At 40.9% G+C, this 471,649-nt stretch overlaps 5 protein-coding genes and 1 long non-coding RNA gene across 12 annotated transcripts; 2 read left to right on the top strand and 4 right to left on the bottom strand.

Annotated features, from left to right (window-relative positions):
* Nucleotides 1-10,040: 10,040 nt before the first annotated feature.
* MBTPS2 (membrane bound transcription factor peptidase, site 2) lies at nt 10,041-39,302 on the bottom strand. Of its 2 annotated transcripts, none has more exons than XM_072137982.1 (12): nt 39,143-39,302; nt 38,026-38,240; nt 35,791-35,939; nt 35,359-35,497; nt 32,050-32,153; nt 30,794-30,921; nt 29,035-29,153; nt 15,674-15,854; nt 14,221-14,315; nt 13,078-13,270; nt 12,561-12,636; nt 10,041-11,519 (listed from the first exon to the last, which is right to left on the bottom strand). In XM_072137982.1, the coding sequence occupies exons 2-12, from the start codon at nt 38,098-38,100 to the stop codon at nt 11,297-11,299; spliced, it is 1,482 nt and encodes a 493-aa protein (XP_071994083.1). In that variant the 5' UTR covers nt 38,101-38,240; nt 39,143-39,302; the 3' UTR covers nt 10,041-11,296. The 2 variants fall into 2 exon arrangements, with proteins under 2 accessions (XP_071994083.1, XP_071994084.1); XM_072137983.1 differs by having other exon boundaries at nt 39,171-39,190.
* Nucleotides 39,303-40,157: 855 nt separating this feature from the next.
* LOC140119197 (uncharacterized) lies at nt 40,158-47,902 on the bottom strand. 2 transcript variants are annotated; one of them, XR_011853348.1, is made up of 4 exons: nt 46,819-47,902; nt 42,221-42,351; nt 41,819-41,953; nt 40,158-41,669 (listed from the first exon to the last, which is right to left on the bottom strand). It is a non-coding gene; the product is annotated as an uncharacterized lncRNA (long non-coding RNA). The 2 variants fall into 2 exon arrangements; XR_011853347.1 differs by having other exon boundaries at nt 40,158-41,953.
* Nucleotides 47,903-73,434: 25,532 nt separating this feature from the next.
* On the bottom strand, nt 73,435-77,350 carry LOC140119193 (uncharacterized). The gene is made up of 3 exons (XM_072137981.1): nt 76,803-77,350; nt 75,340-76,725; nt 73,435-75,156 (listed from the first exon to the last, which is right to left on the bottom strand). The coding sequence occupies exons 1-3, from the start codon at nt 76,839-76,841 to the stop codon at nt 75,037-75,039; spliced, it is 1,545 nt and encodes a 514-aa protein (XP_071994082.1). The 5' UTR covers nt 76,842-77,350; the 3' UTR covers nt 73,435-75,036.
* Nucleotides 77,351-79,636: 2,286 nt separating this feature from the next.
* SMPX (small muscle protein X-linked) lies at nt 79,637-143,130 on the top strand. Its single transcript, XM_072137984.1, has 6 exons — nt 79,637-79,717; nt 79,813-80,094; nt 103,950-104,007; nt 109,672-109,758; nt 132,590-132,742; nt 142,860-143,130. Exons 3-5 carry the CDS (start codon nt 103,969-103,971, stop codon nt 132,728-132,730), a joined length of 267 nt encoding a protein of 88 aa, XP_071994085.1. The 5' UTR covers nt 79,637-79,717; nt 79,813-80,094; nt 103,950-103,968; the 3' UTR covers nt 132,731-132,742; nt 142,860-143,130.
* A 19,923-nt stretch (nt 143,131-163,053) lies between these two features.
* Nucleotides 163,054-165,659, top strand: KLHL34 (kelch like family member 34). Its single transcript, XM_072137980.1, has one exon. The coding sequence runs from the start codon at nt 163,189-163,191 to the stop codon at nt 164,971-164,973; it is 1,785 nt and encodes a 594-aa protein (XP_071994081.1). The 5' UTR covers nt 163,054-163,188; the 3' UTR covers nt 164,974-165,659.
* Nucleotides 165,660-172,173: 6,514 nt separating this feature from the next.
* Nucleotides 172,174-392,171, bottom strand: CNKSR2 (connector enhancer of kinase suppressor of Ras 2). Of its 5 annotated transcripts, XM_072137974.1 has the most exons (24): nt 391,845-392,171; nt 352,291-352,454; nt 350,615-350,817; nt 347,600-347,668; nt 340,627-340,714; nt 324,366-324,407; nt 322,914-323,033; nt 318,489-318,548; nt 317,444-317,512; nt 283,145-283,291; nt 281,946-281,990; nt 264,843-264,976; nt 262,563-262,774; nt 259,511-259,600; nt 258,473-258,687; nt 233,406-233,454; nt 230,064-230,236; nt 226,140-226,213; nt 222,783-222,854; nt 214,010-214,071; nt 212,617-212,717; nt 211,417-211,945; nt 181,825-182,018; nt 172,174-176,795 (listed from the first exon to the last, which is right to left on the bottom strand). In XM_072137974.1, the coding sequence occupies exons 1-24, from the start codon at nt 391,906-391,908 to the stop codon at nt 176,580-176,582; spliced, it is 3,192 nt and encodes a 1,063-aa protein (XP_071994075.1). In that variant the 5' UTR covers nt 391,909-392,171; the 3' UTR covers nt 172,174-176,579. The 5 variants fall into 5 exon arrangements, with proteins under 5 accessions (XP_071994075.1, XP_071994077.1, XP_071994078.1 ...); XM_072137976.1 differs by lacking the exon at nt 283,145-283,291; XM_072137978.1 differs by lacking the exon at nt 181,825-182,018 and having other exon boundaries at nt 176,630-176,795.
* Nucleotides 392,172-471,649: the final 79,478 nt, after the last annotated feature.

Raw genomic sequence — 471,649 nt, 5'->3', positions numbered from 1 at the left:
CCCCAACACGGGGTGCACTGCCCGCCACCACCATGGCACAGTCATGTACACTGCCCACCACCACCCTGGCACTGCCGTGTACATCATACAGTGATGGGGTGCACTACCCGCCACCACCATGGCACTGCCATGTACATTATACAGTGATGGGGTACACTGCCCGCCACCACCATGGCACTGCCATGTTCATTATACAGTGATGGGGTACACTGCCCACCACCACCATGGCACTGCCATGTACATCATACAGTGATGGGGTACACTGCCCACCACCACCATGGCACTGCCATGTACATTATATAGTGATGGGGTACACTGCCCACCACCACCATGGCACTGCCATGTTCATTATACAGTGATGGGGTACACTGCTCACCACCACCATGACACTGCCATGTTCATTATACAGTGATGGGGTACACTGCCCACCACCGCCATGGCACTGCCATGTACATTATATAGTGATGGGGTACACTGCTCACCACCACCATGGCACTGCCATGTTCATTATACAGTGATGGGGTACACTGCTCACCACCACCATGACACTGCCATGTTCATTATACAGTGATGGGGTACACTGCCCACCACCGCCATGGCACTGCCATGTTCATTATACAGTGATGGGGTACACTGCCCACCACCACCATGGCACTGCCATGTACATCATACAGTGATGGGGTACACTGCCCACCACCACCATGGCACTGCCATGTACATTATATAGTGATGGGGTTCACTGCCCACCACCACCATGGCACTGCCATGTTCATTATACAGTGATGGGGTACACTGCCCACCACCACCATGGCACTGCCATGTACATCATACAGTGATGGGGTACACTGCCCACCACCACCATGGCACTGCCATGTTCATTATACAGTGATGGGGTACACTGCCCACCACCACCATGGCACTGCCATGTACATCATACAGTGATGGGGTACACTGCCCACCACCACCATGGCACTGCCATGTACATTATACAGTGATGGGGTACACTGCTCACCACCACCATGGCACTGCCATGTTCATTATACAGTGATGGGGTACACTGCTCACCACCACCATGGCACTGCCATGTACATCATACAGTGATGGGGTACACTGCCCACAACCACCATGGCACTGCCATGTACATTATATAGTGATGGGGTTCACTGCCCACCACCACCATGGCACTGCCATGTTCATTATACAGTGATGGGGTACACTGCCCACCACCACCACCATGGCACTGCCATGTACATCATACAGTGATGGGGTACACTGCCCACCACCACCATGGCACTGCCATGTACATTATACAGTGATGGGGTACACTGCCCACCACCACCATGGCACTGCCATGTTCATTATACAGTGATGGGGTACACTGCCCACCACCACCATGGCACTGCCATGTACATCATACAGTGATGGGGTACACTGCCCACCACCACCATGGCACTGCCATGTACATTATACAGTGATGGGGTACACTGCCCACCACCACCATGGCACAACCATACAGTGATGAGGAGCGCACGGCTTGTGATGAAGCATTTTATGCTTTATCGGATGACGCTAGGCACCCTGGCTCTTTACAGTACTTTTTAAAACGTGATATTCTATTATTCACATTAACAATAAACTTGCACGTCGTAGATATTGCACTGATAGCTATTATACTTGTCATACAACATCTTATTAATTACTAGCACCACTTTATTGGTTACACTAATATTTATATATTCATAGGTTTCATATGTTTTTATTTTAATATTCTGTTCTTTGGATTTTCCTTCAGTCTTATAGCAATTGTTAAGCCTTTAAATCAGTTCACCAGTATAATTGTTCATTACGTCGTTTGGTGCTCATACATGGCATGAGTGCACTTATTGATGATTGAGTATAAAGACTTAGGGCGCATTCAAACGTTGCGTTTTCATTGCGTTTGAAACGCATATACAACAGCTGATGAGAGGTGATTTGCCTAATTACATTACCATTTACGTTTGTAAACACAATGTTAACGCATGTGTTTTGTTAACGCGTGCGTTAACATTGCGTTAACATTTTGTTAACGCGTGCGTTAACAGTGATGTAATTAGGCAAATCACCCCTCCTCAGCTGTTGTATATGCGTTTCAAACACAATGAAAACGCAGGTCAAAACGCAACGTGTGAACGCGCCCTTAGGGCTCTCTCACCTTGGCTTTGTTTTTCATGTCCGTGGTTCAGTGATTTCCACGGATGCCTCAAAAAGCATTGATTTCTATGGTTGTTTTCACATTGGCTTGTATTTACCTATCCGTAGTCCTTGGAAAAAATTATAAAGGTCCTATTTTTTTTAAGGTCCCTTTTTTATCACTGAGAGTGCCTTCCCATGTGCCGTTTTCATCACATTTTTAAACGCATCCAAAAAGAAAGCACATGCCTGAGGAGGCTGCAAAACCAGGTGTGATTTTTTTCTAAACAATGTTATACCTTCGGAATAATGTGAAATGGGCCTTAAAGGGATTTTCCCACAAACTAAAGTTAGGCCCTATCCACGGGATGGAGCCTAACTTGCTGATCAGCGGCGGTCTCAGTGTTGAGACCCCCACAGATTGCCAAAACCCCTCGTCGCTTCGTCAGACTAATGAAGCAGAAGGCCACGCATGACTGTTCTGCTCCATTCATCTCTATGAAGCTGACGGAAATTGAAGAGCGCCGCACTTGCAGATCTCCATCAGCTCCATAGAGATTAATGGAGCAGAACGGTCATGTGCGGCCGTCTGGTCAATTAGTCTGACGGAGCGTCGAGGGGTCGGACTGACCCCTCGTTTTAGCAATCTGTGAGGGTCTCAGCACTGAGACCACCACTGATCAGCAAGTTAGGGCCTAACTTTAGTTTGTGGGAATACCCCTTTAATTTCATCCAAAGGCTGTCTTGAGACAGCTCACAGGCTTTACCAATCATGAGCGGTTTTTGTGTGACTTTTATAGGCCATCAGTTAAACCAGCCAATGTTATCCTCCAAGTAGCAGATTTGCTTTCTAATTACTGATATATTTTTTTTTATTATAAAACATTAAGGGCCTTTGGAAATAATTTTTGAGTATCCCTTCATCTGCACACCTAGTACACCTTTAATGCTGGATGATAAATCTGTCCTAGTCGTACTCTGTCCTTCTCCTAATAGTTGGCTTATTTTACGCCAGAAAGTTAGGACAGAATTCTGTCGGGTCAGCAGTATTTCAGGCGCACGGACCTTTTTGGTGTAAGACCACACACCCCTTTTCTTAGGTCACTAGCTTTTGCCAGGCTAGTCATAGGAGATCCAGAAAATGGTCTAAAACCATAGAAATGTGGTGCAGACTGTTTTTTAGTGTAAACTACAAGAAAATTCTGTCATGGACAGATTAATAAATCTACCAGTGTGTTGTCAGTGGCTGCTGACGTCATAGTGTGTGCGGCCAGTGCGCAAGGTCCTGCCCAGCATGGGAGAGGGAGGTGCGCAGAAGCATGCATAATTAGCAGCCCAGAGCACCGGACATCTTGTCCCCACGGTCTCTGCCGCTAATTATAGGTTCATTTCCTTTAAAGAGGATCTGTCACCCTTAAAATAAAAACACTTTAGGAGCTGCTTACTAATGTAAGCGTTACCCCAGATGTAGCAGTGTTAAACTGCTAGCTTTATCGGAACCTGCTGATAAAGCTAGCGAACACTGCAGTGCCATTCCCTCAGAACGCTGGACCAAGCTTATATCGGTCCACCGTATTCATGAGGGGGTGGTCTGAGGCACTTTTTCCCCAGACCGCCCCTCCCACGCCATAGGCCGGCAGTGACTGCCGCATTAAGCCTGGCAGTCACCGCCGGCCTATGGTGTGGGAGGGACGGTCTGGGGAAGAAGCAGCGCCTCGGACCACCACCTCATGAATAAGTTGGTACCATCCATTCAAGAGCTTACAGCGGTCTAGCGTTCTCAGGCTATGGCGCTGCAGTGTTTGCTAGCTTTATCGGAGGGTTCTGATAAGGCTAGCAGTGTAACACTGCTACATCTGGGGGTAGCGCTAGGAGCTGCTTACTTAAGTAACCAGCTTCTAGAGCATTTTTTTAGGGCCACAAGTCCGCTTTAAGGTCTTTGTAAGTTATTCATAGGACTGGACTGTAGCAATGTTTTAAAGTAGAGAATAGAAAAACAGAGGCAACATTATTATTTTTTTTTTATTATTTATTTTCCTTACAAGATGTTTGGGAATGTTTACATCATGTGACAGCGCTAACATTTGGGAATTCAGAAAACCCGAGGTAGGACGATTTTAACGAAAGGCATTGTAACCCCCACAATCCACAAACAATCATAACTAATTAACCATACTAAGACCAGTATAAAAAGAATTACAATTACAAATAATTTTCCAAGGCAAGACATAAGGGAAAATTTACCTAAAATAGTGCAAGAGCGCTGACAGCTGAAGAAATTGCAATTTTAAGACATGGCCATTCATTTTAAAAAAAATATATTTTTATGAAAAATAAAATAATGCCAGTGGATGACTTTTCAGTACAAGCGCCTTTTCACATGCATTGTTGGCAGTATGACCATATGGGACCATTGTTTGCTCTGGACCATACTTGTCATTGGACATCTACATAACATAGAATTCATAAATCCTACAATTATTTTACCACAGTGTAACATGTATGTGCAATTTACACGTATTTACTATGGGAAAAGAAAAAAACTTTCACAACTTGTCACACTGATAGAAAAGTAGCCCAAAGTTTCCTGGCGGCCTAAGCTTTTAAGATTTAACACTTGCTGATTAAAAACTGTACATGATAACTGGTAGATTTCTAAAATCAGGATTGTTTCTAACAATTTGATTTACTTAAAAGTAAGAATCTCCATGATCATGAGAATGGGGTCTATAAGTGCTCCATATGAATGTGGTCTACATGCTCAACAAACTCTCCAGTCTCTTCTGTGTGAATGGAGGACATTATGCTCATTCCCCATCTTTTAGGTAGGGAAACAAACCCTTTAAATGCGCTTACACAGATCTTCAATCAAAGAACTTTTTACATTGGTCAATGATCAGGTGAACAATCCCCAACCATTGCCATGTGTAAACATAGAGATGAGCTCGCAGGTATTTATATGGGCATAAGGCCAGTTGTTTGGTCAGAGAAAAAAAATCCTCCGTGCACTGGAAGCATTCCCGGCCCAAACCTCGTATCACTGGACTGAACCGAGCTGTCAGTTCAGTCCAGTGATAGGTGGATCGTCTTAGATGTCCCACCAGTCTACAGAGCATTTTTCCTTGACCGAGCTGGCTCTAGGCGACCGGCCTAAGAGTTACTGACAAGTAGTTTAACTAAACATCGCATGGTGGGGTTGATAAGTGAACTTGAGGCCTTTTCTATAACACCAGTTGCCCACAAACCGAGTGTCACAAGGTACAATTTTTGTAAGAGTTTTCTCAGATTCCAGTCCCAGCGTTATCCAACCTTCCGTTTTCGTAGTCCTTATGTCATCCTAGTTGTGTTTAAATTTTACTGCTTACAGCTACATCTTTGAAACATATGTATAAAAAACCTGAACGCACTAAATGCATCATGGGCAAAAGGCCTTTGGAGAGCGAGTGCAGGGAAAAACAAACACTCTGGGGCACATTTACTTACCCGGTCTTGCGGAGTTCAAAAAATTGTATTGTCTGACGTTAATGCAATGTGCCCTGATTCACTAAGATTGTGCGCCCGATATCCTGCATGTGTCTCTTCCCCGTTCAGGTCCAACGGAGTTCACCTTCTTCTTCCTGGTGCATCTAAGTGCTTGATCTTGCAACACAATTTGAAAGTTAAATCCCATGCTCAGTCCGAAACAGTCGGATCATCCAACGGCCGTCCCCCGATTTTTGTTGCATGAAAGCCAGCGCCGCTGCGCCATAATCTGATCGTTTGACACAATCCCCAGTTAAATACCTGTCCCAGCGGCGCAAATCCCAAAAATGTCAGAAAAAGTGCGCCCACGGTCCCTTAGTAAATAAGCCCCCTCTGTGCGCTGCGTAGATTTCCCGTACTGAACTAAAAACGTCAGTTCAGTCCAGCGATACAAGATTCAGTCCAGGAAAGTCCTCCAGTGCATGTAGCATTGACTGCATTCGCTCCAGTTTAAGTAGCCTTCGACAGCACTTGTGTGAGATAATCCTTCATGGACAAAAGACCAAAACCAGATAAAAGTAACAACTGCAACAACCACAAGGTTGGACTGAACTCTTCATTTTAATATGCACCATGTACCAGGTTCAGCGGCTGCCAGTAAATGTTATCAGATTATAGCAGCCACATGAGCCGATTTACAGAAAATGACTAATCAGCCCTTACACGTAGTGTTTTTGGTATGAGTCACACAAGGTTAGCAGTAACTTTCAGGTCCGAGTAATATTTGGGTCACAAATTATTGCTTGATAATCTTGATGCACCATTTGTCTGGAATATTTCATTACAAAGGTTCACATCTACATCACAAGACTCCTGGTGGATCCCAAACTGCGGTAGTTTGGTTTTTCCATTGGTAGAACCAGAAAATAAATAAATACCAGCAATTCAGTAGCAGGTATGAATACAGCCCAGGAACATGGTTCCACATTTAAAGGGCACCTACCACCACAAATCTACCTATAAAGGTAGATTGGGTGGTAGGTGGATCAATGGGACGTGAGGATAGCCCTTTTAAGGGCTAATCCTCACGTCCCTGCACTTTTTTAATAACTTTAATTTGGTATTTATTCAAATTTACTTATGCGGCTACCGGGGCGTGGAGTAGCCGCATATGAGATTACATGAGGCGGCTACTCCACGCCCCGGTAGCCATTTTACCCCTCCTACTCACCCATCTTCGGCGCGCAGCTCCGCGTAGCTGCGCGCCCTCGTCCGGCGATCCTGCCGTCTGCGCATGCGCAGAAGAGCAGGCCCGCGCCTGCGCGGTCACAACTCCGAAACAGGCACGGGCCTGCTCTTCTGCGCATGCGCAGACGGCAGGATCGCCGGACGAGGGCGCGCAGCTACGCGGAGCTGCGCGCCGAAGATGGGTGAGTAGGAGGGGTAAAATGGCTACCGGGGCGTGGAGTAGCCGTCTCATGTAATCTCATATGCGGCTACTCCACGCCCCGGTAGCCGCATAAGTAAATTTGAATAAATACCAAATTAAAGTTATTAAAAAAGTGCAGGGACGTGAGGATTAGCCCTTAAAGGGCTATCCTCACGTCCCATTGACCCACCTACCACCCAATCTACCTTTATAGGTAGATTTGTGGTGGTAGGTGCCCTTTAATCCCTTTACCCTTTGCATATCTGTTTAATGAGAAACTCAACATTTCAACAATAGATCTGATACCCATTAATTTACATGTTCCAAAATTTCTAAAAGTAAGACAGAAATTACAGAGCTGGATGAGACAGTCTTATGCTGCGCCAGATTTTTCAAAGTGTCTAATGCTGGCTTATAAATCTGGCATAGTCAGTCTTGTTGTACTTTGCACCTCCTATTAACCCCTTAACGCCGAAGCCACTTTTCACCTTCCTGACACGGCCTATTTTTTCAAATCTGCCCTGTGTCACTATAAATGGTTATAACTTTGAAACGCTTTAACATATCCAAGTGATTTTGAAATTTTTTTCTCGTGACAAGTCTTCTTTATGTGGACATGGTTTTTTATGCATAGTCTTATTTTTGTAGGATGTTATGGGCCTTTGAACGTCAGGTGCAATTTTTCACATTTTCATAAAAAACGCAAAATCCTGCTATTGAGGGACCTGCTCAGGTTTCAAGTCACTTTGAGAGGCCTAAATAAAAGTAAAACCCCATAAATTACCCCATTATAGAAGCTACACCCCTCAATGTACGTAAAACAACTTTTATGAAGTTTGTTAACCCTTTAATTGGTTTACAGGGGTTAAAAAAAAATCGGATGCAATTTTGAAAGTAAAATTTTTTTGGCTAAATGAATGCGTTTTTCAAAAAAATGTACAAATTCTCAGTGGATAAAATACTAAAACGCTCCACAAAATTTGATACCCAATCCCTCCCGTGTATAACAATCCCCCATATGTGGAGGTAACCTGCTGTATGGGCACATGCCAGGGCATCGAAGGGAAGCTGCGCCATTCAGAGCAGATTATGCATTGTCTTTTTATTGGCTATACAATCTTTATTTTTTTGGCAATTTGGACATATAAGGGCTTATTTTTTGCGACATTAGATGCACTTTACAAATATTTCATTTTAGTGGGTCATTCATTAGCTTATTGATGAGATTTTATTAACTCTTGAATGTATGGGTGAAAAGAAAATTGTCAATTTTGGTTTCCTTTCTTTTAGTATTTTTTGTGGTTCGAACACCGTACACTAAAAATACTATATTATCTTTATTCTATAGATCACTACGATTATGATACCTCATTTATATAGTTTTTCATTTATTTTTACAATTTTACTGGAAAAAACTAATATAGAAGAAATCTCATTTGTTTTTCGGAGACATAACTTCAATATTTTTTGGATGACGGCGCTAGTTTAGGGCTTATTTTTTACGTGTTGAGTTGTCCTTTTCAGTGGGACCATTTTGGCGCACATAACTGTTTTTGATCACTTTTTAGAACATTTTTGTGAAGAGATCTTATGAAAAATGTACATTTTTGGCAAGTTTTTTGGGTTTTGTTTTCATGGCGTTCACCGAGCGGGCCAAATAATGTTTCTTAGTTATTGTACGGATTGTTACGGACGCAGCGATTCCAAATATTTGGGGATTTTTTAGCGATTTTGTGGTTTTTTTTACTTTATTACATGTGTATAGGGAATGTTTATGTTTAGGGGACTTTAACATTATTTAATTCTTTTTATTAAAATGGGCTTTTATTTAATGTTTTTAACTTTTTTTGTTTACTTTAACAGGTTGGCTTGAACAAGCGATCCACTGATCAAGCTCTTCTTCACCTTACACAATGTATTACACTGTGTAATACACATGTATTACACTGTGTAATGTAACACACTGAGCATGCTGTTTCTGGCAGGACCCGACTCCCGGAAGAGGATCGCACAGCCCCAGGACATTGGCAGTCCCGGGGCTGCGATTGAAGCAGCGGACCCCCCAGTAATCGCCATGGGGGGGGGGGTCCAATTCAAATTAAATGCCCCTAACACACCGCGATCGCGAATGTTAGAGGCGGGTGTCGGCTATAATATATAGCTGACACCTGCAGCTTCTGCCGCCGGCTCAGTTTTAGGAGCCAGCGCCAGAAGCTTGACCTATAATTACTGAAAAATGCGGGAACGCTCCTCCCGCGATGCAGTAATATTACATCAAATGTCGGTAAAGAGTTAACAGGTGCAAAAAAATCTGCATTTTTGTTTGAATTTTTTTGTTCAACATAGACCACACACCTTTAATTGAAGATGTACCCATCACAAAAGGGTCTAAAAATGTCTAAATCACCTTGCATATCATATCAAAACAATTCAAACATTATTTAGTGCAAATTACCACAGAATCGTTTCATAAACAGATCAATATATCCCAGTATTTAGGCCTCATGCACACAAACATCAGGGGAAATTTATTGCGTGCCAGCGTATGGTGGAGGTCAGTGCTACTACACCTGAAACTGACATAAATCTCCCCATAGTTTTAGGTCATGTGCGATGCATTGTTTCAATAGATACTATAATAGATAGTCCCATGTATTTCTATGGCCTGAAAATGCTTGCAGGTCCTATTCTCTCACACATACAGCGATTAGGGGAGTTGCTCATACTCCCAGAAATGTGTTTTGCCATTACAGTCAGTCAATAAGGACTGTATACACTTTGTAAAATCCACTATATTTGTGCTTTAGGATATTGATTTTGGCTTCCATAGACACCCTCTAGTTCAGACTTGCTATTTGCAGTCATAATTTGGGTGTCTGGCAGTATTGTTTTCGTACTAGTTTATTGGTGCCATTTTGAGGTACATAAGGGACCTTCTGGATGTGGCAAAACCAAATATGTGCCTTTTCTTAAATAATTTGGGTTGGGGGGGGGATTAAAAACTTTATAGAAAGTGTTTCACAGTTTTATGTGTCCCACAGGGGAACATGTGATTAGCTTCATTACACTAGCTATGTAGTACAGTACATTATGCTGTCAGGATGCTAGTCTAAGACTATAGCACATATGTAGATATACATGTCAGACCTACGACACAATAGAATCATATACAACCCACAATCTTGTGATTCCACCCCACGGAACTAAGCCCAGGGTTGGCAAGACTTCTCCATGGTCCTGGCTAGTGCCTTGGGTGCAAATAGATGACATGGCTGTGATGGGACCTGCCGCATAAAATTAAGAAATTTAGTGACCGTTTCATGTACTGTTAGTTCTAAATAATTTTGTTATGTTTTATTATGTTATTTGTGACGAATTATAGTCACAATTTCAGACTTTTTGCAGACGGCCACATCACAACTGCATCACGGCCGTGTCATGGCAGCACGGTCTACTCACACCCCTAGGCCACATTCACATGACCTTTGTGGGGACGTATATCCGGCTGCAAGTTGCGGCTGGATATACGCCCCCTTAGACGCCTATGGAGACCTATTCTGGTACCATATACAGGGAAAAGATAGAGAGAATGCTCTTTATCTTTCCCCTCTACAGCTGTGTGGAGCCATTTCCTCCGGAAAGGAGAGGGGTGAGCAACGCTCAGACATCCTCCTCTCCAGTGCACCAACGTGTGTTCAGCCGGGCAAGCACAGGTTCATCTGAATGTGGCCATAAACTAAGTTTTACGTGAAACTCTGCAAAGTCATGAAGTACCCTGTTGGGGTGTTACGTTTCCAATGTTTGTCCCTTTAACACATAACGTAAGAATCATCTGCACAAGTACAACATATTAACAGTTAAAAGGCAAGTAGGATAAAATAAAACTATTCCTGCAGTAATTATTACTAGTTATTTCAGTAACTATGTCCACAATCAAACATATGGCACTAGTAATAATATGACAAAGAGCTGTTCCTACATTGTTTGTAATGGTCGACAACTCGGCCACTAGTGAAAAATGGACCATAACTGTGCGGCTCTTCACTTGTCATTGAACGCTTCCCATCAGTGGGGATTGCAAGTTTCTGTTCAGAGATGCAGTATTCTGGATATTTTGGTCATATAGGCGATATTTAAAAAGAAAAAAACATGATTTATGAAAGTCAAGCTCATTAAAAGTAAGATTGTTCAATAGAGATAGTCCAAAGGCTTGTAGCCAAGGAGGACACGTGGCTACCGAGCTGTCACCATCCACAGTCCCAGTGCCACATTAGCAGTCAGGAGAACACTGCCAGCTAGAAGAATGAAGAAGCCCAAAAGTTCTCGGTTCTCCTTCTCTACTATTAGAGAAGTCAGCGTAGCTTCGAGGAAAGAGTTGAGTATCCATTGTCCATCCAATGCAAAGCACGGAACGGCATTTATTACAGCCAGCGCCCCGGAGAGAGAAATCACATATCTTGGTGCAGTTAAGGATAAAACCACTAAACAGACCCAGTACATAAGACATCACAAGCACCAGGAATTGGATATATTCCCTGCTGCCATGCACACTCTCTTCCAATCGATGAACCACTAGAAACGTCATTTCTCAATATCATTGAATGCTGCAGTCATTTCTTTTGCAAACAAACGTATAAGAACAGATCGATGAGCTGCACCACAAAAGATAGGACAGATCCTTGCCCATTTTTCTGGAGGGAAAAGTTACTTTTCTCAGACATCAGCTGAGTGAGTGGCGCTCAACCGGCAATGTCGGACGGGCCACAAGCAACGGTACATGGCCTGCTGCTGATAAGGCATTAGTGTATGCCAACTCCTGATGTAAACACAAATCTCATCCGTAGGTCCTATGCACCAAGCAAAATCTAAAAGCGTGTCCTTTTAACATTAGAAAACCCTACTTTTTTCTGTAGCATAGATTTGAGGCATCCATTGGAAGTATTTCTTGGTCACCATCAAGAGGTCATGACCATATATGGCGGCTGTATGCTAGCTGTATGAATGGCAGCTAACATATGGCCGCAATGGGAGTGCATTGTGCACGGCACGGTCTGGTGAGCACACATAGGTGTCACCATACTGTGTGGTCGCTGCATAAAGGATAGATGGTGATTTATCTTTAGCTGTACAAAAATGCCCAGCAGCACTCCTCCCTATATGAGGGTTGCTCACCCCTCTACCTCTCTACATGAACGCATGCTGCGCTCCCGGGTCCCGTTCCAGGTGCGAATGGAGTCTTAGATTGTATATTAAAACAACAGGCTGCAATGTCATCTCTACGTCACTATGGCAAATCTGTCTACAGGACTGAAGATGGGTCTCTCTCTCCTCTCTTGTTTACACAGCTGTGAGTGTTAACCCTCCCTGTTCGCTCCTTGGTTGTAGTATGCTATGAGGACCATATTCAAAAAAATACTAAAAACAGGGAACTCTGTGCTCTTACCCAATAAATTAGATCAGTTTTAGAAATGCATGACTACGGTACTAGAAAGGATACTTGCAGAAGGTCTCTATAACCACAGGAAGATCGACACTGAGGAACTTATATCGAGGAATGAAACTGCTCAGGCTCACTGTGAAAAGAAAGGGTTAGGGTCATACAAATTATTCCAAAATTGCATGTGTTACCATCCCACAAATCTGAACATACATCACTTACTGGTCTCAGGGTGAATGCACCTAAAATAGATTATTATAGAAGAAAGTGTGGCATAGCACTGCCATATGTTGCCATATGGTTAGGGCAAGGGTAATTATAATCCACAAACTTGTTTACCAGTCTTGGTTTAAGTGCAAAGAAAAAGTATAGATTTGTAGCGCATTGCAGTATTACTACTATACTAAAAATATGGAAATATAATGGGAGTGAGAGGGAAGCAGAAAAATTAAGCTGGAGCGAATAGCATTTTTCATCTAAGCCAGAATTACAGTGTCCAATTTATAGGGCATGAAATGATAGAAATCGGGTTACTCCTCATGTGTGCAGGACCAGTGGTGAGAATTCGATTCCTTACCTCCATATTGTAGGTGTGCAGGATAGCCTATAAATAACATCTCTAGTTGAGGAGGATGCTTTATTCGGATCAGCCGAGTCTGGTTCTCTATGGATGGAATGGCGCAGACACTGTTTGATGACTTCTCGCAGTCTGCATTAGACTGACAATCTGGACTGGAGAGCAGCGCTTTTCTTGCAGGCAAACAGGCATACTGTCAGTGACAAAGATTATGTGTTATACGTATTCTTAACTATTTCTACAGATATGCGGACACTTTAGCAACTCTTGCAGCATATACAATACTATCCTTATATAAAGTTATCCACTATACACAAACTTTCGAATCAGTGGGGGTGTTACAGATGGTCCCTAGTAACAGCGAATGAATGGATTGTTTGGTCGCAGATGCCCAAACAATCCTTTTCTACTTTATGATGCTGCCAAGGTGGCCAGTTACAGGCATTTTGCTCCTTTCGGTTCTATGGAACCGCCAGAGGTAGTCACTGTAATTGCAAAAACAGCAGCTCCATTTATTTGGTCATAAAAGGGACCTTAGCAAGTGTTGATAGAACTGGAGATGTCCAAATAGTAAATTATTACAGCCCAATTATTGGCTAAATCTGTTTTGAAAGACAGGGAGGACTTGGCTCAAGTCCACTTAGTCCTCTTATTCTGCCACACCACCAAATAGGAGAAGTACACCTTAGTGCTCTTTCACATTGGCTTTGTGAGGCATCCATGTAAATCACTGAACCACGGCCATGAAAAACACAGCCACTGATTTCTATAGGTGTTTTCGCTTTGGCTTGTATTTTCACTGATATGTGGTCCTTGGAAAAAAATTATGAAACATGTCTTTTTTTTTTTTTTTAACTGAAGCGGATCACAAAAGACAATAGAAGTCCATGGTTACGCAAAAAAAAAAAAAAAAAAAAAAAATTGATGAAACGTCTGGTTGTTTTTTTTCACTGGAAAACCAGGTGGGATGTTCTCAAAGCATGGTAAAAATCTTCAGTTTTAGAATGGAAGAAAAACAGAGAAACAATGGAGACAAAACGCAACAGATGCACAACTGAAGATGAGCACCAACGCCAATGTGAACAAGCCCTTAAATTGTGTGATTCCAACAAACACATAATTGGTTTGTGTTTTAGGGCCTACCTGCTGACTGTAGCCATTGCCACTGTAGGAGAAGCAGATATCGGAAAGGCTGTTGTTACTGCAACACTCTACAGATCCATCCAGCCGCCTGTACACTGAAAATGCAGGAAATCATCAGGGATCTTTACTTCTTAGGTACCAGAACATGTATATTGTCTAGACTCTTTGCTTTCCCCTTCTTTTACAGGCCATCTCTCATTGTACTTTGTGTCTCATTTCCTTGCTCTTTATTTATTCCAGTTTAGGAATTGTTTATTTTAGCACATACATATATTATGCTGGGAACGCAACGTCTCCGAAATCCGGAACCATAAACTACCGTAATAATATCTTGCAGTGGCATAAACTCATAAGATAAAGATACTGAATGATTTCTAGGGTACATAGAATGTTTTTTTCCCCATAACCTGTGATATTTTTGCTCTCCAGAAAGGCATTCAGGCCTCTCTTCTACACATTTACAAATAGTCCACCATAAAAACCTCCCGCGGCAGGAAGGAAAGTGCTGCAGATGTTAAAATCCACGGCAGATTACAGTATGAGGCACATAGATCATTTACAATTCTCATCCACTTGGATGGAAAATGTGGTACAGATATCTCCTCAACATGTCCAATCAGGGCATGTATGGGCCCCCAAGATAAGAGGAATGGGTCATGGAATAATCTGAAGGCCCTAGGTAAACTTGTTTTCTGACTTAACCCAAAAGGCTGTATAGGAAAGTGGAAGCTGGTCTAAACTCCACAGATCTAATATTCTCCAGATGAATTATCCATCATGATTTATCAGGCGCAGAATATGAATGTGGAGTCTGACCTCTATGTACTTCTTCTAGGTCATGGAAAACATGTAGTCCCTCCATCTTTTTCACTAGAAAATCAATTCATATCCGTAACACAAATATAGGCTTGTTTGTACTTCTAAAACAGCACGATGCCTCCTGTTGCCTTAGGGAGACACAGCAGTAACGTCGCATCTGCTTTAGCCAGTTTTAGGCTGTGGTGGATGCACAATGTTGATTTAATATCACCGCTGAGCCTCAACATACCAACAGTGGGAAAGCGAAAGAGAAAGAACGAGAAAAAGAGAAAGAGCGAGAGAAAGAGAAAGAGCGAGAGAAAGAGAAAGAGCAAGAGAAAGCAAGCGAGAGAGTGAGAGAGCGAAAAAGATGGAATCTAGAGTATAAAATTTATAGAAATCCAAAATGTCAACAAAGAATTTCTTTTAATTCCAAAAGATTGTAGATGAAATTACAATGGAAACAATTATAGTGGAATTGCATCTCATTCTTGGAGAGTGCAGAGTTTTCTATGACCATTACCTTGGGGGCTGTTACCTCACAAATCCCCCTAATGCTGCCCATCTTCTAGAATACAGCTTCGATAACATGAGCTAATCCAGCCCCTTACCTTCAGTGACACTTGGGATGGTATGACAGTATATACTACTGTACCTCTGCTAGGGAAATGCAGCTGTTGTAGAGTCCCAGTACTTATGCAGAAGCCCGTTTGGGGCTTTAAGGAGATGTCGTTTAGGCATTTGTGCCAATCATCCACACTTTTCACTGGACAGTCTTGAATTTGGGTAACAATATCTTGAACAAACAAACCCCTCGGTCCACTTGCTGGAGAAACCTAAAAAAAAGGCATTGATCAAACATCAATTTCTGAAGAAAATGTCAGCAGTTCTCTGTATCGTCTAATGTCTGTATAATCTGATCAAAATTATCCTTCCAGTCACAATGTAAATGTACAGATATGGTGGGACCTATTATGAATGTATTATTATACGGTGAGAACTCCATGAGATCTCCACCCAAGTTAATTTTCCTGGCCCATATTTCATGCAGTGGAGGGGAGTCTGTTATCTATACAATTAGGCAAAGCATCAAATGCTGAATTAATGTGCTAGGCACAGGCCCTTATAGAGCCTGAACTAGAGCAGAGACTTAAAGGCAATTTCCAATGTGTGAATACATGTTTGGATGCTCCACTCGTACCCAGGAAGCCCAAAAATGGCCAGGCAGGCTGAAGGGAATTAGAGCAAGACCCGCTTCTGACAAACGCATTTGGCCCGTGGGGCATTTGGCCTGATCTCACGGACTGAACACATTGGGGAACATTTACTAACAACAGTGCAGTCTGTACTATGTGCAGGGGGCACCAGATTCAGGATTTCTTGAGCACATTCTTCACGAATCTGGCGCTCTATGCAATGCCCCAACAGAGGGCATCACTTTTGTGCACCTTTAACATAGGGTGTGCGACACAAATCTGTCAGATTTTGCATGTCAACTCTGGCGCAGGATTCGACTGAGCACTGGAAAGTCCCCTTCAATGCAAAAATTTGTGTGGCATGAAGAACAGTGCCGCCGCGACACAAAAGGGTTGTCACATTTGTGGCCCGGACCCTTCTTATATACCTGTGCAAGCAGTTTGCACTAGAAACAATGTGCAAAGTCCAACAGAAAACTGGCGCACAGAGCTTAGTAAATGTTCCCCATTGTACAGGACGGGAGCCCTTGTATGATACAGAAATATAATGCAAGGAGTCCTGTCCTGTACAAAGTCCGTGGCATAGGAAAAACGCACCGCTCCGTTTCCACGGGCTAAACACAATTGTTTGCATCGGGAGTTAAGCTTAGTTCACATTTGCAAATGGCGTAGAAGAAAAATAAAAGAGTTCTTGCCTGTCCATACCCTCAGGGAGCTGGCGCGGAGACTGTTGCTCCTCTTGGACTATGGTTACATGCACATGACATGCATCCACTGCAGCCAATCAGAGAATACACTGGGCCGGTGCCAGATTACTGCCTTAGTGATTGGGGCACAGCTGTGGCCTCTCACTGCCTCCAGCTAGTCTTTATGGAAAGGCAAGTATTTTTAATTTTAGGGTATGCAGTATATGGAAAACCTAGACAGGACTTCATTCCCTGAAGAATCCTGGAGCACCTTTGCTTATAATCCCATAGTGAAACACAGGATTTTTTTTTCTATAATCTGTTTCTATTTTAAGGTTGCAGATTTTTTTCTTCGAATTTATTTTCATGATTATGGTGTTGGCCATCTTACCCGCGTTCTAGAAACCTGTTTCACAGCAGCCTCAGCGCAGATCCAAGGTGAAAATGTACAGTGTCATTATATACCGTAGTAGTGGAGACAATGATGGAGTTTTCAACAGTTATCTTCTAATGTAATCCTGCATGTCATGTAAATGAGGAGACTGCTGTATTGAAAACCTCTGCAAAATTTCAGTTAAGCTAATATTAAAGGGGTTGTTGGAGTCAACTCCCAAAAGCTGGGCGGTAACATCATAGAGTGAACCCTTTGGCCCCTTGCACACAGCCATATCCTGGCCAGGGGAGCATACAACCACACACAGGAAAGAGCGCTGCTTACCCCTCCCCTCTCCATAAAGAGGCAAGCGCCATGTCCCATATTTTTCCATGCACAGTCACACCGAGTTGAAACAATGTACGCTCACCGCATCGTGATAAGGTCTTATCTGCCACGTCCACCACTGAATCCAGCGATGGATTGTATAAAGCAAGTGACTGTTTTGCATCCTGCCCTCTGCACCTGACCATTTATTAGCCTCCAATCCGTTAAACTACATTAACACGTAGTACGGCGGGCATACATCAACGCAGAGGGGAAAACAAGAGGGATGAACGCCGGTCACCTCCGCTCCTTTCCATAGCGATATATGGCTGCGGCGTCAGATTATGGGGAAAGATAGGACATGTCCTACTTTCTCCCGGCTACGGAACGGTACACTGCCGCACGTGTGTTGCACCATACCGCTCCTGTACCGTGCAGCGAGTCCACTGCCGTGTATGGGGGATGTATATACGTCCCCCATACATTCGTGTAAATATAGCCTTAAACATAGATTAGTGTGTAAACGGCAGGATATAGTTATTAAATATAGATAAAATAACAACAAAAAAAAAGGTTTAAACATAAAAGAACTTGTATAATATAAGTTACTTGTTGGTGACACATTCCCTTTAAAATGGGTTTTGTACATTTTTTTGACCAGCGGCTTATTTAAAAAAAACAACTACAACGTAGGTTTTAATCAGCTTTTTAGCTCATAGCTTTTAAAGCCAAACCAAGCCCACAAAGGTTAACAGGAAATCTACCATCAAGAATCTACTTATTAAGGTTGAGCTGATGGTACGTTCCCAGCAACATCCTAAACCAGAATGCTTTCTAACCTAATCTACAGTTTATCAAACTAATATGCTAATTTTCTGCAAAGGCTACTGGGGAGAGAAATAGCGAATCTGGAGCAAAGGCTACTACACGCCCTAGTAGCCTCTGCGATCCCTCATACTTGCGTGCCCAAGACGAATCTTCTGTCGCGCAGCTGACTGATGGAGCTCTGTGCATTCGCAGTAGCTCCGGCTTTAGTTCCAGGCGCACGTGTGCACATTGCCGATTCAGAAAGCTGACAAAGACACCTGTCACCAGCTAAAAATGATATTCCTGGCAACAAGTTCATCAAGACTGCTGTTTTTAACACCAATTCTAAAATTCCCCGCCAGTGGCGGTCCTGTGCCCGTATTCACTAAACGGCTCCGGCTTTTAGTAAATGCGGACGCCCACTCCCAAACTGTAGACCAGTTCTGAAATGGCAGAGTTTTTGGGCTATAGTTTCCGCTGGTTTTCTGGCAGAGACTTTCGTAAAAGTGGGGAGTCTGGTTTGGAGAAGCCAGAACACTGGTGTAGAAAGCCTAATTCATTTACCCCATTGTTTTATTATGGTCCATATTTGTTTTATCATTTAATAGCAGCATCAAAAACCCCTGTGACTTAAACCTCTAACCTAGAGACTTAGCCAAATGTCGTAATGCAGTCATCACCGATAAATGGTTAATATTAGACAATAAAATTACTAGCTAAAAAGAAATTCCTTCCTTTCCTATAAACATCCATAACTTCTGATTACATTCCCAAAGGAAATCTGTCAGCAGTAATTCCTGTGGGAAAGAAACTGCAGCCATTAACTGAATGGAGGCTGAAGTCAGCAGAATTGGTCTCTATTGATTAAGGCTTGAAAAATGTCCGTCACACTAATTATACAGACATGACTACAGGACTGCAAGCAGAGGATGAGGTTGGTTTTCTGACCATTATAAACTCCATCAGGAGCTACGGTAGTATTGGTAACCAAATTATGTCCTAAAAACACATGACCCTGATTTCATGGCCCATACACTATACCGAGATGTGACTTTAAGAATCATACTAATATTTCCATGCTTCCCCACCGTGAGTCATAAAGCCTATAAAACCTGGAGTAATTTTTAGTACGGCCCATGCATGGTTCAAAGTTCATGGACCCAAAGTTGTGTGTTTTTGGCCCTAACAATGGCATCTATAGATGCTAGCAAAATAGAAAAATAAACTTAACACCAATTTTTTTTTTTATTATTGGGGGGGGGGGGGGGGGCATCAGAGCATCTAGTCCTATCGCATAGGAACCGGTGACGACATGTACTTTGTGCACAGTCCCTGGCCTGGCCAGTCACACCTGGGTCAGTTCGATACGACTGCCAAGGCCCAAAAGATTTACGCAACGTCATCACTTGCGTCCTTGAGAAGGTTCCTGATAAAAATAGGCCTCTTTTTTCTATACAAAAACTGGCTTATGCCTTTTTTATTGCAAATAATTTATTCTAAATGTAGCAATTTAATATGGCACTTGAGCTGAAGATCTGGGTACAGCTTCTTCACTGCAGTATAAAAGAGTACCAATTCAATTTGTTCCCATTTAGTGAAATTTTCTTACCGTTATTACCGTACATGTTGCTTACAAGGTTCTATAGGTTTGTTCTTGTTGAAGTAACTATGATGGAACATATATACAGGTGATCCCCAACTTAAGAACACCTGACTTACATACCACCCCTAATTACAAACGGCCCTCTGGATGTTTGCAATTTACTGTACTTCAGTCGAGGTATGATCATAGTATCATGATGATGATGTCCTAGTTGTGAGGGATATTATTCAACCAGGAGTGACAGGTCAGTGCGACTCTTCTCTGCGACTCCTTACAGGTCATTAGTATGCAGCATTCAATGTTCCCAGAAAATAACAGGACATCATTGTGATCTGACAAGGTCCTGAATAACAGGTTGCTGTAACTTTGTGGGTTTGAATCATCCTGATAAGTCCTGAGAGTGCAGAACCTAATAATCAGCATAAGAATGGGGGTCACTTGCAATCCATATTTTATCATACATGTTATTCCAAAATATATTCCTATAGAATGGCGCTGCCACATAACGCCAAGTGACAAGAAAGTACTTACCTCTAGAACAGGATTGGAGTCCATTTGCTTTCTAATATTTTACCAAAGAAATGGATACTTTATATCATAGAATCATTCGTCTTATAGAAATATGCTCCCAAAATCCAATCCAATAATCAGTATGGCCAATATCAAAATCCACATATATTAAAGCATCTGGCAGCAGTTTTGACCATACAAAGTTTTCAATGGCAGTCTTGGACAGATCTGTAACCAAACAGCTGAAGCGACAGCTCAACTTTAAAGGGAATCTGTCAATGTTCGTGACAGTGTTAAGCTACATTCACATGATGTATGCCCGCCGTACCATAGTACGGCAAGCATACATCGGCGCCGGGGAGAGCACCGCTCACCCCCACCCATCTCCATAGAGTAAGATAGAGCCCGGCACCGTATTCCGTCGAAAGATAGGACATGTCTTTCTACGGGCTACGGAATGGTACTGTGCCACACTTGTGCTGCAGCGTACCGCTCCCATACGGCGCCGTGAGGCCATTGCGGTGTATGGGGGATGTGCCCCATACGTTCGTGTGAATGTAGCCTTAGGTATTGGCCCTAAAGAGCTCTGTAACCATACCTATGAGTGTGCTACAAGTAGCACATTTACATTCCAGGATTGTAGCTGAACCCAGAGCAACACTGGTGCACAGCTACACTGGTGTGCAAAATCTCTATTGTTCTGTTGCACAGTCCCTCCCAATGCTGTAGCAGTTTTTATTTGAATACTACAGCAGTTCAGGAGGGTGGGGGTGTTTAGTAGTACACTGAAAGATCTATCTCAAAAACTAGTGCACAAAATCCAGCTACAATCCTGGAACATAAAGTGTACAGGGATTAAACCAGTGTAATCAGCGGTGTACAATTCATGCAGGGTGTCCCTAGTTGTGTACTAGAGTTTTTAGGCAAAATCTCCATTTACATACAAAATAATGAGCACCATGTCCTGTTCAAACAAAATCCATCTGTGGCAAAGCCTGGCAGCCTATACTTAGTGGCATCTGACAAAACCCTTCTACAGCACAAGACATCTGTGCCGAGCGGTTGCCAAGCAAGTAAATCCTTAGGGCTTCCCAGTTTGTAAAAACAATACTTCTAAAAAGCAACAACTAGCAGTAATAGCAAGTACAGAAACCGATGCAGGAACCATTGAGAATGCCCGCACCAGTCATTACGTGTGCCAATCACGCCACATACAGACCACAAGGACCTCAATGGACTGGACACAAAGCATTTTTCTTTACTTCTTTGGTTGAAAGCACTTATGTTTTATTTTATTGGAAACCCCATTGCCCTCAGAAAAAATTTCCAATATTTTTTGCTCTGACACATACAACCATTTCAGGCTACATTCACATCAAGTTTTTTGCTCTCTGTTGTAAGAATACGTCATACAGATTCCCAATATCTTCTTACAATGGAGGGTTAGGACATATCCCACAGTGTGCCTATACAGTCGGTTATGTTGTCTGGTTCTACCTCCTCCCCCTTAAAGTGGGAGGAGGAATGCGCATCGGGTGCAGCCAGTGATTGGCTGCTGCTGATGTTCAGGGTGTTTCCCCAGTGATGTCACGGTCCCTATATAGAGAGTTACATCACTGGGGACGGTCCAGAGCGTATGCTCACTGGAGCCTGGGATGTAGTATGTTGCATCCGTCTTCCGTAAACTCAATGGTACGTAGACTGCTGGGTCTTTCCATACTGCATTTCCTGCAGGATCTAACATACACGTCCAGTATATGTCTATAGATTTAGACACTAAGCATTTCATAAAAACGTGATAAGGATGAACCCTTGTTATGCATTTTTTTATTATAATAAAAATTTTATTCATACTTTTATTTTTTAAATTTATAGTTCTTTAGGGTTTTTACATTTGCATTTGGATATTAAGATAATGTATAGAAACAGTTTTCCAATTAGGTTATGGCAAGTGTGATGCGCACAATCTTCGGTGAATTGCTACGGCAAATCTGTCATCTACAAGATTGAAGGCAGATTGCTCTCCTCTCCTGTTTGTTACACAGCTGTGAGTGTTAACCCTTTCAGCTTTCTCCCTGGCTGTAGTATTCTATTAGCAGCATTTTCAAAGATCAAGCTGAAAGTGAAAGGATAAAGTCTCACTACCAGAGCAATTTAACCAAACACAGAGAAATTAGACGTGAGCTCATACAGTCTCCATAGACACACACTGCACAGGTTGGAATACGGATCTCTATGGGAGGGAGTAGCTTGAACCTATAACCAGCTACAACCCCACCCCCAACACACACAGATGTCTTTATACATGTTCCAATGATGCCTCTATCTGTGGGATTAGAGCCGCCACCCTAAAAAACACTTTTATTGAGGCCTTCTGTTCCAGTCATGGAGGTGGGGAGGTGCAAAATACAGTCAAGCTAGTCCACCCTCCTCCCTGACACTGCTAACACAGCTGAAGAGAATTGAGAATTTCTGAGGGGGAGTGTGGAGGAAGGTTGATTTCTCTTCACATAGCCAGCGTCACTCTTACCTACTCCATCCAGAAGGAGTTTTTAATGATGTAGCAGAGTAGAGTCACACACAGCCACTGTCTCTAACACCGCCTCCTCATGACTGGAACAGAGAGAATCAGACAGCTTGATAAATCTGCCCCACTGTGTGTGGTTTGTGGGGTTGGGGGGGGGGGGGGGGGGGGACGGTGACAGTTTTGCTTCAAATCATCACCTAAGCAGCTAAAAATCACATACTAAAGGGCTTTTCACTGTCGCTAGCCCATCTACAAGTTATACGCTTTATTTACATATGGGGGTAACATCTCATTACAGCGACTTACTGACATCATCCACTGGCAAGATAGCATGCTCCATCAGTGTGACCTCAAGGGATAAAGTCTGTGTTAGCACTCAGGGGTTAATGCCAGGGATACAATGAATGTCAGCACCAGCAGGGGAGCCGGCAGTATTACTCAGGAAGGGATTATAGATAAGCAGTTTTATTAGTCAAAGGATCATTGGAGTAAAACGGATCTTTAATAAGCGATGACTTACAATGTCAAAGACCCATATGACAGCACAAGAAACCCGATCATACCCTTTATACTGTACTGCACAATAAGGAGCAATTACACTGCAGGTCAATACTAGGATCCTTTCAAAATAACATATGAAACATTAATGAGAGCTTTAAGTCATGAAAAAATAATAAGTCGTTTATAGAAAATTCACAAATTTTCTGTGGGAAACTTATTTTTTCTCCATTTTCAGAGGGCTACAATTTGGAAGAGAATTTACTTTCATCAATAAGCCCTCTACTCCTATGACGGCCTTACATTGAATTTGTGAGAAGTAAGTGGTTCGCCCTGAAGGTGAAATAATTACATGGAGGTTTATTTTTACATGTCCAGTTGTTTTGCTCTCTGCAGAGATAGTCTGCCATCAGGAGTTTCTGACAGTAAATCCACTAGTATATGAACCCATGTTATCATGCCCTTATTGTATTGTATGGAGTCTCCCAGCTCCTGCCGCTATTCACTGAATGACTACAACATACAGCAATGTGTCTTTAGCCAGTACTTCCCGATGCTAAATGGATATTGAACAACAAACTTCATGTGCACTACTGGGTGAAAAGATCTTGTCATCTCTGTATTGACAGCAGCACATGTATACAGCTTCAGCACAAAGAAAAAATTCTTTCACATGAACAGTGTGTGCGGTAGTCCTTTGGTTTCTGACAGTGGTGCACCCACCTCTCTCCTTACAGAGAGGGCTTGTATTTTAGCAGAGAAGAGCATGCATGTGTATAGGGGCATTGAAGGGACTAATAAGTAGGGTTGAGAGGACCCAAACAGTGGTGTTGCAGGGTCAGGTAAAAGTTCAGGATCGGGTTCACCACTACCAGTAAGACCCGTGATTAACGCGGCCAGGGAGTGTGCGTGCTGACATTTTTCCCTAGGATCCCTGATGCAGTCACAGTTATGCCGTTCCACTGCGAGTACCCGAGCGAAACTTTTTGCCAAAACTCAAGTCTAAAAAGTATTGCAAACTAGAGCTAAAAAAGGATTGTGTCATCACAGAGATCAGCGATCCAAGGAAAAGGCTTTGCAAGCAACATTTAAAGGGTTAACAACTGTAATTGGTGCCAGAACCAATCAAGAGCATTACTAGAGGGTGTTCGCATTTAGATTCGGCATTGGTTACCCAAACTTTTGTTCAATGGCCCCAACGAGTCCTCTTCTCACTACTAAGGAGTATTGAAGCCTTCAGTTAAAAAGGGATTGTGGATGACACTTATTTCTGCAAAATTTGCCAGGAAGCAATAAATATGCATCTATTACAAGGCGGGTGACCTGAAGCAAGTATCCAACAAGTGTCAGTTTATGGATGACTTCTGGGCTTACATTTGGTCACATTATTCATTTTCAACAAACTATCTAGATTCCAGCAAAGCCTGTTCTGTGCAATAGATGAACTGCAGAAATTAAGAAGAGATTTGTTAGGAACTACTGGCACTTTTGAAGCTTAATCAATACATATCTGGAAGAATATTCCTTACCACGGATCAGTCTTAAAGTATAACTCACTTATACTGAAAGGAACTCAATGGCTTCAAGAAGTTCATGGCCAATAAAATAACTCTTATTCTCAGCATTTACAATGTCTCACTCCTCTCCGATAAAGGAGCAAATAAATGTGCCAGGGTTTAGCCTGAACGTCACTGAATAGCATAGTCACCGATATCAGAAGAGAATGAGCGGGGATCACTCTGACAATACAAGGACATATCTGGCCATGTGTCCAAGGTGCTCAATGGGTAACCTTCAGCTAAGCCAAGCTTAAATAAGAGATATACAAAGCAGATTTTTTATATTCTATAAGAGTTAAAGGGTCTTTCATTTGGGACCTTCATAAATTAGATGTAGAAGGAAGAGGCTGCACATAGCTTCTCTCTCCATGAAGGACAAGGCCTATTTGGATATTGCATGGATGGAACATGCCGTTGAATACTTCTTGTGTAATCATTCACACTTTTCCAGGATTAGCTGCAATTCAGGGCACATGCAACTGTAGAGCCATCTGCAAAGAGCACGTCCAGAAATGCACAGCCTCCATGTGCTGCTGTACAAGCTTGTAGTCCTGTCTACATTACTTTTTGGGCTACATCAATCTTCTAAGATCCAGTTCATATTAGTTTTAATCAATCCTGGTTTTTGCTGACAATAATTGCTGCAAAACAACTAGTGAACTAACCGAGATGTGAACAGGCCAATGTATAGAAAAATTGTAATCAAATTTCTTTATCCATCGTTCATGCAAATGTATACTTTTCCATGTTAACAGACAAACAATCCTCTGTAGTTTCATAAATGTACCCTAACGTTCCATCAATGTTAAGATAAAAAAAAAAAAGAATACATAAATACATAATTCCATAAAAACTTTACACTTAGAGCTTAGCATCATTGTTTCTTTGATCTTTGCAAAGCTTCATCCTAGCTTGCCTTACCCTCACTCCCTGTCCTCTGCTTCCTTTGTTTCCACTCAGCTACAAGGGGAACACTAAACGAGGCTCCAAACCTATCACCAGTGGTCGAGTGGTGGTAACAGAACAGCAGGGGGAAATATGCAACATGCAGTCAGAAATTCAATTTTTTACATACAGTTCCTATTTCCAACTGTAACAGTGGAAATCTACACTTCTGAAACACCTAAAATAATACCAAAACTGTGTGTCCTGGTGCCACGGTTCAGAAGATGTGGCCATTTGAAGTGTGCATCAATCTGTCACCCTTCCCTAGGTTTAGCAACAGCAGCCAAGTGTGTTGGACTTCTGAACAGTGACCTCGGTGTCCCTTTAGTTACTCATCCATTCTGCCTATAATCAACAAGCTGGATGGCAGGAGCAGGGGAACACACATCAAAAGGTGTAATTTCAAAGGGGAGAATCTCCCCTTTAGTATCACATCAGGATTACGTTTCTAGCTGCCACAGAACTGGTGATATTTACTGTTAAATTTACAGTCAGGGATGAGAAGCTATAAATAAAGTTGCTGTAAGAAATGTCATTTTTAACAGTGGATATCTGTGGTTCTGTAACACCTAGGAACAAAATCCTGATGTAATATTAAAGGAGAGATTTTCCCTGTAAAAATGACACCAGTGTTATCAAATGGCAACTGAGTTTCCAGGTGCCTTGGTTTAGAAAAGTGATGGCGAACCTTTTAGAGCCTCAGTGCTCCAACTTCAACCGAAAGCCACTTATTTATTGCAAAGTGCCAGCGCAGCAATTTAAGCAGCAATTTATTTCTCCTTGTTCATTGACAACTTTCAATCCTTCAGCCTCCCAAGGACACCAACGCAGTTGAAAGGAGGAGGGCAAATTCATCTATCATTGTAGGAAGATTCTCCAGGCAGATTCTTTGAGTCCTGTCTGGTGAACTTCATCCTGGGGTGATGGCCTGGGTGCCCACAGAGAAGGCTCGGAGTGTCGCCTCTGGCACCAGTGCCATAGGTTTGCCACCCCTGGTTTAGAAGATACAACTGTTTAATCTTTGTCTCCCTCCAGCATAAGCTGAAGGCAAAATGGAAAAGGAGGGGGAAACTGTTTCACAAGTTTTTTTCTCCTCTAAATGTATTGCTGAACCTGGGAAGTGTCACTTATTGATGCCATAACTATTTTACCATATTTTGATAATGGTTGATTCAATTTTACTGTTAACTAAAAAGAGTTTCATAGGGAAATCTACAAAAAAGCTGCATATTTTTTCACATTTTAGTCATTCGTCTGCTAATTCTAAAAGCATAAAAAAAGAAAGTAACTATGGTAATAAAACTATCCTATCAAGTTAATATTGCATCTTTATAAATGACCATGAATAGGCTTAAATATAAGAAATCAGCAAAGACTGCAGCAAGTCTGTTCTGCTCTAAAATTTAAGATAAAACCCCATCCCTTTAGAAAAAGGCACTTCCAACATATTTATGTAGACAAGGGGGAAAAAAAAAGCAGATTTTACAATGTTGAAGGATTTTATGGCTAGAGTGGAGCTGAAATGATATATCAGCACTCACAGGTCTTAAAAATGATGAACTACTGAATACCGCGCTTATCTCAGCTAGTACATTGATCTGCAGTAGTTATAAAGCATTTCCTACCTGAACAAGCAGATCTTGGTGTAGTCTGACGATCGATGCATTTCTTAAAGAAAACCCCTGCCAATAGTTGCCCGTAGTTGTGAGATAAGGTATATATACAGGAACCAGATTCAGTGCAATGCAATAATGCTTTACTGGTAGTTCACACATATCAATTGCACATCTTATAGACTTCAGAGATGGAAATACTCCTTAAAGGGAACCGGTCATCAGGGCACACTCCAGTGAGTATAAGAATAGTATACCTGGCAGAGCAGAGCAGGTAATGATGATGATTGCAGCCTTGTAACAGTCCCCCCCCCCTTGACTCGGTGCAGTTTGCCGTCATCACTGTAAACTTAAGCAATGAGGTCCTAAAGCTGTATGCAAATGAGCTGTGAAATGTCCAATGAGTCATTAGCATATTCAAGCTGTCCAGCGTATTCATGAGGGGGAGGCACAGCCACACCCCCAGTGCTTGACTAAGAGCCCGAATAATGATGTGAGGTATAATGGTGTAATGGCTCCTCCATGTGCTTCCTGGTGCTGGCGCCCCCTGCAGCCTGTGAGTGTATGAGAGATACAACATCTTCAGGCAGCAGCCATGTTATAGCAGAACATGTCAGGTACTTGTGTAGCTGATGTCTGTGTCTCTGTGTATTAGGAGGATGCAGCATGTCAGCAGATGCAGCACACACACTAGCAATGCTTTACTATACATTACACACAAACATGAGCAGGGGAGGAGAGGGGAGGGGTAACAGGGGTGACATCACTGCCTCTGACCATGTGACCAGCCTCATTTACATAATAAAGAAAAGATGATTTTACAATAATTAATGTATGAATTGACTAGATAAAGGCTGGGATGGATCCTCTTGAGCTGCTCCAACAGGTAGAGGTGACAAAAATAGATGACAGGTGTCCTTTAAAAGTGAGTGGAACCATTAATATTAAAGTATAGAAGCAGATTAGGAACTAGCATCAAAAGGCTACAGGAACCTGTCATTATGTGAAAATATGTGAAAATGTGTGTTCTGATGACAGGTTCCCTTTATTAGAGGTTGCACTTAGTTTAATTTCTCCACAGTGCAAGGGATAACATTCTAATTCATAGCGGTCTGACCACTTGGACCCTCAATGCTCAGGGAACAGAAGTCCAGCTTATCATGCAAAGTCCAACAGAATTGAGTCGCAAGCCCTAAGTTAGAGGTGTACCATGGTTTGTCTCCCACTGATCCCTTTAATAAAGTTTATTGTTGATGGAAAAAAAAAAAAAAGTACAGCGGCTATAATAAAAGTCTAATAACCAAAAGTTTCACGGCTCAGTTACAAAACCATAGCATAGGTAGAAAGAAAGCAAATACAGACAGGTACTCACCTCTAAAACCTCTGTCACCAGAGCCCCGACACCCGTGTAATAAAAGGGATACAGAATCGCAGGAAGTGGAAATAGTATCAGGATGCCCAGGAGGCCAAGAATAAAATTGTGCCAAACTCCTACAAACAGACAATCAATATAGACACTGATGAAAAAGTACGATATAAGCAGACAAGATACATTATAACAATATAAAACATGTACGATTATGCAATCTGGAGGTAAATGACTCAAGTTTGACCACATTGAATGCTCTACCCACCCAAAAACGCAGCTTCACTGTACAGTATTTTACAACTATTGTCAGGTTCGACAGCTAGAAGCCAAAACAGTATGTGCTGTGCCGATTGCTCCTAAGAATTGTGTGTCACCCAATGCAGTGAGGGTGCCGTTTATTCATGAGCGCCTCGGAGAGACAGTGTGCTATACTTTATTAGCATATGTTTTAATCATGCCGATCATGTTTACTTCTATGGAGAAATGGCTGCAAATGTCTCTGATCATTCATTCTGCGGCCTCTGACAGATGTGATCTGCAGCAATACGCACATTACAGAATTAGCACGCCATCTAGTGGCCAGGATATTACACAGCTTTAAAAAAAATGTTTATGTTTCAAAAATATTTTTCTTTATTTTGTCATCTTCTGGTGCCAATAACTTTTTCATACTTTGGTATACGGAGCAGTGGGTGGTGTCATTTTTTGCAACTTTTGATGACGTTTTCATTGCTATTCATTGCTTCAGTGCCATTTTTGAATTTGGGCGCTATTTTCCGTTATGGGGTTAAACGCAGTAAAAAATCGTTATTATATTTTGATAGATCGGGCATTTTTAGACGCGCCCATACCTAATGTGCTTATGATTTTTAATGTTTATTAATATTTATATCAATTCTACGGAAAGGGGGGTGATTGGAATTTTTCGTTTTTTTTATTATAATTTTTTTACTTTTTTTAAATTTAACTTTTACTATTTTTCAGACTACCTAGGGTGCTTTAACCCTAGGTTGTCTGATCGTTCCCATCATATACTGCCATACTACTGTACAGTATGGCAGTATATGGGGATTTTCCTCCTCATTCATTACAATGTGCAATTAGCACATTGTAATGAGTGGGTTAAAACAAGACAGCCTCAGGTCAACGGATCGCTGCTGCCCGATGACATCAACATTGCCGGCGGGTGTTTTCCCCGGCGATCGGTGCTAGCACCGATCACGGATGGTACCGGTAAGCCTTTGCGCATGACCGTTCTGCTCCACTAATCTCTTTGGAGCTGACGGAGATTGCCGAGCGCAGCGCTCTTCAATTTCCGAGCACCAAGATCCCCACTGATCAGCAAGTTAGTCCCCATCTTCAGTTCGTGGGAAAACCCCTTTAAGCTCCTCATTAGAACGTCCTCTACATTGTCTTGTCTTTTTAAAAGTCTCTAAATTCTGATGAGACCCATTTCTCTCCATGGCTGGGACAAGAAATGGCTGTGCCCCAATGTCTGTATATGTTGTTCAACAAAACGGGTGCAAAGCAAATGGTGTATGAAAAGGCGAATACTTCACATACCAAAATACTGTGCCAAAGAATTTCTTTTCATCTAGAGAACCGTCTGTGTTGTCAGAATATGTTATGGCATTGAGATAGCATGAATCTGAAATATGCCACCTGCAACTTTAAACATAAAATTCCTGGTCCTCACTCCCTAGAAAATCATGCAATGCTCCCACCCCTATTGCGAATAACGACTTTCATAAAGGTCACTTACCCGCACAGAATATCCGCAACTGTTGAACGGGTGAAACTAGCTGAAGGTGAGTGGTGAAAAGATCAACAAATGCCCCGGGGTACACCACAAATATAAACATGCCAAACCCATTAAAACGCACCGTTTCCCTGTGGATACAAAGGTAACATTAATACAGCAACGTATAAAGCGCCTTCATATTCCGTAGCGCTTTACAAATCATAGGGGACATATACAAACATATACTTCATTACAGAGTACAAACAGTCATATGGAACAATAGGAGTGAGGGTCCTGCTCACAAGAGCTTTCAGTCTATGAGGATGAAGGGGGTGACACAGTAGGTATAAGAGCTTATATAATGATCCAGCCATTATTTATAAGGGGATGGAATTAAAATAATTTAATAATAAAAGTTCTGCTGCTTGAACCAGTCATCAGCCGCCATTTTATATAGAAAGTCTAACGTCAATGGAACCGCAGAGGAGCCTGGTATATATCTGATGATTACCGTATAACAGAGGGGAGGAGGACACATCATGGGTTAGTAAAGCTAATAGAGTTAAAGTTGGAATATGATAGGCTTGCTTAAAAAGATTGGTTTTAAGCAGAGCCGAATTTAGTGTTAATGCTGCCCTAGGCACTTTCGGTGCTTACACCACATAGAAACGTATATGCGATCAGGCCAAGGCATGCCCCAGACCAAAAGTATGGTTACATGTAAAACGTATGGGTTTAAAAAACACATCCCCAAGACGCCACGTGTGAACACACCTTGAAGAGACTACTGTACTTGAGGGAGCCCACAACAGCTGCAACTATAAGTATACTGTACAGTATTGTATCTTCCCATAGATAACCCCCAGGAGTACAGAATATCAGGCCCCCACATTGTTATGAAATTAGGGTAGAAGTTCATAAATAAGATAAGCTCAGACAATGGGGGTCATTTACTAAGGGCCCGATTCGCGTTTTCCTGACGTGTTACCCGAATATAAGTAAATCTGCCCCAATGTATTTAATATTCCCGATCCATTTTTTTACCATAATAAAAAAAAAGCATCTTACAGAAATGTCTAAACATAAATGCCAATTCCAATCTCATAATGGAGACTCATCAGATTCTTGAAGAGACCATTCCCATACAGCTTGTCCAGGTACTGAATAAATATTTCATCCTTTTTTGGCTGCTCTCCATTTATACCATTTAAATATTCATGTGAATACAAAATGCAGCTTCATCTCTGCCAGACATAAAAAGAAGAAGATCGGATTACCTGACGGCTGCCACTCCGTGCCCGACCTCATGTATGACACCGCTGATAAGGATTGCCGAGAAGAAGTATGTCAGCTGGCTGATGGGAAGGTTTACACCCGGCACCTGTTCAAGTCAGCATAGAGACAAAATATAAACCACCATAACCACAGAGAGAGTATTGCGGCAGCTGCACGGACAAAGGACGGGCATAGGCGGCAGTCATATATGTTACATGCATCTCTCAGTACTAGCATTGTGCCAAGAAAGGAAAAGTGTGTATGAGCAATCTGTACCGTTACATATCTCAGCAGACAAGGTGGTAGCCTCTCCAACTGGAGGAGAAACTAGGAAAGCTCAAAATGAGGGTATAAAATGTCCTTTCTAGAATCCCCGCTTTCATGTGAAATAATGTTTTTACCTACACAACAATATTTCCCCCCAAAATCAGGCAAATATGTCTCTTCTCACCTTGTTTTCTCAGAGGAGTAAAGTCTATGGGTAGCAGGGGTAGTTTCAAGCCTCTATGTTCTGTTTTATAGCACCTAGAAATGTTGTGTCATATTAAAGATAAGGATGACTTCTTTTAGATCACATCAGGTTTGTGGTTATGTGAGCCGGAGATAAAAGCAGCTACAGACATAGATAGAAATGTAAACTGGAGATAAATATCCAATCCCTGCCTACTTTTAACTGTCTGTATGTTCAAGAGCCGGATCTTAAAGATGAGCTTCTTATCTTTTATACGACACAAAAAGCATGCGAGGTATTAGCACGTCACACATCGGCAGCAGGTGTATGGAGAGGGCTTACGGGCTGAGTCCTCTCCATACAAGGAGGGTGTTTGCTGGATATTGCAGCAAACACCCACCAGTAACACACCCAGCACCCAGGGTGTTAACCCTCGATTGCAGACGGCAAAGCTGGGTGCATCTATACTGGCTTAGATCGTCGCTCCCAGTGATGTCATCGGGGAGTGATGATTTGTCTCCATGACTTGGGTCTTTGTAATACCCGAGGCTGTATGATTTCGGGCCATTTGTTACAATGTGCCAGCGGCACACCATAATAAATGATCATTAAAATCCCCATATACTGCCATACTGTAGTATGGTAGTATATGGTAGGTGTGTCAGACAACCTAGGGTTAAAGTTCTCTAAAGGGTCTGAATAATGGTAAAAACATAAACATTAAAATCACCCCCCTTTCTCCACTGATATAAAAATAAACACTAAAAATTTATAAAACATGTTAGGTATTGCCGTGTCCCAAAATGTCCGAACTATCAAAATATAATTCCCAGCGTTTAAAAAAAATAAAATAAACAAAGAAATAAATGATGACAATTCCTGGCCATGCCAGAACTGGTGCACCGGCCACAATAAAGGCCCCCCCTTTTAGCTTCTATGTGCCCGCTCAACAATACACCATCCCAAGAATGGGTGATATGTTCTGAGCATGAAGTGTACTAGTAGGTCTTTAGCAGACCACCATGATACATGTTCACTATTAATAATGCCTTTAGTCCTATGTGTACGTTCTGCTTTTAAGTGTATTAATTATGTTTGGCTTGAGAAAGCGCCACGGAGCGCGATACGGTCCCGTTGCCAAGGCTTGCTTTTCCCTGCATGTGATTTTACGCTTCTTCACCTGAATAAAGGACATTACACTTTTCTAACAGTGTTGCTTATGGTATTTTATGATGCCTTGATCCAATAAAGATTTACCTTCTTCAGGGACTTTTCATGCTTTAATTTGTGACAGTTATTTCTGCGTTTTAAAAAAAGAATTTTACACTTTTTTTGTAAAATAAATCTACCACATGGATCAAAGATTGTGATCCAAACACACTTACATACAGGTATGCATCTCCCCTTGTCAGGATCCGCTCCTCTTTTAGCTTCTTATGTTCTTGATTTTTCTTAAAAATACTTTAAAATTATGCAAATGATGCTGGGGGCTCCGGGCTTCATAGCTGTTAATTGAGACAGGAGACTCATTTGCATAATTGTTTAACCTTTTTTTGGAAAAACAAGGGCATAATAAGTGCAGATACTGCCAGAGGGGGCACATGTCAGTAGGTCAGTGTGTTTGGTTTGCAATCCTTCATCCTGGTGGTAGATATCCTTTAAATTTAACTGTATTAAATTACATGCTTTATAAGGGAAAAAAAAAGAGGAAAAGACGACGTAGTGATTTATAAGATACATCTCTATACACCAGTGCACTGAGCTTGTGCCACAGTATAACTCTATGGAAGCTCTTAGAGAAAACCTTCCCACCCATAGCAGATAAGTCTGTAGTTCCGTGGTAAAGCTCTTGCCTGCAAATGTCAAGGTTGAGAATTCAGATCCTGTCTAACCAAAAACTAAATTAAATGAATAACCTTTATTAAATTGTGGGAACCCTCTGAGATGCGGAAATACCATATATGGACAAGTGATCCGATTTCCCCGAGGACCTTACATCTACTCTCTTGAACAGTGCAGGAACCCTGGAACAGTATAATAAAGGGAACCTGACCCATTTTTAGCACTCCCCCAGTCCCCACAGAGCATAGTATATACACTGCCAAAGTGTTTTGGTATAAAAATAGATTTATCAGAAAAAAAAGATTTGTTATATAGTACCTTTCAATACCATGTGTGACTAGGCACTCGTCACCATTGGGAAACTGCTCCTCTTTTTGGGTCCTTTTCAAATATATATGGGTTGTTTTTTTTTACCCACATTGGAATCAAATTCCACCATATAAACATATCCCAAGACTGAAGACTTAACCTTCAGAACTGGGAGAATATTGGAAAAAAAAAATATTTGGCAATAAAGTCCCCCAGCCTCTGCATATGAGGAGGAGGTGGTGGTGCGCGTGTGGCTCTATCCAGTTCTACGGGAGTTTAGGATAAAGATTTTATCTGTAACTTTGAATTCTCTGCTCTGGCCCATGTATCTACAGTAATATTCCCAACTAATTTATACTGAATATGCATAACATGACAGGTGACATTGAACTCCATGCACACTTCAAAAGGCCATAAAACTTCAGAAGACAAGCCTGAAGAGGAAAATGTGCAACTTTCAGAGGAAAATGACGGAGCTACAGCTGCAAAATACAGAGCAATACTTAGCCTAATGGTAAAAGCACCCTTGTAAAATATCAGATGACGCTCTAGAAATGTCACAGATAAGAGGTAACTTTAATGATATTTTGCTTCCCAACAAATCCATTCGGCAGGCAGTGTTTACACATGGCATAAAAGGTACAGAATATACGACTGCTGCACTATTGCTTTGCTGTGAACTCTTTTAATGGGTTCATTGAGCACTGACCACAACTTGGAGAATGCGATCACTTTGGGACCCTGGGGTATCAGCCATCATCTGATGCAACGTCTGTATCAGCGTCTTCCCAAGTAGAATCATGGATCCGAACATGGCGAGGATCCCAAACACCATGCCCAAATTGAACCTGCAGTGTAAGAGGAAGGGTAAGTAGTTAGCCATAGAAATAAGAGGTCAGCAGTGCATCTGTGTGACGTCACATGACCAGGGACCGGTTTCCTCCATTGTCCTGATGTGGTTATGTCTACGCGCTCAGTTTTTCAGATGCAGTTTTTGAGGTCCAAACCGGGAGTGGAGTGAAAATAAAGGAGTAGCACTTCTTAATGATATGTCTTCACCCATTACGATCGAAACCTGCTTTTGGCTTCAAAAACTGCATCTGAAAAACTGAATGTGTGGCTGCACCCTAACCCCACTTACCATATATACAAGAAGTATGGCTTCCATCTTCCCCACTTATAAAATAGACGGTTAAAAAGTGTGGTTTGCCAGCGGATATGAAATGGCGCGATGCTGATTCCATGTGTAGAAAGCCATTCCTCATACGAGCTCTTGTATGCTTTAGAGGACTATGAGGAAAACAAAATAATTGTTATCAATATCAGGGCAGGCATCCGAGGATCCATTTACTTCATCTACTATGCTTTCTATTGTATATGCCATTCTCACTACATGTGCATTGTCTCTATGCCAATTTAAATGCTATTAGTAGTCACTACACCATTTCACAACGGTTTATAGCCCACCAGGATCAGGATCCTATAAACTAGATAGACTGTACACTGTGTCTGCTGCTGTATGTGTCTGGTGGGGGTCGGTGATGGGGGTGAGGGTTTTACCTTTAACATAATTGCCAAATTATCTAGAAGCTTCCCACCAACACTCAAAAATTTTGTGTCCTTAACCCCTTACTGACGTGGCCTGAAAAGGCTTTCATGACCAGGGGTTTTCCCATGAAAGAAAATTCTGAAATGTCAATCCCCTAGTGATGTTTACACACTAAAAATCATTTTTACCTCCCTTAGGGTACATTTACACAAAAGTATGCCCGCCCAGCCATAGCTGCTCACTCCTCCCCATAAGAAAAAGCCCCAACACGGCCGCACACATGGGTAAAGATAGAGCACCCTCTATCTTTTCTCCGTGTAAGGCGCGGAATACATCGCCGCTGGGATGCCATATCTGTCTATGGGTAATATATGCAACCGCAAATCTGCGCCTGCATATACGCCCCCGCCCCCCCAAACGGTCTTGTGAATGTGCCCTATTACTCAATGATGGTCAGTGTAAGATTCCTGAGTCTGGGCAGGGACTCTCTAAGCAGAAACATCATGATTCTTCTATGCTATTAGATGCTGTGAGCTGACAATGTGCTTAGTTTATCAGGGCACAGGTTTATATACACTTTCATTTGCATTCTGAACATTCACTAGTATCCGACACATGGAATAAACTTGTTAATAACAAGTGAATTAGAGAATGTGTTATTTTGTTATCCTGAGTATATTTAAGAATTTTGTCTTTGTGGGAATACCCATTTAAAAAAGCCCTCCCCAGCACATATTATGAATGCAAGTAACACAAAACATGTGATGCTACTTTTGAAATGCATGCATTTCAGATAATCCCAACCAATGAAGTTTAAAAACGCAGCAAAAATGCCATATGTGATCACAGCCTCAAGACTGTAAAACATGGCTGTGGTCTTCGAAAAACTTCTCTCCTTACCATATGTAGTGTATGGTATTGCAGTTAAGCTCCATTCATCTCTATACAGATGAGATGCAATAACATAACAACCATAGCCAGATGTGGTGCTGTTTTTGGAAGAGAACTGCCTTGTTTTGAAGCTTCTGGATAACCCCTTTAAGGGCTCATTCCGACAACCATGGTCGTTCCATGACTCACGGACATGTTCAGAAGACGGGATTCTGTATCATAGTGATATATGTAATCAGTTCATTGCTTCTGCTGCTGCACAGGGGACTCCTAGCATCATATATTAGTATGATGTTCAGATTTCCTTCCTCAAGCTCTCTAGTTGGTCTGTGAAATTCAGCCACACACCACCAGGTTTCACAGAATGACACTGGTTGTCTGTTTCAACCCTAAGGCTGAATTCACACTGCTGTGGCACGGCGGGCACACGGCAGCGCACGGGGAGAGGCAGAGGAGGCGAGCACTGCTCACCCCCGCCCCTCTCCATAGGGATGTATGGCGCGGTATGTCACGAAAAGTTAGGACATGTCCTATCTTTTCACGTGGTACAGAGCGGTTCTGTGCCGCACATATGGCAGTGTGAATGTAGCCTAAGATGTAATCTATGAGCAAGGTTTTATTGTAGATTGAGTAGAAAACTAAAAAAAACTACAAAGGCAGATGTGAGATAAGCAAATGCCAATGCAAACATCTCTGATGCCACCCATCTGAAAAACAGGTCAGAGCTGAAAATTTCCACCACATATGCATAAGAGTGTCCTGCAGACATAGATATAGAAATGACAATGACTGATGTGACAGCCCTCCGGTATACAGACACAAGTGCAGGTATTACAGAAGCGTCCAGGATTTACAATATGAGCCCAGGCTGAGGTAAATGTGCAATTATCAAACCCTTCTTGTAGTGTAATGGCCATCATGACCATCTCCTCTCACCGTCAGTAAAGTGTCAGCCAAATATATAGCGCACCATCCTCCGAGCACCACCACGACCAGCGGGATCGGGATCATAGTGAATAGCACCCAGACATGCAGCGGCCGGATCAGTATTATTCCATTATTCTGTGGTGGGATCTATTGTAGGTGTCAGCGGTCAGAAATGTAGCTGTGGCCAAGTCTTCAGTCTCATCGAGATTGTGGCCTAAAAGATACTGTAATAAATATAGACTGAATTAATGAAAGTACAACACTGACAAAAGGACAAAATAAAGCATCATACAATACAGGGACATTTATCAGGACGTCTATGACCAGAGTTATCTGGTGCAGAAGTCGTGAAATAATTGCACTGCCCTGCCAATCGCCTGGTATCGCCAATATTATCCCCTTTACGTCAGCTCCATACCAAGGGGGCGTGGAGGGGCATGAAGGCGGCGCAGAGTGGCCCGGGATAGGGTGTTCCTGCTCCGCACAAGGAACGTTGGCATAGTTTTTGTGCTAAACTAGCTGCCATGGTTTCGATCAACGGTGCAGCAGCGTCATATGAGAAATATATATATATATGTATATATATCGGCATGGTGGCTGAGTGAGTAGCACTTCTGCCTTGCAGCACTGGGGTCAACATCTGCAAAGAGTTTGTATGTTCGCTCCGTGTTTGCGTGGGTTTTCTCCTGGTCCTCCGATTTCCTCCTACACTCCAAAACATACTGTTAGGTTGTTTAGATTGTGAGCCCCATGGGGACAGGGACCAATATGCCATGCTTTGTGCACCGCTGCACAATCTGTATGCGCTATATAAATAAAGGAATTATTATTACATATATAAATCACGCAAATACATCTTTTATCAATGTGCATAATAGGAGAACAACACTACTAGTCCAATAAATATAATACTGTGCACTTCATATACAGTCTGCTATACATGTTTATACTATGTCCATTATAATACTATAATAGAAGCGTCCAAATATAGGGAGAAATAACACATAACAGACAGCATGGTCATATTGAGTGCATCTACTAGACAGCTCTCATCCATCTCAGCTGTACAGATAATACAAGCACGACAGCAGAGCCTGATAACAGAGAGCACTAGCAGAATACATACCAGGATGAGGAGAGCTTGGTACACTCACATGTGCAGCGTAATAGATACAGGGCTGTTCCTGTATAACAGATGAGGATTTCCTATGAAACAGGAAGTGGGGCAGGGAGCAGTGTGTCCGGGCTCCGGCGGCCATATTGCAGGTGGCAGAGGAGAAAGCGTACAGTGTAATCTACACTATGCGGTAGGCGATCAGCCCCCTAGAGGCACAGGTCAAGGTGACCCCATATTAGTTACTGCTTCCCACACACTGAAAGGTGCCAGCATGTTAGTGTTATAAGGCACTATTACTTGTATAATATTATTGTATGCACCGAGAGACAGATCGGTACCCAGGGTGTCAGGGACTGTGAATGTCCCTGGCAGTGGTGTAACTAGGAGAGTTTGTGCCCCATAGGGTATTTCTGAAAGGGGCCCCTAACTATTTAAAAAATATGTACATATTTGTACAGACCTGTTTATACAAGCACATGCATTCATATATACACATAGAGTACTACACACATTAAATTTTATAAACTTGTAAACACATACATACATGTATACACTTGCATGCATTTATGTACTCATAAATACATTTATACACTAATACAGTATATACAAACTCATACAGCATATACACACATACTGTATAGTACATATACATTATATACATACAAATACTGTGTGTGTATATATATATATATATATATATATATATATATCATATACCTATACATACAGTATACACTCGCCATGTATACACTTACATGCAGAATAAACACACCATATACACACATACTCCATGTACATACAGCTTATTCACACACATGCACATACATATAGTATATACAACATATACACATACTGCTTATGCATACAGCAAATGCACACAAACATACATACAACATATACAGCATATTCATACACATATACAACCTCCTCTGTTCTTGAGACATATGGCACATGCACTGCGGAGGTTCAGCTTGTGGAATGTGGGTTAACTAGAACATTTTATTTACAGATTGGGTAGGGGCGAGGAGTGGTTATTAATCCCTTCAAGCTCACTGACGGATATATTGAGCTATGTGAGCTATGAAGGGTGTATTAAAAAGGGCTCACAGGGTGAACCCTCTTTATACAAACATGCTGCATATTGCAGCAAACACCCCCGTGGTCGATGCACTCCGTGATCCCCATCAGCTACATAGAGATTAATGGAGTAGAACAGTCATGCGCAGCCATCTGCTCCATTAATCTGACGAAGTTGTCGCAATATGCAGGAGATGTCAGTATTGAGGCCCCACTGATCAGCAAGTTAGGCCCGTTAGAGATTACCACCATTACTTCATGTTGTACAGTGACCTTCAAATTAACCCTTTCATGGTTGTCTTGGTACCAGGAACTTGAACATAAAGACAAGACACACGTCTAAGGGAATTTGTTGGCAGGTGAGCAAATCGGTTACATAAAATGAAGTTTAAATTAACTGGACAGTGCTTTGACCCCCAGCCTGACCCCTGGCTAATACTTAAAATGGTGGACAGTAGTCAAGATGGCGTCTGAAACCAGTGCGATCTCCTTAACAGTTCCCCCCTTTTGAGCTTTGTTGGCCTTAACTCCATTCTGAGCGACCTCCTCAAGCTCCAGGTACCCACAGGTAGGCTAAGCCCTTACCTCCTGGACTTGTTAACTCTTCACCAGATCCCCTGGAGGCCAGTCACTCAGGGGTTACAGGCCTGCACACTCAAATCACATCACTGAGTTTCTATAGTTCATTGGTTTATAAACAGGCTGGTTCTCCAACAGGCAGAATCATCCTCCACTCCGCACTTAAAGGAAAGCCTTCCAATCCCCCAACCACAAAGTGAAGGACAAAGTGTCCACCCCAGAGTTTCTCTTGAGTTCCTGGACAGTCCTCCAATCTTTCCAAGAGCATGGGTAATGGATCCATAGGGGGCGATGTCATCTGGGATGTATATGCAACATGCCACTCCCACCATCTTACAGACTCCTCCCTTCTCAGCAAGGGTCATGTCCAAGGTCATGCGGTTCTGGGAAGCATCTCGGATATAATTCACAAATCTCTGTTGATTACAATAAAAACAGTTAACCCAACCAACATTTTGCTCATAGCTATCTGGGGAATAATGGACTCTAAACCTGCCCTTATCTGATTGTGGGCCTTGTACTCATCTGGGACCCCCCTTGGTGCTCCCACTGTATCTATATAAACGTTGTCATCTAGGTGCTTCTCTTAGACCTCCAGAATCCTTTAGGATTCTCTACCTTTTCTTTATCTGTCTGATCAAACTGTGTCCCTGAGCATACAGTCAGTTAGAAGAGACCAGCTATCAAGAAAAATAAGTAAGTTTGCCATAGAAAGCGTGGAAGCATGCTGACTTCCCTCTAGCTTCACAGATGTGGCACTGGTCAGCAGGACTTGGAAAGGACCATCGTAGCGAGGCTCCAGACTCTCTCTTTGGTGTCTCTCTTCACCACCCATAGTCTCCAGGCTTCAGGTTATGCATCCTGAGGTCTCTCTCTGGATCTGAAAAAGGAATCAGAAACACTTTTGCAGACCTTTTTCAAGGCCTTCAAAGGGGGACAATCCCATCTTTCTGTTGGGGGTGCTCCTAACTGAATGATGGGCAGCAGGAAAGCACTACACCCAGGAGGGACAAGGTTACAGGTCTTTACCTGTCCAGTGAAGTGGGTTCTGCGACCGGACTCTATGGTCTCTGGAAGTCCAAATCTGCAGAAAAATCTCACTCACCACCTTCTTGGCTGCGGCTCTGGCAGTAGCCTTGGTCATGAGAGAAGCTTCTGGCCACCCTGGAAAGAGATCAATGCACACAAGCACGTACTCCTACATACCACTTTTTGGTAGCTGAATAAAATCCATCTGCAGTCTCTGGAAGGGATACTGCGGCTTGGGTGTCACCTTTTGTGGGGTCTTTACCACCACAGACTATAAAGGCTTTCACTAGTCTAATCTAGTCTAGACAGGGGTAGTAATGCCCAGGCAAACCACTGGTGGTTTATGAGCACTAGCATGGCCATTTTGGATATGTGTGTGTGTCCGTGGGCTACTTCACTTACTGTCAGGTGCAGGGCTCTGGGCAGGCACACCCTCTCTCTCAGCATCCAGGTCCCATCGGCATCTGGACTCCAGCTTTCCTCCACACTTCCATCACTTCTGATGTCTCTCGGGCCACCAGGGACTGGGACACCTGTGGATCAAACTTTTAGCTCAGAACTCACCGCTGAGACTTCAGGACAGTCTCTGGGTTCCATCTGTGCAGCTGCCTTCGCCATCCCGTCAGCCACATACTTGCCCTTGGCTTGTGAAGTTACCAAATTGTGTGTGCTTTTACTCTTACTATCCCCACCTATTGTGGAAGTAAGAGAGCATCAATGAGGTCTATAATCAGCGTGCCATGCTTAATGGGGTTCCCTGAAGAGGTGAGGAAATCTCTAGCCTTCCATATGGGTTCATAGTCGTGTTTAGATCCCAGGACTACACCTTGAGTATAGATATTTGCCCTTTTACCTTCCACCAGCTGTAGCACTTCCCTGAGTGCCATCACTTCACCTCCTGCGCTGACCTGTGTGGAGGGAGTGGTTCTGCTTGTACTACCTCATGTGCGCCACTGATGTCAGCACGCACAAGAACTGATGTAGAACTCTCCCCTGCTAGCCCGATGAGGATTTTAACCCATTACCAGTCAAGTAAAAGACCCAGAAAGAACAGCCGGATACATGTAGGATTGTCCATGACCTCCAAGCTGCCAATGAGTCTACTGAAGCCCAGTGGTACCTAGCCCAAACTGGCAGCAGTCCCTGAGAGTCACATATTATTCACCTATACAGTGGATAGGGCCTAACTTTCCTTCGTGGGAAGACCCCTTTAAGTATGCACTGCTCCAGAGAATGATGCAATCACTGTGTTCTGCCTGACAGGCAGAAGTAATCAATCACTGCTGTGTATGAGTGATCCAGCTCAGGTTGATTAGTCCTTTCTGGACGGTTCAGGAAGCTCCATGTAACATGCAGGCTGAAGGCAATCCAGCTTTCCCAAGATTCTGATTGGTAGAATTGTTTTTTCAGCAAAATCACTCTGTTCAGGGATTAAACAAGATATGTTTCTGCATCAGTGTAGCTACAGCATTCTCCAGGTATGTTTGATTGATAATGCATGAAATCAAATGGTGGATTTCCTTTACTCTTTTTAAGGCAGTGTTGACCCAGAGGAAGACAAAAACCCATATATGGCGAACAAATTAAGTTCCTGAATCAAAGCTGAAATATCTATCATTCTACTGTGTGTCTATGTGTGGGTGCCTATACCTATTCTGTAATTCAAGTTTTTATGTACCTGGCCTGTGCAGGGTTGAGGTCAGGGACAGTATTTGCTCTGTTTCTAAGCAGCCCCAGGACTACAGCATGAAACTACTGTTCCTAAGCTCATCAGATGGGACAGGTCGCTTCTGGGTTGTAGCATGGAGCAAGGGGATAGAAAAGATATGGGACAGGTAGGAGCTAAAGGGAAATATAGCATAGGATAAAGCGCAGGTGCCAAACACAAGGCCCGTGGGCCAAATCCGGCCCATGGTCTTGTGTTATCCGGCCTGACTCTTGTACCTCTTCCCCTATGCTGCGCTCGTCGGGAGCACAGGATAGACGCAGGGCAACTCCAATACTTACCTTTCCTCCCTCTCCGAAACAGCAGCTATCCTCTTCTTTGCTTCAGTTGGCGCCCGCTGTACATGCCAGCTCTGAAGCTGGCACATGTGATGTAATGTGATGTGATGGGAGAGCAATAGGAGCACTGTATCTACTAGAGGCATGGGGGAGCACCAGAAGCACTGTGGCTGCTGGGGGGCACTAGGAGCACTGTGGCTACTAGGGGCTCTTGTGGTGGGGGGAGAGCACTAGGAGCTCAGTGACTGCTGGGGGCAATTGGGTAGCACAGTGGCTACTGGGGACATCGAGGGAGCCCTGGGGCAGCAAAATGGCTACTGGGGAGCACTGTGGCTACTGAGGGTACTGGAGGAGTACTGTGGCTACTGGGGGAGCACTGTGGATGCTGGTGGCATTGTGGCTTCTGGGGAGCAATGGGAGCACTGTGGCTACTGGGGCCCTGTGGCTGCTGGGGGGCCACTGTGACTGCTTGGAGGGGACACTGTGGCTGCTGGAGGGACACTTTGGGGGCACTGTGGCTGTAGGGGGGGCACTGGGGACACTTTGGCTGCTGGAGGGCACTGTGGCTGCTTAGGGTACTGGGGGACAGCTGGGGGTACTGGCTGAGCACTGTGGCTACTGGGGGCCCTCGGAGGGCACTAGGAGCTCAGTGACTGCTGGGGGTATTTGGGGAGCATAGTGGCTACTGGGGGCATCAAGGGTGCACTGGGGGTACCCTATGGCTACTGGAGGCACTGGTGGAGAACTGCGGCTACTGGGAGAGCACTGTGAATACTATGGCATTGAGACTTCTGGGGAGCACTAGGAGTACTGTTGCTGCTGGGAGGGCACTGTGACTACTTGGGGGACACACGGTGGCTGCTGGAGGGACACTTTGGGGGCACTGTCGCTGTTGGGGGGCACTGAGGACACTTTGGCTGCTGGGGATGCGCTGGGCATACTGGGGGAGCACTGTGGCTAGTGGTGGCATTGTGGCTTCTGGGGAGCACTGTGGTGCTGGGGGACACTGTGACTGCTTGGGGGACCCACTGAGGATGCTGGAGGGACACTTTTGGGGTATTGTGGCTGTTGGGAGGCACTGGGTACACTTTTGCTGCGAGGGGGGGCACTGTGGCTGCTGGGGGTACTGGGGAGCACTGTGGATACTAATGGTATTGTGGCTTCTGGGGAGCACTAGAAGCACTGTGGCTGCTGAGTGGCCACTGTGGCTGTTGGGGGTGCACTGTGGGAGCACTGTGGCTGTTGTTGTGGGGTTTATTTGGCGCTTTGGGGTACATACAAACCATGCTAGGTTCTCAGGTTATTGTTATTTAACAGTCAAAGAGCTGATTGTAATCATAACATTGTATAAATGTAACTACTGTACAGCTTGAGTAGGTACATTTATACAGTAATAAAATGACAGCCAGCCCCTTTACAGCAATCACAAGGTTGATGTGGGCCCTGGCGGAAGTGAGTTTGACACCCCTGGTATATAGGGGGACATAGGGGATAAGAAATATAGGGATAGCTAGATGTTAGGGGATAGGTAAGAGATAGAGAAATAAGGAGGGAATAGAAGGATGGCTAGAGGACCGAGAGATAGATAAGGAAAAGGTAGAGGATATAGCGATGGTTAGAAAACAGGAAGGTAATAGAGGGATAAAACAGAAGTTGTTAGGGGATAGAGGAATAGATAGGATTAAGAGATAGATGGATTGAGGCATATGCAGGGGATATAGGAATATTAAGGGAGCTGTAATAAAGTGAATGTACAAATGGAGGGTGTCATTTTATAATTCACAGGAGCCGCTGATTCATTTCAATCATCATTCGGAGCAACTCACTGCAGAAAAGGAGGTAGGATCTTTAGTTTGAAGGTTAGATATACAGTAGATACTGGGGGAGATTTATCATACATCTCTTAGAGCAGAACTGTGCTAGTTGCCCATGGCAACCAATCAGAAATCAGCTTTTATTTTCCCACAGCTGTTTATAAAATAAAAGCTGAGCTCTGATTGGTTTCTATGGGCAACTAGACAGTGTTACCTCAGAAACTCATGATAAATCTTCCCCACTGTATATAAATGCTCCGGTATATTCATGTGGGGACGATCTCTTTCATATACGCATTTCGGGCAAAAACTCTTCTGTCTGATACGCTACTATGGATGGCAATATCAATTTTTTTTTTATCATGCGTTAAATAAAATAAGAAGTTTTATGCACGGTGCTGGTATCTACTTTCAATTTCTATATGAGTTTCTGTGGCTGCTGTCCTGGCACCATTGATCCTTGGGCATCAGATGTTTTGTTAGTTCAGCTGTTGCTCATTTTTGGGAGTTCTTCGGTGAGCTGTGCAGGTCCATCTGTCTATACTTTTTTCACCATGGATTGTCTAAAAAGGACACATTTTCATCATGGGTGCACTTGCCATTTAAACGCTAATAAAGAGGAGAGAAGCTGTCAGGACATTGCAAACATTAAGGGAACATGCAAATAGGTTTTCATATGTGTTTTCATATTGTGTATTTTTCAAACAATAGCACATTGTTCTCATTTGCAATAAGAATATATAAAAGATATTAAAATTTTAATTGTGGTTAGTGGGGAGCAAAATAAAGGGTTTGATATTAATATTAAAATTGACTAACACATATTCATAAAAGTTATGTGACAATGAAGTGCAACATCCCCCACCGGGGCCTAGCCTTTTCTCGGGGCCTGGAGTCAGCCGGGGCCTGCAGTACCTGAGTGGCTGGCGGTTGCGGCCTAGGCACGCTAGTGTCACGGTGCTTGGTATGGGGAACCGGAGGGCTGTCCTACAGCCTGGCAGGTCTCCAGCAGGGTGGTGTTGGCAAGAAATGATGAGGGAGAGGCTGCTATAGCGGTTCTCCCTGGGGCAACCCTTTGGTGTCTAGAGTATAAGTCTCTGTGTGGTGGACAGGGTGCCGTGATGGTGACAGCCGTAGTAGCAGGGACCAGACGGAGGCAGAGGTTGAACAAAAACAACTTACAGTTCTTTATTGGAACCGACAGGAACCGCAGCAACGTGCCTTAACAAAATGGTGGAGTGCTGAGAAGCAGTCGGAGGGAGCCACAGGAGGGATCATCAGCCTGGATGCAATGGCAGGCTGGGAGATAGCTGTGTCCTAGAAGGATGCTTTAGCTTGTCCTGGGTTGCTTCAGATATCACCCTGGAAGGTAGGATGATACCCCTTTCCTCTCACTGACTAATTCACTACACTCTACTGTCTCACTGCTTGGTCTGACTGGCTAGTCTTTCTGACTGAATCCTGTCAGACTCATTTCTCTGACTGAACTGACTGTTGGAAAATCTCCAACCGTCACTTTTTCTCAGCTCTTGGTCATGTGGTGGTTACTCCTCCAATTACATCCCAGCTTACAATACATTAGGATAATACATGTGATTGGATGACACATTTTACATCACATAAAGCAATTAACTCCTGCCTTACCAGGCAGGATCTACCACTGCAGAGTTCATCTGTGTTATCTAGTGTTATGTAGTGACATGCTGTGGGGCTAATCAGACCCTACACAGGCTGCAAGCTACATGGTGGGACATATTTGCAAACACAGCTCTGCCTTGCATCGGCGAGGGTGTTGCATACCCCCGGGGCAATTGAAAGAGCCGTCCTCGGCTCGACTACAGACTGATTGGGGCGCAGAGGTAGATAGGGGCACTTCTGTGAAGTGCAGGCTACATGATCTGTAGGGACAAACCGCCCATGGTCCTGGAGACAGGCACCTGGGTTGGTGTCGGACTAAGACAAGGACATGTGTGACAGTTGGTTGCTGACGCCATTAAACCAAACTGCACAGTAGGAAAGGTGTGGTGTCATGTACTGTAATCCACTCCTTGCACCGGGGCCTGTATATTTGTTATATAAACACTTCTTCCCTGGCGACAAATATATAGTGTATATATGCATTACATTGGCATATGTGACACAATAAAACATTGTACAATGTACAAGTACCTGCCGACTGACATTCTTACCCTTGTGTGAGTGGCATCCAGGTGCTATATCTTTAACACCCCCGGTCCCCTAAGGACCCGCAGTTTACGGACTACCCCCACCTGCAAAGCTTTGGTTTGAGGCATAAGATAGCGGTCAAGGTTTACATATTGGACGGTCCGACACAGCCACACTACAATCTGAAAAGCCTATAAAAGGTTAGTGCAAACTACAGACATAAATTGACAGTGTGCAAACATTTTGTAAACTCACATTGGCTTAGGAGCCCAATGGGTACACATCTTATAACATTACAAACGTTACAGATAGTTAGGCTAGCAGGGTAGCAGCATAGAATGTCTCTTTACCTGAAAAGGAAAGGCATAAAAGTGCATGTAGAATGTCCGTACCTAAAAGGAAGGCATTAAGTGCAATATAAAAATAAATAAAGTAGCAACTTTTCCTTGAGGTTGGCAAAAGTCTCTCAGAAGGTCTTTAATAGCAAAGTCCATCTTCTGGGTACAGCCCTTGAAGTGGGAAAAGTGCAATAAAGATGCAAAGGGTCTCCTCTATGTGTAGAGGGACAGAGTCCTTTGTAGGGGTGCTATCATAGCACATGACAGTGGGAAGTTCAAGGTATGTCTCTTGACTGAAATAAATAAATAGGGGTGAGAGTCCCAGGAAAGTCTCTGGCTCTTGTGGAACAGTGGGCGCTCAGCCCAAATGGGATAGCAGTAATAATATTTACAATATGTACAATAAGCAGAGTACCTGGTAAGGCTTTCAGCCCATCAGGGGTTACTCAGTATCTTCTTCGGTGGTAAGTACTTCGGTGTCAGAAAAGCGTACCTGCCTCCTCCTTCTGTGTGACACCAGTTGGTACTCCTGCAGGTACGCAGGAGCTTTACCTTTTGTCTCCCTTTGAGACCTCCGAAGTTCCGGCTGGGAGAAGATAACAACCTCCTCATCGTCCTCCTCTGAGTCAGGCGCTGGAGTCGGAGTCCCAGCTGTCTCTGATGCTTCAGGGGTTGCAGACACTGGAGCCGGATCATCCTCCACAGGCAGCAGTATTGGAGACTGCGGTGGGGATGATGGTCTCTCTGGGGTACCTCTTACTGGAGTGGAAACAACAAAACAGAGTTGAGGCACAGTCACAAGTTCTAAGAAACTGGGGGTAGGTGAACACAAGGAGGTCTGTAAGTTGGGGGTCGAGGTGAGAGGTGTGGACATAGGGGCAAAAGGACGTAGACATCTCTTTAGCCGGTTCCTATGTACCCGGAGTAGTGGGCGGTCTCCTCTTGAAATCTCGTAGACTTCAGGGGAGAGACTGTCCCTAACTAGGTATGGCTCACGCTCCCAACGCCCATCTAGCTTACTGGTAGGATGGTTGTTACGCAGCCACACTCGATCTCCTGGGGTAAGAGGCTCAGCACAGGCATTACGATCAAAGTCCCTTTTTTGTTTCTCTCGGGCCTCTTCCAACCGCAGATCCACAACTTCTCTGGCATCCGCCAGGCGCCTCTGGTGTTCATGAACCCAGTCAGTCTGGGGGAGTAAAGACTGAGAATCAGGGGACTCCATGTCCCAGGTCATATCACCAGGGAGATGGCCGTGTCTCCCGAACATCAGATAATACGGGGTGTATCCTGTGGAGCAATGAGTGGTATTGTTGTACAGGTACACTAATTCGGGCAACAGTTTTGGCCAGTCAGCCCTCTTTGCAGGGGTCAGTGTCCTCAGCATGTTGATTAGAGTCTGATTCATCTTTTCACAAAGCCCGTTGCCTTGGGGATGATAGGCTGTGGTCCTCAGCTTTTTACAGCCATATAGAGTGCACAACTCTTGGAAGACTTGGGACTCAAATGCTGTTCCTTGGTCCGTAAGGATCTGGTCCGGACAGCCATAGGGGAGGATGAAGCTCTTCCACAGGGCCGTTGCGGTGGTCCTTGCAGATAGGTCTCTGACAGGTACTGCAACCACAAATTTGGTATAGTGGTCGATGATCGTGAGAGTATAACTGTGACCGGATCTGCTGGGCTCCAACTTCACATGATCCAATGCCAGGATCTCTAAGGGCCATTGGCTCACAATGGGATGTAGAGGGGCCCTTTGATTGTGTCGCTCTCCTCGAGCGATGGCGCAGGCTGGGCATTCCCGACACCAGGCTTCGATGTCGGGCTTCATGTTGACCCAGTAGAAGCGCCTTCGGAGGGTGGCTTCAGTCTTCTGAGCGCCAAAGTGTCCGGACTGGTCATGGTACATATCCAGTACTATCTTGGCGTCCCTCCTGGGAATCACAATCTGGTACAGCCGGTCATAAGTGATAGGGTCCAGAGTTCTTCTCTTTAACAGACCCTGATGCATGTTCAGATTCTTTCTCTGGCGCCACAATTGAGACAGTTCTCCATCAGCTCTTCTGCGGCGGATTCTTTCAGGCACTCGCCCACTAGAGAGATAGTCCATTACTTCTCCTATGGCGCGGCTATCAGCCTGAAGACTTATCCAGAGGTCCTTTTCCGCAGGGGGCTCTGACTCTTCTTGAGGAGTAGCTGGCGCTGCCTCTGACGGTAAGGAGTAAACTCTCTGGGCATCTTGACGCACAAACCGGGCATAGAACGCTGGCATCTCGACATCTTCCCACTGAGCATCCGTGGAGGGTCCCTCCCACTGGTCAGGGAGACGGGACAGAGCGTCGGCGTTGTCATTGGTCTTACCAGCCCGGTACTTGATGGTAAAGTTGAAGTTGGCAAGTCTGGAGGCCCACCGTTGTTCCAGTGCTCCAAGACGAGCGGTGTTCAGATGCGCCAAGGGATTATTGTCTGTGAAGACAGTGAAGAAGGAAGCAGCCAGGTAGTCCTTGAACTTTTCGGTCACAGCCCAGACTAACGCCAGAAACTCCAACTTGAAGGAACTGTAGTTCTGGTCGTTTTGCTCCGGTTCTCGGAGGGAACGGCTGGCGTAGGCTATGACCCTTTCAGTTCCGTTTTGGAGCTGGGATAGTACAGCCCCTAGGCCTTGCTTGCTGGCATCAGTGTATAGGGTGAAAGGCAGACTGTAGTCTGGATATCCCAACACTGGAGGCTCAGTCAACTGTTGCTTGAGCATCTGGAAGGCAGCTTCTCGTTCGGCTGTCCACTCAATGGATACTCGGGAACGTTGGCTCTCTTTTGGCAGGCCCCTTAGAAGTTCTTGCAGGGGAGCCGCCAGCTGGGCAAACTTCGGGATGAAACGCCTGTAATAACTGGCAAATCCCAGGAAGCTTTTGATGTCCCGTATGGTTGATGGGGTAGGCCAGTCGTGGACAGCTGCAATCTTCTCTGGATCTGGCTCAATTCCATGAGCGCTCACCACATGCCCCAGGTACTTGACGCTAGGTTGTAGCAGGTGGCACTTGGATGGCTTGACCTTCAACCCATGTTGGGTCAGGATTTGGAAGACTTCAGCCAGATGGTGGAGGTGGTCTTCATAAGTCTTGGAGTAGATGATGATGTCGTCCAAATATAGCAGGATGGTCTCGAAGTTGCGATGACCCAAACATCTCTCCATCAGCCGTTGAAATGTGCCTGGGGCGTTGCATAGCCCGAACGGCATGTTGTTGAACTCGAACAGGCCCATTGGGGTGGTGAAAGCCGTCTTCTCTCTGTCTTCCGGCGCCATGGCCACTTGCCAGTAGCCACTGGTCAGGTCCAGGGTAGAGAAGTAGGCAGCCGACCCTAGGGCTGCGAGGGATTCCTCGATTCGAGGCAGAGGATAGGCGTCCTTGTGGGTGATATTGTTGATCTTCCTATAGTCAACACAGAATCAAAGGGTTCCATCCTTCTTCTTCACAAGGACCAGCGGCCCATGGGCTGTGACTTTCCCGGATAACGTTGGCTGTCTTCATCTCTTGTACCAGCTTTTTCACCTCTTGGTAGCGGGCTGGAGGTATGGGCCGGTATCGCTCCTTGATAGGGGGATGAGAGCCAGTAGGGATGGTATATTTGATCAGGGTAGTCTGCCCAAAATCCAGTGGGTGTTTGCTGAAGGCCTGGTGGTGCTTCATAACGACATCCAGGACACCTTGTACTTGGTCTGCAGGAGTAAAATCATCGTCTCCAATATTGAGCTCAAGCCACCAGGATTGCTCGGCAGGCTCACCTTCAGCACTTTGCTTCAGTTCCAACTGTTGGGAGGCAGACAGAGAGGTTTCCACCAAGTCTTCAGGATGGACGCTGAAGAGAGTGGCTACGGCTTGGTACTTTCTCAGATCCACTGGGGAGTCTCCCACATTTAGTAGTCGAATGGGTACTTGTCCTCGGGATACAGTGACTAGGCTCCTGGCGGCTAGAATGGGCAGGTCTTCATCAGCTGGTAGAGGTTCTACTATCGCCTGGTAGTCTTGACCTTGGACGCCCATGCAGGCTCGACACCATACTAACGTCTCAGTCCCAGGTTGAAGGCGGACAGGTTGGGGATCCTTGATCCGGGCTCTGCAGATTTCACCATTAGGGCCAGCAAACTTCTGTTGCGCCGCTAGAACCTGCATAGTCTCCTGAATTACCTTCCGGGAACCGTTGGGCACTGTTGGCAGGGAGTTGTGGAGAGCCTTCAGCACTTCAGGGTAGCAGTTGCGGAGGACATTGGTACCCAGTACCAGGGAGAAGTTACCGTTTTCGGGCACTCGTGTCACCACTACGCCCTGTCTGGTTAACTCAGTGTCTCCAATGGTTAGCGTGGGCTCCCAGTAGCCACGGATGGGTATGGGCTTTCCGGTCGTAGCAATAATGTTCAAGTAAGCCTTGGGAGGCTGGACTAAGGATGCTCCTCCTCGGCATTTCTCGAAGGCAGCACTCCGGAGGGTGGTCACTTGAGAGCCGGTATCAATTAAGGCCTGTAGGGTAACTCCGTTGATGGTTACATGAACCATGGGGCGAGTCCCCACGAACCTGGGCATCCAGTTGGCATCTCAGGGACTTACAGGTCCTTCCCTTGGAGGTCGTCCCTTAGCTCCAAGGGTTTGTCGTTTAACTGACGACATCCATCTTCTTCATGCCCATATTTATGGCAGTAGCTGCACCGCTGGCGGGGTTCCTTCTGACTCCAGGTGCTTAACGACTTCGCTTCTCTTGGGCGCTGTTTGGCCGGGGAGTCACGAGGGGTAGTTGACCGTACAGAGTTCTCTGAAGGTTTCTTTCTCATAGCGGAGACAGTCACTTCCAACTGGGTCAACCGATCGAGAATTTTATGCAGGGTGTCAAGACGGGTTATGGCCTTCCATGTCTCCTGTAGGGAGAGGGCAAAGTCTCGGAGGGACTCTTGGGGCTCCTGTCTTTTCCCGAAGAATTGCTGCTTCAACTCTGAGGCAGTACACTTGTCAAAGGTGTTGCGCAGCCTATCAAGAATTTGGACCACATTCTGACACTGTTCTCGGGGCCAAGACTTGACTTCCTGGAGAGCGGGTCCTTTCAACTGCCCGGTTAGGATGCCCACTTTCTGTTCCTCTGTGAACGGGTACAGGGCGAAGGTGGCTAACAACTTGTCTACTTGTCAACTTGTCTTCAGGGAGAGTGTGCAATTCTCCCTCGTAGTGGGGTAACCAGGGGGCCCCCGGATAGTATGGCATAGTCAGAGGCATAACGGTGGGAGTCCCAGGGACACTGGCTGTAGCAGGGCTGAAGGGACTCTCTGTCGGGCTTAACATGCTCCGGTACCCTGAGGAGGGACCAGGGGATGGGACCTGCTCCAGCCCCGTATCTTCGTCCTGGGCGGACATGACTGGTCTAGCTGAGGGAAGTCTGCAGGGCACACAATATCCGTTGCTATGGGCGATGGCTAGAATGGGACGTGGGCACTTTAAGACACAGTCACTATTCCCTGGGAGGTGAGCCAATAACCTAGCATCGGAAACAATCTCTGCCCCCCTTTAACTTCCCCAGCGGTACTCACTCAGAATCAGCCGCGGTGACAGGACAGCTCCGTTGCATGAAGGACTCCGTTCTCTATGTCCGGCAGGCAGCAGGGGCTCGGTGATGCTCAGCGGTGTTCTCCTCCAGTCGCAGGACACGTGCGCCGGAACTCCGGATGAGGCGCACGCTGCTGGCAGGCTTCAGGGGCGGCCTGCGCCGAAATCCAAGATGGCCGATTAACCCTCTTCGTTGCCGGCCGCACACGCTCCAGCTCCTCCTCCACGGTGCTTTGTGCCACTCGCGCAGGGGGCGGAGTCTAGTGACGACTCTGGAGTTCCCGCCAGTGAGGATTTGGCGGGCTGGAAATACTTGCTGCGCCACAGCCTTGTGAGGTAAATGCTTCAACCGCTCTGCACCAACTGTAGTTGAGCTAACAGAGTCCGTTGGCAGGGATTAACTCCCTGATTGCTGGAGCGATGCTTGACAGCGCTTGGCAGCAGTAATAAAGTCAATGTGAAATATAGCACAAAATCACTTGGGCCTATACCCGAATGGTAGCAGGGTTAGGCAGCACAGTAGTTTTTCAATAAAGGATAGTCTCTAGTTCCAGAATAAGGCACAGAAGTAATGATCCTGTGTTCGTGACGCCACTTGCAACATCCCCCACCGGGGCCTAGCCTTTTCTCGGGGCCTGGAGTCAGCCGGGGCCCGCAGTACCTGAGTGGCTGGCGGTTGCGGCCTAGGCACGCTAGTGTCACAGTGCTTGGTATGGGGAACCGGAGGGCTGTCCTACAGCCTGGCAGGTCTCCAGCAGGGTGGTGTTGGTAAGAAATGATGAGGGAGAGGCTGCTATAGCGGTTCTCCCTGGGGCAACCCTTTGGTGTCTAGAGTATAAGTCTCTGTGTGGTGGACAGGGTGCCGTGATGGTGACAGCCGTAGTAGCAGGGACCAGACGGAGGCAGAGGTTGAACAAAAACAACTTACAGTTCTTTATTGGAACCGACAGGAACCACAGCAACGTGCCTTAACAAAATGGTGGAGTGCTGAGAAGCAGTCGGAGGGAGCCACAGGAGGGATCATCAGCCTGGATGCAATGGCAGGCTGGGAGATAGCTGTGTCCTAGAAGGATGCTTTAGCTTGTCCTGGGTTGCTTCAGATATCACCCTGGAAGGTAGGATGATACCCCTTTCCTCTCACTGACTAATTCACTACACTCTACTGTCTCACTGCTTGGTCTGACTGGCTAGTCTTTCTGACTGAATCCTGTCAGACTCACTTCTCTGACTGAACTGACTGTTGGAAAATCTCCAACCGTCACTTTTTCTCAGCTCTTGGTCATGTGGTGGTTACTCCTCCAATTACATCCCAGCTTACAATACATTAGGATAATACATGTGATTGGATGACACATTTTACATCATATAAAGCAATTAACTCCTGCCTTACCAGGCAGGATCTACCACTGCAGAGTTCATCTGTGTTATCTAGTGTTATGTAGTGACATGCTGTGGGGCTAATCAGACCCTACACAGGCTGCAAGCTACATGGTGGGACGTATTTGCAAACACAGCTCTGCCTTGCATCGGCGAGGGTGTTGCAGAAGCTTTACATGTCACCAAAAACATTTTTGAAAACAGGTTTTTTCACTTAGTCATGAAAAGAAAAGTACTTCTTAGGATTTAAACAAACATACTTAAAAGTGCACCTTTAACATCTAGAACTTTTTTTGTACTTGTACAAAAGTACATTTAAGACCTTAAAAGGAATCTGTCATTTAAACTAACCCACACTAACTAAACATATCTTTAAAACCGCTAATCTACAGAAGTAGGACCTATCCCTATATTGTTCCTACCCTTGCCTGTGAAGACACACTGTTTGTTTGTAAAGTTGCCTCACTATCTATGCAAATGACCTCATTTGAGAACAATCATGATCTTTTGTATGAGCTGAGTTCGGCATATTTATGTCCTTCCTGCTCAGCCTCACCTCCAGTTCATCCCCCCTCCCTCAGGAATGAGAGAGCTGCTGGCTGTGTGTGTGTGACTCTCTCAAAAGATGTTTAAGGGAGGGGGGAATGAGGGAAATGATTTCTCCTCAGTCAGTCACACACAGCCAGGGTCTCTCTCATTCCTGAGGGAATGGTGAGTAATATAGCTCAGCCGAGTTCAATTGCTGAAGAGAAAGCACGCCCCAGAAAGCTGGAGGTGTGGCTATTCATGGAGTACATGAATAGATGGGGAGTTAACCTTACAAACTGATTGTGGAATTTTCCAGGCATGGAGAGGGACAATATAGGGATAGTTATACTGTTGTATAATAGCAGTTTCAAAAGAGATGTTTAGGTAGTGTGGGTTAGTTTATCTGACAGGTTCCCTTCAAAGCATACATAAATGTTTAGATCCTATAAACTGTATATTTTTTTTTATTTTATAAGTGAATAATGCAGGTGATATAGAAACATATTTTTCCCCTTTCATCCTGCAGTTATCACGATTTATATGTTGATTGATCTCCTTAGGGTGCATTCCCATTTTGCAGTCCAGTTATCATCTCAACAGCATCATAAAGAACTGCCTTCAGTTTCCATGGGATTTAAGAGTTTGTTTATGTAAAAGGAACCTGTCATGGGGGTGTGGCACTAAAGCACCAATGGTTTAGTGTCTCAAATTGCCCTATATTGTCCCAAATAGTAGCGGCAGCTTAAGCTTCTGTTTTGGATTTCCCAATACATGGGTTTAAGTATATGTTACCAATCAATTATGTATGCCATATAATTGATTTCAGCATCAGCTTTCATTTATTATAAACAGCATATCCGTTCATAAAACAGAAGAACTTTAGTACATCACCATTAGAAGTCCATCGGAAAATATAATATCCTTTCTTTCTCCATAAAAATATATTTCAAAACGTCCAGGACATGTTTATAGAGAGCTTCACGAGCTAAAGTTCTTCTGTCATGGAACGTTTCAGAGGCTCCGCCTCCTTCCAACCTCGTGGATTAAATGAACAGTGTAATTTTAAGGTTTTATAAAATTGATGTATGTTTATATTGCTATTGTTGTATATAGCAGTAGTACGGACTGCAAAGTAAGTAAAATTGGTTGAATTATTGACTAAATGCTGTGTGATGGGGTTGTGAGATGGTTGGATACCGATTTAAACTTACTGGAGTCTTGCACATGCCTGAGGAATGAGGCGATGCCTCAGAAACATTGCATGCACTTGTTTGGCCAAAGGGGGCACACACCAGCATGTAAATGTGTTTGGTTTCCAATCCTTCATCTAGGTTGCCTAATTCCTTTAAAATTTTCTTTTTTTCTTTTTCTTTTGCTGTGAAGTGACACTTCCCCAACAGAAATTATGATGATCTTGTAATCCATTTTAATCTGTCAACTAACAAGGCAGATCGTAGCTGTAGTAGGCTGTTCTCTTACCACTGTTTATTCTAACATAACTTGTACAATAAATATAAATACTGTCAGGCTTGGAGGTAGTGGATCCTCTGAACCACAGCGGACAATGACACAAGCTAACACCTGGGACCGTAGTCTAAGTGGCACCCGGTTTTCACCAGAGCCCGCCGCAAAGCGGGTTGGACTTGCTGTGGCGTGGTACCACCAAGTCGTTCCACAGGCGTGACTTGTCCGCGTTGGCAACCAAGGTCGAAGTACAGGAACGGCAAGCAATCTCGTAATCGGGGCTAGGCAGAAGGTCAGGACGGGCAGCACAGGATCAGAGTTGGGAACGTAGCAATAGGTCAGGGCAGGCAGCGGAGGAGCGGAGTCAGGAATGGAACCGGGGTCACAACGGAAAATCACAATAACAGCGCAAGGCATTAACCACAGCTTTCAATAGGGCGCGAGGCACAAAGATCCGGCAGGGTTTGCAGAAAGAGGCAGGCTTATATAGAATTTGTGAAAATGACCAGGGCCAATTAATGGCACGCTGGCCCTTTAAATATAGAGAAGCCGGTGCGTGCGAGTCCTAGGAGTCGGGTACGCGCGCGCACGGTGGACAGGAGCCGGGATGGGTGAGTTTCACGGAGCATAGGTAAGCCCGCGACACGCAATATGGAACCCACACATTGGAATCCTCCTGGTGTGAACCAACCCTAGATTTGATTATTGCTGTAAAGCATATATTTGACTTAGATACTATATTTGGACTTTTAGATACTTATGACAAGAAGAAGCTGACACAAGTAACCATTACTCATTCCTACTTCCAACATTTATTTGTTCTTCCATAACAAAATATTCTGTACTCTCATCTAAATGTGTACAGAACGGCCAGGACAGCTGTACAACAGAGCAGTTAAGAGTGTGTTTGGCATAGATTTATAGAGAATGACAGTGTAGTATCCACCCATAAATATTCTCCAGAAGGTCCCAAAAATTTTTTTTTAAACATTTGAATTAATATGTTAATAAGGCTGAAGTATTTTTAGAGGGGTGTTACCTCAGTCACTGGGCCACGATTCAGAAGCTTAATCTATACCCCCTGCCAAATGCTACTCCTACCGCCTGGTCCAAACCTTCCTCCACTCGTTTACCTCACTGTGCTCTTGGAAGATCCCGCACCTGCGCAGTAGATCTTCGGTCCATAGCACATAACCTCACACATATAGGCCCACATTTATTTATTTATTTATTTTTTTTTTTTTTTAGGCCCACATTTATTAAAGTGTTTGCACCTGTTTTTTGTCTGACTTTGCCCTAGAAAGAACATACAATCTGCTTGCACATGTATTTATAAAGTGTCTGCACCAGTTTTGTGTCGTGGCTGCTCTGTGTCTGACAAGACAGAAAAATGTGCACCTAAAGGGGTGTTACTGCTTAATTGGACCATGCACCACATTTCTGTCCGACATGCCCCACAGTTGTGTCTGCACCATAATTCTGCAGCATGAACAAGGGGCTCCAAAACAAATGGTGCACACTTCCAGAGCAGTACAGGGGGCGCCACATTAATGAAGAACGTGCGCTACAATTCATGAATCAGACACAGGCAAACTAAACATAGTTCAGACTTTATTTCATAAATGTGGGCAATAAAGTTATTTTCAGTTCCAACTATTTCTTTTGTCTATGAGAGTAATTAATTACTAGGTCATTTAAAACAAAAAACTCCTGATGTATACCTTGAGCGTACCCATTGACATATACTGGCAGATGGATGACCAGTATACAACTGAGAAAAAGACAGGATGGAAGGACCTAACCAGCTGTGTTTTTCCATTGTGCTCCCTCCTGCAAAGCGACATAATGGGGCACATTTACTTACCCGGCCCATTCGCGATCCAGCGGCGCGTTCTCTGCACAGGATTCGGGTCCGGCTGGGATTTAAGATGGTAGTTCCTCCGCCGTCCACCAGGTGGCGCTGCAGCGCCGAAAATAATCTTAACGCCCCGGAATGCACCATCCCATAGAAGGTGAAGGTGAGCGCTCCCCAAGCGACACATTTTCGGTTTTTAAATGCGGCGGTTTTTCCGAATCCGTCGGGTTTTCGTTCGGCCACGCCCCCCCCATTTCTGTCGCGCGCATGCCGGCCCCGATGCGCCACAATCTGATCGCGTGCGCCAAAAACCCGGGGCAATTCATGTACAAGCGGCGCAAATCGGAAATATTCGGGTAACACGTCGGGAAAACGCGAATCGGGCCCTTAGTAAATGACCCCCAATATGCTCAGTAGAGGCAAAAGAAGCCTATGGGCAGCAGATTGCATCCTGGAGCCCCAATGCAGAGTGGATAAAGCGTTCAGCAGGAGGGAGGACACAGGTGATGTCACTGTCCATATAAGGACAGTGACATGACTAGGGAAACAACCCGTACAACGCACTCGGGGGTGGGGGGGGGTTGACGTATCTCACTTTATAACCGTACAATGGGATACATCTGTGCCTTATGTTGTAAGGACACATCGCGAATCTACCCGCTGTATCCTTACAACGTATGGAAAGAACAGCAACATGTGAAACCAGCATTATGGGTAATGACGATATAACATTTTGTATCTAGTTCATTAGCAACTTTATTGATGTACTGTAAAGGTACAAATTTATGGACAGAGGAAGGTTGTTTATATTCTAGTTCCAACATCAAATACCTGTCAAGTGGAAATAACAATATCCAGAGAGCTCCATAAAACTGGCAGCCAAGGCACTCGCATTATCTGCCAAAGTGCCCCGATCAATAGATCTTTCCAAATCACCTCCATTAACATTGCCAGCCCTACTATGCCCCTACCTTATATTTGATATCAGTGCCAGGAAAGTGCTTGCCCAGTGGTACAGTCAGTCTGCTGTCCTGTTGCTTAGTATTTTATGCAAAGTTTCTAATAATTGTAATAATCTGAACATAATCACAATACTTGGCAATGCCACCTTATTTCTTGTATCTCTGGAAATTTGTTTAGGATTATACATGTGATACCTTTAGTTGTTGCAATTGTGAATATCTATAGAAATATTAGGTCATTTTATTTTTCAGCATCATTTGGTTTGCTTTCATGATTAAAGAAAGAAATTAGCACATGCAGAATTTTATTTGGTTAACAAATGAGAATGAAGAAATGTTATTTCCATTTATTTCACTTTTACAACATAAGGTACTAGATTTGTAGAGAACAACCCAGTTTTGCCAGTTTTCTTGCCCAAGTACTTGTGTTCCTGGTGACTTTTAAGGGGATCTGTGGTTAGTTTAGACCATGCACAAGCTGCAGAGTATTAGGTATTAGCCCTGAAGATCTGTGTAACCATATCTTTGTATTTGTTGTTTGCAGCAGCAGGACTGTGAAATCCGCATTTATATTCAAGGATTGCGACTGGACTTGGAGCAAAGTGGTGCACTAGTGTATGATATATCTCCATTGAACACAGTTCAGCGCCTCCCTTAGAGTACAGTACTGTATTCAAAAAGAAGCAGCTGGGTTGCAGCAGTACATTGAAGACATTTCACAAGTTCATCAGAGCATTCAAAATCCAGTTATAATCAGGAATAACAATGCGTTTTTCACAGTCCTGCTGCTACTAAGAACACATTTAAAGGTATTATTCGAACATGCAGCTTTGTGTGGTGAAAACTGCTGACAGTCCCTTTCCCTTTCAGTGATAAGGTGTGAAGTTGCCAAGGGATTACTCCATACTATTTTTCAGACTAATATTTGTATTAACACACTGGAGACATGGAGATGCCATGTAGAAATAAGTCTCCTTAGCTCACTTTCCGCCATAGTTTGTATTCTACTTCTTCCACAGTTCTCCCTGAAATAGCAGATTAATTAAATTAAATTAGCACAATGGCTTAGTGGTTGGCATTACAGTCTTGCAGTGGTTTCCTCCCACTCTCCAAAACATACTGGTAGGTTGATTAGATTATGAGCCTCATTGGGGACAGGGACCCCTGGCAAGCTCTGTGCAGCGCTGCGTAATCTGTGTGCTATATAAATAAAGAATTATTATTATTAAAGGGCTATTCCCATCTGGGCATTTACATTTAATTTCATTCATTTGCCACCTGTAAACATTTCTTCAATTGGATGTTATTAAAAAAATGTTCCTGTGTGAAGCACATTTTGGCAGCAATGCCCAGACGTATGCTATTGAGTCCTGTCTGACCACCTGGTTTCAGCGATCATTACCACAGGACGGCTGTGGGACCTGCAGTTACTCCCGGACATTTCATATACGATAACCTTTTTGTTTCTTTGTGCAATCTCTCCAGCAGAGGTGGTCGTAAGCAAGGAGTTTCTGGTTTCTAGGGGACCATATGACTACATTTATGAGAAATTATCATCACACAGGTAACATTTTTTTTAATAACATCCAATTGAAGAAATGTATATATATGGCAGATTATTGAAACAGAATGTGAATGCCCAGACGAGAATACCCCTTTAACCCCTTCCCGACATTTGACGTAATAGTACTGCATCGCGGGAGGTGCGTTCCCGCAAAATGCAGTACTATTACGTCAAGCTTCTGGCGCCGGCTCCTGAACGGAGCCGGCGCCAGAAGCTGCGGGTGTCGGCTATGTATTATAGCTGACACCCGCCTCTAACACCCGCGATCGGAGATTTCTCCGATCGCGGGTGTTAACCCCTAACACGCCGCGGTCGCGCTGACCGCGGCGTGTTAGAGGCATTTAAAGACAGTTATAGCTGAATCGGACCCCCCCCCGCGGCGCTTACCGGGGGGGGGTCCGCTGCTCCGATCGCAGCCCCGGGACTGCCGGTGCCCGGGGCTGCGAGATCTTGATCCGGAAGCCGGGTCCGTGCCTTCTGGCAGGACCCGGCTGTAAGACACTGGGCATGCGCAGCATGCTCAGTGTCTTACATTACACAGTGCAATACATCTGTATTGCACTGTGTAACCTGTAAAAAAGCTTGTCAGTTACTGTAAAAAAAGTAAAAATAAATAAATAAAGGTTTTTTACAATAAAAATAAATAATAAAAGAAAGTGAAAGTCCCCCCAAACACCACATTTCCCTTTACACAAGTAATAAAGTATAAAAAACACTAAATTACGAAAAAACCCCACTTATTTGGTATCGATGCGTCCGTAACAATCTGTACAATAAATCCTAATCATAATTGGACCCGCTCGGTGAACGTGGTAAAAAAAAAAACCAAAAACTTGCCAAAAATTAAAGTAAAGTAAAGTAAAAAAAAGTAAAGTAAAGCCAAATTGCTTTACAAAAAATGTTCTAAAAAGTGATCCGAAAAAGTTACAAGCACCAAAATGATACCAATAAAAAGAGCAACTTGTCACGCAAAAAATAAGCTTACAACCAGCTCCGTAAACCAAAAAATACTATAATTATGCTGCTATAAAAATGGCAATACTAAAACAAATACAATTTTTTCTATTCTAGTTTTCCTTCAATAAAATTGGACAAATATAAATAAAACTATATAAATGAGGTATCACCGTAATCGTAGTGATCCGTAGAATAAAGATAATATATTATTGTTATGCTACAGTGAACACCCCCCCAAAAAAATGCTAAAAATCCAAAACAAGAATTGATGATTTTATTTTCCTCCACACGTAAAAAGTTAATAAAATTGCTTCAATAAGCTAAAAACCCACTAAAATTAATTTTTTTTTTACAGTGCATCTCGTCTCGCAAAAAATAAGCCCTTATTTGTCTAAATTGCTTAAAAAATAAATAAAGATTGTATAGCCTATTCCCAACGAGCGTTGTTATAGAACGGTGCAGCGGGTAGTGACTTTCCAACACCGGTCAGGGTAAGACGGCGGCTGTTCACTGCTCGGGGTAAGACGGCGGCTGTTCCTGACAGCCATCCATCCTGCCCCATGGACCAGAAGGGTTACGCCCCCCCCCCCACCCCCCCAGTTTATTATCGCTGCTATTGGCTCATCAATTCAGATGAGCCAATAGCAGCGAATTTACTTATGACGTCAGTAATACCGGTCACCATGTCTGTAGACACGGTGATCGGGGCAGGGTGGCGGCTGTTCCTGACAGCCACCAATTGTGCCTTGCGGTCCAGAGGGGTTTTGTTGCCCCCCTCTGTCCATGTTTGCCGCTATTGGCTGGTCGATTTGGTCCAGCCAAAAGCAGCAATATTCGTCACAATGGGCATCGCTAAGGTGAATAAGAGCAACACTTGGCGATAATTTCCCTACTAAAACGAAGAAAAGCGCTGGTCGTGCACATTGTACAGATGATGCTGTACAACTCTTACGAGCTGTTCCAATGTGCAGGTCCTGCCGTATCATTTCTCCGTTTTCAAGAAGAAGATATTAGGAAACTAATATTGGGACAAGAAGGACGGAGCCCCAGTACCTCTGGTTTAGATGTTCCTGTGTTTTGCCAGGACAGCATTTTCCCGGTGAATTCTGCTGCTTCTAATGGTAGGACTCAATAAAGAGTCTGTTCCAAAAGAGAAGTTAGGATGGACACTACATACTACTAAGAGACCTGCGACAACTCCAGAGTGACAAAAGTTTAGTTGGTCCCCTGGTATATTCTACCTCCTTATACACTAGACATTCACAATTCACGCCCAACCTGTTGTGAATTAATTTTGGTAAAATGAATAATTGTAACAACTGTTATGTCCCGTTGCTCCCTATACCCCTCCATTATTTCATAAGGGGCGCCACATAATGGGCACTGAACTTTCCAGAAATAATTGAAATTACCATCTTGGACTCCATTGCACATCATATTTGGAAACCACCTATATGTTCAAAATGATCATTTCACCATGCGTATTACACTACACCACATAATACACTTGCTATATTCCCCAAGGGGTGTACATTCAACAATTATGGTCACTTTTCGGGTTTTCCTCTGTTTTGGTACCACTACGGCTCTCCAAATGCATCCTGACACATGTGAAGGATTTCTTGCAAATTTGGCCTCTAAAAGACAAACATTCCTCTTTTCCGCTACTGTGCGCCCATAAAGCATTTTATATGCACATGTGGGGTACTTCTACACTCGGGAGAAATAGTTTTACACCTTTTTTGGGGTTATTTAATATATTATCCCTTGTGGCTTACATAAATTAGGGGTAAAGTGACATTTATAGGAAAATTTTCACCTTTTTAATGATTAGGGCCTAATTGGATCATTCACCTGTTGGGGCAAATACATATATTACACATTGCAAAATTCTCTAAGGGGTGTGCATTCATAGATTAGGGTCACTTTTCGGATTCTTATCTGTTTTATACCACTAGGGTTCTCCAAATGCATGTCAAACATTTCTGTCAAATTTGGCTTCTAAAAGGCAAACATTCCCCTTTCCTTTTACTGTGCGCCCATACAACATTTTATATACACATGTGGGGTACTTCTACACTTGAGAGAAATAGGTTTACACATTTTGGGTGGTTATTACATTTTTTTTATCCCTTGTGGCTATATAAAATTAGGAGTAAAATGACCTTTATAGGAAAATGTTCACCTTTTATCTAATTAAGTCCTAATTAAATCAAACACCTTTACGGACAAATACACATATTACACCTTGCTAAATTCTCTAAGGGGTGTGCTTTCCAAAATGGTGACACTTGTTGGGGTTCCCCTCTGTTTTGGTACCACTACGGCTCTCTAAATGCATCCTGACACATGTAAAGGATGTCTGTCAAATTTGGCTTCTTAAAGGCCAATGCCCCTCTTTCCCTTCTGAGCTTCACTGCGTACCCATACAACATTTTATTTGCATGTGTGGGGCAATTTTATACTTGGGAGAAATGCTAGTACACATTTTTTGGGGTTGTTTCATCTTTAATGCCTTATGGGATACAAAAATTAGCCGTAAAAGTGACTTTTTTAGGAAAATGTTCACCTTTTTCCTTTTAGGGACCTAATTGAAGCAAACACCTGTAGGGGAAAATACACATATTACACCTTGCTGAATTCTCCAAAGGGTGCACTTTCCAAAATGGTGACACTTGTTGGGGTTCCCCTCTGTTTTGGTACCACTAGGGCTCTCCAAATGCATCCTGACACATGTAAAGGATGATTGTCAAATCTGGCTTCTAAAAGGCCAAAGCCCCTCTTTCCCTTCTGAGCCCTACTGTGTACCCATACAACACTTTATATGCAAAAGTGGTGCAGTTCTGTGCTTAGGAGAAATAGTTTTACACATTTATGGGGGTTGTTTCATCTTTTATCCCTTGTGGCTTACAAAAATTTGGGGTAAAAGTGACTTTTTTGAGAAAATTTTCACCTTTTTTCACTTTTGGGGCCTAATTGAATCAAACACCTGTTGGGGAAAATACACAAATTACACGTTGCTAAACTCTCCAAGGGGTGTACTTTCCAAAATGGTGTCTCATGTTGGGGCTTTTCTCTGTTTTGGTACCATTATGGCTCTCCAAATGCATCCTGACACATGAAAACTTTTTCAGCCATATTTGCCCTGCAAAAACGAAACAACGCTCTTTCCATTCCAAGTGCCCCCCTGTGCCCGTACAGCAGGGTACAGTGACAAAATGGGTATTGGCATACTCAGGAGGAATTGCCCTAAATATTGTAAAATGCATTTTCCTTTTTAACCCATTGTGAAGGTGCAAATTTTAGTGTTCAATGAATCTATTGTGAGATAAAATTACATTTCTCTAATTTCACTTTCATTTATCTTTCACCCTCATGAAACGCTCAAAGGGTTAACAAAATTCCCAAAGGTTGTTTTGAATATTTTGAGGGGTGTAGTTTCTAAAATGGTGTCATTTGTGGGGGGTTTCTGTCATGTGGGCCTTATAAAGTCACTTCTAACTAAATTAACCCTCCAAAAGTAGGTTTTGATGATTTTCGTGAAAATCTGAAAAATTGCACCTAAAGTTATAAGCCTCCTAACATCTTAAATAAAGGAAAAGATGTTTGAAAAATGATGCCAAGTTAAAGCAGACATATGAAAAATGTTAGTTATCAAGTTATTTTAGTGATATGACCAACTTTCCAAAAAGTAGAAAATTTTGAATCTGGAAAACATTGTTTTTCTCAAAATTTTTGCCAAATTTCCATTTATTTCATAAATAAATACTAAATATATTGATTAAATTTCTCAACCAGCATGAAGTACAATGTGTCACGAAAAAACAATCTCAAAATCAACTGGATATGTTAAAGCGTTCCAAAGTTATAACCACTTAAATAGACACATGTCAGATTTTAAAAAATGGGCCGTGTCAGGAAGGTGAAAAGTGGCTTCAGCGTTAAGGGGTTAAGTTATGAATAGGGAAAGAGAGTTGGGAAATGATTGGGGCAGGTTCTGCTCCCATTACTCCAGGGAGACATAGCTACCAAGATATATTGACATACATACTAGATGCCATTCAATCAGCTGATGGCAATGAAGTCTTTCATTTTATAAGGGATTGTCTGGTGGGAAGAATGTCTCATGGTTGTAGAATATCCATAATTAGATTTGGCATTTAAAGTACACTGGTTTGGGATACCTTTTTACCTGGTACCTGCTACAAGTGATCCGGGTGAATAAGCTACATCCCACTTTTCGACATGGATTGCATTATAGTCAAATCCCAGCCGCATACCGTATAAGCAACACATGACATTAACGCAAATCATCACCCGGAGATCTGTTCTTTTTCTGCTCTCAGAATTTGTGTCGCTGACAATGTTGGCACTCTGAAGAATCAAATTCAGTGCCAAAAGTAACCAAGCATGCAGTTTCATTCTGGTGTGGTTTATAAGTAAAGCATTGCAGCATACTTTATATAAGGCATTCAACATGTCACATTAACACTAAGTTTACAAAACACTGAGCTTAAGAACCAGCATCAAACCACAAAGCAGATAGCAGCAGTAGAGTGATCTATACTGGGTACTCTGTGCTTTTTAGGGTTTATTCAGACGGCCACAATAGCAGTCTATGGTTCCCGGTCATGGTGCGGTCGTCTCACTGCACTGTGACTTAGCCAGGCTGCTTGTCTGCCTATTGAGGGAGTTGAGGCGAAGAGCGCTCTCTCTGTTCTCTTGATCCAGTCGGCCAATCAAACAGCCCTCTGAGTCCACCGTTATACAGCACACTGGTTAATGAAGATAAGTAACCAACAAAGTCTACATATACAAGATAATAACAATGAAGGAAAAATTAATATCAGATTTATTATTGTCTGTCACTCTGCAACCCCACTGATCTGCTATTCTCATCAGCTAATAAACAAAATAAAATAGGAAGAGGACAGCTCCTTTCTCAGTGTAGTGGTCAGATCAGATAACTGCTGATCAACATCCTAGCCTATGAAAGAGCTAAGCTGCAGTGACTAGGTTTGGCCACTATACTCATGTCTGATTACTGTTCCATTCAGGTGGGCAGTGGGTTTTTGCCCTCCACCAGTAGAACAGTGAGCACCTATCCCGAGGATAAAGACCCCTGCTTAGGCCAGTCATTGATGTGACCTATGTTAATTGGTCACTCTAGAAATCAATGACTGGTTAAAGCAAAGACTAGAGGATGAACAAAACAGTTCCACCAGTAAAAAAGAGAAAAGCTAGCAACTTTCACTTTCCAAAAAAAAAATTGTTGATGCTCAGAGCCTAAAATCCTGGCATTTAGATCCAAAGTTCATACAAAAATAGTAGAAGCCACAGCATCCGATAAGGTGAAGAAGGTAGAACCTTTATTCACATGAGCATAACATCTGCCATGTTTTGATTCTCCATGAATATTTGTCAAGCATATGTGCAAAGATTCATTTAAAATTCATACAAAGTGAAATTTTATATTCAATCGGTGACAAACAACTCCGTGAAGAAACATTTGGCGCGTGGATAATCAGATACACCTCTACCGCAAATTCAGTACTAAATGCGCATGAGCCGCAACTTCTGTTGTCAAGGCTAATAAGATCCCGTCATCTCATGTGACCACTATCAAGATCACGGTAACGTATATCTCATGACCAGGATATGAGGTTCAATTACTCTGATCTCTATGCAACATCCACCACCAGGGCTTTGCCTTTTCTCTTTGCCTGGATGAAGCTGGGGCCCGGAATAACGAAGTGACTGGCTGTTGCGGCCTTAGGCACCGATGGTCACGGTGCTTGGTATACAGGAGCGGAGACCTTGTCCAGAGCTTGGCAGGTCTCTAGCAGGTGGTGTGTGCAAGAAAATGGAGGGAGAGGCTGATAGAATAGGTTTCTCCCAGGGACAACCCCAATGTGTAGATAGGGATCCCTGATTATGGAGGATCGGGAGCCTGTGATGGTGAACAGCCTAATCCAGGGATCACACGGAGGCACGTTGGTGCAGAATAACTTACAGTTCTTTATTGGCACAGCAAACAGCAGCCAATGGCCTTAAACATTGGCAGAACTTCAGCTGGAAGGGGATAGCTGGTTGGAGTGCAGGTCCACAGGGTGTTGCATCTATCTTTACATGAGGGTACAAAACAGAACCACATTACTACTACAATACTACAATCTGAAAAGTGGTGAAAACTGTGATGTCAACAACCTGAGCAGTAAAAGTTGAGAAATATGAGCTAAATTCCTAGCATTTGGGGAGTCAAACCTTGACATCATGTGACAGCATAGTATGTCATGGTTTCGTTAAGCCTGCATGAAAGGATCTCACAGGCTGAGCTTTCTTCATACGTACCGGATGTTTGCTGCATTATTGCCCATTGCTAACACCCATAATAGTTGCTGCCACCGTATAAATACTGCTGGTTGTTGGGTTGCAGTAAACAGTATGAGTGATCGCAGTAAATAGATGAGCGGTAAAAAAATAATCATGTATGCAGTGCAGCATTGTATGAGTGACTATACCATAGGGTAAATAAAAACAGTAAAAGTTTTTTATGAAAAATAAAAGATTATTATTCCTTACAGTAAACGCTGTAACAGAAAAAATCCCAAAAGTCTAATTCACCACTTTTAGGCCATTTTGCATTAAATAAGTAATTTAATAAAAAGTGATCAAAAGGTCGTACAATCTGTAAAGTGGGATAAAATGTCAGTTCATTTAGCAAAAAATGACACCTTGTAGAAAACTGGGTATTTACCTTATGTCCAATATATACACAGATGGGGTTTTGGCTTCCTTTGCAGACTTTCAAGCTAAATATCCCCTGGACAGTTGCTGGTTTTATTGGTATTTCCAACTAAGACATGAATTGTCAGCATAATTTCCTAATCAATCCGGACTTATACCCAAATATTAACTGCTCTATACAAAACACAAGGCCAAGAGGTCTAGTCTCCACTGTCTACATGCATCTCATATCACAAAGAGTTGAGTGCACCCCCCTAGGGGCATTTGGTGTAGGGAACTCATCCCTACTCTAATGGACGAGACGGATGAGAATATTCTCTCCTCCCATCTAAAGGTTTCCCCCTCGGTGAATAATAAAATGATGCAACTTTATAAAATACACCAGGCAGATCTTGCTCCAATACATCTATTCATAATGGGACGTGCACCCAACACTGCTTGTCCGCAATGTGGCTCCCTAGAAGCCGATTTTTGGAACATGTACTGGGTGTTCCCCCCCATTGTACGCTTTTCTTTTTGATTTATTTTCCTTGCAAGTGCCTTGTAACACTAACTAAATAAACCTGGCCCCACTACCATAGGATTTTCTTACAGGAATCACTTTTCATGGCCAGAAAATATATTGGCTTGAGATGATATGATCCCAACACCTCACTCTGAGGATGTGGAAATCCAACATTAGAGCTCATGCAAACGACCATCAGGGAGACGTATGTACGGCCGCAAGCATGGACGTACATACGTCCCTAATAGACGGCTATGGCGCATGGGCTAGGTACGGTGAGTGCAACAAGCGGTGACCGTTCCGAGCCGTAGCCGTAAAAAGACACAGCCTGATCTTTAGCTGTATCCGTGGACGTGCGGCTAGTATTTTCTATTGAGAGGGACAGGGGCAAGCAGTGCTCACCCCCTCCTCCTCTTCCACGTGCCAACATGTGCCCGCCGTGCTACGGAACGGTGGACATACGTTAGTGTGAATGAGCCCTTAATCAGATCTTTCCCTATGAATCTCTTATATGTAAACGCTTTCCTTCCTTAGACTTCCTCATGCCCCTACCTGGTCTGATGGTAATATTTAGAGGTGGGGGTAAAATCCACACTACACTGGGGGGGGGTGGAGATTAATCAGAAGTGTGTGAGGTAAAACTGTTCTTTTTGTCCATGGAAACCAATCAGAAGTCAGCTTTAATTTTATAAGCACGTGGGAAAATGAAAGCTGAGCTCTGATTAGTTGCCATGAGCAACAGTTCTGCTCTCAGACACTGATAAATCTCCCCCTAGATCTCTTTTAAGTGACTGAGAGAGATTGTAATTTTCTGAAACATTACAGTCTAGAATAGTTTAAGTTTGTTTCTTGTATTTACTGCATTTTCAAATTTTTTATTCAATACACCGTATATACTCGAGTATAAGCCGAGTTTTTCAGCACAATTTTAGTGCTGAAAATTCCCCACTCAGCTTATACTCGGGTATATAAAAAAAACAATAAACTCGGTACTCACCATTCCGATGACCCAGGCAGCTCCTATTCTATCTTCATGTTTGCGGCAGGTCCGTGACAGTTCCCTGGGCAGCGCCTCTTCTTTCTTCATGCCGGCGCTGGGTCCGCAACAGGTCCGTGGGCATGGCCCGGCCAGCGCACTACTGTGATGTCTACAGGGGGCTGGCAGGCTATATACTACAGGAGGCTGGCAGGCTATACACTACAGGGGGGCTGGCAGGCTATATAATACAGGGGCTGGCTATAGGCTTCAGGGGGCTGGCAGGCTATATACTACAGGGTGCTGGCAGGCTATATACTACAGGGTGCTGGCAGGCTATATACTACAGGGGGCTGGCAGGCTATATACCACATGGGCTGGTAGGCTACATACTACAGGGGGCTAGCCGGCTATAGACTACGGCGGGGCATGCAGGCTATATACTACAGGGGCTGGCAGGCTATATGCTACAGGGGGATGGCTGGCTATATACTGGGGCTGTGACCAATGCATTTCCCACCCTTGGCTTATACTCGAGTCAATAGATTTTTCCAGTTTTTTGTGTTAAAATTAGGGGTCTCGGCTTATACTCGAGTATATTTTGTATGTCTCATGCTGCGTGGGTTTGGTACCCAACTCCCACGTGTATTACAACTCATCTCTAGTATTTATCTGAATATGGAGATAGGTTTTGCTATATGTATATTGATATATGTATAAACTTGTATATAACATTGTTCACTGTCCACAATGTGCTTGACTTGCTTTTTCAATAACCTGTTTAAATATAAAAATATATATATATATGGCACCTTACACAGGTATACGTTTAAAAAGTATAAAAAAGTTATCTGTATGGCAAAATTTTGATGGTGAAACTTTTTATGTACAAAATTAGAATTAGCTATTAGAAACCTACATAAATATGGTCATACTGACCAAAAAAATAAAGGGGAGCGCAAAATGAAAGCCATAAAAACATAGCCCAAAAGTAAATGGTGCAATTTGTTGCACATAAAATAAGCCCTCATACAGCTGATAAATAAAAAAAGTTACCAAAACTCTGTTAATTTTAAAGTTACTGTTCCTGGCTTTCTGCCTCTTTCTGCCTCTTTGTCGTCAGCAGTTTTACAATGTACTTAAAATGTCAACAACTTTACTTTCAATTTTCCCCCATTAATTATGAATTGTATCTTGTAGATTTTTAATACCAAAGGAAAGTTATTTTCTCTTAGTTACATTTTTCCTATCACCGTACGTGCCATTACTTTTTTATCATTACTATTCAGAAATTCTATTCACTCTCTTTTCTTCCTCACAATTCTTAAAGGAAAGTTACCATCAAATTCAAGCAGGGATAAACCAGGGACACATACTGATAGATCCAGGCGGTGTGACTGTGGTAATCTCATATTTCTTAGCCTTTGCCTCCTTCCTAATAAAATAACATTTTTAAATGTATACTTAAAAAGGGCTTTGGAGGCGTTAACAGAGCCCTTCCATAATGCAAATTCACAGGCTGTTACAGTGAGCAGGAGCAATGCCCTCCCGCTGTGTGCCGAAACTTCCTGTACAGCAGTGAGATTACATCAGGCAGAGGGAAGGAATGTGCTGAGGGAGCAGGGGGAGGGGTAAACATTCTAACAGCCTGTGAAGCTGAAGCACAAAGAAGCTCTGGAAACAACCCCAGGAGCCCTTAAGGCTCATTAGCATAAAAGTTGATTTTAGAAAGAAGGAAGCTGTGGATAACATTTATAAGAAGATTACTGCAGTCATGGTGCCTGGATATATGTGTAAGGGTCCCTGGTTTATCCCGTTTGGTTTGATGGTACACTTCCTTTCAATAGGTTTTCTTATTGCTGTAGTCCTTGACAGCATGACTACGAGATTGTAATTCACACAGATGTGTCCAGTGGTATCTGTTAAGAACACATTTGTTTTGTTTTAATTTTGTATCCACATCTGTTTTTGTTCACATCTGTATGACTTCCATTGTTCTGCTTTTTCACATCTGCAAAAAAATTAATAAATAAACGGTTTAACATTACTTAGAAGGCATAAGACCTGGTTCCCCAGCATTAGCACTGCACAGGCTCAAAATTTTTTTAAAGGACTACGGATCTGTTGAAAAAAATCATGTTTCCAAAAAGAAAAGAAGACACAGGGGCAGTAGGCTATCCTTGAAAATCACAAATAACACACTGAGAATAAAAAAACAAATGTGTGAATAAGCCCTAAAATTGTGAGTCCACTCCATAGAGACAAGCCAACTTAAAAGGAAAGTGTCAACTCAAAATGACCTATTTTTTAAACCGAGTTTATTATGTTAAAATGGATTTCTTAGAAATTATTTATGATTTTTTTTTTAAATTATTGCAAATAGTTTTATATGCTGTAATCTTCACTCTGGCCACTAAGGCTAAAAATAGACAGACACTAGCTAATTCTGTAGAATTGCAGCAGCCACCACATATACATCATAAGCAAGACAGGAGGGATTACAATAGACGATGACACCTCTATCCAGATAAGACAGACATTGCAGCTTATCTACTCCATTTCTCATACAGAGCATGCCTAGGAATCTCTAGGCATAAATAAAAATGAATACCCAAACAACAATATGTCCTCTAGTATAGTTCAGGAGAATTCTCCCTTATACTTAAATAGATACCCAATATAAAAGGGGTACTCAAAGATAGTTGGTTTAAAAATCTTATAAATTCTTTTATTTCATAACACATAAAACCAAAGACAGACATTAACTTCAGTAGGTTAAAAGAAAAATGGTCCCAAGTTGATGGGGGAGACTTCAGCAATTCATCCTATATATATTCACTGTGCCCTTAAACATTTGTGCTAAATGATAAAGTGCATTATGTTATATAGTAAAGTGCTAGGCAATAAAGTGCATTTTTCTCATTTGCAATCTATGATGTAAGGATTATTACCTTGTTGCGGCTGTTTGTCTACCCCGCGCCCCGACGCGCGTTTCGCTTACTGCTTCCTCAGGAGGCGTGTTAACTAAGGGGTACATCCAGTTATTTAAGGCATGGGGTATGTGTCACATGATTTCTAGGCGGACTGTGATAGGTGAAAATGCCTGTCAGTCATTTAATTAGTGTAGTCACCTGTTAGTTGGCGCATGCCTTGACACTTTTTCCGCCTGTAGTAAGATGGCGACGACCTTCTTCCGGGCCACTACTGCGCCTGCGCAGTACCAAGGCAGGGAGACAATCTGTCTCACCTGGCTGGGCATGCGCATGCGCCTGAGCGATTGTCGGAAGGATCGTCGCCCGGCGGCGTCAGTGGCTAGGATGCGCTCACAGGTAATGATATTGTATATAATTGACAGAAGATGCAGATGTATGAAGAAACGGTTCAATCCACTATATGTACCTATTGTTGCCACTCTCCCTAGAGCTAAAAATTGATCTTGGATGGCAATTGCTGGGTTTTTGTGAATGGATCCTAAATGTCTAGATAGTGTTACTAAGTGTAATATAGATATACCCATTTATCCAAAGAGATCTACAGGGGGATCTTACAGAAAGTGTCTCCAAAATTAATGTGTTGGATAGTGCCTATGGTGTATGGTGCTAAATGAGTGCTGTGTTGAATATTAAATGTGATGATCCAAATAATCGAAGAAGTGATGTGACCTGTGGTGTCCTTAAATCAAAGGGTGATGATGGCAAAAGAAATTGTGAAATTTTGTAATCAATATGTACATGTGCTGATAGTGTTTTTGGATCAAAAAGTGATGATGACAAAAAATATGTGAAAACGTGTGGTCGAAATATGTCAGTACTTATATGGTGTTATGATTTGTGAATGACTAATGATTTCTATTGTGGGGTGATAGATGAATAGATCTATCCATATTCCCGTTGGGATTTCGGTCTAAGAGAAGTCATCACTGGTTTTCTATTTATTGGCAGTTGGACTGTCCCAGTTCTCTATGAACCCCTATCTAGGTTAGATATGGATATTGCTCCCTTGGTGGGGGTGTAGTGTTAAAAAAGAGATGTGGATAAATGGAATCTGCAGTACCATCCAAGGCCCTGTTAGCTTAATTAGCAAATTTCTAATAGTAAACATTGGACATTATTCGCTTAACAAATCTACACGGCTCTTTTAGTAAAGATTTGAAACTATATTAACAACCTTAATGGAATAACATATAGTTAGTGTCTTAAGGAGAGGAACTCTTACGCATTGATATCAGTCCGTGTGTACAAGTTACCTAAATATATGCAATGAACAGTTGCCCTCCTAGATGGCAATTCTTTTTTTATTCTTATGTCCTCCTTCTTTGTTCTTATAATTTCTCAGTTGAATCTGTAATGTTCCGTCTTTCATTTAGTTCAATGCATTCATCTTACTTCTACTTCTTCTTGTAGATCTTCAATTTCATTCAGAAATCTCTCTCCCGGCAGGCTCCGCCACCTTTGGTAAGTACTTCTTCCCCATAACCTCTTGGATGTTTCAAATAGCTAGAATTAAAAAGACCATAGTTAAAAACATGCCTATGACACAAGAATAGATTATAAAAATAATCCAAAACTCAAAGATTCATTTAACCCCGAAGGTGCCATTGTGCCTAATTTGAAGATCCATTTACATTCAATCTGTGCTAGTTTTTTCATTAGATCACCCCCCCGCACTCCCAAATGTACCTTGTCGATGCCTTTGAAGACTAGCCCCTTCGGATTACATTGATGACATAGTTTAAAGTGTCTTGGTAATGTCTTCAACGATTCAATGTGCTCCTCTGATTTCGCGTTCTCGATGTCCCTTATATGTTCGCCGACACGTAGTTTAAATTCTCTTGTCGTGAGACCAATATAAATCTTTCCACAAGGGCATGTTGCATGATATATTATTCCAGAAGTTTTACATGAGATGTATTGTGTAATCTTATATTCCTTCTTATATTTTTGATCCCAGAAGGTATCTCCCCTTTGGATATTCTCACAAGCCTTACAGTTTTTACATGGGAAGCATCCCCATTTGGGGCCTTTTGTTCCAAAGGGGTTATTCTTTTCCGGAATATAGTGGCTATGAACCAACCTATCTTTTAAATTTTGAGCTCTTCGTGCTGTAATTTTTGGTTGTTTTGTGATCAATTGACTTATGTTCTTGTCCGTATGCAGAATGGGCCAATATTTAGAGATTGTGGAAGTCAGTTTTTTCCAGTTTTTGTTATATGTTGTAATTAAACGTGTGGCATTGCCTTCTCTAGCTGTCTTCAGTTTTTTGTCTTCCTCATTGGGACATAGCAGTTCTTTCCTAGGTGTGAATTTGGCCCTACGATAGGCCCTCTCAATGTTTTTTCTTGAATATCCCCGTTCTCTAAAGCGTATTTTCAAGTCTGCTGCTTGTTGTTCGAAGCTAAGTTCGTCCGAGCATATGCGTTTTAATCTTAGAAATTGCCCCACTGGTATCCCTTTTATTGTTGAGGGAATATGTGCTGACTCAGCATGCAGAAGGGAGTTGGTAGCTGTTTGTTTCCTAAACACTTCTGTTTTGATTTTGCCTTCTTTATCCGTCTTCATCTTAATGTCCAGGAACTCCATCTCGGAGCCCGCTTTATACGTTAATTTGATGTTCTCTGTATTCCTATTGAGGTCTTTCATAAATACATGTAATTCTTCCAAGGTTCCTTGCCAAATGAATAGTACATCATCGATGTATCGCATCCAGTTGTGTACCCGCTCTATTCCTTGGATTGGGTCTGTCAGAAAAATTTTTCTTTCCCATGCCCCAAGGAATAAATTGGCATATGAGGGGGCACACGCGGCCCCCATTGCTGTTCCTTGGGTCTGGAGGAAGAAACAATCCTTGAATGTGAAGAAATTGTGGGTCAGGATAAAGTTCAATAATTTCAGAAGGAGTTCGGATAGGTCTCTAGGGAGATTACTTGTTTCCAAAAAGAATTTCACTGCGGTTAAGCCATCTGTGTGTCTGATAGAGGTGTATAGGGCTTCTACGTCGGCCGTTACAAGAAGCATATTATCTTCCATTGTTATGTCATTCAGCCTGTTCAAGGCCGCTGTTGTGTCCTTAATAAAAGAGGGTAATTCCTTTACTATTTCTTTGAGAAAATGGTCTACAAATAAGCAGATTTTTTCACACATACCTTCATTGCCTGAGACGATAGGTCTCCCCGGTGGATCATCTTTGTCCTTATGAATTTTTGGTATAATGTAAAATGTCGGTATTCTTGCTGCTTTATTTATTAATCCATCCATAGTGCTTTTGGAAATAGTCCCGATTTGGACTGCAGATGTCAGGATCCCCTGGAGCTCCTTCTGGAAATAAATAAGTGGAGAAGTATCTAGTCGTCTATAGCAATCTTTGTTATTCAGTAGTTTAAACACCTGTTTTTCATATTTCTCTTTTGCCCAGATGACTAGATTCCCCCCTTTGTCTGCTTGTTTGAATTCAACATCTTTCCATTTCTCCATCTCTCTCAGGGCTTCCCTTTCTTCCCGTTTCATATTACCAAATTTTCCTTTTAAGTCATCATTTTCAAGATCATTCATCACTGCTTTAACAAATGCTTCAACTACGGGACATTGTGAAAGGGGAGGACATTTTGTTGATTTTGGTCTTACTATTCCCTCCGTATATTTACTGTTGGAGGACCCATTCTCATGTTTTTCGTCAATTTCACTTACCTCCATTTCCTCATCTTCATTTTCCAGGGATTCCAATAATTTTATTAATTCCCGGTGGCAACAATAGGTACATATAGTGGATTGAACCGTTTCTTCATACATCTGCATCTTCTGTCAATTATATACAATATCATTACCTGTGAGCGCATCCTAGCCACTGACGCCGCCGGGCGACGATCCTTCCGACAATCGCTCAGGCGCATGCGCATGCCCAGCCAGGTGAGACAGATTGTCTCCCTGCCTTGGGACTGCGCAGGCGCAGTAGTGGCCGGAAGAAGGTCGTCGCCATCTTACTACAGGCGGAAAAAGTGTCAAGGCATGCGCCAACTAACAGGTGACTACACTAATTAAATGACTGCATTTTCACCTATCACAGTCCGCCTAGAAATCATGTGACACATACCCCATGCCTTAAATAACTGGATGTACCCCTTAGTTAACACGCCTCCTGAGGAAGCAGTAAGCGAAACGCGCGTCGGGGCGCGGGGTAGACAAACAGCCGCAACAAGGTAATAATCCTTACATCATAGATTGCAAATGAGAAAAATGCACTTTATTGCCTAGCACTTTACTATATAACATAATGCACTTTATCATTTAGCACAAATGTTTAAGGGCACAGTGAATATATATAGGATGAATTGCTGAAGTCTCCCCCATCAACTTGGGACCATTTTTCTTTTAACCTACTGAAGTTAATGTCTGTCTTTGGTTTTATGTGTTATGAAATAAAAGAATTTATAAGATTTTTAAACCAACTATCTTTGAGTTCCCCTTTTATATTGGGTATCTATAAATAAAAATGAAGTGTACTCACCAAGGTACAGCTTATTATTCCTACTTCATGGGTTCTTGATGGTTGTTGGACACTTCTAGCTGGCCCATTACTGTTTAAGACCTACCCTCTGCTTGGCCCTAGTGGGTCAATTGTATGACCATTGGGTGGTAATACCACAGACAGGCCTACTCATAGTGCCTTGCAGACAGCTGAACTCCAACTTACATGCAGCTTTCATGACCTCCAATACTTTTAGAGGTCATACAACAGACATGCATAGCCACAATGCCTTGCAGACAGCTGACCCCCAACTTACATGCAGCTGACATAACCTTCAACACTTCTGGCCCTGTCAAGAGTGTCTATGAATTGATGGGAAACAGGAAACTAAAGCAGGTCAAGCACATTTATTTTATCTTGAACCATTCCCTATTGGTTTTTACAAAAAAAAAGAAATTGACATGAATAATATGGGAATATTTAGGACATTCTATTGGTTTAGTGTCCAAAATGTGGGGTCCATTTTGTAATTTTGCCAAATATTTCAAACTGTGTCTCAAAGGTAATCACTGATGCAGATGTGAACTTAAAGGGGCTGTAAATGATCAGCTAATAATTGTTATTGTTTGTACCATGAAATGTTATACAATTTTCCAGTTTACTTTATGTATCAATCACTAACAGTTTCTTAGATCACTGCTTGCTGTCATTCAACAGAAAGCTTCATCGTTTACTTCCTGTAGGCAAAAAAATGGTCCATGGTCATGTGATGTCACACAGGTGCATGTCTCCTTATATCACACAGGGTAATTATAGCTGCTTGATATAACAAACCTATGTAACATCAGATGACCAGGGACAGGAATTAAACAATGGGACAAATTTACTTACCTGGTCCTGTCGCGATCCCCGATTCGGATGGTCTGGCGAGGATAATGTCCGGCGCGATTCACGGAGATCGTGCGCCGGAGTTCCTGCATCCGTTGCTTCCGCGCCAAGGTCCGCCGGAGTTCACCTTCTTCTTCCCGGTGCTTGTAAGTGCGTGTCTTACGACACAATTCTAAATGTTAACTCTTGCGCGTTGTCCGAATCTGTCAGGTTGTCTGACGGCCCGCCCCACGATTTCTGTCACGTGCAAGCTGGAACCGATGCACCAATATCCGATCACGTGCAACACAATCCCCGGCGCGATGCTGCACAAAACGGAAATCGTCCGGAAACTTTAGTAAATGAGCTCCAATGAGTTTGCTATAGAGTGACAGCAAGCAGAAATCTATTTTCTAGATCTCCGTTTGCTGTCATGCTTTGTATAACTTTTCATGACACAAACAATAACATTCACTTGCTGTAAATGGACAACCCCTTTAATAATATGAATAATATAATACAGTTTTCATTCAGATAGCCAAATCATTTATTCACACAGTAAAATCATCACCTATCCAATAGATATTCCAGCTCCTGGATCCTGTGACTCTCCTATACTCCAGTACAATAGTGTCCATTATGGGTTACCATGACACTATAACATTCAGTTTCAGGTTACATGCTGCACACTTGTGGCTCCGAGGTTCTAACCACAAGTCCTTCTGTGAGGTGTGTAGTGAGAGCTGCACTTGTTGTTTAGTATTTTTTATTATTATTTTTATTAGTATTATTTATGTATGTCTTACTCTTGCTTTGTCTTGTAGCACTTTTAATACCCAGGTGAAAGCGACACAGGGCAGTCAAGACAACCGAGTGCAACAAACTATATTTAGGAAGAACAACTCACTGCTATGAAAGGAATTCCTTTTACACTTTAGCTACCAAATTGGGTTTATCTGCCAGCCCAGAAGCAGCTCTGAGCACAAGGCAGAGACAAAGCTCTTCAGAAACATATGTATCAGCTGCCCTAGAAGCACCCTTGGCAAGATAAAGTCCGAGCAAAGACCCCGTCACACTCTCCTCCTGGGAAAACACAATTGTGCAAGGTAAGCAAAAAATGTTTTACTTTAATGTAGTGAGAATATCTATTAATACCCTATTACCACGTGTGACCTTATTTCTTACATCTGACTGTACTTCACTTCGGAATAAGTTTCCCCTATATAGTAACCCTTTATCTATCCAAATGTCATACATATGTGAAGGGCTACACAGTGTATTTTCAATATTAGAGCAAATCACTGTCCTAATATAAAAGATAAAACTTCCTCCATAAGAGCTGCTATCTGGTTTTAGTACAGTAGAGGGGTGCTGTAAATTCGGAGTGGAGTACAATGGATTTGATACATATAAAAGTTGTTATAGAGTAAACTGAGGAAACCCACACCCTGTCCCCAAAGTCATAGTCCTCTCATACAGCACTCAGGCAGTGAATTTTACCAAAGTCTATAGTAGCCAATGTTATTCAAGGCATTTTAATAATTATCTGTTGTATCCCTATATCTATGGAAATTATGAGTATGTAAAATGAGTACTGTACTGTAATGCATTATACACATTGATTTAACATATAGCCAAATATAGATATATACTCATCTGATATCACGTTATGCTGGTATGAGGTTGTATCACATTTTGTGCCTTAATTCCCACACAATAGTTCTGCAGAGTCAACATATATCAGCACCTGGTGATGTTCTGCTTTCTGGATTTGTAAGGTGTTTACTGTAAAATAATGCAATGTATTTTCTTTTCTTACTAGTGCAGTGTGAACAGGTCATTAGTACAATAGATAAAGGGCTCCCTGTTTATAATGCTTATCATGAATGTTAAATCTTTCCCGAATAAAGGATTTTGGACACGGGGCAGAAAAAAAACTAGGTCAATTCTGACTTAGTTCACATGCTTCAAAGTAGTTCAGCTTCTGGAAAATGAAATTATATTAACTATGTGTTGCTTGTTTAACATTTAAGATGCTTCCTGGATAACAGTTATATAGACTATGGGTAAGGTCACTGCACCTGCTCTTGTGTCTGATGAAAAATCTGCCACATTTTAGACTGTCTAGGCTTACTTTACACTTCCTATTAGTTAGCTTAGTTTTACACTATAAAATACACCAGAGGTTTGCTGCTTATTTTTGGTGCCCCAACTTAAGTCATTCCCATTCCCATTGAGTGAAACCACACCCCTTTCAGGTAACTCATTAAAGTGAATAAATATTGTCTAAAAAAACCCCTCTTAAACACGTCCTATCCTTGTGGGGCATGAAAAGAGGGACAAACAATGCCCTAAGCCACACCCTTTTCCCTACCCACTAGTATTCTCACATAGTATGATACCCACCTTAATGCCCCCCCACACTATATAATAACTCTCTGTGAATCCCTCTCATTGTGCCCCACCCCCTTACATTTTGGTCCTTTCCCCCTAACATTGTGCTCTCCTTCTCATTATGCCCATTCCCCCTAACATTGTGGCCCTTTGTTGATGATGATGTCATGTGATGATATTAAAGGTCTCTATCACACATAGCAGTGGCAGAAGCTCCATGATGATGCATGGAGTTGTTGACTTTTTGTATCACCGCTACACTATATATATAGTCTATATGTGTCTGGACGATGGATATAGAATTGCAACCCAGGACATACCTCCCAGCTCCAGGGATAGTTGGGCAGTCCCCGAAATCCGGGGTAGTTGGAAGGCATGAATGTGATGAAAAACATGTTAGACAGTTTTTTTCATATCACTTTTTTTTCCCCCAGTTGTCCTTACTACAGAACAGGAACAGCTTATTCAGATCACCTAGTTATTATCCTGGACTGTACGTCTCTGTTTACTACATATAAATTGCCTTCTGCATGAGAGAAATTTATCTTGAATTGTAATCCAATTACAGTGCATGAGAACTGCTGTACAGAGACTTAGCTTTGTGTTCAGGACATCAACCATGACTGTAGCACTATGAATCTTGCAGACAGACAACCAGGAAAATGATGGCCTTGCCCCATGCATAGAGGTATTGTCTGAGATCAGAGGCAGGGGGAGTTTTTTGTCCACAGGTGATGGAGTTGTAGATACACACACATTGGCATGAACACCCACATACAGGCACATATTACAGTACTTAATCTCTTAAAAACCTTATAAAGGTCCCAGTTGAAGAGCCAGAGACAGTCACATGACACATATTGATGCCAAGCATCGTCGCTCTCGCCCAGCCACTTGGCTTCATACCATTAAAGATTCCTTTTTTTTTTTATAGGTCCAGCACTTTATTTTTAAAGGGGCTGACCACCTTATAATAAATCTCCTCCATTAGACATGTCTCTGTCTCTATGTGCCTGTGAGAGCTTCAGCCTTTGTTATCTCACCATCCTGCCCTCTGCATATATACACAGCTACCTCACTCGCACTGCTTCAGTCCATCCTTCTCCCATCACCCACTGTGTCACTCTTTTCACTGTCGTCCTCACTCACAGTGACAGGAAGAGGAAGGGGGCAGGTTGAGTCATAACTCTGCTGCCACAGCTCCTCTTTTTCATCAGAGCTCAGACATGTAAATGCAGAATCACAGAGAGTCTGCACACAGAACAAAAATAAATAGCAGGAATGCTGTATCACTTGATGCATATTCAGTGATTATTATTAAGGCAGTAAAGACACATGAGCAACTTATGTAAAAGAGTGGACAACCCTCAAATACCTTTTGGAGAGCCAATGCAACCTTAGAGGGATTTTCCAACTTCATTAGGAATGTGCACATTGAATGGAACTGGAAGGAGAGCAGTGTTCTCTGTGCAGCATTTAAGCTGTGTTACTATGGCTTGTTTACTTTAATTGGAGTTGAACTGCAGTTACCCAACCCAGCCACTACAGAGAACAGAGCTGTGATAATAATTTAACTCTAATATTGGTGATCTAATCTATGGAATAAGCATTTAAAACTTAAAGGAAATCTAACATCAAAATCAAACATGAAAAATCTAATTGAGGAAAACTTACTTATAGATCCAGGCACCTTTACTGTGGTAATCTTCTTATATGTGCAGATAGCACCCTAACAGATGCGTGTTCAGCTCACCCCACAGTGTGATGGTCCACAGTCCTCTGGTATCAGCCTTGGTGCACGAAAAAGGAAAGACCACCTCCGGGTACCAAAATAGCAAAAGGTACAAGGAATCTCAGCACTCACATGAAGCCACCAGGTTTGGTTTAAATAAATTTCCTCCTCTTTATTCACATCTCCGGAACAACATTCAGTTACAGCTTAAAAGATCATTTAAGATCTTTTAAGCTGTAACTGAATGTTGTTCCGGAGATGTGAATAAAGCGGAAGAAATTTATTTAAACCAAACCTGGTGGCTTCATGTGAGTGCTGAGATTCCTTGTACCTTTTGCAATCTTCTTATATGTTTTATCCCTGGCCCCCTGCATCAACTTTTATAATTATGATAATGAGCCTGAAGCGCTCTGGGGGTGTCTCCACAGCCCCTCAGAGCTGTAGCTTCACAGACAGTTACAATGAGGAGAGCAGGTCTTCTCATTTCCTTGCACTTCCTGCTGCTGCTAGATTACACAGGCAGGGTTAGGAGGGAGAGAGACGGGGGTTGGGTGAGACATGTTCTGCTCAGTGTAACAGACTATGAATCTGCATTATAAAGTTGATTTTAGATGGAAGGAGGCCATGGATAACACAAATAAGAAGAATATCATAATCAAGGTGCTTGATCTATGAGTAAGTGCCCCTGGTTTAGCATGATGGATTTTGATGGGAGATTTTCTTTAATATTTATACAGTAAGATGCATTTTGCCAGAATATCTGCAATTCTCATCCCAGTAGGACACCCATAGATTACTTATTTATGAGGTGAATCGTCTAGTTTAGCATCATCTTATATCTTCTTATACTAGAAGTTATTACGATGGAATTTAAAGATCATTTCTCTTATTAACCGGTTAAAGTAAGGACACCAATTTGCGATACTTTTTCTGCCAACCTCTGTGACTATTTTCCATCTCTACAGCTGTAAATGTATATTGCATTAGATGTAGTGGAGGATTCCACTCTATTAAATCATTTGTTTGGTACATTAGTCATATTTTTGCTGATGGGCAACAGGACAAGTCATGGGGAGAAGTCATTTAGAACCGGACCACACACACCAATGAGGTACTCCGGAACCCTTCAGGCTCCAGAACCTATACATAGTACAGAGGTGGAAACAGATGGCTCCAACCAATGTATAGGAACTGCAGTGTAGCTCCCTGAAGATCTAATTTATGAGAGCTGATGGTCCGTGCGCTTTGTGCCCATTGTTTTCTGTCTCTCTCTTTTCAGGACTGCATTTTAGAGACTACATTACATTTCCGCTACACTTTTACTTTCTATGGTTTACCATATAACTTTTACATAAAGCAATTGTGGGTTGAAAATATTAAATGGTGGTCTTTACTTTAGTACTGACTTTTTAACAAAACGCCCAACATTTTCTTCTCCTTTCACATGGCAATGTTATGCCCCACCAGAAATGACCACAAGCATTGAATACATTTCAACAAATTTCAGGTCCTTTCATGGGACTATCCCCCCCTCCCACAAAAAAACATGGCATGTTTTAAATACTGCACATTGCCAGAGGCTGTTTTCCAGACAGATCCAAACAGCAAGTTGTGAGCCCATGCTTTACTGAGAGATTCTGCCTGGGGTATAAGACAGGTACTTTAATGGGTAGAGGTTGATAACGAATAGCAGCAGCAATGTGGTGGATCATATCCAGTATTATTACTCTTAGTAGCTACTCTTTTCTTCTTCTGCTCCATTAACCTGTCACCAGGTTTTACCCTATTAAACTAGCAGCCTCTTCTGGTACAATATGAAATGTCCATTCTAGAATTGCCACTTGTATATGAAATCTTCCCCATTTACCTATAAAAAAAATCTCTTCCAAAGTCAGGCAAATATGACTCTTCTTGTCCCATTTTCACATGAGATGAGTTAAGTTTAGTGGTTGCAGGGGGTAGTGTCATTTCAAACTCCCCGATCGTCTGCTTCATAGCACATAGAAACATGGTTTATGTGTCGTATTAAAGACAATGATCTTATATTTGATATTAAATGAGACTTATGACCGTGTGAGCTACAGAACTGGAGATACAGATAGCTAAATGCATAGTTGGAAATTCAAATTGCAGAAAAAGATCCAGTTTCTGCCTATTTATTAACTGCTTGTAGGTCCAGTTCTGTATCTCATAAAACCATAATCCTGAAAGATGATATTCTTGTCTTTAATATGACACATAAACCATTTTTATATGTGCTATAGAACAGAAGATGGGCTTCTGGAGTGACACCACCTCTGCAACATTAAACTTGACTCATCTCATGTGGAAATGAGAGGAGAAGAATCATATATGCCTGACTATGGGGGGTATTTTTTTTTATAGGTAATCAGGTGAGATTATACATAAAAGAGGGAATTCTAAAAATAACATTTCATGCTCTACCTGAGGGGACAGGTTCTCTTTAAAAGGGTTCACCACTTTACATCATGTGGTGTAAGTGTTAGGGCAGGGTTTTAGGTACCATATATACTTGAGTATAAGCCTAGTTTTTCAGCACAAAAAAATGTGCTGAAACCCCAAACTCGGCTTATACTCGAGTAAAAAATTATATCAAAACTCGCATTTCCGGCTTCCCCGCTGCTGGCTATATACTGGGGCAGGGGGCTGGCTATATACTGGGGCAGGGGGCTGGCTATATACTGAGGGATATGGGCTGGCAGGCTATATACTGGGGGCAAGTGCTGGCTATATACCAAGGGGCAGGGTCCGGCAGGCTAAATACTGGGGAGACTGTGACCAATGCATTTCCCACCCTCGGCTTATATTCGAGTCAGTAGGTTTTTCCAGGTTTTTGTGGTAAAATTAGGAGCCTCGGGTTATACTTGGGTCGGCTTATACTCAAGTATATACGGTAATTTACAAATACACATCTATTAACAGTTCTGCTCTTCTCTCATCATATGTGAAGTGAAGCCTCTTTCTTTTACCTCATCAGCCATGTGAACTTATCTGCCCATGAGTAATCGACTTGCAAGAATCTTATGAGTGCGATTGTGGCAGGGCAATTGTTCATGGACATTTAGAGATCACATGGCCCTCCAATTTCATCCATTTTATAGACAGTAATATCTGGCTGATGAGATAAAAGACAGGAGGCTTTGCTTTACATATCATAAGAACGGATGATATATTTGTAAATTACCTCATATCCTGCCCCCCAAACTTACACTTACATTACAAAAAACTTGAGGTAATTGGGCTGGAGGAAGTAAGTGACTGAAGCATCTGCAGCAGAAAAAGAAGAGAAGTGAAATGTAATTTTCTACATTTCTATTTTTTTTCTTAATTTTCTAAACTTTACAGAAATAAGGGGGTGGTGTCGTGAAGTGAGGGTATTATAAGTTCAAGGGTCAAAATGGTGGGGTCATTAAATGTCATTAGATCACAATAGGAGACAGTTATAACATTTTGGGCAACTTTAGGAGCACTTTTCAGTGTTGGAGATGGCACAGTAGGGTAAATTATAAATTGATGGGCCACAATAGAGGCATGTTTTAGTTTTAAGGGTGGCACAACGGTGGTACCTTTATAAGTTGGTGGGCCAACCAGCTTCATGTTTATTCAAAGCAACCTAAAATCATTGCTGTATATTTTGCACCCTGTATTCCCTTCAAAGGGAAAAAGTCTCTTTAATGTGTCCTTATAATTAAAGAACAGATGCCAAGGTATTCACCCATACACGTCTACTGGAGGCACCTTTTGGCAATAATATCCTTGATTCTTTGTAGATATATGTTTGTCCTCTAAGTCTAAAACTTCACCTATTTTTCTTGCAAAGCATTTCTAAGTTCTTTTTTTTGCTTATCGATGTACACTCTGCACCCCATCTTGACAGAAAAAAAATGAAAAAAACTTAAATATCACATGGTCATGAGTATTCCCCTTTGCTCAGTATTGAGTAGAAGCAGCTTTTGAGCTTGTACAGTCTTCTAGGGACTGATGCAACAAGTTCTTCACATCTGCATTTGGGGATCCTCTACATCTTCTTTGTAGATCCTCTCCGGTTCCCCCAGGTTGGATGGTGAACTTTGGTGGAAGCCATTTTCAAGTCTCTCCAGAGATGCTAAATTGGGTTTAGGTCGGGCAGGCAGAGCGTACCTGAGGTGTAGCGATTACCACTGACAGTTCCAATACCCTGTGCCCTACTCACCAAACTGTTATGTGTCCGGAAGGCAGAGGGGATCGGAGCTCTGGTGGTTAGTTTGTCAGTGCTGATCACTACAAATATGCCATGGTCAAAACACGTTGTTTTTTTACACTCTACTTAGTTTTTTTTACACTCTACTTAGTTTTTTCCAGAGTAGTTACTGTAACTTAGAGAAAATGGAACGTTAATAAAGATTTGAAGATTTTTAATGAAAAAGACAGCGGCTTCCTATCTACTATTTACTATTTTCTTTACTTTTTGCCACTACGGATATCTTGCGCTCAGCCCTCTTCACACATCACAGATCACTGAAAAGCTGCTAGGACCAAAACAACAGCCAAAAAGGATGAGAACAGAGAAAAAGTCTGTGGTCACCAACTATAGAACAATTCTTTTGTAGAGGTTGTCTCACTAATTGCTTACTAACCGTTTCTACTCACTTCTACCTGATCAGACCCAGTACAGCTCTGATGAACATCAGCCCTCAAAGGGGGTTGTTTCCCCATGTAACTGGGGCTCTTATAGATGATCCAGTTTCAGGGGAAAACTTGTAAGAGTAAAAAAAACCGGTGAAAATGTCCCCGAGGGGTCTTTTATTACCTCATGGGGGACAATCTAAAGTAAAAACATACGTAATATTAACATATTAAATATATACAGAAAATTACATTCACATTTCCCAATATAATTTAAAAGAACCCTCGCTACACTACAAATCGCCATAGTCGCCACGTTTGCCTGGGAATCTACATATTATATATCGAAATGACCGAAACAAAATAGGGAATTCATTAATAATGTTCATTTTGAGTTAATTTGAAATCTAAAAAAATTATATACAATATTTAAATACAAAAAAAAAAGAAAAAATCAAAAAGGATCTTTAAACTTTTATTACATGTTAACTACGTCACAAATCGGGGGGCCTGGCCGTCGGACAACCCGACTGATTCGGACTACGTACGGGATTTACAATTCAAATTGTGTCACATGCACTCATATACACTGGGAAGAAGAAGGTGAACTCCGGAGGACCTCAGTGGGGAAGCGACACATGCAAGATATCGGGCGCCAATCTTAGTGAATTGCGCCGGCCTTCATCCTTGTCAATATACTATATGCACAGCAACTATTGCTCTATAACATGCTGCCTTCAGATTTAGATTTCATATCCCATATGGCATAAGAAAGTTCAAGCTCTGACTGTAATATTCCTATTTTAATGTTCACAATGTTTGCACCTTTTTACATATTCCAAATAAAACTGGGTGCACAGTCACCTCTGAGTGCCATTCTTTTTGAAGCTTTATGCCATGCACGTAGTTAGTGCCAAGTACTGTTAAACCACCACAATGGATGTTATTATGGGATTACATATAAATCCAATCTTTGCCATTTAACCCCTCAAATAGGGGTTTGTGAGGGTCCAGCTAATAAAGGAGTAAACCACTGTGACTATGACTGTACATAGAGTGTAGGAGCAGGTGACAAATGCACAATAGGTTTGTATACAGAAGTCACTGCAATTCATCGCAACCTGAAACTATTTATTTGACATGACCTCTTTCAGCTCCTCATTGGCATAGGTAAACATAGGTGCGGATATTTTCCATAGAGTTTGATCATGTAAAGCCTCCGAGGTGACAGCAGCATAAAGTATATGAAAATGGTGCTGTTTATCCTCCTGATCAAACATCACAAAGGGGTGAAAATACACAACAAACATGACAATTAGTCACGTCCTCTACGCAAAGTAATGGGTCTATAGATCTATCCTATTACAGCCGCAAGCATCTGCAGAAAATAATACAAGGCTTTTCCATGGATTTATGGTATAATGACTCTCTCTACAGAGCCATATCTAGCAATCTGCAGCAGCAAAGACCCAATACCAGAATATTGTGTTGCCAGCAAAGGTCAAACTAAACCAAGTGATGAATACATTATTTTTGGATCCTATTTCTCACACTGGGCGGTGATGGGGCACTGCTATAAAAAGCCAGAGGATTAAGAGTTTGTTCAATACTGAAACAAGCACGAATAGCTCTAGAGAGACGCTCAATGAAATTGACTTGCTCATATTTCACTTCATTGCAAAATGAAGTGGGTGGCAACAGGCAATGATAAGCAGTCTACCCTTGAGGGCGGTCAAACTATAATCTTCGAAGTTGGTACTCAGGATGTAGGGGGTTAAACCGGAGGAGCTACTGACTAGGCACACTCCCACATTAGCCAAAATGTCCACAAATTTTAAAGGTGTCAGTACTCTACTCCCTCTATATACCACTATTCACTAATTCCAAGGAACTTGGTGGGATTGTTCTTTGGAATTAGTGACTAATGGTATATTGATGGAGGAGAGCACTGACACCTAAATGTTGTACCCTTGAGGGTTTGTTCACACGTTCAGTTTTTCAGATGCAGTTTTCAAAGCCAAAAGCAGGTGTGGAAGAGCACATAGCACTGAAAGGTACTACTCTTTTTTTTACTCCACTCCTGGTTTGGACACAGATTACACAGTGCTACACAGAACTTGCCAAATCAGTCCCTGTGCCCAAGGGGCTCACAATCTAATCACCCTACCAGTATGTTTTGGAGTGTGGGAGGAAACCGGAGGACCCGGAGGAAACCCCACTAATATGGAGTGAGCATACAAACTCTTTGCAGATGTTGACCTATATAAACTGTAATTAAGGAATTTCCTGACAATACAGGATCTAAAATATATTGAAAAAATATGAGTTTCAGGATTCTGTGCATCCTCCCCACATATATTAATCCCTTTATACCACAGGTTTTTTTCCTTTTTACACGTTTCCAACAGACGTGCGTATTGCAGCAAACAACCATCACTGACACATGATCAGTGCGTTAACTCTTTAATCGCTGCTGGCAAAGCCGCTGGTGCGTGGGCGGCGCCATCTTGTTTTCGATGGTTGCTCTCCGTGAGGTCATCAGGGAGCGGAGATCTGTTGCCTTGATAGCCTTGGGTGTTTGTAAGACCTGCGGTTGTATAGCTTCTTCTTTTTGCCTAGTGTGATTCAATTTAGGGGGGGCGCAAAGCCAGCGGATGCAATGGCATTGTCACTTGCTAACCTCTGCTGCACTCAGCCATGACAGAGGCTCAATAGTGATTAGCCAACAGCTCAAGACATACTTCTAGCTGCCGGGGACAGGGGGGCAAATAAATAAATCTTTTGACAGGTTCACATAGCACTATGTTAACTATTGTCCACACTGTTATTAGCTAGAAAAAATGCATAGTTCCCCAGAAAATGAACTTTATTAACCTACCTGGCATCCTTCCAGAAAGAATACTGAGTCACAAGGGTTTTTGTGTTACCAGCATCTCCCTTATCCCCCCATCCCTTCTGTATTGGCAATAGTTGTTATTGTGCAATTGGAGCCTGTCATTAGGTTTATTAGTGAAAATCTGGAGACAGGTTCCCTTTAAGGATGGACACATCTGTTTAGGGGGTTATTGTGTATGTATTAATATACAAAATACAAGCAGCATATAATCTTCCCTCCATTAATTTTAAAACAAATCCTCAAAGAAAATTAACAATGAGTATGCCCATAGGGTAAACATGGGCCCAAAATATGCCATATATGTTTTGCTAGTATGCATTGCCATACTTTTTTCTGCAACATATTGGTCATCTGGACATTTTAAATACAGTGAGATTAAATAAAATTGCAATTACCACATGGGTGAGTACATGACATATGTTGAAGTTACAGTATATATGTGACAGTATATATATATATACTGTATGTATACAACAAGAAATAACAAAGAAAAAGGTGTGAACAGAGCCATACAACATTAATTTTATAATAGAAATGTTCAAAGCTAGAACATCTTTACTCAACGTTGTAGAGGAAACTAGATCACTCTGCTCCACATCCTACTGAACTAATTCAAGATTTATTTTTAGTTTATGTGATCATTGTATGAGTCTGTACAGAGAAGTAAGGCAGTTATATCAAACTTTTATGTGTATTTACAGTATATATATTACACAGTATATACATTCACACAATGCACAGTAAACACATTGCATTACTTCATCCTGTGGACATACTGGGGCTTATTTACTAAGGGTCGGGGATCACACTTTCGTCGGACTGCTCAGGGTTTTTGGGATTTGCGCAGCTTTCACTGGTATTTTACAGGGGTTGACAATGGGATTGTGTCGCACGCCATCGGATTGTGACGCAGCTGCGCTGGCCTTCATGCGGCTTAAATGGGGGGGAGGAGGGGGGTTTGGGGCCGTTGGACGATCCGACTGATTCAGACTGAGCGTGGGATTTAAGATTCAAATTGTGTCGCAAGACAATACACTTACATGCACCACGAAGAAGAAGGTGAACTCCGGCGTACCAGACAATGCACTTTCTGTGAACTCAAAAGAGATAAAGGTATAGTTGACCGCTCACCGTTAGTTGTCAGTCCACTGTGCAGGCTGCTACTGGGGACCACGAGAACCAAAGCGGAACTTGAGAAGAAGAAATCGCATGCCGCACCAGGTGTAGATAAAACCGTAAATCTTTAATTTAAATTCTCTTTTAAAAATGGTGCGCAAAGTACAAAAAAACTGCAGCAATGCATCCTGATTGACAGAGTGTAAGCAGAAAAATGGCAGTATAGCCTACGCGTTTCGGACGTACGGAGCGTCCTTACTCATGGCTGAGCCATGAGTTCCACTTTCTGTGAACTCCTTGGACCGGGTAAGTAAATGTGCCCACTGTGTGCACACACTTACATAGTGATTGCAAGATGCATAATAAATCCCATACTTTTATCTATGCTGTGTGTGTATGGGATTTCAAAAATGAGCTTTCAAAAATGTATAAGTGACAATCTAGTCATGTCTTAAAATAATATATAATAAAATATAAAACCAGTTTTTTATCTGTGCTTATTTATTAACCCAAGAAAAAGAGAAAAAAAAAGACAAAAGACAACAGAGGACAGCGCCTCGGGTAATATCGTCTGGTCAAGGGTAAGAAAAAGCGGAGGTGCTCACCTGATGGATTCTTGTAGGTAGGCTCATAAGATACTGAAGGGAGTTCCTTCTTCCTCTTTGTCGGGGATGTTAGTCCAGAAATTGCTGAGAGTATTTGTAGGGAATGTCCCTGTCTATGCAGCTCCCACAGTCTGGATAACCGGTAACACCACAAGGCGTCCGGTAAAACAGTAAAGTGTAGGCAAAAAAAAAAAAAAAAAAATTGTACCAAGACTAACGTGGGGCGCTGACAATGCACTTCCCAAAAGAATTCAAATACCCTCAGTTAGCAAAAAACAAATACATTTTAATCCTTTTAAAACTTTTTAAAAATGCATATACAGAAATGTGCCTAATCGTGTTCAACACCCTTTCTCAAGCAAAGGACAATACTTTTACATTAAAATACCGATCTTATATACTGTGAAAATAACCATAAACAGTAGCAGGTGACTTACATGATTCAACGTTGCAGGATGCTGGCTTCCGGATCTGCACGCCGGGAAAGCCCTCGAAAGGCAGCGTGCTGCTGCGCATGCGCAGTTACCACTGGAGCGCCGGATGTTTGACCGGCATCCCATGGCAACACTCGCATGAATGGAGTGTATGTTAATAAACATGGGAACGTTATTTAGGACCAATTAGGAGTATGTTAGTAAACAAGGGGACGTAATTTACTGTTGATAGAAACGGATCACTCTAATTGGTGGATAGGCTTAAAGCAGCGGTCCCGACTTGTAAGAGTACTACTGATAGGTAGAGCTTAGACATAAATTATAGGTACAGGAATAATTGCCCTGCAATATGCTCTTCAGTATATACAGAAAATACATATTAGTTAATCACAAAGAATTGTATAAAAAATTGTATAAAAAACATATATATAAATATAATAAATATATAAAAAATGCTTTTAGACACCTTTATATAGTGCATACTGAGAATTATTAACATGATCAAAAGAACAATAAAAATGTAGTAGAATTATTCTAAAACAGAAAGTGCATACGGAATGCTGTATGTATAAGATAAATGTATACTCAATTCCATAGGTATATACACACATATACATATACACACAAAAGTATCTATGTGTCCAGAATAAAAAGATGTAAAAAATAATGTATAAAAAGGAAAGTGCAAGGTAATTCAACCCTCATAGCAGCGTTGGAGAACGCTCTAATAGATATTCTCTAGATCAGTGATTTTCAACCTTTTTTGAGCCGCGGCACACTTTTTATACTTAGAAAATCCTGGGGCACACCACCAACCAAAATAGCACAAAATGACAATAAATCAGTCATACATAAAGTTAATAATATAGATTCTAAATTTATTTTAGAAACCTGGGCCTGTTTCGATAAACACAAAAGGGATATCCTTGCCAGGAATGGGGGGAAAACACACACGAAGCTCTTCCTCTCATTTTCTCCCTGTTTTTAGTATATGGTGCTGATTATTATGTGGTACATATACTGCAAAATAAAGGGGTACAATGAGAAGTACTATGGCCATGGGGCCAGAGTACAAGTGCCAGCTCATATACTCAGCATATGAGCTGGTACTTGAAGTACTCCAGCCTCATAACTATAGTATTTCTCATTTTACATTTCTCATTGTTATATGCAGTATACTGCCAGAGTACTAAAAGTACCAGCTCATATTCTGCCAACAGTTCATATACTCCGGCAAAAGCTCATATAGTCAGCATTATTGGTGGCCATTACCTTGGCGGTGGGCAAATGTGAGAGTCTCTCCGCTCTCAGGATGATGCGCCAGCCTCGGTGACGTCATTTTGTCGCGCGAGGTTCAAAGCTTGTACATGTGTTATTGTACACGTCTCCTACATTGTAAGAAGCCGTGACTGTGCATCGCTGAGCATTGGCGGGAAACAAAACACAGGGGGCACCATAGTTTGGGGAAATTTCCCCGCGGCACATCCGACCATGTGTCGCGGCACACTAGTGTGCCACGGCACACTGGTTGAAAATCACTGCTCTAGATTTTCAATCACCCCCACAGGTGCCATGCTCTGGAGCTTGAATATCCAGTACATCTCTCGTCTTTTGAGATGGTTAAATCTCTGTGGAACAGTGGAGTTGATGTGTTCAATTGGGAGTATACTAAATTCCTTGATGCTACAGTTTCATGCTACAGAATTTCATTCTTAAACACAATTATTTCTCCTTTTTGAACAAAATATTTTTGCAAAACAGGGGAACCGCCATGGGGAGCAAGTTTGCTCCCAGTTTTGCAAACCTTTATGTCGGATTGTTTGAGGAGCAGGTCATTTACCAACATAAAGATTTTGTACATTGCCAGCTTTACAAAAGATTTATAGATGATGTATTTATTATCTGGAAGGGGAATGAGGAGGAAGCTAGGAGTTTTGTTAGAGATATTAATGAAAATTTGTGGGGACTTGAGTTCACGTGTAATATCGTAAAAAATAATGCTGAATTTCTGGATGTAGAAGTTCTACACATCTGAAGATGAAATTAGGACTAAATCCTTTTTTAAACAGGTAGATAGCAATAGCTACTTAGGGTTTGATAGCAACCATTTAGAAAAATGGTTGACTAATGTAGCATATGGCCAATATAAAAGTATCAGAAGGAATTGTACAGATGATTCGGACTACGCTCTCCAGAGCAAGGTCCTAACTGAAAGGTTCAGAGCGAAAGGCTATCCCTCCACTCTGATCAATATGGCAAATAAAAAAGCAGGTGAACTAACACAGAAAGAGTGCCTACAACCTAGAGAGAAATTGAAGGAAAGGGGAACATTCGATACAAATTTCATTACAACTTTCTCCTCTGATAGTAAAAAAAAAAGGAATATCCTAATAAAGCATTGGGATATACTGTTACACGACCCATACCTAAAGGGTGTTATTCCTAAGAATCCACGTTTAACCTTCAGGAGGGCCCAAACACTTAAAAATATTTTAGCCCCAAGTCGGTTGAGACCTGTGATAGCTAAGAACCCTCTAATATCCCTGTTCCCTAAAGTTGTGGGTAGCATTAAGTGCGGACATGCAAGATGCAAGTGCTGCAAATCGATCAGGCACAGACAAAAGACATTTATGTCTAACATAACAAAGGAGACGTATCCAATAAAAAGCTTTGTAAACTGTGGATCCAATTACATCATTTAATTAATAGAGTGCAAGTGTAAATTACAATACATCGGGCGTACCATTCAGCCTTTAAGAGAAAGGCTCAATACTCATATACATAATATTCAAAATGGTTTGTCTCGGCACGCAGCTACTCATCACAACTGTAGCATCAAGGAATTTAATATACTACCAATTGAACACATCAACTCCACTGTTCCACAGAGATTTAACCATCTCAAAAGACGAGAGATGTACTGGATATTCAAGCTCCAGAGCATGGCACCTGTGGGGCTGAATGAAAGTCTAGCGAATATCTATTAGAGCGTTCTCCAACGCTGCTATGAGGGTTGAATTACCTTGCACTTTCCTTTTTATACACTATTTTATACATTTTTTTTTATTATGGACACATAGATACTTTTGTGTGTATTTGTATATGTGTGTATATACCTATGGAATTGAGTATACATTTATCTTATACATACAGCATTCCGTATACACTTTATGTTTTAGAATAATTCTACTACATTTTTATTGTTCTTTTGATCATGTTAATAATTCTCAGTATGCACTATATTAAGCTGTCCAAAAGCTTTATTTTATATTTATTATCATCTTTAAATATTTATACATAATTTTTTTATACAATTTTTCATACAATTCTTTGTGATTAACTAATATGTATTTTCTGTATATACTGAAGAGCATATTGCAGGGCAATTATTTCTGTACCTATAATTTATGTCTAAGCTCTACCTATCAGTAGTACTCTTACAAGTCGGGACCGCTGCTTTAAGCCTATCCACCAATTAGAGTGATCCGTTTCTATCAACAGTAAATTACGTCCCCTTGTTTACTAACATACTCCTAATTGGTCCTAAATCACGTTCCCATGTTTACTAAAATACACTCCATTCATGCGAGTGTTGCCATGGCACGCCGGTTTAACATCCAGCGCTCCAGTGGCAACTGCACATGCGCAGCGGCACGCTGTCTTTCGCGGGCTTTCCCGGCGTGCAGATCCGGAAGCCAGCATCCTGCAACGTTGAATCATGTAAGTCACCTGCTACTGTTTATGGTTATTTTCATAGTATATAAAATCGGTATTTTAATGTAAAAGTATTGTCCTTTGTTTGAGAAAGGGTGTTGAACACGATTGGGCACATTTCTGTATATGTATTTTTAAAAAGTTTTAAAAGGATTAAAATTTATTTGTTTTTTGCTAACTGAGGGTATTTGAATTCTTTTGGGAAGTGCATTGTCAGCGCCCCACGATAGTCTTGGTACAATTTTTTTTTTTTGCCTACACTTTACTTATTTATTGACCACATGGTAGCTGCAGTTCTTTAGAGCAGATCTGTGACTAGAATTTAGCTACAGCGTGTAACACCCATCTTTACGCCATCCTCTGTCTGTCGCATGCGGCTTAGAAGGCACTGATTGTTTTTTTTTCGGCCTGTTGTCAGTGTGAACATGGGTTTAGGTTTCTAGTTGTTTGGATATTATTGCACCACACTCATTACTTCTGGCAGCTCTGCTCTGGTCCAGCAATAGTTGACTCACTCGGATTGCCAGAGCTCTGCTTCAATCATCTGGCTTCACATAAATATCCGGCCCACATTTAGGTTATGGTGAATGTTAGCGAATTCCTCAGGATGGGAAAGTCATTTATTTTTTTCAAGGGGAGATCACTTCTCGTGTTGTCTCCTGGTTTTAGTAATCCACTCAATGAATAAAGTGGCTCCCATGACCGCCAGAACTTCTGGTTGGGAACAAGTCCAATAGGGGCTTTCCATATTTTATAAATCCCTTTATTACTTTGCACATTGCATGGAAGAGCTGGAAAAAAAATTAATAGAAAAAACTTAGTTATGTCATTTGTAATGGAATTTGTTATTTCAGCTTTTACTGTGCAATAAAAATGACAGTTTCTAATGTTACCTTTATTCTACTGCTCAGTGTGATTGTGGCAATGCCAAAACTAAATTGCTTTTCTTTTGTTTAAATACCTTAAAAAAATGAAAACTTACTTCCTTTGCCTTGCCATATTCTCACACCCTTCTCTTCATATCGGACAATGAGGAAGTATTACATTTTGAAGAGGTGCAGGTGCACAAGATGTTAGTATCACACGGCTCTGATAACTCTGTGATAATGACGGTTCAAGCAATTGCATTTCCATCACAAGACCATGGAAAGATTTGTATCCACAGGAATTAAACATAGAAGCTTTCTATTATAATGACAGCAAGCGGAGATCTTAAAAAACGTGAGAAATTTATACAGAAAGTATATTGGAAATCTGTATAGCTTTTTCCTTATACTAACCATATCAACTATTAAATGAAAGTGGACAATCCCTTTAACAGCACTGGACACGTCCACAAAAAGGTTTCATTAGTAATGAGGTAACAACAGCATGCTTGAAAGAAGAGGGAACAACACCAGAAGAGAGGTTAAAGATTTTGGTGAGGTGAGAAGTGACTGCTGGAAAGAAGGACTGTATGAGATGGGAGGGGATAAGGTCACTGATACAGGAAGTGGGGCGAGCAGAGGAAAGGAGCCTGGGCACTTCTTTTACCATGACTGGCTCATAGGATGAGAATGAACAGGGTGAGATACAGGAGGGAAGTAACCAGATCTTCAGCCCCAAGGCCTGTGACAGGTGGCTGCACCTTTGGTCTTGTTATTGAATTAAGAGAATCGAAGAGTGTTCTGGGATTATTAGAGAGCGTGGATATTAGATTAGTGAAATAGAGCTGTTTGGTGAGGTGAAGGGCAGAGTTATAGGTTCTTAGCATAAATTTGAAGAGAAGAAGATCTGCTGACATGCAGATTTGTCTCCACAGATGTTCAACACTCCAGGAGTACTGCCGAATTAAGCGATTTTGGTGAATGTGCAAAGGTTGCCAACATCTATGTTGAAAGGGTTGGACTGAGGGAGATGCTACCTCATCCAGGGCACTTTTGAGCACAAGATCTGAAAGGAGTATTCCGGGAATATGAACGTCTGATACAAAAACTCATGATTCTATAAATAAATGAATGTAACAAAACTCTGTGTCATTAATCACAAAATGGAGCTTAAATAGTTTGTTTTTTTATGATTTTATATTTCCACTCTAAAGTATGCAGAGTTATCACCAAGATGGCCACCACTGGAAACCACAAATCCCAAGATCCTTCAGTTCTCAGTAACTCCTCCTATCTCTTATACTCTGCTTCCAGTGATGATGTAACAGTCTGTCCTGCTCTGTTACCATAGTAATGATGTGTAACTGCCATCACCACAACACTGGCCATACTGGATGCACTGCAACCAACCGACTACAGCCAAACTTAGTGATGATAGGCAGGTACAGGACATGTGATGTGGACATGTGACCAGCGGCCATCTTCTGTCCTGTGTCTTCTCCACGCAGAGGAAATTAACGGACTGATTAAAGAGCCAGTAGCATTTTAATTGTTAAAATGTCAACAGCATTTTCTGCTATGGGGAGCAAAATTTTAAATAGCAACTAATTACATATTAGCTTATATTTTAAGGACCCATTTGTATATGGATTATGCCGATTCCTGGAATACCCCTTGGTTAGTAGCCGTGTTTCGACAGGAGAGAGAGGAGATGGGGGACAGTGATGACCACAAAATCTCTGTGAGGTGGTGAGTGCTAATGGCACATGGGTTCCGGTAAGTGTAGTAAATGAGCATATTCTGTAATGAGAAAAACTATTTACAGTAAAAGAGAGAAGGTTATGGTCTGCAAGTAGAAAAGTAGTATTAGTGAAGTCAGAGGCTTAAGGGAATCGGGCAAAAACCAAGTCTAGGATGTTTATTTTTTTTTTTATAGGTTGCCTTGAATGTATGAACTCTAGGTGGATATCTTCTTTCCAGTGGGGCTTATCTGCTAAGGGTCCCTCTTTTGGGATTTGCGTTGCTGGGACAGGTATTTAGAAGGGGATTGTGTCGCACGCAATCGGATTTTGGCGCAATCGCGATGACTTTCATGCGGCAGAAAACGGGGAGACGGGATGTCGGACGATTCGATGGATTCGGACTGAGCACGGGATTTAACTTTAAAATTGTGATGCAAGACATGCACTTACATACACCGGGAAGAAGAAGGTGAACTCCATCGGATCTGAGCAGGGAAGCGACAGATGTAGGAGATCGGGAGCGCAATCTTTGGGAATCGCGGCACAGTGCATTATCGTCGGACAACGCACAGCGGGGATCGTGACAGGACCGGGTGAGTAAATCTGCCCCAGTTGTCTCTGGCAGGGAGTTCTATAATTACAGCCCTGGGAACCTAATTCTGCCCTCCCCTGACTATATGCCAAAGATTACTTAGATGCCTGAAACATGACTGACCCCCCCCCCCCCCTCGATCTGTGATGTTGTCAACATGCATAAATCAAAGCTTCATTATCTCAATGACTATTCATGAAAGAAGAATCTGCAAATATATACATAAAAACAGCAAATCTATCCGGTACTCTATAATATCTTATACCACCTTCAGTTTTTATTCTGGATAAATGGAATGTATTACTTTACCAGTATCAGAGTAAACCACAAATTAAACTCATAAATCTCTGCACCTTGCGAGAGACACTTTCTCCTTCTCCAGATGAACATCTCTTTTCCCTGGCTGCCAATGTGCACAGGAAGGTTGCTCGCCTTAGGGTGTACAGCATCCTGCTCACTTGCCTTGTTTTTTCTTTTCACAAATTGTCATCTTGTGGTTATAGAGGCAGAGGGATTATTGGCGAATAGTAAGAGAAACTGATATTTAACATTCCTGAAAAAGAACTGATTCTTATAACTTATAAGATTTCAGAACACAGAAATGAGCACACGAATTATGGAAACATTATATGGAAACATTACCAGGTAACAGACTAATTGTCAGGTGCTGGATAAAGAGGTTTACCTCTACCTCCTACAAAATTAGCAAACAAAATAGAGTTAGGTGATATAGCTTGTCTGTGGAACAGTGGCGTGACAAGGAGAAGCAGGGCCCCATAGCAGGCTTCTGCATGGGGCCCCCCTTCTCACTTAAGAAATATACATATTTGTATACTCACACATGCAAGTTACAATCACACAGTTATACACACATATAAAGCATATAACATATCACATATATGTTATATATATTTATGTTATGCTGTACAATGTGCAGCATAATATGTATATAATAGTGCACGTCCTCCACTCTTTAGTATGTCAGGTAGGATGACGGGGCCCCCTGACACTGTCGGCCCCATAGCGGCTGCTATGACTGCTACCACTGCAGTTACACCCCTGCTGTGGAATTTGATGTGATTCTGCTAACTCATGGGCATCTAGGCTCAATGTGCTGTATGTATCATCTATTTGGGTTCTGCCTGGCATTGTATTCTAGTTACTTATCATTTAATAATTTAGAGGTTTCTGTATAATTATATCAAGTATTAATAATAAGCTGATTCCCCCCTCTTAAAATAGAATGATGTCTACTGAGATGCCATAAAATGAATGTAGAAAAAAATAGGGGCCACATTTATCAAAAGTATTAAATGTGCAGTTTGCCTGTGGAGCATGCAGGGTGCTTCAGTTTCATGAAAAGTGGCATACGGTCTTCATTAATGTGGCGCCCCCTGCACTTCTCGGGAAGTGTGGACCAATTTTTTTTGTTGGTACACCTTTAGCATAGAATGTGCAACACAATTCTGTTGAGTCCCAGTTATAAATGTGGTGCACGGTCTGACTCTGCACTTGAATGCTGCTTTAGGTGCAGAATTTTGTCATATGTCAGGTATAGTGCTGCTGCGACACAATACTGACACTGACATGCTTGAAATATATGTGCAAGCAGTTACACAGTTTTACACAGCATGTGGGTGAGATCAACTTTTTTTTTTTCACAAATCAATAGCTCTTGGGATGCAGAACAACTTTGCCTATTATCTTGATTACCTATGTGAAGCAGTTTTTGTTTTTTTTGCTATCTTCTGATGTTTAACATGGCTCTTGCAGTAGCTTGTCTCTTGGCTGTGCTGGTTCCTCTTATGAACTGTAGATTTGCAAACAAGATACGGGACTGAAAGAGGGGAGGGGCTGCTTATCACTGTTAACAAAGGAGGAAAGAGGGGCAGGTCATGTGACATTGCTCTCTGTGCTTATAGCAGAGCTGAATGTGTTCAGTGCTCAGGATACAGAATAGTGAGGTACAAGATCTTCCCTGTTCCCTATCAGTCCCTTAATTCCAGTCTATGATCCTACAGAACTTTATTCATCTTCCTCTTCACCTTATGCTGCATCTCCTCCAACTTTCTACAATAATCTATTAACCCTTAGTGTTCACACAGCATAGACTATACACTTCATGTAACTGTTTTACTTCTGATTTTGATGGAAGGTGCCAGGCTTCACCATATGCATCCTGTATGTTCGCTGTGCAGTGTTCTGTGGATTTATCTGTTGAAATCTCACTGAAGTTACTTATTCAAAGGACACAAGATATCATGGGAACTGTGGGCAGCGTGAAACAACTTCAGGGCACATACATAAAGGGGTTAGTCTCCGCCCACTTCATCACTGCTGAGATTTTTGTCAAACAGCTTCAGAACAGAAAATGCCAGAACATTGGAGTTACACTCCATCTACTATGCTGGAACTGTAAATCACAAGCACTTTACAAGTAATAAAGATCCCCAAATAAAATGAGACAACTATCGCTCCAAACTTTTTATACAAATGATTGATCATCTTGGAAAAGGAATAAAACAATTGGGCAGCTGAATTCCAACAGATTCTTAACTCCACCAACATCTGATGTCTCAGGAGACATTCCCAAAAGATAAGCAGATGAACCGTCCAAAAACAGCAGGTTCAACCTTAACCCATGGCAATTTTATCCTATCTGTCCTTAAAGGGGTATTCCAGGAATATGAACATCTGACACAAAAACCCATGATGATATAAATAAATGAATACAACAATACTCAATGTCATTAGTCACAAAACGGAGCTTCAATAGTTTGATTTTATGATTCACAACATTTTATGTCCTCTCTAAAGTAGGTGGAGTTATCACCAAGATGGCCGCCACTGGAAAATACAAGTCCCATGATCCTTTAGTTCTCAGTAACTCCTCCTACCTCTCAGGCTCTGCTCCCAGTGATGATGTAACAGGTTTTCTTGCACTGTTACCATAGTAATGATGTGTAACTGCCATCACCAAAACACTGACCATACTGGTTGCGCTGCAACCAACCGACTACAGCCAAACATAGTGGTGATCACATGACCTGCCCAGCCAGGTGCAGGACATGTGATGTGGACATGTGACCAGCGGCCATCTTCTGTTCTGCGACGGAACGCGCGGAGGAAATTAACGGACTGATTAAAGGGCCAGTAGCATTTTAATTCTCCATTAGAGTGTATGTCATCAGCATTTTCTGCTAAGGGGAGCAAAATTTTAAATAACAACTAATTACACATTAGCTTATATTTTAATGACTGATTTCTATATGAATTATGCTGATTCCTGGAATACCCCTTTAATAATAATAATAATTCTTTATTTATATAGCAGTTACAGATTACGCAGCGCTGCACACGGCTTGCCAAATCGGTCCTTAGCCTACAAAGAAAAAAATACGCCTATTCAATAGTAAACAATGGAATATTAAGCTTTAAAGGGGTTGTCCACTTTCAGCAGATAAGTGATATGGTTTGTGTAAGGAAAAGTTTTCCAATTTTCCAATACACTTTCTGTATCTATTTCTCATGGTTTTTACATCTCTGCTTGCTGTCCTGCTATAGAAAGCTTCTGTGTTTACTCCTAGCGGACAGAAATCTGTCCATGGTCTGTGATGGACAACATGAAAGTGGAAATAGGACAACCCCTTTAACTATGTGCCAAATCAGGCCACTGGCGAGGTGTTTCATTGTTCATGAATGAACATACAGGTAGTATCATCTCTTTCAAAGCTATTGATTCTCCATTGTCCCATATGTCATCCTATTCCTTACACTTCACTCATTGAGATGACGGATATGGAAGATGATAATGACACATGAGACAGATGTCGTCTCGGTAAGTTCAATGCAGGACAACAGAATGATCACTTTTTTGTCATTTTTGACATTGAAATCAATGAGACAACAAATGGAAAACTGATACGACGGATAAAAACTTTACCCATATTCGGCATCCATATGTATTCATGCATCATCTGATGCCTAGAAGAATCCATGGAGCAGATGACATGTCCGGTGTGAATTGCATCTAGCTTTGCAGAGTTGCCTAGATGTGGTGAATGTGTAGTAAATGTACGTTGTGTTAAATATTAAACAGCGGAGCTCAGGTGTTCTTACTACAACATATAATTGGTGGAAGTATCCAAGCAACTGGGAAAGTGAGATACAGGTTGTCATCGCCCATGAAGTGAATGAGCATCACACAGATATCTATAATCTGAATCTTTGAACTTTGTTTGCAGGAAGATCTCAGCTTAGAAAATGTCGAAGCAGTCGGCATCAAATGTCAAATCTCTCCAGGTATGTGACAGCTCGTGATTGTTGGCATGCCCTGTACATTTGCTGTTAGCTTGTGTGTGATGTTTGTATGTTTTTACTTATGCTATCAATATTATCTAGAATAGTGGACAGTAATAAGATTTTCATACTTAAATTCACCAAAAATGTTTTATTTTTTCCCATTACGTAATACATATATTTATATATAATTTATTTATAGGTTTTGCAGTTTTATTTTTTTATGCAATGGCTCGTTTGTTATGTCCAAAAAAGTGCCCCAAATTTTAGATTTGATGGAGTGTTTTCCAAAGTGTTCAACAAAAGGACTTGAGTTATTCCAAGATTGATTTATAACAATAAGGAGAACTGACCCACCACAGATCATGGGAACAGGGGTCTTGTTCTTACTAATTGATGGAGAGGCAGGTCAAGGATGTGTCCTGTTGCTCCAGCTAAAGTGTTAGAAATTGCAAACCACACTCCGGCACTCTCATAGAGCGTTGTGCTGCTCAATTTTCAACGTTCCCATAGTATTGAATTAGGAGACAGGACATATGCTCCATATGTTCCATCAATAAGTTAGAATGGAACCCATGTTATTGTGATCGGTGGGGATTGTTTCCTGTGATCGTGAAGGTCTCAGCATTTGGCTAACTGTCAGATTGTTATGGATAACAATACATACTGGTAATACCCCTTTAAAGAATACCTGCAATAAGAAATCTACCTATTAAGGTAGATTTGATGACAAGTTCCTACTGACCTTCTAAACCCTAATCTATCTTTAGCTAATACTAAAATACTTTCTACATTGAACTACAGTTTATCTAACTAATATGCTAATTTCTGGCAGAGGCTAGCCCGTGGCCTAAGCCTTCCTGAGGGCCCATGGCCACCCAAACCACCCACAAAGTTACACTGAGAACGGCCTTCCTCATACATATGTTTCTCTTCTCAATATTTAATAATAGAAAAACCAGCTCACCCTCGCTCCTTTCACCTTGATTTCCTTGTGGCATGGAAAGCCCCGCTGCTGGAGCCAAAAGCACACTTTTACTGTCAGCTTTCAGGACCCTTGGAGGACCTTCAAAGGTCCTGATATGGCTCTTGTGTACATGTGTATTGAGAGCAGGAAGAGATGTACGAGGATTTCATGGGTGAATGCCAGGCATTGTGACATTTTGCCCCTATTGCCACCTACATGCCACTTTTTTAGAAGGTGCAATTGGAGGGGCATGGGGCGGGGTGTAGTAGACTCATAGTATAACCCGTGAGTTGTGTGTTAGCAGGGGGAATGTTACGATGCACCCAGTCTTGACAAATTCCCCATGTTGCTTTTTACCCCTAATGTCAGTAATCAGTGTTGATTTGTAGGAAAAATCCATGATGTATGTATAATATATGCTAGGCTGCATGCACACCGTTGTGTGGACGTATGTCCAGCCACAAGTTGCGGCTGAATATACATCCCCATAGACACATGTCCCCGATAGACACAACATGTGCTCACCGTACCATGCCGTTGCCACTTTCTTTGGCTATAAGAACCGCCTGCGGCGCTATTTCCTTTGGAGTGGGGAGGGGGTGAGCAGCGCTCATGCTTCCTCCTCTCCAGTGCCCTGCCGTGTGCAGTCTATGTCCTAGTTTTCCATATATGAGCAATTCTTCACCTACTTTCTCATTATTCACCACTCCATATGATATCTTTTTTAACAATCTCTATTTTTCCACTCTTTTATATAATGGGTAATGGTAACCGTACACCTGTGCCTTGTCTTCTGTAAAACCTGCCACAGCCCGATGCAAACTGAAGCACTACAAAATCATCACAATTATGTAACCTGTAAAAGCCTCATTGTGTAACAGAAGAATACACAGAGGAGTATAATCCGCAGGGAGACTCTTGTATTAGAAGATTTTATTGTGACCTAGCATCAGACAGTTTGTCTGAGCTTATAAAGCTTTTCTCTCTTCTTAAAGTCAACCTACTCCAGCCAGAGCTTCAGAAACCTTGTGCCAGATGGCCTTTCTTTCCTGCCCCCTTCAGATAAGATGTTGTATTACATCCCAACCAATCCACTGGACACGCTATCCCCTACAAGGGGACTCCAACAGAATTGGAAATAGGCTCCATTCACATCTAATTTTTAGTACTTTATCAGCAGATACGCCAGGAAAGCTCCCCGCATATACACTGAGCCAGTAGTGGATTATAATATAAGCGTTTTAGTCGGTAGCCCGTGACCTAAGCCTTCCTGAGGGCCAATGGCCACCCAAAACACCAACAAAGTTACACTGAGAACGGCCTTCACCCATGAAATCCTCATACATACGTTTATCCTCTAAATACTTAATAATGGAAAAATCAGCTCACCCTCGCTCCTTTCACCTTGATCTCCTTGTGGCACAGAAAGCCCCGCTGCTATAGCCAAAAGCAGAAATGCAAGAAAATTGTTTCCAGCCAGGAAATAACAGGTGTAATTGAACTTTACTGAAGCATCAAGCAAAACATTGTAGATACAAAGGCTTTAGTCTGCGCGTTTCAGGCTAACAAATGCCCTTACTCATAACTTGGGCATTTGTTAGCCCGAGACACATGGACTAAAGCCTTTGTAACTTGGATTTTTTGCTTGATGCTTCAATAAATTTCAATTACATCTGTTATTTCCTGGCTTTATATTCCTTTTTTGGATTCCTCTTCTCAGTACACATGTACACAAGAGTCATTTCAGGACCTTTGAAGGTCCTCCAAAGGTCCTGAAATTGCAAAGTGAAAGCAGGCAGAAGGGACGCATCCTTCATTCCCCAAGAAGCTTGATTCTAGTACCATATGTAGGATGTGACTTCCAGACATGTAGGGGCTATAATATTCATACAGCCCAGGGCACATAGCAGTCTTAATATGCCCCTGTACTGATATATAGGCAGAGGAGGCATCCACTTTGCCCCAGATGTAGCAAGCTCAATCTTTCTATCTTGCTCTCTCCTGCTAAGTTATGTATACGTTCGGCAGAAATCATTTGAAACAATGGGGGACGGTTGTAAAGTATTGCACCCCCCCCCCCCCCGGCCTCCAATGAGTGTACGCTCAGGGAAGTCTCCAACATCCTTATATGAACAGTTACAGCAGTGGGGGTAAGACCCCCAACATCTTCGTTCCTTCTTCCGCTTTCAGAGGGACGGGGGAGGAAAATATATCCCACTGTATCTGCACAATGTGATATGTTTTGTCCCTTTATTGTGAGTACACAACAGAAATCTGCCCAAGGTATACTCACAATGTAGAGCCAACATTTGACGTGAATGCAGCCTAACTCTCATAGTACAAGGAAAGTTGAGGTTTGTTAAAAATAAGCAGCAGAGCCGGTGTTTAGGTTCTCTGGCACTCCTCCCTTTATAAATGAAATGATATTTTTGAGATAATATTCAGGTTCATTGCTTTGCTGTGTACAAGAGTTTTTATTCTGTTGCACAACAACCACTTCATCTCTTTAGTGAAAACTGCTGAGCTGAAAATCTAATAGGTGACAACATATCTTAAAATAGTATCCCTCCTAATTTTCCATATCTGCTGCCTCACGTACCATCCGAACTGGGACCCGCAGTGCTCATAACAGAAAGATTATCCTTACTAATTGTAGCGCAGCACAGTTGCCAGTTATTTTATTTCCCACAGGAGCCAATCACAAGGAATGGAAATGTCTATGTATTTATAGGGTACCTTCTGATGATAGATGTATTATCTGGGGAAGTACCGATAAGTATCTATTTATAGGATATGAAATAGGAAACCCTGGTAAAGTTTTGTTTACTTCAATCCCACCCTGCCCCTTATAATGCAGGTCAATTTTTCATCCCTAGTTTTAAACAGCAGCATATAGGGCCGCACCACTAGAGGGAATGCAGTGATGTTATACAACTTTTATTAAAGGGTGTTACAGTGAAAAGAGATATGTTTTATTTTGTATAAAGCTCTGAACATCTCCCCAATGCTTTACTATACATGTTCAAGGAAATTGCTAATAAATAATAATTATTACACAGAAAAACAATTATGCTGGAACCACAACAGAAAGCAAAACACATTGGGGCACATTTACTTAGGTCCTTGTGCCAGTTTTATGTTGGACTTCTTTTATGTGCAAATTGCTTGCACATGTATAAAGAAGTGTCCACTCAGTGGGGATCATTTACTTACCCGTCAGACGGAATTCATCGAGTTCATTGTCCGATGTTAATGCACTGTGCCGAAATTCACTAGAATCGTGCGCCCAATATCCTGCATGTGTCACTTCCCTGCTCAGGTCTGACAGAGTTCACCTTCTTTTTAGTGGTGTATGTAAGTGTATTGTCTTGCGACACAATTTGAAAGTTAAATCCCTCGCTCAGTCCGAATCACGCCCCCCAATTTGTGTCGCATGGAAGCCAGCGCAGCTGTGCCAAAATCCGATCAGTGCGACACAATCCCAGCAGAGACACCTGTTAAATACCTCTCCAAGCTGTGCAAATCCCCAAAAATACAGAAAGTCAGGTGAAAGTGTGATCCGCAAAACTTAGTAAATGACCATGCACCACATTTAACATGCAAAATCTGACAGAAGTGTGTCGCATGAACCACGTGAAAGGTGCACCAAAAAAAAAGGTTGGGGCCCTCTGTCGGGGCTGTGATTCATGAAGAACAGGCGCGCCACAAATCATGAATCAGGCTCCCTCTACACACTACACAGGCAAACTGCACATTTATCAAAAAAAAGTGCAAACTGGAATCTGTAGCTCCCTGCTATGCTTGAGAAGTGTGCACCTTTTTTTTCGGGTTGACATGCTGCAGAATTGTGGTGCACGGTCCGACTAAGCAGTCACAGTCCCTTTTGGTGCTCCTTTTTTCTGTCTTGTCGGACATAGTTCAGCCATGACACAAAACTGGCACAGACACTTTATAAATACATAGGCAAGTTTGCAAGTTCTTTTCAGTGCAAAATCAGACAGAAAACTGGCGCAAATACTTTAATAAATGTGGCCCATTTATATAAGTGCAAATATGAACATCTGCACTAAAGAGACTGATTGTAAGACTTTATTTTACACAATATTCCCAAATACATACAACAAAGACACGTAACACATTACATATTAGTCATCAAAGATGCAATATTTAATATCAATTACAAACATCCTTCACCAGAGCCCGAATCAGTCTGGTTGTCCGACGTCCACGCCCCCGATTTGTGTCGGCGCCGAAGTTGCACAATCCAATCACGTGCGTCAAAAACCCGGGAAATTCAGGGAAAATCAGAAAAAAATCAAGAAACCCAACGGAAATGCGTCAGACGGACCCTTAGTAAATGTGCCCCACTATTTTCTTCCTTGCCTTACTATGTACCATGTAATTCCTTTATTTGACCACTTGGTGCCACTATATTGATGCATGATAAAGTCTAGCCACCAGTCTCTTCAATGCGGATGTTCATGTTTGTTTATGTTTTTGAAACTTTGATATAATAAAGATGATATAGTGTTTCCTCATATGGTTCTGACATTGAATATTTTTGGTGTTGTATTTTGACAAGTGTCAGATTCACTTTATGTACTTACCAGCCAAGTGTTTGTATGTGTGTAGTACCGATAAAGTAAGTTGTAGAATTCTGAAAGGTAACGCAACTACTAATGGACTGCATTATCTTTCAGGCTAATCTGAATATTCCTATGGGAGCATTCCGACCTGGTGCAGGACAGCCACCGAAGAGACGGGAAGTTACACCTGAAGCAGAACAGGTAACAATATATTGTCATCAACCACCTTTACCACCAATGATGTCTCCATTTGAGATGTTTCACGTGTCTGTCAATGCAGAAAACCTTCACTAACACCCTAACCATGGCAAGGACATATCTTGGTATCTTGGATGCACTTGCTTAGAATACATCCTTAATGAATCACTAAGTGGTTTTAGATGATTTGAAAAATTCCTGCAAGGGGCAGATTGGCCCTGGGTCTGTAAATGACGAATCTGGAACCCCGAAATGGGAACTCTTTTCTATAAATTTGAAAATCTTAGTTATCTTTGTAGAGCAAGAGAGAGGGGCTAGTAAGGATGGCATGACTCTGCTGTTCTCGTCTGTTCTCCCCAGAATGGCTTTATAATGTCCCTTTTATAAGACGCCCATCGACCAGCATTGTGACACAGTGTCAAAAAAGTGGCGCCAAGCCATGCATCACCTAAATAAGCATGAATACATTTTATATATTTCATTCCCCGTAAATACTGGAATTGGAGTAAACACCTCTGTCCCCTATAGTCATAGTGACAGGGATTATTGCTAGTAAACAAGGCATATACATTTTGCTTAGCTGAAACACATTTCTGTACATCAGAATTGTATTTATATCCAATGATTGTTAACAATCAACTTTCTTATTACCCCAAAGCATAGAAAACATTATAAAAGGACAAACATGTAGAGCGTGGTGTCTAGACATTATCACACACTTTATTAATATAGGAAAACCAAATGGTTAAAATAAGGCATAACATGCAAAATAGTTCAGCAGTTTCAGGTTGGTGGCTTTTTAACAGCCAGATCATCCGATCATCTATTCTCAGATACTGATACATAAGGGGGAAATACAATAAGACTGCTGTTTTAAAGGACATCTACCACCAGGATGAAGTATTGTAAACCAAGCACACTGACATACTGGTGCGTGCCCCCTCTGACAGGGTCTGCTCTTCTTTTAGCTTCTTATGCCCTGTTTTTTACAAAAAAAGGCTATTTAAATTATTCAAATGAGCCTGGGCTCTATAGGTGTTAATGTAGCCTGGAGTCCCTCAGAATCATTTGCATATTTTTTGTGGCTTGTTTTGCTTGAAGGGCATAAGAAGCTAAAAGAAAATTGGATCCTGCCAGAGGGGACACACACCAGTATGTCAGTGTGCTTGGTTTACAATACCTCATCCTGGTGGTATATGTCCTTTAAACACCAGTGTTCATATCTTCTAAGAGGCTCCTACCTCCTGAGTAAATATGGGTGCAAACTTCACCAATTTGGACCTGTAGGTCAGGTCTGAACTAGGAGAGTTTTTTGCTATATTCTACACTGGTTTTCCGGTGTAGACTAAAGTAAATCCAGCTGCCCTGGCATTCACCACCCTGTCCCGCTTGCTCCCCACCTCGACACACCAAAATGGAGTGTTGGTTGGGGAATTGTGGTAACCAATTGGAATGGGGAGACTCAGGTGCCTACTCTCCCCCTCCCAACATTTTACGGTGTGTATTGTTGAAGATGTGACTTGTTCTGGTGCACATTCTCCATACTTTAGTGTGTCAGGTCAAATGCCAGAGGCCCCGTGACACTGTGGGCCCTATAGCTGCTGCTATAGCTGCTACCGTTATAGTTACGCCCCTGCCAGCCCCCATTCATTTGAAAGAGAGCTAAGCTGAGAATAGAGCTGTCTGATTCTTGATCTTTTTTTGGGGGGGCTGCCTGCTGTCCTCCGACTTATCTTATTGGTGGCCTATCCTTAAAATAAATAGTCAAGTATAAAGTGAAAGGGTTCACTATGTTTTCTCCGTTTTTAGTTATAAGTCGAGGTTTTCCCGACATTTATAACATATAAACAGAAACAATCCTTTTTGTAAAGATTTATGCATATAGAGACATAAATGAGATGAACTTCACATTTTATACTTCTGTTTTGGTAGATGTTGGGTGTTTCATTTTCTGCTTAGGTCACACTTTTAGCAGCAAACAAGCTTGTTACAAAAAGAAAAAAAAAACTTAATTGGAGTCATGAAAGCATGAAGGCGCCTGTGCATAAAAGGTGCTAAGTGGTGTTCTGACCACGTGCCAAGTGCCTACTTCTATAGAGTATGTAGCCATGAGAATTCAGTAGCATAAAAAAATAAACATAAAAATGTCATGTAACCCCATGTAGAGAAAGTATTCAAAACATTGTATATTTACTTACTAAACCTTTTTTTTTTTTTTTACTTTTAATGTTTCTTTATATATGGTAGTAAATCTTGGAATATTTGCAGTGGATACTAAAAGTCGAGGTTGTATTTTTTTTTAGCTTTCTTTCCATATTGTTTTTCTATATTTATTTCAAATATTCAAGAAAAAAATTGAAATGTCAAAATGTCAAACCAAATGTTAAAGTATATATTTTTTTAGCTATTTTATGTATACTAAAAAATGTATGAGAAAAACTGAATATTTTTGGCCACTGTGTGTCAGTATAAGCTCACAGCAAAATATAGACGCTGCTACATTGTAACAAACCAGCGGGTTCCATCTCTGACATCCTGGAGTCAGGACAGGTTTCCATGGCAACAGTGTTAAATCATATTTAGTCAAATGTTTAGGCAGCGTTATTATTTATGTAATATTCTATGTACTAGGCATAGAGGAATGTGTGTTCACTTCTCACTACATTGCCATAGAGGCTATAACGGTCTTGTTTATCCCCCTCCTTGGCTGTACCAGGACCGGTTTAGGTGAGATCAGTGAATATGGTTCGTCAGCCACTATGTGATTCATTTCCTCTGCAATATAATTGCCTCTGAACATAATTGGACCCACTTGGTGAACGCCTGGAAAGTAAAATCTGAAAAACTTGCCAAAAATTTTAATTTTTCATCAAATCCCTTCACTTAAAAGGGATCAAAAAAGTTGTGTGGAAAAATGATACCACTGAAAAGAACAACTCCTCATGCAAAAAATAAGACCTCAACCAGCTCTGTCTGTAGTGATCCATAAAATAAAGATAACATATTATTTTTATGGTACAGTGAAACAAGAATTGATGATTTTCTTGTCCTCCACACATTGAAAAATTAAAGGGGTTGTCTTAGACCCTATGAAAATTACATACGTGGCCATTGGGGGACTGCATTAAAAAATAAAGTTGTACTTATCTCCGCGGTCCCTCCTGGCATCCCGCAGCGCTGCTTCTCTGATCCGTGAACAGTTTCTGGCCAGGCGAGGTGGCCGGTCACTTCGGCTGGCCGGAAGCTGTTCCCAGTGCAGCTTTTATTAACCTGTAGACAAACAGGGACACGGACTGGAGAGACGGCAGAGTGGTCCGCTAGGAGAGACCCTGGAGGTAAGTACAAGTTTATTTTTTAAAGCAGCCGACTCCTGCCACATATGTAGTTTTCATAGGGTCTTGGACAACCCCTATAACGAATACTCATCAATAAGCTGAAGACTCACTTAAACGAAATATTTGTAAAATGCATTTAATCTTACAGAATATAAGCCCTTGTATGTACAAATTGCCAAAAAAAATTAATTTGTATAGCCATTAAAAAGTGACAATGCATAATCTTCACGGAATGGTGCGCCTTCCCTTCAATGCCCTGGCGTGTCCCATACAGCAGGATACCACCACATATGGGGGATTGTTATACTCAGGAGTGATTGGGTGTCAAACTTTGTGGAGCCTTTTTTGTATCTTATCCACTGAGAATGTTTACATTTTATTTTAAAAAATACATTCATTTAGCCAAAAATAAAATTAAAATTTCAAAATTGCATCTGATTTTGTTTTAACCCCTGTGAAACAATTAAAGGATTAACAAACTTCGTAACAGTTGTTTTCCCATACATTGAGGGGTGTAGTTTATAAAATGGGTTAATTAATGGGATTTTATTATTATTTTAATACTATTTAGGGTTCTCAAAGTGATTTGAAAACTGAAAAGTTCTAAGCCCCATAACATTCTACAAAATGAGACCACACATAAAAAAACCATGTCAACATAAAGCAGTAAACTTAAGTTATCAAGTTATGTTGGTGTTATGACAACTTGTCAAGTAGAAAATGTAACATTTTGAAAATTGAGAACTTTTTTTACGTTTTTGTCAAATATCCGTTTTTTTCATAAATAAGTGCAAAACATACTACCCAAATTTTTCAACTAACATGTCAGGAGAAAGCAATCTCAAAAGCTCCTGGGATGTTAAAGCATCCCAAAGTTATAACAACACATGTCAGATTTGAAAAAATGGTCTGTGGCAAAGAGCAGCAAAATGGTCAAGTCATTAGGGGGTTAATATGACAGAAAATGATTGTGCTATGGAACCGAACACACTGAAGTGACATTTTCCCTGCAACCATTAGAAGTTACTCATCACATGTGAAAATGTGATGAAAAGAGTCATATTGGGGCACATTTACTTACCCGACCCGTCACGATTCCCACTGTGCGTTGTCCGACGAGGATTTGGGTCTGCCGCGATTCAGTGCGTCCAACTTCCTGCATGTGACACTTCCCCGCTAAGGTCCGCCAGAGTTCACCTTTTTCTTCCCGGTGTATGTAAGTGCTGATCTTGCGACACAATTTGCTTTTTAATCAGTCAGGTTGTCCGACGTCCACGCCCCCCAGTTTGTGACGCATGTAGGCCGGCGCCGTTGCGATCACGTGCAAAAATCCGGGGCAATACAGTCCAAAACGGAAAAAGCCTGCAAGACCCGACAAAAATGCACTGTTTAGACCCTTAGTAAATGTGCCCCATTATCTTAAATCCTCCTAATCCTCTATACAGGTTCTATTGGTTCTATACAGTGGAGCTATCAAGTTTTTTTTTTCCAGCTGATATATAGGTAATCAGTCGCGGCTCGCACTTTCGTCGGACTGTTTACGGGTTTCGGGATTTGTGCTGCTGTGACAGGTATTTAGCAGGGGATTGTGTCGCACGTAATCGAATTGTGGCGCAGCTGCGCTGGCTTTCATGCGACAGAAATTGGGGGGCGGGCCACCGGACTTTCCGACTAATTCGAACTGAGAGCGGGATTTAAGATTCAAATTGTGTAGCAAGACAATGCAGTTACATACACCAGGAAGAAGACGGTAAACTCCGGCCGGCCCCAGCGGGGAAGCGACACGTTCAGGATATCGGGCGCACGATCTTAGTGAATCGTGCCAGAGTGCATGATCGTCGGACAGTCCGTACCTCGTGAACTCCGGCGGCCCCATTATGTGCCCCATTATCCAAGAGCTGTATGTAAAGCAACCACAAGTATTATGGTAGAACAGTCCCAAAGTGCTTTAATTGTTTATTTTTTACCAGTATGATGTATACAAGTTTTTGATTAGTACTTTATAAGGTGGATCTACGTAACATGCTTTTATTTTACCAAATCTCACGATGTGCAAAGGCAAGAAATTCCCATCATCTACCAAGACGATTGCTCATAATAAACTCGGTAGAACATTACACGTAGTCTATGCACAATTGACAATAACTCAGGTCAGCGATGATCACTTGTAGTCACTGTAGTTATTACATTGTATATGATCATCATAAAAGATGCCAAATGGAATTATCTAGCGCTGCAAACTGAGCAAGGGAGGCCAATATCCGGTCAGGAGATGAGCAGCTCAATAAATGTCATGTCGAAATCTAATAAAGAAAAAAAAACATCACAAGACGTTCAATTACAGTCATAATAAGGAATCCAAGGGAGGTGTCTGAATGCTGCTTGACCGCATAAACAGTCAGTGCTGAACAGTCAGATACCTACGTGCATTTAAGGAAATCTATCGAAAATCTGAATTTATAATGATAAATCAGGGACACTTACTCATAGATCCAGGCACCGTGACTGTGGTAATCGTCTTATATTTGTTTTACATGGCCTCCTTCCTTCTAAAATCAACTTCATAAATTATTCTTATCAGCCAGAAGAGCTCTAGGGCCACTTACCCCTCTTACTGTGTGAGAGGGGGGGGGCGTGCTGAGGGAGCAGGGGGAGTGTAACATCACGTGAAGCCATAGCACAGGGCTCTGGTAACTCCCTTCAGAATTTAAAAAGTTGATTTTAGAAATAAGGAGGTCATGGATAACAAATATAAGAAGTGCCTGGATCTATGAGTACGTGTCCCTGGTTTATCATGCTTGATTTTAAATGGTAGATTTCCTTTAAATAGGTCAGTGATGGCGAACCTTTTAGAGACAGAGTGCCCAAACTACAACCAAAATCCACATATTTACTGTGAAGTGCCAGCAAGGCATTTTAAGCAGTAACTTACTGTTACCTGTTCTTCCACTTATTTCAATTGTATCGGCCGCCTGAGGCCACCAATACAGTTGAAAGAAGGTGGGCAAATTCAGACCATCATTGTAGCTTCTCTGCAGGGTCTCTCTGTACAGGAAGAATGGTGGATGTAGCAGGATGACCGCCAAAGATAATGCAGTTCTATTTACACCTTCTCACTTTTCAAGCAGTTCCAAACAGTCAATGAAGTGTCAATGTAAAATAAAACTGAGAGCAGCATCTCTTAAATTGCTTTGGACTGCTGGAAGATTTGATAGATTTGGTCCTGTTTGGTGAACTCTGTCCTGGGGTGAAGGCCTGAGTGCCCACAGAAAGGGCTCTGAGTGCCACCTCTGGCACCCGTGCCATAGGTTCGCCACCACTGAAATAGGTTTTCCCACAAATACAACTTAAGCCTTACCCACAGGATAGGGCCTAACTTGCTGATCGAAGGGGTCTAAGTGATGAGACCCCCACAGATAACGAAAATTAGGATTCCGATGGGGTCCCACTTTCCTCAATCAGACCCTTCGTCGCTCTAGAGTAATGGAGCAGACGGCCCCGTATGACTGTTCTGCTCCATACATCTCAATGGAGCTGAGAGAAATTGCTGAGAGAAATTGCTGAGCGCTGCGCTCGTGATTTACATTCACTCATCAATATATCATGGTTTCTTATCCCTCATGGTATGTCATCTTCTGTAAATGCAGAAAGCTCTTAATCACATGTGTTTCAATGTAAATTGTTGCTGATTCTTAGAACTGGGTTGTACAATGCACAAAATAATTTTCCACTAGGATTAATACATCAGTCTTGTATTGTATCATAAAATATGTACAATTTATGTACATTTGGCTCAGACAGGGCCAATGGCAGAGCTACACAACTTTTAAGCCTATGCACATTTACTGCACCAATACTTCACTCCAATCTGCTCTGCCCTCTTATATTCCATTGTTTGATTTACTGCCTCCTAATTGTCAGGGTTATAGAAAAAAGGTTAAGTGGATCTTAAAATCTTCCAGGATTTCTTTTGCTCTGGGCTCAGACTGACTGTGATATCATCTGTGCAGGGTTTTCACTTACTGTTAAGAGAGATAGAGGTCACCATTACAGATGGGCGAATCAATTCAGAGGATTCTAAATTCGTTCTAAACTTCGATTTGTATTTCAAATAAAAAAAAATATATATTTTTTTTACACCCTTTATTGGCAAAATGGACGAGAGCACAACGTGTTACATGGGGCAGAGAACTCTGGGAAGAAGAAAGGAACATGCTGTACTGTTCCTCACTGTATGAGGGTAGTGTCTCTCACTGTATGGCTGTATTCTTCACTGCATGGTGATAGGGTAACTCACTGTATGGGAGTAGTGTTCCTCACTGTATGGGGGTAGTGTTCCTCACTGTATGGAGGTAGTATTCTTCACTGTATAGCGGTAGTGTCCCTCACTGTGTGGGGGTAGTGTTCCTCACTGTGTGGGGGTAGTGTTCCTCACTGTATGGCGGTAGTGTTCCTCACTGTATGGCGGTAGTGTTCCTCACTGTATGGGGGTAGTGTTCCTCACTGTATGGGGGTAGTGTTCCTCACTGTATGGAGGTAGTGCTCCTCACTGTATGGGTGTAGTGCTCCTCACTGTATGGCGGTAGTGTTCCTCACTGTAAGGGGGTAGTGCTCCTCACTGTATGGGGGTAGTGTTCCTCCCTGTATGGTGGTAGTGTCCCTCACTTTATGGGGTAGTGTTCCTCACTGTATGGGGGTAGTGTTCCTCACTGTATGGTGGTAGTGTCCCTCACTTTATGGGGTAGTGTTCCTCACTGTAAGGGGATAGTGTTCCGCACTGTATGGGGTTAGTGCTCCTCACTGTATGGAGGTAGTGTTCCTCACTGTATGGTGTTAGTGTCCCTCACTGTATGGCGGCAGTGTTCCTCACTGTATGGCGGTAGTGTTCCTCACTGTATGGGGGTATTGTTCCTCACTGTATGGTGGTAGTGTCCCTCACTGTATGGTGGTAGTGTCCCTCACTGTATGGCAGTAGTGTTCCTCACTGTACTCACTTTATGGTGGTAGTGTTCCTCACTGTATGGGGGTAGTGTCCCTCACTGTATGGGGGTAGTGTTCCTCACTGTATGGAAGTAGTGCTCCTCACTGTATGGAGGACGTGTTCCTCACTGTATGGTGGTAGTGTCCCTCACTGTATGGGGGTAGTGTTCCTCACTGTATGGGAGTAGTGCTCCTCACTGTATGGAGGAAGTGTTCCTCACTGTATGGTGGTAGTGTCCCTCACTGTATTGGGGTAGTGTTCCTCACTGTATGGGAGTAGTGCTCCTCACTGTATGGAGGAAGTGTTCCTCACTGTATGGTGGTAGTGTCCCTCACTGTATTGGGGTAATGTTCCTCACTGTATGGCGGCATTGTCCCTCACTGTATGGGGGTAGTGTTCCTCACTGTATGGGGGTAGTGCTCCTCACTGTATGGAGGAAGTGTTCCTCACTGTATGGTGGTAGTGTCCCTCACTGTATTGGGGTAATGTTCCTCACTGTATGGCGGCATTGTCCCTCACTGTATGGGGGTAGTGTCCCTCACTGTATGGCGGTAGTGTTCCTCACTGTATGGCGGTAGTGTCCCTCACTGTATGGCGGTAGTGTCCCTCACGGTATGGCAGTAGTGTTCCTCACTGTATGGCGGTAGTGTCCCTCATTGTATGGCGGTAGTGTCCCTCACGGTATGGCAGTAGTGTTCCTCACTGTATTGGGGTAGTGTCCCTCATTGTATTGGGGTAGTGTCCCTCACTGTATGGAGGTAGTGTTCCTCATTGTATTGGGGTAGTGTTCCTCACTGTATGGAGGTAGTGTTCCACATTGTATTGGGGTAGTGTCCCTCACTGTATGGAGGTAGTGTTCCTCATTGTATTAGGGTAGTGTCCCTCACTGTATGGGGGTAGTGTTCCTCACTGTATGGGGGTCGTGTTCCTCATTGTATTGGGATAGTGTCCCTCACTGTATGGAGGTAGTGTTCCACATTGTATTGGGGTAGTGTCCCTCACTGTATGGTGGTAGTATTCCTCACTGTATGGGGGTAGTGTTCCTCACTGTATGGCGGTAGTGTTCCTCACTGTATGGCGGTAGTGTCCCTCACTGTAAGGCGGTAGTGTCCCTCACTGTATGGGGGTAGTGTTCCTCACTGTATTGGGGTAGTGTCCCTCATTGTATTGGGGTAGTGTCCCTCACTGTATGGCTGTAGTGTCCCTCACTGTATGGGGGTAGTGTTCCTCACTTTATTGGGGTAGTGTCCCTCATTGTATTGGGGTAGTTTCCCTCACTGTATGGAGGTAGTGTTCCTGATTGTATTGGGGTAGTGTCCCTCACTGTATGGAGGTAGTGTTCCTCATTGTATGCTGGTAGCAATCCTCACTGTACGGCGGTATTGTTCCTCACTGTATGGTGGTAGTGTTCCTCACTGTATGGTGGCAATGTTCCTCACTGTATGGGGGTAGTGTTCCTCACTGTATGGTGGTAGTGTCCTTCACTGTATGGTGGTAGTGTTCCTCACTGTATGGTGGCAATGTTCCTCACTATATGTTGGTAGTGTTCCTTACTGTATGGCGGTAGTGTTCCTCACTGTAAGGTGGTAGTGTTCCTCACTGTATGGTGGTAATGTCCCTCACTGTGCGGTGGTATTGTTCCTCACTATATGGGGGTAGTATTCCTCACTGTATGGGGTAGTGTCCCTCACTGTATGGTGGTAGTGTTCCTCACTGTATGGTGGCAATGTTCCTCACTGTATGGTGGTAGTGTTCCTCACAGTATGGGGGTAGTGTCCTTCACTGTATGGTGGTAGTGTTCCTCACTGTATGGTGGTAGTGTCCCTCACTGTATGGTGGCAATGTTCCTCACTGTATGGAGGTAGTATTCCTCACTTTATGGCGGTAGTGTTCCTCACTGTATGCGGGGTAGTGTTCCTCACTGTATGGTGGTAGTGTTCCTCACTGTATGGGGGTAGTGTTCCTCACTGTATGGCGGTAGTGTTCCTCACTGTAAGGTGGTAGTGTTCCTCACTGTATGGTGGTAGTGTTCCTCACTGTGCGGTGGTAGTGTTCCTCACTGTGCGGTGGTAGTGTTCCTCACTGTAAGGTGGTAGTGTTCCTCACTGTATGGTGGTAGTGTTCCTCACTGTATGGCGGTAGTGTTCCTCACTGTATGGTGGTAGTGTTCCTCACTGTATGGTGGTAGTGTTCCTCACAGTATGATGGTAGTGTTCCTCACTGTATGGTGGTAGTGTCCCTCACTATATGGAGGTAGTGTTCCTCACTGTATGGTGGTAGTGTCCCTCACTGTATGGGGGTAGTGTCCCTCACTGTATGGGGGTAGTGTCCCTCACTGTATGGTGGTAGTGTCCCTCACTGTATGGTGGTAGTGTTCCTCACTGTAAGGTGGTAGTGTTCCTCACTGTATGGTGGTAGTGTTCCTCACTGTATGGCGTTAGTGTTCCTCACTGTATGGTGGTAGTGTTCCTCACTGTATGGTGGAAGTGTCCTTCACTGTATGGGGGTAGTGTCCCTCACTGTATGTGCGTAGTGTCCCTCACTGTATGGGGGTCTTGTCCCTCACTGTATGGTGGTAGTGTCCCTCACTGTATGGGGGTAGTGTCCCTCACTGTATGGGGGTAGTGTCCCTCACTGTATGTGCGTAGTGTCCCTCACTGTATGGGGGTCTTGTCCCTCACTGTATGGTGGTAGTGTCCCTCACTGTATGGGGGTAGTGTTCCTCATTGTATTGGGGTAGTGTCCCTCACTGTATGGAGGTAGTGTTCCTCATTCTATGGCGCTAGTGTTCCTCGCTGTATGGAGGTAGTGTCCCTCACTGTATGGGGGTAGTGTTCCTCATTGTATTGGGGTAGTGTCCCTCACTGTATGGAGGTAGTGTTCCTCATTCTATGGCGGTAGTGTTCCTCGCTGTATGGAGGTAGTGTTCCTCACTGTATGGGGGTAGTGTTCCTCACTGTATGGGGGTAGTGTTCCTCACTGTATGTGGGTAGTGTTCCTCACTGTATGGGGGTAGTGTTACTCACTGTATGGGGTTAGTGTTCCTCACTGTATGGCGGTAGTTTTCCTTACAGTATAACGGTAGTGTTCCTCACTGTATGGAGGTAGTGTTCCTCACTGTATGGTGTTAGTGTCCCTCACTGTATGGCGGCAGTGTTCACACTGTATGGCGGTAGTGTTCCTCACTGTATGGGGGTATTGTTCCTCACTGTATGGTGGTAGTGTCCCTCACTGTATGGTGGTAGTGTCCCTCACTGTATGGCAGTAGTGTTCCTCACTGTACTCACTTTATGGTGGTAGTGTTCCTCACTGTATGGGGGTAGTGTCCCTCACTGTATGGGGGTAGTGTTCCTCACTGTATGGAGGTAGTGTTCCTCACTGTATGGTGGTACTGTTCCTCACTGTGTGGTGGTAGTATTCCTCACTGTATGGCGGTAGAGTTCCTCACTGTATGGTGGTAGTGTCCCTCACTGTATGGGGGTAGTGTTCCTCACTGTATGGGGGTAGTGTCCCTCACTGTATGGCGGTAGTGTTCCTCACTGTATGGAGGTAGTATTCCTCACTGTATGGCAGTAGTATTCCTCACTGTATGGCAGTAGTATTCCTCACTGTATGGGGGTAGAGTTCCTCACTGTAAGGTGGTAGTATTCCTCACTGTATGGTTGTAGTGACCCTCACTGTATGGTGGTAGTGTTCCTCACTGTATGGCGGCAGTGTTCCTTACTGTGTGGGGGTAGTGTTCCTCACTGTATGGGGGTAGTGTTCCTCACTGTAAGGTGTAGTATTCCTCACTGTATGGCGGTAGTGTTCCTCACTGTATGGGGGTAGTGTTCCTCACTGTATGGTGGTAGTGTTCCTCACTGTATGGGGGTTAGTGTTCCTCACTGTATGTCAGTAGTGTTCCTCACTGTATGGCGGTAGTGTTCCTCACTGTATGGGGGTAGTATTCCTCACTGTATGGCGGTAGTATTCCTCACTGTATGGGGGTAGTGTTCCTCACTGTAAGGTGGTAGTATTCCTCACTGTATGGGGGTAGTGTTCCTCACTGTAAGGTGGTAGTGTTCCTCACTGTATGGCGGCAGTGTTCCTTACTGTGTGGGGGTAGTGTTCCTCACTGTATGGTGGTAGTGTTCCTCACTGTGTGGGGGTAGTGTTCCTCACTGTAAGGTGTAGTGTCCCTCACTGTATGGGGGTAGTGTTCCTCACTTTATTGGGGTAGTGTCCCTCATTGTATTGGGGTAGTTTCCCTCACTGTATGGAGGTAGTGTTCCTGATTGTATTGGGGTAGTGTCCCTCACTGTATGGAGGTAGTGTTCCTCATTGTATGCTGGTAGCAATCCTCACTGTACGGCGGTATTGTTCCTCACTGTATGGTGGTAGTGTTCCTCACTGTATGGTGGCAATGTTCCTCACTGTATGGGGGTAGTGTTCCTCACTGTATGGTGGTAGTGTCCTTCACTGTATGGTGGTAGTGTTCCTCACTGTATGGTGGCAATGTTCCTCACTATATGTTGGTAGTGTTCCTTACTGTATGGCGGTAGTGTTCCTCACTGTAAGGTGGTAGTGTTCCTCACTGTATGGTGGTAATGTCCCTCACTGTGCGGTGGTATTGTTCCTCACTATATGGGGGTAGTATTCCTCACTGTATGGGGTAGTGTCCCTCACTGTATGGTGGTAGTGTTCCTCACTGTATGGTGGCAATGTTCCTCACTGTATGGTGGTAGTGTTCCTCACAGTATGGGGGTAGTGTCCTTCACTGTATGGTGGTAGTGTTCCTCACTGTATGGTGGTAGTGTCCCTCACTGTATGGTGGCAATGTTCCTCACTGTATGGAGGTAGTATTCCTCACTTTATGGCGGTAGTGTTCCTCACTGTATGCGGGGTAGTGTTCCTCACTGTATGGTGGTAGTGTTCCTCACTGTATGGGGGTAGTGTTCCTCACTGTATGGCGGTAGTGTTCCTCACTGTAAGGTGGTAGTGTTCCTCACTGTATGGTGGTAGTGTTCCTCACTGTGCGGTGGTAGTGTTCCTCACTGTGCGGTGGTAGTGTTCCTCACTGTAAGGTGGTAGTGTTCCTCACTGTATGGTGGTAGTGTTCCTCACTGTATGGCGGTAGTGTTCCTCACTGTATGGTGGTAGTGTTCCTCACTGTATGGTGGTAGTGTTCCTCACAGTATGATGGTAGTGTTCCTCACTGTATGGTGGTAGTGTCCCTCACTATATGGAGGTAGTGTTCCTCACTGTATGGTGGTAGTGTCCCTCACTGTATGGGGGTAGTGTCCCTCACTGTATGGGGGTAGTGTCCCTCACTGTATGGTGGTAGTGTCCCTCACTGTATGGTGGTAGTGTTCCTCACTGTAAGGTGGTAGTGTTCCTCACTGTATGGTGGTAGTGTTCCTCACTGTATGGCGTTAGTGTTCCTCACTGTATGGTGGTAGTGTTCCTCACTGTATGGTGGAAGTGTCCTTCACTGTATGGGGGTAGTGTCCCTCACTGTATGTGCGTAGTGTCCCTCACTGTATGGGGGTCTTGTCCCTCACTGTATGGTGGTAGTGTCCCTCACTGTATGGGGGTAGTGTCCCTCACTGTATGGGGGTAGTGTCCCTCACTGTATGTGCGTAGTGTCCCTCACTGTATGGGGGTCTTGTCCCTCACTGTATGGTGGTAGTGTCCCTCACTGTATGGGGGTAGTGTTCCTCATTGTATTGGGGTAGTGTCCCTCACTGTATGGAGGTAGTGTTCCTCATTCTATGGCGCTAGTGTTCCTCGCTGTATGGAGGTAGTGTCCCTCACTGTATGGGGGTAGTGTTCCTCATTGTATTGGGGTAGTGTCCCTCACTGTATGGAGGTAGTGTTCCTCATTCTATGGCGGTAGTGTTCCTCGCTGTATGGAGGTAGTGTTCCTCACTGTATGGGGGTAGTGTTCCTCACTGTATGGGGGTAGTGTTCCTCACTGTATGTGGGTAGTGTTCCTCACTGTATGGGGGTAGTGTTACTCACTGTATGGGGTTAGTGTTCCTCACTGTATGGCGGTAGTTTTCCTTACAGTATAACGGTAGTGTTCCTCACTGTATGGAGGTAGTGTTCCTCACTGTATGGTGTTAGTGTCCCTCACTGTATGGCGGCAGTGTTCCTCACTGTATGGCGGTAGTGTTCCTCACTGTATGGGGGTATTGTTCCTCACTGTATGGTGGTAGTGTCCCTCACTGTATGGTGGTAGTGTCCCTCACTGTATGGCAGTAGTGTTCCTCACTGTACTCACTTTATGGTGGTAGTGTTCCTCACTGTATGGGGGTAGTGTCCCTCACTGTATGGGGGTAGTGTTCCTCACTGTATGGAGGTAGTGTTCCTCACTGTATGGTGGTACTGTTCCTCACTGTGTGGTGGTAGTATTCCTCACTGTATGGCGGTAGAGTTCCTCACTGTATGGTGGTAGTGTCCCTCACTGTATGGGGGTAGTGTTCCTCACTGTATGGGGGTAGTGTCCCTCACTGTATGGCGGTAGTGTTCCTCACTGTATGGAGGTAGTATTCCTCACTGTATGGCAGTAGTATTCCTCACTGTATGGGGGTAGAGTTCCTCACTGTAAGGTGGTAGTATTCCTCACTGTATGGTTGTAGTGACCCTCACTGTATGGTGGTAGTGTTCCTCACTGTATGGCGGCAGTGTTCCTTACTGTGTGGGGGTAGTGTTCCTCACTGTATGGGGGTAGTGTTCCTCACTGTAAGGTGTAGTATTCCTCACTGTATGGCGGTAGTGTTCCTCACTGTATGGGGGTAGTGTTCCTCACTGTATGGTGGTAGTGTTCCTCACTGTATGGGGGTTAGTGTTCCTCACTGTATGTCAGTAGTGTTCCTCACTGTATGGCGGTAGTGTTCCTCACTGTATGGGGGTAGTATTCCTCACTGTATGGCGGTAGTATTCCTCACTGTATGGGGGTAGTGTTCCTCACTGTAAGGTGGTAGTATTCCTCACTGTATGGGGGTAGTGTTCCTCACTGTAAGGTGGTAGTGTTCCTCACTGTATGGCGGCAGTGTTCCTTACTGTGTGGGGGTAGTGTTCCTCACTGTATGGTGGTAGTGTTCCTCACTGTGTGGGGGTAGTGTTCCTCACTGTAAGGTGTAGTATTCCTCACTGTATGGCGGTAGTGTTCCTCACTGTATGGGGGTAGTGTTCCTCACTGTATGGTGGTAGTGTTCCTCACTGTGTGGGGGTAGTGTTCCTCACTGTAAGGTTGGAGGAAACCTGGAGAGGAGGGGGCTCGAGAGATCCCGAGATACCCCGTGTGGAGGGGAGACACAAGCAGGAGCGCAACCTCGTGGGATATCGTTAACCACTAGAATATATATGTAAGACTGTCCGTAGACTCTCACCTGGTGGTTAGCTTAACAGGGCATGTCATAGAAGTAAATCGGAGCAGCCGGTCTCGATGAACCACGCTTCGAAATGCAGGACCAGGGCCCGGAGGCGTGTAGACCAAAAAGCTAGAGGAGTCCCGAGGGATGATGGATTGTTGAGCCGGCGCTTCCTACGTCTTAGTTCACACAACGTAATGTGTTAAACAATAGGTTACTTTATTGTTAAAAATGCGACGCGTTTCTGCTCCGGACTGGAGCCTTCATCAGGCATAACATAACAAGTGGTAACTAAGCTTTAAGTACATTACCATATTACCGGGATCCCGGAAATGACGTGATAGCTGTCACGTGATGAACCGGGGGTCAGGGTTCAATCCGGTACCGTAACAGCATAGGGAGAGCAATTCTTATAACAACAACAAATAATATATATCACTTTGATCAAATAGATAAATAATTAGATAAATAAATAAGTAAAACCAGTTACATTAATAAATAATTATCAAGTACGTAAAAATATCTGTAAACACACATATAGATAAGGAAATTTCCATCATATTAGAATATTCATAATAGTAGTGGATCATCCCCATAGCATGTCTATGCATTGTATTCTGTATTACCTGTCAACAGGCTCTACTATACTATGTAAGATATTAGAGAAAAGTGATGAATATTATGGCTGTGAATAAAACTTTTAGCTAGTTGCAGTGCCATGCTTCTGTGACATGTATGCAAAGATCATAGAGTGAGGGAAGAATTTAGGAAGAAGAGTCTTCTCCATACAGGGCTTGTGTATTACACAGCAGACACCTGCTGCTAACAAACAGCAGTGATCCTGCGTGTAAACCTTTTACATGCTACAGCTGTAATATAATTTATGCCCGCCCCGGGGCCATGCCAGTCGTGTCAGAGCCGGTAAGATTTGAAAAGAGAGCAAATGATGACACCGGCTTTCAGGACCCGACTGGCGTTATATTACGGTGGAGCCTGATGGTGCTCTGCAGAGCACCGCAGGCTAATTTACATTTCGTATAAAAATATTTTTTTACAGACAAAAAAGGAAAGATATAAGAAATGAAGCTTGGGACACATGGGACAGGACGGAGAGGTACGTAATAGTCATCTACCATCAGGTAATCTGACAGTAGATGTCCTTTAAATGGTGGCAGAGTGCTCCCCACAATGTCATTGGGCATTGGTGATTGGGTGTCATGACAGGAAGTGATTAAAGGTTGAACAGTTCCTTGAATGGTATCAATATAAATAAAGTTATCAGAATATGGTGATACAGATTATCTTTTCCAAACATTTCCATTTTTTAAACTTAAAGCTGGATAAATGTATAATCTCCATGTTCCTATAGACCCAAAGAAAAAAGTGCAAGTATCACTTTGACTTCTCAGTGAAAGCCGTAAAAACAAGCCTTTTTTAGTCAATTTAATCACAGTGTTTTTCCTGCTTCCCAGTACTTTGCTCTGAAAATAATAAAGGGAGACTACCTGCAGTTTTGACCATATTAGGTAGCAATACTGGAGATCTGTGTAACCATACCTTTGTGTGTGCTTAGCAGGACTGTGCAAAAAATGCATTTGTATACCAGGATTGTAGCTGGACTTGGAACAGTGGTGTGGGAGATCTCTTCACTGATCACAGCACAGCTCCTCTACCATGAGTAACTTTTGTAGTACTCAAACTCTGCTACAGGAGTGACTCATAGCAATGGGAGTGGTTGTGCATTGAAGAGTTCTTACAAACCAGTGCACCAGAGAGCGCCACACCCAACTACAATCCTGGAATACTAATGCATTTTTTACACAGTCCTGCTGCTCACACACAAATATATGGCTACACATATCTCCAGAGCTTATCTTAGGCTACATTTACACACACATGCTCACCTGGCCGTAGCTGGGCGAGTATACGGCAGCACGCTGCAGAGGAGAGGTAAGTGCTTCTCACACCTCCCCTCTCCATAGGAAACGGTGCCCCATGTCTGTTAACACGAGGAAAGATAGAGCATGATCTATATTTTCCCCTTTAACGGTATGACCCCCATCTATGGGGATGTATATTTGCGGCCCAATATACGTTCCCACACTACGTGTGTGAAAGGGGCCTAACACTGTATGCAGATTTGTTTGGTCAAAATAGCTGACATATTCCCTTTAAATGGTGCCACTAGTACTTATGCAACTATGTAAAAAAAATGTTAGGGATGAAAATCAGAAAGGACAATTGGGTTGCATCCTTTAAAGAAACACTTTCATTGGAGGATTCTTTTGGTTTGGGCTTACAGACACTGATGTGAAACATAGAACAAATCACCTCCATGTGTTACTTGTACATTTGTGTTAAGGTTATGTATTTTTGATATGCTTTTGAAACATACATGTGTTTTACTGTAATATTGGACACCGGGTTTCCATGTGTTTCACCTGTAAAAGTCATACAGTTGTTAAAAAACATGGCAATTCAGTCCCTTCCCCAATCCGTCGTAGTACCGATGAATGCAGTAAATTAGATATACCGTAATACAAGTGCTGGGTATAGACATGTAGTACCACACAGTGGTATTCCTTGCTTTTATAGGCAGTGTTATTATACATCTGTTGTTTTAAATACGCTGAGCCTTACCGAGTTTTAGAATTTCCCTGACTCACTTTTCGCAGCATTGGCGAACAGATTTGACAGATATATCTTACTTACTGTCAGACGTACCCTCTAGGAGCACAAACTCTCAGATGCAATATAACTCTGTCAAATATATCTTTAAGGTTGTCAGATCTATCTTCAGCTGGGATGTACAAGCAGCCTGACAAACACTTGATGCATGTCTTGAAAGGAGGAGATAGTTTGTTTGCTTAGCGAGACTACACAGGCTTTTTTATAGTGTTGTATGCTTCGCCCACTCCGAACATTTTGTGCTTCATGTACAAACTGGAAAATAGAGAACTACATTTCTAGATTATAGAAAGTATATGATAAACATAAATTCTCTTTGATACCCGCCAAGGCCTTTATAAACTAGGTCACTAAGTAGATTCTGTCGAATGACTGTCTATCAATCTCCACATTCATTCTTACCTTACAATGCCCCCTTAGCTGCATCGCTTCTAGCTATTGCTTCAGATGGCTCGTACTGATCCAGCCAGCAAATTACCACAATCTGGTGAGGCCAGGCTAAAATATCTGTAGACACCCTATTATTGGGCCAAGCAAGCTGTTGACCTATCTACTTAGACTTTGGGAAAACCATATGAAAGTGGTTGTTTTAATCAACGAATCGAATCTGAATCTTTTACGATTTGTTTTGGGTTTTGGTCACTGTGCATTTGCACCACATCCTTTTAGGTAAAAAGTGAAATTTTTAAATTTGTAAAATAATTTACGAAATGATTAAGGAACTATAAAATCTAGTCTTAGAGGACTAGAGGGTATTTTATACCAATTTCCAGGACAATTAAAGCAACATTGGTATGGACCAGTTTGATTTGGACCCGAGTTGAACCGTTTGATAAATTAGATTATTACGATTTACTCATCTCTCTTTGTGACCATGTATACTTTGCCATGACTTTTGTGAAAGAACTGATCAAACATTACATCTCATTGTAAGTGTGCACCAGCTATGAGGCAAGTTGAGCCTCTTGCCTCAGACAGCACCATTTGAAGCAAGATGGGGAGCAGCATCAGGAGTTCTACAAGACAGAACTTGACAATTAAAAATAATGTTTCTTAACACCAATTTTCAGCATGGATGTTAAACACTACCAGGGCCGGTTCTAGACAAAGTGGGGCCCTGGGCAAAACTAAAAGTGGGGCCCCAAAATAAAACTATTTTATGACCAGTCACAGTCAACAAGAGGCTCCCTTTAGTATGGTACAACAAACTGTAATTTTGGAGAATTTTATAGGAGATAGATAGCTGATAGGGAGATTGATGGGCAGCACGGCGGCTCAGTGGTTAGCCCTACAGCCTTGCAGCGCTGGTCAACATCTGCAAAGAGTTTGTATGTTCTCTCTGTGTCTGCGTGGGTTTCCTCCGGGGTCCTCCGGTTTCCTCCCAAACTCCAAAAAATTACTGGTAGGCTGATTAGACTTGTGAGGCCCATTGGGAAGAGGGACCAATATTTTTTGAAAGCAGACACTTGCCCCATTTTCAAAATAGCATCAAAGAGTTTATAGACATAGGCGCCTTCATGCAACTTTGATTCAAAATGAAACATTTTACAAAAAAATACTTAAATTTTGACTTTGATGGAAAAAAATGTGCTCCAAACAGAAACTATTTACCTTCACATCTCCTGAATGTAATAGATGGACATGTGTAGAGTTCACAAATGTCCCATATTGATATGTTCACATAAATAAATCATCATAATATCACTAACACTGTAATAACTAGATATCTTCTTTTCAACTAGAAAATTCACACAAATCTATCATTGTATGTTCCTTACACAATGGTCACCCAAATAAATAACTATATATCCATAAACCAAGCTAATGAGATAATAAAGTCATGTTTAGATGTGCGCCATTGTATTAGCTGCACAATAACAGAACCCTCCGCGGATCATAAGAATGAGAGTGAGAACCTCATAACATAGGTGTAAATATTGGAGGATGGTGTGAAATAAAAACTTTATTCCAGAACATGTGGGTGTTTTTGGTGTTACATATAACTTTATGGACATGTTCTGGGTTTGAATGTTCATTGTATCAGTCAATTTTCCCAACAACAAAAAACTATCACAAAATAAAAGGGAATAAGAGAGAAAGTGTGTTCTTAGATAGTTCTGCACAGAGAAGGGTTAAAAACATGAACATTAGTTGATATTATCCCTTCTCAAAATGTAGTAACATATAAAGTGAATATTTCCATTATCTGTGAGGTGCAGCAGCTCCTGTGTCCAGCAAATGCCCCCTGCAGCCTGATGGCTAAGAATCTGGATGGGGGGGGCACACTTCAGGGGGCTGTATCTCTGGCTCTGTGACACATAGAACCTCACTTCTTTTTTCCTATGAAAGAAGAGAGTCTCCTCTTTTATATGAATCTATTTCTGTTTCTAAGTTTTAGGAAAATGGAGATAATAACTGTTGAACTGCCGTTGGGAGTGATTTTTATATATAAAAATGGCACCTGATATTCTCACTTTAAATCTCTGGATCCATGGCACCTAGAAACACAATTCAATATTCATTTGAAAGAAGAGATTCTCCCCTTTCATGGGGCCCTGGGCAATTGCCACCTTTGCCTACCCATAGCGCCGGCCCTGCCTACAGCATCATTTTCATTTCCCTACTGTAGATACAAATGACTGGTCCACCGTGCCAAATCAGTAGAACACATGTATTATTTTCTGCAATTGTAAATCACTGTACAGGAAATACAGAATAACTATAATAAGCATTATTATATAAAATAGCCAGTAACACCAAGTCATTTATAAATAATTCAGTGAATATTAGAGGTAATAGGGTCCAGGACACACACCCTGTGACCATTATTATCGTAGAACCAGTGTAACCTTTATAGTTATTGGGAAATACAGAATTATGCAATAAAGCCTAAAGCTGAACTAGTAAAATAAAAGAAACAAATGTTCTGCGGCCTTGACAGAGGACTGGCGCACAGTGAAATATACATAGGAGGCAGAAAATGGCTGGATAAATAATGCATCAAGTATTTGTGTAATGAAGTGCTGCTCGGTAAACGTTCAGCCAGCTGACATGGCTGGCAAGACATTATTCATTTTTAATGGTGCTTGAACTAGCATTTTAAACAAGTACAACCCAGAATTCTCTTCATTCTCGAGGATTTTACCTGGCCTAGAGACAGGCTCAGCTATCTGCACAAGAATGATGAGGAGGTTCAAGATTTTCACATTTTAGAAGTTGATATATTTATGATTTGCTCTGCAGCCCTAATAATAGTATAAATGTTGTCTTATCTAGTCTTTCAGACCCTCTAAATCACTAGGAACTAGGCGTGACCCCCTACCTCTACACCCGCATATAGTTATGCCACATCTACTTCTGTATTCAAAGAACTCCAAATTATAATATACGTCTTTCATTAATTATTAACATATCTCAATACAGAAATACACCAATAGAACCAAACTCTGAACAGAAATACAGCAATTGAACCTAGCTCAATAAAGATAACCAATCTCAGTAGATAAATACAGCACTAGAACGAAGTTGAGTACAGAGATACAGCACTAGAACCAAACTCTGAACAGAAATACAGCAATTGAACCTATCTCAGTAGATAAATACAGCACTAGAACGAAGTTGAGTACAGAGATACAGCACTAGAACCAAACTCTGAACAGTATTACAATGCCAGAACTGAGCTTAGTAAAGAAATATAGCACAAGAGGCAATATCTGTAGAGAAATACAGAAGTAGAACCACGCTCAGTACAGAAATACTTCACTAGAATAGGGTTGTTCTGTATATAAATGTGTTCAGTATTGCTCCTAAAATGTGTTTTTAGACATGTATGTAATGTATAATACATGTATGAGGAATATGTGATGTTAATAAACCTTACCTGATTTAAAAAAAAAAAAAAAAGACATTGGGATATGGGGACGGGTGGGTGTGGACGGTCACCTCAGTCGACCAGAAGCCAAACTCAACAATTGGCTGTTGTCTTGCCAGTCCGTGCTACTGTTTGTTTACAGGGGCACGGACCGGCAAGCTAACAGCGCGGGACACCGGGAGCGACAGAGGAGGTGAGCACAGGTTTGTTTTTTAAAATCCCTCCCTAGGTCATCTCCTAAATTTTAAAAACAATCGGACAACTCCTTTAAATACATAATTAGGAATTGGATCTTTAGGTTATGTCTTTAGTTGGGAGCTGTTAGTTTGGCAGGATAAAAGCTGGAGACATGTTCCCTTTATCTATCCACTGGCTGGAGATTATGGTTAGTGTTCTAACACATGACCACGACCAGAAGCATGACGTCCTGCATGTCACTGTGCTGAGTACTGATGGGAACAGCTAATCACCGGGCTTGGCTTTATGTCAGCTCCATAGACTATTTCGGCCAGTGCCAGTACTTTAAATGTAACAGGAGGGGACAAGTTTGACCAAACATGCAAAGCTGTAATAATATATCTTGTCTTTCATCTCTTACCTCTAGAGTAACCCAGACGTTGTCTCAAGTGAAGAGAAGAAGCAACTCCCCGGGGCTGTAAAACTTCCAGGACCCGCTTTCAACCTATCAGAAATACAGAATATAAAGAGTGAACTTAAATTTGTCCCAAGAGCTGAGGAACAGTAGTAAGAACTAAATGTGAGTTATTACAGTCACTTTTTTTAGAAAAATCTGGAAAATTAGTAACTCCAATAAAATCACTGCTCTGGTATTAAAAAAATATGGAGCCAGGATATGAGTCCATACAAGGTTTGAGATGTACAGAGGAAAAATATGTAGTTTCAATTGCAACTGGGCCAATAAACCAGGCTGGCACACAAACCTCTTTACAACACTTTGATCTCCTTAAGTATCTGGCGGTTTTACTATCATAAATACTTCAATGTAAGAGATTTATGACACGGGATAATGGCTTCCAGTTGTATTAGATTTAGGATTTCTGGGTTCCCAAACAAAGTTATGTTCTCAGCTCTATTTTGAATGGCGAAGGTGAGAGTCTAATGCACTGTAATATACGTTTTGTCCTGTGGAAGCCAATGCCACTTAAAATATGTTGGGGGGAAGGTGAGTTGATATGCATCTCGCTTCCCGCTAGTTCCCAGTATTCACAGTTAAACCGGTAATTCCACTATGGAATTCTGGGAAATAAGCAAATACGTTTTCCAAGGTGTGTAATGGAAAAAAATGCAGTGGAAGGTGCATAGCGGCACAGCAGGAAAGTCATCCCTGTCGGCGAAGTCAGGTCCGGGCTTGCACATATAAAGATCCTGTGTATGAACACCGGTGTCCGGTCTACAATGAATCCTGTGAGCCAGGTCACCATCAGAGCTCAGCGGCCTGCCTCTGCTGGGCCTTACCAGCTGGGAGCAGGCACATACCGAGGCCGTGAACCGGAGCTCGGATGAGCCACTGGGTCCCAGGTCTCCTCAGGATGGCCGGGGTGAGTGGGGCCATGGAGCCCCGAGCAAAAAACAAAAAAGATCATTGGAAAAAGGGGGGGGGGGAGGATGCTGGAACATGAAGTGGTCCCTCACGTGTTGTAAGACGACCCCCAACTTAAAAAATAAGTTTGGGGATTTGAAAGACATTTTATATTCAGGAAAATACGGTATATAACAATGTAAATACATATTCACTTTTATTAAAAAAACAAAAGAAAACATACAGGTTTGTGTTATATGTTCATATTTTCCTGATATATAGAAGAGGATGTATCTTTTCCTTCTGGATTATTTTGCACATGCAGAATGTTACCCTGGGGTGCAGCAATCCGCTGCAGGTAGCTGATAATCCATTTAGAAAAATAATGCATATTTAACATTTTCAAGGGCAAAGAAACAGGTGTGCACTTAGCGTGACAGTGACAAGGAGATAGTCCTGTTATCTAAGAACCAGGACATAACTGGCAGACTCTTCTCTCTTCATTGCCAGGCGCAGAGCTTGATAGCTGGTACCAGGTGGCTGACAGATACCCACCACATGTCAACACTATATCTCCGGTATGATCCCTGGCAACTGTGGCGGGGAGATTTATTCTTACTTGTATTCAGAGATGTACAAGAGCCTCAGAATGAAAACAGCACAACTAGTAATAGTAGATCTTATGCCTTTATTACTTATCACCTTCTCCATCTCTCTATGTAACATCATTGCATTGGGATAAATATAGTGTTTCAAGGTGAAGAGATAGATGTGGGGCATTTTGGGATTGGGAGTCATCAATTTTAGGCCTCCTGCACACAATCATATTTTTTTCTATGGCTACAGCTATGGATGTCTTGGTAATTTTTGTGACCCGGAGAGCCGGTGGAGGGTGGGCAGGGGCGTGAACACCCAACCTGGCCTGGTCTACAGGTTCAAACTGGTGGAGTTTGCTCCCACATTTACTAAGAGTTTGGAACCTCTTAATATATAGCAGGCGGGGGAACTTTAGGATTGGCCTACAAACATCTTTATGAATTCCCTCCACTGTGAATGCCTCACCACCTTGTGAGGTTAGTTGCAATATCACACACTACCCATGGTCCTGGGAGGAGCTGTTTCTGGAAGAAAGAAGACAAGTTTTTCAACCTGTAGACAACCCCTTTAAGGATAGTTCATCAATAATCCAGCACTGCCAGAGCTACTGGATCTGACCGGCCCTACTCAGAAGGGAGACACCAATGAGGGGAGGGGGCTAGGAGTCTCTCAGATACCCCAAGCTTGTCCTTCAAATGTCCTGTCTCTGGCAGGGTATAACAGGCAAGCGGTACATTGACAATACAGGAGAATTATAGTACCGTATATTGTGTGAGTTTTCAGGGGCCCTTAAAAACTCTTAAAAAGAACAAATGTAAAAAAAAATTTAATAGAATTCAAATGTTACCCCTTCCGTAGAACACACACAGAAAGAAAAGGTAAACTATTTTTTTTCAAATATTTAAAAGTATATACATTTGCTCCCTGATCATATAGCAATAGAATTATGCATTGCACACACAGGCTGTCACAATCCATCATCCGTCAGATAGGAAAAAGGGAATATACTGGTATAACAGTGGTGGAAACAGTGTATTGTCCTATCCCACCCACTGCAAGAATATTCTGCGACAATTCAATGTTACAAACACTGAATGCTGTGTGCATGATGTCCTACACATTGGCTTTTCTTTATGCTTTCCATGAAGTGTCTCCTATAAGCCCAGTGATTCATAAAGCTTGTTTTTCCATAGATCAGATCTAGATCTGAGGTGTGGACAGGATTTTCAATGCCTGACTCTGTTTCAGTCATTTAGTTGGCAGAATGTTGTCTCTTACTTAATGCCATTGGAAAGATTGATCCTCATCCTGTGGAATGATTGCTTATTACATCTGAATCACATTTGCAGATTGAAGTTCACTATGTCTGACACCTATTGATTTCTGCACCATCCATAGCACAGTCCCTCATATAATACTGGTTATGGGGATTTCCCACATTTGGTTAAAGTGTTGCTAAAACTGTGTCCAAACGGCATATAAGATCCAGGCAAATTTTGGGCCGTTGCGTTTTTTTTTACAGATAAATGTTTTGCCCATGAATTCTGACCTTTGCAGTGGAAGACGTGCTCACAGAGATTCAGCAGTGTTTTTCATACTTGTGCCCCTAGCCTAAAAGGGTTTTTCCTATTTAAGCATGTTTCCCTCAAGCAGGTTAAATCTAAAAAACATGCACATGTTTGAGAATTTCTCCAATTGAACGTAGAATCACTGACCTGAACTCAGCATGTCTGTTCAGTTCCGTGATTCTAAGTTCAATCCAGTAAATCTTGAAAGTGAAAAGAGTGGAGTTTGTTGGACCAGACTCGCTTATGGGCAACCAGCTTTAGTTGCCTTAGATGAGAGGTTAGCAAACAGCATAGCAGTGCAAGCTACTTAGCCTTCTGAGTTAGGGTGCTTTCACGCGATGCGTTGCATCGTGTATTGTGATGTGGTTTTTACGCATTCCAAAGGCTTCAGTCTTGATCACATGTTAATGTTATATTGTGTTTACACTGCATCTGCTAAAACGCAATGTAACCTTAGCATGTGATCAGGGCTGAAGCCTTTGGAATGCGTCCAAAACGCATCAAAAACGCGACACATCGTGTGAAAGCGCCCTTAGGCTGCATCCACATGTCACATGTTTGTGTTAACGCATATGCAACATCCCCCTTGGGGCCTAGCCCTTCATGGGGGCCGGGAGGCAGCCGGGGCCCAGAATACCGGAGTGGCTGGCTAGCGTGGTCTTGGGCATGCTGTGGTCATGCTGCTTGGTATGGGGACCGAATGGCTGGCAGGTCTTCAGCAGGTGGTGTGCGTGCAAGAAAAATAGAGGGAGAGGCTGATGTACTGGCTCTCCCTGGGGCATTCCCTGAGGTGTCCGTAGGCCGAGTCCCGGGGTAATAGATGGGAAAGCCCGTGGTGGTAAGCAGCCGTATCCAGGGATCAGACAGAGGCAACATTGTGCTTACTGTTCTTTATTTAACAACAGGCAACGGCCATAAAGAGTCAACAGCAGATTCTCTATGCCCGAGTGGTCATGGAGAGTTGGTCCGCAGGAAAGGTGCTCACAGCCTGATAGTATATGCAGGCTGGGCTGGTTCAGATGGAACGGAGTCCAAGTGGGGAAAGCTGCAGTTCTGGGCTTAAGTCTCCAGACTTGCCCTGTGTGCAAGGCAGTAGGCCTGAGGCACTAGTGGTTTCTGGGATTGCTGGCTGTGGGAGCACTGAAGGTGTACTGCTCACAATGGCTCCTCACAGAGACCATGTGCTCTCAACCAGCAGAGGTTTATATACTCCCCTGGGTCAGGTGGTAGCACCTCTCCAATCACACTCCAGTTTTCATAACAGACAGATCATTGGATAATTACATACACAAATTGACTGTTGCCTTGCTAGGCAGTACCTACAGATGCATTTACACAATACTCAGATTCTAGAAACTTCCTAGTGGGTTCATGACTCCCCCTAACAGCTCCTTACCTGAAGAGGGTGCTATTCACAACTACCAGTCTGCCCATGCTTTGGCAGGGAAGCTGCACATGTGTTTTCCAATGCATCAGAACAGCTGATAACAGGAGATTTACCTAATTACACCACTCTTGTCAACATTGTTTTACAAAACACAAGCGTTAACTATAGGTTAACACATACATTAACATAATGTTAGCAAACACATGTGTCAGCACAATGTTAGCTGTGACTGAGATGGAAATAGCCCTTTTTATGAAGTCTTTGAGAAGTCTACCCTAGCCCCTCTGTGTTGTAGCTACACAGGCTGTTAGTGTAAATGAGTATTTCCCCCTCCCACAGTGGGCAGTGCAGGGGGGGGGGGTGACACTGAGATACCCTGCTGCACATTGTAACAGCAGTTTGTAAAGCCAGAGTGCAGAGGGGCTTGGGTAGCCCTTCTGGCTCTTTAGCATAATTTTAAATACTTTATTTTAGAAAGAAGGAGACCATGGATAACAAATATAAAAATATTTCCACAGCCCTGGTGCTTGGATCTTTGAGTAAGTGTCCCTAGTTTATCATGCTTGATTTTGATGGTATCTTTCCTTTAAGATGTATGAGGACTACAGAGTTGCTCCCCAGCACTCCATCATCTATTCAAATTCAGCACCAGTAGCTCCCTATTTACATGGAGCACCAGCAACCTCTATTTATCCATTTTTAGCACCATGAACCCCCCATTTATTCATTTGTAGCACCAGCACACCTCATAAATACATATTTAGCACCAACATCATTCTGCCGTTTGTTTCATGAAGAGGGCAAATTGATATTTCTACTGTGTCACACAATATTGATTCTTTTTCGATGGTAGTGACAGCAACTTTCAATATCATAGATGACTTATATTCCCCAATAATGTTCTGTACATGTGTCCCCATAGACGGCAATAGCCGCACAAGTGTGTGGCGCTGTACCGCTCTGTGTTATGGGCTTTGCGCTGTGGATCTCTATGGAGAGGGGAGGTCACCCCTCCTCCTCTCCATTGCAGCTGACGTATGCCCGCCTGGAACATACGTCAGTGTGCATGGGGCCTTAGGGTGCAGTCACATGTACCGCTATCACTGCATTTAGAAACGCATCGCTAGCGTATGTGGATGGTCCTCAGGCTAAATGCGATCAGTAACCAGAACCCAGTGTCTTGCATTAAAACAATTTTTTAAAACACAGCGCTAGTGGTACGTGGGATCGCACCCTTTCAGTAAAGTCCTCACCTTGCCTTTTGGATGGTGTATACTTGATGCCAATGATACAACACATACCTTTTCAAGTTTCTCGATGTGGAACAGATCATGGCTAGAAGCTGGAGCCAAGAAGTGAATAAAGTTGTGTGATAATATCTGCTCGCTTGTGAAGGAGAGGCTGTGTGCAGAGAATGGTCTATATGGCTCAGCTGTCACACATCATTTCCTCCAAGTTTTCTCTTTGTCAATCATGATAATCTCTGTCGCAAATGTCATTTAGTTGTAGTCTCAGACAGGACCTCTGAAATTACAAGCTAGGGGTCACCTCTCTTTAGCAAACACTGTGCACATCCTCCAGCAGTGAGTAAGATGCATACTGAACATTTTAGCCCAGAACAGAGGCTTGAATATGTTCTTCTGAGAAAAGATCTCTGGAATTAATAACTGTAGTGTAAGAGCACATCAAATCATGGATAACTAGATTTCCATAGGATTGGTAAATACAGTACTACCAGTGTGGTGGCATCATACAGTAAATCTACTTTGAAGTGAGATGAAAATTGGTTGTATGAAGTCCTGGAGGTGGAGACTCAAGCTCTCCCTGCTTCAGAATTTGATTGACATCACAAGTTCTGAGCTAAGGAGAAGGTGACTTCAGTGCTGAGCTCTCTGCCTCTATGACTGTATACAAACATCTTACATCTCACTTCAAAGTTGATTTTCCAGATGATCCAACCACAATCGGTAGTGAGAGAAACATGAACTGGAAGGTGGTTACTCTTTTAGAAACACAGTTGTAGTGGTTTATAAAGTCAATTTCTGCTGACAGATTCCCTTTTTAATTTGCAGTAGAAACATAAGGATGGATCATCACATCTATGGGGTCTAATTTCCATCTCAATTGCTGATCCATCTTAGCCATTGAAATGATAGGTTATCTGTATCTTACCGTGGGGGTCACGAGAACAACCACCTGCACTGGTCAGCTGGAACAACCCTGAAAAACAACCCTTGGGAAAGGCTCTATGACACTCGGAGACCTCTCTCCGCGGGCTATCTTCCATGCACACAGTTGGCCACACATGTCATCTTCCTGCAGTCTCGGGCAGGAAGACCTCTCTATGGGCACGCGGGCTGTCTCCCAGGCACAGAGTTGGCCACACATGGCACCTTTATGCAGTCTTGGGCAGGAAGACCTCTCTGTGGGCATGCGGGCTGTCTCCCAGACACAGAGTTGGCCACACATGGCATCTTCCTGCAGTCACCGGCAGTCCAAGTAATGTCCTGCTATTTTAAAGTGACCCATCCTGTGCTGCCTGGTCCTGTCGAAGAGTGAGAAGGTGTAGACAGAGTTGGATCGGGGCTTAAAGATTCTGGTAGCAATAAGTTTTTTACTGCCTAAATTGTCATGTTGGCATTTTGGGAAAAGTTGGTGTGTTTTGGGTCTCATTTTTGGCACTTGATCTCTAAAAGGTTCTCCATCACTGCTCTATGAAATAGGAAAGGTTGAATGTTGCCCTCAGACTGTGTGACCTTGAGGGTAAAAACTGCAGATAACTCATACAAGAAGAATGTTACATCAACATAACTAGTATTGTCTTAGTCAAGTGTTACTTTGTTTTGGTGATTGTTACTATAGACCATTTGCTTTCATTATTATAAGCAGTTTGGTATGCAAGTATTAGACACAGTGCTTCATCAGTTACATGGTGCATTTTATTTCTGGACTCTATGTACTCACATGGGCATTAGGACATAACTTCCATGAACATCATACCATTGTTGGATGCATTTTGATATGAAGCAGTAGCTAACACAAGAACGGTATGTACCACCATTATACCACCATACCAAGACTGTATGTACTGCTGGTATGTATGCCTTTAATATACCTCAATACTCAGACTAGAAAGCCGCCACACAGCGACTGATACACAGAGAATGGAACAAAAAGCAGACAGCTCCCCTTCTACATTTAAATGGGAGCTAAGTTGCATTGACACTGTTCACCCACTAAACAGAGAATAATAATAATTCTTTATTTATATAGCGCACACAGATTACACAGCGCCGCAGAGCTTGCCAAATCAGTCCCTGTCCCTATGGGGCTCACACTCTAATCAACCTACCAGTATGTTTTGGAGTGTTGGAAGAAACCGGAGGACACAGAGGAAACCCACGCAAACACGGAGAGAACATACAAACTCTTTACAGATGTTGACCCTGAGATTAGAACCCAAGTCCCCAGCGCTGCAAGGCTGTAATGCTAACCACTGACTCACTGTTCTGCCTGGAGTTGTTTGCTTCCTTTTGCATTCTACATTGGAGAATAAATGAGCCTTGGGGTGCAAGGTTTTGGAACCCCTCCAAATCTAATATTGAGGACCTATAGCACCCTCAGCCACCATGAAAAAATTAAAATTAAAATAAAACCTTGGGATAGGTGGCTGTAATTTGTAGTACAGCCAACCCCATTGTAGTCAGTGAGATCTTTCCATTTAAATCCAATTATTTTTCTTTTTCTGATATTGTAATTAAACAAAATAAGGAGTGCAGATAAGAACACAGTCACAGTACACAGTGTGACAGTAAGTCACAGAAAGAAGAATTAAAGAAAATCTACCATTATGAACCAAACATACCTTGAGAATGCTGTAATGACACTGATGCAGAAACATATCTTGTTTAATCCCTGAGTTGAATGGTTTTGCTGAAAAAACTAGTATAAAATTATGATAATAAGGTTCTGTCCCTCCTGTGGGTGCTCTGGCGCTTCTCCTCTTACTCTAATTATGCCCTGCTTCAGATTAGGCTATATCCACTGTGTTGTCACTGCCAGGCAGAATTAATCAATCACTGCACCTTTGCCCAGCTGCTTTGTATGAGTCATCCAGCTCAGGTTGATTAGTACTGTCTGGACAGTTCAGGAAGCTCCTTGTAATGTGTTTATGTATGGCAGGCTGCATGCAACCCAGCTTTCCCAAGGTTCTTATAGTTTTATAATTGTCTTTTGAGCAAAACCACTCCGGTTGGGGATTAAACAAGATATGTTTCTGCATCAGTGTAGCTACAGCATTCTCAAGGTATGTTTTGGTTCAACCAAGCATAAAAACACATTTCTTTTAGATTTCCTTTAAAATCTAAGTATGGCTATTTATCATAAGTTTCTGAGAGCAAAACTGTTCTAGTTGATCATGGCTACCAATCGTAGTTCAGGTTTTATTTGAAAAGTAATCCATAGAAAGGACAAAAGCAGGACTGGCACTGTCAATCTATTTTGGAGTAACATGGCATTCCTCCACGTCGAGCACCACAGGTCGCAGGACAGAAGGTCTTCATACAGCGGAGCAACAGGTAGCAAATTCACAATTTGCTACATGCTAAAAAAGAAGAGATAAATCCAGCATACTCACCATAAAAACAAATCTTTATACATGGCCTGAATAAAGTTTAGTTTTTGTTTTAAAAACAGCTGTTTGCTCTAAAAAAATTCTGATAAATATCCTCCATTGTATGTTACAGGAAATCTGCCTTGTATGAATAAAATGTAATAAAACATTGTAGTAAATTAAAGCCTAACTTCAATAATTTTAACTATCGGCTCTTGTTAAGTAGGACAACTTTGTCCATGACTTTCATTACCCGTCCAGTAGTTTCTTTACTATCCTCCTCAGTTTAACCTGTACCTGCAGTAGATGTCTCCCCTGGACCCCTGGATGTGCTGCTTATCTCTGCAAAACTCTCCTTTGTTTACAAAATAAATTCCACACACTAACCACTGGAGAGAAAGGACTGCTGCTCCCCTCTTATTCCGGAGAAAGGGTGAGGTCATGTGAGGCTATCTGTGTTTAGTTAGCAGGAGTGTCTTCTCTGTACAGATGTTTGGTTGCAGAAGTTTACTGCAAAGTGAAATAGTGAGGTAGAAGATCTCCCCAGTTCCCTATCAGTCTCTCCATCCCAGTTTATGATTCTACATACTACTTTCTCTGTCTCTCTCTGCCCCTCAAGTTATGTTATACAAACCCTTGCCGCAACCATTCCCAAAGACTCGAATCTGAGGACACTGTTCTCATGAGCTGTTAGCCCTTAGTCCTAAATGTCCACTATGCAGTGCTCAGTGGATTTACTTGTAGGGATTGCACTGGAATTACTTCCATTACTTCTCAGTCCTCAGTACTACCCTCACTGAAAACACTGCATGAGAGAACACAAAGCATCATGGAAAGTGAGTGCATCTTATAACTGACTCAACTTTAGGACAAAGACAGAAAGTGCTTAGTCTCTGTCCACTTTAGTGTTGCTGAGGAAGATTTTTGCCAAGTAGAACATGTCATAACTCTAGAAGGAAGAAGGCAAGGAACACAACATTGACATTGTCCTGTTTGTTTTGAAAGTGGGAATCACATATGACAATTTGGTAAAAAATCATCATGAAATGAGAGTAATGATATATTTGAAAACTCATGAGGAATGTATTGCTTTCAGTTTAATATAAGAAATGCTTCAATAATAGAAGCAACATGTACAATTCATCTAACATGTTCTCCTTTTATACCTAGGTAAGGCAGAGCTCTGCAGTGACAGAGCACAGATGCGGAAGACCGAAGACTGTTTTTTATATTTGTATAAAGACTGTATACTACCTATATGCTGTGTATCTCCATGCTGCAGCAAATAACTTATTTTTACATTTATATGGTTTCTGCATAGCCAGATTTCCTATAACGTATCCATGGATTGCCCCAAAATCTGGATCATGTCCTATTTTATGAAATAACCAAATGTTAATTCAAATTCACTTGAACAATAAAACAATTATTGCACGTGTTATTTTTATTTTATTTTTTTCATGGTATTTTCCATTAAAGTAACCAAAAATAATAAGAATGTATATAACATTTATAAATCATTTTAAAATTTTTGATTTTTTTCTTCTGGATTTAAGATCTTCATCAGAAGCACAACTTTCTATCCCTGCGCCCTCGTCGTATTGTATTATATTATAGTCTGCACATTTTTAAAGGGAACCTGTCACCAGCAACCCCTACAAACCACACACAAAAATACTTTTTGATGCCCTCTGTTACTAAAGATCCTGTCATGGAGGTGGGGGGAGCTCCAGCATACAGTCAAGCTACCCTGCCTCCTAACTACCGCTGAAACTGCTAACCCAGAGGGGAAAATGAGGGAATTGACAAAGACATTGGGTGTGTGCGACTCACTAATAAGAATTACTGAGGGAGGGGGAATGAAGAAGTTGAGGAAAGCATTGGCTGTCTGTGACCCGCTGAAGAGAAATCAGTTCCCTCATTCCCTCTTCCCCCATAAGTTCTCTTCAGCAAGTCCCACACAGCCAAAAGGTTCTCTCAATTCCCTCATTCCACACTCCCTCATTCCTGAGATGGGCCAGGTATATTGGCAGTTAGGAGGCGAGGTAGCTTGACTGCACGCTGGAGCTCCCCCACCTCCATGACTGGATCTTTAGTAACAGAGATCAACAATAAAAAACATTTTTTTAGAAGAATGGTAGCTCTAATCCCATGGATACTGTGAAACATATAAAGACATCTAAAAGGTAATGCGTTTGTATACTGAAATGTTTTTTTGAAGTACAGCCTCTCCGCAGCTGTCAACGATTTTAAAGGCTAGTCATCACCACAATTAACCTACCCAGACTAACACACCTTTTTGAGCCTATGTGTTGCTCAATGTTGAAAAATGTGAAAAAATATAGGAAAAATATACACTCACCAGCCACTTTATTAGGTACACCTGTCCAACTGCTCGTTAACACTTAATTTCTAATCAGCCAATCACATGGCGGCAACTCAGTGCATTTAGGCATGTAGACATGGTAAAGACAATCTCCTGCAGTTCAAACCGGGCATCAGTATGGGGAAGAAAGGTGATTTGAGTGCCTTTGAACGTGGCATGGTTGTTGGTGCCAGAAGGGCTGGTCTGAGTATTTCAGAAACTGCTGATCTACTGGGATTTTCACGCACAACCATCTCTAGGGTTTACAGAGAATGGTCCGAAAAAGAAAAAACATCCAGTGAGCGGCAGTTCTGTGGGCGGAAATGCCTTGTTGATGCCAGAGGTCAGAGGAGAATGGGCAGACTGGTTCAAGCTGATAGAAAGGAAACAGTGACTCAAATCGCCACCCGTTACAACCAAGGTAGGCAGAAGAGCATCTCTGAACGCACAGTACGTCGAACTTTGAGGCAGATGGACTACAGCAGCAGAAGACCACACCGGGTGCCACTCCTTTCAGCTAAGAACAGGAAATTGAGGCTACAATTTGCACAAGCTCATCGAAATTGGACAGTAGAAGATTGGAAAAACGTTGCCTGGTCTGATGAGTCTCGATTTCTGCTGCAACATTTGGATGGTAGGGTCAGAATTTGGCGTCAACAACATGAAAGCATGGATCCATCCTTCCTTGTATCAACGGTTCAGGCTGGTGGTGGTGGTGTCATGGTGTGGGGAATATTTTCTTGGCACTCTTTGGTACCAATTGAGCATCGTTGCAATGCCACAGCCTACCTGAGTATTGTTGCTGACCATGTCCATCCCTTTATGACCACAATGTACCCAACATCTGTTGGCTACTTTCAGCAGGATAATGCGCCATGTCATAAAGCTGGAATCATCTCAGACTGGTTTCTTGAACATGACAATGAGTTCACTGTACTCAAATGGCCTCCACAATCACCAGATCTCAATCCAATAGAGCATCTTTGTGATGTGGTGGAACGGGAGATTCGCATCATGGATGTGCAGCCGACAAATCTGCGGCAACTGTGTGATGCCATCATGTCAATATGGACCAAAATCTCTGAGGAATGCTTCCAGCACCTTGTTGAATCTATGCCACAAAGAATTGAGGCAGTTCTGAAGGCAAAAGGGGGTCCAACCTGTTACTAGCATGGTGTACCTAATAAAGTGGCCGGTAAGTGTAGATCAGGTGATGGTGCACTGTGGCTTCTTGGGATTGATAGCACAGAAAGACAAAACAAGGAATCTTTCACCACAATTTCCTACCCTAAATAACTACTATGTTATAAAGAGCTATGTCCATACATGCTACCCATACCTGTGTTTTTATTGTCCAGCCGCTCCTTCTATGCCAATGGAATGTCAATTTAAAAATATGCAAATTATGCTGAAGTTCTTTGTTGAAGCACCTCACAGCTTGGGCACCACATCTTACTGGACCCAGGATTGATGTAGCTGAAGGGAAAGGAAAAGGGAAGGTGTTGAGCAGAGACAGTGTAGAAGAAGTCATTGTTATTGCAGTGGAGCCGCAGCCCTGTGGTGTTCTGCTAATGCCTCCACAAAGAAGCAGCTGCAAAAGTAAAAGCAGAGACATAGGTTAGAATTAGGGAAGGCTGTCACAGCCTTAAAAAACATTGCAGTTAGTTTGGTCAGGTAAATCGTGGTGACTGATTCTCTTTCAGATTTTCCCTGTTTTGTCTTTCTTTGCTATTAATCCCATGATGCCACGGCGCAGCATTATTCAATCTATAGTATTTCATATTTTAAGTATAGTTAGGGAGGCTGCTCCATTCCATTCACTAAAAATGGTTGCCCCCCCTGCTTGAATGGAGCCTTATAGGCTTTTAGTACAGTTATGCTCTGTACTAATGTTGTGTGACTATGTATTTTATGTTCTTGTGATGTATTCAGAAGGCTTCAACACCTTCTCCCTGTGGTCAGCTCAATGATACTATATAACTGTGTGAGCACCAACATCATACAACTCTAAGACAGTTCCATTCATTATTACTCTTTAAAATATGCAATTAAATTCCATAAAAGTCTCCTTAATTGCTGCTGGTTGGCACAGAATACACAAGGGGGCATCTCAACCACTTTCGGATTGTATATGTAGAATGACCTGTGACCACAAAAAGCAAACATTTCCAGATCAAACTTAGAGAAAGCAAACTGGGAGAAAATAATTGCAATTACTGAATAGTGATATATTTTCTCAAATGTAAACACGTCCATTATTCTCATACAGTGTTATAAAGAGAACAAATCGCTGTGTTCAGCTCAGAATTACATTTTTGCAAAGAAAGATTGTTATTATGAGATAATGTGATCTCTCACATTACTACAAATGCTTGAAATTATAGATTTGCTGTTTATTATTCACAAATTACTGTAAAGCCACATTTAATTTGCCATTGTAGTAATTGGGTTCTGTTCCTGTATCTTTGTAGTTATCTTAGTTCTGGTATTGTATCCATGTTGTGAACATGATTGTATTCCAGTGTCTATGTAACAACCTCAGGTGTCATTAGGGTAAGAACACATGAAGTGGTTGGGGATCATTCTATTTGAAGCCTTAAGTACTACCATTACTGGGGGCAGTTTGACAATACTAGTCTCTAACTACATTAATTGTTCTTTCATTTAAAGTGAATCTGTCCTCTTTCACAGACCGATCACACTGTTCTGTGGGGAAGAAAGGACTCATCATATCAATATGATGAATGGAGTCCCGTCATGGCGGTGTGGTCAGTACATGAAACAGTACCATGGACATGTAGCTTAGCATATAGGCTACACATAAAATGGTCTTGGGTTATATTTGTGATTCATGTGTTGTCAGCGTGTAATCCATTGCCTATTCATATGTCTACAAAAATGGCCAGAGATTATGGGGCAGATTTATCAAGCTGTCTGAAAGTCAGAATATTTCTAGTTGCCCATGGCAACCAATCACAGCTGAGCTTTCATTTTACCAGTGCTCATGAACAAGGGGAGTTGTGATTGGTTGCCACGGGCAACTAAAATATTCTGACTTTCAGACAGCTTAATAAATCTGCCCCTATGTCTTCATGAAAGCATCACAGACAAAAAAGTGGTAGATTTATCATAAGTCTCTTAGAGCAGAACTGTTCTGGTTGTCCACGGCAACCAATAAGAGCACAGCTTTCATTTTCCCACAGCTGTTTTTAAAATTAAAGCTGAGCTATAATTGGTTTCCATGGGCAACTTGAACAGTTTTACCTCAGAAACTTGATGATAAATCTCCCTCAAAATGTCCAAGTATTCTTTGTTGCAAATAAGGGCAAAGGCCTACACAAATTAAGAAACACTTAAAAAGAATAATCCAATAGCAAATCCATCTTCAAAAAGGGGTGAAATGTAGAGGGTGTCCAAGGTTTGTAAATCCTTGTTAGGGATCCAGCTTATACAATAACTGAAGAAAATCAGAGCACCGGTTTAAATGTGATGAATCTGGTATCTGTTTTCACCCAGAAGCCACATTTCGACAATGTGCAGTCCTTTTCAAGAGTCTTTGTGATGTTTGGCAGAGAATACTCAGCGGTTCAAACATTGCCCTTGGGTGAATAAAGACAACAGATTATTCACACTTCAACCTGTGCTGTTCTGTGGTTTTCCTCTATGCTAGGCCTCATGCATACAAACATATGCATTTTGCAGTCTGCCAGGTGTGGGGATCCTTTTTGTCTCCATCTACTCAGTATATGTCGCATTCAACAGGAAACATTGGATGAAAAAGCTCTGCAAGCTGCACTACATCATTCTGCGTCCTGCCATTACAGGCTATAGGGTCAGACACAATACAGTTGCATCCACTGGGCGTACGCTGTGGGTGTTTCCACAGTGATATAACTGTCCATAGATAGACAGCTATATCACTCAGAAGACGCCCTGATTATTGACAACAGCAAATCACTGGACAGTATATCCCACGTAAGGACATAACGGGATATGCTACAGCCCTCTATTGTAACAAGACAGCAGGAATCTGCCCCACTCTTCTTCTGTTTTTGTCCTGTATACATGTAATGGTCCTTGGTTCTGGTCCTGTATCATGTAGTAATTGGGTTCTGTTCCTGTACCTAGGTTGCTATCTTAGTTCTGGTGCTTTTTCTATGTAATAGACATGGTTCTAGTCCTGTATCTATGTAGAAATCTGGTACCATTTCTATCTAGTGAGCTTGGTTCTGATGTGGTTTCTATGTTATAATCTTTGTTCTGGTCTTCTATATATATAGTAATCTTGTTGCTGTTTATATGGTGTAGGTTTGGTTCTTGTAAGGTAGCTTTGTAGAAAGCTTGTTTTGGCAACGTTGTGGTAAGCATGGGTTTGATGTTGTATCTATGTAGGTTTTAGTACTTTCTCCATGTAATACATTTAGTTATGGTTTTATCTGCAGTAAACAATAGATCATCTAAAAACTTTATACCATTGGGGAGACCTTAATCTCTTTATAGCCCAGGGCCCATCATAGTCTTAAATGTATGTAAGCAAAAAATACATTTTTTAAATAAAAATCTAAAAGTTTAAATCACCTCCTCCCTTTTCCTAGAACGGATATAAAAGTAACTAAAGTATTAAAAATTGTAGGTATCTCTGTGTCCCAAAATGCCAGATGTATCATAATATAAAAACAATTATTTCAAGTGCTGAAACGAAAAATCTTGTCCACATGTCAGAATCGCCACAAGTCCTCATACAGCTCTGCACATGGAAAAATAAAAAATGTTATGGAATTTGTAAAGTTGGGGATCAAAATACTGAAACAAAATAACTTTGCATAAATTAATTGCTTCATACTACCAAATTTTTTATCAATAATAATAATAATTCCTTTATTTAAATAGCGCACACAGATTACGCAGCACTGCCAAATCAGTCCCTGTCCCCATGGGGCTCACAATCTAATCAACCTACCATTATGTTTTGGAGTGTGGGAGCAAACCAGAGGACCTGGAGGAAACCCACACAAACACGGAGAGAATATACAAACTCTTTGCAGTTGTTGACCTGGATGGGAATTGACCCCATGACCCCAGCGCTGCTTTTTATTGAAAATATTTATTAAATTTGGACATTAGGGGTTTTTTTACGTTATGGCGTTTACCAAATAGGATAATTATTTTTATATTTTTGTAGATTGGGCTTTTTGGGACACGGTAACTCTTAACATTTTTATGGTGTTGTGTGGATCCATAATGTATGGAGCAGGTGCGGATTAAGCACTGGAAGGAGGGGAATACAGGTTGAAAACCAAAACGTACGGTTTATTGCGCTGGTGGAGGCCCATCACACAAGCAGTAGATGGCGGAGCACAGCTGGCTTGGAGTTTCCCCAGATAGCAGATTTGGCACACACTAGACAGATTATGGTTCCCTCAAGAGTCATCAGAGGAGTTTGTCCTTCCCAGGAAGACCTACATAATCAGAGAATGAATGTCCTGCACCGTGTTACCTTACTAACCCCAGCCGCCAGACATGACATACAGTACAGCAGCTGGGATGGGGTATAGGGACACTGATTATCGGTACATCCACCCTGATTGAGGAATAACTTGGAAGGAAGTCTTTTACCTGCCCATTACAGCGACATGTGCTAATTCATCGAGCTTGGTTAGAATTACCAAGGCTTTCACAACTGTTTGTAAAGCCAGAATATATGACTAGGGGACAGGGACACCTGTATCAATGAGACCGAATAAAACACCTGAATTACAACACAAAAGCCAAGGGACCAATACTTTTCTCCACATGTTGTATGTTGGATTTGCTTAAAAAAGTGACAGGACTATTGACATTCTCTTCTGGCTTCTAATCTTGGGTAGATAAGATGTCCATTGTATAATGAAGCCATAGCCTTCAAGGTGCATCTACATCTTTATCACTCATAGTGATGATCATCTTACCAGGGGACTTATCTGATACAGATTCATCAAGTGATCTTCCGATATTTATTCCTATGAGGACTGTGCATGTTTGATGTGTTCATCATTTGAAGCAGTGAATTTATATTCTGAAGGCAGATGACTTTACTTTGAATGAGGTCTCAGTGTTCACATTACCTTTGGGTTCTGTACTGTATAAGGTGACTGCACAAGGGCACTTGAACTTGTCTGAATATGTAGCGTCTTGTCCTCGGCCCACTTTTAGTAATAGTTTAGTAATAGTTTGAAGATGTGCATGATATATCACAGTGGCGCAGGTTATAGCTGAACGGGCTTGGTTACCAGCGCTGTACCAGAGTTACTAACTATAAGAACCAATCAGTAATTCGGAAGTTATTAAGTAGATTGTACATCTTCCCCCATTGTCACTCTATAGGTATATTTCACCTTTTTGCCGATTATGTAAAATGTTCCCACAAATAGTTGGCAATTAAGGCAAATATTCTATAGTTAACTTGACATACAGACCAACATATTTATAATACTTTTAATATGTTTTATATCCTTATGTCTGCTCCATCTGTACATGTATATAAGAACATCGTATTCTTTTACTTTTGCATAGTTCTTGTACTGTTTTCTTATTAGCATGAGATATATTAGTAAGTTAGTTCATTTACATCCCTGATGCTTGTTGAAAAACAAGTTGGTAGCCAAGTAGGATGTTCCACCAACACAGACTTTTAGACAGTGACTCATTGCTGTATAATTTTGGAACTCTTGCTGTCTGATGTACCTCCAGGTCAGATGAATACTGAAATACATGCGGCATTTGGACTGACATAAAACAATCTGACAGGTCAGGTCAACTCTTGTCTATTATTTGAAGGACAAACCAGATCAAGATTTTAATAAGAATGTGGCTTGAGAAGTAACTTTTCTAAAAGTTTTAGGTTTACTCTTTTTGTATTCAAGTGTAAATATATTCCACATAAAGGTTGATTCATGGCTGGTTTTTGGGCTCCAGCACCTCTATGGGCAAAATGAGCAAATGAGGATTCTATCACATTTTAGTTATAAGCCATCTGACTTTGAGAGCTTTATTTAGGCTCTATGCACACGACCATGTGCTTCACTTAGCCATAACCCAGGCCAAAGCACACAGGCCTGGTGAAGATGGGAAGGGTGAGCCCTCCTCTCCTCTCCATAGAAATCTGGGAGGCTGCACTGCAAGACAGGTATGAATAGGACCTGCTCTATCATTTTCAGAACAGCCACCTGGCTCAGTCACTGTGCATTGAAACACTTTGTCCCACAATTATCAAAACTCGTGCAGTCTGTACTATGAGCAGTTTGCCTGTGGAGTGTGCAGAGTGCGGCAGATTTATAAAAACTGGCACATGGTATTCATCTGGTGCCCTCTGCACTGCTCAGAAGTGTGCACTAATTTTTTTTTTTTTTGGTGCACTTTGTTAGAGAATTCTGGTGCACATCAGTAAATTCGGCGCAAAGTCTGACTGTAACAGCCCCTTTAGGTGCACATTTTTCCTGTCTCGCTGGACACAGAGCAGCCGAGACACAAAACTGGTGCAGAGACTTTATAAATACATGTGCCCTTTGCCCCTGGACATTTTAATATCTCTGTGTGCTACCCAATGTTCATGGGAATTGAACATTTGCTTTTTGGTTATTCCATTTAATTATTGGGTGTGATAAGTGATCAGTAGGGTACCGTGGGTCACTGCACAAAAAGAAATAGTCCAAACTGAGCAAAACTTGGTGACCTATTCCCTGAAGTGTAAGAAGGAAACTGACAATCATGTTATATAATTTTTAATTTTGTTTTGAGCCCAGATGTTTTAGGTTATATAAGGTGGCCCATCCCTGGAACACTCAACTATAACTTCAAGCCTAATGAACACATTTTGATGAAACTTGGTCAGCCATAGCTAACATAGTAAGAATTAGGTATCCATCATAACAAGTGCTGGATGTGTTCTCCTTAATAGTTTGTGGTTTATTCCAGCTGGATTTATAGCCATTTTCCTTGGCCTGCATTCAGTGCGAGACCCTGTACCTCTAATCCTGCAGATGTACACGCAGATAAGTTCAGTAAGTTTTCCAAGCCCATGCCACATACACTCCCTGGATAGTTATCTTGTATATTTGTCTTCTAAACTTCACAGCTGCAGGAGGCATGCTTCAATTCTCTGAATTTCTGCTGCAACCTCACATATTCATGATAATTAAATTAGGGAAAAAGCACAACAGGGAATATTACAGACAGAGCAAAAATAAACATAATTTCTAACTTTAGAAATGCTAGAAGCAGCAGTAAGAAGAACAGGAAGACATATGGGAAATATTGATTGGGACTTGAGTAAATTACTTGTGCAGTAAGATTTTCTAGTAGGTTAAATACACATACAATATGCTACATTATACATATACAGTAAAGTTTCAATAAGTTAAGTAGAGAGTCTCTCCAACTACAAAGTAAGACTTGTGGTAAATGTATGTAGAACGACTCTCGAGTGAGTCATAAAGGTCAGAGGAACACTCCAAATATGAATTATGCGGCTACATTCTTACTTTGCTTCTATTAGGCAAATCGTACAAAGGCGAAGAGTTCATACCATATTTTTGCCCTCTGCTGTAAATATGCGTTGGGCATATGGCTGGTTTCCGGACGTGTCCTTGCAAAGGAGGGCTAAGACGAATCACACCATATGCACATAAAGTTTGATGTGTTGTTCATGTCCTCCCCAATTCATCCGAGAGTGGGAGAAAGAGAGAATATTGGCAGCAGCTACTGATTGGCTATTCCTGATGTTGAGGGTGTTTTCAATCCAGTTATGTTACTGTCCTTACATCGACAGTGACATTGTTGGGGTCCTCACTGAGCATACGCTCAGCGGAAGGCTGGAGAAGAATGCAATGGCCTCCACTGAGGGTATATATTGCTCAGCAGGATGAGACAGGATGGAAAGATGGAGCACATATACTGTACAGATGAAGGAAATAAGGATTCCTGAGTCAGGAGCTTTCCTGGAATATAGGCTGAGTATAAAGGAAAAAATCTTATAAAACAAATATAAACTGTTCTTGCTCTAAAATATTCTGACCTTACACAGTGCAACTTATGTGTGGATGATCAGAATACAGATGATCAGATACAGAACCAAAACCAAGATTTATTGTTGTATCTTGCCAACAGCCTGCAGTAAACATAGAGGATTGCAGCCACCTGCTGTACTGTATTAGGGCCAGTGTCTTCCTTTGGAGCTACCATAGGCTGGTAGGTCCATTCCTGCTCCCTACAATCTCTTCAGTGTGGTGGAAGACATGGGGCACATGCTCTCTCATAATTAATTAACATACAGTAGTTGGTCTTACTGTTATGACTTTCTCTTTAGCCCTACAGTTCATTCATTCGGCAAACATACTACTGCATACCTTCCAACCAACCATCTCAGATCCGGAAGGACAGTCCTGGACTTCAGGCTCTGTCCATTGTCCCTGGTGGTGGGAGGTATGTCCCAGAATGCCACTCATCTGTGTCTTCTGGATATGGCTCACTCAGACACGACTCAGACACTCAGAAAGATATAAAAATACACTTTTGTGACCATAATACTGAAGATGTCCTGCATTTCAGCTCAATGTCAGCCATCAAGTGCCCTTCACTGAAGGCATATTGCTCCAAATGGCTCTCTGACATAGGGAGAATGTTATGTCCACCCACACATGGGCCTCATACTCCTATCACATGACTTTCTGTATCTACAACAACTACTCCCACACACTCCTCAGCAGATTATATTAACAGATTCTCATTGCTTAGGAAAGTGAGTTGGATGTAGTGATGATGCAGAGCCAACATTGTAGCAATAGAGGAGGAAACAAGCGGAGAGGGGGGCACAGTCAATAAGAGGGGGTGCAGAGAGGAGAGCACAATCAAAAGGGGGCACAATGGGAGGACATGAGAGGGGGTGAGAGAGGAGAGCCACAATAGGATGGGCACAATGAGAGGGGTAGCAGCGATGGGGGTAGCAGCAATGAGAGGAGGGCCACAATGAGAGGGAGGAGGTGGAGCAGTGTAGGGGTCATTCAGCTTGGTTTTAAATTGTGTGTGAACACTCGGGGGTGTGATAAGGGGCATTACATTGGGCGTGGCTTATGGTTAAAAATAATTGTGTTTCACCATATGCATTTCACTTTTTATCTTTCTTTCTCCAACACAAAAGTTTGGTGGTATGTCATATGAACAATCGTGCGTCATCGACACAGGGCTGTTCAAAGAGCTTGGCCCACCCTATAAAATGGACACAAACTGATATCAAAGTCTGTACATGTTCTGGCCTAGTGTACATCTGGTCAAGGCATAATGTGCAATGGGGAGTTATGCTGTCAATTCCATCATCCAAACTTTACCAAAAATATGTACATTATACTAATATATCATTACAGTTAATAGATGTAAATAATGATGTACAATTGCTATCTCCATACCTTGGCCAAATCATAGTATTATATTACACAATCATTTGCAGCCATACGCCATAGATAATATGGGGCTTCCATGATGAACTCCCCTGTATGCATATACAGTATACGCTATAATTGAATATACATGTTTGCTCTTTAAAAAGTTATTTTATAAATTGTGTGCTTTGCTGCATGGATCAGTAGTGGATTATAATATACGTTAGGCAGTTTGGGCAATAACCCGCTGTCCATGGTCTCCCAAACCACCTACCAACTTTTAGAAGGACCCTAATCAATGAAACCCTCATACCTCCATTCCTGCTCTCAATATACATGTACACAAGAGCAATTTCAGGACCCTTGAAGATTCTATAAAGGCCCTGAAAGCACAGATTAAAATTAGGCAGAAGGGACACATCCTCCATTCTCCAAGAGGCTTGTAGGACTAATTTCTAGACTTGCAGGGGCTATAATACTCATACAGCCCAGAGCCCATTGCATAGATGATTATGTGATGACTGTTTGGGGGGCCATGGGCAGCCCCCTAAAAAGAACATATTATAATCTGTCATTGGTCTCTGGTTCCCCTTAAAATCGGTTGAATTGTAAGGCTTTCTGCACATTCACTTTTCACAAGCCCCAAACAATGGTGTCATCAGCGGGTTTGCACCACTTATGTGCTGACAGTAGAGATGAGGCTTTATAAAAATCTTATGTCCACCCACACAAGCCTCCTACTACTTTCACAGGACATTCAGTATCTACAACAATCCTCCCACACACTCCTCAGCAGATCATATTTACAGGTTCTCCTTGCCTCAAGGAAAGCAATGTTACTTACTTTCGTCTCTTTGTGGGAATCTTCAAGAGCAAAAATTTAACACTTATTGAGACAAAACAACCAATTATAAGCTAAACCTCCAAACACCCTGGTGCCACTCCCAGCACCCCTGCATTCACAATCATAACCTCCAACAAAAGTGCGTGCCCTTGTCTTCAATAATCTGCCACACTCTGCAGGTAGTGTCATATGAAAGGAAAACCCCGGCTCCTCATCAGGTGGGCACCTATGGCAATGAAGATGACAATCCTTACATACAATAAAATAAAGTCACACATTCCGCCTTAGATTCAACCCTAATTCATATGCAGTTGCGGCTTCCATTAGAGGATACGGTGTACCACTGTAAAGACATATTTTGTAGATGCCAGTGGTGGCGTTCACTTTAGTAAGTTATGTGGAAACTTTAGTAAGTTATGTAAAAAAAAAATTTCAAAATGCAAAACATCTTAACTAATTGACTACAGTGCGTGTGGCTTAAGGGAATCACTTACGTCCATATTAAATTATGTAGATGCATTGTATACTGTGTGTCACCTTGGCGTTAAGTGTGGGATGAATTACCAGCCTGCCATCTGCTTACTTAACATCCTTAATAGTGCATACAAGGATATTTAGTTCTTTTGGCAGTTAATTATGATCCCATTAAGACTGGCTCTACTCTGGTGTACACTGTTTGCAGGCATAAATCTCTCTCTTCTGTTGAATGGTGATGAGAATACTCAATTTCCACATTTTATGGTCCTGTCCCTGTACATCTCAAGGTCACATATTTCCTACAATCAGCCCTAATCTCACTTAATCCTCCTGGTCAGATGATGAGAGCATGGAATGGCAGCCACAAGTGCACTGATCCTTCCTGTGTGCCGTCCCATATGAAGCCATTTATCTAAGATTAGTATTAATTGTAGGGAGTGTGCCGCATTAACTTCACAATCTACTGTACATAAACATATCCCTATTGCATTCCAGATGAGCTTCTAGAATTTTCTGATGGACAACAAAAACAACTAGAAGTTGATTAAAATTGCTACTTGGACAGAACTTGTTTACCTGGATAGATTGCCTTTAATTTTCCATCTAAAAGATTCCCTAAGGAAAGCAGTGGTGCTCCTATAGGACCACGTACAGTATCTTAATCTGCAGAACCTACAATTTGCATAGTAATTACACTTACTAGGGTGCGTTGAACAGTAGGAAAAAAATAAAGTTTAATAATATAGACAGTACCAATTAAATTTTTTGGGTACAAATCTTAATACATTTCTGACTGCCTGCCACCACCAGTAGGGGGAGCTGAGGACTATGCTGAATTCTAAACACTAGAAAAATATCTGTCACCAAGTACAAAATAAAAAGTGGTATAATTTGCCTGCGCATCCACAAAGATGATGTCAAACTATGAAAATATTATGGGACATTTATCAGGACATTTATGTGCCAGTCCTGACGAAGCATCAGTGCGAAACACGCGTCGGGGTGTACTCTTTGGCCTTCCCTCTGACCGCCTCCTTGCTTATCTTTACAATGCCTTTGGGTAAGTGTGACCTGCACTGCTGACATTTATTATTACCGGATGGTACCTCCGGTCGATTGTGGCGATTTAATTGCATTTGGGTCTATCTTCCCTTTATCAGTCCTACTTTTGGATATAATACTCATTTGAAAGTTTCTTCGGCACATTTTGGACTTTGGGGCATGTGGAGGAGGGGGGGGGGTCACTGTGTCAGTCCCATTTCCATCTGGGACACCTTGATTCCCCTTATTTTTATACTTTCAGGAACTCCTATTGGAAGTTGTTTATGTGTATTATTTTGATATCTTAATAAAGTACAATTATTATTTTTCTTAAAGCTCTTTGTTTTTGGTATTCATTTATATGCCAGTTTCCTAAAATAATTCCAGTTACTAGTGAGCTGCCAGTAAGCAATTGTGATTATTTCCCCCTTTATTCCACGTCCACTCCAAGTGGGTGTGGAGGGGCATTAAGGGGGACGCGACCAGCGCCGGAAAGGCGCACAAGCCCTGGCATATGATAAATTTCCCCCAATGAGTATGGTGATGTGGAGTGATATCTTAGAACAGGTATATTGAGCACAATAATGTCACAAACCAGAGATACTGAAGCATCTACACAGAGGGGCCTAGGATGTCGGGTGCATCACTTATTTGTGTTGATGGTAAGAACATGGATCTCCTCTCCACATATTAATTGGAAATGTAAACTTTAGAACTGGTTTTATGAAGTGGCTTTGTGGCTCCAGACATTTCAGACATTGCATTTAGTTATGATCTAATGTTATCGCTCAGCATCTCTAGTCACGAGCTTCATCCCTACAGTTAAATCCTTTGAACTGTCATTGACATTACTGGGAGACAACATATGTCTGTCTAGTTTACTCTATACACAAAATTCTTCTACATGACATTTTGGAAAGGTAATTTCCTGGAATTATCAAGGCAGATTAATTGTGTTAATCCGTAAATTTAGATCAGACAATCTTAACCCCTTCATTATCAGCCAGTCCAGATAAAACTTAATAGACCTGATGAAGCACTCGTGTTAGAAGTGCGAAACGTGTTGTCAAATTTTACTCCAAATAAAGGACTAAATACTGCATAATTGTACCCGCACCTCCCAAACGTCCCTTTACTTTGGAATCTACCTCTTGGGCTTATGTACCATAACACACCTGAGGCGCAGACCCAGCGCCAAAAAGGATCTTACACAGATTTACAACAGAGTTGTGCCTGATTATCAGCACAACTGCATAAGGTTAGTCGTATATATGTAAGTACGTCTTGCAACACCAAAAATCTGAAGAGGCAAAATATGTTCAGTAAAATTTATTACACTAAAATAAATGAATAGTAACAAGCACTAAATATCTTACGCAGGGCCCAAGTGGTAAACATATGCATGCAGAAAAAAAAAATTGGGATAATAATAGGATCACCAAAATGGAGAAGCTCCCGTATAGTGTAGTCCCAATGGATGTAGTGCTACTATGTCAAACATATACTTTGAATTGTCCAATGCAGAAGGCTAGTACTGGATCACAGCATGAAGCAAATATCGCTTAATTCAATGGACACTTAAAACATATATACTGGTATGGAATCCAATTACTTTCCTAGGAACTATACACTCACCAGCCACTTTATTAGGTACACCTGTCCAACTGCTCGTTAACACATAATTTCTAATCAGCCAATCACATGGCGGCAACTCAGTGCATTTAGGCATGTAGACATGGTCAAGAAAATCTCCTGCAGTTCAAACCGAGCATCAGTATGGGGAAGAAAGGCGATTTGAGTGCCTTTGAACGTGGCATGGTTGTTGGTGCCAGAAGGGCTGGTCTGAGTATTTCAGAAACTGCTGATCTACTGGGATTTTAGGTAGGCAGAAGAGCATCTCTGAACGCACAGTACGTCGAACTTTGAGGCAGATGGGCTACAGCAGCAGAAGACCACACCGGGTGCCACTCCTTTCAGCTAAGAACAGGAAACTGAGGCTACAATTTGCACAAGCTCATCGAAATTGGACAGTAGAAGATTGGAAAAACATTTCCTTGTCTGATGAGTCTCGATTTCTGCTGCAACATTCGGATGGTAGGGTCAGAATTTGGCGTCAACAACATGAAAGCATGGATCCATCCTGCCTTGAATCAATGGTTCAGGCTGGTGGTGGTGGTGTCATGGTGTGGGGAATATTTTCTTGGCACTCTTTGGGCCCCTTGGTACCAATTGAGCATCGTTGCAACGCCACAGCCTACCTGAGTATTGTTGCTGACCATGTCCATCCCTTTATGACCACAATGTACCCAACATCTGATGGCTACTTTCAGCAGGATAATGCGCCATGTCATAAAGCTGGAATCATCTCTGACTGGTTTCTTGAACATGACAATGAGGTCACTGTACTCAAATGGCCTCCACAGTCACCAAATCTCAATCCAATAGAGCATCTTTGGGATATGGTGGAACGGGAGATTCGCATCATGGATGTGCAGCCGACAAATCTGCGGCAACTGTGTGATGCCACCATGTCAATATGGACCAAAATCTCTGAGGAATGCTTCCAGCACCTTGTTGAATCTATGCCACGAAGAATTGAGGCATTTCTGAAGGCAAAAGGGGGTTCAACCCGTTACTAGCATGGTGTACCTAATAAAGTGGCCGGTGAGTGTACAATGTTTTCGGTCTGTGCAGCCAACTATCTTTCTCCGTGTGGAGGTTTGGTGAGCATTCACACATTACAATTTTTCTCATAATGTTAGTAACTATCCATTCCACTTATACCATTGACCAGTCTAAAGATAATCTTGCCAGTGATAGAACTATTTGTATCTCTGTTTATATTATAGGCAATAGTTAAAGCTAATCCCCAGAGAGTGCAGTGCAGGATATATACATATCAGCCAAAATGGCAATTGGCCACCTGTATCACCTCTATAGGAAGGGCCTTGGACACTAGGATGGAAACTCCCCTAGCATAAACAGAGTAAGATGAGTGATAACCACTAGCCACACAGGCTCGTTTCAGGGAAACAACCTTCTGACCCATCAGGTGACTCTCCTGAATATATACAAAATGGGGAGATTGCTTCCTAATTGAGACCAATATTAAAGCCCGCTTAAATTTAGCGTTGAGACCCCAGACAATTCAGCTCATAATTTTAACCAGAGCCATATCAGCGCAAAGGGAATGGAAATGAAAGGAAGACTAATAACTAGCATGAGTAGGGTAGCATGAGAGTGATGGAAGGAAGGAGACACCAACAACCAAGAAATTAATGCATGCATAGCTTTTTACAGGAAAACAAATAAGAACACAATGAAAAATGGGTGAGATGGTACACAGTGGTCCCTCTTAACTGTGAAGAAGAAAGAGAAGTTTTGAAGCCAGTTTTCAAAACAATTAACAGGATCAGGGCAATCTGCCACTGCAGGGAGCCTGACAACGCAGACATTGTTTTATCTTAAATCGTCATCAGCTCTGTCAACTGATGCAGACAATCGGTGCTGAAGATAACAGGCATTGGTCTCTGAATGTCCTGAACCTCAGATATTTGTTGCTTAGTTTGAGTTATTCTTTCTTAGCCTTATGAACATCATGGGGGTCATTTATCGTGCACTGGGATAGTACGCCAGGCCCTGCAGCCTGCAGCGAGTGTGCAGACGGGGGACACTAACCCCCTGCGTTGGCCCACTACCCAACCTCCATCCGGCCATGATACTCTTCACTCCCCTCCACACCCCCCAGATGTGAAGGTGGCGGTTTGTGGAGAATAATAGCAAGTGCTAGCAAGAAGCCGCTGATGTGGCGCAGAAGCCCTGATAAATATCCCTCCATGTCTCAGCAACACAAAATCTTGCCGCAGCTCATCCACCTTGGTGACTAACATAGATGGACACAAAGTATTAGCCTCCAGCTCCTCTGCAAATTTCCGGTCAGCAATGTCCTCAGATAGATCAGGCTGTGACAGGCTTTAGGAGCCCTCAAATATGGGAGAGGAGGAGCGCTGAGACCCCTAAGGGGAGCAGGGTTGTGTGCACAAAAGTTATTCAAGTTTCTGAAAGAGCACACCTGGGCGTCAAGAGACTTTAGAGAATAAAACAGAGGATGACCTGGAATTGACTCATTGGGGGTCATTTACTAAGGGCCCGAATCACGTTTTACCGTCAGGTTACCCGAATTTTTCCATTTTGCTACGATTTTCCCTGAATTGCCCCAGAGTTTTGGCGCACAGGATCGGATTGTGGCGCATCGGAGCCGGCATGCAACAGACGGAAATCGGGGCGTGGCCGAACAAAAACCCGATGGATTCGGGTCGCTGGACATGCGCTTAACTGCACTCGGCCCGGCTTGGTGAAGTCCAGTGAACTCCGATGAACTTCAGCACAGCAGCGACACCTGGTGGACGTCGGAGGAACTGACTTAGTGAATCGACGGAAGACCCGACACAGATCGCGCCGCTGGATCGCGACAGGACCGGGTAAGTAAATCTGCCCCAGTATCTGAGGGCAGCGCAGAAGCATCTGACGCCATTGTTTACCATTACCCATAACAGCATCCAAGGCAGAAGGAGCTGGCAGCAGGATTAGCCAGGAGAGCCAATATACAATTATTTGCAAAAAATAAGCAGCTGAGGCACACAAGAAACAGGATTGGTACAAGGACTACACAAAACAGTACCTCGAAGGCTTATGGTGTAGGGGGCAGCATTGACAGTTTAAGTGGCCTTTCATGGAAAAGGCACAGGTTATAGAGAACCCCAGACAAAGACAGGCCCACCCTGAGGGCGTATCACCTATGTGCAGGTGATGCACAGTCCTTCTTCATCCACAGACGGAAGACAGGGTTGGTGTTGGCGATTCCCATATTTTGGGGGTAGCCAGAGGAGAGAGGTAGGCCGCAGCAGAACATGGCACCAGCCAGAAGTGTCCGAGAACTTTGCTTCCAAGGACACCCCCAATTCTGTGGGGAGTGTGGAAGACATTGGACAGTGGCAGAGGCGGGGAGACCAGGCTGCCGACCCGGACAAGTGGCAGCAATCCGTAGGCAGGAAGTGCGGTTGGAAGAAAAACCCTCCGAAAGCAGTGCTAACATGCACCAGAGGAAACCTGGAGCCCGAGGGGCCAAAATGAGGTGAGTGGGGCTTAGGATGGCTGCCAAACATGCAGGATAGAGGTCAGGATCCCAAAGCTTGCCAGCACACGCCCACTTAGCACAGCATCTGTCCACGCCCCCACAATGCCCCACAAGGTGCATTATGACATCACAATGCCCCTAAATAAGAATACAATCCCATAATGACATCACAATGCCCATCTTTGGAAAACAAAATGACCCTATAATTACATCAAATTGCCAACTTTTTAATGTCCCATTATCACATCACACTGCCCCATTGTGACATTACAACACCCATTCAGACATAACAGTGTTCCTGTAAGATATCACTATGCCCTATTATGACGTTAATATTTTTGTTGTCATAATTACTGGAACAAGTATATTTTTCACAGGCCTGCTAATACTTAGTAGCCTTATGGAAGAACACCATTATGTACCTAATCTTTATGAATGACATATGGTATAGGTGACACAAGTAACTTGATTCTCACTTGTTATAATGTGCACAACAATGTATTTAGTAGTATAAGGCCACTGGTCCTAATTTCAAAGTATATTCAGAGCTAAAAATGTAAAGTTAACCTTTTCAACAACTTCACACCACAATAAGTTGGCGTTCATGTAACATGAGATAATTTGGGCTATTGAAATGAGCTGCTGCTTTTGAAGCACAAACAAGTCTGTCCCCTTCAGCCGCAGCTCTGATCTGGGAAAGCAAAGTAATCTTGTCTTGTGTTTGCATTCTATTCCTGTAGCTGTGAGTTATGGTGATATCATTCCCCGAAGACTGGAGATACACATGTCAAACTATGGCGGTGACTAATAAGGATATTTACTATAGTCTTCTAAATTTGGTAAACTCATCTCTAATCTGCGGCTGGTGGTTTGATCTTTAAACAAATGCTTTCTGTGGAAGTGACAAAGGGTCATCTGAATAGAAAGTCCTCCGGAGCTGTGCAACTCTGTTATCATAGGACTGGAAGACAGACCATCACACAGGGGATCCACAGGAAGCAGACATGGAAGAGACTTTGTGTTTTCGAGAGGAATCATATCCATGGATCTTAAAAATAATGAGCTTTGCTGCATATCAACTCTGCTCTGGAGAAGGTGAGAGAAACAAAATGTAACCTACCTGTAGAGATATCGTATTGCTGATACAAAACTAAGATTTCCAATCCCTGCATATGGAGTGAATTTTGCAAACATTTTTAGATTTCATGTAACCAATATGCATCATGAGCTATTTCTTGGCTTTCTGTAAGTCTCATCGGGGCATGGTATTTTCTCAGTACCAGTTGCTTCGATCCTATGGCCACCTGTGTGATGTGTCTCTAGTAGTGGATGGACATGAGTTCCCAGCACACAAGTCATTGCTTGCTTGCTCAAGTGACTACTTCAGGGCAATGTTTAAAGACCATACAAAGGAGTCCAAAGCCTCCGTTATCCATCTGAAAGTTATCTCAGCAACAGGTCTGCAAAATATATTAGATTTTATATACACATCATGGCTGTCTCTTTCTATGAATACTTTGGAGGACACATTGGAAGCAGCTACTTATTTGCAAGTGATGGATGCGATACCCTTATGCAACAAGTATATAAACAATAACTGTGACTTGGATAATTGTTGCTTCTGCGCCAATATAGCATCCAAGTATTATCTTATAGATGCTCTACAGGAAACAGAGAACTACATTGTCCATAACCTTTGGGAACTGTTACAGGAGGATCTAGAGGGAACAGAGTTACTGGAATTGAATGCAAAGTCAATGATCAAGCTCCTGCAGTCAGAAAATATTCCAAAGGTGACTGAACAAAGTCTTCTGGATTTGGTTCTGAAGTGGCTGCTGTATGAAAGAACCAGGCTGTTGCATGCGAAAATACTTTTTGAAAATGTACGTTTTGGGTTGCTGACGCTAGAAACTCTTAGAAAACTCTACACACAATCGGAGGTTCCCTTAACACCATCAATTAAGAGTCTCCTTATAAAAGCAATAAATTATCATTCATTCCCTTCAAAACAACCCATTTCGCAAGACAAGTATAGTACCCTAAGGAACCAAAAAGGGTGGATTCTACTGGTCGGAGGCTCTGCCAATGGGGAGCTAGTAGAGAATGTGTTAGGGTTTGATGTATACAGTCATAAATGGAGAATGGTGACAAACCTGAAGATGAAAGTTCAACATCACTGCACCTGTGTAATCGGCAACTTTCTATATGTACTGGGGGGAGAAACCCCTGAAAATTTGGAGAACAATTCAAGCGACGCCTGCTTGACACCAACAAATGTTGTTTATCGCTTTGACCCAAGGTTTAATCAGTGGATGCAAGTCTCTGCTATGATGGAAAAACGATCTCAGTTTTCCTGCTGTGTTGTAAATAGTCATATATTTGCTATAGGTGGAAGAGGAGATCAGTTGCCCATACATTCAACAGTGGAAGTGTATGATGTAAGCCGAGACACATGGACAAAGTCCAAAGAGCTTCCTTTTAAAATCCATGGTCAGGCCTGTGCTGTGCACAATACCATCATCTATGTCTCTGGTGGAAAACTTGATGGACAGGTGAATAGCTGTAAAGATGTGTACTCTTATAATCCATTGGAAGGACAGTGGAAAAAGCAGGCTTCTATGTCAATCGCAAGGTTTGGACACCAGATGGCAACTGTTAATGACTCTATATTTACATTTTTGGGAATTTATGAACCTTTTTCCGACATAGAGAAATATGATCCATTTAATAATCAGTGGACCCGTTTGAGACCAATGACCTTTGACCGCTTTTGCTACGGTTTGGTGGTGGTGGAGCAAACTGTTCTGCTACTTGGAGGCAAAAAATGGCAGGACTCTCAGGAGGTGGCAACTCACAACATTGTTGGATATGATTCTGAAAATGATTGTTGGGAAGAAATCTGCAGCTTAGCATTTCCATTCTGTGGTCTAAAGTGTGACGTTCTTCAGTTGTCAGACTCAAATGAGAATGAGGACAAACACACCAAACCATGTCCACAGATTAAGTGATTTAACAGTGCATGAACATGACATTGTGTATTTTATATTATAATGTAAATTTACATATTCATTACTCTCAATATATATGTATAGATTTAAGCTGGATCCCAGGAAATAAAATAGAGAAGTCCCACTTCTTGTTCATAATGCAGTTCCATAAAATAGAGAGAAGTCAAGACGCCTTATACAGGTTGTCCAAACAGGACATGTGGTTATTGTCTAATGTTAATTGCTATAGCTTCACAGATTAGAGAAGAGAATGTATATGAAATTCTTCTACCTCATAACATGGCATTGTTTGGTTTCTGCTCTCACACTGGTCTATATATTATTGTAGTCATTTATACCTTTTTGTTGCTATTGACTTATGTGCCATAGTTACACATTTTGGTAGATGCAGTTTCTATATCTTGCTATACCAATAAAATATGTGATACTAATTTTAATCTCTGATAATAAGCATTCAGTGTGTATGCAAAAAAGTAGGATCAAGATGGTGAAATCAAGACAGAAGTTTAATCTACGTTAGACATAGAGTTAAAAGAAGTCTACCCTCAAAATCAAACACTATAAAGCAGGGAACCTACTCATGGATTCAGGCTCTGCAATTAATTGTTATCCATGGCCTCCTTCCTTCTAAAATGAACTAATATTATGCTAATGAGCCAGAGGCGCTACTAGGGGTGTTAACATAACGGATCTATGAGGAAGTGCCTCAGGTTTATTATGCTTGACTTTGATGTTAGATTTTCTCTAACCCAATTTAACTTCTATTAGAATTAGAGGATACTATTTTTCATGGATGAACGGCTATTATTGCCTGGATAGGCTTGGGAGGTCCAATTAATTGGTGGATTCTCCAATTTCCCTCCGCGTTGCATTTTGTGTCACTTTTAATGAAATGAGTAAAAATGAAATATTAAAAAAATCTTAATATTTGGAGTCCACAGCCCTATGAGAAAGGTGTCTCCTTGGTTGCTACAGATAATCCATATGTAGTCATGCTTCCTTCCATCTGTTTCCTACTTATTAAAAGCATGCTAACATTCATTGGATAGTATAATATAGCCCATGCTATATGTAGTGATACTACAATACTTTCTAAAAAAGGTCTGGAGAACATTACAATGGAAACACATCAATCTGTATAAGAGCAGTACAAACTAACTGAGAGGATGCTGTTACTGTCAACTAAATGGAAAATGTTATGGTTTGGGATTTTGGATGGATTGAGGTAAGTCTGCCCATATAAATAAAATTATAACTTTGGCAAATATGGAGAATTTATATTTGCAGATATCACTTGTTAATCCAACTACAGGCGGTCCCCCACTTAAGGACACCCGACTTACAGACAACCCATAGTTACAGACAGACCCCTCTGACCTCTGGTTAAGCTCTCTGAATGCTTTACTATAGTCCCAGGCTGCAATAATCAGCTGTAAGATGTCTGTAATGAAGCTTTATTAATAATCCTTGGTCCAATTACAGCAAATAATGTTTAAACTCCAAATGTCACTGGGGCCAAATTTCTTTTTGTCTGGATCTACAATTATAAAATATACAGTTTCGACTTAAATACAAATTCAACTTAAGAACAAACCTCCGGACCCTATCTTGTACGTAACCCGGGGACTGCCTGTATTGTATATCAGCCTGTCCTGTTCCTTGCTGACACAAACAGAAAAAAAGTTAGTCAAAGTCAATATAGTTATCGGACTATAAAAATAGTGGCTTCCTCTCACATACTCATACTGCTTCTAATGGTAAGCAGTTCTCCAATAACTACCCCTTCTACCGCCTTCTCCATTCTTCACTCATAAAGGAAGTATCGAGAGATGGGCGAATCGATTCTAATGAATTGATATTCGTTCCGAATTTCAGGAAAACTTTGATTCATCACGATTTTGAAGTTTACGGTGATTCGTGGGAGCAAAGTTTTTTTTTCCCTTAAATAGCTAAATGGGCGCGAGCACAACGCGTTACTCTGGGAAGGAGAAAGGAATATCCTCGATCACATGTGCAGACATGAAAGCCAATCAGTGACCGGCAGGCTTATGTGATGTCACAGCCTTATAAAAACAGACGGCCATTTGCAATCCTGTCATTTCACACTACATGTGGTGCCTGTAGCGTCTATCTGCTTGTGCTCAGTAGATGCTGAAGGGATTTTTTCAGTCCAGGGTGTCAGTTGTTGTGGTTCTGTATACCCCCCATTTCAAGTGCTTTTTTTGTTGATAAAGTAGATATCAAGAAATCCATGTCAAATCAACATAGTTGATTAACAAATATGTCAGACAGAGAGGTGGCAGGTGGAGCAGGCACAGCTCAGTAAGGGGACATCAGATTATGCATCAGATTAGATCACCCATGATCTAAAGAATTTGTCATTGTGCCAATCTCTGACCTCCTGCTGCCGCCACCTCCACACTGTGTCATTGTGCCACTCTGTGGCATCCTGCTGCTGCCACCACCTCATTGTGTAATGGTGCCACTTTGTGGCCTACCTTGTTCCTGCCACCTCCACATTCTGACATTGTGCCACTCTTTGGCCTACCATGTTGCTGCCAGCTAATGCATTTGTCTGTGGCCTTCCAAGTTTCAGCCAGCTAAAGAATTTGTTACTGTGCCAATTTCTGACCTCCTGCTGCTGCTTCCGCCACCTCCACACTCTCATTGTGCCACTCTGCTGCCTACTCATGCTGCTGCCAACTGACCGCTGTCTCCCTGGAACACCCTGTGATTTACATAATGCTGTTTTCACCTTCCACCACTCTATGACGTTGCCATTATGTTTCGTTTTCCCCTTCATTTCATCTGTCAAAGATGAAAAGCCTCCGAAATGATAGCCAAAAGCAGGAGTGGATACAGAACACAGTGGACATGCAAATATCCCATTTACTGGTCATCTCTGTTTTGGATCAACTCCAGTTTGTTTTTGGCTTTAGCAATACTGATGGATTATTGAACAATTGAAAGCGGACACTGACAGACTAAATGAAGGGCAAAATGATCGGTGACATCAATGCAGAATTACTGCCGACACTCTCTCCATTCTTTTGTGGGGTTTCTTCATGTATCTGCGTTTAACAGAACAGGTTCTGTCGTAATCTGATGTCAGTGTAAAAAGAGTGCACTCTTTGATGTTATAGTGGGATCTTGGCCCTCAGCTCAGTCCTTTCGAGCTGGCACAGACATTACCTTGTCAGGCTGCTTTCCTGCTTCACTTATTTGGTGAAGTTGGCCTCTGTAAGTGCCCATGGAAGTGAAGCGATTCTAAGAGCGGCGGCTGTCATGTGCGTGTCATGCTAAAACACAGTATTGTTTGAAGACCAAACCACGCTCCCTATGCATATTAAAGCATGGCACAACAGGCTTTCTGCAGCCAGGAAATAGCTGTTTTTTAACGTGATTCAACATGATTCAATTTGGGTCAGCAAAATGTTGTCTTAAAATCTGAGCATTTTCAAGCCTTTCATTCTGGAACCAGTCTATGAACACACTTTATCTAGGACGTTTGATGAGATAATTTCTACTAAGCTGCCCCTTTAAGTTCTGTAATACCTGTGCTGTGTGGGTGGATTGTCAAGGTGCCATAATACATCCTATAACAAGTTCTAGAGAATCTGTTCTTGTGTTTTTGGCCAGTGTTCTTTGAAAAGATATAAAGGCAGGTGCTACTAATTCCGATCAGGGATATCTCTGGAGTAAACACACTTCTTCCCAGTATCGTGAACATTTGACATTGCCTCTTCATTTCAGTACTGACAGCTGCTTCATTAAATGAAGTTTCTGGAAGTGTATGATCAGATGTAATAATGTATGCGGAGAATGATACTTCACATGGTGTTCTTCTAATTTATCTCTTCTGGTAAAGGAGTATTGCATCAATATTAAAGGAGGCTCAAAATTAATAATCATTATGTGACAGCCCCCACTTTCCTGGGAGCACTTGGAGCTAATTTACATACTTTTAAACATGGAGACCATTCAAATGATTAACATTATGCTTGATTTTGTAGGGTAGAAGGGAGTCTTCCACCTCCACCAGGTGTTATAATTTGCTAGCACTAGGTTTTCGAAAAAAAAGAAGTGATTTGCAACATACTTATAATATTTCTGTTATGTCTTTTCCAGAATATTCCCCTGGTAATCTACATGCTAAGGAGGCAGTTGGTACACCACTTGTGTCCGCTTGAGCCCTACTTTTCCCACTTAACTGGAACCAGTCACCAGGATCGGACTAGGGTACCTGGGGCCCACCAGTGAAATTGATTTTGGGGGCTCACCTACTTCTACAGGAAATTTGTAGGCACTAGCGGGGAAGGAGGCTAGGGAAATAAAGGATAAATTCATTTCTTCTTCCCTCTCTGCTAGTGCTCGGCTCTTGGTTTGTGTATAAAGGCTGCAGAGGTCACATTATGTCAGGTCATTAATGTTAGAGATGCTTTCTGCTGGTGGCTGGGCTGTGATTAGGGATGTAAGTGTGCGGTCAAACGCGCTATGTGCGTTATGATTCCGTACCCTAAGTGGTAACACACCAAACCAATAATAAAATTTTGAAAACCTTTACAATCACTGATGACAATAATCTCACACTTCGGTGTCCCCATACCACATAGACAAGTCATGCCTAGCTCTCAGCTTATGTAGTAACATATCCACAGGGGCAATGAGCCTCTCACACTAGACGGTTAGTCACTGAGCACAATTAATGATTTGACACAGGCATAAGTGGGATCTTGAACCTCACACATGACATGTTTCCTCCTTTAAATGCATAAAATATGGCTGCAGAATTTTCAGGCAGATGTCTTCATCTCTCGACAGCACATCCCCAACACTGCACTCCTAAAAATATTACAGTTACTTAAGGTATAATGTCACCCGGATAACAGAAATGTCCCACAATTTGATGCTAAAGAATGTACAAACCAAAACTGACTGTCCGCCCCTTAATATACCCTCATAACACAACCACTCTATGCCTCATGCATATACAGGCGGTCTCCTACTTAAGAACACACGACTTACAGACAACTCCTAGTTACAAACTGACCTCTGGATTTACTTAATTACTGTACTTTAGCCCTAGGCTACAATAAACAGCCAACAGTTACCAAATGTGTCTGCAGTTGAGCTTTATTGTTGATCATGGTTCTTATGACAACCCAACATTTTTAAAATCCAATGGTGTCAGAGACCCAAAAAATTTTGACTGGGGTTACAATTATAAAACATACAGTTCCGATTTACATACAAATTCAACTTAAGAACGAACCTACAGAACCTATCCTGTACGTAACCTGAGGACTGCCTTTATATAAAAAAAATTAAATGATGGAATGAGGCTTCTGCACATCGGGGAGATAAGTGTGCGATGCAAACTTATGTGGTAATAGTACTCGAGCGGCCTATTTTGGCTGTTTCAGGTACTAATTTAAACACAGGCAGGGGGCCTCCAATGTGTACGGACGGAGGCCCCTGCCACAGTACCAGGTGTACTACCGCCTACCAGGGGATTCACGGGCCCACCGGTGCGCCAGTCCGATTTGCTTGTCACCACATTATTCCCAAATACAGCTAGTGTTAGGTTCCCATAGAGCCCTAGTAACGAACTGACACCCTTCTTTTAGCTAAAAATTGTTCCCCTCAGATTCCCATATATTCATATATTTATCATTTTACCTGGTATCCAAGGATGTCTACGGCAAGTCAAAGTGGGTGTGGTCTCCTCAGGCTGAATCCAGCAGCTCCTCCCCTTGCTATCTCTACATGCAGCAGTAATGTCATGTGATAATGTCAGGTGCTTTAGCCTTCTAACATTAGAAAACTGTACACCAAGCATAGATCATCATCCACATGAAATTACAGCGTGTATGGAGAGGAGTAAAAGTCCTTGCAGACATGATGTGATTATTTATGTGGTCAGATATGTGCATGGGAAACGGTTGTGAATGTTAAGAGGCTAAATGTGATGATGTCACCCTTGTCACATGACATTAGGCAGAAATGATTTAGGTGGGAACAGCAGTGCTTCAGATACTAAGGACACAATGTTGGTGCATAAACTGCCTCATTAGCATAAGATTTACAAATGGAATTTCTGAACGGTCGTCATGGCCAGAAATTGTTTGCAATTATAGTGCATTTCTCTATAACTTATTGCCAGTAGATTAGAATTTTAATGCAATAAGAGGACCTGCATCAGCACTAGCAATGAAGTCACACTTGACCCACCAATAAAATAACTCGTACACATTCCGAGTATTGAAAATGATGTTCCATCACATAGGTTAGTGACACCATAGCTGCTATTTAATAAATATGCACATAATGAGTCTTTTCTTATCAGTTTCCTTTTATATTGTTTTTTCTTGGTCCAAGAAAACAATGATGGTAATGCATTTTACATGAACATGTTCTGGGTAAATACAAAAACAGATACTATCATAATGTTCAAGTCCATATTCATGCAGAAAAGATCATCTTTTACATTATACAGAAAGTACCCTGGAGCAGCTTTCCAATGACATATGTGAATAATCCTGTCTAAACTCTCATAAAAGGCCATGGTATCCTGTGCAGAATGTCTATAAAACAGCAATAGTCATATAGGATACAAAATGAACAGAAAGAATATTACTGTATTCTCAAATATAATGAATACTGGAACATTTCTAAACTCTGGGACATAGAATACATTCAGTCAAGTGCACAGGCAAATGTTGGAAGATAAGAAAATAAACACATGCACTTACCTATATGTGTACCTATGTGAAACCCACGTGTGTACACAATGTTAGCAGTGGGGTCTGCCCAGTTTTAGAATCGTAATATCAAAGCGTGTCTCAACATTCACTATAGAGAATTCATCCTGTATTACACAGCAAGCTCCCTGACTGCATTGACGTCTGTGTAAAGCTCGATTTCCCCTGTGGTGGCCCTACTACGAAATTACTGCAAAATTTTGGGCATTTTATGTGTTAACAAGCATGTTGTTAAAGGACCTTTCTAAGAAGAAGGGATTTTTCAAAGCAGATAAGTGACAGAAAAAAGTGATCCAGTAGTCAGGTCTTGTTCACACCACATTTTTGGCATACACTACAGTAGGCACATACATGTATTATGGATCAATGTTGCTCAAATTCATAAAGATGGCACTTACTATGGCTCTATATTGTACCTTAAAGAGAGTCTACCACCTGATTTTAGAGAAAATTCAGCTTTTATTTCTTTGCAAAGTAGTTTCTTGACAACCAGTAACAGGACCATGGTTATAGGTGCACCTGTTTCTGCTTTCTATGGAATGGTATATAATAAAGTAAGTCATGACCTCTCCCCCACCCCATGGTCTACACTTCCGGATTCTGTTTGATACACAGGAAGTAGGTCCTAGGTGAATCACTAGTGACAGCATTGACTTGCCTCAGTCATTGATGGAGAGTATCCTGGTGGAGGAATTCATAAGGAAAGCTTTTCTAATTTTATTATTTTTCTTAGCCTTTAAAGGGGTATGCACACAAAGACAAAATTCTTAATTATATACTCAGAATAACAAAATAACACACTGTAATTCACTGTTACTAACAAAATACAGCATTATTATCACAAATATAATTCCAACCTGTCTCTATCAGTCCTGGTGTTTACAATTTTGTTTGTCCCAGGATCAGACTGTAAATCTTCTATGATTGGATTCTTCTCATGAATAGCTTCTCTTGTGTGCACACTGCAGTGCTCTCTGCCTCCTGCCTCTTCCCCCTACATTACCAGACCAGCTCAGACACAGGTACTTCATGCCAACAATCTGTGTGCAGAGACTTACTCTACAAGCTACAGACACAAAGTTTTTATGGCAGAGCTGACTGTGTTTTTTATTGATTAGGTAAGGGAGCAGAGCTGAGAGTGTCATTGTTCTTTATTACTATCTCATGGATCTCATCGTCTCTCATTTCTGATCTGTCTCATCTCTCTTTTTCTATGTGTCAGATACTAGTAGAATGTTCAGAAGCTAAGTAAAAGTGTAGATACATCCTGTGCCCTGATAAGCTAAGCACATTGTCAGCACACAGCATCTCATAGCACAGAGCAATCATGAAGTGTCTGCTTAGAGAGACCCCGCCCACACACTGGAATCTTATACTGAACATCACTGATTGGAGCTAATACAGCAATAAAACTGACTAAAATTGTAAAGTAAGGGGGTTAAACATGATCTTTATTATGTAAACATCAACAGGGGATTAAAATTTGAGAACTTTCTTTTATGGGCAAACCCCTTTAAACACAATTTTTAAACAAAATATTTTGATGCCTATGCCTTCCAAACTGAACATACAGTACTACTTTATACAGTATACATCCAAATGAGATCATTGTAGTAATATTGGTCCATTATGACCATTTCAGTTTCAACCAGCAAAAGATCATATCCATTAGGCATTTATCATTTTATTGCAGATGGTCATGTTTTATGAAGTTCCTATGTTAACAATATAATACACACTGATTTTAGGTTATCTCAATCATATATAAAGATACTACAGTAGAATCCCAAGGCACCAACAGGGAACATTCACATTTATACTTTTACAAATAATAAAAGTGGATTCATGGATTTATTTACGCAATTTAAAAGAAAGTTGCTGTTCTATATGTTTAACTTGTATCAAAATCACATAGAAAATTTCATATGTATTCATGGAAATGTTGCTCCCTGGCTGAGAACAGATGTAATATATAATATTTACCAATTTGGCTATTTTTATGTGATTAGATTTCTGTTTCTATAGCTCTACCCTTCGTATTATAGTTGCCATCTTGCCATCATGCACATTGTATGCCGCCATATGGTTTCCGTACAGCACTTTAACATGAAGATACTCTGCCCTAAAAGCAATGCTTCTTGGGGAGATTACCTCTGTAACATGGCATACAGAACAGCATGGTGTGTCTTCTGATAGACTGCAACACAATTTAACATTAACCTACAATAGGTACATACAATGGCTCTGTACACACGTATGGAGATGTATTACACGTGTGTATTAGCTTTTACCTGGAAAGCAGAAAACATGAGATTTATAGCTTTCAATATGGCATTTGTTGGTCGTTTTATATGCTACATAAACATACTGTATATAGATTGTATATATATTTCTTATATGCGGTCAGGAAGGTAAAGTTACCTGCTGCATGGTCTTCATGAAGCCCATAAAATTGTGCAATGTTACCCTTGTGTAATACTTCATAGTCATCATTCAGGCAGAGAAAATCCAGCAGATAAATCATTTGTTACATAATGTTTCATAGAAACAGATTCTCATATGAATTATTTTCGATAAATAATTTAGAAACTCAAGTTGTTCAAGAATAAGCTTGTCTCATTTTAACATGATAAACAATCCATCTACATTTTATGCAGCGCTGTCACTAAAGACAAAACTGTAAAAGATGGGACATATCTCAGGAGGTAGTCTTCTGGCAATATGAAAGATTCTGGCACTGTGATCAGTTTTTATATGTCTATTATGGCTAACGTTGTAGAAGCAAACTACATTTTCCCAGAGTATCTTCACATTACGGCTCCGTTCACATTTGTGGGTTCTGTCTCATTCTTTTTAAGTATGCTACAGACTGCCATAAAAATACAGGACCCCAACAGAAACCACACAGACTCTTTTAAAAATCAAATTTGATCCTTTACTACTAGCCGAAACAGGATCCTGCATAGCTGTCAAAGCTCTGTTGTGAATGGCAGCCATGATGCTACTGTAAACAGAGCCTTAAAGGGAATCTGTTAGCAGCTTTGGCCAAACAAAGCTGCAGACAGTGTTATGTAGCAGTGTTGTAATCATACCTTTTGTGTGTTTTAGTGAAAGGACTATGAAAAGTAAAGTTATAATCTAGTTTATCAGCTTTTGCAAGTATTCTGGGTGGGCCTTTCAGCCTGAAGAGCTTTCTGCACTGTGCTGCTTCACAGTCCCTCCCCTCAGCATTTTAGTTAGATTTATACAGCAGATGGGAGGGGCTGTGAAACAGTTCAATGCAAAAAGCAGAAAGCTCTTCAAGCAGTAAGACCAGCCTTAAGCAATTTTAGGAGATGCAAATCTCACGTTTCACAGTCCTACTGCTACTTACTACACACACAAAAGGTATGGTTACACAGCTTTTAAGGTCTGCTACCTAATACTGTCTGTAGTTTAGAACGGTCAAAACTGAAGATGGATTCCCTTTAAAGGGCTTTTCCAGGATTTCAATACTGATGACATATCTTTAGGATGGCATAAATTCAGGCTGGCACCAATGCAATAAAAATACACTGAAATCCCACACCATAACCTAACATGTAAAATCATAAAATGAAGTACTATAAATCCATAATATAGAAATGGAGGCGTCTGCTAAGCCGCTTCCCCCGAACAAGTTTGGTAAAACGCATTCCATCGCTTGCAAGATTTACCGGGGCTGAATCTTAAACCTAAAGACACTGAACTCAGCATGTGCTTCAGGTACAGTCTAGAACATCACACAAGAGCATGGGCCAAACTGACTCTTGGACAAAGTCTTTAGGGTATTTGTTGGTTGTTCCAGAACATCTACATATTATGAATTTATAGTACTTTGTTTTACTTTTTAGTTTTATGTATGAGTGATTCCTCATAACTCATCAGAGCTGTCTCTAGACTATATCATCAATAGCAGATTGAGGACATATTTGAAGGGGTTGTCCAGGGACCACAAGTTGGTCCATATCTACAGGATAGGGGCTAACTTGCTGATCACTGGGCATCTTAGTGATGGAACCACCACATATGATGAGAAGGGGGGTACATTGTATCCCAGATGAATACAGGAGCCAGCCGCACATGAGCTCTATTCATTTCTATGGTGCTGACAGACAAAGCCGAGAACATCTTATAATAATTCGGCCTAGCAATGTGTGGAGCTAAAAATTACTAAACTGGATTTATTCTCCTGTATATTTTCATACACTGCTATTTTTTTCATTGCTTTTTCCTGATGCTGAACCACCACCAATATAAATATTCTTGACCTGTCCTAAGCATAGGTTATCCTTATCGAAATCCCAGAGACCCCTTCAATGAAAATTCTATTTAACATTAACCAATTTGTGCTATAAATTTCATTCATCGCTATTATATAATCTACTTTAAGAAAAAAAAATACAACTGCAGCATTTCATATTTCTATATGAAGCATCTACGGTATATAATTTTTATATATATTTCTCTATGAGGTTATAAAAAATGTCATTTTGTCTTCTGCCAAACAGTTTTTACCCAGAAATAATTTGTGTCATAGAAAAGATAGTTTGTCTCAAATATAATATAAAGCCCTAAGCTTGACCAACATATTTCATACATATTATTTATTCATTTTTTTACCACAAAAATAACACAAAGCATAGCACTGATAGCGTTAAAAAATTACAAATGCCAAAATAAGACAATGGCATCTCGGCAATATAATGCTTACGCCACATATGTCAGCAACATTAAAATATATATTACCAGACTCCGCATATATTCAGAATAGTTTCAGTTAGAAAAATTTTCCATGGTTTCGCGTAGATTCGGAGAATACAACAGTTATACATGCGTTTCAATATAAGAATGTGTGAGAGATAGAGACTGAATAAGAGCATCCACTTCAGAAGAAACGCTTTCACAGTTCTTTACATCACTTTTTTGACAGATGTCCAAAAAAAGGTCAAGATATAGTTGTTTCCATTCTTGAAAGTCTTTAGATGTCAAATCTGGATTTTCCAGAATTTTATCAATAATAGCTACTTCTCCTTCTTTGGCCTGAAAACAAAATCAAAGAACAAATATATTATTTCCAATAAGGAAACGGTATGTTTTTTAACAACTTGTTCAAGGTCCTTGTTAAAGGGGCAACCCAACCTTAGGATGGCCTAACTCACGTGCCAGGGGATGGTACCGTTTTTATCATATTAGGGAACAGTGCAATTCTTCTAAAAATTATATTGCAAAATTATGCATACAAGCTAGAGTCTCTCCGGCCTACGTCACTGGAGCGCCTATTGGCTCTACAGGCTGTTAATTTATGCATGCGCTAACTCTGTTCATTGCAGCCTGTTCCCGCCCATCAAAGACTCAGACAGTCAGCGACTTCACGATAGGTGATTGGACCAGGCTGCATTGAACAGAGTGGGGCATTAGCAGCCAGTGGAGCCAAGAGGTGCTCTGGTAATGAAGGCTGGAGCACCTCCGGACATTTGCATAATTTTATAATGAAATTTTCAGTAGATTTGTGCTGTTCCAGAATAACATAAGCACGTAAGTTAGGGCCTTCTACTATCAGTAAATAAAGGTTGGGTTGCCCATTTTGGACATTTTCAGAAGATTTTTGCTGTTCCAGGGTATAATAAAAACATTCCATCCCCTAGCAGACATATTAAGCAAGTGAGTTAGGGCAGTCTATTGTTAGGACATCTGTAAATCTGATGGTAGATGTCCTTTAAATCTGATAGCCTAAACCCTTGTGCCCCTTGCTGGTAAACCTTATAAAAGGGGCTGTTGCACTTTGGAGAGTAGCACTATTTCATTTGACATTGGTTCATCCTGCTCAACACTTTCCATTTAGTAGCAGGATGCAGATTATAGGACATTGAGTGACTTGGACAAACCTTCAATACCTACAAAAAGTAAAGCTATAAAACAGATTTCTAACCCTATCTAAACAAATATGGCTTCCAATTATTTTGAGTGTAAGCTATTTGTTTCCTGAATCTAAGAAATATATATATTTTTTTAATAAAGTATCAGAAAAATAGCTAACTGACAACTTACTGTATTGGTAAAACTTGGTAGATGTTCTACAATTTATACTCTTAATTTACAGAAATAAATAAATTCAAACACACATGAAACCATGGAGTGCATTAGAAATAGCTACAAGTAATGAAAAAGTTGCACAGCCCCATTATATAAATTCGATATTACCTATGGGTGAAGTCTTTAGCAGTTGTCTCACCCACTGGGTTTGCAATAGCTTCTGGAGGCCAACCTGAAGGACATTGTTATTCATATTTATCCATACCCTTATAAGAGGTTGTCTCACAATATAATTCCTTTCCAGATAAATTCATAGTTCATATGGGCAGAAATAAAGCTCTGATAATATTATGTTCCAATCTCTGTAAACTCTAAGGTACCATGTTAGCACCTATATGAATCCCACTGTGTCTTCTCTCCCCATTCTGGTTCTTGGTCTAAAGCTTAAAAGGTTTACCCTGGTCGATATGCATTTATATATTGAGTTACAAAATGACACTGGATTTGAGCAACTTGCACTAAATAGACGTGTGGAAGTATAAAACAAAAAGTTGCACATCGATGAAACGAAAAATCCTTAACAACATAATAGCATGACCAAATTGGGGGCCCACGGATCATGGCCCCCATAGAGTTCTATTACACCTGGTTATAGTGTGCTGAGCACAAGGTGTCTCACTGCACTGTGATTGAACCAGGCAGTTGTGCCACAAAAAGAAAGAGCAGGTCCTATCTTTGGACCGATTTGCAGTCACTCATCTTACTATAGAGGAGGTAGGGTGAGAAGCACTTTTTCCCCTTTTGTTACCCTTGCCAGTCCTGTTCTTCAGCCCTGTGAAGCACACGGTTGTGTCCATTAAGCCTTAAAGTCGAGAAACTATGGAATGCGGGAAATTTCTAAGTTGTGACTGTTACTTCGAACAAACTTCAGAAATGAGGCTTTTTCAATTATATATATTGGTGGAACACAGAAGCTAAATTAAATAAACATTAGTTGGGCAATCATAGCCAGTAAAGACAAGCAATAGCTTCCATAGGCGTTGATAGAAAACGGCTTGAAAAGTTGAAAGGTGTAAGCAATTTTTGGTTTCATTGTCTCTCTGGCTCTTAAAACATGTCCTGTCCTGCACCGTCGCTGAATACGGAGCACAAGCGAAAATTAAAACAAACAATGTAAATAGTTTTTGTGTCCTGTTACCTCCTGTTTTGATGGTAAATCTGACAAAAATAAAGATGTAAAAGGAATGTTTGAAAGGATGCAAAAGCATGTTGTGAACCCTGGCTAAATAAAAAGATCAGAATCTTTTTGAGGAGCATTGAAACAACAGTAAAATCCACCAAAAAATTAAAGTTTATTGGAACCTTGCAGCATCCATTCATTAAAAACTGATCCTAATCCAATAGTAAATAATCAACTACACACTAGTCTTTGCCACATGGTTCCATCACGTTTCTATATCTGTCAAGACATAAGACCCCCTTAATACAAGTGTTGCAGAGTTTCGTCAGAGATTGCAGAGTCTGATCAGAGTTTAATCAGTGTTTGGTAAATGAAAAACCAGTGAGTACGTTTTTCATGCACGTTGTTCAGGTTTTACTTCCTTTTCTGCTTTTTTGGCTGCACCTCAGAGTGCAATGCGTTTAAGATTGGTCTCCATAGACTTTTATAGGACGTACATTAAAAAAAATGCATGTCTGACGAAACCCATTGAATATGCTCAGAAACACATACAGAACTCACACGAGAAAAGGGGCTTAGTGTTGAAGGAGCTTGGGGACAAGTGGCCCCAGTTTGCTGCAGCTGGAGTCTGTAAGCCAAGTTCTTGGCAACACATCCCACTCTGACTATATATTTTACAATCCTTTATAAATGCTGGACAAGCTTTCTATAAAAGTAAATATTACATTTAATTAAATAAAAAATACCATAATTATACAATATTTTAATATTTAATCATTCTATTTTTAAAGTCATAGTTGTAGGTGACAGATTTCTCCTAAATTCACAATACTTACCCCAACTTGGATACAGAACTGGCAGCCGTTTGACTGTGATCCATCAATAGACCAGGATCTCCCTATGTTGCCACCCAAACATTCCTGGAGCTCAGAATCTCCAAACTATGGCCTTAAATTACTTAACTTTCTGTAAATTTGCTCATATACCCTAGACAACTTAAATTCTAAACATTCCTTGATGTTACTAGGCTTAAACGCTCAGGCAAATCAAAGTGGGTTTCTCAAGAGTGACAAAGAAGTGTAAATGTGCCGTTAATCCATGGGATCTATACCCTGAGGGATTCGAGGCTCCTCTAAGTAATCTTGGGTTCCCCAACCATTACATTTTTAGTGCCTACAAGCTGCATACAACATGTCCTTACAACCTGCCCCCAAATGTAGATCAATGTTCGCTTTATCTCCAGTTCCAATTCTGTCAACCTCCAGTAACACATAGTAACACATACAATGATACTATAATTACATTAGTGTTTTCTGGCCTTCATATTGCTGGAGGTAGTGAGCTTAGATACAGACCGGATAGATTCAGGCAGAGATTGTGGTCTGAATGTGCGTGTTGTGACTGAAATATGATTTACTATGTAACTTTACAACCACCAATTAAAAGGCAATTCCAGCAAGAATTAAAAATTAACCGACCCTTTCAGATCTTTTTCTGTTACATTGATTCCTGCAATGTAATAATAAATGTTGGTGCAGTAGAGATATTCAGTTTTTTGGCTTTTGGGGACACTTGTCAAGAAGACTGTAAAATCAAACTTAATCTCATCCAGTGATAATAATAGGGAGATTTATGAAAGTTTCTAGAACGCGAATTATCTTTGTTCCCCATAATAACCAAACACTGTGCAACTTCCATTTCTAATTATACAGTTCTGGGATTAGTCACTATGGGAAACAATCACTGTTTTTATGTTAGACTACCTCCAATGCTGGACCAAACAAAACAGTTAGCATTTAGCAAAACCTTCTAATTTATTTAGGAATATTTACTGCACAATTGATAAATAATTATCATTTATTTCTTAACTTCTTTTCCCAGTCACAGGGCTCATTCACAAGGTCAAAGTTGTGACCGTGATCTGGTCGCACAAACTGTGACCAGGTCAGGGCCACAATAGAAGTCTATGGCTCCTGATCACAGGTCAGTGAATGAGTTGGGCGGCCATGGAACAAAACTTAGGTCATGCCCTATATTTTGACAAATTTGCTCGTCTTTCTATGGAGGGAGGAGGGATGAGGAACACTCCCCAACCCCTCCTGGCCCTGTGCTCACCCAGGATATGGTCTGAGTGAGCACAAGGCCATCTGAATGAGCCCTTAAGTTTACCAAAGGGCATGCTTTTATCTAAACCAATTGCCAGTGATGTGAAGTTTGTCAATGGCCAATTACGTAATTCATTTAGAATATGAAAAAAAGTAAGACATATATTATATTTTCATCCAAAGGGTTTTGACTCTTCCTTCTCTTCTCGACCCTCCTCCCCTTCACCCTGTATCCCTTTTAATTCAGTAGTAGCTACTCCATAAAAAAAATTTATATCACAACAATTGCATGACCAAGAAAAATACATATAAGGACTATGTGTATAGCTCTATCCATGAGATGATTGGATGTTCAACTATCAACCCAACATAAAAGGCCTCATAGGGATTACTTGAGAGCTCACTAGTCAGTCCTTCTTGCAGTCAAGCATTTAAGGAAAAAAAATGAGACGCCTCCAAGATAAAAACTTGTTTTATAATGAAATTGGGCTGCAGTTTTTCTAAGTTTTAGCTTTTACATAGTCTTTTTCATCACATCCAGTTGAGTCCAGATAAAAAGAATTGTCCTGCACTTTAATGTACAGAATTCTTTTAACACATGAAATATTAATGAATATAAATATGAATCATACCCTCATAAACAAAGCCAGCCTATATTGTGGTTTCGTAACATTGACTATGGTAAAAATCAAATGCGCCATTTTGATAAGGGACCCAAGGTTTGCTTACAATGTCTTTTCTAATTTCCTACCTTTAAAGTGCTTTTCAAAATTCGCAGTCTGTGAAGTTTTTCATTGACTACTGGATCACTAGATCTTTTAATAAAAGACTTCTTGTACTCCAATTTGGTTGAAAGTCGCTGTTCTCCAAGTGGGGACAAACTGGCCTTTTCCAGTGCCCTGTAGAGATCTTGTAATGAGTCTGCTGGCTTCTCGTCTACAGTGTCTGCCATCACGAAAACAGAAGGAATGGAGCAACATTAACTAGTGAGTGAAAATTGTTTGCCAGCAACTTTTACTAAGTTTTTTTTCTATTGATCTACATAGGCTTTCTCTGACGGTCATTGCAACATTTAAAGGGAACCTGTCACTAGAATTTTAGGGAGTTGGCCAATACAATTATGTCGTAGTGCATAGCAGCACCTTATCTTTGTTTCACTATCTTGATTAAAAAAAAATATATAATACAATGCAAACTATGTGTAAATTACTCATCAGGAATCATCTGGGCGGTAGTGAAGTACTGAAGAGTCATGATATCATGCATGAAGGTCCATCCATTAAGCCTTGGATCCCACTCTACCCAACTGGAATACCGTAATGTCAATCAATGCCAACAGCAAGTACATGGCGACTCTTCAGCATTTAAACACTGGCCAGATGTGGTATCCCATCTATAACATTTATCTATTATAGTAAAATAATTTTCACAAGGGGTCTAAAGGTATCACTAAGAGCTATATACATTGTCATTGCTTTATTCTGAGAATATAAAGTGACATGTTCCCTTTAAACAAATTTCTACATTCAACTACTAGATAAATTAATCATACAAAAGTATTCTAAGGCTTGATGCACATGACAGGAAAAAAATCATGTGTCGTTCAAATTTGAGTGGACAGCACGTGGCTGCACTAAATCCAATACTTTTTAAAGGAAGAATTTGCACGACCGTCATTTTAACGGAAACTATGACCGATTAGTTAAAAAATAGAGCATATCCCATTTTTCATGGATCATTCTTGATCTGTAGTTTATGAGGATCAGGGAAAAAAAAAAAGTTTAGGCAAATGGATTGTGGAAAACGTAAGAAAGTGACAGGTTTTCATGGTCGAGATTCAGCTAGCTTCTGTGCAGGCAGCCTACATCACAATAAGGGATATTTATTAATCTGTCTACGACAGAATTCAGTCAGTTTGCACAACTGTCTGCACCACATTTATAAAGGGTTTTAGACAGTTTTCGGTCTCTCCTACGTTTAGCTCGATAAAAGGGGCGTGCCCTGTGAAAAGGGGGCATGGTCTAACACCAAAAAGGTCAGTGCGCCAAAAATACTGCTGACCCGACAGAATTTTGTCCTAATTTTCTAGCGTAGGTGCAGAGTATGACTAAACAGTCTTATGCTGCACCACATATTTATAGGAATCTGGTACAGAATAAGGCTGTCTAGTCTAACTCTGCACTGTCTAACCTTAGGACACTTTTTATAAATCTACCCCTCTGTCGCCTCTTATACAACATGTTACTCCTGGATAAGGAGTCTAACAGATTCATTGTAATCTGATGGACCTTTCTCCTTTGAGTCTTACTGAGGAAATCTATTATATTTCTAAAAAATATTATATTTTTTTATAGTACTTCAAAAAACTATGTGATTGCTTTGGCAGAATTACAGTTACTACAACTCTATAGGCTATGGTTTGACTAGCAAATAACAAAATGAAGACAGAAAAAGGTTATTCAAGGAAACCGTTATCACATTTTTCAAAAATACAACTAGATATAGGTTTTAAGAGAGAGCTATTAACTACCTTTCTTTTAGCTAAAATTTTTTCACTCACATCTCCACAAAATCAACTTTGTTATCTTACATACAACTAGATCTAGCAGGAGTCAAGGGGGGGGGGGGTGTTATGCTCGGCTCCTCCCCATGCCTCCTCATCATTCAGCACTGCATGTCATGTGACCAAGGTGATGTCATGCAAGGTCCTTTACACACTAACATTTGCAAAATCTACCCCATGTATGTATCTGATCACATGAAATCACAGCATACCTGCATGGACTTTTCTCCTCCCCATGCTGTGATTTAATGTGATCAAATACATACATAGGGTAGATTTTGCAAATGTTAGTGGGCACTATAGTTGACATTATCCTAGTCACAAGACATGAAGAGCTGAATGGTGAGAAGTAGGCATCTGGCAGAATAGCTGCTGTCCAAGCAGGACACTCCCAGTCCAACTCCTGCTAGATCTGGCTGCATGCTAGGTAAAATAAAGTCGATTTTATAGGGATGTGAGGGAAACAATTTTTCAGCTAAAAGAATGTTGGTATTTAATTAATAGGGCTCTATGGGAACCTGTCACTGGCTGTATTTGTAAAAACTGTGATGAAAGGTTCCCTTAACTGCCAGACAGAATAATATATAGAGAGATCACGTGTTTTCAGCTTTGATGTCCTGGGAGAAAAAAAAGGAGTCAAAAAGACTTCAAAAACAGTAAGTAAATAAACAGTTACTTACGTTTGCAGAAAAGCTTATTACTTTTGCTTACTCCGAGCAATTACTCATTGCATCAATTCTAATGTTATATGTTTTAGTCTATTATACTACATAAACTTTTTGAAAAAATGTTAATAGTATTTTAGTTATGTATCAATTATTAAAATTTGTCTATTTTATAAAAAAACTAAATTCATATTATTTGAGGAAAATTAAATAAAACTTTAAATTGTAGTATTTAAAAAAAAAACATGAGCTGAAAAAATACAAAATAATTTGTAGATGTGACACAATAAGATATAAGTAATTTCGGAAAATTAGGAAAAATGGGCCTGCCATGGGTCAAATAGAACTCATACTTTAGAATGATAATAATAAACTGTATTTATTTGCCAACTGCTGAAAATAAGGCAAGAAGAGATCTTCAAATTCTGTATTACCGCATCTCTGAAGATGGGTAAAGGATAAGTGGCCATTATGTTATATAATGTGTGGAGCAAGTTGGCAGAAGAATGCTACATGTCTGGGCTGGGGGCCGCCTGCAGTAAGTTCTGCTGTCACTTCCTTACTGCCGGGGTTGTTTGTATTCCTATAAAGGTAATTAGTACATGCTTTACATCCCATCAGTGACAATGGACTGCAGCCATCAAGCTGCTAATGTGATCTGGCACCTTGTGCTGCTCATCAGGAAAATTTACAATGAGTTCTTGCCTAATAAAAGTGTTGGCTGCTTAAATGGTGCATTGGGACACGTCTAGAGTTCTGCGAGACGCAGCGAAATGGATAGACTTCTGAGAGGAAACGTAGAAAACATAAGGACAACATAGACATATATTTGTGTTTTGGTCATTCATTATCTTTTTGGCTTTCCATGGAAAAATAGAGCACAGAATACATGGCCAAGTCACATTATAATGACCCTACCGACCGATGATATCAGGGAACAAATGAGAGAGTTTCAAGTCCCAAACTTTGTGAGTATATAATTTGGGGTTGCACATATATCAGTCAGCACTGACATACAGCAATTCTGATCAAACATTGAATTAGGAAAAATAATCAGCTACTTTGCCAAAAAACGCAGTTTTTCAAAAATGGCAGACAATCGTAAAAGAAGTGGTGATTTCATAAATGTCACTGGTGGATGGCTTTGATCAAGGCCAACTGCACATGAACATGTGAAGCCCAAGTAAACTGACCCATTTGTCAGTCTGATCAGACAAAATTCACACAGCGGGAGCCCTTGCATCATACAGAAATATGATGCAAGGACTCCCAGTCTACCACTGGGAATCCTTGTATCATATTTCCGCATGATGCAAGGACTCCCATTTTGTACAATTTGTGCAGTCTGTTGCATCAGACAAACATACGGGTCTGATTATGGATGGAAAAAAACATCAATACTACAATAGCAATATGCATAGTGTTTTTTGTATTACAATGGGACGATAAAAGAAACTCTGAAGCAATAAATATAAAGCATTTTTTATGTTGATACATTCTAAGGGTCAAAAGTATTTTTTATTTTTTTGGTCCATGCACTCATGTGGCAGCTCGAGATGTTGATTTTAGCAGGAACTTTTTGGAGAACGTGCTACTTTTGATCATCCTACAGTTTTTTTGAATGGATGAAACAAGTCATCAACAGGTAACTTAAAATACAAAAACTTCTAAAAGCAACAAAAAAACGTACAAATAGAAGCAAAGTCATACAAAGCCAGAAGACAAAGAACCAGGACTGTTCTAGAAAAAGGAAACTTGGACACGCATAGAGACAAAGTAAATGTGGATAGAAACTAGGATAACCACAAAGGTCAAACCCCTATTGCAGTGATGGCGAACCTTTTAGAGATCGAGTGCCCAAAATGAGACCCAAAAAAACACTAGCTTTTCCCAAAGTGCCAACACGGCAATTTAGGCAGTAACAAACTTATTGCTACCAGAATCCTAGTCCACACCTTTTCACTCTTCGGACAGGACCAAGCAGCACAGGAAGGGTCACTTTAAAATAGCAGGGCACTACTTGGACTGCCTGAGACTGCAGGAAGATGCAATGTCTGGTAAAATCTGTGCCTGGGAGACAGCCTGTGTGCCCACAGAAAGGCCATCTCTGGCACCAGTGCCATAGGTTCGCCACCACTGCCCTATTGAATCGGCCAGCACATCTATCTATGTACATGAGTGTTACATGACTGTCTCCATTTACCCCAAGATTTAAAGTTAGACTTTTTGCCTACAACAAATATAGCATGAAAGCAGCTCACATTATGGGCATAATTTAGAAAGCAAGAATTATTCTCCATATTTAATATTTTAAGGAAATTTGTCATGTACATAGAGTCCTGTCAAGTTAACAATGAGATGAAAAGACTCTATACAGTATGTTCTGGAGCCTGGTGGGCCTTCCTACATTCTAACTGACAGCTGTATGTAAGCTTATGAACAGGACCACCTACTGGACCTCTAGAAAATGCATAAATAGTCCATTAAGTTAAATGAATCCTTTGGCACATAGATAATTATATATAAATCTGCCTAGCTCCTCCTGCTCTGTGATTTATCCATACTGCCCACAGACTCTTTTTGACATGTAACTAGAATTTTAGATTTTCTCGAGAGGAGTATTTTGGAAAATTTTATTTTATACTTTATTAAGAAATGTTATTTAGGCTATTAAAAAAACAGGTTAAAAAAGCTTGCTAATTATTAATACAGAACAGTGTACCAGTAACCGCTTGTGAGTATCTTGTCATCTTTTGCCAACCAAGGACTTTTCTAGTCCCATATTATTTTTTACACTTATTACCTATCATTACGTGATTCTGAGGGTCCAAACCCTGCGCTAATCAGATGTTCCAGCTGCCTATATGCGACAAGATTTTCAGTGGAGGAAGATAGTTGCAGCCGGTAGCACTAAAGAAATGCCACTCACATCCTATTCAAGGGAACAATGCATAGACTAGAAAATCCCCTTTATTCTGAATGTCTTAATGTCTACTGAAATATAACAGGCCTGGAAAAACTTCTTGAGCACATGTTGCAAACTAGAGAATCAAGACCGGTCTAAGAAGATAAAACAGCACTATTCCTTTTCTAAGTCCTATTCATAACAAATTCATTGCTATATCAGATGGTGCAAAAGAAATTGCTACAGTCCCATTACAATGGCATAGTCTATGGGACTTTTCCTTTTCAGGGTGACTTCACAAATATGAGTTGCGCTCTTTGCTCAGTAATTGTGCAGAAGTAATATATCAAAAAAAAAAAGATTAGGACGGTAATAGGACAAACAATTACTCAGCCATCAGTAGTGGATTATAAAATATGGGGTTTGGGCAGTAGCCCAGGGCCCAAGCCTTCTAGGGGGCCCATGACCACCCATTGAATTTTACACTGAGAAGGATCTTTACCCATGAAATCTTTATACATCTGCATCTGCTCTCAATACACATGTATACAAGAGCCATTTCAGGACCATTGAAGGTCCTCCAAAGGTCCTGAAACGGCAGAAGGGACGCATTCTCTATTCCCCATGAAGCTTGATTCTAGTACCATATGTAGGAAGTGATTTCCATACTTGTAGGGGCTATAATATTCACAAGGCCCAGGGTCCATGGCACTCTCAATCCGCCCCTGGCAGCCGTCACCTCAGTATCGGAGGACCGGTTTGTTCTCCCTCTCCACTTCAATATGTCTATACTGTGAGTATACATGTAAAATAAACGAGTCAAGACTGGTAAGAGCCACCCTATTCTTTTTACTTGGGCAAACTGTACAGTATTATAGTCATACTTTCTTTTCCCCTTTCTCTAGATCCGGTATCCGGCTGCTGGAATGAGAAAATTAATTTACTTGACATCTGTAATTTTTCAGGCAAAGCCGTGCAACTATCAATTCTTTAACTATTAACATCGATTGACGAAAATGTAAATGTAAATTGCAAACTGAAAACATTAGCTCAATACAAATAACAGGAGCAAACAAGACTGATGTCAAATCAATAGAAGGAGATTGATGGAAGTGATACAGAACTGTAATACTGGGATATAACAGACAAGGATTATGTTTAGTAATAAGCTGGTAATTCACTGTCCCTGTACTACCATATTAACTAATGATGACTTCTAATACGTTTCCACTCTTTCGCCAAGTGCACTGGACTCCAACTATACAGTTATATAGTAGGTTTCATGTGCACATTGAAGCTTAGCCCCATTCAACACTAGATCCCCTCTTATCCCATGTAGTTAGGGAGGCCAAGCACATATGTCTATCAAGCCAGACCTTAAAGACTGCACATTCTTTAACCGGTTTCTATATGTGAAATATAAAATCAGCACCAAAAGAATCATAAGAAATAAATGTAATTGTAATGCAGTTTGAACTGTAACATATAAAGGAGATAAAGGGTTAACATTCGAGCAGTGGTATTCTTAAAGGTAATCTTTCAGCAGCTTTTACCCCACTAAAAGAGTGTAATGTTTTTGCCCAAGATGAGTCACAATAAGAGGCTTGAGTGCTAGCATCACTTCAGCCCCTATCTTGGGCTCTATGCACCTAGAAACAGGTCTCCTTAAATGGAGTTGTATTGTTAAAGATATTTATCCCCTATTCACAGGATAGGGGATACATATTAGATTGTGGGGGGCTTCAATCGGAAGACCAGGGGATCACAAGTTCCCCTTATCCACTCCATAGCACAGACACTTCCGGGTTTCCAAAGCACTGTATGAAAAACCAAAGAAGTCAATGGAGCACAGGATAAAGCTTCATCTTGTGCACCATTGCCTTCTATGTGTCTTCCAGTCAATTAACAGGATAGATGAAACCCTGAAGTGTGAAATCATAAAAGGGGAAGTTGCTTCCCCCCTTTCTGCCAATTGTGGAGATGTCCCACAATCTGATATTTATCGACTATCCGGTGCAAACAACCCATTTAAGCCCCTTAATTGTTTAGGCTAAGTTCACATATGGATTCAGTCAAAAACACTACCTGATGCACGACTAATACACCCTTACACCAGAAATATCTAAAATAAGATTTACATTTTGTGTGTAGTGATAAACAACCCAAATAAACTAACTGAAAGGTCAAGGTGTAGGGTTTTGATTTCAACATCCATATAATGTCCGAGCTGCAGAGATTTACAGTTTGTGGACTGTATGATGAGAGGAAACTGCATCTTGTTACACCAGAAGCCACATTTGCCTTTTTAATAGTGCGGTCATGACAGATTTATATATTTAACAGTGACACCTTGTCATTAGATGTGGAATATCGTATGTGCAAAAGGTAAACTTGCTCAGTAAGGCCCGTTCCACACTTGCGAGTGTGATGCGATGAACTCGCATCACACTCGCAACGCATGCTGCCGGGAACGCACGAACGCTGCACCGCGGGAGTGAACTGACATACTGAGTTCACTCCCGCGGTGCAGCGTTCGAGTTGCGCGATCCCGGCAGCATGCGTTGCGAGTGTGATGCGAGTTCATCGCATCACACTCGCAAGTGTGGAACAGGTCTTACAGGTTGTATGGACATAAAACTACTTTGGAGATGGTTCTCTAAATATTTAGGCTACAAATCCATGGTGTCACTGATGTAATCTCAAAGTTTCATGTTTAAATGTGCAACTTCAAAGACCCCTTACTGCCGGACCACCATTGCTGTCTATGGGGACGTATATGCTATCACAGATTTCAGCCGCATATACATCCCCCCAAGCGGCCATGTGAACTTACCCTTATATGAATATTGTGCAGCATAAGACTGTCTAGTCTAACTCTGAAATTCCTTATAATACAACACTTTTAATAAGTCTGCCCCATAGTTGGGAATGTGAGCTACAGATAAGCATTCGATTCCCGTCTTTTTTTCTTTTACTACCTGTATCTCTGGTTCTGTATATCACAGTACCACAGTCCTGAAAGATGAGATTTTCATCTTTAATATAACACCAGCATGTATCACAGAACTAGTATTACAGCTGCAGCCTCAGCTCATGCAAATATGACACTTTTATTTCATTTTTACATTTGATTTTTTTTCGAGAATGGGGAAGATTTCGCATAAAAGAGGGAATTCTAGAAAGGACATTTACTACTAGTAGTAGTTTAATAGGATAAAATCTGGTCACTGTGTCCCTGTAAAGTATTTAGCAGTTTGGAATGACTTCTCCATTTCATCAATATGTCCTAACAATATGAACCAAATTGGTAACAAATTGGACATCTTCAAAACCCCTGCCAATGCAATGAATAACACCCTCTCCTTCTATCTGGTGAACCTGCACAACTCATCCAGAAGCTACTACTAGGTAAACTTCGTAATTGTGGCTGCAACCACTGCCTGGTAAGGAAAGAGTTAAGCATGCCAAATATTGTTATCCAATAAGATTCCTTGTAATATTGTAAAGCAGGCTGGAGACTAGTTGGAGGGTGCTACCACCTGACCAAGGGAGTATATAAACCCCTGGTGGGCGGAAGCACAGGGTCTGCAGTCAGAACTAGTCAGAGTGAGAGACTCCATCTTGGAGAACATGTCAGAAAAGCAAGCAGAGGAGAATACAGCTCCTGCAGAGAAGCACAGCCAGTGTCATAATACCAGGAACCACAGGTGCCCCAGGCCACTGTCTAGCACCCAGGGCAAGTCCAGAGACTTAAGCCCCACAGCAAAGGTCCACCATCTGGACTCGGCTCTATTTTTACCAGCCCAGCCCAACCTTCCTGCGGACTAGCTATGTCTATCAGCCTTCAAGCTTGCTGAATATGCTGCTACTGTTTAGCAGTTGCCTGCTGTTTGAAGTTGAATAAAGAACTATAAGTTTATTTGCACAACGTGCCTCCGTGTGATCCATGGATCAGGATCACCACCATGGGCTCCCCAACCTGCATCATCCAGGGACTCCTGGGTTGCCCCAGGGAGAAACCTATTTCACCAGCCTCTCCCTCCATATTTCTTGCACACACCACCTGCTGAAGAACTGCCAGGATGTAGGCCCGACCTTCTGTCCCAAAACCAAGCACCGTGACAATAGCGTGCCCAAGGCTGCATGGCTGTCTGCAGCCACCGAAGAAATGCTAGGCCCCGGTGGGGGATCTTGCACATCCATTTCACAAAACTAAACTACATAATATAAAAGACTATATAATATATACATAATTACCGCCAACACAATTTTATTGTATGATGTCCTTGGAACCCAAGAAAATCCTTGACAATGTTGCAAAGCTGATATGTGATAGGACTGGTTAAACAGGATACAGGCTGATATTTCCATGGACCAGGCCAGCTGGACTACAAACATTGGTTGGTGTAGCATTTTATCATGAACATCATAGCTAACACAGGCTTAACAAGCGTTAAATGTCAGATTCTCCAAAGCCAGACATAGCTGTGTTACTTGCTAATAAAAGTATTAGTACCAGACGCTACTGTGTTTTATTTATATTGTCACGTAGCGTATTGGAAGCAATGACATCTACTACCTAGGACTACTATATTAATCAACAGGTTCAAGATTATGTGCTCCTTAGATTACCAGCAGGTACCTACAGTAACAGAAGAGACTACGCAGATTTTTAGAGCAAAGATTAGGAGGAGTTCTAATTCACTTGGAATTCCGGCAACTCTAAATTGATATTTTTAGGTTTATAGAACCTCATCGCCTCTTATAATGCATCATTATGGTCATATAGAGAAAATATATAACGAATATGCCTTCTAATGCTAAAATGCTATAATATATATTCAGTGCCAGACAGAGGCATCAGGGACCCTAGTAGCCTGCAAATCTGTCTTCTGCTGGACCACTGGGGTCAAGTATTGTGGTAGAGCCTAGACCAGTGATGGCGAACCTTTTAGAGCCTGAGTGCCCAAACTTCAACCAAAAGCCACTTATTTATCGCAAAATGCCAGCGCAGCAACTGAAGCAGTAATTTATTTCTCCTTGTTCTTTGACAACTTTCAATCGTTCAGCCTCCTAAGGATACCAACACAGGTGAAAGGAGGAGGACAAATTCATTTATCATTATAGGAAGATTCTGCAGGCAGATCCGTTGAGTTCTGTCTGGTGAAATTCATGCTGGGGTAATGACCCGAGTGCCCACACAGAGGGCTCCGAGTGCCGCCTCTGGCACCAGTGCCATAGGTTCGCCACCACTGGCCTAGACTATAGCCACTGGAGGATCTTCTTCTATTCTGATGTTCCATTCAAACACTATGGGGGAAATTTATCAGAAGTGTCTGAGAGCAGAAGTGTTCAAGTTGCCCAATCAGAGCACAACTATTCATTTTCCCACAGTTGTTTATAAAATAAAAGCTGAGCTCTTATTGGTTGCCATGGGCAACTACAACAGTTTTACCTTAGACACTTCTGATAAATCTCCTCTTGTATATTGAGAGACACCAATACACATACACATATAGGGGGAGATTTATCATTTGGCCGGCTCCTTGGGACAGTTCTATGTCTGTCTTTTCAGCTCGAGCTCTGCTGCTCATCAGATTCATTAAAGTGGCTTTGGCCCTTTAATAAATGTTGTTCTGCTCTATATGTGCCTGTGATTATGTGCCACAGCACATACACCAGCAGGGGGCTGGAGTGACTTAGCAACTTTTTAACGGCATTGCACTAGCAGTAATTCTATGTTCACATCAGTATAGTGAAAATCTAAGTTTGTTGCACACTTGGCTCCTAGGAGCTGACAACGGCTCAGGACCGGTCCACAAAAAGTCCCACAGAACAGAAAAAAAAAGAAAAATTACGTGACCAGATCTCCAAAGATCTTTGTACGTTCTTTAAGATCCAATAAAATATGTTGCTTGGTGTATCTTTCTCAACAGATTTTGCACGTCTCCACACACGGTTTTTAATCCTCCTTCATTGACATCTTTCTTTAAGGCAATTCGCTAGAAGAAATACGCATATGGATAGTGTAGTATGTTCTTAAAATTTTATTTAAAAATATACTCACAAAGTATTTGTAAAACTGCGCATATCTAAGTACAAACAGGACGCCAGTCTCGACCCTGGGTTTCGCCAACACGGCGGAACCCAGGGTCTGCACTATCCATACAGGTATTTCTTCTATCAAATTGCCTTAAAGAAAGATGGAAATGAAGGAGGATTAAAAACGCAATGGAGTTGGTCCGAATGGTGACCTATTCTTGTCGGAGATCTGTGGAGACATGCAAAATCTCTTGAGAAAGATTGATACACCAAGCAACGTATTTTATTGGATCGTAAAGAGTAATTGTTCTCTTTTTTTAAGTATAGTGAAGTGGCGGGAATCGTCCTGTGTGACTTTTGAGCAATGAAAAGTTGCAAAAAAAACTGCCTTGGTTTCCTTCACACTACTCCACTTCCACTTGGTATGGAGGTGACGTAAAGGGAGAAATAATCACAAATCCTGGCAGTTCACAAGGAATGTGATTATTCCAGGGGTTTTACACCAAAAACATACAAGCCCTTATAAATGTCCCACATTCCCACATTTGGTGCCACCTCTGATCAGTGGGGCAATGGAATATTCCCACCATTCAGCACTTGCTGCTTCCACTTTACCATCATCTAAAAATATAAAATACTCTTAAAGGTATAAATTCCGATGATAAACGTAGAATGCCATGCATTACCATCAAAGAGAATTAAAATACAGTAAAAACAAAAAAAATTGAGAAAATAAAAGAATTTAGAGAACAAAACGCATTTTCCTCCCGCTAGTGCTGAACACGTTACTTCCTTGTCAAGTCCTGATATCACTTGCTTGTTACAAATGTTTTCACAGCATCCAAGCTTCACGAGCATTTAACTCTGGGCACACGGAAAGAATGCTCTGCTTGATGTTCTCTGTAAGGCTACATAGCCTCTAGCAACAGATTACAAAATGAGCCGTGTGAGAGAATCAAAATGGCAGGCGAGGCCGCGGGACAATCTGGCTTCTGCACGGAAATCATTACATTTTTAGCACAATTTCATGAATGGCAATGGAAGAATCATATTTGCCATAGCACACAGATTTAGAATTTGGATAACGGATACGAGAGTGGAAGCATAAGATATTTTTGTAATATATTGTAATTATGTATGTGATAAATAAAGGGACAGATTTACCGATCCACATGAAATCCGTGCATCTATAGGCTAACAGGTCTCCTGAAGGAAAAACGCAAACTTATACGCAAGTTCAATATGTTAACTAATTACCCCCTGTGATTATTAAGGCTATTAGACGCCTCAGTTATTGAGAACCAAGTTTCCCAAGAATGCTCATTCCCGATAAATGGCTTGTGTAATTGGGCTGCCGATCAGCCAACAAACCAACTAATACCAATTTGTTGGCTGACTGCATCTGTTATGTAGATGCAAGGTTATCAGTAGCATCCCTTGTAAGAAGATGTGATGCAAACAAGCGCTGATAGAAGTGTTTCTCTTGATCATAGGATCACTAATAGGACCATTAGGATTTGTTCACATTTGTGTTCCTTTCTTAGATGGAAAACATAATGCACTGATGATCCATCACATGGGGATAGCGGTGGCAAACGATGGACCCCCAAGATATCAAGTATGAACAAAGCCTTTGAGTTGGACAGGCTGGGTAGGAGGTTTACTGAGGTTATGGGCTCTGCAAAGAGCATAAATTCTATACTGTAAATACAAGATGTATATTACGCTCCATTAAAGGGGTTGTCCGACTGTAATAAAAATGGATGTGCCGGATTGGAGAGTGCTTTTTAAAAAAGTGTACTCCCCTCTTCCGATGCTCCCAATGTCCCATGGCATGGTCTATTGGAGCCGTGCCCCTTTAAGCAAACAGCTTCTGGCAACCTGGCATGCTCACCCGTCACCATGTCCCAATGCCTGAAGCTACGATGGACGCCGGCACAGAACCCTGGGAGTGATAGAGCAGATGATTTTTTTTAAAGCCCTCCCCAGGCCTGCTCTTTTTATTACAGTCAAACAACCCTTTAAGTTCATCATCAAAGTTCAGGCTGAAAAGCAGCAGTAAAACTATTGACATACTGTATATTATCATAATCTTCCTCCTTCTAGAAGAGGTGTTTCTCACATAAAACTGTATTGTGCATTGCTATAGTTTATATATTGGTGTAGATTCACAAAAAATTAAAAATCAGCACCGAAGGAGACAAAACACAATAGATGTATCCTTTCTAAGCACATAATTCTATGTCTCTACCACTTAGTTTCCTTGGAAACCTTAAAAGTCTTTCTTATCATTTAAAACTAATACATAATAGCGCTCATTATAGATGGGGTATAGCACAGTTATTGTAATGTTGTGTATTGTTAGGAGGGAGACTGCAAAGAAGATGCATTGTTATATCCATTGTGTAGAAGGTGACATTGTATAGGTAAAAGTACAGTAGCTGCTTGCTTATTATATCATATTTTAGTCTCCCCCTTTCACTATTAAACTTTGTTTAAACATATATCATGTTCTATTTCTATACATACTGCTTTACTGCCCCGCCCAGAGCTATAGGTGACCTTGACTTGCAAACTCTTCTAGATACATTTGTATAGCCTATAGATACCTTCTAAATTGATACACTAGGAGCAGAAATAAATGGGCTTCACATGAATGGGCTTTCTTAGTTCTCCAGACTCCCCCAAGGATGTTAAAGGCAGGGAAAATATATAAGAATGAAATGTATTTACCCTGCTCTGCCCCCCCCCCCCCCGAATTCCTCAGAGGCCAGAGATGCCCCTGATCTCTTTTGGTATTCTGATGACACATCACCACACTGATCGGTGATGCCAAAGCTGAAGTAGACCCTTGTAGCAATGGGTGATGACAATCTACGGTGCTGGGGAATGTGATGCTGCTATATAAGCAACTTGAAATAAAGTCACCGTGGAAACAGACCTAGTTGTTAATCACCTGTAACAACAGCTATGATAACATCTGGGTCTCTAGAGTAGACGATATAAAACAATAGGGGTTGTTTTATTGTTTTAGATAACTTTGGGATATAAAAAAAAAAGTTTTTCAAAATATATTTCTTTTAACAGTGGTCTGCCCACTATATGTCTGCAGTATTTGGCCAGTTGCAGACAAATGTGTTCAGTCTGTGGAAGCAGACCCCTAACAGTAACGGCCCTGCAGTATGGCTAACAGACAGGGAGTCCTTGCATCATATTTCTGTATGATGGAAGGACTCCTGTTCTGTGAAATGTGTTCTGTTCAGATAGTGGGATTGGACTCGAGTCAATTTCCATGGTCGGAACACATATATCTACAGGTGGTATTTGACAGAGCTAGATAGGGAATAAACCCCTTTATTCGTTATATGTCTCTAGGTGATATATTCCCTCCCAGACCTGGTTCTGGAGCAAATTAGTTTCCTGCTTCCTTGCTGCAAGTTTGACCTCGATTTGGCTATTTCTGAAGTCCGAATTAGGCTTAAATGTTTTCTTCTTGTTGTAACTTTTGTCATGGACTTAAATACTTCTCTTACTTTTTTCCTAGTATAAGGAACATCACCCATTGGGAGCCTTCATTTAAGGCAATTGTCAAGTAAGAAGGGACAATTTGGGGGTTTAGTGTTAGGGCTCCCAATCTCTATCACAGTACATTTAGTATTAATTAAACCAAAATGTAAAGATGCTTAGTAAGAGAAAAGAAGTAATGTAAAATGTTATTTCCCCAACAATTTCCACAACTTTAACTGGTAAAACTAGTAATCATAGGTGCACCATATATTTTGCAATTTTTAAAACTTTTTTCTACTTCTTTTTTTCTTTTCTTTCTTTATGCCTACCAGGAGGGGATGGGAGCTAATCATTATACAATGGATTCACTAAAATTTATGCCAGAAATGTAATGGGGTACATTAATATTTTTGGTGCCAAGGCCGCCAGATGTTGCCTCAAGTGTATTAAGAGTCTTAATCTGTTGAAATTCATACAATACATCAACGGAACAAGCCGACGCCACCAGCACACACAAGCTACAAGTACACAAGCAAATTAGTCCTGACAAATACACCCCATGATGATGAGGGAATGTTTCATTGTAGTTGGGATACTTTAAGGTCTTCAAAGTGTCATAGGCCCAATTCACACAACTGTATGGGGGACGCATGTACGGCCACACGCTTGCGTCTGTACATACAGTGCATCCCCCATAGACAGCAATGGCCGTACGGAGTGTTATGGTGCGTTATGTGTGGCACTGTACTGCTTCGTGTACAGGGAAAAGAAAGGGCATGTCCTCTCTTTCCCTGTATGCAAGCCCGTGCATCCCTTTGGAGAGGGGAGGGGTCACCCATCCGGCGGACATGCGTTCATGTAAATTCGGCATTAAGCTGTTGCTTCTGCCCATAAGTAAATTTATGGCTTTTTTTTGAGGGTAAGCCAAACCACTTCACTTTTCACTTCAAACAACTTACTCCAGATTTAGCATATAAAAAAAAGATGTTATAGGACAGATTTATGAAGTATCCAAATTTCTTCAAAAAATTACTCCAGTCCGGTCATGGCACAGGAACAACATGGGAGATAGTGGGGCCAAAGTCTACTTTAGACATTCACAAGTCATCTGCCACAAATATAAAGCAGTCTAAGAATACAACGAAGGGGGTGATATATAGGGGCAAGGCTGCAGAAAATGGGTAGGGTTTATGGAAGAGGAGGCATTAAACGCAGATAGCTATAAGAAGGGGCATTAGTTCTTGATGGGTCACATTAGGGGGCACTGTAAAGTGTGTAGGGGGCATTATACAATGTGGTTGGGCCACAGAAAGGAAGGAATCATACATGGAAGGAAGGAGGCCTAATACTATATGGAAGCAACAAAGTGGACATTTTACAGTATGGGGTATACTATGGGGGAAGAAGTCGGTACACTAGGGAGAAAAGTCAGGAGTGAAGGAGAGGGTATAGCTTAGAGCACATACATTTTCCAGGGTGTGCTACAACCACTATCTCTATTTCAGTATTCTGTGCCTAAGTGCCTGGATTGTATAATGTAATTCACAATGAGATGTCTTAGTCTAATCCAGTTCTTATTTTAAAATTCACTATATCATTTACTAGCTTTAATATTTCTTCCCTCATCCAGTGGAGGATTCTACCATAAAGCTGCTGTGATGCCGCGTACAGCGCTCACATATTAGTCCATGATGAGTGAGAGGCCGAACATGTCTCCTAGGAGATGGAGAAATCCTTACTGCAGCAGGAAGACACCACAAGGCTCGGTGCAGGGATTCGACACCAGCAAAAGTTACGTGCAGCTGCTGAACTGCATAGAAAGGCCTGCGGCGGATCAGCTGGTCCAAAGATGCACGTTTCCATGGCGACTGTCTAGGAATGGGATATAATTACATACAGATATACATAATTTTCTCTTATCTATACATAAAGGCTTTCTATTCTGGATCTAGGAGCCTATAAAAGCAGGAAGGGTTAAAATCACAATAGAAAACCGTATATACATAGCACATCGTATTCCTTTAGATGAGTGCAGTCAATCCACATCACATACCATGCAAGGATGAGCAGCCATGACAAGAACTGAAGGCAGTCATTCACAAGGATACAATTGTACGAGCTTTTCCTTGCTATGCTTAAAGAGAACCCGTCATGCAAAATAACCCCCCTAAACTAAATATATTTTCATAATCTGCCATTAGAAAGCATTGCCTCTATCCCTTCATTGTCCCTCTACATGCCTGTAAACCTAAGCAATGAGGTCCTAAAGCTGTATGCAAATGACCTGTGAAATGTCCAATGAAGCATTAGCATATTCAAGCTGTCCACTCTATTCATGAGTGGGAGGCACAGCCACACCCCCAGTGCATGACTGACAGCCTGTATAATGATGTGAGGCTGTATAATGATGTGCTTCCTGGTGCTGGCGCCCCCTGCAGTCTGTGTGTGTTTAGGAGAGATACAGCAGCTCCAGGCAGCCATGTTACACCAGAACATGTCAGATTCATGTGTAGCTGATGTCTGTGTCTCTCACCTGTGTATTAGGAGGATGCAGCATGTCAGCAGATGACATACACACACTAGCCATGCTTTACTATACATTACACACAGACATGAGCAGGGGGAGGAGAGGGGAGGGGGAACAGGGGTGACATCACTGCCTCTGACCATGTGACCAGCCTCATTTACATGATAAAGAATAGATGATTTTACAATGAATAATGTATGAAATAACTAGATAAAGGCTGGGATGGGATCCTTGTGAGCTGCTCCAACAGGTAGAGGTGACAGGACAAGTGACACAGACCTGATGACAGGTGTCCTTTAATGTATTTTGTTCAGTGTATAATTAATATAAGAAATCCTTGAAATCTCCCCTGCACAGTCCAATCTTTTTACACCGTGAAATGTAAGAGGTCATTATAACACCTATGGCCCCGTACAGACCAACAATTTTTTGTGCCCATCATATGTCCCCATGTGACTTTAAGGGCTGATTAGATTGTGAGCCCCATTGGGGACAGGGCCCGAGCTCTTTGGCAAGTTCTGTGCAGTGCTGCATAATCTGCGTGCACTATACAAATAAAATAATAATTATTAATTATTTTATTACTATTGTCATGTGTGCAGCCACTGCCCTAGATGTGTCCCTCAGAGCAGGTCCTATTCCAGCTCGGGCATCCACATGTGAGCAGCCTGTGAAATGCACCCGTTCATGTGCAAGAAGCCTAAGGCTGCTTTTACATTCATAAGGATTTGATAAACGAAAAACAATTGTCCATTAAAAAAAAAGAAATGTATTCTACATTTTTAAGTGTATTTTATTATTTTTACATTTGGTTATCTTTATAAAATATTTCTTTACTATGTAGACACAGTTTAGCGGAGAGCACATTTACTTTCCCGGTACTGTCGCGATCCCCGATCCAGACGGTCCAGCGAAGATGAAGTCCGGCGCGATTCACGTAGCTCATGCATCTGTCCCTTCCCCGCTGAAGTCCTCCGGAGTTCACCTTCTTCTTCCTGATGCTTGCATCTTGCATGTCTCGCGGCACAATTTCAATTATAAATCCTGCGCGTAGTCCGAATCCGTCGGGTTGTCTGACGCCCACGCCCCCTGATTTGCGTCGCATGAAAGGTGGCGCAATTGCACCACAATCCGAATACGTGCACCAAAAAACCCTAAATGCAACGAAAATCGTTGGGAAACCCGAAGAAAATGCGGTGTGCGGACCCTTAGTAAATGAGCCCCATTATATATGTATTCCCTGCAAATCTAAATATATTGAGCGCAAGTTATATTGATCTGATACCGGTAATAGCCCCTCAGGTTACTGTTATTATTAAGCCAGATATTGCATCTTCCCTGCTTGGCTCTCAGCCCGCTCTGCATAGGGAATTCCTGCTACGTTGTTACTGATGTCACGGGATCCCTCTTCATTCAGTTGTATACATTGTTGACATTGTTTACATGAAATTTTGCGCATGATGGAGATTTTCATCCACAGAATACTTGCCCCCAAAATGAGGCGGTAACACATGAAACCAAACACATTCTACATATGTAGCCTGAGCCAAAAACACTCAAAGGGATTTCCATGGATATTAAATGAATAAATAGATAAATAAATTAAACATTTTGCTAAACCAAAATGTGTAAAATAAACCAACCTTATGCCCCAACTATTCAACCTCATTCATCATATCCCTAAATGGCTTCCCCTACACTATTTTTTATAAATTTCAGACTTTGTCCATGGAACTTATCTGGAAGAAGGGGATACCCTGTATCAATAACAACTTCTAAAGGCGATATATGGACTATCTCCCCGTATCCACAGATATATTTCCTAACCTCACTTCATTTTCGGGGGTGAAGTACATATGATGGAGGGGAACCAGTGGCTGCCATTTTGGGTACATTGGCTACTCATAGGCCGCTTCTTTCCAATTTGAGGCAGGTTTTCCAATTTTTGAGGCGCATGTGCTGCCTATGTGCTTTATGGTCTAGGTATGGGATTAGGCAAGGGTTTGCTCATCCTTTAACACTATCTGGCGTTACCTGGAACTGCCGGAAATCTTTAGACTGGATGGATTTAGTCAATGGGAGGAAGCGAAGGTGACTCATATCAAAATTGCAATCTGTGAGAAGTTTTTCTCGGATCTCCACGGTGAACATAGTCTTCACCCCACAACTAATTCTATAAAATTTCTGTATGGCTTGAAAAAGCTGGATTTCCCTGGTAACTTCATCTTTTGTAACTCCCCTGGCATTATCTCTACTGTATATAGCAACCCATTGGATGATAATTTGAAACAATTGCAGTTACTAGGCAAACATAAATGGGAAGGGGGATATAGGACCCATTTCTGTTGACCAATGGAAGCCTATATTGTCCTCGGATCCATAGGTTTCAACAAGTGAGGCACTGTGAATATCCCAATAGTTTCTCATTCGTAGAGGATATACAAGACCAGGGCTTTTCTAGTTGCTCATGCTAACCAATCAGAGCTACGTGTTAATTTTCCCACAGCTTTGATTTCCATGGTTTCCATGGGCAACTAGGACAGTTTTGATAAATCTCCCCCTATGTGTGGTGCTAACATTTATACATTCTAGAAAACATACAACTGAAGAGAAGACAATACAGTCAGGTTAATTTTTAGTATCACATAAGACTGTACAGGCCGTCCCCTACTTAAGGACACCCGACTTACAGACGGACTCCTCTGCCCACTGTGACCTCTGTTGTAGCTCTCTGGATGCTTTACTTTACTCCCAGGCTGCAATGATCGGCTGTAATGAGTCTGTAATAAAGCTTTATTGATAATCCTTGGTCCAATTACAGCAAAAAATTGGACCACTGGGACAAAAAAAAAATTTGTCTTATCTACAATTATAAAATATACAGATTCGACTTACATACAAATTTGACTTAAGAACAAACCTACGGACCCTATATTATATGTAACCTGGGGACTGCCTGTATTCTTAAAATTAGCCATAGACTTGGATTATCTAACTCATCAGCACGAACACAACACTCACACAGATGCAAATACCTATTATACTGCTCCTCTAAAAAAGTACAACAAAGCAGAATGCATCTCATTGGCATGAGAAATATCATTATCTGCTACAATATTGTATTTTTATTTCCCCGGAGAAAGTAGCAGATTCCAAGAAAGATGAACATGTCACAAGCAATGCCAGAGATAAATAGTTTTTTGGAGGCGGTGTGGTCTTTATTATTCACAAAGAAAAAACTATTAGAGGAAATGAAAATGCTCAATTTTTACAGCTTGTAATCATTTATTAATTGTTATTAACTGCACATTAATGGGCTTCTAGTTTGTGTCTTTCTGCACATTACATCATTTATACTTGAGATATGCTCTTTCATTTCTTTACTGAACTATTTTTGTGCTATTTAAGGCATAAAGAATAGGCCATCAATATCGAAATAATGGTGTAGGCCATTAATTTTATATTGTAGTGGGTCCTTCATCTGTCACCCCATCCACTGCATAGTGGCCATGCTGGTGTACTGCAGCTCAGCCTTTCTGATATTGGTGTCCTGTCCCAAGGATACGTCATCAATACCAAAGTCAGAGAAATTTTTTTTTAATTTAAAGGACACCTGTCATCAGGTCTCTGTCACTATTTCTGTCACCACTACCTGTTGGAGCAGCTCACAAGGATCCATCCCAGCCTTTATCTAGTCAATTCATACATTAATCATTCTAAAATCATATTTACTTTATTATTTAAATGAGGCTTGTCACATGGTCAGAGGCAGTGATGTCACCCCTGTTACCCCTCCCCTCTCCTCCCCCTACTTATGTCTGTGTGTAATGCATAGTAAAGCATTGCTAGTGTCTGTGCTTTATCTTCTGACATGCTCTCCCTCCTAATACACATGCAAGAGACACAGACATCAGCTACACAAGTACCTGACATGTTCTGCTATAACATGGCTGCCTGGAGCTGTTGTATCTCTCCTATACACACACAGGCTGCAGGGGGCGCCAGCGCCAGGAAGCACATGGTGGAGGCATTACACCATTATACCTCACATCATTATTCAGGCTGTCAGTCAAGCACTGGGGGTGTGGCTGTACCTCCCACTCATGAATGAGCTGGACAGCTTGAATATGATAATGACTCATTGTTCTGTAGAATTGAACACCGCAATTCCACAGGACCTGGCAGAGAATTTCCTGGCTGAAAGAAAAATTTATTATACACAATGTCTTGGGGCTCTCAAAATAAGAAAGAGCTAACCTCTCCCACTACTGCCATTCTCCCCTCTCCTGTTGCTGGCAGGCCTCTGTTTGCCTACAGAGACTGGCATTCCCGTTCAGACCACTGCCGTGTGCCTGCTACAGCATTTGTTCCAGTGTGTAGCAGGCCCAAGGCAGCGGTCGGGACTGGGAGGCGGCTTCTGTAACCGAACAGTCCCCCACAATCTGTGCATAACAAATTTTTCATTCATGGACAACCTCTTTAACATCAAGCACTGACGCACGATGTGCCAGTGCTTGATAAATCTCCCCCAATAAATCCCTGCTTATCAATATAAATAACATTTGTGGGAGGTGAATAGATGATCATAACAGATACATCCCTGAAAAGGATTAAAGTCAAGAACAGGAATAGCAGTATAATATAGACAGACTCCCACAGCTTGATATTTAGGTTCATTTCTGAATAACCAAATTAACGTTAGCTACTGTCATCTCATAGATATATTAATTTTTTTAAAAAAAAACTAAAATTGACTATTTTTCAGCAAATTACATTCCATTGATCTATAGGCAGCCCCCTGGGTTACATACAATATAGGTTATGTAGGTTTGTTCTCAAATTGAATTTGTATGTAAGTCGGAACTGTATACTTTATAATTGTAACCCCAACCAAAGTTTTTTGGTCTCTGTGACAATTGGATTTTAAACATGTTGGGTTGTCATAAGAACCAGGATTAACAATAAAGCTTCATTACAGACACATTTAATAACTGTTACAGCTCTTTATTGTAGCCTAAGGTAAAGTACAGTAAATTACCAACATCCAAAGGTCCGTTTGTAACTAGGGGTCGTCTGTAAGTCGGGTGTTCTTAAGTAGGGGACCGACTGTATACCTTGTTCTTTAAGCAGTTATACAAATGTCACAACACTTTGCTCAAGTTCTCTGGCATAAACTACATACAGGAGGTGCAAAGTACTACTAGATTGTCATGAACTACAGCAGATTTATCATCCAGCATCAGACACAATGATGCTGGTGATGCTGTCTAGGTCCCTCTGCTCAGCTCCTCTTGCTCTATACGATGATACACAAGATAGGATATGCAGTCTAGGATCACATACTACTGCACTTTCCATAGTGAGGAATGAGGCAGGGAATCAAGCTGCTGGTGGGTGCACCTCTAGCACGGGTGCAGTGAGAAGTCAGTTATTAAAATAAGACGTGTGCGGATTTCACTCATGCAAGTGCTGCAATGTGTCTACCTCTGTGTGTGAGTGTGTCATTTCTCTCCTGAAAAGGGATGAACAGGCAACCAGTTTTACTACTCCACTTGACTTTTGGATATGGGATGGACCCACACTTCGTCATAACAGCTCAAAAGAAAAGGGGGAACATTGTGTCCGGTATAAATAAACACAAAACACTTTATTTTATGGTGTCAAATAGGCCACAGCTTTATTTAAATCACAAGACTAAAATAGTTAAAGGAGGAGTTGGGTGAATTGCTAGGAATGGGATTCACCTATACTGTGAGATCCCCAGCTGCCTGACGTACAGCCCACCGGCCAGACAGAAATAAAGGGGCGGCACGCTCTGGCTTGCCATTCTAGCAGAGCCAGTCCACTTTAAGGGCACCAATGACCCTTGTGAAGATCCTCACTCCTGTGCTTCACCACCGTGCCCGCCCCTGGATGACATTACCATAAAGACATCCTTCAGGCTGGCCACTTCCAAAGCTCAGCCGCCATGAGGTTTAACATCCTCTATTAGTTAAAAATTAGTCCACCTGCAACTTCCACCCAACTCCTCCACCGCGACAGAAGAGGCCGTTTGACACCTCAAATGGACTCGACCCCCCCATGTCTTCTGGTGAGAGAAAGCGGAAAAGAGACACAGGACATGAAGTGATAAATACTGCTGGGTCCCACCCCTCTCACAGTACACCCTATACACTACATACTCGGCTTTCTCACAGTACACCCTAACCTACATACTCTGCCCTCTCAAAGCAGAACCCACCTATATCAAATGAATACAACTACATAAAAAATTCCAGCGTTCTAGGTCCCCCCATGCCAAAGTCATGTCCCCCTTTGCTTATTGCTCCGGGGGTTTCTTTAAGAGGTTATCCAAATGTATCAAGTTACATCGTAGGGAATAGCAAAGTGTTCGGTGAGGGGCTGATTGTGGGGCTCCCACCAATCAAGATAACAGCACATCCACTCTCCAAGGAATAGGGATCCCATTATCACTAATCTGGACAACTCCTCCTGCTCTGCAATGTGCTCCTTAGGCTACATTCACACTACAGTATGGGGGACGTATATACGGCCGACGTATATGCGGCCGATATATGTCCCCCATACACTTCTGTGGGCTCACGGCGCCCTACGGGAGCGGTACGGTGCACGGCCACACATCGCTATGGAGAGCTGCGCTCACCTCCTCCTCTCCCCGCGCTGCCGTGTGCCCGCCGTGCTACGGGGCGGCGGGCTCACGGCGGTGTGCATGTAGCCTTACAGATAGGACACAATTTGCTATGTCTCCAGCTCCTCCTGCTCTATAACATGCTGTCTGGAGATAACAACCTATATATAATTTGGTTAGCTCCTGCTGTTCTGTAACATGCAATATACTTCTACTATTCTCCTAGTGCTGCATGGTAATGACCTTGGATGATCTGATCTGCTCCTCCTGATCTATAACATGCTGCCTGCCAATGGGAGAAGACAAACAATCCGTTCAGCTTCTTCTGTTCTATAATGTGCTGCATGGCAATGGCATTGCATAATCTGCTCTGCTCATCCTGATCTATAACATGCTGTCTACTGATAGGACACTGGTCAGCTCCTACTGATCTATAACAAGCTGCCTACATATTTTACTGAATTTTAATGGTGACAAGTTAAAGAGAAGCAGTCACGTTAAAAATGTATTTGAACATTCGGGTAGTGTAATAAAAAGAAAAATAAGCTAAGCAAATACTAGATTGTCAGCAACAGTAATAATATGTAGTAAATGCAGTGATAAGTGAAAAAACAAGAGCTTGTAATATTTTAGGCCCTGTACAATTTGGCCTGGATCAGTTGTATCCGTGCTATTTTTAAGCCCATAGAACATAATGATAATATATAGCATATACACATAAAGAGCAACATCAAAAGTACAAACTGTCCCCAGGACTATAATGATCCACCTAACACAAAAAAGAGCGGTAGATAGAAACAGCAAAGAAAATGACTGACAAGATAAATGAGGTAATGCTGGAAAAAATAACACATCTTGTGAGAGCAGTACAACTTCCTATGTCCCAATAGGTGTCCAAAAATACAACAATCAGAGGAGGATTTTTTCCTTAATTTGACAGCTGACCTGCCATGTCTAATTACCTCAGACTGCTGGCGCACAGCGAGACAAGCAGACATCAATGAGCATCACTAGTCCCACACAGGAAGGCATGCCAGGCCTCGGCTTATCCGCAGCTCACCCAGGCCCGAAAGGCTTCCAAAAAGAATGAATAATATACGTGATCCCTCCAACACTTTATATTACAAAAAAGAAATTCTAGATCTCATCTGCATTGCAGTCTCATTGAAAAACTGAAAGTAGAATTATGATATACACATAATAAGCTGAAAAACTTATCATGGATTTGTGATTTAGGTGGAATCTATAGGATTCATCTGAAGTAACAAAGGTTCTTCAGACTCAGGACCCAACATCCAGATTAGGACTAAACTGGAGCATGTATTGGGTTCTAGAACACGATGACAGCTCATGCTGTTGTCATGGGGCCGATCCATACATTATATCTTACTGGGACGCTTGGGCTCCTGTCCCCGTTTGTCTCATGGTTTGAGACATGAACCTACCATATGGTTCAGGGTCCACAGCTCAAGCACCTTTAACTAAGTCAAGTTGCATATGGCAAATGTAATACCCTTGGGTCACCTTTAGGGATGAGAGGACCAGATTTGGGTTTGCCGAGTACCTGAGCCCACCACTGATGTTACCCCTTAAACACTGCTGGCATGCGTGCCGCCATTTTACCCAGGATCATTAGGGAGCAACAATCCGAGGGAAAATGCCAGCATGCATGCACTGACACACTGATCGCAGATGTTACAGGTCGGGGTGAACCTGAACACTGAACCCGAAGTTCTGGATGAACATTGGGTCCGCTCAACCCTAGACATTTTTAGAAATACGTTATACATATTTGCTATCGGTTATTCGTCCGTCTACAAAATGGAACCTCAATTGTCCTAACCCAGTGATACAATTTTCAAAAGATATTAAATGGGTTGTTCAGTTTTAGAAAATAAATGTTATCGTTTGCATAATGAAATGTTTTGGTATTTTCCAATATACTTTCTGTATCAATTCCTCACAGTTTTCTAGATTTCTGCTTGCTGTCATTTTACCGTCACAGATCCAGCTGGTCAGTCTCGGTTTTCAGGCTCTGTCCCACTGTCCTGCCAAGCAAGAGGTATTGTCCCGGGTTCACCAACTCTTTTGGCTCTGGGGGGATGCAGAAGGAGCTGAATACAGTGATAATGCAGAGAGCTGGCAGCTCCCTGAATTATTCCTGTGACTCTGCTTCTACTGTGTGTAGCAGAGCCAGCCAGTGATGTCATCTGCCTGTCAGATTCAGATCTAATTACAGCAAGAACAGGAGAGTGAAGCAGCTGTGGGGGAATGGGGAAAGGTGAGTATGTGTGTTTACTCTTTTACTGTGGGGGCACAATAAGAGAGATGACTGTTTGGGGAGCAAAATAAGAAAGGGGGCTGCTGGGGGGCACAATAAGAGGGGGAGCTACTGAGGGGAACAATATGCGGGGGGCTGCCAAGAGGCATGATTGGAGGGGGAGCTGTGAGGGGCACAATATGAGGGGGGCTTCTGATGGACAAATATGAGGGGGAGCTGCTGAGGGGAACAATATAAGATGGTTTTAATATGAGGAGGAGCTGGTGACACAATATCAGAGGGGCTACAATGTGACAGGGAGATGAGGGGGACACAATGTGAAGGAGAGACTGATATTATACTGTGTGGTGGTGGAGCAAAAGGAGTGGCTTAGGACACTTGTCCCTAGTCAAGTTATGCATCACAGAGAGTAATCAGAGCTGTGCATCTATGTGACATCACATGACGATGGACAGATTTCTCTCCACAGGAAGCAAACTATGAAGTTTCCTGTAGACTGACAGCAAGCAGAGATCTAGAAAACCATGAGGAATGGTAACAAAAAGTATATTGCAAAATTGTTGAACTTTTTATCATACAATAATATTTATTTATTGACAGATATAGGAGAACTCCTTAAAACCTATGCAACAACTAGACCTTTTGAACAAGCTCATAAAACTTGGTTATTTTTACTTCTGCTAATTTCCCCTATTACCCCCCAAAAATAACTATGATGTACGGTATACTGGTATCTATGGCTCTTTATTAATTTTCAAATAATGATGCCTTGTATTTCCTTTTTTAAAATGTAATTTAAAAAAATTAGATAATTTTGGAACATAACAGCAGATGCCTCTATACCTGTGCATATACTCTAAATTCTCTATAAATACAATAAGTGTGCCTTTTTATTTTTGTAACAAGATCCCAGTAGCTCCAATTTCTCATATGGCTCTCAATATGTCATCATGCAATACAATAAAACTTTCAGTCATTAAGTTATTAGGGTAACTAAATAAAGCACAAATAATCTTTTGACCACACCAAGCCTGTATGCAAAAACCCTTAAAGGGATTCTGTCACCAGATTTTACTTACTAAACGACTAGCCCCTCAGGTAGGCATCCTTTCTATAATTTCCTATTTTATTTCACATCTCAGCTGTACATAAAAATTATCTTCAAAGTCATGTGTAAATGAACAGACAAGAGTAACTTCTTTTTTTGCCGGAGATGAGTCACTTTTAGAAACTGGATGGGTAGTATTAGTTCCAATGACCCTATTTGGGTTCTTTATCAGCTAGAACCATAGTGTAATTTCAGAGGAAATGTTAAAAATGACATCTGATTTCCTACCTGAGGCTGCAATACAGTGTGCCAAATACTGATGACAGGTTCCCTCCACAATAGATGGAAAACATGAAACATTCTTATAGGATAAAAATAGCTTAAAGTTTAAACTAAAGGCCCCTTCGCATACAGAAACGATTCTGTTTTCAAATCGGTGACTGACAACTATTTCTGTATGGATAACAGGGAAGCTGTCAATCACAGATAGAACCACCTCCATGACTTCTCAACATAGAAATAGCAGAAATAAAAATAAGTGGCCAGCTCCTCCTCCTCCTCTATATAACACGCTTTATGCTAAACAAGATCCCCTTCTATTTTCCATCTATCCATAAGTGTGTATTTTAGAAAATTTTATGTCATTTTATGTTTATTTATATAATTTTCTGTGTTCATACATGCCCTAATAATAATATACAAACAAGATACTGTACTAGCTCCTGTATACTCATCCATGGACATAGTTCCTTATGCTTGTCTTGGACTTGACGTTTCCATAAGTGAACACACTACCTATGGCTCATAAATCTAATGGTTGGCGGCACTGTGCCTATGAGTTATGGATTGAGCATAGCGCTCACTAAGTGACATCACACCAAGAGCAATCAGAACAATCCAACAATGATTTAAGTTATCTTGTCCCAAGCACCTAAAGATTTGCTGAAACAATTTACGCAGCTTGTCCAGGAGAATCCATTTAAAAGATCCCTACTTTTACAACAAACCTGTTTCAATATCAGTAGGTTACTACCCATCATATAGAAAAGAAGCTTCTTGGATCTCAAACACCCTCTATCTGTACATGATTAACACTTAGCCACAAGAAAACATCACAATGTGGGCAGGCATAACATACAGCTTATAGCACATAAAAACATCATATGAGAGACATTGGCTTGTACAGACTGCTGTGTGTATCATGGAGACATGGCACGTTCACATATGTACAGATTTGGAAGGTGTATTCTGGGTGCACATGCTAAGCTTTGAAACGTGTAAAGTTAAAAAAAACCCCCGTCTATATAAAGAAACACTTAATGGCACTAATAAACAATGCTGTGAGAGCCTTCCGACTACAAGCACCTCAGTCAGTTCTGTACTATAAAAAGATCAATTATGTTTCTTACAAATAGAATCCATTACCTGGAGTAAAGGAGAATGTAAATGCTGTGGAGAAGGGCTGAGATTACCTCTTAGAGGCAGCTACAATAGTGTAATGAATCACTTCCGAAGCATTGTGCGATTTGTGTTTACCACGTACCTACTGTAAAAAGATTTAACAGGCCGAGGTTGGTTTCAGTGGTGTATGGTGAGCCATGACGTGTTTAGTTCATTGACATGTCTCTATTTGATGCATTAAAGGAAATCAACCACTCCAAAAACACAAAAAAACCCTAGAAATACTCACATCCGCTCCTCTTCATCTGAATCCCGCGCTTTCCATCACTAGTCTTGGGGTCACGCTGGGATCACCTAGAGAAGAAACTTATAATTAGCAGCACGGAGTACAGGGACAAGATGTCCGGCCCTCTGGGCTGCTAATTATGCACACCCACACACTTTCCTCCCCCATGCAGAGAGCATGGGAGAGTGAGGTAGCCTCTCGCGTGAAGTCATCTCCCTCTCCCGGCATGACAGAGATAGGGCGTTTATAATTAGCAGCCAAAGCACCAGACATCTTGTCCCTGCACTACGTGCTGCTTATTATAAGTTTCTTTTCATGGTGATTCCAGCATGTCAAGAATAACGACGGACAGCACCAGGATCAAGATGAAGATGAGCGAAGGTGGGTATTCTAGTTTTTGGAGTGGTTGATATCCTTTAAGATCATCTACTTTCCATTCTTTGTGCTAAGGAACAATCTGAGCACTTACTTGCTTCATCTGGTTTTTCTGGCTCTTGGGAAGCACCTTCCTCTTCTGTTTCTTCTTTGTGAGGAAGTTCTGTTGGCTCTAATATACTCACTGGAGACAAGGGAGCACAATGGCTTAACCCTGCATCTCTTGGTAGTGTAAAACTGCGTGGTTTTGCTCCACTAGTACTCAGTACTTGTAACCTATTCCCTTCAAGTAAGGGAAATGGGCCATAATGATCTTGCTGATGAAGTCTTGGAGCTGGAAGTGTTGACTGCCGCCTGTGATCTGGAGATGCTACTCCGGGGTCAGTAAACACAGAGTCCTCCAGAGGAAGAGTTTGAAGGTAGTGAAGTCCTGAGCTGGTTAAGGGAGTTTCAATTAAATCTTGCCAAGATCGTCTCTGGCTGGCAGTTTTGCGCACTGGGGAATCAGCATGGCTTCCTGCTGGCTCCTGGCGGTATTCCTCATGGGAAGATTGGGACTGTGAGGTTTCGGTGGAGGATAATCTGCCATGTTTCTGTTCCACGAAGGGGCTGGCACACGACATCTGCCGCAAAAGAGGAAAAACTTCATGACACAAACATCAATATTCCTTTACAGACAAAATTTATCCTTCAGTAAAATTTCTGAAATTATTTTATGAGGATTTAGCCTCTTAAACACAGCATGATATGAAAGTGAATCATTTTAGGCATATATTGTGGTCAATAGCAATTGCTGCATTTGAAGGAAAAATGGTTCCTTCTAACACTGCAATGTGATCACAGGGGAATAGTGAAAATGTTTGTTTAAAATTTTTTTGCTTTTTGACAAAAATACTAAATAAATGTTATTTAAAGGGATTCTATCACCTCTGCAATCATTAAAATCTGCTGGCAACATGTTATATCAAATTGCACTATAAAGATTCCTATTTTAATCCGTATGCAAATAAGGCATTTGCCCCACAGTTGTGTCTCAAGCAGTGCATTGTTATTCACTGCTATTAAACCACTGATCTATCCATCAGGTTTGCAGGGGATCTGTCATGTGAGGTGCTATGGGGTGGCTCTGGAAAGTAAGGGACTTGGTTAAAATGGGAATAGCAGTCCTCTGGGTGCTTAGGACATGTCCTAGGTGCACCAACTGCATCATTAGTTTAAACTAGGGAATAAGAAACAACTCTCTGGCAGTGCACAGGTCACTGATGAAAAATGAACTTAGAAGTACAGTACTTACAGCTGCTGGCCTTGGGTAAGTGTCATATGGTGGCGGGGGGCTGTCTTGTTTTGGAGTTGATGGGGTCTCTGCTTCTTCTTGGTCACTTTCACTCCAGTAGTCTGCAAAACATGGTGAATTGCAATACACAAGGTTTTTTTTTAACAAAAAGTATATCATACAATTAGTAAATAATGAGATGCAGAGGTAGACAGTTGCATATTAATGTAAATAATGTTATATTGAATATATAATACAACATCTAAAATTTGACAATTATACATTATTGTTCAGTATGAGGTGAAAAAACCTGAACACCACATATTTGGGTAGATATTTTATTTTGACTATAAAATTCTAAAGCATTTTCCCTTCATTTTGGGGGTTTATGTGTATTGGACATTTTGGTAAGTACCTATTATAAAAATGGGGCTATAAGAAAAGTGTAGATTGATGGTGGCGGAATTTAATGGCAATGGCAATTTTTTAAATTTAAAAATAAATACATCACATGATCCTGTGACCCAACCATCAGACTCAGTGTTTACACCACGGCCGGAAGTGTCACTTTGCCACTGGAGCAAATAGTGGAGTTAGTCATAGAAGAGAGAAAGGTGACATAATTGATGAAGGTGTAAAGAGTGAGTTTAGGACCAGACTGTCAAAATTTGAAGTTGAAGTATGGACAGAACATTTTATGTTCTTGTTTTTTTTTACCTTCCCTTATCATTTTAAATAAATATGAAATGAAATTATTCCACTGCCCAACTTTACACATCTTGCCTCTACAGAGGATAATAAGCTTGTCAGCATGAGAAGCTTGAATTATCTTGTATAGATGAAAATGTTTAAAACATTAATATGAGATAAATATGTATTTTAATGGATGGTTTTTCCATTAAAGGAAATCTACCACTTAATCAAGCATGATTTTTATGGTAGATGGTTTATGGTAGCAATTTAGAATTGCTTTTTAAGCCTTCTTAGCACTTAGGGCTAAGCTGCAAGTCTAGCCTCAGAACATGGAGAGTGACAAATAAAATAAAGACTAAAAGGGAGATTTATCATACACTTGCATACGATAGAAGCCCCGCCCCTCCGGCACTGTTGGATACATCCAGAGGTTTAGGCTGCTAGCAGATATAGTTTTGCGCAAAAACCATTTTACAGTGGTTTACAGTGAGCAGTTGCATCGATTAGGTAGTGCGCAGGAAGGCCCCGTGCCGGCGCACTCTGCCGCCAGCCATGTCACCTTCACAACCATTGTGTGTGGAGGTGGCATGAAGGGTAAAATAATAGCAATCATTGGAGTTTCAGTAGTAACTGTGATTAATTCTGGGCTTCTATGCCCTGATAAATGTCCCCCTATGTCCTAATCTTTACAGATACCTGGGAATTTATACCCTGTATCTACCTTGATCTTGCTTGATCCGCTCTCTCTCTGCATAGCCAGAAGCAGCAGCTCTACTGATCCACCTAAAAGAATGTAAAATAATCAAAAGAACATTGTTCACTGTATTTACATATTAAAATATGGATTCTAAACGTATGCACTATTTATCCTAAAATTACATTGTCAGCCATATGTTATGTAACAAACTTTGCCGAAATCAGTCCAGTATTTTGATATGAGGAGTAACACTATTTTTGAGCAATATGGGATTTACAATGATTCCCATGACCAATGGCTTACAAGTCATAGTCATATATTGCTTTGTAATAAACATGAAAAAAAATTTCAAGGCGTTGCTCTGGCATTCAAATTTCCATGACTCAAGTCACTCAACCACCTGTGGGATTTGCTGGGAAAAGAAGTCCAATCCTTTGAAGACAATCCACCTTGAAATTAAAAGGAATTATACGATCTGCTGTTAACACCTTAGGGCCAGATACCACTGGACACCTTAAGAGGTCTTGTGATTCCTGGTCTTGAAGGGCCACTGTTGTTTCGGTAGCATTAGAAGGAACCTATACAACATTAGACAGATGACAAAAAGGGGTTGAGCCAAGTATTTATAGGAAATTATTTATAGGAATTACTAATTCCTACCAATGGGAATCCTGTTTCTCTTTTTGATACCACCACTAAACTAAGCCAGCACCTACTCACTCCATTTACATCTATGGAACTGTGGAAGCCGACAGTTTCTCTTCTTTTCTATTCAACAGTGAATGGAGCAGCAGCACACACGCTCAACCAGTTGCTTCATTCAGGAACAGGATCCTCAATCGGTGAGGGTAACGGCAGCCCCGCCCCCCAATGATCAGCAAGCCATGTCCTATCCTGTCCCATTGATATTAAAGCTGATTGCTTACATTTTTTATTCAAATTCAAATACTTATTCTAACTTTTATCTTCAAAGTGATATTTCACAAGACCTTGTTGTACCCTATGCTCAGTCATAGACATTAGTTGATTATAGCTCTTAGATAAAAAATTTGTCATGTCCTGCATGGGCTCTAACTTTACTGTATGCCCCTAACTTTAAATTACATTCAAATTAGACTACATAGACTCAGGATTCTATCACTATCAACACTCAGAGAAATCATGATTGAGTAGTGCTATAACAAAGATTTACGGATGATTTACATAAAAATACAGTTTGTGGAGATGAACTTGTGAAAAAGCTTTCTCAAAGTCAAAAGCATTGGCTAGGACATGAAGCAGGATTAATCTCAGTAAAACAATGTTCTCAATGTTTGCTCCATAGACTCTGCTGAAACTAATGAGCAATATTTTGTGAATGTGCAAGTCATGTTCAGACTATTTGAAGAAACCGAGATATCAACTGTTCAGATGTTTTGGCCGGAGTGGTCTCTGTCATATGACATCTTTTGGCAGTTGTAGTTAAGAGCCAATAGGATCTTGTTACAGGTCATATCCCGGTGATAAACTATGTGCCACTGGGTGTATAAAAAACACAGCAAGTTCATCCAAAGTGCATTTTACTGCCTTGGATAATTATAGTCGTTTATTGTTTGAGACAGATAAAGAAGGAAATGACAGCATTCATTCCCTTCAAAGGTTTCATATGTACTCCAAGTTATATCTTGGAAATTAATGTGTGGGAAAACTTAAACAAAAAAGAAACATTAGTAAGTGACTTATAAGCTACATGTAGGTGTGTAATCTGGTGCAAGTCACTTAACAGTGGCACAAGTAGTTCTGTGAGAAGAGGATGCTACAGCAGATGACGATGGACAGGAGAGTCATACATGGATCAATAAAAACCACTGTTACAAGTTCTGGAAATGTTAACAGATTTATATCTAATCTGCAAACAGATTCATAGATCACTGGATAAACACAAAGTAAATTAGAAAACATGAGATGAAACATTGAAAGCGCAGGTAGAGTAGAGTAGTCTTGCAGAGCAAGGGTTCATCAAAAACAAACGATGGAAACAAAGTTCATATACTCAATAATACATCACAATAATAAAATAATACAGGTTTATGCAACAGAGAGGTGGCTAAAATGTTTTGCTCTTTAACAGCTTGAACTGCTGAAAACTTTACATGGAAACTGCTGACAACTGTACATGGAAAAGTCTCATATGTTCCTCCTACATGTACATGGAGGGGGTAAAAGGAGGGGACAGCCACCATTAGAGTGTAGAGATTGGATATGCTTTTAGGTTTAAAGGGGTTTTCCCACAAAACAAGTTAAGCCCTATACACAGGACAGTCGGACCCCTCGTTGCATCCCCAGATGGTTGGAGCAGCCGATCGTGCATTGCCAGGCTGCCCGGTTATCTCTGTGGAGCTGACAGATATTATTGAGTGCCGTACCCGGCAATCTCCGTCAGCTCCATAGAGATGAATGGGTCAGCCCGTTTATGCGCAGCCGGCTGATCCGCCGATTTCAGGGAGCAACTAATGTACCTCCATCGGACCCCATCAGATGCCCTGTTTTCGTGGTATGTGGGGGTCTCATCACTGAGACCTCAACTGAACTGCAAGTTAGGCTCCACCTCACTTGTTTTGTGGGAATAACCCTTTAAAGCACAATATTTACTTGTTTTGTTGAATAACCCTGGACAGGATTTTGGATTACCCTAACATGCACAATGAGTGGCATCCTACATTGGATTACTAGGAGGCACCTCTAATTTTTGTGGCCTCTTCATGAAATAAGTTTACATGAATAACCGTATGAAGAAGGTGTTTTGAAGCCATTTTACCATTCCCTCAATAGAACCAAACATGTAGTTGTGGGGTGTTGTAATAAAATGAACATTGCACATATCTTCATCCAGTTTCTTTCAGTAGCAAGATAATGATACCAAATATACTGCCAAGGTCATAGATGCTATAGTTTATTCAGTAAAAAAAAGAACAAGCAGGTATTCCACAGCTTGTAGAGCCCCTACGTTACCTTTTTGTTAGCGCTTATACCAGGGGAATAATCTAACAACTGTCATACAGATTTTTTTTTTTTGTGTTGACTATAGTTTATGAAATATTTCATCATTATCCTATCATCACCTATTGGTCACTGCATGCTACAATGCCTTGATATGTGATAACTAGCCTGACCGTACCATTGCTTTACAATTCTCTTACAGTGATTTACCAATTTAGCTAAACTTTATATTTAGGGTTGCCATATCAGTAACTGTCCCTGAATTATCAGATTGTAGAGGAAATTTTAGTGCGGTCAGTGTGTAGCTACTGTATGAAACATTAGACATGAGCAAAGTTTTTCATCACTGAAATTGTGCTTTTTCAGATTTTCCATAAAGTCATAAAATTTGTTTTGCTATGTTAGAAGTTGTATTTCCTAGTTCCCAGTGTGACATATCCTGTAGCTAAATGTCAGCCAGTTGGACAATATATAACATGGCAAATACAGCAGCAAATTGTATAATTGAAAAGACTGGTAATCAAAAATCATTAATGACCTAAAAATCATAACACGAGGTTACATATTGGGTTGCTAGCATAAAGTTTCACTGCATGCTGCCTCTCTTTACAGGACATCTACCACCAGGATCAAGGATTGTAAACCAAGTACATTTACAGGCTGGTGTCTGTCCCCGCTGCCAGGATCTGGTCTTTGTTTAGATTCTTATGCACTAGTTTTTACAAAAAAGGCTTTTAAATTATGCAAATTAGCCTCAGGGTCTCTAGTTTCTATAGGTGTTAATAGAGCCTGGAGCCACTCTGGCTCATTTGCATAATTTTTAAAGCCCTTTTTTTTCTTAAAAGCAAGGGCATGTTTATTTTCTTTTGGCCAGGGAAAACATCAGCTGTCCTGACATATTTGATTCAGTCTGCTTTTATAACTTTGCATACCGGTAGTTCTATACCTCTGTAACTCCTCCTATAAATTCATGGTGTAAATTAGTGGCGAGGGTCTCTTCACACTTTGCCAATGATGAATGACAACATGTGTTATTCTCTTTATATCCCACCCAGTAATTATCTCCACCAATCCTTTATGGGAAAGGAAAAACGAGTATATAGGCAAGAGGCGGGCAGATTTATAAGGGGTGTATTAAGAGGAGTTTACTTCTCTTCTCCTCCTATCAGATTCTTTTTCCAGATGTTTCTGTTAACTTTTCCCTCTCCAGAGACCAGTTATAAAACTCCAAACATTAATTCCTGGGCGCTATTTTGCCACTATCCACCTAGGCGATTTGTCTCAGGGGACACTTATCAGCACATAGAGCTCTAATAACCTTGGTGTCTTCAAGAGGACGGGGGAACTTTTCTCAAGATAAGCTCAAATATTCCATTCATTAGTAGCTTCACTTCCCCAGATACAGTCTATAAGTCACTGATGGAAAGTATAGATACACTGCAGGAGTTATTGGTTGGAAGTCATGGACATTTGTATTTTTTCAACCTTCTTTAACGCCTTAACGACTTGGCCTTTTTTAGTTTTTTCACTTCCATTTTTCACTCCCCACATTCAAAAATCTATAACTTTTTTATTTTTCCACATAAAGAGCTCTGTTATGGCTTATTTTCTGCGTAACAAATTGCACTTCGTAGTGACGGTATTCCATATTCCATGGCGCGTACTGGGAAGCGGGAAAAAAATTCCAAATGCAGTGAAAATGGTGAAAAAACACATTTGCGACGTTTTCTTGTGGGCTTGGATTTTACAGTCTTCACTGTGCGCCACAAATGACATGTCTACTTTATTCTTTGGGTCGGTACGATTAAGGGGATACCAAATTTGTATAGGTTTTATAATGTTTTCATACATTTAAAAAATTAAAACCTCCTGTACAAATTTTTTTTTTTATTTTGCCATTTCTGACGGCAATAACTTTTTCATACTTTGGTGTACGGAGCTGCGGGTGGAGTCATTTTTTGCGACTTTTGATGGAGTTTTCATTGCTATCCTTTTTAGGACTGTGCGACCTTTTGATCACTTTTTATTAATTTTTTTATATTTTCCAAAAAGGCAAAAAAATGTCATTTTTGACTTTGGACGCTATTTTCCGTTACGGGGTTAAACACAGTGAAAAAGCGTAATTATATTTTGATATATCGGACATTTTCGGACGCGGCGATACCTAATGTGTTCATGATTTTTACTGTTTATTAATATTAATATCAGTTCTAGGGAAAGGGGGGTGATTTGAATTTTTAGGTTTTTTTATTATAAAATTTTTTTTTTTAAACTTTTTTTTACTTTTACTATTTTTCAGACTCCCTAGGGTACTTTAATCCTAGGTTGTCTGATCGATCCTACCATATACTGCCATACTGCAATATGGCAGTATATGGGGATTTTACTCCTCATTCATTACAATGTGCTGATAGCACATTGTAATCAATGGGTTAAAACGAGACAGCTTCGGGCCTTCGTGAGACCCGAAGCTGTCATGGCAACGGATCACCGCTCCCCATGACGTCATCGCAGCATTGCCGGCGGCGATCGCCGTGAAAGCACCCACGATCGGTGCTAGCACTATGCAGCAAAGACTTACCGGCTATGGAGAGGGCTCGGAGTAAGGAATATAATTTTGTACCAAGATTCGAACAGGTCAGTGATTCATGACATTTAACATCTTGTCTAGAAGAATAGTTTATCTCTAGAATTTATGATTTCTAACAGTGTTGGCAGATATTCCTCATTTGGCTACACAATGGCATATATCTGCTGCTCCCACGCCATCAAGTCCTGTCTACGATGATTGAAAGTTTGGCATATTAACTAACATGTTGAGAACTTCAAAAATTTTGATGGCTGGAACATTTTAAACCAAGCATCAAGCAAGATGTCCTTATGTTATACACCTTAATGCCAATCGTCATTGGATCCTGGCAACACACAAGAAATGTTTCTGTGCCAAAAAATTACACAAACACAATGATAAGGGAGGGTCGTCCTCTGCAGAAAGAATATTTCTGTATTTTTATGTAAATTGATTATATGTAACTATTAACTATTTCAAAACAATGTTGCCTTACAAATGAAGAGGAAGATCAAAAAGTCAAATTCCAAAGAATTTGTAAACTACATTTTCAAATCAATTCATAATAACCTTCCCTACTAAAAGGCTGTCCCTATATGGACAATTACATCACTGGGAGCCTCCCAGAGCATCCACTCAGTGGGGACTGGAGTTGGATACAATACTTTGCATCCGTCCCCTATTACCTCCTATGGCTTTCAATGAGAATAAACATCATTCAGCAGAAGCAAGCAGGATGGAAAGGCGTAGTTTGCTTCCATCCCATATTTTCCACAGTATGTAACATATATTGCACAGACGGAGGCAAAAAGGATGTCTCAGTCTACCAACATTTGTCTATGGATATGCTATTTTACGCCTGGAGCTTTTCCAGCGTACATGTTGAACGTATGCAAAAATGTGATGTAAAAGCAGCTTTACTAAGTTAAAGGCAGCACACTTATGCCAGATTGGTTGCTGAAAAACTGTCCTACATTTACTATGTTTTCACTGACATAAATGGTATAAATTTCAGTTTAAATTTATAGCAGTATTAGGACACGTCATAATGGGATCCCCACGGAAGCTCCTCCTGTCCTCCCTATGATTGGTCACTTGGCCTGTACCAATAGGTGTTCTGAATGACGTGACAATGAGTGGGCGGAATGGGGCATAGTCTCATACAATATATATCAGCGTTCTCTCGCTGACGACTATGTTAGAGCCCTCACTATAGTGGATGCTCAGTTGATGTATTATTCACATCCTCTATTGCCACAACACACTTTATATCTCACAATAGTGGACACACTGGCGTTTTGTTGTTTTATCTTGATCTACCATATATGTCTCTCTTTACAGCACAAATAACAATCTCATGAAGAACCCAGAAATCAGTGGGGGAAACACGTTGAGATGAACAAATAGGGGACACGGACTGTGTATAGTGTGTCCACTATTGTGAGATATAAAGTGTGTTGTGGCAATAGAGGATGTGAATAATACATCAACTGAGCATCCACTATAGTGAGGGCTCTAATATAACAGGAGATAGCAGTAAGCTAACAGTACACAGACTAGTAAATTTACCGTCTGCTTCACTGTATGTGAAACAAAGAGGATAGTTATTATGGCATAAACCTTCACACAAATCTGCATTGTGTTGGTCTTCTATCCGTAGTAAACTAAGAACTGTTGTCAACTTGATCGAAAGGGCATGCATCACTCAGCCAAACCAGTTCCCTACGCTATACTGAAGATACACAACCACGTCGAAACAACACTGTCTACAGTTTGGAATCTGTTCCTTCTGAAATAGATATACTGGGTTTTAATCCTACATCATGTCATTAGGCTTCCTGAAAGTCATGCTTGGTCTTAAGGGAGCTGCCTTTCAAGGTAGTAAAAAGAGGTATTGTTTTCCCCTTCTCATCCTGGAAAACATATTTCTATATTTCCCAGATCCCATAGTGGAGCATCAATGGCAATAAGTCTCTGCATGCCTAGAATGTGGCCTTAATTGGGGAAGTTTCCATAAGTTTCTTTCTTCCTTAACCTGGTCCTACACAGGCAACCCAGATAAGACTGTATAGGGACCCTCTATTGCAGTGGTGGTGAACCTATGGCACGGGTGCCAGATGTGGCACTCAGAGCCCCCTATATTGGCACCCTTGCCATCACCCCAGGGCAGAGTTCGCCAGACAGGACTCAAGGCTTCTTGCAGTCCAGGGAAACCCAGGACCCTAGAAAAAAGCTACAATGATAATTCAAACTTATTTTCCTTCTTTCTACTGTATTTGTGTAGAAAAAGCAGGGAGTAATAAGTTACTGCTTAAATTGTCGCATTGGCGAAAAATATGTGGGCTTTGGTTGTAGTTTGGGTACTCGGTGTATAAACGGTTTGCCATCACTGCTCTAGTGGTAACCTCCAGCTGTGAAATTTTTCAGCAATTTCTGAGTAAGAAAATAGGTTTTCCATATCAAGCCCCAGGACTCCATTAATTTTATATTAAGGCTCCAAGTCATCCACATAAATATGCTTAAAAAAACCATTTGAAGGGAACCGATCACTAGGCAAGGAGCCAGGTAAACTTTAATATAAGTTATTGTATTAACCACTAATGCCAGAAGTTTTATACAAACAGTGGGATAAGTTATTTATTATCTGTGGGGACATGGAAGTGGCTCAAAAATGGTTCCTGGTGACAGGTTCCCTTTAACATATAAACAGCAAGAGAAGGAAGTAGAGAAGGAACAAAGTACCAAAGTTTATAATATACAGTATACAGAGGTATTAAGCCAGTGAGGACTGTTCATCTTCCCCCCCTAAGAATGGGGACAATGGGGCTTATTCATCTGAGCTTCTGCGCCAGAACACTGGCGTAGAAGCCCTGAAATAATTGCAATAGCCAATGTATCACTAGTATTTACAATTATTTTCCCCTTCATGCCAGGGGAGTGGCATGAAGGAGGTGAAGCCAGCAGGGAAGTGGCCCGATGTGGGCCACCGGTGTTTGATAAATAACCCCCATTGTATTTATGTTCTACCAATTATAAATAAAACATAGAAGAGTTCATATAGTTTCTGCAACTAGAGGAAAGAAAAGATAATAAGGGCAGCAGTCATATTATTCGGGTCTGTGGATAAAGACAAATGTCTTACCAGCTGTGATATGGGCACTAGTATTTTAAATGCAGAAAAAAACATACTCTCCAATCTATGAATAGACAACACTTAAAATGACGCAGATAGAAGACGTATATCGTTACCTGTTCATATCATCTAAATTATCAGCAGCAAAGTAGAAGCTTTTGATCTTGGGATGACAAGCCTTAAAAGCACTAAAAATAGAAAGAAAAATATGTCAGTCATACACAGGGAAGGGTAAAAATGAACTATTTACCCCCAAATAATAGACATTTATTATTAGGCCTTATACACACATTGCAGAACGTATGAATATCTTGTAGCAGTCTTTTCAATAGGATGTAAAGAAGAAAAAGAAGGGACATCATTCTTCGATTAGGATCCATTAGGATTCATATTGCAGTTTAGCTTCGAAATATTATATAAAATTCACAATCTTATATTTGTATAAGTTATTCTTGGGGGAAGTTTATGAAAGTTTTATACCACTATATTACAGTTTAATATGAACTGAGTATAGGAACAGCTTCATGAAATGTTGGCAGTAAGGTCAGCATTTTCTTGTGGCCATTACCCTATTTTCCCTATAACCAGGCATGACTGAATAAATGAAGTGATGACCCAAAAACAATCCTTTAAGGGGGGATATATACAGCGCAAAAATACAGCAGAGCCTTAATATTGCTGTGTGAATGAGTCACAGAATACAGAAATCTTGAAAATCGAGACCCTGATAGAAAATAATCATATAGGGAAGCTGTATAACGTTTTATTGCACAAAAAAGAAGAAGAGACATATAAACCCTTTAAACCTGTCTCTTGATTTCTGTCTATAGTAGAATATGATAGAGAGGGCAATGTTGACCTCTGTGATATATTCAGTAGTTTTATAAGATTTTTATATAATTTTTATATGATTTCTGAATAAAAAGTAGAGCATACTAGACTCCTAGCGGAGACCTGATACTCCTGCTTGCCCCACCCTTTATACAGTGATCGACAGCTTTACCTGTATCCATATATGTATCAGGCTGCCAATCGCTTTGTAAAGGTGGGATGAGCAGGACTCTCGTGGTCTTACCTGCCAGAATTTACTTTGTTCTCTACTCATAAATACTGTTCCAAATCATTTAACCTTGTATATGACAAACCTCATAATATCTATCATATCCTGATCTCAAATAAGCCAGAATAAATCCCTGAAAGGTTCAGTTTAACCATTATAAAATCAATAGGCGGCGTCCTATTTCTCATTGTAAAAAATCGTTTAAAAAACAGAGGATAAGAGACTTCATAGCAGTGACAATATTATCCTGTCGTCATTATCATAGTCATAGCCTTACCTATGTGTACTGTACTTGGCACAGTGTTATAAGGACAGTAAGTCAGTATCTGTTCTCACTCATTTCTTTCATGTATGATAACATTCAGCATCCACTTCTAATAGTGAGGTGCGAAGTGCTAAATGTCAGGTTTAGGAAGAATGGGCTGCGGCTGGCTGTGCCAGGTGAATTGCCAGCATGGTTCCCAACCTTGGACAACAGCGCTGCTGAATATCAGAGTAGCTGAACTATCTATCCACTCTTTATTTCCCAAAATATGTTAAAAAACACATGCCAGTTCCAAAAAAAGGCATTTACAGACCTTGGTTTCTGCAGAAATAGCAATGTCCAGAGCGTTCTCAAGCAGAAACCCACCTTATATATATATGGAAGGGGTAATTCCTAATTAAAGTAGATCATTTGTTTTGTTTTTTTACTGCCTTTACAGAACTTTATTGAGGTGGAGACATTTAGGTTTTTGCTGTAAAATGTATTTGGAGCGGGTTTTCTTCTAACTCTTTACAGTGTGCAGTTCTGATGCTACGCTTTCTGACAGCTGATCACTGGGAGTTATCAATATATAAACCTCTTCACATGTTTCCACATTAAGCTTCATTACAAAGTCGTAGGGGGAACGGACTAGCCTCGAAAAAAATTTAAGGCCCCCATTGAGGTCTATTTTAGAGCAGGCACAACACAGTGAGGCATGGTACATTCTTTATGCCACACCATACCATGAGTGACCACAGGCCATAACACAAAATATAGACTAGGTCCTATTCCTGACCCAACTCCTTTTAAGGAAGGGCCTCTCTGTCTTCTTTTCTAGGTTCTTCTGTACATAGATGAACAATATATGGCGTTTTACATAATTAATGAAGCACCTAAACATTGTTGTTAGGGCTTTAGTGACTAACTTAGCACAACTTATCTTATGAAAGATTTCTCATCATTTTCTTAGGTTGTATGGGGGACGTATATACGTTGGATATAGGTCCCCCATAGATACCATACCGTTCCATACCCAGTGAAAAGATAGGACATGCATGTGAACCAAGCCTTTCTGCTGCCCGAGCCGAGCCCATATCTGTAATATTTCAGGGAGTGTCAGGACCAGATCCATCATAGTGGTTTGGTGTGAAAATAAAGCAATGCAAAATACATACAGAGTACTGCCATGTAGTACAAAATGCATACAGTGTACCGCCATGTAGTATAAAATGCATACAGCCATGTAGTATAAAATGCATACAGCGTGCCACCATTTAGTAGAACATGCATACAGAGTACAGCCATGCAGTATAAAATAGATAAAGAGTATATATGGCGGGAAAGACGGTGTGGCGGCCGTCGGGAATGGAGAGGTGCATAGAGGCTCATTTGCATAGTTAATAAAGCTATTTTTCTAGGAAAGCCAGTTATTCTAAAACATGCAAAAAGAAGGTTATTGCTTTTCTATCATACACTGCTCTAAGGGAGAATTCTACACCACCTGCATTGCAAAGTACAAATTAATATCAACGATAACAAATTTCCAGCAATATTATATATTCACATAGACAAGAACAGGCAGTCTCCGGGTTACAAACAAAATAGGTTCCGTAGGTGTGTTCTTAAGTTAAATTTTTATGTAAATTGGAACCCCATAGTTTATAATTGTAACCAGATTATTTTTTGGTCTCTGTGACTACTGGATTTTAAAAATATTGGGTTGTCATAAGAACCAGAACAATAAAGCTTATTTGCAGACACCTTATATGACTCCTACAGCTGATTATTATAGCCTAGGAGTAAAAAGTACAGTGAATTACCAACATCTAGAGGTCTGTTTGTAACTAGGGGTCATCTGTAAGTAGGGGACCTGTATAATGTATATTTTTGGCTGTAAATTTTTATTGCATGTAATATATTTTCACACATACTGAATATTGCCAGTGGTGATATCTCATATTTTTTGCTATTTTAATAAAGATAAATTGTATAACAAATAAACTTGCTATTTGTTATATATATATATATAAACTTGCTATATGAATATATATATATGTAAATATAAGCAGGAATTTTTACTTTTTTAACAAATACACTAAGTAGAAACATTACGATTATCTCTATATAAAGCAGATTTAACTAATAAACTGATCGGGAACGACGTACAATTTCTTACGACACTCGCTGGCTCGATCAATTTTGAACTCCGGGAGACTAATGAACCCTTCTGCCTTTTCTTCCTGGAATAAAAAAAAAAAATAGAGTACATGCTTATTTTTAAAATATTTGTCACACCACAAATAATTAGGACATTTAAAAAAAAAAAATAACCACATTACAAAGAGAAATTTTACAAAATTTACAGTTTTAGTCATTAAAGGTCCACCCTTGCACAGCTTATTTTTGTGGTTTCCTCAAGGGAACAAAAATCATTTACAAATACCAAAGACACACGTTTTTTACATTAATTTATGTGTAAGATAACCCCTTTCTAGATACGATAAAACATTCAAAGATTTTAACCTACCGTGTCCGCCAGTTTTCTGCAGGTATATGAAACATCCCATTCCCAACATTTTTGTCGGTTTTCTGCCACTTTGGGCATGACAGGCCATGAGCCGGGCAGGTGGGGGTGTGAACGCCCCAGCCCACCATATTTACCATATCCTCTGCCATAAAACTATCAGAGACTCTGACCTGGCAGAGATTCCTTTGTACTAAATGCAGTCATAATTCATTCCCCCCATTGGGGCAGAATTTTTTTATGAAAGCTAGACTAGATTGTCTTAAACAAGAATACACAATACATAGAATAGCACAATACACAGATTCTCCTGAATAAAATTTTAGTTACTAACTTTTTCAAAGAAATCTCAGGCTTCCCGTCAGGTTAAGTTTCATTTTTAAGGAAAGGGAAAAGTCATCTCGCCTTTGTCTGGGAATCCAAAAACAGCAGGGCTTTTGTTCGTTTTAAGCTATAAATCTGAAAACATGTGATATGAAATATCAAGGGCTCCTTTTTGTCTAAATTATCACAAAGGCCAGTGATTATCTATCCAAGTGTCATGCTATCTTTTCATTATGGTATTGTACCTAAGATCGCAATTCTGAAAAATATGTCACAAACACAGAAAACGTCATTCACAAGAAATAAAAAATCCCACATTTAGGGGAAAGTCCATGCAGGATTAAAATGGGAAATATGGTAAAACATCAACAGATCAGGCTGAGAGATGCAACAAGTCAAGTCTATGTCTAATGCATGTTTGATTGTTTTTGTTTTTATAGCGCTCACAGATTACGCAGTGCTGCACAGAGCTCACCAAATCAGTCCCTGTCCCCAATGGGACTGACAATCTAGTCAACCTACAAGTATGTTTTGGAGTGTGGAAGGAAACCAAAGGGCCTGGAGGAAACCCACACAAACACAGAGAAAGCAGACAAACTCTTTGCAGACGTTGACCTGGATGGGACTTGAACCCAGGACCCCAGCGCTGCAAGGCTGTAGTGCTAACCACTGAGCCACATTGTATGTTGTTTTTTCTCCCACATACTCATTTTACCATAATACAATGCATCATTCATACAATTGTAATTACCACACATACCCATTTACCGGAAAGCTGTAAATTGTATTACAGGATAGTGTAGAGTCTTAGTGTATCAGCATACATTGTGTATTACATGTGTATTAAGGTGTGTTATTATTTATAATATTTATATCTATATATATATATTTTTTTTATTGTATACACTTAAAGATAGTCCAGAGCAGAACACAATTAGAAAGCGAGTGCATGTCTAATTGGGTTCAGCAGCAGGTCCTCAATAATATGAGGTGGAAAAAAGGCAGCACTCCAATTGGTTCAGATAAAAAATAGAAAGTCATCTTTATTCCATATCCCAATACAGCTGATCATATACTGGATTATTTACAATCCAATACATATGAACCACGACGAAGGACAAAATGTTTTAATGTCCAAAACGCGTAGGTCATTCCTGCTTTTATGTGCAAGCTTGCATGTTTCACATATTGTATGTTTCCATTTTTAATGGATAACTATTAAAGAAAGTGCTGGATAATTGACAGTGCTGGATACCTGGACCGACCAGGGACTCTTTGTACTTTATTCTGGGCACCATTCACACAGAAATGTTGTGAACAAGGAAGAGAATTGTAAGTAAGCTATTCTAATTACTTTTTATATCTAACCGATTAGTGCACCTGAGTTACTGCTGGGACATATCAATTATTATATACAGTAGACAGTGGCATTGTATGGAAATATTTCTTACTTCTATTATGTCCAATAATTCCAAGACAGGGGGGTTGTGAGTAAGAGTAATATGTGGGTCCTCTTTCCAAATATTATATCCAGGTATAATTAGATTGATTTGGAAAGGTAATAGTTTGCTTCGAGCAGTTGCGAGCCGTAAACAGAAATCTAAATTTACCATATTCATTTTTATCTTCGAGATGAGTCAAAATTCTTTATAAGAATATAACACAATGTAATAGAGGAGGCGTTTAGAGCAGAAAACAGGCAGGTAAAAAAAATCACCTAAGCCAGTGATGGCTAACCTATGGCACTGGTGCCAGAGGTGGCACTCAGAGCCCTTTCTGTGGGCACTCAGGCCATCACCAGACATGACTCCAGGTATCTTCCTGCAGTCCCAGACAGCCCAGGACTTGCTGTGCACAGAGCTATTTTAAAGTGACAGCGTTACCTGGGACTATTTTCTGCTTTGTTGGTGTCCTCAGGTGCTGGTATCAATGAAAACTGTGACAGAGAAGGGAGTATAAATCACAAATGAAATTTCTGTGTTGGCACTTTGCGATAAATAAGTGGGTCTTTGTTGTAGTTTGGGCACTCGGCCTCTAAAAGGTTCGCCATCACTGACCTAAGCCATAATCACATTTGCAGAAATGCTGCTGAATAAAACATACAATCATCAGAAGCAATGTAACATTGGTGTCTTCACACAGTCTCTAACTGCTTACACAAATATGCATTCTCAAAGATTTGCAAGAATTGGTCAGATTCTGGATACTTGCTGAAGAATATATCATATTCCAGGGATGGCAGTCGAAAAGTAATTTTTAAATGTGCTTTGAAGTTCAGGATAATTTCTCTAGGGAGGTATAACATTTTTCTGATTCTGACACATTGAGACGAGACCGTGAGCTATCACATAAAGCAGATTATCACTTTATCAAAGCTAAAGGGTTTTTCGTTTACCAGTTAACATAAAAGTTATTTTACCCACTTGAATGTTGTTTCTTTTGTTGGTTATAGTAATATGTGCATTGATCATGTGGCTTGAATGTCCTGTGGACAGTTTGTCATATCTGGTGCTTGATATTGATAATAAAGATTAGTTCTGGGGGTATACATTACAGAACATATATTTGGCAGTTATGTATCATTAGAGCAGATCCTTGGGACACTTATATGTCTATTTTTGGAGCTCACTTGCCCATCAGTGGCTTTGGCCCTTTAATAAATGTTCTTATGGTCTACTTTCTGTCTGGGATTGTTTCTCAAAAAGTTAAAAAATGCATAAAAAGTCCCAAGTCTTAAAACTGGCTTTGCACTGTATTGCACTAGCAGCAGTTCTATGTTCATGCCTGATTAATGAAGTAGCGGAAATATCCCTGTGAGACTCTTTAGCAGTAAAAAGTTCCAAAAAACCTCAATAGCAACTTTTCTGAGACTTTTTTTTACACCAAAAAGCCCAGTAAAACCAAATGACAAACAACCCCCTTTGGCATTATTTGAAATTTATGCTCCACCTTCCACTCCAATTTGAGACAGACCCACTATTGCCATGCACAGGGGTTCCCAAACCCTAGTCAGAAAGTTATTTATGAGCAAGGTACAACTTTACAACTTGGGCCAACCCCCTTAAGGACTCCAAATTCTCATTAAACAAATCCATAGATTGGACATACCTATAGGATATCACTTTTGTGAAACAATAAACCCATGTATCTGAGCATGTGCACTCAAGAGGAAAGGAGGAAACGATAGACAAAGCGGAATCTATCCATGAAATATAGAGATAAAAATAGGCTGACGTCCTTACCTCCTCATTTGTATACCAGTACAGGGAGGCATCCTTCAAGACGAACCAATACTTTTTCCACTTCTGTGAAAAATAGCTCTTTGCGTCTTTCTTCTTCCAAAGCCAACCTTCACAATCACCCCTTCCCAAGTCCTTACACGAAATCCGTCTTTTGCTTTTCCCAGGAACAGGACCTGGAGAAGGGTACAATGCAGATAGATGTATCATCACGTTGAAGCCTTGTACTATTAGTTGTACTAATGTTGTCCCCAGTGGAGTAACCGCAGGTTGTGAACATGACAGACATAAATAAAAAGCCATGACAAGGGGGAGAACGTATTATGCAGCCGGCTGTGCACAGAGGGGACAGGCAGGACCGATAACTACTCTCAAGCATTGTACATATGCCACAAGTAAGGGATCTCCGGCGCCACAAATACACAGCCTGCTGCAGAGAAAACAAACATGTACATAGCACAGAGATTACAGTAAATAACCCAGTTTAAGGCGAGCAATACAAGATAAGTGTTTGCTTTGTTATCACAACATTATTGTGCATTTATGAGGGGTTTTTAATGATCAAACGCAGCCTGTTTTCATTTGGCAGAATTCAGAAGCTGGTGACTACGGATACAAAGACATGTCCTCAAGCTATTTTGTCTGGAACATACTGTATAAAGTAAATAATCTATGAATAGATGCACTTGGATTCCCCAGTAGTTTACATTCATTGGTGACTGTTCATTGGAAAGGACACAGGTCATACAATTGTTATTTATGCAGACAAAAATTTGGTGGTGGTTTTCTTATCGCTTTTTTAAAACCATACAGCTAATAAGAAATAACTTTTTCATTTATGCAGTAAAATAAGACCCCCAAAGAAATTAAAAGGTTACTATCCCCTTGGCTGTTAGAAGTTACTTCACATAGAGGGCGGGGGGGATATATCATTTGAATGGCCAGATTTTAAAATAATGAATAAATAAAAAGAAAATTTATCGTGGGAACAGAAGAAGTCAAATGAGATGTGTCAATCAGATTTTTGTACTTTGAGGCTGATCCTACTTGCACCCAATTGCTGTGGCGCTGCTGCTCCATTCATTTGTGGGTCCCATTATCTGAAGACTACTTTGATGCCAAATAACAAATGTGCTTCAATTATATGGAACAATTAACAGATGCAGCATAGCTTAGATGTATTGTTTGGCTCAAGAGGGTAAACTTATTAGAGAATTGTATACTCCTCACCATGGACCTGATCATCATATCCGTAAGTGATACTGAGAATCTTATGGCAAAACCAATGGTGCTAATATATACTTGGTCAGCTAACCCAGATTTTATGGACAGGTAAAATTGTATTATTAAGTTTAAACTCAATTATTTTTAATGCCATAAAGGCTGCATTACACTTCTGTAAGCAATAAGTAAAGGGAAGAAATCTTCCAATTTTAAGAATTGCCTGTATAATTAATTATGATGAATTTTATTAAATGACATACCCCACTACGTCTCTATGTGCTTTTACTATACAAGACACTCAATTAGTGTTACAACCAAATATAAATGACTAATGCTATATTTCCTACACAGCCCTAAAACGTTTAGAAACACCTTTATCAGCTAAATCTTAATAAGATCTTGTGGTGGCAGTCATGCCTATCAGGCCGTGCGCTCTATCTATTTTCTCAAGCTGTCTCCCAGCACTGGTATCATTGTCATTTCACTTATCTCTTTCCATAGCAAATCCACAAGGACTCATTCCCATACAGAGGATCAGATACAAGCAATGCTGTGGATCTACAAGCCCTGCTCAGAAGTATACACCTAGGTGATAAACCCCCTCCTACGCTTCGCTGTGGTCTGCAGCACAGCATAGTTATTAGCCGTGTGCGATCTTGTCCTGCATCACCACTTGCGAACTCTCCTGAAGAATATAGAATTTCAACAAAGAAATTTGTTTTTATATTTATAGCTTTGTACAAGTAAATTGTAATATTTTTCTGTTATATACTATACATTGTACCTATTTTATCCATCTACTTTGACTGTATTGATATTCAATGTGTTTAGTTTTTCAGTGTTTGCCAATAGCATATACATACAATGATATAGACACACAGCTGTATACATCTACTGCATACATTAACTGCAATATTGTCTGAATACAATGTGAGCAGAGCTTTAGGCCTCATGCGCAACAATTTTACTTTGCTCACACCAAAAAAGTCAGGGCAAGTCCTGTCTTTGCAGTGGGAGCAGTCACCTCAGTGCACATCAGCGGGGTGCGCTCACTTGCTGATATCGGACAGGCCGCGAGCAACCTGCATGGCACCGTTGCTAAGGACTCAGAAAATGCACACATTTATTTGCATGAGGTCTTAAAGCAATTACATCTATAATCATACTGGCAGAACGACTATTTTTAATGAGCAGACTACATGCAATATTACAAAATATATTATGTACTAAATAATGCTGCATTCAGATGGCCGTTGGGGGATGTGTATATGTCGGATATAGGTCCCCCATAGGCCACTATTGGGAGAACGCTCCATAGCACAGGGGTGGCACCATACTGTTCCGTACTTGGGGAAAAGATAGGACATGTCGCATCTTTCCCCAAAATATGCCGCTCACCCCCTCCTCCTCTCCCGGGTGCCGACATGTGGCCGCCGTGCTACGGTACATTCACACGGCCGTTTGTCTTTCCCTGTGTGTACAGCCGTTCTCTATGGAGGGCGAGGGGTCATATGGCTTTATCAATGTACCCTAAGACTGTACCCATTAGATAATAAAATTAGACTAATACCCTCTCACTGGATCTGGCAGATACGTACATTGAGTGATAAATTTAATGAATAAAACCATCCAATGCCTTGGTAGTATAGTGTATTCCCCATATAACTGGAATAAAACATTCACATATGCCATTTACAAGACTGGGGCAGATGTGTGGTCCATTTTTTTCACAGACCGATTCATCTAAATGAATAAATAGGGGGGGGAACTGTGAAAAAAAAATACACTGGAACACAGTGGTGTGAATAGGGTCCTATCCAGTGTATAGTTGTCTTGGCACAAGCTCGATCAGGTGGTAGAGTATTATCAGAGTAATTATAACAAATCAACACTTTCTAATAGTCAAACACTCCAATCCTGCCACAGAGCAGTTACTTGAAATGTTTACAAGCATGGATGGAAATCTAGCGTTTATATAATTGATATCACCTCCCACGTGAAATTTGATATTTCAAACACAGAATATTTAGAGTCCCTGAATCATCTTATCCAGCTGCTTCTCCAAATGTCATTAGTTTCACAAGAACTTTCTTTCCCACACTTTATAATTATTCCCATTACCTTTATTTCTTTTCTTGGATTTGTGCTGTAGAGACGACTGCTGGAAAGTCTGAAAAATAAAAAAAAAGCGCTTGCATTAGAATAAGCCACACTGTCCTCCTGCAGATCACTGTGCGCTCATACTTCATCTCGCGGCAGGCTAGTTAGTCAGCTCATAAATGTACTCCTGCGTACAACCCATTTGTGGTCTTTTATTTTATTACCAAAGTTAGATTCAAGTGGGTGTTTATGACGTTCCTGTTACAGTTGCCAATAAGACAAATCTTAAAAAAAATCAAGAATTGATTATCTAGAACAGAGACATTCTTTTATATTTTGTAGCGCAGCATAAAGTACACCTGTCACCAGTAGCTAGAGGAGCTTCGGCTCCAAAAATATGAAAAATAGTATTGCTTTTGCATACTGAAACACATGAATCAAAATGAATATAATAATTTGTAGATGCTTTAGTAGATTGTGTATGAAATGTATTGCAGACTCATTGACAGCAGGTCAATATATTTATGTTTTAATAGTATCATAGTAGATAAGGACGTAAGGACGAGGGTTTATCAAGTGCAACCTTTAACTCCTACAGTGTTGATCCAGAGGAAGGCAAAAAAAACCCTACAAATTAGGGGAAAAATTATTCCCAACTTTTCATAAGTTGCCCATGTTCCTTTACTGCTTAAATAATAATCCCTGAAGGTTCATCAAGTGATTCAGCAGCCTTGCTAATTACTTTAGTGGTGTCTGCATGAAGTAGCTCTGCTCAATAGCAGAGGCTGAAGCAGGAGAGTTATGACTCATCCTGCTCCTTCCTCTATCCTTGTGTCTGTGAGATTGAGTTAAAGAGGCACAGTGGGTGATGTCATTAGAAATGAGAAACAGGAAGTTGTGTAGGTATGCAGAGGGCAGTATGGTGAGAACAGGGAAAGGCTGAAGATCTCAAAGAAGGCAAAGACACAAATATATGTACATGGAGAGAAAGAGGTAGGCCCCTTTTCAACAGCTTACTTCATTTGTATGGGCTCATTCACATGTCCATTTTTTTCAATTGCCATTGACAAGTGGGTGGTGCACAAACACCAGTGACACACTGGACTGTTGATGGCATGAAACTGCACTCACTGTTTGTATGAGGCCTAAATTAGAGAAATACAATGTGCTCAGGAATCTGTTGCCCAAACATCTGAAATCAAGGCCAAATAATTCAATCTTTAGAACCAAAGATGAAGGTGACAGCCCTCCAGGATATCAATGTCAAAAGGATGAAGTTCTTTATTCACCCAGCATAAAAAAGTATCAATATTACAGTCATGTGCGAAAAGAACAGAACATCCAGGTATCCCTAAAGTTGTGTTTTTAGAATATTTTTCATTTCATTTAATTTAATTTTCATAAAATGAACAATAACCTCAAAGCTTATTAAGACACCAGAACCCAAAATTTTACCAAATCCCCAAAAGAATTTGGCTATGCATGCTTATGCCCATATGCTGTATGCCATAGAAGGGTCCCGGTTTAACCAAATAATGGCAGCAGGGTATACCGTTGTATGCTTTTATAGTTGGCTATTTCCCCTGAATATGGTAAAAGAGGTGCAAAAATTGGCAGCATGATTTTGGCACCTCTTTTACCATATTTAGGGGAAATAGCCATGATTGGCTGTGATTTCAGGGTGAAATGACAGCCAGAGTGTACGCTTGGGATGGATGCCATATAGGATATATATATAATATATAGACGGTTGCCAAAAAATGCCCCCATGTTTATGTCTGTGGACAAGTTCAGTGAGTATTCCTGGCGTATACACAGAATATGTCCAGAAAACAATAACAGGTATGTAATTACCTTTCCTGGCTCCTAATGTGTTAAGGACCTTGCACACCCGGGGCACACAACAGGAGAATACTGGTTATCAGCAGGGTCGTCTATACGTAAGCTCAGACATCAAGCACTACATCATGTAATCAGTTCGTTTTAGAGGCTCTTAACTACTGAGGACTTGCTGTTTTTATGGGGTCAAGTGATTGGAATAAACTACTGTATACTAGTTTGTTCCAATGATTTGTCAACTTCAAGCCTCATTTTTTCAGTCTATGCTTTGGAGACGGAATACTGGGAAAACAGTAACAATATGAACTGTATGTAAAGGCTGCTCCACAATGTGTAATCATTCCCTTTCAGGAGGGATTTGCCATTTTTGTGTCACCCATTAAACTGGAAAAACCTATATTACTGCATTTCACTAATATTTCAACTTTCTGCCTGAATAATACAGTATTTAGTCTGTGACTTGAATGCACAATGTGATACTGTGTATTTCTAAGTGCCAGAATTCCTCTGCTTAATTCAGCGTTAGACGATCCCTACAAAATAAAACTTACTTTTAGATAATTTGTGTATATAAAATGCAATTTATCTAGAGAAAGAAATATGCATTTGCTAAAATAAGCAGGGAAAAATTATGCTAGTACTCTATCACCATGGAAACTAACTTGCAGCAGTCAACAAACTCCATGAAAATTAAGCTTCCTATTGTCAAAAAGAAATAAAACAAACCCAGAACAAATCTTTTCAATTTATTACTTAAAAGGAAATCTACCATCAAAATCTAATGAGCCTGAAGAGCTCCGGGGGATGTTACCAGAGCCCCTTCATGTGGCATATTCACAGGGGAAAAAAGTGTAACAGCCTTTCAAAGCTGCAGCATGGAGGGGCACTGGTAACAACCGTCAGACTCTTAAAATATGAATTTTCATACAAATACAAAAAGATGTATAGGTAGTTCCCCCAACTTTCTGTATTTTTTGGACTGTAAGGTGCACCAGATTATAAGGTGCACCATCAATAAATGCCTGCTAAAACATCTAGGTGCATATATAAGGCGCACCTGATTATAAGGATGAATGACCAGCAGGTGGCAGACCTGTGCACAGTTCAAGGCAGCTGTTGTCTGTAAGTACGGTTCATATATAAGGCGCACTGGACTATAAAGCTCACTGGACTATAAGGCTCACTGGACTATAAGGCGCACTGGACTATAAGGCGCACCTTTGATTTCTGAGAAAATCAAAGGATTTTTTGTGCGCCTTATAGTCCGAAAAATATGGTAACTATAAAATCCATCAAAAGACTTAGGTTCTCCACTAACGCTAACCCAGGAAAAAAATTCTCATAAAAGTGTTGTCCAAATCTACATGGGACATCATTCGGATAGAACTTTTGGATAAAACTCTGACTGATTAATAGTCTTTTGTGCTATGTTGATCCTATCTGAGACACGTAGCATGTACAACTCTGATCTCAATCATAAAACTCGCTATTTAAGTCAATTGGTGCATGAAACAAAAATGGACGAACCTTGGTTTCCGGCAAAATTCTATCAGTTTTCCATGTATGTGCTTCAAGGAAGCTCAGTGATGTAAAAATACAATGTCAAAATGTGACACTACTCCGAAACAACTCGACAAATTAGGACTATGGTCTCACATGCTTGGTGGCTCACCGTTACAGACTCTGGTCTTCCTTTCAACTGCCATTACTCATTGGAAGTGTTTTATCATTGGCTTTTTTGCCTATGTTTGGCGTTGCTTTGCCGCAGTTGTGCCACAGATGCTGTTATGCTACTTTCCATTGAACCAAAAAAACATATGACAGTGCAAAGTCACTTTCACATAGACCCTGCTTGCATCAAATTCATTATTTGATTAGACTATTTCTGTTCTGTTCAAATTTTGGCCAAAATATGAGCTGTATTGCTTTATGTTATGAAACTTTTGAGGTCATTTTGCGAATTTTCATGCAACTGTTGCAAGCAACCCCCGTAGCATAAGGCTCTTCCAGCAGATTTATCAAGGCCCAAAGACACTTTAATGAATCTGACAGCCAGAGACAGACATAGAACTGTCGTAATGAGCCCCCTAACGATAAATGACCCCCATGGTAAGTTCAATTTATGGAAAGTTACCTAATAGGGAAAATAAAATGCTGATTGCTGTGCTATTTTTTCCCACTATTTAATAGCAGAAGGAGGAATGGAACCTGCCAAATGTAGATGTGAACTTAGATGAAGAGAAGAGTAAGTATAACTTCTGCTGCTAGTTTATATAAGCCCCACCCATTTATAAAAAGAACTATGCAAGACAAAACCTTTATAAAAAGCTATATAATATCGCTGTAACCTTAAAATCCAAAATAATAAAGTAATGTTATGCAAGTCACATGGAGAACTGAGAAAAATTTAAAGCGTAAAAATGGAAAATAATGGAATTGCCATATTTTAATATTTCCTCTAAGGGTTAACAAAAGTTGATAAAAAACGACATGATTTTGCCATGAAATTTCCAAACTATTCCCTTAAAAAAAGTGCCCGTGTTTTGTTACATTATTTATTCACCAAAGTCAGATGTGACAATGGAAACATGCAAAACAGTGGCTTGATTACTTAGGGTTAACTCTGCATCATTTCCTCTATGTAGCATGATGAAGGTCCAGATATTAAAAATGTATATTAAAACCCTAAATGTGGGCAGCATATAGTATACGCTCCTGAATAAAGCGATGTACAAAGCATGTACCAAGCCTGCGTAGTAAAGCAACGCACCATCTATTGGTGAAATAAATTAGTGCAACAATTTTCATCTAATGTTAAGCAATGCCCAAGCGACACATTAGCAGAAATCTTTTAAACTCTTGGTCAGATTTTCTCATTTGTCCCATTATATAACACAAACCCAGCAACACAAATGTGTGATTTTGTGCCATTTTTAAATAAAAATATGTGTCCAGCATTCAACAGAGACACAAGACATAAAAGTAGCATCTTAGAGCCTATGTAAGACCTACTAAAGGGCTGAAAGATCGCAACCACTATAAGATCGAGCAGTGTAGTGGGCAGTGGGATGGCGCTGGCGGGCATGGCCAGTTGGTATTACATCTGCCAATTGCTGGAGAATTCTTGGTCTACACAAAGGGCATGAATTTTCAAACTATGGGCTGTGATCATTTATGTCACAGTAAATTTGTATGATATAAGGAGCACTTCCCCCTCCTTCTGTGTGCGATTACAGCAGGCAGAGTGAGGGGGGAGAGATGAGGGAGCAGGGGCAGGGGAAACAGTGTAACAGCCTGTGAAGCTATAGACACACACATAGACACAGGCTATGGTAACAGGGGAATTAGCATTATTTTAAAAGTTGATTTTAGAAGGAAGTAGGCAATGGATAACAAATATGAGAAGATTCTCACAGTCACAGGACCTGGATGTAGGAGTAAGTGTCCCTGCTTGATTTTGGTGGTAGATTTCCTTTAAGATCACAGATGTTTATTTAAAATAACATTTTATTTTCCAGATTCTTTTGCATTCATTAAACAAAAATAGATAGACAGACAGAGATAGATAGATAGATAGATAGATAGATAGATAGTACATCATTATTCATGCTGATTGGCACAAACAAATAGGACTGTGAATTATGCTACTCCTGTCATCAAATTAGAACAAGAACCTGAAAGACTGTGCACAGCATAAAGAAGAAGAGACAGGTGCGTGCAGCTTGGGGCTGCTCCTAAACAAATGCTAATTTTGTCAGGGGATCAACTGCTCTTTTTGCCACACTGATAAATGAAATGTAATATTAGATGTGACCTAACCAATGGACCTTAAATATCAAAAGTAGTAGTAGGTCACTATGTAAGTCAAGTAAGGGAGGTTGTGGAGCTAGCAGTAACCACATCTTATTGTGTACAGCTGCTATCTGTGCAACTGTGAACAATACTGTATGCTGGGGGAACACCAGGGGCGCAAGCCTCGGGGCCCCCACCAAATGTAGGTAATTTGGGTGGTCGTATGACCGCCTGAATTGCCCACAGTGTGTTTGGGATCAGACTCCCTGGGCCGTATCTGGCATATGTGCCCCAACTTCAGTCTATGGCAGAGCGAGGGAACAATAGACGATCTGCCATAGACAATTGGATGCATACAAAGATGCCGCACGGGCGGTGCAGTGTGTGACGTCACAGCGCTGCCACATCACGGTGCTGCCTTCTTGGTGCACCTTCGATATCCACTATCCTGACACCACGAGGGAAGGTCAGGAGGTCGGAGTGCATCGGGGGAACAATGGAAGGGGAGTACAATTTTATTATTTTACATAGGGCTGTTATTAGAGGGGGGTGTAAATAGTTATTTCTGGGGGCAGTATATAATGATTACTGGGAAGCTGTATATAGTGATTACTGGGGAGCTGTATACAGTTATTTTTGAGGTTCTTTATATAGTTATTGCTGGGGGCTGTATATAGTTATTGCTGGGGGACCTGTATATAGTGATTGCTGGGGGCTATATATAGTGATTACTGGGGGGCTGTATATAGTGATTGCTGGGGGAGCTATATATAGTGATTGCTGGAGGAGCTGTATATAATGGTTGCTGGAGGAGCTGTATATAGTTATTGCTGGGGGGGCTATATGTAGTGATTACTGGGGGGCTGTATATAGTGAATACTGGGCACTTTATATAGTGATTACTCAGGAGCAGTTTACAGCGATTGCGGTTTCCTGTCTGGACTACATTCAATGGGGCCCACACTAGTTTTTTTCACCCAGAGGCTCAAACCAATCTTAATCCAGCCCTACTGGTAGTGATGCATTGAAGGGTCAAGTAATGCTGCTTCAAGGAACGGATGGACCTTGGTTGGAGAGTGTGAGAAGTTGTTAGGAAGCTGAACTTTTGCACCAAGGCTTTTGGGTCTTAAGTAACACACCTTGCTCCAAGAAGCAAGAAGAAGGCGTGTGTGTGTAATATATTTAGGGTGTTTTACGTAAATAGAGGCCAAAGGTTAAGTGTTTTAATTATATTTAATAAAAAATATATGTATATTAATAAGCAACTATGAAAATGTAAAACCTGATAAAAATAATGAAATTATTGTAGAATAATTGCAATATCCTGTGACTTAAATATCTTTTGTGTGGATGATAATAGTTTTACTTGACCAATGTTACAATCATTCTCTCACCGTAATAGAAATCTATTCAGATGACAGTCAATTAATGTAGCGCAAAATTCCCACACAGCCTTTAACAAGGCTAAGTAGTTCAGTAATGCAATAGTACAAACTCATCATTGCAGCAGTGTATAACAGCGTCTTTTTTTCTTACCCAAAAGCGATGGAGACTTAATTGGATTTCCACTGTTCCTTTAGGTTAATAGAGAGGAGTTGAGAAATGAGCCTCCCCATGAACTGGCAGATGGCGGATCAACAGTTCATAAGTAATGAGAGTAAGTGACTTCCAGATGTCACCACGTGTGACAAAGCTACTGTACAGGCAATGTGGCCCAACAGACTGTTCTGAGAACCTGACATCAAAGTCTCACCTTCAAATCTCCAGGTGTAGAAGTACAAGAGTTTACAGCTGTTAACATGTCCACAATATGGCTTTATAAAGGATGTAGTGCACCGACAGTTCACAGAAAATGTGGACATAGATTTATACACGACAGAAGGAAAAGAATCAAATTTTATTCTGTCCAATTACATTTATTCTAAAATGAGGATTTTTCTTTTTACAATGGATTTAATATTTATGCATGTGGATCTTGGCAGTCAAAAAACTATTATATTAAAATGCATTAGGCTCTTTTTACGCGGCTGTGTGCTCACGTGGGGAGTAATGTGGGGTTACACCCCTCAATAGGAAGCCGTGTCACTGCACCACATATCGGTCTAAAGGTAGGACTATCTTTTGCACCTTAAATGCAAATGCTGTCAATGGGGCACTGTGCTAGCCGTATATACATGTACGGCTAGAACACGGTCAAAAAATATGGTTGTGTGCAAGGGACCTTAGTGTATTTGGAAATCATTTTTTCCATAACAAACTCCTCACTTATGAATCAATAAAATTGCTATTGATATATAAGTATTATTACAGAATATAGGTGACAGTAGTAATCACATCATCAAGGTACAACAAAACTTGTCTTTACCTGGAAAGCTAAATAACCATTTATGGCAGTGGTGGCGAACCTATGGCTCACCAGAGAGGACTCCAGGTATCTTCCTGCAGTCCCAGACAGCCCAGGACTTGCTGTGCACATAACTATTTTAAAGTGACAGTTCTACCTGGGACTATGGGAGGAATGGGAAGGTGTGGACAGATATGGATTATCTGCTCCGGCCCTGACAATTCTTAAGGTTTATGAGACCCTAGAGGGAACTACAACGATCATCCAAATTTTTTATTTTTTGCTTTATTGGTGTCCTCATGGTGCTGATATGAATGAAAGCTGTAACAAAGCAGGGAGTATAAATCACTAACTCAATTTCTGTGTTGGCACTTTGCGATAAATAAGTGGGTCTTGGTTGTAGTTTGGACACTCAGTCTCTAAAAGGTTCACCATTACTGATCTATGGTATGCTTACATATATCAAAGTTAAAGGGGTTGTCCACTTTCAGCAAAAAAATTTATATGGTTTGTGTAAGGAAAAGTAATACAATTTTCCAATATACTTTCTGTATCAATTCCTCACCATTTGAGATCTTTACTTCTATAGAAAACTTCTATGTTTATTTCCAGTGGACAGAAATCTGTGCATGATCACACAGGTGCACGGCTCGTTATACCACACAGCTCAGGTTACTCAATGTGATACTAATGAGCTGTGCACCTGTGTGACCATGCACAGATTTCTATCCACTGGAAGTAAACCTAGAAGCTTCCAATAGCAGGACAGCAAGCAGAGATCTCAGTGAGGAATTGATAAAGAAATTTTCCAAAGTGTATTAGAAAATTGTATAACTTTTTCCTTACACAAACCATATCAACTATTTGCTGAAAGTGAACAACCCCTTTAACAAAAACTTTAATCGAACACTAAACATATTACCAAAAAAGAAAGTATGACAAATAAGCGTAGGCCAGCTCGCCATCCGTCAAAGTCAATGACACAAAATATTTGAGAAGGCCAAGAAAGATGATGCGTGGCTATCGCAAAATATCAATTTTATTTCAATACAACATTAAAAAGATGAATAAAACAGTGTAAAGACAAACATATTTAACAATTGGTGAAATGTATAGACCACACAGAGGAATAAAAAACATGTAGGTCACCAGGTAACGCCCTTATGGGCTTCCGGCAGGTTATATGGTCAAATAAGGTGCAAACAATGTAAACAACAAATATGCAGCTAAATGCTGCTGTACAAAAATGCAAAGTGAGCAAACCAGAGACCAATACCATACCAATAAGTAGGACCCCGACACGTGTTTCGCCGTTGCGCTTCTTCAAGGGAGTTCTTCCCTTGAAGAAGCGCGACGGCGAAACACGTGTCGGGGTCTTACGTGTGGGGTCCTACTTATTGGTATGGTATTGGTCTCTGGTTTGCTCACTTTGCATTTTTGTACAGCAGCATTTAGCTGCATATTTGTTGTTTACATTGTTTGCACCTTATTTGACCATATAACCTGCCGGAAGCCCATAAGGGCGTTACCTGGTGACCTACATGTTTTTTATTCCTCTGTGTGGTCTATACATTTCACCAATTGTTAAATATGTTTGTCTTTACACTGTTTTATTCATCTTTTTAATGTTGTATTGAAATAAAATTGATATTTTGCGATAGCCACGCATCATCTTTCTTGGCCTTCTCAAATATTTTGTGTCGAACACTAAACATGTAGAAGACTAAAAGAGGGGAGGCATAGGGAGAGAGGGGGAAGGAAAAGCAGGGAATTTCTAAGCATTAATGGTCCATTAGTAAAATAGAAAGAACTAAAAGAGAAAATTACCTAAAGTAAAGGAATTCTAGGGATATCACATCAAGGAAGAGTATCAGAGGTGGCCCAGTTTGTGAAGGAGCTGCAGTCCCTTAGGGCGCCAGATAATGTGCAGTCATCCTCTGCTTTCAATTCTTCCATCCTAAACATGTGGCAAGAGCTATGACCTAGCCACACATGACTACTGAGGAACCTCGGTATAATCTGATATGTGTCAGATGTTAAATTACGGTAATATAGAAAGCTGACCATGTTCTGGAGAGAACAGTATAAACTCCTCCTTAAAAAAAATACACAGTCCCCAGTCTGTTCAAGTAAATACTTGCATTTCCGATGAAAAAGCAATCATGGATCATCTTTACGGAAAAATTTATGCAGTTCCTCTGTTATGCCTTCTAGATGTATAGATATAAATTGACAACTGGGTGTTACTAGTTGGTAGTGGGTACCTACTGAGTGATCTGTCATGTGCAGGAATGTATTTTTGGCATGTATACTAGCCACTGTCTTTGCAGATAGCTCACGTCCCCTTGAATTTCTAGGAGCTCATATACAAAGCTCTGGTTTCCTCAGCACCATCTTTGAGTCTAGTGCCCTTAAGAGAACTCAGAGCAGGCCTAATTGTTATTTGCGACTCTGGTCTCACGTTGATACAGAATATGACACCGTGAAGGGGTCTGCATTGCTTCTATTTTCATGAAACGAACCACCAAAACATAGTGATCTACGTGCAGAGTACAAGGATAGGTGATAAGTAGCTAATACAGTAATAAGTGTGCAATATTTGACTGTTTGCAGCTGTGTATTAGTTATGTCTAACCCCAGAGTACTGTCATCTTTACCTTGTACTCTTTAACAAACATGAAATTAATAGATAAAGAACAAAAGAGCATATCCTGTTCAAACTAAATACCATGCAGCTCCTTGTGCCATGATACATTCACATCATACAGAGAGACAACTTCTTCTCCTAATGAGGAAAAGGTCAATATCACTAAATGCCAACACAGCAGACAAGTCTTGCGTTATACAGGGAAGATATTCCATCTTAAGGCTGAGAATCAGTACAGAAGCTGAATATAGAAACAGAGTAATTACTAACCTAAGAAAAAGACTTAGCAGAGTTCCAAGGTTAGGATTCAAGAGTCAACATGAGTTGGAGGATCTTGGGTTCTCCTCATCTACTTCTTTCATAACAAGTCAACTAGTATCATGATCTGCAAGCTATCACAAGAAAAATAGCTTTTCTCTAAAGCCTTTCAAGATATATATATTTTTTTTAAAAAGGAGTATATCTTGTTACAAATAACTGAGTGGATCATGAAGACTTCTTCGGGGGAATAATACTCTACAGTGTAGGCCAGGAAACCTCAAAAAGTAGAATAAAACAGGTAATAGACGCCAATATAACTAAATGCCAAAACTAGAGATGAGCAAATCGAAGATGGCTCATAGAGATGGCTCGTAGATTCGGTATCAATGTGCCATTTTACCAGCACTGAAGAGAATTTCAATCTTCTTCGGACAAAACTTTTCAATTGAATGACAGCAGTAGCTAGTTGATGGAGTTTTTTGTCACAGAAGCAGGTGATGACCTCAATAGGAGCCCAACTGAAGTTCAGGGCACCAGCCACTACACATAGAACTTCTGGTTCTGTTCTCTGTGTGTATAATCAGTCGACCATTGACAAGTATAGAACCTTCACCGATATAAAATTTACAATTGATTCTACGGAACGGTTGTCAATATCTAATGGTGGAAAGCCCCTTAAAGGAAATGCAATCTAGTCCTATAAATCTCCCCAATTCATCAAAGTCTTCCATGCAATTTAAGCATCTAAAAAAACATATTATTGTACAGTGAAGAAAAAGCAGAAAAACAGAGGACAGCGCCTCGGGTGATACCTTCCAGCAAAAATGAGAAGTAAACCTGCCCCTATATGGGGTGCTCACCTGTCAATGTCTTGTCTTAAGGCGAAAAACCCCAAGTAAGGGGTCCTGAAAGCGGGAGGTAATCCTATTGTCTGGATCAAGTTGGATCCTGGTATGATGCAGCAGCCACTAGCCAAAGCCGGTTTCCCAGTGGGTCCCCAAAAATATGGTACTTGGGATCAAATATACAGAAAAGTATTTGAAAATGATATTGGCAAAAATTGTGGCGCTATTTACCAAGGATATTTTTTCCAATATCTTTTTCAAATACTTTTCTGTATATATTATTGTGACATTTTAATGATATTTTTAACCTTTCTTTTCCACCAAACATACTGATGTTGACACAAAAGAGTGAATAACACCAGTAATTGTAAATGAATAATTACTATCGTGGAGCAGCATGTAACACACCATTAGCACATGGTTTTGGGCCAGTAGTTAATTAATACAGGAACCCTGCCCTGACAAATAGCGGAAAAAAAACTTTAGGATATTTGTTCTAGCCAAAAATAGTACGAATTGGGATTGAATGTAAAAAACATAACCCAGCGCTTTTACCGGACTGGAAAGATAGAAATTTACATTTTGCTTAGAGATATTAAAGTTTCCTCCTCAAAGTATCATATAAAGAAGATGCACCAAACTTCAGCCTGATCACCGATTCACAGAGTATTTATTAAAATTTCTGCCAATTATCATAGAGAATCCATCACAGGTTTTTCCTAAAAAATACTGTAACAGGGAGCTCTAGTTTGTCTGGTCAATAAAAGACCCAATTAGATTGCAAGCCCCCAAGGGCAAGAGCCTCCTCCCTCTTGTGCCAGTTAAATGAAGTTTTGTATCTTTTGTACTTTCATTTGTTTTAACTGAATCGGATGTACGGCAGCATAAATTTAATGCAGATGTATAAATAAATAATAATTTTTCGACAGACCCCATGTGCTCTGACCCTTTGTCATTTGCTAAGGTGGAACAGAAAACCAGAAGAGACAATGTTGATGTGAACCTAGAATCCTATAAAAAGTCATTTAAGAAGAGTCTACCAGTTCCTACACATCTAAACACTGCATTGTGTAGACAACTTTTTAATTTTTCTATGTTTAGCTTTTTTTCCCATTTTATCTGTTAGGATCGTTTTTAGAGCAAATTACATTTGTATCTCATCTCTAATTGATATTGTGGAGGCACTAGGAGTGGGACCATGGCTGTTGGTGCAGCCAATTTCCTATTTCCCCTTGAAATGTCAAATCATTTTGTAAGTCAGTGGTGGGTGGTATCCAGCATCAAAGAAAGATGATGGTAGGTGCACTTGCAGACACTGCTACACTGTCAATACATAACAAAACTCTTTTGCATGAAGATAGAAATGTAATCTCTAGAATAGATAAAGAAAAATGGGTATTTCCATTTCGGCAAATTAATGATATTGTTTGTATGATGAAAAATGTAACAATTTTCTAATATACTTTCCGTATTTCTGGATCTCTGCTTGCTATCACTCTATAGAAAGCTACTATGTTTACTTCCAGTGAACAGAAATCTGCCCATTGTCACACAGGTGAAGGGCTCATTAGTATCACAAAGAGTTATCAGAGCTGTGTGATATAATGAGCCGTGCACCTGTGTGACCATGGTCAGATTTCTATCCACTGAAAGTAAGCATAGAAGCTTTCTATAGAATGATAGCAAGCAGATATCTAGAAAACCGTGAGGAATTGATACAGAAAGTATATTTGAACTTTTCATAATTCAAGCGATAACATTATTTGTTGAAATGTGAATACCTCTTTAAGTGCCTTACACATTTTTACATTTACTCATGGGATTTTTTTGCTATATAATTTAAATAATCAACGATCACCTTTAAGGTGTCTGTAATGAAACTTTATTGGTAATTCTTTTATCATGACAAAATTTTGAAAATCTATTGGCACTGGAACTAAAAATGTCAAAATCCAAAATTTTTTGAAATTTATCAGTTTCGACTTACTTACAAATTCAACCTAAAGAGCCCATCTTATACATATACAGATTTGCAGCCCCTGAACATTAACCACGTTGTTCTCATCCCTTGAAATCTATAAGAATGTTGCCTACCTTTTATCTTCCAGTGATCACATTATATTTACATGAAACCACAAGAAGATTTATATGAGATTGCCTTTAAGGAAACATTCATTGCCTATAGCACAACCAGCAGCTCTATAAAACAAAGTTAAGCTCTAGGAGATGAGTTTTCTGTATATTCTATTAAAAAGATAGTGTCTTGCTGTTTTATTCCAATTACTTGTATATGAGACATCGATGAGTGATAATGAAATTATATTATTCAATACTGTCCCAGTGGGTGATTCGGCACGGCAAAGAATGTAAAATGTAAAACCAGTGCTGTGTGCTAGGTCATTGGCCACTTAAGACATAGAAAGCCAAACACAATATTATTCAGCACTGTGCCGAACTACTGTCTACTATACTGCAAACTTCAAGAGACCAAGCAGCTTAATGCAGCTTTGCAAAATATTCCATTTTAATTTGCATTAATATAAAAACAGAAATTTCTCTAAAATGATAGTTCAATGGGAATGAAGACCAAGAAGGTCTAGAAAGCTTACAAAGTGCCCTACACAATTCTTTTATTTTTTGGGTGATTTGAATGATGGTAGACCTTCTTAAAATTGCAAACAGCTGAAAACTATGGACATTTTACCCAAACATTTAGATTTTTTTTTTACTATGTAATGGATACAGGTTACACAGCATCTATTAAAACATAATATAAAATAAAAAACTTTTTTTTTTATATAGCGCTATCATATTCCGCAGAGCTTTTAGAGATCACATAGAGGTTTAAACAAATTATTATTTTGACTATTTTTTTTTTTATTCTGTTACCGGTATTAAAAGAAAAATCTTGTAAACAGAAGCAGACTCTCGGTGGGTGACTAATCCAATGATGACACAGACACAGGAAAGAGAGTGCTGCAGATGGTGCCGCTATTATGTAACGTGAAAGACATGAAATAATTAGCGGGCAAATGTTCCCACTTCCACAGGTGTGATGGGCTCACAAATGGAGGGGCTTCTAGAATGCTATGCTGTATACACCAGCCATGATCTACAGCCATACATACACATGATATACATGGCACATAGAATGGGAGCAGTTCTTTCTACAAGCCTGCTGAGATCTTCCCTGTTCTGTCATTGAAAAGGGAAAAGCTGTTTTTTTTTTTCTAAAGGAAGAATAAAATGTGAGAACCCAGAGGGAGGCGTGGGAGTGAGGCATTCTTCAGACCAAAGGAAATAACAGTGTGGGAGGACTCTGCTTTTAATTCTAAATCCAGAAAAAAAACCTCATTGTGTATGTGCTTCTGTTTCTGGAACATGCAATTTAAATCTGTTTACCAATTTTAGATGCTTTTCAGCAGTTGAGATTCGGCCGAGTTGTAACCCGCTTCTGATGGCCTTTGCTTCCTATGCCTTTATTTAGGACACATAAAGGTAGAATACTTACAATCCAAATGTACATACATTCTAATAATAGAAATGTAAATTAAGGCAGAAGAAATACTAGGACATGCCTCGACCTCTGCATCCATAAGGATGGATAAAGATTCAGTAGATGATAAAAATATTAAAGATCTATCCCCAGGACAGATCTCATTGGTCAGTCAGATAGGTTGGGGTCATAAACCCAACAAACCAGAGATTAGGGCACACATTTGCTAAGCTCCGTGCGCCAGTTTTCTGTCAGACTTTGCACGTTCCTTTCAGTGCAAACAGCTTGCACATGTATTTAAGAAGTATCCGTGCCACATATGTGATGCGGCTTCAGTATTGTTCGCGTAACACAAATTTTTGCACTGAAAGGGGCGTTCTGGTGCTCAGTCAGACCGTGCGCCAAATTTATAATGCAGTGTCCGACAGAATTGTGTCGCACACACCATGTTAAAGGTGCACCAAAAAGTGGTGGTGTACTCGGTTGGAGCCAGATTTATGAAGAACGTGCACCACAAATCCTGAATCTGGCGCCCCCTGCACACTATACTGGCAAACTGCACCTAGTACAGACTGCACTGTTTTTAGTAAATGTGAGCATAGATGTTCTCAGCAGCTGATACAAAGAGAATAGAGAATGAAACAGACCGCGCTGTTTTAGAGAATGATTTGAACCTCTTCTAATCTGGCATTTAAGTGTTCCTGGCGGCTTTGTATGAAGGACTCAGCCTGTGAAACCTCTTCATACACCCACTGCGTACCATGACGTTGGGGAATGGGGTTTATAAATGGATGTTATTCTCCAGTAATTTGGTTTGACCACTACACAGAGGTGTCTGCTTTCTGATCTATTCTCTGTTCATGAGATGTTATGATCTGTGGGCGTTTGGCTGTTTCATTGTCTCACAAGTTACAACGTGAAAACCAAAATTTACATGTGCTCAATACAAAAACCATTAGAACCTTCATGTAGTAAAATGGCAGGCAAGTGCTTATCCAACATTAGTGTCGGTCAACGCCGTATATGTGGCAATGCCACTGGGGTTCCATGTAATAAGAGCACCTAGCGCTCAATAATTGTACAAACTATTTAAGTTATCCTGATCAGTGAGAACCTGACTGCTGGGACCCACACTGTTCACAAGAATATGACCCCCAGAAATCTGTAGGATGAAGTTCTTGATAAGATGAGCTGTTCCATTTAATTGTATGGGAGTGTCCGAAATTTCAGATTTCAATGTCTAAGCTTTACTCTTAAGGGGTGCCCTTTCTCTGGATTGCTGTGGGTCTCACTCTCAAGTTTGGATTTATTGGAACAGTTGTCCCTTGGATTATGGGCATGACACAAGAGGATAAAAAACTGAACAGGGAGCAAGCTTAGAGAGTGGTGATTGCCATGAAGATGCCTAATAGTCATAAATGGTAAGACATAGCATAAAAAGATCATATTAATCCAGCTGAGAGGCAGCAGTGATGTAATTCCAATAACCTGAAATGTATCTTTAGCTTGGTGAGAAGCCAGTGAAGAAACAGATGATAGATGCATGGCAAATTTTAACATTGTTTGAATAAACAGCTTAGACTTCAGTCAAGGTAAGAAAGCACTTAGATCAGTACTTTTCCCACTTTAAACAAGAAACATATGTAACTAAAAAAAGTCAAAACTACCTTGAGAGCCCCATTATACAGTAGTCACAATGTACTTAGAGAAAGTGAAGTTGTGAGGTGGGAAATAATAGACTACTAAAGGGTACAAAGTTGCACTGTAGAAACATGTTTAAAAAAAATTGGACCAAAAATAATACTGGAAGAGAGACATGTCAGCAGGGATGTAACTACAACGATAGCAGCCATAGCAGCTGCTATGGGGCACACATTGACAGGGGGCCCCACTATCCGTTGTGACACACTAAAGAAATGAAAATTTGAACCATTATATACATATTATTCTGCATATTATACAGCATAATATGTACAGTATAAAACAGTGCACATTTTACACAGTACACAGCATGAATTAGCAGATGAGAACTGTCGAGAGGGGACAGTAGAACGACAGGATTAGGAATCCCTAATTCCTGCCATGTAAATCCCCCCATGTAGTCAGTGGCTACCGGGACAGATCTGTTTAAAGTGTATAAATGTTTATATCAGTGTATAAATGTGTGCAAGAGGGTACAAAAGTAAGAGTGTATAGATGTTAGCATACTAACATGTATATTTTGTGAGGGGATAGGTGGGTCCCATTCAGAAGTCTGCTAAGAGGCCTTGCTTCTCCCTGCATGTCAGATATATGTTCCCTAACTGATCACAAGTGTATGAAGGTTCACTAAACCTTGTGAGCATTCAAAGAGGGATATGTAAAACCTCACTAATCATACGGGACCCAAAAAAGGTTAGCAATTGTAGTTTGATTATAAAAAAAAATCCCTAAAATGGTCAAAAAGAATGAGTTCCGGTTTGTTTCCTCAACAAGTCATTTCTCCTGGCAGCTGAATGAAGGAGGATTGGATTGATGTGAATAGTGGCTCCATGGTGACAGCCTGTGTTAATGGGATTTCCTGACAACTGCTAATTCACAAGGAGATTTCCAGGGAGAAGCACAATTGTATCTCAAATATTGCAGGCAGAAACCTTGAAAGTTATCCAGGGTTCAAAATCTGTTGTCCCTCAGCAGATGAGTACATGTAGTGAGGAAACCTTAGGCCAATGGGCAGCATTAAAGTACAAATCTAACCTATGCCTACCAAGCTTTCTAGCCCCGTGCTCACACTGCTGTGTCAGTGCTTTTATTGTTTCACACTTCGTTCCCTTGGTCTATTATTGTGTATGAGTTTGAATTAAACCGGATCTGGCAGCTAAATGAAGGGGCAGCACATTACAAGGTTTTCCTATTACTCCAAAGACACAAAAGGACTATTGTTAGGCCAAAAGAAGCAATCAAAGCAAAAGTTTTCTGTCACCTGTATTCATGATGTCCACAGCAACTTGCAGGACATCACTATAATATATTACTACATATTAGCCATAAAGGCTTTTGTTGTATATCACAACAGAATTCTCTATAATATTCTCTCTCACCTTACATTACACCATTTATAGAGGATCCTTCTTGAGGACAGACAGCAGGATCTTTCCGAAAGCTTTACTTCCAGCTAAAAAATCTATCAAGTTTACTAAACGATGCCTGACAATTGGACGACTTTGCAATTGTACTGAATAAGAGGGTTTTAAAAAAAAAAATAATAATAATGTTCATATTAATGATTTAACCTTAAAGATTTTTCCCCATAGTCAGTGTGTATTCAGGCTCCAGTAGCGCTCAGCTTCTAAATCCAAAGTCAAAATATAAAATCCTGAATCTTAGGCTACATTCACACAATGTATGCCTGCCACGTACATCGGGGCCGGGGAGAGGAGGAGGGGGTGAGCGCAGCTCATAGTGATATACGCGCACATGTCCTATATTTTTCCCGGCTATGGAAACGATATGGTGCCACTCCCATATGGCACCGTGCGCCCAATGCCGGCTATGGGGGACGTGTATATACCACATATACTTGGCCATATATACGCCCCCCATACATTTGCGTGAATGTAGCCTTAGTGTAAGTTATTAGTATTGTACATCCGTCTCTTAGGAAGACATAGAGGATACATAGACAACAATCCATGCTCTAGATTCTCCCTAAAGCCTGACCACATAACTTACTGCACCTTTGCAGGAAGGAAGTTTAACACACTTGATGTTTTTGGTCTCAGGAGTTATTTGGAGAATATACTGCTGAATCTTCCAGAACCAGGCATTTCCGGCTCACAATTAAAAAGAAAGCAGCCCTGGTAATGTTTTACTAGGTGATTCTGTGAATGGATATTTAAAAAGAACTTATTCTTAGCAGAAGGAGCTAAGCAAGCAGAGGTTTACTTTTGCGAGGAAAAATTCAATATAGGTTATTTATTTATTTAGATCTATTTTCTTTCTTAGCTGAGAAATAGTTCCCTAGCCATTTTCTGGACTGTACAACCTTTTGATTCCACTTTTTATTCCAATTGTAAAAAAAAATAATAAAAAGGCTAACATGTATTGATAGAGATGTTTTTTTTTCAAAGTTGTTCATAGCATTGTTTCTGTATTTTGATAGACCGGGAATTTCAGGATATCCAATTGTTTTTTTTCTATGTGTTATTGAGAAAGGAGAGATATTTAGGATAAATATATATTTGAAAATTAATTTTTTTCCCCATTTTTTTTAGGCCCACTGGGGTGCCCGATTGCTTATACTTCATACGGCAATTACGGCAATACTATTGTATTGTATTATATAGGGATTTTATTACTGATCAGGCTGAATGGTCAGAGAGTCTAGGAGCTGTTAAAGCAATAGATCTCCGCCCCCTGAAGACCTCAAGGGAGTGGAGTTGGTTGCAGCGAACAAAGCCAACATGGAGGTATGCATGCTTTTCCTGCAGCATCCAAGCGGTTAAAGCCCAGAAAAAAATGCTTTTCCATTTTTGATCTGCAGCAATAAGGTGAGTCAAGTCAATGAATCACAGTGGGTGGCTAAGCTAGGCACCCAGACTGTTGCAAAATCACTGCATTATATGCATCAGAAACCAGTGTAGAGTAAATCTTGCAGCCAAGTTGCAACCTGTACAGATACCCTTATAGAGCTAAATCATCAAGAGAAATATTCTCTAGGTAAGAAAAGAGTTAATCTTTAGTGTAATGTTCTTATCTCTGTGCTGTGTAGGGGATTCCAGAAATACTGCTCACTGCTGCAATAAGTAGGCGGAAAATAACAGGCACAGAGAAGCTGCATTACTTAACCCCTACGGGACACAGCATCTTTTGGCCTAAAGGACGCAGCCCCATTTTTCAAATCTGGCCTGTGTCACTATAAGTGGTTATAGCGTGGGAACGCTGTGAGATATCCAGGGGATTTTGAGATTGTTTTCTCGTGACACATTGTACTTCAAATTAGTTTAAAAATTTGGATGAAATCTTTTGCGTTTAGTTATGAAAAAAAACAAAATTTGGCAAAATTTTTGAAAAATTCTTTATTTTCAACGTTCTAAATTCTCTACTTTTGATTCAGAAAGTCATAGCACCCAAATAAATTCATAACTTACATTTCCCAAATGTCTGCTTTATGTTGGCATGGTTTTTTAAGATTCCACATATTTTACTAGAATGTTATGAGGCTCAGAATTTGGGTGCCATTTTTCACATTTTTTGTAAAATCGCCAAAACCTGTATTTAGATGGACCTGCTCAGTTTCTAATTGACACTGAGAGGCCTAAATAATAGCGAGACTCGTAAATTACCCCATTGTGGAAACTACACCCCTCAACGTATGAAAAACCACTTTTAAGAAGTTTGTTAACCCTTTACGTATTTTATAGGGGTTAAAACAAAATGGAGGTGGAGTCTGCAAATTGTAATATTTTTTCACAATACACTCATTTTGGGTGGAAAATTTTACATTTGTAATGGATAAAATGAAAAAAGGCTCCACAAAGTTTGATACGCAATTTCTCCCGAGTACACCGATACCCTACATGTGGTGGTAACCTGCTGTATGGGCGCACGGCCGGGCATAGAAGGGAAGGAGGCGCCATTCAAATCAGATTTGCTATGTCACATTGTACAGGCTATAATTTTTTTCTTTTTTTTATTGAGGACCTATAGGGGCTTATTTCTTTTGCCACATGAGATGCACTTTTCTGGTACGTAATTTTGGGGCATCTATAGCTAATTGGTGAGATTTTATTAACTCTTTGTTGGTGGAGGAAATGAAAATCATCAATTTTTAGGAACATTTTTATGTGTTTTTTTTTTTGGCCGTTAACCATACCATGAAAATAGTATATTATTTTTATTCTTTGGGTCGCCACGTTTATGAAAATACTTCATTTATATATATTTTTTTATTTTTTCCCATTTTTACTGAATAAAAAGTAATTTGGCAAAATTGTTGTTAATTTTAGCATCACCGTCTTTCATATGCATAACTTTTTTATTTTTCACCTCAAAAATCTGTTTAAGGGCTTATTTTTTGCAAGAATGATAGCTCTTTTTAGTGGTCTTATTTTAGATTGCGTAACTTTTTAAAATCACTTTTTTAGAGCATTTTTAAAGGGCATTAATAAAAAATCATCTTTAGCAGAGAGAGTTTTTTTAGGTTGTTTTTTACGGGGTTCACTTTGCGGATCTAATAACGATTCTGTTTTATTATGCAGATTGTTACGGACGCAGGGATACCAAATATGTGGGGGTTTTGTGTATTTTATTCAATTGTACTGAATAAAAACTAATTTGGAGAAAATCTTATTCATTTTAGCATCACCATCTTTTTATATGCATAACTTTTTTATTTTTTGGCAGATAAATCTGGTTAGGGGCTTATTTTTTGCGAGAACAGTTGTTCTTTTTAGTGGGCTTATTTTGGAGTGCATAACATTTTTTAAATCACTTTTTAGAGCATTTTTTATAGGGTATTAATTAAAAATTATCTTTTTTCGGAATGTTTTTTGCGTTTTTTTCCTCCGGCGTTTACCGTGCGGGTCCAGTAACAATTCTGTTTTATTATGCAGATTGTTACGGACGCGGCAATACCAAATATGCGGGGTTTTTTTGTGTTTTTATGTTTTTTATACTTTATTAAGTTTTTTTATGGGAAAGTGACATTTTAGGGGCTTATATTTTTATGTATTAATTTTTTATTTATTATAATGTGTAGTGTTAACTGTTTTTGCATATTTTTACTTCTACATACTTGAACTTAAACCAGTGATGCTCTGATCACTGGTTTAAGTTCAATACACTGCTCTACAATACTATTTTATTGTAGAGCAGTGTAAACTGTCTGAGCAAGCTTGCGCATGCTCAGACAGTTTACAGCCAGACCCGGAAGGGGTCTGGCTGCCATGGAGACCGGGCAGCTCCGGGGCACATGCCAGTCCTCGGAGCTGCCCGGAAGAGGATCGGATCCCCCGGTAAGCGGCACGGGGGATCCGATCCACAGCGCTAACACCGTTACACGCCGCGGTCATGTTTGACCGCGGCGTGTAAGGGGTTAACACCCGCGATCGGAGCCGTCTCCGATCGCGGGTGTTAGCGCAGGCTGTCAGCTGTACTAGACAGCTGACAGCCGCTGCTTCTGGTACCGGCTCCGTTCGTGAGCCGGTGCCAGAAGCAGGACGTTATAGAACGTCCCCGTGCGCTAAGCATCTAGCCCCGGGGACGTACTATAACGTCCAGGTGCGCCTAGGGGTTAAAGGACATCTACCACCAGGATTAAAGATTGTAAACCAAGCTTATTAGCATACTAGTGTGTGCCCCTTCTGGCAGGATCTGCCCTTCTTTTAGCTTAAAGAAAGGCTTGTAAAATATGCAAATGAGCCTGACGGGCTCTTGGCTCCAGAAGCGTTGAAGGATTTTTTTCTTAAAAGCAAGGGCAAAAGAAGCAAAAAGAAATGCAGATCCTGCCAGAGACGGCGCACACCAGTATGTGTGATTGGTTTACAATCCTTCATCCTGGTGGTAGATGTCCTTTAATGGAGTATATTACAACGTTTAGCAATGTCACCTGCTCCTACAATCAAAAACATTTGCTTTGACGGTTTAGTTACACTTTACTTTAATGTTTACATGCAGTGTACATTTTATATATTATATGATTTTCACTGCCCACAATATGACATAATATTTCACTGTATATTTCTTTTACTAAACATAACCCAGTATATGGAATATATTGTGTAAATAAATGCAGATATTTGCAATTTTCCATGTCTCGGGTTTAAACTTGTGATACTATAAAGGCTATTGACAGGCTTTGCTTCCACTAATGAAAACTTGTGAGGAATTTTACACAACATGGTGACAGAAGGTGTCGTACGATATTATGTGCTATAGTATGAAGCACCAGAGGCAGGGGACTGCGGACAGCTCTCCAACCTACTGTATGCACTGATATAAATTTAGCCTGTCAGATGTCAGAGTTTTGTTTTTATTGTTAAGTTGAATGTCCTGGAGCTGCACACTGAGGGATAAGTGAGAAATCTAGTAGATCAGCAGTTCTTAGCTCTAGAAGGCAGCAGAGCTTTCTGTACAAAATGAAAGATGTTCCAAATGTCGGAAAAAATGGAGGCATCATCAGGCATGTACTTATAGTATTCCTTGTGTTACATCATGTTGGGCAACTTTTTGAGAAAGAGATACATTAAGGCGGCTATCCACACATGATAGGCCATACCTAGAACATGTTGCAACTAAAAGGGCTAGATGCAATTCAAAAGTTCAAAATGTCTTCCTTTGTGGTAGAAAATGTAAAATTACATACCACCTGTTAATTTAAATGCTCTCCATGTAATACATGGACTTTTGAAGAAAGTTGAGGCAGCCTCACACATCAGCTGTTCATAGCAGCTTAAGCCATTCTCCAGCTACACAGAAGCAGACGGATTCATCCACTGTGTAGAGACCGTTCCGAAGTACTCAGTTTCCGTTCACTTTAATGGAAGCCTAGATTCAGGGCTTTAGAATGGCCACCACACAACGGATGGAGATATCCGATTCAGGCTACCTATAGTTGTGGAACCGATTTCCGGAAGAGGTCATCAATATCAGATCAGTTGGTATATCATCCCAACCTGCCAAATCAGCAGTATGCTATTGATCCCCAGTCAAAAAAGATGAACAATATCTATTACCCGGAAAATCCTTTTAAAGTATGTATAAAATATTCTGAACACTTATGGTGGCTTCCCAGTGATTTCAGAAAATGCTACCATAGGAAATATAAATTGAGGGCGTTTATTTCTCTTATTTTTGAAACCACTTCAAATCTTGGTCAAAATACTGAAATCAAAAACTACATTGTTGAGTTTCAAAACAATTCTGTACATGAAGCCTCCCTAAATTTTCTAACCAGCCCAGTACAATGGTGTACATTAGTATCTCCATATTAAATGAGTTACTACTTAGTAAACTTTTTATTCTCAATTTTTACCATTTTGTATTGTCAAATCAGACAAAAGATGCCAAGGATGGCCTTTAGATCTACTTTTTAATTCCAACAATATTCAGCATATCTGTAGACTTCAACCTGCCAGAACAATAGCAAGAAACTTCACTTATACAGCAGTAGAAAGCTAATGAAGTTTCTTAGCTTATAAAAAAAAAATGGAAAACTAAAGGCACCGGTTTAATTATTTCCGTGCTCCATAAATCATTTCCTTGGTGGCAGAAAGCAGATATTGATCTGCATTCACCTACCAAGGATAGGTCTTCTGTTCAAAAGGGACATTTAGGTTTAACACTTTAATGTTCTCATCTAGTGAGAATAGGGATTACACTTAACCTTATTAAAGAATCTCTCCCCAATATCAATTATTCACAAAAAAATAATATAATCAAATCTATTTGTACATTAGACAGAACAATAAGTCTTCAAATGGAAGTTGAAGACTGTAAGTATCCATTACTCGTGTGGGATGGTCAAAATAGAAATAAAACTACCAAAAAAGGAAAATAAAATAAACAGTAAAAAAAAATTATTTGTGAAAACCTGAAACTGAAAAGCTTTTGACCGACAATCAAAAATGATTCTCAGTGGCAGATACTTTATGCACATCAGGATCAGGAAAGACGGGGTCCGATGTCATTTGAGCAGAGATATGGCCACTGTGTGTTGCCACTGCATTTAAAAACCATAGGACTGCAATGCTGTATAGGGGACACAGGACCCCTGTTTCGGTTACAGTGGGGGTCCTAAGTTTGATAAGCTTAGGCTTAAAGTTTTTGTGGGAAAACACCCAAATGTTTTGAAAAAAAGAAAGTTCAAAAAACCATACTACTTACATGATATGAAGCTGTATCTGCTACTGATGGACTGACCACTTCTTGCCTCAAGGAATCCATTTGTGCACCGGAAAGTAGACCATAATGAGTTGGACTTGTATTTTTCTCTCCTTTCTTTTTTGATTTCTTCCCAGTGTCCTTTTTGGTGTTTCTCTGCATCATAAACTCTTCTTGAATTATTTTGTCATTGCTCATGTATCGAAGCAGAGAACTTTCTGAGCAAAATGGAAAGAAAGACTTCAAGGTCCTCAAGTTACTTAGATGAAAGCAATGATAAATTAAAACTTTGGAGAAGATGTTACTATAAGATTGTTTTGCCGTAAACTCGAGAAAATTGCATTTATGTTCAATTCCATATAAATTACAATGACTACTCCTTCCCATAGGGCACTACGTCAAAAGATGCTTTGGGGATTCGCACTTATAGTACATGGGCTTTGTATTTACCAGACATCTTAACTGGGTTTCAAGCAATAAAAGATTACATCAGAAGTCAAAATTATAGGCCCCTGAGGCAATCTAGGATGCTGAGAAAAATGGTAACGTTTTCCAAAGACAAGGTGAAGTATATGATTTTCTGAACACCGTTCAGCCGGTGATCAGATTGCGTTGGTTGAGAATGCAGAAATTGTTGCTGCTGCACATTCAGGGGTTTTATAGATGAATGGACTATATGTTGAATTTCTCTAAAGTCTAAAATGACCCATCAAATTAAACTTCTGATTTACCACATATCAGGATGTTCTTCTTCTTAATTTTATTGGATATTATGATAAAGGGAAAAAAAGACCCAGTTTCGATAAGAGTATTTCTTTAATTTCAATCTTTGCTACAAATTCTTTTACATTCATTTATGACAATAATGGCAGCCAATAGTTGTGAAGCAGTGTCAAAGTACCACTGTACTTGAAAATGTGTTTTCAATATGTGACAACCTACATAAGGAATGTAGCTGACATTGGTTTGTATTGACTGTGCAAAAATGGTTAATATTTTTATAAAAATCTGCATTTTATATATTTACAATACTTAACTTACCTCTTCTACTGTCTCGTTTCATCTTACTTGGATCTTCATATTCTCCAACCCAATTATATTCTACTGGCATAGATATTGGCCGCAACTTACCTATACAGTGAATAAAAGGTTGGATTGCAAGTTAAACAATCATAGGTCCGGATAATTATTACGGTATTACCAACTGGACATTCACATTTACTTTAATTCATCTGCCACATGCATACATTTCTTCCCCTGGATGTTATTAAAAAAAGGTATCTGTGTGAAGGTAATTTCCTTTAAATGTAGTTATTTGGTCCCTTACAAACAGTTGTCCTTGGATATGACCACTGCTGTTCGAGTGATTGCACATATGAAATTATCAAGAGTTAATGCATGTTTCACAGTTGTCCTGTGGTAATGAACGGTGATCCCAGGTGGTCAGGCGCCCCACTGCCAAAATCCAGAATTGATCATATCCAAAGACAAATATCTTGTTTCTTAGGAACAACATGGCTACATTTATGGAAAATTGTCTTCACCCAGGGACATTTTACAAAAAGCAATTGAAGAAATGTATATATGACAGATGTATGTCCATGTGGAAATAAGATTAAGACAAAAAATAAAGCATAAATAATAGAGCAATGTGAAATACTGTAAATTATATGCTAGAGATTCCCAAGACATTTATTAGAAATAAAACCAGATCAACAAATGAAACATGCCATACTGTCACTGTTCCCTGCTTGGGGGAGAACCTTCGTTGGATTGGCAAGTAGGGGTTATTAAAGGGGTATTCCAGGAATATGAACGTCTGATACAAAAACCCATAAGGCTATAAATAAAAGAATATAACAAAACTCAATGTCATTAGGCACAAAATGGAGCTTAAATAGTTTTTAAATAGTTGATTTTATGATTTACAAAATGTTATGTTTTTTCAAAAGTAGGTGGAGTTATCACCAAGATGGCTGCCACAGGAAACTACGAGTCCCATGATCCTATAGTTCTCAGTAACTCCTCCTCTCATGCTTTGCTCCCAGTGATGATCTAACAGAATGTGTTGTTCTGTTACCATAGTAATGATGTGCAACTGCCATCACTGCATAGTACATCACTATGATGACGTCTCACCACAACACCAGCCATACTGGATGCACTGCAACCAACCGACTACAGCCAAACATAGTGATGATCACAGAACGTGTCCAGGCAGGTACAGATCATGTGATATGGAAATATGACCAGCATCCATCTTCAGCTCTGGAAATACCCTTCCTCGAGCCCTTCTGGCTTTTTAGCATAATTATAAAAAGTTGATTTTAGATGGAAGGAGGACATGGATGATACATATATGAAGATCGCCTGCCCAGTGCCTGGATCTGGGAGTAAGTGTCCATGATTTATCATGATGGATGTTGATGAGAGAATGAGTTCATAAGAGAATGCTTTTCACGACATGCCCATTCCAGGCCTGCCTATAAAAACACCAACAGGAAAGGTAACGGATGGATACATCTGAATGAGACAGATGTACAAAAGTGTAAAACGCCGTCAAAAAAAGTGTCAGGCACCCATATGATTGCTTGACACACCAATTGAACAGGCGGTGATGTACAAGATTCTTGTAGTGTAATGGGCAGTATATGGGCTTTGGGTTTTATGTTTATGTTTTGCAATCTGTTGTGGCATAATGGATGACTACTGAACACACTTTGCTTATGATACACTCTATTTATTAGGGTGTTTTTGTGGGAGTTTTTATTTATACTGCTGAGAAGTGAATTATATCATCATATTGTTTGATGCAAAGGATGTTTTATAGGTTGCATACCATGTGATTAGGTCCCTTGCAATTACCGATTGTGGTTGATATCATGAGACCTTGGAAATGAAATATGGTAACATTAAAATAGTTTTATGGCAAAGTTTTCCTTAGTCCACCCTGGAAAACAAATTTGCATATTTAGTTCACAGAGGAACATGCATGGCCTTTAAAGTCCGTACATGCTTTAACTCCTCTCTGCTCACCCACTGACTTTAGACATCAGCGGACGCAGGTCCTGAGTCTGCAGCGACGTCTTTAGACTAGCCTGAGAGCAGTAGAAAACTGCGTCTCTAGACGTCAGTTTACACGTCGCTGCGGCAACATCTTTAGATATTGCTGCAGTTTTCTACTGCTCCCGCGCTAGCTGCATTAGTCTCCGGGTCTCCGGGTGTGAGAGACATCGTAGGACCCTAGGGAGAAGGGAGATGCGGTTTATTACCGCTTCTCCCTTCTCCGCTCTTCAGAGCATCGCAATACATTTTTTTTCTTTTACAACTGAAAATGTCCTCCAGGGGTCTTTTATGACCTCATAGTGGATATATAAAGAAAGTAAACACACAAAAAATATTAATAAAAATACATTCACATTTCCTCATATAATAGAAAAAAAATCCTCCACTACACTACAACAAGCATCACCATAGTCGCCCCGTTTGCCCAAGACTATACATATTATATATCAAAATGGCCAAAAAAAATAGAGAATTCATTAATAATGTTCATTTTGGGCAAAACATTTTTAAATATTTACTAGAATTCACAAAAGTTTGGGCCCTTAAACCGCTAAAAACGCCCAGTCACTAGAGACTTTTCACGCCACGTCACTAAGGGAAGGGGTTAATGGCGAACTCTTTCTTCCCTGATCACAAAACTTTATCAGTTTGGGGCTGCAAATGAAGATGTTAGCTCAACAATATAGCAAGCTTAATGACTTTTCACATTGCCTACAGTTCTGTTCAATTAACAATTGTGACCTGGATAATAACATCGCCTTTCCAGAAAAATAAAATAATCTACATTAATTTAGTTCTTCGTAACAATACTTAAATCATTTTGCTGATCATGTGAAGCTGCTCTTCTAATATAGCCAGATAGGCTTACAAATGTCATTTTCTTGGGGGTAGGAACTATGCATTACTTTTGCTAAAAACAGTGTGGACAATACTTAGCAAATTGCTATGGGACCCTGTCATTAGGTTTATTAGTTAAAATGTGGTGACACATTCCCTTTAAGCCAACACACTGGTCAGTAGCACTTACCATATGTTGGAGTGCTTTCTCGGCGACCTTGCATGCTGGCTCTTCCTTTGTCGTATTCATAGCAGTAAAGTACTGCATCCTCCTCTACAGTATTGAACCGTTTCCTATACTCCTGATCCAGGAAGGAGTTTGGAGACTCTGACCCCTTTGATACCGGTTTTCCAACTATATGACGGCTCACGTCTTCACAAGGTAAATTGCCTTTTTCGTCTCTTAAAAGAAAATGAAGATTTGTTATAAGAACACCTTGTATTATAGTTCTAGTTCGGAGCTCTTCATTACAAATATTAAGGCAATACAGTTTTCATATCTTATTTTCTATTACAGTGGAACATTGAATTACAAGTAATTCTGCAACCTGGTTTACAAGACAAGCTCGCAATTTGCTAAATTTTGCAATACATGCATTATGTGAGCCCTCCTTACTCTCTACTGTACTAAAATTCCCTCTCTCAATTAATTGACGATCTAGAAGAAATAAAGGGTCAAGATGTTGTGCTTCACATGACTACATATATTTGGGGTGTGGAACTATTATGAGCAATAATTCTGCTCGTTATCCAAGGTATTCGGTATTTGTGGAACCAATTGTTTGGGTTTCAATGATTTTCCTATATTTTAACTTGCGCTGAAATATGAGCAATTTGGATTACAAGGTTGTTTCCTGAACAAATAACTGAATGCTCCTGATCCAAGGTTCCACTGTATTTGGTTTTCTCTACAAAGAAAATATTTATAAATAATCAAAGAAAGTTGTAATTGACGGACTTGCGTCTTTCCTTTTAACCTACCAAACCTTTACTTGTGTCTACTAAGCGATCTGTCCAAATATGTGTATTTTTTCTCTACAAGAGTAACACTGATGTATACGGTAGCCTTAAAACCAAACAGACAAGCTTTTTATTGTTTGTAAAGACTTCAAAAGGGCACTAAACCAGCATCATTATGCACTGAGCGGTACACATTATGGCTTTCTGTCTCAAATCTGCCTATGTCATGTATTTCCCCCCATGGAACAGATTATCATATTACCGTAAATCTTATTGATAGGGTACTCCATGTGTCTTGGTATGTTAAGATGAAGGAAAGAAATATACTGACAGCTAACTTGACTACATAGTTGATATCAGCAGCTAATATATGCACATAAGTGAACCACACTTTTTTTTTACAACTTTAGACCTATTAAGTTATTCCATAGATGGGCCCTATTGCATAACCCAGTTGTTTACTGAATGTCATGAATCTCCATGTTTGATGTTATTCATTTAGCCCATTGATCAATTACATAGGCTGCACCATTATAAAGTGCAAATGAAGGTCAACCCCGAAAATTTAGAAAACGTATGTAAGCAAAACAAATAAATACATGACGGGAAACTGGGCCATTTTATAAACAAAAATGAAACAGGAAAAAAAAAGTTAAAATTTTGCGGATCACATTCCACTTTCAAGTATTAATAGTGAGCACAAAAACAGTGTTAAACGAAAAGCCCCAACAATGATATGAACTGGGCCTCACTATTCCTTGCATATTAACTATTGATTTATAAAATTTGTTTTAGTAAAAATGAATGAGAACTTGGAAAGAAAATTCAGATCTTTCTTGATGCATGCTGTTGGTCGTTACTACATATCTTTGGCAACTTACATTAGAAGTTAGAATAGAATAAAAAAAGATGAATAAAACAAGATTTCTATTTCTGTTCTCAGTCTTTACTCAAAATATGTGTTATGCATACATAAGGAATATTAAAATAGAGGTCTTATACACAGTCTAGAGGACCTGTCAGAAAATAGAGGCAGGAAATGTTTGGGAACGGATTTTACTGGTGGGAGGAGGAAGATTTAATTGCACCAGTTTTTTCTTTTCATAAAATAGTCACATATTTTTACAAAAGCCACATGATTTTCCCCTGGACTCAAAAACTTTTTTTTAAAAAAAAGTAAATGAACTTAATTTTGAAGTAGCGAAGTAGAGTATATCCGTTTGCATAGTGGTGGTCTGGATCTATTTACATTTTAGTGGGAATTTTTACTTTCGGACACAAAGACAGGTAAAAATACACCAACTTAAAGAAGAATCTGTTGGTTATTTATAAAATGGGCAATCATTTAGGAGGCAGAAATGGGTTTAAAGAAGAAATTAACCTTGCTTGTAAAATTGTTGATCTAAAATTAATGTTCTAATTACCCACAATGATATATGTCACCACGAGTTTACAAACAAAAATAAGTATAGTGAACTATAGAACTAGGATATTGCCCTCTGAGACGTACCTTGGCGTGTAGGGCTCAGCTGGAGGAGGGGGGATGAAAAGATCTTGGAGTGCAGAGCTGTCCCTTTTGGTAGGTGTGCTAATTGTGCTTGACGGGGTGGCTGCTCCACTTGTAGGGCTCCTTGGTATAAGGGGCTGTAATTAAGTAAAATATATAATAGTTATTAACATGTACGGGTTTGCTCCTTTTGCTTCTTTTTTCATTTAAATAACCACATCATTGAGGAGATGCCACAACATACTATAGAACGGGTATTGCCAGTCAAGTGGCAGAAACATACAGCAATATATAAATGATTAAAAATGTCTTTAATGTACACAATATATAGTAGAAAAATATCCCACATAATTACAGGTTCTCTTTCCCTTTTACAGCATCTTTAGGCATTATATATGACTTGGAGTGACTTCGAGGCAGCTTTAATCCACCCACACACACACATTAGAAGTGGTTGTACAGGATAAAAATGGAAAATGTTTAACTAGGTAACAGCGAAGGTAGGGACAATGACAAGGAAGAGTAATTGTCACCTTTCTTTAGAGATGGTCACATTCTGTACGGTATTCTTTATAGGTGTAATATATGTGGACCAGCTTTTCATGATATTTCCCTCACTCTAGAAACTGGTATATTAGAAATGTTTCTATGGCTATCATCTGGCATATCTTAGCCTTAAAGTATATACATCAACATCTATGCCAAATTTGTATTACACACATTTACCACATTTACCATAAATTTCCTAATGGTAGTCAAAGCAGGGAAATAACTTGAGGGGGTACAGAGGGTACAGTCACATCCTGGCCCAGAACCCTAAAAGGAGTCTCTTCTATACAAAAAGTGACAAGTCCCCTGCCGCTTTCTTTAAGACACAAATACCATTGATATGCAGACGAAATGCAGCTGTCGTAGTTTTGGCCACCGGCTATGCCAACCAGAGGATACATCAGGATGCCTAAGCGGCCCTTGTCCAAAATGGCAGACTTTAAGATCCTGGACAGATACTGGACTGTAGAAAATATACCACCTTCTCTCTCTTGAAGTCAAGTATACCTTTGAATCATTAAAAACTCGCTTTAGGTTGCCCCCTCCAGAGCGTTTCAGATATCTTTGGCTTCACTATTATATTTGCCCTCCTTTGAGGAAAACCACATCTCCTCATATCTTCCAAAATTCTAAATATACTGTCTCAAATCTTGCACATTTACTCTGGCTTGATTTGTTCCTCATAAAGGACATGGCTAACCTAAATTAATAAATGGGAAGTAGATTTGGGCTCCACACTCTCAATTCTCTATGTACACAAATTTGGGAATCCACATGCAAACACTAATGCTACAGACTTCATTTAAGGTTCTAATGTGCAATTAATGTCTAATTCAGATATTTAGCTCTTACTTCTTCTTAGCTAAACTAAGCTGACCATATCTGTGACCTAGAAAAAGCAGGTCCTCGCCTTCTCTGAAGCCAAACAGAGGTTAAACTGGAATACAAAACCTTACCTCTATTCTCAATGACATGCTACATTTTTGACCATCGGGTCACCATGGTAGGACAGTGGCCACTCCTTCCTCAATGAAGACTTACTACTTCCCTTTAGACCATTTTACTTTTTTTTCTTCTGCTCCCCCTCTTTCCCCTTCTCTGGATATTTTCTTTTTGTTGGTGTTTTTTTCAGCTACACACCCGTCTCCATGGGCTTGGTAAATATTGATATTCTATTGTTATATTCTATTCTTTGCTTTTACCACACGTACATGTTAGTAATATTCCCTGCCTGCACAATATACTGTGACTAACCAAACCTGCCTATAAAGAAATAAGTTACACTTTCCTATTAAGCTTAATACATGCAAGTCCATTAGTATGGATACATTCATTATGTGCCTCATCATATTTGCCCAATTTGTTGAAACGGGTTATAACTGTAAAGCACTACGTGTATATCCTTAGACTTCCCCAAACACATATTGAATTCTATAAATGGATGGATGTGCACTAAAGGAATCTGTACCGTCGCATTTACAATCACCAAATTTTGCATAGCCGCTCTCTGTGACTCCGGGAACGTCATAGACCAGGTTTTAATCCAAAATTTTAACCCTGTGCTTTTCAAAATACACTTCTTAACCACCATATATGGGTTGCTATTTTAGCTCAGGTCATAAATATGATCTCTGAGTTTTGATTGGTTACTGTAGCCAATGAGTATAAGACGCTTATGTGTGAGGTAATATGGATAGGGATACAGAAATAGGGGGAGATTTATCATAAATGTCTGAGCTAAAAATGTTCCAGTTGCCCATGGAAACCAATCAGGGATCAGCTATAATTTTATAAACAGCTATGCAAAAAGGAAACTTTGTTGCCATGGGCAAATAGAGCAGTTCTGCTCTCAGACGCTTCTGATAAATCCCCCATAGACAGAGTGACAGAGGCAGTCCCTGAGAGAGAGACGGTCAGAGGCAGTCCCTGAGAGAGAGACGGTCAGAGGCAGTCCCTGAGAGAGAGACGGTCAGAGGCAGTCCCTGAGAGAGAGACGGTCAGAGGCAGTCCCTGAGAGAGAGACGGTCAGAGGCAGTCCCTGAGAGAGAGACGGTCAGAGGCAGTCCCTGAGAGAGAGACGGTCAGAGGCAGTCCCTGAGAGAGAGACGGTCAGAGGCAGTCCCTGAGAGAGAGACGGTCAGAGGCAGTCCCTGAGAGAGAGACGGTCAGAGGCAGTCCCTGAGAGAGAGACGGTCAGAGGCAGTCCCTGAGAGAGAGACGGTCAGAGGCAGTCCCTGAGAGAGAGACGGTCAGAGGCAGTCCCTGAGAGAGAGACGGTCAGAGGCAGTCCCTGAGAGAGAGACGGTCAGAGGCAGTCCCTGAGAGAGAGACGGTCAGAGGCAGTCCCTGAGAGAGAGACGGTCAGAGGCAGTCCCTGAGAGAGAGACGGTCAGAGGCAGTCCCTGAGAGAGAGACGGTCAGAGGCAGTCCCTGAAAGAGACAGTCAGAGGCAGTCCCTGAAAGAGACAGTCAGAGGCAGTCACTGAAAGAGACGGTCAGAGACAGAGATAGATACATATAAAATATTTTTTGTTAACCCATTCTATTATGTTATAGCTAAGAGCAGTTATTTCCTATCCCGAGTAGCGCAAGGATCTACAGCTAGTGTAAAATATAGTTAATATTGAAGTGACAGACTTTTACATCATCTTTCACAAATGCAGAGTATATAAAGGGTTTACAAGCAAGAAATACAAGTATAAATATTGTTATTCCCTCAACTCCTATTGATTAATAAACAGGGAAAATTGCTAACATTGTAATTTACTCGGAAAATGATTTCCTGGTAGATATGGATTTTCTGGGAGTGCTTAAAGCACTGTATGCAGCAAGCGGAGAAGCTAAATTGCAGAAAAAGTTCAAAGTGAACTATCCAGATATAACATTTTTGTACCCAATGAAAAACACACATACATATAAAAAGGAACAAAGAACCTGTAATGTAATAAAACATTTTACACCATAATTTACAGCACACATATTATAATGAATGTTTCTAGGCATAGGGGAGAGTTTTAATGACAAATCTCCCTTAAAGGGGTTTGCCCATGAAAAAAAGCACTCACATTTGAATCCCTTAGTAATGTTTACACAGTAAAGAGATTTTTTTTTAACCACTTACTCAAAAAAAACCCCAACCTGGTATATTACTACTGGATGGTTCTATAGCTCATACCTCTATAGCTCATACCTCTATAGCTCATACCTCAGGGTTTAGGTTCACCCCTACATTTAGCTACTACACAGAGAACTTGGCTGTCTGCTTGTATTTAATTCCCTGTTTACAAGCCAGGAATAACCAAATCTCCCATCAAATTGATATCAATGACCTTTTATAAAGACAGGACATTTTTAGTCTGTACACTGAAATTTTACTATTTTTCTGCAAACAAGATTACTAGATTAAGATTAAAATTTCTTTTAAAAACAAACACAGAAAATAAAAAATATTTCTCATTGACCATTAGTTTGATATAGTAAAGTACAGTATATAATAAATGAATGAGTTGTCAATGGTCTCAAACATTCATATACAAAACATCTCACTTTGACTTATAAGAAACCCTCTATGCTATATGATTAATTATTTGCTGCTCCATCCTTTCCAGTAGATTTATTTTACACTTGGGTCTATTTTACACTGAAATGCTTCATTGCATATGCAATGTAGTTTAAAGTGAATATCAAAAGAGGGAGATCCTGAACATCAAAGTACAAATACATGGATAATATATAACAGAATGATTACTAAGGAATCTCAAGGAATGGCTAGAAATGTGATTACATTTACAGGGGGATAGTAGTGATCAGTGGCGTAACTAGGAATGAGTGGGCCCCATAGCAAACTTTTGGCTGGGCCCCCCCCCCCCCCACCTTGCCGATGACCACGGCACCTTTTCCCATTCCCTGCCCTGCATCCCTTCCCTAATAAAAAATCCCCTAGGGCCTCCCTTAACTAATAAAAAATCCCCTAGGGCCTCCCTTAACTAATAACAAATCCCCTATGGCCTCCCTTCTCTAATAAAAAATCCCCTAGGGCCTCCCTTAACTAATAAAAAATCCCCTATGGCCTCCCTTCTCTAATAAAAAATCCCCTAGGGCCTCCCTTAACTAATAAAAAATCCCCTAGGGCCTCCCTTAACTAATAAAAAATCCCCTAGGGCCTCCCTTCTCTAATAAAAAATCCCCTAGGGCATCCCTTCCCTAATAAAAAATCCCCTAGGGTCTCCCTTAACTAATAAAAAACCCCCTAGGGCCTCCCTTAACTAATAAAAAATCCCCTATGGCCTCCCTTCTCTAATAAAAAATCCCCTAGGGCCTCCCTTAACTAATAAAAAATCCCCTAGGGCCTCCCTTAACTAATAAAAAATCCCCTAGGGCCTCCCTTCTCTAATAAAAAATCCCCTAGGGCCTCCCTTCTCTAATAAAAAATCCCCTAGGGCCTCCCTTCTCTAATAAAAAATCCCCTAGGGCCTCCCTTAACTAATAAAAAATCCCCTAGGGCCTCCCTTCTCTAATAAAAAATCCCCTAGGGCCTCCCTTCTCTAATAAAAAATCCCCTAGGGCCTCCCTTCTCTAATAAAAAATCCCCTAGGGCCTCCCTTCTCTAATAAAAAATCCCCTAGGGCCTCCCTTAACTAATAAAAAATCCCCTAGGGCCTCCCTTCTCTAATAAAAAATCCCCTAGGGCCTCCCTTAACTAATAAAAAATCCCCTAGGGCCTCCCTTAACTAATAAAAAATCCCCTAGGGCCTCCCTTCTCTAATAAAAAATCCCCTAGGGCCTCCCTTAACTAATAAAAAATCCCCTAGGGCCTCCCTTCTCTAATAAAAAATCCCCTAGGGCATCCCTTCTCTAATAAAAAATCCCCTAGGGCCTCCCTTAACTAATAAAAAATCCCCTAGGGCCTCCCTTCTCTAATAAAAAATCCCCTAGGGCCTCCCTTAACTAATAAAAAATCCCCTAGGGCCTCCCTTCTCTAATAAAAAATCCCCTAGGGCATCCCTTCTCTAATAAAAAATCCCCTAGGGCCTCCCTTCTCTAATAAAAAATCCCCTAGGGTCTCCCTTCTCTAATAAAAAATCCCCTAGGGCCTCCCTTCTCTAATAAAAAATCCCCTAGGGCATCCCTTCTCTAATAAAAAATCCCCTAGGGCCTCCCTTAACTAATAAAAAATCCCCTAGGGCCTCCCTTAACTAATAAAAAATCCCCTAGGGCCTCCCTTCTCTAATAAAAAATCCCCTAGGGCCTCCCTTCTCTAATAAAAAATCCCCTAGGGCCTCCCTTCTCTAATAAAAAAATCCCCTAGGGCCTCCCTTCTCTAATAAAAAATCCCCTAGGGCCTCCCTTCTCTAATAAAAAAATCCCCTAGGGCCTCCCTTAACTAATAAAAAATCCCCTAGGGCCTCCCTTAACTAATAAAAAATCCCCTAGGGCCTCCCTTAACTAATAAAAAAGCTTTCCCTATACAAATAATAAACATATACTTACCCACCGGTCGGTGATGTCTTCTTCCCTTTACCTTCACCTCACGGGAGAAAATGGCGGCTCGGCTCCTCCAGGTTGCACCGCGCGCCTCTGGTCACGTGACTTACGCGACCTGACGTCAGGTCGCGTCAGTCACGTGACATGGGCCGCGCGGTGCAACCTGAAGGAGAACAGGTGGGCGGATCGCCGACGCAGGACTGGTAAGTAGTGGGGCAGAAACAGGGGCGGGCGCAGGGAGGGACAGATACACAGGAGCGGGCGCAGGGACAGATACACAGGGGCGGGCGCAGGGACAGATACACAGGGGCGGGGAGGGGCCTTATCGTGCCGTATAGCAGGGCCCGGGCCCCGGGCCTCGGTCGGACCGGGTCGGTAACGGCGCTGCGCAGCAGACATCGGGATGTGCCGCCCCACGGGCCCCTGAAGCTCCCGGGCCCCGTAGCAACCGCTACGGCTGCTACGGCGGTAGTTCCGCCACTGGTAGTGATGTAAGAATCACAAATATATCTTCATTGAAGATGGAATTTACACAACAAACTCAACAACAACAAAAAACACTAATAAAAACTGAAAATATTAAAAAGGTCTTCAAGAGATTGGGATTTGTGACCACTGCAGACACTGGAAAAGGCAGTCACCACCCAAAATGTAGCCAGGCTATATGGAAAATAACAACCAGAGCCAATGAATGTTAAGTAAGCCCACATCTTAAAAAAGGGAGGCAAAGAAGTAATGAAATGTATTGTCAAATGTAGTGTCTTTGTCTTACCCAGCTATTATGTATTTTAGTGCTTTTATTGCTTCTGTGTGTTTTCAGCGTTTTGTATCAACAATAAAGACTGATTTTATGGATCCATTATTTGTTGCCTTTTTGACACTCCCCACCTTTCTTTTTTGGGTTTAAATATTACATCATTGCTAATGCCAAATACAAAGATCAGTGGGTAGCACTGAAACGATAGTCTATTATTATTCCATTCTACCTGCTATGGTGATATTTGGTTCATTAAAACCCCTTTAATGGCTTAATAGGGGGAGGGGACGAATCCTATAGATTGAGACACCACTGCCTTCCTATTTATTTCTGACTTTGAACTTTGACTTTGAAATTCCAGATAATTACATATAGAGCTTTAATTATTCATTCTTGTTATACAAATGGTTGGAGTCTCTTCCTTTAGGCACTTACATATGAATCTATCATAGTATCATAGTATCATAGTATATAAGGCTGGAAAAAGACACAAGTCCATCAAGTCCAACCTTTAAGAATTAAATAAATGTTTTATCCCCATAACCCGTGATATTTTTTCTCTCCAGAAAGTCATCCAGGCCTCTCTTGAACATGTACATAGAGTCCGCCATAACAACCTCCTGCGGCAGAGAGTTCCATAGTCTCACTGCTCTTACAGTAAAGAACCTTTGTCTATGTTGATGGTAAAATCGCCTCTCCTCTAGGCGCAGAGGATGCCCCCTTGTCCTGGTCACACGCCGAGGTATAAAAAGATCTTTGGAGAGATCCTTGTACTGTCCGTTCAGGTATTTGTACATTGTAATGAGGTCTCCCCTCAAAATCAAAAGAGAAGGCAGCCGCACTCCGTTGTCCTAATCCAAAAAGTGTTTATTCACATGTGGATACAAAGCTACGTTTCGGCTAGCTCAATGTAGCCATTTTCAAGCAGCTTCTTGAAAATGGCTACATTGAGCTAGCCGAAACGTAGCTTTGTATCCACATGTGAATAAACACTTTTTGGATTAGGACAACGGAGTGCGGCTGCCTTCTCTTTTGATTTTGTGACTACTGGATCTCGGGTCGGATCTAAGCAGCCAGCACCCACACGGATTGAATCCCCTGCTACACCTCACAGTGCTGACCTTCTCTGTCAAATTCGTTACAGAGGTCTCCCCTCAGTTGTCTTTTTTCTAAACTGAATAATCCCAAATTTTGTAATCTGTCAGTGTACAGGCGGTCCCCTACTTAAGAACACTCAATTTACATACGACCCCTAGTTACAAACTGACCTCTGGATGTTGGTAATTTATTGTACTTTAGTCCTCGGCTACAATAAACACCTATAACAGTTATCACAAGGTTCTGCAATGAAGCTTTATTGTTAATATTGATTCTTATGACAACCCAACATTTTTAAAATCCGATTGTCACAGAGACCAAAAAAGTTCTGGCAGGGATTACAGTGATAAAATATACAGTTCCGACTTACATACAAACTCAACTTAAGAACAAACCTACAGACCCTATCTTGTATGTAACCCGGGGACTGCCTGTATTCTAATCCCCCCATTCCCCTAATAATTCTTGTTGCTCTCCTCTGCACCCGTTCCAGCTCTACTATATCCTTTTTATACATTGGTGCCCAAAACTGTACACAATATTCCATGTGTGGTCTGACCAGCGATTTGTATAAGGGCAAAACTATGTCTTTATCATGAGAATCTATTCCTCTCTTGATACATCCCATAATTTTATTTGCTTTAGCAGCAGCCGCCTGGCTCTGGTCACTAAAATTAAGTTTACCATCCACCAATACCCCCAAGTCCTTTTCAGCTCCAGTTTTACCAAGTAATTGAACGTTTAGAACATAATTATACTTTTTGTTTCCATGGCCCAAGTGCATAACTTTACATTTATCTACATTAAACCTCATGAACCATTTCTCAGCCCACTCCTCAAGCTTCCACAAATCCCTCTGTAATGCTAAACTATCGACCTCAGTATTTATTACTTTACACAGCTTAGTATCATCTGCAAATATTGAAACTTGACTGTGTAAACCCACTACAAGGTCATTAATAAAAATATTAAAAAGAAGTGGCCCCAATACTGACCCCTGTGGAACTCCACTAGTAACCTCAACCCAATCTGAGAATGTGCCATTAATGACGACCCTCTGTTTTCTATCACTAAGCCAATTACTTACCCAAATACACAGATTTTCTCCTATTCCCAGCAGTCTCATTTTATATACCAACCTTTTATGTGGCACGGTGTCAAATGCCTTTGAAAAGTCCAGATATACAACATCCACAGCGTCCCCCAGATCCAGTCTTGAACTTACCTCCTCGTAGAAACCAATCAGATTAGTCTGACAGGACCGATCTCTCATTAACCCATGCTGACGCTGGGTTATAAGGTTGTGCACAGTGAGATACTCCAGGATAGCATCTCTAACAAACCCCTCAAATATTTTCCCCACCACAGAAGTTAGACTCACGGGTCTGTAGTTTCCAGGATCGCTATTTGATCCTTTTTTGTATATTGGTACCACATTTGCTATGCGCCAGTCCTGTGGAACATAACCAGTCCTCAGTGAATCTTCAAATATTAAAAATAACGGTCTGTCTATCACGGTACATAGTTCATGCAGAACCCAGGGGTGTATGCCATCTGGCCCCGGTGATTTATCTATCTTAGTGGTTGCGAGGCGGCGCCGTACCTCTTCCTGGGTTAAACTGCTGACATTCCAAAATGAATTTACATTATTCCTCATTGTGTCTTCCACCAGGGGATTTTCCTGGGTAAAGACAGTTGAGAAGGCGACATTCAGTAGACTGGCCCTTTCCTCATCCCCTTCCACCATGACCCCCATGTTATTTGTAAGGGGGCCCACACTCTGTGTTTTTAGTTTCTTATCATTTATATACTTGAAAAATAATTTGGGATTATTTTTGCTCTCTCTGGCAATTTTTCTCTCAGTCTCTATTTTTGCAGCCTTTATCTGCTGTTTACAGGATTTATTTTTCTCTCTATAATCCTGTAATGCCTCATCGCTACCTTCACGTTTTAGCACCTTAAACGCCTTATCTTTCTCGCTTATTGCTTTCCTTACAAGACTAGTTAGCCACATTGGCTGTTTCTTGTTCCTCTTATGCTTTTTCCCATAAGGTATGTGTTTCTCACAGGACTTTTTCAGAATATATGAGAAAAATTCCCATTTTTTGGGGGGGCTTTTGTCTTTGAGAACATTATCCCAGTCTATGCCTTTAAGGTCTTCCCTTAGTTGCTGAAAATTTGCCCTCCTGAAGTTTAGAGTGTTGGTTGCCCCTTCCCTGAGGCTCTTTGTAAACCGTAGTACAAAATAACTGATGTTGTGATCACTATTCCCCAGGTTCCCCCCAACCTGTAGTTTTGATACCCTATCAGGTCTGTTGGTTAGGATAAGGTCTAGCAGTACCCCCCCACCCCTCTTGTTGGCTCCAGGACTATTTGCGACAGGTAATTGTCTTTTGTTGTTGACAAGAACCTGCTACCTTTGAAGGACCTGCATGTTTCTGCCCCCCAGTCAATATCTGGGTAATTGAAGTCCCCCATGATAAGTACTTCACCATGCTTTGAAGCCGCATCCATTTCACTTATCAGCATTTCCTCTGTTGCCTCCATTATACTTGGAGCCTTATAACAAACCCCGTAGTAATATTTTATTATTCTTTTTCCCTCTCCTTATCTCCACTTATAGGGACTCCACATTTGCATTTGCATTACTGATGTCATCTCACAAGACAGGCTTGAGGCAAGAATTCACATATAAACAAACCCCTCCCCCTTTTTTATTTATATGATCCTTTTCTAAAAAGCCTATAACCATCTATAGCAACAGCCCAGTCATAGCTACTGTCCAGCCATGTCTCGCTGATATCCACTATATCATATTTCCGCTCCAACATCAAGAGTTCCAGTTCCTCCATTTTGTTTGTGAGGCTTCTGGCATTTGTGTACATGCACTTTATATGGTTTTCCTTGTCTGTATTCCTTTTGTCCTCATTCCCCAATCTCATTCCAGCCCCCCTTCCTCCCCCATGGACTATGACTCTTCCCAGCTCTCTATCTACACTGTCTATTTGCCCTGCACAAGTGTAGTTGCCCTCCCCCCAGGTCTCTAGTTTAAACACTCCTCCAACCTTCTAGCCATTTTTCCCCCCAAAACAGCTGCACCCTCCCCATCGAGGTGCAGCCCATCCCTACTGTAGAGCCTGTAGCCGACAGAAAAGTCAGCCCAGTTCTCCATGAACCCAAAACCCTCCTTCCTACACCAACTTTTGAGCCACTTATTTACCTCCCTGATCTCCCGCTGCCTTTCTGGTGTGGCACGTGGTACAGGCAGTATTTCGGAGAAAACTACCTTTGAGGTTCTTGCCCTGAGCTTATGGCCTAAATCCCTGAAATCATTTTTAAGGACCTTCCACCTACCTGTTACTTTGTCATTAGTGCCAATGTGGACCATGACCGCTGGTTCCTCACCAGTCCCTCCCAGTAATCTGTCAACCTGATCCGCAACATGCCGAACCCGAGCACCCGGCAAACAACACACTGTTCGGTATGCACGGTCTTTGTGACAGATTGCCCTGTCTGACCTTGCCTGTGCTCCTATTACCCTTCTTACCGGAGCAGACAGTCCGCTGGTTGCTAGAGGCCACGTCTTGCTGCAGCATTGCTACCCCAGAGCTGATATCCCCCTCATCCGCCAGCCTGGCAAACTAATTGGGGTGCACCAGATCAGGACTAGACTCCCTACAACTCTTCCCTCTACCCCGCCTTCTACATGTTACCCAACTAGCTGCCCCCTCACTCTGCACCTCCATACTTCCCTCCCCACACCCATCTTCCCCAGAGAGTTTGTGCTCCAGGAGCAGCAAACTTCGCTCCATATTGTCAATTGCCCGCAGCCATGAAACTTGCTCATTAAGATCCAGTATCTGGGCTTCCAGATGAACAATTTTCACACAGCAGTATTCCCCCTCGAACGGCTGTTCAAGGAAAGCATACATGGCACAGGATGTACACTGTGTAGCAATGCCACTTATGGAGTCCATTGTTCTAATGGGGATTACAATAGAAATATGCACAGAAGAAGAATTTACAGTCAAAGTAACACAAAATACAGCAGTTACCTGCTAAAGCCCCTCAAACTTAAGTCCCTTAAACCTAAGTCACACTTAGGACTCTGCACACACTTCGGATCAATGCACACTCGCCACCAAGCTCACACATTCGCTTTTCTGATGCTTTTTTAAAGGTAATGTGCCACAAAACTCTGCAGAGCTCACTGCAACAAGATCTGGCTGCTCCATGCAGCTCCATGCATATAAGAAGTGTATTAAAGGGAACCAATCACAACAAAACCCTAAAATAAACCATTACCCTATGTCAGTGGCGGCTAACCTAAGGCACGGGTGCCAAAGGCGGCACTCAGAGCCCTTTGTCGGCACCCGGGCCATCACCCCAGCACACCAGTTAGAACTCAAACTTTTCCTGCAGTTGCAAGCCACTTAAGAGATGCTGCTTTCAGGCATATTTTGATACTTACTTCTCTACTTAGAAATGTAGGAAGAGGGGGAATGAGTAGACAGGGCCGAATTATCTTTGGAGGACCTCCTGCTGGCCCCATGATTCTCTGTGTACAGAGGGAAACTGGAAAGAAGCTAAATTGATGCAAATTGTCCATCTTTCTACTGTGTTGCTGTCCTCAGGAGTCCAATCTGATTGAAAGTTGTTGAAGAACAGGGAGCAATCACTTACTGCTTTAATTTTTGGTTGGCACCTCGCGATAAATAAGGGGGGTTTGGGTTGCAGTTTGGGCACTCGTTCGCTAAAAGGTTCGCTATCACTGCCCTATGGTTATGTTTTATTAGAGGTGTCTCAAATTGTGTGTTTTAATGGTTTCACTGTTTGTCCTCTGTGTTGGTGCTTTAGCACAAAAACACTTATATTCTCCTTGAGTCAAGGCAGCAGGATGGAGTTAGGCTCCCCCGCCTCCTCACAGCCACTGTCGCTTGTAAAGTCCACTCCTCCACACTCCCAGGCCCCAGCTTGATATCATTCGCAGTGCGCCTTACATGTTGATGTGTGGTGATTAGTCCCCAGCCAGCTGCAGCAGTGCACTGCACATGACAAGTATTATGTGTAAGGCACCGGTGAGAGAACGCTAGCCAATCGGATGCTCATCAGTGACCTGCACGTGAATGTCAGAGCACTGGATTGGCCATCTCTCTCAGCAGCACCACGCAACAATGGGGAAGCCCAACTCTCTCCTGTTTCCTTGACTGCATCTAAGAAGATATTTAAGGAGAAGAAATGTCTTTTTTGTGCAAAAGCACCAACGCAGAGGACACACACAGACACCATAACAACACAATTAGAGTCATCCATAAGGTAATGTTTGGGTTATGTTAGGGTTTTGCAGTTACAGGTTCCCATTTAAGAAACTCTACCATCAACATCCATCATTTTAAACCAGGAACACTTACTTATAGATCCAGGCCTTGTGACTGTGGTAATCTCCTTATAATTTGTTATCGATGGCCTCCATCCTTCTAACATCAAAAATGAAAATTATACCAACAAGCCTGAGGGCCTCTGGTGGGTGTTTCCAGAGCCCCTCAGTGAAGTCTTTTCATCTGCTGTTAAAATGAGCACAGCAGGTCTCCCCTCTCCCTGTGCTTCCTGCTGCTACTAGATTACACAGGCTGAGGGAGGAGGAGAGATGTGGGAGGGGGCAAGACATGTTCCGCTTATTTTAACAGCCTGTGAATTTGCAGCACTGGACTCTGGAAACACAAGCATTGGCATTATTTTAAAAGTTTATTTTAGAAGGAAAGAGGCCATGAAAACATTATTAGAAAATTACCACAGGTACGGTGCATCTATGAGTCTGAGTAACTGCCCCTGGTTTGTCATGCTTGATTTTCTTTATAGCCACTGTGTCTTTTTTATTATAATACATTTGTTAAAGTTCAATGGTTTAATTTAACTTTACAAATGAATGTATAAAATGCGTATAAAAAATATCTAGAAACATTCCAGTTTTCTCTGCAGCCACAAAGCACAGACCTTGGTATGCTATCTATACAAATAATTCTAGAAGAAAGTTGCCCCAGGAAGTTATAAAAACTAAAAGATTCTAAACATTTATTTTAAACAAATAGGACATTCCTTTTAATATGTTGTAGATACATAATACAGATACCGTATATACTCGAGTATAAGCCAACCCGAGTATAAGCAGAGACCCCTAATTTTGCCACCAAAAACAGGGAAAAACTATTGACTCGAGTATAAGCCGAGGGTGGGAAATGCATTGGTCACAGCTCTCCCCCAGTATATAGCCAGCAAGCCCCCAGTAGTATATAGCCAGCAAGCCCCCAGTAGTATATAGCCAGCCAGCTCCCAGTAGTAGATCCAGCCAGCCTGCCCCCATGTAGTATACATCCAGCCTGCCCCCATGTATACAGCCACCCCCTAGTAGTATACAGCCAGACAGCCCCTAGCAGTATACAGCCAGCAGACCCTAGCAGTATACAGCCAACCAGCCCCTAACTGTATACAGCCAGCCAGCCCCTAGCGGTATACAGCCAGCCAGCCCCTAGCGGTATACAGCCAGCCAGCCCCTAGCGGTATACAGCCAGCCAGCCCCTAGTGGTATACAGCCAGCCAGCCCCTAGTAGTATACAGCCAGCCAGCCCCTAGTAGTATACAGCCAGCCAGCCCCTAGTAGTATACAGCCAGCCAGCCCCTAGTAGTATACAGCCAGCCAGCCCCTAGTATTATACAGCCAGCCAGCCTCCAGTAGTATACAGCCTGCCAGCCCCTAGTAGTATAAAGCCTGCCAGCCCCATGTAGTATACAGCCAGCCAGCCCCTAGTAGTATACAGCCAGCCAGCCCCTAGTAGTATACAGCCAGCCAGCCCCTAGTAGTATACAGCCAGCCAGCCCCTAGTAGTATACAGCCAGCCAGCCCCTAGCAGTATACAGCCAGCCAGCCCCTAGCAGTATACAGCCAGCCAGCCCCTAGCAGTATACAGCCAGCCAGCCCCTAGCAGTGTACAGCCAGCCAGACCCTCGCAGTATACAGCCAGCCAGACCCTCGCAGTATACAGCCAGCCAGCCCCTAGCAGTATACAGCCAGCCAGCCCCTAGCAGTATACAGCCAGCCAGCCCCCAGTAGTATACAGCCTGCCAGCCCCTAGTAGTATACAGCCAGCCCCCCAGCACTTAAAAAAGATAAACTTATATACTCACCCTCCAATGCTCGGCGCGGCTCCCCGATGTCAGCGCGGCTCGTCTTCTTTCTTCAGTGCGGTTTCTCTTCTTTCTTCTGTCTTCTTTAACTGCCGGCATGGATGCGGCCATGTTTTCTTTCAGCAGGCGCATACTATGACGCGGCCGCTGCTGACGTGATAGTATGCGCCGGCCGGAAGATAACAGTAAGGAGGGTGAGTATATAAGGAGGTTTTTTTTTTTTAATAGACTCGTGTAAAAGCCGAAGTGACATTTTTCAGCAGATTTTTTGTGCTTATACAGGAGTATATAGTCAGAAAAGTGAAGGTTATTCATTGCTAAAGAATTCTCTAAAATGTTTAGTTAAAGAAATGCCTAAGGTCACATAAAAATGTTTTTTTAAGATGCCACCTTTTTTTCTTTTATTTGATTTGTGGCCGATCGTTTTCTGGGTAAATGTGTAAACTGCATTTCTTTTTTTATGCTGGGCTTGTTGCTATTACTTGACACATTTGTTTCATTGTTGTGTTTTTTCCATTATCATTATTAAATTGTCTTTTAGTACACAATAATTCTAAGACTATTGTTTCAAACTCTTGAGAAAATAGAGCAAAGAATTTATGGCAGTGTTTTTGTTTAGTTTCTCAATGTACCTAAGCCCAAAAGGTAAAAGCAGCATAGCAAAATTGTCTTTCAGGAATCCAGTTAAATTTGGGTCCAAAATCAAAATTTAATTCTGAAAAGTTTTCAATGTGCCCCTGGTATTCTTTAACTCTATCAAGTATCTAACCAAATATGTAGATAATTAATACTCTAGAGGAGGGCCATATTTTTTTGTCAGGTATTTTACAGCCCAAGCTCAAAACTACTGCTGCACGTCTGCTACGCATTAATTATAATAATCTATATTTATATAGCACCTTCATATACAGTAACACGTTTACAAATCATAGGAGACATATACAAATATAATAATACATTACAGAGTACAAACAGTCATATGGAACAATAGGCAGCAATGGTCAGGACAGGAGAGCCAACCTTTGTAAACAAACAGAGGTCGGCAGTGATTGTCGGCGCCACAGGAGAACATGGAGGTGGGTATAAGAAATGTATTGTTTTTTAGGCCCCCACCAAGCCTTAAATATATATATTTTAAAAGCCTGGGCAACCCCTTCAAGAATCTTCACCATCAAAATTTTTTTTAAAAACTGTTTATCTATATAAACATCTAATAAATCGTATCATTAAATACCTTATTTTTGCTCTCAGTTATATACAGAATAATAAAAATCTCTACCAAAAAAATCTGTGATTTTTGCAAAATTGGAAATGAATTACATATTTGATGCAAGACAAACATAGTAGAAATCCACAAATCCAATTTTTTAATTTGTGGTAAGACCTAAAAGTATGGAGGGTCCTCAGAGAAAATATTTTCTGTCTAACAGAAGTTATGGAAAGAAAAAAAGACCAAACTTTGGCTGTAAGAATATAACCCACTGGTTCTCCTCTTCCTTAACATCTTTCAGTTGGAGAAGAGTTGGGAGACCCTTATGCTGAAGTTGGTCAATCTGGGACAAATTGATGGACTTGAAAGTAAGTAATTGAATGTGAATGGATTGCTTAAAAATTTTAGTACAAGTATTGGATCACAAACCTATCTGTCATGTTCATCATGTGGGATGAAACACAGCTGTGGAAATGGACACGATGGGACACACAGAAATATCATCCCATATCCAAGTGCCAAAAAGGTTTCCCAATGTGTTGTGTCGATTTAATACCCCCCATTCCCTTTTTGTCACTTGGATATGGGATGAATCTTCTTGCCTTTGGCAATTTTTTTGGAAATATATGAACCCTGCCAGTGCCCCTTGTCCTTAAGTTCTGAAAGAAACACAGAAATAGGTCTTAAAATTCTGAATATATAAAACTGATTACCCTAATAAAAGTAATAAAAACATTAAAGTACTGAAATAATCTAATAAAAGCTACCTATCTCTCTTATCTACAACTGCACAACACTAAAAATCTAGTAACATAAAATTGCTTACTGATATACGTGTCCAGGAATAAGTTTTCATCTCATCATCATACCACTAAAAAAATAAGATGACACTTATTATCATTCAATTTTAATATCAATAAAAAAGCAGCAGAAGCTTCAGCCACTATATCAGACTAAGAAGTAATGAGAGGGTGGATTGAGAATATAATGGCAGAAATATTAATGAGATCTTCTCAAGCAGCAGGGCTTTCTATTGGCCAAGCATGCCACAGTCTTCTATGTAGACAAAATGCAGCTTATAAGTCGTCTACAGCGGTGCATTCTCAGCAGGGCCCCAAAAAAGTCATACCCAACATCATACAAAATGATCAGTGAGAAGCACAAGCAAAAAACACACATGCTCATTTCCAGTATAGGCTATGTCAGTGAGAACTTCTGTTATGGCAAAATGAATTCGGAAATGGCCAAGCAATGAATAGGAGCACATCTACTGCACAACAAGCCTTGAATGAATAACATTAAAAAGGACACGTAGATACACTAAATTAAGAGGGGAATATCCAATTTAAAGAAACCTCAAATACACATAATCTCTGCTACACAAGACTGGTGTTTTTGCATAGGATGACTCCACAACTAAACTATGAAATATTCTACAAAGTTTCTTAAATTAGTAAATTAGTATAATTAGTCTCTTATTTCTCTTTTATTAGTAATGCTAATTCATGTATCCTATGCAAAATACATATAGGAACACTCCAGGGTACAACGGATATGTCGTAAGAAGTGTTATGTGTAGTGTAGGACTGAAGGGGGTGGTGCACACAAAATTAAGACACCCAACATAAATGCTACGCAGTGACTCCTACTTACTAAGAATAACAGTATATCAATTTTTTTAAGTGTTCCTCTAAGAGCTAAGTTCCTCAACTCCAGTCCTTAAGTATAACTTTAGTACAACTCAACAGGTAATGATTAAAAAGATATCCCAATACCAATTTTAGGGATATCTTTAAACTTTGACCTGTTAAGAGTAAATGGTTTACAAAATGCAAAGGTTTGTTATCTGTGGTTCTCCATTTGTTCTCCAGTGAAGCCTAAAGAACCACATCATTTAATGTTATATTCTAGTAATTTGAGTCCCCACTTACATTTAGGGTATAGTCTCCCTTTAAAGCATTCCAGAATTTATTTTCCATCTATAGCTAAAATGATGGTGAATGACTGATGATTTAGCTTTATTACCTGCAGAGCAAGAGGTTTCCATCTCATATTTTTCAGTAAGGCTGGTGCTGAGGTAAGCATGCTCTGAGGTCGCTTTTTCAAAGTTAAGATAACACCACTCGGGTCCTCTCGTAGTGCATTCACCAAATTTTTCAACTGCCACCCCACCTGGTAACCAGCAAAATTATTACAATATAATTGAGGCATATTATACAGAGGGTATTGATGCCAGTTACATGAGAGTCGATGAGATTTGACAACCATTCCTATGAAATTACCTTGAATACTAAAAAGGTTATTCCCTATTTATTGACCAAAAAACCCATTCTGTCAATTGACATCAATATAAAATAATTTAGAGAAGAGATCAGCCCTGCCCTGAGAAGATGATGCAGGATCATCAGTGGCCATCAATATTAAACTTATTATATGTAAGGTTGCATTATGCATTTATAGGCAATAATCTGGTCCACAAGAAAAGAAATCAAAGTTCAGAGGCACAAAATAAAAACTTCATTTAAAAAAAAATCTGAATTTGTTCTAATATATTACAATAAGTTTATTAATATTTTAGGTTTCAATAAATTATGTAGTACTCTGTAAACCTCCACAAATAACCAGCAAAAAAACCCTAAAAACTACATTTCCAATCCACTCAATGTGAAAAACACCAACTCTAAAATTCTGTATAGGTTGATAAGACTTGACCAATCATTCAGAAGATGTTTTGGATTTTTCATCACTAAGAGATTTGGAAGTGAAGTATTACTTTTATGCCATTGAGCCATGGAATGATATTACCCATTAATCTGGTTTACTTTGGCAAGAAATAGAACACTAGGATATGTATGTTACATATATGTACATATTAAGAGCATGTCTAATTGTTCAATGCCTTAAAATCTGATTTACCTTTAAAGAAATAAAATTAGCAAAAGATTTGCAAAAATCCTAGTTTTTTTTAACCAATATGTTTGCCAAAACAAACACCTAGAATTTTTGGACTACAGGTCAAACAGTAGGGGAGATGTATTAAGACATATTTCCAGACTTCTGGTGTAATTTATCGAGGTGGTTTTTAACACTTTTCTGACTAAGAGGCGTGGTATGTAAGATAAGGGTGTGGTTTGCCAAAAGGGGCAGATAGGGGGAAAATAGCCTGTGCGCCAAACATTTCTAGATTTGTGCCCCATTGTGGAGCTCAGTTTAGAACAACTCTGAAGACGGAAAAAAGAACATGACGGTTTTAAACTGCGCCTGCATCACAGTAATAAATATAATGCAGCAAAAAACCCTATATTTCAATAAAACTGCAACAATTGTGACTATTATTAGAATGACAAATCAGTCTAAACTCCATTACAGACCAAGATAAAGTCCAGGAAACATGACATATGGAAAATAGCAGCTATGGAACAAGATATGCACTTATTTTAACTTAAATAAAATTCTATGTTGTGGGAACAGGGAGCCTGAATATGTTGCTGATTTTTTTTCTTTATCAGCTTTTTTTTAGACAAGGTGGAGCACACCTTGTATTAATTGCCTCCCTGCCACTAGTTTGCGTCCTTTGCCTATAAGGGACGTTTAGCAAAAAAAATCTTGTAAAGTTCAATCGTACATTTTAGATTTAATAACACTTCCATTAGAGAAGCAGTTGATTCCCATTCTACCCATTACTCTAAACACAAGAGCTTGGTCAAGCCTGGTTTCAATGTTTTGTAAGGGTTTAGATTTCACAAAAAGTTGGACCTCATGTCACTGCAGGGGATTTCAACTAAATTTAACACGACCCCTGATGAAGCCGAGTCACTGGCGAAACATGTCGGGGGGCTAACTGTTTGCTACATTTTAATATGCAGTACATTGAGGCTCTAGATGCTTTACCTCTATCTAGCTGAGCATACCCTCAGGGTTAGCAGATTGCCGCTGGGATGACTGGCGGGAAACCAGTGTGATATAGCGAGCATAGGGTATTTGGGGACTAATCTTGCGGTGCAGAGCTATGTCAGTGTGACTTATTCCTGTATATAATTGGGATCGAATACAATCGATGATTACAGGATTCTATGCATGGGTTTTGATGATAATAATCCATTGCATAATATATTGATATAATATCACTGTCAGCTCTGTTTCTGAGGTTGCACCCCTACACTCCGTACCCTTGCTCTATATGACAGTGATAGCCTCCATTTAATGGTGGGGGTTGCGGCCTTACAATCACTGTCTCCCTTGTAGTCTGACATTATTGTACAGTGATTGTACTCATTTTGCTTACAATGTTTACGGCTTTTTAACCACTGGGATCCCATACCTTACAGCCCACACCACATATGTGCCATCCGGGTTGGGTTTTCATGCTTTAACCTTTGCTATTAGAATTATTCTTTGACTTTCTTACCAGTGAGCCTTGGGCATCTGTGCTTTTAAACACTTCTCAATTGAACAGGATTTGGTCCTGTTTGGTGAACTGTGTCCTGGGGCGATAGTCGACAGAAGGGGCTCTGAGTGCCATAGGTTCGCCATCACTGGTTTAGGAGATAGAGCCGCTAGCTAAATGAGTGATGACCAGAAACAATATAATCTGTATGGTGTTCATTGACTACACAGGTCTCCCAGAAAATGTCCCTAAACACTGCAATAGATCTCCAGTTCAAGACGAAGAATATGCAAAAAATAATTTGTACTAAAGATCATGAATATATCAACATTGCAGACATTGTACAATATCAGGCGAGGAAGATTTTAAAAGGACTAAGAGAGCTTGTAGAAATCTTCAAAGTCATTACGTTAAATGAACTTTTGACCGTTAGAGAAAATATCGATAAACTCATCCTATTCTATTACAACTTGTCTTTTAGTTTTGCTCAGTCATCACAAGTTTTGGCGTGAAACAGTCAACTTAATGAGCAAACCAATAAGTCTCTGTTTAAGTCCAGACACACTTATTTTTAAGCTCTCAAGTAAATGTCAACTCCATGAAACATTGAGTAGCATGCTCAATCACAATGCCAATAACTTTAATTCATCTAAAGCCTACTCAAGAAAAGAGAGGAGGCAAGTTGTAGGACTTCATTCATAATCCTGAAGTGACCAGTACTATCAATACCTCCCGGATGGATTCCTAAAGGCTTCCACAATAAAGGTAGTTTGCTACTTCAAGTCTCCTGTATTTTGTGGGGGCAGGATGTTATGTAATTTACTATTTAAACAAGCTTCAAGAACTTTATTTTAGGACCTTAAGTTTGCATCATGAATACTATAAGGTTTATCAGTAATGGACAGTTAGCCTTCTATCCCCAGATATTTTATGGACCGGAATGGCCGCTGAAGAGGTAAAAGACATTTATGAACCAGGAGGCTTTAGTCTACATGTTAAGAAAGTGGTGCAGAACATTTAATAGATGTATATTGGATAGTTCAAAAGAAGCAGATTCCAGCTCTCCCACACACAAAACGATCTCCACATGACAACCACTGGAGGAACATATTTGCAGCCAGATCTTGTTGCACTGAGCACACCGTGTAGTGTGGCAAATAACCAGAGCAATCAGAAAAGCGAGCGTGCAAGCTTTGTGGCGAGTGTGTATTGTTCCTAAGTGTGTGCAGTGTCCAAAGTGGGATTTAGGATTATGGGAAGGAGTACTTTTTTTGGATCCAGCAACAAATAGCTAAGTGCATTTACATTTTTTTCTGATATTCTTTTGCGTGGGTTTTATAGCAACCAAGTAGATCTAAAGGTATTACTTGCATAATCTGTATATTGTGGGGGTATAGTTAAACCTGAGGCATTCACCTTGCTTATCTAGACAGGATAGCAAAGGTGCTGCCTAATTAATAATTAATAGTGGGGAGTGGCTATTTAATTAGCAGCCTTTATATACTTCTGTTATCAGTTTGTTTGGTGTATTGCAGCCAGATCTTGTTGCAGTGAACAGCGGCATAGTGTGGCAAATAACCTTTTTAAGGCTACATTCACATGAACGTATGGGGGACGTATATACGGCCTCACGGTGCCATACGGGATCGGTACCACTCTGTAGCCCGTAGAAAGATAGGACATGTCCTTACCTCATTTGGCAAGAGGTCGGATCGATTAAAACTAACTTTGCCAAGCTAAATTTTTAAAAAAATGTCATTGCTAGAAAGGGACTGGGGAGAGGATTATGGAAGACATATTTGGTGGGGGTCTTTTTTTTTGGGGGGGGGGTGACAGGTCCAGTAATTAAGCTTGTAAATTAAACCTGTAAACAAGATATTTATGGATTACTTTCACATTCTTCTAGTGCATTGGACTATATGAAGTCTTTGTAAAGTAATTTGCGAGATTCCAGGGTCTTCAGGATGGATATGTGACAAACTGAAATTATTTTCAGTAAAATATAAATGTTTACATTAGTTCTTTAGTTAAAAATCCATTGCAAAGTGTGGCTTGTGTTTACCCGTTATCTATCGGTGGTACATGAAATCTACTGTTGTTTATCTTGTTTCATTTTATATTGTGGAAAAACCTTTAATAAACATAGATTGAACATAAAAATCAATTGCAAATTTAACAAATGGATTCCCTTTAGTTAAAATGGATAATTCACCTTTGTCTTCTACTTTTAACATCTTTTCCATTTAACATTACCAAAAACACTACAAACAAGTGGTTTTCAAATTGTCATTGAACGTGATCTAACTCAAATGCCACTCAGATAAGTCATAATTTAAGTGCATTTTTTATAAACTATTTATCCAGAGGGGGAGCTTTATCTTAAGCGTTTGAGCGAAGAACTGTTCTAGTTGCTCATGACAACCAATCAACTCAGGTTTCATTTTCCAACAGTTTATAAAATTATAACTCAACTCTGATTGGTTTCCATGGGCAGCTTGAACAGATTTACCTCAGACACTTCTGATAAATCTCCCCCAAAGCAGTTTCTATGTCCCAATTATGTGATATAGTGAGTTTACACCATGTTTGTGCCCCTTGTAGCACCATAAAATATGATGTCATCACAGCCAATTAACTACATCCACAGATACATATAGTACAATCATATGAACTGCCCCTCTAAATTTTAAAATATACAGCCTTTGAAACTGCTCCGAATATGGAAATGAATAATCCATAATGCTCTGTAACAACAAGTTGCAAAAATTATAACCTTTGTTGAAGACTATTTTAGGTCTTTTGCATCTCAGGATAGGTAAGAACACAAGTCTCCTGTAAAACATACCACTGAATACAGTTAACACAGCACAGAAGAAACTTGTGTAGATGACAGGAGCAATAATCCAGTTTATAAGAAAAAATATGGATTCACGTTCCCTTTAAGAATAGCACACTTTAATTCAACTACAGATTTATAAGCTTATAAACAAATAAAGACAATAAACACCCAAATGCATAAGATGCAGTAAAAATTCACAACTTAAGATTCAGTATTCCAGAGACAAATAGAGAGGACCAAACTATAAAAAAAATAAACAAAGCAAACAACACACCAATGTAGACTATACACAGGACAGATGTGGTTGGAGAGGAGGGGTCAGAATGGTAATGCACCCCTAGACACAACAAGTGGTCAACAGAGTTAATAGCACAAAGGCACAGCCATTCACAGGTAGAAGATCACCACCGGTGGTCAACAGCTTTGTTAGCCCCATAAACAAACCCTGTGCAACTAGTCCATTATACTGTATTATTAGCTTCCCTAACATGCGCTAGACTGAACTGAAATCATCTTATATGCTTTGTTAATAGGCCTACAGTGACCACTGTCACTAAGACTATTTCTAAGTGGAGTGTACATCAGCGCTGCTGTGTTAAAGACAGTCTTTATCAACAGTCTGTATACCCCATTGATGGTTTTTTATAATGTTTTTTATGTTCATGTTTTTAATGTTGTTAATGTGAGTATAAGTTTGGGGGGCAGGACTTTAGGCAATCTACCAACAACCAAGCATTATCAGTTCTGCGCCACTTTATAGCTATGTAAAGTGAAACATCCTGTCTTTTACCTCATCAGCATGACATTCCTAATCATGAAATGGCTGCAGATGGAGGGTCGAGTGATCTTATCTGTCCATGGTCAATCACCCTGCCAAGACCTTATAATAGCATTCATGAATTTAAAATCAAGGTCTTGGCAGGGCGATTATTCATGTACTGGAAAGTCTGACTGCTGAGGTAAAACACAGGAGGCTTTAATTTACATATCAATCAAGTGATGCAGAACTTTTACTAGAGGTATACAGTATTGGTAAATTGCCTAATATTCTGCTCCCCATACTTTACATATCACACAATTAATTACAAGATATATGGGATAAAGGGGCCAACTTCTTTTATTATACAAGACTGTCTGTGTACTGCCCTTTTAAGGGCACTGGTTGGGATTTCTTCGCTGATCATACAATTTGGCTGGCTTTGTGCAGCGCTGCGTAATCTGTAGGTGCTATATAAATAAAGAATTATTATTATGATACTACGACTGTAAAACTACCCTCATTCTACAGTGAAGCTACTACTGTGTGGTAAGACCCTTCTATCTGTGCCTGGCAGTTGCATCACAAGATTGTTGTTGTCTATGGACTATTGAGATACAGTTTATTGCAATAACCTTTCTTCTTTTATATAGTGTCCTGTTGGTTTCTAATGATATTTTTAAATTATGTTTTAATCTTTATTATCGCTTTTTGGAGTGATTTGGGGATCGTGCTGTGTCTCACTTTTGCTAGTTGGGGGACACAGATTGTGTTCTAGATTCCTGTTGCTTTCTAAATCCTGATGATAGATGCTATACATGCTTCAAAAAAGGTAGAAAAGAACTGAATTATGGAGAATAAAAACAAGCTTTAAATGAGAGAAACTGAAACATTGGAATCCACAGACTTGGAAGTAAACATTCTTCCTAAGTCTAAAGTACAACATAAGTCTATAAAATAAGTAACACACCCTTAGCTGGGAAGTGATCCGTATCCAGCAGAGGAAAATGAAATCACAGGGTCTGCCATAAAAAGCTGTGAGAAATACAGATCCGTTAGAGTAAGCTCACAAGGAGTAGGAGTAAACAGATGTTAATGGAACAAGGATCCAAAAGACAAGGAAGTCCCTCCTGGGATGGGCGCTGTATGTTCTCCCAGCACACAGTTCTGACTGGAGGAGGAATAAACTCAAACTGTGATTTCAATGAAACATGAAATACTGTATATATATATATATATATATATATATATATATATATATATATATATATATATATATAGGCATTTGTTAAAGTAGATTAAAATAGAAAAGGCCCAGTGTAAAGATTAGACCCAGCTTTCATATCTTAAAAAAAGAGTAGGTCTACTTTGCTCCCCAACAAATTTGTCCTTTGATGCCAAAGCCTCACTTTAGAAATGAGGCTGAAGGGCTTTGGGGGACATTAGTAGAGCAACTTGAGGTTTTGTCTCCCTGCCCAATCACAGACAAAGCTAGTAGTTAGGGACGTCAATTTGCCAGATTGGCAGCATGTCTGCCAATTCGGCAATATGTCCAGATAGCAAGGGATGCCCTCATCCTCAGGGTGTCTGCACATCCCTACTCCTGGGTCCAGCAAGATCTCGCTCCTGTGCAGAAGGCTTCACATCCAGCCTGCAAACAAGGAACAGCCTGCAGGCATCACTGTTCCTTGTTTGCAGGCTGGATGTGAAGCCTTCTGCACAGGAGCGAGATCTTGCTGGACCCAGGAGTAGGGATGTGCAGACACCCTGAGGATGAGGGCATCCCTTGCTATCTGGACATATTGCCGAATTGGCAGACATGCTGCCAATCTGGCAAATAGATGCTCCATGGTGTAGAATTTGGTCAGGCATGCACAATATCGACAAGAAGGCAATTGCCCAGGCATTGTATGCATATCCTTCTGGACATGCGTGAGATCAAGGCGGAGACAGGAGTGAAGCTAATGGGAAAAGGATGAACAAAAGGCAGGCTGGCACTCACCGGTGGTGAAAAGTCTTCTTTATTTGCGTAGAGACATATACAGGGAGGCACGCAGTGCCGCTAAGCCGACGGGCCGTTTCGCGCCGCTTTCTCCAGGCAATGATGGGAAAAGGATAATGGGGGAGTGGAAGTGAACTAGAAAGAGGGGTTCATGCTCCACAGAGCGCAGTGTACTGCATTGTAGATGTTTTCTATATGAGGCTGTGGCATATTACCCATTACATGCAAACAGGAAATGTTTATGACAAGAAGTGTAATTGCTATGCAATTTTTTTCTGCCAAGTAACCATTATTGTTCTGACTACTGTGACTTGTATAACCATCATACTAGTTACCACTCACTACCTGTAACCACCTAGCTTTATGCCTAGGTACTGAGAAAAGTTAAGTTTTGGCTAATATCAATAGAAAGATCTCATGGGCTTACAATTGATTGACCCTGGACCCTCTTACAACTTGCAATGCATACTGTGTGTTATAAGAATCCTGAGCCAAAAACATGGAAGGAATTATAGTTCACAAGTCATACTCAGCTTTACTGGTTGACAAAGGAACATCTGAGAAGCTTTCAGTTTAGCAACTGCTTGGCTGCAATCTCATATATCAGTAAAAAGGTTATTAAGGCATATATTGTTGTTGCCTTTAAGAAAATTGGATTACTGCATAATGTCTAGTATAATGACTTTACATATGATAGATTCAATCCCTAAATCAAAAAGAATTGTGAATGCAGCTCTGTACTATAGCAAGGGATGTAAAATCACGGTCAGTACATGATAAACAAAGCAAGAAAAATTTCAAAATGGGAATGTAAAATTATTCAGAATTGCACATCCAGTTAATTGTTTCTTGTCTATACAAGATCCAATACTTTACAAAAACAGATAACTAAAAGGCACAGGGTGTAAAAATGATTGTTTTAGGTTAAACAAGATCCATTGCATCGTTGAGTTTTGCACCGTTTCTCGCTAGTTGCTTACATACAACTTTTAACAAAAAAAAAAAACTCCATAAACGTAATGGAAATTTCATATGTTCTCTCTTTGTCCGTCTGCTTAAACTCATTCAGCAAAGATTGTAAAAACAATAACATTATGCTTGGCTGCCGTGGGAGAGATGCAGGGAATGCCAACGAGTCAGACAGTACCTGAATGAGTTTAATCTATGTACTGCTCGCCTATCACTTCAAGGAACATCCCCTGTGGTGAATACAAATGTCTCGCTTCTATCAGCAAGCAACGCACAGCAGAATTAGTGTCGCTAAGAAATGAACAATTGTACAAGTCGAGATGAGAAGGAGCAGCTGATTTCCTCACGAGGATCTCACATAAAATGTTATGTCTTATATATATTTATTTCAGGAAAGAAAAGTAGCGCATGCAATTCCAGAATTTAGTGAAATATTCATAAAAAATACTTGATTCTCAATATATATCAGAAATTCATCAACAGTATATAATATACCATGATTAACCCACAATGTGCATACTGCTTGCATTAAAATGCATAAAAAAAACCTTAATAGTTAGGTCATGTGATATTACTATTATCACACAGGTGTGTATTGTATCATCATTCTCCATTCAATGTAAGAAAGTTTCTTCTCACAGAGTCAACTGCGCGTAGCCAATAGTATAGCAATGCATCCGCAATATCACACAGTCAGTCTGCAGTGGCCATATTGGATAAGCAAAGTCTAAACTGTACAGTGACACTATGGGGGACATTTATATGATGGAAACCCAGCCCGTCCAGCATGCCAGCAAACGTTGCTAAAACGATGCCATCTGCTAGTGAGAGGACTCTGCATATCAATGGCATCTGTGTTTTAAAGACACAGATGCAATTGATATATCTCACATAGTACGTACTTGCCAGAGACATGTTGGGGGCAATTCGGACGGGAGCTCACATTACAAACAGCAATTCTGCTGCCTCCTCAGGGCTCCATTAACAGCTGCCTGAAGTGTGATTTTCATCCAGCCCAGAGCCACCTCATAATTTAATTGTATATAGAACTCCCCTCCTTAATTATATAGCTGGATATATAGTATGGGCCATTAATAAAATAAAATTACTTGGCCGCGTCACAGCTCTGTGCAGGGACGTGGGTGGAGTATGTTGATCACATGCCACCTGGATCCATCACACTATACAGATTGGAACAAGCAAATGGGTCTATTCTGCTTGGCTTTGCATATCAAAGGCATCTGTGACTTAAAGACAATGATGCAATTGATATGTCTTGCAACATACAGATTTACCTGTAGCAGGTCCATGTTTGTGTTGGATGATTCTGGCAGACTATGCTGCCGCCCGCTCATTTTAATCCTGTCTCATGACAAATGAAGCCATTTATATATATATTGTAAGGCAATAGCTTGTAAGATACTGGAGGGGGATGTACATCTCACCCAGATTGCTCGTATGGGTGAGATGATGTAAATACAGAATGTGCGTTTCTCAGAAAACAGCTATGTTTGCTGAGCATTATTTAAGTGCTGTGCAATTGGCTGGATTTTTTAGGGAATGGTAGGTAGGCTGGTAGTGGGTCTTGCCATTGTCATCACTTCAGTGCACACCATGTGGACACTCCAGCTGAAAGTGCCAGGAGTCAAATTTGGCCAAACTAAACTACCCTCCCCCTGTGACCGGAGGGACCTTATTTGTGATTGATGAAGTGGACTGTGAACCACTGATGTAGATGTGTTAGACCAGAAGTACAATTGCGATGTGGGGCCCTGGCACTTGATCAAGGTAAGTATGCTCTGTGGATCCATTGCTGCCTCTGCCCCAGCCAACTTAAAAGTTTTCCAGAATTCCTGAAAAATACCCTTTAATGGAGAGGAGGTAAATGAAATTTAAACATTTGATATGGTATATGAAATAATTTAGTCAAACACTATTTCTAAGTTTTCCAGAAACATTTGGAGGAAGTGCTGAACAATGATCTGCATAATGTCAGAACCTTATAGGAAAGAACTCAAATATATTTAACTATATAAAAAAAAAGATTATGGAGAGGTTCCTTTGACTGACTGCAGTTAAATTGAAAAATCACACAATGTCTCTTTAACACTCTCTTCCTGCTTCCCATGTCTCACTGCCGCTGTAATAATACGCTCTTTCTATCAGCAGACTGATTATGTCAATAATGAGCTCACCAGCTAAAATGTAAGAAGGGACCATTGTCAAATTAGAATCAAATAGAAGCAGCATCTAAATCCGGAATGAGCGAGCACAACAGAGAACAAGAGATTACGGATAACAATACAGGAACGTTACATATCACAGGACAATATCTAGACTGTGGTTTTGTCCTTCAGCAAAGTTTTAATATGAAGACAACCTTGGCAGCAGCTGTGAGAAATCTCTAATCATGCACAAAATTTAGCATCCCATTGTTTACTGCCATCATAACTTAATGAAAAAACACCACATTGTGAAAAAGACAAGAGGAAATATGCAATCTATGTTATCTCAATAAAGCTTTATGAAAAAAAAAAATAATGCAAACCCTTTAAAACATTACTTGTCACAAACATCTACAAAACTTTCTTGGTTCATGCAAATTCTCACTTTTTGAAGGAAAGAATAAAAAGAGGTTTCCACCCTATTCTGCTCTCCCATACACTGGGGCACATTTACTTACCCAGTAAAGCGAGTTCACAGAAAGTGTATTGTCTTGCGACACAATTTAAAAATGAAATCTCGCGCAAAGTCCAAATCAGTCGGATACCGATGGCACGCCCCCCTATTTCTGCCGCATGGAAGCCAGTGCAGCTGCGCCAAAATCAGATGGCGTGCGACACAATCCCAGCGCAAACCCCTATTAAATACCTGTGATAGCTGTGCAATCCCTGAAAATGGTGCAAAGTCCGGCGATAGTGCAGCGCGTGACTCTTAGTAAATAAGCCCCACTGTGTTAAATGAAAAATGGTCTATGAAAAAGAAGCATTTGCAGTGAACGGTAGACAAATGACTGATCCAAAAGCCTCCACGAACAGTAGCAGAGAGCTACACAGAGAGCACAACTCTGCTCTCTGAGTAGTGAATGCTGCCATTTACTTGAATAGGAGTTGAGCTGCAGTACCCATGGTCAGCCACTGCACAAATAACAAAACTATTAACTTTTTTGGCAGCGCTGGAGGCTGCTAGAATCAAGTGCTTGGTGGGGGTTTGGAGTTTTGGATTTTTATCCATCTAATATTCATCATCGATTGATAGCTCATCAATATCATGAGCTTCTGATATGCGTTAAAAAGAAAAATAAAGAGTTAGACTCCTGAAACTTGACAAATCGGTTATACTATAATGATATCAAGATTACAATGATGTCCTTCTATATTTTTGGAGGTTCACCATTATGCAAAAAAAGAAACGCTTTATTAATGACCTGAAGGTAGTCAATGGATTGAAGATGTGTTCTCCTGGCTTTCTTGATGTCCCATGGCCCAGATCGATCATCTATATGGTGGCGGTCTCTAAAGGTATGTTGTAGTAGGCCAGGGAGACCTCAGTCAAGCCAGAAATGGACAAAAAGGCGTGACTTCTTTCTACCCCAGTAACCCATAACAGATCATTTGTATGCAGCGTGCAGCTGCTGAATCTCCAAGAATACAGAAGGATATCCTTGAGATCTTTTCAGTGTCTTACATAATAGGTTGGAAGTAACTTGTGAGCCTAAAGCTTCATGACAGGCCTTCCCTGTAAAATGGTCAGATGCATGAGGTCTCCAGCTTATATATTCCCCTATATAAATGTTCAATTTAAAATAAATCATCAGCAATAAACAATTATAAAATACATACAACTAAAAACTTTCCTCGAGATTCACTTTCTTCCAAATACTTTTGTGATGGATTGTTTTATGAAAACGGTTATATCATCGGAAGCCAACACAAGGGAACATAGCAAAAGGCTTGAGTAAGGGAAAATTTAAATAATTCCAAAAGTTCTTTAGTAATATAAGGTATTAGGCAGAATGTTCTCTAGGTCCACCGAGAGAACATGTGTTTAATTGAAATGTAATTATGCAGGTGCAGGATAGTTTAAAGGGAGTGTGAAGATGTCATTTATTATAGCACCAGAACAGAATATATGGAAAGCGCATTATTTTAGGAGTGGATCTCCCAACTCCCAAACAGTCACATTAAAACTCAAAAATAAATCTCCTGAAATCTGCGTTTTTTCATTGCACATTTTGAATTATGCCTCACATAAATACAGTTGTCACATAACTCACTTCTTAAGTGCATTTTTACCCTTTAGCGATAATTTTACCAGTAAAAATGTGTTTCCCCCGCTGTGACACTACTTCTTTTTATGTTATTCCCAACTGCACAGGAGCTTTGGGAGGAATTTATCAAGCTCTGAACGTCAGAATTCAGGCATAAAAAAGTTATAAAAGTTTTTTGTGATGGTTTGAGCTTACAGTTTTCCCTCCTCGCCTCACTTCTGAAAGGTGGGTGTAGTCAGCCTTTCAAGTTGATGCGGACAACATCTGTTAAGTGTGACTTGTTACAAAGTCCTACTCCAGTAAGGGGGTAGCAAACGTACAGAAACAAAAAGTTTTATCAAATATTGTGAGACACTTGAAAAATTTTGATCACCAGCAAAATCTCTCTATTGTGTTTTTTTTACATTTTTTTATTTGTTTATATAGAAAAATGTATAATGAATTCAGTCCAAAAAATCTTTTTCAAGAAAGCCGGAGCACGTTTGGAATAAAATTCAAATAATTTTATTGGGTATCCATTATCTATCGTTATGCCAGACGCCGTAGAAGCACCACTTTGAGCGGATCCACCCCGCAGACAAGCCAAAGGGTATGTGAACTTTTTTCTTACTTTATGTATAATGAATTCACATGATTTCATTTACTATCCTATCAATCAGTACAAATTGCTAATGTTTCAAAATAAATAGAAAGATGATAAAGTAGTAAAGTGTTCACAGTCTAAAAAGAACAATATTGTTTTATTTTGCACATAGCTCCAAATTCCACAAGTTTTTGTCTCTTCGTCACACTGCCCCCATTGACCTGGAGAAGAATAGTTATTCACATTACTACTGAATGGCAATATTTTCAGTCTTATTCTTCTCCACTGCATTCAATCCTCATGAATAGCTAGATGGGTATGGAGTTCTAATGATATTCATTTAGTGTGGCATTAGACTTTGTAGATATTTTTTGGTGACCACCAAAGCAATAATGACAATCATAGTGGAACATTAGAATCTTACAAATAAATTAGAAGTCTTCAAAGATAAAGTTACCTTATAGTTTTGGTGTAAACACATCATGCAGTGGGAGCCATGCATATTTTTGGTCTTGTGTACAATAAGCTTAAACTGTCTTAAATCTCCCCCTTTGTGGTGATTATTATTCATATCATAGTTTAATATGTTGTGACCCTTTACATTCATAAAGAAGGACTACACTAAACCCCTGCTGTAGTCAAAAGTCTTATAGAGTATAGTAACTGGAATAGAGTAGAGAATTTATTTGAATAAAGCCCATTTTTGTCACTGCCATTCATCTGGTATTTCAGTTGAGATATATGAAGCACTCAGAGCACTTGCCGGCCATGTTATTCAAGCGATCCTCTGGTTTCCAGCCTTACATCTCTATAACAGCACAAATTATGATGGCTGGTACCAGGACAGGGTGCTATGGAAGATAATAAGGTAAAGTAATATGGCAGACAGGGTTAGCACCAGCACTGGGCATACCTGGGCAAGTGCCGGGGGCCCATAGCTACTGGTGGCCCACATAAGGTTGTATATAATTAATCCAGGGGAGGGGAGCTTTAAATAAAATAACCACAACAGGGATGTTTGGTATGATAAACCAGGGAATATTTTAGGGAACAGGAAACTGTTTTAGTTTCTGAAATATTAATGCCGCTGTGTGAGTTCACTGCAAAGGGGCCTACTGACGCTCTGTCACCTGGGGGCCTACTGAGACGTGGATCCGGCCCTGGCAGGTAACAGGACAGGTAATAAGGTAAAGCACTGTGACAGGTAATAGGAAAAGGTGCTCTGGGAGATAATATGGCCAGGCAAAAGTCTTGAGAGATAAACTGGTAACAGGAAAGGCAGCAACACAAACTATGACCCTTAGCACAGGAAGCTTCCTAGCCCATATGTGCTAAGCAAGGTTCAGAAATCCTTATGGACCAGCACACTGAACAAAGACATTTAATGGCTTCTGTAAGTGTCTGTTTTCACCACTTCCGTTCAGCTTCCCGTTAGTGATGAAAGATAACGGAGGTCCAAACGCGCGTGTAAACTACAAATTACTCATGATACAAGCTGTTTTGTTCATAGCGATTGCTATAGCTAGGACTCTTAAAGAAGAGCCTTATATTTAGAGAACATAGAAAACTTGAACATTCATCACCAAATAGTCTGGGGTAATATGAGTTTCCATATTTATATATGTAAAAAAATTTATTTCAGATATTGCATTAAAACCCCTGCAGTCATTATGTCAGATAAACTTGCAACTAGAAAAGCAACTACAGGCGGTCCCCTACTTAAGAACACTCGACTTACATACAAACCCTGGTTACAAACGGACCTCTGGATATTGGTAATTTATTGTACTTTAGCCTTAGTCTACAGTAATCAGCTGTAACATTTATCACAGGTGTCTGTAATGAAGCTTTATTGTTAATCCTGGTTCTTATATCAACCCAACATTTTTAAAATCCAATTGTCACAGAGACCAAAAAAGTTCTGGCTGGGATTACAATGATAAAATATACAGTTCCGACTTACATACAAATTCAACTTAAGAACAAACCTACAGACCCTATCTTGTATGTAACCTGGGGACTGCCTGTATTGTCAAAAAAGATGTTACAAAAAAAAAAAAAATACACATTTATGTCACGGGTGCTCGCGCGACCCATATCTCAGGCCCACCCGTGCCCCTCTGTACACGCTGGCTTCTTACCTGTCCCTGCTTCTGGTCCTTGGGCCATATGTGCTCGTCCCTAGAACGTGCACGCGCTGGATTCAGCAAATTTAAGGGGCCAGCGCATCGTCAATTGGCGCTGGCCATTTCCCAGAATTTTATATAAACCTGCCTCGCCCTGCACACCCTGCCGGATCTTGTGCCTTAGAGAAAGCTTTTTCTCATGCCCTGCGCTGGTATTGTGAATTCCCATTGTGACCCCGGTTTTGTTCCCGACTATGCTGCTCTGCTCTGATCCCATGCTGCTCGTCCTGACCTCCTGCCTGTGCCCTACTAGGATTCTGCTCAACGTCACTGTACCCCACCTTGGCTGCCACCGCGGACAAAGTTGCACCTGTGAAACGAGCTGGTGGTACCACACCTCAGCAAGTCCAACCCGCTTGGCGGCGGGCTCTGGTGAAAACCTGGTACTACTTAGATTCCGGTCCCAGATGTCGGCTTACATCATCATCCACAGTGGTCCAGTGGGTCCACTACCCCTGAAGCCTGACAATTGAATTGGCATCAATCTTTCAGTATTTATTTTTCTATATTGAAGAAAGTAGAACAGTAAATAAGTATAGAAATTTTGTAGAGAACTCTTATTTTAACTTATTTTACTACTACTACTACTACAGACTAAGGCCTTATGCACATGAACTGATGTTCACCTGGGCAGTAGCCGGAGTGGGAATCCAGCCAGGTGCAGGAGAAAGAAGTTGTTAGCACTCCGCACCCCTCCCCTCTCCATTGAAATCTTTGCTCCATTATGGTGCAAGTGAGACAGCGTGACCACAAACAGCAAATTAGGTGTTTTTGGATCACAGTCCCCATTCCGTTCGTGTGCATGAGGTTTTAAAGGGGTTGTCCACTTTAAGAACATTACAGCAGATAAATTATGTTTTTGTAATGAAAAGTTTTTTTATTTTCCAATATACTTTCAATTTCAATTACTCGCTGTTTTCTAGATCTCGGCTTCCTGCAGTTCTATAGGAAGCTTCTATGTTTAGTTCCAGTAGATAAACACCGATCCATGGTCATGTGATATCATACGGGTGCACACCCCGTTAGCATCACACACACCTTTGATTTCACTTTGTGTTTTTTAACACCAAGTACCTATCTGACATTACATCAACTTGGACCGGTGTGTATTTGCAGAAAATAAACAATGAAGCTTCCTGTTGCATGACAACAAGCAGACAACAAGTGAAGAAATTGTACAGTATATATATTGGAAAAATGTCTATCTTTTCATTACACAAACAATATCAATTATTTGCTGGGATGTGCTTAAAGTGGACAGCTCCTTTAATCCTCATAACTTCATATGTACACATTTGCAACCATTATTGTTATTGCTCCAATGCATGTAAAATGGAAAAAAGTCACACAGTCACAATCATCTATGCACTGGCTTCAGATTATACAGGGCTCAACAGTTACCTGCATTCATACTATTCACATGAAATGGTCACCTTTTTTTTTAAACAGAATGTTTTATAACAATGTGATGTTAAAGATATAAATACCCACACATGTATGTATAGCCTTAATGGAAACCAGTTCTAAGAATTTGGGCCTGAAGGCGATTACCAACCTGTCATCCAGGATGCTGACATGAGCACAATAATGTCAGTCTATATTCTGAGAAAATCAGGATTATACAGAAAATCTACAGAGTCTTAAAGGCAGAAAAGAGTCACTCTGACCTGACAGCCCCTGCCGTTAGTCCCAAAGATCAAGCGCATCATCGTAACCTACCTTCAGCCTTTGTCACCAAGACTTCTTATAATGCATCTTAACTATGGGACATTAGTTGATCTAGAAGGGGACATGGCTTTTCACACCCCCAGTGACTACTTACTGGCCCTTTAAATACAATTTTTAAAGATCTATTTCATGCTGAATCTCCAAGAATGTAAAAAAGCTGTGATCCCAACTCATTCCCTAAAAATCCTCATGACATGTTCCCTTAAAACCAAAGGTGTTGAGAAATTGGTTTGATGGTAGGCACAGTAGTACACAGTAGATTTGTCACTAAAACTGGAGTGCATAGATAAACTCAGATATATAATTTAGTTTAAAAAAAGATGCAGAGGAAAGTAAAGAATTCACATATAAATATGACACCTAGTCAGCAATAACTATAAAAGAAAGTGAAAAGCCATTCTAGTAGGGTGACAGCTTTGTGTAGAGTTACAGCAAACATAACAAAATGAATACAAAATTACGTAGGAAATGCAAAAGAAAGATGCTGATCCAGCTTCTGTGCGGCATACGACGACAAATTAGGACCAGGTATGTGGCTTGAAATTGACAATATGCAAACTAGTTCCATTCATCTACTTATTTGTTACACTCCTCTGAAGTTATTAAGGACATTCATGGGTGACAAGGAACAGGGTCTAAGATTTCTCAAAGGTCTTATTACATGTGCACACAGACCAAAATACCAAATGTATTGTAATGATTTTTGTCAGTAGTTAAAGGTTCAAGCTCAGGTTGAAAACATAATTATTTCTACATGGATTTATAGTTGAGTAATAAGAAACCATGTTGTTTCGACAAAACTGAACAGGGATACAAGCACTATAGAATGCTGCATTTGGGCTTCTATATACAATATACAGCAGAATTGTTGGAGTATATGGCTTCACAACCTCAGTGATGGTGCTTGATAAAAGTTGATCATCCAAGAAATAATTTCGGGTCAGATAGAAAAACGGTCTTGTTGGCAGCAAAGTCTATCTTGTAAATCTCCCCACATCTACATAACAGGATAAAAAGTATTCCGTAGCAAGCTGGAATATGCTACATGCTTCAATGTAAAATAACATTTTATATTTTGTCTTAATTCCTTTTATTTATATAGCACACACAGAATATGAAGCGATGCAGAAATGGAGGAAACCCATGCAAATATGGAGATAACATAAAAACTCTTTGCAGATGGTGACCCTGGGACTTGAACCCAGGTCCCCAGCTCTGCAAGACTGTAATGCTAACCACTTAGCCACCATGCCGACCTGTCTTATAGAAAAACTAATTTATGCGTGACCAGATCCACAACTGTGGGAAACTGTCTACTGAAAACTAAGAAGAGTATTACCATAACCCTGTGGTGTCAATTCACCACGAGCCACTTCAGCATTATAGTGTCGTCAAAGGGCGAATGGTACTAATGGTGTATGAATGTATAATTCTCCACTCAACCAAGTAAGACAGCCCCATTTCTTCCCACCGGGGTAGTAATGTTCTCCCCGCAACCATTCATCAATTCTCCTTTTACTCAAAGCTATTAACCCACCAACAAGCCCCATCATAAACATTCAAAGCTTTGGGAACAAGCTGAAATGTATAGACAGTATGTCAGCTCTCTGGGCTAGGGCTAGGGTTTTGTTACATAACAATTTTCTTATTACTGGCATACGTACACATAGGTTTATATGCAAATCCATAGAAATAAGCCAAGTCATGCAGGGGCTGCACACATTTCTCTGAGCACTAATCTTACAGTGTCTGTCAAAAAAAAAAAAAAAATACTTATCTTTCTGTTTATGCGTGTTATTTCCCAACAGACTATAGGTACGTTAAAAATGAATTATGCATGGGGATAACACAACATTACCTCATTTAGCAAGTCCTCTATCTTCCAACAATTCAGCAAGGCTGGTATAATCTTTTTAATTGGGAAGAATTATGTCTCACACAGACAGCCTCACAATCTGAAGTACATTTCGGTTCATTTAGATTAGCAATAAAGTCAACAAAGTAGCAAAAGCATTTACATTTCATTTATAATCCGAGTTTGCTAAAGCTTTCCACCATCACATTTCTTTCTCCACTGACAAAAACAATACATAACCTTGGAGTCGGACTATTCATTGTCAGATATTCCAGAGTTTCCATAGCTGTGACAAGTAGATATTAGGTTGTAGTAAGTCTGACTAATGAAATGTCAGATTAATTAATTACACGTGTGCTTACGATGCATTATAGATTAAATTAGGTCAAAATGTTATGATTGCAGACTGGGCCAACATTACATATACAACTATTGGTATATGTTTGGGGGAGCTTGTCTCCTCCAAACTCCATAATAAACCCTGAACAGTATCTCATTGGGGGCTGTTATTGTGGTGTAATGGTGCCAGTCTGGCTCCTTTATGTTGGTGCTGCGGAACATAAGAGACTTTTATTGCCCATCATTTTTTCCTGAAGGTGAGAAAGCTCATGTATACTGTTAGGGATTTTTATGCAGGGCCCCAACAGCCCTCTTGACTTTTGTAAGGTGAGTCCTAATTAACCCTTTCATGATTGAACATAAGGACCAAGACATACGCGTCAATCTCTTAGTCAAGATCTTCTCCTCCTTTAATAATCAAAATGCATAATATATATCAGACAGAAGAGTCATCAAAGGGGTGTGAATACTATACTGCAAAGCTATTGGACATCAGCATATTCTGGGAAAAAAGTGAATTAATTGTGCTCAGTTCTCAGAGACCTTGTACACAGATATTGTTTATACTAGTTTGCTGAGAAGGAGGTGATAAGTGGCTCCAGAATCATATTATTATGCAGCTTCGAGGACAGACTGGCTTCTCATTAAATGTCAAAGGGTATTAGCTGACAGGCGAGCAAACATGTTACATAAAATGAAGTTTGAATGATGACATTAACTTGACAGTGGTCAGGGAACATGGCCGCTGTATCTAAGATGGCGGACAGTAGTCAAGATGGCGTCCGAAACCAGTGCGACCTCCTTAACAATACAATCAACCCCCCCCCCCCGCCTCCTCACTGCCGCTTTGGCAGGTAAAACCCATCCCTCTGCATGTCCCTTGTCCCCGCCCCCAGCTTTATGACACTACAACTTGCTTCTACTCATGCTGCTTCCAAGTTTAGGAAATGTTACCTCGTCATGGTCATTTTAGTGCTTAGCCAAAGATATATATTATTGGTTTTAGTCTTTCAAACCTTCACTCATCAGGACATACAGTAAAGTAGGGGCAAAGATCATAACTAACATGACTAGGCAGCTCACCCAGTTACTGCTCCTCCACCCAAAGCCTAGAACATGTGATCCAAATGAATAGTATTTCCAGCTCTTGTAGAAAATAGTATTTCCAGCTCTTGTAGGAGGTGAACGGTAAAATAAAGTAACTTTATGTATGACCATAAAAAAGGTAAACAGAGTAAGCACTAAAAACTGCATTCACAACTTAGAGGTGCGTTTCGATAACAGTCTTAATCTTGCAATAAATAAAGTTACTTGATATTACTGCACACCTCCTACACGTGTTGGACATACTTTTTTTTTAAAGATATTTACTAGTCACTGAAGAGAAAAAAGTGGTGTACACTTAGCAGATGGTGCTAAAAAACACAATTTAAGCACCTGATGTGCTGATACAATATTTCCAGTAGCTTCATAAAAACTTGTGTCGTGCATCCTAATAACTAGAATTTCTATCCCACTTTGTTAAAACTTTTTACTATAGGGCACCACCAACAATCACATTGGTAAAGAAAACAAATGGTGTTATTGCTTTTATAGTAACAGAGTTTCTGCATGAAAGCCCAAGTGAGCACAAAATACAATGGCAGGTTATCTACAGAACTGTGCATGCTCCCACCCTAGGGGGAAATGAACTAAATGAGACCAATGTGCTGATGCGCATTATTTGTTTTATTTCAATAAATGCTCACAGCTCCGGCTATATGCAGAGCCTGCTGGAAAACTGATTAAAAGGTACAGGAGGCAGATCCTCTGACTGCGCAGCTACTAGACGGAAATAAAGCTGTGTATACGAGTCAGGGAAAAAGGCGATAAAACAAACAAACAGTCTTTAGGCCATAGAACAGAATTACAGCTTAAACTAAGATATTAAAAATAGAAAAGCTATAATGACAGAGGTGGCTGAAGGCTTTATGTCATGTCATCGCCTCTTTCAACCTCCTGCCAGTTTATACAGGCTTTATCGTTATCAATGGCACCACCACTTGCTGTCCACAGAAAACCAGTGGTGATGTATATACAGATAAAGCCGTATGTCTAAGTAGATAAAAAGCCAAGTTTCCCACCAGGACCTCAGGTAATAACCACTGCATAACTTTTGTCCAGTGGATACCAATCTGGGAGTCCCATAAGTCATCCCCATTCTCACAGACTGATGGAGCGAGAGGACGATCATGTATCCTGCTTCTCAATTCAATGCAATTGGATTGTCAAAAATTGCTGGTTATCGGTTATCTCTAGCGCTAGTGCTAGAATGGACAGTGAATGAGAATGCCGGAGATAGCGGAATGCTGTGCTCGGCAATTTCCAGAAAGAGGATCCTGTTTTCTGTAGTTGATGATCTGTGGGGTCCATCAGTCAGACCTCTACCATTCAAATTTTTACAGGACAGGGGATAATAATCAGACTTGGAACAACCAGTTTAATAGACAAGGAGAAATAGTTGTTTGAAAAAAAAAAATGTAATTAAAGAAAAATTGCCAAGTCACATTTAATCTAAAAATATCCACTGATTAACGATTAATAAATGTAAAAAAAAAGTTGATTTTTTATGGTGAATTAATCAGACATCTGGGATTAAAACCCGAAATTGCTTAATTTCTTCTGTTAAAACAGAAGGGAGTATCCAATTATCTCTTGGTATAAAAGCTACGTTTTGACCATACAGACAGTGTTAAACTCTAGAGATATGTGTAACAATACAATTGTAAGTGTTCCAGCGGGTCTGTGAAAATTAACTTAAATTCCAAGATTTTAGCTTGATCTGGAGCACTGTGGTCCCCTGGTGTTCAAGATTTCTTTAAAGTACTGATGAATAGCCCCTCCACCTGTAATAACTGCTGTTATAACATCAGTGACTCAAAGCAAATTGGATGGGTTATGATTTGAGATTTACACCAGTACTCAAAGACCTGCAACAATCCTGGAACATAAATGCATTCAGATTCCTGCAGCTACTAGTAACACACAAAGTTATAGTCATATTGCTATTCATGGCTTCTAACTTATATGGTCTGAACTGTTGACCAATTCCTTTTGTAGGAGAAATTTAAAAACTATTCCAAATCCTGCCATTCTGGAAAATTTGGTTTAGATAATATTTCTTTTTGTGTTTAGAGTTTATCTTTATAGCCATGTATGCAGTTTATTAAGCAAATATGTGAAATGCTTACAATTTACTGAAGTCATGCACAGAAATACTGTGTGCAAATCTAAATGAGATTTCAGTTCTGCACTTTTCAAATCGCTTGGGGTCCCAGCAGTCTGACCTGTATCTCCTGCACTGAGTACATTCCTAGCCACACAGGGAAAGCAGTGCTAGAGTTCTGGCACGTCCTGGCTAATATTATAGGAAAGCAGGGAGCGGTGCAGAGAGATGGAGGTTACTTTCCAGTCCTTAGCAGTCTCAAACCCTCTACTAGAAATAGAAAACAATGCCTCCTTTTGCTAACTTGAAAGGCAGCCCCCTTTACACCAAGCATGACCTACAAGAAGTCTAATAGCACGATGTGGTATATCCATTTTCCACCTTGAAAAACGTATTTGAATATTTCCCAGAAAATCCGAGTGGAGCATCAATGGATAAAAGTCTCCGCAAGCCTATAAGGCAGTCTTAGTTGGCAAATTATCCAAACTACCCAACCCTAGCCAATAGCTTATCACTGAGCAAAACTAGTTCCCTATGCTGTTCTGAATAGAAGCAACCAGGTCCAATACAGTTGGGGATCTGTTCCTTCTGGAATAGATATATTGGTTTGGCTTAATCCCATATCATGTTATTAGACTTCTTGTAGGTCATGCTTGGTTTGATGGGGGCTGCCTTTCAAGGAGTGATTGTTTTCCATTTCCCACCTTGGAAAACATATTTGTACTATATGAAATAGCATTGGCAACTGCCAAAGTGTAATAACCAGTCTAATACTGGTAAAGAATAGAGATGAGCGAGCACTAAAATGCTCGAGTGCTCGTTATTCGAGACGAACTTTTCCTGATGCTCGAGTGCTCGTCTCGAATAACGAGCCCCATTGAAGTCAATGGGAGACTCGAGCATTTTTCAAAGGGACCATGGTTCGGGAATAAAATGTGTTAATTAATTGAAAAAGAATGTCTTCTGATAAGTTAGCAGATGTATGCAAACATCTGCAATCTATTCTTCACTGTTCCGCGCGTATATTATCTCCCGACAAGTTAGCAGATGTGAAGAACAGTGAAGAATAGAATAAAAACAGTGAACACAGTGAACACAGGATCATTTAAGTGAAAAACACAGTGAAGAATAGATTGCAGATGTTCGGCACATCTGCTTACCGGTCGGGAGATACGCTGTCCCGGGATCCGCTGCTCTTCTTCCACTGAAGTCTCCCCGATGCCTCCGTGCCGCTGCCCGATGTCTCCGTGCCCCTATGTCTCCGTGCCCCTATGTCTCCGTGCCCCTATGTCTCCGTGCCCCTATGTCTCCGTGCCCCGATGTCTCCGTGCCCCGATGTCACCGTGCCCCGATGTCACCGTGCCCCGATGTCACCGTGCCCCGATGTCACCGTGCCCCGATGTCACCGTGCCCCGATGTCACCGTGCCCCGATGTCACCGTGCCCCGATGTCACCGTGCCCCGATGTCACCGTGCCCCGATGTCTCCGTGCCCCGATGTCTCCGTGCCCCGATGTCTCCGTGCCCCGATGTCTCCGTGCCCCGATGTCACCGTGCCCCTATGTCTCCGTGCCCCTATGTCTCCGTGCCCCTATGTCTCCGTGCCCCTATGTCTCCGTGCCCCTATGTCTCCGTGCCCCTATGTCTCCGTGCCCCTATGTCTCCGTGCCCCTATGTCTCCGTGCCCCTATGTCTCCGTGCCCCTATGTCTCCGTGCCGCTGCCCGATGTCTCCGTTCCACTGCCCGATGTCTCCGTGCCGCTCCCCGGTGTCTCTGTGCTGCTCCCCGGTGTCTCTGTCCTGCTCACCGTGTTCTTCAATGTGTTCTTCACACATATATATTGTTCTTCACATGCTATTTTGGGCGCACCGTTCCGCGCGTATCTTCCGACAAGTAAGCAGATGTGCCGAACATCTGTAATCTATTCTTCACTGTGTTCTTTACTGTGTTTTTCACTTAAATGATCCTGTGTTCACAGTGTTCACTGTTTTTATTCTATTCTTCATTGTTCTTCACTGTGTTTTTTTAATTAAATGCTCGATCTCGAGCAGGGGAAATACTCGTCCGAGCAACGAGCCGTTTCGAGTACCTTAATACTCGAACGAGCATCAAGCTCGGACGAGTATACTCGCTCATCTCTAGTAAAGAACCATTACACTTCAATAAAAATATTGTAAATGTTAACTGTGTGAAATTAAAGGGGTTACTCCAGTGAGTGGAGCTTTTGCTTCCCAGGAAGCTCAATCCCTCTTGAGTGAATGGGGTGACCTAAAATGCCATAGAAAGCTCATATACAATGTAAGACGCAGTGTTTGGTGATCACTGAAGAGACTGCAATGTTCCTCCAAAAGCGGTGATCATTATAATGCATCCAATGTTGGGGGTAGTGGGTTGTAGACCCCAACTGATCCAATACTGATGAGCTATTTAAAAAAGGGAGGGGATTATAGAAAAGTATTGGGGATTCCTAAAAATGTATTTAACAGACTCTACTATGAAATCTTTTTCAAAAGCTTATACTGTACAAAAGGCTCTTGAAGACATCAAAGATATATAAAAAAAAATGATCTGCTGCCTAGTCATACATGAGACCGAACAGAAATGTCAAATGTAAAAGCTGCACTGACATAGATTATGTGGATTTGCTTGATCTCCAGTTACAAGAACCCTCACTGCGACAGATTCTGTAACTTTACCCAACTTAATGTATTAGCACTTACAAGTAAGGAAAGCAGAGACGAAGATGAAAAATTCTATCTTACATCAGTCAAAAACAGGGAGGCAGCCATCTTGTGCTTCAAACAAACCCGAGAGAGAGGAAAGGGAAGTGCTCAACAGTAAAGCTCTTCACGTCTTCCTATAATAATGTCAATACACATAAGCCCTCCCTAAATTCTTAAACACATATATTTGTCTTTTGACCAATAGATTTGTCAAAGTGTCAATTTTTTTCTTAAAGGAAAAAACATTTAATGAGTTTAATACCCAGTATATGATATAAGCGACAACATAAAAGCTTTTAGAAAGTCTTTAAAATTATAGTACACAACCTGGAATACTGTAATTTGACTTGTTCATAAGTGTAATGCTGGGCACATAAAGGGAGCACTGATCTGCAAGGAACATGAAATCCATATGATGTAACGTATTAGGTAAGTCACAAGTCTAAAAGTAAACTAGGAAGTAAATTCAGTTAATTAACTTGTTACATGCAATGTGAAATGGAAAGTTATTACCTTACACGCTTCCTTAACTTTCCTAAGGTAGTAGTTTTAAAAACTTTGCATAGTGTTTGGCTTAGGAATTCAACCAAATTACAGGCGGTCCCCTACTTAAGGACACCCGACTTACAGACAACCCATAGTTACAGACGGACCCCTCTGCCCACTGTGACCTCTGGTGAAGCTCTCTGGATGCTTTAAAATAGTCCCAGATTGCAATAATCAACTTAAAATTGTCTGCAATGAAGCTTTATTGATAATTCTTGGTCCTATTACAGCAAAAAAATTTGAAACTCCAATTGTCACTGGGGCAAAAAAAAAAAAATTGTCGGGAACTACAATGATAAAATATACAGTTTCGACTTACATACAAATTCAACTTAAGAACAAACCTACAGTCCCTATCTTGTATGTAACCCGGGGACTGCCTGTATAGTTGCTATTGATTTTCAATTGGTTTAGTGGGAATGTAAATGAGAAAATTTATGGTGATTTTTTATCAAAATAAACAAAACAATCCCCATATAAATAAATAAATAAATAAATTGCATTTCTAATAAAGGTTCTACATTCAAAATAATCATTATATGAATCCAGCTCAAGCATAAAACAACTTGCTGGACACAAAGGATGACATATTTGTGCACAGTGTTCTATAGACACAAGAATTCCTGTATCACAATTCATACACAGGATGGAAAAATGTTATCTAATAAATAATATCAGTAATTAGCTTTAAGATACAGAAACATTGTCCATACACCCAGTCTAAAAGACTAACACTTAGCACTTGATGCACATGAATGCTGTTTATGTCTGTGTGCTATCCATTAATTCACTGGATCACACAGAGACAAATTCATTTCTATGGGCTCACGCACATGACCGTGGTCTGCCTGGCCCTGTGTGTGAGACAACTGCCTGAGCCACAAAACACTAAGAAGATCCTGTTTATACCTATATTTTCTGCTTAGATACTTATTATTAATGTTGATGTCCCACAAGCCACAAACAACCAATCCGTTGATCATGAAATTCATGTGCACGAGGGCTTAAAGAGGACCTTTCACCAATCCTGAACTGAGATACCGTACTTGTATTAAATAACTGAATAAATTGACAACAGGCAGCTACCATTAGACAACATCAGAGTTGTGCAGGGACTACCCCAATCTGCAGACACCCAATTATCTATATATTTATACCTGTTCAGGAAGAAAGAAAACAGTAATGGCGTGGCAAAAAATTATAAAAATGGATGCCTCAGCATTATTTCCACATGAAGAATATAGGTATTTTTAAAAACAGGCATGTCAAAAACCTCACCATGCATACTGGAGTATAAGCCGAGGCACCTAATATTAACATTAAAAAAAATGGGAAAACCTATTGACTCGAGTATAGGTCTAGGGTGGGAAATGCATTGGTCACAGCCTCTCCAGTATGTAGCCAACAAGCACATTCCCCCCAGTATATAGCCAGCTCCCTGTCCCCTAGTAAATAGCCAGCAGGCCCCTATTAAATAACCAGTGTCGGCCCCTTGCATATAGCCAGCAGCCCCTTGTATATGGCCAGCAGCCACCTGCCCTCCAGTGTATAGCCAACAGCCCTCTTGTAGTGCTATAGCCTAAAAAACCCCAAAACTCTGTACTCACATTTCCGTCGCCCCCCGCAGGTCTTCTCTTCTGTTGGCAAGTGGCCGACGCAGCGTGAAATGACCCAAAGATGGAACCAGAGCTGAAGACAGAAGAGAAGATCTGGGGGGGGAGGGGGCATCGGAAGGTTCAGAGGTTTTTTTCATAGACTCGAGTGTAAGAGGAGTTAGGGTTTTTCAGCACATTTTTTGTGCTGAAAAACTCAGCTTATACTTGAGTTTATACTGTATTATTATTGTAGCTTCCCTCCAGGATCCCCTGAACCGGTGGAGTCGCTGTTATAGAAAAGGACAAGAAGGTCCACTGCTAGCTTTATTTCTCTAACCTATTCACTACTTAGTTGAAGACAACAAAAACATTCCTAGTATCTAAATCGTTCTTGTTAGCTAGAGGGACTGAAGCTCATAATTGATTCACAGGCCCAAAGTCTCCTCCCTCTGAGACACCATAATATACGCAAATATATTATAGGTTATTATGTACATTGTTCTAGTTCATTAAGGTGACTAATAAGAATAAAGTCACATTCCCACAACGTTCTGCCTTACACACACTTTACCCTGCACAAATTTTTGATTCAATGATAAAACCGAGAGCCCGTTCCCCTTGTTCATATATACAAAATCTACGAAATGTGTAAAACTTCAGGCCGGACACAAAATTGAAAATAATGTTCAACCTGAATATCCACCCTGGAACCCCAGAGATGGTGGGTGTTAACCCATTAAATGCTCACATTTTAACCCCAATGTTGCGTGGGTGCCGCCATTTTGTGGAAGATAGTAGCACACTCGCACCACCTATTAAAATAATGACGGCACAGATTGCGGGTGTTATTGGTGGGAGATTGAGACGAATCCGGACTGGTTTGTGGGATCACCTCAGGCCATCAGATGGTAAGGAATAGAAAGTTCCAGCTTAACAATAAAAACAACAAACAATATAGATATCCCTTGGCATCATTAATGTTTTTAACCCCTTACCACTTTCAATATCAAATTACTAGAATAGAAAATCTTTTTAAATAGAGACCAATAAAATTGAGTGGTAAGCGCTATAATAGTGAGAGAGGTCCGAGAAGAATAGTAGCTATTCCATAATACTATAGGTGGTGACAGAACCAACCCAGACAACAGAATGGAGTTTATCAGGAATTACTTGAATATTTTCATGATAGGATTCACTCTTTTGATAAAATTGTATTGATTATCTATATTGGACCATGCTCAATCAAATCAGTATGTGAGCTATGGACACATAGGGGGTCATTTACTAAGGGCCCGATTCGCGTTTTCCCGACGTGTTACCCGAATATTTCCGATTTGCGCCGCTTGTACATGAATTGCCCCGGGTTTTTGGCGCACGCGATCGGATTGTGGCGCATCGGGGCCGGCATGCGCGCGACAGAAATCGGGGGGGCGTGGCCGAACGAAAACCCGACGTATTCGGAAAAACCGCCGCATTTAAAAACCGAAAATGTGTCGCTTGGGGAGCGCTCACCTTCACCTTCTATGGGATGGTGCATTCCGGGGCGTTAAGATTATTTTCGGCGCTGCAGCGCCGCCTGGTGGACGGCGGAGGAACTACCATCTTAAATCCCAGCCGGACCCGAATCCTGTGCAGAGAACGCGCCGCTGGATCGCGAATGGGCCGGGTAAGTAAATGTGCCCCATAGTCACTAAAATAGATATACTGGGGGTCAATTATTAAGGCCTTTAAAGCAAAGACTGGATGTGTTTTTTTCCTCCTTTTCTGTGCCTCTTGCGCCTGAATTTGAAGTGTTGACCCAACAATATTGGTGTTTTCCGACACTCTTGATTTGTTCTATTTTTTGGCACAACATTTAGCCACCTCTTGTGAATCCAACTGTTTTCTGACGCTTCTATTGTTTCAACAATTTTATTGGCGCAATTTGTCACGCAAAAAGAAGGCAGCTAAATGCTGGTCTAGGGTGTTCTGAAACATTTAGTCCGTGCACCAATTCATTAATTAAATATAGCACGGTTCCATCGCCACCAGTGCCAAAATGAATCAATGCTCCTCACTGTTTGCAACCTACTTGTAAAACTGTTTGGGCAGCATCTGTCTACATGGTCACATATCCCACTGTATTACATCACATTGTCTGTACACTTGTCTGCTAAACAGGTGCTTAGTGCATTCACTGAATCAGAACTAACATAACCACAACTGCTTGGAGTAAATGTCACACAGTTTTCCTAGTTAGAGGATTACAATATGTCCTCTATTTCACCAAAGGTCTTAAAGCAGCCTCCCCTTTAACAGAACCCTGGAATTCAAAGGCTACATGCACACTACCATGTGCAAAATCCGGGAACAACGATACTTGTGCAATATCCGGGAACAACGGAACTTGTGCAATATCCGGGAACGACGGACCATGAGCAATATCAGGGAACTATGGACTGTAAGCAATAACCGAGAACTATGGACTGTAAGCAATAATCGAGAGAAATGGGCTATATGCAGTTGTATTTGCCCCAGCTGACATGGGTCGGGAAAGCTCCACTCACAAGTGTGCATGAGGCCTAACAAGTGAATGCAAACTTTAAATCCATCATACTTCGATATCACCACCATTAGAAGTTATAGGTCCAGATGTTTGTTCCTGCTTCGGCTATGACTCTGTACCCTCAGGCACGGGGTCTAGGATGATAAATGTGATCTAAAGTAGGAATATGTTCCGATTTATGCTGAAACTGTATATGTCTGTATATTTTTTTTTTGTATATATATTTTCTTTGTCTAGAATTTCTATGTATATGCTTATGGTATATATATACTGATGGGATGTTATTAATTTAAATTAAAATTATTAAAAAGTTTTTATCTACCTACCTGGTTGCTCTTGTCTCCCTATGCGTCATTAGATACATTTTCTTGTATGTACCAATGAATAGTGTGATATTGGGTGTATAAGTTCATGGGAAGTATATCCCTTTTATTCAATTTAGTTGTAATCTGCAGATGACTAAGGTTTTTTTTCTCCCAGCTAAAACCGTACCATAGCAGGCGATGTATCTCTATCTGGTAAATTGCAGGTATTATTCTATTATACCAACCTCTGACCATTTATTCCATGAATGAAGCCGCTGACAGTGAAGACCTAGTATTATATTTGACCGGAATATAGTTGTTAATTAAAGTCATCTGGGATTTCCTGTGCTCCTATATTATTGTTATGTTATATACAGCCAAATAAGACTTCTGCAGTCTGTCCAATCTGTTCACGCAACACAGGAGACAATATTTCCATCCGGCATCCTTCCTACTTTCTTATGAATCATTTTATGTCAAGATGAACATCAATTACCCTCAGTCAAATAAACACAGATTCAATGGCCCAAAAATAAATGCATATATTACAAAAGGCAGGTCAATGAATACAATACATGAATACATACCAGGCAAAACAAAACTTTGGACTTTGGACACATTTACCAAGGACTGTGCGCCAGTTTTCTGTCGGACTTTGCACGTTCTTTTATGTTCAAACTGCTTGCACAGGTATTTAAGAAATGTCAGCACCACATTTGTGTCGTACAAGACCCATTGTGTCAAGGCTGGACTATTCTTCACGTAACACAGATTTTGTCACGGAAAGGGGCGTTCTGGAACACAGCAGGACCGTATGCTACATTTAGCATGCAGAGTCCTACACATAATACAGTTTGCACTTTTTAGTAAATGCGCCCCGGTGTTCCAGTTTTATAGGCAGTCAAGGAGAATGAACATGGTGCCATATCTGCAGGCATCTTGTTACAGAGCAGAAGGATCTGGCCAGATTGTACATAGTACCCTATCTGCGGGCAGCATGTTATAGAGCAGGAGGAGCTGAGAAGATTGTACATAGTGTCCTATCTGCAGGTAGTATGTTATGCAGTAGGAGGAGCTAAACAGAGTGTACAAAGTGTCCTAGCTGCAGGCAGCATGTTATAGAGCAGGAGCAGCTGAGCTGATTTTACATAGTGTCATATCTGCAGGCAGCTTATTACAGAGCAGGAGGAGCTAAGCAGATTGTACAAAGTGTTCTTTCTGTAAGCAGCATGTTCTAGAATCTAGAGCATTAGGATCTGTTCAGATTGTATATAGTGTCCTATCTGCAGGCAGCATGGTATAGAGCAGAAGGAGCTGACAAGATTATACATAATGTTCTATAATATTAGAGGAGAAGGAGCTGAATATTAAGTACATAAATATAACATGTTATAGAGCTGGAGACTGTACAGAAGCAAATTTATTAATGGTGTTAAGGGAAATGCTATGCCATCTTTTAACCCTTTAGGTGTACTGTATATTATGTAGAAGAATATGAGTTAAAAGCCAATTTAAAGGTGAGGTCACATTAGCACAAATGGCTTCTGTAACAAAAATGTTTGAAAGCATTAAATACGTCATTACCAAACATTGGTTGCTCTACCTTCCGAATTACTATTAGAAAGAAGTTTTCACTTTTTTAGTTAGAAATTCTTTAAAGTAAAACACTTCAGTGTCATGGCCTCATAGTCAGTATGTCTCATTTCAAGCTGGCAGACAAAACGCACATAAAAGGCTCATCAGCACAGAATTAGCCATGAATTGTTCTGCCTATAATAATAGATGCTGAACAGAAGGGAAGTACAGGCGGTCCCCTACTTAAGGACACCCGACTTACAGACAACCCATAGTTACAGACGGACCCCTCTGCCCACTGTGACCTCTGGTGAAGCTCTCTGGATGCTTTAAAATAGTCCCAGATTGCAATAATCAGCTTAAAATTGTCTGCAATGAAGCTTTATTGATAATTCTTGGTCCTATTACAGCAAAAAAATTTGAAACTCCAATTGTCACTGGGGCAAAAAAAAAAAATTGTCGGGAACTACAATGATAAAATATACAGTTTCGACTTACATACAAATTCAACTTAAGAACAAACCTACAGTCCCTATCTTGTATGTAACCCGGGGACTGCCTGTACTGAATTTAACTGTGCTAAATAAAAAAAAAAAAAAAAGAGAAATCCAGTAAGATTTAACGCTTTAAAGCACTATATGATGAGATATATATGTCAGTAGTGTACACAATTTTAACTATGCAAAGATGCAGTTAGGTAGCAGTACTGGAGAGCTGTGCAATCATACCTTTTGTGTTGTGTTGAGCAGCAGGACTGTGAAATATACTTTTATATTACAGCATTGTAGCAGGACTTGGAACTTTGAAGAAGTCTGAACAAATTGCGACCAAGTCACTGCAATGAATTGCTACACAGTCCATCTTCTCTGCTCCAATCTGCAGTACCCAATCTGCTATAGCAGTAACTCAGAGAAGAGGGGGGCCTGTGGGGAAATGTAATAGAAAGATCACACTGCTCCAAGTTCAGCTACAACCTGGATGTAAATAATTTTTTTACAGTCTTGCTACTACAAATAACACACACAAAGGTATGGCTACCTAGATCTCCAGGAATAATACCCAACACTGTATTGGTATTGTATTGTATTGAAAACTGCAGGTAGACATCCTGAAATGAGTCCATTGCTGATTGATTGAAAAAAAAAAAACCTATTTCCAGATGAAGATTTAAAGATTTAACAAAAATCTTAACTCAATAACAACTGTGATCCCCAACAATACCCAGTGAAACAAATTTGACAACAAACAAATAAAAGTAGACATTTTTTAATGATATGTGCATCACAAATAAACATAATTTCTGCATTGGATTCATCAAGTAATAAATTATATGTCTGTGTTTATATATTGCTGTTACGTACTAGATACATACTGTGAGCCCTATTATTCTTAAGGTTTGTTTCAAGAATGTTCACCACCTATGTTTGGTACATTGGTCGCACATGCCCAGTCGGTCAATTACTTTGCCTGGATTCTTCTGCCAAGTGAATCCAGTTTTACCATTGGCTATCCAGTAAGAACGAATGCACTAGAAGGAGATTCTGGATACTGGACAAATACGGTGAACTTCTGTTCTTAGAAATAAAAAAAAGTTCTAAGAACAGAATGACTAATAAACTTATCAAAGAATAGCTTATTGATTTAGAATCCCATAAAACTGAAGTTGAAAAGCCGCCTAATAACTTGTATTAATGTCTCAAATAGTCTACAAAACAACACTTTACATTCCATGCTATCCTTGTATCAATGTAGACACATGCAGCAGGTACTCCTATAGTATCCATCCTCTGTGATTCAGGTCAAGCTCAACTTATCTGGATAAAGAATTTGTAACAGGGCAGATGTGCAGAACAGTGTTTGCTTGTAGGACATGCTCAGCTATCCATACGATGAGAAGTAAGATGCAGTATACATACCACTGTCTGGTGGTTGACTTGGATCACTTCATCACCAGCATGGATCTTCTTGCATCTATCAGCAGGGGACTGTCAAAGAATATGAGCACTAAGTGAGGTCTACTGTTGTTTTAGGTTGGAAAATAGTCTTCAGTCTTTATGGTTTCTATAACTGATCATTGTGTAGAAAGGTATATAATGAAAGGGATTGTGGGGGATGACATAATTTTTTCATATGCTCTGACTGAATTTAACAATCTGACTAAATTTAGCCACTTGAAAGAGAGGTACTGCTATTCGCCCTCTTAATCTCTACAGAATGGTTAAGGGCATACTCCTACATACCACTAGTACCTATTTTGGCAGAACTATCCCTAAAACCAGGCAGGGCTAATTCAAGACTGTCCTATGCTGGAGTTTTAATTGCATCATTTATTCCATTGTCATGAATTAAACCTGTCTGCTCAATAAACGCACTAGCTGCACTTACTAATCAAAGACTGTCCCTAGCCCTCTTCTAATTATCACACTTTATCAGAACACACCAAAAAGCTGTGCCGGATTGTGACACATAGAGGTCCGGATCAACGGACTTCTCTTCCAGCGCTCCGGCAAATTCATGAGGGGACCGTCCAGGCACTCCCCTCTCTTCTGCGTCTCCCCAGGACCGCCACTCCCACACCAGATGCTCATGAATACACTGGACCGCAGGAAGTCACTCGATTGGACCGCTAGATGCCGCAGTATGGCACAGCTCTTTGGTATGTTTCAATAAAGTTAGGATTTTCACAATGATTTTCCTAGGGAGGGCTAGGGAGATTCTTTCATTAGTATGTACAGCTAGTTCATTTAATTGAGCCGAGGGGTGTCCTTTAATACATGGGCAATATAAAAGATGGCACCATTTATTTACAGAAGTCCCACATACTGATACAATAATTTATGCAGAGTGTTAGCAGAGTGCTACCCCACCATAACTACAAGTTATTATAATATAGGTTTCTAAACATTGCAGCTGATGTTTAATAAAGTATGATTATGTGATATATATAAATACAATACTTACATTTTCAGTTGTTCCAGTTATCACATGAAGACCATCGTAGGTAGATTTAATGTACATCCCCTAGGAGAAAACATATATTGCTATGAAGAAACAGTTTCCTGCATGAACATGTCAACTCCAAAAGGTCCAACCAATACTAGCCTTAAAGTGGACCTGTCACACCCCAAAAATCCCCCCACCAAATATGTTCCCCCCAATCATCTCTCCAACCCCTTTATATTTATTACATTTTTATTGAAATTTTTGTGTGCAAAGTTTGTTTTAATCGATCCGACCTCTTACTAAATAAGAGGTCGGATCCTCGTACAGGTCCCCTGGCAAACGGCCGTATTCATGAGGGGGCCGGCCAACACACCCCCTACATGCCCCTGTCAGTCGGGGCCCTGTAAGAATTCCCGGGAGCATCGCATATATTGTGCAATAACTGCTGGCTTTCTGTGATGTGGCGCACTGACAGTGCCAGCCGCGCTGTGCTGTCAGCGGCTACGCTGAGTTGTGCTTATTCACAGCGTCGTTTAAATGTTTGGCCCGCGCGTCTTATTAAAATAAGACTCCTGTATTTCTCTCACCAAAAAAAAAAAAAAAACATCACAAAAAGCACGTTGCGAGCCCAAAAAAAAATTAAAAATGTAGCTCTATTAAAAGAACACAATCAAAAATGGGGAATTTTTGTCTGGTTCTTTAGGAGCAAATTAACCAGGTCCTTACGCGGTAAAGTATTAATTCTAGGAATGCCCCCATTAATCCCCACTATCCATGTTCAACAAAATGTATATTCCAATTTGTTCATTTTTTTGTAGCTGTCAATGTGAACAGTGACATTGATCCTGCTTTAATATAGAACATTTCCTCCTGCTGATGCAAGAACGAAAAGGCTCAAAATATAAAGTATATGTGCGTACATAAAGACACATGTAGGAGAGCAAATATATATTATCCTCGCACATTTACGCACATTTACGTGAAGTAGCCTTTATCCATTATCAGAGGGCAGCTACAGCAAAGATGAACTCGACCCAAGACTAATAGTTGTGAAGTGCAGCACATCAGCCCCTTATTCACATTGGGATTATGTCGTGGAGAATAAATAGGACTGAAATGATGTCCTACATAATTACAAATAAGATGCTTCTGGCTGTTCAAAGGGAAATTATCATCATTCTCAAAGTAATATCCGAACTCTGTCAAGATGAGGTTTGTTCTGCGCTGGTAATGTACTGCATCAGTGAATAAGAGATCGCATTAAAAAGGGGGTCAAAATGGCACCTCATACTGTTATCATTGCTCTTATGCTTTTATACTGACCCTAGGTAAAATGGGTTATAACAGCTAATAAAGTAGGATCCCCAGGCAGTTATCAAAGGCTGTCGAGAACCTTGCAGAGCATTTGAAACCAAATCAAATGGCAAGTAATCCTTTTATTATGCCTGGAATAATACTGTAAGCTCACACTCCACAAGCTTCAAACGCCAAAGCATTCGTGCAAAAACTGAAAGAGGAAACAGGAAAAAGATATGTTCTAGATCTTTAGAGTGCAAAGACAATCTGAAATTTAAAAAAAAGATATATAATTCAAAAAGTGTTAACTAAAAAAAATAACAGAAAACAATAATATACCACAATAAAAAAATATCTAAAATGTGATTAATAAATCACATGCCATTAATAATATTACTTTGGATAGGGATAAGATATTTGCAGATAGACGGGTACATATGAACAGTGTGCTGTGGGAGGACACCAATGGAATAGGGAATATTGCTTTGCCTTACTGATCAAATTCAATGCAATGATGTGCAGACTGTTTCAACATAAAAGGGCAAACCGGGACCACAAAAATGGGCTTAGGCGGAAATCCCCTGTGATTCGAGTCTCACAATGTTCCCCTGTTGAGAAGAGAATTCATAATACCAATGTTGGATTAGATTGCATAGAGCCCACCAGTAAAGTCTTTTTTGGGGGGAACAAACCACTGAACATGCACTGTAATCAGTAATCTGTTAAGAACACCCGACTTACAGACGACCCCTAGTTATAAACGGACTTCTGGTAATTAGTAATTTACTTTAATTTAGTCCTAAGCTACAATAAACAGCTATAACAGTTATCAAAGCTGTCTGCAAGGGATTTATTGTTAATCCTGGTTCCCATGACAATCCAACATATCCACAATATCCAATTGTCACAGAGACAAAATTAAACTTGGCTGGGGCTACAGTTATAAAATATACAGTTCCGACTTGCATACTAATTCTACTTAAAGGAAACCTACCACTTGTAGTGGCAGGTTTCCGATGGCAATATCGGGCACCAGCTCAGGGTGAGCTGGTGCCGGAGCTTATTTTAGTTAGTGTTTTAAACCGCGGTATCGCGGTTTAAAACACTTTTTAAACGTTGTAGCCGGCGCAGGCAGGTACGCGCTCGGCGCGGCTACATAGGAAGTGAATGAGAGCCGCGTGCACGGTAAGCGCCGAGCGCGTACCTGCCTGCGCCGGCTACAACGTTTAAAAAGTGTTTTAAACCGCGATACCGCGGTTTAAAACACTAACTAAAATAAGCTCCGGCACTAGCTCACCCTGAGCTGGTGCCCGATATTGCCATCGGAAACCTGCCACTACAAGTGGTAGGTTTCCTTTAAGAACAAACATAAAGAACCTATCCTGTACGTAACCCGGGGACTCCCTGTAGTGGATTATAATATAGGTGGTTTGGGTGGTAGTCCGGGGCCCATGGCCACCCAAACCACCCACTAGATTTTATACTGAGAAGGACCTTCACTTATGAAATTATGGTCCATTTGTTCATGCTCTCAATACACATGTACACAAGAGCCATTTTAGGACCTTTGAAAGGCCTCCAAAAGGTCCTGGCACCACAGATTGAAAGCAGGAAGAATAGACGTAGCCTCCATTCCCCAAAAAGCTTGATTTTAGTATCATATGTAGGAAGTGAATTCTAGACTTAGAGGCTATGACACTCATACAGCCCAAGGCCCAAATCAGTCTTAGTCTGCCCTTATTGTAATATGTATATAATAGATCTCCAATTTGCAAATTCCTAAAACGAGGCAATGCAAAATCTTCATATAGTATCTTTCTTCCTAACCTTTACACATGCATAAGATGGTTTAGATGCGGTATATGGAATATCGGTGCAAAATATGGTGAATTTGCTCTGTCGAACACCACACATGAGGGGCCAAGGGACCCATCAGGTTGTTCACCTGTGGGCCACTTAATACTACAGTAAAAAATAAAAGTTGAGAAACACCAGTTAAAGACCAGCCAATGGGGTCACATCAGGCCACTACACAACATACAATCGCTTAAAACACTTTTTAAAATTGCTTTGATCAATCAGATCTATATTTTCAAATATTAAAATATCATATTGAATAGTTAAAGGGATATTCCAGGAATCAGCATAATTCATATACAAATGGGTCCATAAAATATAAGCTTATATTTAATTAGTTGTTCCCCTTAGCAGAAAAATGCTGATGACATAGACTGTAATGAAGAATTAAAATGCTACTGGTCCTTTAATCAGTCCGTTAATTTTCTCAGCGCAGAGCAGACATAGGACAGAAGATGGCCGCTGGTCACATGTCCACATCACATGTCCTGCACCTGCCTGGGCAGGTCATGTGATCACCACTATGTTTGGCTGTAGTCAGTTGGTTGAAGTGCATCCAGTATGGCCTGTGTTTTGGTGATGGCAAGATCATTACTATGGTAACAGAGCAAGAAAACCTGTTAGATCATTACTGGGAGCAGAGCATAAGAGGGAGGAGCTGTTACTGATAACTAAAGGATCTTGGGACTTGTAGTTTCCAGTGGCAGCCATCTTGGTGATAACTTTAGAGAGGTCATAAAATTTTGTGAATCATAAAATCTAACTATTTAAGCTCCATTTTGTGATTAAGGACATTAACTTTTGTTACATTCATTTATTTATAGCATTATGGGTTTTTGTATCAGACTTTGATATTCCCGGAATACCCCTTTAAGGCAATAGCTAGCTTAACTATGTGTATTGTAAGACCTTGTGACTTATTGTAACACAACCTTGGAGTATTACTACTCTTCCGTATCATGGATAATCATACTCTAGCTAGAAACTGGATGCAGTCCTGGGTGAATTAATGTTTTATGTGCATTCCCACTATAGATTAGCTGCACATAATGACAGCATATAAGGAGGCATCCTTCCCGTCATACTCTCGTAATTAAATTTGTCACTTAAGCCGTGTCTGTAATATTCAGTCGTCCTGGAGAAACCCATATACTGTATATCAAGTGACATAGTGCTAAGTTATTATGGCGCTACACTGCAGGCAATAATATGCTGAAATGTGCTTGCTCGAAATGTGCAACTGCATAATGTTAAGGACGATCATACGGAAAGTAACTGTGCCTTTCTTACCAGCCCCTCGCTTGGCTTGATGTTGGATAGCTGTATGACTTCAAGATGGGCCGACTGAGAAACCAAGGGATCAGAAGAGAGGGAGATGATGTGGTCACAAACACCTGACAGGGTTTTACACTAAAAGAAAATAGGAGATGCGTCAAAGGGTTAACATGTGATATCATTTAATGAAGGTATTAAGTTTCATTGCATATTAAACTGGAAAGAGAATTGGAGAATATCCCAGATAATCAAGACAAAAGGTTGATTAAAGCCTAAGTACTTAGGTAATTTGCTCTAATGAAGTATTATTAATGAAGATCTACTTTGTATGCTCTACCATATAATTCTGAAATCTAGGCAACAATAGGGTCCATTTCTGTCTATTCAGTAAAAGGCTGCTAATAATCTCTCCCACAGACACACAAATGTATCTTTCCATATCATTCTGTTGGGTGAACCTGCTATATTCGGTGGAAGCTATATTGCAATATTCTGTCACAACGTGATACAACGTTGCACATCATGCAACAGCTCTTGATGTTCCCTCCACCCCACCCATTACAATGGATATACTAAGAGACTCCAGCCATGTCCAGGACCTGCCCTGCATAGAATTGCGTTATAAACTGCACCAGTATTTGTACTAATTGGACTATTGATTTAAAGGGAACCTGTCATCACGGAAGGCATTTTTCAGTGATGACAGGTTCCAAAAAGGCACATAATGCTCACTATATATCATGCTTTGGTTAGTACTTAAATCATTTTACTTCTTTACAATTCATTATTTTTTCTTACCTTGCTCCCTACCAGAATACTGTGCTGAGCCCTTGAGGAGGAGGAAGGTGGTATTTTAGATATAAACGGTTTCCTGCCCAATTGCATCCTTCCTACATTTGGTGTTGCTCCTCAATCCTCTTCAAACCAGCCCCTCCAACATCCCCTCACTCCTCCTCCCTCCCCCTGAAAATGACCATTTAGGTTTGAAATGCAGCCCCAGGGACTCCGCACAGGATTCTGGCAAGGAGCCAGGTGAGATTAATTAAATTACTGTAACATAATTAAATGATGAGACTAATTAAAACATGATTTATATTGAGCATTGCATGCCTTTTTGGAACCGATCATCACTGAAATGACATCAAATCAAATCTGAATTCTGTCTTGCTATCAATATGAAAAGAAGCTCACCAAGGTATCCAACTACATGAAACCTCTAAAAAGGAAAGATAAGGAGTGAATAGGAGAAAAATCACAGTAGCTAGGTCTACTCCTGAGAAGATTTGAAAACCACAAAGAAACTGCATGGAGAAACCTACTAGAAAATGAATGACATATAAAACACAAACACTCACTGAACTAATGGTTCATTGAAGATTTCATGAGAATAGTTCACTTGAAGGGTAGAAAAAGTATGTGTGTACACGGGCGCACAAACACATACCAGTGACCACTAATATTACTCACCACATGAAGAATCTTGTTTTCCGTTTCATACACAGTACATTCCTGAAACAATACAAAAATAATTTACATTAATAGGACAGAATTTAGAGGTCCTGAAAGGACTGTATTTAAAGACAAAAGACTAGTATCTATACCATCATGTATACATATATTTCAGCACTGTGTGCATTAAAGGGGTATCCCCACAAAGACAAGTTTCTTAATTAAACTCAGGATAACAAAATAACACATTCTCTAATTCACTGTTATTAACAAAAATAGAGAATTTCACAGATATAATTCCAACCTGTCTATCAGTACTGGTGTACATAATTTTGGTTGCCACTAGACCCGACCCTGTAACTTCTGACTTTAGGGTCGGCAGCCATCTTTCCTAAGGTTTCATAACTTCTCTCTCCCTCTGCTTCCTGCAGTGGCCCATTCCCAATGCATTCCAGGACAAGCTCTACACAATAACACAGACTCCCTGCTCGCATGTACACATCACAGTGTAAGGAGAGCTATAATCTACAGGCAGATAAGTTCTTTATCCTGGACAAAGGGATGGAGGTATATAGTAGAACTGACAGTATGTGTATTATATGCACGTCATGGATCCCATCATCTCTGATTTGTCTCATCGCTTTTTCGATGTATAAAATGTTCAGAGGGTAAATGAAAGTGTACATAAACTTGTACCCTGATAATCTAACCACATAAGTGCTCACAGAACTAGATGGATCATAATTAGAGATGAGCGAACACTAAAATGCTCGGGTACTCGTTATTCGAGACGAACTTTTCCCGATGCTCGAGTGCTCGTCTCGAATAACGAACCCCATTGAAGTCAATGGGAGACTCGAGCATTTTTCAAGGGGACCAAGGCTCTGCACAGGGAAGCTTGGCCAAACACCTGGGAACCTCAGAAAAGGATGGAAACACCACGGAAATGGACAGGAAACAGCAGGGGCAGCATGCATGGATGCCTCTGAGGCTGCATAATCGCACCATTATGCCAAAATTATGGGCAACAGCATGGCCATGACAGAGTGACAGAATGAAGCTAGATAGCATCTAAAACATCCAATAATTGACCCTGACACTATAGGGGACGGCATGCAGAGGCAGCGGCAGCAGGCTAGAGAGTGGCATGGCGACATACCCTAAATGGACTCAGGCTTCAAACCAATGGGTGGCAGAGAGGAACCAAAGGAGGTGAGCAAGAAGCGCTCAAATAATATCGGTACATGATAAAAGTTTGCCAGTATATTTTGTGGATTACACAGCAGGGTGGCGACAAAGTTAACATGGAAGCCATGAAAACAACCCAAAATTCTGCCTGACACAGCTCGTTTGATAAGGGGACCATGTATGGAGGCAGTGAACTAGTAGTAGATTAAAGGTGCTGCAGTTAAAACTATGTTAGTTGGATCTTGGCATGGAGCTGGCGCTCCGCTGCCAGGCGAGCTTTCGCCAATCCAAGCCCCTGTCTCTAGGCTACTCCCCAAACAGCACTTCTAAGAACCTTTTGTATAAGATCAAGTGTAGTAGCGTTCTTATAAGTTTAGGATATGCCGGGTGAGGGGAATGTAAACAGATGCGCAAGAAGCGCTGAAATAATATCCCTAAATGGTAAAAGTTTGCCAGTATATTTTGGGGATTACACAGCAGGGTGGTGACAAAGTTAACAACTTTGATGTGGAATCCATGAAAACAACCCAAATTTCTGCCTGACACACCTCGTTTGATAAAGGGACGATGTATGGAGGCAGCTATATGGACGACTTTTGGAGGTAGCAATGGAGACAACGTGTGGAGGCTGCAATGGAGACAATTTAATTTGGATAGTGCCTGTATGTGGCAGTCCCAAACATTTTTCAAACCAGAGGAGCAGGTAGGTGGCCCTCCAGTAAAATGGGATAGATTGAGTGCCTGTATGTGGCAGTCCCAAAAATGTTTCAAACCAGAGGAGCAGGTAGGTGGCCCTCCAGTAAAATGGAATAGATTGAGTGCCTGTATGTGGCAGTCCCAAAAATTGTTCAAACCAGAGGAGCAGGTAGGTGGCCCTGCAGTAAAATGGAATAGATTGAGTGCCTGTATGTGGCAGTCCCAAAAATTGTTCAAACCAGAGGAGCAGGTAGGTGGCCCTGCAGTAAAATGGAATAGATTGAGTGCCTGTATGTGGCAGTCCCAAAAATGTTTCAAACCAGAGGAGCAGGTAGGTGGCCCTCCAGTAAAATGGAATAGATTGAGTGCCTGTATGTGGCAGTCCCAAAAATTGTTCAAACCAGAGGAGCAGGTAGGTGGCCCTGCAGTAAAATGGAATAGATTGAGTGCCTGTATGTGGCAGTCCCAAAAATGTTTCAAACCAGAGGAGCAGGTAGGTGGCCCTCCAGTAAAATGGAATAGATTGAGTGCCTGTATGTGGCAGTCCCAAAAATTGTTCAAACCAGAGGAGCAGGTAGGTGGCCCTGCAGTAAAATGGAATAGATTGAGTGCCTGTATGTGGCAGTCCCAAAAATGTTTCAAACCAGAGGAGCAGGTAGGTGGCCCTCCAGTAAAATGGAATAGATTGAGTGCCTGTATGTGGCAGTCCCAAAAATTGTTCAAACCAGAGGAGCAGGTAGGTGGCCCTGCAGTAAAATGGAATAGATTGAGTGCCTGTATGTGGCAGTCCCAAAAATTTTTTAAAACAGAGGACCGGGTAGGTGGCCCTCCAGAAAAATGGAATAGATTGAGTGCCTGTATGTGGCACTCACAAAAATTGTTTCAAACAGAGGACCGGGTAGGTGGCCCTCCAGAAAAATTAAATGCATGAAGTACTATAGCAAGAGCCAGTGGGCCCTGTCAAAAAATAGCCAGTTTCCTCTGCTTTACTGTACAAAGAGGAGGAGAAGGAGGAAAATGAGGAGGAGGAGGAGGAGTGGATCAATTATTCAGGTTGAGCTTCCTTCACCTGCTGGAGATTGGAAATTAGGAGAAATCCAGCCTTTATTCATTTTAATAAGCGTCAGCCTGTCAGCGCTGTCAGTCGACAGGCGTGTACGCTTATCGGTGATGATGCCACCAGCTGCACTGAAAACCCGCTCGGACAAGACGCTAGCGGCAGGGCAGGCAAGAACCTCCAAGGCGTACAGCGCCAGTTCGTGCCACATGTCCAGCTTTGAAACCCAGTAGTTGTAGGGAGCTGTGTGATCATTTAGGACGATGGTATGGTCAGCTACGTACTCCCTCACCATCTTTCTGTAAAGATCAGCCCTACTCTGCCGAGACTGGGGACAGGTGACAGTGTCTTGCTGGGGTGACATAAAGCTGGCAAAAGCCTTGTAAAGCGTACCCTTGCCAGTGCTGGACAAGCTGCCTGCTCGCCTACTCTCCCTCGCTACTTGTCCCGCAGAACTACGCACTCTGCCGCTAGCGCTGTCAGAAGGGAAATACTGTTTCAGCTTGTGCACCAGGGCCTGCTGGTATTCATGCATTCTCACACTCCTTTCCTCTCCAGGGATGAGAGTGGGAAGATTTTGCTTGTACCGTGGGTCCAGGAGAGTGAACACCCAGTAATCGGTGCTGGAATAAATTCTTTGAACGCGAGGGTCACGGGATAGGCAGCCTAGCATGAAATCTGCCATATGCGCCAGAGTACCAACGCGTAAGAATTCACTCCCCTCACTGGCCTGACTGTCCATTTCCTCCTCCTCCAACTCCTCCAACTCCTCTTCTTCTGCCCATACACGCTGAACAGTGAAGGACTCAACAATGGTCCCCTCTTGTGTCTCGCCAACATTCTCCTCCTCTTCCTCCTCATCCTCCTCCACCTCCACCTCCTCCGATATGCGCTGAGAAACAGACCTCAGGGTGCTTTGGCTATCAACAAGGGAATATTCTTCCCCCGTCTCTTGTGACGAGCGCAAAGCTTCCGACTTCATGCTGACCAGAGAGTTTTTCAACAGGCCAAGCAGCGGGATGGTGAGGCTGATGATGGCGGCATCGCCACTGACCATCTGTGTTGACTCCTCAAAGTTACTCAGCACCTGACAGATATCAGACATCCACGTCCACTCCTCATTGTAGACTTGAGGAAGCTGACTGACCTGACTACCAGTTCTGGTGGAAGTTGACATCTGGCAGTCTACAATCGCTCTGCGCTGCTGGTAAACTCTGGATAACATGGTCAGTGTTGAATTCCACCTCGTGGGCACGTCGCACAACAGTCGGTGAGCGGGCAGTTGGAGGCGGCGCTGCGCTGCCCTGAGAGTGGCAGCATCTGGGCTGGACTTCCTGAAATGCGCACAGATGCGGCGCACCTTCGTGAGCAAATCAGACAGATTGGGGTATGTCTTGAGGAAACGCTGCACTATCAGATTTAACACATGGGCCAGGCATGGCACATGTGTCAGTCTGCCGAGTTGCAGAGCCGCCACCAGGTTACGGCCGTTGTCACACACAACCATTCCCGGCTTGAGGTTCAGCGGTGCCAGCCACAGATCAGTCTGCGCCGTGATGCCCTGTAATAGCTCTTGGGCGGTGTGCCTTTTGTCGCCTAGGCTCAGCAGTTTGAGCACCGCCTGCTGTCGCTTAGCGACGGCACTGCTGCTGTGCCTAGAGCTACCGACTGATGGCGCCGTGCCCACGGATGGTAGTTCGGAGGAGGAGGTGGAGGAGGGGTGGGAGGAGGAGGAGGCATAGTAGGCCTGAAACACCTGGACCGAGGTAGGCCCCGCAATCCTCGGCGTCGGCAGTATATGAGCAGCCCCAGGGTCAGACTCGGTCCCAGCCTCCACCAAGTTAACCCAATGTGCCGTCAGCGATATATAGTGGCCCTGCCCGGCAGCACTCGTCCACGTGTCCGTGGTCAGGTGGACCTTGTCAGAAACGGCGTTGGTCAGGGCACGGATGATGTTGTCTGACACGTGCTGGTGCAGGGCTGGGACGGCACATCGGGAAAAGTAGTGGCGGCTGGGGACCGAATACCGAGGGGCGGCCGCCGCCATGAGGTTGCGAAAGGCCTCGGTCTCTACTAGCCTATAGGGCAGCATCTCCAGGCTAAGCAATCTGGAGATGTGCACATTAAGGGCTTGGGCGTGCGGGTGGGTTGCACTATATTTGCGTTTCCGCTCCAGCGTCTGGGGTATGGAGAGCTGAACGCTGGTGGATGCTGTGGAGGATCGTGGAGGCGACGATGGGGTTTTTGTGGCAGGGTCCTGGGCAGGGGGCTGACTAGCAGCTGACACAGGGGAAGGAGCAGTGGTGTGCACGGCCGGAGGTGAACGGGCTTGTTGCCACTGAGTGGGGTGCTTAGCATTCATATGCCTGCGCATACTGGTGGTAGTTAAGCTAGTAGTGGTGGAACCCCTGCTGAGCCTGGTTTGGCAAATGTTGCACACCACAGTCCGTCGGTCATCCGGTGTTTCCTTAAAGAACCTCCACACTTCTGAAGATCTAGCCCTCGCCGCAAGAGCCCTCACCACGGGAGCTTCACTAGTTGACAGTGGCGCTGATGCACCAGCTCTGGCCCTGCCTCTCCGTCTGGCCCCACCACTGCCTCTTCCAACCTGTTCAGGTCGAGGACTCTCCTCCGTCTCAGAAGCACTGTGTTCACCCGGCCTCTCAACCCAGCTTGGGTCTGTCACCTCATCATCCTCCGATCCCTCAGTCTGCTCCCCCCTCGGACTTCCTGCCCTGACAACAACTTCCCCACTGTCTGACAACCGTGTCTCCTCATCGTCGGACACCTCTTTACACACTTCCACTACGTCAAGAAGGTCATCATCACCCACAGACTGTGACTGGTGGAAAACCTGGGCATCGGAAAATTGCTCAGCAGCAACCGGACAAGTGGTTTGTGACTGTGGGAAGGGTCCAGAAAACAGTTCCTCAGAGTATGCCGGTTCAAATGCCAAATTTTCCTGGGAGGGGGCAGACTGGGGGGGAGGAGGCTGAGGTGCAGGAGCTGGAGGAGTGGCGATTTCGGTGACATGGGTGGACTGCGTGGAAGACTGACTGGTGGTGGACAAATTGCTCGAAGCATTGTCAGCAATCCACGACATCACCTGTTCGCACTGTTCTGGCCTCAACAGTGCTCTACCACGAGTCCCAGTAACTTCAGACATGAACCTAGGGAGTGTAGCTCTGCGGCGTTCCCCTGCTCCCTCATCAGCAGGTGGTGTCTCACCCCGCCCAGGACCACGGCCTCTGACCCCTGCAGTAGTTGGACGCCCACGTCCCCGCCCTCGTCCTCTACCCCTAGCCCTCGGGTTAAACATTTTTAAAATGAGAGTTATAACTTTATTTTTTTTTTTACTTTTTTTTGTTTTTTTTTGTGTTTTTTTTTTTTTTTGGTGTTTTTTTTTTTTTTTGAGTTTTTAAAACCAAACAATGCTATCCTATTGCTATGGCTATTTTCTAGCCAAGTATCAAAGGAAGCACAGTACTATGCCAGATGAGATGACACTGAGTTATTGCCTAATAGAAATCCAACCCCTACTGAATTTTGCCACTTCGGCCTTTGCTATGGATATGTGCGCCACTAAGCGCAGAACACAGCGGTCGCAAGTCCCACTACAAATTGCTCAGAATTGGCAAGTACATGCACTGCAGAAACTACAGTCACCAGCAGATCAACCAGAAATCAAATATATAGAACGCTACTGTAGGCTTCAAGAAGCTGTTTGTATTCTCCTATGGCTATTTTCTAGCCAAGTATCAAAGGAAGCACAGTACTATGCCAGATGAGATGACACTGAGTTATTGCCTAATAGAAATCCAACCCCTACTGAATTTTGCCACTTCGGCCTTTGCTATGGATATGTGCGCCACTAAGCGCAGAACACAGCGGTCGCAAGTCCCACTACAAATTGCTCAGAATTGGCAAGTACATGCACTGCAGAAACTACAGTCACCAGCAGATCAACCAGAAATCAAATATATAGAACGCTACTGTAGGCTTCAAGAAGCTGTTTGTATTCTCCTATGGCTATTTTCTAGCCAAGTATCAAAGGAAGCACAGTACTATGCCAGATGAGATGACACTGAGTTATTGCCTAATAGAAATCCAACCCCTACTGAATTTTGCCACTTCGGCCTTTGCTATGGATATGTGCGCCACTAAGCGCAGAACACAGCGGTCGCAAGTCCCACTACAAATTGCTCAGAATTGGCAAGTACATGCACTGCAGAAACTACAGTCACCAGCAGATCAACCAGAAATCAAATATATAGAACGCTACTGTAGGCTTCAAGAAGCTGTTTGTATTCTCCTATGGCTATTTTCTAGCCAAGTATCAAAGGAAGCACAGTACTATGCCAGATGAGATGACACTGAGTTATTGCCTAATAGAAATCCAACCCCTACTGAATTTTGCCACTTCAGCCTTTGCTATGGATATGTGCGCCACTAAGCGCAGAACACAGCGGTCGCAAGTCCCACTACAAATTGCTCAGAATTGGCAAGTACATGCACTGCAGAAACTACAGTCACCAGCAGATCAACCAGAAATCAAATATATAGAACGCTACTGTAGGCTTCAAGAAGCTGTTTGTATTCTCCTATGGCTATTTTCTAGCCAAGTATCAAAGGAAGCACAGTACTATGCCAGATGAGATGACACTGAGTTATTGCCTAATAGAAATCCAACCCCTACTGAATTTTGCCACTTCGGCCTTTGCTATGGATATGTGCGCCACTAAGCGCAGAACACAGCGGTCGCAAGTCCCACTACAAATTGCTCAGAATTGGCAAGTACATGCACTGCAGAAACTACAGTCACCAGCAGATCAACCAGAAATCAAATATATAGAACGCTACTGTAGGCTTCAAGAAGCTGTTTGTATTCTCCTATGGCTATTTTCTAGCCAAGTATCAAAGGAAGCACAGTACTATGCCAGATGAGATGACACTGAGTTATTGCCTAATAGAAATCCAACCCCTACTGAATTTTGCCACTTCAGCCTTTGCTATGGATATGTGCGCCACTAAGCGCAGAACACAGCGGTCGCAAGTCCCACTACAAATTGCTCAGAATTGGCAAGTACATGCACTGCAGAAACTACAGTCACCAGCAGATCAACCAGAAATCAAATATATAGAACGCTACTGTAGGCTTCAAGAAGCTGTTTGTATTCTCCTATGGCTATTTTCTAGCCAAGTATCAAAGGAAGCACAGTACTATGCCAGATGAGATGACACTGAGTTATTGCCTAATAGAAATCCAACCCCTACTGAATTTTGCCACTTCGGCCTTTGCTATGGATATGTGCGCCACTAAGCGCAGAACACAGCGGTCGCAAGTCCCACTACAAATTGCTCAGAATTGGCAAGTACATGCACTGCAGAAACTACAGTCACCAGCAGATCAACCAGAAATCAAATATATAGAACGCTACTGTAGGCTTCAAGAAGCTGTTTGTATTCTCCTATGGCTATTTTCTAGCCAAGTATCAAAGGAAGCACAGTACTATGCCAGATGAGATGACACTGAGTTATTGCCTAATAGAAATCCAACCCCTACTGAATTTTGCCACTTCAGCCTTTGCTATGGATATGTGCGCCACTAAGCGCAGAACACAGCGGTCGCAAGTCCCACTACAAATTGCTCAGAATTGGCAAGTACATGCACTGCAGAAACTACAGTCACCAGCAGATCAACCAGAAATCAAATATATAGAACGCTACTGTAGGCTTCAAGAAGCTGTTTGTATTCTCCTATGGCTATTTTCTAGCCAAGTATCAAAGGAAGCACAGTACTATGCCAGATGAGATGACACTGAGTTATTGCCTAATAGAAATCCAACCCCTACTGAATTTTCCCACTTCGGTCTTTGCTATGGATATGTGTGCCACTAAGAGCTAAACACAACGGTAGCAAGTCCCCCTGCTAATTCCTCACAAAATGGTAAAAGATGCAAATTAAAATAAAAAAAGTAGAACGTTATTGTAGCCCTAAGAAGGGCTGTTGGGTTCTTTGAGAATCACTCCTGCCTAACAGTAAGCTAATAGAACACCCTAACGCTTTCCCTGAGCAGCAGCAGCTCTCTCCCTAGCGGCATCCAGAGACAGAATGATCCGAGCAGCGCGGCCAGCGGCTAGTCTATCCCAGGGTCACCTGATCTGGCCAGCCAACCACTGCTATCGACGTGTAAGGGTACCACGTCATGCTGGGTGGAGTGCAGAGTCTCCTGGCTTGTGATTGGCTCTGTTTCTGGCCGCCAAAAAGCAAAACGGCGGGAGCTGCCATTTTCTCGAGCGGGCGAAGTATTCGTCCGAGTAACGAGCAGTTTCGAGTACCCTAATGCTCGACCGAGCATCAAGCTCGGACGAGCATGTTCGCTCATCTCTAATCATAATGCGTCTCCTTAGAAAGTCCCCGCCCACACCCTGGAATCTTACACTGACCAAAGACATCTTACAAAGAAGGCTGTGACCAAGACATTTCACACCGTCTACTCGAATCAATAATTGTCAGCTTATATTCGGGTCAGCTTATACTCAAGTAAATACGGAATGAAATATATATATTATATATACACACATACGCAATTGGATGAAGCAAGATGGGACCTTTTTATTAAAGAAAATATATAAAATCAGTACAACAGATTCAAATTGGAACCAAAACTTGAGAAAAATTTGCCAAAGCTTCAGCTAATCATCTCTCCATTTTATTATGTATGCATCTTATTTCATGTCTTTATTTAGCTTGGTTATTGAGAACGGAACTTTTTTTGCTCTGTAATCCATAGAATATCATGCTATAGAAACACAGAATGTCAGTCCCTTTTAAATATTTTATCCCTTTAATGAATTTGGTAAAATTACAGTATGCAGATACAGAATGAAATGGAAAGTGAACTCTATTACCATATCCACAGCCTGGAAATTGTAAGGCTTTGAAAAAAAACACAACTATCATCATATCAGCAAAATGGAGCTGGGTTTGCGATTTCTCTTATTAGGTTGATGCACTTTATAGCTTTTTATCTTTCCCTGGCACCTCTGCAAATGCAACTACAGAATCTGATATTACAAAGCTAAGCGACATGAAAGATATTGGCTAAAACTACCTAAAAGCCTGGCCTTTGATTACTAATGCGAATGCATTACAAGATGAATGTCTTTAATAAGTTCAGAAAAATGGCCTCAGATTCTTGCTTAAACTAGAGAACACCAAGCTTTAATCAGACCCTCCTGAATAGCACAGTTATTAAAAATGCATTCATGTAATGATCATCTTTATAGACCAAAATATTATTTTTGAGGTAATGAAACCTCTCTTATGTAATCCGAGTCTCCAAACCTTGATAAAGACAATTTCCCGAGCCAAATCGTTCATTTTTTAAACAGCGTGGGATTCATTCTCCGCACACCCACTCAGCGCTGAATCAATACTGGTTATGCACTGATCAAGAAGAGCTGGCTACGAAATAAATAAGATGAACATCTTTTTTATCTAATTGAAGAACAAAAATCGGATTCAGTTTTTGTTTCTGGCTATACGGAATATGAAGCTGGGCATGTACAAATAACAGGTAAACTCCACTAGGAAATGAGCTGTAGATTTCTATGGAGCAGAGTTGACATACAAAAACATATATTATATACAATCTACTTGGCTCCTCCTGTTTTACAAGGCTGCCTGCAGATCTTCAGCATTTTCTTTTTGATAGGTTCCCTTTAAAATACAGGCACCGTGACTGTGATAATCTTCTTATATTTGTTACTCATGTCCTCCTTTCTTCTAAAATCAACTTTTAAAATTATGCTAAGGAGCCTGAAGGGCTCTCTGTGAGATACCAGAAACCCTCAGTGCTGCAGTATCACAGTCTTTCACCATCCCTCTCCACCCTCAGCACTTACCCCCTGCCTTTGCCAAAGTTTCAGCACAAAGTGGAAGGGGAAAGTGTTTCTGCACACTGAAACAGCCTGTGAATCTGCAGCATGGAGAGACTCTAGTAACACCCCCCAGAGCCCTTCTGACTCATTAGCATAATAGTAAAATTTGATTTTAGAGGGATGGTAAAAAATATGAAATATGGAGTCAGGCTCCCCCACCTCCTCACAGTTGCTGTGGCTTTGCAGAAAGTAATCCGAGGACATATGGCCAAAATTTTCATATATGTGAACGTTTTCGGCTGATGCAACAGCCTTTATCAAACACATAGGCCAGTGGGATATCGGGAGACAATGCAGCTTGGTGGGGCCTGGGAATAGTACTGCTGTACTCCAGGAAATGGAGAGCGATTTCTCACTGCTGCAGTGAGATTACATCAGGCAGAGTGAGTGTAGGGAGACAGTTTAACAGCCAGTGAAGCTGCAGCACAGAACTGCCCAGTAGCCCTTCAGCTTCATTAACATAATTTGGTTTTAGAAGGAAGGAGTCCATGAATAACAGATTTAAAAACAATATTACAGTCATGGTTTCTGGATCTATGAGTAATTGCATATGGTTTACCCATGTTTGATTTTTATGGTAGAAAAGAAAGACATAGGGGCAGATTTATCAAGCAGTCTGAAAGTCAGAATATTTCCAATTGCCCATGGCAACCAATCACAGCTCCCCTTTAAAATATTCATGAGCACTGGTGAAATGAAAGCTGATCTGTGATTGGTTGCCATGGGCAACTGGAAATATTCTGACTTTCAGACTGCTTGATAAATCTGCCCCATAGCGACATATTTATTTAACAAAGTATATTACCATGTTCACTATTATCATGTGCACATTTTTGCTAAAAGTTTATTTATGGTTAAAAAAGTGGGTAGTTAGTTATGCTTTTTATGGGTAACCTATCCTTGAATTATTTGATTTCCCCACAGATAGCAATGTAAAAATGCATACGGTAAATTAGCATGAGGAAAATAAAATAATTAAAAAGAAACAAATTTACCTTATTTTTTTTGCAATTTGTCTTTACTATACAATTTTCACAATAATTCAAGCCAGACATAGAACATGGCTAATATGAGCGGAAAGAAATGGAGGAGGCCCTATATTTGTTTGTAGACAATTTTACTTTTAACTACGGGAAACTACAAAGTAAATAGTTCCATGAAAAATCTCACTACTGCTAATTGTTAAAAGACGAGAGTAGCTGTAAGTAGAGTCGGTCAAGCTCATCAGTATATAGGTTATAGTAACCTAAGTAAATTTTTGGCATCTAATGTCTAGCTGCAAGGCTTAGCAATTTTGAAATTTGAAGTATGCAAAAACAAACAAACAAAAAAAACATAAAAGAAAAAGAATTGTTGATTTGACAATTAAAAAATCCATTTAGGAGAGAAGGAAACAGTGAAACAGGATAAGAACATTTTTCGACATGGTCTACCAGGAGTAACACTCAGGACGTCTGTAATCTTGTAAAATGATGAAAAATCTTGGCTTCAAGACTCAGTCTGACTGAAGGTCTGAGACTAGTGATGATTTACAGACTTCACTGTAAATTATCTATGTTCCCATAAAATGGCCATCTCCATGTATCACACTATATTGCTGAGCTGCACAGGGCAGTGTGCACTGTAGATCATCCACTTTCAGTTGAAAGTATAGAAGGATTAAAAAAAGAATAAAAAATACCATGGTTACTTGAATTTTCTAAGAAAAAAATAGACCAAAGTTATATTATTATCACTTGATAATAAGAGAGATTGTTAATTTTAAAGGGATTTTGCAGTTTACCAGGGAAACCACTTGTAGCTTGGGGCAGGGAGGCTCCATTTCACGGTTCTGCAACGTTGTGTCTGGTGACTTTGATCATACAATTGCTTAGCTGAAGAGATCACTGAAGCAGGGAGTGGAACACTGACTTTTCACCTCCTGTGATCGCAGCAGCTTCTGATCTGTGTTGTGGGACCCATATCTGTTATACATTTCTACCACACTCGGTGGATACAATCTATGCATGAGGTGTAAAACATTGGGGCTGTAGATAGCCAGATGTACAGTTATATTATGAGTGTTACTGCTCCAATGTTCAATATTGTACCATTCCACGAATGGAACTGTAACACCGGTCATGTACAATACAGTCATGTACAGTAGCCATGTACAGTAAAAGTAATGAAATGGACTCAGGAAGTCATGAAAATTAAGAGGATGGGTAGTGCCCTCCAAGCCATCCTACCTGCGTAACATTCCGTATTAGTGTGGAAGTCCCATATTGATTTTTGCCATGGCACCACAGATGTAAACCCACTGAAACTCTGAAGAGTTGTACTCAATAACTGTTGTCTGTGTAAATCTACCATCAATGTCCAGCATGATAATCCGGGGAAAATTACACATATATCCAGACAATCTGTGGTAATATTCTTATATTATATGTTATCCATGACCTCCTTATTCTAAAATTTTAAAATTATGCTAAAGTGACAGAAGGGCTCTGTGGGTTATTACCAGCGCCACCCCATGCTCCATGTAACAACATTGTGCAGATGGAGCAGAGAGGAGAAGGGGCTCTGGTATGGAGCAGAGAGGAGAGGGGGGCTCTGGTAAAATCCCCATGAGCCCTTCGAATGCATTAGCATAATTTTAAAAGTTGATTTTATAAGGAAGGCGGCCATGGATAACAAATATAAGATTACTACAGTCACAGTGCCTGGATCTATGAGTAAGTGTCCCTGGTTTAACATGCTTGATGTATTATGGTACATTTCCTTTAAATTCCCAGATATATCTTTAATTGCCTGTTTCTCAGATTTTATAGTACATACCATGTACCTAGTTGAATTAGAGCCCAAGATAAGGGTATCTAAAAAGACCCTCATTCCCCAGCCTCTAAAAGTAACTAATCTCAGAGGAAACAATGAGACTTCTCTCAGCTCATTTGCAGCTCAAATGAATTTGGAGGAGATTTTTACAGGTGGAATTCTAGAAAGTATATTTCATGCATTTCATCTGAAGGGACTGTTCACAAATTTTGTAGTAGGTACATTACATCATACATTACCCTACAGAGCATATAAAAAACAAACTACAGGCAGTCCCCGGGTTACGTACAAGATAGGGTCCGGAGGTTTGTTCTTAAGTTGAATTTGTATGTAAGTCGAAACTGTATATTTTATAATTGTAGATCCAGACAAAAAAATTTTTGGCCCCAGAAACAATTGGAGTTTAAACATTTTGTGCTGTAATGGGACCAATGATTATCAATAAATTTTAATTACAAACACCTTACAGCTGATTATTGACCTCTGGTGAAGTCTCTGAATGCTTTACTATAGTCCCAGACTGCAGAGGGGTCTGTCTGTAACTATGGGTTGTCTGTAAGTCGGGTGTCCTCAAGTAGGGGACCACCTGTATAATAAAAATAAAAAATAAGTTTTATAAACTTTCTCCTATACATAAAGTGAGGCAGAGAGGAAGAGAATAGCTTGAGCATTTCTATCATATTCAGCAGCAAGTGGCCACTTGGATCAAACACATTCATAAGGACGAGCCCTTAGCAGTAATGCAAAGCATGGAGGACGCTACACAACATGCACTAAATTAGAATAGTGAACATGACCTCTCTGCTTTCATCCTACATACTGGGCTGAGCTGGACTATCTCCGTAATCACAATAAAGCCATGAAGGAGGAAGCCAAAGCCCGACTCTCATTAACATTCCTTGAGAGGTTCTCTACCAAATGTCAGCTCCTTAGATCAATATGAGATTTGCATCAGTCTCTTCATAACATGGCAATACAGAGTGGTCAGGAGGGATAGCTGCAAGATGCTTTCCATGTTAGATAGGATCAATGCGGTCTTAAAAACTGCTCATGATATTAAACATGGTTAGTTTATTTTCAGCTAACTTTTAGACATGACATTGTGGTTTAAATAAAAAATTTTTTAGCTTCACATATCCTACTCATTAACATCTATCAACCATAAAAGAACAAACAAACAAAAAAACCCAAGAAAACCTTGCATTGTTTGTTACTACTACAATTTTGCGGCATTTAGAGTACAATATTAATAGCATTAACATTTTGGCGGATATAATTACAGCAATAACAAAATTATGGAGTATTAGTTAGAGAGTAAATAGAACTACTTATTCAAAATAATAATAATAATAATAATAATAATAATAATAATTCTTTATATAGCGCACACAGATTACGCAGCGCTGCACAGAGCTTGCCAAATTGGTCCCTGTCCCCAATGGGGCTCACAATCTAAACAACCTAACAGTATGTTTTTGGAGTGTGGGAGGAAACCGGAGGACCTGGAAGAAACCCACGCAAACACGGAGAGAACATACAAACTCTTTGCAGATGTTGACCTGGGTGGGATTCGAGCCCAAGACCCAAGCGCTATATGTATATATATACATATATACTTTGAAAAAAATATTTTCAAAAAGTGTTTTGTCCCCTTCCAGGACTCATAGCCTTGCTTTTTTGTTCATTGGGTTGTGTAAGGCTACATTCACACATACCAGTAAAAGTGTGATTCAAAACACAATTCACAATTTCTTTCCCACGAAAGAAAATTATCACATCTCAATCCCCTAGTGATGTTAACACCCTTACTAGGATCATTTTAACCCCTTAATTTGCAATTTTACTCAGTTTTAATGCAAAATCACAGGGTGTGGGCGGGGACTCTCTAGCAGACAAATTATGCCCAATCTAGTTCTGCGGGGTGACAGTGTGGTTAGATTATCAGGGTACAGGTGTATACACTTTCATCTGACTTCTGACATTGTATTAACACACTGACACATAGGAGAGATGAGACAGATCAGAGATGCATGAGATCCATTAGATGCCTATTACACACACAGCACTGCTACATCTGTGTTCTCACAGATATGTGCCTGCCTCCCCCTTCCCCTGGATCACTTATCTTCTTGTAGTTTGCAGCTTGTCTCTCCTCACAATCTCCTGCCAGGAAGTGAATCAGTGTATGTGTCTCTGAGCTCCGTGCAGGGGGCGTGGCTACAGGCACATAGCAGAAAGACACAGTAATCTCATCTGCACAATCTCACATAGAAATTCAAGATGGCGCCTGACCCCAAGTCAGAAGTTAAAGTGTTGTGTCTAGGGGCAACCAATAGAGACAGGTTGGACTTATATCTGTGAAATGCAGCATTTTTGTTAATAACAGTGAATTGGAGAATGTGTTATTTTGTTGTGCTGAGTTCATATAAGACACTTGTCTTTGTGGGAATATCCCTTTAAATACCAGAAACATAATTAGTAAAATGTATTATCATGTGCAGCAAGAAAAAGAACAAATATGAAACACGGGGTAACAGCAAACATCAATTACAAATTCATGTATTCAGAAATCATACAAACCTGCTGAACAATTGTTGTTAATTCCAGACATAGCTGAATAACATTGTTTCTTGTAACCGAGTAATCGGTCACAGCAGCAAATGGTGATCTAGAGGATAAAAGAGATTTTAGCATGTGTGATAAACTGGCACGTGCCACATGAGATATGGTTTCAGTGGTATGTAGTAACAGGACAACTAGAGAAGGGAATATGTGAGACCTGCTATAGAATGTGCTATTAATTACTAATAAGTCCTTCACAGTATGAAATGTGTGTGAATGTAGAATATGTCACAGTGACAGCAGTCATGGTTACTACTGAGAAACCACCAGCAGATGCATCATCCAGGATGAGTGGGTGATATTTATCTGTTGAAAATTACCACTAGAGATGTGAGGGTGGAGAGCGTGTACAGAGGAACAAAGACAAGGAGATCCAACACACTCTGTTCGGAGATGTGGGAGACCGAACTGAAAAGATGTAAATCTGTGGCAAAGATTTGTTCTCTCACTCGCTGAGTAAACTACTGCCCTACTCAGGGCAGCCATCAGGAAATTCGGGGCCCCATACAGCAAAAGTGTCTGGGCCCCAACACACCCCAAAACCGAACAAGCCTCCTGCCCCCCGCAGTGACCTTTCACAAACAGGGTTTGAGGCCTGTTGCTACGACAAGGCACACTCTTCTGGCCCCAGCCACAAAATATATTTACAAAAAGGAAAAGGCTGCTCCGGTCTTCTTCTCGTTCTCTTGCGCGCGCCTTCTTCTCCTGCAGACAGTGTGTGATCCCGCGAGACCTGTGACCCAGCACTGGATCTCGCGGGATCACACAGCCAGCCCAGGAGGAAGCGCGCAGAGACCGACGCGACGCTGGCGGCAGGGTAAGCATGAAAGAACTGTACGCAGCGCACTGCGCACTTAACCCCTTCACGACTTGGCCTTTTTTAGTTTTTTCACTTCCATTTTTCACTCCCCACCTTCAAAAATCTATAACTTTTTTATTTTTCCACATAAAGAGCTGTGTTATGGCTTATTTTCTGCGTAACAAATTGCACTTTGCAGTGACGGTATTCAATATTCCATGGCGCGTACTGGGAAGCGGGAAAAAAATTACAAATGCAGTGAAAATGGTGAAAAAACACATTTGCAACACTTTCATGTGGGCTTGGATTTTACAGCTTTCACTGTGTGCCACAAATGACATGTCTAATTTATTCTTTGGGTCGGTACGATCACGTGGATACCAAATTTGTATAGGTTTTATAATGTTTTCATACATTTAAAAAAATTAAAACCTCCTGTACAAAATTTTTTTTTTGATTTTGCCAACTTCTGGCGGCAATAACTTTTTCATACTTTGGTGTACGGAGCTGTGGGTGGTGTCATTTTTTGCGACTTTTGATGTCGTTTTCATTGCTATCATTTTTAGGACTGTGCAACCTTTTGATCACTTTTTATTAATTTTTTTATATTTTCCAAAATGGCAAAAAAATGTCATTTTTGACTTTGGACGCTATTTTCCGTTACGAGGTTAAACACAGTGAAAAAGCGTAATTATATTTTGATATATCGGACATTTTCGGACGCGTCGATACCTAATGTGTTTATGATTTTTACTGTTTATTAATATTAATATCAGTTCTAGGGAAAGGGGGGTGATTTGAATTTTTAGGTTTTTTTATTATAATTTTTTTTTTTTAAACTTTTTTTTACTTTTACTTTTACTATTTTTCAGACTCCCTAGGGTACTTTAACCCTAAGTTGTCTGATCGATCCTACCATATGCTGCCATACTGCAATATGGCAGTATATGGGGATTTTACTCCTCATTCATTACAATGTGCTGATAGCACATTGTAATGAATGGGTTAAAACGAGACTGCTTCGGGCCTTCGTGAGACCCGAAGCTGTCATGGCAACGGATCACCGCTCCCCGTGACGTCATCGGGGAGCGGCGATCCACGGCAAGATGGCGGCGCCCATGCGGCGCCATCTTTTTGGAGCCTCCGGCAGCATTGCCGGCGGCGATCTCCGTGAAAGCACCCGCGATCGGTGCTAGCACCGATCGCGGGTGTTACCGGTAAGCCTTTGCTGCAATATGCAATATGTACCGGGACCCGGCGCGCGCCGTACTAGTACGGCGCGCGTCGGGAAGGGGTTAACCAGCGGCCCCCGGCGCCTCCACCCCACACATATTGTGCAGCACAGACCGCACAGTCTGCGGCCCACCGGCCGGGCCCCAAACCCCCCCCCCCCCCCCCAAGTGTCTTAGAGTCCGGTCCCCATAGGGCAGTACCAGTTGTACTGCCCTATCGGCGGCCCTGGCCCTACTTACCCTACCTATAGCCATTGCCCAATGAGGTTGGGCAAATAATGTGAGTAGACATATAATAAGTAGGCATATTGGGATATAATGTGAGCCGACATATAATGAGTAGACACATGGGGATATAACGCAAGTAGATATATTTTAAGAAGCCCCGATTTAACCCTTTCCCACCGAGTCCCATTTTCGTTTTTGCGTTTTTATTTCATCTTCCATGTAAAGAGCTGTAGGAGGGTATGTTTTCTACGTTACAAAATTGCACTTCATAGTGACGTTATTTAATATTCCATGCCGTGTACTGGGAAGGAGGAAAAAAATTCCAAATGCAGTGAAATTGATGAAAAAATGCTTTTGTGCCATTTTCTTGTAGACTTGGTTTTTACTGTGCGTCCCCCAAATGACATGTCTCCTTTATTTTTCGGGTCAATACGATCACGGGGATACCAACATTTATATAGGTTTTATAATGTTTTCATACATTTACACAAATGTACAATTTTTTCACACTTCAGTGTACGAATTGTGTGTGTTGTTTCATCTTTTGCGCCTTTGATTGACTGTACGGCCTTTGATCACATTTTATTGAATTTTTTGTGTTTTGCAAAATGGCAAAAAATTGCCCTTTTTTCTATTACAGGTTAAATGCTGGGAATAACCATTATTATATTTTAAAAGATTGGACATTTTGCGACAAGTCAATACCCAACATATATTTATATCAGTTCTAGGAAAAGGGAAGTGATTAGAATTTTTAGGGGGGGGGTTATTTACATTTTTTTTTCCTTTTTTTTTAATTTATCTTTTTACAATTTTTCAAACACCCCCCCCCCCACTCCCCCTTAGGGTTCTTTAAACTGGGTGTGATTGATCCTACCATATTGGGGATTTTGCACATCTTATATTACAATGTGCAAATGGCACATTGTAATACATAGTCTAAAATCAGACAGCCTTGGGTCTTTATATTACCCAGGGCTGTCATGGTAACAGATTGCCGCTCCCGGATGACGTAACAGGGAGCGATGATCTAAGCTGGCTTTTTAATGTCGCCAGAATCTTTATCGCTGGGTTTGCTGTAATATGCTCACAAAAGCTGTCACCTTAAGCCCTCTTCAAACACCTGCAACCGACGTGTGACATATTAATACGTCACACGTTGTTAATTATTGTAATGTATATTGACAAGTTCCTTCAGGACACAGAGAAAGGAATCTTTATATTAAATAGAATTTCCTGGAAAGGTTACAAGACACTGGGGCACATGGAGATGTTTTGCGACTTTTGTTTTAAAAACCGCTGAGATACATCCAACTAGCAGAAAAGCCAAAAAAATGTCTTAAAAAATAGACGGACTAAGCTAGACTCATGATACACGTGCCCCATTGTCTCATTACCCTTATCTTCAGGGAATCCTTATAAAAATGTTATCAATAAGGTTTTCATATTTTATTGGGGTTAAAAAGGCAAACATCCAGGGTCTAGTTTAACCAGTTATGGGCTAAAAAGCATTGTGAAAGATTGTGAAAAACAAGATCTAAGCAAATGACTGGCACCAATAATAAAAATTTTAGGATTCAGAGCTGTTGGATGTTAATACATAGCGCCATGCAAAGCAAGGGTACTGGTAATGGTTTTACACATATTTTATCCAGAATCCTCCAGGTCAGTAAATCTGTCTATAGATTCAAACTGTTTGACTTTTACCCCTATAAAATGATCACTTAAAATTGCATTAAAAATTGATCAGCTAGTGTGCATAATACCTGGAGGAAGTGCCAGGAAATGTGGTGATCTTCTCCAAGAGGTGGTAATTTGGAGAGATTTCATTGCATATGATATCTGCAATAACGTACTGACTAATGTTCAGCCTCCTAATGTACACAAGACCAAACAAGTTATTTTACTTTCCCATATTAAAGGAAATCTACTAGGATAAACCAGGGAATATATTCATAGATCCAGGCACTGTGAATTATCTTTGTTATCCATGGCCTCCTTCCTTCTAAAATTTAGAAGGGCTCTGGATGGCGTTACCAGAGACCCTCCATTCTCTGGCTTTACTGGAGTATTTCTCCCTCCCACTGAGTGAGATTACAGCAAACAGAAGAAGGGGGAAGAGCCAAGTGAGCAGAGGGAGGGTGAGAAGTGATCCAGCAGTGTGTAACAGCCTATGAAGCTCCAGCATTGAGGGGATCTGGTAAAAACCCCAAAGACCCTCATTTGCATAATTTTAAAAGTTGATTTTAGAAATAAGGAGACCATGGATAACAAATATAAGAAGATTACCACAGTCACAGTGCCTGGTCTATGAGTAAGTGTTCTTTGTTTATCATGATGGATTTTGATGTTAGATTTCCTTTAAACTAATTTACATATTAGAGAATGGGGCTTTGTTATTTATTCTTTCATGTCATTTTATTCAACCATTTATAGCAGAATTGAAAAAGTCACATGAATAATGTATTAAGGTTAATATCTGCATAACTCAAAGGACAAGCCATAGAAATTTTTTTGTCCCACTAATAATAAAATTACATTTTTTACAATCACTGAAATTGTTCTCTTATTTTTATCAGTTTAATTATTCATTCCCCTTGTCTGACCATCATATGGAAATTTATGGACACCTACTATTCAAGCCAATAAAAGGCAGACATAAAAAGAAAATTATCGTGTTTAAGAATTCATGAATCACCATGTATAATCCAAAAACAAAGAAACCTTAACTGTACAGTAGGAACGTGTAGAAGGAATGAATTTACAGTTCGGGGGTTGTCTAGGAATTAACATTGAAGGCCTATTTTATTCAATTCCAGCCACTTGTAGCCGCTACAGAAAGCCACCGGTCTGTAGGAACAGCTGATCAGTGCGGAAATCAAATGTCCTGCAGTTAGGCCATCAGTATTCATTACTGGACAACCCTTTTTTTGAAGAAAAAATGGCCCAACATTATACTACTGTACTTTATAATAAAGGTGGATTAAAGAAATTACTGACAAGAACAACTTCTACTTTACAAAAATGTTCAACCATGAATTCTAGGGGGATCAGAAAAATAAAAGACTATCACTAAAACTTGCAGCTCAGGGTCAAAAACAAACCACCTATGAACATCAGGCCAACCTTAATAGAAAGGATCAGAATGTTAGCATAACCTTTATTGGCCCAAAAACGTTTCCAGGAAATTTTCATGCTGGGCTCATGAGACTGGAACCGAAGGGAGCGAATATTTCAGACTTACATCTATCAGAGAGTTACCTTCACTACAATTTATAAAAAGTTTCCAATGGGCCAGAGTATAAAGATATTGTTAAAGAAAAATTCTCACCAATCATTATCCATACAGCCACATTTTCTATGAAGAGGAGTTTCGGGAGGGTGGGCAGCTTAGTGACAAGTAGTGGGCAAGTAGTGGCTTAGTGACCTCTAGGGACATAAAATAATTGATGCCATTGACCCTTCTAGGGCAACTGATTACCCACAATAAGTCTTATGAATGACCAGAAGGCATCCACAAAACTAGAACTGGGGGCCAGTGCAAGGGAAGAATTCTTTATTTCTTTTCTTATGCCTTCCCCTAGACCCCATAGGGTTTTCTGAAATTTCCGGTATATTTCTTTAAAGAAAATCTACCATTTGACTCTATGCATTATGAAGCAAACATGCCTTGTAGCTACACTGATGCAGAAACATATCTTGTTTAATCCCTGAGCTGAGTGGTTTTGCTGAAAAAACAATTATACAATTATGATAATGAGGTTCTGACCTTCTCCTCACCCTAATTATGCACTGCTTCAGCTTTGTCCAGCCCAGCAAAAGCTGACAATACATCACTGTGTTGTTCCGGACAGGCAGATGTAATCAATCTCTGTACCATCCCCCAGCTGCTGATCAGTCATCCCGCTCAGGTTGATTAATCCTGTCTGGACAGTTCAGGAAGCTCTGTGTAATGTGTTTATGTACTGCAGCCTGGCTGCACCTAGCTTTCCCAAGGTCCTGAATGTTAGAATTGGTTTTGAGCAAAACTACTTAGCTCAGGAATTAACAAAGATATGTTTCTGCATCAGTGTAGCTACAACATTCTCAAGGTATGTTTGCTTCATAATGCATCAAATCAAATGGTAGGTTTTCTTTAATGCTAGCCTTTAATGTACAACCTTCTACTGTGAATCATTTCTTACAATGCTATAGCTTTCCTAAAATAATATTTCAACTTTAATTAATTTAAATAAAATTAGTAAGTGACAAATGGAACAATTTTTCTGCTGCACGCTACACATATAGGAGCCTATTTTCATAGTTGATCATATTGACCTTGTTTTCTTCACTTTTCATGACTCCAAGGTAGTGGAATGAACACCATTATACATGAAATGTCAGCTATGCCATTCCTTAGTGAAGGTGTCCATGAATCTCACTAGAAACCCCACACACCTTTCATGTTACATTGACACATTGAACTTAAACAGATCTTGCTTTCCTTGTATATAGCATATGTTCATAACATTCCAATATGTATAAAATAACTTTACATAATACATGCATACATCATATACTGTACAATGTGTAGTCTGTTCAATGCAACCATCTTAGACTTGGCTTGTAATTCTTATATTCTATTAAATGGAAATAGTTATTAAATGATTTAATATTTATGCAGATCACTTACTTATCCAGCTTATGCCCTATCCATCTTTTTTTAAGGTTATCAATGTCATCCTGATCAGCGTGGCAATACCTAAGGCAAGAGAAGGACTTCAACATAGAAGAAGGATTGCGGGTAACAAAGGATACAATTCATTTCATCACACATAATGCTCTCATCTGCAATGCAGTATGTTTACATGGATTCACAAATCACTGGATAAAAATAGAAAACTGAGTCATTAGAAATGTACAGAATAGCTCCTCACATCCCGTAATGACACCACGGGGCGACACGTTATATACAGAGATGCAAATCATATCAGGAGAAACGGCTGTTCTGGATGCGTTTTCGGGCTTTACCATGTGGGATTTGGCCAATATAAATAACATTTAGGGACGGGGTAATGGTAAGTAATAAATTTATGTTATAACTTTATCTGATCAGTGAACCTGCTATTTCACAAAATATAATTTTTGTGCACGTCTTGGAAGGATAAAAGCTCTACACATGTGCATTCACAGGACAATTCAGAAACTATGATATACGCTCTACCAGTGTTGTCTTTCCCACATACTGTATATGGGCAGAAAGTCTGGGAAACGGCTGAAGCTGATTAACTACTTCCAGAAAACTTTAGTAGTAGTGAAAATATAATTGACACATTGGATTTTTTAAACCCCAGCAATGTGAGGGATGTGTTTACAGTAGAGAATACATTGGAGAGTCCATTTAGGCTACACGCATACCATGGATCTTTCCATCTTGTGTTTCCAACAGGATGAAACATACAATGGTCAGCATATACGCTGCTTTCCTGGCGTAAATGCTGAGCTTATCACAAACACATGATATGAATGTAGTCTTATTGTGCCAGTGAACAATGGCACCAAGGTTGGTGGCTCATCCATTAAATATGGATATCCTATCGTATGAATATCAAATCGATAAACACTGACAAAGATATTTGGTTAGAGACTCCCCGCCAGTATATGGATAGGGGTAGCTCCAGCGATCTACATTTGTGTGCCTGCGTCTCCTTATGCATTCTTCCTCTTCTCTATACCATCCCCCTCCCTCCCCATGGCAGAATGTGGGAAGGGGTGAGGAGTGTGGAGGAGAGGAGACTGATACCGGCACACACAGGCTGCAGCTGAAATGATTCAGTATGCTGACAAAAGCATTTATAAAATCAGCAAACCATACGCTATTGGAACCTGTCACCAGCTAAAAATGACATTCCTGTTGACAGGTTCGCTTTAAGGCATATTTGCATTCGGGAAACAAAACAATTACCATGCTACAAATAGATAAATATGAACTGATAACTAATTATAACATTTTTTTGAAACACAAAAGATCTTCAAAATATCAAAACCAACTTTTCAGAAGCTCAGTTACATTTGGGGTAATTCAAGTAATTAATAGGTCTCCTCCATTCTTTGTGGAATAAACGGATGGGGGTTGTGTTATCACCAAAATTACTTTTTATTGAAGCAACAAATAGTAAATTTTAAAGCGACTCTGTCCCCAGATTTTACTTCATTAAACTACTAGTACCCTCAGGTAGTTTATACCATTTCTTCTTTTATGTGAAATCTCGCCAGTTTACCTATTAAAAAACCCCTTCAAAGCCATATGAAAATGAGCACAGAAGAATCACTTGTATAAGCTGAACGTCACCACAGATGCCCCTATCTTGAGATTTATATTACCTAAAACATGCTTTGGTGTCATATATACAGAAGTGGAGATACAGGAGTTTGGCCTCTTTTAGACTGCTGTATGCTCACCTGGGCGAGCATACAGCCGTGCGCTGGAGAGACAGAGGGATGAGTTCTGCTCACCCCTCCCCTCTCCATAGCGAGGCATAGCGCCTGGTCACAAGTACAATGTGGCCAGATATACGTCCCCTCAACGTTAGTGTGAAAGGGGCCTTAAAGTATGACTACGAATTGCCTAACTGTGCAGCAAACAAAAATAAGCGACTCTCTAATGTACTCTAATTAGCTATCTGTAGGTGTTTAGCTGCTAGAAGAGGTTTTACCTTGTCCCCCAGGCTGATCTCTAGTTGCCGTGTTTCCTGGTAACCATGGGAAACCATACAGAACAGCTACAGATGACTGGAGGCTTGTAAGGAGGGGCTGTACGAAAAGGAGTGCAAGAAAATAGGACCTTGAGTGATGTCACAAGCATGTGACTCATCCCATGCTTCCAATAGGCCAATTACAAGCCTGTTGTCCTGATTCATATGAATGCCTTCAGTGATCTGGCCTCAGTACTAAGCTGATGTCACAACCAGGAAGTGGCACCCACTTCAGGAATAGCCGAATATGATTTTATAAGTAGTGATGAAAGATATACCAGGCTATAGCTAGGACTAGGAAGAAGCAAGCATAATAATACAGGTATCGTTGGAATTGTTGTCAAATGTTCTCTCCAGCTTGAACTATTTTTCTCAACAGTTTACGGTTATGCTTAAAAGAAATGGGTGGAAACTGGATCTTTATCTGCAGCTAGCATTTCTGACAATGTCTTTAAAATCCTGCATCTCTGGTTCTACAGTTTACCTTAAGCCGGATGTGACCTGAAAGATCAGAAAGAATAGATATAATGACACCAAAAGCATTCTTACAATTACTACTAAAGTGTTGATATGAGCATCTGAAATTATTCATCTCAAGCAAATACATAATTCTTCTCAGTTAATTTGCATACAACTTTGAAAAAAAATATTTTGTAGATGGGAAATATTTTACATAAAAGAGGGAGTTCTAGAAATTATATTTTATACCCTACCTGAGGTTGTTTAGTGAAGTTAAATCTGGTGACAGATTATCTTTAAAGGTGATTCATATGTTAAAATCTAGGTCTCCAGTCTAATAAACCAGGAGTACATATATCTATGAGCCTGTGCTATTATTATTAGTATGATCATAACTTTTTTTCATTCAAAAAGGGGCACTTGAAGTTGAAAAACTTTGTTCTAGGACATTCAATTATTTTCCAAGCATTTTGATGAACACATAGAATTACTACCTGTCCAACCAAGCGAGGAGGCTCTTTGCTGAACCAATGAGGTCTACGACAGAGGTCAGGAAGTCATTTGGTAATTTTCTACTGCTCTTTCCATCATAATGGCCACTTCTCCTTCTCCCAGTAATAAAATTTTGTAGATTTTTGGCAGATGCATTTAATTTATGTGATAGAGTTTTCAGATTTTCTGTTTCCAATCCATAGTTCTGCAAAGAAAAATTAAGATGTTTCTTTAGAGGTCAATTAAAAAAGGAAAGCACAATGCAAATGTTTTTTTGGTACCAATAAAACTGGTATTAAATACACTATAAGATCATGAAAAAAAGGAATTTTTGAAATATATCATTTATCAAAAGTATAATTTAAAGGGTCATGTAATGTAAACCATACCCAAACATCTGTGAGTCTCCCCCACACAGGAAGGTTTAATCAGGACCAGGAACCAAACTACAGAGAAATAGATCCAGCACTTCCCAAGGATGTAGAAATTCTTCATAAGCTTTGTTCCATAAAATCATACTACTAATCCATATACAAAGGTGGATATCCGATGTCCACCAATTGCATGGATTGTCTTACTGTATTACATCCCAAGAACTTGACAACTGGCTGGCTCTTTTGCCCTCCATGGTGTATTGGACATCACACTCCCTGTGCTCTAGCCCCTTTTTCTTTTTGCGTTTTCATTTTTCATTCCCCACCTTCAAAAATATATAACTTTTTTGTCCCATGTAAAGAGCTGTGTGGGGGTTTGTTTTCTGCATAAAAAATTGCATTTCATGGTGACAGTATTTAATTTTCCATGCCGTGTACTGGGAAGCGTGAAAAACATTCCAAATGCAGTTAATTTGGTGAAAAATTAATATGTGACATATTCTTGTGGGCTTGGTTTTTACGGCTTTCACTGTGCGTACCAAATAACCGCTTTACTTCCTTCTTTGGGTAGGTATGATCACGGGGATTCCAAATTTATATAGGTTTTCTCATGTTTTCATACAAAAATTAAAATCTCCAATACAAAAAATAAACCTCTTAATTTTGTCATCTTTTGGCGCTAATAACTTTTGGATGTATGGAGCGGTGTGTGGTGTTATTTTTTGTGACTTTTGATGATGTTTGCAACGCCACCATTTAGACTGTACAACCCTTTACTCAATATTTTATATTCTTCAAAATGGCAAACAAGTGTAATTTTCAACTTTGGGCGCTATTTTCCGTTACAGGGTTAAACGGCGGAAATAACCAATATAATATTTTGATAGATCAGACATCTTGGGATGTGGCAATACCGAACATGTTTATAATTGCCTTGGACCCTGGGCTGTATGAATATTATAGCCCCTACTAATCTAGAAGTCACTTCCTACGTATGGTATTAGAATCAGTTTCTTGAGGAATGGAGGATGCGTCCCTTCCGCCCACTGCAGTTTCAAGATCTTTGGAGGACCTTCATGTGTTTTGAGAAAAGGAACAGATGTACAAGGATGTCATGGGTGAAGGTCCTTCTGAGTATAAAATTTGGTGGGTAGTTTGGGTGGCCATGGGCTTGGTAGTAGGCTTCTACTACCTTGCAGAGAGCTGGATCTATTTCTGTGTACACCATGCCAACTTTTAAAAGACAACTAATACAAACTCAAGATGCAAGGATTCTGTAATATCTTTGTATAATAGTCACTTACTAATGCACACAATAAGTCTACAGCTTCCAATATAAGTTCCTGGTGGCCAATCCTTGTCACTCCCAGTTCTTCAAGTTCTTGATGAGTAATTCGAAGTAACTGGTCCCCGGCAATTTTTTCCCTCTCAAAGTTCTTGATATACTGTTGTAGGCAGTCATCCAAACCTGATGAAGAAGAATTGTTGTGTTTTATATGACAGTGAAATTGCAAATATTTTATTAGGAGCAACATAAATCATAAAACACTAAATGGAGACTTTATGAGCTGAATACGCCAAAAGTACAATACAAATGAAAGAAATACTAAATGAGGACCACTGAAATTTCATATGTATTGTCAGATATTTAAGAAAGCATTCACACGTTCCAGCTGGATTGCTTTTCTGATCACATAACAACTGGAATGAGGAGGGACTTGGTTCGATTGCATATACGATTCAAATGAGACACATCCAAATGGGAGGGAAGGAGCACCACATGTTTTGCATTGCTTACATGCAAAACATGAGGTGTTTGTAACTGAATGCATGCGTTTTACTTGAAACGCATTTGTGGTCAGGACAAGCCCTTCCCTGTTCTGGTTACATTGCTTGAAATGTAAATCCAAGAGAAAGTATGAATGTATCCTCAAGTTGTTCAATACAGAAGACTAATTTCATAATGAAAAACTCTTAGAAAGAAATTCATTGTCTTATTACATCCCAGGATAGATGTTAAAAAAATATATTTAAAAAAATTCTGTCCTCTGGGTTTCTTTGCATTTGTCTACGGCTGATAGATAAAGCATTTCACAACTAGTATTTTTCCTCATATGACCAGGGGCATAATTAATGAGGATGAAGAGGTAGCACCTAAACCCAGAAGTTGTTGACCTAAAAATTGGTCTACATTACACACCAGAATTAGAAATGGTACGTGGACAGTTATAAGCTATTGTATGTCACAGATTTTATATACACACCGGTCATCTCTAACTCTTCATATAAAATTTACTCTACCAATATATAAAACAAAGAAGAAGTAGTTCCGTTAGGTGATAATTAGGATAATGCCATCCAATTGAGAATGGTGTGGGTCCTTCTCTGCGAACAACCACTGAACACTGAAGCTTACGGTACTTAATGCTTTTACTAGTTCATAACTGTGTCCCATTCATTGTAAAGTCATTGCAATTACGTAATAGTGTAGCCTAAAATTTATATGTAAATCTGTTATCATAATTTTTATGTTCTGTAAGTTAGAAGACAACACTGGTGTAGTATATCGACACAGGAATCAGGTAGGACACTCCTACCTCAGAGCACAAACATATAGGTGCCCGGTTCCCTACCAACACTTATCGGATGGGACCCATTCTATAGGTTGTCGCCACTGTCGATTATCCCACATCGAGAACGGTGCGTGGTACCATATATCCCTTAGTGCAGTGGTGGTGAACCTATGGCACTGGTGCCAGAGGTGGCAATCAGAGCCCTTTCTGTGGGCACTCAGGCCATCAGCCTAGGACAGAGTTCACCAAACAGGACCAAATCCATTAAATCTTCCTGCAGTCCTAGACACTTCATTGAAGTGCATTATCTTTGGAGATCCTCCTGCTGGACCCACCGTTCTTCCTGTATAGCGAGACCCTGGAGAGAAGCTACAATGATAGTCTAAATTTGCCCACCTTCTTTCAACTGTATTGGTGGCATCAGGTGGCCGATACAATTAAAGAAGTGGAAGAGCAGGTAGCAATAAGTTACTGCTTAAAATGGCACATTGGCACATCAGGGTAAATAAGTGGATTTTGGTTGTAGTTTGGGCACTCGGTCTCTAAAAGGTTCGCCATCACTGCCTTAGTGTATTCTCAAGATGAATGGGTACACAACCCACTACACAACATATATGAACTGCACCGTACACTTGCCGTACACACCTGGACACGGCATTGTGCTCTGGCGTCCTCTGAGCCACAACGCCGTTATTTATTTTCCATGTTCTGAAACGTGATATGGTGATCACTTCATCTGATCATATCACCAAACGATCCCTTGGCGGTCTATTGTACCCCTGATGAGCCTGTGGTATACAGGCGAAACATGCCATGTAGGGTCTTGACCACATAAGAGTATAACCTATCTACATACCTTCTCAAACACGTGTTGGTATTTCTCATGTGTAACCTAACATTTGAGTAAACTATACAGCAAATTTTCAAATATACTCTCTCTTTAGTGCAGGGCTTAACGGCCGAGCACAGGGTGAGGTTCCAGACGGGGTGGCAGCTTCATAGAGCTGCAATCCCGTGATGAGGCTTTAGGGTGTATCTAGATCCCTACCCCTTTTCTCTATTATTGAAAAATAGGATTTCAGGGGGACCCATGTGACATTTCGAGGTTATCCCCCTCTCCCTGCCTCTACATTTTTAACCTAATTTGACTATACTAACCTCTTACTGTTCTTTGGTGTCTCCCTCTCCACTTCTGTGTTTGCTCCTCGATTTTTCCCATCGGTTAATATCTACCTTGTAGAAGTGGAACGTTAAGTACCTGCTTAGATGCCTGCAACACTGGACAGGCGTGCGGTAGATCGTTTAGGTCTGGAGAACCACCAGGACTTGGATACAGCATTCCAGTATCAAAGGTCTCTTGTTTTTACATACACCATTTTTGGGTGTTTTGCTGACAGGCACAGACCTGTGAGGGCTGCTATCTCTTTTTCCCAAATATTTTTGTAGATCTCTATCTTTGTGTATCGGATTATATTAAAAGTTGTTTTAAATTGTCTTCTCACCTTTCATGTACTCTCCAGTTGGCTTCAGATTGGTGAAGGGGGTAGGAGGTCTATACCATCCTCCCCAGTATACTATGTTTTATAACCAATCAAGTAACAAAAGTAAGGTAGATTGGGGGCTGATCCACCACACCCTTAATAAGAACCACTTGAACCAAAAGAAAGATGAGCATGTAGTTTTGTAATGAAATACAGGCGGTCCCCTACTTAAGAACACCCGCCTTACAGACGACCCCTAGTTACAAACGGACCTCTGGATGTTAGTTATTTACTGCACTTTAGCTCTAGGCTACAATAAACATCTATAACAGTTATTAAAGGTGTCTGCAATGAAGCTTTATTGTTAATCCTGGTTCTTATGACAACCCAACATTTTTAAAATCCAGTTGACAAAAGAATTTGTCTTGGGTTAAAATTATAAAATATACAGTTCCAACTTGCATACAAATTCAACTTAAGAATAAACCTACAGACCCTATCTTGTATGTAACCCGGGGACTGCCTGTTAAATTTTTTTCAGGTATACCGCATTCCTAAAATGGAAACTAGTTGTGATGGGAAGTTGTGACCAGTAGTTGTAGGGCAGGTCCATAGAATCAATTTAAAGAGTACCTGTCACCTATAAAAACAGCACTACTTTTGTAAGCAGCTCCTAGTGCTAAAACAGATGCGCTAGCATTATCTGAAACCTTCGATAACGCTAACAAACACTGCCGCACTGTACAATAGCAACGCCGGACCACTCTCAAAGTGGTCCAGTGTATTCATGTGGGGCGGTCCGAGGCGTTGCCTCTTCCCCGGACCACACCTCCCACTCCATAGGCCAGCGGTGACTGGCACGCGTCATGTGGTAGTGACCGCCTCTTAACCCACCCCCTCATGAATACACTGGACCGCTTCCGGCGTTTCTAGCATACAGTGCGGCAGTGTTTGTTAGCATTATCTGAGGTTTCCGTTAACGCTAGCAGTGTGACCCTGCTGCTTCTGTTTTAGCACTAGGAGCTGCTTACTTTGGTAAGCAGCTCCCAGTGCCTTTTTTTTATAGGTGACAGGTCCTCTTTAACTGAAGAACAGTTAACTAGAAATCTGACACTCTACAGGTTGGATAATCAGAGCAGGGGAGGTGATGGGTCAGTGGGTCAACTAGGACTTCTTCTAGCAGCTCGGACTGCAAATTACAGAAAGGGAGGTGGAGAGGTGCAAGCTGCTAGTAAATATAGACACAAAACAGTCAGAAACAGATTAACTACCCATTTTTCTTTTTAGTGTGCAAAAATGTGAGCTATGCTTTAAAAATGGATAAGGTCATCAAATTTTACCCCATTACACTACCGGCCCCCTTAAGTATGAATTGACCTTTCTAGAATTGCCATTTTCTTTTTTTAAATCTACAAAACAAGTCTAATGAAACTTATGAAAGGAGGTTCCACGGTGTGTTAATTGTCGCCCCTTATCTAGGGCTCTATAGTACCAGGACCTAAAAGTATGCTTTTATTATTATATTAATGATAGAAATGTCAGCCAAGGTTCTTGGTACTATAAATTTTAAGTTATGCCTTCTATCTAGGACACCCCCTCCTTCATCCTCTGGAAGCGACTACTGGAAGTTCATTTTCACATGATAGTCCCTTTAAGTTTGTTTATGGCTTTTTGAGCACAGACTGAAAGATAAAAATTATCTTAATCATTATTTCTGTTAGATTTGGACAAGCAGTCTAAAGGAACCCATTTCTTATTCTGAATGTGTCAGTCACTGCATATGAAGACATGCCTGTGGTGATCTGAATAAATATGCTTTATGATTGTCAAGATAAGTAAGAGTGGGTGAGACCATGCCCACCACAATTTTTTCATCCAAAGGCCCTCAAACACTTATGTTCAGAGGATTGTAAAATGTGACCATCCTTTTAAAAACTTCCAGGACAGACTATATAACAGGGTTAATGTGACACTATCCCTGACAGCTCCATGGGAATACGCGATTCTGGTTATCCACATCCTGCAGACTTGATGAAGCTCATAAAACATTTACAAATCTCTCTGTTCATATAGGGTTACATTGATCATGTGGCTATTGAAGGAATAAGAAATTGTAAGTTGTTTGGCCTATAAAAGACTAGTGATGAATACTTCCATACTATAGTGGAGCACATGAATAGTGCATCTAGTAAAATGAAACCAAATCTAGCTGTTATCAAGATCTCTGCTTGCAGTATTGAAGCATATTTATTCTTTTTTAATCCATTTTATTAACCCCTTGATGCAGATGGCCTTTTGTGACTTGATGTTTCCATTTTTGCTACCCTTCTTCAAAATACATAACTATTTTTATTTTTCAGTGTACCAAGCTGTTGAAGGGTTTGATTTCTACATAAAAATTGTACTTCCTGTTGTGTTTTATATTCCAAGCCGTGTATTGGGAAGCTGGCAAAAGAATCTAAATGTGGTAAAATAGACAAAAATTGCTAAGAACTTTGTAATATTGTGCTGTATGGACCTTTGTAAGGTGTGATTTTTCGGGGAAAAACATGTTGTTTTCATGGCTACTGTATGAACTGTTGATTATTTTTTATTCCAATTTAGCAAAATGGCAAAAATTTGGGAGATTTGGGCATCTTATTCCATTATGGGATTCTCCAATGAGAATAATCAGCTTAATTTTGATAGATTGGGTCTATGCTGCGGCAATACCTTATATGATTTTCTTAGTTTTTTTTACGGTTTACTTAAACCCTTGCAGGTCTGAGGTCTCATACCATAAACTAAAATACAGCTGTGGTGGTAAAAAATCCTGCAGACCTGTATCGGTCAGTCATATACAGACTGACTGTCTAAATGACAGTCTCTGGAGTCTCACCTAGACTCTGGGCTGTCAGAGACAGATTAGCAGCCCTCGATTACCCCATACTTTGACTCCAGGATTTACAAGGTAATAACCCTGATTTTTGTCTGCACCAAGCATGGGCATTACTGTTGGGAGTTTGCTATATTATGCAGCAAATACCCCCTACCATCACCACTGTATGAAGACACCTGTGCCCTCTACCTACATCCTTAACAGCCACTTAACATGTGTCACATGGATGTTAATGGGTGTTGACCATGTTGCAAGACACAATAATGCTAAAGTACATAGTTACATGCGGAATAATAAAACAAGATGACATCATAAAAATAAAAAAAGGAAAGCCATAACTGGTTTAACATATACAATACAGAAACATTATAACCAAGAAACAATCTTTTCCAGTTCTATCTCACAGTACAATAGAGATGCAATAAAGAAAAAAGCAAGGAGTAAGAGGGCATAGAGCGACCTCTATGTACATAAACTAATTGTTCATAAGGTATAACTGTCCTCACTACATGTTTCCAACATGATAGAGATCAACCTTCCAATGAAATCCTAAGGATTTCCCTCCTAAAATTAAAGACTCTCGTGTTGTGAACATATGTCATTGTCTAATACAGGCAGTCCCCGGGTTACATACAAGATAGATTCTGCACATTTGTTCTTAAGTTGAATTAGTCTGCAAGTTGGAACTGTACACTTTATAATTGTAGCCCCAGGCAAAAAATTTTTTGGTCTTTCGGATTATTGGATTTTAAAAATGTTGGATTGTCATAACAACAAATCTTAACTACAGACACCTTTTATAACTGTTATAGCTGTTTATTGTAGTCTGGGACTAAAGTACAGTAAATTACCAACATCCAGAGGTCCGTTTGTAACTAGGGGTCGTCTGTAAGTCGGGTGTTCTTAAGTAGGCGACCGCCTGTATACTAAAGGTGGAAATATATAAAGTGCAGCCATGATGCGGCCAGCTGCATCTAGTGAAAAAAATTGCAAATAAATCATTTTAAAATGATTACTCAGTGACTGTATAATTTTTAAAAGTACATGATACAGGCACCAAATTATAATTTTGCAATAATTTATTGGCAAATTTTCTTAATTTGATGCAGTTGGCGGCTTCACAACTGTGGTTGGCTGCATCCTGGCTGCACCCTGTATTGGCACCCTAAGCATAGCTATTTTTGAGGAGTAGAGCAGAGGAAGGGGCAGCGGTGTAGAGAGGAGATCAAACCCACCAATCCAGTACGGTTGTATACCCCTTGACGAAGGCAGCGTGCCGAAACGCACGTCGGGGTACTTGTTCATCCTGGTGGTTATGTGTATCCTGGTGCCTATGTAATACGAATATTGGTTTGTCATACCTTGTCATTTGTTACATTAGACTTAATTACCATACCATTGTTTGTGCCTTATTATGGCCTCTCTATAGGCCCAGGAGATAGACTATATGTTACTGTGTACTAACATCTTTACGTTATCACGCCACCTCGATGTTTTAAGTTACCTGTCCAGTATTAGTTACTACCTCCCTTGTAGAAAACGTCTGTTTCATGTTTATTACTGTGCATGTTCTTCAATGTCATTATAATTGATCAAATAAAATTTTGTCACATGTCACATGTTTTTTCAATAACATAGTTTCTGTGTATATCTGGTGTTTGTTTTTGAGTAGGTTTAGTACGGTTGTATAGTCCCCGAGTTACATACTACATAGGCTCTGTTGGATTTCTCATAAGTTAAATTTGTATTCTAAGTATATTTTGTAACTACAGCCAAATATTTTTTTCCCCTGTGCAATAGGATTTCCCTAATTTTGTGAACGAGGATTAACAACAAAATTTTATTGCCGACGCCTTTAATAACTTTTACAGTTGACCATTGCAGCCCGGGACTAAAGGTCAGTACATTACCAGCATCCAGAGAGCTCACTTGTGGAGTGAGCACTTCCTGCTCAGAGTACAAGCGCTGAGTGAGCAGCGATATCATAAGAATATGTAACAGTGTGTACAGCCAGATCACAGAGGGGCTAGGATATCATAAAAACAGTTGACTTTTAAAGTAAAGAGGCCTGGATGTATGAGGTTTATCATGATTGATTTGATGATAGTAGATTTCCTTTAAGTGCCAAAACTTAGCTCCCACTCAACAGTGACAACAGTGACATTCGGATGTGGAATCCTGCTCATTCGATGTAAACAAGCCAATGTCAAATAGGACACTATTAATTGAGGGAGAGGCAGCGGTGTGAGAACAAATGGCTTAATTCCAGTCTTCATTCCAGTCATACATGACTCCCATTTGTCTTTCACTGCCAACAGAGCAACTTCATTCTTAATCCCTAAATGGGGATGTCCCACATTTAAAAGTTATCGGGAGGATAGGGATAACAAGGTGATTGTGTGGATCCGAATGCTTTGACACTCACCAATCACTGGAATGGAAGCCCCATGATCCTTAGAAGGGGAGTCCCGTTCTCATAAATGGGTGGAGAGGCAACGTGCGAGCTCCATTCTTTTGTACCTCTCCAGTGATGCATGTAGCAAGGCATACAGAAAACCTGCAAGATGGCAGGCGGCAATAGCAATCTTCATATAAGATCCAACTTAGTCACTACATGTTGCTAGGCAACATGACCATATTCAGGTGCTGAATAGTAAACATAGTAAAAATTTTTTTTTAATAAATCTGAAGTAATGAATAATTACTATGGGGAATTAGTTTTTGATAGAACACTCCCCATTAAGCTCATGTTGTAACTCTAAGCCCATTTTTTATTCATAGATTTAATTCCAGATTCTCATTAAGAGATTTTCCCTAAAATAAGAATTATCACTGGGTTTTAAAGAACGTCTAGAGCTTTTCCTCTGCTGTCATATTGTCCAACTTTGTGTTCACCATTTCTCTTTTCTAAGGAGATCTTACAAAGCGGCAAATTCGATTAAAGCACTCCTAAATTAAAATAATAGTAATAATACATATTTCTATAGCACCATCATATTCTGCAGACTAATACAGATCATGGGGGACATATACGAACAATGGTTTACAATACTTTAGCCATTCTAAAGAATCTATATAATTAGATAATATAATTACATTTTTTTATATACTGGAGTACAAGCAGAGTTTTTCACCACAAAAACTCGAGTCTATAAAAAAAATGAACACAGTACTCCCCTTTCCAATGCCCCCGCTGATCCTTTTCTTGCTTCGGATCCTCCGGATCCAAAAAGGCACCGCAGCATCCGAAGAGAGAAAAGGACTTGTGGGGGGCGTTGGAAAGGTGACCACAGTGTTCATTTTTTTTCTTAAAGGCTTGGCATACTCTGGGCAGGGGCAAGGGCGACAGGGGCTGGCAGGCTTTTATTGGGGTGGACTGGGGCTGGCAGGCTACATAGTGGGGGGGGGCAGGGGCTGGAAGGCTATATACTGGGGGGCAGGGGTTGGCAGGCTATATACTGGGTGAAGGCTGTGACTAATGTATTTCCCACCCTAGGCTTATACTCGAGTCAATAGTATCTTGTAGCCTGCCAGATACAATAGTATATTGTAATTTGAGGAGCTAATGTGCTTAGTTCTATTCAAATGCCTAGGAAGAAATTACATACAGGTCATGTGACCAATGGACAGGTCCGTTATGTAAAATACAGAATTACCAATATTATTGTTTTATAATATTACTGTCTATTAATGTAAAAAAAAAAAAAAAAAAACTTTTTGTATTTGTCAGCTACTATTTTCAGAATTAAATATATCAAATTTACAGTCAACTCCTAGTTACAGACAGGCCTCTCAGCCTACAGTGATCTCTGGGTGAAGCTCATTGGATCTCAGTAATTTACTGCACTTTAGTCCCAGGCTAAAAATAATTTTGCACACTGCTCTTTTTGGCAGGAAGTGCCTGTGTCTGAGCTGGTCTTGTAATGCAGCGGGGGGCAGGGGGCACAGACCAATGCAGTATGCAGACAAGAGAAGCTATTCAAGAATCTGACCATAGTCGGAATATTTAGTCATATCCAGGGGCAACCAAAACACCATGACGGAGACAGGTTGGAATTATATCAGTGAAATGCTGTATTTTTGTTAATAATAGTGAATTGTAGAATGTTTTATTTTGCTATCCTGAGTAAATTTCAGAATTGTGTTTTTTGTGTTAATACTCTTTTAAGAAATCAGAAACAGTTCAAAATCTGTAAACCTGTGATCTTTTAAAAGGGTTCCTCAAATAACAAATAATAACAAGAGGCCCTACAGCAAAAACAACTTCAATCACTAAGGGGGGGATAGAAGCAGACAAAATGGTGAGGGGAAATTACTAGAGTTGTCTCAGAGTAAACAATTGGTAAAGAACAGGGCAACACTAAAAAGGGGTTAATGGTGGATTTCATCATTTTGATGGCAAGAACAGTGTTCCAAACTGCAATTCTTGGTATCAGAAGCACCGGAACCCTAATAGAACAAAATATAATGATTCTGCATACAGTAGCTCATATTTTTGATGTATAAAAATAATCTAGAACATGCAAAATTTGGTCTGTAGGGCATCGATTATAGAATAAAGGAAAAAGTAAAAAAAAGTTTCAATCAGATTTCTCAGCCAAGTGATTTCTATCAATGCAGCTATTTTTAATTGTGAGTTGGCATGATAACGACCTTGTGTGGGAGCGCAGATGGCAGGTTTTTTCCCCCTCCTGTAGGAGTTATCGTGATACTAGAACTGAACACATGCTAGAAGAACTTGTAATTCTGTTCTCTACTAAAATGTTATGACTAAATTTCTCACTTATGTCACAGATTGTTGGAAATTTTATTTATGAGGCTAGCTACTGAGCTTTCATTTGCTGTTCTCTATGAAGACTTCAAAATGAATAAATTTAAGTACGTAGATTCCCTAAATATCATTATAAGGTTTCTAAATCCAGTAAATTCTGTTACACCCAGATTACCGTCAGAAAATCTAACTATATATTGAAGTGCAATGACTTAATGACTTTACCATAAGGAAACTCCCAAATAAACACTCCCAGGAAATTGTTTTGTCACTGCTAAAATAGTAACCTACGTTCATAGTCCTTGGAAGTTACAACTGACATAACATGAGCTCTCTAAAAAGCTCATTATTATTATTGCCGCTTTTTATTAGTATTCCTTCAATTCATCAAACTACCGTATTTTTTTTAGACTAAAAGACGCTCCTCATTTGACACACCCCAGATTTAGGCATCCAAAAAAGGAAAAATATATTTTAAACCAATTAAAATATTCCTGTTGGTTGCATTTAAGCACAGCACACACAGCTCTGCTACATCCATACATTTACACACACAGCCCTATAAACATCCATACATGTACACATACAGATCAGCTATACACACACAAACAGAAATAGGAACACACTCACCACTACTGCATACACTGTGGGCACTGCAACATACACACACTGACCGGGCGCTACTTTACACATGAATACATACACAGCTCTACTATACATACATAAGGAACACTCGGGGAACTACTCTACACTTGAGGACACACACAGCTCTGCTATACACATATAAGGAACATACTGGAAAGTACTACACACATACTGAACCCTTCCCCCCTCCCCTTCTTCTTACCCTGTCCTAGCGCAGCAGGTCCCCATTCTCGGCAGCGTCAAACCTGTGGTGATGTCCTGTAGGTCCTCCTCTCTGGTAGATCAGATGAAGCGCTATTTCAGGGCATCATCCCATCTCCATTACAGCGGTCAGGAGGGTCTGGCAGTGCTGGATCCTCCTGGCCTTCGGTCTATAAGACGCAGGCACTTTTTAGCAAGATTTTTTTCTTGCTAAATAGTGCGTCTTCTAGTCCAAAAATTTCTTTGCTCAAATTTCTTTTAATTTGAGCAAAAAAAAAAAAATAATAAAATGTTGGTTTCAACATATGGTATATTATAGGTCACACATGATATTGGTAGCACTTGACAAACTCCACTGACTGATAATAAAGTTTGTCATGTTTATCCTGACAGGAGTAGCATTGTAATTTCTCTCCAACCTTATTGAACCTCCATAACAATCTAGCTTCAGCGAAATGTTTATAGTCTTTATAAAAAAAAATGGCCTCATATTTATTTATATGAATTTTATGAGTATTTTGTAAATTACAGTGCATTTCCCTACATACTATAAAGCTTGAGGGAAGTTGTAGAAACCCTTTAATATGTCAGCATCTTGGGGTTACAGCTTCTCTCAGAGGGTCAGACAGTGTAAAGGCCAATTCACATGGTTTGGTCAGTTCCTTCTTCCCGGCTAAACAGTAGGTTATCATGATTACTATTTGGTGCTGATGTTTTGTGGGCAAGCAGGGACTCTCTGATATCATATATCACTATAATATACGGGTTCCATCCTCTGCACTGTGGTCAGGATGTCATGGTGCCACAAGAGTTGTGTGAATAGGGCCCATGGGCGGAACCCTCTTCATAGAGACTAAGTGTTTGCTGCATATTGCAGAAAACAACCACTACTAAGGCCCCTTCCACACTAGCGAGTGTGATGCGATGAACTCGCATCACACTCGCAACGCAAGCTGCCGGGAACGCACGGCCCGAACGCTGCACCGCGGGAGTGAACTGACATGCTGAGTTCACTCCCGCGGTGCAGTGTTCGGGCCGTGCGTTCCCGGCAGCTTGCGTTGCGAGTGTGATGCGAGTTCATCGCATCACACTCGCTAGTGTGGAAGGGGCCTAACACCCACAATCAGTACTGGCAAAACTACCGGCAGAATAAAGAAGCCAGTGGCATGAGGGCGCCGCCATCTTGGCTGTAATCGTTGCTCCCCGTGACATCATCAGGGAGCAGCGGTCCATTGCCATGACAGCCTGGGGCTTTTATAAGACTCTAGGACTTCTCATTTCTGAAAATGTGTTACGATTTGCCAGTGGCACAATTTAACAGATCTTGTGCAAAAAAAAGCCATATACTCCTATACTTTAGCATAGCAGTATAAGGTAGGATCAAACAACCTGGGGTAAAAGTACCTTAGGGAGTCGAAAAATTAAAAAGTTTTAAATCACTCCCCTTTCCCTAGAACTTACATAAGAATAAACAATAAAAATTATAAATGTGTTAGGTATCACTGTGTCCAAAAAGTCCCAATCAATATTTTAAATTGGTTATACCAGTCTGAACCCTGTTACAGAACATAGTGCCCAAGTGTCAGAAACGCCACTTTTATGCCATTTTGCGACACATAAAAATTATGTCAGCACGTCCTACAAAAAAAAAAAAAATTTAAAAAAATCACACCTTACACAGCTCCGCACTCGGATGTTTGAAAATAAGTTATTGTCCTTAGAATCTGGCAAAATGAAGATTTTTATTTGAACAATACATTTATGCTTTTTAATGTCTAGTAAAAACTTATAAAATCTCTATGTATTTTGCCGCATTTTAAATTTTTTCTGCCAGGTTCCAGAAATATTAAATGATATCTACAACCAGGATGAAGGATTGTAACTAAGCTTCTTATGCTCTTGTTTTTTAAGAAAAAAAGGCTTTACAAATTAAGCAAATGAGCCTCAAGGGATCAAGGCTCCATTAACATCTATGGAGCCTGGGGCCCCTCAGGCTCATTGGCATAATTTTAAAAGTTTTTTTTTTATAAAAACCAGAGGATAAGAAGCTAAAAGAAGAGTGGATCCTGCCAGAAGGGGCAGACACCAGTATGTCAGTGTGCTCAGTTCCTAGATCCTGCCATCACTAGGAAGTACAATTTGTTATGCAGAAAAGACGCCCACACACAGCTCTGTACATGGAAAAATGCAAATGATTTTGAAAGGGGGAAATGAAAAATGCAAACGCAAAAGCGAAAAAGGGCTGTGTCCCTAAAGGGGTTTTCCCAGGAAACAAGTGAGACCCTATCCACAGGATACGCCTCCATCAGAGGGAGTGGAGCAGAACAGACAGGTGCGGCCGTCAGTTTCGCTCATCTTGATTGAATTACCTCGGACCCCATCTGACCCCTTGTTCTTACCGAGACCCCCACAGATCAGCAAGCTAGCCCCTATCTTGTGGAAAACCCCTTTAAGGAAGAGATCTCTTATATTACAAACTCTAGTCAAGTCAACATCATAAGTATTGCAATTGCATTATCAAAATTTGGGTATGTGACTTCAATAGTTCTATAGGAATATTATACCTTGATATCCCTCACCATGTCAGCCAACATACTACAAAACATGCCATTTCCATACTAGTTCACATCGGTCTACAAACTGTTGGAGAAAATGAAAGAAGTCCCGGGGACCCTGACCATTTGGTTTCTGGCAGCTTTACCAGGTTCAAACATTCCTTATGGAACTCCATAATCCATGTGAATGTATCTCTGTAGCGGTGTCAGTGACTGTCCCCAGGAACAGAAAAGATGGGAAACATTTCCAGGTCAGTGGTGGATGTCTTGGGGAAAAAATAAGACACTGAAAAACTCATTAAAGTTTTAAAATGTAATAATGTAATTTTTTTTGTCAGTAAGCACTTAGCTAATGAATTTTCCACTAGACATAGGGGCACATTTACTTACCCGCCCCGCCTCTATCCTCAAGCCGGTGCGACACAATCTGATTGCGTTCGCCAAAAACCCGGGCCAATTCAGGACAAAACGGAAAAAAAATTGCGATACCCGACAAAAATGGGGCGTTCGGACCCCTAGTAAATGTGCTCCATGGTCTTTAAATGAAATCTACCATCAGAATCAAGCATGATAAATCAGGAACACTTGCTCATAGATCCAGACATTGAGTGTGATCTCCTCCCTTCCTAAATCAACTTTTACTATTATGCAAATGAGTCTTAAAGGCTCTATGCTGCACTCAGCACTTCCTCCTCCTTCTGCCTGATGTAATATCACTGCAGCACAGGAAGTTTCAGCACATAGTGGGATGGTGATGTACTCCTGCACACTGTAACAGCCTGTAAATCTGCAGCAAGGAGGGGCTTTGAGAGCCAACCCAGTAGCCTTTTGCACTCATTAGAATAATTTTAGTGATTAAAGAAGAATGGAGGCCATGAATAACAAATATAAGAATATTAGCACAGTCACAGTGTCTGGATCTCTGAGTAAGTGTCCCTGGTTTGTCATGATGGGTTTTGATGGTAGATATAACCTTATCAAGTATATAAATAAACGTTAACCCCAGTATACCCAAATGATGTCCTAGTTTCAAATGTATATACTGTCATTATCATAAGACAAAAGAGAAGAAAGAGACGGCCACAAGTTTAGACTTTGACAAAGAGCTGTAATTAAATTTATCAATATGCTGTAAAGATTGCACAGAAGAAATTGATTAGGCCTTAATTTGTTCATCACACACAGTAGCGGTTGCCAGATTTATCTAGGTACAAGTGTTTTAATAGTTGTAAAGATGTTTGGCTGCAATAAGTAGAGTTTTATTGCACAGAACCAGCTTGAAAGGAATACTCCTTAAAAAATCCATTCATTGGGGGCAATTTATCACTCCTTATACACCGGTTTTCTGGAATAGAAGCAGTGGAACAATTGGAAATTCTTGCGCAGTGCAATAAATTGCGATTAAAATTGCAACACCCACAGGCCCTGTTGCACTCAATTACAGAGGTAGACATGCCACTCTCCCTTCTATTTTACCTGCTGAACATCTCTCATCAACCCATGAATAAGAGAACCACCAAAATTAGTCCCTCTGGTTTGTCTTACACTTCTTCATTCAAAATACTTACAGTCTGGAGGGTGAACGGTATCTAGTACCTAACCCATCGTAGTTTGCACCACCACCATCATATGAGACATGTCGCTAATTAACATTCTGTAACCCTGCTTATAGTATGACAACATTTTTGGTTATCCCTATAGTATAATGCTAGCATGTTACTTAGTGTCCAGTGCTTCTTGCTGGGTTTGGAATATATAGCTGTTGATACAGATTTTGTATCCCAATCGCCCTGCAGAAATGGGATGTTGATAATTACGGACTATCCTGTATCTTTATGCATAATATATGTGCCATGTTTTGCAATTTTTGTTTTATTATTGAAAAACTTTTAATAAACACAATTATAAAAAAAAAAATTGCAACACCCCACCTCCACGCTATGTGGGCATGCATGGGGTGTAGAGGGGCGTTTCCCCCACGTACCTGCATTCTTTTGCAAAACAGACCTGGCGTAGTTAGGATCGCTGGCTGATGCGGGAGGGTGTGGCCCCTATCAAAGGCCAGTGCCCCTGTATAATAAATTTCCCCCATTGTGTCATCTCTAGTGGACTCCCTGCGTTAGACCTGTCCAAACTGTATCTATATGTCATCAATTTACCAGTTTATTCAAGACAACATTATTTTGCATCACTGCATAATAAAGTGATGCGTCATGCTAGCTGGAAGATGATGACACTGTCTCACTCAGGCTTTTCAATAGATCTTGTGCTATGAGCGTCATCTTAAAAGGTTAAAAAATAACATTTTAATCTTTCTTCTATGTTCTCCTGGCTGTCCGGAGAGAACATGTGATCCTCCTTCCATCCAACTTCAAATGCACATTGATGCCAGCGGGCTATGATGTGCATGACCCTTGGTGTGCTAAGCCATGTACAAAGAATATGGTGGCCACCAATCCCACCCACTCAGGTACGCTGTAAAGAGTCGGGGAAACAAGGGGTGACCAGATGAAAGTGACAGGTAAGTGGGTTTAGCGTCCGCTTTTGTGAATAGGAGAATTAGTTACCCGTATATACTTGAGTATAAGCCGACCCAAGTATAAGATGAGGCCCCTAATTTTGCCACAAACACCTGGGAAAACCTACTGACTCGAGTATAAGCTGAGGGTGGGAAATGCATTGGTCACAGCCTCCCCAGTATATAGCCTGCCGGACCCTGCCCAATAGTATATAGCCAGCACCTGCCACCCTGTATATAGCCTGCCAGCCCATATCCCCCAGTATATAGCCAGCCCCCTGCTCCAGTATATAGCCAGCAGTGGGGGAAGCCGAAAAGATGAGTTTTGAAATCTATTTTTTACTCGAGTATAAGCAGAGTTTGAGTTTTCAGCACATTTTTTTGTGCTGAAAAACTAGGCTCATACACGTGTATATATGGGAGAATTAGCAATATATTGGCCATTACTATAAATGAGAACAGTAAATATTTGACCTCTCATATTGCCCCAAGTTAGTCCCTCATTCACTTCTATCATTTTTACATTATACACATACAAGATATTGGTGTCCTATTATTTGCCACAGTAATGTCTATGTATATATATAAGGATATACCCAGTTGCATTAACAGTTCTATATCCACCAGCAAAAAGACCTTTTAACCAATGAAAAATAATAGCAGGATGGATCATTGACACATAATTCCACTGTGCCACATCATTCAGTCCAGACTCTAAGGCAACTCTAAGAGGTTAAAGACTTGCATTTCCATAGAACTGAGATTGTCCTGGGGCATACACAAATGTGTGAGCAGCGAGAAAGTATACAAGAGCAAATTAGACAAGAGATGAAGGAAGTGCCAGACTTAAGCTTGGTACATATTGCATCTAATTTTTATTTCATGCACCAATAATATCCGCTTGGTAGAGACAACAAATAACATAACAGTGATGTCTGAGAGCAAATATTTTCTAGAATAAAGAACTCTTGACTGGAGAGAACTCTGCAAAAACACTAGAAAATATAATCAAAAACATATCAAGTTTTAAAAGTAATGCATGCTTGGAATAAGTTCACAGCGGATGTAGTGACAACTTAAAAGAGACAATGTCACCCACATTTTACTCCATTAAACAACTAGCCCCCTCAGGTAGGGTATGAAGGATCCTTTGTAGAATTCTCAGTTAAATTTGAAATATTTCCTTTTTACCTATAAAACAAATCTCCTCCAAACTCATATGATGAATGAGCAGAGGAGAGACATTTGTCAAGAAGAGTCAAGTTCAGTGACTTTACAGAGAGTGTCATGATGCCCTTATTTTCATTTCTATAATACCTAGAACCATGCATTTGGTAGTATATTGAAGACAAAGACCTAATATCTCAGATCGCAATTTGTGGTTTCATTATTGTTATACTGTATAACAGGCAGTGAAAGGCATAATTTGGAATTGTAAGGGGCAAAACGTAGTTCCTATGCATTTCATTAACTGCCTTTAAAGAGAACCTGTCACCAGGGACCTCATTCTCTCTAAAGACAGATTGTAAAAGCCCATTACACCTGCAGTGCAAAAATGCCTCTCTGCCTTTTCTAAGCATTTGCATTACAATATAATTGTGTGTTATAACTTAGTCTTGCATCCTGACAAAATCTTGGGGTAGTCACAGGGGCTGGACTTTGGTTTGGATGCATTTCAAAAAACAACATGTGGCGTCTATGGCTCCACCTCCTGATCCTTCGTAGAGGTCACAGCCTGTACAGGAGCACAAAGATGGAGGCAGCCTGCAGCCCATACAAGCCACATGTTGTTTTTTGAAATGCATCTAAACCAAAGTCAAGCTCCTGGGACTACCCCACGATTTTGTCAGGATGCAAGACTAAGTTATAACACACAATTATATTGTAATGCAAATGATTAGAAAAGGCAGAAATGTACTGTATGTATTTGCACTGGAGGTGTAATAAGCTTCTGCAACCTGTCTTAAGTGAAAATGAGGTCCCTGGTGACAGGTTCCCTTTAATTCTGGTTCTGTAGCTTATAGAACCAAAACGCCTGAAAATCTGAAAAGCAAAAACATGGGATACAACCACAGGGTACTTGTAGACCACATTTCTAAGCTTACACACCAAAAACTTCACAAAAATCGATAAATGTAACAAATTTCATAATTATTAAAAGTAGACAATCGTTATTAATAATTCACAAAATATGAAAATTTTAAAACATGACAGGCAATTGGTGAAAGACTAACAGCATGCAAGGCTAGTGGGACAGACTGACGGAGTCATAAGAATACAAACTTAAGAACACCCTACTGAACACCAGACTTACAAACGGACATCTGGTAATTTACTGAACTTTAGCCCTAGGCTATAATAAACAGTCATAACAGTTATTAACCCCTTCCCGACGCACGGTGTACTAGTACGGCGCGCGCCGGGTCCCGGTGCATGGAGAGGGCTCGCGGCCCGAGCCCTCTCCATAGCCGGTAAGTCTTTGCTGCATATTGCAGCAAAGGCTTACCGGTAACACCCGCGATCGGTGCTAGCACCGATCGCGGGTGTTTTCACCTCGAGTGTTTTCACCTTCAAAGAGATGGCGCCGCATGGGCGCCGCCATCTTCTCGTGGATCGCTGCTCCCCGATGACGTCACGGGGAGCGGCGATCCGTCGCCATGGTAACCTCGGGTGTTCCGAATACCCGAGGCTACTTCGTTTTAACCCATGCATTACAATGTGCTAATTGCACATTGTAATGCATGGGGAGTAAAATCCACATATACTGCCATACTGTAGTATGGCAGTATATGATAGGATCGATCAGACTACCTAGGGTTAGAGTACCCTAGGGAGTCTGAAAAATAGTAAAAGTAAAAATAAAAAAAAGTTTAAAAAAAATTATAATAAAAAAACCTAAAAATTCAAATCACCCCCCTTTCCCTAGAACTGATATAAAAATAAATAAATAGTAAAAATCATAAACACATTAGGTATCGCCGCGTCCGAAAATGCCCGATCAAAATATGATAATGTTTTTTCACTATGTTTAACCCCGTAACGGAAAATAGAGTCCAAAGTCGAAAATGGCATTTTTTTGCCATTTTGAAAAATATAAAAAAATTAATAAAAAGTGATCAAAAGGTCGCACAGTCCCAAAAATTATAGTAATGAAAATGCCATCAAAATTCGCAAAAAATGACACTATCCACAGCTCCGTACACCAAAGTATGAAAAAGTTATTGGCCCCAGAAGATGGCAAAATAAAAAAAAATATATTTTGTACAGGAGGTTTTAATTTTTTTAAATGTATGAAAACATTGTAAAACCTATACAAATTTGGTATCCACGTGATCGTACCGACCCAAAAAATAAAGTAGACATGTCATTTGGGACGCAGAGTGAAAGCTGTAAAATCCAAGCCCACAAGAAAACGTCACAAATGTGGTTTTTCACCATTTTCACTGCATTTGGAATTTTTCCCGCTTCCCAGTACACGCCATAGAATATTAAATACCGTCACTATGAAGTGCAATTTGTTACGCAGAAAATAAGCCATAACACAGCTCTTTATGTGGAAAAATAAAAAAGTTATAGATTTTTGAAGTTGGTGAGTGAAAAATGGAAGTGAAAAAACTAAAAAAGGCCAAGTCGTTAAGGGGTTAAAGGTGTCAGGAATTAAGGTTTATTGTAAATCCTGGTTCTTATGACAATCCACAGAGACCAAAAAACATTTGGCTGGAGTCACAACTATAAAATATAGACTCCCGACATACATACAAATTCAACCTAAGAACAAACCTACAGAACCTTGTACGTAACCTGGGGACTGCCTGTATATCCCTCTTAGAAGGCTGGTCTAAACTTTTAATTAGGAAATATTTCCACCTTAAGGCCAGATACAAAAGCCATTTACCAAAATAATTATAGCGGGGTAAAATACAGGTAAAAATAAGATAAGGTAACAGACAAAAAGCATGAGGATAAATACCAAACAAAGTTTGGCTCACAAAACCCGAAACATGTTTTTTTACAGTTGCTTCTTCCTTTGCTGACAAAATTGATGTTTGCCTGATGTGTTTACTCCTGAAAATTCAGAAAGATGAGATTCTTAGCTTTACTTTGACACCAAAAGCATGTTTCTAGGTACTATTGTGGCGCCCACTGGAGAGCAGGGGTTGTGATGTGTTTGGTTTGCAGCCTGGCTGCGTATGTCCTGGTAGCACAGCCCTGGTGTAGGCCTCATCCACACCTGTCAGGGCCAGCAGGGTGAAGTGACAAGAGGGGGCACTCCTGGTACAGATGATAAAATGGTGATGTGAAGGCCTGTGATGTTAGCGGTTTTAGCAAGGGACTCACACTTATTTGTGTATTATTTGTTTAAAAATTGTACATCTTCATTGGCATGACAAGATAATAATTGATACAGATCGACACATTTCGGCAGTTTGTCCTTAGTCTTGATCATGTTCAGATCAGAGCTGGATCTCGGAGTTACAGAGTAGGGTGATCAGTCCTACTGGGTCCACTCCAGCAAGAATTCCATACTATTGATTTCATAATTGCCCAATTCCGTGACATTATAGGTGCAAGTCTGTAGAGTGCACAATGAGCTAGCATATGATAAATTCCCACAGTAACTATATGAGGTTAAGTTACTGGTGATTTAGGAACAGTAGGTTGTGGGAGCAGGAAATGGAAGAGTGTATTTCCGAATACAGTTACCTCCTTATATAGGATAACGAGCGATCATGCAAAAAGATAGGAAAGAAGATAAAAGTCTTGGCCTCTAGATTCCCTAAATCTTAATTCAATTAAGGAGACATTTAGTGGTATTTAGCAGTTTTAGCTCGGTATATATTTATAAACATAGAAGGTGTCCGGCACACTGGAACCACGTAAAGATTGGATATAAAAAGCTTGCTTCTTATAAAAATACATACTTCACAAAAACACAGGTGCCATCAGATCATATTTATGCTGAGCATCGACAGAGGGTGAGCTGGCTTACCAAGTTTCGATTTAGTATACATTTATGGTACTGCAACACCCCTGCCAATGCATAGGCAAGGTGTTTGTTGCGAATAGCACCCTCTCCTTGTCAGGATCTATCCAGTGAGCCTGCGCAACTCACCTAGAAGCTATTTCTAGGAGAACTAGAGGAGTAATTGCAGCTGTAACCACTGCCTGGTTAAAACTGTGAGATGTTACTGTCCAATGATGTTCTTGTAAAGCAAGCTGAAAGCTGAGTGGAGGAGTGCTACCACCTGACCAAGGGAGTATATAAACCCATAATGGGCAGGAGCAATGGTTTTGGGTCTTAAGTTTCAGTTTAGTATTAGCTTCTGAGAGAACCAGACCTCATGGTCTGTCTGTGATAGCAAGTGTCCTAATACCAGGAACCACAGGTGCCTAAGGCCAGTGCCTAGCACCCAGGGCAAGACAGGAGACTTAAGACCAGAGCCGAGATGCATTAACTGTAGTCAGCTCTATCTCTATCAGCCCAACCTGAAGCTACTAGCAGGCTGCGTGACCTTCCTGAGGACCAGCTCTCCATGACTCTTCCAGCTTGCGAATCTGCAGTTCTGGTTTGGCCGTTGCCTGTTGTTGAGTAAAGAACTGTAAGTTGATTTGCACAACATTGCCTCCTTACCACCATCAGCTTTCCCATTCAGTACCCAGGGATTCATCCTATAAACACCTCAGGGGTTTCCCCAGGGAGAAACCATTGCATCAGCCTTTCCCTCCATATTTCTTGCACACACCACCTGCTGGAGACCTGCCAGGTTGTAGGTCAGCCCTCTGGTCCCCATACCAAGCACTGTGACTGCAGCATGCCCAAGGCCGCACTAGCCAGCCACTCTGGAATGCTGGGCCCCGGCTGCCTCCGGGCCACGAGAAGAGGCCAGGCCCTGGTGGGGGAAGTTGCAGTACAAACCAACTTTATGAAATATATCCATACTAACACCTATATGATAAAGAATTCATAAGCTCCTTTATCTTTAAATTTCCCTTCAGATACACCAAGGAGGAACATGACATCAGAATCACAGAAAGAGATAGAGTTTGATCCAATATTCTACACACCTATTAAGAAAGTGTGAAGTAAAGAAACTAATATGATTTGTAATGTAAGATGGCACTTTCGGAACTCATATTGATCTTCTAACTGCTCAGTGAGCCAGAAGCTCAGAACACCTCATATCCAACCATTATAGAACAAATCCGCATTTTCTCGATTCTAGCAGAAAGCTCATTTGTTACAGATATTGAAGTTAGATGATGATTACCTGCTTGAGAAACGCTGCCTGGTTCTCTTTTTCTTAGACTACAAACACAGACACATTGCCACTGCAAATTGCCCTTGACTTCATCAAAAAGTTTAGATTATACAATCATAATTTAAAAGCTATAAAAATATTTTGGAAAAGGACTACATACCAGTCACCCACCTATCCCACCTACTTCTGTGCACACAACCCTCCTACATAGCCTTTCCAGCCTCCCATTTGTTTTCTGTCTCAAGTTTCATTTTTGCACAGCTGTTTATAAAATTATAGCTGATCCCTGATTGGTTTCCATGGGTAACTGAAACAGTTTTACCTCAGACATTTCTGATAAATCTCCCCCTATTTCTGTATCTCTATCCATATTACCTCACACATAAACGTCTTATACTCATTGCCTATAGTAACGAATCACAGCTCAGAGCTGATATTAATGACCTGTGGCAGAACAGTAACCAATCACGGCTCAGCTTCTAACTGCCACAGCAGACAATTGCTCCTGTACATGGTGGTTAAGAAGTGTATTTTGGAAAGCGCAGGTTAAAATTTTGGCTCAAAACCTAATCTATGACGTTCCCTGAGTGGCTGTGCAAAATTTGGTGATAGTAAATGCGACGGTGCAGATTCCTTAAGCGAACATACATACATACATACATACACACGCACAGGCATACACTCAGCTTTATATATTACATTAACTGGCTATATGACACTTAGGTGTGAACATACCTTATTTCAGTTGTAATAACATACATCTAGCTAGTCCCATGGGTGAGTGCATCGGCAGCAGGAATCACATGACCCCCTTTACCCCAAGAATAATTCTAATGGCTGTTAATCACTTCTCAAAGGCATTCCCTGCAGTAGTCAGGGCCACAAAGAGAAATAAGTTTACAACTATTACCAAAGATTATCTATATTCCAATGGAAATCTCCAATGCTCTCTCTAAAAGCCCCCCCCCCCCCCAACTAATTAGACTTGTATCCTAGCCACTGGATAGTGAATAAGAGAGTCTTATCTCTTTAGGCTTAACCACCAGGAATCCCAGAGATTACAATAATGACCGGTGTGAATAAAAGCAAAAATACACATACTTGACTTTCAATCTATACTTTATCATAAGACCCCCAAGTATTTCCTGCCATACCAGAGAACTTGTGTTTGTTCATAAAGTACTGTTCTGTTTACATAAGAAACTTGCAGAATCCCCTTTTCATCATCATAAGTGGTCCCATCAGTGGAACTCTAGTGTACAGATTTTTACCCCTTTTAAAACATTAAATGGAACAAGAGTCCTCTTTAACACTGTCTACAAGGTTAACTAATAACTCTGCTATATGCCAGAAATCTTGCAGTACCAGGACCACCCAGTATTGGTTTTGTGCTTTCCGGCACAGAGTGGGAGCAAGTAAAGGACCAAATATGTGGTGGTGGGGGGGGGGGGGGGTACAAAAAAATGGCTGCAGATGGAGAGTCATGTGAACTCTGTCTGGGCAGTGACCAATCACATGGCCCCCCCAATTTCGGACGTTTTATGGACAGGAATCTTTGGCTGATGCGGTAGAAGACAGGAGGCTTTCTTTACATATCATAAAAGCAGAGCAAAACTATTAACAGATGTATATTGGTAAATTACCCAATATCCTGCCCCCACACTTACACACACATTACAAAAACATGAGGTAAACTGACCAACCCCCTTATCCTACCACACAAAGTGGTAGATTTCCCTAAACATCCAAGGCCAGTTGCTTTAACGCTTGGTGAACGGCTATCCTAGCGATGACTTTCCATCCACGATATAGTCCGTCTTGCATTATCCAAACTAAATTTAAAGCAGTTGGGTAATATTTTAGTTACCAAATAAATCTCAAAAAGAAGAAAAACTGAATTAAACACATTTCCAAAACAGAGTATCCAGGGAACAAAAAAATCATCCATAAATTCCAACAAATGACTATATATGGCAGCAAAAGATTTAAATAAATGTCTATGTATGACAAATACTGGAAACAAAAAATACACGCTCAGACTTTATCCAATAGTTTAAAATTACCTGCGTGTTACATCAGCAACACATAACCGAGTAGAAAATTGCTAAGGAAACATATTGTACAAGCAGCTTTAAATGAACAGATGCTTCATACACATAAGAAGAGATATAAAATCCGTAAGCATCGGTGCTAAACGTACAATTTAATTAGTTTATATGTTAAGATGAGCAAAGGGCTTCTGCGCTGCCGCTAATGTGACCCATCAGCAGTCATCAACCTACAACCCTCCTGTATCTAGACCTCAGTCTGACACAATCTTATTACATTGGACCAAATTAAGAAATCCTGCCTGTCATGTCTACCACCAAAAACACTTCAAGTGCAAGAACGGGTCCCTGATTTGTATTCAAGCAATGGTATGTACAAGATGAGGAAACGAAAGTCACAAATTAATAAAAAAAAACTTTAGGAAACTAAAAAGTTATTGTTAAAGCTAAACATTCCTTCCCCTATGGCTGGACTATGTCCTACCATTGCCTTCTGTATTAAAAGAAGGGATGTTATTAACCTCTTCCCGCTCAGCGTCCGATATATCGGACGCTGAGCTCAGTGACTTAGCGCTCAGCGTCCGATATATCGGACGCTGAGCTGATGCCGGTTTGGCTCAAGATCTGAGCCGAACCGGCATCGGGAAAGACGGGGTGCCGGCTGTGACTGATAGCCGGCACCCCAGTGTAACACCCGCGATCGGAGTTGTCTCCGATCGCGGGTGCCTAACCCGTTAAATGCCGCGGTCAGCGCGACCGCGGCATCTAACATGTATCTGGGGGGTCTTTCACCCACAATCGGCCCCCCCGAACCGTTTTCGGGGTGCGCCGATCATTGCTATAGTAACTCTGGGGTCCGATCTGGACCCCAGAGTTACCTGCAAGAATTGCCAGTAAGATGGCGTCTGTGACGTCATCTTACTGGCACAGTGCCAGCCTATGCAAGTGTATAGGCTGACACTGATAATACTCTGCAATACATGAGTATTGCAGAATATTATCATGAAGAAGCAATCAGAAGATTGCTTCTTCATGTCCCATGGTATAAAAGTGAAAAAGTAAAAAAAAAAATGTTATTCAATAAAAAAATAAAGTAATAAATCACTAAAAATGCCCAAAACCCCCAAAACATATAAAGAGACATATAACTAAAAAAAAAGTCTAAATCATAACACAAACCCCACATATATAGTATCACCGCGTCCGTAACAACCCGTAGAATAAAAGTAAATCATAATTGAACCCCCACGATAAACGCCATAAAAAAAAACTGCTATAAACCTTCCAAAAATTATGATTTTTAGCTATTCAATCCCACAAAAAATGCTATAAAATGCGATCAAAAAACCATGTGTACTCCGACATGATACTGGTGCAAAGTACAACATGTCCCGCAAAAAACAAGCCATCAACCAGCTCCGTAGACAAAAAAAGTAACAATGTTATGCCACTTGGAAGACGGCAATACATAAATGATAGATTTTTCCCCACATTAGGGTTTTGTTTGACAAATTTAGTAAAACGTAAGAAAATATATTCAAGTCTGGTATCCCCGTAATCGTATCAACCCATAGAATAAAGATAATATGATTATTAGTCTATACGGTGAACACCAAAAAAAAAAGAGTAAAAAATCCAGTACAGAATTGATGCTTTTCTACTCCTGCCCTCAAAAAAAGTTCCTAAATTTTCAACAATAGGTGATACCAACCCCAAAATGGTAACAATGGAAAAAGCATCTCATCCCGCAAAAAAAATGGCATCACATGGCCCCAATAACGCAAAAGCGAAAATTTTATAGCCTTCAAAAGGGGCCAATGAGGAAACTAAAATCCTGGCAGCTGCAGGGCGCTCCTTCTCTTCTGCGTCTCGCTGTGCCCCCATAAAACAAGTCACGGACACATGTGGGGGGTCTTTGTACTCAGGAGAAATTGCAGAACAAATTGTATGGTGGGTTTTCTCTTTTTATATTTTGGAAATGTGTAAATTTTAGGGCTAAATGAACGTATAAGGGAACAATTTGACCATTCTAAATTTCACCTCCATTTTGATTCAATTACTATGAAGATCTCAAGGGGTTAACAATCTTCGTAAAAGCGGTTTCTGATAGCTTGAGGGGTGCAGATTTGAAAATGGGTAGATTATATAGGGGGTTTTGATGCTAAATATGTAAAATTTCATTCAAAACTGTATTTATCCCCAAAATAGTCAATTCTGAAAATCCGGAAAAGCGATATTCTTTTTGTAAGCCGCGTGACATCAAAATAAATTATCCAGACATATCAAAAATATGAAAATGTAAAGTAGACAAATGGGAAATGTTATTCAGCAACTTATTTAGGTGGTAAATCTATCTGCATGGAAACGCAATGATTTTGAATTTCGAAAATGGCAAATTTTTCAAAAAATTTATCATATTTTCTTTTTTTTTGTAAATAAACGCAAAACTTATCAGCCAAAATTTACCACTAAAATGAAGTACAACATGTGGGGAAAAAACAATCTCAGAATCGTTTTGATAAGTAACAGTGTTCAAAAGTTATAACCATATAAAGCTACGCAGGTCAGAATCCAAAAAATCGGGCTGAGCCTTAACCTGCAAAATGGCTGCGTCCTTAAGGGGTTAATTATTATTTAATGTAATTATATGTCATAATATATACATTGCCATCTACAATTTGGCTACCTTACAATATCTTATGTACCATACTGTAGAAAAACGGAAGGAGCAATAAGGCATAGATTTTGAATGAAGGAATTGACCAAAGTTTTTACATACAGTAACAGCCCCACTTACTAGATATTACTGGGCAAAGTCATATCCATGTCCATTGTACACCAGCTAATGATTATTTGTACAGCATATTCTCTTATTCCACTTAATACAGGTTAAAAGGACATGCTGGGTGGACATGCAGGATTCACAGTTTAAAGGAAATCTACCACAAGGATGAAAGACTGTATGCAAATGAGCCTGATGGTTCCAGTTTCTCATTTGCATACAGTCCTTCATTCTGGCTGTAGATACTTGTGGGTATTCCCACTAAAAGACATGTTTCTTCTATGTACTCAGAATAACAAAATAATACATTCTCTAATTCACACAAATACAGCATTTCACAGATATAATTCCAGCCTGTCTCTATCTGACTTTAGGGTTGTGCAGCCATCTTGGATTTCTGCATGAGGCCCCTTTCACACTTACGTTTTCTGCGCGTGCTTTTGACGCGCAGAACTTGCATTGCACTCTGACCAATGGGTCTTTTCAGACTTGTATTTTTTTCCACACGCACGTTTTTTTTAACGCACGTTTAAATCTCGACATGCTCTACTTTTGCAAGTCACGCACGTGAAAAAAGCACCATACAAGTCTATGGAGATGCATCAAAAACGCATCGCACTCTAAGACACTTGCAAGTGCAATGCGTTTTTTAATGCAGCAATTGTCATAGAAAAGATAGAGCTCAGTCCTGAGTGCTTTCACGTGCAGAAAACGCGCGGGAAAAACGCATTGAAATTGTATTGAAATTGCATTGAAAACGCGCGTGAAAAACTGAGACACTGAACAAACTCTGACTGAAAACTGATTGAACTCTGATGCAAAATGTGCGTTTTTCACTGACCAAACCCTGATCGCACCCTGATCAAAATCTGACGTGATCTGCAACGCAAGTGTGGAAAGGGCCTGATAGCCGTGCTTTCTGAGATTTCTGTGTCTTTCTGCTTTGAACCTGTAACCAAGCCCCCTGCTCACTGGTTCACTTCCTGGCAGGACATTGGGAGCAAAGAGGAGCTGCAAACTACAAGGAGATAAGTGACCTGGGGGAAGTGGGAGGGAGGCACATATCTGTGAGAAAACTGATGTAGCAGCGCTCACAGTGTAGCAGTGTAAAAGTCTGTCAGCCTCTGTGTAATAGGCATCTCATGCATCTCTCTTCTGTCTCATCTCTTTCTACATGTCAGTTTTATAGTAAAATGTCAGAAGCTAGATAAAAATGTATACACACCTGTACCCTGATAATCTAACCACATTGGCAGCTCAAAGAACTAGATGGATGCAAAGAACTGTTTGCATTTTAGGGGATTACGCGTCATGTTGGGTGTTTTGCGGATGAGCTTTGTATTGAAGCTTCCACCCAATCACTTGAATAAGACGGAGCTGCAAAAAAGCCACCTGACCAATGAATGCGGGGTCACTGGGCTAGGAAGTGTAGATGTCAATTCAAACAGATGGTAGGGGATTATATAAAAAATGCAAGTTCTCAATGATTCCTCATTAAGCTGATCATTGCCTCATATATAACAGCATAGAGACACACAGTCCCTGCAGGTAGAGGGCACCTGCACACTGTAATGCAACGCATTTGGTAGGACGCAATGCATCATGGGGCTTGTAGGAAACTGCCATCAAATGTGAATCTTCTGGAACCTCCCACCTTCTTTCATGTTAGTTTCTGTCCCTTGAGGGAAGTAAAACCTGAGTATGTGTGAAAAACGTAAATCTGTAAATTTCATCCATTTATACCTGTGTCATAACAGTCTGGACAGCCTCCCTCCTATGACTGTGCTTACAGGCCAGCTGTCAATCAATGATGGGCCACCTCTTTGACTTCAGAGATGTACATGTAAATGAACATATGATAAGTTATCCCTCTGCTCAGCTTTCCCTGCTCTATAACATGCTGCCTGCAGATTACACAACGTTGATAGGAATTGAGCATGTAAAAACTGTACATATGGAGAAGGGAGAGAAATGCAGGCAGGAGGAGGAAGAAGAAGAAATAGAGACGATCAGAGCAATTACTGTTCTTTATACTTTTCAAGAAGATAAAGAAATCATTGAAGCTGCCAGTGTAAGCAGGCAGCCAGATCGCTAAAACATGCCATTTTTCACAGCAAATAATGTATAGTAAATGCTAAAAATCATCTAGATGTTTAATAACAGCTTGCTGCAGGCGCAGCCTTTCAATGTACTGTAATGAGCACAGAAATATATTTGAGAGGCCTTATGACAGCGCCCCAGGGTGACCCGAAAATATTTAAATTTCACATCAGGATCTGTAATATCATGTCATGCAATATCAATATGGTACAGAAGACTGACACATTGCCAGGAGGCGTTCTCAGCCATCAGAAGCCTTTCCATTATAGTAAAAGGTTTAATATAAATACTACATCTCTTTGTACTTGATTAAAGGAATATTGCAGGACATTATTTGATCACATCTTCATTTTGCTCATCAATATCTGAAAGGCAGATATTAGACCTGGCACCCCACCATCAACTATATGAAGCAGTCACTGTACTCCCATTGTACTTACATTTTAATGTTACATCCATAAGTCATACAACCAATTCTAGTGAACGTGGCAGAGATGTAATACAAAGCAGAGACACTATAAACAGAATCTGCTCAATATTCTCACTAGGATTAATGGTTGCTAAGAATCTGCTCAATAGTCTAAAGTAGCCAAACTTTGGAACAATAAGATCTCTTCCTTGAAAATCCTAGAATTTGCACATATACAGCCAGTGACCGACTGACCCCCTTATTTTAGCAAAAAATTGTTTGGCTTACATCGACATAAATCCCCTTTTATCTAATATTACCTAGCATCAGAGGAGGTGTGTCATGCTCAGCCAGCCCCTCCCATCTAATACTCCCCATGCCTTATGCCACCTTACTGGTCACAGTTCATGTCATGTGACCAGAGTCACATCTAAGGTCTTTTAGCCTCTTAACAATAGCAAACTGTACCCTATGCATGTATCTGGCAACATGAATTTACATCAGCCTCCATAGACTTCAACTCCTCTCCATCCTCCATGGAGGCTGCTGTGATTTCATGTAATCATACATGGTGTACAGTTTGCTACACTGGTCACATGTCATGAATGTAACACAAGGCACCGTGTAAAAAAATGTACACAATATTCCCTATCTGTACATAGAGCTTTATATGTCTGTAGTTGAGTATTAGCAGGCGGTCCCTAAGTACAAGGAGGCAGAGCAGGGATCTGAATAGACACAGAGCTGTCAGTCATAATATTGGGTCCTGGTTCACTGGTAACTCTTCACTATTAGGGTGTATTCACGCGCAGTATTCCCGCCGTGACACCTCCACCCTCCATAGAAAACAGCGGTGCATGGCCGCACACCAGGGAAATGATAGAGCATGCCGCCATTGCAGTCTATGGGGACATATATACGCCCGCATGTACGTCCCCGCAGATGGCCGTGTGAATGAACCCTTATTCGGATGCCAGAGAGGAGTCAGAAAAGCTAAATTGAAGATGAGAAAAATGGCTGTAATTAAGGTACATCCCACTGGCAGTTAATTTTAGGTGATATGGGGAGGACTTTTAACACTTTATCAGAAGGCATGGTTAGTCATGGGGGACAAAATCTGGTGAAAGTTCTTCTTTAAGAAATGTTAATGGGATTGTCCAAGACTAGTTAATAATAATACTGGAGAACTCACGCTGTGGTCTCTTATTTCTGCCGAGTTCAGCAATAGTGCTCAGCATTGCAGCTCAACCCAATTTACTTGAATGGGACAATGCCATAAATATACATAAAAAAATAAAATAAAACTGGAAAGCCCCTTTAAGGCTGAGCTTACATCTCCGAAATCTTTTCTATAGGCGGGGGCAGATTAGTCTTATAACTCTCTAAATTGAACCAATTGATTATAATGACCTGCTCCGTGGACCAGTACATGAACCTGCCAAACTATTTTGTTAGTGAGTTTTATTTGACTCATTTTCAGCTGTATTTACTAAACATGTAGGACCAGGTTTTCCTTCCTTTTTGGAGTAAGTAACCTCAGATATAAGGAAACAGCCATTGACCAGAGGCAAAACATTTTAAATATGTCTCATTGCTGTCAGTAACTAGAAACAACGTTGCTAACCTCCTTTAGGCTGAAAACTTGTCCCAAGCACTTGTCCCAAGCGTATAAGTAATAAAACAATTTCCAATGTCCATGTTCCAATTTCTAATGTCACTGGCTTACAGAAAGCCTGTGTTCCTAGATTTGCTTTAATCCCAGGTAAAATTCAATCATATAATTGGATCTGTACTGTACCTAAAGTATATTAAGCTAAAGAAAATCTAATAATGACACAGCAGCCACATTGCAAGTTCAGGAAGAAACATTAACATCGTAAACATAAACAATCGTAAACATCATTATTCTCCATGTTCATTACTCAAAGGCAAGTTGTCATCCTGTGCTCCATTGACTTTAATAGGACTTGCAGAACAGATGATCCTATCCCTCCCCAGGAAAAGGGTCAGTTTTGGGTATACCCTAGAACACAATATACCCGTATATTTCAGACTATAAGGCGCACAAAACATCCTTTGATTTTCTCAGAAATCAAAGGTGCGCCTTATAGTCCAGTGTGCCTTATATATGAACCGCACTTACAGACAACAGCTGCCTTGAACTGTGCACAGGTCTGCCACCTGCTGGTCATTCATCCTTACAATCAGGTGCGCCTTATAATCCGTTGCACCTTATATATGAACCTAGACATTTTAGCAGGCATTTATTGATAGTGTGCCCTATAATCCGGTGTGCCTTACAGTCCGAAAAATACGGCACTTCTTAATGGCCAATGGTGTCCATATGGTTTTCTGTTGCTAGTTCTGAAGACTACAGCACTGATGTATCTTCAATGACGACCCTACACGCTGATAAACATTATAGTCAGTAATCTATTGCCGTGTAGCTATTAACGATCCAGAATTGTCTATCAAACACAGTGAAGATTTTCAGTCCATTCCATGTAATATTTGCACTGTACATTTATTGTAGATGCCGTTATAATCAGTGTGGCCGTTACCGTGGTGACTGGTCGTATTAAGGACTTGTTTACACATCGATATCTGACGACTGTATTACGCTACTTTTTTTTCCCCAGAAAATGCGATCAAATTCCAACCGAAGCATCAAGGAAAACCCTGAGATTCTTCTTCCTCTAAATGCAGGAATCTTTACTGATTCTGGTAAAGAAAGTTGAAAAAGCCAATACTAAAGACACAGGGGGCCATTTATCAAGTGAATTGCGCAAACATTTTGCCAGGTTTTGTGCACTTTTTAATGGTTTCTATCAAGGGAGTAACTAGGAGAGCAAGGCCCCCATAGACTTCCAAATGGGGCCCCCTACCCACTTAAAAATATAGATATTACACTCATATATACACATTTGTATACAAATATACATACACATACAGTTCTTCACTAATATACACACATTTATACACTCACACATATAGCATATACACACATACAGTGCCATATACAGATGCACAGCATATATTCACACATACAGTATATACACACACCATATACACACACATTCATCACATATATGTTATATACATATTATGCTGAACAACATGTACAGCATAATATGTATATAATGTTGCACATCCTCCATTCCTCCATGTCGGGTTGGTTGATTGGGCCCTTTACACTGGTGGCCCTATAGCAGCTGCTATGGCTGTTGTCACTGTAGTTAGGCCCCTGGTTTCTATGGTGTGTGCCTTATTGAATCAATTTTTGCAGCGGTTTCACTGGCGTCGTCATTATTACTGTCTATATACCGTATATACTTGAGTATAAGCCGACCCAAGTATAAGCCGAGACCCCTAATTTTACCACAGAAAACTGGGAAAACATATTGACTTGAGTATAAGCCGAGGGTGTAGTATACAGCCAGCCAGCCCCCTTGCAGCATACAGCCTGCCCCCTTGCAGCATACAGCCTGCCCCCTTGCAGCATACAGCCTGCCCCCTTGCAGCATACAGCCTGCCCCCTTGCAGCATACAGCCTGCCCCCTTGCAGCATACAGCCTGCCCCCTTGCAGCATACAGCCTGCCCCCTTGCAGCATACAGCCTGCCCCCATGCAGCATACAGCCTGCCCCCATGCAGCATACAGCCTGCCCCCATGCAGCATACAGCCTGCCCCCATGCAGCATACAGCCTGCCCCCATGCAGCATACAGCCTGCCCCCATGCAGCATACAGCCTGCCCCCATGCAGCATACAGCCTGCCCCCATGTAGCATACAGCCTGCCCCCATGTAGCATACAGCCTGCCCCCATGTAGCATACAGCCTGCCCCCATGTAGCATACAGCCTGCCCCCTTGCAGTATACAGCCTGTGTAGCATACAGATAAAAAAATTAACTTAATACTCACCCTTCATTGTCCCTGATGTTCGTCGCGGCTTCCGATCCCCATCGCGGCTCCTTCACTCTTCTATCTTCTCTGGCCGGGAGATCGCGCCGGCCGACGCACACTGTGATACGACGCTGTCGCCGCGGATGACGTCATCAGCGGCGACAGCACTGCATCATAGTGTGCGACGGCCGGCAGATCGCATGGACGCGACTCTGCCAGCTAGAGAAGACAGAGGACAGAAGAGGAGACATGGGGAGCCGCGACGAACATCGGGGACACCAGAGGCTGAGTATTAATTTTTTTGTTTTTTATCATTGACTCGTGTCAGCCGGGGCGAGGTTTTTCAGCACATTTTTTCTGCTGAAAAACTCGGCTTATACACAAGTATATACGGTACTATGTTTGCTTAGGCCAGTGATGGCAAACCTTTTAGGCACTGAGTGCCAAAACTACAAGCAAAAGCCAATTTAAAGTAATTCACAGGTTTCAAACATGTTGGCGCCCTGAGGACACCAATACAAGAGAAAGGAGAAATTTGGATTGTTATTGTAGTTTCCCTCTAAAGTCCTCTTAACAGGATGAATCATGGGTCCGGAGAAGAGGCTACAATGATAATCAAGCTCTGTCCACACCTCCTTGATTCAGGTCTTGAGTCCTGAATGTTGACCTTTGTGCTGGGCGATTGGCTGGGTGCCCAAAGAGAGGGCTCCGAGTGCCGCCTCTGCCACCACTGGCTTAGGCAATTACCAGAGGTCAGGAAAAAATGAAACAAGAGTAACTGTTTAAGATGAAGTCCCAAATAATAAGTGCCCCCTCCATACAGACTTATTGTGGGACATTTATCAGGACTTCTAGGCCAGTTTTTTTGTGTACATGCCCTGTAATAATCGCAATTACTTGCATCAGTATAGCATTCGCTATCACCTGTGAACATTCAAGTCTTTGTGTTAGTGGCCAGGACCTTCATAATATGCCAATGCTGTGTATAATAGATTCCCCCAATCATTCAACGACTGTTATTTGCAAGATCTGCTGCAAAAAATTACCAATAAAATGCAAATATGGGTTAAAAAAAGGAAGACAAAATTAGAGGTAGTGGCTCTGAAAGGTCACTAACTTTTATAAACCAATAGTACAAGCAAATATAAGCCACTTCTCAGGCTCCTCCGTCTCTTTACGCTCAATTTTGTGTCTTGCAAAACGGACTGCAGCATTCATGAAAATGGGCGTGGCTTCCCGGAAAGCGGCATGGCATTTAGGAAATAGTCTGCGTGCCTAAAATGATAGGTCTAAAATAGGAACCAACAGTCTTATACAGCACAAGAATTTATCATTACAGTGATGGAGAAATATGCAAATAAGTTTTCCAGAATGGAATAAGGCAACTCCCTTAGCATCAAGCATGACTTACAAGAAGCCCAATGACATGATGCAGGATTAAAACCAAACCAGTATACCTATTCCAAAAGGAACAGACTCCCAACTGAAGACGGCGCTGTTTCAACCTGGTTGGGTCTCCCCAGTACATCGTAGGGAACTGGTTTGGCTGAGTGAGAGGCTTCCAACTAGGGCTCTGACCCTTATTACAGTGATGAATCTGGCAAAGCAAAAGACTTGTGTTTTTTAGCTAGAGACTGGTAGAACCTAAGACACCTTGTTAAATTCCACCCCCCCCCCCCCCTGAATGAGAGCATAGTATATCTGCAGCAGTCTGTTTCACCCCAGTGCTTTATACTTATCAATACTGATAAATCTCAGAGGTAGAAAATGTTGAGAAGTAGTGTTTTTCCATGCACCATCAATGGGAGACATCATAGCAACTAGTCTCCACTGACAAGCCTAGGGAAACAAACTGCCAAAAGTAATAAATAAAAGTTTTTAGAGGTTTTAAAATATATTTATCAGCAAAATACCATGCCAAGCAAAACAAATAGACAGGAACACAAACATTCCACTTAGTCTTCCAGTGATAAAACATGGATGCAAAGAAGGTCACACAATGGAGTTACGAACATAACGGAGGCCGTCTCTGGGTGTGCCACAAATTTTACTTTTAAGATGACATCTCAGTTGCACCTTTTTCTAGATATCACCAACATATAAAGTACCTTTGTAACATAAAATAGCATAGAGTCCTTAACATACAAGAGTTTAGGGGATTAGCCAACTACACTGGGTAGTCTTTGTTTTTTTTGTTTGTTTTTTTTTGGAGCCTCCCCAACCTTCCAGTAGAGTTGTTGAGTATGATGATATAAATAAAAAGTTTATCACTAAAAAAACCCAATTATACCCTTAAAAGGAACACCCCAGTCAATGCCAACTCATTTGGTAATACATGATGCAGGGCCTGAAGGGAGGAGCATTAATCCAATTTTCATTATGTATTTTTAGAACCTTTCTAGAACCTAGAGTCATCCTACTCTCTTCACGATCTACACAACGCATAATTCAATGAATCAGCTTTAACTGGAGAATTCATTTAACCATTCTTTTCTGACTAAAACCATTCGGTTTTTGGCTAGAAGTTTCTTGTAATACATGGATGGTCTGGTTCTGACACAATGGAATCTTTTTCCAGCTTATAGCAGAGGGACTTAACCTGGAATCTGACATCCATATTTCTTTATGGGGCATAAGCTGCTAAGGGCAGCTTATGATGCACTTGTCCTATCGGAAAGACACAAAAGGTTAGACCAACACAACTTCTCCACAACCATGACTACACAATTCTCCCAGAATATAGAAGGACATTACTTTGATTCCATCACAATCTGCATTAACAGCTTTGTGACTATTTGTGGGCCTAATGTCTCATGAGAGCTGCACTATTGATGGTTAAAGAGTAGACCTCATGACAATGATCTGATCACATTGTTTTTCCTAAATAGTCTCTAAAGTCCAAATTGCAGCGCTAAAACCTCCCAGCGTCCTCTGCCATCTTGATAACTGGAGAATAATTTTTAAAAAGTAAACCCTCGGTTTCATTTTAAAAAAACAACTAGTTCACTAGTGGGTAGGATAGTAAGATGCAAGTTGAGCAGATACCCTTACAGACGATATCACTAGTTCTATCACTAGTACTTATTTCCTAAAGGAAGAGGGATAAACTAACAAAAATTAGTCAACCAACGCTGCCGATGAATGTGCCAGGCATTCCTGGTCGCTCTGTAAATTAAGTAGCTGCAGTGACCGGATTTCATGGCCAGACCAAAGTGAAGTGGTGGGACTCAAAGCAACATATGATACAAGGAGTCCCTTTTTCCGCATAAAAGAGCAACGCCAAACTGTATTCATGATTACAATTTGGCACTGCTCTTTAGCTCAGTCCCTCTATAGGGACATTACCATATGAAAGGCTGAATGTAATGGAAAATTAATTATAACTTTAGATGCTTCACAATGGTAATATTAGATATGTAAACAATAACTAAAAAAGTAGAGGTGACAGGTCTCCTTTAAGACAGAAATAAGTCAGAAAGGTTTCTTATTAAGCCAACTTTACCACCGCTCTTTCAATGGGAAGTTGTGTTATAGTGTACATTGCCATGTTGGTCCTCCAAAGCTACAGCTGTTCTTAAAGGGGTTATTCCAAACTTCAAATGTCTCCCCTACACAGGTTTGGGGTTAACATACAGATCAATCAGGTCAGATCCTTGGGAACCCCATTGATGATTAGAATGGGGATCCAATTCCCACTAATGAAAGGAGTGACAAGTGGAGCTCTGCTTGTCAGTTCTCATGATCAACGTGGGTTCTATTGGTTGGCTCTGAAACTCTGGCTTATATATGAATCCTCAATATATGACACAGAAGGCCCAAATAACATGTTTTATTGTAAGTTCTTCAAACCAAAATTATCTACAGGATAGGGGATGAGTTTAAGATTGTTTGGGTTCCAATAGCTGGAAACATGATTGCTAGGTCCTCCTATCATTAGGAGAATTGGGGAGGGTACAAGCGAAAGGCGCTCCCTTCTATGGGGATGCACAAGTTTACCATCCAGAAACCCCACAGAAATCAAAGGAGTGCACTGGCGCTAAATTCACTTTCAGTCCCCTGTCCTCCCAATGGCCAGTTGCCTCAGCAGTCAGATGTCTCAGCTTCTATAATTTATCACAGAGAATACATTGGTGGCACTTCTTTTAATATACAGCACCTAAACAGAACCTTAATTACAAAGATACAAATACAGCCAGGATCCATTAAATGTTAGTGAGGTGGAATATGGACATTGAGGAAGTCATGATAATTAGAAATACAGGTAAGGATCTAAATTTGGATGCAAAATAGCTGCATAAGCTTCATCCATTGGACAAAATACTCTTCTAACGGCTTCCACCTCTGCCATATAGTCTGAGATCCCAGGTCTGAACTCGACCCAGGGCAACATCATATGTATGATTCTGTGTGATCTCCCACCACCAACAAGGGTTTCCTTTAGGTATTGTATTTCCAACCCATTCCTCAAAATCATAGAGTATTTATAGGATAATTGGCTTTCAAGGAAAATTGGCCCCAGTGTGTATGTAACATCATGGATTGCAGGGAACAATGTGAATGGTGACAATCTGTACTGCGCTGCAGAATGTGTTGCTGTCATAGTAGCAATAAAAATAAGATATAACAAGCTTTATGCTATGATAAAATGATCCAGGACTATAATGCATGATTTCATGTCTGTAGTTATAAAAAAAAACAGAAGAGAAAAAACACATGGATCAGGGTTTTTTTTTTAATTAAATTTTCTGATATATTTCACAACTGAGTTTTATAAATCATTGAAGTACATGGACTGTATAGCTCTGCTATGGCTAAGAAGTAAAGGATTGCAAAGAACAGCAGTACAATCTAGGTCTCATTCCATTTGCAGATTACACCTTATCATTCTACAGGACCAAGTCATATAAATATACCCCAATATCAAACCCTATTTCAGATAAATACACAAAATACCCCCTGAAGGGTTAATACACACGCCAATTGTGAAGGGTCATTAGTCAATGTCTGTTGGCAGCAGAACCCTGTACTGGATCCATCCATCCACAAGATCCCCTTATTCTCAAAGACAAGAGGTTTTCTATAACAGATTTGGCACCATTTCCATGCCCCAATTTTACATTTTGTTCTGAAAGCCTGAGATAAATCCCACCAGGATTCACAGCTCATCCAAACGTTAAAAGAGGACAAGTGGCTCTGGAAAGCAATCTTTACTCCACATCAACCTTAATTAGGCAATTAGTTGGTGTTAACCCAAGTCTTGTCTTCTACAAAGAGAAAAATATGCCATTTAATGAAATTGTTTGATGACCCATTTTGTAGCCTAAGACAAAAATTTATGGCATATAAACCTATTTTACAGGTGAATGATGGAGTTACTATTGAGTTCCTCTTAATCATAATATTTAGAACAATCTCAAAAACAATGGGGTATGTTTGAGGTGACCACCATGGTTCTAGATAACATCATATGTCTGATCATCAACATCCAGCATGAGGTCTAATACCTACACCATCTTCTGGAGAACTTTCCAATCTCACATGTGGCTGGAGCTCAGAAGAAGTCACTAGCACCTGTGTGATAGAAAGCCAGGAGAGACCACCACACTCCAAACTCTCCTCTCCCCAGTAGAAGAACCTGGTTAAACAAGTGCCAATGAGTTGGAATAGGGCACATAAATCCTACACAGCCTGAAGCAGAGACATGATAGCAGAAGAGTTAATAAAATGATATTACCTTTCATCCAATCCACCACCTGACTGGGTGACCATTTGCTCACTGGTTCCATTATTAATGCCATGCTGAACTTTGCCCACAATGATAAGAAGATGAATAAACCACAGGCTTGTTAGTCCTCCTAGCAGCACAAGAGCAGGTTTTGTAGAGGGGATCTGCTGTGGATGTCAGCAGTGCTGCTCAGTCCAGGCTTCCATAAGCAGCAGCATCAGTTGTCAGGCTGCTCCTCTCCACACCAGGCACAAGGCTGCTCCTGCCTCACACCATTCACTCCTCAGCCAGCTTCTCCCACTGATCTCACCCACCTCCCTTCATGACATCATCCCTCCACCCACAGTCACACACAGCACACATTCCTCCACCAGAAAAATCATTACTTCTACTTTGCTCTGCCTGTGAGATGCAGCAGTGTCTTCTGATAGTTTATGTCTGTGGATACATTTATACAGACATTCAGAAAGAACATCACCAAATGTAAAAATGATCACTGAATTACCCCCATCTAAGTAGATGCTGCTCAGCTTCTCTGTACATCTGCTGATCTGATACCCTGCACCCAGGCAACGGTATGTCAATGACTATGCTATGATTTTCTGACTTCTGAATAAGAAATAGAAAAAAAAATTAAGGGTGGATTCACATTGACTTTTTTTTTTCACATCAGTGATTTTTCCCCGAACCCATTTTGGCTTATGGACACATACAGATTGGTTTTCTCTTCCTGGCTTCAGTGATTTTTCACCGATGTCTTACTTAACCGTTCTTTTCAATGGGCTTCAGATTTTTTTCCCAGGTTAAACAGGTTCTAAACTGACCACTGTTCAGTGAAAAAAACTAAAGCCCTTTTTGATTTTTTTTTGTGTTTCTGTTTTTAACTCACCCCTTCCGCCTTTACATGACAAAATCTGAAAAAAAGATTTTGATAATCTTTCATAGACCTGACTAGACTCCTCTCTACTCCTGACACCTCCATCAAATCACTATTTGAAGAGTTTGCTTCAATATTTACCAAGCATTGCGCCATGCATTCTACAGAGGCAGTGTTTTGTATTGCAGCTCAAAGCCTTGTGACCCAGTATATTACATCACTGTTTGGAAAGCAGATCAGTAGTAGAATTGTGTCTCCAAACAGCTGATAGATGGAGGTACCTAGTTGCAGATCCTTGTAGGACAGGGGTCTCAAACTCAATTTACCTGGGGGCCGCTGGAGGTAGATTCTGGGTAAGGCTGGGCCGCATCAAGTTTTCCACACAAAATGCGCTTACAAAATATCATTATTCAGATTCAAATGTCATGGCGTCTCCCAGCGCAAGGAAAGCCCCATGCTGGGAGACGTGTTCTCTCTATGAACGTGTCCTGTGCACCGAGGGGTCCCAAGCTCCTACCGCACTGAGCCCAGTCAGGGACACTCCATCCCCCCCCCCCCCCCCCCCGGTACTTGCCTCCCCGTGTCCCTCCCATCGAAGAAGATGAAGTCGCCGCTCTGACCTGCACCAAGTGCGTTCAGAGCGGCGACTTCATCATCTTCAAGTACCGGAGGGAAGCGGATTAACCGGTTACGGGCCCTTTCCTGTTTTTTCATGTCCATTTTTCACTCCCCACCTTCAAAAATCTATAACTTTTTTATTTTTACACGTAAAGAGCTGTGTGATGGCTTTGGAAAAAAATTCCAAATGCAATGAAAATGCATTTGCGCCATTTTCTTGTGGGCTTGGATATTACGTCTTTCACTGAGCGCCCCAAATGACATGTCTACTTTATTCTTTGGGTCGATACGATTAAGGGGATACCAAATTTGTATAGGTTTTATAATGTTTTCATACATTTACAAAAATTAAAACCTCCTGTACAAAAATTTTTTTTTTTTGATTTTGCCAACTTCTGGCGCTAATAACTTTTTTATACTTTGGTGTACGGAGCTGTGGGTGGTGTCATTTTTTGCGAAATTTGATAATATGTTCATTGATATCACTTTTAGGACTGTATGACCTTTTGATCACTTTTTATAGATTTTTTTATATTTTTCAAAATGGTAAAAAAAGAAGCCATTTTCGACTTTGGGCGCTATTTTCCGTAACGGGGTTAAACGCATTGTAAAAACCGTTATCATATTTTGATAGATCGGGCATTTTCGGACGCGCCGATACCTGATGTGTTTATGATTTTTACTGTTTATTTATATTTATGTCAGTTCTAGGGAAAGGGGGGTGATTTGAAATTTAATGTTTTTTTATTATAATTTTTTTTTTACACTTTTTTTTATTTTTATTTATACTATTTTTCAGACTCTCTAGGGTACTTTAACCCTAGGTTGTCTGATCGATCCTATCATATACTGCCATACTACAGTAATGAAGGGGTTAAAACGAAATAGCCTCGGGTCTTCGGAAGACCCGAGGCTACCATGGAGACGGATCGCTGCCCCTGGGGGAGCAGCGATTCCAGGTAAGATGGCGGCGCCCATGCGTCGCTATTTTTTTGAGGCTGCCAGCAGCTTTGCCGGCAGCCATCGCTGTGAAAGCACCCGCGATCGGTGCTAGCACCGATCGCGGGTGTTACCGGTAAGCCTTTGCTGCAATATGCAGCAAAGACTTACCGGCTATGGAGAGGGCTCAGCCCGTGAGCCTTCTCCATGCAGCGTGACCCGGCGGTGCTTTTCCAGGTGGGGGCCGCAAAATATTGTCCCGGGGGCCGCAGTTGGCCCGCGGGCCGCGAGTTTGAGACCCCTGTTGTAGGAAGAAAGTATTAATTACATGTAACAGTCACATATAAAACTAAAAAAGCAACTAGTAAATTCAGAAAAGTAAGGGACTGAAAATTCGCCTGAGCTGCTCCATAAAGAATAATTAATATAAAAGAACAACTTTCCCAGGTCCATCAATATACAGTAGTAGTTTGTCACAGGGCCATTAAGGGTTTATTCAGATGTTCAGTTTTTAAGATGCAGTATTGGATGCCCAAAACAGGAGCGGAGTGAAAAAAAAGCGACCAAGCAGATTGTCTCAATGATGTGCTCTTACAAATTATGATCAACACTTGCTTTTGGCTTTGAAATCTGCATAAAAAAAACTGAGCGTGTGAACGTACCCTAAGGGAGCATGGGGGGGGGGGGGGGCTTACCGGCTTAGCCTTCTTCATACACAGTGGGTGTTTTCTGCAATAGGCAGCAAATATCCGCAATCCGTGCAGGCACTGATTGCGGGTATTTTTAAAATTTAAATACCAGCAGCACATGGGCGCTGCCGTTTTGGCTGTGATCGTCACTCCCATGACATCATTGGGGAGAAAAAAATCTGTTCCCATGACAACCTGGAGTCTTTATAAGATTCAGGTTGCTTTCACACATGGCGTTAAAGCATGGGCTTTGAAATGCAATACAACAGCTAAAGAGATAAGATTTGCCTTATTCAAATACTGTTAACATTTACATTTACAAAACCCAGCCATTAACGCAATGTATACGCAAATGTCAACAGCAATATAATTAGACAAATCTCCTCTTCACAGCTGCTGTATTGCGCTTCAAAAACACATGTGTTTCTACCACGTGTGAACACAGCCTTATAAGACTCCAAATCCTGTCATTTGGCAACAGCTATAACAGTGTGCCAATGGCAAACTGTTCCAGAAGCATAGCAAATCCTCCATATACTGCAATACTGTAGTCCCAAAAGTCCATATCTATCCAAATATAACAATGGTTATTCCCGTTGGTGAACCCTATAAGGGAAAACAGCGCCCAAATCTTAGAACACAAATCTCAGCCCGTGAGATCCGGCAGGGAAGATCCGGCAGGGAAGATAGGAAGGGGCTGGAATTTGTCAGGGCAGGCGGCCAGCCAGCAACAATTATCGTCACGCTTTAAATCCTACAGAGCCAGCGTGCGGTCCCCGCATCCTAGGCTAGAAGATCACAATCCAGGATGTTGACCTCGGGCTCCCAAGACCTCTCCTCCAGGCCAAACCCCTTCCAGTTGACAAGATAGAATCGCTTCCCTCTGGCATCTTCAAGAGCCTCTTTCACCCAGAGACATCAGTAGCATCAGCTTCAGGAGCAGGAGGAGGTACTTGTCAGGAGAAGCGATTCAGGATGACAGGTTTAAGCATGGAGACGTGGAAGGAATTCTGGATGTGCACGGTGGGAGCAAGGCGGAGCCTATACGCCATGGGATTAGTGCACTGTGACACTTTGAATGGACCCAGGAAACGTGGACCCAGTTTGTAACTGGACATACCTGGAGGTCATCCACACTTTGTCTCCTGGAAAGAAGATGAAAGGAGGCCTGTGTCTCTTATCAGCCTGCGTTTTGGTGCGGGCGGACGCCCGAAGTAGAGACTGACGAGTCTGTTCCCATATAGATTTAAGGTCTTCTACCAACTCTTTTATGGCAGGAACATCAGCAGACACGGAGAGAGGTAGGGTTGGACGTAGATGTCGTCCATACACAACAAAGAAAGGAGTGGCCCTGGCAGACTCAGAGTCCAGGGAGCTTAGGAGGATTCTTGGAGAACCAGTTGCCGCCCAGATGATGGTATTACCTGAGGAAGATAAAGTCCATTGCCACATGAGTCCATGGGCAGCCGGGTACCGGTAATAGCAGAAGAAGACCAGCTGGTTTAAGACAAGGTGGATTGTTTCGGGCACAGCAAGTGCAGGAGCCCACAAAATCCCATACATCCTTGACCAGATCTGGCCACCAGTAATAATGGGAAATGAGGGCAACAGAGGGTTGCACCCCAGGGTTCCCAGCCACAAGAGAGCAATGTCCCTAAGTCAATATCCTCTACCGAAGGGAAGGTTGGACGTATGTCTTGCCAGGAAGTTGCCAAAGGTCCACCTGAGCAGCAAGAAGCAGCCGTTCAGGAGGAACAATATGATTAGTAAGTTACCAATTCTTACCCAATTACATCCAAGGCACAAGAGAGGGCATCGGTCTTAATATTCTTCTCCGCAAGACGAAAGTGTATCAAAAAGTTGAAGCAGGAGAAGAAAAGGAACCAACGAGCCTGTCAAGGATTGAGGCGCTGGGTGGTCTGGAGATAAAAGAGATTCTTGTGGTCTGTGTAGTGTAGGGAATTGCTCAGTTAGATACCTGGTAGTAGTGCAGGAAGCAGGGACACATACAGGGTTAAAGTCCAAATAAAGTGTTTATTCACACTTCAAAAAAAACAACATAAATTCAGCCTTGGTTTTGGCACATATAAAGCAATACAAAATATATAAAAAAATATATATATATAAATATAGCACCTGTGGGCTATATAAAAGCCCAGGACCGATGCCCGGGTGGCGTAGGAGTCCCACTACCAGCCTACCCCTATTCCATAATAAGCAGGCCCAGTATGGACATTACCAATATGTCCATGTTAGCTAGGCCAACATGGACCAAACAGACTATTCCTGCTTACTATATGTCTGCATTAACCCTTGGGTTACTGCAGACAAATCCAGGGCTTTTACCACCTGCATTTTATCTGCCTGTAAGACAGATAGCGGTTTTCCCACACAACACCTCTTACTTTCTCACAGTAGATACAGACTGGATAACTATCTCCTTCCAGAAGATAATGCCATTCTTACAAATCTAGCTTTATGGCCAGAAGCGCCCAATCACCTATGGAATAATTTCTATCTGTGGCAGAAAGGGTCTTGAAGAAGAAGCCGCAAGTGAGGGTTCGACCTTTGGGCCCTTTCTGGTTGAGAACAGCTCCAGCACCAACTGGCGTCCAGAGGCATCAACCTCTAGCAGGAATGGTCTCTCCGTATTACGCCAGGTGAGAACGAAAGCAGAGGCAAAGGCAGACCTCAGCTTGGAGAAAGCTTCTTCAGCCAACGGAGGCCAGAGTTTTGGATTAGTGCTTTCCTTAGTCAGCGCCAAAATAAGAGACACGAGAGAGGAGTAATGCTGTATAAACTGCCAGTAGTAGTTAGTGAAGCCCAGGAACCTCTGGATAGCACGTAGTCCCACTGGGCGGGGCCACTGAAGTACCGCAGATAACTTGGCAGGGTCCATCTGAAGTCCCTTCTCAGGAATGATGTACCCGAGGAAAGGAAAACCCTTTTGGTGAAAGTGGCACTTCTCGAGTTTGGTGTAAAGGTGATTGGCCCTTAGACATCTGAGGACTTGCCGTGCGTGGGACTAGTGGGACTTAAAGTCCGTATAGAACAGCAGAATATCATCGAGGTAGCCCATGAGACAGATATATAACAAGTCTTTTCTGAGAAGACATCGGCAAAGTCCCTATATGGAGCGGGATGACTGACCAGTGGCTTTGAGGACATCAAAGACACATTGGAAAAGGGACTGGGTACCTCCAAACTTCTGGCATTCCGGTCCCCAGCCGAGAACTTCACCAGTCAGCCAGTTGAGCATAGCTGCAACCACGAAAAGGCCCAGAAGAACAGACAACGTGGACCGGGATAACATGTAAAAAGAAAGTCTCTCCTTGTGCAAGGCCCCCACTTGCAGACATAGGGGCTCAGTGCAGTACCGGACCGGGTTGTAGAGAATCTGCCCACTGACAGAGGATATGACCAGGGGCTTTTTCAAGACGGACCACAGAAAGATGATACTGAGAGACCAGGGCATACACTTTAGAGTTTTGTTGAACCGTTCTACCAAACCATCCGTCAGCATCCTCAAAGTTTCCTGCAGAACCAGAATCCAGGAAGGTAGTGACTTGAACCTGATTACTTGTCCCGGAGCCAAGAAAGACAAATATATTTAGACGTAGAGAAGCTTTGTTCTCACCTAGGGGCGCTTCCCCCAAGAACCTTAGGTGCGTGAGTTTCCCGGACTCTGAGGACAGAGTGGGCTAGTCTGAAGGAAGTGTTCTGTGCTGGCACAATAGAGACAGAGGTTCTTCTGTCGATGCCTGGAACGCTCCATGGGAGACAGCCAAGCTCTATCTACCTGCATAGGTAACCCTGCAGCTGAGATGGAAGATGGCTGACAAGGTGTTTGGAAAACAGGAGCCAGGCGGGGCAGACGTCAGGTCCTGACTTGCAGTCGCTCCAGTCAGTATCATCTTCAAATATTGAACCTTGACTGTGTAAACACACTACAGAGTCATTAATAAAATATTAAAAAGAAAAATGTATGAAACAGACCTCTGTGGCACTACTCTGGTAACGTCGACCCAATCTGACAATGTGGCATTAACGACGACCCTCTGTTTTCTATCTCTAAGCCAATTGCTTACCCAAAAACACCAATTTTTACCTAGTCCCAGCATTCTCATTTTATCTCCCAACCTTTTATGTGGCACTGTATAAAATGCCTTGGAAAAGTGCAGATACACAACATCCACAGCCTCCCCCAGGTCCAGTCTGAAACTTACCTCCTCATAGAAGCCAATCGGATTTGTCTGACAGGATCGATCCCTCATAAACCCATGCTGATGCTGGGTTAGAAGGTTATGTACAGTGAGATACTCCAGGATAGCATCGCCAACTTAACATATTTCACCGAAATTTTCTATTACATTACAAAAGATCCTGCCCTGTAGTCACTGGGTAAGTTCCCTTTTGCTAAAATGGGAGTAGCCATTCTGGATAACCCTATGTATTCTGTTGGTGGATCCAGAAAATTTCCATTCCACTTCAGAACAAACATTGGTAATGGATAGTACAAAACATTATTTTTATTTAAATAATTTTTTTCTGCCGTGATGTACATCCTTTTGTGCATTGCCATTTCTTTTTCACCATGAACCGCATTGTTTTGCCACTACAGACCAACCAATTACCAAATGACTTGTGGCAACCATTATCCAATAAGATTCTAAAGTCTCCATTTGTATTTTACCAGGCTTCCACACAATATTCATTGTAAAACTACATGTACTGTATGTGTAGTTTAACCAATTAATGGCTTGTTTAATTATTATAAGATAAGAAATATCTTGTGATCATGTTGCCGTAAAAACAGCTTACTTTTTCCAAAAACACCACAAGGCTAATGTCAATCCACTAACAACTATCTAGCCTCTTATCTGTATCCTAGGAGTAACTAATAGAAGGTCTGGCATGTGATTTCTCTTGCAGCCAAGATTGATGCACCATTTCCCTTTGTGAGACAGGCGACAATTTGAAGGAATGTGTTGGCTACGAGTAAAGTGTATAATGTAATCTGCTTAACCCAGTTAAATTCTGGACCTGTCTGCACATCAATGAAACTATTGATCTGTTTTCATGGATGGATTACATAAAGAGTGAAACAATTATGTTATTGCCTTGGTACCATGAAGAGCTGTTCTTGTAATGATATAAATAAGTGAATGCAATGCTGAAAGTGAATTCTTCATGATTATCAATAAAAAATATTCATATTACTGTATTAATGTAGGAAGATTTCATAAAATGTAATAAAATGTAATGGACTAGAAGATGAGCCAATAAAACAGACAGTGACATAATAAGTATCATGAAACCCTTTGCTGTGGTTGGGAAGTAAACCCCTCTTCCTCAGACATGCTCAAATCCACAATCAGCAATTGCCGTGTGGGTGTGGAGGGGCCATAGAGGGGCTTGGTGGCCGGCTGAGTGGGTGGGCATGAAGCGCTCCCACCCCATGCCTGTGTAACTTTGAAAAAACTGTGAATGTCCGTTCTGCTTACATAAGCCTCTTGATGTATCTGACCGCACACACGCGGGGCGTATAATAAACGATAAATCTGCCCCTATGTGGACCTGATTATTGCCCCATACAAAGGTAAAGCAGTGATTTATCCCTACATGTGACTTGCTGTCTACTGCTACGTAGGTAAATATGAATCAATGCTTTAAATATACGTTTATTATTGAAGTTACCCCGGCATGTTGTAGTGTTTTCTGTGTGAATACAGGCTAAGTGAATTGTCAACTCTTAGTCAAGAGCCGACTTCTACTATGCACCTGAAAGATCAGGCCCATTTGTGAATAACTCATCACCAGTGCCGCCAACCACAAAAGACCTAGACCTTTCCATATGAGCCCCCCTTGTATTATATTATTCTTTGCCATCATCTGCAGAGTATTTAAAATGTTGATGGCAAGGTTGCAATAGGGCCATCGTCCTTCAGAAAATATCACTGTTTTCCATTGTCTACTAGACTAAATCAAAGGAACTTTACTTATGGTTCCCATGGCTCCCAATTACTAGTACATTAGTGTTGTATTTTATAGGAAACCATGAGAAAGGTTTTCCTTTACGGCTATTAAATTAAAATAGGTCACACACTGGTTGTAGCAGGGTCTCTCTACTACCTGGATCTTTCCCTATCTTAAGCCTAGGAGGAAGGTGTGAAAACTGTGAAAACTGCTCTGAACATAATTCAGCATCAGTAAAACCTGTACAGTTTATATAGAATATAACTTTCTGAAGATTAGAATCGGCTTCTTTAGCCCTTAACCGGTTCACGACCACCCACCGGGTATTCACGGTGCAGGTCGGGTCCCTGTGCACAAAGAGCGCTCATGGGCTGAGCCCTCTCCATAGCCGGTAAGTCTTCACTGCATATTGCAGCAAAAATTTACCGGTAACACCCACGATCACACGGGTGTTATCCCGGCGATCCCTCAAGATGGGCGCCGCCATCTTGCTGAGGAACAGGTCTTCCACAGCCTCGGGTCTTCCAAAGACCTGAGGCTGTCTCATTTTAACCCTTTTATTACAATGTGCTATCAGCACATTGTAATGAATGAGGAGGAAATCACCATATACTGCCATACTGTTCTATCAGACAACTTAGGGTTAAAGTACCCTAGGAATTCTGAAAAACAGTAAAAAGAAAAATTAAAAAAAGTTTTTAAAAAATTATAATAAAAAACCCTAAAAATTCAAATCACGTCCCTTTCCCTAGAACTGAAATAAATAAACAGTAAAAATCATAAACACATTAGGTATTGACGCATCCAAAAATGCCTGATCTAACAAAATATAATATCTGCATTTAGCCCGTAATGGAAAATAGTCGAAAATGGCACTTTTTTGCCATTTTGAAAAATATAAAAAAATCTATAAAAAGTGATCAAAAGGTTTTCAGTCCTAAATATTATGTCCAAAAAATGACACCACCCACAGCTCTGTACAGCAAAGTATGAAAAAGTTATTGGCGTCAGAAGATAATAATAAAAAAAAAAATTTGTATAGGATGTTTTAATTTTTGTAAATGTATGAAAACATTATAAAACCTATACAAATTTGGTTTCCCCATAATCGCAACGACCAAAAGAATGAAGTAGACTTGTCATTTGTGGCGCACAGTAAAAGCTGTAAAATCCAAGCCCACAATAAAACGGCGCAAATGCGTTTTTTCTCCATTTTCACTGCATTTGGAATTTTTTTCCCGCTTCCCAGTACGCGGCATGGAATATTAAATACCATCTCTATGAATTGCAATTTGTTATGCACAAAATAAGCCATCACACAGCTCTGTACATGGAAAAATAAAAAGTTATAGAAATTAAAAAACAAAAAAAGGCCAGGGGTTAACCGGTTAAAGGTTTGTGCTTTTTGTGTAAAGGAAATTACTAAATAATACAGTTGGTCCCCTACTTAAGAACACCCCTAGTTACAGGCGGACCCCTCTGCTCACTGAGTCCTCTGGTGAAGCTTTCTGGATGCTTTAATTTAGTCCCAGACTGCAATGATCAGCTGTAAGGGGTTTATAATGAAGCTTTATTGATAATCCTTTGCCTGATTACAGCAAATTTTAAGCTACAGCTGTCTGGGCTTACAATTATAAAATATACAGTTTCGACTTACATACAACTTAAGAACAAACCTATGGTACTTTGTATGTAACCTGGGTACTGCCTGTAACTTTAAAAAACTGTCCTACTACTGTATTGTACCTGTATATGACCACTGCTGCCAACATCAAAAACAATAAACTGTGTTTTAATGCAATATTACAACTGCTGTGTTTTCTTCAACTGTTAGATTTTGTCATTTTTCTCAATCTCTACAACAAATATAAACACATTGACCTTTTTGATTTAGTTTTGGTATAGCCGATTTGCATCATTTTCTTAACTATCTCTCCTCCAAGATTAGTTGAAGAAAAATCTCTAGTGTATCATCACTTTGGCAGCCTACTGGATATTCGTGCTATTCTATGAACATGTTTGTTTGGAAACTTTTTCAGTAGAACAAAATGTAATGTGAACAATGGCATGAGGTCAACAGCACCCTTAATATGTTTGTCCCAAGATGATAGGTAGTAAGTACATGATTATTGGGATCCCCTATTTGAGGAGAGATGTAGTCAAGCTTGTTAACTCAATATCCATTTAGACTGTATGGGGCATCAAAGATAGTTTTGCATAGAGTTCAGTTATCTGTACTGGTTTTTAAGTTGAGGAAGAAGTGAACACTGTGGGGTACATTAAATAAAAACATGGTTTCATCTATGGATTGTCATTCTATCTAATTACACATTCCCAAAACTTTTTGACCAATAAACAGGGGAAAAGTCTGGAATGCCAAAGCCCATTGGTTTGCTAATCCTGGGATTAGTATGCTGATAGTGGATAACAAGGTGTTTGATTATGCCGATCACAAGAACAGGACTCCCATGAGGCTCCAATTCTCACTAATTGGTGGAGTGGGAGGCCAAACATGGGCTCTGCAGCTCCACCCATTGCTGAAGACGGCAACCCCATTCTCATGGTCAGTGTGGGTGTGAATTCCATGTTATCCCCTATTCTGTGAAAAGGAGAGATCTTCTAAACTTGAGGCAACCTATTTAAAGAAGTACTACAATAGGTTACTTTCATTATATTCCTGTACTCCTAATACTTGCAATTTAGCAAGAATTACCTTATTTTGATATTCTGTAAATGTATAAAACTCTTCACTTTTGTTGGGCCATGAAATATCATAAATAGTGAGGTGTGTGCTACACAGGCTCTCCACAGGAAGGACGGAACTCATATCCCAGTTATGTTATCGTAGTTTATACGGTTGAAAAAAGACACTTGTCTATCAAGTTCAACCAAGGAAGGGAAGGGATTGGATAAGGAAAGGATTTAGGGGAAACAATTCTATATACTATAACCATCAATGTTATATAGGTGTAAAAAGGCATCTAGAACCTTCTTGAAGCTCTCTGCTGTCCCTCTTGTGACCAGCGCCTGAGATAGTTCTCATAGTAAGAAGCCCTGTCGCCTCTGGTGATTAAACCTTAATTTCTCCAGACAGAGACAGTGATCCCTCGTCTTTTGATTTGATTTAATATGAAACAACTTACCACCATATTTTTTGTATGGACCATTCATATATTTAAATAAATTGATCATGTCCCAGGTGAGGCCGAACCAATGCCTTGTACAGTGGTAACATTACATCCCTATCACGAGAGTCCATACCACTTTTGATACATGACAAGATCCTACTGGTTTTAGAGGCAGCAGATTGACATTGCATGCTGTTATTCAATTTATGATCTACTAGTACCCCAGGTCCTTCCCAACAAGGGACTCTACCAGATTTACTCCCCCAAGGACATATTTTGTTCTTAAGTTGAGTTTGTATGTAAGTCGGAACCGTATGCTTTATTATTGTAACCCCAGTCAAAATTTTTTTAGTCTTTGTGACAATTGGATTTAAAAAATGTTGGGTTGTCATAAGAACCAGGATAAACAATAAATCTTAATTACAGGCACCATTGATAACTGTTATAGCTGTTTATTGTAGCCTAGGACTAAAGTACAGTAAATTACCAAAATCCAGAGGTCCGTTTGTAACTAGGGGTCGTATGTAAGTCAGGTGTTCTTAAGTAGGGGACCGCCTGTACACAGTTTGGTGTCATCTGCAAAAATAGACACAGTGCTATTAATTCCTACCTCTATATCATTAATAAATATATGAAATAGTAGTGGGCCAAGCACAGAACCCTGGGGTACACCACTCATAACTGGTGACCATTCCGAGTAGGAATCATTGACCACAACTCTCTGGATACGATCCTTCAGCCAGTTCTCAATCCAATTGCAAATAATTTCTGCCAAACCAATAGCCCTAATTTTACCCATCAGGCGTCTATGAGGGACAGTGTCAAATGCCTTTGCAAAGTCCAAGAACACAATATCCACAGCTGCTATGTTGAATTATTTGACAAGCTCCTCTTACACAGGTTGCATTCACATGATCATGTAATTTCTCCAGTGCTGTATTTCCATGCTGTATGAGTCCGTAGGAATCCCTATATATGTGACGTTTTCTATCTGTATGTGTATGCATGTCACTTTATCCGTACCATGTACCATATCCATATAAAATACGATACGGTGGGCTGACAAATGATGGCTAGATGACTATTGGCTGGCCGACAGAATGCATCTCCCTCTGATTCTGATCCCCCTGTATTGGTGTACGGGGTATGGCAGAAATACATGAGAAAATAAGACATGCTCTATGTTTTTTACAAATTGAAAACAGTAAGGTACGGTGCACAATATGGCCATTCAATGGATGGCCGTATGGCCGATAGAAATAAATGTGGCCATATGCTAACCGTTCATACAACCATACATAAGGACGTGTGAATGCAGCCTTAGAATGAAGAAGTTGGTGGTGCTCTCCCAGGTTAGTAGGTTATGCTCTCCTAGATTGTTAAGGAGATAAAGAATGGAGCATCACCCAGTCCTTCCAACAGACAGAGATGACACTAACTAGGCTGAGGCATCATGTGATTGGCAGCAATTCACAAGGGGAGAGAGATCGAAAAGTCAAAGCAGTGTCTAAATGTTTCTTTAAACTACTTCTATAATCAATAAAGACTTCCATATATGAAATCTTTGTTTCCTTAAAGATTTCATAACCAGCCTAAGCATACTGTCTCATATTATTTGTCTACCTTTAGCTTTGGTCCTTTCTGCTTTAACCTAAATATAATGATAAAAAGAAGATATTAATATGAACTTTGATATTGATTATTTTATGGTAGCATATGGACTTAGTAAATTGTTCTGATTCAAGCAAGGAAAATAATTGCTCTAGTTCAGCCAGAAAATAGGTTAACGTTCAATAAAAGTATTATTTCAGACCATTGTCCTACTTTTCACAGTTCACAAACCCCTAGAATCCATTTATATCATGCACGTATAAGGTGCAATATACTGATGGTTGTGCAATCTGAGAAAATGAGTCCTGAAATAAGAGTGGCTTTCAATTGCTCCCTAGGAAGGCTATCTTCATTTATGAATACTGCGACAAGGTATGTGGCTATTGCAGGAGAAATTAATGTAAGAACATCTTCAGGTCTTCAGATTCTTTCTTCACTGGATAAATATAGAACTCCCATGCGTCTTGAGAACAGACCTACTTCACAATGCAGGAAGATGTTAACTATAAATAATATTTTCGGGAACTTCACAATCCTACTAAAGTTTGGTGTAAAGTTAGGCGAAAATGGTAACAGAATAAAGTTATTTCTTTTTATTTCCTACAACACAATGTTCTTCTGATGTTGGCCTTCAACTGAAGAAATATTTGACTTAGGAAATAAATTAGTAAATCTTTATAAAAAGAACCAAATACATAAATATGTTTTTACCACTGTAGTGTAACAAATACCATAAGTAAATATCCCCTTACCAAAATCTACTAAAAAAATAAAAAATAAATAAAAGATAAAAAAAAACTTCCAGGAACTATACTTAGGTAATGCTTATTTACCAGAAATATTCTTCCAGTATTTCCTCACCAGTGTATGACAGCAGCTTAAAGAGAACCCATCAGGCAAATTAAACCCTGAAACGAAATATATTTTCATAAACTGCCATTAAGAAGTATTGCCCCTATCCCTTCATTGTCCCTCTACTTGGCTGTAAACTTAAGCAATGAGGTCCTAAAGCTGTATGCAAATGACCTGAGAGATGTCCAATGAGTCATTATCATATTCAAACTGTCCAGCTTATTCATGAGTGGGAGGCACAGCCACAACCCCCAGCGCTTGACTGACAGTCTGTATATTGGTGTGAGGTATAATGGTGTAATGGCTCCTCCATGTGCTTCCTGGTGCTGGCTCCCCCTGCAGCCTGTGTGTGTATAGGAGAGATACAACTGCTCCAGGCAGCAGAACATCTTAGATACATTTATAGCTGATGTCTGTGTCTCTGTGTATTAGGAGGGAGAGCATGTCAGCAGATAAAGCACAGACACTAGCAATGCTTTACTATATATTACACACAGACATGAGCAGGGGGCGGAGAGAGGAGGGGGTAACAGGGGTGACATCACTGCCTCTGACCATGAGACCAGCCGCATTTACATAATACAGAACAGATGATTTTAGAATGATTAATTTATGAATTGACTAGATAAAGGCTGGGGTGGGATCCTTGTGAGCTGCTGCAACAGGTAGTCGTGACAGAAATAATGACAGGGACCTGATGACAGGTGTCCTTTAACAACAGCGGTATCAGCCATAGTAGCTACTATGGGGCCACCAGTGTTGGGGGGCATGGCACGCAACCTGCCACACTAAAGAATGGAGGAGGGGCTCTGATATATTATGCTACACATTGTACAGCACAATATGTATTTAACAAGGTACATCTTCCACAAAAAACTCCTGAGCAGGAAGCTCCAGTGAGAAATGTCGGGGGAGGGGGAAGGGACAGAGTAACAGTAGTGCTAGGAGTCTTTCACCTCTACTTCCTGCCCTCTACTTCCCTCATGTGGTTAGCAGCTATGGATAAGAAGACTGCATGACAGCTGGGAAACACTCAGCTAAGGCATCTACTGTCTATAAAAATAATTGTGTAAATTAGCTAAATAATCTATACAATATTCTTATACAAACTCCTAGAATGGTTAAGATGTTGCATGCTAAATTTCTGGAAGAAGTACATTGGCCCACATTTATCAAAACTCGTGCAAACTACACTAGGAACTGTTTGCCTGCGTAGTGTGCGGGGTGCGCCAGATTCATGAATGTGATTGTTGCTTCCTGTGACGTAATCGGGGAGCGGCAATCCATCACCATTACAGCCTTAAGTCTTCCGAAGACCAGAGGCTGACTTGTGTTAACCCCTTCATACAATGTGCTATCAGCGCATTGTAATGAATGAGGAGGGAAATCCCCATATAGGATCGATCAGACAACCCAAAAACACATTAGGTATCACCGTATCCAAAAATACACGATTTATCAAAATATAATAATGGTTTTTCACTGCATTTAACCCCATAACAGAAAATAGCACCCATAGCCGAAAATGCCACTTTTTTGCCATTTTAAAAAATATAAAAAATTCTATAAAAAGTGATCAAAAAGTTGTACAGTTCTAACAATGATATCATTGAAAATTTCATCAAAAGTCGCAAAAAATGACACCACCCACAGCTCTGTATACCAAAGTATTAAAAAGTTATTAGCGCCATAAGATGAAATAATTCCAACATTTTTTTTTTGTACAGGAGGTTTTAATTTTTGTAAATGTATGAAAACATTATAAAACCTATACAAATTTGGTATCCCAGTAATCGTACCGACCCAAAGAATCAAGTAGACCTGTCATTTGGGACATACAGTGAAATCCGTAAAATCCAAGCCCACAAGAATATGGTGCAAATGCGTTTTTTCACCAATTTAACTGCATTTGGAATTTTTTTCCCGCTTCCCAGTACACGGCATGGAATATTAAATACCACCATTTGAAGTATCATTTGTTATGCGGAAAACAAGCCATAACACAGCTCTGTACATGGAAAAATAAAAAAGTTATAGATTTTTGAAGTGGGGAGTTAAAAATGAAAATGCAAAAACGAAAAAGGGCATTGCCGGGAAGGGGTTAAGCAACAGTAAAATTCACATGAAGGAAAACTGGCAGGCACTATCTTCCATCAGAGCAGTATCCCCACTCGACACACATTAAGCCACAGACCAATCCTGGAACTAGAGATCGCGGTACAGGACCATGCGGTGGTGCTCAGTTAATAAACATAAAAGTCCATAAGCAACATGTAGAAGAAAGTAACGGCACTCACCCACTTGTTAGAAAAGTGCAATGTCCTTTATTCAGGTGAAGAAGCATAAAATCACATGCAGGGAGAAGCAAGCCTTGACAACGGGGCCGTTTCGCGCTCAGTGGCGCTTTCTCAAGCCAAACAGTAAGATTTGGTAAGATGAAAGTAACAGATTTCTCTGTTTTTATCAGAAAAAAATTAGATGCTACGTGAGTCAACTAAAGAATTAGAAAAAGAAAGAAAAATTCTTTCATGGTCAGTCATTTAATGTAAGAAGTTGATGTTTCTATATGTAGCGTATTATACTAAAAAGCCAATTTGTTTCTCTTTTATCTTCTTAGGGTATTAGTTGACTGCCTTTTATATATAAAGTAAAGGCTATAACACCTGGGGCAAAGGTGATCCATGTAGAAGGTCCTGACTAAACCATTATGGTATCTCCACTTTTCTCAGTTATGTTGCCAATTGGTTATGACAAAGTACACAAACTAACTTGCGTGCATGAAATCAGGCGTGCAATGAGTGATTCTCTGGATGCCCAAGTAATAGCTCAATTAAGTGTCCTTTGTTTGCTAGGTCCAATTATGAGAGAATTCTGTAAAAAAGAAATTGCTCTCTCGTAACACAAAAATAATGAACAATTTGTCAAAAAGTATCTCCAAGGTTATACAGAGCTTTGAGGTATGTTAAAAGGGTATTTTACTATTTCCTTACTCTGCACTTAAAGGGACTCTACCATCAGTGTTAAGTTACCTGGAGATCTATGTAGCTTCACCTTTGTGTGTGTTTTTAGTAGCAGCAGGACTTAAAAATTAGAAAAAAATGTATCATTACTCCAGGTATACCTACACTAGTGAATGTAGGGTACTACAACTACAAGTTTGTTACCTATAAATTATATCAGAAATACCAAATGGATAACAGACAAATATAAGAATCATGAAAAAAAGATTATTAGAAGACAAAAATCTGAAAAATCCCTGTGTAAAATGCAACCTCCTATATGTAAATTGTAGAATGGAATTGTACATCACAAATAGTCATTGGGAAAACATATATCTGATAGCATAACGTAGCCCAATAATAAACAAATAATATATAAATAAGAATAGGATAGAGCAGTGGTGGCAAAAGTGCCGGAGGTGGCCCTCAGAGCACATCTAATCACACTATCACACAAGCCCAGTATCTATATATACTTACTGCGGCATCCAATTTCCGTGGCCCTTTGCTGACGTTCCATTTCAAGATTTCCTTCTCCCCAGGTCGGTCGTGACTGATCGTGCTCGTGCTCCTCATTTGAGATCACATGTTTGGATCTTCCACGTGATTCTATCACATGATCTAACCCAGTGATGCCTATGTTGCCCAGGTAACCGGAAGCATCGGGGGTTTCTCCTCTCATCATGTATTCAACTTTTATTGCCTTTTCTTTGTTTTTTATAAAGTATAGTATGTTATGGTAGAAAAGTGTGTTTTTTTGTACAATGGAAAACATTTTATTGTTGTGTATCCTTCTGTCCAACCATAGTCTTGTGTGCGGACTTCCTGCACGCTGATCCACACCCATTTCCACACAGGTGGATCAATTTACTAGTGCATAAAGATGCGGAGACGACTTGGTTTGGACAGACCACGCGTTTCAAACGGTCATACCGTTTGAAACGCGTTGGTGGACAGGAATTACACTGTGGATGTGAAGATTGAATTGAATAAAGTTTGAACACGTTGTGGAATCTGGCTGGACCATTGGATTATTTTTCATGTTGTTTTACCTTTCCAAATGAGGTGGGTTCCTTGCTGGTTCTGTACACGTTTAACAAAGGCTGGAGGTGAGCTGAAATTTCATTTTTTGTTCCCTCTCTGTGGGCACCCTGACCATCACCCCAGACAGGACTCAAAGAATCTTCGTGTAGTCACAGGCAACTTAAAAAATGCTGCTTTCACTCATATTTTAAAATGACACCTCTTTGGTTGCTTGAAAGAGCAGAATGAGTTGTTAGAAGGTGTGGACAGGACCTCTTTGGCGGTCCTGATGGGGGCCCTACAATTCTCCCTGTACAGAGGGACTCTGGAGAGAATCCCCAATATAAGTCCAAATTTTACCTCCTTTTTTCATCTGTGTTGGTGTCCTCAGGAGGCCAATACGATTGAAAGTTATCGAAGAACAGGGAGCAATGAGTAACTGCTGTGTTGGCACTTTGCAATAAATAAAAGGGGATGTTTTATTGGAGTTTAGGCACTTGGTCCCTAACATAAAAAGTTCGCCATCACTGACATAGAGCATATTTAACCCCTTTACAACATATAGGGCTTGTTAAAAGATAAAAAATGTTGAAGGATTTTTTTAAATATTTAGTTTAATTTGGGGTTAAAATCATAAATAGGGGCAAGAAATGCTTTTAATGTTAAGCAAAATGACTCCTAAATAAAGTGAAATTGAATTTTTGATATATAATACTGTATGTGTAGTTTCAGGTAAACGGGGTGACTGTGGTGTTGTTTTTCATTGGCATAGATTTTTTTAATAATTTGTTGGTTAATATCAAGGTATGTATAGATAGATAGATAGATAAACAAAGAAAAGCAAGGCAGCACAACCTGTGTTGGTTTTGGGTGCAGGATCTGTATACTCCGTGGCAAAGGATCCAAATGTAGTCTCAGGAAAGGCAGCAGCACTCCAATATCAAGTCAAAGCAGGGTGATCTTTATTTCAAAAGTGCGACGTTTCGGTGAGCATTTCACCTTGCTTGAAAAAGGTGAAATGCTCACCGAAACGTCGCACTTTTGAAATAAAGATCACCCTGCTTTGACTTGATATTGGAGTGCTGCTGCCTTTCCTGAGACTAGATAGATAGATAGATATTCATATTCACCACAAACATTCAATTAGAAAGCTAATTTTCAATAGCATATCATAGCCCAACAATAAACCGATATGAATAACATACAGCACATTTAACCCTTTAATAGTGAGGCCTGAAAAGGCATTAACCCCTTAATGACTTGGCTTTTTTCTTTGTTTTTTCATTTCTATTTTTCACTCCCCACCTTCAAAAATCTCTAACTTTTACACGTAAAGATCTCTGTGATGGCTTGTTTTCTGAGTAGCAAATTGCACTTCCTAGTGACAGTATTTAATATTCCATGCCAAGTACTGGGAAGCTGGAAAAAAATTCTGAATGCAGTAAAAATGGTAAAAAACACATTTGTGCAGTTTTCTTGTGGGCTTGGATTTTACAGCTTTCACTGTGCACTCCAAATGACATGATTACTTTATTCTTTGGGTCGGTACGATTACTGGGATACCAAATTCACTGTTTGTCAGGAAAAGCATGCTCTATTTTTTCCCCATGTACGGAACGGTGCCACACATGTGTACCGCTGCCGGGCCGCCATTGCCGTCTATGGGGACGTATATGGGGCTGCAAATTTGTGACCGCATATATATCCCCACAGACGGCAGTCTGAATGAGGCATTCGTTTGAAAATTAAGTGATGATGCCACTTGTCATCATCAGTGCCAGCATTGTGCAATATTGTCCTAATAATTATTTAGCGCCATCACATTCCAAAGTGTTTTACAAATCATGGAGAACATATACAAATAAAATAAGAAATTAAAGATCAAAAACATAGCTATTTGAAACAATAGGAGTGAGGCACCTGTTTGCAAGAACTTACAGTCTATGAGTCCTTGCTCACATTCATGCCAATAACGTATAGATGGCCACTGGTGCCATCTGTGTTTCTAAGGGACCACAGTTATAGGAAATTATCATTACACAGGTACATTTTTTTAGTAACATGAAATTGAAGAACACAAATGGCAGATAAATGAACACTTTTAAGACCAAGTTTTTTGGGGTTGGGTTGCTTTCGCAGACAGACTGTAATATAGAGATTTTACTGACAGCTATGGGAGCCTATAACACCTCTGGCATTTAAACTGGCATTTAAAGATGGCGGCATCCAGGATGATAGAGGGTAAAGCACACTCTATACAAATCAGATTTTCTATATTATATATTTTCTATATATTATATATTATCTACAAGCTGCATTGCCCCAGGACAATACAGAGTAAAAACATACTTGGTATCTAGAAGTAAAACCACAAAGCCCATAGCAATATCTACAATGGTTCCCACTTTGCTCTTTGGATGTCCCTGCTCATAAAATGAAAAAATATCAGATATTTGATTGCTTTACCTTATAAATGAGCCCAATAAGATATAGCTGCTGCTCTTGGCAATTATAAAAATGCTTATAAAATGCTTACAAAGTGTTGGAAATAGAAACATTGTTGTAATAAAGCTTTAAATGAGTCTTTTAACATGAACGCCAATTTGGGGATGTGACAGCAACAATTTAACAATCTCTTCAAAGGATTAACACTTTTTGACCATTTATAAATACACACTTAATCCACATTTAATTTATGGAGATCAGCGGCTCTGTTATTTATTGAGTGTGGAATCAGCAATTAAATACTGAATAAGAAATTTTTACAAAAACAATTGCATATATTTGCCAGATTATATGATGAGAATGACGTCAAATATCTTTTATGTTCATTAAGAGAACACTAATTATAACTGCTTGCCGACTATTTAGTTGTGGATTTGTAATTTATTGGATTTTAGAAGTTGGAAGCAGTAAGTTGTTTTCCTAAGTCTCCGAAGGCTGTGATTACTAATCCTATTATCAATCCCCATTGTACAAGAATAAGAAAGCTCACAAACATATGTGAATTGATATTTCCGATTAAATTGAGTACATAAAAATATGTATATGTGGTGACCCAGAAGGGCGCTACAATAGGTCTCAAGCAGATCTGTGCAGCTATAGGTAAACATGACTAAGCATCTTGTCACATTTCTATAAGAATGTAGGCTGCCTCAAAAAGAGAACTTGCAAGGGAGATCCCAAAGCCACCATTTGTGACAAGATTTTGGATGTTGCATTATGTTATGGTATTAACCTCTTAATGACAAGGCCTGAAAAGGCTTTAACCCCTTAAGGACGGAGGGTTTTTCGGCTCATTTCTCGCTCTCCAACTTCAAAAATCCATAACTTTTTCATTTTTCCGTGTACAGACCTGTGTGAGGGCTTATTTTGTGCGTAACAAATTTTAATTTCCCGTAATGTTATTTATTTTAACATGCCGTGTACTGCGAAGCTGAAAAAAAATTCCAAATGTGGAAAAATTGAAAAAAAACCGCATGTGCGTCACGTTCTTGTGGGCTCAGTTTTTACGACTTTCACTCTTCGCTCCAAATAACATGCCTACTTTATTCTTTGGTTCGGTGCGATCGCGGTGATACCAAATTTATACAGGTTTTATTGCGTTTTAATACATTTCAAAAACTAAACGAATGTGTACAAAAAAGAAAAATAATTTTTTGCCATCTTCTGACGCTAATAACTTTTTCATACTTTGGCGCACGGAGATGTGTGAGGGGTCATTTTTTGCGAAATGAGGCGATGTTTTCATTGCTACCATTTTGAGGTCTGTGCGATATTTTGATCATTTTTTATTTTATGTTATTTATTTTTTATGTTATGTAAAAAGGTGTAAAAGTCGCATTTCGGACATTTGGGCGCCATTTCCCGTCTCGGAGGTCACCGCTGCCTGTAACCGTTTTTATATTTTGATAGATCGGGCATTTTGGGACGCGGCAATACCTAATATGTTTGTGATTTTTACTGTTTATTATGTTTTATATCCGTTCTAGGGAAAGAGGGGTGATTTGAACTTTTAATATTTTATTAATTTTTTTTATTTTTTAAACTTTTTTTTTTTCTTTTTTTTTTCACTATCTTTTAGACCATCTAGGGTACATTAACCCTAGATGGTCAGATCGCTGCTACCATATACTGCAATACTTCTGTATTGCAATATATGGCATTTTTGCAGCACATTCATTACAATGAGCCACTGGCTCATTGTAACGAATCTGCAGCTGCCAGATAGCCTCGTGTCAAAAGAAGACACGAGGCTACCATGGCAACCGATCGCCGCCCCCCGATGACGTTTGGGGGGCGTGGCGATCGAAAAAAAGATGGCGGCGACTTTGCCGGCGGCAACGGGGGGGGGTTAATAGCCGCGATCAGTGCTAGCTCCGACCGCGGTTATTAGCGGTGGGGGTTTTATGCATTATGCAAAAAACCCCACCTTTGTATGAAGAGGACTCAGCCCGTGAGCCCTCTTCATACATCCCTTATACCTCTGTGCCGTAGAGCTACGGCGCAGAGCGTTAAGGGGTTAAAGGACACCTACCATTAGTTTGAGGCGTGCATACATTAAAATCCAGCGATGCCGAGCGGCGCTCAGGCTACGTCAGCACCTTCAGTTTGTTTGCATATTTTTTAAAAAGTAATTTTAGCACCAAATATCCTGTCTCTTTATGCACTGAATACTGTTCTGAGTAGTGCATAAAAAATGAGCATGTAATGCTGGGAAGACTGACGGTAGGTGTCCTTTAAACACCGGGGCATTTTAGCAAATTTTTGTATGCAGCGGTTTAAGGTCTATCATTTTTTTTTTTTTGAATTCTACCACAGCCAGCTCCTTCATTCACTGATTAGCAGTACTTCAGCACTATATGGTGAAGAAAAGATAAGCTTCTGTTTTTTCCCATGTTCTCTGGCTGGGTCTGACAGGTGGAGACCCAGTCCTATTCCCGACATAGCAGAAGAAACTGCAGCTATGCCAATAGATGCCACTGCAGACTCATAACCTGCACACGCTGACGTCTAAAGTCATTGGGCAGTCTGAGAGGAGTTAAAGTTTGAATGATTTTATGTTATTTATTGTCAATGTCACCTGACACAGAGAGATGTGGTATCCACCCCCTTATTGGCTGTGAGTCCAGAACTTTCTAGGAGGGAAGGAATTAATAAATAATGGTAATAAAAACCTGGGTCTTCCTATATTGTGGCAGATTTTCTGAGATTATTTTAGAGGCCTTGTATGCTCAGTGGTAGAATTGGAGAGAGTTTAGAGGAGGTCTACTACCCTTTGACACGAGATTGCCTGCAGACCTCAGCTGCAGAGCAGCACATATTTTACAGCCCTTAACTCTTGGGATTACACATAAGGTACAATCTCATATACAGAGGACATTTTAGGCCACATAGTCCACCACCATCTATCTTCCACTATTCCTGCCATTCCTAGAGAGGTCCAGGCTATACTTGAAAGTAAAAAAATATTAAATTGATTAATAAATAAGGCTAAGTGTACATTTGCATAGTAGATGGATTGTTAGGATCAAAAATGGCAAAAGATTGCAAATTGATGGACACAGGAATGGATGTCTAATGGACTCCATTATAGCCAATTCCACCTTACATGTTTGCTTGGTGTATTTTTTGTCATTGCTCCTGTTTTTTTCATTGTATTCCTCCTTTACAGAAACAGAACATTAGAAAGTGTGACACAGATGTGAGAAAATAAGACTTTGTAGGCATATGTAATACATGGACCAAAATCCTACAAAGGGTAAAATTTGGTATCTTTGGCCAAGCCTCTCAAGAATGGAATGGCTCTCAGCTGGTGATGTTTACAGCTGACATAGCTAGGAGGAGGTTTATGGTGGCTAGAAAGTTAATTGTCAAGTACAAGCTGTAGTCAGGGGACACCAGTGATGAGGTGATAGTAAGATAAAATACCCCAAAGGCACACTTGGCTAGTGGTAGCACAGTTTAAGATGGATTATCGGGGTGCCTTTGGTAGAAGAAAGACCAAGATATGCAAGAGAGTCAATCGAACAAGATGGCTTTAACTCTAGCTTTAACTGATTACCAACTCACCAATAGGGTTACTATTTAAGTAGCCTATTATTCACCTTCCAACTTCTAAAACTTTCTACATGTGTTGCTATGTGTAATGGGTCTACTTGTCAACAATAAAGGATTTGGAGTGTTAAGTGTTTTTTACAGCTTTCTTGGTAAATCCATAGGTGGTTGGGGCAATGTGGGATGGCGGGTTGTCAAAATAGAAATCTACTTACCCTGCTGTGGCTCCCCCTTTTCTTGGGTGTGTCCTTGGTCTCAAGAAATCCAGAATTTAACAGATCAATAATTAAGGATCATATGGGGGGGCCTGAATGCCAACTTTTTTTTTTATATTATACATAATCTATGCATCTACAATCCTGAATTCGGTTTTGATGTGATTTTTGGTGCAGTTTGTTAACTTAATGGGTCAAATACATTTCTTCAAAAACTCAAATAAATTTGGTTAAAAGATTTCACTTGTTAAGTTAAAACTCTGCATCAAGAGCAGCATAAAAAGTGAATGTAGTTCTTTATCACTCAGTTGCAAAGTATTTTACCTGCACTGTGTAAACATACTCTAAGAATTCCGACGTAACTCTTTACTCTTAAAAAATTCTGAAAAAATCCACCATTTAATTAGAGTTTCCGACTGATTACATTTAACCATTTCAAAGTTGAAGTTGTTATCCAGTGTCCAACCATGTACAATAGTTTCTCCATTTGATACCATACTAAAGAAATTTTTTTCTAATAGATGTGGGTTCTAGGAGAGATACTACAGTAATATGGTATCTGTTAGATTATAGCTCACATGTATGGGACATTACTTGGACTTTTTCCACTTTTTGCCTATTTTATATGAGGAAATTTATAAAGTAATAGTAGTAGTATTATAAACAGAGAATACACCATTAGCTCACATTGGTCAAAAAAGACAACTTTTGAAAAGCGTATGACTTTATACAAACCCACCTGTTTGTTACTGTCACAAGAGGCCAATTACACAGATTTATGTGGTTCCTCTTTGCCCACCCAGGAGCTGGATTTTTGTTTATTAAAAAACAGTAACATTTTAAGTTATACTTTCACCTATTCAGAAAATGTCTTAAATTCTAGCTGGTTTACTAGAGGTCTAGTTTCTCTGACTCCGGAGGTTCTCTCAGCTATTTTACATGAGACTGAGCATTTGTCTGCTCTCTGACAAAGTGAATCGGTAAAAACATGGAAGCTCCTTTTCAGAAAATTCAATTAACATTGGAAGCACTTCAATAACTGGAACAATTCTCCTGTGGAAGTAAGGCTGTTAACTTTGATCTGTTGTTTGCAATGACAGTATTCTTGCAGGCACATACTTTGAGAGGAAGAAACACAGCTGGGCTATTTTTAACAATAATGAAGATTTGTCTTCTGTTTCTGCATTTCTGGGAAATTTCAAGCACCAGCAATTTTCTTTCTGGATCTTTTAAAATTGTCTCTTGAACTGAAACCTGAGTTGCAACTTTAATATCGTAAGATGCAACCTACAGGAAACTGCCTACAATGGGTTGCAAAAGTATTCATATACTTTTAACTTTTCAAAATTTACTATCACAAACTTTAAGTGTAACTAGGAAGTTTTTCTTCCTTCCTACTTTCTGAAAGACTAGTATGGTCAGTACACAGCAGAAAGATAAGGAAAGGAGCCTACAGATGAACTCTTTCCATACATAGAGTAAATTACACAGAGTAATTCATCTTTCTGAGGAGATTAGACTATCCAGGGACTGTCTGTAAAGAGTTAAAGGAAATCTACCAGCAGGATGAAGGATTGTAAGCCAAGCACACTCAAATACTGGTGTGCCCCCCGTCTGGCAGAATCCACTCTTCTTTTAGCTGCTTATGCCCTCATTTTTTATGAAAAAAAGCTTTAAAATTATGCAAATGACTGTGAGGGGCTCTGCGCTCTATAGCTGTGAATTGGGTTTTATTTGCATAATTCTTAAAGCCGTTTATTGTAAATACAAGGACATAAGAAGCTAAAAGAAGATCAGATACTGCCAGACGGGACATACATGCTGTGTGACTGTAAGAGGTTCCCATAATTTTCATTTGGCATTACAGGCGGTCCCCTACTTAAGGACACCTGACTTACAGACAATCCCTAGTGACAAACTGAACTCTGAATGTTCATAATTTACTGTAGTTTAGCCTTAGGCTAGTAACAGTTATTAGAGGTGTCTGTAATTAAGCTTTATTGTTAATCCTGTTTCTTATGACAACCCAACATTTTTAAAATCCAATTGTCAAAAAAAAATTGTCTGGGGTTACAATTATAAAATATACAGTTCTGACTTACATACAAATTCAACTTAAGAACAAACCTATAGAACCTTGTACGTAACCCAAGGACTGCTTGTATACTGCCATTTAAGAAAAAACAATCGCCCTACTTTCCCTACAGTATAAATAAACAAGTAAAATCATGTTAGATACCATTTGTATCCCAAAATATCAAATCTATTAAAATAAAGTTGTGGCAAAGTGTATATTGCAGGGTAAGCTTTTTTAAAAAAAGTTCTGAACATCTCATTGAACGCAGATAAATCCATTAATTTGTAGATGGAAGATTAACTAACCTACTGACACATGGGCATCCAGCTAATCTTATAGCCCAGTCAAGACCTCAACCACTTTACAAAACTTGTACCCCTCACAAAAAACAGCTAAATTAAAATGATGCAAAATATGAGTCAACAAAGCCCTGGAAAAGTTCTACAGGATCTAAAATATATTTATTTCTCCCAAGTCCTGTGAAAATACAAAATAAATTATACTTACTTCTGGCCTTTCCTTTGCCAACTTTATGACATGTGCCCCCTCTCTGATGATCACAGATCTCAGTGATTCCATATCCCATGTTATTAGGCCTGTTATAGGTCTGTACAAATTCCCTTCATTGACAGCAAAACAAAGTATATTAGATGGTTGCTTAGCTTTTTCGTACATATAACTAAACATGGCTTTGAAGAATACCCAGAACACAAAAAAACTGAAACATGGAAACATCCATCCACATTTCACTTCTGCAGTAAAAATATCAATAAAAATCTAATTATAGGGTTTACTGAAGCATTATTACATTGAATTACTATGGAGTGATTCATCGGAAAGCAAATGATGGTTAACAAACACATAAAGTCAAACACAAATTTGTGTTTAAAATATTGCATATGTCAAGGCATTTATTGAAGCACTTATTAATATTATTTAATACGTACAGTAAATTAGATTGTTATTAATTCTCATTTTCCTGTATTATTTGTTAATATAAAATCACTAGGTCAAAAACTTTAGATGCATGTGATGGTAAAACATCCTTGAGCATATTTTTATCATGTTAACCCTTTCACACTATGCAATAGGTATTAGAATCAAATAAAAAGGTTGTGTTAACAACTGCGACTGCAAGAAAATGTATAACAAAAAGTCAAATAAATTCCTAGGTAATAAATATTTAACTAAATAAAGAAGAGGCAGTATGTGGTTTACATAAAAGACAATTTAAAAGAATAAAAACACACATTATTAATATTGCCTTATGTGTTACTAAGCATACAATATAATGAAAGTTTTGCTTATGACACATAGAAAACGCTGTAAAAAAATGTACTAAGTAATCCCAAATTGCAGGTTTATTTGGTTTTTGCCGCCCCAAAACAATAATAAAAACAGACAAAAAATTGTACAAAAGAAAACTGGTAGTCATTACCAAGAAAAGGTGCCATAGAGATCCATCAAAGAAAAATTCAAAATGTTATGGGGCTTGGAACAATACAATGTATTATTATGATAATCATGAAGACCAATAGAGTAAAGCTAACATATTAATCATGCTGCACAGGGTCCGTCAGGAAAATAAAAATGCAGCTATGTCGGGATGTGGCAGAAATTACCACGGGTATTTTAGATCAGGAAGCCGCAGAAACAACTACACACAGTCCCTGGGTTACATACAATATAGGTTCTGTAGGCTTGTTCTTAAATTGAATTTGGATGTAATTCGGAACTGTATATTTTATAATTGTAGCTCAATTTTTTGTGGGCTCTGTGACAATTGGATTTTAAAAATGTTGGATTATCATAAGAACCAGGATTAACAATAAAGCTTCATTACAGACACCTGTGATAACTGTTATAGCTGTTTATTGTAGACTAAGGTTAAAGTACAGTAAATTACCAATATCCAGAGGTGCGTTTGTAACAAGGGGTCATCTGTAAGTCGGGTGTTCTCAAGTAGGGGACTGCCTATACTTGGGCCTCTTAACTTATAGGACTGCTGTGGGTACACAAGGTCCTGGTGATGTCACGTCCATTAATAAGATTGAAAAACTCGTTAAATAAAAGAACAAATGTTTTTATTTTAGTCTAAACACACACCCATCACCATCAATGTCTGACCCTGCATGTTATTGTTATTAGGTGAATGGGGAGACTTGATACAGTAATACAAGAAGTTATCCTTGGGAAAAATACCTCTTGTGTAATGAAAAACTATAGATCTCATGTTGATGATCCATTAACAGGGGTGCCGGTGGTGAGCTATAGTACAGCGCCCCTTATAGTATGTGGGTTACAGTGCCTCACACCATGCTGGCCTTTGGTGTGTAATTTTAAGTGTAATGTTGTACTTTGCAGCAGGTGACTGCTCCCCTGATGCTGCCCTCATCTGCAGTTGCTTCTGCCTGAGGCAAGTTGTTTAACTCGCTCATGCCTGATGCACCCCTGTCCTATTAAAGGGGCTCCTGTCACCACTCTTAATATCACTGGTTTGGTATAATATCAAATCTTGAGCATCTCTCCTCAGAACTCTGTGCTCTTCCTCTGTTTCTTCTAGAAATTTAGCAATAATTTAATTTATGGAGGTGCATCTCTGAAAACTCTAAGGGCTCATTCACAAATGTGTCTTTTACGCCAGTGTTATTCATTTCTGGATAGCATACTGCACAGTTATTGTCCCATTATGTGCCCATTCACATTGACCCAGGGTGTGCTGTAAAAACATTTTTTGTGGATGCCTGGCCTGTGTGAAAAAAGCCCTAACATTATCCAAGGGCTGATAGCATTATAGAAAGAAGAATGGTAACGTGCAATCAATTAATACAGAAATATTTGAGAGAAACATCACAAGTCAAAGTTGTAAAAATAGGTGCTTCAGAATAATTGTTAAATAGAGAATAAAAACAGACCCTTTGTTACGTACAGGATAGGTTCTTTAGGTTTGTAATTAAGTTGAATTTATATGTACGTCGGAACAGGTTTATTTTTTAATTGTAGCTCCATACAAAATCATTTTTGTCCCTGTAACAATTGGATTATTATCAATAACGCTTAGACACCTTACAGCTGATCATTGCAGCCTGGGACTGAAGTAATAGCATCCAGGGAGCTTCACCAGAGGTCACAATGGGCAGAGAGACCCGTTTGTAACTAGGTGGACTGCCTGAAAGTATTGGAAGCATTATAGCAATAGTGACAGGTTCTCTTTGTCACCTTTTCAACTTTTTATCCCCTTCCATTTATCTGGAATTATTAGAGTCGTTCTCATAATCCAGGAAAATACCTTGTTATTTGGTAAATTTCCTTAATGGTCTTTGGCTTGCAAAATGCACAGTTAATCCTCAGGGTTTATCTGAGAGAAATTATTCAATTTACAAGATGTGAACTCATTCAGCTATCTTAGGTGGCAACTGAACAAGTCAAGCAGGTTGGTCCAAGACGATTGGAAACAGAATGTTTATACTAATTTAACCTCTTAACGCTCAGCGTCCGATATATCGGACGCTGAGCGCAGTGACTTAGCGCTCAGCGTCCGATATATCGGACGCTGAGCTGATGCCGGTTCAGCTCAAGATCTGAGCCGAACCGGCATCGGGAAACACGGGGTGCCGGCTGTAACTAATAGCCGGCACCCCAGTGTAACACCCGCGATCGGAGTTGTCTCCGATCGCGGGTGCTTAACCCGTTAAATGCCGCGGTCAGCGCGACCGCGGCATCTAACTTGTATCTGGGGGATCTTTCCCCCACGATCGGCCCCCCCGAACCGTTTTCGGGGGGCGCCGATCGTTGCTATAGTAACTCTGGGGTCCGATCTGGACCCCAGAGTTACCTGCAAGAATTGCCAGTAAGATGGCGTCTGTGACGTCATCTTACTGGCAAAGTGCCAGCCTATGCAAGTGCATAGGCTGACACTGATAATACTCTGCAATACATGAGTATTGCAGAATATTATCATGAAGAAGCAATCAGAAGATTGCTTCTTCATGTCCCATGGTATAAAAGTGAAAAAGTAAAAAAAAAAGTTATTCAATAAAAAAATAAAGTCATAAATCACTAAAAATGCCCCAAACCCCCAAAACATATAAAGAGACATATAACTCAAAAAAAAGTCTAAATCATAACACAAACCCCACATATATAGTATCACCGCGTCCGTAACAACCCGTAGAATAAAAGTAAATCATTATTGAACCCGCACGATAAACGCCATAAAAAAAAACTGTTATAAACCCTCCAAAAATTATGATTTTTACCTTTTCAATACCACAAAAAATGCTATAAAATGTGATCAAAAAACCATATGTACTGCGACATGATACTGGTGCAATGTACAACATGTCCCGCAAAAAACAAGCCATCAACCAGCTCCGTAGCCAAAAAAGTAACAAAGTTATGCCACTTGGAAGACGGCAATACATAAATGATAGATTTTTCCCCACATTAGGGTTTTGTTTGACAAATTTAGTAAAACGTAAGAAAATATATTCATGTTTGGTATCCCCGTAATCGTATCAACCCATAGAATAAAGCTAACATGATTATTAGTCTATACGGTGAACACCAAAAAAAAAGAAGTAAAAAATCCAGTACAGAATTGATGCTTTTCTACTCCTGTCCTCAAAAAACGTTCCTAAATTTTCAACAATAGGTGATACAAACCCCAAAATGGTAACATTGGAAAAAGCATCTCATCCCGCAAAAAAAATGGCATCACATGGCCCCAATAACGAAAAAGCGAAAATTTTATAGCCTTCAAAAGGGGCCAATGAGGAAACTAAAATCCTAGCAGCTGCAGCGCCCTCCTTCCCTTCTGCACCTCGCTGTGCCCCCATAACACAAGTCACAGCCACATGTGGGGGGTCTTTGTACTCAGGAGAAATTGCATAACAAATTGTATGGTGGGTTTTCTCTTTTTATCTTTTGGAAATGTGTAAATTTTAGGGCTAAATGAACGTATAAGGGAACAATATGACCATTCTAAATTTCACCTCCATTTTGATTCAATTACTATGAAGATCTCAAGGGGTTAACAATCTTCGTAAAAGCTGTTTCTGATAGCTTGAGGGGTGCAGATTTGAAAATGGGTTGGTTATATAGGGGGTTTTGATGCTAAATATGTAAAATTTCATTCCAAACTGTATTTATCCCCAAAATAGTCAATTCTGAAAATCCGGAAAAGCGCTATTCTATTTGTAAGCCGCGTGACATCAAAATAAATTATCCAGACATTTCAGAAATTATGAAAATGTAAAGTAGACAAATGGGAAATGTTATTCAGCAACTTATTTAGGTGGTAAATCGATCTGCCTGAAAACGCAATGATTTTGAATTTCGAAAATGGCAAATTTTTCCAAAAATTTATCATATTTTCTTTTTTTTTGTAAATAAATGCAAAACTTATCTGCCAAAATTTACCACTAAAATGAAGTACAACATGTGGGGAAAAAACAATCTCAGAATCGCTTTGATAAGTAACAGTGTTCAAAAGTTATAACCGTATAAAGAGACGCAAGTCAGAATCCAAAAAATCGGGCTGAGCCTTAAGCTACAAAATGGCTGCGTCCTTAAGGGGTTAAAGTATAATTTATTTAAAAAAAACAAAACAAAAACAACAGTTTATGCATTAAGGAACAGATTTATAATCTGTTTATGATATTAATCTGTTTTAGTCTGTGCTAACAAATGGGGTTATTTATTGATGTGTTGCAGGGAACACCAATAAGACATCATCAGTCTTTTTCTGGCCAGATTTATCACTGTGATGGCGTATATTCACACACACATGGGTATGATGTTAAATACTCCAAAATTACTGAATAATAAGGCATGTTCCAAATATGTATAATAGGAAACCTTTGTGTCCACAGTGCCTCTAGCATCTGTCTGTGTCGCGGATGCCCCAGTGACCCATGTCACGGATTGCGGGCACGCCACTCTGTGGCACAGCTCCCCCCAGCCCTCACTCACCGGAACTAGAAGATTTTAAAGGGCCAGTTCACCGCTGATTGGCGCTGGCAATTCTAGGTTTCCCATAAGACCGGCGGCTCCCATCACTCCCCTCCGGATCTTTGCACTCATATGACAAAGAGAAAGCTTCCCTTGCATTCCTTGCTGTCGTTCCCGTTCCTTGTTGATCTCCTGTTGTGACCTCGGACCTGACCTCTGCTTCTCTGCCGTCTGCCATGACGACCTGCCTGTGCCTGACCTCGAGCCTGGACTGTGATTCTGTACTTCCACCTTGGCTGCCACCGCAGGCTAGTCACACCTGTGGAACGACCTGGTGGCACCCTGCCTCAGCAAGAACATCCCGCTTTGCAGGGGGTTCTGGTGAAGACCAGGCGCCACTTAGATTCCAGTCTCAGTTGTCGGCTAGTACCATCTCCTGCGGTGGTCCAGGGGGTCCACTGACCCCGAACCCTGACAGTCTGAAGTACCTGTGAATATTCTTGCTATAAGGGTGAGAGTATAGTACCATCTGGAAAGAATTTTTAAATGAACCTCCCATAGATTTGCACATTTAAAAGTTTTACATGCCCACAAGAATGCGTCTTCCCATTGTTCCTATGAGATGTTCATGTTTAACTCATGCTCCCATTTTATTATCCTTTTAGTGGAACTCAGCAAAGTCTTCAGACAAAACTGAGTATAGAAATTTTATAGATTTGTGGAGTTTGTATGTTTACCTGTGGATTTTGTAATGAGAAGTTTAGTATGGTTTTCCTAAGTTGTGTTATGGGTTTTTTCATATCGTCTAGGAGATGAAATGAGGTCATAATATCTGTGATTGACATTTAATTTCCCTCTGGGCATAATTGTTGTATAAATTTGATCCCTTTCTCCATAAGAGGTCTAGTGGGAAATTTTTCATGTAAATATTCCATGACCTGGATAGGGATATGTATGTAACTCTTAGAGGAGTTGGGACGGTAGGCTTTAACTAGTGTTTTCCAGGCCTGGGTTGAAGCTGCTGGCTGCTTTTGGGCAAGGGATTTTTGGGAATAGTGTATGTGCTTATACCAGGTGTAGTAGAGGTCTATTATTGTTTAGAGTTTTCTCTATTAGAGGCCAACTGTATGCCGGAGTATTTATCCCCCAGGAGTTTATTTGTTGTAATAAGAAAGTTGTTCTATATCTCATGAGATTCGGCACTCCTAAACCTCCCTTGAATCTGTTGGAGCGGAGAATCGTTGCAGATATTCTGGGATTTTTTTCGCTCCCCATATGAAGGTTAGTATTTTTTTCTGTAAGTTATACATATAAGGTTTTGGAATGAGGGTGGATATGGTTCTAAACTGGTATAGTATTTTGTGTAATATAAGCATTTTATACATTACTATTCTTCCCATCCACGAGAGAAGGTTAGTTCTTAAAGTCTTTCTGGAGGGAGGAGATAAGAAGATTCATGTTGAGTTTTCCAGTATTTTTCCAGTATTTTCCTAAAGGAATAGACACCCAGTTACAGACAGAACTATTTCAATGTTATTACATTTAATCAGTGCCGTGTACGGACCTGTTTGGAAAAAAGTAGAAACTGTATACAGAAGGCCGTTTCTTTTTTTTGTATAAACAGAGTATAATTGTGATGTTTTGGCCCTTAGGCCTATGTCAAACATGATGCTGTTTAGAATACCGAGGTAAAAAAACCTCTAAATTACCCTGGTTTTCTAAAGGAGAGCTTCTGGCCTGTTTCCTCTCCTCTGTAAGGTACCTGGCTTTAACTTAAATGAAAACAATAGAAAATGAACAATATACTGCAAAAAATCATCTTAGTTAAGGCTGCTGTAAAGTGTCGGACCTCGGAAGGTTTTGCTTCTGGATAAACAATTACAATTACATGGAGGCGGGATCTTGCGTGGGGGTTGGACCTAAGTGCCCCACACACCGCATGTGTCTCCTTTCAGTCAGGGTCTTTGTTCTCACATACTCTACAAGTCCATCCACCAGGGCAATTATAGGGTGGGGTGGCATTTTGGTCTGGGATTTGTCTTTTGTCTGTCCATCTTAGGTCTATGATCACCATCATAACACTCATTCAGCATACTCTTTCATACAGTTGTTGGTTGCATACTCTTGTTCAATCCATTAACAACCTTTCTCTATGTTACTTTCCTTTTCCATTATTTCACTGCAACCAGCCTCTTTGTTCCCTCTCAAACTTCCCATTTCTTAACATCCATCTGCCTTCTACAACATTCCGTAATATTTTTTCAGAGCAACCTTGACTTCTGTTCTTTTACAATCTGCATTGATAGCTTTCCTTTCGAATACCCTCTATAATTTTCTATACTGATGGTTCCCGGCACACAAGCAGTCTATCCTCCCTAGGGCAGCTTTACTACCTCCAACTGCCTGTCAGGCCTAACTGCTTTTTAGCCTCTCCTTTCTAGGGCATCTTTGGGATTTAACTCTTAGAGCCCATCACGTCTGGCCTATAAAAACTCAGTTTCTCCTTCCTCAAGTGGATTGGGACAAGCCCAAAACCCCAAGCCCAGTACCATATTGTGAGGAATTTGCTGGGAGACCTGCGACCGTTGTGTTTAGCTCTTAGTGACACGCATATCCACCTCAAACACCGAAGTGGGGTTTGATTAGAATTAGGCAGAGTCTGCTGATTTATTTTTTTTTTACATTTATTTCATTTTATAGCTCAAAGTCATCTGGCACAGCACAAAATCCAGTTGTGTGCTGTCAGTGTAGGTTAGAAACTAGCCATAGCAATAGGATAGCATCGTTTTGTTAAAAAAAAAATAAAAATAAAAAAAAATAAACACAAAAAAAAAATAAAAATTAAAAGTTTACACTTTAATTTGGAAAATGTTTAACCCGAGGGCTAGGGGTAGAGGACGAGGGCGTGGACGTGGGCGTCCAACTACTGCAGGGGTCAGAGGCCATGGTCCTGGGCGGGGTGAGACACCACCTGCTGATGAGGGAGCAGGGGAACACCGCAGAGCTACACTCCCTAGGTTCATCATGTCTCAAGTTACTGGGACTCGTGGTAGAGCACTGTTGAGGCCAGAACAGTGCGAAGAGGTGATGTCGTGGATTGCGGACAATGCTTCTAGCCATTTGTCCACCAGTCAGTCTTCCACGCAGTCCACCCATGTCACCGAAATCAGCACTCCTCCAGCTCCTCCACCTCAGCCTCCTTCCCCCCAGTCTGCCCCCTCCCAGCAAAATTTGGCATTTGAACCGGCATACTCTGAGGAACTGTTTTCTGGACCCTTCCCACAGTCACAAACCACTTGTCCGGTTGCTGCTGAGCAATTTTCTGATGCCCAGGTTTTCCACCAGTCGCAGTCTGTGGGTGATGATGACATTATTGACGTAGTGGAAGAAGTGTGTAAAGAGGTGTCGGACAATGAGGAGACACGGTTGTCAGACAGTGGTGAAGTTGTTGTCAGGGCAGGAAGTCCGAGGGGGGAGCAGACTGAGGGATCGGAGGATGATGAGGTGACAGACCCAAGCTGGGTTGATAGGCCGGGTGAACACAGTGCTTCTGAGACTGAGACGAGTCCTATAGCAGAACAGGTTGGAAGAGGCAGTGGTGGGGCCAGACGGAGAGGCAGGGCCAGAGCTGGTGCATCAGCGCCAAATGTTGCCCGTAGTCAAGCTCCCGTGGCGAGGGCTAGATTTTCAGAAGTCTGGGGGTTCTTTAAAGATACACCGGATGACCGACAGACTGTGGTGTGCAACCTTTGCCAAACCAGGATCAGCAGGGGTTCCACCACTACTAGCTTAACTACCACCAGTATGCGCAGGCATATGAATGCTAAACACCCCACTCAATGGCACCAAGCCCGTTCACCTCTGGCCGGGCACACCACTGCTCCTTCCCCTGTGTCATCTGCTAGTCAGCCCCCTGCCCAGGACCACGGCCCAAACACCTCCCGTGTGAAAACCCCATCTTCGCCTCCACGATCCTCCACAGCATCCACCAGTGTTCAGCTCTCCATACCCCAGACGCTGGAGTGCAAAAGGAAGTATAGCGCAACCCACCCACATGATGCTGCCCTATAGGCTGGTAGAGACCGAGGCCTTTCGAAACCTCATGGCGGCGGCTGCCCCTCGGTATTCGGTCCCCAGCCGCCACTACTTTTCCCGATGTGCCGTCCCAGCCCTGCACAAGCACGTGTCAGAGAAGATCATCCGTGCCCTGACCAACGCCGTTTCTGACAAGGTCCACCTGACCACGGACACGTGGACGAGTGCTGCCGGGCAGGGCCACTATATATCGCTGACGGCACATTGGGTTAACTTGGTGGAGGCTGGGACCGAGTCTGACCCTGGGGCTGCTCATATACTGCCGACGCCGAGGATTGCAGGGCTTACCTCGGTCCAGGTCTCAAAGGCCTACTATGCCTCCTCCCACCCCTCCTCCACCTCCTCCTCCTCCGAATTACCATCCGTGGGCATGGCGCCATCAGTCGGTAGCTCTAGGCACAGCAGCAGTGCCATCGCTAAGCGACAGCAGGCGGTGCTCAAACTGCTGAGCCTAGGCGATAAAAGGCACACCGCCCAAGAGCTATTACAGGGCATCACAGCGCAGACTGATCTGTGGCTGGCACCGCTGAACCTGAAGCCAGGCATGGTTGTGTGTGACAACGGCCGTAACCTGGTGGCGGCTCTGCAACTCGGCAGACTGACACATGTGCCATGCCTGGCCCATGTGTTAAATCTGATAGTTCAGCGTTTCCTCAAGACATACCCCAATCTGTCTGATTTGCTCACGAAGGTGCGCCGCATCTGTGCGCATTTCAGGAAGTCCAGCACAGATGCTGCCACTCTCAGGGCAGCGCAGCACCGCCTCCAACTGCCCGCTCACCGACTGTTGTGCGACGTGCCCACGAGGTGGAATTCAACATTAACCATGTTATCCAGAGTTTACCAGCAGCGCAGAGCGATTGTAGACTGCCAGATGTCAACTTCCACCAGAACTGGTAGTCAGGTCAGTCAGCTTCCTCAAGTCTACAATGAGGAGTGGACGTGGCTGTCTGATATCTGTCAGGTGCTGAGTAACTTTGAGGAGTCAACACAGATGGTCAGTGGCGATGCCACCATCATCAGCCTCACCATCCCGCTGCTTGGCCTGTTGAAAAACTCTCTGGTCAGCATGAAGTCGGAAGCTTTGCGCTCGTCACAAGAGACGGGGGAAGAAGATTCCCTTGTTGATAGCCAAAGCACTCTTAGGTCTGTTTCTCAGCGCATATCGGAGGAGGTGGAGGAGGATGAGGAGGAAGAGGAGGAGAATGTTGGCGAGACAGAAGAGGGGACCATTGTTCAGTCCTTCACTGTTCAGCATGTATGGGCAGAAGAAGAGGAGTTGGAGGAGTTAGAGGAGGAGGAAATGGGCAGTCAGGCCAGTGAGGGGAGTGAATTCTTACGCGTTGGTACTCTGGCGCATATGGCAGATTTCATGCTAGGCTGCCTATCCCGTGACCCTCGCGTTCAAAGAATTTATTCCAGCACCGATTACTGGGTATTCACTCTCCTGGACCCACGGTACAAGCAAAATCTTTCCACTCTCATCCCTGGAGAGGAAAGGAGTGTGAGAATGCATGAATACCAGCAGGCCCTGGTGCACAAGCTGAAACAGCATTTCCCTTCTGACAGCGCTAGCGGCAGAGGGCGTACTTCTGCGGGACAAGTAGCGAGGCAGAGTAGGCGAACAGGCAGCTTTTCCAGCACTGGCAGGGGTACGCTTTACAAGGCCTTTGCCAGTTTTATGTCACCCCAGCAAGACACTGTCACCTGTCCCCAGTCTCGGCAGAGTAGGGCTGATCTTTACAGAAAGATGGTGAGGGAGTACGTAGCTGACCATACCATCGTCCTAAATGATCACACAGCTCCCTACAACTACTGGGTTTCAAAGCTGGACATGTGGCACGAACTGGCGCTGTACGCCTTGGAGGTTCTTGCCTGCCCTGCCGCTAGCGTGTTGTCCGAGCGGGTTTTCAGTGCAGCTGGTGGCATCATCACCGATAAGTGTACACGCCTGTCGACTGACAGCGCTGACAGGCTGACGCTTATCAAGATGAATAAAGCCTGGATTTCTCCGGATTTTCATTCTCCACCAGGTGAAAGCCTAGGAAACTGGCTATTTTTTGGCTCTGGCTCTAGCTATAGTACTCTATGTATTTAATTTTTCTGGAGGGCCACCTACCCGGTCCTCTGTTTTAAGCAATTTTTGGGAGTGCCACATACAGGCACTCAATCTATTTAATTTTTCTGGAGGACCACCTACCTGCTCCTCTGGTTTGAAAACTTTTTTGGACTGCCACATACAGGCACTCAATTTATTTAATTTTTCTGGAGGACCACCTACCTGCTCCTCTGGTTTGAAAACTTTTTTTGACTGCCACATACAGGCACTATCCAAATTAAATTGTCTCCATAGCAGCCTCCACATGTTGTCTTTTTAGCTGACTCCACACGTTGTCTCCATTGCTACCTCCACACGTCATCGCCATAGCTGCCTCCAAAAGTCGTCCATATAGCTGCCTCCATACATTGTCTCCTTATCAAACGAACTGTGTCAGGCAGAATTTTGGGTTGTTTTCATGGCTTCCACATCAAACTTGTTAACTTTGTCGCCACCCTGCTGTGTAATCCACAAAATATACTGGCAAACTTTTATTATTTACCAATATTATTTCAGCGCTTCTTGCGCATCTGTTTACATTCCCCTCACCCGCCATATCCCAAACTTATAAGAACGCTACTACACTTGATCTTATACAAAAGGTTCTTAGAAGTGCTGTTTGGGGAGTAGCCTAGAGACAGGGGCTTGGATTGGCGTAAGCTCGCCTGGCAGCGGAGTGCCAGCTCCATCTCAAGATCCAACTAACATAGTTTTAACTGCAGCACCTTTAATCTACTACTAGTTCACTGCCTCCATACATCGTCCCCTTATCAAACGAGCTGTGTCAGGCAGAATTTTCAGGTGCTTCACCAGATACATAGTGGAACGCGGGCCGCCATGCTGGAGACCTGAAGTTGCAATCATAGCAACGCAATATGGATGTCCCATACTGTCGCTCTTAATCATGGAACCATTTCCGTAAAAACAATTAAAAATAGAACCACTACGCTATTCCATTATTCCTAGGTGAAATATTCAAACGACCCGGCCTGCTTTGAAAATTATAATTTTTTCAAAGTAAACGCTTCTGGCCCCCAGGCCCATTTTGGGTGGGGAGGAGCCGAGAGACAGGGGCTTGGACAGGCGAAAGCTCGCCTGGCAGTGAACCGCCAGCTCCATCAAAAGATTAGGCCGCCTCAGAGGCATCCATGCATGCTGCCCCTGCTGTTTCCTGTCCATTTTGCCTCCACGATCCTCCACAGCGTCCACCAATGTCTCATTTCAACTCTCTATACCCCAGACGCTTGAGCACGAGAGGATATGCAGCACATCATCCCCTTATCAAACGAGCTGTGTCAGGCAGAATTTTCAGGTGTTTCACCAGATACATAGTGGAACTCGGCCCATCTGTCGCCGCCATGCTGGAGACCTGAAGTTGCAATCATAGCAGCGCAATATGAATGCCCCATACTGTCGCTCTTAATCATGGAAGTCGTCTCCATGGCTGCCTCCACATGTCGTCCCCTTATCAAAAGAGCTGTGTCAGGCTCATTTTTCGGGTGTTTCACCAGATACGTTATGGAACTTGGTCACTATGTCGCCACCATGCTGTGTTATCGACTAAATATACCGTCAACCTTTTGTTCACAAAGAAAATAATTTCACCTCCTTTGGTGAAACCTGAGTCCATTTAGGGTATGTCGCCATGAGACTCTCTAGCCTGCCACTGCTGCCGCTGCCTCTGCATGCCGTCCCCTATAGTGTCAGGGTCAATTATTGCATGTTTTAGATGCTATCTAGCCTCATTCGGTCACTCTGTCATGGCCATGCTGTTGCCCATAATTTTGGCATAATGGTGCGATTAAGCAGCCTCAGAGGCATCCATGCATGCTGCCCCTGCTGTTTCCTGTCCATTTCCGTGGTGTTTCCATCCTTTTCTGAGGTTCCCAGGTGTTTGGCCAAGCTTCCCTGTGCAGAGCCTTGGTCCCCTTGAAAAATGCTCGAGTCTCCCATTGACTTCAATGGGGCTCGTTATTCGAGACGAGCACTCGAGCATCGGGAAAAGTTCGTCTCGAATAACGAGTACCCAAGCATTTTAGTGCTCGCTCATCTCTAGACCTAATATCTTGCCCCCCACACTTACACAGAAGTTACAAAAACATGAGGTTAAGTGAACAACCCCTTTAAATTTCCTCTCCTTTGAACTTCCAACTATCCTCTATCCATGGATCTGAAAACCAATTTGAACCTAGTTAATCTCTCAACCATGCCAAAGGAGTCTTTCCTAATATGCCCCCTGCCAGGCTTCCCCTGAAAAAATAGTTACTATTACTAAAACATATAAACCCTTAGAAAAATGTGTTAGATACAGAAAAGGCTGCAAGATGAAACAGAAAAAATAAATAATGAAAATCAAGTGTTGTACATTGCAGGCGTATGATGTTTCTATAGCAACAAAATAAAAATAGAGCACCAGTTACTTTCTTTTCGAGTGTTTTCCTTGCAAAGGATAGTAACACACATATATTTTGAGCATTGCAGAAACCGAACAAAACAAGCATTCCTACTAGAGATGAGCGAGTATACTCGTCCGAGCTTGATGCTCGTTCGAGTATTAAGGTACTCGAGACGGCTCGTTGCTCGGACGAGTATTTCCCCTGCTCGAGATCGAGCATTTAATTAAAAAAACACAGTGAAGAACAATGAAGAATAGAATAAAAACAGTGAACACAGTGAACACAGGATCATTTAAGTGAAAAACACAGTGAAGAACACAGTGAATAATAGATTACAGATGTTCGGCACATCTGCTTACTTGTCGGAAGATACGCGCGGAACGGTGCGAACAAAATAGTATGTGAAGAACAATATATATGTGTGAAGAACACGGTGAGCAGCACAGAGACATGGGGCAGCGGCAGCACGGAGACATCAAGGGGCACGGGGAGACATCGAGGGGCACGGGGAGACATCGAGGGGCACGGAGACATCGAGGGGCACGGAGACATCGAGGGGCACGGAGACATCGAGGGGCACGGAGACATCGAGGGGCACGGGGAGACATCGAGGGGCACGGGGAGACATCGAGGGGCACGGAGACATCGAGGGGCACGGAGACATCGAGGGGCACGGAGACATCGAGGGGCACGGAGACATCGAGGGGCACGGAGACATCGAGGGGCACGGAGACATCGGGGAGACTTCAGTGGAAGAAGAGCAGCGGATCCCGGGACAGCGTATCTCCCGACAAGTAAGCAGATGTGCAGAACATCTGCAATCTATTCTTCACTGTGTTTTTCACTTAAATGATCCTGTGGTCACTGTTTTTATTCTATTCTTCACTGTTCTTCACATCTGTTAACTTGTCGGGAGATAATATACGCGCAGAACAGTGAAGAATAGATTGCAGATGTTTGCATACATCTGCTAACTTATCAGAAGACATTCTTTTTCAATTAATTAACACATTTTATTCCCGAACCATGGTCCCTTTGAAAAATGCTCGAGTCTCCCATTGACTTCAATGGGGCTCGTTATTCGAGACGAGCACTCGAGCATCTGGAAAAGTTCGTCTCGAATAACGAGCACTCGAGCATTTTAGTGCTCGCTCATCTCTAATTCCTACCAATTATGCTCAAAACAGAAGTTATATTTATCACTTTACATAAGAATAATCATAAATCTAAAACAATGGCTGATACACACGTGTGTATATGTGCAGCAATGCACAGAAGTGTTTATCTTATATACCGAAACAAAAGGGACAATTTTCAGTTGTTGTATCCTAACACTAATTCACTACTACTACTACTACTACTACTACTACTACTACTACTGCAATGCATATAAATACACGGTAAAGTGTTATTAAAAGGAAATTTGCAGAAAGTGTTTTCTTTTTAAAAAATCATTTTCAGATGTTGGATCTAAATGTATGCCGCAATGTATCAAAGAGGACCTGATGGGGGAGAGGGGGGTGTCTGAAGATGAGTACACTTTTTTTTTCTTGACTTAAGTATAAGCTGAGTTACGGTTTTTCAAGAGAAAGCCATCCTGCGTTCCTACGCTTCCTATGTGTCTCCAGCTTTCTCATACACTCCTCCGTGTTCCCTTATCTAGCGTTACCAGTGTTCCTCTGTGTCTCCTGTGTGCAGTCCTACGCTCCTGCAACTCCATGTCCCTGCTGAAAGGTTCCAGGGTTCCATCCAGCGTTGTACCCCTGCTGTCATTCCGGGCACGGACTGTTTCATGAATCCCACCTTGACTGCCACCACGGGAATGACCTGGTGACACCCTGCTGCAGCAAGTCCATCTAGCTGTGCGGCAGGCTCTGGCGAAGACCAGGTGCCACTTAGATTCCGGTCCCATATTGCAGCTAGCATCAACTTCCATGGTGGTCCATAGGATTCACAAACTCCTGGCTACTCTCCCAACAGTAGCCTTCAACCCTGAATTCCTGACAACTGTGAACCAAGCATACCAGCAACACTGATGTAGAAACGTATCTTGTTTAATCACTGATCTGAGAGGTTTTGCTCAAAAAACAATTGTAAAATTTAGGACCTTGGCAAAGCTGTATTGCATGCTGGCTGCCATTCATACACATTACACACAGCTTCCTGAACTGTCCAGACCGGACTAATGAACTTGAGCTGGATGACTCGTATACAGAAGCTGGGGGATAGTGCAGTGATTGATTGCTTCTGTCAACAGGTGATTACATCATTCTCAGGAGCAGGGCATAATTAGGGTAAGAGGAGAAGTGCTGAGCCAGCCAAAGAAGACACAGAGCCTCATTTTCATAATTTTATAATTGTTTTTTTTTCAGCAAAACCACTCAATTCAGGGATTAAATGAGATATGTTTCTGCATCATTGTAGCAACGGCATTCTCAAGAGATGTTTGTTCACAATGGATGAAAACAAATGGTAGATTTCCTTTAAAACATTTTCTGAATCCGCTCTTTTCTGATTGTGGAACTTCTAAAACCTTAATTGACATCTGACTCTTGTGCAAACTAGTGCAATACCCTAATTATTGGTCTTCCAGTTACAATCTTTCCTTAGTGAAGCAGTCAGACTCATCTATCAACCAGACGCTACAACCTACCTTTCCTCCCTCATCTCGTTCTTCCACTCTACACATGCTCTTCAAAATGCCAGTGAACTAAAATTCACTAAAATCTCTTCTAAAATCCAAATCTCCCAATCACGTCTTTAAAACTTGTCTTGAGCTCCTCCAATTCTCTGGAATGCCCTTCTCTCATTAATACCCAACTTAAATATTTTCAATATTTTGTCCGAAAAACTCTCTTGATGGACTGTGGACAGTCATCTTCTCCTAATATAGAGTTTTATACTATCAATCAAATGTTTTTCATTTATGAAATAATACCTTTATATTTTTATACAAAGGACTGACATTTAATACAAAAAACGGTCAAATATACGTATTATTGAACTCAATAACAAAAGGAGGATTTATTTTCAGGTTTAGCGTAGCAGGGAATTGTGAAGAAATACCACTGTGTTTTGTACAGGTCATTATGTAACACTAATACAATGGTGGTGAAATCAGTTTCCCCACACATAGCAGCGTCAAGAGTGTGATTCATGGCACTTACAAAATAAGGGGTCTACTTGAAATGGCATGATCCCTGAAAACAGGTTTAATCACAGTTGACAGGAATGATAATGCCACAATATACGTCACACACTTCTAGCCTTGTAGTTGTGTTTCACTCTTTTCTGTTACTACATATTAAGACCTTTTGTTACAGTGATTTGTAATCTGCAGCTGGGAAGATAGGTTGACTCATCATCAGGTTTTGTGTCGAATTAAAGCAACCCTTTTCCCATGTAAAGACATTTTATGCTATTTATGTTATTATACAGTTCACATGATGCATGGGCCATATATACTGTAATTATATCAAGTTATATCTTTTTGTATCACAACATTTTTTAAATATAGATCTTGAGCCGACTATAAGCCCACTAGCCACTTCACATGGACCTCTTTATAGTGGGGAGCAGCACTACACGGGGACTGCCATTAGCACAGCAAACCTACCACAAGGGCAGTGACCGAGGAGCAGTAGATCATGGTGGACTTTTTAATGTAGGCTATCCCAAAATCTGCCATTAAGCTTTACATAAGTCTTATAAATCTATATTAATAATCAAATGTACAAAGTTTGCGTTAGCACATACCCACAATCACCAGTCCCAAATTCGTCCAAACATTCATAAATTAGATAAAAAAATATAAAAAGAACTGGAGCTCACTGTCTTCAATCCATAACTCTCTCATTAACTGAATTCCAACTCACAATTTTCATCCAGCCTCTAGGGCAGTGGTGGCGAACCTATGGTACGGGTGCCAGATGTGGCACTCGGGGCCCTCTTTTTGGGCACCCAAGCCATCAATATAGCACTCGACATAGAACTCATAGAACCATCCTGCAGTCCCAGGCGACTCAAGAATGCTGCTCTCAGTGCTATTTTAAAGCAACACATTCTTGATTGCTTGGGACTTCAGGAAGAGGTAGAGCATGTGCAAAGGGGAGGATTATCTTTAGAGCTTCTCTAGGCTTCTTCCTATACAGGGGGCCAAAGCGAGATGCTTCAACATTAGTCCAAATTTGCCCTTCTTCTTTCAACTGTTTTGTTGTCCTCTAGAGGCCGATATGATTAAAAGTTGTGGTAGAACAGGTAGCAATAAATAACCACTTAAATTGCCATGCTGGCACTTTGCAATAAATAAGTGGGTTTTGGTTGTAGTTTAGGCACCCGGTCTCTAAAGGGTTCGCCATCACTGCTCTAGGGAAACGTAGAAACTTCAATCCAGAATAGGCTCCAGGATCGCCATGCGTCTTTCCTCCTCATGCACACATATAAATCCTCTGAATGTGGCTTCCCTACAGGAGAAATTGCACACACATAGCGTAGTCTGCATATTATTTGTAATTTCTTTAATGGTCAGATACTCACATTCACAATAGATCAAAACAGCTTTAAAAATCACATCAATGTGTATGTGTATCAATGTGTCATCCACACCTGACCCTGGGTTTTGCCATACATACATTCTGTATAACCCTGGAACATTGACATGGACTGTATTAGTTTTCTGTTCTCTTGGGGGCTGGTTTAATGTGAGCTTGATTAATTTAAGTCTCCTCCCCTCTGAGATAAAATAAGGATTTTTTTGTTGTCTACAAAGTTTTAAAGTAGAGAATGCTCTAATTTAACTGCTCGAATTTGGTAACATTGGATAGTGTCAGGCTTGCAGGTGTGGATCCTCTGGACCACTGCAGACGATGACACAAGCCACTACCTGGGACCGGAGTCTAAGTGGTACCCGGTTGTCACCAGAGGAGGTCAGGTAACACAGGAACACGGAGGAGGTCAGGTAACACAGGAACACGGAGGAGGTCAGGTAACACTGGAACACGAAGGAGGTCAGGTACACAGGAGACACAGGAACACAGAAGACACAGGAAAGCAGGAATCGCAGGCAAATCACAGAATAGCTTTCTCTCAGGCAGTGAGGCACAAAGATCCGGCAAGGGCTTGCAGGAAGAGGCAGGCTTATATAGAATTAGCTAAATGGCCAACGCCAATTAATGGTGCACTGGCCCTTTAAATCTTAGCGAGCCGGCGCACGTGCGCCCTAGGAAACGGGGACGCACGCGCCGAGCCGCAGGAGCAGCAGTGGATGCCGCGGGAGCCGGGGAAGGTGAGAGAAGCCAGCCACCGGACCCCAGGGAGGCACGGGTGCACCCGCTATCCGAGACATGGATCGCGGGAGCACCCGTGACAGTACGCCCCCCCCCCTTTGGCCTCCCCCTCTTCCTCTTGGACCCAAGAAATCTCTGGAGGAGAGTCCGATCCAAAATGTTTTCTTCGGGCTCCCAAGATCTCTCAGGCCCGAACCCCCTCCAGTCTACAAGAAAGAACCGCTTACCCCTCACGATTTTCATGTCCAGAACATCCTTAACTTCATAAACATCTGGGGAATCCGCTTCAGGAGCAGGAGGAGGGGATTGTTGGGAGAAGCGGTTCAAGATGACTGGCTTCCAGGGGGAGACATGGAAGGAGTTTGGGATGCGCACGGATGGAGGGAGGCGGAGCTTGTAGACCACGGGGTTGATACCCTTCAGCACCTCAAATGGACCCAGATAGCGAGGACCAAGCTTGTATATATATTTTGAGGACAGCCACACTTTATCCCCTGGAGAGAAGATGGGAGGAGGCCTGCGTTTCTTGTCAGCCTGGAGCTTGGTACGGGCGGAAGCCTGCCGCAGTGAAAGGTGAGTCTGCTCCCAGATGGTCTTCAGATCGTGTATCAACTCATTAACTGCAGGAACATTTGTGAGCATAGGCAGAGGAAGAGGAGGACGTGGATAGTGTCCATAAACGATGAAGAAGGGAGAACCACCAGAAGTTTCAGAGTTCATAGAATTGTAAGAGAACTCTGCCCATGGCAATAAAGCGGACCAGTCGTCTTGGCGGGCCGAGACGAAATGGCGAAGGTAGGAGCCTAGAGTTTGGTTGACTCTCTCTACCTGTCCATTAGACTGCGGATGGTATGCAGCAGAGAAGTCCAGTTTCACCTTTAGCTGATTACACAGAGATCGCCAGAAGCGAGAGACAAACTGAACCTCTCGATCCGAAACGATGTGCAGCGGAAGTCCATGCAGCCAAAAGATGTGGATGAAGAATAGGCTGGCGAGGTGCGGAGCAGACGGCAGTCCAGGCAATGGAACAAAATGGGACATTTTTGAGAACCGGTCGGTTACCACACAGATGACAGTATTCCCAGAGGACAGTGGAAGGTCTGTAATAAAGTCCATGGCCACGTGAGTCCACGGGCGGCTGGGTATCGGCAACTGCATCAGGACACTAGCAGGTTTGAGGCGTGATGGATTGTTACGAGCACAGGAAATGCAGGAGCCCACGAAATCTCGCACATCTTTGGCCAGGTCTGGCCACCAATAGTAACGGGAGATGAGGGCTATTGAACGCTGTACTCCAGGGTGTCCAGCCACACGAGAGCAATGTCCCCAAGTCATAATTCTCCTACGTAGGGCAGGTCGAACATACGATTTGCCTGGTGGAAGCTGCCGGAGGTCTACTGGAGCAGCAAGAACCAGCCGTTCCGGAGATACAATATGACTAGGAGCAGGATCTTCACCAACCACATCTGAAGCATGAGAAAGATCATCGGCTTTAATGTTCTTTTCTGCAGGGCGGAAATGTATCAGAAAATCAAATCGGGAGAAGAAAAGAGACCAACGAGCCTGACGAGGATTTAGACGCTGAGCAGTCTGGAGATACTGGAGATTCTTGTGGTCGGTATAAATATGAACCGGATGACGAGCTCCTTCCAGAAGATAGCGCCATTCCTCCAAAGCTAGATTTATGGCCAAGAGTTCCCGATCTCCAATGGAATAATTCATTTCGGCAGGTGTGAACGTCCTTGAGAAGAAACCACAGGTGTAGGTACGAGCCTTGGGCCCCTTCTGGGTAAGGATGGCCCCGGCACCAATGGATGAAGCATCAACTTCTAATTGGAAAGGCTTTTTCTGTCAGGCCTTGTGAGTACAGGCGCAGAGGCAAAAGCAGACTTCAACCTAGTGAAGCCATCTTCAGCAGCCGGAGGCCATTGTCTCGGATTAGCATTCTTCTTAGTCAATGCCACAATAGGAGCCACAAGGGAGGAGAAGTGGGGAATAAATTGTCAATAATAATTGGCTAAGCCCAAAAATCTCTGTATGGCACGTAATCCCACTGGGCGACGCCACTGAAGTACTGCTTCCAACTTGGAAGGATCCATTTGAAGGCCTTTATCAGAAATGACATATCCCAGAAACAGAAGACTACTGAAATAAGCATTTCTCAAGTTTGGCATATAAACGGTTGGACCTTAAGCGCGGACTTGTCGGACATGGATCGGGTGAGACTGAAGATCTGGGGAAAACACCAAAATATCATCCAGGTAGACTATGACACAAGAGTAGAGTAAGTCTCTGAAGATGTCATTAACAAATTCTTGAAAAACTGCTGGAGCATTGCAGAGTCCAAAGGGCATTACCAGATACTCAAAATGTCCTTCACGGGTATTGAAAGCTGTCTCCCACTCGTCGCCTTCCCGAATACGGATGAGGTTGTATGCCCCTCGCAGATCCAGCTTTGTGAAAACCTTGGCACCACATAGTCGGTCAAAGAGTTCGCTGATGAGAGGTAACGGGTAGCGGTTTTTCACCATGACTTTATTGAGACCGCGGTAATCTATACACGGACGAAGGGAGCCATCCTTCTTGGATACAAAGAAGAAGCCTGCACCAGCGGGAGAAGAAGACTTCTGGATGAAACCCTTTTTCAAATTCTCCTTAATGTAGGAAGACATAGCCTCGGTCTCAGGCACCGACAATGGGTATACTCGTCCTCGTGGAGGAGACATACCCGGCAGCAGGTCAATGGGACAGTCATAGGGTCGGTGTGGCGGCAAAACCTCTGCTTGTTTTTCAGAAAAAACATCGCCGTAGTCTCGGTAGCATGCTGGAAGATTCTTCAGAGGCTTGTCAACCTGGGTAGTTGGCAAGACAGATACTGGATGAGGAACTTCTAGGCAACAAGACTGACAGTCCGGGCCCCAACAGAGAACTTCTCCATCTTCCAATTAAGGACGGGTGCGTGGCACTGCAACCATGGAAGACCCAGCAGGAGGGACGAGGTAGAGCGTGGCAGAACCAGGAAGGACAGACTCTCCTTATGCAGAGCACCGACTTGCATGGTTATCGGCTCCGTGCGATACTGTACAGGGTCTGAAAGGTTTTGTCCACTAACCGAAGAAATAACCAGTGGTTTGTCAAGTAGAACAACTGGAATGTGGTACCAGGAGACCAATGCAGCATCCATGAAATTCCCAGTGGAGCCGGAGTCTAAGAAAGCTGTGACTTGGGTCTGGTTACCGGAGCCAACGCTGAGAAGCACTGGAATCAACAGGCGTGGAGAAGCACTGTTTACACCTAGGGACGCTTCTCCCAAGAACCCTAGGTGCTGGCGTTTCCTGGACGTTGGGGTCGGATAGGACAAGAAGCAAGGAAATGCTCAGGACTGCCGCAATAGAGACAGAGGGGTCCCTGACGTCTTCTGATACGCTCCTGTGGTGACAATTTGGCCCTGTCCACCTCCATAGACTCCTCAGCAGGTAGTATGACTGGAGGCTGGAAAGGTCTTTGGAAAGCTGGAGCTAGACGAGGAAGGCGTCGTGGACGGACTGGGAGTTGCTCAAAACATGACTCTTTGGCACGCTCCCTGAAACGCACATCAATCCTGGTGGCAAGGGAGATTAGACCACTCAGGGAAGATGGCAGGTCACAAGCGGCCAGAGTGTCCTTGACTTGAGAGGATAGGCCCTTCTTGAAAGCTGCAGACAAGGTTGCGTCGTTCCAGGAAAGTTCCGACGCTAAGGTACGGAACTGGACCGCATATTCTCCCAAGGAGGAATTCCCCTGACGCAAATTCAATAAGGCAGACTCAGCGGAGGAGGCCCGAGCCGATTCTTCAAATACGGAGCGGAATTCAGATAAGAAGGCTGTCAGAGATGCTGTAACTGGGTCATTCCTATCCCAGAGAGGAGTAGCCCAGGCCAGGGCTTTTTCGGAGAGAAGGCTGATTATAAATGCCACCTTGGATCGCTCCAAAAAGAATTGAGTCAGCATAAGTTCTATATGCAAGGAGCACTGAGTAATAAAGCTCCTGCACATCTTGGGATCACCATCGTACTTGCTGGGCATGGACAACCGCATTCTAGGTTAAATGGCAGGCAGATTAGTCGGTAACGGAGTCGTTGAAGCAGCCTCAGGAACCTGTTGCTGGTTGGCTAACAGTTGTTGCAGCATTGCGGTGACGTGCTCCAGCTGATCACGCTGTGCAGCAATCTGCCGGGACTGGTGGATCACAATAGTAGCGAGGTCTGGCTTGCTAGGAGATGGAACCTCGGCGGGATCTTAATGTCAGGCTTGCAGGTGTGGATCCTCTCGACCACTGCAGACAATGACACAAGCCACTACCTGGGACCGGACTCTAAGTGGTACCCGGTTTTCACCAGAGCCCACCGCAAGGCGGGTTAGACAAGCTGCGGCGTGGTACCACCAGGTCGTTCCTCAGGTGTGACTTGTCTGCAGTGGCAACCAAGGTAGAAGTACAGAGACAGCAGACAATCTCTTGGTCGAAGTCCAGGCACAAGGTCAGGGCAGACGGCAGAGGTGCATTGTCAGAGTCCGGTCCAGAGTCAGCAACAGGAGGTCCAAGCAGAGGGGTACGGGAACACAGCACACAGGACAACAGCACGGAGGAACACTGGTACACGGGAACACGGAGGAGCTCAGGTAACACAGGAACACGGAAGAGGTCAGGTAACACAGGAACACGGAGGAGGTCAGGTAACACACGAACACGGAGGAGGTCAGGTAACACAGGAACACGGAGGATGTCAGGTAACACTGGAACACGGAGGAGGTCAGGTACACAGGAGACACAGGAACGCATAAGACACAGGAACACAGGAATCGCAGGCAAATCGCAGAATAGCTTTCTCTCAGGCTGTGAGGTACAAAGATCCGGCAAGGGCTTGCAGGAAGAGGCAGGCTTATATAGAATTAGCTAAATGGCCAGTGCCAATGGCGCATTGGCCCTTTAAATCTTACCGAGCCGGCACGCGCGCCCTAGGAGACGGGAACGCACGCCGAGCCGCGGGAGCAGCAAAGGACGCCGCGGGAGCCGGGAAAGGTGAAGCCGGCCACCGGACCCCGGGGAGGCACGGTTGCATGATCCGAGACAGGAATCGCGGGAGCACCCGTGACAGATAGCTTTTAGAAAAATATTGCATATCTCTATTTTCAGGTTTTCATTCTGTTGAGTATTTTTTTGCACATATTTTTGCACACATTTCGATTTTTGACGATTGCAGCACCATCTATCAAGAAGATTGTAAAATGTCAGGTCAATAAAAATTGGGGTTTCCATTTAAGATTTTTAGGTTGCCCCGCCTCACTCCCAGGAGGTGGGGCTAGGGAGCAGAGTTTGGCATCATTGGTTAGATATTTATAAATTATTTGCCAAATATATTTTTAGATTTTTGATCACAAGATATTCCAATGTTGGATTATACATAGCACCGCCACCCCAAGTAATATTATACAAAGCCCCCACTCCTCCCCGAGCAGTGTTATTCACAGCCCCCCACACTTAGTGGACATTATATATAGCCATGACAGCCCCAAAAAATAAAAAAGATAATACTTACTTTTGTCCTGCAGCCACAGCGCTCCCCTGCAGCTCCGCCTCGTCCTCTTCTCCCTTTTGCCGTGTAGTTTGCAAACGGTTAATCCTTAAAGGAGCCCATGTAATTGAATTTCAAGTAGTGCGGACTTGCCAGCATCAGGAATTACTTTTCCTGGTTAGTACGCCAGAAAATTGGAGTACAGGCCATGATAAAAGCCCAGCTTCTGTTCATATCCTCGAAGTTCACTTTTTGGTGAATTTTCAGTTTTTAGTGCACAGTTATTTTATCTTTCTTCCTTTGATAGATACTGGTATTCACCTGTATAGTACAAGTGGTATCCAAAAAGAAAACTGAAAACAATCACTTCACAAAGAAGGCCATTGATGCTTGAATTGTAACTTCTAAGATTAGTTGCAGAGCCAGGTGCAAAGTCTTTGTTATTTCATTACAATTATTCAATAAAGCATTTGAGCTCAGTGGATCTCATATAAGCTGCCATCTTGAGCACTTTTCTTTTCTGATTTCTTTTGCTTATCTTCATGGCTTCTTCACATCCATATTCTTGATTGGACTGATCTCTTCGGCTAGGATTAAGATGGTAGATTATCCTGCTATTGTGGTGCGGCAGAAGAATGATTGTTGCAACTCTACAAGATATGTTCCCACTATGCCAAATCCTATTAACAGTGAAGTGATTGTTTTATCCAGACGTGCTTATTGTGGCTAAATATATTTTTCTGCCTCAGGGATTTTTCTGCATCTCATAATTCAATATACTGTGCTTACGAGTTTTTAGCTCTCTGCTTAGTGTACACAGTACTTTAGTTTATCAATGCAAGTGACTGAAGTAGTTGTTCTGCCTGCTCTGTTGCAAACTGGAAGGATCAGTCTAGGTAAATAATTATATTCTATATTCAAAAGTAGAAAATGTCAATTTAGATGACACTTTATTACATAAGTACAGCGCCACATCCGGGGACAGAAATTTTCTTTTTGCAGAACACTGCCAATCTCCTTTTATCATACGTTGGCATACAAGCTCAGTACACTTGTAAAAGACTCAACTGTTATTTTCTAGCTTCATATGTACATCAATATATGTTCTCTACAGCTAACAAAATACAAACTTACTAATACATACTGCACAGTACCACATGAACATTCATAAAGTTAATAAATACCACAGTAAAGTTTAGCCCTTCTCAAGTCTGGCCTTAATGTTGTGCCACATGTGTCCTGCGTACATCATCTATGATGTCCTTGTGTGGCAAAGCCGCCAGGGGCATTTAAATGCTGGGGGAGCATGGGTTGCACTATCATGGGCCGAATCTTTGCCTCACTTGACATCATCAGGGGGGACAATTTATTGCCATCAGTCTACTTGAGACTCCCAGGCCTGTCACCCAGCATAATCTATAACAATCTGCCGGAAGCACACTGTGGTGATAAATTAGGATATATCAAAATTAGAAAATGTTGGCACCCCGCCCCTCTGACATTCCATTCTGACAAGAATGTTAGGACATTAAAACCAATCTCTCCCAAAATCAGAGGTCCTATCATTAAATTAATCTTGTGTGGATGACATTCTCTCTACATCAATTAACAAGGTCAGCAAGAGGTAATGGCCTCTGTGATCTCTAAGGTCACAGATAGAAAATTCCCTCTTGCTATACACATCAAATGAATATGTGGCATAATTCATATTTTGATCACATACTTTTCCCTAATAACGCCATCTACAGTACCTCTCCGCTGTTACTGTATCAAAGGCAGATAAATGGCAATAGGGAGCAATTAAATAACTTCCAAAATGACAATTATTAATATTGTCATGATTAGTATGTATGTGTGTGGGACATCATGAAAAGATGGAAGTTTGTAGGATGCAGATGTCACAAACACAATGAGTTTTAAAACAGCAATTAGTATATGCCTAGCTTTCATCATTTCATCACAGGCATAGTGTATGCAAGGTGTCTCGTCAGCCTTATACATATATAACGAGTTAAGGCATCTGAAATCAATCAGGTTCTGGAGGGCAGGGATATGTCAGAGGGCTGTCCAGCATGACCCGATAGTCTCTCTTCCTGTACCTAAGACGTGATTCTGACATACACTCTTATAGATTAGTAGAAAATACCCATAGAGTGCAATACTGTAGTATATGTTAAGATTGATCAAACCCTCTATGGTTCAAGATTCAGGAGTCTCAAATAAAATCATAACCATTTTAGGTATCGTTTTGTCTTAAAATGACTTTGAGGGTTCAGGGTCAGTGGACCCGCTGGACCACCGTGGGAGATGGTACAGGCCGACACCTGGGACCGGAATCTAAGTGGCACCTGGTCTTCACCAGAGTCCACTGCAAAGCGGGATGGTCTTGCTGTGGCAGGGTGCCACCAGGTTATTCCAAAGGTGCGACTAGCCCGTGGTGGCAGCCAAGCTTGCAGTAAAGAATGGTAGTCCAGGCTTATGGTCAGAAGCAGGCTGGTTGTCAGGGAAGGCGGCAGAGATACAAGGTCAGCAGACAGGTCTGAAGTCAGCAACAGGAGATCATTGCAGATGGGAACGGGAACACAGGAACACAGGAAGGAACAGGGAGCTTTCTCTTCTCACAAAATGGCGCAAAGATCCGACGGGGAGTCATGGGAATAGCCGGCCTTTATGGAAACCCGGAAGTGGCCAGCACCAATCAGTGGTGCACTGGCCCTTTAAATTTCGAGTGCCAGCAGGCGCGCATCCTAGGAAGCGGGAAGTGAGCGAGGCCTACTCAGAATGGGAGCGGGAGCATGGAGAGGTGATAGTGGGCCGGGGGGAGCCGCGCCGCGGAGAGACATGGCATGGATCTGTGACATAGATCGCGGGGGCATCCGTGACAATGCCTGATCTTTCATAATATAAAAACTCTTATTCCCAATGGTGAACCCCGTAACAGAAAATAGCACCCAAATGTCCAAATTTTCCATTTGCAACACAAAAAAATGTTAACAAAAAGTGATAAAAAGGTTGTACAGTCCCTAAAATAGTAGCAATTAAAACATCAACTCATCCTGCACAATATGATACCTAACACAGCTCAGTACAATGAACTATGAACAATGTTCTGATAAGAACATTTTGAACAAAAGATAAAACATACTAAACATTTTAAAACTAAACTATAACATAATAAAATCTATATAAATTTTGGATCTTTCAAATCAAAGACTATAGGGGAGGTGTAATTTAGAGTGCACAGTTAAAGATGTGAAAACAGTGCCCAAAAGAAAATGTTGCAAATGTGTTTTTTTTGTCAATTTCACTGCATTTGCAATTTGTTTTCCAGCTTCCCAGTACTGTACATGGCATGGAGTTATAAATAGCATCACTAGGAAGTGAGATTTGTCCCACAGAAAACAAGCCCTCAAACAACTCTATATACAGAAAAATAAAAAAGTTATGGACTTTTGAATGCGGGGAGCAAATAATGGAAACACAAAAACAAAAAAGGGCTGTGAACCTTTGGGATTAATATTTCCTACTGTTTGCACACAAAACACAATCCTTAGGAGAGTAGGACCTGGAGAAAAACCTATGCTGAAGCATTAACCAAGACATCTTTGTGGAGGAGGAATAGAGTCCTTCTCTGGTTGATGCAGTTTCGCATACACAGCTCAATCTGCACTACTACCAATGTCTGCAGAGATATGTAGTAACGGGATTAGCACAGAGCCATACACATTGTACTTAGGTTTGAATGTTTGTTCTTCTGCTTTCAGGAGAACATAATTCGGACACTTGCTCCTCCCTAGTCATGATTTAAAATTTTGGTCCTTTACCATGTAAAAATGATCTGTGTTCTGTGCCTATCATTTTTACAGTTTACGGATAATGCTCCCTCTAGTGGCCAAGAGTGGTATGAATTCTATATTTTTTAAAATTTCCCAAAACAACAAAAAAGCCCCCAAATACTAAATGGACAGTACTTTATTTTTGTAGGTAGTTTAGGTACTATTCATGTGACTAGCAGTTGGAATGAAAGATTTGGAATTCACATCCACACATTATATAATGATCTATTGCCATATTAAATTAAATTTATTAATAAATTGAACTTGAGGTTCATTGGACTGTCAGGCTCAACATCTCTTTCAGGCTTTCAGGTTACATTTGAAAGGTATGGAAAGTGAGGGACTTTCTGACATTTTGGTAGATTTTTTAAGAGTATGGGGGAGCACAGGAGAAGTCCAAGAGACAGTAGTCAGAAGAGCGGATAAAGTAAAAAAAAAAGTCTTGTGAGGATTGTTAGTCTTTAGAAACTTTGAGGATCTATGATACTGGTAGACCCTTTCACAGTTTGCCCTCTGCCTGAAGAAATGAAAAATTCCCTTAGACTCTGTGATTTGGTTTAGTCAGCAATACAATCCATAGCAATTCAGCGGATCATAGCAACACTCATAGCAAAACCATGCTATAAGGCAGTGGTGGCGAACCTATGGCACAGGTGCCAGAGGTGGCACACAGAGCCCTTTCAGTGGGCACCCAGTCCTTCACCCCAGCACAAAATTTGCTAGACATGACTCAAAGTTTCTTCCTCTTCAGGGGACCTTGGAAGGAAGATATAATCCAAATTTTGTTTCTATTGTATTGGTGTCCTCAGAATGCCAATACGATTAAGACTTATGATACAGTTGGGATCAATAGGTCATTGCTTAAATTGTCATCTTGGCACTCTGCGACATAAAGGTAGGTTTTGGTTGTAGTTTGGGCACTCTGTGTCTAAAAGGTTCGCCATCACTGCTATAAGGCATGTTCCTCCACCAAAACAGTGTCTAGTATTAATCTAACTGTCAGAGTCCTCATGTACACCACCAATTATACCGTCATGGACACAGTGGCCAAATACAGGCAGTCCCCGGATTACGTACAAGATAGTTTCTGTAGTTTCTGTTCTTAAAGGGGTTATCCGGGTTTTAAAAACTGGTGAGGGCCAGGCTGGGGAGGGCTATTTAAAAATAATAAACATCCACTTACATCCTCCGGAGCCGCCGATGTCCCGCGCCGCAGTCCCTTCGATCCGTGCCCCTGTTTGTTTACAGGGGCACGGAAGCCGCGCACAGGGAGCTTCCGGTCCGCGATGTGGCCGGGTCCTCCCATCCGTCCCTATCTCCCAGCGTTGTAAGCGCTGTCAAGCTCTCTCTTTCCCAAAAAGCCCCTTTCACTGTAATTGTCCATTATCCAGAGACTCCACATCTCCTGAAGTCTGAAGCATGATGTCAATTACAGAGAAGGAGGCGTTCAGAGCCCCCACCTTCACTTCAGTGTTAAACTCTTGAGATTGAGATCTCACTTCAAAGTTGATTTTCTGGATGGTGCCATCACACTGGACTATGAAAGAAAGAAAAACTATAAGGTGTTAAGCTGTTTGACTATATGCTGGTTGTGGTTTATTAGACCAATTGCCGATGACAGGTTCCCTTTAAAAAAAATGTATCTCTGGTTTTCTTACACATAGTTCAGATCTCCTTTTTTCCTTCATCTAGTCATAGAATGTGACACTTACATAACGGCTTGCTATATAAAATGTTCCTTTTCCCTCTATTCAACAGATATAGTGGGATCATGAAGGGACAGAGCAAAGATGCCAGTGTGAACAGAGCCTAAAAATCATAAAATATTGTCTGCTGCTGTACAATGGGAGGTTACCAAAGGTTGGCTCTATATAGCCATAGATAGACTTAATGCTTTATCATTCTACAATAAGTTACTTTTCCTTTAAAGATGGCCATTTTTTTAATGTAAATATCTCTGTTGTTTATTTTATGATATATTCATGTATGCAAAACGAATTTTGTCCATGGAATTGCCCGTCAACATATTAATACCCCTTGTAAACATGATTTCTGATGGAAAACAGTTCATCTATTATCTCACCTAAACATTTCAGTCTTGACCACTGGGTGCTACCATTTACTTTACAATGTTGAACTGATTGGACAATGCCAACATGTAGGGAAAATACCCAACTGGTAACCCCCTAGTTTTCACTTCAGAAAAGTTGCTACAGATTTAAAATCCTAAAAGTGACATAAAGAATTTGTCCAACTTCTTAAAATGTTAACTGTTGGCTGGAAATAGTGTAAAATATTATAAATATAGGCTAAAACAGAGGAACGTGGTCAGTCCATGAATTAAGATTACAGTTTGATGCTGCAGTTCCACAGGATGCCTGGAGTCCCATCCTCTGCACTGTGATCCTTCCTTGAAACAGGACACTGTATGGTGTGTGATGAACTGACCAAAGTCATCTGAAACAGACCAAGCTCACCTTTTTACAGAGCCTCCATTCAAGGGTGACAACTTGGTTTCCACCCATCTTGAATGATGTCTCCTCATGACATTCAATTAATGCTCAAACATACCTTGAGAATGCTGTAGTAACATTTATGCAGAAACATATCTTGTTTAATCCCTGAGCTGATTGGTTTGTTGAAAAATATAAAATAATGAGATATAATGAGGCTCTGTCACCTCTGTGCTTGGGCTCAGCGCTTCTCCTCTCAGATTAAGTATGCACTACTTGAGAGAATGATGTAATCAATTGCTGCACCATCCCCAAACTGCTGTGTATGAGTGATCCAACTCAGGTTGATTAGTCCTGTCTGGATAGTTCAGGAAGCTCTGTGACTGAATCCAACCCTGGGTCCTGAATGTTATAATTGTTTTTTCAGCCAAACGACTCAGCTCAGGGATTAAACAAGATATGTGCCTGCAGGAGTGTAGCTGCAGCATTCTCAAGGTATGTTTCGTTTATAATGCATGAAATCAAATGGCAGATTTCCTTTAATGGTTCTACCAGTAGCAAAAAGCCAAAAGGCTGAAAGCGCCTATATGGTGGCCTCCCCCTCAGCTAAACCAGTTAAACCTCTCAGCCAAACCACTATACTGAAAAGACCCAGGCAGCTCAAAACAGCGCTGTATACAGTTGGGAATCTTTTTTTTCTGGAATATATACACTGGTTTGGCTTTAATTCCACATAATGTCATTAGGCTTCTTGAAAGTCATGCTTGACATTGAGGGGGCTGCCTTACAAGGTAGCAACAAGAGGCATTATTTTTCTTGTCCCACATTGGAAAACTTATTGATACAGAATTTGGTGGCAGGGAGTTAGTAACTGTCACATGTGTAATATCGAGTGACATAATCATTTCTTCTACAGGAAATGGATGAATTACACAATTACACATTCATTGGACATACTTACAATTAGTTATGACTACCAAATGTTATAAAACCTAATGCAGCTGTATTGTGTACAGCTAGTGTGAGTCCAGTCTACATGATTAAATCAACACAGTGACATTTTTTGCTGATGGTATTGGGCTTTATCCACTGCAAAATATTTTCTCAGCCTAACGTACTAAAGCACCAATATGTCTGTGACCGGATCAGATTTATGGGCCTCTATATCTCCGAACTACAGTGTGATTCAAAAGGCTTAATAGGAGTTTGTGAGCCTTCTCTTTGTTTCTGGGCAATAATATTTTATATCAGAAGAACTAATGCTGTTAGATCCTTTCTACCAAATAATAACCGCAGGCAATGCACCCATAATACCTGGATGGATGGATTTTGGGACAGGAGTGTCCCCTCGTAACAGAGGTAAAACAGCTCCTTGGTGCAAGACCCAAGTGTTGGCCCACACAATCAGATATCGATGAGCAGCCACAGATCTGTGTAGTATTTGTGGTCATTGTGCTTCTGGTCCTGTATGTGTATAATAAAATTGGTTCCATTGCTGTTCCTATGTAGTTATATTGGTTTCGGGAATGTTTCTATGCAGTAAGCTTGGTTTCTATGCTGTATCTATATAGTAAAATTGGTTTTAGTATATGTTTAGTTCTGTTATTATGTCTATGGAACAAGTTTGGTTGTAACACAACCACTAAACATAATTTGCTAAATTAAAAAAAAATCTCTGTACAGCCCGGGGCCAGTCATATACCACATTGTTAACATTAGATGGGAAACTAATGTGAGCAAAGGAATGGGGCACAATATTTGCCAACCATTTTTCAATAAATCTGTTCCACTATTCATGTCTATACATGCAATGTATATGTACCTGTGTCTTGGCCTCCTTTGAAAGCTTCAGCCTTTCCCTGTTCTCATCATGCTGCCCTCTGCATATATACACAACTTCCTGTTCCTCAGTGCTTCAGCCCTTCTGAATGGCATCAAGTAGTGTGCGTCTCTCTTTCACAGTCTGTCTCACTGACTGTCTCACACAGGGAGAGGGGAAGAGGCGGGAGCAGGATAAGTCAATCTCCTGCTGCAAAACCTCCTATTCATCAGTGTTCATACATGTAAACAAAGAAGCACAATAGTCTGCAGACAGCACTACAGTAAGAAGCAGGAGTGCTAAATTAATTTATGAACATAAACGGGAATATAAACATCCCTAGGGGATTCAAATTTGAGAACTTTCATGGGCAAACCTCTTTAAGGGTTCTAAGGGCATTACAAAAGCCCCTCAGTGATGCAGTTTCACAGGTTGTTACAATGAGTAGAACATGTCTTATCCAACCCCCTGCTCCCTCCCTCCTCCATCTGCCGTTGTAATCTAGCACGCTCTCTCACAGATGGTAAAACAAAAGTAAATAAAAAATATATAACCAATTCTCAAATCTCCTTTCAATATCACAATTAAATTCCAAGGAGGTAAAAGGTAAAGAAAGAGAACAGTACTTTCAAGTTGGAGGTCGGTTGGGAAAGGACAATCATAGATCCTACAAATGAGAGATAAACTAATCATGCAGATCACCAAGAATAAGAGAGATAGGTATTTATTATCAGGGTACTCACAAACATTGTTTCAAAATAGCGCTTATAAAGTTTAAAAGTTTCCACAGGACCCTACAGCACCTCGCCTGATTTCAGGTTTTTCCTCTTCAGGCTTCTTCTTTCTTCTGCCCCAGAAGAAGCCTGAAGAGGCAAAACCTGAGGTCGGCGAGGTGCTGTGGCATCCTGTGGAAACTTTTAAACCTGTGGAAAGTTTTAAAAATGATAAAAAATGTTAAAAACCTAAAAGTTCAAATCACCCCCCTTTCCCTAGAACTGACATAAAACGTAATAAACAGTAAAATTCACAGACACAATAGGTATCGCTGCGTCCCAAAATGATCTATCAAAATATAAAAACTGTTATTGCCAGCGGTGGATCACATAGCGGAAAATAGCGCCCAAATGTCCGAAACGCGACTTTTACACTATGTTACTTCACATAAAAAAATGGAATAAAAAGTGACCAAAATGTCGCACAGTCTTCAACATGGTATCAATGAAAATGTCGGCTTATTTCACAAAAAATTACACCTAACCCAGCTCTGTACACTAAAGTATGAAAAAGCTATTAGCGTCAGAAGATGGTGAAAATGTTCTTTTCTTTTTTGTACACATTCGTTTAATTTTTGAAAATGTGTTAAAACACAATCAAACCTGTATAAATTTGGTATCACCACGATCTTACCAAACCAAAGAATAAAGCAGAGGTGTCTTTGGAGCTCACGGTGAAAGTGGTAAAAACTGAGACCACAAGAATGTGACGTGAACGTGATTTTTTTCCCAATTTTTCCACATTTGGAATTTTTTTCCAGCTTCTCAGTACATGGCATGGAATAATAAATAATGTAAATAGTGATTAAAAGTTAAGTTTTATTCAATGCGGCATCTTGCTATTTGATATCTGTTATCCGTTGATGCTTTGGGCCAAGAAACTGTCCTGTGTGCATGACCACCTGAGGTGGTTATCAGTGACGAGTATTACTTGCTATTTTGTCAAATAATAAATAATGTGATGGAGAAGTAAGATTTGTTACACACAAAATAAGCCCTCACAAAGTTCTGTACACTAAAAAATGAAAAAGTAATGGATTTTTGAAGATGGAGAGCAAGAATCTAACGAAAAAACCCTGTGTCCTTAATGGGTTAAAGGAGTATTCCAGAAATAAGCATAATTCATATTCAAATAGATCTTTAAAATATAAGCTGACATGTAATTAGTTGTTATTTAGAATGTTGTTCTCCTTAGCAGAAAAATGTTGTGGACATACACTATAATGAAGAATTAAAATGCTACTCGCCCTTTAATCAGTCCTGTAACTTTGTCCCCGTGGAGGAGACACAGGACAGAAGATGGCCGCTGGTCACATGTCCACATCCCGTGTCCTGCACTTGCACGGGCAGGTCATGTGATCATCACAATGTTTGGCTGTAGTTTGTTGGTTGCAGTGCATCCAGTATGGCCAGTGTTGTGGTGATGTGCAGTGATAGCAGTTACACATCATTACTATGGTAACAGAGCAGGACAGTTTGTTACATCATCACTAATAGCAGAGAGGGAGGAGCTGTTACTGAGAAAAGAAGGATGATGGGACTTGTAGTTGTAGATGACCGCGATCTTGGAGATAACTCTGCCTACTTTAGAAAGACCCTAACATTTTGTGAATCATAACATCAAACTGTTTGAGCTCCATTTAGCTTGTTGTATTTGTTTATTTATAGCATTATGGGTTTTTGTATTAGACATTCATATTCCCAGAATACACCTTTAAATCTTTATGACTTTTTGACTCGAGTAATCTATTGATCTATCACCCCTAAAAGAGGATTATTGCATACATGTTGAATATTGTAGTAACATTGCTGTTTTTTATTGCCACATGTTTTTTTATTTTCCCTGTCTCCTAAGACATTGACCAGAGGATGTTTTCGGTTTGTGAAGGGCTTTCCCTGTAGCTTATGAGAACCTGCCTATAAATAGATGCCAGCTTTTAAGTTGATTTCAAAGTTCCTGTAGTCTTATTATGAAGTAGTCGGGCCTCTGCCGCTCCATCATTGTCTAAAAATATTAGCAGTCTACAGAAAATGAGTTTGCTCCATATCAGGGAGAAATAACACATAGCACTTTAGGGACCCTACTATTCTATTTTCTGGAAAGTCAATATCTGTGATTTAAAAGGACACTTGCTTGCGGCATTACGTAAAATAGCTATTTTCTTCAGAAGAAGGCTACAGAGGTTGATTTAGTCACCTTATCAGGAAAACCTTCACATATCATTTCTTGAAAGGTAAAGGAGATTGTGTGCTACATTACATGAGAAAAAATATGCATGTGACAAGAGGAAATGAAACTATAACCAGCAGAAGAGCAGCTAAAGTGTAATAGCAGCTTCATTACTAGGCAAACAGTTGCCTTCATCATAGACACAGTTTGTAAATTTACAAGAAATTAAAGTGTAACTGTAAAGCTATAGTGATTTTACCAAATTATTATATGTGATCCCCCCCTTAAAAAAAAGAAACAGAACGACGGCTACTTTGTGCTGCTTGTCCTTTTCTTTCCAAAGTTATGGCATTTTCTGTTCTGAAAGTGTTTGACAAAAATGTCTGTCTGTCAGCCTATGCCCTCAAGCTGAGGCCAGTTGGTTTGCCCACAGATCCCATGATGCCTTGTGTTCTCTCTCAAAGTAATTTAACATTAAATCCATTTAATTTCCCACAAGTAAATCCACTGAACACTGCACAGTGCAGATACAAGATGTATATGGTGACTGGACTGGCATCTTCCATCACATCGAGGAGCAGGGAACATGTAATAAGTGGTAGAAATCATAAGTAAACCAGTTACATGAAGTCTATAGCCTGTGCTTTTTTAGCAGTATGGGTTAATGGCTTATCTGGATAGAGCTGATACTGCCGATGACAAGGTGGGGGAAATGAGCAGTGAGAAGAGCAGAGACAGACAGGGAAACTTCTGTAGAATCACAGACTGGGATAGTGGGACTGATAGGGAATAGGGAAGATCTTGTACCTAACTATTCTGTGCAGGAGACATCTGCATACACATCCAGCTCTTCTAAGTTCACTGAAACATGACCTCTTCCCCTGTGAGCAGGGAGTAGCAGCTCCTCCCAGGAAACTGACAGAAACAAACTACAAATTCCTAATCAGCACATGGAAAGAAGGCAGCCATTACAGCAATGAGATAATGTGAGGGCTACAGCAAGGAAACTACTGCATATAGGTAATAAAGATAATAGGCAAAGTTGTTTTACATCCCAAGAGCTATTGATTTGTGAAAAATAAAAACCTTAACAGTTACTCTTTAAGTAAAGGGTCCGAGTATGGAGGGGACCTGTATCAATCAGCCATCAGACTGCGGGTGCATCTTAAGGTAAGAGAATCATTTGCATTTGTGTCTTTGACCCCCTTACCGACCTTGGACTAAAATGTATGTCCAACGTTGGCTCCTACTTCATTCCCCTGTATGTACATTTTCTTTCAACTGTCAACAGTTACAGCAGTGAGGGAGCCTGGCTGTCTGCAACAGTCAGACTCCAGTGCTAAAAGCTAGAATCAGGTTCCTAGCTGTTTGATCCTTTAGGTGCCACAGTCTAACATTTTTCTCTACAAATGCATTTTTATTCTGCTAAATTATTCAAGCATAAAAAAGCTTTATAATTGGAATAGTACCATAATCGCACTGACCCATAGAATATAAACAACATGACATATATGCTATCCATTGTATAAAACAAACAATAAAAGTAAAAAATCAATATCATAATAGATTTTTTTCATTAGCATTCCCACCAAAAAAGTTAATAAAATGTAATCAATGGGCTATAACCACCCCAAAAATAGTGTTACTACACTTCTTGAGGGATTTAGTTTAGTCCCTTTTTGTGGTTTCTCTTGTTCTGCTATGTTATAGGCTCAGGAAATGCCACATAGTGCCTACAATTAGTTTCAGCAAAATTTGACTTCCTGGCGCTCCTTCCTGTGTATGCTCTGGTATTGACCCTTAACCTCTGGCCTTTTAGTAGCTATTTAGGATATTCCACGGAGTGTGTCCGGGGACAAATAGCTGCCTGGCGTGCCGCGCTTGGTTGGCTCCAGGCAGCTATTTGTCCCCGGACACACTCCGTGGAATATCCTAAATAGCCACTTGACGGCACTCCGCCAACTTGTAATCCCTAAAGCATTTGTTTACGGACCTGATGAAGGGGATGGAACACCCCCCAAAACGCGTAGTCCACTATCCACATAAATAAAAGAATATTCTAACCAAAGAAATCCGTGGTGTATCAACTATATACCGGACAGCGCGTCTAACTACAACCCGGTTTTTATACCTATCATTGACGTATTAATATTTATATCAGTTCTAGGGAAAGGGGGTGATTTGAAGTTTTAGGTTTTTTTATTATAATTTTTTTTTAACTTTTTTTAATTTTAATTTTTACTATTTTCAGACTCCCTAAGGTACTTTAACCCTTGGTTGTCTGATCGATCCTATCATATACTGCCATACTTCTGTATGGCAGTATATGGGGATTTTCCTCCTCACTCATTACAATGTGCTGATTGTAACGTGCTGCACATTGTAATGATAAGGGTAACATGAGTCAGCCTCGGGTCTTCGGATGACACGAGGCTGTCATGGCGACAGATCTGCGCTCCCCGAAGTCGTCATCTTGCCGATCCTGCGGGGTAGTGCTGTACTGGAGAGAAACTGCACAACATAATCTAAAATGTGTTTTCTCATTTTATTTTGCATGAACATATAAATTTTAGCGCTAAATATCAGGCTCTGATTACAGAATCTTAATATCGAAGTCTGCTGGACATTATCTTAATATGGGGGCTGCTGGACAATATTTTAATATGGGGGCTGCTAGATAGGTTATTAATTAATATAGGGGACTGCTGAACTTTAAATGAATACACAGCTTGGTAACCCCCCCATATTAATTAATATAGGTTACAGCCACCCTTATAATTAATACAGAGTTCTGGGTTCCCCCTTCTTTATAAATTAACTTTGCTGAACTTTATTTTAATAAAAAAAAGGGAGGAGGCTACTGTAACACATATCAATTAAGATGTGCTTACATCTTGTATTGAACTCTGCAGTGAAAAGTCTTGGCCAGGAGAAGTTATCATGAAGTACTATACCAGATGAAGAAATGTCAACTGTGAGGACTTTGCCAGAAGTAAGACCATTCCAGCACAGTTGGAGATGAGGCAGCATCTCTACCTGATTTTTATAGAAGTGATAGCAGCCCTGGTGTGCAGTACCTTTTTTGCCACTATAAAGTAAGCGTAAACATTCTCTGCTGGTATATATTTATGTGTTTCATATTTTTATTGCTGGGATATTTGCAATATTTTACAGGTTTGTGGGTATCATTGGGTGTACGGTGTAGGTATATTTGTATTTATGAGCAGCTATATTAGATTAGTATATATGGTATATGAGAATGGTGCTGTATGTATAAAGCTTGCATCAGAACCCACTGAAGTCTTATTACACCACTGACCCTAGCAGTACAGTTTAGCCATATCCCATCTCTTATTGCTATGGCAATACTCTTAAATTGCCATACAGTAGCACAAAGTAGTCTGGTCCACATACTAGAGCCACCTAAACAATAACTAAAGTTGTATAAATCAACAGTCCAAGTGAAGTTTGTAACATATCTTGTCAGAGAAAAATACTTCCTTGCCATATTTTAGGCTTGTATCATGACTTGTATTATGTCTTTCTTGTTCTGACATATCTGTTCAATTTGGTTTTAATATCAAGAATGACAGAAGCTGACTGAGGTGTCAGACCATACTGAAACCATACGAAGCAGTGAGTCACGTATATCTCCACCCAGGATTACAAGTTACATAATCACTAAAAAAATATTATCCCTCATGTACCATACTGGACTAGTGATGTCTGCAAAGGTTGTTTACACTACATTGTGTGGCTGATATTGAGCTTTCATACTAGTCGTAAAAGTGTCTAAAAACTGTGTAAAACTCTTAACAAATGTGATACAAAGCATTTCAGACATTTTTTTTGTTTCGATTACTCCAAAATTCTTGTTACACCGCTTGAGAAATCTTCCTCTATGTGCATCTGCTTTTCACACTGCTCTTCTTGTTCCTCCTTTATTCACGCTCCATAGGGGATATTTACCAGGGTCTCTGCACCACGTCAGGACCCCGCTAGATACATGAAGATCCTTGATGTATTGGGCTGCGAAAGAGCAGCAGCGGGGTTATCATACGCCGGTGCACGTATGCCGGAATATGATGAATATCCCCCCATGTCTTTAACCCCCCTGTCTTTATTAAAAATAGATTTCAGCAGTGAATTGAGAAGCATATGGCGAAGAGAAGAGGCGCCTGATAAGTGGGAAAATAAGCTATGTGCTCTGGTAAGATAAAATATTCTACAAGGTTTTGTATATTCACTTGTCCTATAGTTTATCCATTAATTGAAATAACAGTAACATTTTAAAAGTTTTTTTTCTTAGTAGTAGAAATTACTGTTCCATCCTTACGAAAAGTCATATTATTTTGTGGGGTTGTCCACCCTGTTGGATCTGGCATAACCTTCAGGGTACTGAGCTGAACATTGTGTAGCTCTGTGCAATGGCTGTGCAGGTGACAGCAGCTCAGCTCCCATTCACTTGACATATACCTAGCTCCCAGGAGCAGGCTTCATGCTTAGAGTAGCTAGCTGCAGGAGACGCAAATATGACAATTTCCCCCTGGAACTGATATTTTTAAAGGACATCTATCACCAGGATGAGGGATTGTAAACCAAGCACACAGACATCCCTGTTTGTGCTCCCTCTGGCAGAATCTGCTCATATTTTAGTTTATTATGCTCCAGTTTTTACAAAAATAAGGCTTTTAAATTCATGAAAATGACCTTGAGGGGCTCCTGGCTTAATAGACGATAATGGGGCCTGGAGCCCCTCAGGCTCATTTCCATAATCTTTAAAGCCTTTTTTAAATTAAAAACAAGGACATATAAAGCTAAAAAGTGTGCAGATCCTACCCGAGGGAGAGGACACACGTATGTAAGTGTGCTGGGTCTACTATCCTTCACCCTGGTGGTAGATATCCTTTAAAAAAAACGGTTTATATTTTAGAATATAATAGAAGTCAGTTTATTTATAAACTTGATAAAATACTAATGCAACAAGGTTGAAGTTGAGAAATTGAATACAATGGATCTCATATATGAGAGCATGTTTCTATTTATTGGGTGATAGTAAATGAAGTGACCTGTACACAAGGGCAAGAACATGTACACATAATAATCATAACATAAGACTATACATTTAATAATTCATAACCTGTGTGTTTATAGATTTCATTTTAGTGGTAAATGGATTCCATTCTCTAGAACAGTGATGGCGAACCTTTTTGAGCCTCAGTGCCCAAACTTAAACCAAAAGCCACTTATTTATTGGAAAGTGCCAGCGCAGCAATTAAAGCAATAATGTATTTCTCCTTGTTCATTGACAACTTTCAATCCTTCAGCCTCCCAAGGACACCAACGCAGTTGAAAAGAGGAGGGCAAATTCATCTATCATTGTAGGAAGATTCTGCAGGCAGATTCTTTGAGTTCTGTCTGGTGAACTTCATGCAAGAGTGATGGCCTGGGTGCCCACAGAGAGGGCTCCGAGTGCCGCCTCTGGCACCAGTGCCATAGGTTCGCCACCACTGCTCTAGAATATCAGTGACAAAGTAAAGAAACGGAACCATTTAATGTAATAGAATTCTTCTCTTTTTTTTTTTTTTAAAACAGACCTACCTAGTCTGATAAAATATCTGCTGTGCATTAAGTTTCCCTGCATACACAGCAACTTAAAGTATATCTTAGTGCATAAGTTACTGCACTATAAAACACATATATAGACAAATGTGTTATACAATGATATGCCACAAAACTGTACCTTCAAGACCAAACATTATTTTTAGAATCTGAGATGTTTCATAATACAGGCTGTCCCCGGGTTACATACAAGATAGGGTCTGTAGGTTTGTTCTTAAGTTGAGTTTGTATGTAAGTCGGAGCCGTATACTTTATTATTGTAACCCCAGTCAAAATGTTTTTGGTCTCTGTGACAATTGGATTTTAAAAATGTTGGATTGTCATAAGAACCAGGATAAACAATAAATCTTAATTACAGTTAATTAACTGTTACAGCTGTTTATTGTAGCCTAGGACTAAAGTACAGTAAATTACCAAAGTTGGGTGTTCTTAAGTATGGGACCGCCTGTAATTAGTTATAACTTTGGAAACCTTTAACATATCCAGGTAATTGTTTTAAAAAAATTCCATTTTCAAAGCCCTGCTTTCCAGACAGATAGTCATACCTCCTAAATAACTTCATAACTAACATATGACAAATCTCTTCTATATGATGGTATGATTATTCATGTGTTCTCTCTTTTTTCTTTGAGGTTCTGGGGCTTAGAACTTTGGGAGCGATTTTTCACAATTTCATTAAAATTGATGACACTTTACGATTTGGGAACTACTCACCTTTTAAGGGACTTTGAGAGGCCTAAATAATAGTAAGACCCCATATTTGACTCTATTTTAAAAACCACACCCCTCAATGAATATTAAACCAAATTTAAAATGTAACTGTAAGTTTATGATGATTTTACCAAATTCTCATATGTGATCCCCCCTTTAAAAACAGAATGATGCCCTTTTCTTTCCAAAGTTATAGTGTTTTATGTTCTGAAAGTATCTGACAAAAATCTTTCTCACCAGTGAAGTGGGCAGAGACCAACATCTGCATTTTTATTCCCACAGATCCTATGATAACCTGTGTTCTCTCTCAAAGTAATTTAGCATTAAATGTATTTAGATTCCTTCAGAATCTAAATGGTGGTGGCACAGAACTCATAGTGCCGGGTACAAGGTGGGTGGGGGGGGGGTGCAGCATGAGGTGAAGAGAGAGATAGAGAGAGTTTTGTAGAATCACAGACTTTGGTGGAAGGAACAGGGAACATCTTGTACCTCACGATTCTGTGCAGGAGACATCAGCTCTGCTACATACACAGAGAGAGCACCATCACATGACCTTCTCCTCTATGAGCAGGGAGAAGCAGCCACTACGAGTAGTCTGTAGATTTGTTTATTTGTTTATCAGATACACAGGGCTTGTCAGCACAGGCAGAAGAAGGAGTTTCTTTAGCACTGAGATAATCTAGGGGGTATAGCATAGAAATTGCTGGATATAAGTAAAAAAAGATACCGTATATACTCGAGTATGAGCTGAGGCACCTAATTTTGCCACAAAGAACTGGGAAAGCTTATTGAGTCAAAAATAAGCCTAGAGTGGAAAATGCAGCAAGTACTATAATGCCCAGCAGAGCCCTCCTTTAAAAAAATGTCCAACAGGATTCCCCTTTAAAATAAAATGTGCAGCAGAGCCCCCCCCCCCCATTTTAAAAAGAAATGTCCATCAGAGCCCCTCTCTAAAAAGAAATGTCCAACTGAGCCCTCCATAAAAGAAATTTCCCACAGAGACCCCCTTTTCAAAAAAATATCCAGAAGTGGCCCCTTTAAAGAAAATGTCCAGTACAGTAGAGACAACCTTTATAAAAAGAATTGTTGTATGGGCAGATGCAATAGCAATAGAAGGGAAGAGGTGCCGATTTGCATTGTCACCTTGTGTAGGCTATAAAATGTAAATTGTTTTGCTAGTGTGGACATATGGGGGCCTTTTTCTTCAGGATGGAATCCACTTATATCTTATTGATGAGATTTTATTTTATTAAGAATATGGTGTTATATTTATTGTATGGGTCATTATAATTACAGGGATACCTCATTTATAAAGTTGTTTTATTTTTGTTCTATGTTATTAAATAAAAACAAATTTAAAGAAAATCTAATTTTTTAACATTGCCATGTTTTCAAAGGCCTAATTTTTTCATTTTTTACTTGAGAGAGCTGGTTCAGGGAATACTTTTTAAGATAAGAGTTGTACTTTACAGTGGTCCCATTTTGGGGCAAGTAACTTTTTTGATTACTTTTTAGAACATTTTTTGTTAAGGGATTTTATTAAAAAGCATCATTTTCAGCAATTTTACTTTTTATGATGTTCACCGTGCAGGTCCAATACTGATGTTTTATTGTACCGTTTGTTACAGATATAGTGATATACAGGGTTTTCCTCGTTTTTTATACTTTATATTAGGAATGCTTATGTAAGGGAGGAGTTTAAGGGACTTCAACTTTATTTATATTTTCTTTATCATAAAATGTTTTTCTCTTATTTTATCAAATTTTTGTACACTTGTTATTTCCGATCTTGCGGGTTACAGGAGGGTGTCAGCTGTAAACCCTACTAGAAGCTACCGGTAGATGTAATAGTACTGCGGTTTGCTGAAAGTGACTTCCCTCAACTCGGTATTATTATGTCCATTTCCGGCAAGGGGTTAAAACTTTATATAATCATTTAAATGACCACAGATCAATTGATGAGCAACAATGAATTATGTTTTGATGACTACTGCCAATGAATCAGTTAACTGAGAGAAATTAGAGAAATTGAATACCCTTTTTCTATATACCTATAGATGTATAAAATTGTGTAGATCTACATACATTTAATAAATGATTATATTCTAAACTGAATTCATTGATTGAAACTAATCAAACAATAATTAATTAATAATTACAAAAAGTAAAAAAAAAATTAAATCAAACCTCTGAAACTACCTAAATTACGGCAGTACTCCTGCCTATACTGAGCTAACTATGGGCAGATAATGGATTTTCTAAATTTTTATTTTGTGTTTTTCACTGTTTTCACTTGCATATGAACACCATCTGAATTTGTTTATCATGGTATTCACATCATCTAGACGGCCTCTGATTATTTCTTTCAGTACTGCTGCTGTCGATCGATCTATAAATCAGTGTAGGCAAGCATTGCCAGTGCAGAACGAGCTCCACGTTAATTAATGGGCTGCAGGCACAAGGACCAGCCTTACAGCCCGATAATTAACGTGGAGTGAACGTCAAGAGATTAATATTTAGTATTTAGATGTCCTTTATATGGTGCATTTAATGTGTTTACTGTGCTATCATTTTTGTGTATTTTATGTGTATTTTAAAATACTTTTGCCACAGGTAGGGTTTAAATGTGTTTGCAAAATGATACCAATATCTTTTAATTTTTTTTAGAGTTTTATGCTATATTACTCCCTAGATGCTAAGGGCACTAAATGTACTGCTGTGTTTGTAAACTTGTAGTACCCATGTTATGTTCAAGAAATGCATTTTGTGGAATGCATGTCTTGAGTCATTAAGGAGGTAAGCCCTATAGAATGAAGTTCGTATTATACTTACAGCACTAGATTTTATTCAGTCTTGTTTGGCCTTTTCAATAGAAAAAGCGAAATACAGAGCCATGAACACTTGACTAAGAAATGGTTTCAGTCTGTCAACCATGTCCAATTCATTTCTATAAACATGGACAATGTCTTCCAGATAAGATGTTCTAAATACAAATGATACTGCATCCTGCTCTATCATTCTTGACTATAAATTCAATAGTAATCTGGTATTAAACTCACCAGAGCTAAACAGAAATCATATTTTTAGCTGTGCTGCAGCGGTCACAGGCTGGTCTCTTTTCACATTTTGCTTTATTTTTCCAAAATTATTTATAATAAAAAAAAGTTTATTTCCATAGTGCCATCATATTCAACAGCACTTTGCAGATCATGGTTTACATATGCATATTACTTTATGGTAAATTTTGTAAAGCGTTACTGTCATTTGAGATAATATTTGATATTGTGTGGGTGATTGTTGTGAACATTTTTCTAATATGTCTAAATATTAAGAGATTTTGCATAGTTTGTGAAGAAACAGGCTGAAATGTTCCCTGTATTCCAGCTTGTATCCAGGTCTCCAGCTAGGTAGAGAGCATAAACACTCACTGCTCACAGTTGTGTAAACAAACACAGATCAGAGGAAAGGGAGGGATCTGTCTTCAGCCTGGTAGACAGTCTTTGACAATGAAGAAGAAAAGCCATTACTAAAGTTGCACTCTAAACCTGTTTCTTTACAAATTAAGCAGAAATTCTTATGGAAGTTTATTAGAAAAAAATGTTCTCAACAGTACCCCTCCCCCACACAACATTGAAAATTATATGAAATGACACTTTAAAATTAAATGTTATGTATTCCAAAATCATCTGCATCTGTTTGAAATGAAGTTCTGGGCTGTAATTTTTTTCTAAAGTGATTTTAATATTTCTACTTACTATGACAATTATAATTAGCATTACGGCGTGTGATTGCATAATATCCAACCAGACACATCACTACATCACAGTGGTTTAATAATAAGGAGGCTGATTAACATATATCTTTCTATTCTATCAGTCTATGGCAGAAAAAGCTAAAACAGTTCTGGGATTTTTTATGTGTATCTGTGGCGTGTACCTTTGTTAAAGGAGTATTCTATACTTGGCATTCACTTTTAATTTTATTCATCTGCCATATATACACATTTCTTTAATTGTATGTTATTATAAAAATGTACCTGTATGAAGATATTTTCCAATAAATGAAGCCATGTTGTCCTTTAGAAACTAGATAGTTGTCCTTGGATATGTCCATCCCCGCTCTCTGGCAGCGGTGGCCATGCATGTACTGTTGAGGTGCCCGACCACCTGGATTCAGTGCAAGTGCAAGTCGGGAGTGGGATTTGTATATGAATATTGCACACACAAATTTCACTTTAACCATGAAATTATGGCTCTTAGGAGCAAGGATGTATCATATACTTCCTTGGCCAATGAGGTGAGGACATATCAGATACATCCTTGGTGATAAAACAGTTAAATGTGAACATACACTTGGTAATTCCCCCTTAAGCAAAGTGTATACAGAAACAATAATAATAATAATTCTTTATTTATATAGTGCCTACAGATTACACAGCGCTAAACAAAGCTTGCCAAATCAGTCGCATGGGGCTCACAATCTAATCAACCTACCAGTATGTTCTGGAGTGTGGGAGAAAAGCGGAGCACCCGGAGGAAGCCGACGCAAACACGGAGAGAACATAAAAACTCTTTGAAGAAGTTGACTTGGATGGGACTTGAACACAGGACCCCAGCGCTGCAAGGCTGTAGTACTAACCACTGAGCCACCATGATGCCCAAGCTGTCATGTGGCTTTATTTAAAGGGGGCCTGACAGGTCTTTCAGTACCATACAACGTTACAGACAGTTTTAGGTATCAAACATAGAGATCTGTGTAACCATACCTTCTGTGTGTGATGTAGCAGCAGGACTGTAAAAATTGAATTTATGTTCCAGGATTGTAGCTGGATTTGGAACACTTGTGCATAAGATCTCTTCACTGAACACAGTCCAGATGGAAACCATAAAATGTGACATTGTTTATGTAATTCAAAGTTTTTAGTAATCTTTACAAAGTTGATTGTTACAGAATGGTCACGTGGATTCTTGAAGAAACCTGCAGCATAGGTGCACGATTTATGATCCAAACTATACATCTATCAGTTTCATATGAAAGCCCCTGAGAATGTGCTATTACCAATAATCTCTAGCAGCAAGGAGGTAATGCTTATAATGGAACTCACCTAAAGTCATATAACAGAAATTAATTGGCTCTCCTGTGTTTTTATACTCTGGAATGATTCATAGTCATACATGTTAGAGTCTGAGTAATCTTCTTCTGCATACTTCTAGGCTGTAACTAACACAGCATTCAAGCTTCAAATAAATTCATTTAATGGCTAATTTCAATAAAATTCTCTCTCCACCCAGACATCACTAAAATAATGAATATGGCACATTAGGGTACAGTTCATTTAAAACTCATAAAAGAAGTTTCTTTAATATCTACACGGTAATTGAAGCATAAGTGGGTTTCATTTATATGTGTGATTTATAACCTTAATTTCAGAGAAATCATTCCTGGTATTATCATGTAAAAATCTAGTCATTCCACAATCTAAAACACATACATCCTTAACCTAGAGGGAGAATTACTTACATGAAACATTGATGTAGATAATATTTGCTGGGGAAACCTACCACCTAATGTGGCAGCCAACATACGCATGACATTGGTCATGATGGCACATGTTCATCTTAAATTCAAGTTATATAAACCATTTCCATTCCCCTAAATCCCTAAAGACACATGCATCCTCAGTTAGATCAAGCATGTAAGTACATAGGGAGTTTGCAAAAGACAGCTTCTGAAAGTCACTACAGTAACATCTGACCATAGTTTGTCTGACTTCTAAAGTCCTAGTTGCAGCCTTTCTTAAAATAAATGTGAATTAGGAAACCATATGCAAATATAAAATCATTACCATAAAAAGCCATATTGTACTAATATAAAGAAAACAAGGCAGGACAGAAACACTTTACACAGCTACTATATGCAGACCAGGAGAGGCGGGCCCCATAGAAGACTTCTGAATTGGGCCCCTCTTCCCACTTCAAAATATATATATGTTACACTCATATATACATACACATTTATACATACACATACAGTTCTTCACTCATACACACATTTATACACTCACACACACATTTGCACACATATAGGGCATATACAAATAACATACACACACACATATTATACACACCAAAGACCATATACACATACAGCATATACATATCACAGATACACACATATACAGCATACGTGCGTGTTACACAGCATATTATAACATATTATGTTCTACAATGTGCAGCATAATATGTATATAACGGTGCATATCCTCCATTCTTTAGTGTCAGGTCAGGTGACGGGGCCCCTTGACTCCTCTCCTCTTTCTATTACTGGAGTGGGAACTTTTTGTTTTAAATACATTTCATCTTGGGAAAACAAATATATCCCTAAGTTTATGTGAGCATAACATATATAAATATATAGAGAGAGAAAGCAATGAACTAATACATATTTATTACATTAACCCTTAATAGCCCATAAACTTTTTTTGACAAACAATGAACCTTAAATCATTACAATAATTCCATCAGTTTCACTTTGAATTCGGTGAGGTCAAAAGTTTCACACATTTATCATTCTCCTTTAATCCACAGTGTGAGTTGGCACTCAATGTATCACCTATGAAGATTACATCACACTATGAGATCGAAAATAAACTCTGTAATGGCTTCCATTAATCCAAGTAATAACTAACAACAGAGCACATTTACTCCATTTGTATTAAATCATAAAGCTATCCAGGTGGGTGCAAATCCCTTATGATGGAGTAAACAAAGCATGAACATGAATTATGATTATCACAGTGCAATTTAATAGTATAATTATAGCAACATAGATAATATGTTACTATTATGATAGTGTCAGAGGCAGAGAGGTCCACTCTATACGGGTGTATATAGGAAAATGACTGCTGCTGAATGCAACAGAATGGAAAGGAAATATAAATACATTCAGGAGAAAAGAAAGCTCATTCTATTACTATTCCATGGTTTAAAGTAACAGGGCATAACACACAAACATCTGGTCCTCAATGCAAGCCTCATATAAGCAAAAATATACAACACATTCCTATACCAGTATTTATTTATCAAAAATGAAAACAATAGAAAAGCAGAGTGCACCCCTCTCTATAGCTTGTAGAACCATAATTACCATAGTGACTTCATAAGTCTGTATGATTTTATCAGTCATATTAACCAATGTCAATGTAACTACTAGGCCATAGCAACACATTGATTGTTTTCTTTTTAAGCAATTATGCTATCAATTTTCTGGTGCATTTATGATAAGCTTTGGCCAAGCTTAAGCTTTTAGATAAACAGCCCCTCGTTTGACTCCAGAATACTTTTGTATACAGAGTCAAATGGTGAAATTAATAGGGGCATGTGTCAAAACCTGTCTTGGTACCCCATTGGCCCAGTGCAGTGTGTGCCTAATTTATGACAAGGTGCAGGCATCATCATAAATTATGCATATTACCTATGCACGATTCACTAGAATTGACTCCGGTAGGGAACTCAAGTGAATTCATAGCATAGTTAATCATAGTAAATATTAGAAAAATACATCATTCAATCAAGTCCTATTAATTCTACATTGTACAGTGTTGATCCAGAGGAAGGAAAAACACTGCAAGGCTGATGCCAATTGGCTAAAAGTAGGAAAAACTTTCTTCCCAACCAATAATATTTTGGTCAGAAACATTCCCTAGATCAACAGAAACTACTTACAAAAAGTTTTACATAGTGGCTCAGTGGGTAGCACTTGCAGCCTTGCAGCGCTGAGGTCCTGGGTTCATGTCCCATCCAGGTAAACATCTGCAAAGAGTTTGTATATTCTCTCCATGTTTGCGTGGGTTTCCTCCCACACTCAAAAACACACTGGTAGGTTGATTAGATTGCTGTGCTGTGTAATCTGTAGGCACTATATAAATAAAGAATTATTATTATTATTCCCATAAAATATGATATTATTACCTTCTTGACCATGTTCAAATTATCAGCCATTACAACCTCCTGCGGGAGAGAGTTCCATAGTCTCACCGCTCTCACAGCAAGGAATCCCTATGTTTGGTTATGGTAGATTACTGCTCCTCTAGGCGTAGAGGATGCCCCATTGTCTTTATCACTGGCCTCGGTATAAATAGACCTTTGGAAATACGCCTGTATTGTCCATTCAGATATTTGTACATTGTAGTGAGGTCTCCCCTTGCTTATCTGTTTTTTAAACTGAATAAGACCAATCTTAATAATCGATCAATGTATCCTAGTCCCTCCATTCCCTTTATAATCTTGGTTATCCTTCTCTGCATCGGTTCCGGTTCAACTATGTCCTTTTTATATACTGCTGCCCAAACTGTACACAATGGCCCATATATATTATTGTGGCAGCGCCAGTATTTTGTTCATGTTTGTATGAAATAAAATGCCTTTGGAGCTTGCAACTATATTTATTATGTTTGTGCACCACCAAACATGTTTGTGTTGTGAAAACTGACCAGATCAACTAAGAGCATGCTACACTATTAAATATTTGTGGCAACTTTGACAAAGAAAGTGCAAACAACACTAGGCACATTGCACCACTTCTTATATATCTGGGCCATTTGTAGTAGGATCTATGCCTCTCTTGATACATCCCATAATTTTTTTGCTTTAGCAGCAGATACCTGACACTAATCACTAAAATTGAGTTTACTATCCACTAATACTCCCAAGTCTTTATCTCCTTGAGTTTTATCAAGAAATTTTCCATTTAAAACATAATTATTATTTGCATTTCCTCCACCCAAGTGCATTACCTTACATTTATCTACAATAAACCTCATTAGCCATTAGGTAGCACAAATCCCCAGTTTCCACAAATCCTTCTATAATATTATACTATCCTCCTTTGTACTAATTACTTTACAGAGCTTAGTATCATTTGCAACGATTGAAAATCTGCCATTTAAATCATCTATTGTAGTGAACCTTCATATTAATCTGCAGTTTCTCTGTATGGAGCTTTTTTGCCACCCTGACCACTTTTCAGAAAGGGTGCTTGTGGTAAGGGCAACAAAGCTTTTTGAATTGATGGAGGAGAGAAAGACGCAAACCAGTGGTTTGCACCTTTTGCTATATCAATAAGGTATTGATAAATGCCTGTAACGACTGTAAGGTACCCCAGGTTCTGTGAATCAAAACAATCAAATCTGTGCTTGACAGTCGTTATACTATTACAAATCCCCCGCGCTGCCCGAATCCGTCTGATCGTTCATCTGCCCGTCCCCCGATTTGTGTTGCGTGAAAGCCGAGCGATTGCAACACAATCCAATTGAGTGCGACGCAATCCCCGTTGCGATCCCTGCAAACGTCGGGAAACCGGCCGGAAATGCGGCTGCGGGACCTTGGTAAATGAACCCCATAGTTTTTTCAGCAATTTCACATTTGGGTTTTTTTTTAAACAATTTTACAAAATAAAACCATTTTATATTGGAAAAATAGTTAACTTTTCTACCACCATCATGGTTAAATTTATTTTTTAACTTTATCGGTTTATGTGTTTTATTAAAGCCCCAGTAGGGGACATCACAATGTGATCGCTGTATGATCACGATGTGATCGTGTATGATCGCTGATCTAATGTTTTAGCATACTGGGGCACATTTACAAAGGGTCCGTGGACCGCATTTCCTTTGCGATTTGCGCCGCATTTACTAGGGGTTTTTGACGCACGCAATCGAATTTATGCAACAGAAATCGGGGGCGTGGCCGTCAGACAATCTGACTGATTCGGTGTAAGCGCAGGATTTAAAATTCAAATTGTATCGCAAGACATGCACTCACATACCCCGGGAAAGAAGATGGTAAACTCCGGCGAACCTCAGCGGGGAAGCGACACATGCAGGATATCGGGTGGACGATCTTGGTGAATTGCGCCAGACTTCATGTTTGTTTGACAGTCCGGATCGGGGATCGTGACAAGACCGGGTACGTAAATGTGCCCCATTGAGTAA

Source organism: Engystomops pustulosus, chromosome 2 (genome assembly GCF_040894005.1).
Source record: "Engystomops pustulosus chromosome 2, aEngPut4.maternal, whole genome shotgun sequence".
Taxonomy (NCBI): Eukaryota; Metazoa; Chordata; class Amphibia; order Anura; family Leptodactylidae; genus Engystomops; species Engystomops pustulosus.
This window is presented reverse-complemented; position numbering and strand designations above follow the sequence as displayed.

Excerpts from the sequence above, each read along its gene's own strand:
- LOC140119193 (XM_072137981.1), bottom strand. The coding sequence starts at position 76,841 with ATGATCCACCGGGGAGACCTATCGTCTCAGGCAATGAAG. Across the intron at positions 76,726-76,802 it reads TATCGTCTCAGGCAATGAAG|GACACAACAGCGGCCTTGAA; the intron begins GTATGTGTGAAA and ends TCTTTTATTAAG. Across the intron at positions 75,157-75,339 it reads TCTTCAAAGGCATCGACAAG|CTATTTGAAACATCCAAGAG; the intron begins GTACATTTGGGA and ends TTTTAATTCTAG.
- MBTPS2 (XM_072137982.1), bottom strand. The coding sequence starts at position 38,100 with ATGATCCCGATCCCGCTGGTCGTGGTGGTGCTCGGAGGATGGTGCGCT. Across the intron at positions 13,271-14,220 it reads GCAATGGCTACAGTCAGCAG|TATGCCTGTTTGCCTGCAAG; the intron begins GTAGGCCCTAAA and ends TGTCACTGACAG. Across the intron at positions 12,637-13,077 it reads TGCACACCTACAATATGGAG|TGAGCCTGAGCAGTTTCATT; the intron begins GTAAGGAATCGA and ends TTCTTTTCACAG.
- KLHL34 (XM_072137980.1), top strand. The coding sequence starts at position 163,189 with ATGAGCTATTTCTTGGCTTTCTGTAAGTCTCATCGGGGCATGGTATTT.
- SMPX (XM_072137984.1), top strand. The coding sequence starts at position 103,969 with ATGTCGAAGCAGTCGGCATCAAATGTCAAATCTCTCCAG. Across the intron at positions 104,008-109,671 it reads CAAATGTCAAATCTCTCCAG|GCTAATCTGAATATTCCTAT; the intron begins GTATGTGACAGC and ends ATTATCTTTCAG. Across the intron at positions 109,759-132,589 it reads TTACACCTGAAGCAGAACAG|AGTAACCCAGACGTTGTCTC; the intron begins GTAACAATATAT and ends TCTTACCTCTAG.
- CNKSR2 (XM_072137974.1), bottom strand. The coding sequence starts at position 391,908 with ATGGCATTAATAATGGAACCAGTGAGCAAATGGTCACCCAGTCAGGTG. Across the intron at positions 317,513-318,488 it reads TAACTGGAACAACTGAAAAT|TCCCCTGCTGATAGATGCAA; the intron begins GTAAGTATTGTA and ends ATTCTTTGACAG. Across the intron at positions 281,991-283,144 it reads GGAAACCTCTTGCTCTGCAG|TGGTATGATGATGAGATGAA; the intron begins GTAATAAAGCTA and ends TTATTTTTTTAG.